This window comes from Sus scrofa, chromosome 17 (genome assembly GCF_000003025.6).
Source record: "Sus scrofa isolate TJ Tabasco breed Duroc chromosome 17, Sscrofa11.1, whole genome shotgun sequence".
Lineage (NCBI taxonomy): Eukaryota > Metazoa > Chordata > Mammalia > Artiodactyla > Suidae > Sus > Sus scrofa.
Genome location: NC_010459.5, coordinates 6,244,091 through 6,820,806, shown reverse-complemented (window position 1 = coordinate 6,820,806; position 576,716 = coordinate 6,244,091). Strand labels below are relative to the sequence as shown.

Below are 576,716 nucleotides of genomic sequence, written 5' to 3'. Positions count from 1 at the left end.
TATGAAGCATAAATCCTATTTTAATTTCATGGCATCATATTTTCCCCCAATGTCTCTGAATGTATTAGTTTTTTTATTTTTAGGTTACTTCTTGAATTATCACAATTTTCACTGAATGATTTGTTTGTTTTGGTTTGGTCTCTGTCTTTCATGTTTGAAATTTTCCTCAAGAATCTGGTACTTCTTTTTTGTTTGTTTGCTTTTTTGATGTTTTTTTCATTTTGCTTTTTAGGGCTATACCTGTGGCATATGGAGGTCCCCAGGTTAGGGGTCGAATTGGAGCTGTAGCTGCTAGCCTACACCACAGCCACAGCAATGCAGGATCCGAGCTGAGTCTGTTACCTATACCACAGCTCATAGCAGCACCAGATCATTAACTCACTGAGCAGGGCCAGAGATCGAAACTTCATCCTCATGGATGCTAGACAGGTTCGTTTACTGCCAAGCCACAATGGGAACTGCAAGAATCTGGTACTTCTTGCTTCTCACTTTATATTTAAAAAATGAGATAACCAAGAAGTTTCTTTAGAACTTCTCGATCTAGAGGGGAGGCTTCTAGAATGATGGGTTTCTCTGTAGAGTAGTTGGACAAGGTTTAGACCGTTACATGTGAAGAATCGCAGCAGGTGGCATCTCTTTGTACTGTCTCTTGGACAGTTTCATTTACCAAAGAAAAATCCTTCATCTCCAGGATGGAGGTTCCCAGGTTAGCAGTCAAATTGGAGCTGTAGCTGCTAGCCTATACCACAGCCACAGCAATGCAGGATCTGGCTTCTGATACTCACTGATGATAGGGAGAATTTGACTAAATCCTCCAAAAGTCTCTGGCTCAAATCCTTAAGAAAATAACTTCCCAATCTTCTGCAGCATGGTGCAGTTGTCTGGGTATGAGGGGGGCCTTGAGATCTAGAGATATAGAAACTTTCAATGCATCCAACTTTTTCAACTTAACAACCACCCTGTGTCCAACATTCTGATTCTTCTATTTTTTTGAGACTTATGTGGGATCTGTGATGGACATTGGTTGGCCTCCTGGTTTTTTCATCTTTTTTTTTTTTTGTGGTATACCAAATAAGTTACTGTTTACAGCTATTATTTTGATATTTTGTGATCTATTTTGATTTTCACTGTCTTTCTGCCTTTGTAATTTTTTCACACCTTTACTATAATTTCACACCTTTACTAAGTTTCTTTGGGAGTTCAAAGGTAATGTGCAAGATCAATCTACTATATTTACCACAGGTTCTTCATCTGAGTAGCCACTCATTCAAGGAATATCTACTACCACACATTGAGCTACATTCTGGGGGTACAGAATGGCATATCTATAGTCAGGAGAATCTAGGAGAAAGACATACATGGAACCAATAGCTAACTAATTAGTAAAGCTATTATTATTACTATTAGTAATAATACTATCATTATATATGAGCTAGACTTGGCTCCACGTGATTTATAAATATCTCATTTCATGTTCTGGCCAAATAATATGGTGAATAACATCATACTGTCACTAATGAAAACGAGACCATGGTATTTAAATCATCTCTGCATCAAGTTTCAACCAATGATAGTTCTAACATTATATGGGTTTTATAAAGATTACAAAAATTAATAGATTTAAGGTGTTTTAAACAATGCTTCTTATAGTATAAGTATATAATAATATTCACCAACCAAAAGAAAGCAAATAAACAAAAAAATCATAGTTTCTTAAATGTTGCTGTATGGCAAGCCTTATAATAGGAAGTGTAACATAAGGAGACTGTTTGGAAAGTTGCTACAGAATATCATACAGGGTTATAGTGATCATGCTATTGCTTAGCTGGAGGAAATACTTTTCAGTATTAATCCCCAAAATGCAGTTGATCTTGTATCTTAAAAGACTAATAAAAGAATTCAGTTTTCCTTGCTCTTTCCATTTGTTGGGTGTTTAGCTTCATGTTGACTTAATTATATTCAGCATTTTTGCATACATATTAATAGATGGGTATTATTTTCATTTTGCTATTGAGAAACTAAAGCCCAGAAAAGTAATGTTGCTGAATCAATAACACAAAGAGCAAAGAGGATATGTACTGTTGATACTGAGAGTATCAATCAAAGATGCTATCCTAATAAAAACCTGCATTCACTCTCATTAAAACATTTCACTTAGTCTAGAGGAAATGATATTTATAATTTAGACACTAAAAGATAAAAATAACAACAACCTTGACTTATCAACATTTGGGGACAATGAACATTGTGGAAAGGGACCAAATTTGATAAAGAATAAAAATTCAAATCAAAAGAAGATGTTATAAAAAAAGACTGTAAGTATAATTAGAATTCTTGCTGTGATTACAGGAAACCTATTTTAAAACATAGATTGGGATTGCTATAAAAAAGAATAAAAAATTATTGGATAATAAAATCATTATTTATAAAATTAAAACAAAAATTAACAGGGCAGAAGAGAAGGTTGAACATAGTTGAAAATCAAATTAAAAAGCTATGAAATTGAGCTGAAGCATTCTCTCAGAATGCAGCAATAATGAAAATACATAAAAATTATAAGAGAAGGATTAAAAGACAGAGGAATTGTGTTTAACTTGATAAAAGTTATCTTCCAGAAGCCCATAAACTATCATACACAGTGTTTAAACTTTTCCGTTAAAGTCAGGAATACACAAAGACACTACTGGTGTTATATCACTGAACTAGACATTTAAGACTGCAATAAGACAAATGAAAAATAAAATAATGGAGGAGGCTAAGCCATTAATGTTTGCCTTAAAATGTCTGCCTAAAATCTTTTAGATAATTAACTGGAAAACTTCTAGGTCTTCAGTTTAGGAAAGTGGTCAGATATTAGATCAACATGTACAAATAATTTCCTCTGGTAGAGCAAAACTAATTGGATAATGTGGTTACACATAATCCTATTCACTATAACAATCAAGATTCTAAAAAAAAAAGGATGGGGACTAGGCCTAACATAAAATATGCCAGACAATAAGAAAACTATAAACACCATAAAAACAGTGAAAGTTATAAAAACCTACCAAAAGACATGCCCAAATGCTTGGATAAGTGAAGAAACAGACCATTTTTCTGGTTGAGAAGGAGCTGTCAAATCTCTACAAATTAAAATTTAGTGCAAAACCCCATTGCAGTCCCAACAGCATTTTTTTTTTATAGAACTTGACAGACTAGTTCTAACATTATTTGAAAAAGAAAACATTCAACAAGAACTAATAATTTTTAAAACAGTCTAGTGAGTGAGTAGTAATCACCTGCATGTTATTAGATCATACTCCAATAATTGAAGCAGTCAGCTTAAATACAGGAATATGTAAACAGATCAAGACAACAGAATTTAAACGTAGAGAAACAGATACAACATACATTGAGAATTTCACATTAAAAAGTTTTTGAGAATTTTGTGAAGTCCCTGAAATTCCTCTGTTTTGGTAACACAAAAGTCAAATAGATGAAAGTGTTTATTATTGAAAAAACATGGAACTGAAATTAAAATGAGTTCTAACCTTTTCATTGACATAATGCTAAGGGTCCTGGATGACTCATGTAACTTCTTAGTCTACCATTATTATTGAAAAATAAGAATAAATTAAAAGTCTTTTCTCCTAATCTTTAATGTTTTAGGAAGAATTGAATAAAATCAGCTACATAAAAATTTTCCAAAATTTATGAAATAACATTTGGATGCAATATTATTTGAACCAGATTTTTTTTCCCTCTTTCTTATGTAGGCAGAAGAAAACTAGGAATTACTTGATAATTTTTGGTGGAGCAGAACATTGGCATTTACAAACTAAAGGTCACTTGATCTTTGCAAATCTTCAAATCCATGACCAGAACTCTGAGATGAACTTTCTCCAAAAAAAATGCAAGTTACTGATGTTGCAAATTGGGGAGAGGAAAGGGAAGAGAATGAAGAGCTAAGTTTTAGATATGTGTTAAGATTGAGGTCTTTGGGACAACCAGTCAAAATGCTAATTAAGCAACTAAATATATAACTCCAGAGTTCATAAGAGAGATTTTGAAGGTATAAAAATTTGGAATTCATCAATAGAATACTTTTCAGAAAAGAAGATTTAAAATAAATACTCAAAAAAATAGAAAGGATGAAAGCTGAGAGGTTGTGAATTTCATGAAGACAAATGAAAAAGAATTAATATGAGAAAGCAATTAACTGCATCACATCCTTTGACAGGAAGAGTAAGATCAGTGTGACAGTCACTGGTGATCTTGATGACTGTTTTGGTGGAGTGAAGAGCATATTCACCTGTTTGTGGTCTTCAAAGAGATCAAAAGAGAGGAATTACAGACAGAGAGCTTTGCTTTAAAGGGGAGCAGAATGGAAAGTAGCCAAATCTAGATGTGTAATAAAGAGAAAGTGTTTTTATAATAGAAGAATTTTTCTTATGTGCTGATTAGAATGATTCAGGAGAGAGGAAAAAGATTAAATCTTAGGAGAAGGAACAATTACCAGAGCAAGTCTTTTGTATAGGTAAAAAACTGTGCATTTAATTGATAACTGAAAAAGTTGGCTTAGAGAAGGTCATATTAGATATTCTGAGTTCCAAATCTGATTATGTAGAGCTCTCCTGTTTCCTTCTGGTCAATAACTAAACTATGGAGGGAAAAAACAAACAAACAAACATGGGCTTTTCTCAAATTACAAGGAACTATTTATCTAAATGTATTTGCTTTAAATTAAACTGCTAGCCGGTACACATATAGCTCTGTTATCCCAGTGGTCAATGAATGGTCTATGAATGCCTTCTCAATAGGCATAAAAGAATATCAAGTTGTCAGACTGTATTTCTTTATTACAAGTATCTCAGTTGCCAGGCAGTACCTTAGAATATTTAACTGGGGGCCCAATTACATTTCAAGGTGACTCATCTCATCTAGGAATACTTGAAAGTCCAATTTTTTGACAAAAAAAAAGAGAAAAATCTCTGAAATTTCAACTTGATAAACTCTATATATTGATAAATACTACCAATTAAAATATTTATAACTCTAACATCACAGTTAATACTTAATTCATTTCACATAAGATATCCATGCTAGAAACTACTAATATCTGATCTTTTAAATCCATAAAATTGAGAGTATTCTGTTTCTTGAGATAATATTTTGTAATTTATGCAAAATTTCAAAGTTAAGTTTGATTATTTTTTACCTTTTTTGGGGGAGGATTGGAGGGCTGCTCCCATGGCATGTGGAAGTTCCCAGGTCAGGGATCAAACCTGTGCCATAGCAGCAACCCAAGCCACTGCAGCGACAACCCCAGATCCTTACTGCTGCACCAGAAGAGAACTCCCAACTTTTAAAAATATATACCAAAATAAAAATGAAGACTTACTACAGTGACATCACATAAAAAGACAAGAAATTAGATGGTAGGAAAGTGCTTATCAATTAATAGTACTTGTATTCTGCCTCTAAATTGACCAGTGCTACATTCATTACTTTAAAACAAGGGGAAAATGACACCCTCTATTTTCCAGTCACTACTACTATGTATTAAATTACTTTCAAGATTTAGGAGCTTAACACAACAAGCACTTTTATAATGTCACATGGATATTATAGGTCAGGGATTGGGGTGATTCTTTGGTTTATGATCTTAACGGAGGCCACTCAGTGGGATGCAGCTGGTACATGTGGTGGTGTACATGTTCCACGATGGTTTTGCTCAAATGTCTTGGTAGGGCTAGCTGGAATACTGAGCCCAGAGGGAGATGTTCAACCAGATAACTTAGATGTACTCTCTCCAGCCTGGTGACCTCAGGGCATTTGGACTTGTTACACAGTAACTGATTTCCCTCACAGTGAGCATTCCAAAGGAAGCCAGAGGAAATTGCATGGCTATTAAAAGCACCCTCAGAAGTGACCTAATGTGACTTCTGCTGGATCATACTGGTTGATGCAGTTGCTGGCCTACACAGGTTCAAGGGCAGGGAATGTAGACTCTTTAGCATTCAGTGAGAATAATATCAATGAGTGTGGGCCCTGTAAAACAAAACAAAACCCCGCCATATTCCATCTTCAGAGACCATCAAATTAATTAACTAATCAAGTACTCAATTAAAAAATCTATAATTTCAAAGAATTTTTAGAAAATAATGGGATATAAATAAATTTGATTAAATAAAAAAAATAAAGTTAGCTCCAACCTCTTGGAATCATTCTGAAAATAATTTTATCAAACTTAGTGATAATTCTTTCTTTGATGGGAATACTAGAATGATACTTAGAATAAGAGGATTTCTATGAAATATTGAATAGAGTCTCAAATGTATGGTAGCCCTGCAGAAAAGACATGAGATGAATATTAGTACCATTAGGAAGGTTAACAGTAAGTTCTCCAAGATTTGCTGTCAATTCAGAGAGAGTTCTAGAAGCATAACAAACTTACATGTCACTGCCACAAACTTGGAGTGGATTGGAAACATGCTGAATGATACAATCCAAATTCAAAGTACACTTGATAGTAAAGAACAGAATTTCTCAGGATGTTCCCCAGAAAATACCTGCCCAACTAAATGCTCTGTTAATAACAGGTTTCTATATTCAATACACATGGAAATATCACTGTCAGCTTTTGGAGAGTAACACTTAAAGAAACTTTTAAATTTGAAGTACAAAATGTTTTTCACTTTGTGTTATTCTAACCATGAAGCCACACTTCTCCCTCTCTTTTGTTAAATTATCCACTCTCTAGGAAGTGAGCATGAAAAATATGTTTTGTAAAATTAAAATAAGAAAAATAATATCATGATTATAACTACAAAATAAGGACGTGCATATAACTTGCACAAGTGAAAAAGATAAGGAACTGAATTGAGAGTAAATTCAACAAGAGTACTAGGTTGTAAAGTAAGTGCCAAAATGCCTGACATTTGTTGCAGTTTATTAGAAATATAAATCCATTAGAAACAAGTTAAAGTCACTGATCTACAATATATTGGATAGAGGATTCTTAGAGCAGCTTAATTCTGGGTTCTTCATTATAAGAAGAATATTAAGAAAGAAGCTCAAATTTATAGAAGAATAAATTTGCTGATGAGGGTATTTAATCCATATCACTTGAGAAAGTTATAAAGATGAAATAGGATGCCTCAGAGAGAATTAATTCACAGTCACAGGGATTTTCTGCCATTTGGATGATAGCTCTGTCATTGAGCCCAATACATGGATTAAAGTGCTGAAGGTGTGTATAAAAAAAAAATACATAGAGATGTCAGCTCAGCATTTACAAAACTCACCTACACTGTTTCTCACTTATCTGGTTTGACCTGCACTTGTTTATTCCCTGATTCCTATTTCCATTGTAACAAGCACTGACCCTCAGCCTGCTTCAATTCACTTAAGACATCTTTGCATTCTTTTTTCTTATTTGAAAGTACTGTCTGTTTTTTTGGTATTGAGCTGTAGAAAGTGTTTATAAATTTTGGAGATTAATCCCTTGTCAGTCGATTCATTTGCAAAGATTTTCTCCAACTCTGTGGGTGGTCTTTTCATTTTGTTTAGGGTTTCCTTTGCTGTGTAGAAACTTGTAAGTTTGATTAGGTCCCATTTGTTTATTTTTGTTTTTACTGTCATTTCTCTAAGAGGTGGATCTGAGAAGATGATGTTGTGGTTTATGTCAGAGAGTGTTTGGCCTATATTCTTCTCTAAGAGTTTGATAGTGTCTGGTCTATATCTAGGTCTTTAATCCATTTTGAGTTGACTTTTGTGTATGGTGTTAGGGAGTGTTCTAATTTCATTCTTTTCCATGTGGCTATCCAGTTTTCCCAGCACCACTTATTGAACAAGCTGTCTTTTCTCCATTGTCTATCCTTGCCTCCTTTGTCCTAGATGAGTTGGCTGTAGGCGTGCGGGTTTAAATCTGGGCTTTCTATCCTGTTCCACTGACCTATATTTCTGCCTTTGTGCCAGTATCATACGGTTTTGATGACTGTTACTTTGTAATAACAACACCATCAAAAAATGGGCAGAAGTTCTAAACAGACAAGTCTCCAAAGAAGACAATACTTGGCCAAAAAAACACATGAAAAGATGTTCAACATCACTCATTATTAGAGAAATGCAAATCAAAACCACTAGGAGGTACCACCTCACACCAGCCAGAATGGCCATCATCAAAAAGTCTACAAACAATAAGGGCTGGAGAGGGTGTGGAGAAAAAGGAACCCTATTCCACTGTTGGTGGGATTGTACATTGGTGCAACCACTGTGGAAAACAGTATGGAGATGCCTCAGAAAACTAAATATAGAACTACCATTTGATCCAGCAATCCCACTCCTGGGCATCTATCCAGAGAAAACCATGACTTGCAAAGACACAGTTACTCCAATGTTCACTGCAGCACTATTTGCAATAGCCAAGTCATGGAAACAACCTGAATGCCCATTGACAGAGGAGTGCATCAAGAAGATGTGGTATATATACACAATAGAATATTACTCAGCCATTAAAATGAATGAAATACCAGCATTTTTAGCAACATGGATGGACCTAGAAATTATCATGCTAAGTGAAGTCAGCCATACAATGAGACACCAACATTAAATGCTTTCACTGATATGTGGAATCTGAAAAAAGAACAGAATGAACTTCTTTGCAGAATAGATACTGAGTCACAGACTTTGAAAAACTTATGGTTTCCAAATGAGACAGCTTTGGGGGTGGGGAGATGTCCTGGGGTTGTGGGATGGAAATCCTATAAAATTGGATTATGACGATCATTGTACAACTACAAATGTAATAAATTCATTGAGTAATTAAAAAAGATAAAATTTAGAACCCTCGATCTATCGCTGATTTTAATATTGTCTTTTTCAGTGTGAAGTTTCTGTGCTTTACAATTAATGTACCATGATTCTTCTAAAGAGAGAATTGATAATAGACAGTGAACCTTCAGAGCCTTTGAATATAGTTTAAAAACATATTGCAGCACTATTCACAATAGCCAAGACATGGAAACAACCTAAATGTCCATCGACAGAGGATTGGATTAGGAAGATGTGGTATATATACACAATGGAATACTACTCGGCCATAAAAAAGAATGAAATAATGCCATTTGCAACAACATGGATGGAACTAGAGACTCTCATACTAAGTGAAGTAAGTCAGAAAGAGAAAGGCAAATACCATATGATATCACTTATATCTGGAATCTAATATATGGTACAAATGAACCTTTCCACAGAAAAGAAAATCATGGACTTGGAGAATAGAATTGTGGTTGCCAAGGGGGAGGGAGAGGGAGTGGGATGTATGGGGAGCTTGGTGTTAATAGATGCAGACTATTGCCTTTGGAATGGATTGACAATGAGATCCTGCTGTGTATCACTGGGAACTATGTCTAGTCACTTATGATGGAGCATGATAATGTGCGAAAATTAGAATGTGCACATGTATGTGTAACTGGGTCACCATGCTGTACAGTAGAAAATTGACAGAACACTAAACCAGGTATAATGGAAAAAAATAAAAATCATATTAAGATGGAAAAAAATAAAAACACAAATTACAAAGTGCAAAAACAAAGTGCTGTTAAGGCAGGACTTTTTTGACTTGCCTCTAGGTCCTTTGCATGCCTGCTGTGAGTGGGAGGCACTTGCACCTCTACCTCCTTCCCCAGCCTCACAGAATTAACAGTACTTTCCATTTAGCATCTTCATTGGAGTAGGGTTTATTAAAATTCTAGAATCTGATAATAGTTTGAAAAGATTGCTCTTGAATGTTTTTTCCGTTTTATATTTTAAAATATCTTCAGTGCACTGAACATGACACAAGCTCCAACGTCTTCTCTACATTTTTTTCCTAAGAACCAGGAATTGACAGCACCCTTGAAACCATCTAGTCTTGGATAGGTATTTTTCAACATAGAAAAGTGAGGATCATTGCCAATAAACAAGGAAAATAAACAATCCTAAGACATACTGCCTCCCTGACACAGACTGATTGACAGTACTGCTGAGAAGAATCATGTTACAATGACCACATCAACAGAATTTCTGATGCCAAGCATATGATTGGGTATGGGATTTGGCTAGGCAATTTCCCATTCAAATAAGAATCACTGGCCATTCATGGTGGTGAATGATATGTGATGTGATCTATTCCAAGTAGAATCTCCACTGGTGATGCTCTGGAGATAGCTTCTATGGTTTTGACAATGATGAAGGGAATTTCAGAAGCCTATCATCATTGTTCTTATAGAATTACTTGCTTTAATGCTTCTCACTGTTAGGAAGATACTTGCATGTTTTCTGGTTTCACTGAGATAGAAATAACCAATAAACCAACTGTCACTGCACTGTACTGTTTATGGTTTGGACAAGATTTTGAGTTCAAATAAGTGTGCTAATTTTTGACCTGAAAAGTAGTCACCTTGATGTGCTCATCCTTACTACTAAGGTTGAAATATTTAACATCAAGTCTACAACTAGGTGTACTCCTGAGTGGACAACCAAATGGATAACATTGCATCACCAATGTAGGCACAAGTGTAAAAAGATATCACTGAGACAAAAAAATGTTATGTTTTGTCTCTGTACAGGTTGTGAACATGCTAAAATGCTCAGTAGTACTCAGACTAGTATTGAGATAGATTTCCTGTATAAATAAGTACATAATTCATGAGCATTTTGAAGACTTGAAAGTGGGCATGAAAACTCCTATAAAGAAAACTTTATGCTTCACAAGTAATAGTTACAGCATTATAGGTATTCTCAAATATCAGAAATTTCTGCAGGACCTTTTAAATGGTAAAAACTTAAGTAAAAGCATAAATTGCAATAAAACTATTACTGATGGAGCAGCATACCCAGAAGTTAGGCTGTCTGGAGACGGATCAGTAAATATTGGGATTTTTTGTCTTTTGGTGTCATTTATCTTCTCCTTGGCAGTGAAACTGATAACAACGGCATAATTGTTGTTATCAAGCATAATGCCATTTCCACAAGGAAAATATAGGCTTTCACTTTGCATTCTGACAACCATTTGGATTTATAAAGATGAGGCAATGATGAAGGGAAAAACTTACTTGGAAAGTTTGACATGCAGGCATTCCTTATGAGCCAAATGGCATTACTCAGATTAAAATCACCTTTTATGCTAATGCCCATGCATCCTTAAAGTATCCATGGTGGATCAGAGCATAGGGAATGAAGAAAGAATTATAACCACAATTGACAAAACCTGCTTGAGCAAGGACAATATTGAGCAGATAGTCAAGAAATTTGAGAATTACAGCCACTTTAGTTGAGAAGGACAGGGATAATATTCCTTCAAAGACTTAAACTGCATTTTATACATTCAATATCAAGGCCATAGGAATAGATGAAAAAGCTCAAGGAAAGATTAATGACAAGAATCAGCAAAAGATGTTTGATAAGAACTCTAAATTATCAGCTGGCTGGACAAAACTCAAACTTCAGGGAAAGATGAATTTGAACATCAGAAGACTTGTAAAGGTCTGCAAACCCTTCATTATCAAGCAGTTTCAAGTTTAGAGGATATGTCAGGAAGGATATCTATTCACTTCCTGGGGGACAAAGTCATTCTGGAGGTACCTCTCCAGGACCCACAAATGATAATGGCTAATTTTCCACTTGGTCAAAACCTCTCGCATATTTTAGCAAACTCATTCATAGCAGTTAAATAACTTTCAGTATATAAAGTTTGTATTAAAATTACTGGGGCCTTGGAGTTCCCGTCGTGGCGCAGTGGTTAACGAATCCGACTAGGAACCATGAGGTCGCGGGTTCGGTCCCTGCCCTTGCTCAGTGGGTTAACGATCCGGCGTTGCCGTGAGCTGTGGTGTAGGTTGCAGACGCGGCTCGGATCCCGTGTTGCTGTGGCTCTGGTGTAGGCCGGTGGCTACAGCTCCTATTCAACTCCTAGCCTGGGAACCTCCATATGCCGCGGGAGCGGCCCAAGAAATAGCAACAACAACAACAACAAAAAGACAAAAGACAAAAAAAAAAAAAAAAAAAAAAAGAAAAATTACTGGGGCCTCTCAGTACTTGACTATATACATGGAGAAAATTAATATCATTATACTTTATCAGTATTTATGTAAATGTGTAGAAAACTCAATTCATGCTTTAAATAATAATTTAAACAATTAAATATATAAAATAATATAAATAACTCAATTCATACTATAAAGAAAGCTACCTCTAAATATATATCTGCATGTTTATACAAACACTGATAAAGTACAATAGTACATATATGTATATCCCTCTCACCAATAAGGTGAAACACTTATATGCTAAGAACTACAAAATATCAATAAAGGAAACTGAAGATAATTCAAAGAAATGGAAAGCTATCCCATGCTCTTGGATTAGACTAATATTGTAAAAATAGCCATACTACCCAAAGCAATCTACAAATTTAACATGATCCCTATCAAATTACCCATAGCATTTTTCACACAACTAGAACAAATAATTCTAAAGTTTATACAGAAGCATAAGAGACCCAGAATCACCAAAGCAATCCTGAGGAAACAGAACAAAGCAGGAGGCATAACTCTCCCAGACTGCAGAAAATATTACAGAGCTAGAGTAATCAAAACAGCATAGTAGAGTTCCCATCATGGTGCAGCAGAAATGAATCCAACTAGGAACCATGAGGTTGCAGGTTCTATCCCTCGCCTTGCTCAGTGGGTTAAGGATCTGTCATTGCCCTGAGCGGTGGTGTAGGTCGGAGACACAGCTCAGATCTGGTGTTGCTGTGGCTGTGGCATAGGCCAGCAGCTACAGCTCCGATTAGACCCCTAACCTGGGAACCACCATATGCTATGGGTGCAACCCTAAAAAACAAAACAGAACAAAACAAAAAACCAAAAAGACAAAACAGCATGGTAATTGGCACAAAAACAGACATATGAAGTGATAGAGCAGAACAGAGAGCTGGGAAATAAACCCACACACCTGTGGTCAATTAATCTTAAGACAAAATAGGCAAGAATTTGCAATGGGGAAAAGACAGTCTTTTCAGCAGTGGTGCTGGGAAAGTTGGACAGCTGCATGCAAATTAATGAAGTTAGAACACACCCTCACACCACACACAAATATAAACCCCAAATGGTTTAAAGACTTTAAAATATAAGACATGATACCATAAACTCCTAGAATAGAACATAGGCAAAACATTCTCTGACATAAGACATACCTATGTTTTCTTAGGTCAGTCTCCCAAGGCAATAGAAATCAAAGCAAAACTAAGCAAATGAGGCCCAATCAAACTTACAAGGTTTTGCACAGCAATGAAACCATAAACACATCAAAAAGACAACCTACAGAATGGGAAAAGATATTTGCAAATGATGTGATAGATCAGGGCTTAATTCTCAAAATATACAAATAGCTCATACAACTCCAAAACAAACAAACCACACAATCAAAAAATGAGAAAAAGACCTAAATAGACATTTCTCCAAAGAAGACATACAGATGGCCATTAGGCACATGAAAAAACACTTCTCATCACTAATTATTAGAGAAATGCAAATCAAAACTGCAGTGAGGTACTACCTCACACCCATCAGAATAGCCATCATTAAAAAGTCTACAAACGACATGCTGGAGGGGTATAGAGAAAAGAGAGCTCTCCTACACTGTTGGCTGGAATATAAACTGGTGCAGCCACTACGGAAAACAGTATGCAGATTTTTAAAAAACTAAAAATAGAGTTGCCATAGGATCCAGAAATCCCACGTTTTGGTACACATCCAGACAAAACTATAATTTGAAAAGATACATGCACCCCTATGTTCATAGCAGCACTATTTGCCATAGCCAAGACATGGAAACAACCTAAATGTCCATCAACAGATGAATGGATAAAGACGATGTGGTATGTATGCGCGTGCACACGCGCACACACGCACGCACACACACGCCATACGGGAATATTACTCAACCATAAAAAGTGATGAAGTAATGCCATTTACAGCAACATGGATGGCTGTACAGATTATCATTCTAAGAAACTTAAGTCAGAAAGAGAAAGACAAATACCATGTAATATCACTTATATGTGAAATCTAAAATACAACATAAATGAGCATTTACAAAACAGAAAGAGACTCACAGATACAGAGAACAGACTTGTGATTTCCAGTGGGGAGGAGAGTGGAGAAGGGAAGGACTGGGAGTTTGGGATTGGTAGATGCAATCTATTATACATAGGATGGATAAACAACAAGGTCCTACTGTATGCCATGGGAAACTATTCAATATCCTGTGATAAACGATAATGGAAAATTTGAAAAGAATATATATAGGTGTGTGTGACTGAATAAATTTGCTGTACAGCCAAAATTAATGCAACATTGTAAATCAACTATACTTCAATAAAATTTAAAAAATAAAAAAATATATCCTATAGTGTGTACAATAATTCTAGGAAAGAGGAAATTAGGGAGAGAAAAGGTGGATTTTTCCTGGCTTTTCTTACAACAGATATTTCTAGGAACCTTGGAAGGAAAAACGCTTCTTAAATGCACTCCTAAAACATAATTTAATTTTTAAGAACATAAATTGCTGAGATTAAGTATTAGAATTAATCCAAGCTACATATCTGTCTAAAAATTATAATGATAAATGGATATAAAATTTATTCTTTTTAAGTATTAAGGAATAGAGGTATGCATACTATTTATTTAACATTTGTCTAAAACCTATCAAGATAAATGGATATGAAGCTTATTCTTTTAAAGTATTAAGGAATAAAGAATACTAGCTATTTATTTAATTACTATTTATGCCCATTAGATACTGTGCTTTTATATCATAATTCCCGAGTTGGCTACAATTACTAATTTAAGAGATGAACAAAATGAGGCAAGGAGTGGTTAGGGTGCTTGATCAAAGTTACATAGCTAAGAAGTACTACTTTCAGAAAATAAAATCAGGCAGTTTCATTCCAAAGTTTATGTTCTTAACCAATTTCTCCATTGTTTCCTTTGGGATCATAATATTTCTAAAAACAGCTGTGTATATTCATGGTCAACGGTCAGTTATTTAATAACAGTTGTTACCTGATGAGACTGCATTTACATAACATTAACGTTTTTCCATTTCCAAGATACTAAAATTGCTTACAAACCTTTCACTGATTCATCTACAATAACACTACTGCTTACATTATAATTGAACTGTCAAACAACCATAATTTCTCCCAAAGTATTGAAAAAAATAGTTTATGCTAATATCCTTAGAAAAACGAATGAAGTCAAATTCAGATGTCCACTATTATGATACCATTCCTTTAATTTTCCAAGAGAGGCTTGAGGGGTAGACTAGACGGATATCTCTCCCTCTCTTTTTTTTTTTTTTTTTGCAGCATGTGTCCTAAATTAGGCACACAAGTAAAATAAAACTCATTAAATAAATTAAAACTCTCATGGTATTTGCAAAGGCATGTTTATTATTACTGTTATTATTTGGTATGGCACAACATCACAACACCATTAAAGTCACCACCTTGAATAAAATGCTTCAATATCCGAAACAGACAATCTGGGTCCATGGCCAGCTGAGAAGCTATCTTTTGTATGTTGGTGACTGAGCTCAGCACAACCTATGTTCATGGAAGAAGTCCACACAGTGACTGATCTAAGTTGCTGTTAATGCTTTCAAATACTTACCAGGAATAAAATGAACTCAAATGGTAATGTGAGAATCACGTCATTTATATCACATTGAGCTTAAGCTAAATTAAAAATTTGTCAAGATATGTGACTTTCATGTCTAATACTTTACTTTCAGTTTTCTTTCCTTCTTATATTACTTGATGTGAGTTTAAAATGGAAAGATATTTGCAATACACAGTTCATAACTGTCTCAATAAAAGCCAAAGTGTCACTCTGCACTTTGAGACTATTTCATGGTAAAGTGTGAGAAACTACATTATCAGATAAAATTGTTCGCTGAAAATATCAGTTTCTAACAAGATGAAAATCCTCTAGATTAAAAAATGATAATAGTTGCCAGAACTGTAGGAAATCAAATGCATATGCAATTTACATGTAAATTGGGCACATACTTTCGTCCTGTCCAGGAATGCAGACCTTACGAAAAACATATCACTTACTTTAAAGATATGGCAATGCTGAAAGCATCCAAACATCTGACTATAGGTTTTTTAGAGTCTATTAATTTTGAAATATTTTTAGTAAGGAAAAATGGTAGTAATATCAGTATCGAGGCTAAAGAATATTTTCTTTTTTTTTTTTTTTTTTTTTTTTTTGTCTTTTTGTCTTTTGTTGTTGTTGTTGTTGTTGTTGCTATTTCTTGGGCCGCTCCCGCGGCATATGGAGGTTCCCCGACTAGGGGTCTAATCGGAGCTGTAGCCACCGGCCTACGCCAGAGCCACAGCAACACGGGATCTGAGCTGCGTCTGCAACCTACACCACAGCTCACGCAACGGCGGATCGTTAACCCACTGAGCAAGGGCAGGGACCGAACCCGCAACCTCATGGTTCCTAGTCGGATTCGTTAACCACTGCGCCACAACGGGAACTCCTAAAGAATATTTTCTTAATGGGTGACAAAATCCACTGCTTCAAGTCAAAAGGCTTACTTTTCTGGATATGGTAATTAATTTATTTGAAATTATGACAGAATTTATGATATGCTCTTTAAAGAATAAGAAATTTGAAATGATCATAATAATCTAGGGCATAGGACTCATACTGAATTTTTGAAAAATGCAATTGCTATCATGACCTGCTTTTAAGGGTTATTCTTTCACTCATAGCAATTCAGTTACCATATATAGATTTAAATATTATAAAATCATCTGCATTTGAAAAAACTCTTGCTTATTTTTTCACATCCCCCTTCTTAGAGTCCCATGGCCCAAAGGCAACCTCTGTTTTGATTTCTACCACTATACATTTGTCTTGCTTATTTTTACCTTCATGCAATCAGCATCATGAGTTTGACACAGTATTCTTAAAAGTCCTTCTTCTTGTGCCATTTTCATTATTTCTAAATAGTATTTCACTACATGAAAATATTAATTTTTTGGTCATTCTATTTGGGGGCATTAAGTCAGTTCCATTTAAAAAAAATTATGAATGTAGGTGCTATAAACAGTCTTGAATATATCTTTCTATGGCCCTATGTTTTTGAGGGCCAGTACCTAGAAATATAATTGCAGGATCATAGAGTAAATATATATTTAACTTTATAAGAAGCTGCCAGTTTTGTGCAGTCATTACACCATGTGAAATTTTCACCAGGGTGGTATGAGAGTTCCTGGGGTTCCGTATCCTCATATTTTTTTTTTTTTTGTCTTTTTGTCTTTTTAGGGCTGCACCTGCAGCATATGGAAATTCCCAGGCTAGGGGTCTAATCAGAGCTGTTGCTGCCGGCCTACGCCAGAGCCACAGCAATGCAGGATCTGAGCTGCGTCTGTGACCTACACCACAGCTCAGGGCAATACCGGATCCTTAACCCACTGAGCAAGGCGAGGGATCGAACCTGCAACCTCATGGTTCCTAGTTGGATTTGTTTCCACTGTGCCACGACAGGACCTCCTCCTCATAAATTTTTAAGCTTTGGACTTTAAATTTTAATTATACCTGTGCATGTGTATCTGAGTAGGACCCTCTGGGAATGCTGGCCACAAAAGCCTTTCTGTGTCCCCCATGCTTATTCTTAGGAAATGGCCCTCATTTGGCTAACATGAGCTTCCTTGAGTTCCTAGGGACAGGTTCAGACAGATGCTGATCAGGGAAGGAAGGGGATGCAAAGACAAGGGAGGAAACAGTCAAGACACAATAGTACAGCCTTGGGGCAGAATCCTGGTTCCCCCTCAAGGAATATACATAATAATATGGGCATCTTATACACCTAAGAGGAAAGTTATATTCCTTATGCTTCTTTTAGAAATGAATACTTTAAAACTGAACAGGTTAGTGTCTTTCCTTCTCCTTCTCTCTGGCTTAATTGCACCCTGAATATAATCGCCCATAAGTTAAAGATTAGGCACCCTGAGCATAACTGCCTTTGGGGTAAAGATTATTAGCACATGATGTTTTTCAGGAACTTTCCTAGTTTGTTCTAATCTCTGATCAATATGCCCTTTTCGCAAGTACTGTTATTCTGGGCAATAACCCAGAAGCCCACCATCATGATCATGCTAAGATATTCTGACTCCAGCTTCAATGACTAAGATCCCCCCAAAGAAAGAAGAATGCATGTTCGTCCCAATCCTGATTCCTATGTGAAAATGTTTTTCTCCTTTTTACTATAAAACTTCTCACAATTCTTTCCAATGGGGGTACAGTCTTTTTGCCTGGCAAAGCAATAAAACTATCTTTTTCTCCTTTACCCAAAACTCTGTCTCTGTGTTTCAATTTAGCACCAGCAGACAGAGGCCAAATTTTCGGCAACACATGAAATGATATATCTATAGGTTAGTTTTGATTGGAAATTATTAGAGCAGCTCCTGGGTTAACACTGTCAACTGGTAGTATTTTATGCACTTAAACTACACAGTTAACAAACTATAAAGTAATTGTTGTACTTTATAAATATGTTATAAACACTTTATGAATATTTAAAATTCAAAGTATATTTTTAAAATATAAGCAAATAAAGAAATTTTAAGGAAGATATTCCCCAACAAAAAATAGCAATAGTTCTAAAAGTGAAATAGAAATGATTATATCTTGATTCTGAGGAAAAGTCTATGAAGTTTGCCTTTGAGAGCATGGAATTATCAAATAATCCTGAATTATACACAATTTGCTTTTGAAACAGAACACAAAACAAGCCAACTTCAGAGAATTCAGCATTTACAGCAAAAGAATACCCTCAGCCCAGAAGAACCACCATGGTTGAATGTGTGGTAGACACCAAAAATGAGCAGGGACAGATCCAGCATCTTGAACTTGGGGTCTAGGTCCAAGGTGCTAAGTCTAGAAGATCAAGTGAACCATGAGCATGGTCACAGAAGGTGAGCAGTTGGCTAATGACTTGCTTCTTTCAAGGCTCAGCTAAATGAATATGTTTAAAATATATTTACTACCAAAGGAGGAGGAGGAGAAGAAAGATTGGGGATAGGGGAGGGAGGGGGGAAGGGAAAAGAAAGAAGAAGGCTAGGAAGAATTTAGAAATCATCTGTTGTGAATTCCAAAGCCCACAAAAAAGACAACCTTTCTAAGGCTGCCATTGACAGAAATATAAGAACTGCGTAAGAAATAAATGGTCTGAGTTACCAGTTAAAAGTAAAAGATACCATAGGGAAATCAGGGAAGAAAAAAGGAAAGTTAAAGGCAGTATAAAAGATTATTTTACATAGTAAAGAAGACAGAACTGATTATGCAGAAATCCAGTGGCTTCCCAAAATTCTCAACTGTCCTTAACTATAAAATTTGGTCCCTATTACCACTTTGACCTCAACTTTCAAAAATCAATTTCCCCTCCCCCTTATTTCTTAAGCATGATCTTGCCTAGAGGCCTTGGCATATGCTGTTTATTCTGCATTGAATGCTCTTTTGCTTGATATTCCCATTGCCAGTTTCCTCAGTCTTTCCCATCTTTACTCAGAAACATTTCTTTTTTTTCTTTTTCTTTTTTTTGTCTTTTTGCTATTTCTTGGGCCGCTCCCGCGGCATATGGAGATTCCCAGGGTAGGGGTCGAATCGGAGCTGTAGCCACCGGCCTATGCCAGAGCCACAGCAACGCAGGATCCGAGCCGTGTCTGCAACCTCCACCACAGCTCACGGCAACGCCGGATCGTTAACCCACTGAGCAAGGGCAGGGACCGAACCCGCAACCTCATGGTTCCTAGTCGGATTCTTTAACCACTGCACCATGACGGGAACTCCAGAAACATTTCTTAATGAATTATTTCTTAGCCATCTCTTCTAAAAGTCATAAAAAGCCCACTCTCACACTACCACTTTGAATCTTTTACTTTTTCCCTTAGTTCTTATCTCTGTTGAATACTATGGACAACATACTAACATTCAGTAGAAAACTAGAGCAGCAGTTATTCGCATTTAGAATGCATCTCTTCTCTTCCTTTTTAACCTTCCCCAAAGCCATCTCTTATCACCCTTCAGTTACAAAGCAGTTTTACAATTGCTAAAAATCTAAAGTGTTTGACCTGGGGTTGAAGACCCCCTTCCAAAAAAAAGGAAGTCAAAAAACAGACTGCTTGTCAGTCACTACTATTTAAAAACTATTATTCTCTTGCAGACAGCAGAAATTTAAAAGTAAGAAAATTATGCTTGTAAAATAATAAACACAAGTATTACAGTTGAAAAGGGTCATTTTATAAATACTTAGTCATCTGGTTAATTGATTCTTTAAACGATTATTTTAAGAGTGTTTGGATAACCAACCTCAAAGGTTTTATTCCTTAGAATCAGGCTACCAGCTTCTCAAAAAAAAATTTTTTTTTTTCATAGGAATAAGTTGCAGCTGATATTATTATTTCCTCTGAATCTCTCTCGCTCTCTTATACACACACACACACCTGAGTGCACACACACAGACCCCACATAGACTCGCAAATACAGGAATGAGGTACTAGAATAAATTATATAGTATTTTCTAAGTACATACCTTAGAATTATTCTTAAGTATAGAAATAAAGTATGTACCCTTTTTCTTTTTCTTTTTTTAATCTTTTTAGGGCCATACCCGCGGCATATGGAAGTCCAGGATAGGGGTCGAATTGGAGCTGCATGCCAGCCTACACCACAGCCACAGCAACGCCAGATCTGAACCACGTCTGCTACCTATATATACCACAGCTCATGGCAATGCCAGATCCTTAACCCACTGGGATTGAACCCGAGTCCTCAGGGATCCTAGCTGGGTTTAACCACTGGGCCATGACGGGAACTCCTGCCCCTCTACATTATATTTCCTAGGAACTATCTAATGTAGAAGTGTTGCTAATTATCAATTGGGATGTAAACAGCTATTTCTATGTTCCAAAACTCCTCTTTCTGTTGGCTATCTTTTTCACTCTCATTTACTAGTGGTGGCAAAAGACTGCAGCATTTTCAATTCAATTCCCACATGCTAAAGCATCCAGAAGAAAAGACTTCCTTTTCCTTAGTAATCAAAGGAAAATCTTAAGCCTTGGTCTAAAACCACTTTATGGGCATAAGGGGACTATGCTATACCAAAGAATTAGGCCATTAACGGCCCTGATGGCTCTTAAAGGAAAGGGGTGGAACTGATGCAGAGAAGACAAAAAAAGTCAATGTTTAATACTAAACTTACATATACTCTTTAACTGTATTAATTACTCAGCAAACAAATATGTATTGACTTTCTAAGTGGCTGGCAGGCAAAAGTAAGGCAGAGACTGAGAGAAATACAAAGAAATGTGACAGAACCCTTACCTTTGAGAACGCTAAAATCTAGTTGGATTTTAATCACAAATAAAAACACACCCAAAATGGGAGTGCAGCAAGTTCTAAACTCTTAGGCATCATCATAGAACAATGCGAGTGCAAAGAAAAGTCATGTTAGGCTGGGGCAGGTGTACCTTTCATGCCTCTTCGAAGATTAACTGGGAAAATCTGTAATGTCTAAAATAGAGATACATGGTTGAAAAAATAATGAGTGTGTCTATTAAACTGATTTAATAATTTTTTAAACTGAAAAGAATATTTATTGAGAACATTTTTTTAATTCAGCCATTATATTCATATACATGCACAGAGAGACGTCTCAGGTAATGTTCATTGGATGGCAATACTTCCAAATTGTAAATGGTAAGCTCTAGAGTGATGTGTTGCTTTTTTAATGTTTCTATATTGCCTGAATTTTTGTAATGGGCATGTTCAATTTAAAAAAAAAAGTGATTTTAAAAAGATAGGTGTGGTTTGTATGAGAATAGAGAAAATAGGAGGTAATCTTAGGCAGAGGAAACATATCCTTGGCAGAGACACAGAAGCAGGAAATGGGAAAGAAATAGACAAGGGAAGGAGAAGATAGGACCAATGAGAAAAGCAGAGGGAGGTAGGTAAGCGGTAGGACAAGGCTGTGTGATTAGGCCCAGATGGCTGAGCACTTTGAAAGATCAACAAAGACTTTAGATTGTATGGTAGGTGTCAAGAATGATGATGCAAATAAAAAAATAGCACCATTACTAAGGTGTCAACTAAATAATCTGGCGATCTTATTTACTGGCAGCAGAAGAATTTGAAAATGTTCATATATTATAAAATTGCCTTTTAAAAATACTATTTTTCCATACATATTTAAAACCATGAAAATGCAATATATTAAATTCTCTCTCCATGTTTAGCATTTATTGATCTGGACAGTAAATTTTTTAAGTTACATGCTGAGCATAATGATTAAATATATAAGTGAATTTGTAAATTATGCTTTTTCCATGAAAACCAAAACATATATATTTTCCCTTTTCCTCTAAGATGCTTATACCAGCAATTGTTCTAATGGTACAGCATAGAGCCTTTCACAACCCCTCTTTTTTTGTCATGACATATTACAATAAAAGGGTCATATTTCAACTTAGGAAGCCATCTAATAATAGCACTTTCCTACAGCAACTCAATGCCAATTCCAGAACTTATGTTACATGTGCTGAAATTGGAATATTAAAAACTGGCTTGCATTAATTTCAGCAAAATATTTTCCAAAGATGAAACATCTCAATATTTGAATTATAGAATCAATAATTTTAGAAGAAACTTATAAATTGTATAGTTCTACATTCGCATTAAGATTAGGAAATTAAAGGTACAGAGAAGATGTGATTTAACTGAAATGGCACATTTTAAATATTTACTTACAATCTAACCTCAAGTTTTAACTTCAAATCCAGCACATTTTCCATTAAGCCATTCTGTGCATTAGATACAAATGTTGGTTCCAGTAAAGTTCCATGAAATAAGAATCCATACTCTCCACTTAAATCTTTATTGGTACAAATTTGTTCATGACTTATTCTTATGTTCTGCATGCAATTCCATTGAGCTATGGAGAATATGAATTTTTCTTAGAAGTTGAAACCAACTGTTAGAATAGTATTAGAACTCAGAGTGCAGGACTGAAATAGCTCATTAGAAGACCACACACTATGAGGAATTACTGACATTTCTTCCTTAAAAACCACAGCTCAGGCCTGTAGCAGTTCCAAAATTTCCTAGAGAAAATGCCATCTCAATCCAACTAGCTTTGGCAAAAATAACCCCACAAAGAGTGGCACAGTCATTCATCAATGATAAATGAAGTAGTGAAAAGACAAACTGTCTTCCCATAAACACCTAATTTTAATCTTTTAAAAATCCACACAACAATTAAATTATTGTTCAAGAGATATGGTCTATAAGGGCTTCATTTAGTTCCATTCTACTATTTGCATTACTTTTAAAGAATATTATATGCATATGATAGGAATTGCTTTGACAAAGAAAGGGAATCTGGGGCAAAATATTTTCAGAAAACACTCTGAGCATAAGGCTTGGTGAAACATAAGTGCATCACACAGAGAGATGATTCTTAGCATAATAGCATTCATTTGCACAACTTGTTTTATTTGCATTGCAGCTGGTTTATAATTCAGTTTTGCCTTAACAACTTTGAACAGTAAACTAAGAACATCCTATTGTCCATTATGGAGACAGAAGAATCTAAATCTTAAATTGAGAGACTAATTCAGGGTACTGTCACTAGAAATGGAGGTCACAGTAGTAGAATTCAATTATTTTAACTAAAGCCTGTACTATTTCCACTCTTTTTTCCTTCTCACAATACTCAGTGTTTAGCCGTAATTATATTTTAAGTCAGAACATTTTTTTCTAGGTAGATTAAGAGAAAAATACCAAACTCAGTTCTCTGTGAAATTTTATTTCACTACTGCACTTGGGTAATTACATATTTAGGAGAAATTAAAATACAAATGACAAGTTTAATGACATGAGAGAGTTAAATAATATGTGTAAAATTAATTCATAAGACACCTTTCCAAGTTCTCCAGTTCATTCAAAACCATTTTGCATTTGGTTTTTAATTTTTCATAAATATTAAAAAAATAAATTTTAAAGAAATATTAAAAGAAACTATTATATAAGCCAAGGGCTTTTTTCCCCTCCCATTAATAATTTCAAATGTTCCTCGCAGAAAGTTTTCTGTATGGTCTAAGAAAAATAAAGCTGGAAAGTTTTGACTGGTCAAAAGCAGAAAGTAAGGAAACCAATCTGGAAATTGCATGTGTATGTATATATGTGTGTATACATATGAATATACATAAATATAGTAAGTGCATGTGTGTGTATTTGTGTGGGTGTATATATATATATATATATATATATATATGCAATTTAACTTGAAATATTTCACAATTGAAAATGTATTTTTTATTTTTTTATTTTTTTGCTTTTTAGGGCCGCACCCGTGGCATATGGCGGTTCCCAGGCTAGGGGTCAAGTCAGAGCTGCAGCTGCTGGCCCATACCACAGCCACAGCCACACCAGATCTGAACCACAGCTGTAACCCACACCACAGCTCACAGCAACATCAGCTCCTTAACCCACCAAGCAAAGTGAGGGATCAAACCTGCATCCTCATGGTCACTAGTCGGGCTCATTGCCACTGAGCCACAGCAGGAACTCCAAAATGTATTTAATTTTAATGGTCTAGGCCTATATTATCTATCATGCTGTGTAAGCACTAAGGCATTTCTGAAGTCAGTACATGTTGAAAGTAGATTTAAGCCTGGATTTTTGCTTCATATTATTTCTAAGATATCAGAGCTTAGGCATGTGGATGGTGGTGGTTAGATGCACACTGTGTTTAGAACTAAGCTTAAAATAATGCAAACAGATTAAGCAGCTTAAGACACAAAATGTGACTATAATCCATTTAATAGAATAGCACTATGAATCTTTACAATTACTAAAATTTTTTAAATGTAATATATATATGTAAATCTATTTTTTTCTAATATTAATTCTAATTAGTTGACTTCTCTTTAAAGGTATAAACCATATAACTAGTTTGGCAAAACATCAGAAACTAGTATGTATAAGGATTTCATTTGATATAAATATTATTAGTGAAATTTTAGTATCAAAAATAAACACTTGCCAGATGTAAACTTAAACTCTGGCTTAATTTCATTTTTATATTTTATACTTATATAAGAGAAGACCATTAAAATGTGTTTAAAGTAAATACAATAACTTGGCTTCACTGTTGTATTTATTCTATCTTGAATATCTGAACCATTTTTGTGAGTTGAACTGATATACATGCAGTTATACACACACACACATAGAAATTAGTGACTTTCAAATTGATTCAGATAAAAATACACCTTACATTTTCATTTAGGATATTTGAAAAACTAACTAAAAAATCTAGAGTACAATGCTTCATCAAATATTTTGGTTGAAAGCTAATTTATCTTCTGCGAAAATATTCCTATCTCATAAATGCATGGAAGACAAGATTACACACAGTTAATTTAGGTCTGTTAACTGTAACTCTCAATTGCAAGGGAGGCAAAGATTTTTAAGAAAAAAATATGTGTGGCTCATCAAGATTGAGAACCTAAAATATCTTACTGAAAAGATTCAATTGAAGAGGAACTGATGGTTTCTGTGGTACTCCTACTAGTAAGAAAGAATAAAAATGTTTATTTTATCCTTTGTATGATTTCTTTAAAACTCTATAGGTTTCCTTTAGAACAAACGGTGCAGAGAAATCTTAAGAGTATGACAGCCTCTTAAAGGTCAGTGAGTCCAACCTCTTCCAGAAGGCGGGAGTTCTACAACATACCAGACGACAATCTTTTCTTTCGTTATCTTTGACAATACTATAATTTTCTCCCTGTGCCTCTCATTCTTCCTGCCCACCATTCCCTTTTCCCTCGGCCGTCTGGAGATCTTAGTTACCATTTTCTGGATAATCACCATTTAATTTCCCAGAATGGCACACAAAACTGAACAAAAATATTCCAAATTTGTTCACTTTCAGTGCACGGCATGCTATTGCCACCCTAAACAAGAGAATAATTTTTTCTTTTTGGAATGGAATCATAATTGGGCTAATTTTGTACAGGTATGCCTTTGGCATCACACAGAATTTGTCTTTTGTTAATCTCTTGGACCCTATACTTGTATAATTAAATTAAATGGAAATGCAGGATTTTCTATTTATTCAAATTCAAGGTCATCTTGTTTGTATATCAAATAAAAATCTTATAACCAGCCATGCTGTCTTTTTTGCATCTAGATTGTATCAGACAAGATCAAAAAGGACACACAACTGAAGATTTTGCTTCAGATTGACCTTAATCCCATAATCAATACTCTTAGTCTTAACTTGTGTGACTGTCTAAACCACTTTTTAAATTTTTTTAAATTAATTACTTTATTTATTTTGGCTGTACCTGCAGCATATAGTGGTTGTGGCAACACAGGATCCTTACCTCACTGTGCTTGGCTAGGGATCAAACCCAAGTTGCCACAGAGACAACACCGATCCTTAACCCACTGTGCTACAGGGGGGACTTCTAAAACCTAATTTTGATCACAAGGTTATTTATTAATTCATTCAATAAATGTTTATTGTGGACCTACTCTCTGCCAACAATGGCCATACTTGAAAAACAGACCAATCACTTGTGGAGTTTGTATAAGGTAACAAATAAATGCCTCATTAACTATAACCTATATCGGCAGCATTTATCTTGTCCACCAGTTTGCTAATTCTACTAAAGAGGAAAGGTTAGTTTAATATGATGTATTTTTATTCAATTCTTCTTTAATCTCTATAAAATTCTCTGTTCAGTTACATTTTCTGGACTTTAAAAAAAACTGTATAAATTTCACAAGTATATACTTTCTTGGTTTGAATATCTGGACATCTCTTACCATTTCTCACATACAGCAATAACTATTATTCTTGCTTTGTGGTCCTGAGAAGTAAAAATTAATTGTGCAGATTGATATTGCTAGGCCACCACAACTCAGTCTGCAACTTCCATTGAAAAACTCAATATTAGAATTAATTCTTATGTTTCCCTAGTCAGTTCACTCTGGTTTTTTACAGTTGCTATTTCAAAGGTCCGCTTGTCACTTCAAACTTCATATATCTACAGCCTCCTTTCTCTCTCAGCTCCTATTTCTTGGAGAAAATAGAAGCCATAACCCGAGAGCTCTTTGTAACCAAACCTGCACAATTTCCTGAATGTCTTCTCTCCCAGGAGAGACTGTTCTACTTTACTCCTTGAATTTCCTATATTTTCAATATTCCTCTCTATATTAATTCTACCCTTCTTCTTCTTCTCTCCCCCTCCCCTGCACCCGCAGTGAATAGTGGCTTGATGTGGGATCAAAGTTCCCAGACCAGGGATTGAACTTGGGCCGAAGCAGTGAAAGCGCCAAGTCCTAACCACCAGACCTCCAGGGAACTCCCATTAATTCTTTTCTTAAACAAGCTCAAGTCTATGTTAATCTTTCTTTCTTTCTTTTTTCTTTCTTTCTTTCTTTCTGTCTGTCTGTCTGTCTGTCTTTCTTTCTTTCTTTCTTTCTTTCTTTCTTTTCTTTTCTTTTCTTTTCTTTTTTTTTATTTTGAAACAACTATCGTATCTCTCTTTTCACCCTCGCACCAAAATTTTTTTTAATGGCTCTTCTCCAACGCTGTGCAGTCTATTTTCTTACCAATGACTCCATAAAGCCATTGCACTATGGCTGTTAACGACCTCCTTGCCATATCCAGTAAATGAGTTTCATCTCCTTTTCTACAAATAGCTAATTTCTTCATTTAACAATATGATCTTTTCAGAGTTCCCACTGTGGCACAGCAGAAATGAATCTGACTAGTATCCATGAGGATGCGGGTTCAATCCCTGCCCTCACTCAGTGGGGTGGGGACCTGGCATTGCCGTGAGCTGTGGTGTAGGTTGCAGACAGCTGGGATCCCACGTTACTGTGGCTGGAGTGTAGGCCAGCAGCTGTAGCTCTGGTTCGACCCCTAACCTGGGAACTTCATGTGCCATGAGTGCGGCCTTTAAGGAAAAAGCAAAAAAACAAAAACAATATGATCTTTTCAAAACATCCTCTTACCTTATTATACAAGCCGCTATGTATTTTTGGTTTTCCTCCTGAAAATTTAAACCTCACTTTCCAGTCTGCTTTGTGGGTGCCTCTTCCTGAAACCAAACTGTAATTAATGTTGGCTTTAGGGTTCACCTCACAGTTTACATTCTCCCCAAGTTCTCTTTAACATCAATATATTCCTGAGGAAACATCTAAATCACTAGTGTATCTGTCTCCCCTGAATGTTCAAGTATTATAGCCAACTGTCCGATGAATATTCCCATTTCGGTATCATATAGAAACCTGCAATCCATTATGTTCAGTACTGAGTCCATTACCTCACTTCCATGCCTCTTCCCTCCAGGCAAACACAACTGTTCCAGCTCTATGCTCTGTTTCAGGGAAAGATATCACCATTCAATAGGAAATCTTGGAGCCATTTTTGACTCCTGTGTCATTCCTCATATCCAAACCAGCATTAATTGGTGACAACTCTCCCTCTTAGATAGTTTTTGAATTTGGCAGTTCTAAACCACTGAACCTTGCTTACATTTTTGCAGTGGGCACTTAATTAATTAACCTCCTTCCATCCAATCTTTGTCTGTCTCTTTTCTCTACAGTGATGCCAGAGTTTTTTACATAGAGTGGATCTGCTTTATTTGATCACTTTCCTGCTTAATTTTTCCATGGATTTCCATTATAAGTAGGATAAAATTCAAATTCCTTGACATGACTTATAAGGCAAAAATTGGAGGAGGAACTATTAAAAAGGGTTCAGACAAGGAGACGGTGAACTCAGTGTACTCCTTACTTTAAAGAAAATTTCTATTTACTTGTCTTCATTTTAATACCCTTATAGCATCTGACCCCATTATCAAAACATTCTTAGGAAATGAACTTACATTAGCTAATTATACTATGGAGGGAGTTTAGATCAATCTTACATCTTTCCAAAGATGATTTTTTTTAAAGCTATGGCTACTGTCTCCTGAGGGTTAGAATTTTTTTTTGCAAACAGTCCTTCCATTGTTCATGATATTACATTGCATTCCCTCTGTGTTGCTTTAGAAACAGAAAATGGAGAAACTTTGGACCCCTAAGTGACTAACTTGAATCATTGCAAGTCTTTAATTCCAATATATAAAACCTCTGCAAATCATAAATATCTTAATAAATTTGTTGCAAATAATGGCACAAAACCTCTTCTGATTTGACATTAAGCTCTTCTTGTTATTTGTCCTACCCCCTATAAATACCAATACATTTCACTACATAAATATTACTGTGCTAGAATATAAAGTGTTGCATTTACATTCTAATCTGAGGTGTTACTTAGTACATGATATATACCCAGTATTACCTTTCCAAAATCTAAAAGACATTGGTCTCAAGAACATTTGATAAGGAACTTTGAGCTTATAGTAACCTTAATTAAGCAAACCAGAGTCCCTCAAACTTCAGGTTTGTATGATTTATTTCTACAGGAAGAAAACAGATCTTTTGCTTTAATACAAGCATTCAGTGAAAGAAAGCAATTAAAAGACATTTTACTTTTAGAGAATAAGTTAACACACACATTTTTAGGATACCTATTTTATACAGTTGGGCTGACTTCAGCGCTTTATAAGGTCTAACTCTCTTCTAGTTTGTCTTGGCCTGGCAATTGTGACTCAGACAATTAATGCCACATTCACTCTCTTAGTCTTCAAAAGCCTCATAGACCCTGATAGAGTTTAGGACTGGCATTGCGTAATCCAAGTGATTTCTGAACAATGATCTCTTAGAGTTAGTTGCCGGATTACAAAGATCAACTATTTCATAGCTTAGAAATTCCGGGCTTGATGAGGTAAACTGATATATGTGAAGGCTGATATACGACTTGGTGCCCAGCTGGAATAACAAAGCCTTTTGAAAAAACCACCACCTCTCCAAGTGTGTGGTCTTTCAGGCATCAACAGATTTGTCTTCACAGTTGCTGCATTTCACTCACCACAGATACTATGTAGATCTTGGCCCAAGTTACCTGACATGTACTTTACGTTGCCCTGATGCTTACACAGCACTTAGAAATTCTCAGGGTGATACTTTCTATTTTGCTGCCACCACTACCACCTTCAATCCCATTTCACTTTGGCTTTTAGTCAAGGACCTCTGAAACACAGTCATCAAGAGGTACTAGAGAGATTAGCAGTGTGCTCTACCTAAATAAAATAATCCTAAATAATCAGAGTCTCAAGTGATTTATGGATATTGATAAAAATTCATGTAGACATTCCTGAAAAGTTTATAAAAACCCTCCAATAAAGGTATTTGCAAGTTTTCATGCTTCAGGGAATAACCTTTAAATTTGGGGGAAACAAAGTGAATGTCTGAAATGAAAGCATGCATGATAAAGCTATGTTTTATGATTATGTTCTAAAAAGTGAAGTTTTTATACTACATACATTCTTTCTCCTAAATGTCAATTAACATTCCTTTTAAAGGAAATAAGGAATTTGAATTATGCAACTGCCTTAATTCTCAAGTTGCATAACTGAAGCATTTTCCAACCTAATAAGGAAACACACACACACACACACACACACACACACACACACACACACACACACACACACACACACAAGTTGGATACTTACCTATAGAGTCTGGACTTGATTTTTATGGATACACATAATTCCTTGGCCCCTGAAGGCTTATTATTTGTGACATAGCATTGAATGCTTGTTGTTATTATTGAAGCAATTTTATCAGTGTTTCAAGTTTTGTTTTGTATTTCTTTTGTTTTGTTTTATGAGAGGATTAAAATCTTGAAGAAAACTACGCTGCTTAATTAACTGCCTGCTTTATGTTTCATGAAATAATTTTTACAGCATTAAGAAATGTGATATCAGAGTTCCTGTTGTGGCTCAGTGGTTAACGAATCCGACTAGGAACCATGAGGTTTTGGGTTCGATCCCTGGCCTTGCTCAGTGGGTGAAGGATCAGGCATTGCTGTGAGCTGTGGTGTAGGTTGCAGACACAGCTCAGATCCCACGTTGCTGTGGCTCTGGCGTGGGCCAGCAGCGACAGCTCTGATTCGACCCCTAGCCTGGGGTCGCGGGAGCGGCCCTAGAAATGGCAAAAAGACAAAAAGACCAAAAAAAAAAAAAAAAGAAATGTGATGTGAATGTCAGAAATGAAAGAGCTTCAAATGACTTAAATTTATAATTAATGAAATGTTACCCACAATAAATGCTTTGGTACAGAGCTACTCTTTTTTCTAGCACATCCAAAATTTTGCCCTTGAAACTTTTAAGAGACCTACGCTCAAATAAATTTTAAAGAAAATCTAGATAGTTTTGCCTTCTACAAATAAGGTGAACGTGCAGTAGACATTCAGTATACTGTGGGCTGCTCAGAGACACTGAATCAATTGTGTTGAGACATTTATTTCTACATTTGGACTCAGTTCTTAGCTCACAAGAGACTATTTAAAGTAATTTTAAAACAAATGAGTAATTGTGAAAAGAAATATCACATGCTCTCAGCTTGAAACAGATATAAAAATGCAAATTTAATTACATAAGGTAATTCTGTTAATATTGCTAGTTATAGCAATCGCACCAATTAAAATCAATTAAACATCCATGATGACTGTATGTAAGAATTGAACCCACTGATAGAATAACTATTATCTAGGGTATGCTTTTTGGTATTGCTGAAACCAGATTTCATTTTTTAGTGATAGGGATTTGAAGAAACTAATTCAGGAAATCCTAATCAATGGGGCTAAATGACACAATCAAATTAACATAAAATCTTCAGAGTATTTGCTCATAATGAGTGAATATCTTTTTCAAGTATTTAGGAGCCACAGGTTGGACGTGGTTTGTAAAAGCTTCAGAGGATATCTAAATCAGTTAATTATGACATGCAAATTCATATTCACTAAAAAGGAAAAGCTCATGTTAATACTTTTCCCAGTGATTAACGTTTAGCCACACAGATTTAAGTAGCAAATAGCTTCTCTTTAAGGTAACTTGCCCTCATTTAATATAGGTGCAGTGGTCAAAACAAGTTGAGGAAATAGGTTGTGGCCATTTTAAAAAATTACCCTATATTTTGGTTGTCCCGAATAATATTAGAAGAAAATAGTCCAAGAGTAATGTTTGAAAACTGAGAAATTAATCCTTTATTGTTTATTCATAAGTGACCATAGAAAGAACAAACTCTAGTTACATATGTAGGCTTTATTGCAAAAGAAGTTGAGTAAGAAAAACAATATCAGAGAAGACTATTAAAGAAAAATCCTTGATTATGTGGTTCAGAATGTAAATGTAAAATCTCGGTGCTTTGTCCTTTAAGGCTTGTGGCTAAAGAATGCTGGTTTGGCCATAATAGAAAAGGCATCCACGAGAGGATGTGTAAAAAAAAGAAAGAGAAAAAATATTGAGTGCAGTTCTCACTAAGCAAGCACTGAAGGCCAATTTCAATGAGAAATAGTTTCAAAAAACTGAGTTACAGGGCCTCCAAAGAGAAACTGAGGATGAGAGGTTGGGGCTCCCTAGTCAGATTTCCCTGGTTCTTTAACTTGTCTGGGTCACAACTGCCACATCTGTAAAATAAAAATAGCCATGAAGATATTTAACTGTATAGAGATTTCCTGAGGCAATATCTCCAAGTTCCTTTCAACTTGAGGTATGTTACTTAACAAGGTTCTAGAATCTAGAATAAAATGACAGTTTGATAAGAGTGATTATTTCTGATAAAAGGTAAGAAGAATAGGAATTCAGGGAGGGAGCATTTTCAATTAGTTAAATTAAAAGGAGAGTTTATTTCTATGAACCTATTAGAAGAGCATGCGGTCAAGATAAAAAATGTAATTTGTTGAAATTGATGCTGCTGAGAAGCCCGTTGTGGACGAATATGGAAGTCTGAGGTGCAAACTCAAAATTGAACCAAATATAAACTAAAATAAATACAACGTTGCCTCACTCTTAAAACAGAAGACTAGATTTCCCAGCCTCTTTTATGGGTAGGTTGTGACAAGTGATTGAATTCCGACTAGTGGACTATAGGCAGAATTGATGTGGTCCCCTCATAAACCTGGTGTTCAGAACACTCAGAATGATTCCACTGCTCTCTTAATCTCTCCTGTGATGCCTGCAAGGTGTAAGCAGTCACATGGTCCCATTAGACTCACACAAGAAAAACATACTCATACTGTTTTTTGATATCATAGTTTAAAACCCTTTTAAAATTATCTTTCACATTATTTATTTTATTATTATTAGTTCATCTGTTGACCTCCTTCACTATTTCTCCCACCCACACCCCCTGCCTCTGGCAATCATTAATCAATTCTCTGTGCCTATAAGCTTGTATTTTTTGTTTTATTTTGTTTTGTTTTTAGATTTCACATATAAGACAGATCATACATTATTTGCCTTTCTCTAACTTATTTCACTTAGTGTAAAGCCCTCAAGGTCCACCCATGTTATTAAAAATGGCAAAATTACATTATTATGAATAACTAACAATTACGAAGTTTTGTCTATGTGCCAGGCACTATAGTAAATTCCTTACATATATCATATAGTTTTAAATTTAGAAAAAAATCTGTGAAGTGATATTATAAGAATGAGGCTCAAAAAGTTTAAGAAACTTGCTTAAGGTACCCCAGCTGGAAATTCAAGTCTATTTGCACCCCCCAAATTCATGCCCCTTTTGTCATTATATAATCAACATCTTAGTTTTCTTCCTTTGTTATCTATAGTAATCTCGTTTGCCTCTCATGTCCACTCACTTTTCTAACAAAGGTTTTATATACCCTGCAGGAGATGTGAGATGCTCTGACATTTTGTTAAGAAGAGGCTGAAGTTAGCTTCTCTGTGATTCAGCATCAAGGTGACTTTCCTTCTCACCTGCTCTGACTTTGGAAAAAGCAATTTCTCAGTAACCATGATCACACTCCTTCCACTTTTATTTCCTTTTAAAGGTGCTTCCTATAACTCATTTTCTTTCAGAATAAGGTTCTGTGCATTTATTCACCAATCCCATATTCTTATGTTATATGTTACATCAGGGTCTCATATTCAGCCACCTTCACCTGTGCCCCCAGAGATATGTTACTTCTGCCCCTGAACCCTTGATCTACAGTTTTAATGAAAATGCCCTTAACGTCTGCTGACAAACCTTGCAGAATCTGAACTGCTGACCTGAGAACTATGGCCAGCTGTGATCTCATGGATATCCACTGACTGTATCACCACTTGATGAGACACTGTATCTCAGAATTAGGCAATTTGTGCTAATGATTCTGAGTCCATGGCTGTCTTTCCCACTCATAAATTAATCTCTAAAAATAATAGCATATTTTTATAGACCTATCCTCATGTGCCACCCTTTAACTAAACCATTGTAATCACCTGTCTGAAGTTCTTAAGACATCATTTTCTGTTTTCTAATCTAATCCATTTGCTAAGAGATATTCCTCTGAAAAGATGGCATTTAGAGTACTGAACATTATTTTTCATTTTTATAAAATTAAAAAACAGATTTTCTCATTAACCTTGATACAAAAAAATGACATCGAGTGGCATCAAGTCCTATAGACAAGTCCCATAGAAATAAAAGTATTGATCAGGAGGTTAAAACCTAGTTAATAGTTAATTTGATTCATTAAGAAAACCACATATGGCAATAGGTTCGTCTCAGCTCACATGAATACATGACCATATCTCCATAGGTTAAAAAAATAGACTGCTTTCAAAATGAAGACATTGTTCAATGGGAAGTACTTAAAAGTTTACTGTTTGATATACTTGCTGACGCCTGTAACATCTCTACCCTCTAGTCTCTTCCCTGATACTCAAATTAGACTATTCAAGCTCTGCTGCCAACATTGCTGCCATTAGATTCCAGCAGTGTGAGTTAGCATAAGAGGTCTGAAAGACAAATGAGAAGAAGAAGCCACTACTTTTGGTAGTATTTTCAGGGACATGAGCAGATGGCAGAACTGGGAACTTGTCCATGACTTTCGAGCAGTCTCCACTCTGAATTCCTCACTTAGTGCTGCAGTTTTAGTAGTTTGGAATTTTTTAAAAGAGCCTTTATAACCTTTGCCCTATGCATCTCAAGTAGTTTTGTAAATTTCTATTACCCTATGTTAATTTAATTATTTTTTCTTTTTACAGAACTCTAGTTGACATATTTATTAGCATATCATCTTGAGTAACCTGTTGTGTAACTTGACAGGGGACTTTAGCTATGCTTCCAAAGAATGAACCTGTTAGTTTCACATGAGCAGTGACATTTCAAAAAAGGCAGGAGTTGAGGCATCATGGCAGTTACAGAATAAACACACTAGGCAAGAAGAAGAGAGAGGTACAAGGAGAAATATGTAAGCATTTAAAAGGTGAGAGAGGGAGTTCCCGTCACGGCTCAGTGGTTAACAAATCTGACTAGCATCCATGAGGACGCAGGTTTGATCCCTGGCCTTGTTCAGTCCGTTAAGGATCTGGAGTTGCTGTGAGTTGTGGTGTAGGTTGCAGATGCGGCTCAGATCCTGCATGGCTGTGGCTGTGGTGTAGGCTGGCAGCTACAGCTCTGGTTTGACCGCTAGCCTGTGAACCTCCATATGCCGTGGGTGTGACACTAAAAAGCAAGAAAAAAAAAAAGTGAGAGAGACACTAGAGACAATGCTTGCATACCAATACTCTAACTTTGGGTCTGATGAGAAAAATGACAGGTGTACTCTAAGATCTTTCCGCTGAAGACCACCTATAATACTCAATGGCAGAAGAGCCAAATTAGTGATTGTTGTTATATACACAGAATAGTTGCTATCCTTGCATAACAAGCAGAACATAGGGCATGTTATATAACTTGACTTTATAGAGTTATTCTTCTTTATGTAATAAATGACAGAATTATATCCACTGAAACTACATTTTGACAAATGCTGAAGTATCTTCATTAACTATGTATGTTTAAATACCATTGCACACCAATCTAAGAAATAATCTTATTAGCTCACTTGAAAACTAAAACTCTAACACTTGACCTTTTCCGGAATAACTGAATAAAAGTTTTTAACATTATATACTGTTTGATTACAAAAATCCAATTAAAACTGTCAAAAAATAAAATATTGAAGTTATTACGCAATTGTGCCTTTACACATCCAGGGTTTTACCAGTCATAGGGTAGAGACCTCATCAGTCAGGATATTCACCAACCACCCTGGAAATGTCACCTCTTAAAAGGTAGTTGTATATAGTTATGCATTTACCTGTGTGTGTGTATGTATGTGTATGTGTGGGGGGGAGAGAAAGAGTGTGTGTAAGAGAGTGTGTGTGTGCATGTTTTGTGGCAGGGTGTGGAGAAATTGCCTAGGATAGGACATGAGGAAATTCTCTGGGAAACAGAATGTTCTATATCTTAAGGATATGGTGGTTTTTGCAGAAACTCCTTAAATTGTGAACTTAAAATCTGTGAATTTAGCTTTCACTATAGTTATATTTTACCTTTTAAAAAAGAAAGAACTCTAAACAAATATTGATTCTAGTTAGTAGGTTTGGTTTTGGTGATGTCTGAACCTTCTTTCAGGCTCATGAAATGAATAAAAAATTCACAGAGTATAATGGGAATCAGACTCTTTGCTGTCAAGAAAGAGACAAAAATATTAAGATGGGAACTGAAATTTACACAGTGTGTATAAGCATAGAATATATACGAATACATATATACACATATACACATGTATTTATATAGATACATAATTGATAGATATAATAATAAACATATTAGTTGTATATACAAACATATTTCCTGGTGCTCTTCCCCTCACAGGGCTTGGATACATGAACCTTCCTATTGCCCAAATCTTTATCCAAATAATATCCTTCACAAAGAGAAATCTGGGCTCCTAGAAAAAAAGGTATTATTTCATGGTATGGGAACAGCACAAGATGAGTCAGGGACATTTTATGCTTCTGGAATGTGAGGAAGTTCTCAAAAAAATGACAAAGATCTGTCAAAAGTACACAGATCAAAGACCTCTCCTGGCTAAACCTGAGACAATTTGCACATAAAAATAAATAGTAGTAGTAATGGAATATAACCAATTAAATAAAATAGGAATCTATAAGTCCATGCTGATATAAATAAGTAAATGGCAAAGGAGGGAAAACTCTTACAGAAGAATATGAATTAATACATATACAAGAAGGGATGGATTTAGGAAATGAGAAATGTATGTAAAAACAGTAGGTGAAAGTTTGATGAGGGACTGAACATTTACACAGTATCAATCCATAAATTTCTTATTATTAGAAAGGAAAACAATAGATGCTCCAGTGGAGAAACTGAAAGACACCACCTTAATATGGTGACCAAAGTTAATGCTACTAAAATTGGGATAAACTGACATCATGTGCCCTCTGTATGATTCGCTGAGAAGGACGCCTTGTTTGTTTGACATCCCTGAACCTCCTACCCCGAGCCCCTTCTCAAAAACTCTGCAAATTAAAATGAATAATGGAGAAAGAGTAGATACATCAAAATTGAAGAAAATTTTTACAAAATAACTGAAATTACTAGCCTTAATTTTTCAAAAATTCCAAGGTTAGCAAGAGACAGCCTGAAGAATTGGGTCAAATTAAAGAAGAAAAAAGAGACACTGCAATAAATGCATTGAATTATCCTCAATTAGATGCTGAGCTAGGAAAAAGTACTGTAAAAGATGTTAATGGGCCCACTGATGAAATCTGAAGGCAGACTGAAAATGAATCAGAAAAAATATGAGAGAAAGGGAAAAAGAGAAGAATAATGTGAATATAGTAAAATATTTAAAAAATGGCAAATATGAATTAAGGGTATATGGGAGTTCCTTGACTATTCAAGTGACTTTTTTGTAAGTTTAAAATTATATAAAAATAACAATGTACATAAAAGATATAATTTTAATTATCTTAACTAATCAAATGATTAGGAATAACATAAATAAAATAACCATTTTAAAAATACAATATCTCAGTACATTTTAAAAATCCCTAAATAGATCAGAAGGCACAATAGTGTAAAAAATGTCAATTCTCTCCTAATTATCATATACTATTCAATTAATTTCAAATCAAAATGAAAATTTTATGGGAATGAAAAAAAAGATATAAGCATTATATGAAGTAAAGAGTCAACAGGAGCTAAAAAACACTTTAAGAAGAAAACAAATTGGAGAAATTGTATTACTCTACCAATTCCAAAGTTACAATATTGAACACAGTGTTGTACTAGGGAAAGAAAAGATAGACAAACAGAACAAAAATGAAATAAACCAACCCACATACACTTGGTAAACTGATTGATGATAAAGGTATTGTTATAATGCAGAAAAGACAGGTGATTCTTTAAAACAGCTGCAATGAATCACTGGATATTCCAATAGGAGAAAAATGAACCTCAACCCCTACTTCACATCATCCTTAACAATCAATTAAAAATCAATTAAATCTAGATGGGCTGTAGATTTAAATGTTAAAGATAATAAAATTAGAATATAACATAGAAGAATACATCCATGACCTTAGAGTAGAAAATTCATAAACCTCTCGCAAACACATGTATATATAAAAGACGAGATTGAAAAAATGGACTTTGTTAAAATTAACAACACTTTTCTATCACAAGACAGCATTAAGAACATGAAAAGCAACCTACAGAGTGGGAAAAATATCTGCAGTCCATATTTCTGACAAAGGACCTCAAATCCACAGTTTATAAAAAACTCATAAATTGATTTAAAAAGAATAGAGTACAAAAGAAAAATGGAAGGAAAAGTCTTAAATAGGAGCTTCACAATAGAATATTCTCTAAAGGCCAACAAAAACATGAAAAGCTGCACAACAATATCAGTAGTTAGGTACATGCAAATTAAATCTAAAAGAATGGGGGAAAAATCAACCTGGTAATACAAAGAAGTATTGGCAAGTATTTGGATCAATAGGGACTCTCATTACTGGTAGGAGATTATATCAGTAAAACCACTTTGACACTGTGGAAAACTGACAGGATGTACCCAAACTAAACATACATAAAGCTTTTGCTCAGATTTTTCTCCTATGCATAAAGTCTACAGTAATGCATATAAATGTGCACCAAACAACATATGCAAGAATGTTAATTGAAGCATTATTTATAACAGTTCCAAGCCAGAAATAAAAATCATTAAATATAGAATGGAGAAATAAATGGTGATATATTCATATAGTGAAATATTACACAGCAATTAAAAATAAATTAGGTTGGTTCCATCAGGAGGCATAACTCTCCCACACTTCAAGCAATATTACAAAGCCACAGTCATCAAGACAGTGTGGTATTGGTACCAAAACAGACATACAGACCAATGGAACAGAATACAGAACCCAGAACTAAACCCAGACACCTATGGTCAATTAATCTTTCACAAAGGAGGCAAGAACATCAAATGGGAAAAAGAAAGTCTTTTCAGCAAGTATTACTGGGAAACCTGGACAGCTGCATGCAAATCAATGAAACTAGAACACACCCTCACACCATGAATGAAAAGAAACTCAAAATGGCTGAAAGACTTAAATATAAGACAAGACACCATCCAACTCCTGGAAGAGAACCTAGGCAAAACATTCTCTGACATCAACTTTAGAAATGTTTTTCTCAGGTCATTCTCCCAAGGCAACAGAAATAAGAACAAAAATAAACCAATGGGACCTAATCAAACTGACAAGCTTTTGCTCAGCAAAGGAAACCAAAAAGAAAACAAAAAGACAACTTACAGAATGGGAGAAAATAGTTTCAAATGAAGCAACGGACAAGGGTTTAATCTCTAGAATATACAAGCAACATATACAACTCAACAGCAAAAAAGCCAACAACCCAATTGAAGAATGGGCAAAGGACCTGAAGAGACATTTCTCCAAGGAAGATGTACAGATGGCCAACAAGCATATGAGAAAATGCCCAGTATCTCTGATTATTAGGGAAATATAAATCAAAACTACTACGAGATACCACCTCACACTAGTGAGAATGGCCATCATTAATAAGTCCACAAATAACAAGTGCTAGAGGGGGTATGGAGAAAAGGGAACCCTCCTGCACTGTTGCTGGGAATGTAAGCTGGTATAACCACTATGGATATTAGTATGGAGATACTTTAGAAATCTATACATAGAACTACCATATCACCCAGCAATCCCTCTCTTGGGCATATATCAGGACAAAACTTCCCTTAAAAAAGACCCATGCACCTGTATGTTCATTGCAGCACTATTCACAATAGCCAAGCCATGGAAACAACCCAAATGTCCATCAACAGATGATTGGATTAGGAAGATGTGGTATATATACACAGTGGAATACTACTCAGCCATAAAAAGAACGACATAATGCCATTTGCAGCAACATGGATGGAACTAGAGACTCTCATACTGAATGAAGTAAGTCAGAAAGAGAAAGACAAATACCGTATGATATCACTTATATCTGGAATCTAATATATGGCACAAATGAACCTTTCCACAGAAAAGAAAACCATGGACTTGGAGAATAGAATTGTGGTTGCCAAGGGGGTTGGGGGATGGAGTGGGGTAGATGGGGAGCTTAGGGTTAATAGATGCAGACTATTGCTTTTGGAATGGATTGGCAATGAGATCCTGCTGTGTATCACTGGGAACTATTCCTAGTCACTCGTGATGGAGCATGATAATGTGCAAAAATAGAATGTGTACATATATGTGTAACTGGGTCACCATGCTGTACAGTATTAAAAAAACTGTATTGCGGAAAAAACTATTAAAAATAATAAATAAATAAGAAAATAAAATAAAAAATAAAGCATAGTAAAAAAATGGAAAAAAATAAATTAGGTTGGTTCCTTCCTGTTTTCTTCTTTTTATGGATTTTTCACTAATGATCCTAGTATACTGGAGCTCCTAGCTGTTCCAGTCTGATATACTCTGCCCCAATATCTGCCAATAATAATTACTTGGCATTGTTTTGCTGCTTAGTAACAGTTCCTTCCAAGTTTGGAGTATGTGATAAAAAAATTAGTGGTGTGAATTAGGAAAACAGCATTTGGGATTAAAGTAAAAATAAAAGCCTGTTTTGCAAAATTTAATAACATTTTATAAATGCTGATTAATGCTGATGGCCATTACTTTATAATGAAACTCCTCAATAATGTTTTTAATTTAAATGTACTATATTACTTGTTCATCAATGTCAGTAGTTATCTTGCTAGTGTTAACAAAAGGCTCATTCACTCGTTTGTTTTCCATATATTCACACACACTTATTTAATACCTACATTTTCCCTCTTCAATTAAACAACCAGGATGAAACAACCAGGATGATCCTGTTAAAGTGTAATGGGAATCACCTCCGTTCTGGGTTCAAAGCTCTTCTAAGTTCCCATCTTATCCAGAGTAGGAGTCTAAGTAATTATAAGGTTCTTCATGGCTCTATCCATTCTGGCTTTGCTACATCTCTATCTTATACTTCTCTCTTTAATTAACTCAGTCCCAGTCAAGCAGATTCTTTTTTTTCTTTTTTCCCCTGCCCTTAAACTAAGACAAGTCTTGGCATCTGTTGCTTCCAAAATTTCCTGTCATCTTCCAGTCTTTGCATAAATAATACCTTGTCAGGGAAGGATTTCCCCTGATCATGCTATTTAAACATGCAAACTACACTGATACCTACTAGACCTATTCTTTGGTTTACTTGTCTCTGCAGTGTGTATTATACTATTGCTCAACAGAGTACATATAATTCTGTTTATTAGTTTGCTATTTATTTATTTTTGTTATTCGTATCTTTCAACTGGAATGGAAGTTTTCGGTGGAGAAAAGAATTTTTTGTTGTTGTTCCATGTTGTATTCCAAGTGCTTTGAAGAATGCCTGGAAAATTGTATCTTATGATGTAATATTTGTTGAATGAATGACCTGGTATAACACTCATACGGCAAAGAGAGAGATGCTTGGACACACAGGGAATAACCATAGTCATGGATGTCTTATGAAAGATGAGGAGAAGGGAACAAGAGGGGAGAAATGAGCTTCTGAAACCAGCATTTTTTAAAAAAATAAACAGGAGTTCCCATCATGGCGCAGTGGTTAACGAATCCAACTAGGAACCATGAGGCTGCGGGTTCAATCCCTGCCCTTGCTCAGTGGGTTATGGATCCGGCGTTGCCGTGAGCTGTGGTGTAGGTCGCAGACGTGGCTCGGATCCGGCGTTGCTGTGGCCCTGGTGTAGGCCGGCGGCTAAAGCTCCGATTCAACCCCTAGCCTGGGAACCTCCATATGCTGCAGGAGATGCCCAAGAAATGGTAAAAAGACAAAAATAAATAAATAAATAAATAAATAGATAGATAGATAGATAAAAGTTAGGCGATATGATTCCAAAAGTAGTTAGGTCAGTCTAGTTGGAGTGGAAAGATGAAGGAATATTCCTCTGCTACCATTTCTCAGGGAAGTATATGGCAAGATCATTTCAGTTGGGGGGAATTTTTTTGCAAAGTTTTAGAAGCCATAACCTTGCTATTTTAGAATTAAGAGTCATGTAGTAAGAAGCAGGAAAAACTAAAATCAAGGGGAAAAGGTATTTTCAAGTGATGAGGCAAAATCAAGTAATAACAGCATGAAGGAGAGAAAAGTATTTCAGACTGCAGTGAGGCAAATTTATAACTACACTAAAGAAAAATTTGCCTTGGGCCAACACAGTAGAAGTTACAAAAGAAAAGGAAGGAAGGAAGCTTTTCTAGAATTGTATTATATAGATGCAACATTAAATTTGCAATTAATTTTAGTGACACTTATGTTATGTTATATATTTCTTTTAAAGTCTTGGGGCAACTTACACAAATTGATATACTGAAAACAGAATGATTAAGAAAAAGGAAAAAAAGAAAAAGAGGAGAGAAATTATCGGTACCAGGAAGTCTGCGCTGAATTGATGATTTCAGGGACTGACATGGGTCTTGTCTTCCTAGAACTTACAACACAAGGAAACACAAGTTGAGTTAGAAGAAGGGAAAGGAGGAAGACATAAATTCACTTTAAGAAACGAACATTTTATATAGCCATTTAATTCAAAGAGGACTTTACTGTAAAAAAAAAAAGAGACATAATTGAGATATTGGGAAAAAATGAATAATCTTGACAAGTTATGGAATTAAAAATAAATGGTTCCAATGAACATTTCCTATACTACTTTCACTAATATCTGTGTGTTGGATGTTACACTAAATCTTAACTCAGCCAAGGCAGTGTTTTTTGAGCACCTGAGATAATATAGTCCAAGTATTTTGGTTCATGATGTCTTAATATAAGAAGAGACCTCAGGGAATCTGAAGAAAAGGTTAATTAAAATGTTTATTTGACAGATTCTCAAATATCACATGTTTCGGATGGCCTTTGGCAGAATTTCTCATTATGTTGTGGAAATTTAAAATCTAGACTTGTGGAATTGCCTGGAACCATTCACTTTTTTCTAGAGGTAGCCAAAAACAGATCAAAATATATCTTTGGAAAAAAATATAAAAACATAGTTAAACAACTGAAGCAAGCATTTGCTTGAAATCTTGGAGAAAGTTGCTATTTAATATAAAATTGACAAATTTAGACTAAAATATTTTAAAACTTAATCAAAAAAGAACCATTTGGCCTTTTTTTTTTTTTTTTTCCTGCACCTAAGGCATATGGATATTCCCAGGCAAGGGATCAAATCCGAGCTGCAGCTGAGATCTATGCCACAGCTGTGGCAACGCTGGATGCTTAAACCACTGTGCGTAGGCTGGATATTAAACTCACACTACCCCAGAGACAATGCTGGATCCTTAACACTCCACACCATAGTGGGATTTCCCCATGTAGCTTCTTAAAACATTTTTTTTTTTTTTTGGCTTTTTAGGGCTACACCCATGGCATAGGGATCCAATTGGAGCTACAGCTGCCAGCTTATGCCACAGCCACAGCAACACCAGATCTGAGCCTTGTCTATGACCTACACCACAGCTCTCGGCAACGTCAGATCCTTAACTCACTGAGCAAGGCCAGGGATCGAACCCACAACCTCTTCCTCTAAGCCATGATGGGAACTCTTAAAACATTTTTTTGAAAGATATTTTCCACCTGATGTCAACTGTGAATAAATAAAAGTAGCAACTATTTATAGAATATCTCCCATATATCAAAATATTTCTGTACATAATCCTATTCTATTACCATAGTCGTGTAAGGCAGATGTGCTTTTATCGCTTATACTTTATAGTTGGGGAAACTGAAGAATATAAAGAAGTAGTTTAACTAAAGTCACTTAGTTAATGGAAAGGTCATGTATGAAATACTAGCCTGATTTTAACACTGCAATATAGCTTCAATTTATTGAAAAGCAAAACATTTTAATAGAGTTACTTAGTATTATACAGATTACTACGAGAGTATATTTATAAAATGTAATGGTTTTATTTTGGTGTAATTGCTAATTAATTGTTTTTGATAATAATTACTCAAGTGTTTTAGACATTTCTTCATTCTCTCATTTAGAAACAATAAAACAATGTTAATAACATGTAAAATGATGCTTTTTTCTTCTTTGGTGTATCTGTGAAACATACATTCAATGAATAGTTTTCTTGGGTTGTTTCAAATATAATTTTTGAAAGGCTGAGCTAGAACACGGTATTTTAGGTATAAAATATCACTTACGGTAAGATCTACTAAAACTTTAGTCAATTTAGATGTTAGTAGATCAGGTTTTGAAGGAGTATTAATATCAAAAACTTATATCTAGAACCTAAATTCTTATTCTTAAATAATTGAATGTTGTGAGAAAATTTTTGATCTGATGAGAGAATGGTCTTAGTGAATACTTATCGTTGAAAATTTGATCATATTTTAGCTTCTGAAAGACACTAAGAAACTCTCCCTGGGGACTATTGAGTTGATTAGGGTAAAGAATTTATCCAACTCCCAACATTTAACTATTGAGTTGAAAGTTTTCCAACCCCCAGTGAGTTATAGAAATTCAATTATAAGAGATCAGATATTCTTGAAGGAGTAAAATCACCAGATCTTATTAAAAGGACCCAGGATTCTACAAGTGCAGAGACATCTTTTTTTGAGCTACATTTTAAGATGAAACATTTTCTCTAGTTTTCAAGGGAATATCAAACAGCAATAGGATTCCTCTTTCAAGTAGCAACAAATAAAAATTTTTATTCTGACAAAAATAAAAATCTTAGGTAAACACAAATTCCCCACTGAGATTTATTATAATCACAATCATGGGGGATTTTAATTTTGCTTTTAAAGCTTATTATGTATTATTTTATTTTATTAAGTTTTCACCTGCCTGTAAGAGAGTTTTTTGTTTTTTTGTTTGTTTGTTTTTGAGGTGTTCTCTCAATAACTTTGCCAGGAATTTAGCAGCAAGGCCATATTCATCAAATCAAGTCATAGAATGTCAGATCTTCTGGGAATTGTCAAGGCTGCTTTCAGATTGTCTAGAGTCTGTTGACAGAAAGCTAAAGCAACTTTTTTTTTCTCTAGAAGGGAAAATGAATAGTATTGTACATTCTTTTGTCCCCAGGAGGTTAAGATTGAGACTGGTCAATTATTTTCTTCATGTAGAAAAATATTTCCTCTATAATTCAATGATTACAGTTAGATATGTATATAAAACACTGAGAAATAATAAAGTAGAGGATCAAAATAAATTTGTATTGGTCAGTTTTTTTTTTTTTTTTTTTTGTCTTTTGTTGTTGTTGTTGTTGTTGCTATCTCTTGGGCCGCTTCCGCGGCATATGGAGGTTCCCAGGCTAGGGGTTGAATCAGAGCTGTAGCCACCGGCCTATGCCAGAGCCACAGCAACGCGGGATCCGAGCCGCGTCTGCAACCTACACCACAGCTCACGGCAACGCCGGATCGTTAACCCACTGAGCAAGGGCAGGGACCGAACCCGCAACCTCATGGTTCCTAGTCGGATTCGTTAACCACTGCGCCACGACGGGAACTCCGGTGAGTTTTTAAATTAACTATTTCAAATAGAAAAGTAGAGGGAATAGAACATATGCACTAGGAAATTTTAACAACTGTGACCATTTACTCATTTGCTTCAGTAATTTTTTAATAAACAACTCAGAAACAGTTCAAACCCTCTTTTTCTTTCTTCCTAATAACATCTCTCCCCTTTCCACTCTGGGAAGATGTGGCTAAGAAGGTAGGATTCCTTCTCCCTTTAGTTCTCAGCCTATGATTTTGCTATCTCCTTAGGAGGGGCAGGAGATCAGCATTTATCCCCTCCCCTCCCCAGCACCATGGGGCGGAGGCTAAATTCTAAGTGAGCGCAGTTAAGATGTCAGCGACCCTCTTCCCTACACTCATAGGAGGGAGAGTCTACCCAAGCAATTAAGATAGGGTTGGTAACTCCAATGAGAGCAGCAAGCTAAACCACAGGCCAGCTACTTTACTGGAGAGCACTACAGAAGGAGACTGCTAAAAAGAGCTCTCCTGGGGTCAAAACAAACCTCAAACGCTGACCTCAGAAAGGACCTCCAAAATGAAACCCACATTGACTTGAATCAAGATTGTGGAACTATTTATGCTCTAAGGCCCTGCTGAGAACAATAGAGCAATCAACCAGAAATTAGTGGAGCCTGAGAGCTGGGTGTTATACCAACAAAGGCAGAGAGCAACACAGAACAGGGAAATAAACAGTCAAAAAGAGGCCTGCTAAAACCACTGTGATCCTAAGGTGACTAAACACACCCAAGTTTGTGCTCTTTGAGGATCTGTATCAGAGGATTCACACTGCTGGTGAAATAGACTTCACTAAAATAGTCTAGCCAAGTTGTCAAGCAAATCAAAAATTAAATATCAGCATCCAAAAACCTCAGGGATGAGAATCCATATCCAGCGCTACTATAACATACTAACTAAAATGTCTCCATTGTCAACAATGACAACAAAAAACAGGTGACACAGACATTAGAACATGCGACACATAATCAGAGACACAGAAAACCAACTACAGGAACTACCTGTGAAAGAACCCAGATGTTAAGATTTAATAGACAAAGACTTCAAAGCAGTCTTTATAAATACATTTAAAAACTAAAGCAAACCACGCTTAAGAAATACAGGAATGTATAACAGGGCCTCATCATGTAATACATATAAATAAGGAGATAGAAATTATTAAAAAATAAAGAGGAACCACATGAAAATTCTGAGGTTGAAAAGGATAATCATTAAAATGAAAAATTTATTATAGGGATTCAACACTAAACTTGAACTGGCAGAAGAAAGAATCAGTTGAACAGTTGATTGATACGAGATTATGAAATCTGAAGAAAAGAGAGAAAAGAAGAATGAAGAAAACTAAACACTCAGAGAAATATGACACCCCATTAAATCCACCAAGGTATGTGTAACATGAGTAGCAGAAGGACAGGAGATAGAAAAAAGATTTAAAAAATTATTCAAAGAAATAATGGCTGGAAATTCCCAAAGCTGATGGAAAACATTAATCTACATATCCGCTTGGGTCAATAAACTCCAAGTAGGATAAAATAAATCTACATTCGGACAAACCATGTAATGTTGAAAAACAAAAACAAAATCTTGAAAATAGAAAGAGAAATATGACCTGTCAGGTACAAAGAAACCACCGAAAAACTACCATCCGATGTCTCATCACAAACGATGGAGGCCATAAGGGGGTAGAATGACATTAAAAGAATCAACCATTATTATGGGGACATTTCTAGCTTTGTATTGATACAGCACGGGAACATACATACTTCTTGTGTTGTTAAAATTTCAGTCCCCATCACTTTTGTCTACTTCTGATATGACACCCCCATGGGACAATGTAGTATTGTGGTTATCACACCAACCTTTCCCTTACAGCTGTATCTTTGAATTTTTTTCTTACTTCCTGGCATCTAGGGATGACTCTTTAGAACTTGGCTATGTGTGTATCTGTATATGTGTTGCTTAGCATTTATAGGAATATTTAATGGAAAAAGAATGAAAAGGAGATTTTCACAATACTTTGATGCGTGTTCTTTCATCCCAAATAAAAAATTATGAGCCAGTTTGGCCCATCCTTATGGTTATTGCTTAACACAGAAACGTATTATTGATGTTTCCAATAATTGTAGTCATGAAAGTATGCCTCTCATATCTCTTTCAAGAGACCCTGTGGGAGGGAGCAGAGCTGACTGACAGCCCCTGTGCTTCCTCTCTGGGTCCCTGGCTGCATTCATGCAGAGGCCAGGCTCCTCAGGTTGCTCCTGCCAGCAAGTGAAACAGTGAGGGCGCTATTGCAGACTGCTCTAGAACTGCTCTCCAATGGGCCATTTTTTTGAGAGGGACCCATGTTGTTCTGGTTGAGGCTTTTTTAGAACTGTTCTGCAGTCTGAGGCTATTCCTTACTACTCATTGCCTCTTTTTTCAGTAAGTGCCAGACCTACCTCTTGGTCCAGGCACTCTTTGCCTGCTCCCTCCCTTATTGTTCACAACCTCCCCTTTGTAAGTTACTTATGTCTCAGCCTGCTTGATATTTGCTTCTGAAAAGAGTGAACCAATACACTAGGTTTTCGTGTCTTTAAAACACAGTTTAAGAATAAAGGGAAAAAAACATAGCCTTTATCAAAACATATGTTGGTTAAAGTATTATTAATAGAATAACAGCCAATTCTGACATGTAAGTCTTTTAATATGGCTAATAAACATTTTGAAAATATTTTGCTTGGCCAATGGTAAAATATCCTAGATATCTGAGAAATCAATATGCCTATTTTCAAGTGAATACAGGCATATATTTTTACTGCACAGTTTTTTGTTTGGTTGGTGTTTGTTTGTTTGTTTTTTACAAATTGAGGGTTTGTGGCAACTCTGCATCACCAGATGATGGTTAGCATTTTTAGCTATAAAGTATTTTTAAATTAAGGTATATACTTTTTTTTAGACATAATGCTATTACACACTTAATAGACTGTGGTATAGTATAAATGTAAATTTTGTATGTGCAAAGAAACCAAAAAAATTGTTTGATTTGCTTTACTATTATATTCCTTTTATTGCAGTGGTCTGGAATTAAATCCTGAGGTGCACCTGTATGCTTATTTGTAAAAACAAACAAACAACCCCCTCCCCAAAAAACTGATTAAGTATACATAAAATTTTCACCCTTGCAGGTAAATTACCTTTCCATGAGGTTTGGTGCAGAAAACATTAGCCTTTAAAGTAAAGTGCCTTTTAATGTTGCTCAGTGAAGAAAAACTTGAACTTTTCATTATGTCAAAAACGTATCTTCTAAAAGGCAGACTGCACCTCTCTACCTTAGGGATGCGTGGAGAGCAAATGAAATAATGTGAGGTTGAGATAAGGTGAATGGAGTCAGAAGAGTGCTGTCTTGGCAATCACGTCCCTCTGTGCTTTTTAACATTATTAACAGTGGATTTTGAGGATTTATTGAGGGAGGCAATTCAGAAGCCATCATCACTGCATTAGCATCTACAGATACTTGAGATGAATATGCTGTATTCTGAAACTGAACTTGTGTATCCTCATATATCATGGGAGTATTCTGACACATATGGTGCCAAATAGACCTATAGCATATAATGATAAATTAAATTTAGATAAGAGCATTAAAGTAAAGGAATCACCTAGCTTTGTTCCAAAAATGTAGAAAATTAATTGTCATTTGGAGAACTATGTCTTTTTTTAACTATATAATTTTATGCATGAAAATAGAGTCCCTTTTTGTTATGTAATGTCACTTTACATTGCCATTCTCTGCATTTAACTCATTCCTTGGTGATTAAGGTATTTCTTGAGAGATATCCTGTACTTCCCTACACAACTAAATTACTAGTGCTTAGACACTAAGTAGGATTGGCTTGATGCTCTTTTAAATGGAAACCTTGTGTAGAATCAGTTTAATCAAGTTGGTTGAACAGGTCTACAATTCAAGATGTAAAATATAAACATGAGAAATGTGCCCTGAAATTTAGAATCCACTGTTAATTTCTCCAAATATAGCAACTGAAGAACAAGGGGAAAATGAAATACGTTGCCTAGAGGAGACTCACCCTAGGGCAAAGGACACATATAAATTGAAAGTGAGAGGATGGAAAAAGATATTTCACATGAATGGAAAAGATAGGAAAGCAGGAGTTGCAATAGACATATCAGACAAAACAGACTTTATAACAAAGGCCATAAAGAAAAACAAAGAAGGACACTATTTAATGATAAAAGGATCCATTCAAGAAGAGAATATTACAATCATCAATGTGTATGCCCCAATATAGAAGCATCTAGATAATACAATAAATACCCACAGACATAAAAAAGGAGAAATAGATGGGAATACAATAATAGTAAGAGACTTTAACACCTCACTCACATCAATGGATGGACAGATCCTCTAGACAGAAAGTCAATAAGACAACAGAGATCCTAAATGACACAATGGAAAAGTTAGACTTAATTGATGTTTTCAGGACATTACATCCCCCAAAAATCAGAATATACAGTCTTTTGAAGTGCACATGGAACATTCTCAAGAATTAACTATATACTGGGGCACAAAACTATCTCAAAAAATTTAAGAGTATAGAAATTATTTCAAGTATCTTCTCTGACCACAATGCCATGAAATTAGAAATAAACCACAGGAAAAGCAATGAGAAAAACCTGACTACATGGAGACTAAACAACATGCTACTAAAAAACCAATGAATCAAAGAGGAAATCAAAAGGAAAATTAAAAAATACCTTGAGACAAATGATAATGAAAAAACAACTATTCAAAATCTATGGGATGCCACAAAAGCAGTTCTTAGAGGGAAGTTCATAGCAATACAGGCCTTCCTCATACGAGAAGAAAAATCTCAAATTGACAACTTAACTCGCCACCTAAATGAATGAGAAAAAGAAGAACAAACAAAACCTAAAGTCATCATAAGGAAGGAAATCATAAAAATCAGAGAGGAAATCAATAAAATAGAGATTCAAAAAAACAATATAAAAAAATCAATAAAACCAAGGGCTGGTTCTTTGAAAGGTTAAACAAAGTTGAAAAATCTCTGGCCAGACTCACCGAGAAAAAGAGAGAAAGAACTCAAATAAATAAAATGAAAAAGATGAAATCTCAATGGATACTGCAAAATCCATTGAGAATCCATTGACAAAAAACCATGAGAATACTATGAACAATTATATGTCAACAAATTTGACAACATAGAAGAAATGGACAAATTTCTAGAGACATACAACCTGCCAAAACTGAATCAAGAAGAAATAGATCAAGTGAACAGGCCAATCACTAGAAAGGAAATTAAATATGTAATAAAAACACTCCCTACAAACAAAAGCCCATAACCAGATGGCTTCATAGCCAAATTCTACCAAACATATAAAGAAGAACTTATATCCATCCTTCTTAAACTTTTCCAAAACATTAAGAAGAAACACTCCTAAAGACATTCTATGAAGCCACCATCACCCTAATGCTAAAACCACACAAAGATACTACCAAAAAGAAAATTATAGGTCAATAACTTTAATGGCTATAGATGCAAAAATTTTCAAAAAATTTTAGCCAACTGTATCCAATAACATATAAAAAAGATCATACACCACGATCAAGTAGGATTCATCCCATGTTCACAAGAATGGTTCGACATCTGCAAATCAATAAATATCATACATTACATTAACAAAAGAAAAGTCAAAAACCACATGATCATCTCAATAGATGCAGAAAAAAGCATTAAAATCCAACATCCATTCGTGATAAAAAACACTAACACCAAATGGGTATACAGGGAACATATCTTAACATAATAAATTCCATTAATGACAAACCCAGAGCCAATGTAATACTCAATGGAGAGAAGCTAAAAACCTCCCTGCTAAAATCTATAACAAGACAAGGATGCCCACTCTCACCACTGTCATTCAACATAGTATTAGAAGTCCCAGCCACAGCAATTTGGCAAACAAAAGAAATAAAAATATCAAAATTGGAAGAGAAGAGATAAAATTGTCACTATATGCAGATGACATGATACTATATATAGAAAACACTATGGACTCCACAAAAAAACTACTTGAACTGATCAATGAGTTCAGCAAAGTAGCAGAATAAAAATTAACATTCAGAAATTGGTTGATTTCTGTACACTGACAATGAAATATTAGAAAAGAAATATAAAAATACAATACCTTTTAAAATTGCACCTCAAAAAATTAAATACCTAGGAATAAACCTGACCAAGAAGCCAAAAGACTTATATGCTGAGAACTATAAGACTTTAATCAAGGAAATTAAAGAGGATTCAAAGAAATGGAAAGATATTTAGTGTCCCTGGATTGAAAGAATTAATATGGTTAAAATGGACATTGTATTTAAAGCAATCTATGGATTCAATGCAATCACTATCAAATTACCCATGACGTTTTTCACAAAACTAGAACAAACAATCCAAAAATTTATATGGAACCATGAAAGACCCAGAATTGCCAAAGCAATCCTGGGCAGAGGGGGGAACAAGTAGGAGGCATAACTCCCCCAGATTTCAGACAGTATTTCAAAGCTACAGTAATCAAGTCAGAGCACTACTGGTACAAAACAGACATACAGACCAACAGAACAGAACAGAGAACCCCAATATAAACCCAGACACATATCATTAATTAATCTTCAACAAAGGAGGCAAGAATATAAAATGGGAAAAAGATAGTCTCTTTAAAAAGTGGTGCTGGGAAAACTGGACAGCTGCATGCAAATCAATGAAACTGGAACACACCATCACACCATGCACAAAAATAAACTCAAAATGGCTTAAAGACTTAAACCTAAGACACCATAAGACTCCTAAAAGAGAACATAGACAAAACATTCTCTGACATCAATCATACAAACATTTTCTTAGGTCAATCTCCCAAAGCAATAGAAATAAAAAGAAAAATAAACCAATGAGACCTAATCAAACTTAGAAGATTTTTCACATCAAAGGAAATCATAAAAACAAAGATAAAAAAAAGAAACCAAAAGAAAACCTACAGAAGGGGAGAAAATAGTTTCAAATGATGAAATCTCCAAAATATACAAACAACTCATACAATCAAAGGCAAAAAAACCAACAACCTAATTGAAAAATGTGCAGAAGATCTGAATAGACATTTCTCCAAGGAAGACCAACAGACACATGAAAAAATGCTCAACATAACTGATCATCAGAGAAATGCAAATCAGAACTACAGTAGGTACCATATCACACCAGTCAGAATGTCCATCATTAGTAAGTCTACAAATAACATATATTGTAGAAGATGTGGATAAAAGAGAACCCTCTTTCACTTTTGGTGGGAATGTAAATTGGTACAACCACAATGGAAAACAGTATGGAGGTACCTCAGAAAACTAAATATAGAACTACCAAATGATCCAGCAACCCCACTCCTGGGCATATAACCAGAAAAAACTTTCACTGAAAAAGATATATGGACCCCTATATTTATAGCAGCACTATTCACAATAGCCAAACATGGAAACAACCTAAATTTCCATTGACAGATGAATGGTTTAAGAAGATATGGTATATACAGACAATGGAATACTACTCAGCCATAAAAAAGAACAAAGTAATGCCATTTGCATCAAGATGGATGGAAGTAGAGACTCTCGTACTAAGTAAAGTCAGAAGGAGAATGACAAATACCACCATATGATATCACTTATACCTGGAATTTAATATATGCCACAAATGAACCTATCTACAAAAAACAAACAAAACTCATGGACATGTAGAACAGACTTGTGGTTGCCAAGAGGGAGGGGTGGGGAGTGGGATGGACTGGGAGTTTGGGGTTAGCAGATGCAAACTATTGCATTTGAAATGGATAAGCAATGAGATTCTTCTATATAGCACAAGGAACTACAATTGTTTGTGACAGAACATGTCATAGGATAATGTGAAAAAAAGAATATATGTAAGTGTATAATTGGGTCACTTTGCTGTACAGCAGAAATTTACAGAACACTGTAAGTCAACTACAACAAAAAAATCTAAAAACTAAAAAAAAGATAGCAAGTTGCAGGTTTGTAATATAAATTAAATATCCTCCAAAAAGATTTCATGCAAATTTCTAAGTTTATCCTATAAGTGTAACCTCATTTTAGATGACAGATATGTAATTGTTTGAATAGATCATTATAATTATGAAAGCATGAAAGTCAAATTTTAAAGTAAATTGCAGTAAATGTTGAAAAACACACAAAAAATATTATATCATGGAAGGAGAACTAGTGAGAAGCTAGTGTTAATATCAATCTTATAGGGGATATTCATTTTAATAACATTAAGGCTAGTAAAAGAATGACTGTGACATACTGAAAAACATTTTTGCTTACTGAAATTTTCACTATTATAATAGATAAAAATTTAATTGCTTGGTTGTCCTGAAATGTAAATATGTGTGAAAAATGAACTACTCTGTAAGTTTTAGCTTGAGATATTAAAAATGCATTATTTACACAAGTAATTTTCTTAGATTTTAGATTATAGCCTAAGCATTTTATAGCTGAAAAATAAGATTTAAATCTCTATGTACAGATGATTTTATATCATATATAATTAATATTAACCTAGAAATTATCATATAAAAAGACTATGGTTTAATAAACCAAGTCATCCATAATGATGACAAGAAAGAGTAATTAGGAAAACAGTATCTTACATAAAATTTTTTTTAATAAGGTTAACCTAAGAAAATGTTTTCCCTCAGGCTCTACATCCTTTTTAAACTCTATTAACTGCTAAATCCCTAAAATTGCAAAGGACAAAATGAATTTCATAAAAAGTGATTTATCTCTCTCCAGAGTAATGGTAAAAGTCCAAATAAATGAGCTAATAAGGTTACATATTTCCTTCTAAAAGCACAGATGTTTTAAAGAATTTCTAAATATGTAGCAGCTTCAAACTTCATAATTTCTTGTTCATTTATGTGCCAAAAGTATAATTATAGAAAGAAAACTGACTTCAATTAATAATGTGTAATTTGACTTTTGAAGAACAAAAATGTATGTCTGTATGAATTTTTACCTTGGACTAAACTGAAATAAACAGATAGATGTTATTTTAGTTAAGTTAAAAAAAAATCTCTGAAATAAATGTGTATTAAACCCTGGTTTGTTAAGTTTATAGAAAAAGTAATGTATGGACAATAATATATAAAAAATGCTATCATCTTTGAAGGTCACTGCATAAAATAAACATCATAGATGAGCTATTTTCTATGTTCTATGTGATTAAAAAACTGCTCTAACTAAATGCACAAGGTTTACACAGAGTCTGTAGAGTATACACACATATATATGGTTTTGTATGTATAGATATATTACTCTCAAGTACTATTAATAGGTAAAATGATTATCTGATGCCTTAATGAAAACTAAAATTTGAAGCTTATTAAATTTTAAGGTATTCAAATACAGAATTAACATTATATATAAGTCCTCTAGAAAAATGTAACTTAAAAAATTGACATAGAATTTATATATACCAAAATACAAGTTAATAGTTATATGTAATTTGTCTTCTGAAAAAATAATAAATTCAAATTTCAAACTTTATTTGATTATTAACCTCTCCTCCTCAAACTCCTAAGTCAGTAGCTGATACATAATAGGTATGCATTAAACATTTTTTAAATGGATAAAAGAATTTATGGATAATCAAAATATATTCATTAGCGAATTTTAAAAATGATCTAAGTATATTCCTTTGATATAATAATCACCTTTAAAATCCATTCTTATTTATGGCCTTCTAAACTACATTACAGTAGTCCCCTTCTTATTCTCAGTTTTATTTTACAGGGTTTCAGTTACTTGTGGTGAACTGTGGTTTAAAAATATTAGATGGAGGAGTTCCTGTTGTTGCTTGGCAGAACTGAACCCGACTAGTATCCATAAGGATGCAGGTTCGAACCCTGGGCCCACTAAGTGGGTTAAAGATCCAGCGTTGCTGCGGCTGTGGTGTAAGTATGCAGTTGTCAGCTCCGATTCCACACCTAGCCTGGGAACTTCCATGTGCCACGTGTGTGCCCCTAAAAAGAAGAAAAATTGGATGGAAAAATCCAGAAATAAGCAATTCATAAGTTTTAAATCGATGTCACCCTGAGTAATGTGATGAAACATCAAGCCAACACTCTCCATCCCATTCAGTATTTCCCAACCATCAACATCCTCTGTCCCTGACATCCAACCATTGATACTATCATGGCTGGAATCGCCCAAGAAAGGTGACCCAAGCCCTTCTGTGCAATCATCAGAAGGTCAATAGTAGCCTAATGCTATGTCACAATGTCTACTAATTCACTTCACTTCATCTCATCATATAAGCATTTTATCATTTGACATCATCAAAAGAAGAAGGGTAATACAGTACAATAAGGTATTTTGAGAGAGAGCAAGAGAGGGTGAGAGAGTGAGAGAGACCATATTCATAAAACTTTTATTAAAGTATATTGTTATAATTGTTCTCTTTTACTATTAGCTTTTGTAAATCTCTTATCACGCCTAATATAAAAATTAAACTTTATCAGAGGTATGTATGTATAGGAAAAATTCATAGTATAAGTAGGATTCAGTACGATCCACAGTTTCAGGCATCCACCGGGAGTACTGAAACATTTCTCCTGTGAGTATGGTGGTGGTGGGGCTATTGCACAAGCTTTTGCCCTTTAAGTGGTGGGGAGGAACCATACAGGTGTGTGTGTGTGTGTGTGTGTGTGAGAGAGAGAGAGAGAATATATAATATATATAATATATATACATATATATGTATATATAACCTTTTATATGCAAATTATTATAATATGTGCAATACAGAAAAATGACAGTGGTCTGAAAGCATTAAGAAAACAGAAATTCATGCAATGAGATCCTGCTGTGATGGAACATGATGGAGGATAATGTGAGAAAAAGAATGTGTGTATATATATATATATGTGTGTGTGTGCGTGTGTGTGTGTGTGCATGTGTGTTTGTGTGTGAAACTGGGTCATTTTGTGTACAGTAGAAAACTGACAGAACACTGTAAACCAACTATGGAAAAAATAAAAATCATTAAAAAAGAATAAAAAAAAGAAAACGGAATTCATGAAGAGCAGTTGCATAATTTGAAAAATTACAGATATTAGAAAAATCAAAGACGGCTGGATACATTCAGTGACAATTCAATAGTACTGATAATAATTCACCACTGTATAAAAATGGTATTAGAATAACAATAATCATTTTTTACAATGAATTCTGACAGCTTAGGGAGCTTTCCTTCTCCCTAAAAGGCATGTTCTTGGCTGTATCAGATATTAAAAAATTTTGAAAAATCTCTTATGGAATGAGAAATCAGATTGACTTTAGGAAAAATAATTCAGATTGAGGAAAAATCTCAAGGGTCATGAAAATGATCTTGGCTTTTATACTCTGTCAGATTTACCTAGTTGGTGCAGGTGGTGTCTTAGCCAGTTGACAGTTGTGGTCCCTGAATGAGCTGCTGCTCTTGTCTGAAGGTTTGTGTCTCTCAAAATTCCTATGTTGAATCCTAACTTCCTAAGGCGACGGCATAAGAAGGTGCAGGTATTAAGAGGAGGGGTCTACCCTCATGAATAGGATTAGTACCTAATAGAAAAGGCTCCAGAGCTTTCCAGCCCCTCTGTCATGTGAGGATACAATCTGACCCAGCCTTGCTAGCACCCCTGTCTCGGACTTCCAGTCTCCAGAACTGTGAGCTATAAAATTCTATTGCTTATAAACTATCCAGTCTGAGGTATTTATTATAGCAGCCCAAGCAGACTAAGATACCTGCTGGTGTACCTATCCTTGGAGCTGTTTCCCATTTTCTCATTAATGCAAGGGGACAGAGACTTTTCAACATCAGCCATAACTATTAAGATTTTGAAGAGGATTATGGCCATTCCAGTGTTTAAATCAACTTTCTCAAGAATGTGTGGCCATTTCAGTTCCTCTTTTATCTCCTATGACTCTACTCAATGTCACAATGAAAACAGTTCCTCCCTTTAACCAACTGAAAACCAATCACAATCACCCCCCCACACACAATTTTTTCCCTAAAGAAGTTGGGGGATCTCTTAGCTTTAAAAAATATCTTATATATAATTAAAAAAAAAATAAAAAAAAAATATCTTAGTCTCATACCTTAAGCACACATCCATCAATCAAAAAGTCCCCTATAAATGCTCTAAGCAGTCTTAGAGGCTCTCATGCAGAGATTCTTTTGTGCTCTATTTTCGAGCAGTAGAATTTCAGCATCTGGAGATTCCAAGGTGAGCTTGCTGGTTATTCCCTCTAGGACACTTTCTATAATATATGTGGCTTTCTAATATGGTAGTAAAGCATTTAAATTATTTTGCTAGCCATTTGTAATTCCCTTTTCCTTTTCCATGCCTTTTAAAAGGATAAATTCTGAAGAAAACCATTTTGTTAAATGAGGTAACAGGTGCAGATGAAAACTGGAGTAGTAAAAGATCGATGAGTTTTTCCATGTTATGAAAAGAAAAAAGAAAGAATAGGAAAGATTAGAGAGACATGACAGCAAAAATTAGAGGTGGCAGGAAGAGTGTAAGAGGATTAGAGTGAGGGTTAAAAAGAGAAAACATTTTTATATGGAAGAGAGCATAGAGAAACTTTTAACAGCTTTAAAAGTGTGAGAAAATTTTGTAAATAAGAGAAAAAAAAACTAATGTACATGGAAAGCTTTGTAGTTTCATGTGTAATATGCTTCCTTCTTTTTCTCTCATTTTGAAGCCCTTAGAAAAAATTTACATTTCTTATCAATGCTTTGGGCAGTAGATTTGTATTTCTTTTTTTGTGAAATTTCTCCCGAACTGAGGGCAATTGCATCGTCATCCCTAAACACAAACTACAGGTTTTATAGTACATATACAACACAAATAAAATGCCCTTCCTTGTCTGAGCAGCTCATCAACTACTCAGTGGGTGCTAAACTCATTTCTACAGGCTAAATGCTCTAGTTTAACCTAGAAATTACATTATTCCATGATTTCTCCTGATTGTCTTCTAACACTGAAGTCCACCATCTCCTCTATTAAAAAAAATCTCTGCCCTCTGATTTTCTCCTACTAAAAATCTTTTATCCCAACTTTCAGAATCCAAAACCAATATGTTCTTCTCGCCACAACTATTCAACATAGTTTTGGAAGTCCTAGCCACAGCAATCAGAGAAGAAAAGAAGTAAAAGGAATCCAAATGGGAAAGGAAGAAGTAAAACTCACTATTTGCAGATAACATGATACTATACCTAGAAAATCCTAAAGATGCTACCAGGAAACTCTTAGAGCTCATTAATTAATTTGGCAAAATCACAGGATACAAAATTAATACACAGAAATCAACTGCATTTCTATATACTATCACTTTTAATTTTTTTAAAGACACTATACGAAGCCTTTAGAATGTTCCCAGTATCCACTGAATCACACACTCATTTATTCCTTCCCTCACTAAAATTTGACCTACCCCCTACTATACACCAGGCATTTTCTAGTGGTGGACATTGAGAACTAAACAAAACAGACATGGTTCCTGTCCTACTGGAGTTTATATTCTAGTGACAGCCAAATATAGTAAACAAACAGGAAAATGTATATATGCTCAATGTACTACAAAAAAGATAAAGAGTGATATAAGAAATCAAAGCAGGAAAAGTTAAATTTTAGTTTAGGGAGTCAGGGAAGAGCTTTATGAGGAGATAACACTTTCTTAAGGTCATTTTTAATCTCTTAAAATTTTCATGTTAACAATCACAACTTGAAATTGCATATTTATTTGTTTATGTATTTACTGAAATGAATTTGGGCATGTGCAAAAATTACAAGAAATCTCCATTGACAGATGATTGGATTAGGAAGATGTGGTATATATACACAATGGAATACTACTCAGCCATAAAAAAGAACAAAATAATGCCATTTGCAGCAATATGGATGGAACTAGAGACTCTCATACTGAGTGAAGTAAGTCAGAAAGTGAAAGACAAATACAATATGATATCACTTATATCTGGAATCTAATATATGGCACAAATGAACTTTTCCACAGAAAAGAAAATCATGGACTTGGAGAATAGACTTGTGGTTGCCAAGAGGGAGGGAGTGGGATGTATGGGGAGCTTGGTGTTAATAGATGCAGACTATTGCCTTTAGAATGGATTAGCAGTGAGATTCTGCTGTGTAGCACTGGGACCTATGTCTAGCCACTTATGATGGATCATGATAATGTGAGAAAAAAGAATGTATACATGCATGTGTATACATGAGTCACTGTGCTGCATAGTAGAAAAAAATTGTGTATGGGGAAATAAAAAATATTACTCAGCCACAAAAAAAAAGAAAATTGTCATTCATTCTAAAAAAAGGGGGGGTATAAACTTCAATATGTGTTTTACAAGCTCAGTTGGTAACTTTTTAAAGAATCATACCATAAATCTTGCTTGAAGAATGTGCTTCTATCTCTTTTGAGTTCTCTAGGAAACATTAGGGTTTCCTTTGCTATGCTTTTTAAATGAATTTATATCTGTTTTCCTGTTAATGTCAGCATGTTTTAAAGTTCCATTTTTGCTGGAAGTAGAGTCACATTTTGCTTGAGGCTTATTTGACCATTTCTATTACCAGCAGTTGTTGTATTATCTGTCATTAGATTTCACCTGCACCAATTCATTTCCCTTACCATCCATAGTTCCAAATTAGTACGTAAAACTTAAAACCAGCTTGAGAGATGACTTAGGATATAAAAGACAAAATAAATATGTCATCTAAGTGAGTAATAACCAAAAGCAAATAAAATACTATTTTAAATTTTAGTCCATTAGATGGAAAATATAAGAAAACATGCAACTATGTATTTTGGATAAAACCAGCAGACTATAAACTTCACAGAAGTAAGGCAAGCAGAGGCTTCTTAAGGGTAATTAGTATTATGCAAAGAGGAAGATGACATTACGATGATGTTCTGGACTTAGGCTTGAATCTTCTTGAGTTCATAGCAGGTTTTCCTTGGTAAACAATGCCATACATGATGGCTGGAGGTGTATGTCAACCCAGGGAGGCTAGTTTAATCTATAATGTGACTTTTGGGATAATATGTATACTAGGGTATCATACATTTGGACAATCATGTATAAAAATGATTATGAAAAAGATGCTCCTTTTAGATAAATTCATTAAAAATTAAAAGAATAACATGTGAGCAAACAATACACTATGACAGAAGTAAAATTCCAAAAAAACAAAGAAACCGAAGTGGAACCTAACAACCCAAATCCCCCAAAAGGAAATAGCAAGTATCTCTAAGAACCTGAGAGAATAACCATCTGAAATAAATAATAAAGATGGTTACTTTCACCAGCTCAAGGGAGATTTTCCTCTCTTGTCTGCCATTCTGTTTCCAAAGGAAAAAGACCTCTCCCTTTATACGGCATTGGGTTCACACTTTCATATCACCATATGCATAATTCTGTCATCAGATTGATGTTGTTTTACTTGTGTGTTTCTCCCACTGTATTATGACCTAATTGAAAAAAAAAATGCAATCAAATAGCCCTGATTTCTAAACCATAGTAACCTCTCAAAACATCCTGAATAACTCTTTCCTATGTTTCAAAACAGCAGTTTTATGGATATTTATAATAAACCCTCTGGTTTTATATGTTACTTTGATGATTGGCCAAGTTTATTTCAGGACCAAATTTATTAACATGTGTAACTGACTATCTCCTCTATTCCCAACATACCCACATGCACTGACTGAAAAGATTATGTTTCTATCAATCTGCTCCCTTAACCTGAGAATTTAAGTCAATCTACATTATAAAGTAAGGGGAACGTGAAGGGCAAGAGGATAGAAATTGGAAAGAATAGTGAGAAGAAAAAAAACGCTTTTGAGAAATGTCGTTGTGGGTTTTGACTTAGAGTCTTACTGACCTTTTCCTAGAAGCACAATTTAAGTATTGGAATGCTTTTCAGAACAAATTTTTGCTGACTGGACTGTGCTGCTTTATGTACTCTTCGCAAAGTTTGGTCCATGCAAGATGTTGCTTTTATTCAGTTCCACTGGGAGGGGCAAGTATCTGAGATTTGAGACTTGAGCTTCAGCCTTCATCTTTGTCTCCTAGTAAAACCTTTGCCTTATATTGAGCCAAGAATGTACTTCAAAAATGAGCATCTTATTCTTCACAATATGCTACAAATAATAACATTTGAAAAGATAGGGGCCGTCATATGTCTGAGAATAGGAACAAAATCAATGCTAAAATCAGAATTTCAATTTATTTTGAGGATGCATGGTTTGGGAGTGAGCATGCACTCAAAAGATGCTTAAATGAAACTGCATGGATTTGTGAAACAAAATCACTTTACCTTAAATAATCTTAATAATGAAGTAGCAATTAACAGCATCTAACATTTATTTAGTACTTATGTAGCAAGCACTGCTTTTAGCATTTATATACTTCAATTTATTTAATCCACCTAAAAACCCTTTGATGTTGGCAACAGTACTAGTTCCATTTCATATTTAAGAAAATTAAGGCACAAAAAGTTTAAGTAATGGGTCTGTAATTAAGCCTCAATCAAGTACTGGGGCCAGGATTCAAAAATTAGAATCTAGTTCTATAATCTTCCCTACCATGCTATATCATAATATTACCTAAGAGATCAGTATCCTTTCTAGGTAGGTAGGTCAATGTCAGACTTGATGTGATTAGTTCAATGCTATTTCCCTGTCTCTTCAGTAAACAAAACAGATTTTTCAAGGGATAAGAAGGTGGTTGTGGGGCTGATGAATAAGCAATCTTTGAAGCTACTAGTAGAGACTACTTCTACCTGGAAATAAAGACATGGACGTAGCATGTGCTGTGCACAGGAGTAGGGTTTTCAAGTTGTGTTTGGCACTTGTCAGTGGCTAAGGTACTTGGAGGTACAAATCTTCAGGGAACCACACAGTATATTGTTCACGGACATAGGTCACCCCTGACTTTATTTTTGTAGAAGATGGCCTCACTGCTCCTGAGTGGGTGGACTGCAGTGTGTGCAGTGCCTGGGACTTATGTCAAATGTTATAATAACACGTTAGCAAGAAAAAGATAATGGGTCCCCCTTTCATGTTGCAAGTGGCATATCTACAAGAGTGGACTCTTTGCCAAGGACATTAAGCTAAGCCTTGGAGAAGGAGAAAGAGCTCCACCAGATTCATTCAGTAGAGAATTACAGTCCAAATTTATTCAACCTGGATTCATCAAATTTTAGTGGTGAAATTAATCAGGACACAGTAAAAGTTGGTATCCCCATGTTATGACTAAATCCCTCATGAGCCTGAAATTTTAGCATTAGTTTTAAGCAATAGATTAAACCTTCAGAAATACCAACATAAAAAGAACAACTTCAGTTATGTTATCACTTATCGTCTGTAAAATTGGCAAAATTGCACCTTATTTGTCTTAACACAAGTAATCCACATAAGGGAATGTACGGTTGAAGGATCACAACTAAATCTTTTTTTTTTCTCTATTTACACTTGCCATTATGGACTTTAGGTAAAATAAATTTTTGGAATTAGGGTGAGGTGCACATGCCTCTGAGGAAATCCAGTCAGCTGGCTTGCCAGTGTTCACATTCAGAGATACTCACTCTTTAGTCAAGCTGTTGTTTGATAAATGTTATTTTAGATGATGAGTAGCCTTGTGAATAAACGATGGAAATACAAAAGTGACAATATACAGTTGCAGGAGCCAGCACTACAGAAGGTAAATAGCTATTTTTAAAAGGAATGATATTAGGAAAGCCACGAGCAATTTAAAGAAGCAGTTAATATGACAGCTCAATAAGAACAGCACTGGCCTCTTCATTGTTCCCTCCCAGGCTTGCACCTGCCAAACCGTGAGACTAAATGAAGGAAAGCCATTCCCCCATCTTGTGAGAAAGGACTAAAAATATACATATTTTAGAGAACTAAAACAAGTATTTTGGCCTTACCATCCATGTGTTAGAAAAACAAAGCCAGAAAAGAGATAAGTTAGTGAGTGAAAGTTAGAAATAGGAGTTCTGTAATACCTGTGACATTCATGTCAATGCGAGGTTAACTTATTAAAACTTGCCCCCACTGGGAAATGTAAAGAAAAACAGAACATTATCTGTGTGTTACCCCGTACTTCTTGCCCTCAGGAGCAATGTTTTTCCTTACTTAGAGATCAAACCAGCACTTTTTATTGCAGCCCACAAGTTGCTTTACAAACTTTCATGTTGATTTTGAATGGATTGCCAGATTTGCTTCACAGCTTGAAGCAAATCACATCCTATAATATCTGATAAACAGACGTTTTGTTTAAACAGTACATGTTCCACTTAAGGGAAGCATACACTTGCTTCAGAAATTGTCTGGTCTATCTGTTAATTAGGTGGTCCTTTTATTTACAATGCAACACTGATGCCAAAATATTTTGGGAAAGTGGTTCTTCAGGTGTAAGTATATTAACTCAAATTATTAACATTAATAGTAAAGACACCAAATATATTTTTAAAAGCAGATTTCACATTAAAGGTCTACTGCATGCATATTTTTATGTCAAAAGTCCTATTTTTCCAGGATAAAGGTGAGACTCCTTCTCTAAATGTAGGATGCTTTTATCTCTGTGGTAGTGCATAAACTCCATAGTTTCTTCAGTAACTTGTAAAAGCACACTCATTCACATACATCCATTCACATACACATGCACCTTCATCCAAAAGATGCTTTTAAGAAAACGTTTATATATGTTTATGTATATATGTATATATGTTTATGTATGTATGTATATATGTAGATATGTTTATGCCTGCATTTTAAAATTTATTATTTATATTCACTAAACATGAAAAAAGGCTTGCTATAGTTAATGTTTTTATAGTATCAAAGGAAAAAGTCCCATAATATATTTTTACCTCAATAAAAATTAAAAATAATAATATCTTATAAAACAAAGAGAGCTTTGGCATTCACATCTCACTAACAGGATGAAAATACACTCTAGTTCCTATACATACTTAAATAATTAACAGAATGAGCTTGGAAAATAATTCATACAGCCTATTGAAAAATTATATTCCATTTCTCAAGAACTCCAAAAAATCAGTAATGAAGCTATACTAAAAGCAAAGAGGATATAATTTTTGTCTTTTAAATGTGAGAGGTGGGATATTATAAAACTGTTATATTACTACATATGTGTGTGCGTGTATGTGAGATATTATCTCCACTCAAAGTTGTATGTTAAGTTCATTAACTTTAAGATTATTTCAACTTTTTGATTTAGAGGGTTCTGCCTCTCAAGGGAGAATATGAAATCTGTGAATGAAATGACTACTGCAATAGATGTTTAAGACCCATGGATGAGTTCTGGACTCCAAGGAACGGGCCAGCCTGGGAAGTAATTTGTAATACAGGAGGGAACATGATATAGTATAATATTTTTCATAGTGCAACATAAAAATTGTAAAAAAAGCTTGGGCATTTACTCTTTGTTCTTCTCATGTCTCCCTCCCTGCTCCCTCCTCAGACTTGTCCCAATAAAGGAAGAAAATCAAAATAATTGAGTATCTACTGTGTGCTACCTACCAAACCTAGGCATTCTGAAGCTGTTTCAACATTTCATGGCTAATCAATCTGTAAGTGATGTTTGAAAAGAAAAAGAAAAAAACAGCCTAAGATGCTGCTTGTCTGACACAAAGCTTTTCTTTTAAATATGTCTACTATTAATTATTTTGAATGACAACATATAATCTAACATTTCTGAAGTGGGTTGCTGTCTCTTGTGTTTGCTTGGAGTACCTGAAAGAGAAAAAATCCATATTTTAATGTTCTTTAATTAAAAACACTCCTTGATGGAAAGGTAAGGCATTTTTGGACTTACACCAAACAGATCATTGATCTTTCCATCTTTTTTCCCCCGCAACTAGTCCAGGAAAGGGAGCTGCCAAAATTACAAGGTCTGCTCACCATTTTCAAACATGGAGCACATCATGTCCTATTCCAGTACCTGAGGTGTCTTCCTAGTGGAGAGAGCCCTTGTCTCCATTTCACTTGGGGAAGGAAGCCCAAGGCAGGATTTGCGTTTTCCTCTTCCTTGCAATTCCTACAACATCTCTCCTGGACAGTGTCTGGTCTAAAACTTTTCTTGGTTGTTTAGTCTGGTTATACATGTTGCAAATTCCCCCATTTCCTCTGGGGCTCACAGAGAGCAAAAAAATTAGAAGCAAACCTCAAAATAAATTTCTGACTCTATTACTGTAAAAAAAAAAAAAAAAAAAAAAGAACCAAATCTTCTAAGTGTTAAAAATCCTTTGTTCTGAAGGTAAGGTGGAGAATGACTCATACGAAGCAGCTTCACTTTTCCTCTCTTAAGGAGAATTAGTTAATGATAAGTACAAAGTACTTTTAAAGTGCTGTCTTGATGGAAAATGTACTGGCTTTCTCTAATACAGTCTAGGTCAAAATGAATTATAATAATCCTGGTATTGATTTCCTTTTGTGCTTTACTGAAAGTAGTTTTTGTTACATTAAACATCATATGATTTTAACTAAAATTATCCCTGATCATAAGCTACATTTGGGACTCTTCCTGATACAACTTTTAATAATCTCTTCTTCAACTTTGTGTTGTGTACTGTTTGGAAAGTAAAATATCATGTGAATTAGACATCATAATTTAAACTCTGGGGTGCCTTCCTGCTATGGATTGAATTATGTTCCTCCAAAATTCTATGTTGAAGCCCTAACCCCTCAATGTGATGGTATCAGAGATATGGCTTAGGGGCGATAAGTTTACAAGAGGTCAGAGGGTGGGGGCCTCATGATGGAATTAGTGCCCTCACACCAGAGGTTTTTCTTACTCTCTTTCTCCGCCATGTAAGGACTCAATGGGAAGGTGGCCATCTGTAAGCCAGAAAGAGAACTCTCACTAGGAAGCCAATATGCCAGCATCCTGACCTTGGACTTCCCAGCCTCCAGAGCAGTGAGAAATAAAACTCATTGTTCAAGCTGCCCTGTCCGTGGTATGTTGTTACAGCAGCCCAACCTGGCTGAAACACTCCCTAGCTGGTAAATTTAGGATATGAGGAAGCAATGTAATTACCAATAGCTCCTGGACTAAATTTGTAGCTGAGTTACTTCATGTAGATGAGTTTTAGTGTCATGTACACAGCATTCTCAGGATCTATGTCTTCAAGGCTTGGATAACTATTCCTTCTCCACAGACAGTGCCTTCTATTCAGACTTACTGAGTTAATTCTACTTATGGATACAAGGAAGGACTCTGAGCACCATCCAAAGGAAAAAATTGATAACTACTCCCTTAATTGACAACCTTCTATCATTATCAGTTAAGGAAGATGCAAATTATAGATTTAAAAATCTTGAGTTAGGGTCCAGCTGAGCTCCTAGACTCCAGAACATGTTTGGTGCTAAAGTGAGATTTTTTTTCTGACAACCTCAGAGGGTAAATCTCTTCAGGAAGTGCAGAGTTATGAAGGTTTGGTCAAAATCAGAAGATGTGGCCCAGCCAGGGCATCAGAGATTCCTGTCTTTCACATTCTTGTTGTTCCCTGGGATGCAGATGGGGAAAACAGTCTATAGGAAATTTCTGTAGGCATCTATGGGAAAGATTCAACCTTAAGCAAATGACTGGAAACTTCTCTTCTTTGAATCCCAGTAATGGGGGGTTGAGAAATAATCATTTTTTTTCTGATATATTTCTATAGAAAACAGTGAAGTAAATTTTTTTCTAATTAATGTTGCAGAAATAAAATGGCAACAAACATATTCTCAATTTGGTTAGAAACACACAATTCTGTCAAAAACATTGATATCATTTAGATCAAATTCCTTGGACAATTTAGCAGTTTTCACATATCTAGTTTACATGGGCTCAATTATAGGTGTAGTGGAATTGGGGTCACACAAATGGCAGAGGTTCAGGTCTGGTTTTGATTACCAAGATTTGTAGAATATGCTTTTGTGTTTAACTCTTATTGTAACTTTGCCAGTGAGTGTTTGCTTAACCTCTGCCTTGTGAACATCAAGTTTCAATTCCCTAACATATTTCCATGCTTTAAATTTGTATCTTCCAGCTCCTTGCCAGAGTCCTGCTGTTCCCTCACACACTCCCTAAGGCAGCATGCCTGTAGGACTGGCTTCCATATGGATGCTTCAGTTGTATTACACTCAGGCAAGAAAACGTTGAATCTTTCCAATTAGAGCAAAATATTAGGTATTTAACATCTAATCATACAAATAACTAACTTTTAACAAGTAACAGGCTTCAAGATGACCTTGTGAGCAGTCTTATACACACTACTGATTTCTTGCAATCTATAATTAACTTACAATAGCATTTAGTAAATGGTAATTATAGGAAATTTCTGTGCCTTAGAATGAGAATTATTGCCTTTTGGAATATATTATTTTCCTTGTAGGAGAACTCTCATTATTTTCAACAGAAGTACATTTTAAAGTTGGTATTTTTGTACATATAAAACTAGATTAAATAATTTCCTGTTGAGTGAATGATGTTTTAAGAATATAACCTTAATTGTTTACTATGGTTTTCTATATTCAGACCTGTTCTACAGCAGAATATTTTTAAATGTAAGAATTGAAAATAGTCTAAGTAGAAGTAATGAAAATTGCTAGTTGTTGACTCTGGAAGATATAAAGACATAAAACTCAAGCAAATGACACTTTTATAAAAATGTCTTTTTGGGGGGAATTTTCAAGTATTATTAAAATGATTTTGAAAACATAATTCTAACATTAGGGCTTGTTAAAAAAGCAATAAGACAATCAACTCTGTAAGAAATGCAGAGCTAATTATTATGTGTCCTAGAGAATGCTGTTGCAACTAGGCAACTTAGGGAAACATGGTCTTGTTTTTATTCAAATTGTCCCTTTGCAAAAGCTAATAGCATATTATTTCTGTGAAAAATAACTCATCATCTTCATATTTGAAGATAAGCTTTATATATATGTGTGTGTATAGATAATTAGAATGTATTAGTTCTAATAGTTCTGAGCTATTATCACTTTTAGTCTAAACATTGTCCGTTTGCCTTCTAATTATCTATACATGTATATATGTGTGTGTGGATATATATATGTAGTTCTTTAATATGAACTTAAGTGCTTTTCCAGCAATGGTTGTAGGAATGTGTGGACTACAAGAGAGGAAAGTGAGAAAGCTGTTTTCACTATCTCTCCCACTGGGCAATTTCTCCTAGTCTCTGGTGTGGTAAGCCTCAGAGAGTCTCTGTATGAAATTTAAGACCAATCGATTAATAGCCTCAGATTCCCTCACAGACAAAATGTTATCCATGAGTATTTACTTCCATCTTAACCTCACCCTTGTTGTTAGCAACCAAAATATTTGAAATTCAGTGATTAAACATCCACTGTCAGATGAACCTTTGGATAATGATTGCCAAAGTCTGTGTATATTAAATTCGCAAGATGTAAAACCACACACTTTCTTTAATGTAAGATCATATTTTGTTATTCATTACTCAGGACAAAGACGCTGTTGAAGAAAGAAGTTGAAAAGTGTCAGATAAACATGACCTGCATCCACAGGAAAAAAATCAATAGCCAGATGGAAGTCTAGACCTCAGTGCCCACTTCAGAAAGATTTTCCAGAGCAAAAATTAGAACTCTTTCAAACTGATATTTATTCTGTTCAAAAATCTTTAAAAAGTACCTTGAATATAGAGTAGCATGTTCATCTTGGATCACCTTGGATATGAACTGTATAATTCCTTTCAACATCTTAATTCATATGGCTTAATTAATCTATATCTGGCACTCAAGAGACATACATAGGACACAATAGTACTGACCGTGTATCCACAGGTTACTTCCTGCAATATTATACAAGTTGTACAGTTTCTATTAATGACTAAAATTACTAGAGCTGTATGAATTTCCTTGTCCCCTGCTGGTGATTATACATACAGCTGTCAATTCCTTGAATAGCTATTGTGGGCACCCAATGCCACTCCAGCCACTCCAGTATTGGTTGAGTGGGTATGATTTTGACTCCTTCTCATGCCCAAATAAGTTTGTCTTCCTAAAAGGATATTAAAGAGGAAGCATCAAATTCAAAACATGAGGGCCCTCATTGCTTTGCAGTTAGGATCTGCTGATATACAGTTTTTGCTATTTTTAATATTTACTATGAATTAACTGCATGCACACGCGCGTGCGCGCGCGCACACACACACACACACACACACACACACACATACACACACTCCAAATTAAAAATAAATGGAAATTTTGTAAGTCAACATCTCCAGGAGAAAAGAATGAAAAAAGAATTATTTTCCTGTGCAATTTTTCTTTAGAGGCAGTTATATGCCCTTATTTTTCTATTTTTGTCCTAATTCCTGAAGTTCCTTTGATAATATACTGTATAATCTAAAAGAGTTTTAGATATATGCATATGTCTCTCTCCTTTTGAATGCCTAGGATACCAGAAGAATTTTTAAAGAACATTTTATATGCAAGATAAAAAATGGTTCCATATCTTGGTAACCAAAGAACTATCTTCTAGCCCCCTTTCTGCTTTTAGAACATTTCAGCAATTTCAGTCATTCTGAGCTATTATCACTTTTAGTCTAAACATTGTCCGTTTGTCTTCCTCTACACAACCTCCCTCTTCTCCCTTAAGGAATTGAGATTACTCTTGTGGTTAGTCTTAGCAATGTGGTATTTCAGATTTTAGAATTAAATGTGATATCCACAGTTTTACTGGTCACTGTATAAGATTATGCTAAACTTTCAAAATCCAAGAGAACTCTGCTTCAATGTTTTATAATATCGACAATGCTCATTCCAATTCAGACTTCAAGTAGAACTATAGTTGCACATTATTAAATAATAAAGTGGAATGTATTTCAAACTTAGGGCAGTTCGCCTAAAAATAAAGTATATAAAATTGTGAGTGATATAAATTTACTGTAATTGTGTGTGTGTGTGTGTGTGTGTGTGTGTGTGTGTGTGTGTGTGTGTCTTTTGTCTGTTGTTGTTGCTATTTCTTGGGCCACTCCCGCAGCATATGGAGGTTCCCAGGCTAGGGGTCTAATCAGAGCTGCAGCCACCAGCCTACACCAGAGCCACAGCAATGCGGGATCCGAGCCGCGTCTGCAACCTACACCACAGCTCACGGCAACGCCGGATCGTTAACCCACTGAGCAAGGGCGGGGACCGAACCCGCAACCTCATGGTTCCTAGTCGGATTCGTTAACCACTGCGCCACGACGGGAACTCCTAAATTTACTGTAATTTTTATTGTGTTTTTTTGAGTAGTGGTAACATGGATGGTGATGACCAAAATTAAAAGGATGGCGATGACCAAAATTAAAAGGATGGCTAATGAGCTTATTTAGTGTGTGAATAGCATTTCAACCTACTTGAATACTCAGCCTGAAGTCATGAAAACATGGGGATGGATGGGTTGACGGAGAGAGGAAGATGGCTTTAAATCCCAGGGTTCTTCTTAGTGTCATTCTTTTATGATTTGATATGTAATAGATAATGAAGTAATATTTCAGATCAATCAGGTAATATAAATTGTTTATTAAAATAATGTAAGGAATGAACTGGTGTAGCATTTATGTGTAGGTGTTTACCATCAATTCAACAATTGTGTTCCTTTCTGCTATACTTTAAAAAATTCCTTTCCAATATAATTTAAGTGGGTAATAAAGTCATGAGAGAGGGGGCCTCTAGAAACAGATAAACATCTTTGAAATCCTTATTTAGAAAGTATAATTTAAGCATTTTATGCATCAACTGTTACTTAACCTACTGTGATTTTATGAGACATTTCTCCCAGAACTACCGTTGATATAATCAGGAATATTTCCAATAGGCCCATAATGGGAATTTTTTTTCTTTACTTTCAACCAGATTTTTTAGAAGATTACTAGGCAATACGAATATGATAGCTTATGATAAAGAAACAAAAGTATGCTTGAATTTTTCAATTTAAGTATTTTGAAATTATCCCAATTGACAAGTTTTACTGGTTTCTGTATAAGATTGCGCTAAAAATATTTTCTCCCTTTTAAAATTTTTGGGGTGTTTAATCTGCATGTTAAACATTAACATCTGGCACATATACTGATAATGGACTTATTACACAACTATATAGAGACATTATTACATTTGTATCAACCACGAATAGTGAGTTCCATAAGGGCAGAGGTTATGTCTTTTCATCCATTTTCTGACATATCATGTAGTTTTTGACGTAAAGCAGGTGTTTGGTACAAGTTTCCTGAATGAATAAAATATCACAAGTAGCAGTTCTAGGTTCAGAAAAATAGCCTAGCTGTTTAAATAGAGATTAATGAGTTTTATAAGCCATAAAATACTCATTTTATTACTTTATATAATAATCAAATATTTGTTTATGCCAGCATATAAATAAATAAATAGAAATAGAAACAAATGTTTCTGGTCAAGGCTATATTTTGTGAAGACAATGGTATGAATTCAGCAGAACACCTTGAAATTCTACAGATGTGGCTGATGACTGTAAACTGTTTTGTTTTTTTTTTTTGCTTTTTAGGGACACACCAATGATATATGGAAGTTCCTGGGCTAAGGGTCAAATTGGAACAACAGCTGCTGACCTATACCACAGCCAGAGCAACGCTGGATCCTTCACCCACTGAGCAAGACCAGGGGTTGAACCTGCATCCTCATGAATACTAGTCAGGTTCCTTACCACAGAGTCACAATGGGAACTCCCTGTAAACTTATCTTGAGTCTAGAATTGACACAGTTAAATTGGGTAGGGGGAGGGGATTATAGACAGTTACATCTACTCAATATTAAAGAGGCAGCAGGGAATGTCTTTATGCACATACCCTAGAGAATATGCATAAAACTCAATCTGGAGTGATTTCTCAACTGGGGCTAACTGGCTCCTCCTCCTCACCTGGATGTACCTGTCAACATCTGGAGACATTTGGGGTTGTCATAGGTTAGGAGGGATGTCCCCGGAATGTACTGGGTAGAGGATAGGGATGATGTTGAACCTCCTACAATGCACAGGACAGCCCCTCATAACAAAGAATCATCTGGTCCAAAATGTCAATAGTCCTGAGGTAGAGAGACCCTGAACTAGAGGCCAAGCAGTTTACAGAAGATAAAGTTCTTCCCTGTGTCCTTTATACAAATAGTGAGACAGTGTCCTAGAGGAATAAGTTATTAGTTTAAATACATTTAAAAATTCTGCATGAATGGATTCTTTCGCATAAATAATCTTGACATAGGTCTGAATATTAAATTATAGGTTCAAAGCTAGATTCTAGTGGTTTTGCACCTATTAAAAGTACATATTCATTGTTTTTCTGATCAGCTATACTTCATATATGTTCTTTTTGTACAGTTACTGTGGTGTATTTAAGTTGAGTGTTTGCTGCATGAATAAAGAGCCCTTTATTAACTCATTTTGAATGTTATTTAACACGAGAAACAGTAAGGCAGAATATATCATGTTTTCCTACTGCAAGTGAAATTTCATACTGGTTTCTACCAGAAAAAAATTAAAAATTTTATTCCAATTTTTAGCATAGTTCAGAGGTATAATTTTATGGAAAGAAATTATGTACTTAACATCATATTTATTAATAAATCTAGAACTTTATCACTGGAGTTGGAAATACACTGTTTAGCCTTTTAGTAAAAGTGGCATCAACACAAAGATGTTTATGACAAAATTTAATGTTAGGTTCAAGTTTGCAATTAAAGAAATTCAAAATTTGGAATTCCCATCATGGCTCAGTGGTTAAGGAATTTGACTAGGAACCATGGGGTTGTGGGTTTGATCTCTGGCCTTGCTCAGTGGTTAGGGATGCGGCGCTGCTGTGAGCTGTGGTGTAGGTCGTAGATGAGGCTTGGATCCCGCAATTGCTGTGGCTCTGGCGTAGGCTGACAGCTACAGCTCTGATTAGACCCCTAGCCTGGGAAGCTCCATATGCCGCTGGAGTGGCCCTAGAAGAGGCGAAAAAACAAACAAACAAAAAGTTCAAAATTCTAAAAAGGGAAAATAAGAGCAGGATTAAATCTAGAGAACTGAAAGTAGACTAAGTGCATAAAGAAACCAAGGCAGAAACCAGAAGTTGTATGTTTGCATGGAGAAAACGCTAATTCAAGAAAATACATGCACCCACATGTTCACTGCAACACTTTTACAATAGCCAAGTCATAGAAACAACCTAAATATCCATCAGCAGAGGACTAGATAAAGAAGGTGTGATACATATATACAATGAACTATTACTCAGCCATAAAAAGAAGAAAATAATGCCATTTGAAGCAACATGAATGGACCTACAGATTATCATATTAAGTGAAGTCAGACAGAGAAAGACAAACCATTATATGCTATCACATATGTGGAATCTAATTAAATGATACAAAAGAACCTATTTATGAAACAGAAACAAACTCACAAATTTTGAAATCAAATTTGTGGTTAACAAAGGGGAAACAGTGGTGGGTAGGCGTAAATTGGGAGGATGGCATTAACACATACATACCTCTATATATAAAATAGGTAACAAAGATCTACTATATAGCACAGGGGTGTCTAGTCAATGTTCTGTAATAACTTATATTGGCAAAAAGGATGGCTATGTATAACTAATTCACTCTGCTATAAACCTGAAGCTAATACAATATTGTAAATCAACTACATCCCAATAAAATTTTAATATGGATGAAAGCCTACATGTGTTTTTTTCCAAATACAGAGAAGCTAATTCATTTCACTTTACAGGAGACTCCAAGCCTTTGGGGAGGTACAGGACTAAATTTTGTGGATTAAAATCAACAGGCTCAAATAAGGACCTGTTATATCTTCAGAAAAGAAGGTCTGAACATCTCAGTGGTTGATACTGGAAACGCATATGGCACATTGAGGTCATTTTAGTTCCAGAGGTGTTGAGGTGAGCTGCAAAACCTGTTTGTGAACTCAAGCGATCAATGTGTATACATTTATTTCTCTTAAATGGAAAATAAAACTTGAACTAGGTTGTAGTCTGTTCTTGAAATTGTAGAATATGCTCACTCACCTGATAGTCTATCCTCTAGCAAACATGGCTATAGTGAGGGAGAATATTAGCAATGAAACTAAAGCAATAAGTATTTCCACCAAAAGGAGGATTTGGTAAGAAGATATGGTATATATACACAATAGAATACTACTCAGCCATAAAAAAGAACAAAATAATGCCATTTGATATCACTTATATCTGGAATATAATATATGGCACAAAGAACCTATCTATAGAAAACAAACTCACGGACTTGGAGAATAGACCTGTGGTTGCCAAGAAGGAGGGGAAGGGAGTGGGATGGACTGGGAATTTGAGGTAGTCGACACAAACTATTGCATTTGGATAAGCAATGAGGTCCTGCTGTATAGCACAGGGAGCTGTATCTAGTCACTTGTGATGGAATGGATGGAGGATAATGTGAGAAAAAGAAATATATATGTGTGACTGGGTCACTTCGCTGTATAGGAGAAACTGACAGAACAATGCAAATCAACTGTAATAAAAATAAAAATAAATTTAAAAAAGAATTAAAGACTATATACAAATTAAATTTATTCAATTTTAGTATTTATGCTCTCTTATGCTTTCTTTGCTGGAAATAATTGTTCTTTATTGTATTTTTTGGGAAAATGTATGTATAACGCTCTTGAGAACTGACAATGTAAAATTTTCCAAGACCAAAGGATCTTTCCAAAAATATTTTTTATTTTACTTTTACTTTCTGAGTTCTGGTTCAATATATATCCCAAGTTTTTGCACATTTTTAATAAATCTGGCTTTGCTTAAAGCTATTAATTAGAATTCTATAGGGGCAATTATTCCTGCATTACATTTACCTATAGAGAAAATTGAATACTATTTTGAAATAAGAATAACTTAAATTGGAAACTGCAACAACCCACAGAGCACTCTAATATCTAGCTAGTACTTCGTTAAATCTTTTCACAATTACTTAGAGTTTTTTCCATGAAACACTTGCTACATATCACTGCTAATGTAACATCTTAAATAACTTCAAAAACGAGCTAGTACATTTCCATTAAGCAATTTTAATGAACAATTTAAGAAGCAAATACTCCTGTATTTTATGTCACTTTTTTCTCCCTTCTTCACATTTTCTTTAGGCTATTAATTTTTTAAAAAAATATTAATTTTTACAACTTGTAGAATTTCTGATAATAGGATAATTTTTCAGAATTTTGGTCACCCTGAGATCCCACTAGCCATTTCTTAGGGAGAGCAGGTTTTGCAAGACAGGATTCTGGGGGGAAGTTCTACAATAAACTTTTTCCTCTCCTAATCTCTTCACTTTTTTTGAGAACCTGGTGATTATTTATTCAAAGGCCGTGCAGTTTTCTATTCCATTTACAATCTCTAGTAACCTAAAGAAAAGTGGAAATATAAATGAAATAAATCTCTTTTAACCTTTTAAAAAAATGTTTGGAATACCTACGTTACTGAATTTTGTATACAAATATAAAACTGCTACCTTATATGTGTTCCCAGACTAATTCACCACTTTTTATATAAAACAAATGAAATTTGGTTTATTTGCTTTCTAGGTACTCTGGTATTGCATGTGGTCCACAGAGCTCAATGATATTTTTGGGTTTTGTTGGTGTTTATTTTATTTTTAGGCTGCATCTGTGGCATGTGGAAGTTCCTGACCCAGGGGCTGAACCCACGCCACAGCAGTGACCCAAGCCACTGCAGTGACAACACCAGATCTTTAACCCACTGCACCAGAGAACACCTGTTTGCTTTTAAATTAGTGTCTGTAAAGCAATTATCCTCCAAATTATGCAAAATAGAAGTACTCTTGGAGGAAGGATGTTAATAGCATCCTTCCTTGGTTTTTTTTTTTTTTTTTTTTTGTCTTTTTGCCATTTCTTGGGCCGCTTCCACGGCATATGGAGGTTCCCAAGTTAGGGGTCTAATCGGAGCTGTAGCTGCCAGCCTACACCAGAGCCACAGCAACGCAGGATCCAAACCACATCTGCGATCTACACCACTACTCAAGGCAACGCCGGATCATTAACCCACTGAGCAAGACCAGGGATCGAACCTGCAACCTCATGGTTCCTAGTCGGATTCGTTAACCACTGCGCCACAACGGGAACTCCCCTTCCTTGGTTTTAACAACAGCAACAGTGTATCTTAACTGGCTATGTAGATTTCTTGAGTAGAGGTAAATCAGCGGGCATAAGGAATCCAGCAAACTTGCCAGGGAGCCCCAGACCTGCTGTCTGGAGGAGAAGTATGAGACTTTTACTGTGAATTAACCAGGATGTCCTTTTTTGTCATTGTGGAAGATAAAGGCCTAAAATACTCTCAAATAAACGTGCAATGAATAGAAGGAGGAAAGACCAATGGGCTAACTCAGAGATGAGACATTTTGTCCTCTGTAGGGGTTGTGGGGGTGGGAGAAAGGCTGCAGGGAAGGGGTGAGTGTCTCAGGATCAGGGTAGCTGTCTTTGCCACAACTGTTATAGCTCAACCTTCAGGGAAAGAATTGTGTCAGTGAAATTTCAGTGGATTGAAAGGCCAGAACACCTTGATTCTCTTCCCCATTTGGTGTGGTATATTCTTGTTTGGATCAACTGTATTATCCTTATTTTACTTAAATTCATTCCCTTTATTCTGCAACTGAATCTCATAGCGTGAACTTCACGTAGGATGTCCTTTGTGACATCCTAAGCCAAGCGTCTCTAAACTTCCAATTTTGACTCAGCTGGAGAGTGCTGGGCCTCAAAGATCGCAGCATATGCCTGGAGTGTCCAAGATCTCAGCATATGTCTGGAGCGTCCAAGATCTCATTAAAAGAGTTCCTCACCTCAGCTTCAAAATGCACCTCCTTCTCCATGAAAAGGTTTCCATTAACTTCTGGTTCTCACCCTTGAAACACAGGCACCCAGATCAAGGGGGTTGGTCATTTTTTGTCTCCCCTAAAGTTATGGGAGAAGCATGTAAGTTTCCTTCAAAATATATTTTTCTTCTTTTTCTAAAGGTAAGAGTAAAATTTTCCAAATTTTTATTTTAAAATATTTACTTACTGTTTGTATAAATAAAGCTGCATTCAAAAGGCTTTCTTTGAAAATAATCAGTTCTATAGTTAAATTTAAATTTCATTAACTAGGGAAAAAATTCTTAGATTTCACATCATAGGGAATATTTTTTGGAATTATTTTTGTTGTATTTTTTGAATATTATGTCCGCTACATATGGAGAAGACTGTACATTTTTAGTTAAGTAAGAGCTCTCTGGACGGCTCTTCATTTAAGGAGTACTTTGGAGAAGAAATGTGAACACAGTTCTAATGAATACCATAACAATTCAAGTTTGAATGGATCTCATGAGTAGAACTAAAAATCTGGCATCATCTTCAACTCCATAAGGATTAAATAAACCTCACAATAATAATTTTGCTTTGAGTGTAGTGAAAGGAAGCCTGAAATTGTAGTCTGGATTCTGGAAAATAAAAACAGGTAGCTTATACAAACTAACCAAGATCAAATGCTAGCCTATTATCATATTTTTCAGATAAATTTTATTTATATTTTATAATTTGTTTCAGTCATACTTTATCCCAAGAGGTTCTACCTTCTTTGTAACTATTGGTGGACAGTGAAAAATCAAAGTTCAGACTGTATAAAAGCTTTTATTTCACATCAGGAAGTGAGAACCTGTTGAATATATATACATATTTTTAAGAAGACGCAACAGTGAAGAACAGTAAACACATGTTTAAAAATCTTAAACATTTAACTTTACAACTGATGCATGGAAAGAAAATATATATGTTTGCTAGTTACCTTCTTATTTGGGGGAACTGCTTTTAATAAAATATTAAGTATTAAAATTAATTATTTAAAATATTTACATCCAAACTGGTAAATCCAGAGAACACATACCTTCCTGGAATCATTTAACCCTTAATGACTGATACCATGTCTTTCAAATTATTTTTCACTGATATTTTCTGGACTCTTCTTATACCACTGATCTTCTCAACTCTTTCTTTAAATATTACTGTTCACAAAAGCTTTGTCTTTAGCCTTTCTGATGCTTTCATTTGGCCTCAACAACCACTTAATTGTTTAAGATCCCCAAATCAAGGACTTCACATCGTAGCTCAGTAGTAATGAACCCAACTAGTGCCCATGAGGATGCAGGTTTGACCCCTGGCCTTGCTCAGTGGGTGAAGGAGCGAGGCGTTGCTGTGAGCTGTGGTGCAGTTTGAAGATATGGCTTAGGTCCACATTGCTGTGGCTGTGGGTGGGCCAGCAGCTGCAGCTCTGATTTGACCCCTAGCCTGGGAATTACATGTGCCATGGGTGCGGCCCTAAGAAAAGCCAAAAAAAAAAAAAAAAAAAAAAAATTCTCAAATCTCTACCTCCAGCCTAGTATATTCTTCTAAACTCTATTCCCCCATACTTAATTGTCCCAAGGTCATCTTCATTTGCATACCTCAGAAGTTTTTCATATTCAGTATTTCAAGTCCTTTCTTGACTTCATCCTCATATTCAATTCCAACAATTCCATCTACAGTAACAACTTTTGGAAAGTTCTCTTTCCACACTACTATTACTTTAACCATTTACCCAAACAATTGCCTAGTCCCACTGAGTTTTCCCACATCCAATGGGGCACCTCCCCTCCTTCCTCTCTGTTGATGACAGGCTGACTTTTCTAAACTGCAGTCTGTATCAGTCAATTTCCTGCTTTATAAACCTGCTTTCTAAAGGCAGCCTCAATTTGGTCATAACTTTCAAGTGCTATCTTTTGTCACTCTGTCCATTGATTTACACTTTTCCCCATAGAAAGGAGTTTCTTGAACTCTACAGTTGTGGTTTGATTATGTGCTTTTGTGTGTTCACAGATACTGGTCATGGCATTCACTTGTACTTGTTCTCCAATCATGTCATCTATCCAATTCTCATCTTCCTTCATATCAGCTCTAGTTCAAATCCACCTAAGGCATTCCCCCATCTTATATTACATCCTATGCATAACATTATCCCAGCACTTATTTTTCTCTATCTTCCCACTAGTGCTGTTATCTTTCAGAATGAGGTTATATCTTTTTTTTTTTTCTTTTGTCTTTTTAGGGCCACATCCACAGCATATGGAGGTTCCCAGGCCAGGGGTCTAATCGGAGCTGTTGCTGCTGGCCTACGCCAGAGCCACAGTAACGCCCAATCCAAGCTGCGTCTGCAACCTACACCACAGCTCACAGCAGCGCCTCGCTCCTTAACCCACTGAGAGAGGCCAGGGATCAAACCCACAACCTCATGGTTCCTAGTTGGACTCATTTCCGCTGTGCCACGACGGGAACTCCCAGAATGAGGTCATATCTTAATACTAGTTAACGTATGTAATTTCATTTAACCCTCACGACAAACTTAACCTTACTATTATGGCACTTCTATAGATGATAAAATTGGGGAAAATAAAACTAAAAACATACAATTAACAAAGCCCACACAATGGGTAAGTGGCAGAGGCAGAAATTAAGCACAAGAGATGAGGCTCTAAAACTCGCACAATTTACTGTTAATGTATTTGAAATCATATTCCTGATATACAGTGCCTGGTACACAATACACATTCTATAAATGTTGGTTAAAGAATAAATGAACACTCAGTAGTATGCTTTATGCTAAAAACACAATATATTGAAAATTTTATTCAAGAACTCCAATGCACAGAACTCAAGGTTTCAAAAGAGTATTGAGTTTATATAAATATTCATTAATTAAATTCTTTAAGGGCCTGCTATAACATGCCTTGTTTTGTTATGTACATAAAAAAGGCTCACTGTTCTTGTTGAACGTTCAGGTTATTTAGATCATCTACAGAATACTTTTTTCCCCTGTAAAACTCTTTCATGGCTGTTGTCTCTGGTTTAAAAGGCACAAAAAACCTTTTATACACCTTTACCTCTCTTTTGAATAGACTAATAGGGCCATCACGTTTTTTAATAACTTGTTCCTTCAGAAAATGAGAATTGTTCCAGGAGAGTCACTTCATATTTTCATGTCTTAACTTTTTCACTTGGGAACTGGAAAAAGATTTAAGAAAGAAATATCTGCCCAACACTTCAGAAGAGCTTTGAGGATGGTGGATAATGAAATAATGGTTTCTAAAAGACTAGCAGATTTGCAGACAAAAGTTGCCATGAGATGCAAAGATGATAAGAACTTGAGAGAAACAGGCATGTAATAGACATTCACAAGAGAAGTTTAATTCTAAGAACTGCTTAAAGAAGTGCTTCAATTTGGCTCTTAAAGTCCGAGTGATTATTTTAGGACTTTAAAAAAGGCCAACTTGGGAGAAAACAAATAAGCAAGTCATGAACATGTCACCTTTGCTAAAAATCAAATTCTGTTTCCTAAATTTAAAATGTAGTAAGATTGGTTACTCTGTATGGAAGTAAACAAAAAAAGTGCCAAAGAAAGCAGGAGTAAGCATGTTTCATAACCGCAAAGTGTAGTTATAGAAAGATTCACAGAAAGAAGATCATGAAACACATTCCATTTTCCAACTACTTCAGTATAACATAGGATACAATGTTTCTCTATTAAATATTGGAAAAATAATCATAAAGATGGGCAAAACGTTATCTTTTGTTTTTATCATGTTAGTATAAAACTGCCTTGACCTAAATTCCCCCTAAGAACAGAGGGAACAGCTTTTAAACACTAACAGATTTTTAGAGAATGTTTTAGGAACTAGTTACCTAGCTTGAATGAAGGCATGTTTACAAATTATAACCTTTTCCTCAAAAGAGGATAATTTTTTACTAAGTAACAGATGACCTGATAATCCTTATTCTCCTTTTCCTCCCAATGCAAACTGGTGACCTACAGCTATATTAAGAAAAGGTCATTTAAAAAAATTTAAGCGTAACTTTTCATTTTGAAGTAGTTTGACTTACAATAATTAGCAGAAAGAATGCAGGGAATTTCCATGTACCTTTCTTTCAACTTGCTCCAGTTATAGTACCTTCCATACCAAATGACACTGTCAAAATTAGGACAGAAAGATGGGTGTAATAGTATTAACTCAGGTACAGGCAAAGGAAAACTTTTAAGTAATAGAGAAAGAGACAGATGTAACAGATAGGTAAGATAGATAGATAGATAGATAGATAGATAGATAGATAGATAGATGATAGATAGATAGATAGATGGATGTAGTTTCATTTCCTCAACTAAAGAGGGAAGAATGAGTAATAAATGATTTCAGTTTACATGAAAATGAGGCAAAACTGATTTTTATTTTGTCATATAAGCCCCTAAACTTTCTGCTCTTCATTCTACTCATCACCTCTAGGCACATTATTCTTATCACGATTATTCATGCTATTTCCGGCCATAACCCAAGGATACATCCCTTCCCATCAGCCCCTCTCTGAAAGTCCACTTCCTCCTGTCTGATAACTCACAGCCAGCATTCCCTCAATAACTGGCTCAGGGTCCTCTGCCTCAGGGCAAACTTCTATCTGCTCTCTTGCTGACAAGCCAATCATTTGATTTTATATTTTATCGCACTCATGCATGGTTTGCACGCTTCTCTTTATCACTGGAATTTCCACTATTATTTTTTTTCATGTTTATCTGACTTCCTGTGGTAAATTATAAACTGAAAAAATATAGGGACCATTTCTTCCATCACTTTAGACTACTCAAGTATACAATCAATTGTGGTGAAGTATGAAAATACTTGTTGAATGAGAGCAATACTTGTTGGATACTGAGTACAAATAGAATGACTACAAAAGGACCTATCTTCTGAAACATATTTCAAGAAACATTTATGTAAATTGAAGTTTCAGTAACAATCTACCTTTTCTTTAGAAAATGTCTTTTTTTGGGCATATATTTGAAAATACAAGAAAAGAGGTAGTAATTGAAGAAGAATGATAATCCAAGTCATTTGGAAGAATTTAACTTAAAGTTTAAGGTCAAGATGTAAAGAAAGTTCAAATTTTAAAAAATGTATTATAAAAGTAATAGGGAAAGTACAAAACTTATTGCTAAGACACCAAAACAAAAATAACAGAAAACAAAACTCTTGGAATGCTTTTCCTAGAAGCCCCACACTGCCATGTAAAGAAGTCTGACTACTGGAATGCCATTTGGCAGGGTCACAAATAAGCGTTTCGCTTCACAGTCCAGCTGAGCCCAGCCCTCCAACTCTTCTGCCAAAATTTCTGACAAGGGAACAAATCTGTGTTGGACCCTCCAAAAGGGTCTATGCACCAGCTGAATAACCCCAAGTGACCTCTCTTAACCATGTAACAAAGAAGAATTGCTTTGCTAAGTCCAGCCCTGATTCCTGCCCACAAAATTGTGAGAATTAAATGTTTGTCATCTTAAGCCACTAAAACATGCGGGAATAGTGGACATCCACTTTAGCATGAGATGGCAATGCAGTCCTTACATGAACCATGAAACCTTTTAAAAACAATGTGATAACTATTGCTACATTACAGCAAAGATCAGGATATGAATGTGCGTGTGAGTGTGCGTGTGCGTGTGTGTGTGTGTGTGTGTCTGGGTGTTTGGAGAAGTAGATTGGTGAGCAAGGGAACAGCTTTTGATCTACCTGCCCATCACTTCCTGTGAGGAACGCAGCTGTTGCTGACAATAGGAGTGTGTGTGTTTGTGTGTACACATTACATCAACACTGAGCTGTCAGGCTTTCTGTGCACATACTGGAAATGGGTAAATTATAATAAATTGGCTGCCTTTCAGTCCTATGCCCTTACCTCCACTCCACCAAAAAATTCTACACAGCCATACCACCCTGCACTTGCAAGTTCTCATCTGGTCTCTGATGTTAATTAGGGGCTGGTCCAGTTAGTGCTTTGAAAAATAATTAATTAAATTCTTAATTAAAATAGCACATGAAACCAGAAACCCTTAGTTGAAAAATTTGACCTTCACTATATTGAAATCTAAGAGAGGCACTGACAGTGAAAACCAAGCTAAGGTTTATAAATGTTGACTATTAGATATTGTGTGAGGGGAGTTGGTCTTAGACTGAGGCCATAGATGTACAATGCCCTTAAACAGAATGGGACAAATATATCAATGACTTTATATCCATGTTATATACTCATACACATATTTATGCTTATTTTAATAGGCATATTTTACCTCTAATTATACACACACACACAATCACGCACAACTAGAAGTCTACCAAACCTGGCTTGTAACTGGTGGCCACCACTGTGTTTTGGGGATCTTTTTTGGACTGAGGTTGTCAACTAAACTTTTGGTTTTCCAAAGATATTAACCTGATTTTATTTATATTACCTTTGCCCAAATTCAAGGCCCTATGTTATTATCTTTATAATTTTTATCTTTTTATTGTGAAAGAGTTGCCACTGCATGTGGCCATTTCTTCTTGGGTGACCACCTCGCTGAATTCATTTCTCAGTTGCCTCACATGATAAAAATCTCTATTTTATTTTGGCAAAACATGTAAATATATCTATTATAATCTGAATATTTATATTTTTAAAATTCTATATCATACGATCAACTAGTCACTTGAATCTGAATGTTAAAGTTCAGAGAGGACAGTAAAAACTGTTCATAAAATGACAAGTAAAGGACCAGAAAGGTTATGAGACTTGTTAAAGATTATAATCTTGGAAATCATATTCTAATTTTTAAATTTTTTTTTTTTTGCCTTTTCTAGGGCCACTCCCGCGTCATATGGAGTGTCCCAGGCTAGGGGTCTAATTGGAGAGGTAGCCACCGGCTTACACCAGAGCCACAGCAACGCAGGATCCGAGCCGCGTCTGCAACCTACACCACAGCTCAGGGCAACGCCAGACCCTTAACCCACTGAGCACGGCCAGGGATCGAACCTGCAACCTCATGGTTCCTAGTCAGATTCGTTAACCACTGCGCCATGATGGGAACTCCTCTAATTTTTAATTTAATTTAAAAATTTTAATTGTAAAATATTTCAAACATATAATAGTATAGGTACAAATTAAAAAAACATATGTATCAATCATTGGGGTGTTTAACAGGTCATAAGATTTTGTCCTATTTCTTTCAGATCTTTGTTTTTAAGAAGAAAATCAAAGAGAAAGAGAAAGAATACTGATTTTCCAGGTCGATATTCTATTCACAATACCCTGCTGCCTGTTTCTCAGCTGATTTTTATTTTTCATACAAAGTTAATAGTAAGTATACTTCAAAAAACCTTCATCTATTAGCACATTTGATTCTCCCCATACACTTGGGAAATAGGACACATTTCTCTGAATTTTATAGACAAGTAAAGCATAGAAATGCTAAATGACATGTCCAAATGTCAAAGTGATTCCAAGAAAGCTGGACCAACCTCTGACTGCTAACCCATGTGCACCCTAGTGGGCCATGCTGCAGAAGTCATAACCTGATAGCACAACTTCAGAATGTGAGTACAATACCAAGAGAAACACATTCCAAAGCACCGTTAGATCTCCAAGCTTTTTAAAGAATCTAAAACTACCAATATTTGGCCATCAGTAGCCTTGAAAATGCATCCAGAAAATCTTAATAATCCTTTTAGACTCTCATAAACTATTAACTGATTCTTTACCTGTAACTATCACTTTACCCCTTTCCAAAATGTTTTTACATAATATCTTTGTTTAATCACCCCAACAACTCTACAAGGCAAGAATTGTGTTAATAATCCATTTACCAATGAGAAAATAAAGTTGCTGAAAATTCACACATTAAGTAGTGTCTTAAGCCAGTAGTCCTGTCTTTGTTTTACATTAGCATCATCTGGGGATCTTCTAAATTCTCAAATCCAAGATCATATCCAATACCAAAAAAAAAAAAAAAAAGTGGTAGAAGGTTATCAGTGAGTTTTGAAGATCCCTAGTTTAAGCAGTGGCTAAACTACAGTTACTTGGTGCTTCTCCTCTAGTGTTTCTTCCTGGACTAGAGTAAGAGGCTCATTCGCAAATAATCTTGCTATCTTTCCTTAAGATGTCAGCTACCAGCAGTATTAAGAAGCCATCTGTACTTCATTTTGCTTTTTCATTTCATGTGGGGTTAGAAACATACCTTTACATAATATGCAGTCACCACAAGCTTTCTGACCTTACATCAAGCTGCAGCTGAATTGTTGAAATAACCATCTAAGGCAGTGACCTTTGATAACCTTGATTCTCCTTTTAACTCAACTTGTCTATGGCCTATGAATTTATTCTTGTTACAACAACGAACAAATTTTTTTTTTCTTTTTCTTTTGACTTTTTAGGACTGCACCCATGGCATATGGAAGTTCCCAGGCTAGGGGTCAAATCAGAGCTGCAGCTGCCAACCTACACGACAGCCACAGAAATGCCAGATCTGAGCAGCATCTGCAACCTACATCACAGCTCATGGCAATGCTGTATCCTTAACCCACTGAGAGAGACCAGGGATTGATTCTGCTTCCTCATGGATACTAGTTGGGTTCGTTACCATTGAGCCGAGACAGGGCCTCCCAGAAATTTCTTTTTAATTTTGATTTTAAATCAAAAGAAGAAACTCTTAACACCTTTTGTACATTGAAGATGGAAATAGAAAAGTTGTGAGTCATTATCATAATAAAATTTGCTTTATCTACAAGCTTCACATACTGACAGTCTTGGATAAGTTCAGCAGACCAAGGTACTTTCTCTTTTTATGATGTAAACTGTAAACTGGGGGGTAATGATGTATCTCCCAGGACCCACTCTATTAAGCAGTTTTCCAAGACACCTCAGTTCATGTCGCCTCCTTCTCATTCTTGGATCACGAAGAGTATCTGGGAACCATATCACACAAACATCATGTCAAGAAACAGACACCAGGGAGTTCCTGTTGTTGGTCAATGGTAAGGAATCCAACTAGTATCCATGAGGATGCAGGCTCTATCCCTGACCTCGCTTAGTCGGTTAAAGGATCCAGCACTGCCTTGAGCTATGGTGTAGGTCTCAGACATGGCTCAGATCCTACTGTGGCTGTGGTGTAGGCCAGCAGCTATAGCTCCAATTTGACCCCTAGCCTGGGAACTTCCACATGCTGCACTTAAAAAAAAAAAGAAAGAAACAGACACCATTATCACCAATCTATAAACATCCACACATTAGAAATTTCCCGGAGTTCCCGTCGTGGCGCAGTGGTTAACGAATCCGACTAGGAACCATGAGGTTGCGGGTTCGGTCCCTGCCCTTGCTCAGTGGGTTAACGATCCGGCGTTGCCGTGAGCTGGGGTGTAGGTTGCAGAGGCGGCTCGGATCCCGCGTTGCTGTGGCTCTGGCGTAGGCTGGTGGCTACAGCTCCGATTCAACCCCTAGCCTGGGAACCTCCATATGCCACGGGAGCAGCCCAAGAAATAGCAAAAAAAAAAAAAAAAAAAAAAAAAAAAAAAAAAGAAAAGAAATTTCCCTACTGGAGCTCAGAAACGTGGACACACCATGCTCCCTTAATCTGGACAAGACAGATGAGCTAAGAAGATCTATACTCTACTCCGTCATCTCCCAGGAGAACATGGGTGCAGAAATGAGAAAGCAAGAACCTTCAATACTGCTAAAGACTGTCCATTACTACTCAGAGTCGCAAGTAATAACACAGAAGTTGGAAATCTACATTATGCATGATTCTTTCTCTCAAGTAGCCTCCTAGATTTCTAGTGGTCTGAGAAGGAAGGTCAGACATTGTACCAATACACATAAAGGAATCATTTAATGAGAAGCAATTCTAGCATAATTGGGCCCCATTTTGGCATTTGACATCTGTTAGTTGTAGTGTATCAGGAGGCTTAACTTTTTCTCATAGTGCAAAAATCATCTTTAAAACTATCACATACCTCACTGAATTTTTATTTCCACATAAGAAAAGTCAATCTTCAGGTATAATTAGAACTAAATTAATTTACTACTTGGATTAAGAGTAAATTTATTGAAAAGTGCTTGAAATGATTTAACAATGCAGACAAATGGATCCCCTTAATTTTGACATGTATTAATCACTGTAACATTTTCATGAATCAAATACCTTTTTAAGTAGAAATTTTAAATGGCATTAATAAAAAATTATCTAATGAAACTGTTTGCCATGTCCTCCTTTAAAAAAAACCCGCTTCTTAAAGACTGGTATAGAGACAAACGGTTTTGGTTAAATAACAATTAAAATAAACTTACAGAGTTCCTGTCGTGGCTCACGGATTAAGGAACCCAACTGAGATCCATGAGGACACAGGTTCAATCCCTGGCCTTGCTCAGTGGGTTAAGGATCCGGTGTTGCCGTGAGCTGTGGTGTAGGTCGCAGATTCGGCTTGGATCTGGCATCGCTGTGGCTGTGGTGTAGGCCAGCGGCTACAACTCCGATTCGACCCCTAGCCTGGGAACTTCATATGCCTTGGGTGCCACCCTAAAAAACAAAACAAAACAAAGCAAAAACAAAAACAAAAACAAAAAAACCTTAAAATAGAACAATGTTTTCTGAATGGCATTTAATGTCCAAATCTTTTTCTATAGGGTCTATTCTGTGATCTGCTCTTCAAATGTCCCATATTTAAGTAGTCCTTGAAATGCTCAAAGAGCTTTGATTTTTTTCTTTCACTGTTTCTATATTACTAGGTAAATAAGTCACATTGTCTCATCACGAGACTTTGTTAGAAGGCTGCTATACTAATTTGTGATATCTAGATTACCATCCTGATTAGCCAGTCTGTAAACTAATCAGTACATTACATACATTCCCACAGCCCCAAATTCCATGGTGTGATAGAAGCTATTTTTTAATATGATTAGTCCAGTGCAGAATGGGAAAAAAGACATAGTGTCATTAAAGCAAATCAATTTATAGGATTCTTGAAAGGTGGAAAAATCATGATATCTAATCTATGGAGAAATAAAGTAAAAATAAATAAATGTCTTAAACAAGCACTGGAGAGGATGTTTTTAGAGATAGGAATGATGAGTGAAAGCTTAAGGTCCAGAGTCAGTGGATGAGAGAGTGGTTCATCCCCTGAGAAATGTGTTGTGATTAAGTGGAATCACGATTAAAGGGTGGGTAAATTAAGAGAGGCCAGGACACTTGACAAACGTGGGAAATTATGCAAGTAGACACCTACAGGAACATTCGTGCTAAGCATCAACTAGTGACGCAATTATCTCCAGGTTATAGCACAAGTTCAGGAACTGTACCAGAGATGCAGAACAATTCTCCATGTAACTGCCAATCCTAGAAAGGGCAGGAATCTCACACGCGGGGGGTAGAGCCTATCTTTCAGTTACTGAATCAGACTAAGTAAACATCATAGAAAGATAAATAGGAATTCTCAAATGTAAGTATGAACAGACAACCCCAAATCCCCAACACTGGAGGAAAATCAACAACATAAAAAAGGATAAGAGAAGAACCAATACATAAATAAACCTAACAGAGACTTGAGAAAAAATATAAATGTGTTGTATATCTTCAGAGATATACATCAAGATATTTTCCTCATAGTAAAGAATCTACAAGGACAAGATTTTGGAATCAAAATTTTCATTTTTCAAAGCTCAACAGATGCAGTAAATAGCAGTATAGTCAATTCTGAAGAGAAAATTAATCAAGTAGATGATTATAGATGTTTTCTTTAGAATATCAGGCAAAAGGAGAGGGGAACAGGTGATAAGAGACACTGAAGCTCTAGGCAGAAATCTAACAACCTCTCTAATTGAAGTTTGGGAAGGGGAAATAGGGTGGGGGAAGGGTTTCCTACACGAAATAAGAAGGAAAAGATAATCCAAATTTGAAAACTGGTTTTCTCCATATTAACATCTTCAGCACAGTCTGAAAAGATACTATTAGATACTAATTATTTACATTCCTCATTTTTAATAGTCTTATAAAATGTGATAATGAACCCAGTGGTAAAGCCAGTAGTTAATTAAATTTCAGCATTTTCATTTGCCTTCACCCCAAACTGCTCTCCTGGTCTTGGGGAACTCAGATATAAAAGAGTATGCTTTACTTAGTCAACATAGAAATTTCCATAAAATTTTTCCAAGTAGTTACAAATGTAAAATTTCAGGTTGAATAAAATTATGATGGAAGAAATAGAATGACTGAAAGTCAATCTATCAAACATAACCAATGTGCTGCAGCCTCTCATGTGCTGAATACAGAAAGCTTACAAGATACAAGGGGTTGTAATTTTCATATCTTGAATTCCTCTTTCTACACCGTGTAATCTCAGATCTTCATAATGTTAACAAATTCGGTTTTTTCCCCATAGTAGACATGGAACTTTATGACTCTTAAATCTGTTTTAAATATATGTAAATAATGAGCACCTGATTTATCTGTTTTCTCTATGGTAATGAAAAATTATTTGCAGTGCCTTTTCTCTTTAGCAAAATTATGTCTAATATTTCATGAACTCTATGGAAAATTCTCCATATGGTAAAGGAGATCCATTCCCACATTTGTGTTTGCTAGGACTGAAAATGCCATTTTAGGAGGTGAACTAATATTTAGAGCAGAATCAGGATTTATTAGAACTACTCCACAGAGCAACATTGTAGAGAATTTATGAACTGTAAAACTGCTATAAAGGTCACTTGAGATGCAAAAGTTTAATTTGGAGTATCATGTTATGGTAGAGAGCTGCTACACTCAATGCTTGTTAAAATGAATAGTTTAAAGACAGTTGCCTCAGTCTGTAGAGCTTATGAACATCACCAAAAATAATTTCATATTACCTAATATTTTACATAGGTTTGGTTTCTTTAAGGTTTGTTCACAAATCCACAACTTACCTCATGTGTAAAGTAGAGAAGAAAACCAATACAGATTTTGTCTCACTTTCCAAGTTCACTATTGTTTGATACAGCACACTGCATACCATTACTGACCCAACTTTCAACGTTTCCCATTATTACTACTCTTCTTCATTTTTCTTTTGATACCATGATTTGTAGGAATGAATAACTTCTCAACAGCTATAACAAAAACGAGCAAGACAAGTATTTGTAACAGGAGCATTTTGGAAGGGATTACTCAACCAGACTGTGGGTTATAAAAGTGTCTTAATTTGTGATATTATATTTGAATACATGCAAGCATATGCAAAATTACAAAACAATGCAAGCAAGGAAAATGGAGGGAAAAAATCTATTTTAGAGAGTTACAATTCTTTAATACGTTGAATATTATACAATCAAGTATATTAAAATGGAAAGGTAATATAAACAATAGAAAGACTTCCAAATTTTTCCATAGCTGATTTTTTTAATGGTAAAAATAGTAAAAAATGATTTTTCTATGATTTTATTATACATCAAAATTGGTATTTATCAAGGATCCAAAATGCAGACTCAGAATATTCAATGTATGTGAGATTTCTGGATAGCACAGAAACAAACTAGGGTTTTGTTACAGGTTTACACCGTGTATCTGAGACTATAAAATACTGCACTCATCTCTAAATCAAATAAAAAATACAAAAATCATAGTTTTGTTACATTTAAAACACAAATAAGTATCATGATATCATGATTCAATTCTCCCTTTTGAGATAAAAATGAATATGATATGTCTCCAAAGTAGGTAGGACTGAAACTTTCTTCCCACCATGAAAACAGGGTAGCTAAAATATTTCACATATCTATAATTTACTGAACATTTTGCTAAGCAATTCTTTGGAATTTTTTTTTAACAATTCTATGTCAGAGATGCTATTTTTATCAGTGTTTTCAGTATGAGAAAACTAAACTTTGAAGAGTTTAAATAATGTACCTAAAGTCACACACACATGCAGTCGAGCTAACACCTGAACCAGTGGTTCAAGTCAATTTTCTTACAAGTGTGTTGAAGCCTATTGTGCTGTATTAATGCTAAAGTATATTGGAGCAGGGTATGAGGAAACCCCCAGGAAAAAGAATCAGAGGTTTGTGTAGAAAGTATAATTTTTTCAATTTGGAGGATTGCCTGTTTTCAAATATTCAGAATATGTCTCTACCTGATAATGTATAAAAAGAGACAGAATTCAGTTCCTGATCCAGGTCTTACGTCATTGTGCACTTCCATCCTCTCCCTCTCACACAGTCCAGTGCACACAATCTCATCATGCTGTTGTAAATCTCACCATCTAACTTTTTTGGCTTCACATTCCAGGGTCATGCTTTTCCAATAGATCTAACCAACTCATTAATACCCATCTCTTTGGATTGAGAAATCTGGAATAAAATGTTTTTTTGTTTTTTTTTGGTTTGTTTGTTTGTTTTGGCTAATGGTTCCATGACTCAGGCCACAAACCCATCAGTATCACCCTTTGCCTTTAAAATTTGCTCCCTGGGCTCAACAATACATGATTATGAATATCAGTCTGTCCACACCCATATCCCAAGTTATCATTCCCTTTGATACAGGATCCTACCTAATAACACTTTTAGTGATCTTTGGAAGACATTCTTGGTTCTTCTTTGAATCATAAAACTTTATAAAATTTCTCTCTAGAGCTTAGACATCATTCACAGACATTTGAAAGTGAGAACAAATTTTTGATATCTTCTTTGTATGTTAATTCTCACTAACATCCCCTGTACTACACAGAGTCATATAATTACAGGAGTGTATATAGATAGGGAAGTTTGATAAGTCTGAGACAGATCATCTCAGCCTTATAAATTGTCTGAGACAGATCATCTCAATAATTTAAATGATGAGCTTTGAAGAACTCTAGACAGAGGACAGAACTGTTAGCAATTAGTAGTTCATTCTGATTCAAGGAGATAAATTTAACCCAAATATTGAAAATCAGAATAAAGTTTAGAGGTTGTAGCATAAAAAGCAGAATGATATAGGAACACTAACCAAACTATGACCAGGTGAGTTCTTCTCAGACGACTACTAAATAAAATTTCACCATCATCCTAGAGAGACAATTTCTAGAATATGCTAATTGTATTCCTCTAATATATAATTAGTAATGTATATATAACTTTAGATATGACCTATTATAAGTATATGCATAAGCATGACTATACTTATTCACTAATTGTAAATGTATTTATTTTCAACTAGTCCTTGAGGTTTTTTTCTTTATTTGGATTAAAAAATTAACCTTGAGATTTATTATAGTGAGATATCAAATCTATGAAACTAATCCATGGTTTTGATATACAGCTCGAGTTGTACAGGTAGGCAGCAACACTCTTTTATAGACTGGTGAATCTGTAGAGAAATTTCAACTTGAGAGTACCACTGTGCTCAGCAACAAATTATATTTGTTTTAATTAAATCTAGAAACAGAATGTGCCTAAAGTCATGCACAGCATCAGTGCTCTAGTGCTGCTGGTGGTCCTTGAGGAAAAGACTACTAGAATTGTTTCAAGCAAATTATAATTTCTTTCTACATCTTTCTGTCTGTCTTTAAGATAAGATACATATATAAACATATCATTTACAAATACATTTCTCACGATAAGCTCATATTTCCTTTTGTTTTTAAACTATTTACATTGGTTTTCTAGCCTCAATTCAGCTATTAGTGACTGCATACGCTGGAACACAGCACACAGGGCTAAAAAAAAAAAAGTAAAGCTCCAAGGGAAGATGTCATTTTACAGATGATTCATTTCGGAAGAAAGTTTTAATTTGTTGGTTTTTTAAATGGCCACACCTGCAGTATATATAAGTTCCTGGGATAGGGGGCAAATGGGAACTGCAGCTGCAGCCTACGTCATACCACAGCCGGGGCAACACTGACCATGATCCACATCTGCAACTTCCACCGAGACTTGCGGTGACATCAGATCCTTAACCTACGGAGTGAGGCCAGGGATCAAACCCCCATCCTCAGAGAGTCAATGTTGAGTCCTTAACCCACTGAGCCACAACAGGGACTCCTTTAATTTGTCATGTAATTGCAGAAATAGTTTAAGGTTTATCTGTTTAAGTTCATCTGTTCCAAGAACAAAGGAGAAACATAAAAATCATATTTATTGATTTGAAAAAGTAGATAAATTAACAACTTTAAAATTTCGTATATAACACCATAATGCTCCTGAGGAAAGGGCTTGAGTGCCTAGAAACTTCCTAAACCACCATGCCCTGGGTGCTTGAATCTGCACTTTGTGTAAGAGAAATGAGCTTGTCACAGCTATGCCTTTGGTAGTTTGTGCTTTTTTGGAAATATAGTCAAACTTCATGGATATATTATGCTCTGCATTTTACAAATGCTATTTCACATAATCCATATACATCATCACAGGCAGAAATTGTTATGCCTATTTTACAAATTAGAAAACTAAGATTTCAGTGTTCTCTTTCTCAATAAGTTGAAGAGCTGAGTTTTGTATCTAAGTATGTCTGGTGCCAACACTGTATTTTCTGCACTAACCTCTGCTGCTTCATATTAAGATGAAGGATATGAAAAGATATCCTAAGGATACTACCAGCCCCTAAAACATGGACTAGCTTTTTGTATATTAACTTATGTATAGCGAATATTTGATACGGTGTTTGTTGTTCAAGTCATTTATTATTATGGGCTGACAGCACTTAGATACACGTTGCAAGAAGAACTGTAAGTAACAGGAATGTGTAAAAAGAGGCAGATGTTGCTGCATTTCACAATGAAAAGCAGTCCTAACTTTTGATGTGAATTCATACATGTACAAAATTGTTGCAAAATTAGGAGAGTAATTATTTGCTAAAAAGTAGTATCAAGGAGTTCTTTTGTGGCTTAGTGGGTTAAGAACTTGGCCTGTATCTGTGAGGATTCAGGTTCAATCCATGGCCTCACTCAGGGGGTTAAGGATCTGGTGTTGCCATGAACTGTGGTGTAAGTTACAGATGCAGCTCGGATCTGGCATTGCTGTGGCTGTGGTGTAGGCCTGCAGCTACAGATCTGATTTGACCGCTAAACTGGGAACTTCCACATGCCATGGGTGCATCTCTAAAAAAAGAAAAAAAAAAGTAGTAGTATCAAGACACATTATTATATATAAAATAGATGAACAATAAAGACCTACTGTGTAGCATAGGGAATTATATTTAATATCTTGTAATAACCTATAATGAAAAAGAATCTGAAAAACAGATATGCATGTGTAACTGAATCACTTTGCTGTACACCTGAAACTAACATAACAATGTAAATCAACTATACTTCAAATAAAAAAAAAAATAAGAAGCTCCCATCATGGCTCAGCTGAAACGAATTTGACAAGCATCCATGAGGATGTAGGTTCAATCCCTGGCCTTGCTCAGTGGGTTAAGGATCTGGCATTGCTCTGAGCTGTGGTGTAGGTCAAAGATGTGGCTTGGATCCTGCGTTGCTGAGGCTGTGGCATAGGCCAGCAGCTATATCTCCGATTCAATCCCTAGCCTTGGACCCTACATATGCTGTGGGTGTGCCTCTATAAAAGACAAAAATGAAATAAAATAAAATAAAAATTAAAAAAGCCTGCTTTCTGGTTTGTAAGGCATGGACTTAACACAGGAAAAAAAAGTAGGAGTTTTGGTCATGGTACTGCAGAAACGAATCCCACTAGAAACCATGAGGTTGCAGGTTCAATTCCTGGCCTTGCTCAGTGGATTAAGGATCTGGCGTTGCCATGAGCTATGCTGTAGCAGATGCAGCTCGGATCCGGCGTGGCTGTGGCATAGGCTGGCAGCTGTACCTTCGATTAGACCCTTAGCCTGGGAACCTACACATGCCACGAGTGCAGCCCTAAAAAGCAATTAAAAAAAAAGAAAGAAAAAAAAAAAACTAGTATCAAGACACAGCAACACAATAAAGTAAAAATAAGTCCTGAGAAACTAAGTTCTTTTTGTACCCTTAGCCTATTAGTCTTTTTAGGAAAATTTTAACTCTGGTCTTATTATCATCTTCTGAAAATTAAATCAGGTATATGTTTTCTTAGTGCTTTGTTATAAACTTAAAACACTGAAAACGAGCATCTACAATACGACTTTATAATCTTTATCTCTAGAAAAGGAGGAAAATTAAGAAGTAATTTATACCCCACACTGTGTTACAGTGAAGGAGACAATAGCAAAGAAGGTATTTCAGTGGAATGGCAGAATGCAGAAAGCAGAAAGGAAAATGGCGGCTTGCTTAGCAGAGGAGAGAAAGCTACAGGGTTTTTTTGAAAGGAGGGCACTAATGATGACTGAACCTGTGCCCTCTGCAGGACCCCTGGGTGCTCAGAGATGAAATGACATACCAAACTAGAGAGATGAAGACAACATCAAAACAAAAAAGGGTAGCAAGATAAGAAAATAAAATGTTTTAAAATAAAAATACAACCAATTTTTACTCAAAGAAAACCAATATTTGAGAGATGAAATATCCATCTAACATGTGTTAGAGAAAGAGAAGAAATGGTTATGTAGAAATTATGAGAGAAATCACACAATTTCCCATTAACTGAAAGTCTCTAGATGGAAAGGATCAAAAGAGTGTCTGTGACAATAAAAGAAAAGAACTGTCTACTGGTTCAGTTGTGACATTTCTACAGGTTTGCTGAGGGTGGGTGGCTGGGGACCATATGCCAAAGATGGGGTGCATGCAGAATGGTGTCAGAATTCTCACCAGCATAATTCGATTCTAGAAAATTGTGGAGTCAAGAGCAAAGTATCTAGAATCCCGTACTATCCATACTATTGTTTAAATGTGATAATAGAGTAGAAATATTTTCAAAAATCCTAGGGCTAGAATACATATAACTTCTACATTATTGGGGGCAAATATTCAGAATGATTAAATCCAACAGAGAAACATACCTAAGACTAGAATAGTAAGATTTGTCATACATTGGGCAGTGAGTATAAGAGGTAGGTCTCCAGGAGATAAAATATGGATGGACACATTTCTGATAGAGCAAAAAAAAAAACCCTACAACTTTGAGAGTAGTTTGATGTGAGAGTGATTCTGAGATAGTGAGAAGTGCACTGAAAACCAAACCAATAAAATATTAAAAACGTAATGGCTTCTAAGGAAAAAAATAAAAAGTAAAACGGGACTCTATAAAGATAATCAATATTTACACAATATTTACAGGTCAGATTAATCTAAACACTAATTCTTTTTTTTTTTTTTTTTTTTTTTGTCTTTTTGCTATTTCTTGGGCCGCTCACGCGGCATATGGAGGTTCCCAGGCTAGGGGTCTAATTGGAGCTGCAGCCGCCGGCCTATGCCAGAGCCACAGCAACGCGGGATCCGAGCCGGGTCTGCAACCTACACCACAGCTCAACGGCAACGCCAGATCGTTAACCCACTGAGCAAGGGCAGGGACGGAACCCGCAACCTCATGGTTCCTAGTCGGATTCGTTAACCACTGCGCCACCACGGGAACTCCTAAACACTAATTCTTGATTTAACCAAAATATATGATTTAGTGATACTGAGGTACGGGAAGAGATTGTAAGACATAATTAAAAAGGGATAAATTCTCATAAGAAGTTAAATGATGATGTTTAAACTGATAATTACTGTTATAAGAATATGATTTAGACATACGCAGTTACCGTGCCTTTAATTCAAAACTATTTAAATTACTGAAACATTTCTGTAAGACTTACTTTACTATGGCCCAGAATGGTGAGTGGTTTTACAAAAAAGAATCAATTTTGATTCATTTTTTCCATTTATATAAGAGCCAACACATTTTCTTTCTCCTCTTGAATCACCACTCAGTGTTGGGGCTGACTTTTATAAAAAAATCATTTCAAGAAGTTTTTCATCTGGTCAACTCTTTGCTAATAATGACAGAACATATGGTCATAAGCCAGATGTACTCATTTATGCTTTGCAAAAATACTTTTCTTCATTATGCAAGTTCTAGTTATCAAGGACATAAAAATGAACTCCTATCTGCTAGAGTCCAAGAGTTTCATCCTCCTGACTCATCTCTACTCTCAATAATCAAATTTAGGATGAAAGCAAGAAGACAACAGATACCCACTGATAGGATTTTTACACAAGTATTTGGCTAATGAATGTAACTGTGATATAATTTCACTTAATCATGATGATTCAGACATGATATGTATGAGAGCTACTGATTGAAGGAAAGCATTAATTTAGCATATCTGAAAATGTATCTTGATAGGTATAAGGTTTATGTTTAAATATACATAAATAATCAGAAAGCAAATTGTCCTAAAGTTATCATTTGGCATATTTCACTAATGATTTTTTCCTAACTTGAAAGATCAGAATTTGAAGGTAGGTGATTTAAGAATTATACCACCTTGAATATTTCTTTCAGTGCTGATATAGTTTAATTTTCAGTTTTTACTTTTAACGAGTGGTATTATGAAGAACTTATACATTTTATTTTCTTTTCCTTTATTATTTACCACCGTTTCATTGAAAAATAATGAAATCAAAACGTAAGGTGTTCTTCTAATTGTCTTTTTGTTTCTTTTCTGGAGCCAACTTTTAAAGAAAAATATGTGTTTATATCTTATATTTATTTTATTTTTATTTAGATACATTTTTTTTGGTATTTTTTTTCACCCTAGAGACCACAAAATCTCCTTTGGGAAGCTCTTCTTTCAAGTGGTTAAAAAAAAAAAAAAAAACTCGGGATTTCCTGTCGTGGCGCAGCAGAAACAAATCCAACTAGGAACCATGAGGTTGTGGGTTCGATCCCTGGCCTTGCTCAGTGGGTTAAAGATCCAGCATTGCCATGATCTGTGATGCAGGTCATAGACTTGGCTCGGGCCTGGCGTTGCTGTGGCTGTGGCGTAGGCTGGTGGCTACAGCTCTGATTAGACCCCTAGCCTGGGAACCTCCATATGCCACAGGTGAGGCTCCAAAAGGACAAAAAAAGATCTCTTTATAAAAGTTAAGGCCCCATGGCTATATGTTTCTATTGAAATAGATGGGTGCATTGTTGCAGTGTAGGTAGCAAGAAAGACAAAAGAAGTGCCAATTAATGTATTCTTTATTTAAATTGCTTTGTAGCAATGAAATGGTTTTACCTTGTTTGATGTATTGTTTAGAGTTTTTCCTCTTGAAACTGATGACCTATACCATCAATGAAAATAAATCATTAAACTCAGACTTATTTGAGAAATAGTAATATAGCTTTCTTTATGAATGACCATTAGTGAGTTATGCAGAGAAGGAAAACATTTTTCTAGACCCTCAGGGTTTCTGGCTAGGTCTGAAAATTAAACTGAAGAAGAATAATAGGAGAAAATCACACAAATTTTATTAAGTTTTTATATATATCCGGAGCCTTCACAAGAGAATGAAGACCCTAAAGAATGACCAAAATGGAAAGCCTTTATACTTTTTAAGTAAAGAAACAATAAATTTGTGAAGAAATGGACAAGACACAGAGTTCTGGGTTAGAGGAAGTGAAGGTGAAGAAGTAACTACAAAGATAAGCATTGGTTTGACCTGCAACTTTCCCCTCTCTGGTGATAGGGGATGGAGAGGATGCTTTCACAATGGAAATTTACTTCCTGTTTTCAGGAAAGAAGAACGAGGTGAGGGGAGGTCGGGTAACCTTCTTGCTTCTACCATTTTCTCAAATTCCTTCACTTTAAGACTTGGAAATAGGCCAAGTTGCCATATTTTGGGGTAGTGTGTCCTGATCTCCACCTCTTTTACAACAAATGTGAAAGTGCATTAAAAAAAAAAATAAGCACAGGGGAGTCCCACTGTGGCACAGTGTAAACGAACCTGACTAGTGTCCATGAGGATGCAGGTTCGTTCAATCCTTGGCCTCACTCAGTGGGTTAAGGATCTGGCGTTGCCATGAGCTGTGGTGTAGGTTGCAGACATGGCTCTGATCATACATTGTTGTGGCTGTGGTATAGGCCTGCAGCTGAAGCTCTGATCCCACCCCCAGCCTGGGAAATTCTATATGCTGTGGGGGTGTGGCCCTAAAAAAAAAAAAAGACAAAAAATAAATAAATAAATAAGCACCAAATATGTAGAATGCTGGCCATTCTGTGCTTACATTATTTTATAAGGATCTGTTTTACAGGTTTTATAGATTTTATTAGGATTCTGTCTAGTACATTGAGAATAAAGAGGGAAGGGTAGAAGGAAACATCAGAATACTATTACTTGGAGCTATTGTGAACTACTTGAGATCTCCTAGCCTCATGCTGCTATTGAACATGTGAAATGTGGCAGATCTGAATTGAGATGGGCTCTAACTGTAAAATACGTACCAAATTTCAAAGACTTAATATGAAAAAAGCAAATACCTCATTCATATTTTTTAAATTGATTACATGTTGAGATGATATTTTAGATGCTTTTCATTTGAGTTAAATATATAATTAAAATTAATTTCACCTCTTTTTAATGTGGCTACTAGAAAAATTTAAATTACATATATAGCTTGCATTATATTTCCAGGGGATAATTCTGATCTATTCAGAAGTTATCAGACTCTCAGATATATTTACAACGCACAGCCAACAGAAAGGGTTGGATACGGAGTTTGAAAGTATGGCGTCAAGGATGTCTACAGGTTTTCTGCCTGAGCAACTCTGAGGATGGAGTTGACATCTTAAAAATCAATACAGGAAAAGTAGAAGGAGTGGGTTTGAAGAGAAAGATCAAAAGTGTTAAGTGCTGGATGTGTGAAACCCAAAACATCATGAATAGAAAACCTGAAAAGAGAGCACTGTGTTTTATGCTCACCTCTAATTCCTTTAGAAGCTGCCAATTACAGAAAGGCATCCGGAAATGTTCTTAATCTTCACCAGTGTGGGTACAAAGGAGACCATAATAACACATAATTTTTCTCGGCCCCTACCTTTAAAACAGAAATGTCTCATCCCCTCAAAACCTTCCCCAGTTATTTTTGGCTGCTCATGTTTCTTGCTAAAGATGGTATGTTACTCCAATCAAGTAAAAATACTGACTATTCTGATCAAAGATGACAGTCAACACCTAGAGCATCATGAGACAACAGTGCAGCATTTTATATGTCAGAGTCTCACACTGTCGCTTATGAAAAAATGTTCTGTAAGATAAAAGTCCCAGTCTCCCCCCCCCCCTTTTTTTTTTTTTGGTCTTTTTAAGGCCTTACCTGCGACATATATAAGTTCCTAGGCTAGGGGTTGAATTGGAGCTGCAGCTGCCAGCCTACACCACGGCCATGGCGACTTGGGGTCCTTAACCCACTGAGCGAGGCCAGGGATCAAACCTGCATCCTCATGGATACTAGTCGGGTTCCCTACTGCTGAGCCATGACAGGAACCCCCCCAATCTTCTCTTTACCGGAGCTCAACATCAGTATATTACAACAGGCAGGAGAGTAGAGCTATCACCATCCTGATATTTACTTTATTCATGCCCTCAAAAGTCTCTGAATAGAATTATACCTGCTTTCCAACCCCACCCCACCCCCATGTATATCAGCATAAGAGGTACACATTGCATGGGTAACAGGTGACGGTACCCATCCCAATGCAAACCAGCACAGCCACGTACAGCAAACAGCCAGACTCCATGTGTTAATATACAGCTCAATTACACTTTGCTATAATTGGCTTGAAGGAATTTTTTTCCCAGTTCCTTATCCTCGGCTATAGGAAGTTTGGGCTTTGACAGAGGTCTTCGTCCTCCACTGTTCTGTGCTTCAACTGCACAGAAGACAATTATACATTGGAAAAAACCAATATTATAGAGCCTGAGAATTTGAGAAACTCTTCTGAATGTCTCAGACAACAAATCCAGGAAAGAAATATGTAGATGCTCTCTGCAAATAGATAACTTTCTATCTGACTTTTAAATATATTATCTCAATTTCTATTTTTATTAACAAGAGCAAAAAATACTTGTGACTATTAAGAATGATTTATTTTACAGCACTTTGGCATCCAAAGTATATGAGCTATATTTTGATTCATATATGTCAGCTTTAAATATAGCAAAATATGCTATAATTGAAGCTCTGATTTTGCTTCCTTGTCAACTCTGATTTAACAGTAGGGGGCCTGCCAACTTTGGGTTAGCATGGAAATTAGCTTATCTTGCAGCTCTTTTCCAGTGAAAGGAATGAGAATGCAAATAGTAGGCTAAATATTTAGTTATCAGGAGCAATATTGTTTGAAGCACTTACTCCTTAATTTTCATGATGTGGTGCCTCATATAAAATAGAACTTAAGAAAAATTGGCAAAAACATTTTAATGTTTTAGTTAACTAAATTCATATTAATTTTATAACAAACCCCTTGATTTTTGAGGCCATTATTCTTTCATTACAAATATTTGAGCAGGTATTACAGCTGATGTTCAGTGTTCTTATTAAACTTTCCCTCTAAATTGTAAGTTCATAATCAAATTTTAGAATCATCACCTATCTTTATTCTTAGGTGAAGTTCCCATACATAACAAAATTAACTATATATTAGTTTACAGGACTTTAATTTGTTTAGTAAATCATAATTCCTAAATCTCTTACAGAAAGCAATCTGTTAATATAGTTTAATGTTATATGAGTGTAAAATATGTTAACTATTTCATTTTACTTTCAAAGAAGAATTTGTCATTTATGTATTTCATTAACAAAGATTATCCTTTGTCACAACCTAAACTGTATGATGAAAATTTACTATGTTTACATACAATGTTAAGATTTGATAATTCCCTTTCATTTTACTTGTATTTTTAACATAAACTTAATGGCTTTAGAATAAAAATTATGAAAATACTGAGTGTTTTTAATTTGAAAAATGCCTATATACTATTTCAATGATTTCTATGCCCCTTTTAGATATTTTTAAAAGCTATTGACTGAGGTTATTTTATATACGTATACTTAGATAGATATATGCATATCTAATGTCTTTGTTTTGTATTTTTCCCAGATAATCATGTTTGTCTATTTACCACAAATATAACATATTTCAACCATTTAATATTGAGGAAATACTTGTGAAATGCCTAACATTTTTTAATGCTGTCTGGGTTTCCAGAATTATTCAAGTGGACTATCCCTAAAATGTTCAGGTGATCTCATAGCTTGTCTTACAATGATTCATTCTTTTATTTTTTCACATTTAAAATTTTAATCTCTCTGGACTTTATTTTTCTTTATTTTCCTATGTGGTTTAACATGAGTATCCATTTTAATTTCTTCAAATATCATAGGTTGTTTAGCATGACTTATTAAATACTTTTTTCAAATTAATCTATGAACTATTACCTTTTACCCATAAAATTCTCATGTACAGTGTGATCTCTATTCTCTGTTAAGCTACTACTAATATCATAGTAAGTTTAAAACTGTACCAATATAATACAAATATGATGTAATATAATATTACTCTTTCATGTCCGGTATATTTCACATTTGTAAGCCACCACAAAAAATTCCACAGCGGGGTATAATATTTTGTTCTGGCGAAATGGAATCAGAAGCCTAAGAATAAACCCTCTTGCTACAAACTCCTGGATAAAACTGAGGAATAACAACCAGAACAACAGCAAAACATTTAAAAGCATGGTTATGCTTACCAAATAAATAAAATAAAGTGAAACTCCTATGGAACAGGTATAAAGAGGGCCTGAATTGCAAATACTCTGATTAAACACTATGGCAGTTGGAGGCACTGTGGTGGAAATCTGAGCTGAAAACATTCTCTAATAGTTATGAGTTTTGTTTTTATGTCCACAGGTGCACAAGAAGCAAGCTATTGAAACAATTGAAAGCACAGACTTATAAGCTAGTTTCCCTCCTAAAAGAGAACACTCAAGGGGCTCTTTCTACCATGAAAGAGATATCAGAAAATTCTGACCAATACCAGTAACATGACAAAAAGCTTGTCTTTTCTTTAGGCTCTGAGTAGGGAGAATATTATAGGTCTATGAAAATTCAAAGCTCCAGCCCTTCTGGGGGGCTAGAAAGATGATATAGTAGTTATGAAACGTGAATCTACACTACCTCCATGGTAAGGAAATTCTTACACTGAAAAAAATAACAGAAAAATGTCCCTGGGTCAGTGATACACTTGGGGCATGTGGCTCACTAGAGAAGAAAAAAAAAAAAAATTGCTCTTGGGAGCCCATTTCTCCACAAAGGCTCCAAAAATGATTTTCATAGGATTATATGTGGGCTACACATACAAGAAAGCCAACATGAGGTTATGCTTGTCTCAAGTGTAACAGACTGTTATGAACATTTTCCAAAGCCTGAGACATTCTGAAACCTGCTAACTCATTTTATGAGAAAAATACAAGAGTAATTCTAAATCTACACGCAAAAATAGACACTCAAATTATTTTTAATGTTCTGTTTGCTGCTCTATCTCCTGCCGCAACTATAGATAATGCACTCTGCAAATTTCATAGATCGAAGAATACACTGCAATCAATTAAAATTTCTATCAAAGATGTAACTATGTTTTAACACAAGAATGTGCATTAGCATATTGAAAGATGGTTAGAAGTGAGCATACTGTAAAGTCAAATAGTTAAAGCCTTGGCTGAACTATGTATATCTATTTTATTCTTTTCCATATAATAAATACTATACAACAGCACAAGAGGAGTCTTCCTTAATTTAATAGAGTGGTGATCTGAAAACAACAGCTGCCATTACAATCAAGGATAATTTCTAAATACCTCTCCTTAAAAACTCAACCATGCAAAAACAACATAAACCCTCACAACGGTCATGATGGAATTGACAATTTAATAAAACAAGTTAAGTAACTAAAAGAAATGTTTTAAAAAATAAATTTGTCATTATTTTCAAGCAATATAAATACATAGCTATAAAATGAAGTATTACTTGAACAGAGAATTAAAGATTAAAAAAAGAATTGGAGTACAAGATAAATATAGACTACTCAGAAACTTTCTTCTCCAAAAGTATTTCCTCTCCACCAGGTTTTTGCTTTTGTTGCTTGTGCTTCTGGTGTCATGTTAAAAAAAAAAAAAAAATCACTGCTAAAACCATTGTCAAGGAGATTGTCTCTGTATTTTTTTCTAGCACTTTTATGGCTTTGGGTCTTTTATTTAAGTCAAGTTAATTTTTGCTAGTAGTCTACTTGAGGCCCAGTTTCATTCTTTTGCATGTGAATATCCAGTTTTCCTAGCACCATTCATTGAAGGGACTGTCTTTTCCCCATCAAGTATACTTGGCTCCCTTGACAAATAATAGTTGACCATATATGAATGAGTTTATTTCCGGGCTATTCTGTTCCATTGGTCTATGTGCCTGATTTTATGCCTGTACCATACTGTTTTAATAACCTTTGTAACATAATTTGAAATAAGGAAGTATGATAGCTCCACTTTGTTTTTCTTTCTTAAGATTTCCTGGGCTATTTGGGGTTCCATATGAATTTTAGAATGTTTTTTTTTCTATTTCTCTAAAAAATGTCACTGAAATCTTGATAGAGATTACATTGATTCTATAAATGGTTTGGGGCAGTATGGCCATTTTAATAAAATGAATTCTTGTGATCCAATAACATAGAATATCATTCTATTTGCTTCTGCCTTCTTCAATTTCTTTATTCAAGATCTTAGAATTTTTAGTGTACAGATCTTTCACTTCCTTGGTTACATTAGTTTCTAAGTATTTTGTTGTTTTTGGTGTTAATGTAAAAGAGGTTTTTAAAAAAACTCCTTTTTAGATAGTTCATTGTTAGTGCATAGAAATAGACTTCTGTATGTTGATTTCATGTTCTGCAATTTTACTGAATATGTTGATTAGTTCTCAGAGTATTTGGTGGAGTTTTTAGGGTTTTCTATATACAAGGTCATATTGTCTTCCAATGATAATTTTACTTTTTTCCCTTTATAGTTTGCATGCCTTATGTTTCTTTTTCTTGCCTGAATGTTCTGTCTAGATTTCTAGCACAATTTTGAATAGAAGTGGTAAAGGAAGGAACCCTCGCTTGTTCCCGATCTTAGAGGAAAAGCTTTCAAACGTTCACTGCCGAGTGTGAAAACTCAGTATGCCTTCTATCAGAACTTTTTGTATAGCCAGAGCAACCAAGACTGGTATTTGTAAACGATTAGGTTTATGGATCAATGGAGAGACTCGAGAACCTAGATATAGCCCAGAGATTAAAAAAAAAAAAAATTGTGGCAAAATACATATACATAAAATTCACCACTTTAATCATTTGAAAGTGTATACTTCTGTGGTACTTAGCACATTCATAATGTTATACAATCATCACCAATATGTAGTTCCAGAATGTTTTTTATCACCCCAACAGGAAACTCCATACTCATTAAGTAGTTACTCCCTATTTTTCCTTACCCCTGCCCCTGGCAACATTAATATGCTTTCTTTCTCTTTGGATTTGCCTATTCTGAATATTTCATAGCATGGATCCTAACACCAGATTTATCTGTCTGGCTTTTTTCATTTAGGATAATGTTTTCAAGTTTCATCCATGTTGATGCGTTTATCAAAACTTTACTTCTTGCAATTGCTGAATAATATTCCATTGTGTAAATGTGATTATATTTGATTTATTCATTTATCCACCGAGGGACATTTAGAAGGTTCCCATACTTTGGCTATTTTGAATAATACTTCAAAGAATATTCATGTAAAAATTTTTGTTTCAACACTTCTCTTGAATTATACCAAGGAGTGGAATTGTTGTGTCACATGATATTCTATGTTGAACTGTGTTGTAATATGTTGAGAAAATATCAAACTGTTGATACTTCCACAGTGCATGCACCATTTTATGTTCCCACAAGAAATATATGAAACACTTATTTTTCCACATTCTCACCAATACTTGTTATTTTATATTTTTTGTGTTTCCGAGTTTAGCAATCTTTGTGAGTATGAGGTGGGATCGCGTGCTTCTGAACTGCATTTTCCTAATTAGTACCATTAAGTATCTTCCACATGCTTGCTGACCATCTGTATGTTTCCTTTGGAGAAATGTCTATTCAAATCCTTTTCCCATTTTAAAATTAAATTACTTGTTGCTGTTGATAATTGTAAGAGTTCTTCATAAATTCTGAGTTATTAGACTCTTAGCAGATATATGATTTGCAGATATTCACCTCCCATTCTGTGGATTGTTTCTTCACTTTCTTATAGTAGCCGTTGACACACAAAAGTTTTTAGTTTTAAAATCCAAGATACCTATTTTTCCTTTTGTTTCTTGTACTTTCATTGTCATAGCTAAAAAACTATTGCCATATGCAATGTCATGAAGATCTATCCTTATGTTTTCTAAGAGTTTCATAGGCTTTTCTTATTTTTAATGTTATTGTAAATAGAATTTAAAATTTTTTCTTTTTAGATTAACTGGTAATTTATAGAAATACAAATAAATTTTACATATTCCTTTTGAATCTTGCATTTTTTTGTTAATTCATTTATAAGTACTGATAGTTTATGTGGATTCTTTAGGATTTTTTTATATAAGATCATATCACATGACAGTACAGATAGTTTTACCTCCTTATTTCTAACTTAGACACATTTCATTTCTTTTTGCTGTCTATCTGATCTGGCTAAAAGGTACAGGAAAATGTTGAGTAGAAGTAATGAAAGAGGACATCCTTGCCTTTGTCTTGATCTTAGGGGAAAAACATCTAGTTTTTCTCCACTGAGTATGATCTAGCTGTGAATATTTCATAACTATTCTTTATTTTGCTGGAAAAGTTTCCATTTATAGGTTTCTGAGTATTTTTTTAAATCATAAATAGTGTTGTATTTTGCCAATTTTTTTTCTGAAATTAAGATTATCATATAATTTTTTACCTTAATTCTGTTATTGTGGCGTATTACATTGATTTCTGTATGTTGTACCAAAATTGCTTTTCTGTAATAAATCCCAGTTGGTCACAGCATATTCTTGGTTATCTGCTAATTTCTTAGTTTGGTGCATTGACTAAAGTGCTGTCTTCTAAAAATAATTATCCCAACACTTATGAAAATGAAAGTGAATAAGCAAATACCATTAGATTGTCTATTCAATGAAGATGTTTTCCAGGAGAAAACTTTTTGGACCTCAAAAGGAAATTCCCTTTACTACACATTTGTTCTCCAGAGAAGGGCTTTACATTTTATTTTAAATTTAAAATTAGAAAAGGTAAATTCAATAAGTGTAAATTTCCAACTCTAATGGATGATATAAAGCATCTTATAAAAACAAATACTTTTAATACTGCTATATTATATACATTATACACTTGGAGCTGCAACTATAACACAGGAATGACAAATACAAAAGCTACATTATAGCTTCTTTCACAGCTATGCATTTCTAAACCTAGAAGCTATATGGGGAGTTTCTAAATTAATAATGCATTAAAACTCGCTCAGTGAAGTATAACTTCTACCTCAGAACAGATGTTTTTAAATAGACACTCCATCATCAAAAGCTATGTTACCACCATTGGAAAAATATTATGGGTCATTCATCAAATATATAACTGATAGTACTATCAGCAAGGAAGAGCTCTGATATCAGCAGTGAAACCCTTGAAGAAAGTGAGGATGTTCTTATATGCTTTTTTAAAAGTAATAAGTGCCACTTTCTACCATAATATAGTTCTTTCAAAATTGTATTATTGCCCAATAAATATATTAAATGAAGGGAATAACTGACTATATTCTGAATGTTGTTTGAGAGTTATTTTTCCATGTCATAAACAGACAAGAAGAAATTAAATTTACACTGCATAAGATTTAGGTGTTTATATACAAATGACTGAACCTAATCCTCTGCTTGAAAAAATAACCACTAAACCAATGATAATTAATTATACAACATTATTTGTATTACAAATGTTCACTAACATGCACTTGAAACATTTGCTTTTTTCTTAGTGACTATTGTACTTCTTATCCAATAAGCATACAATCTAGCATCTGTTTTTAACTATGTACATGCACTGCAGGGAAATAGGAAATAGAGGCAATTCTATTCCTAAAAACTTCATGCCAAAATACATTTGTCATTTATTTATTCAACTATTTTTATATTCAATAATGCATTTTATGAACCACTGCTATATTTTTCCCAGAATAGAAATGAATAACTTTATGGATTAAAACCCTATATGCATTCCAGAACATATATATTTTTGGACTCTGTATGTATTCCAGCGTATTTTTTTTGGGGGGGTTGGACATTTCTTTTCAGAAGAGGCATTGCATTTTTCTTAATGATTTTTATTTTTTTCTATCATAGCTGGTTTACAGTGTTATGTCAATTTTCTACTGTACAGCAAGGTGACCCAGTAACACACACATATATACATTCTTTTTCTCACATTATCATATTCCATCATAAGTGACTAGATATAGTTCCCAGTGCTATACAGCAGGATCTCATTGCTTCGCCATTCCAAAGGCAATAGTTTGCATCTATTAAGAGGCACTGCATTTTTACTTTTTGTTTGTTTGTTTGCTTGGTCATGCCTGTGGCATATGGAGTTCCAAGCCAGGGATCAAACCCATGCCACAGCAGAGACCCACTGGAGTGACTATGCCAGATCTTTAATCTGCTGTGCCACAGGAGAACTCCTCATTTTACTTTTTAAAAATAAAAAATGTTGAAAGGGTTTACATATATTATAATAACATTAAAATAAAAAATAAGATCATTTCGGAGTTCCCATCATGGCTCAGTGGAAACGAATCTGAATAGCATCCATGAGACCGCAGATTTGATCACTGTCCTTGCTCAATGGGTTAAGGATCTGGCATTGCCATGAGCTACGGTATAGGTCACAGATGCCGCTCAGATCTGGTGTTGCTGTAGTGTAGCCTAGCAGCTGTAGCTCTGATTCCATCTCTAGCCTGGGAATCTCTATTTGCTGTGAGTGCAGCCCTAAAAAGACAAGAAAGAAAGAAGGAAGGAAGGAAGGAAAGGAGGGAGGAACAGGAAAGGAAAGGAAAGGAAAGGAAAGGAAGGGAAGGGAAGGGAAGGGAAAGGGAAGGAAAGGAAAAGAAAAGACAGTAGGAGGGAAGGAAGGAAGGAAGGAAGAAAGAAAGAAAAAGAAAGAAAAAGAAGGAAGGAAGGAAGGAAAGAAAAAGAAAGAAAGAAAGAAAGAAAGAAAGAAAGAAAGAAAGAAAGAAAGAAAGAAAGAAAGAAAAAGAAAGAAAGAAAGAAAGAAGGAAGGAAGGAAGGAAGGAAAGAAAGAAAGAAGGAAAGAAAGAAAGAGAAAGAAAAGATCATTTTAACATCATATTGAGAGAAAAATACAGGTAAAAGATAAGGGAAATAAAAGAGACTTTTTTTTTTAAATTTTTATTATAAAATAATAATAAATAAATAATAAATAAATAATAATAAATAATAAATAATACAAGGCTGTCTTTATTTATTATAAATAAAGACAGGAGAATGAATATACCTTAACAGTTTTCATATTCACACTTCTGTACTTCACTTTTAATGAAAAAGGGATTGATGAGATGACTTACTCCTCAAATTTGTCCTTATGCTACTCACCCTGGTGTCATTGGAAAAATGTCAAAATATTTTAACCATACTGATTATAACAATTACATGGAGAAAAAAACAATTTTTCCATCAAATGTCTTCATAGTAAATGACGATGCCATGTGGGTCCTGGGCAGCCTTTCTGAAAGAGATCTCAATATACTTCTATAGCATTGAATGCATATTGAGAATAATAAGGCATCTACCTGCTCTTTAGCAAATTTATTTTAATAAATACCAAAATGAGCAGAGCAAGCCATCTGTGTTCTTCCTGCTGGTAATAAAAAAGGCATTTGTTTGATGATGGCATATTTCTCAGAGTGTACCAAGTACTTTATTTTATGATGGAATTTATACAGCTTCCTCTAAATGAAATAATGCAAGATGTTTATTATTTCAGCATCTGCTCCCATATTCTGTTAGCCACTTGAACAGTAACTCTCATTTCTTTGAAAAAAAAAATCACTTGATTGTTTCATCTTACAGTTACACAGATAGGTCTGTTTTCTTTTAGCACATTGTTCACTCTCAAACCAACAAATGCTATAAAAAAAGGAATGTAGACTTTATAAATGAATGGAAAGTACAGTAATGGAAATTATTAATAAACAAAAGTATTAATAAACAAAATCTTAGCTATTTTGTTTATTTTACTGATATAAAGACCTTCAGAGTATCTTCTCTGCTGGTCTATCACCATATGGAATTTTGATAATTAACACACTTCTCTTAAACACAATCGCTTAACATATTTACCACACGCATTTGTACATACATATTTCTCCAAAACTTCAGGGAGGTCACTTCTATTTTCTTTCATCATATCACATGTACTGAATGTGGGATTGTGGGAGAATAAGTGACTTAATTAAACTAACTGCAATTAACAGGAGTAGGAAAAATGTTGTTATTCAGTAGCCCACTTCAAAAAAAACCAAACAAAACAATAAACACCTCATTTGAGAGTACGTTGTGTAATTCATAAGTTGCGATGATATTCAGCTAACACACACGTCTAACCATACCAGCGCTGAGGACCACAGCAACCTAGTTTCGGTGCCCTTGTTGCATTCATTGGTTGGTTAAATTCTGTATATCATCTTGGCTTATAAGAGTTTCACATTCTGAGAAAAATATAAACTTTAAATAACAAACTGTCAAAATACTATTTTATACCACACTCTATATAACCCCAAACCACCACTTTTCCTTTTTCATTTATATAGACCTCTCCATATTAATGGGAATTGTTATATCCTTAAATATTTTACCAAGATGATGCTATCAAGAAAGAACATACAAGACTTAATGTTTGAATGGGAAAGAGAGATGCCGAGAATTAACATCTCCAATAATAGAAGATAGTTAACTTGGACAAATGTAGATAAAATATTTGTATTTTGTTGAGATTCCAGTAAGGGTAAGGCTAGTTTCTGTTATTAATTAATTTAGTGATTATACTAACATCCACATTAAATAGTCTCATTAGTATGACTATGGGCTTTTATTTAATCAGAAAGCACTATCAGTTTTTTGCTGAATAAAACTTAAAAGCTAATTTTTACACTTGAATATGGTCGGAGAGATGAAGAATGACAAACCTACCATCTTAGCACCCCAAGGTGGGTCTGGATCAGATCAAGCCAAAACATAAAGTCAGTTTTAAGGAAGTTCCCTAATTCTCTTAGTCCAAGGAAATCTTTTGCTTTTTACAATTTGCTTTGCTAGTTTTCAAAGGTCCCTGATGTGAGATCCCTTACTGTAAGAGTGTATGATCCAACCTAATGCAACTGCTTAAGAAGAATACATTAATACAAGGCTGACAAGCAGTTTCCAGTGGCCCTTACAGCTAATCTAAAATATGAAATCAAAGTAAATAAAACTATTTTGGGTGATAGAGCAAGTCCATCCAAACTCACAATCTGTGTGCTTACACTGTTACTTCATTTTATTTCAGCAATTGGGAAAAAAAGCTTGGGACAAATACATAGGGCTAATGCATATTTTCACTTGTTCTAGACCAAGTTTATACTCCTTTAATCCCTCCACAAAAACCAAGTTCCACCTAAACTTGAAAAATCTATTACTTTACTTTTTGAACAAAATCACTATTATTCTCAATCAAACTCATTAACGTTCCAAGCAAGAAATCATCAAAATTATAACTTAAACTCTTAATTCAAAAATTCTTTCTGAAACAAATGAACACTCATTCCTTCAGTGTTAATGGCAGGTTAATTCTAGTAAATTCTATCCTCAGTTTCTTGACTTCTTTACAGCTGCAACACACTTTGTGCTCTCAATATTTATTAGGGAGAAAACATGTAAGAAAATATAAAGAAAAAAGAAAATACACACTTTGGGGACATTTTCTTTTTTTTGTGTGTATATGTATATATTTGGCACTTTTGAAAGCAGAAACATCTTTTATACATTTTAATACTGACCCAGGCAATAAAAGGCTGTTATTAGTGACAAGTTAAAATTGAATAAAACCTGTAATTATTTTAGCATTATGATAATGTCTACTGCTTATCTAGACTAATAATCTTCAGTAACAACAAAAGCTGCTATTTTAAGTTGCCTACTCATTCTCATACTGGGGAAAAAAGCAAAATGTATTTAGATTTCCTAGCATTTTGAAAGTGCTAATTTTACCTCTCATTGAGATGATAATCTAATACCCTTGACTAAAATTCATTTCTTTGAATTGTCATGCTTTAAGCTTTTAACAGCTGAGAAACTTTTTCAAAAACTCATATAAAAATCTCTGAATATTAAAAAAAAACCCTAATGTACAATCGTTCTGTTAAATCTACTAATGGATAAGGAGAAGCAGTCCATCATATTTCTAATTAAAATGCTCCAATAGAAAGCCCCCTGCTTCACAGGGTCTGTTCATAAGACTGGGGTTGACACTAATGTGTGTTTACGAGATAAATAATGATGTTATACATAACACATCTAACTAGGAGTGCATAGGTGAGCTATCAGGATAATTATGTTCTGGAAGTATTAATGACTATTCTTCATGATCATTCATGGAAATTACTTTTTAATTGTTTTCATAGCATAATTACCCCCTTACCTAGTCTAGAAAATATCTTTTTACTATATCTCTGCCTCTGTATTTCCAATGGTTATTTAAGCATGTAGTTGTAATCTATCACTAGACAAGTTTTAAATTTTTCATCACATTTTACTAGAGTTTTTGACATAAGTAATGGCCAATAGTACTATTAGATGGAATAGGTAAATAATTCTATTAGAAAAATTTCAAATTAATTACCCATTTCCCAGATATAGTGAATGAATAATACATTTAGTGCTTCTTAGTTTCAGAATGCCTATTTTTTTTTTTAACATAGTAGGTCCATTTCAGGGCTATATGTTCTGTTTTGCTCATTATTTGTTTCATTTGGTATAGCCTTGCACCATCTTTGTATGAGGCCCTTAGGTTATATTTTACCATGTGGTATCATATATCCCTCATTGCTTTTTGTTTTTCAAATAAATTTCTAGTTATTCTTGCTTGTTTATTCTTGTGTTTATTCTTGTTGATCAACTTTAGAACCATTTTGTAATATTTTCAAAAGCATCCATGAGGTATGTTTGTGGATTAGTATATTATTCATATGTTAATGTGAGACCAATGGAAAGTTTCACAATATTCATTATTCACATTTAGAATGTGTATTTTTTCCTTTTTTATTAACTTTTAAAATTATTATTTATTATTTTGTAATAGTTTTTCCCAATACAATTTTTTTTCTACTGTATAGCATGGTGACCCAGTTACACATACATGTACACATTCTATTTTCACACATTATCTAGAAAGTGTATTTCTTAAACCACTTACTTTATCAACATATACTTGACATACTAAAAGATTTAATAATATGTGTATAAACATATCCATCACCTTCAAAAGATAGTTCTCGCCCTCTTTATTTATTATTATTAGGCTTTTTTTTTGGTTGTAAGAACACATAATATAAGTACTACTCTCTTAGCAAACTTTCAAGTATACAATACAGTATTGTCAACTATAGGCACTATGCTGTACAGATCCCTAGGACTTAGTCATACTGCAGAGCTGAAACTTAGTACTCGTTGAGTAATGCTCCCCTGTTACCCTCTTTCCCTCAGCCCTTGTCAATCACCATTCTATTTTGTGTTTCTATGAGTTTAACTACTTTAGATTTCTCATATAAGTGGTAGCATACACTTTGTCTTTCTGTGCCTGGCTTATTTCACTTGGCATAATGTATTCCAAATTCATCTCTGTTGCCACAAATGTCCAGATTTCCTTCTTTTTAAATAATTAATTATATCCTATTTTTACATAATACAGTATTATGTAAAATTAATATTATTCTATTTTACATAAATACCACAGTTTTTTAATCCACTCATTTATTGACGGACATTTAGATTGTTTCCATGTCTTGGCTCTTACGAATAATACTGCAATAAACATGGGAGTGCTGAGATCCTGATTCCAGCTCTGGATATATATACTTGGAAGTTAAATTGTTATATCATATGATAGTGCTATTTAAAATTTTTTGAGAAACTCCCATACTGTTTTCCATAGTGGTTGCACCTATTTACATTCCTAGCAACTCCACACCATTTCCAACTCTTGTTGTCACAGTCAGTTCAGACTACTATAACAGAAACACTATAAATAAGTTGTTTAAACAACAAACATTTATTTCTTACAGTTCTAAAGGGTGGGAAGTCCAAGGTCAAGATTTGGCAGATTTAAGTTCTGGTGGGACCCCACTTCTCAGTTCATAGATGGTTATTCTCATGCTCACATGGTGGAAAGAGTTAGGGAGAAATCTGGAGTCTCTCTTTTAATGACACATCCCATTTGTGAGGGCTCCACTAATCACCTCCAAACTCCATCTGCTGGGGATTAGGTTTCAACATATGAATTTCGAGGGAAGCAGATATTCAATCCACAGAATTTGTTTATCTATCTATCTATCTATCTATCTATCTATCTATCTATCTATCTATCTATCTATCTTTGCATCTACCTACCTACCTTTATTTAAATAATAGCCACTCTAACAGGTAGTATCTCACTGTGGATTTGACTTGTATTTAATGATTGGTGATGTTGAGAAATTTTTAACATACCCATTTATCATTTTATGTCTTCTTTGAAGTTTATTAAGTTCCTTTGTCCATTTTTTTTTTTTTTAGTTTGTTTTTTGGCTATTGAGTTGCAAGAATTTCCCATATATTTTGAATATTAACCTTTCATCAGATAAATCTTTTGCACATATTTTTACCCATTCTGTAGTTTGCCTTTTCATTTGTTGATTATTTTTTGTTTGTTTTGCAGATGTTTTTAGTTTACTGTGGTCTCATTTGTCTATTTTTCCTTTTGTCACCTTTGCCGTTAGTGTTATATCCAAGAAATCATTGCCAGGATCAGTGCTTTTCTGAACCTTTGTTTTCTTCTAAAACTTTTGCCATTTCAGATCTTACCTTTGAGTCTTTAATTCATTTCATTTTTTGTGAGTGGTGTATGATGAGTCTAATTTCATTCTTTTGCATATGAATATCCAGTTTTCCCAGTATTGTCAATTGAAGACTATTTTTTCCCCATTCTGTATTCTTGGCACCCTCATCAAAGACTAGTTGACCATGTTTTTGCAGGTTTATTCCTGGGCTCTCTATTCTGTTCTGGCAGTCTATATGCCTGTATCTGTTATAGGACAATATAGTCTTGATACTATAGCTTTGTAAAATGTATTAAAATCAGGAAATGTGATGCCTCTGACTTTTTTCTTTCTCAAATTGTTTTGACTATTCTGGATCTTTTGTGGTCCCATATGAATTTTAGGATTTTTTTATTTATGTCCAAAATGCCATTGGAGTATCAATAGGGGTAGAATAAAATCTAAAAATTGATATGGGCAGTATGATAATTCTACCAGTATTAATTATTCCTATCCATGAACATGGGATGTCTTTACATTCATTTTGTTTCTGTTCTATTTCTTTCATCAACGTTCTCAGTGTATAAGTCTTTAACCTTTTTGGTTAAGTTTATTTTTAAGCATGTTATCGTTTTTCATGCTATTGTAAATGATATTATTAATTTCCTTTTCAGATAGTCCATGTTTAGTGTCAGACATCACTGATGTTATGTATTGACTTCGTGCCCTACAACTCTACTGCGTTTATTATTAATTTAACAGTATTTTTGTGGAATCTTTAGAATTTTCTAAATAACAAATCATGAATTTGCCAACAGAGATCATTTTACTTTTTTGCTACTGAATTGGATAACTTTTATTTTTTTCCTTTTCTAATTTATCTTGAGAGTTTTTAATCATGAAATAGTATTGAATTTTGTCAAATGCTTTTTCTGTCTATTGAGATAATCTTGCAATTTTTATCTTACATCCTACTAATGTGATATTTAACATTGATTAATTTGCACATATTAAGCCCTTTTTTCATTCCAGAAATAAATCATTTGGTCATGGTGTATCCTTTGATAGACTGTAGAATTTTGTTTAGGATTTTGGCATGTGTGTTCATTAGGGATATTGGTCAGTAGTTTTCTTGTGATGCATTTGTCTATCTTTAATATCAAGATAATGTTGGCCTCATAGAAATGGTTTGGACATGTTTCTTATATTCTCATGAAGAGTTTAAGAACTGATATTATTATTTTTTAATGTTTGGTAGAATTTGCTTGTTGGGAGGGATTTGATTACTGTCAGTATTCTTTTGGTCTGTCAGGCTTTCTATTTCTTCATGATTCAATCTGGGTAGGATGTATGTTTCTAGGAATGTATCTAGGTTATCTAATTTGTTGATGTATACTTGTTCATTTTAATTCCTAATGATCTTTTTAAAAATTTCTGTGGCATCAGTTATATTTCTTTTATTTCTTATTTTTATATATTTGATTCCTTTCATACTTTTGGTTAGTCTAGCTAAGGGTTTGTTGATTTTGCTTAGATTTTAAAAAATCAAATTTCACTTTTGTTAACTTGTCTATTGATTTTCTATTATCTTATTTATTTCCTTCTGGTAACTTGAGAATTACTTTTTTGTTCTTTTTCCAGTTCTATGAGGTGTAACTAATGAGATTTTTTTTTTTCTTTTTTCTTTTGTCTTTTTGCCTTTTCCAGGGCCGCTTCTCACGGCATATGGAGGTTCCCAGGCTAGGGGTCCAATTGGAGCTGCAGCCACTGGCCTATGCGGGATCCGAGCCGCATCTGCAACCCACACCACAGCTCACGGCAATGCAGGAACCTTAACCCACTGAGCAAGGCCAGGGATCGAACCCACAACCTCATGATTCCTAGTCGGATTCGTTAACCACTGCACCACGACTGGAACTCTATTTCTTCATTTTTAATGTAGTAATTTATTGCTATAAACTTCTTAATACTGCTTTTGCTGTATCCCATGAGTTTTGGTATGTTGTGATTTCATTTTAGTTTGTTGTAAGATAAGGTTCTAATGTTCATTTGATTTCTTCTTCGATCCATTTTTTGTTCGAGTCTGTTGTGTAATTTTTATGCATTTGTGATATTACCTATTTTCCTTTTATTATTTACTTCTAGTTTTTTAAATTTAATTAATTAATTAATTATCTGTTAATGGTCACACCCTTGGCATATGGATGTTCCCAGGCCAAGGACTGAATTCAAGCCACAGCTGCAAACTGCACTGTACTTATGACAATGCTGGATCCTTTAATCAACTGCACCATGCTGGGGCTCAAACCATCGCCTCCATAGCAACTCAAGTTGCTGAGTCATATTCTTCATCTGCTGTACCACAACAGGAACTCCTCTAGTTTTATTTTATTCCACCCATAAAAGATAATTGGAGTGATTTATGCTTTATTAAATTTGTTAAGACCTGTTTTGTGAACTAATATATGATCTATCTAGGAGAAAGTTCTGTGTGCACTTTAGAAAAATATGTATTTTGCTGTTGTTGGGTGGAATGTTTTGGACTTATTTGTTGGGTCTATTTGGTCTACGGTGTTATTCAAATTTGCTATTTCATTATTGATTTTCTGTCCAGACACACTGTGTAATTAAGATCAGTGGCCCAAACCATACCCTTGTAATATTACAAGGAGCTATATGAAATGACCTATATACAACCAATTGTGATGTGACAAAAAATGGCAATTTCATTAGGTTAAATCAATACTTAGATCAATATTATTATTAAATTATCATTTCCATTAACATAACAACTCAGAAACTATTTTTCTATATTTATATAGGGCATAAATTAAATTATCTTAAAGCAAGATTTACCAGCTCTTGAAATTATAACCTGTAAAGCAGAATTATGGTTTTCAAGGCCCTGTTTTTAGTCTTCCCTTCATTTCTAACATCAACATGAGGACATTTTATATCAGTTTAATGATTTCCTAAAAATAACATGGTCCCTTAAGTCCTTCTCCTTACTTTTCCTCCACAGAATTGAGTAAATTAAATGAGAGTTGCCTGTGGTCCAACATTAAGTGATCATCTCAAGGAATATTTTCAAGTTGCAATAGAAATACTATATCATCTACTGTTGTTTAATTCCCAGTGACAGAGACATTTTGTCCATAATTTTCACTGGCTTTAATAATTGAAATTATTTTCACAAATGAAATAGTCTCAGTTTTACTGTTGACTTTTGTACATTGTTAATCTGACTTTATATTATCCATCTGAGTATAAAATATTTCAGTGAGTCTGAACTTGTTTAAAAAAAAATCTTTAAAATTCTTGGCTAACCCAGAAGACAACTACATTGTATAAGAATATACCAAAAATTATCATTAGTATTAATTCATTCATTACAACCTTATTACAAAACTGTTCATTATGGTGTACAATTCTGAATAAAGCTGGTTGGGGATGTTTATAACTGAGTGACTAGTAAGAATTCTGTCATATTTTGAAAAATATCAAAGGGCCTTTCAAAGGGCAAGACCTCAGGACACTTTTACATTAAAGTGAGATTCCAGTATGCCTTTTTTTAATGGCCTTATTGAGATATAATTGGCATACTATAAGCCACACATGGCTAAACTATACAATTTGATAGGTTTGAATATATTTAAACAAAGTGAAATCACCATTACAATCAAGATAGTGAACATGTGATTGTTTTACGTATTTGCTTAAAAAAGCTATAGCTATGTTTTCTAAAAATTAATTTTTTTTCTTAAAGTTTGAGTTTCATGGTTCTTTTCAGTATGAAATTAGGTCATTTTTCAAAAATGATAGTGTATACAGATTTATTAAGGCAACTTACCACCACCATTATAACAGCAAAACAACAAAAAACCCCAGTAGGTGTTTTAAAATAGATATTTATGCTCACTGAAACAAAACATGGGTCTTTACAATATTGGTTACTGCAGGGTGGTCTTTAGAATTTAATATGTTATTGCTGTTATTGATGTAAATGTCCACTGACATTTTCTCATGCTTACTTTTAAGGAGAAGTATCTTGCTTCTCAGAATTCTCCCCTACTCTGCTCTAAGCCCCAAGGTTCTATCTCTTATGTCTTCTAATTTATAATCACTTATATTTTGGGAGTAATTTTGATATAAAATATATCAAAAGTATTAGATTAGAACTTACATGTCCCAGATTTGTTCAGTAAATAGAAGTCTGGGCAAAAAAAAAAAAAAAAAAAAAAAAATTCTAATATAGGAAAAATTCTCCTAACAATATAATAGTAATTTATTGAATGCTTAAACCTAATTTTCTATGTTAAGAAAACTTTGAGTAAGGGAAATTGAAATACAGACTGCATGACCATGTATTCATTACAGGGCTTTCAATGAAAAATGAATTCAATTAAAAGAACTCAGAAATCAATCATTCTCTTTGTAGATTAGGATTAATTAGCATCAACACATACTTTTTCTTTGTGAAATATTACATTCATGTAATAAATCTCTATGTTGATATTAAGAATATCATGAAAGAAAATGTGACTATCTGCCTAGCCTATAACTTTGAAAGTTATTTATAAAAGAGTTTTGTATTTAGAAAATCATCTTTCAGATTTTTAAAGAAAATTTATATTTACAGTATAGAATAAAAGCTTATTGCACTAAATAATATAAAATTGTTCAAGAATGTTAAACGGCAAGGAGAGGGCAACAGGAGCAAATTTTATTTGACAGTAAGATATAATTAGTTTGCCACTCTCTCCCAAATAACTATAATAGTATTAGGCCATAGCAAACAGTGAATACATAGTTTTTAAGAGTGAAAACTTAAAAGGAGAGAATATATCTTATACTTGTTCTTCCTTAGGCTATTATAAATAATGACACATTATTCTTCAAATTTTTAAATATATAAAAGCAATTTCTGAGAAAAGTTGTATTAGTCGGAAGATAAAGAGAACCATAGTCATTTGTTGTAATTTTTCAAATATATTAATTATTGATAAATAAATATCAGTATCAAAATAGGAAAACAACATGTGGAAGGCAGAAACTTTGTACTTCAATTATGTTATATATTTGTTATTAGAATAATTTAAACCCACCTCCGACCCCAATACACTGCTTTTCCCTTGTAAAGACTGGCCATTTGCTTCCCGTTTTTCTCTCATTTTAAATTTCTGTGTGGTTTTAATCCTCTCCTTTCATTCTCAAGGCTGTTTTTATACTCAATGAGTTCTAATCATGTCAATATCTCCCACAAAGCACTGAGTTTCAGACTTTCATTTTTTTCTTCTCTGACCTTCTTTTGACCCCTAGCTCTGCAGCAATGCCTGGCAATTGTCCAGGAAGCTACTGTCTGTCACTTAGTCTCCAGAGACAGATACAACAGGAGAGGATCAAAACTGCCCCAGAAGTGGTACAGAGGAGTAAGTCAGCTAGTGATTAATTCAGGATATCCTTCTCCTATATCAACTGCAGGATAGAAGCAGTTTGGTGCAAAATTGCAGCTATGACAGATTTGGAAAGTATATTTATTGAGATCTCTTTCCTTGACATTCAGTCCTTCTTATGCTGTTTTATTCAATCCATATATCTACCTCAAAATACTGAGGATCTTCTGTGTTAACCTATGCCACACATGATTAGTAAATGATAGCTATGAAAGCCCAAAATCTTTTCATCAAATATTCTGCTTCTTATGGAAGATTACACAGTTTAGAGATTTTTTATAATTAATACACTGCTTTTCTAGGCCTCTATCATGTTCAATTTACTATTTAGATGGTAGGAATCTTATAAAAAATGTACAAAGTGAGTTTGCCCTCAAGTAGACATTAACTTTGAACCTGCTGATTTTTCCCCCTGGAATTTGGAACTTCCCATGATAATAAAGTATATGTTATCAAAATATTTTTGGGAAATTTCTAATACAAGAATTTAAAACATTTATCTAGTAATGAGATGAGCTAAATACAGTGGTTAAAAGTCTGGGGGTATTACGAAATCACCCAAACATGAATTTAAAAACTATTCTTTCACTTGTGTTACCACAGGCAAATCATTTAATTACTACATGCTTCAGTTTATTACTCTGTAATCACACAACTGCAGGCCAGGCTGAAAATAAATGAACAGAGAGTTAAGATCCTGTATAAGCAATAAAATTTGCAGTTTGACTCTAAGCAAATTGCTTCCTAAAACAAAACATCAGGACCTTTTGGTGGATATAACAGAATCTAGAGTCTCTACTTTATAATATTGTGATGTCTAGTTTAAAATAAAAATAAATTACCTGACATAAAGGAACCATGAATATGTTACTCTTTCTAAGGTAATAGAAAATTAATATGGAAAATCCTCAAATGACACAATTGTTGGAATTAGTAGACAATGGAGTTAAAGCAACTATTATTGCTAGGCTTTGTGACATAAAGGGAAATATGCTCCCAATGAAGGAGGGTGTAGAAAATCTCAGGAGAGGGAGATGGGATTAAGATGGCGGGATAGAAGGGCTGGAGCTCAACTTCTCTCCTAAAAACAACAAAATTCACAACTAAAGACTGAGCAATCTCCACCCAAATGGACCGGAAACCCATACCCTACTCAAGAAGAAAAAGAGGAGGGCACATCCACAGGTAGGAGGGGTGATTTCGTGATATAAAGAACCCCATACCTCCCGGGTGGGAAGCTCCACAGACTGAGAAGTAACTGGTTCACAGAGTCTCACCTACAGGAGTGAGAGTCCTGAGCCCCACATCAAACCCTCACATGCTGGGATCTGTCACTGGGAGAAAGAGCCCCTGGAGCATCTGGCATTGAAGGCCAGTGGGGCTTGTGCGCAAGAGCTCCACAGGACTGGGGGAAACGGAGACCCCATTCTTAAAAGGCACACACAGACTTTCATGTGCACTGGGCCCCAGGGCAAAGCAAAGTCTCCACAGGAACCTAGGTCAAACCTGACTGAAGTTCTTGGAGGACATCATGGGAAAACAGGGGTGAATGTGGCTGGTTGTGAGGGAAGGACATTGGGGGCAAAGCTCTGGGGAATATTCAGCAGCTGCCTTTCTCTGGAGGTGGCCATTTTGGGAAAATCTGGCCCCACCCATCAGTCAGTGCTGAGAAGCCCCAGGGCAAACAACAATCCAGGTGGGATCACAGCCCCACCCCTCAGTAAACAGGCTGCCTAAAGACCCCTCAGGCACACAGCTGCCTCTAATCCCACCCAGAGACTAAGCCCCACCCACCAGAGGGATTAGAATCGGCTCCACCTACCAGTGGGCAGGCATCAATTCCTCCCATCAGGAAGCCTACAGCAAGCCCCCCATACCAACTTCAGCCACAAGGGGAGCAGACACCAGAAGTAAGAGAGGCTACAGCTCTATTATCTATAAAAAGGTCACCACACCAAAAACCTATAAAAATGAAAAGACAGAGAACTATAACTCAGATGAGGGAGAAAGGAAAAACCCCAGAAAATCAGCTAAGCAAGGAGGAGATTCTCAGCCTCCAGGAAAAAGACTTTAGACTGTTGATGCTGAAGATGATGCAAGACATTGGAAATAAACTGGAGGCAAAGATGGATAACTTACAGGAAACACTAACCAAAGAGATACAAGATATAAAACTTAAACAAGAAGAGATGCAAAATACAATAACTGAAATAAAAAACTCACTAGAAGCAGTTAACAGCAGAATACAGGAGGCAGAAGAACCAATAAGTGAGGTGGAGGACAGATTAGTGGAAATTACGGATGCAGAACAGAAAAGAGAAAAAAGATTGAAAACAAATGAAGAGAGTCTCAGGAACTCTGGGACAATGTTAAACGCACCAACATCCGTATTATAGGGGTGCCAGAAGGACAAGAGTGAGAGAAGGGGACAGAAAAAATATTCCAAGAGATAATAGCCGAAAATTTCCCTAACATGGGAAAGGAACCACTCACTCAAATCCGGGAAGCATAATGAGTACCATATAAAATAAACCCAAGGAGGAACACACTGAGACACATATTAATCAAACTGACCAAAACTAAAGACAAAGAGAAAATCTTGAAAGCAGCTAGGGAAAAGAAACAAGTAACATACAAGGAAACCCCAATAAGGTTACTGGCAGATTTTTCAGCAGAAACTCTGCAGGCCAGAAGGGAGTGGCATGATATACTTAACATGATGAAAGGAAAAAAACCTCCAACCAAGAATACTCTACCCAGCAAGGCTCTCATTCAGATTTGAAGGAGAAATCAAAACCTTCACAGATAAGCAAAAGCTGAGAGAATTCAGCAACACTAAACCAGCCTTACAACAAATACTCAAGGAACTTCTCTAGGTAGGAAAAAAAAGATCAGCAACAGGAAACAAAAATTCCACAAATGACAAGGCTCACCAATAAAGGTATATATATAGCAAAGATACGAAATCATCCATGCACAATTATACCACCAAAATGAGAAATCATGAGAAGAGGTGGGTACAAATGCAGGACACCGGAGATGAACTTGCAATTAAGAGAACAACAACTTAAAACAATCTCATATACATATAGACTCTTACATCAAAACTTCAGAATAACTGCAAACCAAAAATCTACAATTGATACACAAACAAGGAATCTCTGGAGAAGAAATATATCTCATAGTAGATAAGTGCCTAATCCACCATGAAGGGGGTCATTTGACATCATTCTTGGAATGCTGAAGTCTTCTTACATCTGATTCTGATTTCCTCCCCATCAAAGAACTTATGATAATTATAATTAAATAATGCCACTGTACAATTAAATAATACAGTTCTACAATTGTATTATTAATAACCATTTCTCTCCATGGTACAATGTAAGGTCTATAAAGTCTTGTTTATCACATCACCTAGAATGGTGTAATGCCTTTACTGAAGAATCAATGAGATGAAACAAATTGTGAGGACATATTTATATAGTTACACTGTTTTTTAACCAACTTATGCATTTTATATTTTACTTATTTTCAGAGGGTGTATTATTTTTGTTATGCTACCAGTTGTTATTCTTTTTACTATGCTATATAAAATATGTAATGGTATATAAGGCTTTCTTCTTTATAAATTTTAGTTACATAATATAACAATTTAATATAATGCTAATTTTTAAAGAAAAACTGAAATGTAATAGATAAAACTAAGTAGTAAAGATGAAAGCCATAAAATTGGGATAAAGTATAGAATAAATTTCTTATTTGTCTCAGCATATTTTCCATTCCACTTCTCCAGTGGGAGTCACTTAATCTGTTTCTTAAGATCAATGTTATAATAATCTGTGTGAATGTAATTGTGTGTAAATGTATGTATTTTATTCTGTAAAAAAATAAAAATAAAAAAATGTTTCATGTGCATTTGAAAAAAAAAAAAGAAAATCTCAGGAGGGAAACAGAAAATTTTAAAAAAGAACCATATGGAAAATTTTAGCAATAAAATATGACACCTGAAAGTAAATTTTCATTGGATGAAGTAAAGATCAAAATAGAGATGGCAGAGAATCTATCAGTACATATTAAGATGATTTAATAGAGGTTATTTGATCTGCAGAAAGTAGAAAAAAATTAAAACAAATAGAGAGAGGCTCAGAAATCTATGGGATAATATCAAAAGATCTAACATATGTATAACTGAATTCCCAAATAGAGGAAGAATGAGACAATCCTATCATGAAAACATGATGGCCAAATAGTCCCTCAACTTTTTGAAAGTTGTGTGTTTATCTTTCAAAAACCTTAGCTAATTCCAAACAGTATAAATAAGAAATCTGTGCACAATGTTTTAATGTATAAATGAAACATATTACATACAGAGAAAAAGTCATTAAAAATGCTGTTGACTTGTTACCAGGAAGCCACAAAACACTGGGATAAAATGTGTGCAATACTTGTACTCCGAATAATGTAGCTGGTAAATTAAAGAGACTTAGGTATGTTCATGAATTAGAAATTAACATTGACAAGCAATCTTTTCAAACTGATCTATGGGTACAATTCAGTTCCAAATAAAATACTGCACACATTTTTTTGGTAAAAATTAAAAGCTAAAATTTATATACAAATGATAAGATCAAGAGAATATAAAACAATATTGAAAAATAATAAAACTGGAGAATTTGTTCTACCTTATTTCACTATTCACTTTTAAGGCTTTCTTAGCTATGAAAGTTTGATGCTATTACAATGATTTTTTTTTTTTTTTTTTTTGCTTTTTAGGGCCACACCTGTAGTATATGGAAGTTCCCAGGAGGTCAAATTAGAGCTTTAGCTGCTGGTCTACGCCACAGCCACAGCCACACCAACGCCAGATCTGAGCAACATCTGCACCTACACCACAGCTCCCAGCAATGCCATAATCTAACCCACTGAGTAGGGCTAGGGATTGAACCTGCATCTTCATGGATACTAGTCAGGTTTGTTTCCACTGAACCACAACAGGACCTCCTATTATAGTGATTGGCAAATGAGATAAATGGAACAGAAAATTTAGGCCCCAACACACCCCTATTTCTAAAGTCATTTGATTTTTGACAAAAATGAACGTGCAATCTAGAGATAAAGAAAAAAGTTTTTTTAAATACATGATGTTGGAATAACTCAACATTTGTGTAAAGGAAAATGAAATTCAATTCCTCCCGTTTACCATATGAAAAAATTAATTAAAGATGAATCATTGACTTAAACATAAAATCTAAAACTATAAAGATTTTAGAGAAAAATAAAGCATAGAAGAATATCCTCATGATTTGGGACTAGGCAAAACTTTTATAAAAATGTCACAGAAATAATTATGTTTGTGTGGTATGTGTGCCAGACTTAAACAAAACTAAAACTTTCCATATTTAGAAAATAAGTAAGTAAGTCACATACCCTGGGGAAAGAACTGGTATCCAGGATATAAAAGGAATCCTAAAATTCAACAATAAAATGACAAACAACTCAATTTTCAAAATGTGAGCAAGTGATCTGACCAAACACTTTGACAAAGAACAGCTATCACTTCATTCAAGTGGCTAAAGAAATAAGTTTATAATACTGGTATGTAGCCTGGCTTTTTATTTTCATAAAGAGGTCTTTGAAGATGTTTTAATTGTGATGAAGTATAATTTATCTTTTTACAATTTTATGTTCTTTATACCATCATTTTTTGCATATCATTATTTTTAATTTGCTACTATTATTTAAGGATTTTATGTTATTGTTTAAAAGTACCACTGAACTTGTTTTTTGTTTTGGTATCAGAGTCTGCTGTTTGGTTTACTTGGAAAAGATGTGTGTTCTTCCATTTTTGAATTTAAATTATACCAAACTGATTGAAATAGTATTCAAATATTGCATATATACTTACTGATTTTTCACAGTACTCATTTCCATTTACTAAGATAAGAATGTAGAAATCTTCATATATTACTGTTGATTTATCTCCTTCTCCTTTTTAATATGTGAAGCTCTGTAATTTGATGCATAATATTTAGAACGGTATGATTTCTTGATGTATTTAGTCATCATTTGATATGGCTCTGTCATTGATAATATTGCTTTTTATGAAGTCTGCTTTGTCAGATAATAATATAGCTAGCATAACTTTATTTGATTAATGTTTTCATGGAAGACCCTTTAAATTATTTCATTCTTTATTATTTTCTTTATATTGGAATGCTATTTATTTAGCCTATAATGGTTTTGTTTGTATTCACCGATAATTTCTAATTGGACTATTTAGATCATTTCTACTTCAATAATTATTACTATGTTGCATTTTTCTCTATCATCTTGCCTTTTATTTTATATCTTTGCCCATATACTTTGTTCTTTTTAACCCTCTTTTCTCCTTTTTTTTGGTAATAATTGAAAATATTTTATGACTTCATTTTATCTTTATTATTGGTTTATTCTCAGTTTTTTAAAGTTGTTTTCTAGAGTTTATTGTATGCATTTTAAAGTTATTTTGGAATTATATCTCCAAATTATATTATTTGCATATTATTTGTACTATTTTGCATGTAAGATATCTACAAAGAATATATTTCCCTTATTATATCTTGTACTTTTATTTTGTTATACATTTGAACTTTATGTCAGCAACTTTAACACATATTTTATTATATTTGCTTTCAACAGTCACTTATGTTTTAAAACTCTTTAAAAAATAAGATAATTTTTTAATCTTTTTAGGGCTACACCCACAGCCTATGGAAGTTTTAGGGGTTGAATAGGAGCTGCAGCTGCTGGCCTATGCCACAGCCACAGCAATGCCAGATCCCAGCTGCATCTGTGACCCACACCACAGCTCAGGGTAACTGGCAATGCTGGATCCTTAACTCACTGAAAGAGGCCAGGGATTGAACCCATATCCTCATATACTAGTCAGACTCATTACTGCTGAGCCACAATGGGACCTCCAAAAATTAAACAAAATTTTAAAATTATATTTAGTAAAATATTTAACATCTATACTATTTAAGTAGTTTCAACTCATCATTCTATATCAGTTATTTTTGACATGAAGAAATAGCATTAACATTTGATATTGTACAAGTCTATTAGAAACAAATCCTCTTAGTTTTTACGGCCCCAAAGAAGTTTATCCATTATTTTTGAAGTAGCATTTACTGGATAGATAATTTTAGATTAACAACTATGATTTTTGAGTACTTTAAAGATGTCATTCCATTGACTTCAGAATTTCATTATTTCTGACCAAGAGTCTGAAATTTGTTTCCCTACATGATAACTGTCTTTCTTTTCTTGTTGTTTTTATCATTTTTTTCCACTATCATTTTTTTTTCCACCAGTTTTATTATGGTGTCCCTAAATGTATTTTGCTTCATACTTAGGATTTGTTAATATCATTAGCTCTTTGACTTTACAGATTTCATCACATTTGGGAAAATTTTTGACATTATTTCTAGAAATACTTTTTTCTGTTCCTACCTCAACTCTTTCCTCTCTAAGACTTGAACTGCAGGTAACATGGAACCCCTTTGTATTTTCCCACAGCCTCTGAGATTTTGTGTATGTTCATCTTTTTCTTTTCCTCCCTCTCTGTGCTTCAAATTGGATACTTTGTATTCCTATAAATTAATTGGCCCTTTTTTCTTGTAGAGTCTAATCTGTTATTAGATCTATTGTGTGAATTTTTAATTTCAGGTATTATATTTTTAAACCCTAGAAGTTTCATTTGGTTCTTTTTTATTATCTTCCATTTTTCTACTCCATGTTTACATCTTTAAAAGTCTTTGTGTATATTTGTAATAGCTATTTCAAAATCCTTGCTGGTAATTTCATCGTCTCTATAATTGCATGCTGTGTTTCTATTGATTTTTTTTTAAGTAGGTATGTGTCACATTTTCCTGCTTCTTTGGCTATTTACTCTAAAAAATGAATTCTGGATTTGATAAATGCCACATTGTTGCCTGTCTGGGTCTTGTACTCTTTAAATAGTTTTGAACTGTTTGGGCCCTGAGTTAAGCAATGTGAAGATCAATTTGGCCCCTCTGAGGATAATTTTTAAATTATATTACAACCCACTGAAAGAAGACTTTTCCTAGGTCCAGTTTAAACATATTACTGTGGTATAACACGTCTAGGTCTTTAATGAATGCACTGGGCATTTGACTGTCTTTTCTCCAAACACCTTGTCAGATATCAAGTCTCTAGCACAGTATGAACCCTGGGAATTGTGCTGCTTAGGTTTTTCCTTTCCACAAACTCTTTCCTCTAAATTCCAGTTGGCTCGACCTCCCTGAAATCATATTTCTGTCTTCTCAACTCAGTGGCATTGCTCTCTGCTTCATGGTCTAAAAAGTGTCTTTAGACAGAAGTGACTGTATGACTCACCTTGTTGGATTATTTCCTCTGGGATCACAGCCTTGCTAGTCTGATTTTGGAATCAACTTGTTCACATAGTTTGTTGTAGTTTTGCAGTTGTTTATGGTAGAAAGGTAAATCTAGTACAGTACGAGTTTCTCCAACATGGCCAGAAGAAGACGTTTCTATTCTATTTTAAGCCACAGTGTCAGTGTATTATTTTGTTTAGAGTAAGACGCAATTGAAAAGGATGAATATATCAAAGAAAAGTATTAAGTACATAAGAATATACGTGTTACTCATATAAAATGAATTAACTGTTAGGGCAATAGGAGCATAAATGATGTTTGGTGAACACAAATTTAGTTTATTGATTTGACAAAAGATAAAGCAGTGAAAAATGCAGTATGTGTAAAGTCTTAGCGGTATAGGAGAGTCAAAGCACTGCAGACATTTCTCTGTCATAGGATGCATGAATGTTGATGAATTAAGCTCTAAGATGATTGAATTGCCTTGTACTCCATAATAAACCATTTGGAGTTTACATCAGAAATAAGTTGAAGAATTTTAATGTAATATAATTGTAACCCTATTTTGGAAAGTATACTCTGGTATCTGTGTGGAAAATGGAATTGATCTGCCTTAGATTAAGAATAAGAATCTGAAAGTAAACATTTGCAAAATGATTATAAAAATTCAGAAAGGATGCTCATGGACTTGATTAAGGCAGTGACAGTGAGAATGGGAAAACAGGGGACTAGTTTAGAGAATTACAGCAATATAGATAGCATGAAAAAGTATTGCAGCCAACAATCTGAGGGTTGGTAAGAGGGAAATTTAAAGCATTTTTTGGGTGAATGATGATCCTCTTTTCTTGATTCTGCACTTGACTCCATATAGTTTATGGGAGAAACATTTTGTTTAGAGCTTTTATATAGAAAGTAATTTAATATTTATATTTATACATAGCTAGATTAATGAAAAAACAGTGAAGGACATTATATTGCCTTTGATCAAAATTTATTAGTATGTTCATGTTCATATATTAAAAATATTAATAGAAGACTCCAGAGGAGCATTAAATAAAGAAAAACATATTAACTAGAATACAAGGGTAGTGCTCTCTAGTTTTGACAAAGATAAAAACCTGTCAATAAGCCTGAGTTAAGTCAAAAGTCAGAAGTGAAGGAGCACAATCTGTAGTTCTCAGTTTCAGAATGAAAGATATAGGAGGAGTGGCCTGAAATTTTCCCATAGAGATGTCTGTTTGTATAAGACACATGCAAAAAGGTTCTTTGAATAGAATTAATAAAGATGGGATAAGATATATGCTATTTAAAATTTCATCAATTTCTAAAACTAGGGTTTGGTTTAAAAAAATCCTGTAATTAAGCATCTTACAGATACAATAGCTATAGGCTTTGCCAGGTAATAAATGCAAAGGAGCAAAGATTAATACGTTTCTTGCTCTCGTGAGGAACTTCCCAAATCTAGAATAGTGCACTTTCATAGTTTTAAGGTGCTGTATAGATTGCATTTTCACATACATATATATTATGTACTTAGCTAAAGCCAATCTTTTTTAGAGATTGGATCTACAAGTAAATTTGATGTAAATTATTAATATTAACATTAATTGTCAGTAGTTTCTGAAATACTCACTGAGATGATAAATTTTCTTAAAACATCATTTTTCTACGTACAAACTGGAGAATTTCAAGAATAGCTTCCATTTCATATAGTTTCATTATTTATTTAAAAGAAAACATAACAGTTCAAGAGATAATACATATAAAATATCCAAATTTTGTTATATTCAGAGAAAAATTTCATGGTTTCTACCTTAGTTTATCACAGTAGAACGTACATTAGATCCATATTAACCTCTTGTTGAGGATTTCAAATAAATTATATGCAGATTTAATATCAGCTCCTGATTTCTTTAGTTATCAGTCCAATCTGATGTCAAGAGGTTACTTCTGTATCTGAGTCCGTCTGTCAGTCAGAGGTAAAACATGAGACAACTTGGTATAAACCAATGATTAATCCAGACATATAATCCAAGAGCAGGGTCCCAATCACTTACTGTCTGCTTTGTCCTTCAAGTCTTACTCACAAAGAATCAGAGCCAAGAGTGAACACTAGCACTTATTACTCCCAAGGAAACACTACCCATTCTTCCAACGGCCTGACTTCTGCCTTGGTTTGCTTTGATACATATTCTAATTGCCACGTGCTCTTGTCTCCTCCTCTCCCTTTCCACTTTAAAGATTAGAATTGTTGGGAGGGGGAGGGAGTGGGAGGGATCAGGAGCTTGGGCTTATCAGACACAACTTAGAATAGATTTACAAGGAGATCCTGCTGAATAGCATTGAGAACTTTGTCTAGATACTCATGTTGCAACAGAAGAAAGGGTGGGGGAAAAACTGTAATTGTAATGTATACATGTAAGGATAACCTGACCCCCTTGCTGTACAGTGGGAAAAGAAAATAAAAAAAATAAATAAAATAAAAATAAAGATTAGAATTGGCTGCCCATTTACTATTCATTCTGTTTCTTTGGCTGGGTTGGTGGTACCTGAAAAACATAATGTGGAACCAAGAGGAAGAATCTGTAGAAGTATAAATACTGCCTGCACAATATATGCCCTAAATATTGTAACAGTGTTTCAGTGTCACGAAGTGAAGAAAGGACTGTATCTGTTGAAAATATACTAGATTATGAAATATTGTAGAAGATCAAGTCATACTTATCTATACAACATTAATATATCTATGTTTGGTAAAGTCAACACTATAAATTTTGAATATACTAATTAAAACTGACTATTAAACCGTCACCGCCATCTTGTGGAGAGATCTGCTACTACTATATATATTATGCCCTTTGCTTACCCCAAATTTACCTCCCTAACAGTTTGCAGTTTTCTTCAGATCATGGTATTGTCCTAATAATACTCGACCATCAATAAAGATATTTTTATAGAGAAAAAAAAATCTCAAAATACTGGGCTCCAGAAAGAATTTCACAAAATGTCAGCTACTGTATTCTACCTTATCTCTTCAAATCATCTTATCTGCTACTTTGAAAAAGAGGCTTCAAAAATTTTGAAGAATCAGAGTTCTCATTATGGCTCAGCAGTAACGAACCTGACCAGTGTCCATGAGGATATGAATTTGATCCCTGGCCTTGCTCAGTGGGTTAAGGATCTGGTGTTGCCATGAGCTGTGGTGTAGGTGGCAGATGCTGTTCAGATCCTGCTGTTGCTGTGGCCTAAGCCTGCAGCTACAGCTCTGACTGGACCCCTAGCCTGGAACCTTCCATGTGCTGTGGGTGTGGCCCTAAAAAAAAAGACAAAAAAATTTTTGAAGTATCAGTTATTTTACTTATTTATTTAATTTTCTTTCATGCCACATGGAAGTTCCTGGGACAGGGATTGAACCTATGCCACACCAGTAACTAGAATGATAGCAGTGACAACACTCTATCCTTAACTCACTGAGCCACCAGGGAACTCCAGAATCAAGTATTTTAAAAACCAAACTGTAAAGGCATTAACAGAAAAAAAACCTGTGTTACTTTGAAACATGCAAAATGCAAAAGTTATAAAGGAATAAAATTAGGAGAATTAGTCATCTGCAAATAGGTTTTTCTCGTTGGTAGAAGCTAGCACGAAATTTAGAAAATAAAGAGGTAGCAGAAATTATTTTCTACATTTATAACTAAGAATGTTCTGGAATTAGTGCCAATGTTGTAGTTCCCTGTATCAAATAAAAACACATCAAATAACAATGATGCTATTTGAATGTTACATCATTTCTCTCTAGTCTAGAGCCAATCGATCTTATGTATGCCTCTGGGTCAGGCATTCTGCATTGTTCCCACTTAATTTTTCTCTTTTTGTACCCTCAAATTATGATGGTCCACCTAGGAATATGTTTAATGTTTAAAATAAGAGTATGCAATGTCAAATTCTGATAAGATTTACCAAAGTTCTATGAATATTACCCAGGAAGTATCCAGAAAAAAATAATGTAAAAATAGTTCTATTAATGATTTATCAGAATCTGCAGTCTTCTAGTAATTGTTTATAATCAACTCGGTAACCAAGCATAAAATAATATAGAAAGGGATATTTTATAACTAAAAGACAAAGCAAATGAAGCTTCTCTACATGTATCAAGATCGCTATAATCATTTTATACTTAAAGTGCATTTCTCAGATACCTTTAAAGCTCTATATTGATGCTCAAAATGTTCCCAGGTAAGAATATAAATACGTACTCTTATTTTCTTGGGTACATTTCCCCTCACTCCACCCCCCCATTTTGTTTCTCCTTACATAAAATACAGGAATGATTGTCAATACCTAAGCTTTAGAAAGGTTGTGAAGAGAAAAAACAAAAATGGCCTACCACAGAAAGAAACAAATGAGACATAATTTTTATTACTCTGTATCCTGCTTTATAAAGAATAAGGTCTTGTGAAGTTCATGAACACTATATGCAAGTGCTCTGGGAATGTGGACACACAGCAGTTTAAAGATAATAGAAAATACAAAATTGAGAACTCGGAGATTAAGTTAGAAAACATTCGATACAATTAATTGTTCACTTACATAATATTTTGAAGATATCTGATAATGATCATATTTACTATTACTAACCCTGTACAACGTGATGACTCCCTTGAGGCCGTGGGAATGGTCAGCACTGTCCCAGTACTCCAGAGTCCATTCATGCTTATAGATCTGATATTAAGAATTAAAATCTGGGAGTTCCCATTGTGGCGCAGCAGAAATGAATGACTAGGAACCATGAAGTTGCAGGTTCGATCCCTGGCCTTGCTCGGAGGGTTAAGGATCCGGTGTTGTCGTGAGTTGTAGTGTAAGTTGCAGATGCGGCTCAGATCTGGAGTTGCTGTGGCTCTGGTGTAGGCCGGCGGCTGCAGCTCCAATTAGACCCTTAGCTTGGGAACTTCCACATGCCGTGGATGTGGCCCTAAAAACACCAAAAGACAAAAAAAAAAAAAAAAAAAAGAATTAAAGTCCTACTTTCATCCAGTCACATGATCTATAAAAGTTGAGAGGAAATGTCAAAGAGATTACATTGGACTTTCTTGGCTACTACATGGGTGTCAGATGAAGCTGATGATTACGGGCTGATACCTATGTTCAAGTTTTCCAATGTGATGTTTATTCTCAGCTCATATTTATGCCACTTATATATGCTGAACAAAATACAAATGTCTCTAAACAAAGAAATGTTTTAGACCAAAGCACATGTCCTTATCTGAGTGACAATTCCCTTTGGCCTGACTACCTGTCTTTTCTGTGATAAAGACCAGACCATAAGTAGAACATTTACGGGATAATCTTTCAAAATTAATTTTAGGTAAGCCACAACAAACACAAACTACAATAGCATTTCTGGAAAGCAAATTTATAACCATCACAGTACATACCAGAATTTTTGAGAAGATAAGATGCACACTATATTCATGCAAAAAATATATAGTGGAAAAAGAGGGGAGGAAGGAACAGCAGAAAAAGAGTTAAATGCTTGTAAAAGTAAATACCTCTTAACAACTACACTCAGGCCCAGCAAGGATCCAATTATGATACCATTGCCATGAATGTATTTTCCTTTAAAAAAAAAAAAAGGAAATAATTTAAAGTAAAGGCAGCACCTCTTATGTTGAGACTGATCATATAACATTAGGTTAAACAACCCATGGATAACAATAAATAGGAACTGAACATGACTATGTTCTTAAAGTCCAATGAGATCTTTTGCCTAAATAAAAAGTGAATGAAAAAACTGATTATTTCACAATAATCATAAAATAATCCTTTTAATTATCCACATTTCCTGTCTAGTCAAGGGAAGGATTATTTTCAAGACTTTGGCATTGAGCCACAACCAAATAAAATGTAAAGTTCAATTTGCTATTAGTATAATTGATTAGAATGTAATATAAGCCAATATGCATTTTAAATCAGTTTTATTGTCTTTCTCCAGACCTGCCAATTCTTCTACCTCTGATTTCATTGACTTCTGGATAATTTTAAAAGTACTTGGTCTCAGTGATTCTACATAAGTTAAATAATAACTTATTTGTTGCCACCAAAAAGCAAATTTTATTGGAAATATTCTAAGTTATATCCAACTGCACATTTTTGCCTTTTTCAATGACTCATTCTCAGATAAAACACTTTTTTCTTTCTTTATTCATTTCTATGTTGCTAAATCTTCAGAATACAAGCTTACTGTTTAAGATATTGTTTTAAATTTATATATTCCACAACTCATGTCAGATTTTCATACAAGTGAGTAAGTATAGAAATAGGCACTTTAGCAAAAAAAAAAAATTCTCCAGGCAGCCCTTCCACTCTGTGTATCATATAGCAGGAGCCTATGGGGAGTTCCACAGTACACAACCAAATTTATCTCCCACTACTGTTGTCTTGGGGAACCAGCATCTTTTGCAAATTTAAGACCCAACTGATCTCTCACATTTCCCCAAAGAAATAAGACTGAATTTCAGGTATATCTATCTATATATATATATCCATTGACATTTAAGCTTACTCCATGTGCCATAAAAATATAAACTAGAGTAAGTTAACTAGTTTTTAAAAGTTATGGATGTTCAAACTGAATCATGTATGTATTTGTGTGTGTATATACATATATATTTTTTTGGGGGGGTAGAAATAACTATTGTACCAAAATTCTAACAAAAAAGGCAAAGTCTTATCACTTAAAGTATTAACATTTAGACTAAGAACATACAAGGACATGTCAAAGACTGGAGCAGTTCACCTTAAAGGTTGTCTTACTGCTAGATCTTGAATTACAAACTGAATTTAGCTTCTGACCTCAGAAATGAAGATAAATGGTAGACTCTCTGCAGAGTGTTAAGTTATATTTTTAAAGAAATCCTTATTATTTTTTTAAACCTTTGCTCTACACAGAACCCTGGTACTCAGCATGCAGCTTAAATTTGTTAGTCCATGATAATAATTCTCTCTCTTTCTTCATTAAGATTAAAACAAAATACTCTAAAAGATTTTCATGAACTACAACTTTATGTGTATTTATCTGCATATTGCATGTATGAATGAAAACTTGGAGTAAGAAATCAAATAAGAATTTGAATGGAATGCTTGGTTCATTATTACTTTGTTTTCAGCTTTCCCCAAGTCTTCCTTTTATAGAAAACACACTTTTCTTTTCATAGGATACAATCTGATTTCTACCACTCCTCCTCTCTGAAAAATACTTCTGTGTCAAAGATTAATAATGACATTTTAATTACTAAACCTAGTGGCCTTTACCTGTTGTTATTTTCATTGATTTTTTGCAGCAGTTGAGACACTTGTCTGCCATTCTTTCATTAAACGCTGTTTTTTCTTTTCTTTTTAAAATGTTTTGCCTTTGTTTAGCCTACTGACTAAGGGCTTGGAAATCTGATATCCAACAGACCAATAGTCATATGTGCACACTACTTCTGTGATATTGAAAAGTTACTTAATTTCTCTAATGTTGAATCATTCACTACGCAATGGGTATTAAAATAATGTGCCATTATTACATCTTAGAAGGAGAGTATTTATAAAGTGGTTAGATCTATACTAGGTTCCTAATAAAAGGATAATAAATGTTAGTCATCATCATTATTATTATTCACCAACATTATGCTACTCCAGTCTTTCTATCTCTGTCCTGGCTCCCTTTCTGTTTCCATATCGTAATTTATAAACTTACCCATTTTTGATCATTGCATTGTTACTTTTTCACTCCAGTCTCACAGAGATTTCAACCATCCCAAAGAATTAAATCATTCAATTAAGTCGTTAAAAAATGGCAGACATTATTTTAACTCCTCTTTAATAATGAGACAGAGCCCTGTTTGCTTTATTAAGGTAAATCACTGTTCAGTTCCTAGTACTGAAAACCACCATATCATTAAGTGTACACCAGTGTTCCTCATCAATCTTTTCCCTCAAAATTACACAAGACTTTCTATTTTTTTTAATAAATTCACTACATGGCTTGAACAAGGGAACAAATAAACAATACACTCTAGATACAGGAAGTGGAGTTGGGTAGAAACATAGAGCAGGTTGTCTGCACCCAGAAGGAGGAATCATATTAAAGTCTCAAGTACAATGAATATCTATCACTTAACTTAATATAACTTTAAGGTTTCAAATGGTCAAAAAGACTCCAAAAACTATTTTATTATTATTTTTCTTTTAGGGCCGCACCTGTGGCATATGGAAGTTCCCAGGCTAGGGGTTGAAATGGAGCTGCAGTTGCTGGCCTACACCACACATACAGCAATGTAGGAGCCGAGCGACATCTGTAACCTACACCACAGCTCACGGCAATACTGGATCCTTAACCCACTGAGCAGGGCCAGGGATTGAACCCATATCCTAAGGGATACTAGTCGGGTTCATTAATGCTGAGCCACAATAGGAACTCCCTTGAAAGTTATTTTAATAGACACATTTTATAAAACATAATCTTGGAAAAAGTTCATCCACAAACTTTTATCTCACCTACATTTAGTTAATTCATTTGTTCTTGAATATCTAGATAATTTCCAAATAAGATAATATACTGAAACATCAATTACTAAATATACGTTAAAAGTTTACCCACTTTTGGTCTCTTATAGAGGAACAAAAAACGTTTGCTTCTATTAGTAAGCATGTTTTTGCTACATTGAAAAATTGTACTATGAGGAAGCATATGACTTAGGAGATTATGAAATGATATATTCATAAGTTTGCCATCAACAGATGGTGTGACAGAAAGTTCACAATTGCTTTTCTTATTTTTTACTAGAAATTATGGTGTCTAAGAGTTAAGAATTCTAATTAACATATGTAAATAAAAGCAGTAGAAAAAAAACTACATGCAAAGTATATAAGCAAAGTACGGTGTGTTTTTGCTAAGTATGAGGTAGAGAGACACATTTTTGTTAAAAAAAAAAAAAAAACAAACAGAGTGATTTTGTCCTTAAAGAGAATAACTAGTTGTTTCAGAATAAGAAACACAAGGATAAAGGACAAAGGAGGGAGAGGGAACTGGATGAAAGTAATCAAATGGTATAAACATCCAGTTATAGGAAAAATCAATACTAGGGTGTAATGTACAATGGGATATATTTAATTAACACTGTTATACATTATGTATGAAAATAGTTGAGAGTAAATTCTGGTGCTTCATGTTGTCTTTATTAGGTTTTCGATTACTCAAGAAAAATAAGTCTTCTCCAAATACTGTATGCTATCACTTATGTTTGGAATCTAAAAAAATAAAACAAACTAGTGAAGAGAATAAAAAAGAAAGACTCACAGATATAGAGAACAAACTGGTCATTACCAGTGGGGAGAGGGAGGAGCAAGGAACAAAAGGGGGGTTGGAGACTAAGAGGTACAAACTACTATGTATAAAATAAATAAGCTACAAGGATATACTGCACAGCAAAGGGAATACAGAGTGTAACCTTTTAAAATTGTAAATTACCATGTTGCACACCTCATTTAAGATTGTAAATCAACTATGCCTTAATTTAAAAAAAGTAAAATGAGTCTTCTCCATTAAAAGAATTAAGTTTTTTACAACTGAAAAAAAGAGTTTCAAGTACATACAACTGAACCAAAATACCTCCTCCAAGGAGAGACCTGAGAGAAACTCTACAGGGATGTGTGAAGCTGAACATGATGTGCATCGGGAAAAAGAGACCTGCCAGAGAAGGGAGGGATTGAGTGTGATAACACCAGGTTGTGCATCTTGAGCTCAAGCAGCTTAAATGCTTCTGTCAGCTGAAAAAAAAAGTGATATAGGGAAGACAATAAAGAGTGCAACGAACTCATGAGTTTTGCTGACTCCTTTGCCACACGAAAGGCTTTCCTACTGGGAAGATGGTTCTGGGTGGGAAGCCTGAGCTCGCCTCTATAAATCACTTGTCAGATGTAGGGGGTGGTCTGCAGCCCTAATTCCCTCCTGGACTCCACAGCTAATTTTCCGAATGGATGTCATCTTCTGAATGTTTCACCAGCACCGTAAACTCAAAATATCCCTAAAATCACTATTTTCTTATTTCTCGATTCCAGAAATTTGAAAGTCCTCATTAACTTTTTTTCTTTTCTTCTTCTTTTTTTTTTTTTTGTTTTGTTTTTGTTTTTGTTTTTTGGTTTTTGTTCTTGGCTGTGCCCATGGCATGTGAAGTTCCTGGGCCAGGGGTAGAACCTGTGCCACAGCCACTACCTGAGCGGCTGCAGTGACAATGACAGGTTCTTAATCTTCTGTGCCACAAGGGAACTGCATCTTTTACTTTCTTCCTCTGTGTGTTGAGTCAGTGGCAACCAGATCTTGCCATTCTAGCTGCCCTATGTTTCCTTCCTAATTCTACTGCCATAGCCCTCACTCTGGTGCTTGTTGTCTTCTGCCAGAGCTCTTCTGGTAGCTTCTGGATATTTCCTTTCCCTCTGATCTTTCCAGTTTGAATCCACCCTCTTCATGGCTTCCAGGTGCTCAGCAACAGAACTCCAGTTAGACCATTCCCTCAGCAAATACTCCTCTGTGGGCACAGCTCTAGCAAACATCCCTGCTTGACATTCAAGCTTTCTAGGTTATAGCCTCAAACTGTTTTCTGATCTTATCGACTTGGTCATTTATTTCATGCATTCAATAAATAGGTATCGAGTGCCTATTACATGTGCTGAGGTACTACAGCGAGTGAAATAAGTACAAAACTCTTACTTTCATTCCACTTACATCATAAACAAAGGGGGTCTATAATGGAAAAAAGTTAGAAAAAAAAATAAAGCAGCATGTGATGGAGGATCAATGAACAGTTTTGTTTTAAGTACTAAATAGGTAGGGCCTCTCTCTGGAGCAGATGTTTAACCTAAAATCTGAATGATAAGAAGACAACTATGGGAAAGTCTGAGGTCAGAGCGTTCCTTACAGAACACGGTCAAACCCCAGAGTTAATCACCTCAACACACTTCATACACTGGAGGCAAAACCTGGCTTCTGGCTGATTCATGACCTTTGCTTTGTTTACATTCTCATTTTCCATATTGCTGCTAATGATCATGATTGCTCTTCTACTCTAATTCTCTTTGTTGGGAAAAAAAAAAAATAACCTGTCTTTCAAATCCTGATTCAGATATAACTCTGAAGTTTCCTCTTTTCATCAAAATAACATGATTTCTTTCCATCCTTTGGAACTCATTTCTTGGGGCTGCGATTGTTTTCCAACACTGATGGACTCATTTGTGTACTTAGCTCACGTCTGCTACTAAATCGCAAATTTCCTGAGAATGAGGTTGATACTACTACATTATTTTTCTGTTCTCTACGAATCTAGTGCAATGCCTTAAACACAAAATTGTTCAAAAATGTTTATAGAATTTGAGAACACTTTCATTTTATTTAAGCCGCAGAATACAGTTTTCTGAAGTTTAGTCTGCATTGATCATTATAACTTCCAATTGCCTTCCAGAAAAAGACTACACTGTTTCACAGGTGTGCAAAGCTCTCAGGGATTGGCCTCTAGCTTCCCCTTTGAAGCTTCTCCTATTTACACTGGGCTTTTATTTTTCTATCATCCAGCCATATTGAACACTTTTCACTTATGGTCGTGGGATTTACCCTGTATCAGTATTCTTTGCACACGGTCTTAGGTTTGCTTGGACTTACTCTCCAGGCCCAGTTCCCACCCCTCCCCTCTTCAATGTCCCTCCACCTGCAAAGCAATCAGTACTTTCTAGGTATTCTTAAGCATCGAACCTTTCAGGAAGCATTCCTTTATTGCTCTCTGTCCAGATGGGAAGTAGGAGCCCATCACATATGTTTCCCAAACCCCTGTGTTTTATCTATCACAGCACTGAAGCATGATCTATTTATTTATTTCTCCAACTATGCTAAAAGTTTCTTGAGGTAAGAAATGGACTAAATTTTCACTTTTATGTTCTTACTAAGAGCACACTTCCTGGTATCTAGTCAGTGTGCCATAATATCTTAGAATCAATGAATGAACTGATCAATCATAAATTCGACAAGAGCATCTTTTATTCACAGCTGCATCCTCAGTGCCTGAAATGGTGCTCAGGAACATGGTAAGTGTCCCATGAAAATGTGTTAAGTAAATGAATACAATGTTACAATGATCAATATCTATTTTCTTCCATTTTTCAAGTTTATGCCCAGGTGTTGGGGGATATGCTGAAATGAGTAGAAAGTAGTGTTTTCTTTCCAGGAGATTTAGGATCTTGGAAATAAAATAATTTAACATATTTAAAAAATGGCAAACCAACAGCATAAGTTACTTACAGATAACCCATAACATTTATCGACCTAATACCAGAGAGTGGAAACAACATGCATGAATTGAAGCAAAACTGGTTTTAGTTATTGTATAATTATGGGGAAATTCCTTGCTGATGCTCATCTTGAGCGTCAGCCAATGTAACTGAGGACCAAAACACATTTTGGGTTTGGGGAGAGGATATGCCCAGAAATGTTCTTAGATACTTTGATGTCTACTGTCTAGTCTCAAGTGGGCATAATAAAGTATTAAATATTTCCTTCTGAGTTCAAATACTTACTTTTGTGCTATTTATTCCCAATGATGTCTACATAAAGTCTAAAGCTAATTAAAGATAGAATCCCTCCTCTATAGTGAGCATATTTGTTCTGGGTAATATTGAAACATTCTCTATTTCTTACTGGTTATAGTTAACCAGTAAAAGTTTCTTAATAAATTATATGACTGCTACATTCACAGAGTTCCTTCCAAAATATGAATTAATACTTAGAATTAATTCTTAAACAATGTTTACAGGGACTTCCTAAGTAAAAAAACGACATATATGGATAAAAAAACGGCTGAATGACATATATAGATAAAAACACAGTTGCTAAAAGATAGCTTTGAGGTATTGAAATTAGTCTAATGTCTTTCAAAGAGGGGGAAGTTTATGTGTTACTTGCCATTTGAAAATTGTTCTGAATGACAATATATATTATTCCTAACTTTTTATTTTTCACTTTATCACATACACACTAATTCAAAACTATGGGTATGTAGTATTGATGTTCTGATTTAAACATGTTACTTTACTATGGTTTATTTTAAATAAGAGACAAGTTTAGTCATATAAACTCTCTGTGGAAAACCCTTCTGGATAGATTGTGATGGCAAAAATAAATCTCACTCCTGTAAAATGGTCAGGTACTCATCAAACGTGAATAATGAAATGGCACTGAGATGAACTACATAAGCTTTGATGGAGAACACCAGCGTCAGGGTATTTTGAAAAGATTTTTCTTTTGTAAGTCTACTAAAAAGTTAACATCTACGTTCAATGGGAAAAGGAAACTACATGAAGATATCTGTACTTCAAACGTTGGTAGGTATGAATCCATGAGTAGTGAAAAGGGAGGCTTTGTGTGACTAAGACCAGCAGGCAATGTGGCAGGTTTTGTGGAGTGAGCTCTGGGCCATGGGTCTTAGGGATGAGCAGCAAGAGGTCTGATTTAGCAGGATCATCAAGCAACATTCTCTTGCTCTGGGTAGTAATTTTAGGCTCCTCAATTTAGGTGGTTTTTTTTATTTTTATTTTTTTGTCTCCATAGTCCCTGTTTCTTCTTCCCTCAGCTCCAAGTATCTCCTGTGGACTGTCACCAGTGATGCAGCCAGCACAGTTTTTTTCTGGCTCTGGTCAAATGATCCACAGCATTCCTTGCTACCCTTGAAACTGTCTTGTCTATGAAGTTATTTTTCCTTGATACAATGTCAGCCATGTGGATTTTACTGCACCCCTGCAGGCTCTTGACTACTCTCTTGCCTGCTCAAGCAACTTGTACAAGCGTCTTCTGAGACAGGAACCATCTTACTTATTGCATTAGGTGGCGAGAATATGTCACCTAAAGTATTCTCTATTTTGTCAAAATCTGTTAAACACTGATACCACAGACTATAGGAATAAGCTTAGCACCAAAGAACTAACCTCTAAGTAATACTTTTTAATATATAAAAAATTTCTCACAATTGGAGTACAGTCCTCACCAGTATTTTACATGAGGATAAATTAATTATATATATACAGGACTTACCATAATGCTTTATATGTCTTATACAGGTCAATAGATGTGGTTATTAAGTGAATGTTATAAAATTTTAATAGATTGTTAACAACAGAAATTCTAGTCAATGTTTCAGCAGCTAGGACTTAAGCTTATTGATACTCTGTAGGGTGAAAGTACACAAGAGTAGAGTAACCATACAACCTCTTTTTCTCAAGACAGAATCAGTATAGTCTATAGTCCCAGCATAAATATTACTTAATAACACACCCTTTTACTCTCAAATGTTAGAATTTAGATGATAAAATTTAAGATTTGTTCTTATTCCTAGGGGACAGAATGAATGAGTGAGGTACCAGAGGAGTTATCTAGGGAATTTGACAAGAAAAAAAAAAATAGGTTTATTCTCATGGAAATTCAAGCAGGAGTAAGTAGTGATTTTTTTTTAAAGAGTAAACTGAGGTAGGAAGAAGGCTGTAATCAATTCAGTGAACCAGACTTTCCACAACAGCATGCAAGAAAGGACTTAGGCAGTTGGTTACAGAGACTATGATGGGGTTCTGAGATAAGGCTTAATACCTTAGAACAAGATTAGCTAGCAAAAGCAAGGCAGAAATAAGTCTCTCAAGAGTTAGATTTCTAGGATCTTGATTAGGTCAGAAACAAAGCACAGACTACCCCAAAAGGGAAACAGCATGTATAATAACAATAACGACACAATTGCAATCATTGAACATTGCTTATTATCTCCTTCAATGCCGTGATATGGAATTTGTTGTCAGTCCTAATTTCAAGTCTCATCTCTGTCACTTACATCCATGTCATCTTGCTGAAGTTATTTAAGTTTATCATAACTCAGTACCTTGATTATTAAAGTAGAAATAATAATATATACCTTACTAGTTGTTATGATGTTTAATATATATATATATAAACTATACACAAACACACATGGATTATAGCAATTAAGAACACATTAGTGTTGTTGTTATTATTATGGTGATTATGAAAAGCATAATTCAAAATGGAGGATTTATTTCAGGAGCAAAGCTAAAGTCTACCTTCTCTACTTAGATTAAAATCAGGACTCAGATTGTCAACTGGGTTTAGTTAGTCCTAAATCACCTAACCTAGATTTAAAATTGCCATGCTAACTGCAGGCATGCAAGATGGAGTAAAGCTTTAGTGAAGAGGGACAGATGCTTCAGATTCTGGTTAAGAAGAGGTATAGAAGCTAGGAAATAAACAAGTCTTCATAATCTCTATCAATCATGTGCTTGATAGTATTTGTTTCTAGGAAATCTCATATATTCACAGAACAATGGTGTTATAATAAATCATTAGATTTGCAGAAAAACTGAGACCTAAGAATGAACACTGTTGAACATTCTAGAATGGCTCTTATTTTCTTTCCAAGAAGCATAATGTATGTGGAATATGACAATTTCAGCTCTTTCAGTAATGTGACATATTTATTTATCATCTAAAATTAATTAAATGAACTTTATGAAATTAACTGCATTAAGTTGAACTTGGAGAAAACTTTTCCCTTCCTAGAAGCACATGGATGTGGAGAAAATGTATTCCTGATTTAAAATTAACTTTAGTACATATAATGGCTGAAGTACATTTTGAATACTTGCTCTTAAGAAGGAACTAAGTTGAATTGTGTTTTCCTCAGCAATGGCCAAGCAGCTGATGAGTTAATAATAAAATGGAGTGGAGCTACAATGGCTGACTGGTCTCCAAAAGACTCAGAGAATACCCATTAGTTCTTTGCTATTGCTTGGAAAATTTTAGAGTATAATTTCAAGACTTAAATAGGGGCATGAAGAGATTATTTTTAGAGCTAAGTACTTCTCAAATATCCTATTATATACACCAAAGTTTCAAGTCAATCAGAAAAGCTATACAACAACACTGGACCAGTAATTATTTCTCTTGTTAACAGTAAATACTTCCAGATTGCATATTTAAATGTTACTATAATTATAAAAAATCCTTGGCCACAAATCTGAATCAGAATTGGCTTTGCAATCTTTTCCAATTCCTGAAAAATGGCTATTTGGTCAATAAAATCCTGTAGTGACCAAATACTTCTAGTTATTGTGTTTCTGGGAATTACCTTGCTTTTCCTTGTTCCATGTACATTTTAGAATGAGAGCCATCATGTTTTTGTAAGAAGATCTTATTTATTTGGTAACAGGCAATATGCCCAGGGGTGGGTCCTGACTCAATCTGGGCAAATCAGCTCTCTCCACAAAAATGTTACATTGGAGCCAAGAAAAATTTTATTCAGGGTTTCTCCTGGAGACTGAACAGGAACATGTAAACTTGGAATTTGTTATGACCAAGTTTTCAACCATGTGGACTGAAAAAGAAGATAATGCCAGGCATAGGCATGCAGAAGAAATGAGAGATACATGATGGAGATAGAATCTTGTTTCTTATTCAACTGCCTGGATTTATTTTATTTCCATGGCTCCATCTTATCCCTCCTCTTCATTTTCATCCCTAAATTTTTGTAATTTACTGTATTTTGTCTATTTAAGCTCATCGGGCTAGATTCATGTTTCTTGCAATTGAGAGTATTTACTAAAGTATACCTTGTTTCTGTTGAGGACTTGGAAAAAATTACCATAAACATTTACCTCTGAAATGTATTTTCAATGATCCTCTATCTCAGTATTTCTGAGATATTAGATAAAAAGATGGTACATCATTAAACAGGTTTGTTAAAACCAAGTTGAACAAAATTAAACTTTTTTCTTTTTTTTTTTTCCTTTTTAGGCTATACTTTCAGAGCCTTTAAAATGCCATGTGCACGGTGAATCTCTAAGACCATAGTATTTTGTGTAGCATTTTGTAGCCACATGTGATCCTATAACTCTTTTCTGAGAAGGCTCTTCAGAAATAGTGCTTCAAAGAAAAAACCCTTTGCAATATGCTTATCTATCTCAACTGCCGAAAGAACAAGACCAAGATATTTTATTTAACCTAACTCATATCATATCCAAAAGAGAACCAGTACTAAATACAGATTTACAAGTGTGCTATAGGATTGCAAGTGTCTTAGCGTGATAAACTGAGAGGATTACTTCAGATGAAATTTGTTTGCCAACTATGTCACTGGAACAGAAGGAACAACCAGTAGACAAGACCCCTTGGGATGTAATCATTACACCCTACTGATAGATTCCTTAGAAAGACCGCTGAGCCAAGCGACTTAAAGGCTCTTGGACTTCACTGAGTCCCAGACTCCACCTGTTGAGAGTAGGTCTAGACAGGCCCTGCCCAAGGCCTTGCAGGAGCAGAGGGTGACTTCCCACTCTTGCTTATCTTGTCTCTTGATGGACCAGAGACCGCAGGATACACTGAGATGCCTCCTTCTAGGACTTTTCCTTGGAGTTGTGTCTTACCCCCTTCCTATTTTCTCTCCTTTGACTAACCTGTGTTGCATGCTAATTGTGTGCAACAAACCCAGCAATTAGTGGCCATGTTTTATATATTGCCAATCCTGTGGCTTCTACCTGGCCTTGCCACTGGCCCTTCTGAGAAACAGAAATGGAATTATGTATGTGATCTTGATACCTCTTTATTGAAAGAGCTGTACTTTATTTGTATTTAAGTTGTTTTATCTGTATTTCGGCCCCATATATCCAAAGAGAGGGAGACACAAAAACAGAGACACAGAGATAGAAGACAGAGAGGAAATGTGCACTTAGAAATCACAGAAATTCTAAGAAGATGTGACTTCAGTAGTATTTCTTTGCTAATTTCTACAGTACAACCTAAACTGTGAATCTTACCAATTACTTAGTCACATAAGAAATAATTTCAAAGAAGAAAATCCATTTATACCATCTGGAAACAATAATAAGAAAACATATTTATGGAAATTAAATTACTCCTGTCTAATACGCCTTCAACTTCTACTAGCATATCAGCAGACACCAACTTTCAGTAAAAAGTGGCTCTAGTTAAAATCCTTCTTTTTAATATTATGTTTTTAAACTGAAAAATTGTATTTTTTTAAGAGATTAGACAGCGGTTTTAAGTTTATAGGACAGTCAATAAATGCCTGTATTCTCTTTATTTTCTTCCTTCTATCACCCCTATAAAATCACAGATTTTTTTTCTAATCCTCCAAACACTGACAGTAATCACAAGCTTTGTATGATTACTTAATATTACTAATTAATATAAGCAGTTAATATATAAACATGAACAAAACAAAAACAGGTACCTAAAAGCTGTTATAGTTTATAGAATATGGGCTTTAATAAAGGCCAGTGAATGACAGGTATTCATAGATGGTTGCTTATACTCACCTGGAGTCTTCAGAGGAAAAGGCATAAGGAATGAAAACTTTATAGATACTGCCATGGAAACTTACCTGTAGTGTCGTGGTTTTACTACCATTTTGTTAAAGCTTATGTTTCCAATTCAACTCAGAAGGGGCAGCACCATCTACCCAGTAATCCCAGACAGACTCTGGGATCTCCTGTTTGTATCCCATTTCTTTGTCTCATATCCTCTAAACCCTACACACTATCTGATAAATCTACCCCAGTTTCACAAACATTTCTCTAGCTAGAATTTGATCATCACTTGGCCAAGAGTCTTTCAGACTCTTTTCCTCTCCTTTATTCTATTTTCTACCCAGTCACTGAAAGGATTGTGATTTTTCAATCTTTGTGATATTGTAACAACCAAAGTAGCTTTTAATTTTTCTACATCATTTTTTGTTGAATGATTACAAATAGCAAAGCATTATGCTAAATAAGCTCCCTAACAGACTTTATTCCATGCAACTGTCACAATAATTCTGAATTAGATATCCTTATTTACCATACATGTAGTAAATGCTAGAGCCAGAATTCCAAAGAAACCCTGTGTCATTTTGAAATCAAGTAGGCTCTTAGTAACTATTTGATGGAGATCAAGTATCTTTACCATGAGCTCACAAGCACCCTAACAATTCCTGATTAATGAAATGAGGAGAAGGGAAGACATTTGCCAATAATCAACACAGAAGGTTCACTTTTCATCTACAATATCTATAAGGAATCACAGGAAAAATTCTGCATGAACAGTAAAGTAGTTGTTACTAAAAGTAGAAACAAAAAAGCAAAGATATCCCAAACACCGTTTTAAAAGCCAGGAAATCAGGCTTCCACCAGGAAATCAACATGAGAATTCAAACCAGAAAACACTCTCTTTATATTCCCTATATTTTCAACAAAATGGGACATCATATTAGTCACCTTGAATTTTAAATGTGCCTTACACAATATTTTGTATAAATTCCTTCTAGATAATGGTCAAAGTCTGTTTGAATCCCAGAGAAATCAAAGAGGATGCCATGATCACATGTTCTTTGAGAGAAGCTACTGTGTCAAGTACATGGTGCTGGAAACTTTACACCAGTACATCAGGGAAGAGCTTCTCACACATCTGTACTATTATGCCATGAGTTATAGTGGTGAGATTTAGAATACCTTGGTTCTTTGGGTGCCTAACACTGTGGGGCCGTAAACAGAGATGACCAGATTCATTTCTATATCTCAGAGGCTGAATGATTTTCCAAGAGTGCCAGGATGTCCAAAAGGCTGCAGATGATGTGTTAGTTTTTCTTTCAAGATGTAGATATCACCTCTTGATAAACTGATCAAAAAAGGGGACTCTGTTGATAATACCAGCAAACACTTATAAAATGGGTGAAAATATACACTGTCGAAGGACACTGGAGTTCCATTCAAAGACATGAAGTCTAGGTGATCATAAGTAGCCAGATTGGGTACTCTTTCAGGTTAAACAAAGGAAAATAGGGCTCTGGACTACTAGTAATGGTTTTGCTTTGTTTTGTTTTCATCGGGTTCGATTGCTTTACTTAATTTTCCAAATCTTTAATCAGTCCTATATATCATACTATAAACAGTACTATATATCATACAATAAAATAAATTTTCTATATGTGATAAAAACCAGTAGGTACTTGATCACAGAAACTTTATTCACACCTCATTTCAAAGAACCAAAGTTCTACAAAGCATATTCTGGTAAATTTGTTTTATAACTAAAGTTGCTTAAAAGACCTGTTCTTATTCACCTCAAATGCATCTAAATGAAACTAAAAAACAGAGAGATGTAGAAACACAATTAATAATTTTCACAAGAAGTTGTAAGCTCTCAAGGCTGAAGTTGGTCATCATCACAACTTCACTTTTGTATTAGTTAACTTTTTTAACTCTGGTGAGAGACTGGAGTAAAAATGAGATGAGATGACCACTGTAGTTGTGTGCTCTAAGACCAGTGGCTGCTTAACATACAGACTGGTTTAAATTCTTTAGTCATCTGAAAGACTACCAGAACTCGGATTATACCTGAAAGACCACAGCATTCAATCGTATATTAAAGGTTAAAGGACAAAGAGTAGTAGGGTGAAAACATTCAAATCGGCTCATATTTCCTCCTGATTCTTCCCATCCTTGGGAAGGTTAACACCATCCTCTGAGCTGCTCAATCAAGTAATTGTACTTTTGGGGTATGCTCATCGCCCAAAAGCAGTCAAAAATCAGTTTCTGTATATTTCCACCTCCAGTAACACCTTAAGTTTATGCAATTCCCTCTATTTTTACCTTACTAGCCTGCTTCAAACCATCATATCATCTGTCCTCCATTTCTGTGGTGGTCCACTCACCAGTCTCCCACTGAATCTTGTCTTCTTTTTGTCTCCATACAGGATCTAAATCAAAAAAGCAAATACTAGGCTTAAAAATCTTCCTGCTGTAAAACTTTCAATACCCTTTTGATACTTTTTACAGTTACAATCCGGGCTTCTTCTTATGACTTATAAAGCTTTTCTACGATTTGTTCCCTATTATACCTCTAGGTTTAACCTATTGCCCTCTTCCCAGGATATACAGCAAGTTCTTCCTCACCTTAGGACTTCGCATATGTTCATTAGGGATTTAGAACACTCTTTACCTACTGCTTGCAGGTCTTGCCTCTCTTTCTCTATCTGGTCCTAACCTCTTCCTCTAAGAGTTTTGACCAAAAATACAAACAACTCTTTCTCTACCTTCAGGCTCTCAATTTTTATTATTAGAGTACTCACTTTGTTTTCTTCATAGAATTTCAGAATTTGTAGATTACCTAACTTTTTAAGTTATTTATCTCTCATAGTATATGCACCTTATGGAAGATGTTTTATTTTCCTTATTTTAGAATCATGCTCTTTATGCCCAGTTACTTGCATTTCATCTAACAGATCTCCATACATATTTGTTAAATGAATAAATGACTACTGGGTCTCTATTGTTCTCATGCTTGTTTTTCAAAGGAGAGTCAATCTTTTAGGGTTCCTGGACCCAATTCCAGTGTATGTGTGTGTGTGTGTGTGTGTGTATGTGTGTATTGGGGGTGCTCTTCCTGACACAACAAAACAATTCTCAGATGACTGCATCAGGCTGCGGAACTTCCATGCTCTCTGCATGGGCCACTCCCATGATCTCCATACATTCACTCATCTGGAAGCTTTCTAAACCTGCTCTTTTGGGTTTTCATGGAGACTTCATTACAAAGGCAAGAATGATTAAATCACTGGCCTTTGGTAATTAATTTATCCTCCAGCCCTTCTCCACACCCACAGACTGGGGGCGGGACTAAGACTGAAAGTTCTAATCCTCTAATCTCCTGGTTGGTACTCCTGGCAACCAGCCCCCATCCTTAGGTGATCCAAGGGCTTTCCAAAGGTCATTTCATTAAAATAATAAAAAACACCATTAGTCCCTCATCACTTAAGCAATTTCAAAGGTTTAAGGAGCTCTGTGCCAAAAATGGGGACAAAAATCAAAGGCATATTTATTATAAATCAAAATATCATAGAGGACTTCTTATCTTACTGCTATTTTCCGTATCCCTCAAAGTAATGGACAAAAGCTTGTTCTGATGATAATTTACTCAAGTGATGGCAAAGTAGATTTCTTGCTGGATGTTAAACTCCTGAGGGAATCGGGTTCTGTGTTTCTCTCCGTGTTATTAGGTAATAATAATGACAGAAAATGATTTGATGCTATCATGATTTCAACTCTTAGAAATCATTTCCAATGAGGAGTCGTTTAGAAAATTATCAATCTACCCTGCATCCAGGTCATATAAATGCTATGTTATAGCTACTTTAAAATACTTCAGGAAAATATGTAATAAAACACCAATCCCTTTCTTGTCTTTCCTCTTGGAGAGATGTTGACTTTTATACATTTGACAGTACATTCTTGTTGCTTTCCAAACACCATTCAATTAAAAAGCCCTTCCCAGCTTATTTCCAATAAATACTTGAATTTTTCTAAATGTTTTTCAGCATTTTTCTTTAGTCCCAAGGCCTCCAGTTTTCATGATACTGGAATTTGAATGTGAGTTTATTTTCATAGCCTCAAGGTTAGCAAAAGAAATAGAATGCACATTTTGTTAAGTTATACTTTCCAAAAATTCCGTATAGGAAAAAAAAAAACAAATGATATGTATTGAAATTAGTCAGTAATCACTTTTAAAATGCATATATTTAAATCTATGTTTTGGAACAGATTTATAAAAGAATTTAATTAGCTTTGATTATAAATATGCATTTAAATAAATGAGTTGTTAAAATACAGAATACCATTTTGGCTTACATTAGACAATAATAAAACTTTGCTGTTTTACATAAATTTGATGCTGGGGACATCTTTTCCTATTCAGGAAGAAAACATAAATGATATAATGATATAAGAATGTTGAAACATAAAGCAATTAGAAATTTTAATGCTCACTAATAATAAAGTACTCATCTTAATGATTTATGAAAAATATGTAAATAACCTTATATAATAGTTTATGAAACTCAAAGGTCTGAATCACCCGTTGGGTCAGTAGCAAAATGACTATATGAGGTGAAGGTTTGCTGAGACCACTGTATAGTATGCTAATGCTACTCTAGCAAAGTACCATCAGTTAGGTGGCTTAACGACAGAAATGTATTGCTTCATAGTCCTGGAGGCTGGGAGTCCAAGATTAAGGTGTCAGAATGGCTGGTTCCTTCTGAGGACTGTGAGATAGAATTTATTCCTGGTCTCTTGTCTGGCTTTTGGCGGTTTGCTGGCAACTCTGGCACTTCTCAGCTTGTAGACTCATCACTCGGATCTTCATGTGCCTTCATTTTCATGTGATGTTCTCCCTGTGTGCAAGTCTCTATGCATAGTTTTCCCCCTTTTTATAAGGACAGCAGTCATACTGGATTAGAGTCCACCTTGATGACCTCATCTCAACTGTTACATCTGCAATAACTCTATTGCCAAATAAGGTGACATTTTTGAGGAACTTCAACAAGCAAAGTTTTGTAGGATACAATTCAACGCATAATTCTTACTATATGTTAAGCATTTGCTTTCATTTCTTCATTTAATCCCACACTAACCTCATAAGGTGTTATTATTTCCACTTTGGAGTATAGAGAACAGACTTTAGTAGGTTAACTACATTAAATTATCTAGTCACGCAAGTAGTAAATGACAGATCCAGGAGTTCAGACTTAACTGAATCCAAGCCCCTTGTCTTTAGAATGACATATTGAAAACTGTAAACAAAATACAATTTTAAAACCAGTTTCACTGATGATATACATCTGAAAAGAGCAATACAGTTCCTGTCGTGGCTCAGTTGTTAACGAATCTGACTAGGAACGATGAGGTTGCAGGTTCGATCCCTGGCCTTGCTCAGTGGGTTAAGGATACAGCGTTGCCGTGAGCTGTGGTGTGGGTTGCAGACGAGGCTTGGATCCTGCGTTGCTGTGGCTCTGGTGTAGGCTGGTGGCTGCAGCTCCAATTGGACCCCTAGCCTGGGAACATGCTGCGGGAGTAGCCCAAGAAATGGAAAAAAAAATGAAAATAGTAATATATATTCTCAAAAAGTACTTAAAAGGATGGGTTTTATTTATGGCATTGTTAATGGTGACAGTTTCATGGATGTATACTATCTTCAAACTCATCAAGACGTATATACTAAACATGTACAGCTTTTTGTATATCAATCCTATCCCAATTTAAAAAAAAATAATGTAAGAGAGAAAAATAAACAAAAATGAGCAATAGGAAAAAGAGAAAAAAATGATAGGTATAGAGAGATGGCATGAAGATATTTTTAAAAATGTTATTTATCTCTCAAAGATTTTTTTCTTTTTGTTGGCTCCTCTGTTGCATATGGACATGTAGTAAATAGAAAATAATACCACACTTGGCCTTCCTAGGTCATAACTCAAAAGACACTAATGAAACAAAGACACAAGCTTACAAATGTATTATGAACCTCATCTCTAACCCAGGCAGCTCTTCTGTGATTTCATCTTTGAAATTTTGGACCAGATAATATATTCCTTTGGAATAAAAGTTATGATATGGAAAATATTTAGTATTTATCATTATAAAGCCTTTTCGAGCCATTAACTTAATTACACACATAGGATATTTGTATGTTACAAATATGCAAAACTTTGCTTGATATATAATTATATAATTCATGTGTACATATATATAAATTTGATTGGGGGGGTTGGTAGCAATATTTTTATTGCTGTTTTTTTTTTTTTTTTTTGGTCATGCCTTCAGAATGTGGAAGTTCCTGGGCCAGGGATTGACCTCAAACCATGGCAGCAACCCATGCTAGTGACAATGCTGGGTCCTTAACCAGCTGCATCACAAAAGAACTCCTTGATTGCTATTTACAGTTACTTTCCCTATACTTTTTTCTCAACTTTTAGTTCTCAAAAATCCAAATTGGTAGTCAAATTCTGGAATGTTTCCTCACACTCATGGCTATGAATGTTAAACCAAAATGCTTGTTAAAACTTGCTGAAAACAAACAAAATTAACTTAACTAGTCCTATGTTAAAATTTACTGAAGACAAACAAAATTAACCACATACTCCAAGAAATACTTGTTTTTGTAGCTAAGACTGGAGGAAGCAAAACAGCTTGTTTATCTATATGAATGGCTAACTCACTTAAACCCCTCTCTTTCCTGTGCCCATCAATCTAAGGCTTTTATTATCACAATTTCTGTGTAATTCCAAGAAGTTTCAAGTCTGAAGAACTGCCTTAAAAATCAAATATCCCAGAGCTAAAAACAATGTAGATATCATCTCCTGTCTCACCTCTGGAGACACTACTGAGACAATGTCAAGGGGATGCTCTATTTTACTTCAATAAGTTCACTGAACTTTAACCTTTTGGTAACAACATTTTCTGGTAATCTTTCATAGAGGTAGTAGTTAGCACTTGAAAACAGAGCATTTGGAAATATGTAAATTTCTATTTGAAACAATGGTGGTGGTGTCAAAGATGGTAGGTTTAGTAGACACAGCCACAGAAGCAGAAACCGTGTCGGCAATAGCAAGTGCTTCCCATGCTTCCTGTCAAATTAGGATTATGGAATTTATACAAGACACAAATTTTCATAAGGAAAATTATTGATTTGATATATGTTTTCAGATTCCCTAAATATGATACTTCCAATAATTTGAAAGTTGTATTAATTATTCCAGACTCTCAGGAGATTGTTACAATTAAAATAATGATTAAAAGTATGTGGATTCTCAAAGCATACAGATCTTTTTATTTTCTTTGTAAGATTCTTAAAAAAAATTTGTTAAATAAGTACAACAACTATGCCTATTTTAAAAACACAAGACCCAAGACTCAGAAGGATTAAGGTTCATTTAGGGACTATATGAATTAAATTCTTCAGATTCAAAAGCTCATGTTCATTATACCATGCCAGACTCTCCCTTCTATACGATAGTGAAGCAAAAAATTTAAACCTGAGATGATATGCTATTTAATACACTGTTGTACTTTTTTATAAAATAAAATACCACATTAACACCTTTGTACACTTCATATCTTAAAATAACTTTATCATTTTCAATATATTTTTATTAGTCCTTACTTCATGATGAGATCACTTGCTTATATGTTTGTTCTCTTTATCTCTTTGAAGATGGAGATTGTGTATCATTCATTTTTATATACCTTTCTCTGAATGATGTCTGGAAAATAGGGACATAATAGGGATATGTATATCAGTTGAACAAATGAATGAATTCATGAGTAGTTCTGAAAAACTGATTACTTACATAATCCATTTATTTTTTAAAAGAGCTCAGAATATTTTATAAGTCAATATAATTTCCTAATTAATTTTTCATACTGATTTTTCTTGTAGTGAGTGCCTGTGCTTCATTCCCCTTTATCATGCAGTAATATTTTGTTATGCATGTTTACTTGAAAATAAACTAGGCCAGAACAATGAATCAAAAAAGTAAATATATTCCTCACTACAATAAAAGGGCTATACCATAATTCCTAGTTCTGTTTTCTGCTGAAACCTTCAGGGAAGAGTATAGTTAATCCAGTTAATTTGTAAACTGAGCATAACAAAATATTCATGACAGTTCTACAGTTATTCTATTTGTGAAGCAAATATATCAATTCTTGTACATATCATATTTACATTACAGCATAATTCAGGACAGGGCTTACAACACTGACTAATCGGGATCTCAAGAGTAACAAGAAACAACATGTGTTCCTGCTGGAAAGGAGCCAGACACTGGGAGTGACATTTTGTGACTGTTTAATAACCAAAAGTGGCCTAAATCCATTCTATCATTTGTTTGCCCACCAATGGCAGATCCAAAGAGTTTTGCTGTATCTCACAAACCAGTCTCAGTAAACCAGTCTCATTGTTAAACTACTCTGATTACTCAGCCCCTGGTTCTTCCTTCCTAGCTGAGCCTCCCATTGCCTTTGAGGGCCTATAAAATACTCTCTTGCTGGATGATGATTACACACATTAGTGGTTTTTTTCTCTCTTACATTCAATTAGGGACCAGAACCTTTCTTAAGCTTTTACTACTATAGACATATCTCATTTTATTGCTCTTCACTTTATTGTTCTTCTTAGATATTATGATTTTGCAAACTGAAGGTTTGTAGCAAACTGCCATCAAACAAGTCTATCGATGCCAGCATCTTTTTTTTTTTTTTTTTGCTTTTTAGGGCTGTACCTGCAGCATATGGAAGTTTCCAGGCAAGGGGTTGAATTGGAGCTGCAGCTCAATGCCAGATCTCTGACCCACTGAGCAAAGCCAGGGATCAAACCCACATCCTCACAGATACTAGTTAGATTTGTTTCCCCTGCACCACAATGGAAACTCCCACAGCATCTTTTTTTTAATTGAGTACATTGTCTGTTTAGACATAATGCTATTGTATACTTAATAAACTATACGTCTTAATAGAAAACATAACTTCTATATGCACTGGGAAACACCAAAAAATTGTTTGACTCATTTTTTTGTGATATTTTCTTTATTGGGGTGGTTTGGAACCGACCACTAAAATATCTGATTTCTGCCTAGACTTATAAACAGACTTGCTAAGCCTGCTTGCTGAATCCCTAAGCAAACAGGTTGTCCTTACTCACGTGTGCTACTAAAACAGTGCCAAAGCTCAGTTGAGACCCAGATTTTTCTGGGAGTAAACTACTTGCTTAAGAAAGTATTTTAATTTCTTCAGGTCACTGCTTATAGTTAGTGCACTAATGATGCCCAAGTTAAAGGTTTAAAGAGACTAACAAAAAGCTTAAGTGCCAACTTAGTATCCTAAAAGAATGCATGTAACCCTCACTCTCTGATCTCCTAATTCACTCAAAATATTTTATACCTCTCTTGTTTTTCACAATAAACCTGTAAGACTCAGAATGTAGATTATTATTTCATAGATAAGGACACTGAAGCCCTTTTTCCAGTTGTATTCTTGCCCACAGTGAATCTTGGTTTATATTTTAAGGAACATTTTTATGATTATAAAATTACTATGTGGTTATGGGAAAATACAAAAATAGTGAAAAAAGAATAAAATAAAATATTTTTAACCTTCTCAAAGATATATAAGTAAATATTTTCATGTTTCTATGTATTTGTATATTAAATTATGAACCTATAGTTATATGTCTTATGCACCTAACAAGGTATCTTGAGCAGTATATGAAATTCATACTCATTTTTGAAAAATTGATATTTAATTGATGCAATGTATCCCTAATTTGGGACATTTAATTTTTTCAATATTTTTTTAATTTTTAAAATTAAAATTAAATTTTTAATTTGCTGTAGCAGTATCTTTTAAAGAACTTTGTGTTTAACTATGACTATTTTTCCTAATACATTCCAGAAAGTAGAAAGAGTGGGTTAAAAGGTATGTAATATAATGTCAAGAGTCTTGATTAATGGGGGGGTGGGGGGATATGCCTGGGCTGTGGGATGGAAATCCTGTGAAATCAGATTGTTATGATCATTATACAACTACAGATGTGATAAATTCATTTGAGTAATAAAAAAATGAAAAATGATTAATTGCCAGATTACCTTTATAAAGATTAAAAAAAATACTCCCACTACAACCATGTGACAACACCTGTGCCAGTGCATCCTACCAATTCTGGTTATCTTTATTATTTTAAAAATTTGCCAATTTAATGTGTCAATGATAATGAATTGTTTAAATTTGTAACCTTTAATTATCGTTTCTATTGAACATTTCTTTTAAAGCACTTCTTAGCCATTTAGGATTATTCTTGAAGCACTGTCTGTTCATATCCTTTGGTCATTTTTCTTTCAAGCATCTGTATATTTTTGGATGGGCTTGTCAAGTCCTGAAATACAGATTGTAAATAATTCTTTTAAAATTAACTGTGTATTTTTAAGATGGTTTCAGTTGTGATTTTCTTATCTATGCTGTCAAATTCATCAATATTTTTGACCCTTTCTTTTGTTTTTATGATTAGGAAATCTTTTTAAATTTCTAGATCAAATAAATGTTCTCTTAGACATGTTTTTCAGCTCTCTGAATGTTTTACTTATACATTTAACTTTCAAAAACCATCTAGAATAATACTGGCTAATGGGCAACAAAAAGGTATGCATCAAGAACTATTTATTGGTTGATTCATCATTTGCATGCTCATTTAAAATGCCACATTTATACTAAATGTACATTTCTGCTGTGTTCCAAGCATCTTATGCTAATTCTTAAAACATAAATATGCTTTTATAACTATTGTAATATCAAAATATACTAGATATTTGTCTTCATTCTATTCACCCAACATTTTCTTTGTTTTTCTATTCCAGCATTGTTCCTTGAGAACTTAGAATCATTTTATAACATTAAAAGTAATTCACTGGAATTGCAGGGATGTTAAACATATTCACTATTTTAGGGGAATTAACAGTTACATGTTTTGAACTTTTAAATCTAGGAAGTGACATTAACCACCAATTACTCAAATATTATTTTTTAAAATTCCATTTTAAATTTTTAAAAATCTCTTTTGTGATTTTTTCATGATCCTTATTAAGATTATATTTAAGGACATGTTAAGTAAGTTCATTCAATCTCTGGCTTCAAGTATTACTTATATATTGAAAAGTTAAAGTTTATATCTCAAGACAATCTATCCATTGAATTGCTAATGCATATTCATTAGTTTATTTAACATTATTACTTGTATATCATATATTCATCTAAATTTAAACCAAGACCAAAACCCGATTTCCTTTTTCCTAGACAATGATGTCATCTCCTTAGAAGGTCTTCCTCACTAATCTAGATAAATATCCCTCTAACCCTATAGGACACCTACTATTAAATTTTACCTTATAATTCTGCTTTGAATTTCTTCTGAGTAATATTTAGTATCTAAAATTAGGTTGTATATTTATATATGTATTAACTATCTCCCCCACTTATCCTAGAACCTAGAATATACACTGCTTGAGAGTAGGAACTTTGCTTTTTATAGCTACAGCTCTAATAATACTACTTTGTCTGGGGGAGGTTCCCAAGCTAGGGGTCTCATCAGAACTACAGCTGCCAGCCTCCACCACAGCTCACAGCCAACGCCAGATCCTTAACCCACTGAGCGAGGCCAGGGATCAAACTGGCAACATTATGGTTCCTAGCTGTATTCGTTTCCAGTGTGCCACAACGGGAACTCCTAATAACAGAACTTTGAACATAGTTGCTACCATACATCTTTTTAAAGAAAAATAAAGAGGGGATATATTTTACATTTCTTTGTGATTATTTGCATACTATTTCTTTCCTATTTCTTTTATAAATATTCATGGGGGTTAAAAGGAATTATTGATTTTTTAAAATATTTATTTATTTAGTCTTTTTGCCTTTTCTAGGGCCGCTCCTGTGGCATATGGGGGTTTCCAGGCTAGGGGTCGAATCGGAGCTGTAGCCACCGGCCTACACCAGAGCCACAGCAACGTGGGATCCAAGCCACGTCTGCGGCCTACCCCACAGCTCATGGCAACACCGGATCCTTAACCCACTGAGCGAGGCCAGGGATTGAACCTGCAACCTCATGGTTCCTAGTCAGATTCATTAACCACTGTGCCACTATGGGAACTCCAATATTTATTTTTTAAATGTTTCCCTTTCTTTACTTTCTTATGAGTTATAAACAGTTTTCTCATTGTTGGTCTCTCAATTTTTCAAACTGTGCCATGATAACATTGGCCAATACTTATAATTTTAAGTTCAAACTTAACAAAAAATTATCTGGAACATCTAGAATTGTCTCAAATTATAATGATGATAGTGGAGATCCTGATCTTGTTCCAGACTTTAGAGAAAATAGTTGATTTTGTTTTGAGATAGGCTTCATTATTTTAAGTAAATGCTTATTTATGAAGAATTTTAATCAGGATGAATATTATTTTTATTTTTAACCAAAGCTTTTTTGATATCAGTCTACATAATCATAGTTTCTCTCATTTGGTCTACTCGAGATAGTTTGTGTTAATACACATCTTAACTTGTAATTATTCTAAAAGATGAGATGAATCCTACTTCATCATACAAATCATGGTACTTTCTTGTCAATGCTTCATTATCTTTTTTTCTAGTTTGGAGTCATTTATAAAATAGAAATTTTATTTTTTCAGTACTATAAAATTCATTATCTCTAAAAGAATGCTCAGCCCAGAAAATTTCAATATATTGATGCATCTTTTAGTATATTTCCTTGTCACTGATCTATTCAGGTGTTCTAAATCTTCTTGAATTATTTTTAAGAATTAATTTTGCCCATATACCCATTCATTCTATCAACATTTTCAGGAGTTCCATTGTGGCTCAGTGGAAATTAATGTTGACTAGCATCCACGAGGATGTAGTTTCAATCCCTGGCTTCACTCAGTGGGTTAAGGATCTGGTGTTGCTGTGGGCTGTGGTGTAGGTTGCAGATGAGGCTTGGACCTGGCATTGCTGTGGCTGTGGTGCAGGCTGGCAGCTGCAGCTCCAATTTGACCTCTAGCCTGGGTACCTTCATATGCTGCGGGTGCAGCCCTAAAAAAAAAAGACAAAAAAAATTTTCTTTCAAATAGTTTTGTTGTACATAGTATTCTTTTCAAATGTAAAGTAATGCTTCCAGTTTACCTTTTTTTTTTTTTGGTTTTGGTTTAATGTTAGATGGTTGTGCTTTCCTTTACTGTCTGGATTAGATATCTTTTATATATTGTTTCTTCCACAAGCAATCAATTCTTTAACTTATCAGTTCCTCTGGTTTTCTTTTTTTCTAATTTATCATTTATCTTTGTAGGTATGTAAATATGTATGTATGCATGCATATATTTTTGGATGTTATATAGTGAAGTTGCAAAGGGTACTGGAATAAGGTTGAGTTTGAAATATAGCACTATTACGTGTTAGCTCTGTGATCTTGTGATCTTATATGGTTGTTTAATCTTCTTATATCACGCTTCTTTCATATATGAAATAGAAACAATAAGGCTTTATTTTATAAGTCTACTATGAGAAGTACATGAGATAAAACACATACGGCAAGTGGGATATATTTACCATAGAGTAAATGGTAAAAAATCGCAATCATATTTACCTTCCTCCCATTTTTTTTAAAGTTATTTTTCTAACTTCTAAGTTATTACACTTATTTCGATTTATCCTTTTCATGTCTATTCCTTCTTAGCTTAGATCACTCAATTGTCACTTTTCCTTTAAAGTCCTCATCTCTAAACCCCAATTCCTTACTCTCAGGTGGAATTAAGCACTCATTTCCTTGATTCCCCAAGGAATAGGGTATAGTAGTGTTCCCTCTTCACACTTGTATTGCAGAAGTATGTGCAAGAGTTTATTCTTGTTTTAATAAAAAAAAAAGGTTTTCTAATCATTTAATAACTAAAAATAAAATATTTTCAAGTAACAGTTTTATTTTATTCAATTTTACAACCCTAGAATGAAAGCTAATACTATATGTAGAAGTACCCTAAATACAACATTGGTTAAATAATGGACTAGTGATTTCCCCTACTGACTTAGAGTAAGAATAACACATCAAAGAGATACAGATATGGGTGAAGCATTATTATTTTATAATACTTTTATTATTTAATTACATAAAATTGAGATTATTGTGAGTTGAATTTGGTATAATTTTCTAATGAGTAAATAAATAGACATCTTGGTGTTCTTTTAAGAGTCTTCATTTCAAAATGTATTTAAAATACTGTTATATTCGATGTCTTTTACTCACATCAGAGCAAATGATGATAAATTAGAGAAATGCATTATGATAGCCCCTCAATGTCTCTCAGGATAAAGTTTTAACTAAACAGCCACAAGCCAGATTGATTCTTTGTGTTTTGCTCAAAATGTATACTGAATTAAATCTTATCATTTTTTCCTCCAAATAATAAATTGAACTATTAATTTCTGCTGATGTATGTTTGCTGTCTGTTTATATTTTTTAGTTAATAAGAATACTGTCCTGGATGTTCAGTATCTATATTTTGATTTAGTTAAGCCTATCATACAGAAATTAAATAATAGATCATAAATAACATTTTTAACCATTTCTTTATATGATGTCTGTCCTAAGGGCCACTGAAATGCAAGTCAATAAAAACAGCTATAATATATTAAATAAATGTGGTGGTTACAGATTAAACCTTTTATGGATTATTGGTCCTAACTTATAAGTTATGATGAAGTATTGATTCCTTACCATCATGGAAGATAGAAACTGGAATATGTATTGTCTAGCTCCTAAAAATTCTTTAAGATTATATATCTTTAAGATACATAAGATACATAACGCTATAAACTCCAACTAGTTTAAGTCACCTCTTCTACTGAAATACAGAATTATTTGCATGCCAAACCTTATTAAACTAAAAACATTCTAACATTATCTCATTGAGTTTTGGGGACGTTTTTATAGAACAAATAACCTACAATTATAAAATGACACTTATTAAAACAAAAACATGGATGACTGATATGTTTCTAATATATTACACAAAACATTAATTATTGCTGAGTGATAAAATAATGAGTTAGGAGATGTCTAAGGTTTTAACTTGGTTCATCTCATCTTAATCAGATTTATGTATTTTCTAATAAGCAAATAGATAATCCTAGAACAGTATATGCACTGTCTAATAAGGTTCAGAATACACATATACTATTTTTTTTGTTTTTGGATAATACATAATACGCCACTTCTGGTATGTCTTTCCCCTTCCCTCAGAACAATATGAATCTCAAGGACTCAGAATATATCTTGGGCGTTTTATTCTTCAGGGCAGGCTACTCACCAGGAATCCCTTGGAAAACTTTCTTTCTAAGGACTTGCTGCAATTGTATGTGCCACTCTGTGATTTTGTGTTCCACTGAATGTTAATAGAACATATTATTGACTTTTAAAATATATAAAAACTTAAAGTAGAAATCAAAATGAACTGTATTCCCATCCCCAAGATAAATTCTTCTGTATCAGACAAGGTTCTTGGTCACCACGGCTACAAACATCACAGGGTACCTCTGCAGTGATCCCTAGCACAGCATCGATGCTATTTCTGTGTCAGGGATTTAATCTGGCAACCAGTCATTGTTCCCTCACTTGTGACTTCCCTGATCTCCTGGAGCATTGAGGCTTCTCATAAAAACAAAGCGGAAAGCGTGGCCCATCATTCTGCTCTTCCTAATCAGAACACAGAAAGTTGTCTTATTATTCCTAATGACTGAATCCATCAAATGAATGTATCGATATTTAATTAGGTCCCATACCTTTCAAAACTTTTTCTTTTTGCTATTCAAAACTCTTGAAATAAACGTTGCTGAACATATATTTTAACATTTAGATATGTTTCATATAAATTTCTAGCTGTGTTAATTGGCAGGAATATACTGAACTTTGAAAGTTGTTGCCAAATGTTCTCCCAAGACTTATACTAACATACACATAAAATTTATAATCATGGATGTTTCATAATTGAAAGCATAATAAATTAATCCTGTTTTGTCATTTTTTCAGTTGCTTCTATAAAAGAATTATTGGTAATTTACTTTATATAAAAAAATGAGTTCTAGTTTTATTTTTTTCTCCCAAATGGATAGTCAATTATCACAATTTCATGCAGTGATCACTGAATAATATATGATCCACATTTAAAATGTATTTTTCTGGATGCCATTTTAAAACTACTTGTATATTTGTTTTCTAGTACCAACTTTTACTTGCTTTAAAATTAACTATATTTTGTTATGATTTATTCCCTATGATCTATTTTGGTCCTTTTCTTCTAAAGTCACTGTGATCATTTCAAATCATTCCTTTATTTTACTTTTTAAACATCTATTTCTGCTTTTTTATATATTTACTATTTATGCAATGATGTTATTGGTTTCATCAGTTCCCAGCCCTACACTTTGGCTTTACACCCCCTGTTATTTTGTCATCTTGTTGTTGGTATCTTTTTCTACTGAATCTATATCCACATGTATTCCATCTAAACTAAAAAGTATGCAAGGGAAGATTCTTTTCTCCCTCTTCTCTTGGTTTTATTTTACTCCAGAGTGTATTTTTCCCTTTGACTATTTTACTACATTTATTCTTTTAATGTAACATTTTTGGCTGCCTGCCACTTCACTTTGTCTTTTTCATGTATAATTTGAAGAGCTCTCTTACCTTGTTTGAATGTAGTATGAACATAATTTCCTTCATTTCATTTCCAGCTTTTCTATTTCATCTGATCTGAGAATTGCATTTCTTTTCTTTATGTTAAGATTTTGTTTGTTTGCTTGTAACTATAGGGGTTAAGTGTTGAAGCTCAAGGGCTCAACTGTGATGGTGGAAGGCTGAGTTGAGTACTTTCTGTCTCTGGTTTTTATAGAATGGGCACGAAGAGTCCATGTTCTTTCTTTGGCCATACTTCTAAATATCATTTATGACATTAGACACTTTATTTTATTGATTTTTGATATGACTATTATATTAAAAACCTAATTTAGCTCAAGTTAATTAGATTTTAGGGAAGAAGATGTTTTCATTTGACTTTAGTTTCTTAACCAGTGTCTATTATCTTTATTTTTGAAAAATACTATCCCACAGAAAGGGATTAAACAATATGCAAAAATAATTTAGCATAAGCAACTAAGTGGTATGATGAGAGAAAAAAGAGTGTGGCCGTGCTATGAAATGAGGGAAAAACCTACCATATTATGTTTAAAATGATATGCTCCTTGCAGTTGCCTCCTCTAACCATGATGTACATGTTCTTGAAGTAGTACTGTTTGAACATTAACTTTAAAAATTAACATGACGTTTCTTTTTAATCAAATTAAGTCACAGCCAGCAACTGAGGATATACTTTCAACAAATACAAAAGTCAAAGGATTAGAATTTGTAATATATGATGAGTTCATTCCAGTGCACAAGATACATACCAAAGCGTAGGCATAGACAATCTGATAAACAGTGAAAAGCAAAAGCCTACAAAGAACAGGGATTGATATTGGGTAGATTCAAATCTACTAATAATTAAAGAAAGGTATTCTATTCATTTATTAAACTAGCAGAATGAGCTTTAAAATAAAAATTTTTTTAAATATAAAATGAAACAATAAAAACAATGAAATTGTAGACCCAAGAAATTTAGGTTGAAATAGACATTCAATCCATTCAATCCCAGCCACAGCAGGAGGGAAAGAGAAATTGTGCAGTTTGGGAGGAACCTGTTGGTAAAATCAGTCACTACCAACTTGCTGGACACCAAGTAAATAAGATATACGAAAAAGCAGTAAAATGGGATAATCTATATGCAGAAATGCTGATTTTAAGAAAAAGTAAAAATTTCAAGCACAATGTTAGCTTTATCATTTAAACTATACATAAACTGTACAAAATAGATGAATAAGCATAAAGAGTGGTGAAAGAGGATGGTGATATACATTCATTTTATGCATTTGCAGTGCACAGGATTCTTTTGTTTACAATAACATTTGAACAAAATTCAAGACATAAACAAAATTATTTTTGTTTTATCATCATTTAAATTTTTTTTTAAATAAGCACGTATGAATTCAAAAGCCATCAATCGATATACAGTAGAAAGGAGACTGCCTCACCCCAGCCTTCCAGCCACTTAGTTTCCCTTTGCATTGGAGGGAACACACTTCTTCCTCACCCATGACTTGCGTATTTTTCCAGAGATATTCTTTGCATATATAAGCCTTTCTATTTCATATATGTATATAACATGTACATATTGTTTGTCTTTGAATCTATAGATCTCTGTTGTAAAAGGACACACTGTAGTGCAGAGATAGAGAGATGGAGTCAGAATACTCAGTTGTCTTGGTTCTGCTACCTAGGGTAGTCATCAGAGTTTCAGACCCCTTAAGTGTAAATGAAGAAAACAGCTTCTTGCCCATGGGTCTCACAGTATAAACAGATCCAAACAGTATAAACAGATGAAGTATGGACAGTGGTTCACAGCAGGGTTTCTGGAGTCATACTACTTGGATTTCTGCATCCCACACATTCCCATATATTGTGTGGTTACTTAGAGTCCTGTTGTTTCCAGATGTTTAGGGATTTGGGGTTTTGTAGATATCATTATGGAAAAAAAATTAGGTGGATCTTTTTATTTTCTTCTAGCTCTTTAAAGATATTCCATCAGCTTCTGACTTGCATGGTTTGTGATAAGGCAGCTACTGATATTTTTCTCTTGCCGTCTCAGTATTTGAATGTGTTTTTCTAACTCTCGTTGATTTTAAGATTTTGTTTTTATACCTGAATGAGTTCTATACCTTTATTATTTTCTATCCTTAACCATTTTTTTAGAAATAAGGAGATTTTCCTTTTTTTAAAATTGAGGTAAAATTCAGTTGCAAAGTTTTTCATGGGATAGAGTTTTGGTCTTTAACTGAACTTTTTCCCCCTTTTAAGGCTTTCTATTCTTCTTAATTGGAGAAATTGATGTTTTCTAGAAAATGTTCTTGTTAAGAGAAGTTTTCAAGTTTATTGGCACTGATATTTCTATCCTATAGTTTAAAAATATTTATTGTTTATGGTATTATAGCATATATGAATTACTTTTTCTCTGTTTTTTTTTTTTTTTTTTTTGTCTTTTGTCTTTTTGTTGTTGTTGCTGTTGTTGTTGCTATTTCTTGGGCCGCTCCTGCGGCATATGGAGGTTCCCAGGCTAGGGGTCGAATCGGAGCTGTAGCCACCGGCCTACGCCAGAGCCACAGCAATGTGGGATCTGAGCCATGTCTGCAACCTACACCACAGCTCATGGCAACGCCGATCCTTAACCCACTGAGCAAGGCCAGGGATCGAACCCACAACCTCATGGTTCCTAGTCAGATTCATTAACCACTGAGCCACAAGGGGAACTCCATCTATTTTTACTTTAAAACTGAGGAATTATCATTTAAAAATGAACCATTACGTTTTAGTCATGAGATGTGGGTTGGCAATTAACATTTTTCTGTATAGACTGACCACCCACCTAGTTTTCCAGAGCAAGAGTTTAAGAGTATATGTGGAGAGAGTAAAATGGGGGAGAGGAGAGGGAGGGACAGAGAGAGAGGGACAGAGAGAGGGAGGGAGGAGAGCGAGAGAACATGTGGCTCACTGGTACTGAAACTGACAGTGTTAAGGGTTTGAACCTCGCCAGACCATAGATTGGGACTTGAACCCATGTTTTAAATTAGTTCTCACCCGATGTCTGGACTTACTGAGGTTTAGGTTCCTTATGCCTTCACGCAGAAAAAAATTCAGCAAGAGACAAAGTGATAGCCAAGAAATAGATTTATTACGATGGGACACTTAGAGATACAAGTGGGCAGGCAAGGAAGCTCTGTCCCAAGGATCCAGTTGGCTACAGTTTTATCATTCAAGGGGGAGGGGGGGTGTCAGAAAAGACCTCCTCTTCCTCTCTGGGAGTAGTAGCTCCTCCCTGGTATCCAGTAAGGCGTGTATTCAAATCAGCAGAAGGGTGGTCCTCGAACTCCTGTCATTGTATGAATCTGACTGTAGGCCTCATCCCATCCCCCACCCAACAACCTGAGGCAATTCTCACACTTCTGCCAGTCTAGCAAACCTGCTTAGTTCAGGTGGCTGTTTTGAGCAATTTATTATCTTACAGTGATCTCCCAACATACATTAGATTTCCCTCTCTATCTATAATCCTTTACTGGGATTTCTATAACTACCTGTGCCTACTTCATCCCTATCACTACTGAGAGGTGTCCTCTGTGAGTGAAGGTAGGCATCTATAGGCATTATCAAATGTTTGCAGGACTGTGCAGTCACAATTATTTTTAAAACATTTTAGAAGGGTTTCCGTAACCCTCTGTGGTTGGAAAGAGTCATGAGAACACTAAAATATAAATACAGTGACAGATTCAGATACCTAGCACCTGGGTAAGTGGGTGATTTGTAGGGGATGTTAATATGAGTTGGAAAAGCTACTCCCTAAACGGTTAAACATAGAAGACTGGTGAGAATTTTTTAATTGATCACCATAGCTGGCACTTAAAAGTTTCTGGCATCCACAGACCTTTGGACTGGATAAGGGCCTCTGGGATTTTTTTAACATAGGGGAGAGGCAGAGAGATAGAGTCTCAAAGACTCTATTACCTACTAACATGGCAAGTGGGGATTTGGGAGTCACTGTAATTTAATTGTATATGAATAGGGTTGGAGAATAGAGCTATTAGGGCTAGACAGACCTCTTCATTTCCATCTGCTGTAGCGCTGTCTGCAAATTTACAGCTGTTCTCTTCTCTAGAAAGATTCCATTATCCCAAGGGATTTATCTTGCTAAATGTCTCACCCACACATCCACCCGCTCCCATCCCCTGGGGCCAACTCTGTCCCATAACTGATTGCCCTGGAGTATAAAGGGCCGGACATCTGGCTTCAATGTGCACTGTAGTTTCCTAGTACTTTCAAGTTGGAGTTAGGTAGGAGTTAAGACCACATCCTTGCTTAGCTTTTTATTCTCCTGCCTTATCTTACTCTTCTTTCACTCTCCTACTTAAACAACTCTTCATTTACATGAGTCTTCTAATATGGTTTGTTGCTGTTGTTGCTTTTGCTGTCTGTGGCATGAGGAAGTTTCCAGCCCAGGGATCAAACCAGCACCACAACAGTGACGTGAGTCACTGCTCCACTGGCTTTTTTAAAATGCTGCCTTGACACAGTTTTGAGATTCGGGCTAGAGGCCAATTAGTTCTGTTTCTTGAGCAGCTGATTAAGTCTAGACCCCAACCACCTCTTCTATCTTATGGGGGTCTTGTACTCCAGGTCACAATACACCCACCGCAATCATCCCCAACTAGAGACTGCTGCCACTAAATCACAGATTCAGCTGCAATTATTTAAATGAGTGAATCCTAAACCTGTTTACAGTGCCCAGTCCTCTCCTTCCTATAGAAACAATAAAGGCTCTTCACGTTTCCCTCCTTTCCCACTGTCTCATGGCCCTGCATGGCTTTGTTCTCCCCTGGAATTACAACAAAACTGTAAAACATCATACCTCACTCAAGAAAATCTGGTAAAGAGAAAGCCCACCTTAGGTTCTGTTTCCAGAAAATCTAACAGAGGCGGTGAAGTCTGGGAATATCAAGATTTCAGAAATTTTAGAGAAAACGGCCTCAGAAAATGATGGCCTTGTTTCTCAGTGTGGGCTTGACATAGGAATTACACATTGGTACAAAATTTTCTGTTCTACAGGATGCATGTTGGTCCCTTCCTCCCAGAAACTCAGATTGAGTGAACGTGTGATGAAGCCACAAGCATGTGTACCGTTTAAACTCTACAAGTTTGCAGCATAGTGTCATTGCTCCAGATCACCAACTGAATCCCTCCTCTCATTTTACAACTGATACAGCAAGCAAACTAAAAAGCTATCGATATTTTTTTTTATCCTTAAGATTCCTTCCTTCTTTCCCCTTTTAAATTATTTTTCCTTCTTTTATCTTGATCAAATTTCAGTTCTTTCATTTTATTTTTACCTTGGGAAAATCCCTGGACTGTTCAAAAGTATATTTCCTTTTTTGATAAATTAAGTTTATAATATAACTTGCAAGACAGTATAGGTCATGGAGGAAAAGTATGAAAAGGGCAAATGTGTAAGACAGCAATAGTTACATGATAAGCACCCAACATATTTCCTTTTGCCTTCCTTCCTTCTTCCCTCCCTCTTCTACTGCCTTCCTGCTTCCTTCCTTTCTTCCCTCTTTTACTTTTTTAAATGATTTTAATTTTTTCCATTATATTTGGTTTACAGTATTCTTTCAATTTTCTACTATACATCAAAGTGACCCAGTCACACACACATATTTAATTCTTTTTCTCACATTATCCTCCATCATGCTCCATCATAAATAACTAAATATAGTTCCCAGTGAGATACAGCAGGAACTCTTTGCTTACCCATTCCAAAGGTGATGGTTTGCATCTATTAACCCAGATTCCCAGTCTACCCCACTCCTTCCCTGCCTCCTCTTCCTTCCTTAAAGTATCCTTTAGGCCATTTGAGATGTTTGGCCATGGGGTTTATGTAGCTAACTTGCCATGAAGTAACTGCTACTCAAGTATCTATCATTTTAATGTAAATTCCCTACTTTAGAAACACCTATCCTTGGATTATAATGGAACAACATGGAGGCTAAATAACAAAGCCATAGGGGAACCGAGACATGGAAAGGCCAGAATTTTAAATAAATAAGGTTTATTGAACATTAAAAATAAATATATTGTATTTTCCACGGAGAATACTTTATCCTTGGTTGCACTGAAGATAAATATTAACAACACAAATAAGATGCAAATACATATTCTTAGTATGCAAAACATCAATTTTATGTGGCTTACAGCTTTGATGTTGTAATGCTAGTGTTCACTGACATTTAATTTTTGGTATAATATTGTCCCAACTGGTGCCTGCCTTTTACAGTGTATAATTCAAGCTATTGTCAAAGTGACTTTGAGAAGCCTTAAGGGGCTTTCATTAAATTTATAGCATTTATAAAAAATAGAGGCTGGTGAACACATAATAAATATAAATTATTTTTAAGGTTCCTTAAGCAAAACAATTTTGAGACACTTGCTAAAACTTTCACTCTCCACACTTTCACTCTCCACTCCTGTGCATATTTACCCCAAAAGGATTTTTGCCCCCTTCCCCAGTTCCCACCAAGCATTCCCTAAGAGAACTCCTTAACAATTATTCTTTTGAATGTAATATTTATGAAAATTTAGCTTACTAGTTCCAAGATAAATTCCAAAACAAATTATTTTTAAGAAACAGGAAGTGGAGTTCCCGTCGTGGCGCAGTGGTTGACGAATCTGACGAGGAACCATGAGGTTGCAGGTTCGGTCTCTGCCCTTGCTCAGTGGGTTAACGATCTGGCGTTGCCGTGAGCTGTGGTGTAGGTTGCAGACGCGGCTCAGATCCTGTGTTGCTGTGGCTCTGGCGTAGGCTGGTGGCTATGGCTCCGATTAGACCCCTAGCCTGGGAACCTCCATATGCCGCGGGAGCGGCCCAAGAAATAGCAAAAAGACAAAAAAAAAAAAAGAAACAGGAAGTTTGCTATTTAAAGGGAACTGTTGCCTTCCAGATAGCCCATTTCTATTTCTTACCCAATTTATCTCTTTACGTCTGTATCATTATATATTTATAAGTGAGAGATGCTTAAAGGAAGGAAAATGTACATTCCGACTCAGTAACTACTGAAAGTAAATTACACTAAACAAAGTATCTTTAATCCTTTGATGGAAACTACTTATAATGATATAAATACAGATAAGATATTTAGAAAGTAATATAAAGTAAGTATAAAACTAAGGCTGAATCATGAACTGGAGAAATCAAACAAATTTGACATAAAAGAAACTTAAAATTGATATTTTTCTGTTTTCAAGGATGACATGTACATTTCAAAGGTGTCACTGGGTCCAAAGAAAACAGATTAAGACACTACAGATCTATGTTAATGTGAAGCAGCTAAGGTGTTATGTTGGGTTTTTGTTTTGGTTTCTCTGTTTTATCATTAGCAAGGTTGAATTTTTTTTTGGTAATTGATTTCATATTTCTTTTTAAAAGTTATATATTTTAAATTATACAGTATAATTTTTATAAATTATATATATTTTTAAAAATCTGTGATGCTGAATTTTATGAGTCAACTTGGCTAGGAGATGGTGCCCAGGTGTTTGGCCAAACACCAGACTAGATGTTGCTGTGAAGTTATTTTTTAGATGTCATTAACATTTAAAGATTTTGTGTAGAGAAGATTATGCTCCATAATGTGGGTGGAGTCCAATCAGTTTACTTTTTCTTTTTTTTTTTTTTTTTTTGTCTTTTTTTTTTTTGCTATTTCTTGGGCCGCTCTTGCGGCATATGGAGGTTCCCAGGCTAGGGGTTGAATCGGAGCTGTAGCCACCGGCCTACGCCAGAGCCACAGCAACGCGGGATTCAAGCGGTGTCTGCAACCTACACCACAGCTCACAGCAACGCTGGATCGTTAACCCACTGAGCAAGGGTAGGGACCGAACCCGCAACCTCATGGTTACTAGTTGGATTCGTTAACCACTGCGCCACGACGGGAACTCCCCAATCAGTTTTCTTAAAGAAAAGACTGAGGTTTCCTAAAGAAGGACAATTCTACCTCAAAATTGCAGCATAGAAACCTTGCTTGAGTTTCCCAGCCTGCATGTTTCAGACTCAAAATGCAACACCAGGTCTTCCCTCAATTTCCAGACTGCCAGTCTGCACTGAAGATTTCATAATTGCCAGCCACCACAAGTGCATAAGCCAATTCCTTAAAATCACTCTATACAATATATGTATTCTATGCATTTTAATAAAGCATTCTATTTCTTGTGAATTTGTCTCTGCTGTTATTTTGTCAAGATACAATTTCCACCAAAATTGTTTTTATATTCTCTCTTTCTCAATATACTGCAAATGATTTGTAATTAGCATGATACATATTTTTAAAATTTTGTCAGAGTTTATTTTCAAAAGACTGCTGCAAGAATATCTGACTTTTAACATGTTCTTTGTAGTGCAACCTTGCCACTAACCCACCAAAAGGTGAAATCTATTTCTTTACTCCTTTGAATTTGCGTGGACTCTGTGATTACTATGACCCACAGAATGACGTGAAAGTGATATTGAGTGACTTGTGAAGATAGGTCATAAGAAGCCAATCCTACTGTCTTCTCTCCAGGCAACTTGAAATGCTTACTCTTGGGAAATTCCCTCTTGGAACTTAGCCTCCATGCTATAAGAAGCACAAGTTATATGGAATGGCCATCTGAAATCATAACTAGTCCCATCTGCTAGCAAATTGGTAAGGATATAATCCAGCTTTGAAATGATTACAGACCCAGTCATCATCTGTCTCAGAGAATTCAAATGAAAACTATACAGAAATGCCCAATCAACCCAGAAAACTATGAGAAATAATAAATTGGTTTAGGTTAATAAATTTGGGGATGATTTGTTACATAATGATACCCAGAGGAAGGATGTCTCTCACTTTCTAGGAAGGTGTTAGTGCTACTTTATTTATACTTGTGTTCCTAGCTTGGATTAACAAAAACAAGCAATAGAAAAATATTTGGGTGGTTGGCAATGAGCAATCTAGAGAATATTCTCAGTGGTTTGTTTGGCTTCTTGTCCAGAAATCAGAAGGTATGGAAATCAACTCTTCCTTTGTAGACTCTTCAAAATACATTTGGTATTCATTTTGTAGTGGGAAGGATAAATGGGAAAACCTTCCTTTACAGCACAAAAAGTTTACAGCTCATTGAAAAGTGCCTACCTGAAGAGCATACCCTACCCTCCTACCAGATGTTCTTTCAATGTGGCATGACTGTAAATGAGAAAAATGCAATGAAATAATTCAAATAACTATTTCTTCACAACATAGAAAAGCTGAACTTATGGCAGTATCTCTGAACAAAATGAGAAATAAAAAGATACGTGTTTACCTCAAGTATGTATTTATTTGTTAAAATGGAATTTGGGGTTAACAGATGCAAACTATTGCTTTTGGGATGGATTGGCAATGAGATCCTGGTGTGTAGCACTGAGAACTATGTCTAGTCACTTATGATGGAGCATGATAATGGGAGAAAAAAGAATGTATACATGTATGTGGAACTGGGTCACCATGTTGTACAATAGAACAAAAACTGTATTGGGGAAATAACAAAAAAAATTTAAAAAGTGTTTTTATATTTGTTTTTGTAGATTTGTTATGAATAGCAGTTTATGGAAAATATTCAATAATAATATGGCAACATCCAATAAATAATTCTATTTAGAATTCAAGGTTATTTGGGGCTATCAAAGGAATCAACTGATGGAGAATGTGCAGAGAAATGGTATTCCAAAAAAGTAGGTCTTGATTTATACCTGCATTCTTTCTACTAAATATGTGGGTAATTATTTAAAAATAATAACCTAGTTAAATTAAATAAAGGCTTTTTTCAGACATTCTAATATGTCATCAAAACGATGCTTCATAGAATTTTAAGATTGGAAAGATATATAATTATTAGCATTTTTTGTCATTATGATAGTAAAAAAGCATTTAACTAGCTAAAACCTAGGAGTAATGACATTTTTGACATAGTAAGATTAAATTAAAATATGTTAAACACCTGATTTTTAATTCCATCATAAGAAGATTACTAGTGGCTGATATTTATTTGCAGTCATTTTTAGATTTAGTAAGTACTTCTCAAACTCTCACCTATGGCAGCTGCAGTGAGCCTATCTATTACTTCCAGGACATTATCAGTCTGTTCAATTACTGCTCTTAAATGCTGGATTATTTCTTTGACCTGAAGAAAGTATCTTAATGGACCACTAAAACTATTTCCTAGAATTTGGAAAGCATAGTCAAGTAGTACCTCCATTTTCAATATGACAAATCAAAAACTAAAGATAATGTGCTACATATTCTTAGTATTGGTGGAGAAAAAAAGGTCAACTCCATTAGAAGGGAACAAGAATGATAGCTACTAATGTGAAAGGATTCTAAAGGGTTTTTTTTTTCTGCTTCAATTGTTCAAATTATTTTATTCACCATGGGTGTTTGTTATTTAAGATGATTCATAAGTTTAGCAGTCATTTGATTGACACATGTAAAAGACTGCTCCATTATACTGCATTGTAAATGGCAAACTAAATTGACAATAAAATTATGTGCATGTCAAATGTGGTCCCTTATTGTTTGACAGGAACACATTGGCAGACAGAGGTATCAAAAGTCTTACTCAAAATTCTGTTTTTTTTAATTTTTAATTACTCATGAAGACCAAAGTATGAGGATATGTCTTATATTAATTTAATCTTTCTCTTTTTGTACGGATTTTATAATAAAATATAAAATTAAGCTGAAGTGAATTTTATCTGTTTCCAGAAGATATTTAGCATTAATAAAACTAATTTCTCGGAGTTCCCGTCGTGGCGCAGTGGTTAACGAATCCGACTAGGAACCATGAGGTCGCGGGTTCGGTCCCTGCCCTTGCTCAGTGGGTTAACGATCCGGCGTTGCCGTGAGCTGTGGTGTAGGTTGCAGACGCGGCTCGGATCCCGCGTTGCTGTGGCTCTGGCGTAGGCTGGTGGCTACAGCTCCGATTAGACCCCTAGCCTGGGAACCTCCATATGCCGCGGGAGCGGCCCAAGAAATAGCAAAAAGACAAAAAAAAAAAAAAAAAAAAAAAAAACTAATTTCTCAATTCCTTGCTGGAATGTCTAGATATGTTGTGAATCGAGCATAATTTATCAGAATGTTATTTTTTTTCCAGAAATGAGACAAAGAGGAACTATAATGCATTCACTTTCCATTATGCCATTTTCTTTAGACATTTGCCACATTATGAGCTCCTACGGGGAAATCATTATCTTTCTTCTAAGGAAAAAAAAAATGAACTAAGTCACTATTTCACTACCTATATTTCAAAAAGTTGAATGATTTAAAATGTCTGCCCTGGGAGATCACTGTATTTGCCTGCCTGTGCTTTCGCAAGCACTATTATCCTAAGCTATAATTCACCTTTGAAATGCCAAAAATGAACTAAAGTAATGTTTACTAGGTTTAACCTTTTTCATTTTATTCGTTAAAAGGAATTCACTGAATGTGTACAAAGGAGAGGAAAGTATCCATTCAGAAAAACAATCTCTAGGTACAATCTAGAGATTCATGTGTACAATTAATAGTTATTTAATTGTATGACTTTGAGAGGCTAAAATGGAATTCTTATCTATGATAGGTACTAAATAAATATACAAACGACAGCAGAAATCTACATGCAATGATGGTAAACTAACACAAGTTCTGTTTGAACATGAGACATAACTCATCGTGATCTAAACAGACTTTGACCTAAACAGACTTGGGAGCAGTACAGAACCACAGTCTCAACCTTGTGTTTGGTACCATGATACTGAACAAATTGCCTACATTCTTACCCTCAGTGAATTCTGTGCTCTACTACTCAGATCTCTGTTTTGTAATTAAATTTTCCCCTAGCACCTCAGATTATCCAGCAATTAATCTTGCTGTTGGTCATTTCTTGGATTTCCTTTCACCTGAAGAGGGCTGCCTTGGCCAAGGCCACACTCTTCCCCAGAAGCAGACCACCGCAGAGGTTTTGTAAAATGCCTGGTAGGTCTCTCTGGATTCTAAAACTGACACCTTTTATACCAGAGAATCTGAATTTGACCCAAACACAGGGTTACATAAGTGCTGTCAGTGTTGGCTAGAGCCCCAGCTAAGGTCCAAGCAGCCCCATCTCCTGGCTCAGATGAATTATGCTATTAAATATATCAGTAGTGGGAAAGGATTCTATGCGGTGTTTCTGGCAGACTGGAACCATGGCGTGGAGTGGAACTATGCCATCTTCAGGAGCATATTATATACTAACAAAGAAATAAGTCAAAGCTTGGTTTATAGATGTGTTTGTCTAGTATAGCCCTGGTTTGGATAATCTTGAAAGACAACAGGGAGGAGAAATGCTCTCAGTCAATAGAATTTGAGGTGGGACATCGGTTATCGGTTTTGTGTATAAAAGAGAAGTGTTCTTCGGTTAGGATGTATATTGACTCTTGTGCAGTGATGAGAAGCTAGGATATTTGATCAGGGACAGGATGGAATCTTCAGGAAAAGTGGGCTGATGGATCTATTGGGAGCAGGAACAAGGTATGAATACTATGTTACTATGCGATAGTGCCCATCAGAGAACATCTGAGAAGAAGGCATTACTAAACAACCTGGACAGAATTACTTGGACAGCTGATGTGTGCCAGGCTCTGCTCAGCCACCCTAGAGCTGGCCTAGGGGAACATGATTCTAATCATGGAGAAGCCCAGGTAGCACTGATAGAGGCTATGCATGGGCCTAAAAGAATGGGATCCTGCCAATGATGAATGCCCACAGTGCCAGCAAAAGATTAACTCTGAGCTTCCAATACAGTATATCCCTCAAGGAGAAAAACCAGACACTTCGAATTGATTACCCTGCACCTTTTCCACCCTGACACAACAATTTAAATTCATAGAAATTATGTCCTAAATACGGGTTCACCTTCTCTACCAGCAGGACTGTGGTTGGCACCATTTTCTAAGGCCTTAAAGAGTTTTTGATTCACCAATCATGGGCCCATATGACATCAGACTAAAAGACTCACTTTGTAACACAGGAAACATGGCAGTGTTCAAGGGATGAGATGCATGGTTCTGAACACATATTGCACCGCCCAGGAGTTGCTGACCTTACCGAGTGATAGAATAGACCTTTGAAAGTGCAGCTGATGCACAAGGGGCATTGTCCCTCAGGCTAAGTGGCCTCACTAAATTCGTGACCATTGTGTGTAGTACTGTGTCCTCCAACAGTAAAACACTGAAGTTGGGGAATCTATGGGTGAAAGAAGTGGCTTCATATGACAACACTTCCAGTAACCCATTTGGAGATTTCTGCTTTCTTTTTTTGCAACCCTGGGCTTATGGATTTTGAATTCCTGGCTCCCGAAGAAGGGCCACTGCCACAGAGTAGGTCACCGCCATGATATCGCACATGAAACTGTCACTGGAAATCAGAGAGTTTAGACTCTGCTTGCTAAAAGACAGATAAAGAAGAAGAATCTTCCTGGGGTGAAGTTGGGGAGGATAATTGGCCCTGATTATCATGAGAAGGTATGGCTGCTATGGGACAATATGGGTAGGGTGGGCTCTGTTAGCATCCATATGATCTACTTGGGCATCCCAGTTTTGATGGCAAATGGATAAATTTAGAATTGCAGCCTGAGAAAGCCATAGTGACCAAAACTTCAGATTTCTCTGTGTTGAAAATCTGGATAATGTTACAAAATAAGTTGCCTACACTAATTGAAGTTGCAGTCAAGAGAAAAAGGAAACTAGAATGAAGGGCAGAGGTGGGAGACAATGAGTATAAGTTATAGTCTTATAAATGGCTAAGCAACAGAGGCTATGGTTTGTTCCATTAATCTTTCTCTTCTCAGTTTCTCCCAAGAAAAGAAATCTAGCAGAATTCTGAAGGAGTAAATTACAGAATTTAAATGAAGCAAGTAAATCCTAGCCATGCATGGAAGGCTGTTGTGTGACATGCAGGTCCTTTTAGAGGAGAAAAATGTAATTCTCTAGCTTTTGAGGTTTTGAGAATCTGAGAGATTTCAACTGTCAGCTTTATCCAAGTTGTTGCAAGTGGTATGATTTCCTTGTTTTTTGTTGTTTTTTTTTCATTTGTTTGTTTTGCTTTCTTTTGGCTGAACTTGCAGCATGTGGAAGTTCCCAGGCCAGGGATCAAACTTGTACCACAGCAGTTATCAAAGCTTCTGTAGTGGCAACACTGGATCATTAATCCACTGCGCCGCAAGAGAACTTTAGGATTTCCTTGTTTTTGTAGCTAAATAATATTCCACACACACACACACACACACACACACACACACCACAATTTCTTTAATCCATTCATCCACTGATAGTTTGTTTCCATGTCTTGGTTGTTATAAATAATGCTATTATGAACATGGGTGGACAGAAATCTTTTCCAGTCAGTGCTTTCATTTCCTTTAACTATATTTCCAGAAGTGGAAAAAGTGGACCATATGGTAGTTGCAGTCTTAATTTTTTGAGGATCCTCTATACTGTTTTATATAGTGGCTGAAGCAATTTATAATCTCACTAACAGTGCACAGGGGTTCCTTTTTTTTCTATGTCCACACTAGCATTTGCTATCTCATGTCTTTTTGATGATGACCATTCTAACAGTCATGAGTTTTAATGTGCATTTAATAACCAGCGATGTTGACTATCTTTCGAGTATGTGTTAACCATATGCATATCTCCTTTGGAAAAAAGTCTATTCAGGTTCTTTGACCATTTTTAAATTGGATTATTTTGGGTTTTTTGCTATTGAGTTTTATGAGTTTTTATCTTTCCATATTTTGGATATTAACCCCTTACCAGATATGTTTACAAATTTTTTCCCCTATTCCATAGATTTTCTTTTCATTTTGTTAATGGTTTCTTTCACTGTGCAGAAGTTTTTTAGTTTGATGTAGTCTCACTTGCTTATTTTTGATTTTGTTGCTTGTGCTTTAGGAGTGGTTTTTTTTTTTTTTTTTTTTTTTTTTTTTTTTAAATCATTACTAAGATCTACCTCAAGGAGCTTTTCTCCTATGTTTTCTTCTAAGAGTTTCATGGTTGCAGGTCTCACATTTATATTTTTAATTCACTTTGAGTTAATTTTTGTGAGTGGTGTAATGGAAAACTTTTTGTTTAAAAATTAGAGACACAAAAACAAAATACAAAGGCTACGTTATGATACATTTTAAATTCCCCATATGTAGGTTTTCACCCTCTCTGCGAAAGCAATTTGGTTCATTTGGAAATAAATCTTCTAAGAAATTTCCTGTGCACTTATGAAGGTCAGTTCAAGTGAAGGGTCAGGATTTGGGATTTTCAGTCTAAACATTCCTAACCCTACTTCCTATAACACGCTCAATCCAAGGTTGAGGTCAGCATGTAATTTATAAAAATAGCAAGAGATATTCAACTTTCTACTTGATAGATTAAATTAAAAGTATATATCAAATTGAGGAAACACACCATAATCTCTTACAGAGGCGCCAGATCGATTTACCTAAATAAATCAAGAATTTTTTTGTTGGAAATGTAAAACCAAATTAATCATACTTATTATTAAGCACGATAATATGGAAAATAATATAAAGAATTAAATATAGGAGACTTGACTTCACATGTCTGTCAGCTCTGTGCTATGCAACTTTGCTTTTAGTAAATCTTTAATTTCTTCAAGCCTACCTCATTATAACCTAAAACGATGCTAAAAGGTCCACAAACTAGTTCTCTGCCTAAGAACAAATCTTTGAAAGTTTCTTCATCTGTAAAACTAAAATAAAACTGAATAGTCTTTTTGTCCAATATTTTATAAATCCAATATTTGTCTTTCCTAACTTACAGGCAAGGTTTAAAAATTAAATAAGTAATGAATGTAAAGTAATTTATCAATAATAAATACTATGCAAATTTGTTATTGATAAACATGTAAACTGTTTTTTTCTACAACTAAGAAAAATTAATATGGCAGTAAAAGCACTGTAATCCAATTCTATATAAAGGCACTACTATATGAAATTTCAATTATAGTGTTCTTAAAAATAATAATCCATAATATAAAATGAAATGCTATATATAAACAAAATATAAGAAAAAATAGATCACATTTAGACTAGATTTGCTATAAGAACAAAGGGACAAGTATTCAGAGGAAGCTGATTTTAGGCTGAGAAGCCTATAGGACAGTTAAGACATTAAAAAACAAAACAAAACAAAACAAAACAAAAGCAACACTATAGCTTGGAGGGCAAATCCATTTAAAAGACCTAAGCCTGAAAATGTACTTTAAAATTTTATTTTTTTTAAATTTTTTTCCTTTTTTTTATTTCTTTATATATCTATTTTTTCTACTGCACAGCATGGTGACCCAGTTATACAAACATGTATACATTCTTTTTTTTCACATTATGTGTTCCATCATAATTGACTAGACAGAGTTCCCAGTGCTACACAGCAGGATCTCATTGCTAATCTATCCTGAAGGCAACATTCTGCATCTATTTACCCTAAGCTCCCAGCCCCTCCCACTCCCTCCTTGGAAACCACAAGTCTATTCTCCAAGTCCATGATTTTCTTTTCTGTGGAAAGGTTCCTTTGTGTTATATATTAGATTCCAGATATAAGTGATATCATATGGTATTTGTCTATCTCTTTCTGACTTACTTCACTCAGGATGAGAGTCTCTAGTTCCATCCATGTTGCTGCAAATGGCATTATTTTGTTCTTTTTTATGCCTTAGTAGTATTCCATTGTGTATATATACCACATCTTCCTGATCCAATCATCTATCACTGGACATTTGGGTTGATTCCATGTCTTGGCTATTGCAAATAGTGCTGCAATGAACATGCAGGTGCTTGTGTCTTTTTTAAGGAGATTTTTGTCTGGATATATGCCCAAGAGAGGGATTGCTGGGTCATATGGTAGTTCTTTCTACGTATAGTTTTCTAAGGTACTTCCATACTGTTCTCCATAGTGGTTGTAGCAGCTTACATTCCCACCAACAGTGCAGGAAGGTTCCCTTTTATTCACACCCCCTCCAGCATTTGTCATTTGTGGGAAATTTTAAACACATTAGGTTCTAAGTCCTGCAAACTCACTAAGTTCTCTCTTCAAAAATTTTTTTAACCTGTTTATTGTTATCTAAATAAAGTATTTAAAAAATCTACTCACATGCCATTTTTAAGGTAAACAATGCTTCATGGACACTGCTTCTGACGATGGAGTTTTTCCCTTGTTTTAACTCATACATTCCTCAGAAACCCCTACATAGTGTCAAAATTCTAATAAAAATCCTAAACTTCTCAGTAATTATTTAAAAATTAGTGTGGCCACTTTCATTTATTTTCTTAAACAATTGATATGCATCTTAATTTATTTGAGAATGCTCAATAAGACTGAATTACATGAACAATTTTTTCCCAAGTAGACTTCAACCATCCAAAGCAGGAATTCACCTGAATAAATAAGTATGATTTCTCATTCCATAATTTTTTCAGTATTGTTGGTCTCTATTCTCTTTTGATGGATTTCACTTGCCTACTCTTCTGATTTTCTGTATAAAGAGACAAAGACAATTTGCAAATTTATACATATATGTTGTTAACAAGTTCCTCTTAGGAGTAGATATCTCATAAGAGCATAAGATAAAGGCAAAGTTTAACCCCAAAATAATATCTGATGATGAGATCAGAGCCATCAGTGACTAATAAGGCCTCTGACCTCCCTTGTATTCAGCAACGCAGGCAAGTGCGAAAGACTTGACCAGGTTTTTGAAAGAAGAAACATGTAAGATTCAAATCAAAGACACTTAGGAAAAATAAGTGTCATAATTCTGTTGCAAAAAGACTCAGAATGCTTTGCTAGCTGTCAAATTTAAACTTAATAAAATTTCCCTCTATTATTCTTTTAAATTTGTTAAGAGTACAGTTTTAGAAGGAAATATGTGATCATAAAAAATGAATTATAATACAGTGAATGTATACTTTTCAAATGTTAAATACTAAGCTTAATACATGCTAAATGCCTTCTGTCCCACATTAGTTGATTTTTGAGGAATCTAAGGTGGTGGGGTCATATCTCTTAATTTCCTGTAACTCGTCATCTTTTCAGTAATTTACAGAATTCTACACCTTAGAACTACCAGAAATCAATCACATAAATAATTTCTTCTGATTCTGAAATACTATCCCTGCGGATGTTATAAGGCTTTAGGTATGCTGTATTCTGAATCATATATTAAAAGAAAAATCATGTTTCCTAACTGTAAATCATTTCAATATAACATGTAATACAGAGGAAATCAAGGTACAATATTTATCTTTCAGTAGTTTCCACATAATTGGTCCTTAAAATTTTCAAGTCTAGCAGGAGACAAAGGGCTTACAAAACATATCAAATTCAAAACCCCTATATCAAGTTAGGAAAGACCAAAAGCAACTCTCATAAGAGTGACTTAGAGGAGGGTCAGGGTGAGAGGGGGGAACTGACCCCTTAAAGAAAGGTGGTAAAGAAATAAAGGAATTCCCTTGGTACAGGAGGAAAAGTCTCCTTTATAACTTATAAGAAATTCTGGCTCTCAAGTGGGTTTAGGTTAGAATTCATAATTCACCCCACCAAAAAAAAACAACGTAAATTGAGAATTAAATTTAAATCTGCCCTGAATTGGTAATGCAAAGAATTGCACCAATAGCACAAAAAAGCAAATACTGTATAGACTAGAGAAATCCATTTTAAACTGTTTCATAAAACATGAATTCGAAATAAAGATTATGAAACACATGTTAAAACAAATCAACATGAATGAGAATAACAATAACAACAAAACCCAGATACTGTAAGACTAGATACCGGAATAACATTATTGAAAACAGAAAATAAGTATTTTAGAATGTTTAAACAGCATAAGTGGATAATGAAAGAATAATAATGAGGTCAGAAATTATAAAATTGCCTGTGTATAAAAACCAATAAGAAATAATTTTTACAACTTCTAAAATTGAAAAATATAATTATTTTAGAAAGAAAATCTATGGACTAATTAAGTAGTAGGTTAGGGAGTCAATAATCAAATAAGTTAGGTAGAAGATGTTTTACCTGAAGAAATAACAGAATGTAGCATAGAAAAATGATTATGTGAAAACATGAATAAGGCACAAATAGTCACAGGAAATAGAGAATTAAAGTAATAAAAATTAGAGGATGTGTTTGAAAAGACACTGGCTTAGAATGTTTGAAAACTGAAAAAAAGAAACACTAATTGTTGAGTCCATAGAAACTAAATATCCCCAGAGAAATAAACAGAAAAAAGAAATCAATACCTGTATGCATTGTAGTGAAGCTATAGAATATAAAATACTGGGGAAAGTTCCTACAATAAACCAAAGAGAAAGCAGTTTACCTACACAGAAGACATTTAAGTGGATGTATGATTTCTCAACAATAAAAGTTAAATGACACATGAAAAAATGCTCAACATCACTGATTATTAGAGAAATGCAAATCAAAACTAATATGAGGTACCATCTCATGCCAGTCAGAATGGCCATCATTAATAAGTCCATAAGCAACAAATGCTGGAGAGGATGTGGAGAAAAGGGAACCCTCCTATACTGTTGGTGGGAATTAGCACAACCACTATGGAAAACAGTATGGAGGTACCTTAGAAAACTAAATATAGAACTACCATATGACCCAGCAATCTCACTCTTGGGCATATATCCAGACAAAACCTTCCTTAAAAAAGACACAAGCACCTGTATGTTCACTGCAGCACTATTCACAACAGTCAAGATACAGAAACACCTAATTGTCCACTGATAGATGAATGGATTAAGAAGATGTGGTATATATATACACAATGAAATACTACTTAGCCATGAAAAAACAAAACAATGTCATTTGCAGCAACATGGATGGAACTAGAGACTCTCATACTAGGTGAAGTAAGTCAGAAAGAGAAAGACAAATACCATATGATACCACTTATATCTGGAATCTAATATACAGTACAAATAAACCTTTCCACAGAAAAGACACTCATGGACTTGGAGAACAGACTTGTGGTTGCAAAGTGGGAGGGGCGGGGAGTGGGGTGGACTGGGAATCTGGGGTTAACAGATACAAACTATTGCCTTTGGAATGGATAAGAAATGAGATCCTGCTGTATAGCACTGGGAACTGTATCTAGTCACTTATGATGGAGCATGATGGAGGATAATATGAAAAAAAGAATGTATATATGTATGTGTGACTGGGTTACTTTGCTATACAGTAGAAAATTGACAGAACACTGTAAACCAACTATAATGGAAAAAATAAAAATAATTTTAAAAAGTTAAAATATTAAAATTGCAGCATGATATCTTTAGTTGCTTAGATAAAAATAATGGTTAAGGTAACATTATACATTTGCTGAACTATCTTTCAATATCAGGGAAAAATGGAAAAAAATACAAAGAGAAGGTAAAAACATTTATAGGAGGAACTTATCAGCAATATGCTTCAGGAAGAACAAATGAGCTGATAAAGATGGCAAAGAAAATAAGGAATGGCCAATCAAGAGAATGATTAACATGTGATAAACACTGATTGCATCATACAATGTTAATGATAGAGTAGATATGTATATCTTATCAGTACAGACTTTCAGTATTACTAGAATAAGTAGAGATAAGAAAGGTCATTAACTATTAATAAAAATTCAAATCACTAGAAATATGTAGCAATTCTAAACTTGCATCCATCTAATGGCATACTTTCAAAATGGAAAAGAAACACCATCAAAAGGGGAGATTCTAATGCAAAGGTTACAGTAATTGAAGACCAAGTTTAAGAAAAGCATCAGTAAGGAAACTGATTTTTTTTGAGGAACATCTGTGGGATGGTATGAAATGCTGCATTCTAAAATTCGAGAACACACATTTCCTTCATTGACATATTGAAGAACAACAAAAACAACAACAAAAACAAGATGGAAGTCATAATTCACACACTGATAATTATCAAATGATTAGTTTCATAAGGAAATATTTTCTGATGAAAACGAAATTGGGTAGAAACATAATAAATATGAAAAATATTACCAAAAAAAAAAGACCTCATAACCAGACATTGGGAAATTACACAAAAAAAGCTCTGTTGATCTCACTGGTGAAAGAAAAAAATGCTGGAAATTTAAAAAATACCAAATGAATTATTATTTAAATAATAATTACAATGCTTAATAAACATTGTACATGAGATGTAGAGAATATGATATTTAGAGGAAATTTTATAATTTAAAGCATTATTTTATAAAAGAAGAAGAACTGAATATGGATAATTGCCTAAATTAAAAAGTAAGCAAAAATGGAAAAAAATTTCCACATGAAAGCAGAGGAAATAAAAGTAAAGCTAGTAATACAATTTTAAAAATAATCAAAGTAATACCAAAAATTGAAATTAAGACATTTAGACAATCAACCAAGCCCAAAATTAGTTTGAGGAGAAGAGTAAAAATGACAAATAAGTCTGGCGAGACTGATCCCAATTGAGAAAGTGATAGAGAGAAATAGAAGGAATAAATAATACAAAGAATAGAAAGAGAGATATGCCCACATATAACAGCAGGGGTGGACCAAAAAATAACTACCTATTTGGACAACATCATAGCAATAAATATTAAAATTATATGAAATAGATAAATTACAGAAAAAAAGCAACTTAAAATTTCACAAGTAACTTAATAAATGGAGAGTTTGAACTTTCTCATATCTATTAAAATATGTAGTAACATGTTAGATACCTAACAAAGGAATGTATCAGGCCAAGGGAGATGTTTTACCCAACACTTCCAAACCAGATGATTGCAATTGTACACAAACTTTTCCAGAAAATACAAAAAGAAGTGAAACGTTTTCTGTCTTTAGTATACTATAATATCACAGCCCAAATTGTAATTTAAGAAAGAAAATTACAGGTTTATATCCTTCCTCGACATATAAAAAGACAGAAATCCAATACAAACATTAAAAAACCGAACCCAACAAAATACACACTGTGTTTATCTAGAAATGCAATGTTAGTTCAGATCCAGAAAAACTATTGATAAAATTCATCACATTACTTTAACAGAAATATGTTTTATGATTATCCCAATAGACATGGAAAAACCATAATAAAATTCAACTCCATTCATAATAAAGACTTGCAATAAGCCAGGGCTAGAAATTAACTTATTTTACTTAGTAAAGGATGCTTACAAAAACGCTAAGCCAAGTGGTGAAATGATAAAATCAATTCTCTTTAAAATCAGGATCATTACAAGCGTTACAAGAATATTTCATTTTAATATTTTCAACATTTTGGTCAATGCAATGATAAAAAGTAAAAAAAATTTTAAAGATTAGAAAAGAATTACATTTTCACATCTTCAAATTATGCAAATAGAAACCCATGAATTATCAGAAATAATAGTCTGCCAATTTTGTAATACATAAAATCGGTATTTATGAATCAGTACTAAGTCAATCAAAAATGTAACATTAAATATGGTATTTCCCACAAATGGCCAAAAGCTCCATGAAGATGTTCAACATCAATAATGATTATAGAAATGAAAGTCAAAAATACACACCAGTCATAATGGCCATCATCAAAAATGTCTACAAACAGTAAATGCTGGAGAGGGTGTGGAAAAAAGGGAACCCCCCCCTACACTGTTGGTGGGAATGTAAACTGAGGCAGCGATTATGGAGGTTCCTTAAAAAGCTAAATATAGAACTACCATGTGACCTACCAATCACACTCCTGAGCATCTATCTGGAGAAGACCATAATTCAAAAAGATACACACATCCCAATGTTCACTGCAGCACTATTTACAGTAGCCAAGGCATGAAAGCAACCTAAATGTCCACCAACAGAAGACTGGATAAAGAAGATACGGTACATATACACAATGAAATATTACTCAGACATAACAAGAAATTAAATAATGCCATTTGTAGCAACACAGATAAACACAGAGATCATCACACTGAATGAAGTAAGTCAGACAGTAAAGGATAAATATCATACGACATTACCTATATTTTAAATCTAATAAAATTGATAAAAAGAACTTATTTATAAAACAGAAACAAACTCAGAGATTTCAAAACTAATCTTACGGTTCCCATAGGTGAAACCATTGAGGTGAGGAGGGGAAGGATATCATATGCATATGACTGCATAGCACAGGAAAAGCTACTCAATAGCTTGTAATAACCCATATGGAAAAAAAAGAATGGATATATTTATATGTATAACTGGTTCATTTTGCTGTACACCTGAAACTAATACAGCATTGTAAATCAAATATACGCCAATAAATTTCAAAAAATCACAGGGATAAATGAATAAAAAATGAATAACAGCTTCAAGGAGAAAATTATAAAGTTTTGTTGAGAGACTTTTAAATATTTAGGTAAATCAAAAGATATGCCAAAATTGTGAATAGGAAATGTCCATATTAAAAAACTTAGTTATAATTACTTTGAACTCTTGATTCAATGGTGTCTGAAGCAACATTGCAACAGGGCATTTCGTGGAAATTTATAAGATGATTGTGAAATTTACGTGGAAAACAAAGTGTGATAGGAATTAAATGATATGGGCTAGCCAATAAGGTAGCTGAGGGTTATGTAAGATTAAAAGTTCAGTTTCTCAGTCACACAAGCCACATTTCAAGTGTTCAATAGACATGTATAGTGAGTGGTCACTGTATTATACAGTGCAGACATAAAACAGTTCCATCACCAGAGAAGAATCTACATGATAGTTTCAGTCTAGACAGTATTTCATAAAAAAATAAAGTGGGTGGGTTGCTTTACCAAAGCCCAATATTTGTTTTAAATCTTTATTAAGATAATTTTCTGTTGGCTCACGTTAGAACAAGAAAACTATTGGAATAAAACATGCTCTAGAACCCTGAAACAGCCCAATACATTTTTGGAAATCTGATATTTGAAACTGTTAACTTTTGTCATATAGATTATTAATGAATCAATAAATGCACCTGGAAAAAGCAGCTAATTATGTAGTAAAAGGTAAAATTAGATCCCTTCCTCATACCATATACAAAAATAATCCTCAGATGGAATAAAGTTAAAATTTTGATAATTTAGAAAGAATATTAGAGAACGAATATGATTTCAAGAAAAGGACCTCACACACACTGAAAAATAAATGTAAGCCTGTAAAAATTATTACATTATTGTAAAATTAAAAATTTATTTTCATGAGCTCTATAAACTCAGAGAAAATATTTGTTGCATATGTAGTAAAAATGATTAGTATCTGATATATTTAATGAATGCATCAAAGTACAAAAATGATAATAAACTAAAAAGAAAAAAGAATTAGAAAATAAACCATTTCTAATAAAAATAAGCATGTATATGTCATTATTAAAATCAGAACAATCCTAGTTAGAACAATTTTTTTTTTTTTTTGTCTTTTTAGGGTCATACCCATGGCATATCGAAGCTCCCAGGCTAGGGATCAAATTGGAGCTGCAGCTGCCAGCCTACACCACAGCCACAGCAATGCCAGATCTGAGCCACGTCTGCAACCTGCACCACAGCTCACAAATGCCAGATCCTTAACCTACAAGAGTGAGGACATGGATTGAACCTGCATCCTCATGGAAACTAGTTGGGTTTGCTACTGCTGATTCATAAGTATTTATTGAAGACTTTTAAATACCTAAATAAATGGAGGAATAATACCTTATCTTCTCCATAAAGATCTAGTCCATCTTTTGTTAATGTAAACTTGGAATAGCAGTGATTAAAGAACTCAGATTTGAGTACAAATTTGTTTTAAGGAGTTCCCATCATGGCTCAGTGGTAACAAGCCCAACTAGTATCCATGAGGACACAGGTTCAATCTCTGGCCTTGCTCAGTAGGTTAAGGATCTGGCAATTGTGAGCTGTGGTGTAGGTTACAGATGTGGCTTGGATCTGGTGTAGCCACGACAGGAACTGGACTAGATATTTATGGTAAAAATATAGGATTTATTGAATACTTTAAAATAATTAAATAAATGGAGGAATAATACCTTTGTAATAACTATAATGCATAACTATTGCCTAATGAAAAGTGCCAGCAGGCATTGGAATCATCAGAACATTTATACATTTCTAGCAGGTGTGTAAATTGCTATTACTGTGATATTTTTCATTTGCTTCTCTGTCTCCAATTTGCTACTCTGTATTGTCCACTTTTCTTCCCTCCTTCTCTGAAAGCTAAAGGGGGGATTTTAATATTCTACATTGAGGGTATTCTTTGCCTTTGGCTTCTACTGAGTTTGGTCAGCAGGAGAGAGTAGCCGATCAGAAGATGTGAGGGAATTAGAATCAAGAGTATCTATTTCCCTGGCTCCCTTCAGAGAGGCCTCTCTCCTCCAGCTACTGACCCTGGACTTTGCAGCAGCTCATTCCCCTGTCCTTTCTCTTCTGGCCCAGGCTGAATAACAGCCCCTAGAGGCTTTCAGCCTCAAGGTGTTCTACCTTCCTCTCTAAGCTGCCTACAATTTAAAAAATAGTCATTTATTAACTTAATAATATTAATTTAATATTTATTAAATTCTTTTCAATCATCCCTATTTAATTGTAACAGCCTTTTCCTGCTACTACATTGATAAAACTATTTTAAAAAACTATTTGTTTTGTTTGTTTTTTTAATAACTCAATGAATTTATTACATTTATAGTTGTACAATGATCATCACAATCCAATTTTATAGGATTTCCATCCCACAACCCCAGTGCATTCCCCACCCCCCAAAACTGTCTCCTTTGGAAACCATAAGTTTTTCAAAGTCTGTGAGTCAGTATCTATTCTGCAAAGAAGTTCGCCGTGTCCTTTCTTCAGATTCCACATGTCAGTGAAAGTATTTGATGTTAGTGTCTCATTGTCTGACTGACTTCACTTAGCATGATAATTTCTAGGTCCATCATGTTGCTAAAAATGCTGGTATTTTGTTCCTTTTAATGGCTGAGTAATATTCCATTGTGTATATGTACCACATCTTCTTGATCCACTCCTCTGTCAATGGATATTTAGGCTGTTTCCATGTCTTGGCTATTGCAAATAGTGCTGCAATGAACACTGGAGTAACTGTGTCTTTGCAAGTCATGGTTTTCTCTGGATAGATGCCCAGGAGTGGGATTGCTGGATCAAATGGTAGTTCTATGTTTAGTTTTCTGAGGAATCTCCATACTATTTTCCACAGTGGTTGCACCAATTGACAATCCCACCATCAGTGTGATAGTGGAATTTTTCTCCACACCCTCTCCAGCACTTATTGTTTGTAGACTTTTTGATGATGGCCAGTCTGGCTGGTGCAAGGTGTTACCAGATGTCTGTTCTTGCCACTACTATTCAACACAGTTTTGGAAGTCCCAGCCACAGCAATCAGAGAAGAAAAAGAAATAAAAGGAATCCAAATTGGAAAGGAAGAAGTAAAAACTACCACTATATGCAGATGACATGATACTATACCTAGAGAATCCTAAAGACTCTACCAGAAAACTGTTAGAGCTCATCCATGAATTTGGCAAAGTCACAGAATACAAAATTAATACACAGAAATTGATGGCATTGCTATATACTAACAATGAAAGATCAGAAAGAGAAATTGGGGATGCAATCCCATTTACCACCACATCCAAAAAAATAAAATACCTAAGAGTAAACCTACCTAAAGAGACAAAAGACCTGTACTCTGAAAACTATAAGCCACTGATGAAAGAAATCAAAGATGACATAAATAGATGGAAAGACATACCATGCTCTTGGATTGGAAGAGTTAGTATTATCAAAATAACTATACTACCCAAGGCAATCTATAGATTCAATGCAATGACTATCAGATTACTAAAAAACTATTTGGAATTATTCAAAAATTTAAGATGTTTATTCCTGAAGATGTCATAGTTCATGAGTGGGCATCATGTGGGCATATTGATGTCATGCATGGGTTATAGGAGTGCCTAAGATCTTCTCCACTTCAGTCCTCCGCAGGGAGAAAAAGGGCCACAGGCAACCAGAGCCCATGGTAAAGTTACCCCCTCCTATGAGCAGATCCAACTATTTATTCCAGTGTAATTGATGAATTTTTATGATTTATTGTATGGAGAACATGGGAGATATTTCCCAAGAGAAACTGTTGCATGTGGCAACAGCAATTGAATGAGAATGTTCACAGCTGCATTGTTTGTAAGGGCAACAAATTTCAAATCACCTATCTATCAACAGAGTAAATGAAGAATCTCATAATCATATAATCTAATGCTTTACAGTTATAATAATGAATGATATAAATGATATACAGAATGGACCTACAGCATGTTACATGACTCAAAATGGATAAAACTTAGGTCTTTTTGAGCAAAAAAGAATCACTATAATACCTATAGTGATTATATAGATATACAATTCAAATACATGTAAAACTAACCAATAGTTTGTGGAAATACACATAAAAATGTATAAACTATAGAGAAAAGCAAAATGACAATGGGTATACAATTCAGGAGAGGACAGTGATTACCATTAGGTCACAAGAGAGGAATACAACCTGGTAGAGACACAAAGGGGGCTTAAGTTTTCTGTAAAAAAGTTCTGTTTTTTTCAAGCTGGTTGGTCCATTTTATTCCTTATCAAGCTCTAGGTTTACAGAGGAAATTTTCTTATTTTACATATAGTTTATCTTACTATAAGGCATATACATGTTTCGAACATAAAAGACTCCATTAAGCTCTGTATGGCAGAGCTTTTGAGGTATTCAATATAGATGGTTTAGAAATAAAAATAAAAATATAAGTAGTTTTTATAGATACTTTGTCTTTGAGCAGAAATAACCCTAAAGGTATATAAAATTCTCGGCCAATCACGGACTAGAATCATCTATTGATTCATATTGTACCCTTTGCACCTTCTAGTACCGTTCAAAATGTAATTGGCATAATTAATGAGCAGTGTGATAGGAGAAGCAGTTGCAGCAGTAAAAGGAAATGGTTTCATGTACTCCCCTAAGCTTCTTAGAGCTCTATAAAAGTACTGCTTGCAAAAGGAGAGGACAGGATGAATGACCTCTGGTCTTACCTAATGTTTGCACTTGATTACTCTATAAAAATTATGCCCTTGAGAAAGGCTTAAGGTAGTCATAAAATTGTAACCAAGCCTTAGGAATTCTAAAATTAAAACATAATCCATTCCAGAAGCATAATTAAATTAGTGATAAACCATAGCTATATAAAACTGTAGAGAAGTGGCTTCCAAAGGCTGATTAAAAGAAATCCTATGGATACGGATGTTCTCCTTTTTCAAAATATCACTGATGCAGGTTTCTCATCACTGCCATCAAAAATGGCAATTTGCTTCACCTTAAGGTAGGAAAGTGCTTCCTGAGCTAATGCCTGCCCCCTGGGCACTGAAGACCAGGGGATATACATACAGAAAACCAGTGGTGGCAACTGCACCTGCCCTATCTGAGAAGGGGAACTGTACTTACTTATCTTGGTTATTAAACTTCAATGGATATATATTTTCTGAGGTAACATTCAATTATTCATCCCCTCCCCACTTTTATGGGAGTTGAATTTTTAAAAATCCGTTATTCTCGATGAATATCATTTTTATCAGTGCTTTTTTTTTTTTTTTTTGTCTTTTTGCTATTTCTTGGGCCGCTCCCGCGGCATATGGAGGTTCCCAGGCTAGGGGTCGAATCGGAGCCACAGCCACCAGCCTACTCCAGAGCCACAGCAATGCAGGATCCAAGCTGCGTCTGCAGCCTACACCACAGCTCACGGCAACGCCGGATCGTTAACCCACTGAGCAAGGGCAGGGACCGAACCCGCAACCTCATGGTTCCTAGTTGGATTCGTCAACCACTGCGCCACGATAGGAACTCCCAGTGCTTCTTTCTTTTGAAAAATAATGACTCCCATTATTGCCATTCTTTCTTTTAAAGATTCTTATTTTTTCTAATATAGTTGATTTACAATGTTCTGTCAATTTCTGCTTTGCACAGCAATATGATCCATTCATACACACAGACACACAGACACACAGACACACATACATTCTTTTTCTCAGACCATCCTCCATCATGTTCCATTACAAGTGACTAGATACAGTTCCCTGCACTATACAGCAGCATCTCCTTGCCCATACATTCCAAATGTGATGGTTATATATCTACAAACCCAAAACTCCCAGTCTCTCCTACTCCCTCCTCCTTGGCAACCACAAGTCTGTTCTCCAAGTCCATGAGTTTGTTTCTTTTCTGTAGATAGGTTCATTGGTGCCGTACATTAGACTGCAGATATAAGTGATATCACATGTTATTTGCCATTCTTTTATTTTGTGTGAAAACAGTGACTCTTCCTAGTTGTGAGTCTTTGACAGCTTTTAACCTCTCTGATCTTCAGTTTCTTCACCCAACAAATAAGAATGTCTAGTTTACAAGAATTTTATGGTGGCCAAAAATAGGAAACCATTCTACCTTTCTCAAATAAAATTTGTGGACAGACTGAGAGGATAGAGAAGGCAGACATCATAAAAATACACATCCTATGTGACTCAATGAATATTTAAAATACTCAGAAACCTAAGTGTCTGTAGATGGATGAATAAATAAAATGTGATATACATATGTATATGGATACACACACACACAAACACACAATGGAATACTGTTCAGCCTTAAGAGGATAAGAAATCTTGTCACTTTCAACAACATCAAGGGGCCTCGAGGGCCTTATGCTAAGTGAAATAAGTAAGGATGAGAAGAAAAAATACTGCATGGTCACTTATATGTGGGATCTTAAAAAAAATTTAGTTGAACTCACAGAAACAGAGAGTAAAAAAAAGTGGTTTCCGTGCACTAGGGTGTGGAAGAAATAGATGCTGGTAAAAGGGTACAAATGTCCAGTTACAAGATGAATAAAGTCTGAGGACCTAATATATAACATGGTGACTACAGTTGATAACACTGTGTTTTATGATTAAAACTTGCGAAGAGTGGGAGAGTATTCGCCTTAAAATGGGAGTGATGGATTATTAATTAAATCAATGGAGGAATACTTTTGCAAGGTATAGATATATCGAATCACATTGTTTAAATATCTTGCAATTTTGTCTGTAAATTATATCATGATAATTTTAACAAGTAAATAAATAAATGTACTCAGGGTGGTGGGAAACCAGGCCTCCTGGAATATCCGCATTAAGAGTTGATGAATCTTAGTTCTAAGTATCTTTACCTCTTGTGTAATTCAGCTTATTTCCATGTTTGTGCACTTATTTTAATGATTGAGTCTCTGAGACCCAATTCCAAATTCCTAGGAGGAAATTTACTTGGTTCAGCTTGGTTACCTATATGACCTCTGGAAGGTTAAACTTAAAGGTGTGAGGGAATTTATCAACATTGCAGGAGATAACTCATATACTTGGAAACCCTAGGTGGCATTTAGAGCTGCCCTGCTCAGAAAATATCTGTTTCTCACTTACATGTTACACCGCATGTAGTAAACTGCTCATTTTCTCAATAGAAATTTACTCCTTTCTGCATTCAGTAGAAGGAATTGTACTGAGAAGCATTTATTGAAGTACTAAATTATACTTTGGCCATTAACCTGATATCTTCATTTTGGGTTCATCTATGGAAAGGTAATACTGTTACTGTCTGTCTTCCTAATACATAGTAATCACGAGATCCCTTCATGTAATATTAAGATATAAAATACCTTTTAGAAATATAAAGCAATATTCAAGGTTAGGGGTTACTCTTATTCCTAACACAGTCTATGGAAAATATAGACTATGTTTCTATAAAGTACAGAAATAAAAATTTCTGGCACTTTGGAAGTAAGTTATGAAGTTGGACTAGAAACTAGGTGTTCAGACTCCTGTCCAGTGTTTTCCTACTAACCATCTGTCTTCAGAATAGTTAAAGTAATAAAATAGTGAAATAAAACTTGATATATTCTATGCAGGGAAGGAAGCATGACTTTTAAAATAAATTTTAAATCTCCTCCTAATTAAATTATGTATTGATTAAACACTAAAAACTGCTTTAAAAATTGAGGGTTAAAATAACAGAGTTTAATCAACTATACTTCAATAAAACTTTCAAAAATAAAATAAAAAAAACAGGAGTTTAAAGGAGTTTAGTGACATACACCTAAGGGTTGTGAATTGTTACTATGTTCAAGAATATGTTTTCAAACTTTTAAAATAGATTTATATACAACCACCGGCCATTTTGTATATAATATGAATATATTTAAAAAATCTAATGGTTTAATGACATAACAGTTTTCTTAGAGGGTTCATAATTTATGGTGTACTGACTCATAAAAATAGATATTACTTATGTTTTCAAAAACTCTAACACACATGCATATGTTTCCCATATTAGCAGAAAATTAATCATGAAAAATTTTATACAGAAAACTGGTTTTGCAATGGCTTTAAAATGAAATAAAATATTTTCTTAGTACTTAGAAAGTCAAGCAACAATTCAATTAAAGTAAATCAAAGGAAAAAGATGATAAAAACAATAATTTAAGGAAAATAATTTAAGTAAATCAGTCACATATTCTATGTAAATCAGCTTTTTTGAAAAGAAAAATTTAACCAAGGAAAGAAAAGATAAATGGCAAGTGTATCTGGTTATTTATGATGTTTGTTTTTTATTTAATTGTGCTCACTTCTGTGTTAGGTATTGTACTTGATGATGGTGAAGCAAAAATGAGTAAGACAAATTCTGTGCCTTCTTCAATTATGAAAAGCATGGGGAAATAGAGGAATGAGAACTGGTGCCAGTTTATAATTTTTTTGTTAAGAAGTTGATGGAATTTATAATTTTATCTTATTGTAAGATTATTACAATGTGTTTTTGAAGCCCTTTTATTTGGTGCATAACTATTAAATTACTAAATCTCCTTTATGAATTAACTCCTTTATCATTATATAATGCTCATCTTTCTTCTTGAAAAGTACATTTATTCTAATATATACTTTTTAAAATATAAATAAAGCCATCACAAATCTCTTATAATTGAAGTTTGCATTATATTTTTTACATTTTTTAGCTTTTATCTATATATATATGTCTTTATATTAAAATTAGTTTCTCACAGGCAAAATATACTTAGGTCTTGTGTTTTTACCCAGTCTAACAATTACTAATATTCAATTATTGTGTTCAGACTATTTATATTTAATGATGGGTTTAAATCTGCCATCTCACTAGTTTCTTCCTGCTGCATGTGTTCTTACTATTTTTCCACTTATCTGGGACTGAGCATTTGCTATTCTCAATTTTATCTCATCAACTGCTTATTAGTTTTAGTTCTTTCAAAAATATTTTCCATCATTGCTCTGATGTTTAAAATATGTATTTTTGGCTTATCACAGTTTATCCTCAAATGTTATTATACCATTCCTTGTGTAGTATAAGAATCTTCCAGTGTATTTCAATTTCCATCATCTCATTCTTTGAGCTTCTCTTGTCATATATTTTATTTCTACATATGTTCCAAAACCTTGTTTTTATTTCTCCTACAAGTAGTCAATTATCTTTTCATATTTATCTTCAACTTTTGTATTTCTTGTGATTTTTATTTCTTTGTGTTGATCCAAATTTTCATCATATATTATCCTCCTGTCTGAAGAATTTCCTTTAGTAGTTCTTGTGGTTCAGGTCTGTTGGCAATGAATTTCTCTCAATTTTGTTTGTCTGAAAAAGTCTATTTCACTGTCATTTTTGAAAGGTTTTTTTCACTGGGTAAAAAATTCTGTTATATGTATTTTTCTCTCAGTATGTTACAGATGTCACTGCAGGCTTCTAGCATGTGTAGTTTCTGACAAACATTCTCTGTTCTCTTTAGACATATATTCTGTCCCTTTTTTTAAGAATTTATGAAAAATTAAGCTTTTTTCCTTTACCTGCTTTAATAGTGGCTGCCCTTTCCTCTCCTGGTCTCCCAACGTGAAACAGTTCATGGTTTCTCACGTCTCCCGAATGAGTTTATCATTTTTGGAATTATTTTGCTGGTTATCCTCAAATCTGCTCTGTGATGTGCTCAACAAGTTATAATTTTATAGATCATCTGACTTTCTCTTATTGTTAGAGTGGGAGAGATGCCCTCTTACAGCTTTTTACTTCCTAAATATAAACAGAACCCCAGAAGTTTATGGCTTTTAAAAAACTTATATACATAAGATATTTGCTAAGAGTGAAGAATCTGGTGGTGGTATGGAAAATTTTAAGGGTATGACAAAGGTTACACGTAGCTATCTGGGATAAGGGAAAAATAAATGAAGTAGAGAAACAGGAATATCTGTCTGATTAGAGTGACAGTGTATTTGATGCTGGGTATTGTAATTTGCCATGGCATTGATCTGTAACATTGTGAAATTTGCTCCAGCATCACTCTGTGATAAAGCTGAAGCAGGAAGGAGGAGAGTAGTGGGAACAGCAGATTAATCCATGTATGAAAGGTTTTAGTCCAGTTTATAGAATAAACAGTTTAAGGATACTGATTGAAGTAATTGAACAAAGTATAAGCTTGCTAAAGAAAGAACTGAAGAGAGGAAATAGCAGTCAAATCAACGTCAGATATAAAATACTTACAAGATCATTAGTGTTAAGGAGGCAAAAGAACTTGGAGACCAGGATCAGATGAGTTACCTGTGTAGCTTCTGTTTACCAGCTTGATGGCAAAACATGGAACACAGAGAAAGAAATAATATAGTACAAGAGATAAATTCTTTAGTGAATTGAGAACAAGTGTCAAGGAGGTATACTCCAAAAGGAATATGGGAAAGCAGTGGTCTGGAAGTGTCTCGGGAAGCCTGAAAGACTTATGTGCACATCCTACTGAATGATATGAGGAGTGGCAGAAATACCAATATACATTTTGCCCTCAGTGCAAAGAGATGGAGGAACATTCAACAAAGAGACAGAGGATTCCAGTGATCAGTAGAAGGTCTGGGGAGAGAGAACAGGAATCTATATTTCAGTCAGAAAAGAATAAACACAAGGAATAGGATTAAAATGATCAAAAGAACCTACATATTTGTTAAAAACCAAAGACTGCCATGATGTGAGGTCTGTGGAGTTTGGAACGTCGTATGTAGTTTGGGTCCCAAAAAGTTTGTCACTGCGTCCTTGTATATGAAAGTCATATCCAACCTGTTCACATGTCTCAATTGTCCTAAATGGTCTTTGCTACAAATGGAGTCATTATTCACATAAAGCAGCAACATCAATTAATGGGTAATCATGTATTAGAACATATTGAAAGCAGCACCAGCATCTTGTGTTTGGGGGAAATCCTTCCTTTACTTGAAAGAGGCAATTGAGATCATCCATCTATCTATATACACTTATGATTTGCAAGATTTTCCTGATACTATCTTTCAATGAAAGTTCAACTTAAACATGTATTTCAGAATTATAAACTAAATTAAAACATGTAAAAGTCAGGGTTTAATTTCTGGAAAGCTACATATTACCTAATCCCTAATTACCTACTTCCTTCAGACACAGATTAGATGGTTTATTGCTTAACTTTCATCAATAGTTTTAATTTTGTTCCTTTCTCTCTTAATTGAATGTAGACTCTACTGGCTTCAGTCCAATAAGCAACTCATTAAAGCTAAAGATTCTCTGTTCTCAGCATACCTGCTGATTTACAACTCCTCTCAATTTTATGAAGTTTGTAAAACTCTTTGCTTTTTTCCCAGCAACAATTATGTTAAAATTTCTACCTAATCATAAAAGTGCAATGTAATATTTTAAGATTTCTACAAACCCAGATATAGATAATTCTACCTACTGTAACTGGTCATTGAGAGGATACACCAACATATGATAATATAAAATAGCCATGTCTTAGCTGATATATAAAACTTTGCATGTAAAAGTAATTATAATGCTGTTATAACTTATTAAAGTGTTAGTTATTAATAAATAAGACTATATCAAAATTAAGGATGTCTAATATTTTAAAAATTATTTTATGATAAGTTTTATTTCCATCACCTACATGTACTATTTCCCTGACCCAATGCCAGGTCTATAAATATACTGAATATATTTTGTTCAAATAAACTTAAAAACATAGAGTTCTCCCTGGTCATAATGAGTACCTCTTATTTATGAGGGATAAATAAAATTGAGCTGTGTTTAGTTTTTTTTCCCCTTCCCTAAAATTGATATACCTTAATACCTTATGTTTTCCTAAATTTAGAGCACCATGATATTGACTAAACAAAATGAGATCCGTTATCATGTTTCTCAATATTTTAAAATCTTTAAACAGGAGAAGTAGGTTTATAAATTGTTTTTGAACAATGCCTAATAGCATTACTTAATAAGAATTCGTTAAAATAAAACAAAACATGATATAAACAAAACAAAATCTTCCTTCTTATGGCAACATTGTATAAGTTGGTTTGGGGCTCCCTGTGCATAGCTAATTTAAAACTGATATATTTCTTTCACAGGTTTATTTGGCACTTTATGTTGTTAACGCTGTTTTGACCATTAGGACTTTTTATATGATCATTTATTTTTATCTCTTTCATTATGATTTCTTCTTTTAGTTTTATATTTTAAAAAGCCATTGTATCTTCTCTTCCTTCCCACTCCTACACGTATATTCACTTAGAGTAAATATTTATCACTTTCTAATTTTAGGTTTGATTTTTTTTCTGTCTATATTTTGTTGGGGTTTGTGATGAGATGGACTACTAAATGTCTTCCCCATTACCTAAAAATTGTTCCAGCGATTATTTTTTCATATTTTTTTCCACCCTTGTTTTGAAGTGGCACATTTACATATAATACAGACTCCTCTCTCTGTTCCTAGGATTTTGAATCTATTTCCACTGATCTGTTTATCTGTGGGGAAGAACTATACTAACTTTAATTATTTTTGCTCTGAATTATTTAATACTCCTATTTCACTCACTGTAGTATTCAAAACCTTCAGCTATTTTTCCATCTATTTTTGATGATCTTTAGAATCATCTGACCTGGATCTTATGAGATTTCGAGGATTGGCCACATGAGGTTGGTAAAGTCCATGTCAGGCACAGGAAGCCTTGGATGCAAAGGAGCTAATACAAGAGACCACACAACTTTCTGTGCAGGGCAAATGGTACAGAATGCTTCAACCGAATAATTTAAAGATGAGTGGCACAAGGTGTGCTGGATAGATGGTCAGAAGCAGATTATATAAAATTTTGAAAGTGTTTTATTATGAAGATAATAAAGTGTTTTAAGCTGGGAGGAGACATGAACAGAGAAACATTTTTGGAAAGGTCACTTTGATAATGTCAAAAGGTCAATCATGAGGAATGACTGAGGTGTTACTGTAATCAACACAAGAAATGATAAAAGGCCTGAACTAAGGCTGTAGAATTGGAGAAACAAATACAGAAGGTTTAAGAAAGTGTAAGAAGAAGATTCAGGAGGTGCCAAAGACATGATTTTAGTAACAACTGTAGTCAGAAATGACAATGCCCAAGAGAAGAAGAGTCAAGAATCACTTCCAAATTTGTTCCTTGAGATAATGGGGAGAATTGTATTTATTGGACGAGAGACTGGCTGTAGTGGTACACATTTGAAAAGGAATTTCAAATAGAAGATTCCAATGGAATATTACCTACAGGAAGTTGTAAGTGTATGTCAGGTGCTCAGGAGAACTACTGAGAGTGGTGATCTACATTTAGAGGTAAATGAGACTGTAGATAAGATTACTCTGAGAAACTAGGAAAAAGTGACTATAAGGTTGAGGATGAAACCACAAAACCATCTACTTTTAAAGAGTAATTGGCAGGAGAATTGTCAATAAAGGCATTGAAGAGATGAGAGTGAGCAGTCAGAGAAGTAGGAAGAATAGAAAAATAAGGAGATGTAAAAGAGAAGGAAAGGTAAACAACCTATTTTTTATTATCTTGTCAAACATTGTCATAAAAAGTCTCATTGGACACAAGCTATTCCTAATAAGCTATTGTGAATGCCTGGATTTTACCTGTATTACATTAGGCAATTAGGGACCAAATATAAACGTTTCATTATAGGTAAAGCAATTAAAGTTACACATTCGATGAGTGACTGATATATCTAGAAATAATCCTAACGTATCTACTCTTCAAAAGTCATAGTTCAAACAACAAACAGTAGACAGTGTTCTCATTTTAGAAAAAAGTTTCCTGCTACATTTATTCTGTTATATTAGAATTTCTCGGAAAAAGGTATTACATTGTAAAATTTAATGGAACAATGGAGAAAGAACTGACCTCAGAATGAAATACATTTTATTGTAATAAAATTTTACACTTAAGGTATATTTTTATTTCTAAGAATTTAGAAAAGAGTATAGAAGAAAATACCTATATTTTAAGCAAATAAAGAAAAAATTCTAACCTAATTATTCCTAAATGCGTACTTTTATTTTTTGGAATATTATCTGAATTAATTTAGTGTAGAAATTACTGTTGCTTGGGTATATAGCCATGCATTACTCAACTTTAGAAATATTTTTTCCAAATTTCTCACCAACTAAACAAATGCCATTAGCCTGAGGATTCCAAGAGCTTTCTCACTCCCAGATCACTTGATATGTTTCACTGGCCAGCATTTAAGCTTATATGTAAAGCAGGGGCAGTTCAGGGGCATTCTTCCTGAAGAAAATGAAATGGCCCATGATAAAGATACCATGCAAAAGCAGAATTTCATTTCACAAAACTGTCAACACAGACAGGCTCCTATGCTTGTAGATATGTTCCAGAACATACTATGAAAGTTGAAATTTGGATTGCAAAGCTTCTCTATGTATTTTCCCATTGCCCTCCATCACACTTCCATAGTTTGACAGCATGTGAAAAAATGTGCTACCTGAATACCAGTTAGCACCACCCAGGCTGAGAATGTGCTTTCTCTATTTTCAAGACTAGAATTGCTAAGGTAATAAAAAAAAAAAAAAGATGCCTCAGGCAGTCTTGGCAAGCCAGGTTAGCTCTCTCAGAATCCAGAATCTCAGAATAAGAGATGAAAAGGAAAAACACTCCTGGGTAGAAGGTGGAGGCAGTCTCACAAAATATTTGTTTCACACCAATTATTTTCCATGGTCCATCTATGACAATATGAGTAAGTATATCTCACCTGGGGGTCATCTGAAAGTACAATCTTCCCCAAATGTATAAAACATGAAGTGTGTACCCAAGTAAAGGGAAATGCAAGGGACTCTGGGTCCTGCATACATATGGTGATGTACAAGGGTCGGGGTGATGGGAAGTATCCCTTGTGACCATTGAGTTCTTCAGACTGACTTCTATAAATTCTGTTTTTCAACTTAGAAATTCTACCTAGGATTTGGCATATCAACCTTGGTGATCTAATATATATGTTCTCCCTATAAATTAAATATTTGCAGCTACCTCCCGATACTTTTATAAGAAAAGCATAAATAGGTGTTACAATTTGAGGAGTCATCCAATTGAACACTCTGAGAATCTAAAGAAAATCTTCAGCTTTATTTTACTTTGCACTGAATCCTCTTAGCAAAGGAAGAAGATAACCACAGAACACTTAAGTCATATTTCTCTGCACTTGACCCCCAATCTTGACAAATACAGTGATTAGAAAAACTTCAGTGGAATATCTACCTCTCTTGTTTATAGGAAATTTTAAACGTCTTTATCCAAATGTTATCATTTTACTATAAAAATCCAAGGGGTACATAGGAGATAGCACTAAATCTTGAATGTTGATTTTTACATGATTAATTTATTTCATACTGAAATAAAGAAAAATACATGCTTTAAGATTTCTTTCATTTGTTTCTCTCCTTCCTTCTTCTCCTTCCTTTTTGTTTTTCTGTCTTTCCTTTCACTTTGTCTCCCTCCTTTCCTTCCTCACTTCTTCCTTTCTATCAGAGCTACTGAAAAGATCAAATGATTTTTCAGATACAATATATTCCTGCCAAATACACATAAGACTGAGAAACCCTGTCAATCACCTATTTCACAATTTAGTAGGCTGATCTCAATCTCTATACTTGGAAACTTGCTGAAGAGGAATACATATATTAGTTCTTTAAATGCTCACATCACAGAAAATGAATGTAGGAAACGGCTGTAAAAGACTACTCTCTTGTCTAGGATTCAGGGTCAAGTTATATATGCCAGATGCCCTAAGTAACGATGATCACTCTTTCACTTTCCTGCTGCCATTGTAATTGACAGTATAAATAAAGTTAAACTATAAAATAAGAGGAAGTGAGCCACACAAGTTTAGATTTTCCTCATGACGACTAATTTGATATGCTTAGTATTTTGGATACTGCTGTTCTTTAAAAGAGTATCTAGTTTTTGTGGTGGTGTAATGGTGCCCTAAGTATGTGTTGAGTCTATCCATTGAGTTATTTAGCAAGATTACCATTCTTTCAGCATCATTGGTTGCTAAAGTGAAGAGTTAGTTCAGACTTATGATTCTTTGCCTCCTCCACATAAAGCAATTCCTCATTGCTCAGAATTGTCTTTTGTGGGTTTATGACATATTTGTAGACCAACAAGCACATGTTTAATAAGTATCCAATGTGGAAAAAGCATTGTTTCACACCAATGATGAAGGAGCATATGAAGATTAATAAACAGTGCTAACAGTGCAAGGATGAATAATCCAGGTGACAATGAATGATCAAGGCTCCTTGATTTAAAAAGAAATAAAATTTGTTCTAGACTCTGTTTCTCATGGAGAAATACAAACTTGATTCATCTTGAAAGATAAGGTATTTTGTAGGCAAAGAAAAATGGGCCAAATGTTCACGGTATATAAAAAGTATAGGCAAAGAGAATACATAAATCATTTGAAAGCTGGTAAATGATTAAATGAAATGAAGGCTTCTAATATTTGGATAGCGAGAGGTAAGTATATTAAAAAGGTTAGTTCATATTATAAAGAACCTCACCTACACTGCCAAGGAATTTGGTATAAATGAGGAACCAATGATATCTTTTAGCCAGAGAATGACATGACTGAAGCAATGTTTCCAGACTGGCTTGGCAGCAATGTGTAGAGCATGTTGGAGTTGGGAGATCAGGCTATTGTACCATCCTCATTATTTTTCATGCTCTATATTATAAAGCTTTGGAACAAGTCAAAAGCTCCCTTTAGCTATCACTTGATAGAGTGAAAGCTCCCTATCTCATCCAGCATGGCATTATACTTAACAACATGAACTCCTCTAGACAGCAGATGTCAAACCACAAAGCTCTGCCCAAAGCTATTCCACATGTTCACAACTTCCCCATCTCTGAATGAGGTAGCCACACCCATAAAACTAGACAAGATGTATTTATCCAGGAAGAGGGTTTGGCAATTTCAAGCTATTTTCCTTTTGAATTTAATCTTTGATATATATGAAGAAGTTATATGAAGATTTATAAGACATTTTAATACTATGATTTGCTTCTTCCTGGAGTCAATAGACGATATTCACTTTTATGTGTTTCTCAAGCTCATTATACTTGGCTTTTAAACAGCAATCAATTATATGTATATGTAATGAATAAAGAATAATTAATGCCACTTGGGTTATCTATAAATAAGGATGATTCTAGCCTGCTAAGAGTTCATGGACTCAATGAATGTTGCTAGGCAGTGTAGTGGATAGAACTATTAACTACTCTCCAAATTCTGCAGGATTGTAAAGTGGACATTTTGTTCAGAGAGATACCAGTTCTTCTTCTTTTTTTAAATAGGAATTTTGACAACAGGGATCTAGTAATATCTTTTTCAAGGCATTCTGTATTGCTAAAAATAATTTAAATTTAGCCTCACTTAAGTTGGCTTTTGTTGTTGTTGGAGGGTTTTTGTTTTGTTTTGTTTTGGTCCAAAATTACAGATCACAGATGATGAATTTAGTAGTTGGCTATACTCTATGATCCTCACTTTGGGGCAGAAGTCGGATGTGCAAATAAAATCTTGAAATATTAGCCACTTAAAATTTTAACATTTAGTTATGAATGCAATGATGGTCTCAACATATATTTGATTCTAAGACTTTAATGATAAACTCCCCTGAAAGACTGATGGATTGGTTGATGTGGATTAGCCTTTATATCAAGAGTTTTGCTATAGCTTCTCCAATATTTATTTCATCTTACGTGAGAGATATTTTGTTTGCATTTATTAAAGAATTTTTTTCTTTATCTTACTATTATCACTTTGTACCAAAATTGATTATACAGGTGATGCAATTAGATCTAACTAATAATTGTGTTCTAATTTCTTACATGTTGCTGACGGCACATCTGTAATACATTCTTCAAATATATTGCTAAACTCTTAACAGCAAACTCATCTTAAATGTGACATGCAATATCCCTAGTCATAACTTGGACCATTTAATGGATTCTTATACACACAGTATCATCAGTATCAAATCTAAACCACTTGCAGATATTTGATCTGAAGGCATAAAAAACATGATCACAACTAAGCAATGAATCATTCAATCATCACTGTGATTCCAGCATTTGATACTAACAATAGAAATGTAATTGTTCTTCCACAGCCCAGTATTCCTGATAATAAACAAGAATTCCCTATTTCTTTCTTCTTTTTCTTTCCATATTCAGCATTTTTCAATATTGTCATTTTTTTAAAAAAAGAAAAAAATGCAAAAACATTCTAAAAACCTGTTGATATTTTATGCTAGGAGATAGATTTTAGATGACAAGATGAATGGCAAAAATGAAAAATAATTCTATAATCAAACAAAGGCATCATACTGATTATTATTTCTATTAATAATTCACAGCAGATTAGGTACTATAAAGAAGTTAACTAGTAATTTAAATTTTTAATTAATTAATTTTTTATTTTTTATTATAGTTGATTTATAATGTTCTGTCAATTTCTGCTGTATGGAAAGTGATCCAGTTACATTCTTTTTCTCCCATTATCCTCCATCATGTTCCATAGCAAGTGATTAGATACAGTTCCCTGTGCTGTAACTCAGGATCTCATTGCTAATCCATTCCAAACACAATAGTTTGCATATAATAACCCCAAACTGTCAGTCCATCCTATTCCGTCCCCCTCCCTCTTGGCAACCACCAGTCTGTTTTCCATGTCCATGGGTTTGCTTTCTGTAGATAGGTTCATTTCTGCCCTATATTAGATTCCAGATATAAGTGATATCACATGGTATTTGTCTTTCTCTTTCTGACTTACTTCACTTAGTATGAGAGTCTCTAGTTCAATCCATGTTGCTGCAAATGGTATTATTTTGTTCTTTTTCATAGCTGAGTAGTATTCCATTGTGTATGTGTACTACATCTTCTTAATCCATTCATCTGTCAATGGACACTTGGGCTGTTTCCATGTCTTGGCTATTGTGACTAGTACTGCAATGAACATACACGTGTATATATCTTTTTTAAGGAACGTTTTATCTGGATATATGCCCAAGAGTGGGATTGCTGGATCATATAATAGTTCTATATTTAGTTTTCTGATGTACCTCCATACTTTTTGCCATAGTGGTTGTACCACTTTACATTCCCACCAACAGTGTAGGAGGGGTCCCTTTTCTCCACGCCCTCTCCAGCATTTGTTACTTGTAGAGTTACTAATGATGGCTATTCTGACCAGTATGAAGTAGTACCTCATCGAAGTTTTTATTTGCATTTCTCTAATAATTAGTGATTTGAGCATTTTTTCATGTGACTGTTGGCCCTCTGTATGTCTTCTTTGAGAAATGTCTATTCAGGTCTTTGCCCATTTTTAAATTGGGCTGTTTGTTTTTCTGCTGTTGAGTCGTATGAGTTGTTTGTATATTTTAGAGATTAGCTCTTGTTGGTTGCATCATTTGAAACTATTTTCTCCCATTTTGTAGGTTGTCTTTTGGGGTTTTTTTATGGTTTCCTTTGCTGTGCAAAGTCTTGTCAGTTTTATTAGGTCTCACTGGTTTATTTTTGTTTTTATTTCTATTGTTTTGGAAGGCTGACCCTAAGAAAACATTTGTATTGTTGATGTCAGAGAATGTTTTATCTATATTCTTTTCTAGGAGATTTATGGTGTATTGTTTAATATTTAAGTCTTTAAGACATTTTGAGTTTATTTTTGTGCATGGGGTGAGGGTGCATTCTAGTTTCATTAATTTACATACAGCTATCCAATTTTCCCAGCACCACATGCTAAAGAGACTGCATTTTTTCCAGTTTATATTCTTGCCTCTTTTGCCAAAGGTTAATTTACCATATGCATCTGGGTTTATTTCTGGTTTTTCTATTCTGTTCCATTGTCAGAAAGGAAATCAATAAAATAGAGATTCAAAAAACAATAGGAAAAAAATCAATAAAACCAAGAGCCGGTTCTTCGAAACGGTAAACAAAATTGACAAACCTCTGGCCATACTCACCAGAAAGAGGAGAGAAAGAGCTCAAATAAAATAGGAAGTGAAAAAGGAGAGATCTCAACGGATACTGCAGAAATACAAAAAACCATAGGAGAGTACTATGAACAAATATATGCCAACAAATTTGACAAACTACAAGAAACGGACAACTTTCTAGAGACATATAGCTCACCATTTGAACAGACCAATCACTAGAAATGAAATTGAATATGTAATAAAAACACCCCCTACAAACAAAAGGCCAGGACCAGATGACTTCACAGGTGAATTCTACCAAATATACAAAGAACTTATGCCCAGCCTTCTTAAACTTTTCTGAAAGGTTGAAGAAGGAATAGTCCTAAAGACATTCTATGAAGCCGCCATCACTCTAACACCAAAACCAGACATAGATACTACCAAAAAGAAAATTATAGGCCAAATATACTCATCAAATTATATTCTTTGATGAATATAGATGAAAAAATACTCAACAAAATTTTAGCCAACCAAATCCAACAATATATAAAAAAAAAGATCACACACCATGACCAAGTGAGATTCATCCCAAGTTCACAAGGATGGTTCAACATATGCAAATCAATCAACATCCCACAACACATTAACAAAAGAAAAGTCAAATACCACATGATCATCTCAACAGATGCAAAGAAAGCATTCAACTAAATCCAACACCCATTCATGATAAAAACTCCTATCAAAGTGGCTATAGAGGGAACTACCTTAACACAATCAAAGCCATTTATGACAAATCCACAGTCAATATAGTACACAATGGAAAGAAGCTAAAAACCTTCCCACTAAAATGTAGAATAAGACAAGGATGCCCGTTCTCACCACTTTCATTCAAAATAGTATTGGAAGTCCTAGCCAAAGCAATCTGACAAACAAAAGAAATAAAAAGTATCCAAAACGGAAGGAAAGAGGTAAAATTGTCACTGTATGCAGATGACAATGATACTATATATAGAAAACCCTATGGACTCCACACAAAAACTACTCAAACTGATCAATGAATTCAGCAAAGTAGTAGGATACAAGATTAACATCCAGAAATCAGTTAATTTCTGTATACTGACAATGAAATATTAGAAAAGGAATATAAAAATATAATCCTTTTTAAAATTGCACCCCCAAAAATTAAATACCTAGGAATAGACCTGACCGACGTGGTGAAAGACTTATATGCTGAGAATTATAAAACTTTAATCAAGGAAATTAAAGAGGATTCAAAGAAACGGAAAGAAATTCCATGCTCCTGAGTTGGAAGAATGCATATCATTAATATAGCCATGTTACCCAAAGCAATGTACAGATTCAAAGCAATCTATCAAATTACCCATGACATTTTTCACAGATCTAAAACAAACCATCCAAAAATTAATATGGAACTGAAAAAGACCCAGAATTGCCAAAACAATCCTGAGGAACAATAATCAAATAGGCAGTATAACTCTCCCAGACTTTGGACAATAGTACAAAGCTACAGTAATCAAGATAGTGTGGTACTGGTGTAAAAACAGACATACAGATCAATAAAAATTTTAATTTATTTTAAAATTTTTAACACGTACTATATGGTATTTATCAAGTGTCAGATTTTAAATGCTTCTATGTGCAATAGATATTTTAATTTTTTAACTGCTGGTAATAACTCTCTGATGTAAGCAGTGTAATTATCCCATATATTATGAGAAATCTAAGCACTGTGAGATTAGATGACATGTCCAAGTACAATGATTCCTAAGTAGTTAAGCTAAGATTCAAACACCGTCTGAGTAGAATTTGAGCTTTAACCTGTGGATTGTGCTACCTCTTCACACATTCAAATTATAATAATTTCTTAATTATGAATAAGTAAATAAAACAAACAAATAAATATCACTGTGCAATTAATTCTGGTTTATCCACTGTCTTCTCAACTGGAAGCTTTGCTAACTATATTTTCTTTGAAAGCCACATCAAGAAATATCAAAAGAGGAGTTCCTGTCATGGCTTAGCAGAAATGAAACCGACCAGGAACCATGAGGTTGCAGGTTTGATCCCTGGCCTCACTCCGTGGGTTAAGGATCTGGCATTGCCATGAGCCGTGGTGTAGGTCACAGACTTGGCTGGGATCTGGCATTGCTGTGGCTGTGGCATAGGCTGGCAGCTACAGCTCCGATTGGAGCCCTAGCCTAGGAACCTCCATATGTCGTGGGTGTGGCCCTAAAAAGACCAAAAAAAAAAAAAAAAAAAAAGAAAGAAATATCAAAAAAAAAAAAAAATCTAATGGTTTCATTCTTACCATTAGACATGATTTTTCCCCTTTGGAATCACTGTATTTTTACTTGTTTATTTTTTTATTTGTAAAAAATTTTCAATTGTAGTGATATGCACTTAATAAAAAATTTGTCATCTTAACCATTTTTAGATGTATAGTTTAGTAATGCTAAGTACATTCACATTACTCTGCAACCAATCTCTATTATTCTTATCATCTTGCAAAACTAATACTCTTCATATCTCCCTTCCTCCAGTCCCTAGAAACCACCATTTCACTTTATTAATTTCACTATCCAAAAAACTTCATATGAGTAAAATCATATAGTATGTATCTTTTTGTGACTGGCTTATTTCACCTACCACAATGCCCTCAAGGTACATCCATGTCGTAGCATAATATCAGAATCCCCTCCCTTTTTAAGGCTAAATCAGACTCCATTAAATGTATATATCGTATTTTGTTTATCCATTCATCTCTCGATAGACACATGGGTTGATTCCTGTCATGTATTATTTAAAGAACTTTCACATTCCCTGTGCTTCAGCTTATATACAAAAAGCCCTCGGAACACAAAATTTTACCTTTAATTGTATGCCCCCAATTTGGAGTAACAATATACTGAATAATCTGTGGTAAATGAGGATTAAGATTTCTATAATTTATAGATCTTTAGCAATGGTTGTAAAAGTCAAATGTATGCTTTAAGATTTCAAAAAAGAGAAGAAACTTAAGCCACCCATAGGATAGCTCATCAATAATGGTTTCACCACATATTTTTCTGCACAGTTAAATTATAACAAAGAGGATTTCCCACTGTGGTGCAATGGGATCGGCAGTGTCATGGAAGCACTGAGACGCAGGTTTGATATCCGACCCAGCACAATGTGTTAGGGACCCGGCATTGCCACTGCAGCTTAGTTTGAGGCTGCATCTTGGATCCGTTCCCTGGCCCTGGAGCTCCATATACCTTGGGACAGCCAAATAAATAAATAAATAACAAAGGTAATCCACATAAATCATAAATAGACTTCCTAGTGATGGAACCAAACCAAGGAGTAGGAGGAGTTCCAGTTCCATAAATTCTCAAACTAAAGGAGTTGGAATATACATCTAAAACTACTTCCTCTGTAAAATAGGAGGTTGGACTAAAGCTCCTTCTCGTTCTCTTACTTCATGAATTGCCTTTGGTCAGTTCTTTGCTTGAAATATCCATAAGTTGAGACTTAGTGTTTCTCAAGAGTGATGAAGCTCACCTAATATCTAGTCTCTTGGAGAACAAATTTTGATTTGGCAAAAAAAGACCTAAATCAAAGTGAATTTCTGAAATACAAATTTATATTTAGAAAATATATATATGCAGACAGGAAATTACAAAGCAATGATTACAAAATGAAAAGTCATATTAATACCCCTCAATGGAAGAAGGCATGTCCTCCAACTTGAAAGAAAAATGTATTTTCAGGTCCAGCCCTCAATCTCACCACCTCGACTTTCAGTCAGCACTCCTCTCCCAGGGGCATCTCTTCTTCAAAGGCCACATATATATGTTTTGGACACAGGTACTAGGTCATAATTTTCTCTGTAATTCTAGACTTTATTTTCAAAAGGGGAATTTTCAAGGGAGCAACTTGTGTGCAGTACACTTTTGGAAAGTTCTAAAGGTTAAGTACAGGATCAAGGAATTTTAAAGTCAAGGGACTTGTGAGTTGTCCCAAAGTATCTATTCATCATAAGCCTATCATTTGACCCCAGGGCTCCGACTAAATATATTGCATATAAAAAGTAATTTCTTTTTCTAGTTTTGTCCTCCAAGGACCTAGTCAAAAATCTGTACAGTATTTCTAAGAAACACCTTCTATTCTCTTATGCTATCTAGTTTCAGATATTCATTTGCATCACTCCATGTAGTCAAGAAATATCTTCAAAATTGGAAATGTGCAAAATCCTTCTTCTAAAATCCCTACTTCTTTAGTATGGTTTATACCAAGTTTATAAGAACAGGCCAGATCTGCATGTGCTGTGTGCATGTTAGCAATATTTCTAGTCCACTTGGTTAACTCGGTTAGATCAAATCTAAAGAAAGTCAAATTGTCTTGGAAGCAAACAAGTAAGTATAGCTGACCCCACCTTTTCTGTAAACTGAAGGGTGCCTCTACTTCTTGTAAATCTCTAGCAAATTATTTGTATAATTTATTTTCAATTCCATTCATATCACTAAATGTGCTGTTTAAATTTAATGTTATCAAGCTAAATTTTAGTACTAGAGAATGAAAATTTCATTTCTCAAACTGTAGATTTAATCTCAACAAGTCTGACTTTGCTTTGTGATGTTGTTTCTCAGAATGACTCATTTTTTTTCTCCTTGGATTTTGGGGCTTGCTCTGTCCCTCAAAATCATACTTACAAAAGGAAAAAGAAATTAAACACATTTCTAGGTACTCACTGCCTATAATCATGCCATTTTCCTGGATGATTTGTCATTCACCAACATGAAAGAATCCTCTTTGCCACAGACTTCTCAATGGCCAGCAGCTACGAAGGTTGTGATGAAATCACAACACTGTTTTTATTAGATGTCAGTGTTCCCTCCCACCACTTGTGTGACGATCCAGCACTACAATAAAATAGGGTAAAATATGGCAACAGAATCCTTGTGCCCTTTCTGCCCAAGCCAGGATCTCCTTAAAGAAGTCCCTGTCAACAGAGTCTTATTTCACCACCAAATATATGCACAGTTTCTATGGACACCAATCTGATTATAAAATGTCTGAATGGAAAAATTCCCAAGTTTAATAAATACGTATTTGTCTTTTGGGGATAATAGTGAGAAAACCTTACGTAACCCGTTTCTATCTTCTAGGGTACTAAGAATCACAGATTTTTCTCAAGTCAGCCTAGCTTCCTGTGGTGCATTTAAAGTGGAGTCCTAATAAGGTAGCCCCAGGACAATTCAGTACTTAATTGAACTAAAGGAAGTTTCAGTTTATTATAGATCTACATCAGGAAGAGAGACCAAGTAAGGCTTTACTTTAAAAGCAGTGTTCAAAAAGCTGCGGTGCTTTAATCAACCACATACATTTTAAAGCCATTGTAAAATAAACTGGATAGTTTCGGTGACTGGCCTAGAGGCTAAAGCACTTTTGACTTTAACGCCTGCCTATAGGAGGGAGCATGCCTATCACATATTTCTTTCGGAATGATTTGCCCAATGGATCATCAGAAATCCCTTTAAATGTACTCTGAGTGACAGTGCCTTGTGTTAGTCAACACAATCTCCTGAATTCTAGCTGAGGTTGTACACAGTACTTCGCTGGGTTTGCCATTAGCTCTTTCCACCTACAATGATTTCTAAAACAAAACTTCATTGACTAATGACCTCCTAGGAAGGAGTAAACATTTTAGCTGCTGTTTTCACGGCAGGTAAATACAACATTTTTGCATTACATATCTGAGAATCCTCATTCTGCTATATGACAATGACAATCACGTTTTTCTTCCCTTTCTGAGTAACGATTTATCTGTGTCTATAAATGAACAAAAGTGGAGGGCTCATTAGCAAATATTATTTAAAATAATTCTTTTTATACAAGACACTTTCTACAAGATTACAATCATTGTAAAGAATGCAAATTTAACCTTAATATATTCAGATGCAGAATGAGCTAAATTAAGAATCAATGCAGTTTTAATTGCTTAGGAAAAATATATAAGGAACCATGAGAGAGAATGCTGCTTCAGATTAAATGACAAATACAAAGAATTCTACTACCATTCCAAAAGTGCCTCTAGATTTCATTAGCAATCCTATTTCCATTGTTTTCATGTATAACCTAAGTCTTCTTCAACCTCTTTCTATGTTGTCTGGAAAAGCATGATTAAGAGAGAACAAGGAAGAAAGTACCAATAATTTTAAACTTTGTATTGAATATACACTTTTGAAAGTTTATATAAACTGTCAGTCACTCAAACTTTTACAGAACTGGCATTGACTAGTAATGAGCTGAATATTATTTACAGCTATCAACATATTAGGCATCAATTAAGCTCTAAAGTTATTAGGATAACCTGAGAAGACTTTAGACTCCCCCACCATTATCAGCTAAAAGGCTAACAAATAAATTACGACCTCAATATATTCACTGAAATGGCCTGTGAGAGTTAAGAGTGTTACCCAAGAGCTTATTTTACCTTGAGAACACCTTCATACATAAATGGAATCTGATTCAATGTGAAGAAAGTCAGGCTTACTGTATTCCCTTACCAGAGTTGGGCACATATTTTTATTTCTGTGTCATAGATAAGGAACCGAGACTCAAAAAGGAATTTTTTTTTTCTTAGATACATAATGACTTTAATGATATGGCCAATGTTAACATGAGGCTTGTTATTTGACTCTAAAAGTGGTATTTAATTAACCCTTAGGGTTAGGGTGTCAACCCCACTTAAAAATAACATCAGAGGATGCCAGTAAGAAAAAGAGTTTATATAGGATCTTAAGAATTCCAATTCTGAGAGTTCCCACCATCTGAGCAGCCGGTTAAGAATCTGACTGCAGCTTGGGTGGCGGAAGAACCTCTTGGCTTTGATCCCCAACGGAGCACAGTGGGATAACGAATCTGGCATTGCTGCAGCTGCAGTGTAGGTCGAAGCTATGGCTTAGATTCAGTCTCTGGCCCAGGGAATTCCTTATGCTGTGGGTGTGGCCATAAAACCAAAAAAAAAAAAAAAAAAAATTGGAGATAGAGATTCAGGTAACCTCAAAAGAGTGTTCCAGGAAAGAGAAAGAGTCAAGGGTTTATAAAATAAAAAAAAAATCCATGAAGTTGCCAAAAGCTGCTTGGTGAGAATCGTAACTGACTCAGGTGAGTCAGAAAACACGTCTTTAAGGAATCATGAATTGTTTTAGGGTAGGCATCTGATAAGTTGATTGATGGTCATGCATATTTGCCAGATGTTCCGATTAACTCCATCAGGTCAAACATCAGGTTCTATCCAGGCTTAGATGTACAGAAGTCACATTTAATGACCTCTTAGCTCCATCTTAGAGTTCTCTTAGCAATCCTGACTCCATTTTACTTTTCCTTTCACTGGGTAAATGTACGCTGAAGTTCCTGGACAATTTTTTTGCATTGCTAGTGCACTGTGCATTTCCTGGCTTTGCCCACTGGTAGTTTATTGGTATAATATAGATAGCTGCATTCTTTTCTGTTTAACAAAAATCCTTGAAGGTAGCTTATTAAATTTAGCTATTTTTTCCAGTGAATTTAAGTACCCTCGAAGAAAAACGAAATTACACTATAACTAAAGTTACAGAGTCAAAATTAAAAGAGGGCACTGACTTCATTGCTGGAATATTTTCTTTCATGTGACAGAACATAATGGCATGAAGCTTGGTACTCACCTTGACCAACGAAATATAAGAGGAGTTAGTGTGTCTTTTCTTGATGACTAATATAAAGAAATGGTCTCAAGATCTTTGCATTATTTTTGCATTATGTCTCACTACTAACAGGGAATTCTGACTTCAAAATTTTGAGAAACAGCAGCAACAGTAAAGCTGGAAAAGATTCCAAATATAGTCTTGTCTTTAGAAAAGCAAACTATGCTATTTCATCAACATTTTTCTCCAAAGGCGATTTCCAAAATACAGTTCGAAGTGTTTAAAAAATGCTGGAGCTGCACTTTAAAAGTGTGGCTTTTTTTTTTTCTTTAAATGCTACATAAATACAGATAAACTTTATATTCATCCTTTACTGTTTACTAACTATACAAAAAGGGGGTGTTTAAAAGCCCAACAACTCTCATATTGCAGTTTTGGATACTACATTTCTCCAAGGGTAAACAGAAATAATTAAGGTAATTATTGTTTGGATCCTCTGGCAGCAAAGCACATGTTTATTTTAAGCAATAGATGTTCAAAAGATGTTTGAAAATGCATGACTCTACCTGAACCACAGTTTCATAAGGAAAGAAAAAAAAATATCTGCAGCAAGATATTTTACAAGCCTGCAGCAGCCTTTCTTGCCCGTGTAAATAGTTTCACTGCTGAATAGCTGAGTCATTGGTTTTCCCAACAATTGTTTCTCACTGACTGAAAGAAAACACTTTTTTTCTTTCCCAGAAGCCAGTGTACCGAGGCTGTTAATTAGTGTGTCTATGGGTGGCATTTGAGACTCAACCAGGCCAAACATTCTACACTGTGGGTAGGGTATCAAATTAACCCCAGTAAGAAGTCTCCAATAAGTTTTAACCTGCCAGCAACACCCTCAGACCATTTTGGACTGAAGAAGGAGGAATTTGAAGGACTATTAAACACTCTGTCAAATGCTCACAACAGATCAGCAGAAAGCTATTCAACACAGGTGTGCCTTTAATTGGAAAATGGTCTGTGCTCAATGGCCCCTCAAATTCACCTTCTTTTCAGCCACTCCTTCGGGTTTTACAAAGCAGTTCAGGAAATCTAAGTGCTGACTGAACTTTTCTGAATATTTAGGCTACACATTTCATGTAAAGTCTCGAGAAGAGTTTTATTTTGCGACAATTTTTACATAAGGAGCTGGCATTCCAGTCAGGAAGACAGGCATCTACAGCTTCTCCAAGTCTCATTGAAATCAAGGATTCTGAATATATGAAAAATTCACATGTGAGGAATTAGAGATTATGTTATATGAAGAATATATTACAAATATCATGAACCTCTTTATCCCTAAAGCTGTTCTACAACTTTGAGCTAACTGTATTTGCAGAGTAATCCATAGATCAATACAAAGAACACGATTGCATGCTTTATCTGAATACTTACTGCATTGACTAGAATGTCTTGTATCAGTGAAAACCGTCCCTGATTTCTCTTGAAATGCTGATAGAAATTGTAAAGAATCAGTGAAGGAAGACTACCTGTTGGGCATTTAGTAGGCAGAATGCTTGCCATTTTGCAAGTTCTCTCCTTAGCAATATAATACCTTTGGTGATCTATGCTCACTGATTGCTATAAGAAGCATCTGCTTGTCACTCTGCCTTTACAGAAATCTGCAATTTGGCTGTGCTGCTAAAAGCAGTGCCACTTTTATATGAAAGAAAACTTTTTCCATCCTAAGTACCTCCTCTCCTTTTTCAGTTGCAGGTGACAAATCTATGAAACAAAAAGCTGTTCTCTTGCACAGCTAATTGGACCCACTTGTCTGCTTGAGGGCTAAATACTTTGGTTGTGCGAAAGAGCTACTCACACAGATAAATGCTTTTCTCTGAAAAAATGCCTCAGCGCTAAAGAAGACATCATTGAGAAACTCATTATATTGATTATTTGCTTTAGTGCAGGTTAATGATACATATGATTGAATGACTCAATGTAAAGATAAAAGATTCAAGATGAGAACATGGGATAAAGGAGATCCATTCCAAATCTTCCCAACTCTTCTTCCCATAGGCTAGAGAAAAATGAGACCATGCTTGTGATTTACCATACTGATAATCAAGTAAAGCAGCGCAAAAATTGGAAGTTCAGCTAAAAAAACCCATGAAACTAAACACTTAAAAAATCATATAATCATTCTTATATAACTAAAATGGATCTTTTAGAGAAGATGGAAGATGGGATGTTTCCACTATCTCAAACCAAAACTAGACAAGGCTCTTCATGAACACCCTGAATTCTCTTTATAAGTTATAAAATATGGTAAATAATAACATATTTGATTTTGATAACAAGGTTCCCATTTGGAAGGTTGTCTAGTTGTCTTTATGGGGTATTATGGTATAATCAGAATTTCTCTTTGTATTTCATGTTTTGCTAATTTGGTGAAAAGTATATGCATAAACTATTATTTGAAACTGACAACAGTCATAGAAAGGGCTTGTCTACTTTGACCATTATTATTTATAAATTACCTCAGATACTGGTCAGTTTTTACTACATATCTATCATGGTGCTTTCCCATATAAAAATTACCTTTCATGAATATGGCATCTGCCAAATAAAGCTATGAATATATGGGAATGGTTTTATAATACATGTGGCTTGGTATTCACGCCATCTGTCTAATAACATAACAGTACAGATGTATTGAAAGTACATTTATAAATATGTTGCCCAACACTGAAAGATGACAGGTTTATTTCATTGGTACAGATAACCATTATCTTCATTTTATATTACAGTATGTTATCAGTTTACACTCATTTTCCTATAACTAGCTGATATAATTTCTAATTTTTAACTGATAAATTACAGTTTTTCCCGAGTTTTCAGACTAATAGATAATTTAACAAAATGGGATGTGGTAAGTAAGCAAAATTTCAGGTTAAAGGTGAACACTTCACCATGCGTAGGATATGGCATCAATAATTCTATAACAGTAAATGTTAAAAGACATCAACCTTTAAAGGATAATAATTTTTTTTTTTGGTCTTTTTGGTTTTTTAGTGCTGCACTCAATGGCATATAGAGGTTGCGAGGCTAGGGACATAATCAGAGCTGTCGCTGCTGTCCTATGCCAGAGACACAGCAATGCCAGATTTGAGTGGCATCTGTGACCTACACCACAGCTCTCATGGCAACGCCAGATCCTTAACCCACTGAGCAGCGCCAGATATCAAACCCGCAACCTCATGGATGCTAGTCAGTTTAATAACCACTGAGCCACAAAGGGAACTCCCAAAGGATAATAAAATCTAAAAACATTGCTCAAATAAAGATCTCAGAGTAAGTCAATATAAGTCAAAATTAAAATCCATAAGATTTTAAAAAGGAGAAATTAAAGCATTGAAAGAGTGAATCATATTATACTTTCAATAACAGGCATGCCTCATTTGGCACAACAGATGAATTTTTATATAGCTCTTTCTTTTTTGCTTCTAGTAAATTATTCCTAAGTTAAATACCTGAGGGAAGACTGCTAATTAAAGAAATCCAATAATGAATCATTTTGTTCATATACAACTTAGGTCTTCTTGCTAAATGTGGGTTTTGCTTATAAATTTAATTTTAAAGTTTATTTGAATTAGGTACAAACATTTGTTTATGTATAACGTTGATAGTTTGTGTTAGTGAAAAACCTCAATAAAATGATACACAGAGTACTCATCAATTAGAACCTATGATTATCACAATTGCCCATTTCTGTATTACCCCAAAGAGGTATATTATTCATTAATAGCTTGCACAGGATCAGTGCTTAACATATTTATACTTTTTAAAGCAGTTTTATCTAACTTTTAGCTCCTTCGCACTATATGCAAGATTTAGAGAAACATAAACTGTAAGCCTTGTATTCTTAAATAAATTAAGAACTTGGAAATAAGTGAATATTGAAGGTATAATAGGGTTTGGAATAGGTCCTTTAAAAATAATTTTATTTCTTGTTTTTTTTTTATTTTAAAACTTTTTATCCTATCATACATATGTTATACATATCATACAGAGGAAAATGCATTATGTACTAAGATTGTGTTCAAAATGGTATCCATGTGTGTGTGTGTGTGTGTGTGTGTGTGTGTGAGAAAGATATGAGAAATAGGGGTAAAACTGGACTATTATTTTGCAACTTGCCTACTTTTTTTTACTATGTGTCTTTTCCATTATTACTATGAGATATTATTGAAATATTATTGTAAGACATATTTAACCTTTAGAATAATATTCAACACACACAGAGACATAGTTATAGCTAAAGGATAAAATGAATTGGTAAAACAGCACTAAAAATTACTTCATTGATCCAATTAAAGCAGAAAAGCAAGAACAAAACAATAAAGAGAAGTGAGACAAATAGAAAACAAAGGCACAATGGTAGACTTAAAACATAACAATTACTACATTAACTAAAGTACACTTTGGGGTCTTCCACAATAATTTTTAAAAGTGCAAATGAGTCATAATACCAAACAGTTTGAGAACCTGTTAGATTCATCTCATCTAAATTAGATGCAATTTATTTATTTGTCTTCTTGCCATTTCTTGGGCTGCTCCCATGGCACATGGAGGTTCCTAGGCTAGGGGTCAAATCGGAGCTGTAGCCATTGGCCTATGCCAGAGCCACAGCAATGTGGGATCCAAGCCGTGTCTGCAACCTACACCACAGCTCATGGCAATGCCGGATCCTTAACCCACTAAGCAAGGCCAGGGATCGAACCTGTAACCTCATGGTTCCTAGTCGGGTTCATTAACCACTGAGCCACGACAAGAACTCCAAGATGCAATGTAAGATAATTTTTATTCTGTCCTCATATATTTCATCTTTTTACCTCCTTGTACTTTAGTGTGTATAATTTTCTCAAAATTGTTTTCTGTTTCACTAATTCTCTTTTCAGGTATATCTAAATTACATGTTACCTGTTCTACTGAGTTATAAATATCAATTAATTTTATTGGTATTTTTATATTCTGTGTCTGATATTCTACTCTATAAGTCCTTGGTGATATAAGACTGATAGGTCCTAAATATGCACATATTTGTTATTTTTTAATTGGTAAACTATATTTGTCCAAGCTAATTCTTATGATCACTTAGGGCCTGGATTAAGGAGGGCATTCATTAAAAGGATACTCCTTTACTTCTGAAAGGAGGGGCTACATATCTTCCAGAACGTTAATTTTTATAGATGAAATTTCTGTGGCAGAGAATGTAAATTCAAAGTACAGACCCACATGAAAAATGATTTAGCAATTTTCAGAGAAAAATTAGTATCATCATTTTTTTTCTCACCTGGATCCTGCAAAAATAAACTTTTCTGGATTGATTCTATTTATTCAAAAAGGACAGTTCTCACCTTAAAATTTATACTGAGGCCATGGAAGTTTGAGTTGCCCACTATTTGTACACATTCTCAGATTTTGATTCCCCTCTGCCAGACCTAAATTCTAGTGTTCAATTCCCATCAAAGCCCCCTATTTCTGCCAAAGTCCTCAACGTTCAGGGCAGCCTATACTCTTCATATTTATTTACCACACTGGTATCAGCTTACAATTTGGGGGGAAAATCAGGATATGGAGGCCCTTGGGAAACTTCATCACTTTCTGGTAAACTTAGTAATGCATTTAAAAGTTTATGATTGTAATTTATAAACATCTGCATGTATTATGACAGAAGGGCATTTCAGAATATCTACTCTGCCATTCTAATGGAAATATATATCTGGACTCCTATGGTCCTTGGTATTTTCTTAAATAATTCTTTAAATATTATATAAGGGTATTTATACAGTGATGAAAGTAGGAATTTGTCTACATTGAGGAGCCTAATTTTGCATTTGAAAAATTTTCATCAAAAAAGTAGACATTAAGCAAGATTCTTTCATTTCCAAAATTATTTCGCTGGAGTTAGACAAAATTGGAAGCTGTTTGGTTTCTTGCAACCAGAGAAGAGTGGAAAATTACTGTTTCAGGAATTTGGGCCCTAAGAAATATGGCTCAATGTGTACCTGCTTTACAGAAAAAATAAATTTATACAGCTGTGAACAAAACCACAAATTTGCAACACTCCCTCATTTTCTGAAGTATTCTATTTCCAGTCTTTACTTTGCTCTGAGTCATATGGCTCATCAGAAGAAAACAAACATTCCTGCTCTCCCCTACTGTATTTTAAACTAAGTGATATGTTGGAAATTATAGTGCTGACAAGCGAGATAGGATTAGAATGCTGACACATGGATAATCCAACTGTTTCTTTTAGCCCATTCAGCTCATGTGGTTTGGTGTAAACACTGTAATATCACCTGCCGCCTTCTGCATGCCCATTAAAAAATGCAAATAAATCCTGCCTTACTTTGACTTTAACGGTTATGGTGTATGCATCTTGTATTCTCCGCTATCATAGCACTGCTCCAATCCCATTCAAAGTATGGCCTTCTGAAAACTTTTAACTTTCTTGAATGCAACTTTTTTCTTTTTTTTCTCTTTTGTATTGCACAGCCAGGGAGTTTATCTGTTTTCAGTCAGTGAGCCTAGCCCATCTACTGTATGCCTTGATTAAAGGTATAATGAGGTGATTTTAAAGTCAGATTATCCCTTTTAAAATAAGACTAGCATAAACAAACTCTGGAAGTTGGGGGGCTCCTTTAAAGATTATATTTCTAGCAAAATGTGATAAGCCTGAAAAATAGGACTTTTTGATAACACAATGAATAGAATGAACAGAATACACAGAATAGTTTGGGCCAACGAAATGAAAAGATTCGTCCATTAGTTTAAATTTAGTTCTCATATTTAATCTAGTATATACATAGCTCAAAGATAGTTTTCATAATGTGACATAATATACCATAGTTCATGATAGTTTGAATAGGAGTCTGACTTTGTTCAGTGTCATATGTTTTGTCTGCATATGACAGAAGATTTCTTTCAGACCATGATAAATCACTGAGGAAGATGCTTTTCCCAGCTCATGACAAGAGAGACCCCATCCTCCTCAGGCTCCTAAACTAGCCCTGGGTATAGAGGCCTTTGGGGACCTCCAGTACTTTCCTGTGGACTCAGCGATGCATTTAAATGCTTATGGTCATAATTTATCCAGTATATTTGTGTTTTATAGCATTTCAGAATATGTGTTCTATCACTCTGATGGAAATGTACTCTGGACCACACCATGGTTAAGCATTTTTTTTAAAATAATTTCTATGAAATAATACGAAATACCTGGTTCCTGACAGAGCTCCTAAAACCCTTGTAAATAGAAATACTATGAGAATTTGTTGTAATGTTTGACCTTTGACCCTGGTTCTTGACACAGGGTCTTTAAATCCCTTGAAAGGTCCTGGGTGATAAGAATGTCTTTTGTTCTAATGAGATGACTATTGTAGGCTCCTGGATGGGGCTGGTCTCAGAAAGGCCAAGTCATGGTTAAAAACTTGCAACAGTAAGTCCCACCCTGACTCTTTTGTAGAGAAAAAAGGAACTGGAAATTGAGTTAAAAATTGATCATGCCTATTGTGATATAGCCTTCATAAAAGTCCCCCAAATATGGGGTTTCAAGAGCTTCTGGGTCCATGAACACATCTACCTGCTGGGAGTATGGCACACCTTGGTTCCACAGAGAAAGGAGTTCCTGGGATCTGGGCACTTCCAGAACTCACCATATGTATCTCTTCATCTGACTTTGTAATAAATTGGCAATAGTTAAACTGTTTTCTTGGGACTGTGAACTACTCTAGCAAATTACCGAACCCAAGGAAGGGGTGGTGGAAACCTCTAATTGGTAGCCAAATTAGAAAGAAGTTGTGGTAACCCAGGAGCCTACTACTTGAGATTGGCATCTGAAGTAGGGGGCAGCCTTGTTGGACTGTGGAGTCTGAGCTAACTGGTTAGTGAGTTGATATGGTTAGTGGCAGAACTGAATTGAATTACAGAATACCCAGCTGGTTTTGAAGAATCAGACTATGTAGGAAAAATCCACACATCTGGTCACAGAAGCGTTCTATAGTAGTAAGTTTTTCACAAACAATTTCTTGAGTATAACTTAACATACATACATCGATGAAGTAATGTGTCTTATCTACTCTCAGGGATTAGTCCTTGTTTCTTTACATGATCCAACAAGACATTATAGAGCTAATATAATGCCTTTGATAATTTTCCAGTGCTGATTAAGGAAGTACTGGCCCTATGGGATTATAATGGACTGAATTATCTCCCCCAACATTTATATGTTGAAGCACTAACTCCCAAAGTGACAATTTGGAAATGGGGATAATAGAGATAATTACAATTAAATGATATCATATGAGTGTATGCCTGACACAATAGGACTAGGAACTTTATATAAAAGGGTAAAACACCAGGAAAGGACATGCACATAGAGAAAAGGACATGCAAAAATACAGAGAGAAGGTAGCCATCTGTAAACCAAAGAGAGAGGCTTCAGGAAAAGCCAATCTGCCAGAATCTTGATCTTGGACTTCCAGACTCTAGAAGTGTGAGAAAGTAAATTTCTGTTTTTAGGACACCAGGCTACGTGATTTTGTTATTGTAGCCCTAGTTAATCAATACAGAAATACTTGAGAACACAGAATTATGGCACACAAAGGATTTTTTCCAATGATCAACTTTAGGGCTTTTAAACGTCTATCGCATGAATAGCATATAAGTTCAGATAACTTACTTCATTATAAAATGTTAACAGCTACAAAATTATTCCTATAAAATACTGTACTTGAATAGATTTTTTGATGGGGAAAGATGTTCCTAGAGCTAACTCAAAAATAATAATGACAATAATAATAACAATATATACTTAATAACACCCTACAATTACATAAGGCTTGGTCCTGTTATTATAATAAGTATCTTCTATTTCAGACACTGTACTCTCTTTATACCTCTCTTAGCATAGCTAATATCTTCATTTGCCAATGAGCAAATTGAAGTTCAGAGATGCTAATTAATTTGTAATTTTTCATACAGTTAATAATCACCCTATGAAACTAGCACATTCTTAGGAATGACTTGGAAGCATGAGCCAGAAGAGAATAACATCCATTGTGAATTTCAAGGCAGAATAAAAATTATGCAAAATTATGAACTTGGTCCAAGCCTGCATTCATCAGATGAGTAAAATACATGCCAAAAAAGTTTAAGAAATATATTTAATATTAGAGAGTGCCTGTTGTGGCATACAAAGAAGCTTCAAATTCCAAAGGAATATTTATAGAAAATCTTAAAGACTCTACCAAAAAACTGCCAGAACTAATCAACAAATTTAATAAAGTTGTGGACTACAAAATCAACATACAAAACACAGTTGTGTTTCTATATATTAACTACAAAATATTGAAAAAATAAACCTTATTCACCAAGCACCAAAGAAAATAAAATATTTAGGAATAAATTCAACCAAGAATGCAAAAGATGTATATGCTAAAAAATATAGACTCTGATGAAAGCAACTGAAGACACAAACATGAAAAGATACTCTATGCTCATGAATCAGAAGAATTAATATTGTTAAAAGGTCCATATGGTACTAAACTACCTACAAATTTACCACAATCTCTATCAAAATTCCAACGTCATTTTTCATAGAAATAGAACAAACAACCCTAAAATGTGTTTGTAGCCACAAAAGACCCTGAATAGCCAAAGCAATTCTGAAAACAAGAACAAAGCCAGAGGCATCATACTTTCTGACTTAAAACTATACTACAAAGCTATAGTAATCAAAAAGTATGGTTTGGGCATAAAGATAGGCACATCAACCAATATAATAAAATCAAGAGCCCAGAAATAAATTCTTGAATATACAGATGGCTAATATTTGACAAGGGAGCTAAGAATACTCAATGGGGAAAGAAGAGTTTATTTAGTAAATGGAGATGGGAAACCTGGAAAATTATATGCAGAATGAAATTGGACTCCTATCATACACAGCTCACAAAAATAAATTCAAAGTGGATTAAAGACCTGAACAATAAAACACCTAGAAGAAAATATAAAGAAAACATTCCTTGACATTTTTCTTGGAAGCAAGTTCCTGGATATGGCAAAAGTACAAGCAACAAAAGTAAAAATAAATATGTGGGACTACATCAAATAAAAAGCTTCTGCATAGAAAAAGAAACAATCAACATAATGGAAAGGCAAACCATCAAATGGAGGAAAATGTGAACCATGTATCAGATCAGGCATTAATATCCAAGATACATAAAAAAATCATACAACTCAATAGAACAAAACAAAACAAAAAACCATGCAACCCAACTTGAAAAATAAGCAGAGGAACAGAATAAATACTTTTATAAAGAAAACATACACATAGCCAACAGGTACATGAAAAAGGTACTTGACATTACTAACCATCAGGGAAATACAAATCAAACCACTAAGAGATACCAACTTACATCTGTTAGAATGTCCATCACTGAAAGACAAGAAATAACAAGTATTGGTGAGAATCTGGAGAAATGGGTTCAACTATGCATTATTAGTGGGAATGAAAACTGAGGCTGCCACTATGGAAAACAGCATAGAGGGTCCTTAAAATATTAAAATTTAAACTACCACATGATTCAGCCCCTTCTGGGAATAAATCCAAAGGAAATGAAAACAGGATCTTGAAGAGATCTCTGTACCCTTATGTTGATTGAGGTACTATTCATAATAGTCAAGATATAGAAACACAACCTAAGTGTCCATCAATGAATGAATGGATAAATAAAATGTGATATGTAGACATAATTATTATTTATCCATGAGATAGAAGGAATTTCTGTCATTTGTGACAACTTGAATGAAATTTGAGGACTTTATACTAAGTGAAATTAAGGAGGCAGATATATACTGTGTGATATCATTTATATGTAAAATCTAGAATAGCTGGACTCAGATAAGTAGAGTACAGTGGTGGTTACTAAAAGCTGAGGGCTGGGGGAAATGGAGAGATAGTAGTTAAAGAGCACAAACTTCCAGTTACAAGACTAACATGTTCTGAGTATCTAATACATGGCACAGTAATTATAGTTAAACTGTGTTATATACTAAGAGTAAATCTTAAATGTTCTAATCACATACGAAAGAGATGGTAAATATGTGGTTGGATGAAGGCGTTAGCTAACACAATGATGGTAATGATTTTGCATTACGTAAATATATCAAATCAATAGGTCGTATACCTTAAACTAACACAAAGTTATATGTCATTTATGTCTCAATAAAACTGGAAAACTTACTCATCTCCACTTCTGGAGTCTTTATCTATGGATTTTTCTTTCCTTGTGTTTGCAAAATCAAAGATAACATACTAAGGACTGGTTTCATCTGAAATGTTTTTGTTTCTAAAGAAAATTCTATAAAAATGATTATTAGAGACTGCATTTATTAACACTAATAAATACTACAGAAAAATCCATGAATATTGATTTCATGAAACTTTCCCTTTGAGAGTAGTTCAAGAGTAGTTCTTTTGATGAAATCTGCTCAATATTCTTTGATAACCTATATAGGAAAAGAATCTGAAAAATAATGGATATATGTATATGGACAGCTGATCCACTTTGCTATATACATAAAATGAGCATAAGATTATAAATCAACTATATTCTAATTACATTTTTTAAAAAAGATAATTGAAAAAAAATTTTTAAATACATCAAAAAGAGCAGTTTTTGTGAAATGCACGACCATAGGGGAAGAGAAAGATATGTCGTGTGGATATTGAAGTTTTATTCTTTTAAATAAGCTAATAGTTTTTCACATTTGTCATTTAAAGGATACACAAATATGTTATTCTTTGACCATCTGTTATTCACTAAAAACAGTTCATAATCAATTCAGAAGTCACTGATTTATATATGTTAAATTTTGAGTTTTCATCTGTGAAAATAGATATTTGGAGAACAAAAATGGGATTTTAAAAATATTTTTCTAATATTAAGTAAATTCAGCTTTACATAAATATCTACTTGTTAGGTAAATAAAAGATCAATAATACAAAAAGACAAGGAGAAAATTAGAAATGAAAAATATGGAAAGATTATATTAGGATGAAAAATTCTATGTACATATTCTTTCTAGGAGCTTCGAATAATTCTTATATAATTCCCTTTGGGGTTCCAAATTGTATGTCAATGCTTTTGAGGATAGTAGAATTATATTTGGAAAGGTTACTCAGCTATCAGCTCAGATACAACTATTCCACATATAATGTGTATAATCCTACCTTAAATAAGTTTTCATCTTTCATATTCCTTTTTGTTTTCTGGAAATGGGAGGAGAGCATTTACAGCTTTACTATATCATATATCTAGTCATCAACATTGGGACTCAACACATTATAATCTCAACCACCAACTTATCTCCCGTTTAAACTCAACTTTTCATCAGCCATTTCCCAAATGTTAGCTGTAATTTTCTTTCTTTCTTTCTCTTTCTTCCTTCCTTCCCTCCCTGTCTTTTTAGGGCCACACCTGCAGCATATGGAGGTTCCCAGGCTAAGCATCAAACTGGAGCCAAAGCTGCTGGCCTATGCCACAGCCACAGCAACACCAGATTCGTGCTGTGTCTGTGACCTACACCACAGCTCACAGCAATGCTAGATCCTTAACCCCCTGAGCAAGGGCAGGGATCAAACCTGCGTCTTCATGGATACTAGTCAGATTCGTTTCTGCTGAGCCACGACAGGAACTCCAGCTGTAATTTTCTATCATAGGCATGGCTACCTATTATGTCCCACTCCATCCACTGTACTTGAAATAATCACTTTGAAATCCGAAAGGCCATTTGCTTTCACCATGATAATCCAGTTTCTCTCATGGTTTGGCCAGTTTGGATTCCCTTGCATGTTCATGTGTCTATACCTGCGATCTTCAGCTCTATATACTCTAAGTTGTTGTTTTACTTGTCTCCACAGCAACTGTGAAATTACAAATACCCAAATCCCTATTATGAAAACTAAGATAGTTTGGATCTGAAGAAGCTCAAAATTATTTCAGAAAATTATTGACATCCAGCAATTGTGGAAATACTACTCTAAATGAACACTTTCCTCACTGCTCAGAAAGAAGGGCCAAGGTACCACAGAGTTAATGCTTTGTGGATCATGATGCCTGGGACAGACTGAAACTATCTAACAAACTATTTTTCAAACAATTAAAATAAATTGCTTCAATTACATTGCCTGGTCTGGGTATGTTATTTTTAGTCACAGGTATAATAAGATTTCCCAGTAGGTTTTAGAGAAAAACGGGGAGGATCTTCTGGTGGCATGCTAACCATCTCAGAGCTCCTGAATTAATGCTGGATAGAGCAATCAAGCTGGCGAACACTAGCAACAGTCTTAATTTTTCTAGTTAGAATTCGTTGTGGGTGGGCAGGTCAATCACTGCCATTTAAATCCTCGCACCTGTGCATCTTCACCCGTTGGATCGATGATACATTTTAAAACAAAAGAAAACAAGCTTTTCCCCCAGAAAAACACAACCCCTGAAATGATGAGTGACAAATTCTACAAAGGAAAGTACTGTCGTGTGGCATTTTCATTTTTTTAAAAAGGGATATATGTTTACCATAGGAGTTGGAATTGAACGTGTCTTTGCATACTGATGAGTCTCTCAGGTGCAATGTCATTGAAATTGAGAAAGCAAAGCTTGCAAAATGGAGGAAAGTAGTTAAATAAAATTCCAGCAGATTATAACCACCTGCTCTGTGCTTGGCTCAGGAAGCTCTGGAAGTGCATTACCAAGTTCTTAGAAAACACATTGACCACTAGTCTCGCAGAACACTGAGGAGTGATATGCTTCTTAAACTGAATTTCACTACTAATCTAAAATCATGAGTAAGAGATCTGAGTGAAGGTTCACTCTTAGAGTAGAATATGTGAGTGTGGATTCTGTGAGTGTGGGCAACCAGACGGTAGCTTAATTTTAAAAACAAAACAACTTAAAAAACACATACTAAAAACTATTTTACAAATGATATTACATGTGCTATGAGTTATTACTGCTGGAACGTAAGCTTTGTGAAGGCAGGTATTTTCCTGTTTTGTTCACTACTCTATCCTCAGCACTAAGAAAAATGCCTAGCTTTGTGGTAGGTGCTGATAAATATTTGGTAGACTGAGTGAGTGTATGTACTCTGAGTTCATAAGATTATTTCTAAAAGCTTTCCCTTCTACTCATATCAATAAAGGCTTTTTTGTACTTGAACCGGTAGTCCATAAAATTCAAAATAATTCCTCTTACCACATGCCAGGTATTTTCACAGGCAACACATTGTTTAATGCTTATACAAGTTTAGAACACTGGACTTCTAATCCTTATTTTGCAAATAAACAGAGTGAGATTCACAAGGTGTTCAAAGACTTGTCAAGTCATCTACCCAGCAAATGTTGGATTTTGTGGTCTTGAGCTACTTGATGGTGTTTATATGACTTATATGTCACTTATATTCTGGCTGCTATTTTGAGTCTATTGCATTTTGTTCATTTCTTTAAGTGGTACACCTAAAGCTGTGTTTATCTACTTTGAGTTGAGCGGTTCTGTTTTCTTTCCCTATCCCTTACCAGTTATTTGCTCATTTATAATTCATATCCACTTACTTTCAGAGGGAATATGAAGTACATGTTCCTCATGCTAGAATCTTCACCAAAAGGACGTGAAGTCCTGGCTGGTTTCTAAAACTGAAATTAAAGTCCAAAGAAGTGGTCTCTGTGATTCTTCATGACATGTGACAAATCATAAACAGGGAAATGACTCTTGAACGGCAGGATAGGATAGACCCATCAGAGGAAGAAGGACACGCACAAACGAGCATGCGTGCACACACACACCCTTTTTTAGAAAAAATTTCTATTTGTAGAAATTGAAACATAGATAAAATAGAGAGAATAGTATAATAAAACTGTTGTGTCTATCACCCAGATTCAGCAATTACGAACCTAGAGCCAGTATTATTTCATCTATACTGCCTCTTATTTCTGCTTCCCCCTGGATTATTATGAAATATATCCTAACATTCTATCATTTCATAAATATTTCAGCATACAACTAAAATTGAGTCATTCGTTAATATGACTGAATATCTAGACATTTTTTAGTATATCTGATATCTGCTTAAGTTTGTTTGAATCAGGATCTAGATCAGATCCAGCTGCAACTGGTTGATATTTTTCTGAAGTCTTTTTTGGTCTTTGGGTTTCTGAGCTCTTTTTTTTTTTCTTTCTCCTTGTGATTTATTTTTTGGAAGACTTATTTTTTTAAAATAAGAATGTTCCACCTGATTTTTGCAGACTTTCTTTTGGTGATGTCACTTATCATGTCCTTTGTTCCTGTGTTTCCTGTGCATTGTTATTTAAAACTGGAGGCTTAATCAGATTCCAGTTTGATGTTTTTGTAAGAAAGGTTTCTAAGTGTTGGGAGCTCATCTGGTACCTCTCTGTGTCAGGAGCCACTGATGACCAATGCCTAAGTCCATTACTGCATTAGAGGGTACTGCAAAGTGGTAACTCATTTTGTCAATTCTTCTTCTGTGATTAGTGAGAGCACAACCATAAAGAGAACTAGCAGAGTGTGTGTGTGCTTATCCTGAGGAGTGCTTTACATAGCAAAGGCAGAATGAGAGCTCAATTATTACCATTTGGGACATTTTCGAGAATGAAAGGGGGACAAATTAATAATTATGTAAGACACTGCAATGAGCTGTGGTGTAGGTCGCAGATGGGCTCAGATCCTGCATTGCTGTGGCTGTGGTGTAGGTCAGTGGCTACAGCTCTGATTTGACCCCTAGTCTGGGAATATCCATATGCCATGGGTGCAGCCCTGAAAAGACAAAATAATAATAATAATAATAATTATGCCAGAGAAAAATCTGTAAACTTGGTAAGTTCTGGGCAAGCTAGAACGTATGGTTATTGTATGTATAATTTACTGGTAATTTATTGTAAAAACATGCTTTATTTTCCCATTATAGAGCATGTATATGCTGGGCATAAAAATTCAATCATGGCTGTTTTATGATCCTTGCCCTTACAGAGATTTCAGAGAAAGATACTAATACAGAAGACTCAGGTTCAGAAGCTAAGAAAAAAAATATATAGTTCAAAGTGTTTTAAACTGCACTGCTCACATTCTATTTGTCAGAATTCAGTCATATGCTTTCTTTTCTCAACCAAAGGGAGGCTGGAAACTATAATCTATTTTCCCAGAAGGACATTTTAATAGGGAAGATGAGCAATTAGGAAAACACAAAACATGCTGTTTTTGCAGAGAAAGTTTTGAATATGGAATTTATTATAAGACATCCATATGCACGTCTATACGCAAGTTTATAATAATCTTAATTTCGGTTTATTTCAGGCAGAACTCAGACACAGTTTATTTCTAAAGCTTAATTACACAGTCTCATCTTTAACAGAGGTAGGGTTATTATGGCCATTAGGAATATGAACTTGATAATCTGTTAGGTCCATCCATACGGGACATGAATTCTTACAAAAAAATTTAAACAACTAAATTTGATCATGAAGCAAAAATATGTTTGTTAGCTTGTAATCCCCCAATTTTCTATTTCGCTTTGTTGATATGAGCAATTTCTTTTTTTGCTTATCTGTTTTTTTGTGTGTTTAAATCAGAAGCAATTTTCCGTTACAAACTTAGATATACACTTACTAGTTTCAAATTCCCATCTCTATATTGCAGAACACTTGACATGATTGAAGTTCAGTCGGAGTAGCCTTTAACTGCTAGGTCTTTAGAATCAATGCTGTGAAAGGACATGGGAGCCTCTCATTTCAGCTGAACTAGATGGGTGGACCATTCATTTTATCTGAAATTGGAGCTGTATAGGGTAGTTCTCTATAGCTATTACTACTATGTTCTTATCAACATGATGTTTACCTTTCTGTAACGTTTTATCAGGAAATGGGCATTTTAGATTGGATGTGAGGCAATGTCAAAGAAGAGGCAAAGGGATAGGACAGGGTGTTGATTGCTAAGCAAGTGAGGTCTCACTACCAAAAACCCGTGGTCCATTCTCACAATAATGATAGTACATTAGCTGCTATGCTCCAATTTGAAGATGTAAGTCATTATAGACTTGGAAATATTTCTCAGCTCAAAGCAGATGATATTTTACTGCATACGAGGATAGCAATAAATAATGCCAGATCTGAAGGTCCACAAGTTAATAGCTAAAAGAAGATTGGAGTATTTTCTTTCATTTTAAACAAAATTCTCTCTGGAGTTTAGAAGCTAGTAATAGTAACTTCATCCATATACAAATCGTCTTGTGTTTTAACATCCAGACTTTGAAACCCCTGCTTAACATTTCCTTTCAGGTCCAGTTCACAAGCCTGGCATTTACAAATTTAAGAATCAAACTGCACATCATTTTAAGCCATATGTTAGGCCAAACCATAAACTCAGAGTGAGTGGAGCCAGCACTGAGATGCCCATTATATATTTGTTCACAGAGGAGAAAATAATACTAGGCTTTTTTTGATTCAACCTATCCATTTAAGTGAATATGAAACAAAATATTATAGATTTAGTGATGCAAACTGACTTTAAGTGAATATTCATCATTTTCTCCCACTGATACACAACTGGTTAGGTGACACAATTCATGAGATTTAAAATATTTCCTTAAAATAATCTGCATGTAACATATACCTGGAATATTTCAGAAAACTTATATTTTGGTTATGTTTCACTCACAGAAGTAGATGGAAAACTGAAGCCATAATGAGGTAATTAATCAAATTAAATATCATAATGCTTTCAATTCCCCACATCCCTTTATGTTCATAGACATATACAACTTTGGAAGAACCGCAAAAAATGTTATCACTGTATTTGCAAAGGAGAAAACATTATATACACTGCTTAAAAATTTGAAAAATCAATCTTAACACTCCTAGATAAATTATGGATATTGACTATATTAAGAAATGCTAGAAAATATTGATTTTTAAAATTATTGAACCCAATTTTGTGGGTAGGTCCCAAATTATCCCAAAGCCAAATGTGAAACTGCTTCTAAGATAGTGGATATCTAAGGAGTTCCTGTCATGGCGCAGTGGTTAACCATAAGGAACCATAAGGTTGCGGGTTTGATCCCTGGCCTTGCTCAGTGGGTCAAGGATCTGGTGTTGCTGTGAGCTGTGGTGTAGGTCGCAGATGCAGCTCGGATCCCGTGTTGCTGTGGCTCTGGCACAGGCCGGGGGGCTACGGCTCTGATTGAACCCCCTAACCTGGGAATCTCCATGTGCCTACCACGAGAATGGCCCTAGAAAATGCAAAAAGACAAAAAAAAAAAAAAAAAAAGTGGATATCTAAGGGAGCAGATATTTAAAATACTATCAAAAGTACTTATTTGCTTTCCTCATTTTTCTTCCAGCCACACCCATGGCATATGGAAAATCCTGGGCCAGGGATCAAATCTGAGCCATAGATGCAACCCATGTCATAGCTGCAGCAACGCCAGATCCTTAACCTGCTGTCCCACAGTGGGAGCTCTGCCTTCCCTCATTTTTTCAGTGACAGTTTACTGAACATGCAGATGTCTGAGTAATTTTCCCAAATTATTTAACTAGATAATTTTTTAATTTAGAGGAAGAATGAGAAAGGTAAGTTTGTCCTTAGGATTTCTGTGTACCAAACAAATACTAAATGGACAGAGGCTTCCAAGGAGTTTATTAGAGCTCTCCTTTTCCTCCATCATCAACTAAATCACTTACCAAAATCCCCTGAACGTAAAATACAGAAAGAAAAACATTATCTGCCAGTAATTGTTTGTTAATTGGATAAAGAGTCTTTGATCACAGGATTAATCTCCTTATAGGATGATAGCTAGACTACAATGTTGGTGAAGTGTACTGAAGTGATGAACTAGGACCAAGTAGATAATCTGAATATTTCTCATTAATTGTGTCTTACCAAATAACATGACATTCTTTAATATGGTGATCTATAAAACAATTTGCATGCACTTATAATGCAGAGGCAGAATTTGAATAGTAAAGAGAAAGGGACATTCCATTCTGCAGTTGAGGAATTTGTATGTGAAAACCCAAGCCAGGAATCTGTAGGAGGCATTGATCCCTGACTGGTAGATCTCTTAGCGAAAACAGAGGCTCAGTTCTTACAAATGATAAGAAGTACATGTTAAAAGTTCTGTTATGTCACTTATGGCTTATGGAATTTATCTTTTTAAAAAAAGGACAAATAGAGATTTTTGAGTAACAGGTGAGACTAATATTTTCATAAGATTAATCTGGCAGCTGTATGCAAATCATGTTAGAATAGGAAAGGTTATAACCTCTTAGAGATTAGTAATGATTTTTACTAAAATTGAGTGAAGAGAGAACTATATTCAATATCTTGTAATAACCTATAATGGAAAAGAATCTGAGGAGTTACTGTTGTGGCTCAGCAGTAATGAACCAACTAGCATTCATGAGGACACTGGTCCAATCCTTGTCCTTGCTCAGTGGGTTAAGGATCCGGCATTGCTGTGAGCTGTGGTGTAGGTCACAGACATGGCCCGGATCTGGCTTTGCTGTGGCTGTGATGTAGGCTGGTAGCTGCAGCTCTGATTCTACCCCTAGCCTGGGAACTTCCATATGCTGTGGGTGTGGCTCTAAATTTATAAAAAAAAAAAAAAAAAAAAAAAGCTCAAAAGGAATATACATATATATACATATATATAAATGAATCACTTTGCTGTATACCTGAAACTAACACAACATTGTAAATCAATTATAATTCATTAAAAAATTTGAGTGAAAGAAGCACATGATATTGATCATAAGAATAAAAAGAACAGGCTAAATGTGAAAAATATAATTTAAAAAGTTTACAACACTAAATGACTGAATAGAGCTTAAATTTAGAGTTGAAATCTCCAAAATGTTTAAGCCTCTATTATCAGGAAACTATACTGTTGTTGACAGAAACAGTAAATATTAAGAGATGAAATAATAGCAGTTAAACATATAAGCTTTGGAGAAAATAAATTTGGTTCTTATGTTGCCTCAACAGTTTACTATTGAGGAGCATAGAGCAAATTACATAGTTTCCATGAGGCTCTTTTTCTTAAATTATAAAATGGAATAATAACAGTGCCTACCTGATGGTTTATTGTAAGGATTATTGTTTACTAACAAAAATATTCCATGTAAAGTGCTTGACACATGACGTCTCAGTAAATGTTAGTAACTTGGTTATCATTATTGTGGTGGTATGATTATATTGTGTTTTAGAAGACCTGAAAGACAATTCATTTCAGGGGGAGATTGGAGAATGGTTTAAGACATCCCATTGAATAATTGCATAGTTGCTTGATATACATGATTGTTGTTTAGGGTTGATTCACAGCTTGATTTATGGAACTGACAAGAATTAAAATGGGGTCAAAGTTCATATTTTTTTTTCCCACAACATAACTGATTAAACCACATTTGTGCACCAGAAATTCAAAAAACCAACTCTTAGGTAAGGGGTCTTACCTAAAGTAGCAAATTCCTTTTCTTAAAGGGGCCAATTAGTTGACCATTGAATGATTCAGGAATTAGGGGCACAGAACAGTCAAAAAACCAACTCTTAGGTAAGGGGTCTTACCTAAAGTAGCAAATTCCTTTTCTTAAAGGGGCCAATTAGTTGACAATTGAATGATTCAGGAATTAGGGGCACAGAACAGTCAAAAATCGCTTTGTAACTTTACAGCTGCCCCAAGGTATCCACAGTTCAGCATTCACAGATTCAACCAACCATGGATGTGAAGCCATGTAGCACCTATTTACTGAAAAATATCTTCGTATAAGTGGACCTGTAGGATTGAAATCTGTGTTGTTCAAAGGTCAATTGTACTACTTTAGGGTTTCCCAAAGAACTTTCATTCAAGCACTAGTTCCAGCATATATTTAATTTAGAAAGTTTCATTATCTGATGTTTTAGAAAGCTATTAAAAGATCTGAAGTCTTACGGGAATCTTGTTTACCGTATTTGAACCAGAATTCCCAGAGTTACGCAAATAAACCGTCCCCTCTTCCACATGTATCTATTAGCATTCCAAGGAATTTGTATTCTAAGGGACAGACTTTCTATATTTGTTGGTCAGAATCCTTTTGAACTCAGATAGCCAAGCATCTAGGAAGAGATAATCATCTTGTTTTATACTCTACAAAAAGTAGACAATTGCCTCAGAAATTCTCAAATTTCACTGAATCAAGGACCATACAGTTACCATGGATCCTAGGATAAATCTGTTAATTCTGGTTTTCTGTCTTTGGCTTTCTGGCTACCTGTGACTTATGACCTTGAACACATCTTTTCAGGCCTACATGGTAGAGCTCTGTCTTACCCTTTATCCCTGATGAATTCAGACAAACCACTTCTCCCACATTTGTTTTATCATTGCTTTGTATAATGATACCAATTAGAAAGGGAAAAGCACTGACATAAATGTGCAAACCTTTGGGGTGCAAGTTTAAATCTCTGACCAAGAGATGAGAGTTGGAGCACAGCGAGAACTACAACAATCTGCATAGGATCTTCCCACTTATCCTTTGATGTGGCACAGGGATAACACTATCTGCAAGGGAGTCTTCTCTCTGGAAAGTAACCACAGCATCTCTCCTGCTCTAAAACTTTTCTCTGACACCTTCGAGGTATTATCAGAAAGCTAGTGTTAACGATCATTCCCTTCTTCCTTGCAGAATAGCTTTTCCTTGAAACTAAGGATAAGAACAACAACAATGCACAGAGAAAATTTCAGAATAAAGGAGTATTCTACTATTCACCCAACTCTAATTGAGCTGACATAGGAGAAAACATGTATGAAAAAGAAGACACAATAAAGACGAAAGGGCCTTCATGTTGCTCGAAATAACAACCACCTTCAAAATACTCTGGGTTACACATCTTAGAATTATACAAGTGCTACATTAAGCAAATTGTTTCATAAAAATGTAATAAAGTTTTAGAGAGGCATAAAATTTTGCATTACCTTTGAAAACACAAAGTAATCTTGGGCTGCTCTGATAGTTACTACAACTGCAAATGATGGCACAAGACAATAATCAACAAAAATAGTCTTGAGTTTCCATTTCCTAATGAATTTTCAAAACATCAGCATATGTTATTTCAGATGTGTGTATGTGTGTGCCTGTGTAGGTGCCTAGCCCATAATAAGCAATAAGTGAGCAATACTTGTTACTATGAAAACTGCTAAAAATGTTAGATTCATGAAGTAATAGTGTGGGGACCACTTTGAAAAGACATGAAGCTTTGTCCTTGTTCAGTTTATTATGGAATGTTGTCAAGGAGGCAATTTTAAAATTTATAAGGAACTAAGACAACACAGCCTTGTACAAGAAGTTGAGTTTAAATGCTGTAAGGAATATCTGAATATCAGACTCAAATTAGTCTCAGTAGTATCTGATATTATCGACAACTATATCTTTAGATTGATTACTTCATTGTTATTCTAAATGCCTCCACAGACTAACTCCAAGTGGTCTAAATGACTGGAGTTTGAGAAAAATAAGAACTCTGACTGTATTTGTTAAACTGTATAATTTGACACTCTTCGGCACAATAAAGCGTTGAATGTCTCTAGTAAAGCAATTTAAATCAAAGATTAATGTTTGAAAGACCATATTTTAAAGGATGAATCAAGGAGTCCTCTGCACCATTTCCATGGTAGAACACAATTAGATAGTTTTTAAACTGAAGTGGTATGATTAGATTTGTGAAAATCAGTCTGGCGTGGTAAGGGGGGTGGGTAGATTAAAATGAGAAAAGATTAGAGGTGTGCCAACCTAAATGAGTAATGTATTCTTGGCTTTACTTACTTGATTTAAAGTAATGAAAACTAACAATGTTTATGTAAAACTAAAGCTTACTGAACCCAAAGTCCAGAGATAAACCTAGTAATTTAATTAAAAAGAAATTTTATCAGATAGAAAATATTTGGCTAAAAGTAATAGAAAGACCAACTCAAATTAACTTGAATAGCACAGTTATAAGGTATTAGCTCACAAAACAATAGGTGCAGAGGCAGGGTTACTCCTAGTATTGTTATTGTCACAATGTTCTTTACTTCTCTGTAATTGTCTTGAGTCCTTTTTCTTCTTTTTACTGTCTTATCTTCATTCTGACAAGATGGCTGAAGCAACTCCAGGAATTGTATTCAGACATAGCAGAGGTATAAAGGAAGCATCTTTTTTAGTAACTTCTTCCTATGACTGAGAAAATGTTTTCTAGAAGCCCCCAATCCTGTCTTTCTTAAATCTGTCCTCAAATTTCATTGGCCAGAAGTGAGCTGTGAGTTAGAGGTCCACCCCTATACAAGTCACTGACAAGAGGAATGGAATTACCATAATTAGCTTTAACCAACCAAAGAAACAAACAGGGAATATGGTACTACGCCTTGAGGCTGCATAACTGAAAAAATGCAATTCTCATTAGCATGGAAAGAAGGAAGAGATGATGAGTAGTAATCCAACAATGTGTGCTATCTACTGTCATAAAAAGTCAACTAATCTGTATCAGTATTAGATGATGGTGCTTTATCTGGAAAGCAGATCTTCCCTTATACTGGCTTCTGATGGTTCCCAGAACTCTATTAGAATATATTTCCTATCAAATTTTAGGAAGCAACCTTTTGCCACTCCTCCCTTTTAAAAATACCCATTATTCCTTAGATTTTTTTTTTTTTCGTCTAAAGAGCAATATTGATAGTGCACGGAGAATTTAGTCAAATATAGCCATCCTAAGATAAACAATTTGAATGTCACTTTCTGCCCCAATATTTTGTGTGATGTAATGAGAAGTGGAATGGAAACTCAAGGCATATAAGAGTATCTCTTATAAGACCACATTGTGTGCAAATGGTAGCAACTTAATTAAGTTCTGTCTGAAATTGAAGTTGAAATATGAACGATCCAGTATTTTTTTCAAGTTGTTAACTGAAACTTGTTCTTCCTTCACTTTTTCTCAATAATCATTTTTTTACTCGCAACCCACTGCTCTCTGTGACATAAATTCTAAACATGTCCTCTCAAATAGAAAATAGTGAATAAGTTTGAAATTAAACAGATTTATTAACATTACCAGTGAATGTTCATAGAACTTAAGAACATTGGTCATACATATTAAGATTTTTAATGTCATTTTTGGCAATTAAAAGCTGTATTCCTCTTGAGTAGGCTCTGTAAGCATTGTGACATGTAAAAGTGGTTTATTTGACATTTCAAATTTTATGGTAGAATAATTCAACACCACCATTAAAATAACACAGTAATATCTAAATATGATTTGTATAAAGTAGTTCAGTTCAGCCTAAATACTATAATTGAACAAAAGAAATAAAATTCAGTACTATGACATAGGAATCACAGGAAAACTTAATTAAGATGGACAACTAGAGATAGAAAAGAGAGAGAAACAAAGGAAGCGGAGGAAGAAAGGATGGAGGAAGGCAGAGAGGGAGGGAGAAGGAAGAGATTAAGGAAGGAATATATTTAGTTACAGGTCTTAATTTAATTGTGAAGTATTCTGGAACATGAAGTTTGATATCATGAGGCTTCACCAAATTACTATCTGTATATATTTTGTTGACTGAACTAAGAACGTATCATATGTTTAGAACCAATCAAATAATAAATGATTTGCCCCCAAAATTCTCTATTGCAATTATATTTCTTAATATTCAATGGATGTTCCAGATTAGAAATAAATGACTCAACTATCCATAGTGAAAGTCAGGCAGAATGAGAGGGAAAGGAAGATGCCACCTAATGTGCACCTGATTATTGTCAAATAAAATTATAGGACAGCAATTGACCATAAAGTACAAAAGTTCAGAGAAAGCAGAATATCTGCATACAATGGGATCTCATTATTCATCACTCAACTAATTATTCTTTATCTAGTTCTTTCTTCCTCCTTAGTTAATGTTTTCTTCTAGTGGCTTTAATTGTCACCCATATATCCTACCTCTATTGTCCCTCAATCTATTATGGGATTTTGTCAATTTCCAAGAAACTCAGTACTGAGAGGACAAAAAAGGGAAAGCCTATAAAGAATATTTGATGAGAAGGTCAGAGACCTCATGTGAATAAACTTCCACTGTAAAGATCTGTCCAGATTATTAAAAGACCAATTTTTCAGCCAAGTTTTTTGTTATTTAACTTTTTTCAAAGTAATCCATTTTACAAAGCCTGAACTCAACTGAAACTGTAAGGTTGACTTTTTTTTTTTTTTTTTTTTAATATGGTGGCATCTGAGGCATATGGAAGTTTCTGGGCCAGAGGTTGAATCTGAGCTGCAGCTGCCACCTATGCCTCAGCCACTGCAATGCCTGATCCTTTAACCCACAGTGTCAGGCCAGAGAAATCAAACTGTACCTCCACAGCAACCCAAGCTGCTGCAGTCGGATTCTTAACCCACTGTGCCAGAGAAGGAACACCCAACAACTTTTTAAAAAATTGTTTCAGTGGAGACCAACAAAATAACACATTTGAACTCATCTTGAAGGAGACGTTTCCTTTGTCTGAAAGATGTCCATAACCTGAAACTATTAGGTTTTCTACAGTGTCAAAGGGATTCCCGGAATGCTGTTAATGAAAGAATTATTTTATTACTCTAACTGCCACTCTGAGAAGAAGTTTATACCTAATTAGTGAGCTCATAGAAATTCCCTTTATAAAGAAAGGAGACTGTTTGGGGCCCCAACTATTAATCTATTGTAGCATATGTGTTTTTTTCTTTTACCTGAGGAAGAATAGAAATAAAAAGCAAGTTAAATGCTGGTTGCCTCTCAGATAAACCATGCCTTGAAGTCACAGACCATGACTAGGATAAAACACCTAAAAGACTGTCTTAATGGAACAGAGAGAGATGGTTGCTTGGAGAAAAAAGAGATTATCTGTATGCACATCAGAAAGGGCATAAGAGCACAAACCCAAATCCTGCATAAATCAAAACCATTTCCAATGAATATTAGGGCATTCCGAAAACAGTCTGTGATCTCAGGGTAAAACAAAGCTTAGAATTTATTTCCTCCTGAAGAGAAACCATATTTTCCAGTAGGCATTATGTTTTCTCAAGCAGGCAAGATTTGCTGGAGTAATAATATAGGCCTTATACTCAGTCTAGAGCACAAAATAAATATATGTCTGATTGGATATTTGGCGTAGGTGAGGCAATCTGGGTACATTTATCAGGCAATCCTCTCCTCATACCATTTATCATACTTAGGACAGTTTGGGGCATACATACATGACAAGCAGCCAGTTAAATAGAGATTAGTGTGCTAGTTGAGAAATAATTCAAGCCCAAGTGAACCTGAACCCTTAAAAGCTACTCAAGTACCACCAAAAAAACTCCATCTTTACTGTCCTGGTTCACTGTTCAACTTCAGGTAGAAAGAAGCAACTTGAACTCCCAGAACATTCAAATTGAAAAATGAGAATTTTCAATATGATGCCAGCCAAGATTTTTAATGTTCTTAGTACCAGCATGCTAGTACTTATTATCCGTAGAAATCCTTATCATGAGATTTGAAAAATATTTTGCATATCACAGTAACTATATTAAGATGTGCTAATACTATTTGATAGGGCCAGACTTGCTACCTGGCACTTGGAGATTCTGTACAGTTTAATGAACTCAACCAAACATAGAGTTCAAGTGTCCTTTTCCAAAAGAGTGGTAGAGCTAAGCAAAGTGGACTCTTAAGCTCCGAAGTCTCCACCACATCGAGGGGTCAATGGAGAATTACTTGACATCTTTGCATGGCTAACTCACATGTCAAGAGCCAGAAACATAATCATTTCTTAACATTTTCCATTGTGTCTTTTTGCAACTATATACGATCTAATAAATGGGCTTTAGATGCCACATTACATTTTGGTGTGGAATACTTAAAACAAGCATTACAGCAGGAAGTCTAAAACAAAAAGAACAGCTTGGAAAGGATCCAGACTGAGAGTACAATAGGATGTAATAACAGACTTTGTAAACACGTGAACAGGACAATAGACTTTGTTTTTGTTTTTGTTTTGGCCGCTCTTGCGGCACATGTAAATTCCTGAGCCAGGGGTCGAGCCACAGCCACTGTAGAAGCAAGCTGCGAGCCACACAGGAAGTCCGTGGACAATAGACTTTGTAAACACATGAACAGGACACTATGTCTCGTCTAAGCAAGAGATACACTAAGCTACACACAGAGCACTATCTGTAATGAGCAGCTATTGACTCTCTTTGCAAGCAAATCTGTATACATGAATGGCACAGTTATGTTTGATACATCAATCCAACATTTTAAAGTGAAAACTATAAATGATTATAGTTGGCATATTGAAAAAAATCTGCATGTGTAGAATATATGACCCTTGATTTTGAAATATCTCGTAAATAATTTTTTTAGGTAGGATTACTTTTGATTTATAGTTGTATTTATTTAAATGTTTACTAAAGGGAGTTGTATATGTTTATCTTATCATGGGCAGGGTAAAAAGTGATGCTATCTTTTCTTCTGTGTAAATTACATTAGTTTATCTTTATCCCCAAATTATTATTCTGTAGGGTATTTTGTAATAAAATACTAGTTCAGAAAGATGATATGATCAGAACTCAAGTGGCATCAGGAAAATCCTGACCAAGGGCAACCAGAACTGAATTTCAAACATATCTAGTTAGGCAAAGTCCTGGAATTTCTTAAGTGGGGTAAGGCAAGAGCATATTTATCTTAGTACTAGAAATTAAGGAACTGAAGGTCTTAAGATACCTCAAAAGACATACATCAGTCCGCAGGAGCAAAAGAATAAATTGGATACAAATCAATGTTGAGACAGCGTCCAAATTCCAGGAGGAACAGCTCGACCAAATGGTAGAGATGGAGAAAAGGCGGGGTAACATCATCTCTACCATTAAAGATCTGTGCTCTAAAATCTGCAGTCTATAAACAGAAATCCAGATGCTACAGAAACGGGGAAACTGGGGAAACTGGGTAATAGAAGCTATGAGAATTACTGAAAAATGGAATAGAAGAAAATAATTGATTAAATGAAACATGAAATAGAAAAATATCTCTTTTTTTGTTTTTTTTTTTTAATTCACTGTATTTGGAGGTCTATTATTTACAACAGTGTAGCCTTTATCCTGATTAATACACCAGAAAAAATAAAGCATATTTCTTACATCAACAACTTGGCCAACAGAAAGTCTAGAAAAAAAAAGATAAAGGACACGTAAAGGAAATCATTATAAAATACTTCAAGAGATGGTATAACCTTGTTAGAAGAGGTGCTTTAAATTTGACATAGGTATTTCCAAATATGAGAATTTCTTCTCTATGATATGGCATTGCTGAACCATGAGGGAGTTGTTGAAACTACTCATACATTTTCAGTTGAAAATCAAAGGCACTGTTTACTTAGAACTAGCAAGGCCATACGGCACCTCCACTGGTTTTCCTCATGAAAGTCCATCCTAGTGCACACCTCCCCTCCGCCCCATCACATTCAGCTTTTCTCTCTTACTGTTTGGAACTGACGGTTACAATACAGGTAGATAGTAATGCAGTTTTGATAGCAAGACCTTTCACATCCATGGCAGTTGCCACTTCATGGATTCCAAGCTTCACTGCTTAATACACTTTACATAGTAATGCTTTCTAGTTCTGGTCATTAAGTTCTAGTTGGTCATGATTCCTCATTTTGTTCCATGATTCAGGGTGTTCTTGTTGATTGGCTTTTATACTCAATCTCAAAAGACAGTGCTCGCTCTCCAAGTCTAATTTTACAAAATCATTTTATGATCAGGGTCCATGGTCAAGAGAAGTAAGATCTAATCATGTTTTAACACTTATTTATGTGACCCTATTTCTCACAATACTGACATTCCCATGGACATCTGGGGAAGAGTATTTCAGGAAGAGGGAACGAGTGAAAATGCCTGAGATGGGAGTGTGATGAGATCCAGGACAGCAAATCACCCAGCAGGTCTGAGCTCAGTGAAGGAGACAGGAGTGTGGAAGCAGTGAGGACAGGTCATGGACATGCCGGGAAACCACTGTAAGGAACGGCTTTTTCATGAAATGGGAAGATACTGCAGGCTTTGAGCAGGAAAGTGACATGACCATATCATATTTTGAAAGGACTTAATTGTTTTAAAACAGTGAGTTACTTCATTTTCCAGAGCAAAGGAAATTATAAGCAATGCTTTAGATGGAGTGAATGACTGCTAGAAGAATCATATTTAAAGAAGCAAAACAATGGCAGTTTAAAAGTGAGAAACAAAAAGGGAGAGGAGAAAACAGCCTATTAAAAGGTAAGAGCAAGGAATACCACACAAATATCTGGACCTTTAATTGTAGGGGCAAATAATTTTTAATTATTCAAGAGTCACTAAAATAGAATAATAAATATCTAGTCTTTTATTACAGGGTTAAATAACTTCATATACTCATATGATTCCATAAATATTATATTTTGATAGATTATATTAAGAATTAAAATAAATGATTTTAAGATATAAAATTATAATAGATTATTAGCTATCCGATCCCTTTTTTGAGGATAAGAAATACATTTGAATTGGTAAGGTATCTTAGGATTCAAAAAACCATTTAAATAGAAAACCTTTCAACACTTAAATGTGTATATTTTAGTTTTCTTAGAATTTTGCCTTTGTCGGAAAAACTCTGACAGCCAAAGATAAATGAGGTATTAATATATCACTGTGTGTTGGTTAGGTTTTCTCCACATGAAGCTGGATATGCGAAGAATAAAAGTGATGTGAATTGGCTTATTTTTATTTCCATCAGAAAAATTATAATGTGTAATGAGTTCTTCCCATAGTTAAAGTGTAGGGAGAGAAAGGAGTAAAACAGAATGAGGATTCTTGAGTAGAGTAAAAGAGAACCCCACCCTGTTTCAAGCATCCCTTGTTATCTGAAATGCAAATTTGGAAGACGTACAAAAGGAATCAATGATTCCACATTTCTTCACAACTCAAATTATCATTCCATAAGACTCATATGTCATTAAATATTTTGTTCAGAAATAAATCAAATCTAACACAAGCATACAAATGTCTCCTTTAACCTGGAATCAAACTTCAGTCAATGCCAGCTGGGCACTTAGAAGAAGCTATTCCATTTTATGTACCTCTTTGTATTCTTTCCTTTAAATACAGCTATTTCTTTGGAGGCTTAACAACATGCCAGATTTGAAATGGTTGTGTTCAGTCATTTTAGTTATTGGTGTAACTGTTCTTTCATAATTCAAAAATAACTGAAAGGATTATTTTTCTTAGAGCCTTCCAAAAGAAATACCTTATCACTTAGATGAAGTGTGGAAAAGTTGTTTTCTAAAGCCAAAGGTTATAAATGTCCAAGGACTAAAAACATAGGATTATAAAAGCAACTTGAACCCACACTTTTATATTGTGTTTGCCACTATAAACACTACTTTCAATACCCTATTTTTATTTTTTGGTCTTGTTATATACAAACGTTTTCTGTTTGGACATATATTAAGAAGTCAATATATTTTTCTGGCAAAATTTATGAAAAATAAGGATATAATCTAAGGGAGGGGTGGAATGTAAAAAAAAAATCACTCTTTTTTTCCTACAGGCTCTCTATTCATGAAATAAGTTACTCATCTCACATCCACAATTTCTCATGGTACAGCAAAACTGCTCTTAGAGACCATTTTCCTTTAATCAGAAGGGTACTCTTTTTGATATGTGGTATTGTGACAGCAAAGATAAATAGTTAAGTTTTAGCTATTTCATTTGCAACCCTTCAAGATTTACTATCCTGTTCAAATTAATCATAATGTAATATTGACAGAAAGAAGGGACCCCTCTCAATATGGCTCAGTGTATTTCCCTCTGGGCAGATTCAGTCCCCTAAAAACTTTAATGTGTGGCCTCTTAATAAACATAGATTCTTTCTCACATAACAGTGTTTGCAACACTTCTGTTATGACATGGAGGCAGTGACACTTACATTAGAGTTATTTCAGCTTCTCATATAACAAAAATATGTCATCATATTTGTACTTGTCAAAAAAGAATGGAGTCCCAGTGAGTCCAGCGAAGTATATTTTATTGTAGAGAATTTGCCATGTTTTCACAATCCCTGCTCTTCTCCCCATCATGACATAATTTCAAGGGATATACTGTGAAATGGACCATGACATAGTAACGGCTGGGCTGGCCTTATGAATGAGCAGGAAGAAATGGAAATTAAGTAGAACAAAGAAAAAGACCATCTTGTGCTTAAAGGTCACACTGTTACCTTATCATGCTATTTCAAACTCAAAATTTAATTTAGATTTCTTAGAACCTCTATCTCAAGAGTGCCTATAAAAATCAAATACCACTGAGAGTGTTAGGAACATAAAGTTAGAATAAATGTATCCCAAATGATTCCTAGAAGAGTCTGCAGGAATAGAACAATTTGCATCTTGATAGGGCTGGGGAAAGCTACTTGTGATGCAGCTATCTGTGCACGTATCAGCTTCTTCAGAAAAGTGATGCCCAGAAGAACCATGCAGCAGGGAAGAAGGCAAACTTTACTCCCTTCAACATTTTCTGAATCCAAATGATTGGTCACCAAAAGCAAGCCTGGTTAAAGCCTGGCTACAACTAAGGAATGACATACATAATTCTGGTCAGTTATGTAGGGTGCAGATTGCCTACTCCTAAGAAATTCTCAAATCACCATTTCCTAAGCCTAAACATTTACTCTTTCAACCATGTACTCAAATGATAATATTCAAAAAGATACATACATCCCTATCTATGTTCACTGCTTCGTTATTCGCAATAGCCAATACATGGAAACAACCTAAATTTCCATCAACAGATGAATGGATTAAGAAGATGTGCTACTTAAATACAATGGAATACTATATAGCCATAAAAAGAACAAAACAATGTCATTTGCAGCAACATGGATGCAACTAGAGATTTTCATATTAAGTGAAGTAAGTCAAAAAGAGAAAGACAAATACCATATAATATCACTTATGTGTGGAATCTAAAACATGGCACAAGTGAACCTACCTACAAAACAGAAATAGACTAATGGGACATAGAGAACAGACTTGTGGTTGCCAAGGGGGATGCGGAGAAAGTGGCACAGACAGGGAATTTGGGTAGATGCAAAAAACTTCCTTTAGAACGGCCAAGCAATGAGATCCCACTGTACAGATATAGGGAACTATATCTAATCTCTTGGGATACCACATGACAGATGGTATGAGAAAAAGAATACACACACACACACACATACGTTCATATATATATGTATGTATGTATGACTGGGTCACTATGCTGTACAGCCAAAATTGACACAAAATTGTAAATCAACTATATTCTAATAAAAATGAAGTTAAAAAATGATAATATGTAGATAGCATTCTGAAAGGTACAGAAATGAACAGAACACAGAATTTTTGTTTAAGGAACTCACACTTCAGTGAGAGAGATAAAGCCAAAAACTGTTATAAAGTAAAGTAGAAGGTGTTTGAGAGAAGTAAAGAGTGTGTAAAATATGGAGAAAAAGTTTTTGACTAAGTGACTGAAAAAATCCTTCATGGATGAGGTGGCATTTGAAGGGGAAAGTAAAGTCAGACACTTTCAACAGGCAACCTTGGAGACAGTAAACAGTCACTACATATTGAATGAAAAAATAAATGGCTGATGTATAATTGGAAAGCACTGACTAGTGGCAGTGATGTGGAGACTACCCCTAAGTTCTGCCAAATTCTCTTGGACAAACTATCTAACCTCTTTTTTCTTCTTTTGTTTTTCTTTCTTTCTTTCTTTCTTTTTTCTTTTTCTTTCTTTTTTTTTTTTTTTTTTTTTTTTAGTGCTGCACCTGTGGCATATGGACGTTCCCAAGCTAGGGGTTGAATCGAAGCTACAGGTGCAGGTCTACACCACAGCCATAGCAATGCAGGATCTGAGCTGTGTCTGCAACCTACACCACAGCTCACAGCAACTCTGAATCCTTAACCCACTGAGCAAGGCCAGGGATCAAACACACATCCTCATGGATACCATGTTGGGTTTTTAACCTGTTGAACCACAATGGGAACTCCCCCCATCTAACTTCTTTGAGGCTCAGTTTCCCTGTCTTCAAAGTATTAGGACTAGGTTTAGGTTGTCTTTAAATTTCTTCCTACCACTATAACTCTAGGAAGACATGGAGTTCATGTTTGAACTCCAAGTTTCCTGTAAGAAACTCTTGACAATATGTACTAAAGTGGTGGAATTCTGCAGTGGGTACTGTGGTTATCTTACCAACCTCCATTCCACCTACCACCCCCTCCTCTCATTCTGAGTAGCATCCAGGGAGTTTTGGGAGGGTTTTACTTCATCCCCAGATCCAAGAGTAGCTCATGCTTTCCTACTACTTTTTACTATTAAGATTGTTTCATCATTGTTTCATTATCTAACTCTATTCTAAACCAAAGCCAGGAGACACTGGCAAAATTGTTCAAAGTTGACTAATGAGCCAGTGAGAGCAAACTTAGGGCATTTGTTTAGCAGTTATGGACAGTGGTCATTTTCTTCCACTGGATGGGCAAAAGTAGCTGATAGACATTATATGGAACATTTTAGGGATAAAGAACACCGGCAAGAGATGGAAATGCAAGTGAATCAAGAAACATGACAGAGTTATGCTCATACTGGGATTAAAGCCCATCTATTCTTCGACTTTCTTACTTGTGAGCCAATAAACAGCCTTCATTTTTTAAGACATATAAGTGTGGTTTTCTGTATCTCACAACCACTACTCTGAATAACCAAACCACTTTTTTAAACTTTTTTTGGTAAAAGTTTTTTTTCTGAACTTTAAATTCATACACATAAAACATACATATTCTCAACTTAGAGAGTTTACAAAAACTTAACTGACAATATTCCCAACAAAAATGCTATGCTGTTTTCTTGCTGGATTAGAAAGCACTGTTACCTTTAAACTAAGAGCTTTCATAAGAGGACAGATTTTGAAAAGGATTAAAAAAAGACACACCTTTTCTCTGGAGGCTTTCAATCATTCTCATTTAATTTTAGTCCAAGATATTTTTGGTATCATCCTTGCTTTCATCTCTTTAAAACCTGTACTCCAACTCTTTTGTTAGGGAGTATGAGGGTTTTCAAGAATCAAAAAAGAATAAGGAAAACCTTTGTTGTCATCAACCTCACATCCTTCTTCTGCACATAAGGCCAAAGAATGATGACCATCCTTGCTTGGGATGGTCAGTGTCAGAATGGGAACAGGATCTCAGGTGTACACAACTCCCTAACAGCCAGCCTCTGTTCATTACGCTATAGAATGCTCTGATTTAGGTAGAGTTGCCTGTAAAGAGTTGGTGCTGCCATCCAGATATACACAAACCTGTGCCAACTAATGTTCTTCTTTTTTAATTCCCCTGTGTCCGTTTTCTAACTTCCATTTCATAGACTATAAAAAAGCAGATGCACTGAGCATCAAAGGGTTCAAATTATTCAAACAAAGTTATTGTCCCATTAATGGCTGACACAGGACTAAACAGAGCACCCCAGACTCCATCCCATTATCCCTATTGAGTAAATAGAACAACTTACATAAATATTTCCTTGCTGTCTCTCATTGAACAAATCAGCTTTTAGGATTAGAATAATGAAAATATAGAATATAAGACTTGGAAAGAATGTTAAAGATCATTTCATTGAAAATTTTTCCCAATCAATTATGATGCCAGAATCTACTTGCTAGACATTTTTTTTTCTTGAAGAAGGTGGTCTTGAAGGTGCATATCAAATGTTCTCTAATTTTTATACAGCAGGGTAAGGCCATGAAAATTTAAGTACTAAAGAAATGCTAATTCTTGGCAATAATTCTCTTGATTTTTTTTTTTACTATAATACTTGTACCAAAACCAGAGATAAATCTTTAAAAAAAAAAAGCTCAATTTCAAAACTATGTTACTGAAACATTTACTGACCACATAATAAAGTACTCTTTTTGAATTACACAAGGATTATTGTGAACAATGGCACACTGAAATATGATTATATATGAAATATTACTTCTCTCGTCTATTGTCAGTTTTTCTGAACTTCAAATTTCCTTTAAAGAATTCCAGGAGGAAACCCCCTTGTCCAAGAGTAATCTGATATACTTATTTTGTTTTGGTGGAGAGTTTTAATCACATATTATATCTCAATACAAAAAGATTTATATTATCAAGTTTGAGCTTTCAGATGGCCAAACAGTTGTTTCTTTGTTACCAGAAATAAGTACTACGTATTTTAAGTTCTGAGATAGAAGCGCTCAACTGTATACAAATCATAAGATATTCTAAAATATCTGTAGTTTTGAGAAATTAAGTTACCTTTTTGGTCGACTTATATCCATGTGGGCACTTGTGAAGACAGAAAAGTCTTTTTGTTGGTTTAACTCTCTTTTCAGACTATGGTTATTACTGGATAGTGGCTAATTGTTTTAGAATTTATTGAGGACTACAATCATATATTAGATAAAATTTGAAATAAACAGGCTTGGTTCCTTCAATTTACTATAATTTGGGAAGTAGAATGGTGGGAAGGAAGTAGATATAAGCCCTACCCAGACCTGGGTTGAAATCTTAATTATAATGTTTACTTACTGACTTGTGGGGCAATTCATGGAACTCTTCTGGCTTTGTGCTTCTTTATCTGTAAAAGAAATATAATAGTGTTTACTTCTCAGATGTCCTTTTGATAATTAGAAGAAATATATGTAAGTTAAAGAGAGTCAACAAACTGTTATTAGAAACACTAGTTTTCCATTCACAATGATTGTTTAATGAGCCAAAGGAAATCAGACTCATTCAAATCTTAAAGGTTATATCTGTTTTTATCAGACACTTGTTTAAAAACAGATTCACTTTCACTTTTGCCACATTTATTATTAAAAACATATCTGATTCTCTCGCCTGTTTCAGCAACCCAATAGAACTAACTGTAACAAATCAAATTATTTAGTGGTGAAAATGAATCTGCACTTATGATTTATTCAGTGTCTAACGTTAGCATGATCTCAGTTACTTAGAGCCTTCATCACTTATTACTTTCTCTCAGTGAAGAAGCTTCTGAGAACAAACACAACAAAGAAAGATACGTGTCAAACCAAGATGAGAGTTTATTCACATTCATTGATGAAAATGATGCCATTAAACTACAAAGATAAACAGTTAGCTTATAAACTGATAATGCAAGTGCATTTTCTCCCTTTGTCATTTTAAATAAAATTGAACATTTAAAAAATATTGTGCAATAACGTATCACCTGTCACTTGAAGAATTTCTGGGTTCAGATTAGTATGGTGTTCGATACAGCATTGAAAACAGCTTTGTAGAAATATTGTTTTCTGCTTCAGAAAATGCCTTGATATGCTCATAACTGGTTGCAGCAAAAGAGAATGAATTGATTCTAGTTCCTGTACATTTCTACTTGTTAATTATTTTCTCAAAAATTTTTTTGGTATGTTTCTGCTTTCATCTTTCTTCCTTATTGCTTAACCATATTGTTGACTATAAAACTAAACATTTTATATGCCAGAAAATGTAGGATTAAGAAGTATCATGAGAGAATTTTAATGCAGCAAATGTTTGACTAAGGTCATGCCACAATGAGATACAAAGCAATACATAATAAGAAAAATCACTTAAACATAAGAAAGTTATTAATAAATCAGGAGAAATCAAGTGTGTGTGGAAAGGTTGGATGTTATATACTCTGTGTTTTCAGATATATGGTTTATTACCAATGTAATAGTTCTACCATGTAGGATATGCATTTGAGAAAATGTTGTAAATTATCAAAAACTACATACAGCGAAACCTCTTCATAATATTTCCCATAACAATTCCCCACATGTAGAATGCCTCTGACTTACACAGACATGGTCCTTTGGGAGCCTTAAGCCAGAAACATGATAACCCTTCATAGTGCTACATGTGAAAGTTTTGAAAACTGTAAAGCACTATAGAATTTAAAGAATCTTTCATTCAATAAAAAATAAATAAAATGAAATAAATATGTGAAGGGTAGTAAATGTCCTACTACTGAGTATTTTCAAGTCTCCATTAAGAGTTCATAAACTAGGAGTTCCCGTTGTGGTACAGTGGTAATGAATCCGACTAGGAACCATGAGGTTCCATGTTCAATCCCTGGCCTTGTTCAGTGGATAAAGGATCCGGCGTTGCTGTGAGCAGTGGTGTACCCTGCAGACGTGGCTCAGATCCCACGTTGCTATGGCTGTGGTGTAGGCCGGCAGCTGTAGCTCCGATGAGACCTCTAGCCTAGGAACCTCCACATGCCATGAGTGCGGCCCTTAAAAAAAAAAAAAAAAAAAAAAAAAGAGTTCACAAACTAGAAAATGGGATCACAATGCAATGTGTCAGATGATATGATTCTGTATCTCTAGAAGGGCATTAGCCCACGTCAAGTCTTGAAAAACAGTATAAGAACCAGGGTCTATTATCATTTCCAGCACTATCTAGAGTGGGAGCAGTCCTACCTGCTGTGATGAACTACTGAGTTCCATTGTTTATCACTGAGAAGGGACACCAGGATGCTATAATACTATAATACTATCCAAAATAACCCTCTTTACCTTTGGATTACTTTGGCTTTTCATTTAGGTTGCTAGGCAGCAGTCAATTTCCTCCTCAAGAGAGAGGAAATACTTTGCAGTATAAATTTTAAGAAACTGGCATTTTTTTTCCACATATAATGATTTTTATTTTTCCCATTATAGCTGGTTTACAGTGTTCTGTCAATTTTCTACTGTATAGCAAAGTGACCCAGTCACACATACATGTATACATTCTTTTTTCTCACATTATCATGCTCCATCATAAGTGACTAGATATAGTTCCCAGTGCTACACAGCAGGATCTCATTGCTTATACATTCCAAAAGCAATAGTTTGCATCTATTAACCCCAAATTTCCAATCCATCCCACTCTCTCCCCCTCCCCCTTGGCAATCCCAAGTCTGTTCTCCTTGTCCATGATTTTCTTTGCTGTGAAAAGCTTCATTTGTGCAATACATTAGATTCCAGATATAAGTGATATCAGATGGTATTTGTCTTTCTCTTTCTGACTTATTTAACTTAGTATGAGAATCTTTAATTCCATCCACGTTGCTGCAAATGGCATTATTTCATTCTTTTTTATGGCTGAGCAGTATTCCATTGTGTATATATACCACATCTTCCTAATCTAATCACCTGTCAGTGGACAGTTAGGCTGTTTCCATGTCTTGACTATTGTGAACAGTGCTGCAATGAACTTGTGGGTGCATGTGTGTTTTTCAAGGAAAGTTTTGTCTGGTTATATGCCCAAGAGTGGGATTGCTGGGTCTTACAGTAGTTCTATGTATAGTTTTCTGAGGTACCTCCATATTGTTTTCCATAGTGGTCATATTACTTTACATTCCCACCAACAGTGTAGGAGGGTTCCTTTTTCTCCACACCCTCTACAGCATTTGTTACTTGTGGTCTTATTAATGATGGCCATTCTGACTGGTATAAGGTGATACCTCACAGTAGTTTTGATTTGCATTTCTCTAATAATCAGGGATGTTGAGCACTTTCTCATGTGCTTGTTAGCCATTTGTATATCTTCTTTGGAGAAATGTCTATTCAGGTCTTTTGCTCATTTTTACATTGGGTTGTTGTCTTTTTTGCTGTTGAGTTGTATAAGTTGTTTGTATATTTTACAAATTAAGCCCTTATCATTTGCATTGTTTGAAACTGTTTTCTCCCATTCTGTAAGTAGTCCTTTTTTTAAATGGTTTCCTTTGCTGTGCAAAAGCTTGTCAGTTTGGTTAGGTCCCATTGGTTTATTTTTGCTTTTATTTCTGTTGCTTTGGGAGATTGACCTGAGAAAACAAGAAATTGGCATTTTGAATAGTATTTGTCAGATATATTGAATAACATGACTCAGTTCTGTAGTCCTGATGTGCAAAACTGAGGACAAGACACTGGATCTTGATCCCCCTGTGTAGATACAAGGACCCGAGCAAACACTTCTACCTGTAGAGAAAGCTTCTCTATGTCTGACAAGCTCTTAACGATGACACATAGTGGATAATTAAAGTGATTCATATTTGGTATTTTATACATAAGGAATCTGAACTGAGAACTGAGCCAAAAAATAACAAGAAGCATGTGTATCAGTTTATTACTCCTGTTACCAAATTATTTCCAAATAGTGGCATAAAACAGCATTGGTTTAATATTCCCTATAATGCTGTACATTGGCAATTTAGGCAGTTCTTCTGCTGGTCTAACAGGGGTCACTCATGTGACTGCAGTTACTGGATGATGGGAAAGTGCTAAAGGGTTCAGGATCTGTGTTGCCTATTGACTGGGGCACCTCTGCCTCCTCCACATGCCCCTTCCACCACATTCTACTGAAATAAAGCAAAAGACCAGCCTAGTATGAAGGACTTAGAGAAACAGACCCCACCTCCCGATGGTAGAAGCAGCCAAACAGCATTGCAAAGGGTCATGGATACAGCAATGCTTTCTGCACTGGAGACGTATTTCATTTGCAGTCCTTTCCATGGCATCTTGCTCCAGGGGTGTCCCTTGTGCCTTTCACTGCCTGCCCAATATCTCAGCTCAATACTTTACAAAGGATTCATGTAAGATCAAAGGTAGGGAAAATGGGAGTCATAGGGCAGGAGTTATGGCAGTAATTGAAGGATTATTTGTTGTTTTAAATCCAAATCTCTTTCCTTTTAAAAAAGATCATGGATCTCATGGATCTGTGTTGACTTTCACATAGAATAAACTCAGTCAAATGTATCAAAGACTCAGAGAAAAATAAACTCTGAAAAGTATTTCATCAAGTAAGGCATGTAGGAAAATAAATGCTTACTGTAAAGCTAAAATTCAAAGTTTGTGCTGAAATACACTTATACCCAACATGGATTTCACAAATCGATGTTTTATGTAAAGCTTAGAATATCGAAAATTGCCCCAACTACCTTGTTCATGTCTTTTTAAAATTTGTTGGATAACAAAAACACTTCCCAGCTCTAAATAAAACTGTTTTACATCAGGAAAAAATTTCAAAAATGCTCCTTTCCCAAGTTATTATGAAATTAACTTTTTTTTTCAAATTGTTTTAAAAACAGAAATAAGTAGCAGATATGATAGCTTTTTTAGTTGAAATTGGAAGAAAAATATGAGGAAAGAAGTGCACTAAAAAAGTGTACTAACAAAATTCTAGAGAAAAAAATATTAGGTATAAGAGAACCACTTAGCAGTAGCTAAAAGGAAAATTGATGACAGCTGAGGTTCCCAGGCCCCTAAACAACTTCTGCTGTTCTGTCCTTAAACCTCAAACAAAGGAGATGTTAGATCACTGGGAAATTGCAGCTCAAGAACCTACAAAGGCTTCCCGTGAATCAATAAATCAAACTCCTCCTTGTGGAAACATTAGAGTCTCTATACACAGTTCCCCCTGGAAGTACCCAAACGGGTCTGCCACATCTTACCAGAAGAAATCCCCAGCCAGTTCAAGTGATCACCTTCACACTCAATATTGGTCAAGTTCCATCTTTGTTCCAATAGTTTCCATCTATGTACCTGGGTTCACACTACCCCTCCCTAGGATATGCCTGATGCCCAATGGCATTTTCTAATTATTCAAATCCTCTGCATTCAAGATCTGCTCACCTGGAACACCTTCCATTTAACTCTACCCAAAATGCTAGGTTGCACTGACCTTCCCTCTTCCCTAGTGAATGTTTGGAATTGATCACATACAATAATAATTAGAGAAACAGCAACAGCTGCTACATTGGGGCTCTTTCTCTGCCAGGATGGTGGGTGACGTCATATTTTGGTTTTCTAGCTCCTGTTCTTCCTCATCCCTACTTCCTGTTGAGCTTTGATCTTGTCCACTGTATGTAGTCTAGAATTGAGGGAAATTCTAAGAGACTGTCTTCTGATACAAAGCCAAGGGGGTGGACCTTTCTCTCCTTATTCTAGTACCTTGCAGGAAATAAGCACATACTTTTTACTGGAGTAAGTAGTGAAAGAACTAGTAAGATGGCCAGAAGTCATTCCATTAATTCTGTGAGTTCCCTGAATCCTTTCAATGCATCGCTCTTCTTCAATTAGCCTGGATTTCTTTCTGTTATTTGCAACCCAGTATCATGATGTAGACATACAAAGTAGAAAGTATAGATGCAGCAAGTATAATCTTAAATCACAAATAGAGGCCAGAAAAAAGCTACTTAAAGTTTTCCTACAACTGCACTTAACACTAAATTCTTAGTTAATCTCAGCTAACTCAGGGCAGTCTTAGTCATTTCTGTGTTTCTTCAATCAATTTAAGATCTTACCCTGCCTGTATTTTCAGAGTCACTCTTAGTTCATGGGTCTTACCAGACATGGCTGCTCAGGGAGAAGCTCCTATCCTTCTACAGTTGTCACTGATCCATGCTGGCATTCAAACTGATGCCTCATTTCCTGTCAGATTTATGGCTGTATGTCCACCCCTCTTCAAAGTCCCAGGTTGAAGCCTGAAATCTTGGTACCTATGAATGTGACTGTATTTAGAGATAGAGCCTTTAAAGAGGTGATTAAGGAGTTGCCATTGTGGTGCAGTAGAAACAAATCTGACTAGGAACCATGAGGTTGCAGGTTCAATCCCTGGCTTCGCTCAGTGGGTTAAGGATCCAGCGTTGCCGTGAGCTGTGGTGTAGGTCGCAGACACGGCTCAGATCCCGCGTTGCTGTGGCTCTGGCGTAGGCAGGTGGCTACAGCTCTGATTCGACCCCTAGCGTGGGAACCTCCATATGCTGTGAAAGCAGCCCTAGAAAAGGCAAAAAGACAAATAAATAAATAAATAAAAATAAAGAGGTAATTAAGTTAAAAGGAAGCCATTTAGGTGAGCCCTAATACAATCTAGCTGGTGTCCTTTTAAGAGGAGGAATAAATTTATGGAAGAAACACCATGGATATGTGTGCACAGAAAAAAGACCATGTGAGGACAGAATAAAAGGTAGTCATCTGAGAACTATGGAGACAGGTCTTAGGAAAACTTAACCTGCCAACACCTTGATTTCAGACATCTGGCCTTCAGAACTGTGAGATTATACTTTCTTGTTGTTTAAGCCACCTGGTCTATGGTACTTTTTTAGGGCAACCCAAACTGACTGATACAGTCCTTTCCCTATGTTAACTTCATATAAATTCTTTTTGTTTATATAAAGTTGATGATTATGGAAATCCTTAAGATTTTATATTACTAAGTTGGGGTCAAATTGAGCCTGATGCAGTTTTCTGTTTAGTGGCCACCTAATAAATGCGTTTCTTTTAATAACTGCTGCAGAACATAATTGACATTAACTCATGATTTGCTGCAGTCAATGATGATTTGTTAAATTTTGTTTTGCCTTTTGTTTTTGAAAGCAATGAGGACAAAAAAGAAAGCCAATTTTCCAAATGAGAAATGAGCAAAATATTGCTGGGCAGCCAACATCTGGTATCATTCAAGTCTGAACTGGACAGAGAAAAAAAAGATTGCACCAGAGGGAACAATCCCGTGTTTGCAGGGAAAAAAGGAGATGACATGGTTTGTCTTTTTAGTGATTAAACACCTTCTATTTTCACATAGCTTCAGAGCAAACAGAGAATTTATCTTCATTCACTTTTTGCATTTCACTGTCTAGTAAGCAAACTATAAAGGGAAAAATTTTAGGATTCTGTATTCCCAGAATGATGCCAAATAAAGGTGCCTTAACCCTTACAACTCTCTAACAGGCTACACTCAAAAGCTGCCGTTTGGTGAAAATACATTAAATTCAAATGGAGGGACTGGGTGTTCTTTGTTTTTCAAGAAAGTAAGAAAAGAAAGAATATCTTTTCCAGATCAATGTATGTGATTACCAGGAAATTTGAGCAAATCAAATCAACTTGTGTTGGGAGTACAGATGTTGCAGGTAATAACTCCTATGTAAATCAGTGGTGAAATGATTGCTACTCCTTTACCTTTTCAGCACTATAAAAGGAGCAAGAATTCAGTGTATTTGCAATGTAGCCACATGGATACTATATATAGAAATATGAATTTCCTAAGTGCCTCTTAAAAGCTGAGTTGCATAAGCCTCAGGCAAGCAGGATAAAGTACCAGATCCCTTGGACTTGAAGCACAGAATCCTTCACCTGCCACACAGAGTTTAATCTGGGTTCATTCATAAGCATTTTCACTCTAGCCAGCGATTTAATGGTCCCTTTTCTTCGTTCTCTATGACTATACTAAAAAGCTATGAATTATCAACTTTATCACACAGTTACAATATTGGCACTAAAATGTAAATGAATACACTAAGGCTAGAAGCTGACTGACTACAGAGGTAGGTCAATCTCTCTTGGGAAAAGCTAGACTGAGAGTCAAAATGTCAAATGCATGGGACAAAAATGAAAGAATTACTTTTATCTAAGAAACTATTTCCCAAAACTTGTGTTCTCAAAAATTTAAGATCTCAATTTCCAAGTGATCTCAGATATCACGTGCTTAGAGTATAGCAGGTCATTCCGGGCAAGGAAGTGCAAATTTTAAGACACTGTGATTATAAGAAAGGAGCGAAGTAGAGTTTGGCTATTGTTCTTTAGGACTATGTAACTATCTATGCATACACATATATGTATATCTGTACATTTATATATATGTGTGTATATACACATATATACATGCATGTGTTTTCTACACATATATGCACATATGTGTGTGTGTATATATATTTACGGACAGTTAACATATACATGTATATGAAAGTTAACAACTGTCCGTAAATTTGAACATTCTCCTAGATGACAATGGCCTATACATTCACTCATCAGTTGTCTGTTCCTTGTTGGAAAATAGAATTATATCTAATAAATGACTGTGGGTTTCCCAACAAAAATACTCCTTTTTCCACCCTACTGACTGAATCATGTTGGAGGACATGGTTGAAGCCTGCTCACAGAGTTCAACTATTAATACTAAATCCCTAGTACTAGACAGGCTTCCCCACGCAGTCCCTGCAGCCTCCCACCTCTCCAGGAGGACAGTTTTTGAGGAGGTGGAGGAAACTAAGCCCCAGCAGCTGTTCAACCCCAGGTAGGTGGGAGGGCTGAATAGGACATGCATCTTTTTCCCAAATGTCTCAATCAGATCAGTCACTCCACCTTCCCAGGAACCACTTTAGTAAAGGAGTTTGAGGCAAAAGCCTATACCCTTTAAGAGCTATGATTAATTAACACTGCAAAGAATTATGACATAAAAAAGCAGACACATTCTTAACTACTGTGTTTTCAGGTCAGTTACATGCCAGCTCACAGGACAGCCACAGAGAGTGAGCTAACCTTGCAGCAGGCATACAGTTGATTGTTCTCAAAAGAAGTGCTGGTTGGAAGAAAAGATACACCACAGTGCCTGACAGTGGCAAGGGCTATTACTACTCATCTTTGTATCACCAGTCAAGAGAACACTGTCAGGCATTCATTAAATGTTTGCTGAACTGAACTGATACATAAGGTTGCTTCCAAAAATACGTCTATAACAGTGCAAAAGTGTGTGGCTACCAAAGATGGTGGATAAAAGCATTAACTTGGGAGTTAGGCATGGGGGGCAAGTATGAGCCCTCTATGTGCTAGATATTGATGGTGGGTTGATTAGCCCCTCTGTGCATCTGTTCTCTCTTGTGTAAAATTAATTTTTATTTCCTTTTTACAGCCACACCTGCAGCATATGTAAGTTCCCAGGCTAGGGGTCAAACCACAGCTGCAGCTGCCAGCCTCAGCAATGCAGGATTTGAGCTGTAGCTGTAACCTACACTGCAGCTCCTGGCAAAGCTGGATCCTTAACCCACTGAGTAAGGCCAGGAATGGAACTCGCATTACAGAGACATCAGGTCCTTAACTCGCTGAGCCATGATGGGAACTCCACTTGTGTAAAATTTAGATGTGAGGGCATCTACCTCACATTTGTAGTAGAATACTGAGGTAATACAGACATGACATAATGACTGGAGATGGTCATTTTATACAAATTTTATCAAATTTTATCAAAATATTTTCTGAAATTATAAAATAACCTCTGAACTACCTACATGTTTAACTCTGACTTATTTTTCCTTAAGGGTTTTTATCATGTGGAAAAGTATTTAAGATATATGGAAATAGAGAATAATATTTGGTGGGGTTTTTTGTTTGTTTTTGTTTTGTTTTGTTTTTTGACTTTTTATGGCCACACCCACGGCAAATGGAGATTCCCAGGCTAGAAGCTGAATTAGAGCTGTAGCTGCCAGCATACACCACAGCCACAACAATACCAGATCATAGCTGCATCTGCAACCTACACTACAGCTCATGGCAACGTCAAATTCTTTACCTACTGAGTGAGGCCAGGGATAAAACCTGCATCTTCACGGATACTAGTTAGATTCATTTCCACTGAGCCATGATGGGAACTCTGAGAATAATATTTGATGTACCATGATTTTATAGACCCCTCTTTCTCTAAAGAACCCAAATAACTACTGATGTTTTAATATTTATATGTTACAATAATAACATTTCCCATATATAGTCCACTTTGCTAAATGTTGCAATCAGTGGTTTTAGTCCTTTTCAGTGACAACAATTTATGTAAGTATAGAGACTAGGTAAAAATCTACAATGGAGAACCAGAAGAATATGCAACAAACTATGCATACGATTTGTTGCCTACAATATTTAAAATTATATTTTACAACTTTGACATTTAGGCTTGTTGGTTAGGAGTACAATTATTTGTTATCCATTTGTCTATGAAGAGGAACAGATTTTGCATAAATTGGAGACTGGTTAGTTTATAATGTTTTTCAACTAGTAAAATGAGCGTCGAAAAAAGTTCAGAAGACAGTATTCCTAAAAAGGAAGATTTCTAGGGAATGTCCTAGGCAGAAGCCATAGTTAATCACAAAGCACACATTCTATGAAGGTCTTACTCCAGACTGAATATTCTTTGAGTTCTGTCTGAGTCTTTTTGTGGTCATTTAATACTATAATCCAGATATTTATTTTTGTGTTTCACATTCCCCTTAAGGCTTCTTGGTTGTCCTTTTACTTTCGTTAACAGGTAGGATGTCTTGAGAGAACCTTGTTCTATAATTAATGAGAAATACAGCTTTCTTCCAACAATGCTAGGCTGGGGGCTATGGTGTTACATTTTTCCTAGTGAATTCTTTCCTTCTATTATAGTTTTCTGTTCACTAAATTATTGATTCTTACTCTGACCCATTTCTAATGACTGCTATGTGCTTTTTCTGTACTATATCCTAATACATCAATGTCAAATTTTTTCATTTCCAAAAATGCGCACTGCTATAATAATGGGTTCTGAGAAGAATTTATTTTGTAATTTTGATTTAATAAGAGGGATTTAACAATGTTGTTGACTACCAACAACTGAAATTAGAATACTGCCATCCTAAAAATTCAAGGCCTTTCTTTCTCAGTGTCAGTTCTCAACTTCCATGGGGTTTTTTTTCAACATTTTAATGTCATGTACTTGGCTTTCTACTATGTATCCCAAATAGGTTCCATCACATCATCTAAATAGGAGTAAAGGCATTAAGTTCCTCCATTATATAAATTGCTATTTACTCTTGGATCTAAAACTTCTGCAGTAAATGCACTGAAAATAAAACATGAAAAAAAAGTCTCTTTCCTGTTAATGATTATCAACTTTTTAGACTCTCCTACCAGTTTCTGACTATACAAAGGTAGCAGCAAGAAAATGTATTTTCCACATGTCTAGAACAAACCCTCAGAAGTAGGTCTAAAGTCTTAAGTTACTGTAATTTGTATATATGAATTATCCCTGTGCTCAACTGTAAGATACCTGAGGTAAGCATTCCATTTTGATTCATAGCTGAATGGAGCACCGTACCTCAAAAATATGCCAACATGACTGAAAAGTAAAAGGATTGTGTACTTTTGGCCTTGGATAACTAGGCCAAAATGAATGAATGTCAGGAGAGGTTATAGAACACATCGAAAAAGGAAAACATACTAAAATTGTTAGGCATTTATACCCAGATAAAATAAACCAATAAAAAAAATGAAAAACAAAATATAGGGAATTTGGATAGTGGCTGACTCTGTACTTACTGGGTATACACCATCAGGTGAACAGAGAGCTGGGTTTTGAAGTGCGTTCTTTGTGCAGCACACTCTAATGGATGTCATGAAGGGATTTCAAAGAAAAAGGCAGGCATGGTTGTTTGCCCTCATGAGGCATATTGCATGGAAATGATAATGGAAAGCATCACAGTTGGGATTTCCACACTAGTGGATAATTTATATCTCACAAAAGCCAAAACAGAGGGGAAATGGCAGAGCCCTCTCACTGCATTAGTCCCCTCATCCTTCTCATTACAGTGACAGTACAGCAGCTTAACAATGAAGACAATGAGGTAGGGAATAGAATGATCCTTTTGGCTGGATTCTTTAATATCCTGCTACTGAATCATGCTGGGAAACTGCATGCTAGCACATGGAGAGGAGCACTTCATAATCATGCTAATTAGCTCCCCAAAACAGTCATTGAAAGGATTCCCTCTTCTGGCCATATATCTGGACAAAATTTTCATTGAAAAAGATACATGCACTCCTAAGTTCATAGCAGCACTATTCACAATAGCCAAGATATGGAAACAACCTAAATGTCCATCAACAGATGAATGGATTAAGAAGATGTGGTACACACATACAATGGAATATTACTCAGCCATCAAAAAGATAAACTAATGCCATTTGCAGCACATGGATGGATCTGGAGACTCTCATACAAAGTAAGCCAGAAAGAAAAAGACAATTACCAGAGTTGCCATCATGGCTCAGTGGAAATGAATCTGACCAGCATCCATGAGGATGCAGGCTTGATCCCTGGCCTTGCTCAGTGGGTTAAGGATCTGGTGTTTCTGTGAGCTGTTGGGTAGGTCACAGATGCAGCTTGGATCCTATGTTGCTGTGGCAGTGGTATAGGCCAGCAGTTGTAGCTTTGATTCGACCCCTAGCCTGGGAACCTCCACAAGCTGTGGGTATGGCCCTAAAAAGACAAAAAAAAAAAAAAAAAAAAGGCAAATGCCATATGATGTCACTTATTTGTGGAATCTAAAATATGGAACAGATGATCCTACCTAAAAATAACAAACAAAAAACCATAAATAGACCATGGATGAGAAGAGCAGGCTTGGGGTTCCCAAGGGGGAAAAAGGAAGAGTGGATGGATGGGCATTTTGGGGTTTTCTTTGGATGCAAACTGTTATATTTGGAATGGATGTGCAATGGGATCCTAAGGTACAGCACAGGGAAATGTGTGTGATTGGGTTGCTTTGTTGTACAACAGAACTTGATGAAACACTGTAAATCAATCATACTTTAATAATAATAATAAAAGAAAGAATTCTGTCTTCCACTTCATATGATAGGAAAGGCAGAATCACCCTCTCCCATATAATATGTTACAAGAGAAAGCTGCTCTTTCATATTGTTATTGATAAGAAAATCAAGGCCATGCCCTGAAGAAGACTCCAGTGGGTCTACTGGTCTGGGTCTTGAGAAAGAAAGATTTGGGGGCTCTATCTCAAGGCAATATCTATGGTAGTGAGTTTATCCAGATTGCGTCTGAGGAAAATCATGGAGCAGTCTAGTCAAGCTGGTCTTCAGGAAGGCCTACACAGTTTAGCCAGGCAGTAGCTATGGATATGTAGATGCTATATTAGTTTGATCGAGCCTCTCACCTTAGGTTGAACCTGGTCATACTCTCCCTCTGCCTTCACTTGGTCTTTCATCCATCAAATGCCTGCCTGCCAAACTTCTTCTGCTTATAATGACACCTGTCAGATTATATTATGACCATGCTAAAGATCTCATTTTTGCTTTACTACCTCTTTAAATATTAATCTCCAAATACAGCCATGTAGGAGATACTGGGGGTTAGGGTTTTAAAATACGAATTTTTGGAGGGAGAAAAGTCAGCCCATAACAGAGGCCACTTAGCCAGTTAATGGGAAAGGTAGACTTGTAACCTGATTCTTGCCTGTGTGATGAATTGATAAATGCCAGAGAACATTTATTCAAATCATAGGAATCTATTCAAAGTTTGAAATCCTGTTTTCAAGGCATGAAGAGTTCATCTTATCTATAAGAATTCCACAAGAAGTTCTTTCAAATGATTTAGAAAAATAAAGTTATTCTCTAGAAAGAATACAGTAGTTCTGGGGAGGACTGAATAATTTTTAATGAGTACTATGCTTAATAAGCCACTATAGGCAGAAATTCAATATTAAGTCTGCACAAATTTTTAATTCTAGCAGCAAATGGTGGCACATTTTATTCTGCATGTACAATTTTTTTTTTTGGCTTTTTAGGGCCACACCTGCAGCAGCATATGGAAGTTCCCAGGTTAGGGGTTGAATCAGAGCTATAGCTACTGGCCTACACCACAATCACAGCAACGTGGGATCCAAGCTGTGTCTATAACCTATACCACAGCTCACAGAAATTCCAGATCCTTAACCCACTGAGTGAGCCCAGGGATCAAACCCGCATCCTCATGATCCTAGTCAGGTTCATTAACCACTGAGACATGACAGGAACTCCTTGCATGTGAGATTTTTAAAGAAAACACAAAATTTAAAATTTGCAACAGATATTCCCTGAGTATAACTTTTGTATGCAGTACTATATTAAATGAAGCTTGAAAAGTTTACAGTTTAATGTGCATCCAATAAAGACTTTTCACCTCTAAAAGATGAAGAAAAACACTAGATAACTTCACAAAATGAGTTCTAAACACTTCATTCTTAAAGGTAAGAAATTTTTAGAAGACAACTTTGGAGCAGATATTTTTTCCATACTGTGATGAATAAAATTTATTTTTATAAGTTGTCAAATGTATACAATTTATTTTTAATTTTTTAAAAAATTTTATTAAGATTGATTTACAATGTTCTTTCAATTTTTGTTGTATAGCAAAGTGACCCAGTCATACATATATATACATTCTTTTTCTCACATTATCCTCCATCAAGTTCTATTACAAGTGATTAGATATAGTTCCCTGTGCTATACAGCAGAATCTCAATGCCCATCCACTCCAAATGCAAGAGTTTTCATCTACTAACCCAAGATTCTGAATCCATCCAACTCCGTCCCCTCCCTCCTGCCAAACACTAGTCTATCCTACGTGTCCATGATCTTTTCTGTTTGTAGACAAATCATTTGTGCCATATTTTAGACTCCATATACAAGTGATATGATATGGTGTCTGTTTGTCTCTCTGACTTACTTTACTCAGTATGAGAGTCTCTAGTTCCATCCATGTTGCTGCAAATTATTTTGTCCTTTTTGTGGCTGAGTAGTATTCCATTGTATATATATATGTATGACATCTTCTTAATCCATTCATCCATCAATGGACATTTAGGTTGTCTCCATGTCTTGGCTTTGTGAATAGTTCTGTGATGAACATAGGGATGCAGGTATCTTTTTCCATGAAATTTTTGTCCAGATATATGCTTAGGAGTGGTATTGCTGGGTCATATGGTAGTTCTATATTTAGATTTCTGATGTATTTCAATACTGTTTTCCATAGTGGTTGTACCAATTTACATTCCACCAACAGTATAGGAGGGTTCTCTTTTCTCCACATTCTCTCCAGCATTTGTTATTTGTTGACTTGTCAATGATGGCCACTCTAACTGGTGTGAGGTGGTACCTCATAATAGTTTTGATTTGCATTTCTCTAATAATTAGTGATATTGAGCATATTTTCACATGTCTGCTGGATATCTGTATGTATATCTTCTTTGGAGAAATGTCTATTAGCTCTTTTGCCCATTTTTCAATTGGGTTGTTTGTTTTTGGTTGTTGCTGAGTATGAGTTGTTTGTATATTTGGGAGATTAAATCTTTTATGGTTGAGTCATATGCAAAAATTTTCTCCCATCCTGTGGGTTGTCTTTTCATTTTTTTAATGGTTTCCTTTGCTGTGCAGAAGTTTTGAGTTTAATTATGTCCTATTGGCTTATTTGTCTTTATTGTCTTTATTCTAGGGGGTAGATTAAACAAAATGTTGCTGTGATTTATGTCTAAGAGCATTCTGCCTAGGTTTTCCTCTAGGAGTTTTATAGAATCTGGCCTTACATTTCGATCTTTAATCCATTTTGAGTTTATTTTTGTGTATGGTGTTAGACAATGTTCTGATTTCATTCTCTTACAGGCAGTTGTCCAGTTTTCCCAGAACCGTTTATTGAAGTGACTATCTTTCCTCCTTAAGAACTGTATGTTCTTGCCTCCTTTATCATAGATGAACTGACCATAAATTTTCGGGTTTATTTTTGGACTTTATATCCTGTTCCTTTGAACTATATTTGTTTTTGTGCCAGTACCATACTCTCTTGATGACCATAGCTTTGTAGTAGACTCTTAAGTCAGGGAGCCTGATTCCTCCAGTTCCTTTTTTTTTTTTCCAATATTGCTTTCGTTATTCAAGGTCTCTTGTGTTACCATAAAAATTTTAAAATATTTTGTTCTAGTTCTGTAAAGAATGTCATTGGTAATTTGACAGGGATTGCACTGAATCTGTAGATTGCCTTAGGTAGTACTGTCATTTTGAATATACTGATTCTTCCAATCCAAGGTCATGGTATATTTTTCCATCTATTTTTATCTTTGATTTCTTTCATCAGTGTCTTAACAGTTTTCAGAATACAGGTTTTTGTCTCTTAGGTAGGTTTATTCCTAGGTATTTTATTCTTTTTGATGCAATGGTAAATGGGACTGTTTCCCTAATTTCTCCTTCTGATATTTCAGTTAGTAAATAAAAATGCAAATGATTTCTGTGTATTAATTCTTTATCCTGCAAATTTAAAAATTCATTGATGAGTTCTAATACTTTTCTGCTAGTGTCTTTAGGATTTTTCTAGGTATAGAATCATGTCATCTGCAAAGAGTAATAGTTTTACTTTTCTTTTCCAATTTGGATTCCTTTTATTTCTGTTTCTTTTCTGATTGCCATGGCTTTAGGACTTCTAAGACTATGTTGAATAACACTGGTGAAAGAGGACATCCTTTTCTTGTTTCTGATATTAGTGGAAATGCTTTTAGTTTTTTACCATTAAAAATGATGTTACCTGTGGATTTGTCAAAAATGACTTTTATTGTATTGAGGTAGTTCCCCTCTACACCCATACTCTGGAGAGTTTTTATCAGGAATGAGTGTTGATTTTGTCAAAAGCTTTTTCTACATCTATTGAGATAATCATATAGTTTTTATTCTTTAGTTTGTTAATGTGGTGTGTCACACTGATAGATTTGCATAGATTGAAGAATCCTTGCATCCCTGAGGTAAATCTTACTTGATCATGGTGTATGATCTTTTTAATGTATATTTGTATGAGGTTTGCTAGTATTTTCTTGAGGATTTTTGCATCTATATTCATCAATGATATTGGCCTATAATTTTCTTTTTTTGAGGTATCTTTGTCTGGTTTTGGTATCAGGGTAATAATGATGGTTTCTGGAAAAGTTTCAGAAGAAGAGGTGTTAACTCTTCTCTGAATGTTTGGTAGAACTCGCCTGTGAAGCCTACAGGTCCTGGACTTTTGTTTTTTTGAAGTTTTTAAATCACATTTTCAATTTCAGTACTCATGATTGGTCTATTCATACTTTCCATTTCTTCCTGGTTCAGTCTTGGTAGGTTTTAGCTTTGTAAGAACCTGTCCATTTTTTTCTAGGTTGTCCATTTTATTGGCATACATGCTCATGGTAGTCTCTCATGATCTTTTGTATTTCTACAGTCAGTTGTAACTTCTTTTTAATTTCTAATTTTATTGGTTTGAACCCTCTCCCTTTTTTCTTGATGAGTCTGGCTAATGGTTTATCAATTTTGCTGATCTTTTCCAAGAATCAACTTTTGGTTTCATTGATCTTTTCAACTCTTTTGTCTCCATGTCATTAATTTCTGCTCTAATCATTATGATTTCTTTCATTCTACTAATTTTGGGCTTTGCCTGTTCTTCCTTCTCTAGATGTTTAAGACGTAAGGTTAGGTTGTTTATTTGCATTTTTTCTTCTTTCCTGAGATAAGACTATATTGCCATAAACTTCCCTCTTAGAACTGCTTTTGCTGTTCAGTGGGTCCCATAGGTTTTGTATTGTTGAATCTTCATTGTCATTTGTCTCTATGTATCTTTTACTTTCCTCTTTGATTTCTTCAATGATCCATTGATTGCTTAGCAGCATATTGTTTAGATTCCAAGCGTTTGTGGGTTTTGCTATTTTTCCCTTTATTTTTAGTCTCATAGCTTTGTGATCAGAAAAAATGCTTGAAATAATTTCTACTTTTTTTTTTAATTATCAAGGCTTGATCTGTAACCCAAAATTTGATCTATCTTGGAGAATGTTCCATGTGCACTTGAAAAGAAACTATTTCCTGCTGCTTTGGGATGAAAAGTTTTATAGATATCAGTTTAGTCTATTTGGCCTAGGGTATCATTTAATGCCTGTGTTCCCTTGCTGATTTTCTGTCTGGATATCTGTCCATGGCTGTAAGTGGGGTGTTAAAGTCCCCCATTATTATTGTGTTATTGTCAATTTCCCCTTTTATGGTTGTGTAGTAGTTGCCTTATACATTGTGCTGCTCCTATGCTGGGTGCATATATATTTAAAATTGTTATTTCTTCTTTTTGTATTGATCATTTGATCACTATGTAATATTCTTCTTTGTCTCTTGGGACCTTCGTTATCTTAAAATCCGTTTTGTTTGATATGAGCATTGCTACTCCTGCTTTTCTATAATTTCCACTTGCATGTAATATTTTATTCTATCCCCTCACTTTAAGTCTGTATATTTCCTTAAATCTGAAGTGTGTCTCCTGTAGACAGTATATATATGGGTCTTGCTTTTGAATCCATTCAGCTAGTATTTTTCTTTCAGTTGGAGCATTTAATCCATTTACATTCAGTGTAATTATGGATAAGTATGTATTTATTGTCATTTACTTATTTTTTTCTTGCTATTTTGGGTCTTTTTTCTTCTCTTTCTCTTTTTGTTGTCTTTTTTTGTGATTTGTTAACCATGTTTAGTGTTATGTTTGGTTTGGTTTTTCTTTTTTATGTGTGACATCATTATAGTTATTTGACTAGTGAATCCCCTTATATTTTGATATATCCATTTATATGTGTGAATAATTGTCTTGTCTTGCTGGTCTCCTGAATTTCAAATGCCTTCTCAATGTTCTGCATTTGTCCTCTCCTCTTCTCATGCTTCCTAGTTTAGATAGCATATTTGTCAATGGGTGATTTCCTACTTTTAAACTGTCTTTGCTTTTACTAGTGAGCTTCTTCATTTTTAATATTCTTGATTCTAATTGTGGCTTTTCCTTTTTTGCTTAGAGAAGTTCCTTTTATTTATGTATTTATTTTTTCCACTGCACAGAATGGGAACCAAGTTACACATACATGTATACATAATTCTTCCTCCCATTGTTGTGTTGCGATGTAAGTATCTAGATATAGTTCTCAACGCTACCAGCAGGATCTCATTGTACATCCATTCCAAGAGCAATAGTTTGCATCTGTCAACCCCAAGCTCTGGATCCCTCCCACTCCCTCCCTCTCCCCCCAGGCATCCACAAGTCTATTCTCCAAGTCTATGATTTTCTTTTCGTGGAAACGTTCATTTGTGCTATATATTAGATTCCAGATATAAGTGATATATGTTTTTTGTCTTCCTCTTTCTGACTTACTTCACTCAGTATGAGAGTCTCTAGTTCCATCCATGTTGCTGCAAATGGCATTATGTCATTCCTTTTTATGGCTGAATAGTATTCCATTGTGTATATACACCACATCTTCCTAATCTAATTGTCTGTTGATGGACATTTGGGTTGTTTCCATGTCTTGGCTATGGTGAATAGTGCTACAATGAACATGCAGGTGCTTGTGTCTTTTTTAAGGAAAGTTTTGTGTGGATATGTGCCCAAGGGTGGGACTGCTGGGTCATATGGTAGTTCTATGTATAGATTTCTAAGGTATCTCCAAACTGTTCTCCATAGTGGCTGTACCAGCTTACATTCCCACCAACAGTGCAGGAGGGTTCCCTTTTCTCCACAACCCCTCCAGCACTTGTTATTTGTGGACTTATTAATGATGGCCATTCTGACTGGTGTGATGTGGTAACTCATGGTAGTTTTGAATGCATTTCTCTAATAATAAGGGATGTTGAGCATTTTTTCATGTGCTTGTTGGCCATCTGTATATCTTCCTTGGAGAACAGTCTATTCAGGTCTTTTGCCCATTTTTCCATTGGGTTGTTGGCTTTTTTACTGTTGAGTTGTATAAGTTGCTTGTATATTCTAGAGATTAAGCCCTTGTCAGTTGTGTCATTTGAAACTATTTTCTCCCATTCTGTAAGTTGTCTTTTTGTTTTTATTCTGGTTTCCTTTGCTGTGCAAAAGCTTGTCAGTTTGGTTAGGTCCCATTGGTTTATTTTTGCTCTTATTTCTGTTGCCTTGGGAGAATGACCTGAGAGAAGTTCCTTTAATAGTCAATATAGAGCTGCTTTGGAGGTGCTGAATTCTCTTAGCTTTTGCTTATCTGTGAAACTTTTGTTCTCTCCATTCTCCGTCAAGTGTGAATGACAGCTTTGCTGGGCAGAGTACTCATGGTTCTAGGTTCCTCCTCTTCATCACCTCAAATATATTTTGCCACTCCCTTCTGGCTTGTACAGTTTCTGCTGAGAGATCAGCTGTTATACTTATGGGAATTCCCTTATATATGATTTGTTGCTTCTCCCTTGGGGCTCTTAATATTTTTTCATTGAACTTAATTTTTGTCAGTTTGATTAGTATTTGTCTTGCTTTATTTCTTCTGGGCTTTATTTTGTATTGAACACTCTGTGTTTCTTCCACTTGAGTGAGTGCTTCCTTTCCCATATTTGGGAAATGTTCAATTATAATGTATGCAAATATTTTATCTGGCCCCTTTTCTCTCTTTTCCCCTTCTGGAACCTCTATGATGTGAATGTTGATGTGTTTAATGTTGTCTCAGATGTTACTTAGACTCTCCTCAGTTTTTTTCATTCTTTTTTCTTTATTCTTTTCTGTAGCAGTGATTTCCACTACTCTGTCTTCCACCTCACTTATTCATTCTTCTGCCTCCATTATACACTTAGGAGTCATTTTTGAAAAGAACAGTGAGAATGTTTACAATGCCCAAAACAAGAATTTTAGATAGGATAATTTTATAGCCTGATTTGATTAGGATATTCTAGATTTATTCTGTACTATGCTATCAGCCCCTTTCTCAAAAGTGTCACAGCTTTCTATGGTCACATTAAATACAGAGAAATCAGAAATCTCAAAGAATACTTATATTTAATGATTGTAAGTGGAAATCAAATCCAGAGTGCAATAATGAAAAAGTGGGAGAAGAAACCTTGTAAATTTCAATTCTGATGCATTTTTATAATAGTTCTAAGTGGGCTACATATCACTGTATCCATATTCTTCAAGCTTGGCATACAGGGAGCTCAGCTCACATATTAATAAATTTTTAATAAATGTTAAAATAAATTTTAATAAAGAATAATTGTAATATAATTTTCACATCAATTTTATTTCACTTATGCTTATTTTTAACATCATAATTTTCTCTTCTAAGCATTTAAACTAACTTTAAAATAGTTTACACTCATTAAACCAATAGTAGCTCAAATCAAAGGAGAGTGGTTATAACTGCGGTAAGTGGTACAGACCAAGAGACTGCAAGCAATCTATTAAGTGGATTATTCACATGTGTACATAAGATAGTTTACTGTGGGAAAAAGATTACTTTGTATATATGTTTCTTTTAATGATTCTGTTTATTTTTACCCAATTCCTCCATTCAATTTCCAACTTCCTGTAGGAAGAATGTGTAGAATAGGAATTGTTACTGTGACATATCTAGCAAAGCTCCTTCATCAACATCAGCATTGTTGGCTCACATGCTTCATACTTAACATTTTTATTATATCATACTTTCCCTTTGGAAGTCAAATTTCAATCAAGAGCACTTAGGGAGGAAAGCAAATACCTTTTATAAAAGAACTATATTTCTTCATTATATAAAAATATTTAGTAAGTTTTCAGCTATTTTCAGACCCATTTGCTTTTACTAAAATGTCATCTTCATTGGAGAGGTATGATAAAGATGTATTTGGTAGAATAAACACAAAGGAACACTGGCATGTTAAAATCATTAATACTGTCACAAACCACCTACTAGAATACTGACTTTGCACATTTCTCTGTTTCATTGCCAGCTATGGGCAAGGAGGTTGTGTAAGTGCCCATCTGTCCTTTCAATAAATGGAGATTGTGAAATTTCCCTCTTTTTTTTTGAAATAAATTGTAGTCTATTTATTTATTTATTTTTGAGCCACATTTATGGCATGCAGAAGTTCCAGGGCCAGGGATCAAACCTAAGCCACAGTTGCACATCCAGTAACAATGCCAGATCCTTAACCCGCTGAACCACGAAGGGAACTCCAAATTTCCCTTTTTAAGAATTGGAGTTTTTAAGTCTTATCATATGGATAGTCCTAAACTGTTCAAAATACTTTATTTTACCCTTTTTCACTGTTACTTACTAATTATTAAGGCAGCTTGGTGTGGCCTTCCAGATACAGTGTTTGATTTTTTATGGAAATTATAAGAAACACATATTCTCACATTCACCATTTGTATTTGGAAAAATAAAAATAATTACCTTAATCTTTTAAATATTTGACTATTCAATAAAACCTACGGATATAGTATAGAGCACAGAACATAATGATACTATGTTAGCTCTGAATTATGATAAAGTTAAAAGTCTGAACTTTTGCTCATTCGGGTTCTTTCATCACTTTAGTTATCTCCACATCTTATTTTTTTACTGCTAAATGACTAAAATACAAAATGCAGTATTAGCACTTATTTTCTTATAAAGATATAATTTACACACAAAAATATACTCGTTTTAGTCAATGAGTTTGCAGAAAACATATACTTACATAATTCCCTTCGATCAAGATAAAGAACATTTCCATCACCCCTGGAAGTTTCTCATCCCCTTTTCGGTAAACCACTCCTTCCCTCATCCCACAGAATACCACATGCCCACAGTTATCCATCACTATCACTTTGTCTATTCTAGCATTTCACATAAATGCAACCATGTAATATTACTTTCTGTATGTGTCTTGCTTCCTTCCTTTAGAAAAATATTTTTGAGATTCATCCCTGTGGTTGTGGATATCAGCTGTTTCTATTCCTTGTAGGGTGGTTTTCAACTATGTGAATATACTACTGTTTTTAATTTCACTTATCTATTAATAGACATTGGGCTGTTTGCAGTACTGGGATATTATGAATAAAACTCTATCCAGTCGTGAGTACACATATTTTTGTGTATATGTTTTCACATCTCTTGGGTAAATGCCTAGAAGACAAAGTGCTGTGTCAAACAGAAGGTGTATGTATATTTAACTTGATGGGTGACTGCCAGTTTTTCTGAGTAGTTGTACATTGTATACTCCCTACTGGCATATGGGAGTTCCACTTGTTTCACATCCTTGCCAATTTGCTGGTATATTTCACTAGACTCAGATTCATCTTTGAGAGAGATGAACTTTTGTAAACTTGTGTACAAAACCCTAGCTTCTGAAATAGTTTTCTTGTCACCTTATGCTTTTTTAAAAATATATACTATAACTTCACTAGGTTCAACTTTTTCTAACAATCTCCTTTGAGCATTTTAGGGAGGTCACCTCTTCATGATTCAGCAATATGACGTTTTTAAGGATGCATTATTCCAGTTTGCCATTAACACACGTTAAAGGAAATCAAACATTTGTTTGAGCTAAATGTTATAAAACAGTTCCATCATGCTGACCTTAACTTTGTGTAGTAATAAATGTATTTCTATCTATGCCTAAAACATTCTACACTAGAGAATGACTGAATTTGATTTTTACAATGATCACATAGTCAAATAATTTTCTAATATAAACCTCATTTCAATTATAGGCAAATATATATATATATATATATATATATATATATATATATATATATACTGATGGTCAAATGATGAGATACTACTCAGAAGCCATAAATGTAAATAACTTCTCCAAGTCTTGGGTTTTTCATGAGTTAAATGAGGTTAACAATAACAATTTCTATCCACAGAATTCTTGAGATTAAATGAGTTAATATTTTTTTTAAAGAATTAACCACCACTTCTTGCTTCCTAGGAAATGCTCAGTACATTTAAAAATGAATAAATACAGGTAACCCAAACCATATATAGTACATCACCTTATGAAATAAATATTGTCACCTAGAAAAAGTGAAGTTCTATCAATTCTGGGAACCATATTATTTAAAATATGCTGTTTAATAAACCGCAAATTTCCAGAGCTTTTTTTGTTGTCTATTGATTTCTGTTGACTTCCTCCCTATTTTTAGTATTTTATATGCTGTATCTGGTTAAGTGGCTCTGCAAAAAAGAGAACTCAGCAAAGAAAAAGTGTTATTTATTTGCTTACTCTGTAAGCTAGTACTTTTATTCACTTCTTTAAATTCTAGTAATATCTTAAAGCAATGGCAGGAAAGAATGACTGAGTTTATCTTTTCTATATTTGCTAGTTAGTTTTTGTTTTTTCATGCTTTTAGGGGACTATATCTGCAGCATATGGACGTTCCCAGGCTAGGGGTCTAATTGGAGTTGCAGCTGCCAGCCTACACCAGAGCCACAGCAACGCAGGATCCAAGCCACATTTGCGACCCATAGCACAGCTCATGGCAACACCAGATCCTTAACCCACTAAGCAAGGCCAGGGATCAAACCTGCATCTTCATGGATACCAGTCAGGTTCATAACCTGCTGAGCCACAACTGAAATTCCCTGTTAGTTTTTTTTGCTTATATAATTCCCCTCCTCCCAGTGGAATGCATTGTCCTTACTGCTCCCTATATTTATCATTACAGAAGACAAAATGAATAGTATTTCTTCTCATTTTAATATTAGGTTAATTTTAGAGTCTGCTTTAAAAGATTACATCTTAAAGGCTGAAAGAGCATGGTTACCTCTAAGGAGGTCCATAGAAGAGGTCCCCCATCTCTAACCGAACTCAAAGCATCCTCCAAGCACTGGCTCTGAGTCCTACTGAGAGCATTCTAGGAAGTGACAGAAAACAAGCTGGTCTCCCTTTCAGATTCCAAGTAGGTATGTTTCCACAGTACTTTTGGAAATACTCTTTAACTGTCACAAGTATGATAAGGCAATACTGCCCACCTCCAAAAAAAAAAAAAAAAAACGGTAAAAATTGTAAAGGAAAATATCTTCTAACAGTTTGAGTCATTGAAATGACCCATGTGTTTCTGAATTCTAAATCTTTGGATGTCCTAATATAAGTTATTCACATTTAAACTTCATCAGATTCTTTTAGCATTATAGTAACTCAGTTGCAGCTCCTTGAAATCATACGTGGAAGCCTTGGCTATTATTAAAAAACAAAACAAAACAAAACAAACAATCAAAAAAAAAAAAAAAAAACTAAACAAGAAAAGTAAAACAAACAAAACACCAAAAAAAAAAAATATATATATATATATATATTCAGAGTGCTGCTGTACTTCACAAACCTGGGCACAAAAGCCTTTCTGTTTCCCCCATGTCTTGTTCTTAGGAAATAGGACTCATTCAGCTTCCATGACCTTCCCTGAGTCTCTAGGGACAGGTTCAGATAGTTGCTGATCAGGGAAGGAAGGGGATGCAAAGACAAGGGAGGAACAGTCAAGCTACAATAGTACAGCCTTGGGGCAGAATCCTGGTTCCCCCTCAAGGAATATACATAATAATATAGGCATCTTATACACCTAAGAGGAAAGTTATATTCCTTATGCTTCTTTTAGAAATGAATACTTTAAAAGTGAACATTTATTAGAGTTCTTCTTTGTCCTTCTCCCTGGCTTAATTACACCCTAAACAAAATCACCCGTAAACTAAAGATTAGGCACCCTGAGCATAACTGCCTTTGGGGTAAAGATTATTAGCACATGATGTTTTTCAGGAACTTTTATACTTTGTTCTAATCTCTGATCAATATGCCCTTTTCGCAAGTACTGTTATTCTGGGCAATAACCCAGAAGCCCACCATCATGATCATGCTAAGATATTCTGACTCAAGCTTCAATGACTAAGATTCCCCCAAAGAAAGAAGAATGCATATTTGTCCCAATCCTGATTCCTATGTGAAAACCTGTTTTTCTCTCTTTTTTTTTTTTTTTTTGCTATTTCTTGGGCCGCTCCTGCGGCATATGGAGGTTTCTAGGCTAGGGGTCGAATCAGAGCCATAGCCACTGGCCTACACCAGAGCCACAGCAACGCAGGATCCGAGCTGCATCTTCTACCTACACCACAGCTCACGGCAATGCCGGATCGTTAACCCACTGAGCAAGGGCAGGGATTGAACCTGCAACCTCATGGTTCCTAGTCGGATTCGTTAACTACTGCACCATGACGGGAACTCCCTGTTTTTCTCCTTTTTACTATAAAACTCCTCACAATTCTTTCCAGTGGGGGACACAGTCTTTAAGGCATTAGCCTGCTATGATGCCCCCCTTTGCCTGGCAACACAATAAAGCTATATTTTTCTCCTTTACCCAAAACTCTCTCATTGTGTTTCAATTCGGCATGGGCAGAAAGAGGACAAATTTTGGCAACAAAGCTGCTATGGTAATTTCCATTAATGAAGTTCTGTCTAAAGGTTTTCACTTTTTTTTCCACTGCTTTTAAACTGAACTTACAAGCTAAGTGCACTTGAAACAGATAGTTGGTGCTTGGGGTCTCTGCTGAAGAGTATATGGTTTGAGAAAATGGATCTCAATAACTGTTTACTACTTTCCTCTCATTTAAAGAGTTCCTCTGTAAAGTAAGCTTGAATTGGCTTTACTGTGAAATTAGTCCATTTTGAAACTTTCAATCAAAATATAAAAACTTCTAATCTGTGCCACGCATCTTTGAATATCCATGTTATTACCTTAAATGTGTTTTCTTACACATTTGACATTTCAGTTCCTAGAGCTCCCCCATACTGCAAGTTCTACAACTTTCAGAGAACCATGAAATGAAGTGCTGTTAAGGTCTGTCCAATTTATACTTTATTGTATTGTGATTATTTTTCTACAATGTAGATAATTCATTGCTTGTCAGAGTAAGCCACTGATTTGCTAGAAGCAGGTGTAAATATGAAGAAACACGATTTTTAAAAATATTTTTCACAAGAATCAAAGGACTGCGTAATTTTCAGATTTTTAAAACTCCTATTACAATGATTTGTTGTCCTTTTTCTTACACAATATCTCCCATTACTAAATCTGAGTTAAAGAAAATAACTTTTCTCCCCAAGAAAAGTTCAGTAATTTGGAAAAGGTAGTGAACTGGAAAAATATGAAAACTGACTATGTAATGATGTTTATTGAAAGAATGGGAGTTACATACATAATGTATATTTCATTTCCTAAACTACGTTCATTGTCTGTTTTGTCTATTCAGGCCTTTTCTGTTTCCAGTGTCAGAAGAAAATGGAAAATAATGGTCTTCCTTTTGAAACCCAATTTATACTAGTATCAAAAGAATATAAGGAGAACCTTTTCATTAGAAGTCATAATTATCAACAAATGAGCAAGGTTTAGAATGGTTCTATATTTGTCATGAGGTCATTTTACTAGTAAGTGGAAGATCTGGGGTATGAACTCAGATCACCTTATTCCAGATCTGGGGTTCTTCATCTTCATGTACCTTATTTATTTATTTGGTTTTGCTTTATAGGGCCGCACCTGTGGCATATGGAAGTTTCCAGGCTAGGGGTCGAACTGGAGCTACAACTGCTGGCCTACACCATAGCCGCAGCCACACGGGATCTGAGCCATGTCTGTGACCTACACCACAGCTTATGGTGATGCTGGATCCTTAACCCACTGAGCGAGGCCAGGGATTGACCCCGCATCCTCATGGATACTAGTCATATTCGTTTCTGCTGAGCTACAATGGGAACTCCCTTCACGTAACATGTTTTGAATTGTCATTGATCATCTTCATTTAGATAATGCACCAACTGTTCAAATTCCTCTTTATTTCCTTTTCCTTCAAACATGCTCTTCTCTCTTCTTTTACAGACTTCATCATTTTTAACCCTCAAAATAATGATTCATTTTCTACATCTTTTGTCATGTGTCATATTTTGTTTTAAAATGTTTACCATCTTGTTCCATCTTTCAGTACTTCTTTTATTTTTTTTCTTTTTGCATATTCAGCTTTTTTCCAGGCCCACACATTTATAATTCCTGAATTTCCCCCAAATCCTCATTGTTTAAAATAATGCAAATATCTGCCTACAGTAAAAGCCATTTCATTTCTCCCATGTATACATAATCTTAAAATTATGATAATCACAAATTTAATAATTGCAAAATTAAACAAAAGTTATATTAAAAGACTGAATATTATGAGCTTATATCTAAGTTCTCTTCCAAATTTAAGAATTGTATGATATAAACATTCTCATTACATTATTTGTAATGAGAATTTTAGAGCTAAAAGCAAAGTTACAGAAGGTACATTCACCTATTTTATCATTGAAATGAAAGCCTAGGGATCTTGAGTGGTCAGCTCAAGGTCACAGAGTTAGATAAAGGGTCTGGAAGGGAAATAACTCACTTGTCTCTCTGTTGGGAGTTTGTTCCATTAATCTGAGCTATGAGACCATCCCCATTATCCTGTGGGCTACGGGTAAAATATTATATTCATAATCACTATATGGGCATGCCATCAAATGTATATAAAAATAAATGATAGGCTTGGAGCATTTAGACTGAAAATTATTTTATATCTGGTGAAATGCTTTTTCTTTAGTTTTAAAATATTTGATAAGCACACAAATATTAATATTCATTTGATTTATTAGTGAACAGATAAAAATGTAAATTATTTTCCCATAATGTAAAAGACAACTTTGATAGTAACCCTTTTTTGCAGAGAATGCTAATATCCACATTTTTAATACCATATCAGTTATGATTAAGTTGGTCTATATATTACAGAAAATCTAAAATAATATGGCTTTGGAGAACAGACTTGTGGTTGCCAAGGGGGAGTGGGAGGGAGTGGGATGGACTGGAAGTCTGGGGTTAATAGATGCAAAATACTGCTTTTGGAGTCAATAAGCAATGAGATCCTACTGTATAGCACAGGGAACTATATCTAGTCGCTTGTGATGGAACATGAGGGAAAATGCGAGAAAAAGTCATATGTGTATGACTGGGTCACTTTGCTATACAGCAGAAATTGACAGAACACTGTAAACCAACTATAATGGGAAAAAATAAAAATAATTAAAAAGGAAAAAATAAAAATAATTTCAAAAAAAAAAATAGTGGCTGGAAAACAAGGTATTCTGCCACATAAAAGTAGTAAGAGGTTTACAATCCAAAGTTGAAAAATAGGTTTCATAAGTTCATTATGAAGTAAACCCTTCATTCCTTCCCCACCCTCTCCATCCTTAGCATATAACTCTCAAATGAAAGATCACCTCATGGCCAAAGATGGTGGCTGGATCCTTGGCCATCCGTCTGCTTTCTAGGCAGCAAAAAAGGAAGACAAAGAAAAGCACCAAAAGACCCACCTTTCCCCTGGGGCAATACTTATATATAGCCTTCAGAGAAGTCCCACATAATGCTGCTATTTATATATCATCTGCCAGAACTTAAATACAAGGGCCACCTTCACCTACAAAAGATACTGGAACATATAGTTTATGTGGGTCATTTTAAAAATAAAGGGACAGGGATGTTGGGTGGGCAAATACTCTCTATGATTTGGAGAATAAGGCCACATGAAACTTTAATGCGCATCCTTGGAAAATATACTAGCAGGACAGTATGGTAAAAAGTGCTTAAAACTGTACTTTAAAGAACTTTGGTATAATTTTAGACCTATTTCTAAGACAGTGAGTCACAAGTAAATCCTTGAAAATCCGTGCCCTTTAGTTGGCTCACTTGTACAATAAAGAATTATTAAAAATACCTTTGAAATCATGTAAGATAATGCTAATGACAAAGCTATCAGATGTGAAAGAGCTTCATAAAAATATATTTTTATTTTTTTGTGTGTGTATGTGTGTGTATATAGGCCATGTGTGCATATAAATATAGTCTTAAAAGAAATTCCTTATATTATTATTATTTTAAGATATTTTAAGAATGAAACAAACATCAATATAATTTTCCAGAACTATTATTTGCTATGGAAAATAAGCAGATCCAAGTGCTAGGATACTATTGAGGTGATAGTTTCATTTCCATCCTATCTATTCGGCTATGATCTACTATTACCATAGATCTCTTACAGTGTTTTGTTTTGATTTTTGAGATTGGACTTAGAAAATGGTTTTCTCCCATTTAATATCCTAGCTGCTCTACTGAAATCACATACACATAAAATAAGTTGATTGTAGTTGTAATGGACTATGGCTTAATCAGTCTTTTTGAGCTAAAGCCAAATTAAATATGAACATTTGGGTCCTGAAAATGGATGAAATGATTGATTGCATCATATAATACTTTGGAGGTTTCAGTGTTAAAGCTATATTATGATATCTTGGCTGTGTAAACATCAGCACAAGATATCTGGCAATTCTTCACATAATTTAGTTGTTTATGCAACCCTATGGTATAAACTGGAAAACAAAAAGTTTGGTACTAAATTACACTCCTTGGTCATCAATTGAATGACAACTTCTTCCTCATTTTATTTTATTTAATAGAATATTAATATTCTATTCCTTCACCCTTCATGCATGATATATCTTCCCAGTGCTTCAGTTTTTAAATATATAAATTGAAAACTGAAATGTCTTAACATTTCTGTTCCAATTAATAACATACTTAAATTTTTATTGAGTGTAAATCTAAGTGGTCCCTAATGAAAACTACAGAAATGTAAATATCAAGGAAAAAAAGATTTTAAAATTGAACTAGGCAGTCTGATTTCAGAAGGAGCATTAATTCTAAATCTTGCCTAAGTAACTAAGAACACTTAATTGTGAAAGCTCTAGGTTGTCAAATATAAAATTAAGCACTACTGGTATTAGCTACAAAATTGTCTTCAAAAATTAATATCAGTCATTTCTCTTTCTGTAAATAGTCCATAAAATGTACATTACATTATATCAGACAAACTGCTACTAACTGTGGTAGGGTGTTTATTCTGCTTTCAATTCACGAAATATCAATTTAGGTAGTGTTTTTTCCTTCCTTCCTTTCTTTCCTTTCTTTACTCTCCTTTCTTCCCTTTCTTTTCTCTCGTTTCTTCCTTTCTTTCTTTCACATAACTTACTTTTCACGAACTCCAGTAGTTAACCAGAATTGTATATCCCATGTTTAAATTTAGAACACAATTTGAATAAAAGACACGAGTTGTATTTAATAAATGTATTAGCAAGAATGGCAGCTCTGCATTTGCACATATTGCATATTTATACTGAACTTTCTTTGTGCATCTGCAGGCTAGATATAGAGTTAATGGTTAGTGCCAAGATGTTTACAGAGCTGCAGATTATAGAAAGTGAACATCCTGGCCATCACCCTCTCCAGAAAAGGGGTTCTAATAAAATCCTCTTCAACATTTTAAGCATTACAAACACACATACAACTAATTCCTACACTTTGCTAATTAACTGTGTAAAACTGATTAGAGAAGCCCCCCTTCTCCCCTACCATGCACAGATCTTTTAATTTTTGTTTCAATCTGTAGAACCACTTTTTTTTTTTTCTTTTTGTTTAGGGCTGTGCCCATGGCAGTTTTCAGGCTAGGGGTCGAAACAGATGTGTAGCTGCCAGTCTACACCAGAGAAACACAGGATTCAAGAAGTGTCTTTGACCTACAGCACAACTCAAGACAATACCAGATCTTTAACCCACTGAGTGAGGCCAGGGATCAAACCCACATCCTCATGGATACTAGTTAGGTTCATTACTACTGAGCCACAATGGGAACTCCTAGACCTGCTTTTATACTTGTCATTTTTTCTCCTTTCTTGTGTCTGCCCCATTGTCCTTAATTATTTTTTTTCTTACACTTGACACACTCTATTAGGCATTTGTTTATTTTTTGCATGTTCCTGACTTCCCAACTAGAATGTGAAGCAGAACTTTTGTCATTCTTTGCACTCCCCTTTCTCCAGCTACTGAACCGTGCTTGGAATGTGAGAAGTTCCCATCACTGTTTGCTGGATTATGAATAATCGAATTCTCAACCACCGCTCTGTCTCTTACATCAGAATTGCTTCCCAAGTGGAATCCCTACCTCCATTCTTGGCCTCTTCTGAACATTTACCCACAATGCTGCCTGCATGATCTTTTCAAAACCTTATCATCCTGCTCTTCTGATTAAAATCCTTCAAACTTGCTATTACCATAAGATAAAGGCCAAAGTCCATGGCATGGCTTAGAAATTCCCTCAGGACTGAACCTCTGCTCTGCTTGCCTACCCTACTTTACCTCACCATGCCAAGCAATTCAGCTACACTGACCATCTCTTCATTTCCCCCAAATACATCATCTCAAACAAGATTCCATTGCAAAGGCTCTTTTCTGGCCTCTCACCCTCCATCTAGGGTCCTGACCTTGAGATTTGAACTCAACTGCTATGTTCCCAGGAAAAGTTTCAGAACATTCCCAGAGTGTATTAGGATGCCCCAACATAGCAGTCCTCCCTTTTCCATGGGGGATATGTTCCAAGGCCCCCAGGGGATACCTGAAACCACAGACTGTACCAAACCTTACATACACTATATAAGGTTTTTTTTTTTTTTCCCTGTACAGACAAGCCTGGGATTAAGCTTAATTTAAAATCAGGTGCAGTAATAAAAAACAGTAATCAATAATAAAATGGGACAATTATAAAAACTACACTACAATAAAAGTTATATGAATGTAGTCTCTCTCAAAATATCTTACTGTACAAATTTAATGCCTTACCCATATTAACAAATATTTGTCACATACTGGGATACAACTTTTTCAAAATGAGGTGACAGCAAAAGTAGCACAATTTTCTTTTTCTTTCTTAACAATATCATGGACAGAAAATTTGTTTTTACCATAGATCTCAGCATACTGGTTTTTTTTTTTTTTTTTCATTATTAAGTGGAGAATTTTCACATTTTCACTTAAAGAAAGCTTTTTACGGCTCCCCTTTGCCATATCTGGATTCTAGCGTCACCACTCTTGTGCTTTGGGGCCATCATTAAAATAAGGGTCACTTGAACACAAGTACTGGATTCTGATAAGAGACAGCTACTAAGTGACAAGGATACGCTGGATACGCAGGATACGCTGGACAAAGGAATGTTTCATGTCCTATTCAAGAAGGAACAAAATGATATGAAATTTCATCATGATACTCAGAACGATGCACAATTTAAAATGTGAATTGCTTATTTCTGGAATTTCCATTTACTATTTTTTGGATTACAGTTGACTTCCAGTAACAAATTGCAGAGAACAAAACTGTGGAGTAGGGGAGAGTACTATATAGACCATCTAGCTCCTTATACTTTTTCCTCTTCACGCTTATCATTTAAACTATATTTCTATAGCATTATTTGATAAAAATCAAATTTTCTCCACTAAGTTTTAAAGCTCAACATTTAAGAGACAAAAATGGCCTCTATTTATATTTTCCTTCTTTGGTACAGATCAAATGACTAAGTATGCAGGAACCATTTTTAAAATAATTGAATGAACGCCATGTGTGCAGGCATTCGAGGCTATAATGCTGTCTGAGGGAACCTTACTGTCATCCTCATGCACAAAGTGCCTTTATATTGGCTTGGGGGAAAAAAGGTAAAACTCTTAACTCAGAAATTTTACTTTGCCCTAATGGACTTTTTAATGTGCTAAATTTATTTAATGTCACAATGTGCAGATGACCTCACATTTTAGAATGTCTTTAATGTAACAATGGAATAAAATTCCTGCAAGAACATCTATTATATCAATGGTATATAGGATTTCTATTTTGCTGAGTGATAATCTTACATAAACAATAAGTAACACCAATTAGTCTTAGTAAATAGCATTATTTTTATAGAGTAACAGCAAAATTTTTCTTTTTTTTCATTTTTATAGGTTTACTCTAAAGTCTCTCTCAGCAATAATGTTGAAAATTTCCCCTTATCATTGATCCCACAACATGCTATGATACATATTAACAAACCGGTAGATGTTTGTCTTCAAGGAATGATCCACCCTTATTCTCCAGCTGCCTTATTCAAAGGTGAAAGATGAATCATTCCTCTCAAGAGGAGCCTTGCACTGAGACCCCCAAAAGTATATTCCCCAGAATCAACATCATATTTATTTTTTAAATAATTATTTTCAAGCATGAGATAGGACCATTCTGAAATGTGGTGGTGATCATATGACTATTTATATGCCAAAAGCATACACGCGCGTGCGAGTGCACACACACACACACACACACACACACACACACGAGAAATAAAGCCACCCACCTATAGTCAGTTATCTACAACAAAGGAGGCAGGAATATACAAATGAGAAAAGACAGTCTCTTCAACAGGTGGTGCTGATAAAACTGGGCAGCTGCATGTAGAAGAATGAAATTATAATATTTTCTAATACCATATACAAAATAAACTCAATGTGGATTAAATACCCAAATATAAGACTGGAAACCCCAAAAACACTAGAGAAAACGTTAGGCAGAACACTTTGATATAAGTTCTAGCAATATTTTTTTTGGATCTGTCTCTTAAGGCAAAGGAAACAAAAGCAAAAATTAAAAAAAAATGGAACTTGACCAAATTTAAAAGATTTTTCACAGCAAAGGAAACCATCCACAAAACAAAAAGACAACCTACTAAATGGGAAAAAATATGTGCAAATGATATGACTGATATGGAGTTAATATCCCAACTATATAAAGACCTCATACTATTCAACATCAAAAAACAAAAACAAAAACCCCTAAACAACTTGATTAAAAACTGGGCAGAAAATCTGAATAGATGTTTTCCCAAAGAGGAAATATATATGGCCAATGGGTATATGAAAAGATGCTTAGCATCATTAATAATCAGAGATGACAATCAAAACCACAATGAGATATCACCTCACTCCTGTCAGAATGGCTATCATCATCAAAAAAAAAAAAAAATCAAATAACAAATACTGGTGAGGATATGGAGAAAAGGAACCTTTATATACTGTTGGTGAGAATGTAAACTGGTGCAGCCACAGTGGAAAACAGCATGGAGGTTTTTCAAAAAACTAAAATTAGAACTACAATATGATTCAGAAATTCCACTCCTCAGTATATGTCCAAAGAAAATAAAAACAGTAATTCAAAAAGACATGTACCCCAATGTCTACAGCAGCATTATTTACAAAAGCCAAGATACAGAAGCAATCTAACTGTCCATCAACAGATGAATGGATAAAGAAGATATGGTGTAAATATATACACTATCAAATGCTATTCGGCCATAAAAAAGAATGAAATTCTGCTATTTCTAACAGCATTTATGAACGTGGAGGATAACATGCTTAGCAAAATAAGTCAGACAGAGAATGACAAATCCCTTATATCTCTTGCATGTGGAAAAAATCTAAAAAATAAAACTAGTGAATATAACAAAAATAAAAAACTCACAGATACAGAGAACAAACTAGTGGTTGTCAGTGAAAAGGGGCAGGGGCACAACAGGTGTAGGGAATTGAGGTACAAATGACTATGGTTAAAATAAATAACCATAATACAAGGACATATTGTATAGCACTGGGAATATATTATATAATATCTTATAATAACTATATATGGAGCATAACATTTATGAATCACTAAATTGTACACCTGAAACATGTAATATTGTAAATCAATTATACCTCAATAAAAAACTGATCATGTCATACATTTACAACCGCTGATTATTACGGTATGTAAATTATCTCAGTAAAGCCAATTTCAAAAAGTAAAAAAGAACTCAGGGCCTAAATGATATCAACATTTTCCCAAACAGGGGCCCCACATTGGGGCAAACAGCTGGAAATGGTTAGTGGACAGATTCTTGGAGGTGGCAGAAGTGTGTCCTCCGCTGAGAGGGCTGGGACAGGAGTGGGGCTGTGAGGTGCAGATGTGCAGTGTGTGCGGTACAACCACACCTTGTACAGGTGGCACCAGGCAGGCCTTGGACATCATGGAGGTGTATGTTGAACAGCAGTTGACAGAAGACCAACAAAACAAAAAACAGCATAAACAGTAAATATCACCTAAAAATTTAACACTTCTTTTGTTAAACTGGACTGGTCCTTTGAAATGGCAAACAGCGGGAATTTCAAATTTGCTGCCCTTTAGATGGGGCTTGTACTCTTGAGCTGGTTTCACTGGCAATGCCATCTTCATCCAGTCATCTTGCCACCCTGCTCCCCGAAGATAATGAAATTTGCAAGCCCTGCATATGTGCCTGAACCCCACGCCCTCAAAGCCCTTTGCTCCTCTCTGCAACTATCTGCCTACTCTTTCAGCTGCCTGATCTGCTCTCTTCATTTCTATTTGTCAAAATCCATTGGCTCTGAAAGCCCAGCTCAGATGTCATTGTCCTCATCTTACTGCAATTGCAGATTTAAAGCTATATTTCATTTCACTTCACTGTTACAAGACGCAGTTCCTTTTGCTTTAATTTTTTTTTGCATTCTGATACCACTTGGGATTTTTTTAAGTGAGATCCTCCCTCCTTCCTCAGAAATAAATGTGACTGATTAAAGACAAATGATTGAGGAAATAAGCATATATGTTCTCATGTAAGATAAATTTAGTGTCTCCTTTACTAATCACTTTATACAACAAACTCCCACATGGTCAAAATCAGAAAGCCATCACAGCATTTAAGCCTACTGCTTCCCAAACAAGAACAAACCCTCAAGTTTATTTTAGTGTTTTTCTTTGGCCATACAGTTTTTCAGCAAGCATGCTTATCATCTTCCATTCGAGCTAAAAACGAAAAAAAAAAAATTCTTTCTTGATTGCTTTGTTATCTGTGCAATGAATGATCATTCATTTTGTTCAATAAGGAAGAAAAGTAGCTGTGATGAACTGTCCCCAACATGTATTCATTGTGGTAGAAAATGCTATTACTGGCTAAACTTCTGAGAACGTGGCACTACTGTAAAGGATGAGCATTCAAAGCATTAGAAATTTAATTTCAGATATACAAGCAATAACTCTCAAACTGTCCAGGTTCTGCTAATACAGAATGACACATTGGAGAAGAAAACATTTGTATCCTTCCTGGTGCGCTTCCAGGTTGTCCGAGCAGTTGAAATTCTCTATTACATAGAAAAGGCCACTGATGCTCTTCAGTGGCTGTCTTTGATGCACAATTCCTTAGGCTTGAAAAGAAAACGTCTTTCATTATGCTGTCCCCACCAAATGCACACACTGTGTGTATAAAAAGCAAAAAAAAAAAAAAATGTTCACAGGAGAAACATGGGGGAAAATTGATGTAACAACTTCATTACAAGGAATTTTAAGAAGCTAAAAAGTCATAAGTAGGAAAGTATAAGGGAAAAAATGGATGTCAAGATACACGCAATCAATGTAAATTTTTCCAGGATCCACTTCACTTTTATCAACCATCTAAGGAAGAAATATAACACACTGTGGTATCTACAGATACCTATGACATCCTTACTCTTTCTATTAAAATAATTTATCAACTGCACCCAAAATCATTCAATGGAACATTCCTTTCAATACTCAGTATATTACTCTTTTTTATGGATTTAGGTCTTCAATGGGATATTTTAATTTTGGTATTATTTTTAAATGAAATTTATTAACACTTATCTTATACCCTGAGATCTGTTGATCAAGTAGGATGGTTTTTCTCGCAGCAAGATATGGCAAGTGGGGGGAGAAGCTGAATCTGGTTCTTGGAGAGAAGGAAGGTGCCAATAGTGAGAGAAGCTGTGACCCATATTTCTCCTATAATATGCCAGGAACTATACTAGAATTATGTTAGTAAGAATGCCTATATAACAACAGTGGTACAAATGACTATTAGGCTATTAGGAATAGATTATTTGCTAAATCTAGATGATGTTAGAATTCTACATTTTAGCAGTAGTTTACAACCAGAATTTCTACCTAATGATCCTATCTCCTTTTATGCCAGGTCAAGATCCAGGTAGGAGTAAGAAAAGGTGCTAAAGCCATTTCTGGATTAGACATCCTACCAGAAAAATAATTCATAAAACAGGCCTAGCCCATTTGTATAGTTATACAGACTGTCCAATGCACATGGACACCTGAGGGGCGAATAGGTCCGAAATTCAGCACCTTCTCTGTTTTCTGAGCCATCTAGCTTGGCATGATATTGCATCTGCACTCAGCCTCTAATAAGCTGCATAATACATGATCACACCAAGTCACTCACCAGGTGCGCAGGATACCACCCACTCAGAAGATGCTCTGTTCTATGATTTGTAGAAAAATACAATATAGCTTAGCAGTCTTGGTTTTATAAATCTGGAGTCAGTATGCTGAAGAGTTTAAGAACTGGTGATTGAGACTGAGAAAAGAATCACAGAGTCAGGGAAGTAAGAATATGAGATTCCACTTAGGGAATGGTATAGAATTCCAAAAATCTTCACAGGAACCACGAGGTCCAGGTGAGGTTTGAAATATGTGATTTAAAGAACCACAAAGAACTCCAACAACAGGAGCAGGGGTACATGATATCTCAAGGCAACATAATAAAGAATGTCCTCAATATTAAACCACATAAGCAACTCCTGCCACCATTCAGGATTGGTCTGAGATCTGGGGTAAGACAGAGCCTTTGTTGTAGGAGAGTTAAGATCTGGATGAGGAATAATTAGGAGGGCAGGGCACTTGAGATGGGTACTGAAAACTCTGACTCTCTTTAGGGCTGCTTCAGACTTACATGAACAGCTGCAGGGCAACACAGACCCAGCCCATGTTCCATTATAACTGTAAACTCTGCATCTCAGCTCCAGAGACTTTGTGTGAAAGAAGTAAAAATGCACAAGATGGGATCAGATCTGACCTATCAGTGTACAGTTTGACTACGAGCATTCCTGAAAATCTGTGCACCAGCTAATGATTCCATGTTCAAACCTTGATAGCCACCTACAAAACCTTTCCTTTTTCATTCATTTTTGGATATACATAACTTACTTCCTCATGTAAAAGAATTAGAAAAAGTAATCAGAGGTTCTATATCAAGTATTTCTTTCTTACCTATATGGTATGGTGCTAAAAGACCACGATTATGGGTTCATTCAACTGCCACTTTGCTTTGCTGAATTTCACACCCAATAACTAGTTCCTATTGTCCCCATTCCCAAACCTCAAGGAAACCAAATAAGAGTGTGTGTGTTATGAACATATGTACACACATATACATATATAACCACACGAGCGCATCACCAGCTCTGGGGAAATTCATTCCAGCACACATGCCTGGTAGGTGAGTCTGTTGGTATATAGGGTACATTACCTTTCACTTTTAACATTTCATTCAGCAAAAATGTTTGAACCTCTATATGCACTAAGCATGATCTCTGTACCTACTGAAACTATAAAATTCAATCTAATAAGAACCACAGTTTCTACAACTGACAATGTCATTACATTAGGTTTCTCAGGTTGCTCCTTCACAGACCTAGCAATCCACTGGAAGAAAGCTTTGTTTCCTACCAGCTAAAATCACCCTCTCATAAAGTGCCACACATGAATCAAAATCATTCTTTAAGGAGTTCTACAGTATAATCACCAACATTTCCTCCAGGTAGGCATTTAACCTCTGTATGCCTTAAATAGTCTGGGAAATGAAGAAATATCACTTGAGGTGGAGCAGACTGAACAGGAAAAAGAATGTTTCATGGGTTGGAAATTCTACCATTGTTTTCCTAAGGTAGAAATTCTAAAGCAGCCTCACAGCTTCCCGCTATGTCCCCAGCACAGCCGTAAAATGTTCTTTATAGATGGAAATGATTGCTCAGTGGCGTCTCTAGGGAAAAAGCTGTGGTTTGCTCTTTGGCCAAGAAATAGCAATATCAAGTTGTCCCCACAAGGCATTAGCTCTTGAAGTGAGCCCGTTATGACTCCCGGGGGTTTCCTTTACTTGATGATGCTCTGGGTAGGAAGCTATCTCCAGAGACCTGCCAGAGGTCTGGGAACATGCCAGGGTCAGCATCTAATCTATAGGCTGGGTATTTACTAGAAAGGACCAGAAGCTAAGACTTTGGCCTGAGACATTCAGCTCAGATATATTTCCAAGAATTGATGTATCACTTTGAAGCGGGGTTAGTGCCCCTGCATTTAAATGATGCTCAGGTTTTAACTCAGGTGAACTATTTTCCCCATCACAGCTCTCAGCCCTTTCAGGATAATACACTAGGACTCCCATTTTCCAAGTATGTCCTATGCCAGCCTTCTGCCCTTGATCATCTGAGAGTATAAATTATCTTCCAGTTATAATGCTATCAATAATCTCAAACTCAGAGCACAGCAACAGCTAGCATAACCTTTGGTGATTATTTAACATTTATAGGATGGTGTGACATTTGTTATCTATTTCTCCTAAAATCAAGAAGTCTCAATACCAGTATCATATGTGTATCAATTGTTACATACATGTCATGTTCTATACTTCGGCTCTCTGAACACATCCGCAATAAAAAACTTCGTGTCACTGACATTTCATATAATGACAAAGCCCACCTTGTCATAAATGATCCCATATATAAGCAGATTTCAATCACTCTAGACATTAATCCTTGGTAATAAATATTTTATAATTTTATTTCACATAATATTTATACACAAAATGTACATATAACTGGAAATTTGTTTCTATTTATTTTATATTGTTTTATTCTACCCCTTAAAACATGGGAGTTACACCTACCAAACTGATTTCATGACCCATTCATAGGTTCAGAGCCACGATTCAATTAAAATTCTTATGGACAGTAGAGTGATTTGCAGAGTGCCGCTAGATCCTGGAAAATTCCCCTCATGAACAGTATTTCTCATTATCCAAGGCAGTGATGAGGCTATGAGAAAAAGGTGTTCCTATGGAAAACTACAGTTAAAATGCACACCTTTAAGCTAGGATGTCCTCTTGGCTGGGATATCCGATTGTACGCGTCATCTATGTTCCCTTGTAGACAGTGCTCATCAGTCATGTTTTATCTCCTGAGCCTGGACAAGACTTCAAATCCTCTGTTAGTACTGAGTCCTAGGCGATGGCACCTAGTTTATTGTAATTGGTGGGAGAAATAACACTTACTTGCCCTCTGATCCCTACACTTTTTTTTAAATGTCAGTTTTGAGTCATTGTCCACTTTGACACGTTTGATAGATGAGGAACTTCAGGGGTGAGATAAGAAGAAGGATAGCAAGGAGAAGAGCTAGGTGACTGGGGACAATCCAAGGGGCTCCCCTAGTTGATGAGGACTTGGGGTAGTGGTTAGATTGTGCTACAATAAACTGCATTACATTGCCCACTCATGCTATCCTACAGTCTAAAAGTCTGCTGCCCAAAATCTAATTATATATCCTCATTTTTAGGCAAAAGTCTAGCTTGACAAATGAGCTGACAGAGATATTTGTGCACCATAAGGATACCAGATGTTTCTTCTGTTATCTACTTTATTCCAAGTCGGCATTCCTTCTTTCTATCCTTCTGAATTTGACTCTTCTACCCATCAATAAGCCTTTGTTCAGGATATCCCTTTATTTGGAACATCTCCCTCTTCTCTAGAGGTATTGTTGATCATACATCATCTTGTGTAATAATTAAGGTATGGCTTTAATACACAGATACTGATGTACATTTTATTTCACCATCCCAAGGCCTGAGAAGCTATTCATTACTCTGTAAATATTAATTAGCTTCTTATTAACCAATTACATGTGCATAAAATTTTAAAGATGGTTAATTCCAGGAATATATAATATGATGAAATATCTATAAATGTTGTCCATTTATGTGTTTATGGTTATCAGTTTATTCGACTCTTGTCCCTAGAGGCAATGACCATATCACCTTTAAAAGAAAAAAATAGGTAAGAATATCTACATGGTAACATACAAAGAACTTAAGCATGTGATTCAATAAGTGTTGACAATTTAAACAACTAAAAAACTAATACCCTAAATACATTTCCATTTTTCCCAGAAATTTCCTTTAGTCCTTTTTTTTTTTTTTTTTTTTTCCTAAAAAGCTACAGGTAGCTGTAGCTACTGGCCTGCATCACAGCCACAGAAACGTGGGATCTGAGCCATGTCTGCAACCTACACCACACTTCATGGCAATGCCTGATCTTTTAACCCACTGAGTGAGTCCAGGGATCAAACTTGCATCTTAAGGATACTAGTCGAGTTTCTAACCTGCTGAGCCACAATGGGAGCTCTCTTCTCTATTCCTTCTTTCTGTTCCTTCATAAGCAATCACTGTTCTAATTTCTATTCTTCCAGATTGGTTTTGTCTTTTTTTAACCCTATATAGGAAGCATGAAGTACAATGTAGCAGTTTTAATCTAGCTCATTTGCTTGGCATTTTTGAAATGACTACTTGTATATATCAGTGGTTCTTTCCTTTTTTATTGTTGAATAGTATTTTTTTAAAATCTATTCTCCTACTGATGCAAATTTGGTTTATTTCAATTTATGGGTATTGCAAATTAAAATTCTATGAAAAAATTTGCACAATTTCTTGGGGACATATGTTTTCATTACCTAGCAGTGAAATCATTGTGCAGTAAGACAGATGTACATTTAATTTTATAAGACATGACTGAGTAGTTCTCCAAAGTGTACAATCTCCACTCCCATCAGAAACACAGAAGAGTTGCAGTGCTATACATTTTTGTTAAAACCTGATGTTGGCCACCTTCCGATGTTTACCTATTCCAGTTGTCATACAGTTTATTAGATCGGGGGTTTCCATAGTTAGTGTTGTATGGAAATCCAGTTCACTATATTAAAACCCAATATTCACACACGTAAAAATAACTATGAGAGAGACAGATGGTAGCAGAAATGTTGAAATTAGCTCTTACAGCCCAAATTAGAAATATTTTAATAACTCTGGAATACATGGGTATAAAACAGTATCTACTCCTTCTCCTGTCTCTGTTATTACTTAGGTAAAAAGCTCTTTAGATTCATACATATAAATTTACAGGATTAATGGCTAAATTTTATACCACAACAGAAGAATCTAATCCATAGCTCATATCTAAGATCTTGGATATCTCATATTTTGTGATATTGAACTTACGGATCTCTTCTTCACCAACCTCAAAAGAAATAACCGTACTGAGTTAAAAAATAAAAAAGTTAGGTGAGCTCTTTGTACCTTTCTACAGTTACATTTAACTTTACATAACTCATAAATACTGTTGCTAATTAATTATATACAAATTTATCACTCTCATGTTATACAATGATTTTAATGAATGAAAGGGGATTAAGATGCCCGAATAGGACAGGAGCTCAACTTCTCTCCTAAAAAACAACAAAATTTACAATCAAATGCTGAGCAATCCTCAAGCAAATGGACTGGAAACCTTCAAAAAGATATCCTACGCCAGAAGACAAAGAGGAGACCAAATCAAAAGGTAGGAAGGGCGATTATGCAATATAAGCAACCCCATACCTCCTGCATGAGAAGCCCCACAGACTGGAAAGTAACTGCATCACAGAGCCTCAGCTACAGGAGTGAGAGTTCTGAACCCCACATCAAACCCCCATGCATGGGGATCTAGCACTGGAAGAAAGAGCCCCCAGAGCACCTGGCATTGAAAGGCAGTGGGGCTTGTGTGCAGGAGCTTCATGGGACTCGGGGAAGCAGAGGCCCCATTCTTGGAAGAAGGACACAGACTTTCACATGCAGTGGGTCCCAGGGCAGAGCAGGGTCTCCGTGGGAAATCTCAGTCAGTTCTTGGAGGACCTCCTGGGAAAGCAGAAGTGAATGTGGCTTGTCATTGGGGAAGGACATTGGAAGCAAAGCTCTAGGGATTATTCATCAGTGTGCCTTTCTCTGGGAAAATTTGGCACCACCCATCAGTGCTGAGAAGCCCCAGGGCAAACAACAATCCAGGTGGGATCACAGCCCCACCCATCAGTAAACAGGCTGCCTAAAGCCCCCCACAGGCAAACATTCACCTCTAATCTCACCCAGAGACAAAGCCCTGCCCACAAGAGGGACAGGAATCAGCTCCACCTACAAGTGGGCAGGCATAAGTCCCTCCCATCAGGAAGCCTACAGCAAACCCTGTACCAACTTCAGCCACAAGGAGGACAGACACCAGAAGTGAGAGAGGCTACAACTCTATTATCTGTAAAAAGGTCACCATACCAAAAACCCATAAAAATGAAAAGGCAGAGAATTATAACTCAAATGAGGGAGAAAGAAAGAACCCCAGAAAAACAGCTCAATTATCAGGAGATTCTCAGCCTCCCAGAAAAAGACTAGACTGTTGATGCTGAAGATGATGCAAGACATTGGAAATAAACTAGAGGCAAATATGGATAATTTACAGGAAACACTGGGCAGAGAGATACAAGATATAAAACTTAAGCAAGAAGAGATGCAAAGTACAATAACCGAAATAAAAAATTAAAAGTATCCAATAGCAGAATACAGGAGGCAGAAAAACATATAAGCGAGGTGGAGGACAGATTAGTAGAAATTTTGGATGCGAAACAGAAAGAGAAAAAAGTTTGAAAACAAATGAAGAGAGTTTCAGAGAACTCTGGGACAACATAAAATGCACCAACATCTGTATCACAGGGATGCCAGAAAGAGAAAAGAGAGAGAAAGGGACAGAAAAAATATTCGAAGAGATAATAGCCAAAAATGTCCCTAACATCGGAAAGGAACCACTCACTCAAATCCGAGAAGAACAATGACTACCATATAAAATAAACCCAAGGAGGAATACCTCGAGACACATATTAATCAAACTAACCAAAATTAAAGACAAAGAGAACATCTTGAAAGCAGCTAGGGAAAAGAAACAAATAACATAAAAGGGAACCCCAATAAGGTTATCGGCAGATTTTTCAGCAGAAACTCTGCAGGCCAGAAGGGAGTGGCAAGATATACTTAATGTGATGAAAGCACAAAAACCTCCAACCAAGATTATATTACCCAGCAAGGCTCTCATTCAGATTGGAAGGAGAAATCAAAAGCTTCCCAGAGAAGCAAAAGATAGGAGAATTCAGCAACACTAAACCAGCTTTACAACAAATATTAAAGGAACTTCTCCAGGCAAAAAAGAAAAGGCCACAACCGGAAACAAAAATACCACAAATGACAAGGCTCACCAGTAAAGGTATACAAAGGTAAAGATATGAAATCATCCACGCACAATTATGCCACCAAAATCAGAAATCGTGAGAAGAAGAGAGTACCAATGCAGGACAATGGAGATGCACTTACAAATAAGAGAACCACAACTTAAAAACAATCTCGTATATATATAGACTCTTCTATCAAAACTTCAAAATAATTGCAAACCAAAACTCTACAATTGATACACAAATAAGAAAAATCAACTCAAATACAACACTAAAGATAATCATCAAACCACAAGAGGAGAGAACGAGAGAAGAAGCGAAGAAAAAAGAGCAACCAAAACAAATCCAAAGCAACTAATAAAATAGCGATAAGAAAATGAGTATCAATAATTACGTTAAATGTTAATGGACTAAAGGCCCCAACCAGAAGACATAGACTGGCTGAATGGATACAAAAAAAGACCCATGTATATGCTGTCTTCAAGAGACCCACTTCACTTCAGGGACACATACAAATTGAAAGTGAGAGGATGGAAGAAAATCATCCATGCAAATGGGAATCAAAAGAAAGCTGGAGTAGCAATACTCATATCAGACAAAATAGACTTTAAAATGAAGAATATTTTAAGGGACAAAGAAGGTCACTACATAATGATCAAAGGATCAATCCAAGAAGAAGATAGAACAATTTTAAATATCTATGCACCCAAAACAGGTTCACTACAATATATAAGGCAACTGCTAACAACCTTAAAAGGACAAATCGACAATAACACAATCATAGTGGGGGACTTTAACACACCACTCACAGCAATATACAGATCATCCAGACAGAAAATCAATAAGGAAACACAGGCCCTGAATGAAGCATTAAACCAGATGGACTTCATAGACATTTACAGGACATTTCCATCCAAAAGCAACTGAATACACATTCTTCTAAAGTGCACATGGAACATCCTCTAAGATTGATCATATCCTGGGCCACAAATCCAACTTCGGTAACTTTAAGAAAATTGAAATCATATCAAGCATCTTTTCAGACCACAACGCTACACGACTGCAACAAGAAAAAAACTGCAAAAAACACAAACATGTGGAGACTAAACAACATGCTACTAAACAACCAATGGATCATTGAAGAAATCAAAGAGGAAATTAAAAAATACCTAGAAGCAAATGACAACAAAGATACAACACTCCAAAACCTATGGGATGCAACAAAAGCTGTTCTAAGAGGAAAGTTTATAAAAATACAAGCCCACCTCAGGAAAAAAAGAAAAAGCTCAAATAAACAAGCTAAATTTACAACTAAAGCAGTTAGAGAGAGAATAACAGATAAACGCCAAAGTTAGTAGAAGGAAAAGAAATCATACAGATCAGAGCAGAATTCAATGAAATAGAAATGAAGAAAACCACAGAAAAGATCAATTAAACGAATAGCTGGTTCTTGGAAGAGATAAACAAAATGGACAAACACTTATCCAGACTTATTAAGAAAAAAAGGGAGAGGACTCAAATCAATAAAATTAAAAATGAAAAAGGAGAAGTAACACTGGACATCACAGAAATACAAATGATCATAAGAGACTACTACATGCAACTATATGCCAATAAAATGGAACACCTAGAAGAAATGGACAAATTCTTAGAAAAGTACAATCTTCCAAGACTAAACCAAGATGAAACAGAAAGATGAGCAGACCAATCACAAGTACTGAATTTGAAACTGTAATTAAAAACTTCCAACAAACAAAAGTCCAGGACCAGATGGCTTCTATAAAACATTTACAGGAGAGCTAACACCTCTCCTTCTGAAGCTATTTCAGAAAACTGCAGAGGAAGGGATACTCCCAAACTCATTCTATGAGGCCACCATCACCCTGATACCAAAAGCAGACAAAGATACCACAAAAAAAGAAAACTACAGGCCAATGTCACTGATGAACATACATGCAAAAATCCTCAGCAAAATACTAGCAAACCAAATACAAAAATCCATTAAATGGATTGTACATCATTATAAAGTGGAATTTATCCCAGGGATGCAAGGGTTCTTCAATATCCACAAATCCATCAGTGTGATACACCACATTAACCAATTGAAGAATAAAAACCATATAATCCTCTCAATAGATGCAGAAAAAGCCTTTGACAAAATCCAACACCCATTTCTGATAAAGACCCTTCAGAAAGTGGGCATAGAGGGATCCTATCGCAACATAATAAAGACCATATATGACAAACCCACAGGGAACATCATTCTCAATGTTGAAAAGCTGAAAGAGATCAGGAACAAGACAAGGATGTCCACTCTCACCTCTACACTTCAACATAGTTTTGGAAGTCCTATCCATGGCAATCAGAGAAGAAAAAGAAATAAAAGGAACTCAAATTGGAAAGGAAGAAGTAAAAACTATCACTATATGCAGATGACATGATACTATACCTAGAGAATCCTCAAGACTCTACCAGAAAACTGTTAGAGCTCATCCATGAATTTGGCAAAGTCTCAGGGTACAAAACTAACACACAGAAATCGACAGCATTGCTATATACTAACAATGAAAGAGCAGAAAAAGAAATTAGGGAAGCAATCCCGTTTACCTTCACATCCAAAAGAATAAAATACCTAGGAGTAAACCTACCTAAAGAGACCAAAGACCTGTACTCTGAAAACTATAAGACACTGATGAACGAAATCAAAGATGACTCAAAAAGATGGTAAGACATACCATGCTCTTGGATTGGAAGAGTCAGTATTATCAAAATGACTATACTACCCAAGGCAATCTACACATTCAATGAAATTCCTATCATATTACCAAGGACATTTTTCACAGAACTCAAACAAAATATTTTAAAGTTTGTTTGGAAGCACAAAAGACCCAGAATAGCCAAAGACATCCTGAAAAAGAAAAATGGAGCTGGAGGCATCAGGCTCCCTGACTTCAGGCTATACTACAAAGGTACAGTCATCAAAACCATAAGGTACTGGCACAAAGACAGAACTATAGATCAGTGGAACAGGATAGAAAGCCCAGAATTAAATTCACACACCTATGGTCAAGTAATCTATAACACTGGGGGGGAAAATATACAGTGGAGAAAAGATAGCCCTTTCAACAAGTGGTGCTGGGAAAATTGGACAGCCACATTTAAAAGAATGAAATTAGAACACTCCATAACACCATACACAAAAATAAACTCAAAACGGGTTAAAGACCTAGATATAAGAGCAGACACTATCAAACTCTTAGAGGAAAACATAGGCCAAACACTCTCTGACATAAATGACAGCAACATCTTCTCAGATCCACCTCTTAAGAGTAATGACAGTAATAACAAAAATCAACAAATGGGACTTAATTAAACTTCAGAGTTTCTCACAGCAAAGGATACCCTAGACAAAATGAAAACACTACCCACAGAATGGGAGAAAATCTTTGCAAATGAATTGACTGATAGGGGTTAATCTCCAAAATTTTTAAAGCCAACTACCGCTCAATACTAAGAAAACAAACAACCTCATCAAAAAATTGGCAGAAGATCTAAACAGACAATTCTCCAACGGCCAAAAAACACATGAAAAGATGTTCAACATCACTCATTATTAGAGAAATGAAAATCAAAACCACTAGGAGGTACCACCTCACACCAGCCAGAATGGCCATCATCCAAAAGTCTACAAACAATAAGGGCTGGAGAGGGTGTGGAGAAAAAGGAACCCTAGTACATTGTTGGTGGGATTGGAAATTAGTGCAACCATTGTGGAAAACAGTATGGAGATTCCTCAGAAAACTAAAAATAGAACTACCATTTGATCCAGCAATCCCATTCCTGGGCATCTATCCAGAGAAAACCATGACTGAAAAAGATACATGTACTGCAATGTTCATTGCAGCACTATTTGCAATAGCCAAGCCATGGAAACAACCTATATGTCCATCAACAGAGGAGTGGATAAAGAAAATGTGGTACATATACACAATGGAATATTACTCAGCCATTAAAAGGAACAAAATACCAGCATTTTTAGCAACATGGATGGACCTAGAAATTACTATGCTAAGTGAAGTCAGCCATACAATGAGACACCAACATCAAATGCTATGACTGATGTGGAATCTGAAAAAAGGACACACCGAACTTCTTTGCAGAACAGATACTGACTCACAGACTTTGAAAACTTATGGTTTCCAAAGGAGACAGTTTGTGGGGTAGATGGATGCACTGGGGGTGTGGGATGGAAATCCTATAAAATTGGATTGTGATGATCATTTTGTACAACTGTAAATGTAATAAATTCATTGAGTAATAAAAAGCAAAATAAATGAAATGCACTGGGAAGCTAAGTTACCAGAGCTGTTTCTAACCAAATATTTTTAAATCAGCCTTCAGATTCGTCTGTACACTTACTTTTGTTCTCTCTTTTTGTTTGGGGTGGAGGGGGCACACCTGCAGCATATGGAGGTTTCCAGGTTAGAGGTATAATCAGAGCTGTAGCTGCTGGCCTATGCCTCAGCAACATGGGATCCGAGCCTCATCTACAACCTACACCACAGCTCACAGTAATGCTGGATCCTTAACCCACTGAGTGAGGCCAGGATTTGAACCAACGTCATCATGGATACTAGTCGGATTCTTAACCACTGAGCCACGGTGGAACTCCAGCACTCTTACTTTCTGATTTAAATTCCCCACATACAAGTTTGGGGAGATTTAAGGCAGAAGTAAAAATTTTGATTGGAATACTCCTGGCTGGGGCTCTCTTTCTCTCAATCTTCCTGTCTTCCTGGGTTGCTATGTTTTCGTTGTTGCTGTTTTCATACTGTCACCAAAGACATTCTTGCCTGAATTTTCTCCCATGATCCCCATACACCTTAGCCATCTCTTTTTTTATTGTCTTTGTCTCTTTTTTCCCCTTATTCCACATTTTTTCACAGAAACAAAAATTCCTATTAGTAACATCTCTCCTTACACCAAGTTCTCTGAACTCCACCGCTGTGAGATATAGGTATATTTTCTTTTGAAAAAAAGGCATTTTTATCAATCCAAAAACCTTCTCTCACTTCATTACAACTGTATTAATTCAATACTTATTTATTTCTTATTTTAACATACACAATTTCTAAGACTCCTAATTCTTACCATTTTCTGGTCTCTTTTCATTAAAAAAATTCCCCACATAGATGTTTCTTAATAATTCCTCAAAGTAACCAAATTTTTCCCACAGGATAAACTTGCAAGCATAAAGGAATTGTCATCACCATCTTGCACCAAATTCCTTCCCAGTTTCATTTTTTCCTTTCTTTTACGCAGGTAGGCTTCAGCCATATCTAATTACTCACCAGTCTACCCTTTTACATCATATAAATTTCAATGAGCTATTCTTTCTGCCCACAGTATCTTCTCCCACCTTTACTGTAAGCCTTACATATGCTTCAAGCCCCTTCCCACACCACCTGCTTTCTGATGCCTCTCCCTGCTAAAGCTGGCCATGTTAGTATGTTGCTCCCTCTGCACCCCCATATTCTTTCATGCTAGTTTCTTATTAACAGCTAACTTCCTGTTATTCAGTTTAGTTTAGCTTGTAGCATCCTATGCTATTGTCTTATTGTGAAATGCACAAAATGAGAGGATAAAGTGAAAATAATAAAAACATAAAACTAACAATGGGAATCCATTAGGATAATTTCCCATGGGAGACTGACATGCTAACTCTTAATTATTCAATATAGAATATTTCCCTGCAGTCCTAGGAGAAAAATTAGTTTCTTCAGTTGATAACATTATGATGTAGTTGGCTTATACATGGGGTTTAATAATAAGTTATATGAACTTTGTGTATGTGTATGTATTCAGTACTTACTTCATTTTGAGTCTTTGAAATGAAGAGGAGGAGGTGTTATGTCCCCTTTTTAGACAAAACAAAGCAGGTTTTTGGAGTCTGACTCTCCTTAAATGACTCATGTATATAGTTACTGGATCATAGAAATAAATTTTTGAATCCAGGTGTTTCTATCTCAAATCATTTGTGCCAAACCATTGTTGGGTTCACAACACTGAAAAAAACTGCACAAAAATAAGGACAAAAATGCCCAAAATTGGAGTTCCAGTCACAGCCTTGCTCAGTGGATTAAAGGATCCAGCAGTGCCATGAGCAGTGGTTGCAGATGCAGCTTGGATCCCGTGTTGCTATGGCTGTGGTGCAGACCGGTGGTGACAGCTCCGACTCCACCCCTAGCCTGCGAACTTCCATATTCTGCAGGTGAGGCCCTAAACAGAAAAAAAAATGCTCAAAATTATTTTTTAAAAAACTCAAAGACATTCAGTGCTGCTATTTTTATTAAAAGGTCATAAGGACTTAAAACAGTTCCACTTTTCCAAACTTTGGGGTATAAAAACCTACTAATCAGTTTCTTTATGGTGTAATAAACACACACTTCTTCAGAGTTTGAAATCTTGAAAAATATAGTATGATTACTTCAAGATAGTTCTGATTTGGTTACATTAATAAATGATACACACCAAAAAAAAAACAGCGGCAAAAAGAAGGGTGATATTTCCTATTTCAACCACATTTTCTTTTTTTTTTCTTTTACTTTTGTCTTTTTTTTCAGACCACACTCAGCATATGGAGACTTCCAGGCTAATAGTTGAAATGGAGCTGTAGCCACTGGCCAATGCCACAGCCACAGCAATGCCAAATCTGAGCCACATTTGTGACGTATACCACAGCTCATGGCAATGCCGGATCCTTAATCTACTAAACAAGGCCAGGGATTGAACATGAGTCCTCATGGATAATAGAATCATTTTCCTTTGAGCCACCTTGGAAACTCCCACATTTTCCATTTAATATTCTTCAGTTACCAAGTTTTCCTTCCATATTTCTATTTTACACTATATATCTGGTGCTAAGCCACAGATTATCCTTGAGGAAGTAGGAATACATTTCTCTTAGGGGCTACGGTAGAATAAAAGATCTTTTGCCCCCCACTCAACAAGTATGAACTGTGAATTCCAAAGTTTGAATCTTCCAAGTTAAAAAAAAAAAATCACTGTGATCTAGTCAATGGTACCTTTTGAAAAAGAGCTAAATACTTGAGATATTTCTGCAGACACAGATATAGTCAGGATAACTTTAAATAGTTACCCAGTAGGAGAAGAACAGCATTTAATAATCACATAGAAGACATAGATACAGGATAAAGAGGAGAAGCAATTGAATCTAATCAGCACCCAGGTGTGACAGAAGTGCCGTGAAATTATCAACTAAGGCAAGTGCAGTGTGATTGCAATAGCAAGTGCTGATGCTGGAGAGCACAGCCGGTGATACCGTGACTGAAGAAAAGAAGGTTATTTACACTCTCTACACTAAGATGAGGCTCAGAGAAAGCATGCTATAGGACTCCAGGAGTATTTACAAAGAAGAAGCTTCATCACAAGCAAACAAAGAAAGCAATACACAAAAGAAAGAGCTGAGAAATGGAGAATCCACTTTCAAGGATAAAAGCTAACAATAGAGAATATTTCAAGTACATACCTTGAAAAATGTCTATTTTGCTGTTGTTTTACAATGTGCAATAATACAAAAGTGAGGAAAATTCATTTTACAAGCTAGCACAATGCAATATTAAAACTTCTTGTTCTGGAAATACGTTAAAATACTTTTTACCAATAAGTAGATTATAGTTATACTACAATCTAAATGTGTTCTGTTTAAGGGAACTATTATTTAGAAGTTGTAAGTCATGATGCAGCAGAAATTCCCTTCTCACTGTTGTTCTTTAGGCACATACATCTGATTAACGTTTGTGGAAAGCATATTTATTGCAAGATGATTTCTCCCAAACTCATGTATGAATTTAAGGACTCCAAAGTAGAGCAGGTATCAACATAACTCAAGTCTCTGCCTTACCTTGTTACAGCTGATTTTTCTTCTGTGCTTTGTGATTCAATCTCTATGAACAGCCACATTTAAGGCATACATAGATAACTTAGAGGATTAAACTTCTGCAGGAGCTCCCCATGGCATGCATGGGTCAGTCTTGTTTTCAGAATTACCCCTGCCAATCTCTTTCTCATGCTGAGCTGTAAACCAGTGTCATGTCATAGCCTAACTGTACACTCTTTACCTGGCAGCAGTTAGATTTCTGTTGGACTTTGGCAGTCCAGTCTCTGCACTAAATTGCCAAGCACATTGACTGAGAGAATACATCTGGACCTGAATTTGGTGTGGGTTTCTCTCTTTACTTTTGAAAATCCAGTTTACATTGTAGATACAGTTATGTAATAGCACATTTCCCCTTCTACTAAGTGGGCACACAACATCTGGCAATATGCTTTTTAAAGGGATTCAGCATCCTACAGCAGTCCATTCTCACAATAAGCCAAGACTGTTGTCTGTGTTCCCCAAATATGTGAAAGCAGGTGATTGGATTACATAATACCCAACCCCATAACCTTGAATCTTGACAATTTGAAGAATACAAAGTTACCAGGAGATCTGATAGCATGACATAGCTGGAAAAGGTAAGGAATCACGGGCATAATACACAGACCTGCATCTCTTTCTCTGAACAAATTCCCTTCATGAAATGCACATATATGGACATCCACTTATAAACACACAAGCATAAATACATTCCCCTAATACAGCCATGGCTTACTGGTGAGTCTAGCCAACTATTTAGCTTTCAACTTATTTGAACATTTTCAAAGATTTTAATGAAGTATTTAGAAATTGCACAATTATCTAACAACAACAATAAAAGACATATAGAATTGAAGACTTTTAAATCTCCATGGAAAAATTGTGATTGGAAATTTGGGGTTTAGGAGGGCATAGTTGTTATGTGAGTAAATGATTACAGGCTACATAGAAGGTTTGTGTTAAAGTGAGAAAATACCTGACATGTCAGGCGTGATTAAAACCTTAGATACTGAAATTGAGGGAGGGCTACTACTTTCTCAGAATAATTCTTCTATCTTACAAAATGTTAGCTACATTATGGGCTTGTTACATAAAATATTTTAGCAGATGTTGAAGTAATCACATATATACCACCAAATAGTATATGATATAGAAATAAAGAGAATCATAGGGTAGAGAAAATTATAGTAAAATAAAAATAGTACTTCTGGGAGCCGAAGGTTAATGGAGGTGGTAGGGTGGAGGGAGGGGTGAGCCTGGAAGATCAGCAAAAGAAATAGATTTGGGGGTAGCAATGGATCCAGACCAGAGCAAGACATTTGGCAATCCTCTCTATCATCCAACCAGAGAAACTCCTCATGAGTTTCCCTCAGTCAACTACAGAGATGAAGGTGATACTTTATCAAGATAGGAAAAGAAAGAAGTTGACTCCACAATCACTCTTGACACTTCTAAAAAGGCACAGGCACACATATGTAGAAGCTACTGATTTCACCTCTAACCACAGTGTTGGAAAGAACCAATCCAGAACTGTAAGTACGATTTTACAGAGATCACAGGAATGCTGGGACAGGAATGGCTAGAGCACTGGATACTCCCAGATACTCAAGCTAATGATCTCTATATGAGGTGGGATGCAGGATTTGGACCTCATTCCTCTCTCATCCCATCCTTTCCTCCAGTTTTTGTATCAGTGGTAACACAAAGTTGGATATTGCATGCACACATGTGTCTGTGTGTGCACACGTATATGTATGTGTATTCAGGGAGGTGTTACTACTCTATGGATGAAAAGTGGTCTCTGAATAGCCCCATGGAGAGCTACTTGTTTATGAATGTATAATGCTGATCAATTCAAAATATCAAGACCACTATAAACATAAAGTAAGGCTTTGCCAGTGCACCACTATACATTCCAGCCAAATAACATCAGGAAAGCCCTACCTTTCAATAATGAATTTGCAGATAATTTTTAGAGGGATAGGTAATGGGTGCAGGATAACTAGTTTTTTTTTTTATTTAAAATAACTAATTTTAAATGCATTGCTAAATAACTCCACCCAAAATGAGAACAGCTGAAATTTAAGTAATTGCTTTAATGGAGATTAGTAGTAAATGCCAAAAAGAAATGAGTAGTATATTTTTAGAGACATTAACTTGTCAAACATTACATAGTGGAAGCATATATTTTTGCTTTGATTGCTTCAGACAAGAGCATTCCTTTGAGACCTTTAACAATTCACATTGATTTCTACTCCTCCTGATAAATATGTGTAATTGTAGTCAAATGCCCTGAGATCATGCTAAAACAGATAAACCAAACTATACACTAAATATAATGATATTCTCTCATTTAAGAAGTAGTTGCCAGCAACCTTTTAGCTATAAGGTATGTTACTCTAAGTTTTCACATTGAAAATCATCTAGAGGCTAACTTTTCATATGATTTATTCTTCAACAGAACTGTATAGATATAAAAGAATAATATGTATTTAAGAAAACCCATGTAACTTTTACTTGGAACTAATATGGCTGCTTAACAAAGTATCCAAAATATAATGGCTTAAGACAACATTTATTTTCTTACAAGTCTGCAATTTGGGCATGATTTAGTAGAATTGGGTGTACCTGTTCCAGTTGGTGTCAGATAGATCTAAGATTTGTAATCATCTGAAAGCTCGCTAACTCCAATGTCTGGCAGTTGATGCTTGATGTGACTAGGACCTGTTTGGTGGTACTGGCTAGGACACTTAGATTTGGCTTTTCCATGTGGTCTAGGTTTTCTTACAATAGGATGGCTGAGTTTCAAGAGCAAATGTCCTGATAAAAAGAGAGTGCTGGACAAGAGTGGTGTCATTTTATGACTTAGCTTCAAAAATCTTACAGTATCAATTCAGCCAGACTCTATTGGTCAGAAATAGTCACAAATAACACTCCATTCAAAGACAAGGAAAGCAGACCTCACCTCCTCATGGGAGGGGCTGTCAGTCATATAGTAAGAAGTGCACTGGGATGGGTTATATATGTGTATATGTTTGTGTGTGTGTGTGTGTCCAGGCACTTATTGTCACACACACATATGTACCAATATTTTGAGGATACACTATACCTCTTTATAATTCCAGTGGAAATACAAAATTTTACTACTAATGGAAACTGCTGGAATTATGAGACTAATCAAGATCAGATTTACTCCATTACATGTGTTGGGTGGGCATTACCAGCTAGGACCCTTTCTCAAATATTTAGATTCTGTTAATACTGTGGGAAAAATAAGATTAAGAATTGAAGAATTAAAAAGTATCAAGGAGAGAGTATAGTAAAAAGCTCTTGCTTCTATCAGCTCAGCCTACTTTTTTCAAATACAGTAGCTATATAACTTGAGGAAAGCTGAGGCTCCTAGAGGAATTGCCTTTTGGCATCTGTGATAGTCACTGACACATGCCTAACCTCTAGATTAGTCCACCCCCTGATCACAGTGATGGACTCATCAATAAGTTATAGCTAATATTTATTGTTTTGGGGACTTGTACTCAAACTTTTGGGAAAATTATGATCATTTCCCTTTGCAGTGACCAAACGGGTAGGATACAAGCCTGTGTCTGATCACGGTCTTCCTATTACTGAAGTAAAAGCATGCAGAAGACAGCAAGGACAAAAACAGGCACTTTAGGAGTCTTTTAAGTCTTTACAGATACCTAAGTCAAACTTTCCATAATGTGAGCAAATTCATTCATTTTTGTTTGTTTGTCTGTTTATTAATTGAGGTCAATTGGGTTTTTGTCACTTACAAACAATAAGAGTGATTAAATAATATCTGAGTATAGAAATAGGAGTATAGGTAGAACGGATATTTTCATAGTGGAAGTGGAAATAATACTACTACAAATAGTGAAATAGTCAAAAGGCCATATCAATAAGTATATAAAATGCAATCAAGGGAGAGATTGTCAGAGTTTTTTTTTTTAATCCAACCATATAATGTCTATATTTAAGAGCCTTTCTACTTATTCTATACAATTAGTTAAAATGAATTTAATATAGTCAAGAATTAAGTCACTAAATATTGCTGGGCTAATGATAAGAAATCAAACATTTAGATTCACTGCAGTCTTGACTCAGTAAAGAATCAATAGTCAAGCCCATCAATCATTAAGCTATCACTAATGTTATATCTTTTCCTTTATTTCCCTTCAACTACTCCCTTGGTTTATACAAACAATATAGAATCCTTTTTTTTTATTTCTAGAATATCTGAGTGAAGAGTATCACTAAATCCTTTTCCTCAAATCAACAAAAAACTAAACAAAATTGTCAACAAAGAATTCCATATGCATTGATATTATTCTTCAAAAATGGAGCACTGACAATAAATCAAGGTTGAGATAATTCACCATTAGCAAACCAGCCTTAAAAAAAAAACTAAGTGAAATATTCAAGCTGAAAGGAAAAGACAGCAGATAGTAACATGAATCCATATGAAGAAATAAAGATTCTAAATTAACAAGTTTTTTATAATGATTTTTATTTTTTCCATTATAGCTGGTTTACAGTGTTCTGTCAATTTTCTACTGTACAGCAAGGTGACCCAGTTACACATACATGTATACATTCTTTTTTCTCACATTATCATGCTCCATCATTAAGAACTAAATCTTAAGAATTAAAGAACAGTAAATGAAACATACAGTAAACTCTATATACATATAGAGAAATAATAAAGGAAAACAGAAAAATAGAAAAATCAATGAAACCAAAGGTTTGTTCTTAAAAAAATCAATAAAATTGACAAATATTTTGGTAGACTGACAAAAAAGATGATCTAAATTAATAAAATCAAGAATGAAAGACTGGACATCACTACTGATACAACAGAAATGAAAGTTACCATAATAATATTATGAAGAACTTTATTTTAATAAGTTAGACAACATAGATAAAAAGAAAAAAATCCTAAAACTACAAATTTCCTCACCAACAGAAGAAGAAATTGAAAATCTGGATAAAATAATAACAAGTAACTCGTTAATTAAAAATTTTTCCACAGAGTAAACTCTGAAGGACTTAATGGCTTTGTGGATGCATTCATTTAAACATTTAAGAAATACTAATCCTTCACAAACTCCCCCAGAAATGGAGGGAATACTTCCCAACTTATTCTATGAGTCCAGAATTTAATACCAAAGCCAATTACATCACAAGGAAAGAAAAAAATTGACAAAATTCAACATGCATTTGATTTAAACTGAATAACTCTATTATAAAAACTCTTTAAAAAAAAACCCCGAAAAAGAGAGGGAAAACTTCTCAACACTATAAATGATAAAGGGCATTCATGAAAAACCTACAGTTAACATCATAATTCACAGTAAAATAAATAAATAAATATTCCTTGGTGGCATAGCACTTAAGTATTCCACATTTTCACTGCCGTGGCTATGGTTTGATCCCTGCCCTGGGAACTTCCACACACCACAGGAAAGCCTCCCCAAAACTGGGAGTGTTTTATCTCTAAAATTGGGAATAATGGAAGGATAATGACTTTTACTTCTATTGGACACTGTACTGGAAGTTCAACACATGTGATAAGACAACAGAAAGAAAAAAAAAGGCATCAATACTGTAAAAGAAGACATAAAATTATCTTTACTTGTATGTAACATGATCCTCTAGGTTTAAAAAATTCTAAAAAAATGCACAAAACACTTCTAAAAGTAACAAATTCAGCAAGTTAGATCAATGTCAACAAATATTTAAATACTATCAATGAATAATCCAAAAACAAAACTAAGACATACATCCATTCCTAATGGCATCAAAAGATAAAATACTTCAGAATTTTTTTTAAGTAGTTTTAAGAGTTATATACCAAAAACTAGAAATCACTGCTGGGAGAAATTAAAGAATATCTTTAAAATAGAGACAGATCATTCATGGAGAGAAAGACTCAATATTGTTAGTGTGGAATTTCTTCCAAATTGACCTAAGATTCAACACAATCCCTTATTAAAGTCCCTGTGGAGTTTTTGGTTTGATCTTGTCATTGCTTTTTTAGTTTGTGTGGTTGGTGGGTTTTTGCAGAAATTGATAAATTTCTGAAGATTCTAAAATTTAAATAACAATGCAATCAAGATATAAGGCATTGGCTTAGGTATAGAACTATAGATAAAAGGAATATAATTCAAAGTCTAGAAATAGATCTTTACATTTATAGTTAATTTGCCAAAACAACTCAATAGGGAAAGGATAGTCTTTTTAACAAACAATGGTGAGACAATTGGGTATTCGTGCAAAAAAAAGAATGTATATAACTTTATTTCAAGCTAACTAAAAATAGATCATAGGCCTAAATACAAATTCTAAAACTGTAAGAGTTTTAGAAGAACACCTAAGTATAAATTTTAGGTGGGGCAAGAAGAGTTCTTAGATATGACAGCAAAACCATGACCACCACCACCAACAAAAATGACTAGTAAATACATGAAAAGATGCTCAATATCATTAGCTATAAGAAATGAAAATGACATACTACGGAGATGCTAAATGAGTCAGACGCCCAAGAAAACATGATTCCATTTATATGAAAAATCCAATAGAGGCCTATCAGGAGTCAGAAAGTAGACTGGAGATTATCTGTGTTTGTGGGTGGAAATAGGAATTTTTGTACATGGTCAAGAAGAATCATTCTGGGGTAACTGAAATTTAGGATTGTGGTAATGGCTGCACAACTCTTTAAATTTACTAAAAATCATTCACTTAAATAGTGAATTTTATACTATCTCTATTATACCTCAAAAAAGTACTTTAAAAAGAATCCTTTGCTTAGAGATTGGCACCTGCCATGGGACTCTACAAGGATTAAATCAGGAGCCACCCGCAGCTGCTGACCTTCAACACCTTCTGAAAGAGTTCAGAATGGAGATCGGTGTGAGGTACTCTGTGGTCCAGGAAAACTGGCAAGTCTGCCAGGTCATCAGATAGTTAGAAGATTTTATGAGTCCAAATCTTACATCTCGTATGTAGAAAAGCACCAAAATCTGTCATGTTGATGTCTACTCCTCATGAGTAGCAATAACCTTCATGAGGCTAGCAGCAACTTTCTACAGAATGTGTGCTCGGTTGTATATATATATACCTTAACCAAAATCACATAATATACTGACCTTCCCCCTTGCCTCTTTGGAGCAGTTTCTCAGAGCTCTCTGAAATGCTGCCTCCCGGACTATAGTCCTCATTTTGCCCCAAATGAAACTTAACCCACAACTTTCATGTTGTGCTTTTTTTTTTTTTTTTTTTTTTTTTTTTTGCTTTTTAGGGCTGAACCTGCAGCATATGGAAGTTCCAAGGCTAGAGGTCAAAAAGGAGCTATAACTGCTGGCAAAGCCACAGCAACTCCAGATCCAAGCTGCATCTGCTACCTACACCACAGCTTGCAGCAATGCCAGATCCTTAACTCACTGAGCGAGGCCAGGGATCGAACACACATCCTCATGGGTACTAGTCAAATTCGTTTCCACTGCACCACCAAAGGAACTCCCACGTTGTGCATTTTTAAGTCAATAACTTTAAATAATTTTATCACAATAAATTAAGTATATTTTACTAAAAATAAAGAATGATACCATATTGAGGAAAACAGTGAACTCCTGTGAGATATAGGACTGCAGTATGGAAATTACTTTGAAATATCTCCCAGAAAAACTATTTTACTAATTATAATACTGTTATTAAAATGGAAAAACACTTTTCCCTTATTTATTATAAGAAAAGTTGTTTCATAATATTTTTCTTAATAAGCTATTCCAACTATTTAAACCTATTATATGGCTTTGACATTATTTCCCTTGTGTCTTTAATCTCTTCTGAGTATTTAATTGCTAACATAATAATTTTAAAAAAAGGGTGATACTTTACATAGCAGATAATTAAAGTATATAAACTGTGAACTGGATTTTACATAGTCAGAATTACCATTAGCCTTTTATATTTTGTAACTTGGCATTTATGAAGCACCCTTAATGTTTCACTTATTTAGTCAACAACAAAATATAGATAGATACATAGATACATAGAGATATGTATTTATCCTTTTCTATGAATCCTGTAAAGTCCTAGGGTCAGCAAAACATTACAAATAAACAAAACCCATGAATTTGTAGAGAATCCATATATCATAGTAGGGGGAAATTTTCACGTTCCTTTCAAACATTTCCACTTAGAATTTTATTGTTGTTGTTATTTAAAATGGCTTATTACTGAAATGCTAGGTTTTCTGCAACATTGTTTTGCTCTGAAGCCATCATAAAATAGGGTCAAAAGATACAATCTAGGATATTCAGATTTACTTTCAGATGTCAATATAAATCAGTCAGGTATATATTTTCTACAGTTAAGATATATCAGAATAATGAATAAACATGTTATAGGTATATAATTTTAATAGTTCTAGTCAATGAAATTCTAACATGATAATTCAGAAAAATAGCAGAATAAAAGCAATGCATTTGAGTTGGAAGAGTTCTTGCTATATAGTATTGCTGACAGTTATATGAAACATAAAAATGAGTTCAAATCTATGTAAAATCACTTAAACATTCAAATATTTTAAAGGAGGAAAGTTTTTAAGGTATTGATTATCTATTTTAAAAAGCACTTTGTAATACATTTATGAAATAATTTTTAATACTTGCTAAACTTGGTTTTACATATCAATACTAACCAATGGAAAATGCATCTATTCTCATTGTTTTCTGTTACAATGTGTGTCTGAAATAATTATTGAAAATAATCAAATATGCTAATTATAATTAAACTACATAGAGAATTTTGATTCATTGATCTTAGTTGATTTTGATAGTTTCCCAAAAGTTACTGGGTATCTGGAAGAGTAATAATATTCTTAGCCAAGATATGTTAGATGTCTGTCTGTCTGTCTGTCTGTCTGTCTGTCTATCTATCTATCTATATCTTTTTTTTAGGGCCATACCCACAGCACACGGAGGTGCCCACGCTAGGGTTTGAATCAGGGCTATAGCTACCAGCCTACACCACAGCCACAGCAATGCCAGATCTGAGCTGTGTGTGCAACCTACACCCCAGCTCATGGCAAAACTGAATCGAGGCCAGGGATCAAACTCATGTCCTCATGAATACTAGTAGGATTCATTACTGCTGAGCTACAACAAGAACTCCAATTATGTTGGATATTTAGTTTGTGTTACCCATTCTACTTTAGGTCTCCTAAATAGGTTATCTAATACATCTTCAAAACTTCATGGGGAAGATATATTTTAATATCTATATTATATAAACATAAAGATAAACTGGGACTTGGAGGGATTGAGAAAGGTGTCCTGGGCCATATTGTTCAGGAAGAGTAAATACAATTTTTTTTTTTTATAGTCAATTTTTTTTTTTGTCTTTTTGCCTTTTCTAGGGCCGCTCCTGGGGCACATGGAGGTTCCCAGGCTAGGAGTCTAATCGGAGCTGTAGCCACCAGCCTATGCCAGAGCCACAGCAACGCAGGATCTGAGCCGCATCTGCAATCTACACCACAGCTCATGGCAATGCCGGGTCCCTAACCCACTGAGCAAGGCCAGGGATCGAACCCGCAACCTCGTGGTTCCTAGTCGGATTCGTTAACCACTGCGCCACGATGGGAACTCCTAAATAGAATTTAAACATAACCCTGCATCAAGAGTTCTCTAAATCTGGAGTCCTACATTTCTATTTATATTTACCATTATTAAAAATCCATTATAAAGTGAATAATATCTTCAGATGAGGTTACTCTGAGACTCAGAAAAATAAGACTAAGACTACTTCATAATTATTTGTCTAAGAATTTTTTTTAAATAACAGGCAAAACCAAATCACTGTGTCAACCACAACATGCCAAACTTCCTCTACCAGCTCATACAATTGCATGTTACTTCCTTACCAACAATAGGTACAGCCTCACTGTATTCAGTCCTCTTTATGGATAAGACTTATTGAGATGACCAATCATAGAAGTGCTCCTGCTTTCTAAAAATGTTTTTATTTTTTTATTATTTATTTATATTTTTTCTACTGTATAGCATGGTGATCCAGTTACACATACATGTATACATTCTTTTTTCTCACATTACATGTTCCATCATAAGTGACTAGACAGAGTTCCCATTGCTACACAGCAGGATCCTATTGCTAATCTATCCCAAAGGTAACATTCTGCACCTATTTAACCCAAGCTCCAAATCCAGCCCTCTCCCTCCCCTTTCCCCTTGGCAACCACAAGTCTATTCTCAAAGTCCATGATTTTTTTTTCTGTGGAAAGGTTCCTTTGTGCTGTATATAGATTCCAGATATAAGTGATATCATATTTGTCTTTTTCTTTCTGACTTACTTCACTCAGGATGAGAGTCTCTAGTTTGATCCATGTTGCTTAAAATGGCATTGTTTTGTTCTTTTTTATGGCTGAGTAGTATTCCATTGTGTATATATACAACATCTTCCTAATCCAATCATCTCTCAATGGACATTGGGTTGTTTCCATGTCTTGGCTATTGTGAATAGAGTTGCAATGAACATGCGGGTGCATGTATCTTTTTTAAGGAAACTTTTCCCAGATATATACTCAAGAGTGGGATTGCTAGGTCATATGATAGTTCTTTGTATAGTTTTCTAAGGTACCTCCATACTGTTCTCCATAGTGGTTGTACCAGCTTACATTCCCACCAACAGTGTAGGAGGGTTGCCTTTTCTCCACACCCTCTCCAGCATTTATTATCTTTAGACTTATTCATGATGGCCATTCTGACTGGTGTGAGGTGGTATCTCATGGTAGTTTTGATTTGCATTTCTCTAATAATCAGGGATGTTGAGCATTTTTTCATGTGCTTGTTGGCCATCTGTATATCTTCCTTGGAGAAACATCTATTCAGGCCCATTTTTCAACTGAGGTTGTTGGCTTTTTTGCTGTTGAGCTGTATAAGTTGTTTGTATAGTCTAGAGATTAGGCCCTTGTCAGTTGCATCATTTGAAAAGTATTTTCTCCCATCCTGCAAGTTGTCTTTTTGACTTCTTTTTGGTTTCCTTTGCTGTGCAAAAGATTGTCAGTTTGATTAGGTCCCATGGTTTATTTTTCTTTTATTTCTGTTGCTTTGGGAGAATGACCTGAGAAAACATTTGTAAGGTTGATGTCAGAGAATGTTTTGCCTAGGTTCTCTTCTAGGAGTTGGATGGTGTCTTGTCTTATATTTAAGTCTTTCAGCCATTTTGAGTTTATTTTAGTGCGTGGTGTGAGGGTGTGTTCTAACTTCATTGATTTGTATGCAGCTGTCCAGGCTTCCCAGCAATACTTGCTGAAAAGACTGTGTCTTTCCCATTTTATATTTTTGTAAAAGATTAATTGACCAAAGGTGCCTGGGTTTATTTTTGGGTTCTCTATTCTGTTCCATTGGTCTGTCTGTCTGTTTTGGTACCAGTTCCACACTGTCTTGATGACTATGGCTTTGTAATACTGTTTGAAGTCTGGGAGAGTGATGCCTCCTGCTTGGTTTTTGTTCTTCAGAATTACTTTGGCAATTCTGGGTATTGTGATTCCATACAAATTTTTCTGTTTTTGTTCTAGTTCTGTGGAAAATGTCATGGGTAATTTGACAGGGATTGCATTGAATCTGTAGATTGCTTTTGGTAGTATAGCCGTTTTTACAACATTAATTTTTCCAACCCATGAACATGGAATATCTTTCCATTTCTTTACATCTTCTTTAATTTCCTTGATTAATGTTTTATAATTTTAAGCATATAATCTTTTACCTCCTTGGTCAGGTGTATTTCCAGGTATTTGATTTTTTTGGGGGTGCAATTTTAAAAGGTGTTATATTTTTATATCCCTTTCCTAATATTTATTAGTATACAGAATTGCGAGTGATTTCTGAATGTTAATCTTCTATCCTGCTACTTTGCTGAATTTGTTGATCAGTTCAAGAAGCTTTTGGGTTGAGTCCTTAAGGTTTTCTACATATAATATCATGTCATCTGCATACAGTGACAGTTTTTCCTCTTCTCCTCCTATTTGGATGCCTTTTATTTCTTTTGTTTGTCTGACTGCTGTGGCTAGGACTTCCAATACTATGTTGAATAACAGTGCTGAGAGTGGGCATCCTTGTCTTGGTCTAGATTTTCGTGGGAAGGCTTTCACATTTCTCCGTTGAGTATAATATTTGCTGTGGGTTTGTCATGAATGGCTTTGATTATGTTAAGGAATGTTCCCTCTATACATACTTTGGTAACAGTTTTTATCATGAAGGGATGTTGGACTTTGTCAAATGCTTTTTCTGCATCTATTGAGATGATCATGTGGTTTTTGACTTTTCTTTTGTTAATGCGGTGTATGATGTTGATTGATTTGCATATGTTGAACCATCCTTGTGAACCTGGAATGAATCCCACCTGTTCATGGTGTACAATCTTTTTGATATGTTGTTGGATTCAGTGGGCTAAAATTTTGTTGAGAATTTTTGCATCTAAATTCATCGAAGATATTGGTCGATAGTTTTCTTTTTTGGTGGAATCTTGTCTGATTTTGGAATTAGAGTGATGGTGGCATCACTTATAGATTGAAAGTGAGGGGATGGGAAAAGATATTTCATTCCAATGGACCAGACAGGAAAGCAGGACTTACAAAACTCATATCAGACAAAATAGACTTTAAAACGAAGACTATAAAGAAAGACAAAGGAGGACACTATTTAATGGTTAAAGGATCCATAGAAGAAGAGGATATTACCATTTGCAATATATATGCCCCTAATATAGCAGCACCCAGATACCTACAACAAATATTAACTGACATAAAAGGAGAAATAGATGGGAATACAATCATAGTAGGAGACTTTAACACCTCACTCACATTAATGGACAGATCCTATAGACAGAGAAACAATAAGGCAACAGACATTCTAAATGACACAATAGAAAAGTTAGACTTAATTGACATTTTCAGAACACTAAATCCAAAAAAATCAGAATATACATCCTTCTCAAGTGAACATGGAATATTCTTAAGAATTGATCACATATTGGGGCACAAAGCTAACCTCAACAAATTTAAGAGTAGGGAAATTATTTCAAGTATCTTCTCTGACCACAATGGCATGAAACTAGAAGTCAACTACAGAAAAAGAAGTGAGAAAAAACCTACTACATGGAGACTAAACAACATGCTACTAAAAAACCAGTGGGTAAATGAAGAAATCAAGAACGAAATTAAAAAATACCTCAAGGCAAATGATAATGAAGACACAACCACTTAAAATCTATGGAATGCCACAAAAGCAGTGCTCAGAGCAAAGTTCATATCAATATAGGTCTTCCTCAAAAAAGAAGAAAAATCTCAAATCAACAACTTAACCCACCACATAAATGAATTAGAAAAAGAACAAGCAAAACCTGAAGTCAACAGAAGGAAGGAAAGCATAAAGATCAAAGAGGAACTCAATAAAATAGAGATTTAAAAAACAATACAAAAAAAATCAAGAAAACCAAGAGCTGGTTCTTTGAAAAGGTAAACAAAATTGACAAACCTCTGGCTAGACTCACCAAGAAGAGGAGAGAAAAAACCTAAATAAACAAAGTTAGAAATGAAAAAGGATAAGTCACAATGGAAATAAAAAAAACTGTAAGAGAATACTATCAACAATTATATGCCAACAAATTCAACAACCTAGAAGAAATCGACATCTTTCTAGAGACCTAGAGCTTGACAAAACTGAATCAAGAAGAAATACATCAACTGAGCAGACTGATCACTAGAAATGAAATTGAATATGTCCTAAAAACACCCACTACAAATAAAAGTCCAGGACCAGATGGCTTCACAGGCAAATTCTACCAAACATACAAAGAGGACCTTATACCCACCCTCCTTAAACTTTTTCAAAAGGTTGAAGAAGAAGGAACACTCCCAAAGATATTCTATGATGTCACCATCACCCTAATTCTAAAAATGTTCTTTTAGAACAAACAAACCCCTACTTCAATTCTCAAGTCCCATTAAAGGTTCTAACACTTTCTGAGACAACCATAATTCTCCTAGGGTGTGTGTCCTCCCATGCTACAGTGAGTAGTAAACCCAACTGTTCAACTGCATGTGTATTCCTGGTGGTCATTTGACTGGCTAATCCTACAAATGAACTGTATTTTGGATGTGCTGATTATCATGAATGTAGAGTGAATTCAAACAGGAAATATTAAAGACATTAATGTTTAATTAACATGACACTTGTTTTATTTGTTGACTTCATCATATAAGTTCTTCCTAAGGGACAAATCTTTATTCCCTGCTCATCAGAAACAAAAATTGTGTTTGCTCAATTTTTATATTAGATATTATTTTCAGCTTAAAATTTAAATAGCAATGTTATATGTTCGAGGCTTTCACAACGATCAGTTGTTGACTGCATAAATATTTTACTAACTTATAATGACATATGTTTGAAAACTAGTTTAAAAGGAGTCTTTTCTAGGTTGATTCTAGTTTTCACACTTTTTTGTGGAACTTGATCATATTAAGACTGTATTTTCAAATAACTGGTTATGTCATGTCTATATTCAGACTATAAGGAAAAGTTATTATAGATCAGATTAGACAAAGTTTGAATTAACCTAGGATAGATCTTGGCACAATGGGTATGCAACACATCATCTTCCTTTCTCCCCACCTCTTTCAGTTTATAGTCATTGATGATATTCCTTTCAGCTAGACTCTAGTTTCAAAGTAGCAATTAGACAAACACTATCACTTCTGGTCAAAAATAAACCAGATAAAGCATTGTAGACAACTGACCCTCTGATTTAAGTTGTCTAAATTATTTTACAATAATTATATTGTAATTAATAGTTGTATTAATTATAAATTATTATATAAATTATATAATGTATAATTTATATTCTATATATAATTTATATGTAATATGTATAAAAACTCCATATAGTCCAGAAATACAGAAGTGTCCTTGACTTCTACTTTCCTACATCTCTACTATGTTTATGGTGACAGTGAACCTTGTCATAACTTCCTCCATAACTTTATACTAACTACCACTCTCTTCTAGAGATTTAATTATCTCTTGGACATTAAATTAAAAAAAAAAAACTTATGACCCAGCCCCTCATTATGATTTCCAAACTTTTCATCCCATGATCTTTTCAAAGTCCACCATGCACTCAATTTAGATTCCATAGTCCATAATTATAATCACCTCTTCGTCTCTACCTTCAACTCTCTTGCCTTTCTCTTTCCTACATACACCCAACTGGCAAAAACCTTACTCTCTCCACTCTCTTCATACATCTTTGTGACCTCAAATCAAATAAACATGACTTTGAAAAAACACAGATCATGATGATTAGCCTTGCTTTTAAGTTCACAATAATAAACCTCAAATGGGTCCTCAATACTTCATGGTAATCACAGCACATTTCCATAGTCTATTGGTCATTCCTACTTCCAGGTGCTTCAGTTCTGACTCTTCCTCCTTCAAACGTCCAAATATCTGCTCCCTCATTTTTCCCTTGGCTGATAACCTTTCTAATTATAACAGTGAGAAAATAAAACTGATTAGATTACATTCACACTTTCCTGCCACCACTCTCCCATCTCTCTAGTAACTTGCTCTATCTCCCTTTAATCTTTTTACAACGGATAAACTATCCTTTTACTTGACATAACTCATTCCCTCCACTTGAGTGCTGGGACCATCCCCAGGGGCAGTGGACATCTTGCATATTTTATTCTTACTCTTCCTCTCCAGAGAGATTTCCCAACACTTTAGAGATGGGAAATGAAAAAAAAAAAAATCCAGAGTTTGTTATCGCTATGCTCTTTGTAGAAGGAAGAATTAACATTGATCTTTTAAAGTCAAGTCTCTGGAAATGAAAGAAATGGAGAGGTTGCAAGATTAAAGTTAATTCAATATTTCTGGTTAAATATGAGGATTGAATAAAAATGAGCGTGACCCATTTCCCTATCAGATGATTCTTTTGGAAACAATAAACAAAGTGGGAGCTTCAGAAGCAGCTCCACTAGGCTTCCTGTGACTGGAAAAAGTAAAAGGCGGCAGATGAAGCTATCTGTACACCACAGGAGTGTAAAGAATTTAATGACACACAAAAAAAATCTAGCAATGGTGTAGAAATCTGGTAACTGTAACCAGGGACACCCCAGCGAAAAGCTTTATGTACCATATTTCAGAGATGAAGTGAAAACAGGGAAATTCAGTAGAAGTTAACAAGGAAGATTGTAGATATTTGAGAAGCAAATGGGATCAAAACCAGATAGGACAAGTTATAGTTCAATAAAAGCCAGCCAGAGTCACTGATTATGACCAAAAACAAGACATCACCTAGTGATGCAATGACCCTAAAGAGGCCCCCATATCAGAGATGACATGGAAATCATGGAGGGTTGCATGGGGGGACCCTGACCTGATGGAGCTCATACTTGTTTAATGACATGATGTTTTCAAATATTAATCTTTGTGTTTTTATTTCCCTTTCTCATTGTGTGTGAACTTTCTCCTGGACAAAAAGAATTTTTTGATGAGAACTTAAAATGCACAACTTTAAAGACTGAAATCTCTTTTATGTCTTTATTGTTTGCTTTTCAAAACAGTTTTTGATAATTAGGAAGCTACAGTGATATCAATTAATCCTGTGTGATATGGAATTGGACAGAGCAAAGAGGAAGAAACCAACTTTACCACTTGTCTCTCTACTCCTGAGAAACTTACAGAAGGATTTCCCAAGCAGAATAAAGGCAGTGAAATAGGAATGAGTGTGACCTTGGAGGACATGAGTGTACCTGCTCTCTCCAGGAGAGAAAAGTGAAGTGGAGTTTGCATCAGGATGTTGTTCCGTGTTTGACTTGTGTTTGATGACCTTGTGGAAAGTCAGAAAATTTATAAAAATATACTTGAATCTTTAGCATTCCCCACCATTGAAACAGTGCCATAGTTCATCATGGTGTGATTATTCAATAAATTATTTGTCTGGCATTCTAGTTCACAGGGTTAAGGACCCAATATGGTCTCTGTGAAAATGTAGGTTTGATCCCTGGCCTCTCTCGGTGTGTTAAAGACCCAGTGTTGCCACCAGCTGTGGAGCAAGCTGGCAACTGTGGCTCTGATTCAACCCCTAGCCCCAAAACTTGCATATGCCTCAGGTGTGGCTATAAAAAGAAAAAAAAATACTGTCTGATTTCTGCATAGCATGGTCTTCCTTTACTATTTGATATGCGGCCCTTCCTTGTTACTTTGGTTAGACAACTTTGCTCTTTTTTTTTTTTTTTAATCTCTTTAGGGCTGTCCCACAGCTTGTGGAGGTTCCCAGGCTAGGAGTCGAATTGGAGCTGTAGCTGCTGACCTACGCCATAGTTATAGCAAACGTCAGATCCAAGCTGCATCTGTACCTATGCCACAGCTCATGGCAATGCCAGATCCTCAACCCACTGAGTGGGGCCAGGGATCGAACCTGCACCCTCATGGATCCTAGTCAGATTCATTTCCACTGAGCCATGATGGGAACTCCCATCTTTGCTTTTTAACAGCGAGTAGGTACTACATGAATAAAGGAGACACTCTTGACTTTGGGGTTTGGAAAGGCAATCATTTAAATGCAGAAAAAATGAAAGTGCTGGTATTTGAGTGGGACTTGAGAAAGCATCACATCTTAAATGACTTAAAAATTTTGAAATTGATGAAGATTGTGTTTTCTATCATTATCTGGAAAGGAATACACAAGATAGAAACTACATTAAGTTCTGTAAGACAAATATAAAGACATACAAGGACAGTAACACATCCAGGTTTTGAGGCCCTTCAGTATTAGGCATACTACATTACCATCTAGTAGATTTATTACATTTGTTTCATATTTATCCTCCATATTACATTATAATTCTCTGGAAGGTATAGACTAGGTGTTACTAGGTTTTCTAGCCCACAAAATGAATAGAGTACCTGGAATACAATAACTGCTCAATACATGGTTTTAAATGAAAAAAATATAAAGATGTGCGGATAAAAATAATCCATAACTGTTATTCACCTCACTGTGGGAAATGGAATAGCAGAAAGATCTCTTTCTCAATTTATATTGCACATCCAGATCATCTGAAAGAATTCCTGCTTTGAAATAAGTTGTGTTTCTGAACAGATGATATACATCACAACAAACTCTGATAGCTATGAGAGTTAGTGTCCCACTAAAGTATTCCCATTTTTTCTCTCCATAGTGTATTCTTCATTATCTTTAGTAAATAAAAATTATTACAGAATGTGTGCCAATTAAAGTGTCAAAGTGTTTCTCATCAGTAGTCTTTAGTAGATCTCTACTTTCCTTCCTTCCTTCCTTATTTCATTCTTTCGTCTTTTTGTCTTTAAGGGCCACACTGGCGGCATATGGAGATTCCCAGGCTAGGAGTCAAATAGGAGCTACAGCTGCCGGCCTATGCCACAGCCACAGCAATGCGGGATCTGAGCCACGACTGCAACCTACTCCACAGCTCACAGCAATGCCAGATCCTTAACCCACAGAGCGAGGCCAGGAATCGAACCTGAGTCCTCGTGGATGCTAGCTGGGTTTGTTAACCACTGAGCTACAACAGGAACTCCTAGATTTCTACTTTCTAGCTTAACAAATTCTCAGGCATATACACTGATAATCAATTCAGTCAACACAAGGGAAAAGGAGAAGAAGTGATAGTCCCATAGAGAGCTCATATAGTTCCATATAATCCAACTCGTGGGAAAACCAGAATAACTGATACTTTATTGATATCCTTATAAATTCTATGGCCACATTTAAGAATACTATGAAGACCTTTTCATTTTATGGAGCACTAAATTAAATCTGAATGGTAACAGAAAAAATTTTTTCTTAGTGTAGCCTTAAAAGAATCATCTTCAGGAGTTCCCATCATGGCTCAGTGGTTAACGAATCCGACTAGGAACCATGAGGTTGTGGGTTCGGTCCCTGGCCTTGCTCAGTGGGTTAAGGATCTAAAGTTGCCGTGAGCTGTGGTGTAGGCTGCAGACGAGGCTTGGATCCTGAGTTGCTGTGGCTCTAGTGCAGGCCGGTGGCTACAGCTCCGATTAGACCCCTAGCCTGGGACCCTCCATATGCCGTGGGAGTGGCCCAAGAAATCTTAAAAAGACAAAAAAAAAAATCATCTTTAAAATCTATTATTGATTATGTAAATGCTCCCCAGAAACACTGATTTTTCATTATTTAGTAAATCCATTCATTAATTAAATCTGTGTGTGTTTTATGGCTGCACTCACAGCATATGGAAGTTTCTGGGCCAAGGAATGAATTGAATCTGAGCTACAGCTGACCTATACCACAGCTATGGCAATAGTGGATGTTTTAACCCCCTACACAGGGCTGGGTATCAAACCCACACCTCCACAGGGACCCAAGCCACTGCAGTCGGATCCTTAAAAAACTGGTGCCACAGTGGGAACTCCTATATATATATATATATACATATATTTTCTAAAGTGCAGTGTGTGGCCAGCTCTTTTTAAGGGGCTCGGATAAAGCAGAGTATAGATAAGCCCCTGCTCTCATCCAGAGACTGGGGAGAGGTGTGGAGAAGAGGTGGAAAAGGCTTTAAACAGATAGAAAAATGACAAAGAGAAATTCAGAAACTGTTCCATAAGGATGACGGGAAGGAATTATCAAAGAAGGGCTGGAAGGTCCTATTTGAGGACGTGAAATGATTTAAAAGAACAAGGAAGTGCCAAGGCCTTCAGCACTGTTTTTGTCACCTTCAGGGGAAACTTCACAAGCCCGAATAGTAACCAGGAAGAAACTTTTAGTATGAAAAAGAGCTCAAAGTCATTCAAAAGGACCTTCATGGGGAGGTGTTGATAATTGTGCAAGAGCTGGTTATTCCACAAGACTGGAGAAATAAATTAAATCGGGGAAATTTACGAGAGCCAATTAAGGTATTAGTGGACCTAGCAAGCAGTTACGCAATATATCATCCCATTTACCACTTCTCCCTAAAAGCTGAGATTAAGCAATAACAGAAAAGAATATTCAAACACGATTAAATACCCCAAGTATGGGTCTATTTCGGTGTGAAAGAGAAACACAAAATATTTAGCAAATGGGCATATTATTCTTCTAACCTCTTATATTATTTTATTTAACTGCTGGTCTTTCATTATTCTTAACTAATAAATGTTTTCTCAAACAGTAGTATTACTGAGTTATCTGTACCTCTCTCAGCTTTTCACAGGGACATATGATTTCTCTAGCTGGTCATTCTTTCCCTTCCCTGTTGATTCATTATTGCCATTCAAAAAATATGCATTCAGTGGCAAGCCTTTAAAATTAATTAAGTACAAACCTTTTCTCATACATTTATATCCATGTTTACATTATTAAAATAAGTGATACCAATTTCTTGTTGGAAGTTACCAGATATAGTATATAATTAAGAGATATTCATAAATCACACAGGATTAAATAAATTTAACCCAAGAGAAATTATTTTGAAAAATCGAATTAAAAAGCACAGTTTCCATAAATTTTAACCTTGTTAGCAAAATACTGCATCCCCCCTCCTACAGTTACCACTGATGATCCTCTATAAACAGTTGTGGCTTAAGTTCCCATAACCCTGTTTTCTCCCAGACAGTGTTTGTCAAGTTGCACATGGCAGCACAGAAAGCTATGAGAACCTTGAATAGAGTCCAAATAACATATCTGCATTTGGCTTTGGCTTCTCATTTGTCCCTTTTCAATCTTCATCCCCAATCCCTCACCCAGTAATGAATAAGATGCTGCCCAACCAGAACTACTGCAGGGGATTATAGAAACAACTATTTTTCTAGGCACTGCAGTGCCTGTAAAACTTTAATGAACTCATGAAACTTTTATCGCTTTCTCCCTTTTTTGACTAGTCTAAGATATAACCACATTTTTTTTTTTTTTTAGTTTAAAAATGTAAGAAAAAAAGGCATAGCAAAGCATCAGAAATTTTCATGAAGACTAAACATCTCACAGTTCTTTAACTCATGCTAGCAAGATTGGGAGCTTTTATTACCCCTGTGAATGATGTCCAATTAAAAAAATACAAAACATAAATCTGTAAGAAAAACAAATGATATTGTATAGTGTCACACGTATTGTCAGCCCTTAACTAGTGAGAAACGTTGATTTAACCCATTCTCCTCCTTATACATTTGAAGAAATAAGAAATTTTTAATAACTTTTAAAACTGTTTTATTTGAATTTCCATCACAACTAATTTGTACTGAAAAATAAACAGACCATGCTGTTTGAATTTTTTAAATGCAACGTTCAATCCTTTTCTTCTATTTTTAATCTCAAGAATCTCCTACCCATTATTTTAAAGAGCACATTTTAATCTAGTCTCTCCTGTTTTTCTTTACTAAGCCAATTTACCATTTTTAACATAAAAACCTTTATGTAGCTCTTTTAAATTTAATCCATTCTTTCTTAATTTCCTTACACATTAGTTTATAATCAAATTTTTTCTTGTATGATTGGTTACACTCATCCCTTAAAAACTAAATATATTTAAAATTGGAGATGGCATTTCCATTCTTCCTAGTACTAAAGTTTAAAAAGTGATCACATCTGTCTGACAGTTGTCAAGATTATTTCCTACTTAACACCTGGCTATACTTCCCTTTAGATTCTGATCAGCATATCATGTTTAAGAAAAAAGGCAAATTTTCAGCATAAGCATAAACCTTGTTCATGAAAGCCTTTGAGTTCCATAGAATATGAACGTACTTCATTTCAGCTGATTTTCCATTTGGTTAATAAAAATATTAACATATAATATGATTTTAATATGATGCTGGGGATGAGTTAAAGTGACAAGGCACCAAATACTGCCTTTGTTAGATCTACAAAATCTGGGTACCCTAAATACAATTTTCTCAGGGCACAGGCAGCAAATCCATCAAGTATTCTTAAACCTGAAATATCCTAAACTATAATTAAAACAATAGTGTGATTGCACACTTTACCAATCTCTTTGTATTTATGATCATAGGAATACATTTGATATCCCTAAACTATATCATGTTAAAATGAGATTTCCAGAGATCCCACTGTGGCTCAGCAGAAACAAATCTGACTAGCATCCATGAAGACACAGGTTCAATCCCTGGCCTTGATCCAGCATTGCCGTGAATTGTGGTGTAGGTCGCAGATGCAGCTTGAATCTGGCATTGCCGTGGCTGTGGTGTAGGCCAGCAGCTATAGCACTGATTCAACCCCTAGCCTAGGAACCTACATATGTCGTGGGTGTGGCCCTAAAAAAAAATAATGAGATTTCCACACTGAATTAAATTAATTCCACATTGGATTAAATTAAAAAGAGCTATATAAAGGTTTTTATGTTAAAAATGGTAAATTGGCTTAGTAAAGAAAAATAGGAGAGACTAGATTAAAATGTGCTCTTTAAAATAATGGGTAGTGGATTCTTGAGATTAAAAAGTAAAACAAATAAATCACCAGAGAAAAAGAGAAAAAGCAAAGTTATTTAGAAGTTGAGCTATTATATTTTATCTAGCCTACTTGGAATCCTCATTTGGAAACTAAACAAATCTTATTATGTAAACATACATATTTACTCTTAATGCTGCTGTTAAATATTGCTTTAGCATTTTAATGTTTGCAAATACAATGTTCAATAAGAGAAATAAACCTATTTATCGCCTTCTGACAGTTCATATTTGCAATCCACTCTAACAATAGATATTAATTGCAGACCACAAAACCCTGAAAAACCCAATATTATGTTTATATGCAACAGTAATCATAATATTTGCTTCTGTTATGAATTTTAGTATTTCAGGTATGAATATTCCTAAAAATTTCACTGTGCCCACAATCACAAGTAAGCCGCATTTGAAAATTTATTGGAAAACTTAAATTATTAATGTGTTGTTACAGTAACTCAAGCAAAAACGGCATTACATTTTCTACCCTGACTATTCTGACACCTGAAATATTCATTTTTTTAGGAAAATATAAGTACTGCTATAGGAGGAAAAATTAATATTAAAGCTTATTTTCCTACTGGAGTTAACTCTGACTTTTGAGAGGAACTAATTGTGAAAAATTGCAAGGGCAAGATTAATTTACGGGATCCTTTACTTAATGTCACAAATCCTGTAACAACAATCTAGGGCATAAAGATATGTAAAGGATGTACTTTTTTTTTTGCCTGAATGTCAGTTTCTGAAGTCAGCTGTGGCATATGTCAAACAATTTTAATAGTGAGAAAAAAAGAACTTTGATTCTCAACATCTCTCTTTAAAATAATAGTGTGAAATACGGCCACATTTTCATATTGTCAAGTGAACATTTTAAATATCCAGTTCTTATTACTAACACGTCCTTATTCTACCAGTTCTCTTTGGCTTCTTTTTCCTTCTTTTTTAGGTCTCACCAGTATCATCGTTTTTCTTTCTGATAAGGGATATTCATTTGTGATGGTTTCTGGCTATCAGATTTGGCACCTACAGCTGCAAACACAGCTGGAGCAGCATGCACAACTAACACACACTAACAGCAAGGAGAAATTTTTCACATGGTATTTCCTCTATGTGATTCATCTCACAAATTGCCTTCAATTATAAACAGAATACAAAATATTCTTGAAACTATGTTTTTTACTGAACTAACAACACTCAAGTTTCTAGTACTTTAGAATTAATATTATAACAGTATAAATGACCGTTCAGAGTCTTTTTACAGAAGAAGAACACAAACCACTAGAGATTAAGTCATATGGACATAGATAAAATTATATTGACAAAATGTCTGGCATAAGATTTGGCTATTGAAAGTACAGTGTTAGGTATCTCTTAATGTAGAAAAATAATTAATAGTATTAAAATCAGTTCATGAGGCAAATGTAAATTAATTAGAACTTCCATTAGTTAAGTTCAAAGCCAATGTGTAATTATATTAAATATGCTGGCCTTGGCCTCAAACTACAAATGTGTTATTAAGAGTTCAATAGTAGTTAGATGCTTTGTGCCAACTCTCCATAACTTTTTTAATACCTAGGACATTTTATGCTTACTTACAGTGATAACATCATTCTTTGCTAAAGAACATTTGAATAAAAATTTTTATTCAAAGTTCTAAAGCTTTAAATATTAAATTGCATGAAATTATATGATCTAATAAGTCAGAAATTTTTGCAGTATCTCCCAACAGGAAAATGTCACAGTAGTATATTAACATATATAAATCAAATTTATGCTACATAAACATAATTTACATAAAAATATTGTTTTTTCAAATATGTACTTTTTATGCTCCCTCATTTGCCTTGTAATTTGTTCAATATTTTTATTTAACACTTTCAAATATGTTAACACAAATAAATCATCCAGAAAAGGAGGAAATTTGGAAAAACATATGTATTGAGAGAATTCTAGCCCATAAAAAAATAAGATAGAAACTCCAGAAATGAACAATTAAGAAACAAAAAGCACAAGCGAGACTCCCTCAGAGCTCCTAGGACAGGGCACAAGCTTCCCCCCCCGCCACAAGCCATCAGCAGAGTGCTGGGCACCTGGGCTCTCCACTCCCTGCTTTCTCTGGCTCAGTAGCTTCTTCTGCTTAATAATGGCTTCCAGAACTCCTGTCATGGCTCAGTGAAAACGAATCTGACTAATATCCATGAGGATGCAGGTTTGATCCCTGGCCTTGCTCAGTGAGTTAAGGATCTGGTGTTGCCATGAGCTGTGGTGTAGGTCACAGATGCATCACGGATCCTGAGTTGCTATGGCTGTGGTGTAGGCTGGTGGCTACAGCTCCAATTCGACCCATAGCCTGGGAACCTCTGTGTGCCACGAGTGTGGCCCTAAAAAGACAAAAAAAAAAAAAAAAAAAAAAGGCTTCCTTCTGCCCTGTAATTTTTACTTGCACCTATCTTCAACCTGTTTTGGTGCCAACTTTCTATTAGTCTCACATGCACCATTACCTGATGACTTTTCTAAGTATTTTTGTTCAAAGTGTCCAGAGAGAAAAATCTGAGTATTTCAGTTCACGGATTAGTTTACTTTGAGACACGAATTTATTACCAGTTCAGGCAGCTGAAGCCAGGGAGGTGAAGTTAAACAGGGAATTTCTCTCTAGGTAAGCCTACCACTTGAGAAGAGATGGCAGACTGGGAATATTTTTTTTTAATAAAAAAGCACTGCCTAAGCAAATATGCCATAGTGTACTTTCTACAATGGAAAAATACCAATTGTAATGTTGATAAGTCGTAACAAATTGCTTAAGATCATTATTTTAAGAACAAAAACAATTAAGGAAAGTTTGGGGTAGAATATCTACCGTATAAGGAGTATAATAGTTTTACTCGAAATATTATATGGATCCAGGTTAACATTGAGTGGCTTGAAAATATGTCCCTACTTGAAGGTCATTTGAAGTTATCGAATTTTCCATTTATATACTAATCCATCAACCAAAATCTCTCTAATTATATAACAAACATGCATACATATTTATATATACACTTCTTTATATGAAAATAAATGTTCTATATGTATTTGCTTATGTATTTTAATGTGCATATATGTCCACATGAAATTATCTACATATAGAGTTCCCTTCATGGCTCAGTGGTTAATGAACCCAACTAGGATCCATGAAGATGCAGGACCAATCCCTGGCTTTGCTCAGTGGGTTAAGGATCTGGTGTTGCCATGAGCAGTGGCGTACATTGCAGATGCACTTCAGATCCTGCACATTGCTGTGGCTATGGCAGAGGCCAGCAGCTGTAGCTCTATCGACCCCTAGCCTGGAAACTTCCATATGCCAAATGAGTGGCCCTAGAAAGTAAAAAAAAAAAAATTATCTACTTATAGAATATAAGAGTTACTAATTCGCCTAAAGATGCCATCTGTACTGTTATATACTTCTCATGGAGAGAGATGACATAATTTTTAAGAGAGAAGTGATTGGCCTATTGTAAGTTATATAGTTAATGATTCTCTAGCAATGATTTACAAAAATAGAATACTCAATTTCTCAAACACTTCTACAGAGGCTGAACTACATAATATATAAATTTAAAAATATATGAAGCATACTTCTCCGCTTCATATATTTTGACTTATTCTGTGTACATTTCTAAATTTTTGTATGATAAGCATACATTAATTGCTTTCAAAATCAGTAAATATTTTATATAAACTGATAAATAATACATCTCTAGGAGTGGAAGGTGGAAGACAGTGGAAATGTCCTACAGGGATATTTAATTTGTGCTCCGCATGTCAGAAATACTAGACAGCATGATTTGGAGGAAATCCTTCTGCAACCTGAAAGAACAGCTTTCAAAATTACCTGCAAATACCACGTAATATGAGAATCTTAAGTAGGAAATATTCACATCAATCTTCCCCGATCTGAAGTTTGAGAAAACCATTTCTTCTTAACTGACAGTAGTTTGGACTGAAAGGAAATGGAACACCCTGCCCTTAGCCAACACCAGCCCTAGACAGGAGTATAAATACTAGCAGTACTATTAAATCCTTAAATGTGTGGAGAAAATAGTACATCATCTATATGGAAGAAATATGTTTAATTACAAAACACTTATCAAACAAAGGAGGAAAATGTGTTAACATACAACTGCTATGTAGTTGCAATATAAAACATGGACCTTTCAAGAAACATAGCATTTCCTAACATTTTTGCCTTCTCCCTACCAATAATCCAAAACGCAAACGACTAATTTTTTTAACATTCTACGACAGAGTTGGCAAAAGATACAAGGAAAAAACAAAAACAAAAAACAACAAACCCAAAAGGTAAAGAAAAAAAAATCAAAATTGATGAGGAAAAGGTATTTCTGAGAATATAAGAGAACATCACAAAATTTGAAATGCTATCCTTAGAATAAAGTCAAATTGATATTTCATTCATAAAATGAGAACAGAATGGTACAATGTAAGAATAATCAGAAAATAAGCTATTATTACCAAGTAAAAATTTTTTAATTAATTAATTTATTTATTTATTTTTATTTCCCCAATACATTATTTTTTTTCCTCCTGTACAGCATGGTGACTCAGTACCACATATATGTATATATTCTTTATTCTCACATTATCATGCTCCACCATAAGTGACTAGATATAGTTCCCAGTGCTACACATGGATGGAACTAGAGACTCTCATACTGAGTAAAGTAAATCAGAAAGAGAAAGACAAATACCATGTTATATCTGGAATCTAATATATGGCACAAATGAACCTTTCCACAGAAAGAAAGTAATGGACTGGGAGAATAGATTTGTGGTTGCAAGTAAAAAAAAAATTAATAGAAAAATTAGAAGGTAAAGTTCAAGAATTATCTCAGAAATTAGAAAAAAAAAGGATATAAATGGAATTTTTTTTTAATTCCAATATTGAGTTATAAAGTTTGGGCAGAAGAATTGCATTTTTTTTTTTGGCTTTTTTTAAGACCATAGCCACATCATATGGAAGTTTCCAGGCTAGGGGTCGAATCAGAGCTATAGCTGCTGGCCTACACCACAGCCAGAGCAATGCCAGATTTGAGCTGTGTCTGCAACCTACACCACAGCTCACAGCAACTCCAGATCCTTAACCTATTGAGTGAGGCCAAGGATTGAACCCATGTCCTCAAGGATACTAGTTGGGTTCATTACCACTGAGCCATAGCAAGAACTCCAGAGAAATGCATTTCTGAATCACCTACCTTTGGGTGGCAATTGAAGCCAAAGTCATGAATGAGATTGACTAGAGAAAATTATTTGAAATGAGAAGAGAGTCCACAACCAAATTCTCTATGATTAAAAATTAAATGCCCTAGAAGAAGATGAACCTGCAAAGCAGACAGTAAAGGAGCAGCTAGAAAGTTCAAGGGAAAACTGGGAGACTGAGAAACTTCCCAATCAAAGGAAAAAAAAAAAAAAAAGGTTGACAGTAGAAAATACTGAAAAGAGGTCAAGTAAGATGAAAGCTGAACATAAATATTGTAATGTAGAGGTAATTGCTGAATTTAGCAAAAGCCATTTTGGTAATGTGTTGAGATCAGAAGTTAGATTTTAGGGGCAGGGAATGAGTAAATAAAAATAGTAAGAAGAGGCAGCAACCAGAGGAGGAGAGAGGAAAAATACATCTTTAACATGGTGAAAAAAAAAATTTACTCTATTTCTCAAACCCACAGTCTAGAACATTCTTAAAGTGAAATATCTAAGAAGTATGCTCACTATAATGAATAATTTACATTCTAAATGATTATTAAAGGAGTTTCTGTTGAAACGAATCCAACTAATATCCATGAGGATACGGGTTTGATCCCTGGTCTCAAACAGTGAGTCCGGGATTTGGCATTGCCATGACCTGTGGTATGGGTCTCGGATGCTGCTCAGATCCTGCCTTGCTGTGGCTGTGGCATAGACTGGCAGCTGTAGCTCCATTTCAACCACTAGCCTGGGAACTTATATACGCTGTGGTGCAGCCCTAAAAAACAAAAACAAAACAAAACAAAAAAGATTATTAAAGACATTTAACTTTGATAAAGCTGAAAATAAGTATGGAAACAGTTTTAAAATGTGTTATTTTCTTATAATGCATCATTACACAGTCATCAGATATTATATTTATACTATCTTCTCATAATATAGAAAAATATTCTAATGCAGTGTAAAATGAAAAACAAACAAACAAACAGGAACTCATTTGTATGTATTCCAGATCACTTGTAACATTTAAAATAAGGTACTTTCTCTCTCTCAAGATCAGCCGAAGCCAAAATAAATGCATGTCCAATATCCATCCCATCCTACATTACTGTCCCTAATATTGTAAAGGGCATTACTACAAATCATAAGGCTAGTTTATTGTACATTAGTACAATACCCAACTGGAGAGTAAAAAAGCAATAATATATTTGGTGAGAGTTGTCAGTGTTCTCTGCATCCCACTATTCTGAAGGTAAGATATATTTCTCTTTATCTAAGCAAATGAGATAGACTTGGTTAAAATCACTCAGAGATGGCATGAATCCCTGTGACGTGTTGGCTTAGTTAACAAAGTGGGGGGCGGGGGGGGGACAAAACAAACAAAACAGATGCACTGTGCTGGAACTGTCCTTTCCCCAATGGTGGAACAGGTAACCTTCCCAAAGGGGCCATGAAAGAGAAGAGATCTCAGCGGAAGGGATGGAAGCTGAAGGCTCAGAGGCTGTGAGAAGGTGATGAGTAATCCCTGGGGTATGAACAAGATGTTGCCTGCGTCAAAGATACTGCAATTAATGATGCAAAGGGTGTGCTGAAGAAACTGTATCCTAAATGCGAAAGAAGCAGCAACTATGTGTATACTCTACCATCCCTGTGCCAATTACCCATAAACCCAGTCCAAAAGTGACAGAAACCCTGAAGTTTGGAGTTATGACATTACATTAGACTTGTATTTATTTTGCAGTTACCAGGAAGCGTAGGAAAACTGCTTGAAGTTTCTTCTGGAACAGAGGAATAAGTATTCAAAAGAACATATTGAATAGGAAATGCTGAATATAAATTAGTTCTTTTTTAACTGTGCCCTACTAAATCCTAGTTGTTTAATCTGTCATTTATATGTATATAAAATTTAAAAATGGAATGAAATATAGAAAAATAGGAATAAAGGTTGTTAGGTAATAGATTTATAGGTAATTTTTTTGTTATACAGTTTGTATATTCTGTTTTTATGTGACAATATTAATTCTAAAATCATAAAAAGAAACTGTTTTGAAAAATAAATTGAGTCAAAGAGTAGAGAAAAAGTAATTCCATATCTGTAATTCCCAGATCATCCTCCACTGTGTTTGAATTAAGATTGTCTAATCAAATTCTAGTCTTGGTACTTAGCTAGAGGGAAATTTGTTTAGCCTCTGAATCTTTTGACAACCCAACTCTCTGATGCACAGTGACAATTTTATCACTGACCTTAGCTAAGGGAATTCTGCAAGATTTTTTTTTTCAAATTAATAGGATAAATTATACAAACACAGAGTACAAGGAGAGTATGGTACATGCCTTAGGTGTTAAAAAAAAACGCTGTCTGAAATCAGAAATTAAACACATTATTTTTGAGGACCATTGCTTGTTCACAAAATAAAGATGAAATAGTACTGCTAACATGAATAAGGTATGCTAAGTTCACTTAATTCACTTTACTTAATTAGAGCCAGATGAACAATGTATGCTGAATATTCATTCCACAAACCCAGAAACCTGTGACAACCCCGCAATTCTTCAGAATGACCCACTAGAAAAATGCTCATTTGATTGAAAATTCTTAATTGGAAAAGGGGACGGATTCCTGTTTAATTGTTTATCCTTGTCTATGTGTCTTCCTACTTAAAAATGAAATATAATTCTCATATTATTCACTATATACAGACTAGGTGCTCTCAACTGCAGTAGACATTAGCTTTGAATTTTCTCATTGCTCTATAAATTTGGCATGATATCTAATGGGAAAGATGCAGTCATTTGCTACCTCAATTCAGTTTTCATGCACCCGGCTTTTATTTTTTTTTCCCCCAACTCTAAATGTGCTCTACTTGTCACCAGTGTAAGTAATTAAAAGTTTCAGTGATTAAATATTGCTACACGTAGTTCAAAAACCAATTGTCATTTTTTTTTAAAGACGGACGGAGAGACAAACACAGATGGCCAATAAATGCCTGATATGTGGACTGATGTGGAACTAGAAAAAGAAACGGTGACACAATTCTTCACTAAAAGAAGACAGGCAGCTAAATTTAAGGGTAGTGGAAGTCCATAAAGAATAAGCTGTAACAGTGAGGCACATTATGGTATTCAATGGCAGGCACTTTATGAGAGAAAAAAAATCAATATAAGTATTACATTTGCAAACTACATCAGGATTATTGTTTTATTTGTCAAGGTTTTAGACCAAAGAGTAGAGACATTTAAATGAGCAATTTAAGTCAAGGTAATATTTTTGAGATTGTCCATTTATTTGAAACATTAAACTTAACTAGCCCTTCAAGACATTACTTTTTCCTTTCCACCTTAGTTGTCTTAACTCTCACCACTGCCTTCCCGCTGATTTCTAGTATTAGACTTTTTAAGTCCCATAATTGAAGTTAATGTGTATTTCTGGCATCACTACTAGTCTTATTAATATGGAACAGCTTTTAACACTCACCAAATCCCAAAAGAAGCAAAGGAAAATACCTGATACAAAATATATTATTTAAAGATAAATTGACAGCAAATATTCATTTTTCTCTTTAGAACACTAATCCTAAGTATTTATTGTAATCCCATTCCAAATATTATTGTACTGTTCTAGATTTTTGTTTTTAAATTATCATTTTTAAAAGAGGAGTTCCCTTGTGGTGCAGTGGGTTACAGATCCAGCATTGTCACTGCTGGGGTCGCTGCTGTGATGTGGGTTTGATCACTGACCTAAGAACTTTCACATTATTTGATGTGGCCAAATAAATAAATATTTATCATTAAAAAAGCAAATAAAAAGAAAATTCATTTGTAGTCATGGTTGTTTGATTTCATCCCTTCTTAGTTTCCACCAGTGATGTACAGAATAGAGTTAGAGGTTGAGATCTTCACCCAGCAGAAAGGAAGATAACTGTACTTAGCTTGCCCTGACTGTTCCTGGGTAACAGAAGTTCCCTGGAGAAAAACAGGTTGTTTGTTTTGGGGGGGTTTGTTTGTTTATTTTTGTCTTTTAGGGCCACAGCCCACAGCATATGGAAGTTCCCAGGCTAGGGGTCAAATTGGAGCCGCAGCTGCTGGCCTACAACACAGCCACACTAACGTGGGATCTGAGCCTCATCTGTGACCTAAACCAGAGCTCACGGCAACACCAGATACTTAACTCACTGAGCAAGGCCAGGGATCAAACCCGTATCCTCATGGATACTAGTCGGGCTCGTTGCCACTGAGTCATGACAGGAACGCCATAGGTTGTTTGTTATTTCAGTTATCTTTCCTGTGTGAAACTCCAAGTGGTTTCTCATTAATCCCCCCAGTGGTTCTGTGTTGCTTCTGTTTTTCAGATGAGAATACTGATTTAGAATGTGTGGAATTCTTTTGTCCTCAAGAATCTACAGCTAGTAAGTGACAGAATTGGATTTGGCTCAGTGGCCCATTGATAATAACAGACTGTAATGGTTAAAGGACTTAATACATGCACTTAAAATGATGTCTGGCACAGACTTAGCCTTCAATAAATGATTATTGTAACTCCTGGGTGGTTGTGCTGAGTTCTAAGAGGGAGACCTTTAAGAGTATTTTGCAATATCTTAAAACAATATTTCTCAGAGCCCTGATAATTGACCACCCACATTAAAATCATCTGGTTGCTTATTAAAAGGAAAAATTCCTGGACGCTATCCTAGACCTCCTAATTAGCAGCTCTGTAAATGGAGCCTAGAAATCTCAATTTTCAATAAGCTTTCCTTCTGAAATTTTGAGCACACCAAAGTTTGAGAAGTATCCGGGACAGGTTTATTTGCATACTTTAGAATGCGATTTTTCCAGGGTGAGGTAATAATAAATAAAAATATTAATGATAATAGGAATGATGGGCAAATACAAATTCACATGCTTAGTGGTACATTATTTGGATTTTTTAGAATATGTTAAGTCAAATGGCTAGGCGATGCAAAATATGACCAGGATTTGTCCTCCATATTTTGCTATTCTTATTCCTTAATTAAATATTTGTTATAATAGCAGTGCACAGAGGAACCGTCAGTGCAATCTCAGCTTCCCTATGTTCATATCAACAATAACAGGTTCCTGATAATTAGTTCTCCTAAACTATTATTGAGTATGCTAGAGGTCTGAGTTGGGAACCATTGTCTACACTGTTGTTTTGGGGTTTGTTTTTTGTGGTTTTTTTTGTCTTTTTAGGGCTGCACCTGCAACATGTGGATGTTTCCAGGCCAGGGGCTGAATCAGAGCTATAGCCACTGGCCTACACCACAGCCACAGCAACGTCAGATCCAAGCAGCATCTGTGACCTATGCCACAGCTCAAGGCAACGCCGCCTCCTTAACCCACTGAGCGAGGCCAGGGATCGAACCTGTGTCCTCATGGATGCCAGATTCATTTCTGCTGAGCCACGATGAGAACTCCTTGTCTATACTGTTCTTATATCCATTTAAGCCTAGGTGGAACATTCTCAATTATCCAAGGTCAAAAGGAACTGAAGAAACCTGTTAAGTGAAAACTTAGCTAACAGGAAATGATGAGTACATTGTGGGGCAACAGGCTCATTAGAAGCAGTAAGTATGCAGGCAGTGAATTAGAATTAAGGGGAACCTTCACATGTCCAATCAAGTACACCTTCTAGCAGTTATCAACGTCTTAGTAAATCTTAGATGCAAAGGTGGTACCATGTAACGTATCACACATCTCCTCTCCTCCTTCAACACTTGTTTCTTTTCTTCACTGTTTCATGTTTATTTTTCTACCTCATATTCATCATAACTCATCCAAAACATAATTTAAAGACTGTATATAGCCAAAATGTTTAATTGCTTTAAGTTAAAAAAAATCTACACTAGTAAACCCATTTGAGAGTTTGTGTCCATTATTCTATTATTTTACAAACCTATATGTCAGTCACTATTCAGCTAAAATATTCTCCTCTAACCAAGTTTAAATATTTTAAATGCAAAGGCTGTTCCTTAGAAATAATGCAAGGCATATTATTAACTGTGGGTTCAGGGTGCTAGATTAACTGCCACATAATTAGATCCTGCAAAATCTTCTAAAGGTAGTCAAATTGAAGCTGGGTTCCTGGGGTAAATGAAAAAAACGTCAAAGATATAGCCAATGAAAACACTGATTTTCAATGTGGCCTTGTGCTTTAGGTTATAACATTTATTTCTAAAATAATGATTCCTGCTTCATGTCCATAAAGTTCCATGAAAGAAAACCAATGATGTAATACTTACATTCAATCATATCGACATTTAAGACATTTAGTTTTTATAAAACCGTGTTTTAGATGTTTGAAAATCACGATGTCAGAGCATTTCTGTGCTGTGCCTCAAAGATATTCCTGGCGTATTTCACTCTGGACTGTATTCACTATTGTCATCAACTGGGGCTGTCTTTACACACAGGCTGGAGTTTGCAATCATGACAAAAACCAACCAACTTTCATCTTTTGGACAAAACCCAGAAACTCAAAGTGTTACTACTTTACCTCAGCAGCCAAGCCTCATGAAGTCTGTGTTACACATTTTGAAAACATAAATCTAAGTATTTAGATGCTCTTAAATGCAGCAGGAAAATACAACCATTACTATTTTTTACATGAGTATACTAAGTCCCAAAATACTTGATGCTCTCCCAAGGCAGTAAGAGAAACATAGCCTATATCCCCATCTGTGGATACAACACACATTTATTTATTAGATTGAAAACAATAAAAAATCCATCACACAGAATTTCTTTCTGTGGCTTGGCAGGGGGGTTGAAAAAGTCTTTAGCTATTCATAGGGCCCAACAAATAAGTGGCAATTACAAAGAGGAGCCAGTGGCATCCCTTTTCTGTATATGGCCGGATGCTATAATTAAGTGGATTCCTCTAAACTGCACAGGTTCCTCATGATCTCACTCATGGCCACTCCCTGGTGTAACCACAAGTGGCACCTGCTGCAGCACTGGTCACCCTGAGGACCTCAAACTGTCTCCTCACCTGTTACATCACATCTCAGTGATGGCAGAAGCAGCCGACAATTTAGAATTGATATTCGATACACCTTAGAGAAAATCTATTAATTAATTAGTCTAATTAACAGTAGAGATTTTCATGTACCTAAGTTTTGGAAACGAGTCTCAAAGATAGTCATCCATATCAAAGGCCTTGACAATAATGTCAGGGTAAATCACTTCCATATTTATATTTACACTGATGTATAATTTTTTTAAATGTCTAAACCTGCAAAGTGCAATATGAAACAAAAAACTATGGCAGTAATAATAACATGAGCTAACCTTGGTACTTACTATGTTTTAAACACTTTATGTATATAAATGCATTTATAATCAATTTACAAATTATATTTATAAATTAATCCTACCAATAGTATTACAAGGGAGTTGCTATGTTATTCCCATTTTACAGATGAGAAAGTGAGAACAGAAAGATTCAATGACAGAAAATTCCTTTATACTCCACAATTTATTTTGTGTTATTTATTATAATTTATTATAATTAGTTTCCACCTGTATTCATGTAGAGCATCTCCCTTCATCTATGTGCAATGCTGAAATTTGAGTTCTTAAACTATATAGCCACATCTGGAATTTGTGCATGCATCTCATAATTTTAATAGTATTTTTAATTGTATTGTAATAGTATTTTTAATATTAACCCTGACTATATGCTCACGTATATCAGGGTTTCTTCCTCTAAATTTTTTAGGACACTTGGAAGTTACCTCTATTATTTCAGAAATCACTATTAAATATATGAATTCCATGTCTATCTCCCTGCTATATACTGAATACCTATGTTCCTTCAAAATTCACAGGTTGAAACCTAATCTCCATTGTGATGCTATGTGGAGGTGGAGCCTTTGGGAGCTGATTAAGTCATTAGGATGGAGACCTCACAAATGGGATTAGTGTCCTTCTAAAAGAACCCCAGAGAAATTTCTCATCCCCTCTATGTTTGACTACACAGCCAGAAGATGGCCTTCTATGACCAGGAAGCATGCACTCACAGCACAATGATGAATCTGATAGCACTATAACCTTGGACTTTCTAGCTCCCAGAAATGTGAGAAATCAACGTTTATTGTGAGCTATCCAGTCTATGACATTTTTGTTACAGCAGCCCAAGCTGATTAGGACATTCCTTAACTAGACTGTGATTTTCAAAAGGCAAGGATCAATTTATTCATTATCTTATTCCCAATGTATGGCACGTGGTAGTGTGCAACAAGTGTAACTAGAGTGCATACAAGAAATTGATGACCATGATTATATATTAACATTTTAAAACAGGGAACAGTAACATGGTATCACAAAATAGTTGTGAAGATAAAATAGATTAAAAACTATAAAATATCATATATACACATAAATGAATCAGTTCACTCTACACACTAAAATTACAGCAACTAAAGTTTGAGGATTTCATTTGTCTTAAAACAGAATAAGATTATCACATTTGGCCTGTTTCAACAGTCAAATCCAATTTATTGAAGGCAGTGCTGCATCTACTGCACCAGTAATTTTTTAAATTTATTTATATATTTATTTTATGGCCACACCTGTAGCATATGGAAGTTCCCAGCTTGGGATCAATTTGGAGCTGCAGGCCTTTACCACAGTCACAGCAACACCAAAATCCTTAACCCACTGAGTGAGGCCAGGGATCGAATACCATCCTCTCAGAGACAATGTCAGGTTCTTAACCCACTGAGCCACAATGGAAACTCCTAGTCGTTTTAATGACTATACAAAATACATATAGGCAGCCATTCTCCTTAACTATGTGAAGCTAGTTCTTTTTTAAAGAAGAGGCTCTGACCTAAACAGATTATGTTTATTTCAAATGGAATACATTTCAAGTCTGCCCAACCATTTATGAGTCAATGTTCTGCTTCTCGTATGTTCTACTCACTTTAAACAATCACATGTGGTTTTTTTTTTTTTCTCCTCTATTTCCCAAGGATAAGTACTGATGTAGCTCCTTCTCATTATTGATAAATCTCAGTAATCCATTCTGACAGTAATGGGTTACTTGGCTGTTTGTCTCTGGACTCATATAAATCACCTGTAGTGTCTGCTCCACTCCCAACTGTGAGACAAAATTTGGCCCAGATTACAACATCTGTACAACATCTATTTCAGCAATAGCCCAAGGATCAATTAATTCTGTTTCACACCTATAAACATTCATCTCTGCATTGGGTCTTTCAGTTTTCTATGTACTGTAATCCCTGATCATTTTTGTGGCCCCATATTTCCTATCCACAGCACCAGTCTTTTCAAAGCAAAACATGCCAATATCTAAAAGCCCTATATAGTTTTAAAAAACCCTGACCCTAATTTCTTTCAACTGGAATCTTGTTGATCATTTCATCCAGTTGCTCTGTTCAACAGATTCTGGAAATTAACCTCAATCTGAGCACAGACTAAACATCTCCTAATTCACCTGTCTTTCCACATAAAGATTACTCTGTTTCAGCTGTACCTGATGGCACATGTTAACATGTTGCCAACACCAGACCATTTGTTGCTTGGCTTGATCTCAACATTTAAATATTCAAGGTTCATGCAAAAATTAAATGAGAGAATTTGCAAATTAATGCATGCTTGGGAGAGAGCCGATACTCAGAATCTGTGTACATAAAAATAAAAAAGGAACCAAATGCCTTTAGGGAAAAAAAAATATATATATACACACACACACACACACAAAGGTCTGTTACACAGGAGTTTCATTCTTTCCTTCTAATTTTTTCCTTATTTCTAATTTCTTTACATTTTAGGTGTCTACTTAGAACACTAATTCTCAAAGTTCCCCCATGTTCGCATCATTAGACTTCAAACAAACATGTTAAATAGCAAATTTTTTTCCTGAAACTGGGGAGGTGTAAACATGTTATGACATGTTCTTTCTCCTTGAGTGATGAGGAGAGAATCACAATAGAAAGTCAAATCTGCTCGTTGTTCTATGGGCTCCTCTGAGCCCCTCCAAAATATTTACTAGTCATACCCTAAGGCCTGACACTTGGGGTACTCACCAAAGACTTGATGAATGAATGAACAAATGAATGAAAGAACAAATGAATGAATAAATGAAATGCCAGAAATTAGGAACCATACGAAATCACGAAGTAGAAATCACTTGTGGTTGTGGAGATCGGAAACCCTTGGAAAGAAACTGTATTTAAGTAGATTTTTTTTAAACATACATAATTATGGAGTTCCCTTTGTGGCTCAGGAGTAATGAACCTGACTAGGATCCATGAGGACATGGGTTTGATTCCTGGCCTCACCCAATGGGTTAAGGATCTGGTGTTGCCATGAGCTGTGGTGTAGGCTAGCAGCTGTAGTTCTCTGACTGGGAACTTCTGTGGGAATTCATATGCCATGGGTGTGGCCCTGAAAAGGAAAAAATAATAATAATTATGGTAAGAAAAGTCCTTAGGACATCTAAGTCATAATAAAATACAGGTGACATTATCACCAGTTCACGTTGTTGCTAACATAAAGACTCCATCCATATGCAGGTTTAGAGAATGGTGAATATACACCCAAGTGTATGAGTTGCATAGGGAGAAAGTTAACAAAAACCTCAAGCTTCTTGAGGAAGGTCTCAGAAAGGGAAAGAGAACTCAGCCAGGAGTCATCAAGGGTGTTAAGGAGAAACATGACGTTAAAATTCATATTTTGTTAAAAAATAAATAAATAAAATAAAAATAAAAATAAATTAAGCACACCATAAGGAAATAAGAGTCGTTGAAAAACTACAGGTCAGGGAGAGGCCTCATCACAGAGATGAATGAAGGATGATTGAAGAAACAAAACAAATTTAAAAGAAGTTACATTCTTAAGATGAGAAAAAATAGTCTCATGCCTATAAATATTAAATAATTTTAGTCAAATCTGATATATCGGTATATGTATATTGATTACTACTTCCCTTCTGTTTCACTCAGTAGAATTTTCCCTAGAAAGAGTGTCAGACATATACTGGTGCAATGATTTTCCCCAAAGTATTTCTTTCTGAACAAATGTAAAGTCATATTCAGCTTTTTGCTTCTAAACCACGGCAAACATTGATGTAGTTTCTATTTGAACACTTTCCCCTATTGGTGGTAGAGGGGAAACACATACGCTACAAGTTGAGGCTAATAAAGAACAGGATATTTTTAGAAAAAAATCAACCAACGTATTTCAGTTCTAATGAAAAGGATAAATATGTACATTCAATAGAAATAAAATATCATCTAATGAATCAAAAGCAGGGTCTGTGGAAAGAAAAGGGAACCTCAGTAAGAATCCTAAGTGTATATGTTATCCTTGTCAATAATTAAATAGGTCAGGTATGGTCATATAGTCTACCATAGTTACAATGCAATTGTTTCTAGAAACAAAAAATAAACTTCAAAACATTTTATTGCCTTGATAAAAATCTCCACATGATGGATCATATGATCTACACATTAGGCTCTTCTCCAGGAGAGAAACTCCATTTTAGAGTCTTTAATGGATCTTTGAGGACAAATTTTATACGTAGAGACTGTATTTCTGAAAATCCATGAAATTCTCCTCAGTAATGAAAAAACACATCGCTTCACCAAATATACTATATTTTGAACATAGTTTCTAATGTCAAAGAAACAAATTCTGTAGCTGATGATAAATAATATGTGTTGAAATTTTTTGCAAAAATTGTTGAGTATCTATTTTTGGAAAGTCTACTATCAGCCTCTTGGAAAAAATACATTAACAAGACAAATGACAGGGGGTAAGGGGACTTGGTCATGCTGAGCTCAAAAAAACTTCCAAGATATTTCTGAATCAATGCCACTGACCCTTTGTAGCTATTCCCAAAGGGACCAATTCTGAATAAAATGACAATCAGAGGTACCTAATGTGAAACAAGGATCAAGGATGTATGAGAAAATCCAAACTGCTTTTGGCATTATCTGTTCTTACCCCCAAAGAATGCATCAGTAATAACAATGAGTGCGAGCCAAAATAAATGATAGCTGTAAAGAGCTATTAAGAAAGTTGGAAACTGAGAAAATAAAAAGATGTGTTCATTTACTCAAATGAAATCTTTGTAATCTGTCTATCATAAATCACGTGCAAGCAAGCACTAATTTCAACACTTGAGCCTAACAAATTATAAAATACTCAAAAACAGTATTAGGATTGTTGACAGAAGCATTTGGTTCCTATTTACTTGAATCTTATTTACTTTCTTTTTTATTTTATTATTTTTTCTTTTTAGGGACGCACCTGTGGCATATGGAAATACCCAGCCAGTCATATGGGTCGAATTGGAGCTGCAGCTGCTGGCCTACGCCACAGCCACAGCAACGCAGAATCCAAGCTGCATCTGTGACCTACACCACAGCTTGTGGCAATGTTTAAAACCCACTGAGCAAGGCCAGGGATTAATCTTGCATCCTTATGAATATTAGTTGGGTTCTTAACCCACTGAGCCACAATGGGAACTCCGAATCTAACTCACTTTCAAACTGAGTGTTAGAGTGACTCTGTCTGGCTCAAGTGCTCTCTATTCAAGTGCTCTCTACCAATTACACCCCTTGTTCAGTACATGGTCTCCTAAGATAAACTTCCAGGATGGATGAAATTCCTTGGAAGAGTGTCAAATCTTCAGTCTTTCAGAAAGACTCATGAATGGCAAGAGTTAATGTGTGGTATTGTGAAAGGGTTGATTATCAATATTTTCACATGATACTTTTCTCTCATTCACATCATCTAATTCTCCAGATATTCCTGGAGGCACAATACAAGATACTAAATAATGATGAGTGATAAAACTCTGGCCCTTGGGCCACAGATAATTATTACCTGATTTTTTTTCTTATCAGCAAATTAATACACACCACCCACACACATCCTCCCTATTATTTAATAAAAATGCCAGTTCTTTATCCAACATGCACATACACCTCTAGTAAGATTATAGAACTGCTGCTAAAAGTTCTAATATGTCAACCCATCAAATTTGGATCCAAATTTGTTAGAGAGGAGGGATAATATTGAGAGAACGGAGATGGATGTACATGTTGAACATCACAGAAAATGTTACTGTACTTGGAAGCAAAGGGATAGTTAAAGTTCCCACAGAGTAGCAAAACCCAAACATCTAATCTCACAGTTTGCTCTGAGCCAGACAGTTCACAAACCACTTAATAACCAAAATACAACATGCATCTCAGATTAAAAAGTCACGAGACTGCAATGCACATGTGTGGTTTTAGTTCTTAACTTTCATCACACCACCAGATAAAAGGAAGGTCTGTTGAAGGAAGAATTCAGGTAAAATCCCAAACAACACTGTCTGTACTATGGACCAATAATTAATAATTAAAGCACACTGGATTACATCGATATTCTGATAAACTTACTTTGTACCTTTGATGAGTAGGGCGGGAATTTCTTAGGAGAGAAGAGTATCAAGTCTTCTTTATATGCCATTTTAGTTTAAAAAATTCTATATTATTAAAGAAAGACATAGTTGCACAGATAGCAATTGAGAACCCATTTTTCTCCCATATACAGGCACATCCATCAAACAACTCTCCCATTTAATTTTCATCAAATGTTCCCATCTCCCACTTCTTTAAAAAAGGCCTTGACTTTACCATTAGCAATTCACTTGTATTTAATGCTTTGTAGATTTCATCAAATGTAAGATTGCCTCATAGATGGTTTCCATTTATTTACCCAGTTTTTTCCATAGTAGTATTTCTATGTATTCTCTATGTTTAATACTTGTTTTATAAATGTATGTTAAATGATCTCTGAGAATAAAACAAACTAAAAATAAACAAAGACTGCATTGTCATTATTTTTCTCATGAAATTTAGCTTTTATATAATGGAAGAAAAATATAATGAATTATAAATCTGCCATTAGTATATGGAATTCAAAAAATGGCAAATAGTGAATATGTAGTAAGAGAGAACTATTTTTCCCCATTAATAAATTATGAGTCAAACCTGAGAATAATGGAAAATCATGTGCAAGGACACAGGCTATAAAACCACAGGACTGTCAGCCATGAATACAGGGGTCCCATTTGCCAACTTTCACAGTTGCATTGATGTAAGTCATCAATTTGAGTTTCCATGCATATGTAGTCTTTCTTTTCATTTCAAATTGTAACTGTGATAATGTTGTTTATGGCAAACTAAATATTTCTACAAAACTTGTTATCTCTTAGCTCTAGGGCTAAAAATAAAGGTTGGTTGTGTGTGTTAACGAAAAGCAGAATAGTATTGTTTCCAAAAGATGAAAGAGAAAGGTGATACTCAAAAGTAATGATCCATGATTATAGGATTCTGTTTTTAAAATTCTGGAGTAAAGCTATTATAGAAAAAAAGAAAAGAAAATGGTTAGGTTTTAGATTAACCTGATGTGGTATATATGATACATACAAAATATGTAGCTTCCATGCTTTTTTTTTTTTTCCAGATCACATACCTGGGTGAAATCAGACCTTCATATTACATTGAAATGAAAAATACTGCATTGATAAAAACTTGGCTACATGTCTGTTTTTGAAGCTCACAAAAAGTGAATTGATTTCTAATATTTGACATTACATGATATAAAGATCCCAAGGAACAGTTTTCATTTTAACCTCTTTTCTTTGTCATATTTCATAAGAATGATATAAAATGAAAGATGTTTTTACTTTCTCTTTATACACTTTTTTAATGAATATGAAATGAAATATCTTTGTTTCTCTGGCATAGATTTAGAAAGGCAAATATGTTAGAAGATTGGAAGGAATTAATCCTTCAGCCACATTCCCCTGTAGATTTCCAACTGATTAAAAATAGATGGAGGAGCAGAACCAATTAAGAATAGACACAACCTGTGCAACCATACGTGGAGTTTCTGCATAGGAGCCAGAAGGGAATTAAAATACAGTGCCTGCTTTAATAATATAGCTTCTGGATGAGAGTGCAACTTGGTTCAGCAGCAAAAATGGGTTTCCTTCCATTTCTGTACTGAGTTGGATTCTCTGACTAAACATGCTTCAGTGAACTTGAAAAGAAAGGAACCATAGAGGTGTAAGAAAAGGATGGAACTTTCTTTCTTAGCTTCTCTTTAGAGGGACAGAAGCTAGTATCATGGTCTGAGATAGGAACTCAGAAAAGAGAACAGAATTTTGAAAATGACTTGTAACAACTTAACTATAAATGGTTTAATTAAAAAAGTGTTAAACCTTTTCTGTAATTACTTCACCAGAAACGGTAAGGTATAAAGGTATCATGTGTAGAGACAGGCTGAATCTAAATTCTAGTTGTTACTGTGTCACAATTTCTTCATCTACATAAAATAGCAATAACAATATTGTTGATATCAAATTTTAAAAGCTCTCAAGAGTTAGACAAAATTTTAAACACCAATGGGAAGGAAAACCAGAGCCAATTAAAATATGACACCAAGCTCTCTTAATGCTATGGATTTTATTTTTTTTGTTTATTGAAAAAAACTTTTATAATTAATTATGCATTTTAATCATATACCACTCATACAGCTATAAAAAGGAAAATATAAGCAACATAAACTGCAAGTGGAAATTACTAAAACTTCTTCATGTTCACTTTCGAACTCTTCCAAACCAATTAGATTTGCCAATGTCTGAGTTTTTCGTATAGCATTGTCCATTGTGCTATCATAGTGTTAATGGTACAACACCTCTGAACAGAAACCCATAGCCCAAATAAACATCACTGGGTCATCTGGCTTTTCCGTTATAGAACCAGCTACTGCTGACACGTGCTTTAGGCATGCTGCTAAACTGTGTGGCTCACCACTGATCCTATTACCCACCAACAACCATGTGGCTCTCAGGAATTAGACAGTTTTTTATTTACTGTCCCTGGCATTTCTTTATTAGCTCCTGACATTGCATGTTTTAAGGGTGGTGATTTTGATGTTTTCACATGTGCAGGTAACAACAAATATCTCAACTGCTTCCTCCATGGATAGCAATTACAAGAAATCATAAATCTTAAGACATATCCTAATTTTAGAACTACAAAAAATATTTTTTAAACTATACAACATAGAATCAGTGGAAAATAGTAGTTATTACATGGATTTAAAAGAATCAAATAATCTGAAGACCCTAGAACATTGGCTAATATTTTCTAAGAATGCACCAAATGTAGTCAGGTCTTACTGCTCCTAGCTGACACATATTCATGAACTCCAATTGGTTAATTCATTTAAGAAAATGCTACCCCACAAGTCTTGTGTATTTTTGGCTCCCTAACAACAACAACAAAATTCTTTAGAAAATTAAATGCTAAACAAACCTCTCTAATGAATGGCTTCTATCATACAGAAGATTAAACCCAGAGTTTCCGCGAAAACAGAAATATATGGAGCATCAACACCAGTGTTGTAACAAGTCCTACTCAGGGCATCTGGAGAATCATAATGGCACTCATAAAACTGCTAATTTTATAAAAGACAAAAATATCATGTCTTTAACCTAATAAATTCTGCATATTAACAACAAAGTGTTTACAGTAATGCTGAGCCATTTATGACCTCCTGAAGCAGGGGTATCAGAAACATGTTGCTCAATGGTCAGTTATTTTGCTTTTGGTGTACTAGAGATGGTGATCCCACACCCCACATGCCCCTCAGCAGCCTCTGGTGGCTCCAGATCAGATAGAAGGACAGAGCACACTACACTTAAAGCTAGCGACAGAGGTTTACCCTTATTCATAACAATATTTTGATCATCATACTTTCATAAAACTATAAGAACCTACCCAAAAACAGGCTCCTGAGGTTTGTTTGCATCTCATAAATTCCCCTTCCATTTGCAATCCAGTATGTTTAAATCCAAACCACTGCAACAGTGAAAGATCACTGCCACCTATGGACACAGAATGGATTAGAGAAACAATTTAATACTTAAGAAAAATGAGTGTGTTCCAGAATTTAAATGAGAAATATTTTGTTAAAGCAGTATGTTAGCAAAGAGAAATAGCAGCTTATAATAGAACACTCTCTCGAAGGTAAATATTTTGTCTATTGCTTTATTGCCTGATCAAATCATTTATCAAAAGAAACAGTGTTACCTGTGAGATGAATGAGGTGTGTTTACTTATATGTAATACACTGAAGCTTCAAAATACTAATTTTCCACACAGTCGGAAACATGTAGAAATAATGTATGTGGCTTCCTAGTTCATATTCTAAGAAGAGCTTGTTGAAATAGAAAAGCAAGTGTTGTTGTACAAAACTTGTCTTATCTCCCCTAACATAAGCAAAGAAAAAGTGAAATGTTATTACTGAAAGAAAATAACATAGACAAAGTAAGAATCTAATGCTAAATCTCTACTGAAGTATTTCCTTATTTATCAAGAAGAATGGTTTCCATATATTTCCCACAAGTGCATGTTTTCCCCCAGTCAGCCAGATGTGCAAACAATGAAATAACCGCCTTGTAAAAAATCCGGTGCTTATGGTATTTCTGACATACTCATGCCAGTATGTGGCTCTGGCCAGATTCCTCTTATGCTCTCAAGTCGTACTTCCAGATAAGAATGATCCAGTTACATTTAGAACTGAGCATAAATGCCAAGAATTTATCCACACCAATTTACACTTTGTTAATGCCAACATTCTTTAGTCTTAACTTGGGTATTTAGTCCCACTTTCCTTTTCTAGGACCCTTTGGATCTGAGAAGTTTGGCCTAGAACCAAAGAATAACTTTGGTAAAAACAGAGTAGATAGAACTGCTAAGGCATTCATTGCCCCTCAAACAATAGCAACTATTTTGTCAATAATTGTTTTGATAATGAGGTGGGATGTCCATGAAGCTTACCATGATTGTCTTTACACTGATCAGAATTAGTCTTCATGATACATACCCTGCCCATGATAAACAATATGTCCTTTCCTTTCTCACCATCACTCGACAGAGCTCAAAAATGTTTATACATCAAATTTAGATAGACTGAACTCAGAATGTTCAAATTAGAAGCTATGAATAAGTGCAGCAAACTTAAAGGTAGTCTCAATAAACATTATGAATGAATTAAATTTCCAAAACATTTTACTTATGAGCATGCTTCTACCAAAGATAATCAGTGGCTCTGGAAACATGTGGTAAAAATATGGATTACCAATCATCTTTTTAAAAGATAGAGTCAAAGTTGTATGATCAAGGCCAGTACTGGCATCTGCCTTCATGTAGGCACTGAGGAGCTCATGATGCTGTTCACCTTTAATGAGCCCTGGAAGGAGGGACAATCTTGCAGTGGAGGGATAACCATGAGATTATACTCATAACCATTAGTTTCTTCACTTCTTTAAGGCACTGATGCCTTCAACCCACATTTGATGCTGGAATCCCCAGATTCTGAAGTATTCTACCGTATTATTTCAAAATATTAGTCTTGATTCTCTCTTTTCTACTACAGTAGGACACAAGAAATAGAAACGTCTTAACAAAAAGGGGAAAAGAATTATCCTTTATTCTCTATTCTAAATTTCCTTTTTGTGTCAAAATTTGCTTCCCTGTTATACAAGATTACTCAAACCAGCAAGAGAAAATTTGTTCCCATTTATAGATAAAGTATTGAATAGAGACTCTCTCAGAATAGAAGCATTTTTGGTCATTTATTACATGCAGAGATTTTATAGGAACTATCAATCTCATTTAATGAATTAGGAAAAAGATGATCAAGTAGATTCAGTGGCTTGATCAAGATCAGACAACTGCTATGTATGACCAGCATGGATTCGAAGCCAGATTTGGCTATTCTCTTTGTATTGGATTTTACTCATAAATAGAGGATAGAGTTTGGCTACACCTATAAACCCACAAAATTCACTGGTATTGCTAGTCTTGTTATACCATTATCTGATATTATTATCTTTGGACAAGCTATAATCAGACTTGCACATGGATACAGAAAATTAATAAGAGGACATTCACCTATTCTTAGGGTGAATAAGTAGTATAAGCCTATTGCTTAAATTACAGAAAGATACCTTCAAGACTTTAAAAATATGTCAAAGCATCATAGGTAAGAATTATATTTTGTATCTGATAGTTCAAATCAGTGTGAAGTCTACACTGTACAAATTTAAAGTACAGAGGGTAAACTTGCATCCTGAAATATTTAAAATCAAATATCCAGAGTTCCCGCTGTGTCACAATGGCATTGGTGGCATCTTGGGAGCAGTAGGATACAGGTTCAATCCCCACATGGCACAGTGGGTTAAGGATCTGGTGTTGCCATGGTTGTGGCTTAGGTCACAACTGCAGCTTGGATTTGATCCCTGGCCTGGGAATTCCATATGCTATGGGGCAGCCAAAAATGAAAAAAAAATAAATAAATATTAAAAAAAATCAAATATCCAGCAATCCCACTCCTGGGCATATACCCAGACAAAACTATAATTCAAAAAGATACATGCACCCCTATGTTCACTGCAGCACTATTCACAATAGCCAGGACATGGAAATATCCTAAATACCCATCGACAGATGAATGAATTAAGAAGACGTGGTACATATATATAACAGAATACTGCTCAGCCATAAAAAAGAACAAAATAATGGCTTTTGCAGCAACATGGATGCAACTAAAGATTCTCATTTTAAGTGAAGTAAGTCAGAAAGAGAAAGACAAATACCACATGATATCACTTACATGTGGAATCTAAAATATGGCACAAATGAACCTATCTACAAAACAGAAACAGACTCACAGAGAACAAATTTGGGGTTGCCAAGAAGGGGGGAGTGGGACTGATGAGGAGTTTGGGGCTCATAAACGCAAACTACTACATTTAGAATGGATAAGCAATGAGGTCCTACTGTATAGCACAGGGAACTATATCCAATCTCTTATGACAGACCATGATGGAAGATAATATGAGAAAAAGAATGTATTTATATGATAAATGTACATGGACATACATATGTATAGGTATGTGTGTGTGTATATATATATATATACAGGTATATATATATATATGAATTATTGGGTCACTTTTGTACAGCAAAAGCTGGCACAACATTCTAAATCAACTATACTTTTAAAAATGCATTAAAAGATTAGTACCTATACCTCTCATAAAAATATACTTAAACAAGTTTACAATTAGTTTTATATATATCAATGAACCAAAATCATTTGAAATAGCAATATCATAAAGCTTTGCTGAGCAAGTGTTAAATCCATGTTTTCTCAAGTAATGAAGCATACCTACTTTCTGGTTTTTAGTAATACATAGTAAAAAAATCAAATTTGAACATCATGCCCAGAGTATGTGTGAGTGACTCAAACTATATTTGAATCAAATGCTAGATTTATAAGAACTACTCTAGAAAAGACAGATTTCAGAATGCAAGACTGTATAAAATGGAGATGGAAACCCCACTTATGAATAGCCTAGACCCAACATTGAATACAAATTTGTAGGTGGGAGAGAGAAAGTAGATCTAGTAAGATATTTTATTTCCATACCAAAGCATTTTTATACATTTTTGAAAGAGCAGTGTATGTAAGTTCATTTTCACATATTAGATAAGGCAGAAGAAAGCCTCAAAATTTAGAAATTATAACATTAATTATCGAATATATAACTTCATTATATTACAAATGTGATGATATTGGACATGTCATTAAATATTAACATGCAAAACAACTCATTATGGGCAATTCAATTTCAGATCATCTGGCAACAAAACTACTTTGAGCATATGCTCAATAATGGCACAGAACTGAAGTGACTGCCACTTTTAGAAATGAAAACACATCTGTGGCAACCCAAATATCTGCCCTGGACTATAAACTGTAATAATGAAAACATCAAACTTCCAGAGCATTTGCAGCATATGCATTGCTTCAATCATTAGCATAGAGCCAGATCCACAGTAGGAGGTAAATACATATTTGTTGAATTAATAAATATGTAGCAATATATGTATATAGGAAACTAGATGTTATACCTTTCAAAAGCAGGGTTGAAAATTCCAAAAAAGAAACTGTGTTCATAAAGTATCAAAATGAAAACTACAAAGGAGCCACTGATGTTTAAATCATATTTTCCCATCAACTTGATCAGCCATATTTCTAAGCAACATGTAATACACGTCCTGTCATGTTTCAGAATTAATAGCCCAGAGTTCTTAATTCTTACTGAGGTTGACAAATTATAGTTCCTTATGGCACCAGTCACACTTGATCATAAGTAGCATCTCTACACGTGACTTTTCTTCCATCAAACTGAGCCTAAGTTTATTTGTCTAACAAAATGCCAAAAGGTCTATGATGTGCAATGAATCAAATGTTCTCCATTAATGAGCAAAATGTTTCATGTGTGGAAAATGATTCTCCAGTGTCCAAATGGTTGCATACAAATACAAACTGCTGTTGAAAAGTTATTATTTTACTTCCAGGGTAAATGATTTCTATCTAATATTTTTGGAAGTAGCTCTAAGTTATTCTCAAGTTATTGAGCTTGGAGGCACTAAAATGCCACAGATTTCTCTCTCTGTGAGAAAGAGAGAGAATATGTATAGTCTTTCCCGCATCATTACATACTTGTTTTTGTTAGCTTTCTTAGGATTTCTTGGGAGAATAATGTCATGCTACCATTGAACTAACAAACATTCTTTGAGAGAACAAGTTATCTTCATATGCTATGATTTTAGTTCTGCTAAATATTCTAAGAAGTAAAAATTAAAGTCTCTATTCTATTATTCAGAATGTACTATTAAGAGGAAAACAGAAATTTCAAAAGACCTAGCATTCAGAGGACAAGAACAGGGTTTTTATCTCAAGTTCACCAAAAATTGATGATATAATCTTGTATTGGTTACCTCACCTCTTGCATTGTAAGTTTGATTATCTACAAAATGGGCATGATTTTAACCAATTTCATCATAAGATTAAACACAAATATTTATGTAAAATATAAAGCTTAGTATATATAGCACATAGTAGATACTCAACAGACATTATTTTACTTTCTTTCTCCACTTTCACACATCCGCATTCCAGGATAAACTGATACGGGAAGAACAAATAATTCTGAAGACTATTCAGTTTAAGGACAAAGGGACTAGTTCAAAATCAAGGAATGACTGCTTAGTTTATAAGCATTAAAGGAAACAATGGTGGACTCCATATGTGAAAAACTAGTAAGGGATAAATTTCTTATAAATCCTTATACTCTTCACCAGGTAGCTTTTAAAAGACTGTGACTGCCCAAAGGTTAGGTCTAGTCCCACCCCAACCTATTGCTTCTTTCATGACACAGATACTTCAGCATAGCTGCAGGTGGGCTAAAATGTTAAAATTTTACCTTCTTAACCTAAAACAGCTTGTATTTAATCATGACCGATGATAATCTCAATTTGATGGAAGGCCAATGGTAGAGACTGGAGGAATCAAGCCACTATCCAAGATGCTTAGGGCAAATATGTTCCCATGGGGTCAGACCCCTCTAGACCCAACAAATTAGTCTCCCTGTAAGACCAAAAAAAAAAAAAAAAAAAAAAAAAAAAGACCTCTCTGGGTCATGATCCTGCCTTGGAAATTAAGATACTTCTAGAATAACTCTCTATAAACCATATCCTATTTTAGGATGGCCACCTCTCAGTCCTTACTTCTTTGGCTTGATGTCCTAGAAATATTAAACTCACTAATTCTAAAGAGAGCCTCAGAAAAACCAAAGACTGAACCAGCATCAGAATATTAACATTAGTAAATAATCTTTATTGTAATATTATATTTATTTGAAAATTGATAATTCATGTACAGGATTAAATCTAAGTTTCCATTAGCGTGTTTTAAGCAAACAGAAAAAAAATTTATTGACCTTCCAGATAATAAAGATCTCCATACCAATGTAATGTAAAAGAATTACAAATGAAGAGAAAAAGAAAGCATTCCTTGAAGAAATAACAGGCCCAAAAAACATTTAAATTTTATTGATTGAGTGATCACTTATTTTTTCATACTTACATTATTACACTAGAATATAGTTGAATTTTTTTTTCCCCATCTGAGACCTACACTACAACTCACTGCAACACTGGATCCTTAACCTACTGTGCAAGGCCAAGGATCAAACCTGCCTCCTCATGGATACTAGTCGGGTTTGCAACCTGCTGAGCCACAATGTGAACTCCTTAGTCAAATCGTTTTTTAAATAGTATTTTCAGACATTAAGTTTTATCAATAAAATAAAGTATCTCTTTTTTATTTTTTTTATGGCTGAGTAGTATTCCATTGTGTGTATATACCACATCTTCGGAATCCAATCATCTGTCGATGGACATTTGGGTTGTTTCCATGTCCTGGCTATTGTGAATAGCATTGAGAACTTTGTCTAGATACTCATGTTGCAACAGAAGAAAGGGTGGGGGGAAAAATATAATTGTAATGTATACATGTAAGGATAACCTGACCCCCTTGCTGTACAGTGGGAAAATAAAAAAAAATTATTAAAAAAAACATAATAAAAAAAATAAAGTATCTCAAGGTATGATTTAAGCAAAGTCTAAATCTTTTTTGAAAGTAGTTAAAAATCTGAGATGTAAATTCATGTCTATCATCCATCACTGAAACTACATTTCCCCCAAAATACTACCTTTGGCTTTATAAAGGATGTAGGATTATGTTAAAATAGTTTTCCTTAAACTATTAAGGAAACACTTAAGTCAATATTTTCCAATAAAATTTAAAATTTTTTAAATTAAAAATGTACTTATCTTTTGAATCTATTGAGAGAAATAAAATCTATAATATCACAAGGTTAAAATGGACACATATATGGTGCCATTTATTTCAACAGCAGATCTGGGGGGAAAAAAGGTGAAAACAAGATCATTACGGGGTTGTGTATGTAATTGTGGAAAAGTCTTTTAAACCCCTTTTTGGAATAATCACTCTTAAAATGCCAAATATTCTACCTTGATTGAAATGCTATAAAGGTTATGTTAGAGGTTGAATCCCGAACGTGAATTATTGAGCTTTGATCACAATGGAAGAACATGATCCTGATGCAACTTCGTGGCTACTGATCTTAGGAGCAGTGGTGAGGCACTGGGGCCCTCCAGGCTGTCTGACACAGCACTAGACTGGAGCCCATTGTGAAAAATTGCATCTTCCAGTATTTTCCTCCTATAGGCCTTTAGCTCACTCAGGGCCTAAAATCACCTGACACTTGATCCAACTGGACAAATTCCCAACATGCACTGAACATAATTCCATTTGTTAAGGGCTTTTCTGAGACAAAAACAAGATCAAAAAGAACACCACTGAGATCCTTTAAAAAATAAATTTAAAAGCATTATATGGATACCCTTAAATAATGAAAATTGGAATGAGGACAGCTCCAGCCTTTAAGAATCACTTGGGCCATATTCCTAGTCAATTCCACCTGATTAGAGCAAGGTGGATTCATTTCAACCCATAATAAACTCAGGCCCTTTCTGACAAGACCACAGATATTACAGTCATGGTTTCAGCTTTGATATTATTTCTGCTTTGGATCTCTAAACCCAGACAGGTAACCAAGCTGCTCGTTTTATAGGCCAGTGAACATGACATAAATAGTTCTGATTTCGGGTTCCTAATAACTGGGAGAAATCTTGACTGATAACCTATGTTAGGAACAACTTCAGATACTATTATTAATCACCTCATCACCCCAGACCAATGATGGAGTCTGAATTTTTAATGAAAATCTCAGCTACTCCTTCTAGCTGAATGCCAATACATTTTAAACATTTTCCAGACAGCTCATGTTTCTATTATGCAATAGAATGAAAGCATTAAATATAAATAAGATTATATCTATTTTCCTTCCTATCCGCCCCTATATAAACTGTAGAGCAGGAAGATCCAGCCCAAAACCCCAGGTTAGGACTCCTACAGCATGAGAAATGGCAACGATTATAACACTGCAGAAGACCAGAAGCAGGAGGCCACAGGCTGGACCATTGCATCCTCTACAGGTTCAAGACCAAGGCAGACTTAACATGCAAAGCATTGATGAGAACATGCTTTACTGACAGAAAGAAGAGATGCTCTAAGATCAGAATCTATAGTGTGTCCCTGTCTTCCAAAACCACAGTCCCTCCTGACAGCCAACATAGGGAACTGGACTAAATGCACCCCTCTCCTGTTACAGGCAAGACCCCACTTCTTTCCCAGGTACAGGCAGAGGTTGGAGGTGGGGTCAGATACTTTGCTGGGCTGGCCAGGTGCCATATGAGCACATATTTAGCAATATAAGAAAGTTTACTGTGAACCCAGAAGGGGATAAAACTTTTTCCACATAAAGAAGAAGAATCTGGAATCAAGCAGCAGCTCAATTCCACACCCTACGCAAGGTATATCCATACAATGGGATATTATTTTTCCAAGAAAAAAAATGCAATGCTGATGTATGCTACAACATGGATGAAACTTGAAAACAATACCATAAGTGTAAGAGTGTAAGAAGCCAACAACCACATATTGTATGACCCTATTTATATTAAATGTGCAGAATAAGAAAATCCACAGAGATAGAAAGATGAATGTTACTAGGAAACTGGATAGGGGGAAACAATGGAAAATGACAGCAAATGCATACAAGGTTTCTCTTTGAGGTGATGAAAATATTCTGAATTTAGTGGTGCTGGTTGAACAACTTTATTAATATACAAAAATCACTATATTGTATACTTCTAAAGGATAAATTTGTAATATATGAATTATAAAATAATGCTTACCATTTTTTAGTTGTGGGGATTAAAAATGGCTAACATTTATTGAGTATATACTATGTGCCAGTCACTTTTCCAGTACATTTTTTTACACTGAATGCCTCATTTAATTTGAAAATAGCCTCATGTGATCCATGCCATTTTTATTTCCATTGTATAGTTTGAGGGCCTGGGTTTTAGAGAGATTAAGCAACCTCCCAAGGCTAGCATACAGCAGATTTAAGATTGCAGCTGTAGCAGTCTGACTCTGGAATCCACGCTCTTGACACTACGCACCATCTCCAGTACGATACACCCTTGGGAAGGTCTGAAACATGGTAGGTGATTATTTCTGTATATATGTGTGTTCCAGTCATGGTAGTAAATAAGAAGAGTAAAGCTGCCAGGTGTTCAGCTGCAGCTCCTTTTCTGCTTGGCTTAAAATAACTGAATGAAGACATTATCAGACACATCAACATTTTAAAGTGCTAAACTTTTCCATAAACACCTGGAGTTGGAGGTGGCAGCAGGGGAACAGGCCAGCAAGAATTATGAGAGGTTAGGCCCATTCCAAGATAAACATACCTTAAAATACAGAGAAGTCCAAATCAAAACAGGTCAGCCTGCCGACAGTAGTTTAGTTTTTTAAACTGGAACATTTTTAGGATTCTTTGCTTCGTAAACAAATCAAAAATAAAATGGCTTATACAATTTTCAGAAAACTTTTCTGCCAATCATAATAAATTTGTAATCCAGCAACTAAAAGAGGACCAAATGGCATTCATTATACATGGTACACACGTAGGAGTAATTAGAATTCATTATGGAAGGAAGAAAAAAGTACCTTAGGGACTTAGGTATATATTAATATAAAAATTTAAGATATAAAAAAGAATATACAAAATATAATTGTATTTCAAACCACATCCAAAACAGTTTAATATTTTCAACACACAGTCTTGTTGAATCTGATAAGCCAAGTTTAGTCCAATACAAAATCCCAGAATTGTTTATTTTTATAATAGTTTATAAAATGTATTTGTATGCCCATGTCCTCATTAAATATCTGTCAAAAATGGAGAATGGAAAGGCTGCAGGTGGAATAGGGGAATGAATCAGCAGTCTTGTGCTACTAATTTGGCAACAAGCCCTGAGTTGTTATTTGGCCAGTGAGCAGTTGTTTGCCAGGCAATCAGCAATTTTCTGGGCATCTATTATTGTGTCATTAAGAAAATTCCAATTACTACACTTGGCAATACTTTGTTTGTCTGCTTCCAGGCCCTGCTACAAATACAACTTGAATTTCTAGAGCAGCTCTGGAAGAATATAAATGAGAAGCATTATTATCTGGGTATAATGATAGTGACTTGGTCCACTATTTCCTTCATTGACAAAATTCAGATTAATACCTTTGTAATTTTGTAACATTTCCTTAGCAATCATAGAAAATATAAGTATCATGGTAACTACCTTTTTTGAAATGCATTTTTAACATGTTTATAGGGGATGTTTCCAATTTTCTTTTTCCTGAAATCACTCTTAAATATCTTTCCATTGACTCCCAAAGCTGTTTCTTTCTTTCTTTTTTTCTTTAATCATCCAGATATTCCAAGTTGCTTCTTCTGTACCATTTTGGCACAATCCAGGTAAACAGCATCTTAGGCAGTATTTCTATCCCTGTCAAATATCTTAGAAAGTAATATTACATTTGTTCCTTTCTTACCCTAACATCCTCATTATCAGTGAGTGTTTATAAGCATATACTGTATGCAATAAACTGTATAGTGATCAGTCTTGTTAGTGTTTCTGATACTAACAGGTAGTTTTTTAGGGATACATAGTAGTGTCGTCTGGCTGAGCCTCTATAGTGGCTCAAAGGTAAGAATTCCATCCCCACCTCCCAAACCCCATCCTTCTCTGAAGTGTCCTGGGTTGTTATACGTGTTCTCTGAAGGACCATTATGGCTCTCCTCCTTGAATCCATGCTATTCTCGCTGAGAAAACCCCAGAACTTAAAGGACTTCCATCCATCAAGCTAACATGCTGACTTTAGGTGATAGTTGTGATTTCTATTGTGGCTTGATTACAGTCTTTCACTTAACATTAGCATCATCTCCGTTTGAAGATGATACTATAGCTGCAAGCATTATTCTAGCTCTTTCTTCACAAAAACACTTGTATTGTGGATAAGAGCAGAAAGAATCTCACTCCGTATTATTCTCACTTCAAATTTATCCATAAATAATTTTGTTGATGCCAAACGTAGTATTACCAGAACAAGTGTTTCATCCCAATTTATTTTTACCTCAGAGCTTTTTTTTCCTCCCTAAAACACTGTCTGGAGATTAAGGACCAGCATGTATCCACTGCCCCTCAGCCTTGACTAAGAGTTTAATTCTAAACATTGGTTACCATCTCCAATATATCTCACCTTTGTATCTCACACTGAGGTTTAGCAGAATCTCATAAAAAAGAATCTCTTAGAAATCTAGAGAGAAAAATGAATCTCTAGTAACCTAACAGAGAATAACTTCTACTGCATCTTCTGAAATTCTCATTACATACAAACAATTAAATATATAATCCCTTCCTTCAAACAGTGTAGTGGTTAAGAGAAAGAACTGATATTGGGGAAAATGGTAAATGGGTAATTTTTCCCAAGGACTGCTTTTTTTTAAAATAAGTCATCTAATTCAATATCAGGTGCAAAAACATTGCACTGACTCAGTGATCAGTTTAAATATTTCTTATTATGCATATACTATAATTTCAATGGAAAATCTACAAGTAATTGTCATACTTTCAGACTACAAGAGCTTCAAATCATGTATCTTTGTTGAGAACACATGAAATTTGTACCGGGAAGTAGGGCAAAAAGAACCTCACTCCACTGGTAGAAATAAGTTGTTTGGTATCCAAGGAAACATGAAATTTGTTTAAGTGGACATTGGTAGATAGATTATGGAATAAAATTTTCTAGTTTAGTCACTTTAAAAATTAGTCTTGTTAATGTTTTATCACAATGATAATTTCATTTCAATAAAATCAAAATTATTTTCCTCATTTTTTTTGCCCATAATATCAAGTCTATAAAATTTAGTTATTCTTTACACCTGATATTTACCCTTCCTAGACATGGTGAACTAGTGCATACAAACAAGAAGAAAATGAAGTAAAATATTTACAATGTAGAGAGAAAAAAATAAAGAAAACAAAAACCTAACACTCTGCAAAATTGTGCTTCAAAATGAAGGAGAAATAAAGACCTTATCCAACAAACAAATAGAGAAAATTTTGTTGTAAGGAGAACTGCCTAGCAAGAAATGTTTAAAAAAAACAAAGTTCTTTGGAGGCAAGGAAAATGACATAGGTCAGAAATTCAGATCCTTTCCTAAAGAAAGGAAGAGTGCTGTAGAAGGAATAAGTGAAGTTGAGAAAGCTTAGGCTCAGAGATATCATTCAGATAACTGTCAAAGCCCAGAATCAAACAGTTTGTTCAGCTCCAAAAATTGCATTATTTCCACAATCTTATACTGCTCCAAAGGATGGAGTCTGAAGGGAGAGCTATGTTAAAGACACAAAAGAAAATAGCTCATTGTATAGAAGAATGTTCAGTGGGTGTGTTGTTATGAAGACCAAGAGTAGAGTGAGTTATAAGATGGTGGAACTAGAAAACAGTACTAGATATTGCAGAGTATGGAGAATGAGAAGTGATAAAAGGCCACCAGATATGGTGAACAAATGGTTGCTAGTAATGTAGACAGTTGGAGGGGGTTTGCCTGTAAAAATAAAGGTGTCTGCATAGGAGCAAGACCTTACCTTCATTTGCCCCTGCAACCGTACTGATGGAGAAACTCCTACTGTGGCCACTTCAACCATTATCTGATTCTCACTGTATGTGCTAATGAGGCAAGCCAAAGCCCATTTTCTTAAGCATCTCACAACTTAATTGGGACACTAGTTTTACACATGAAGATAACTAGAGAACACACAGACTATGGAGAAACCAAGGCACTGGCTTGTTCCCCTTCCACTTCTGCCTTTGTCCTGCTACCCTTCTTCTGCTACTAGTCAGGAGACAACAAACAGAATACATCTGCTGGACCAATCACAGGCTTAAATGCCCCTTGTCAGAAAAGCATTCAAATGCCATAGTGCTTGAAGTGTCAACAGTATCATCGGTATCATCCATTCCCTCAAGAATTTAAAAAGAGGAGTTCCCATTGTGGCTCAGTGGAAACAAATCTGACTAGTGTCTATGAGGACGCAGGTTCAATCCCTGGTGTTGCTCAGTGGGTTAAGGATCCAGCATTGCCATGAGCTATGGTGTAGGTCACAGGCACAGATCAGATCTGGGGTTGCTGTAGCTATGGCATAGGCCAGTGGTACAGCTCCGATTTGACCCCTAGCATGGGAACCTCCATATACCACAGGTGCTACCCTAAAAAAGACAAAACCCTGGTATTACTTCATATCCCCTCCATGCGCTTCATTCCAAATTTTTTTAGGACATGTTTCCTTTTTTATTTGTTTGTTTTATTTTTTGTCTCTTGTCTTTTTAGGGCTGCACCCACAGCATATGGAGGTTCCCAGGCTAGGGGTCTAATCGGAGCTGTAGCTGCCAGCCTACACCACAGCCACAGCCACGCCAGATCCAAGTGGGGTCTGCAACCCACACCACAGCTCACGGCAATGCCAGATCCTTAACTCACTGAGCGAGGCCAGGGATTGAACCGGCAACCTCAAGGTTCCCAGTCAGATTCGTTTCTGCTGCACCATGATGGGAACTCTCAGGACATGTTTGGTTTGGATCCAAAAATATGTACCAAGATTTTTGCTACTGAATGTATCTATTTTGCACATGTATAAGTTTTTAATTCAAAAATTTCAGGCAGTATTGAAAAACCCTGAATAGAATATATATATTTTGCTACTGATTGAACTTTTTAAACATCTGTGTGATTTGAAGTTTTACATTCAAAAATCTCCAGTAATATTAGAAGATATCTATTATACAAATGTTACTGGTAGCATTATAACCATGGTAATTAATGATTCAATAAGAGAATACTTCCATATTTATAAAAATATGTAATAGAACTCCCCAAAAAAACAAATAATTTTTATAATACTTACACTTAATTCTCTAATTCTCAAAGTTGAGCAGTGTATATTTCTCCACAAAGGACAAGATTAGTGCTCTATGCCATTGTTTATCTGCAAATATTCTGAATATGCATAATAAGCTTCAGTGTCTTATGGACCTGCAACAGCAAGGATCTGAATATTCAAACTCCATGGAGTCTGAAATAACCCATTAATAAAAAAAAATCCATCTTCTGAAGAGAGTTAAAAGGACTGTTATAAGTTCTTTATTCTTATTCTTTAATAACCACCTGGTAACCTATAGGAAAGCATCAAACATCTAAAGGAAGGGGTTTGCTACTTTTAGAATGACCATGCGCCTTTCACAGGTAATACCTGTTGGAAGATTTAACCAACTATTTCAATTGATACAGAATACAAGAGGAGGCTCTGCAGCTATTAGAACTATAGTCACTGGCCAGTAGTCAATTGTTTCTAAGTCTCCTCACTACATTTAATAACAGAACATCCAGGAAGTTCTGTTTAAAGTCACCAGACAGGAAAAGATATCAGAGACTAAAGAGCAGACGACAGCAGAGAGTTATCTAAAGGAATAGGAACATAGCATCTCCAGAAATTGAGAGATCAAGCCCTCTAGCAATCACCTAAGAGCCCAGCAAGCAGAGTGCCACACACGCCTCAGGAAAATCAAACCTCACAGAAAATCCTTTATCCACAATGTACAAAGATCCCTCCTGGAGGGATTTAAGAATCCTTGAAGCAATGATCCCTATGAGGCACTGAAAGACAGTGGGATATTGGATATTCTCTATAATCTACCAAGTACCAGCAATGACACAGAACTCAGATGCTCTGAAAATGCTGGTAGGAGTGCAAACTGGGAAAACAGTTTGGAAGTTTCTAACAAAGTTAAACATACATTTATCATTGTTCCAGAAAATTCACTCTTAGATGTCTACCTACGAGAAGTAGCCACTTCTGTATACACAAAAATCATCATGTGAATATTTATAGAACCTATTCTGAATCACCAAAAACAGAAACCAACTTAATGTGTTTGAATTGGTAAATAAACATACTTTATTGTTAACCATAGATTATTTGTCGATGCCCTTTATAAGGTTGAAGATGTTCCTTTATATTCCTAGTTTGTTGAAAGTTTTTATAATGAACGAAGGTTAAACGTTTTCTGCATCTGTTGAAATGATTGTATCATTTTGCTTCTTTTGTACACTGATATGGCCAATTACATTGTTTTTTTGACTTGCAGCTGTTAAATGAATCTTGAATGTTCAGAATGAAACCCACTTTGTTATGCTTATATATCCATATATGTGTCACTGTCTTTTACTTAATAAAATTGTTTTGATAAATTTTGTGTTTATACTCAAGAACGATGGTATAATGACTAGGAGTTGGTTTATCTTGAAATATTTCTCTGGTTTTGGTAGCTAAGTAATTATGCCATTATAAAATGAGCTGGGAAAGATCCATTCCCCTTCTGTTTCCAGGAAAAGTTTGCACTAAATTATATTTATTTTTAAAGAATTTACCAATGAAGTCGTTTATTCATGGAGCTTTCATTTTTGGAAAACTTAAATTATAAATCAAGTTCTATAATACACATAAACTATTTGGATTATTTATTTCCTCCTCAGGAGCTTTGGTACTTTGTAGATTTTAAGTATTTTGTCCATTTTATCTAAGTTGCAAGACATAAGGAAATAAAATATTTCCTAATATCTATAAACATTAAACCTCAGAGTCTGTTCAGTTGTCCCCATTTTTATTCATGATATTGATAATCTGTATCTTCTCTTTTTTGGACTAGTCCAGCTATCAGTTTATTTATTAAATTTATCCTTTCAAAAACCTGTATTTTTTATTGATCTTTTTTCTATTGATTTTTGTTTTCAATTCCATTAATATAATACTGGCATATTTACTATTTCCTTTTTTCTGTTTGTTTAGGCTTTAATTTGTTTCCTTTTAGTAGCTGTTTAAATGGAAGGTTATTGATATCTGACTTTTCTTCTTTTCCAATAGAGTATTTGATGCTACACATTTTCTTCTAGGTGCTGCTTTAACCACATCTTCTATATTTTGAAATACTGTATGTTATTTTCATTTAGCTCAGTTATTTATAATCTTCTGTGACCTCCTCTTTTACCAATGGGCTTTTTACAGATGTGAATTTTCACATATATTTAGATTATCCACATATATTTCTACTACCCATTTATATTTTAATTCTACACTGTCCAGGAAGAACAGTTTGATTTCAATTTTTAAAATTTAGTATGCCTTATGACCCAGAATATGGTCTATCTTGGTGAATGATCCATGTGATCTTGAAAAGAATGCGTATTATTCTACTATTTATTGTGTATTCTATAAATGCAATTAGTGTTTTTTAGGACTTCTCTAACTTTACTACTTTGTTACTTGCTGTATCAACTACTGACAGATATAATGAAATCCCTATTATTGTGACTACTATCTGCAAATTATTTGTAGTTGACTATATCTCTAACATGTTTCACTTTATATATTTTGAAGCTATTAATTATTAGCTATGTACACATTTAGTATGGTTATAGCTTTTTGGTAAATTGACACTATTAACATTGTAAAATATATGTTTATTGCTATGAAGCCTATTTTCCTTGGATCACTATCTGCCAGATATGACTTTTTCCACTCTTTTCACCCTAAACCTATTTGTATCTGAACTATTTTTATATTTTTTTGATTTTATTCTTTTTTACAGCTGCACCTGCAACATATGGAAGATCCTGAGCCAGAGGTCAAATTGGAGCTTCAGCTGCTGGCCTGTGCCATAGCTGTAGAAGTTTCTGGGCTTGCCACAACACTGGATCCTTAACCTACTAAGCAAGGACAGGCATCAAAGCCACATCCTCATGGACACTACACTGGCTCTTTAAAAAAAAATTATCATAGTTTATTTACAATGTTCCTTCAATTTCTGCTATAGAGCAAGGTGACCCAGCCACACATACACATATGTACTTTTAAAAAAAAAAAAATACTATCTTCCACCGTGTTCTAACCCAAGAGACCAGACACTGTTCCCACTGAGCCACAACAGGAACTCCTGAACTATTTTTGATAAGTAATTTTATATCTCTGTATTTGGGTTTTCTTCTTTGTTAAAGGTAAAAATATTTGTCCTGCCTACCTCTTAGGGCCATTGTAAAGGCTAAATGAGACAATGCATATAAAATATGTTAAGTCAGTGCTAATAAGCGTGATCATTAAGATTTACAGGTCTTGTAAAAAAAAGTATTTCAGGAAGATTAATATATCAGAATGGACAAGGTGGTACAGACTGGAGGATGAGACCTATGTGGAGGAAGTTTCAGAAATCTAGTCATTAGGTGATGAGGGTCTTTAACAGCGCTTCAGATCTGTTTAGCTTATGCCTATTACAATACTTCTTTATGCAATTTTCAATATAACTTTATTTGACGATGTGATTTTGTGGCCCATCACCTTCTTACGAATGTAAGAGAAAAATATATTGAAAACACTATACACCCATCCTTGCAGAGAACCTAATATGTTCTCTAGAGGTTATCCTGCCACAATCAAGAATTCTGGCTTACAAAAATTTCATGTTAAAAAACTAATAACATTGCTAATAAATGTTAAATAAATAAATGAAGCTTTTTAACTGAGGGCATTTTAGGATTTTCCATAAGTTTACATTCTTTAATAAAGGTGCACTTTATGCCTGTGTATAGAATATCTCAAGGAGTAGGAGCGGTTTTTATGATCCTGGAAAAACTCCATTGCACAGGAATATACGATTAATCAAACTGCATGATGCACTTTGTTTGTATAATCAAGGTTCATGTCAAATACATTATTATTTGGTTAGAAAATAAATCAAAGTACCAAGGATATTTAAAAGGGCAGTCCTGCACCTTCGACAATTTTATATTAGCAGAGTATGGGGGGGGTTCAGATATAAACATTTTTAACGTATTATCACCAAAATTAAACATAACCAAAATTGGTGTAGAAAAATAACTACATCATAACAATAACATGTCTAGTTTTTTCTTACCAATTTACTGTTCCTTATATTAGATTATTCATCACTAATATTCACAGAAATGCACAGGATTGATTAAAACTGGTTTCCACCTAACTTGCTGTGTTTTTCATATTACATGTATTAAATAAGTAACAAAAGTATATATTCTCCATCCCATTACACTAAGACTATTATTGGGAGAAGACATAAGGGAAAATGTATCCTACATGATTTTGCATATGAAATATTAGAACAGTAAAATTTATACTGTGTTTAAATAGTGTCACTGAAGATAAAACTGCACTCTACATGTAGGATCACTTGTTCAGTTTAGAGCCTTGTCAGGATCTAAGTAAATCTTTCTTTCAAAAGGCAGTAATAAAAGCTTTCTCTTTACTTTTGTGTTTGAGAAAGACCATAAAAAGGATAACGTACTCCATAAGAGAGTTATGTAATTCCTGGCATTATAAATTTTTTTAAAAGAGCAATTTTCAGAGCAACCTGGAGACCAATGTGGAACTTAAAAGAACTGCTTTGAAGAAAGGCCAAGGGACCAAAGAGGTCGAAGGGAAGGGACTTTCTTTATGTAGAGAGTATTTCTCAGTATCTATGTATAATGCATGCAAACCTGATGCATAATTTTATGTTTCAGTCAAGGCATAAAGGACTATTTAAATATATAACAAAATGGTTCATCAATAAGAACAGCTTGGAGATATGATTCATACTCCATAAAATTCAACTTTTTAAAGGGTATAATCAGTGCTTTTTCACATACTCATGTAACCATCACTATTATCTAATTCTAGAACATTTTTATCATCCCCAAAGGAAAACCCATATCTATTAGCAGTCACTCCCATTTTCCCCCTCCCCTAATCCTGTTTATTTCTCTCCCCGAATTTGCCTCTTCTTGATATTTCATTTAAGTAGAATCATCCAATATGTGGCTTTTGTCTTGGGCCTCATTCATTTAGAATACTGTTTACAAGGCTTATTCATGTTTTAGTATGAGTCAATACCTCATGCCACATTCTTTTTATGAATAAATAATGTACTATGCTATATAACATTATATACACATTCATTCATTCATTCGTTAATGAACATGTAAGTTGTTTACATTTATTACCTATTACAAATTGGGCTGTTATGAACATACAAGTACACATTTTTTGTGTAAACACATGCTTTCAATTCTCTTGGATATATATCTATGTGCGTGTGGAATTTCTAGTCATATGATTACACTATGCTTAATCATATGAGGAACAGTCAGGTGGTTTTTCTAAGGAACTGTATTCTTTTACATTCTGATAAGAAATGTGTGAGGGTTCCAATATCTGTATATCTATACATCTCCAACATGTGACAGTATCTGCCTTTTTTTTTTTTTTGCTTTTAACCTGCGGCATATGGAGGTTCCCAGGCTAGGTGTCTAATCACAGCTGCAGCTGCAGGTCTGCACCACAGCCATAACAACATGGAATCTGAGCTGCTTCTGCAACCTACACCACAGCTCACAGCAATACCAGATCCTTAACCCACCGAGTGAGGCCAGGGATCAGACCTACATTTTCATGGATACTAGTTAGGTTTGTTACTGCTGAGCCACAGTGGGAACTCTAGTACCTGTCTTTTTAATTATATTCGTTTATAGTAGGAGTGAAGTCGCACCTCAGTATGGTTTTGATTTGCTTTTCCCCAATGAACAGTGATAAGAGAGTAGGAGGTGGGTTTTTTGGGGGGGTTTGGGTTTTCTTTTGTTTTTTGTCTTTTTTTGCCTTTTCTAGGGCCACACCTGTGGCATATGGAGGTTCCCAGGCTAGGGGTCTAACCGGAGCTGTAGCGGCCAGCCTACACCAGACCCACAGCAAAATCAGATCCGAGCCGCATCTCCGACCTACACCACAGCTCATGGCAACACCGGATCCTTAACCCACTGAGTGAGGCCAGGGATTGAACCTGCAACCTCATGTTCCTAGTCAGATTCGTTAACCACTGAGCATCTTTTTATGTGTTTGTCATTTGTATATCATCTTTAGATAATGTATACTTAAATCCTTTGCCTATTTTAAAACTCAGTTGTTTATCTTTTTGTTTTTGTTTCTGATTCTTTTAACTGCTCTTCATATATTCTGAATACTACCCCTTATCAGATATAGATTTTGAAATATTTTCTCCCATTATATTTTCATTTTCTTGATAGTATCCTTTGGAACTCAGAATTTTTAATTTTAATAAAGTCCAATTTAACTACTTTCCCTTGTGTTGTTTGTTCTTTATTATTATCTAAGAAATCAATGACTAATAATGAAAATTTATAATTTTTTTTCCATTTCCCATCAGTTCCTTATCCAAGAGAATGGTCCTTGTGCTTTATAGCAGGACCCTATCACTCATCCATTCTAAATGTTACAGTCTGCATCTACCATTCCAAAACTCCCCGTCAGTCCCTCTCTCTCCCCCTCCACCCTGGCAGGCACAAGTCTGCCCTCCATGTCCATGATCTGTTTCTGTTTCACAGAGAGATCATTTCTGCCATATTTCAAACTCCAGATATCAGTGATATGATATGGTGTTTGTCTCTCTTTGTGATGTAATTCAGTTAGTATGAGAGACTCTAGTTGCACCATGCTGCTGCAAGTGGTATTCTTTTGTCATTTTTTATAGCCGAATAGTATTTCATTCTTTATGTGTACCATATCTTCTTAAACCACTCACCTGCTGGTGGACATTTAGGTTGTTTCTATGTCTTGGTTACTATGAATAGCGCTGCAGTGAACATACAGGTACATACATCTTTTTCAATGAAAGTTTTGTCAGGCTATATGCCCAGGAATGGGATTGCTGGATCATATGGTAGTTCTATATTTACTTTTCTGAGGTATTTCCATACTGTTTTGCATAGTGGTTGTACCAATTTGCATTCCCACCAATAGTGAAGGAGGATTCCCTCTTCTCCACATCCTCTCTAGCATGCTTTTTTTGCTTGTTAATGATGGCCATTCTAACTGGTGCAAGGTGGTACCTCATTGTAGTTTTGATTTGCATTTCTCTAATAGTGATGTTGAGCATGTTTTCATATGCCAGTTGGCCATCTGTATGTCTTCTTTGGAGAAATGTCTAATTAGGTCTTCTGCCCACTTTTCAATTAGATTGTTTTGTTTTTTTCTTGAGTTGTATGAGTTATTTGTATATTTTAAACCTTTGTCAGTTGAGTAATTTGCAAAATTTTTCTCTCATTCTGTGAGTTGTCTTTTTGTTTTTTAAAAATGGCTTCCTTTACTGTGCAGAAGCTTTTGAGTTTAATTAGGTCCCACTGGATTATTTATGTCTTTTATTGTCATTATTCTAGGGGGTGGACCAAACATAATGTTGCTGTGATTTATGTCAAGGCACATTCTGCCTGTTTTCCTATAGGAGTTTTATATAATCTAGACTTACATTTAGGTCTTTGAGTTTATTTTTGTGTATGATGTTAGAAAATGTTCTAATTTCATTCTCTTACATGCAGCTGTCAAGTTTTCCCAGCACCATTTATTGAAGAGACTGTCTTTGCTCCACTGTATGTTCTTGTCTTCTTTGTCATAGATTGACCATAGGTGCTTGGCTTTATTTCTGGGATTTCTATCCTGTTCCATTGAACTATGTTTCTGTTTTTGTGCCAGTACCATACTGTTTTTATTACTGTAACTTTGCAGTATAGTCCGAATTCAGGGTGCCTGATTTTCTCCAGTTCCTTTTTTCTTTTCATTATTGCTTTGGCTATTCGAGGTCTTTTGTGTTTCCATACAAATTTTAAAATATTTTGTTCTAGTACCATAAAGAATATCATTGATAATCTGACAGTAATTGCACTGAATTTGCAGACTGCCTTAGGTAGTATTGTCATTTTGACTATATTGATTCTTCCAATCCAAGAGCATGGTATATCTTTCCATTTATTTGTGTCATCTTTGATTGCTTTCATCAGTGTCTTATAGTTTTCAGAGTACAGGTCTTTTGTCTTTTTAGGTTGGTTTAAAAGAAACAAAAGGAATCCAAATTGGAGAAGATGTAAAACTCTCACTGTTTGCAATTGACATAGTACTATACTTAGAAAACCCCAAAGACACCACTAGAAAACTGGTAAAGTTGTAGGATACAAAGTCAACACACAAACTGATGGCATTTCTATACACTTAACAATGAAAATCAGAAAAAAAAATTTAGAGAAACTATACCATTTACCATTCCATCAAAAAGAGCAAAAACCTAGGAATAAATCTAGAAACGTTTGCAGAAAAGAATATTCTTTCACCATTAAACTGTTTTGGGATCTGGTGAAAATCAACTGACTTGATATGATATTTTATTTCTGGACTTTCAATTCTATCCTTTGATCTATGTATGTATCTGTACAGTAGTATCACACAGTCTTAATTACTTTTAAATCTGTGTTAACATTTCAATTGGGAAGTGGGTCCTCTAATTTCTTTCATTATTGTTTTGGCTATTATGGGCCCTTGTATTTGGATGTAAATTTAGGATCAGCTTGTCGATTTCAGGAGGGAAAAGATAGTTTTGAGACAGATTGTATGATTTGGTAGATAAATTTGCCATTAACAATATTAAGTATTCAAATCCTTGAACAAAGATATATTTCTTTTAACTTATATCATCTTTAATTTCTTTCAAAAACATTTTGTTGTCTTAAGTGCTCAAGTTTTGAACTTCTTTCATTAAATTTATCCTTATTTTATTTGTAAAATATTATTGTAATTTGAATAATTTTCCTGATTTTATTTTTGGATTGTTCACTGATAGTATGTGGAAATACAACTGGTTTTTATACTCAGACTTTTTCCTTTAATTCTGAAATTGTTTATCATATCTAAGTATTTTGGGTTGTCCTTAGAATTTTTTATATACAGTATCATGTCATCTGCAGATAGACACAGATTAAATTTTCCATTCAATTTAGATATACTTCTTTTCCTTTTTTTTTTTTTTTTGGTGTAGTTTTCCCTCATAAAATCTATAGTATACTATTAAAGAGAAGTTATGAAAATAGCTTTCTTTTACCTCATCTTGGGGGGAAATCATTCATAGTTTTACCATAAATTTTACCATGAAGTATGAGTTTAGTTAGGATTTTTTCAGATTCATGTTAGGGGATGAATGTTTATGTCTCCCCAAAATTCATATATTGAAACCCTAACCCTTGATGTGATAATATTAAGCACTGTCAGAGGTGAAGGAAGAAATACGCAGTTCAACTAAAAATATTTAGAGACTTCAATATTCCAAATTTAATAAAGAATGTAGCAACTAGAAAGAAAATCAACATAAAGACAAGAGACTTAAGTAACACTATAAACTGACATATAATAATTTACCTGAACCCTGATTATAGAAAACTATTGTTTTTTATGCTATTCCTCGATAAATCTGGAAAAGCTATGTTCAGTTTTGGGCACATGTGAAGTGATAAATTGAACCAAGTGCCAAAGTGAACCACCAGGGATGAGATGTTTTATTAAGTGAGGCAAAGTTGAAATGATTGCCAATTTAAAGCAGGTAGACAAGAGGACTTAATCAGAAACCTGATAGTTTTCTTCAAATGTTTAAAAGACTGTTGTATGGGAAAAAAGATTGTGTTCATACTGTATTATCATATGAAGTAGAATTGGGACCAATGAGATGCTTGTGTAATCATTAATAGGTACAACTCAATTTATAGGATAATATTAAAATATGAGATATTCAAAGATGGAATAAGGTGATACTGGAGACAACTAATTTTCAACCCTTTATAGCAGCAAAGATAGGGAAGAAAAGTGCAAGAAGAGATTTAAGAAACAGATGGGATTTTGATCTAGAAATCCTTTCTAACCTCAAGGTTTTTATCCTATTATTCTATTATATATTATTTCATTTTATTATTATATCATCTCTGATATGAGTGTTTCCTACTACCTGACCACTAAGAATGGCCTCAGAGGTCTAACTAATTAAAATGATCTATTCAGGTGCACTATAGTTATTTATTGAAAAGTTTAAGATGAAGGTAAAAATGATTCTTCATTCTTTTAAATGTACCTCCAAGTCTCCAAAATTTTTAGAAGAGCTGTCATTCATTCCTTTCTTAAGAAGCAGAAAAGGACACAGGTCTCTCTTCTACCAACACTTAAGTCAGAAATTTCCTTTATTTCTCATCTTCATTGAAACAAACAAGTATGAACATTGATGTAAGGTTTGAAAAACCCTTAATGGTGCAATTTTATAACTAAGTCGTTTGATAAAATCCTCTATTGATATTTTCCTCAAAGTTCATGTTTTTTATTAGATAGAAAGCAAGAAAAAATGGAAGAGAAATTTTGGCTGATGGTGATTATGAGTCATTTTATAGACTAGAGTATATAATAAAATCCATGGTTATATCCTTATCCCTTTCTGAGGAAATGCTTTTAACAACCACAATTTTGGCAGATGTCTTCCTCTTGTGGGGATCAGGAGTAAAACAAATGTTTATTGTTAGACTCTGTCTGGCCAGGAAAATTATCATAGCAGAAAATACCCCCTTTTCAGTAAACATTGTATTCATGGACTGAAAAAGCATGCTGCACTATTTCCAGAAATGATGCTTTAACAAGTAAAACATTAGCTGAAGACAACAGTGTGGTCACAGATGTAAGACCATTAGAAAAACAAAAATGAAACTAAATACACACTAAAACAGCAAACATGTATAAAGAGTCTCTTGTGGTTAGGGGAATGGTCATTATGCTTTGTGGTGATTTTGTTTATATACGAACTTCAAGGAAGCAAAAGATTTTCTGGAATCCTTGGGTATATTTGTTAAATATTATTTTAGAATCTATCCATTTATCTATTTACTTTTAGTAAGCAGAGGTAAATGAATGTTTGGCTAATGCAAAATTTTTATATCTATTAAGAATTTTGAGTAGATACTAATAGAAAAACAAAGCAAAACAAACCAATGTGTATCATTCAGCATATACTATCTTGGCTCAGTTGGAATTTTTTTTAACTTGTTTGAGTTTTCTCATCAGCCTATACTTAAAATTGAGAAATTTTGAAATAATAGTTTTGTATAGTATACTACAAATCAGGAACATAGCCCAACTGCACCACTGTGAAATTTAACAATTTCAGAAATTTTATTCATAACTAACATATGATAACAATGCAGGGCTATAGGTTATCATACGCAGTAAACTACAGCCCTGCATTGTGGAGTAGTTGTGGGTTGTGAGATTATTTAACAAAGACACATAAGCATTTTCTCATTTCAGCCTCTAAAGATTATGGGGGGGGGGTGCTAACAACAAGTAAAATAAAATATCTAGCTAGATCATTAAACTACTGATAGTTTATACACACACTTGACCAACTACTCTGTTGAGATTCTGCAATATCAAGAGGTCTTTGCAGTAAACAGAATTGCTTTTTGGAAAAAAACTTAAACTTACTTAAAGATGTTAATAGTATTAGAAAGCATTTTTATCAATTAATTATTCTTTGGAATTGTTTTGTATTTGATCTTGATTGAAAAGTGTTTGGGGAGTGCCTGCTGTGTCTCAGCAGGTTAAGTATCCAACTAGTATTCATAAGGATGCAGGCTGGATCTCTGGCCTTGCTCAAAAGGTTAAGGATCTGGTGTTGCCAGGAGCTGTGGCACAGGTCACAAATATGGTTCAGATCCCATGTCACTGTGGCTATGGCATAGGGTGGCAGCTGTAGTTCTGTTTCAAGCCCTAGCCTGGGAACTTCCATATGCTGCAGTAGTGGCCATAAAAAGAAAAAACAAAGAAAAAGGAAAGTGTTTGGCACTCAGCCTGAGAAATTATCTGTTTTAACATTAAAATTTGATTTTTTACAGCTTTCTTAAAAATTAGAATGTTCTCCTTGGCACCACTTGAAGAAATGTTTTGTTGGAAAAGATGTTAATGTGCACATTTCTTAAATACCATTATCCTTCCGTTTTTAAATATTGCTGATTGGTTTTGGTCACACAAAATTAAAAGAAAAATATAATAAAAGTAATACACAGCTGAGGCAGTGGTCAAAAATTAACTGAGCTGATGAAATGTCTTTAATTAATGTATAAAAAACAACAACAAAGTTTCCTATCTCATACATGCCGATTTCTAGCAGTTTATTAATGTCAATTAAAAAAACAACAGGAATTGGACATTACTGCTATTGAAAGGGCCTTGTGTGAGACAGAAGTCACAAAAGTAAATGTTGTCATTCTACTTATGAAGGATTTCTTATCTAACTAGGTTGTGACAGTATGTACATTTGCATTGACTTATCTCTCCCACATTTTGATGTGAAACATTTTCAACTGTAGTTGGGTCAATATTTTCAAAGAAAATTCTTAACCATATTGCAATAAAAAATAAATCTAAAAAACTGTCAAACGTTGTTCCCAAGCAAACGTATCTTCCCTAATCCCTGCTTTGCAGTGTAACTCATTATTCCATGTCCTCTGAATTGATTTTATTCTCTAGAGTCTCAGAGAACTGTTTTCAATCTACTGTTTACTGTTGTTCCTATGCAGATTTCCAATATTGGAAAACTAGCTGCATGATTTACTGTTGTTTATCTGGAATCCTTTCAAGAAAAAGGCACTGCAATTGATCTTAATAGGGACATGTTTACAGAGAATTTAGCCTGAAGAGTACAACTAAGACTTCTTACATTGCTTTAATATTGAAAGAGGAAGCACAAAGAAATTTACTTGTGTATCTATAGCTGCTTTTCATAAAACAAGAAAAACGTTAATTGACAAAAGGCAATTTTTAAAAAGCAATTTACTGCTGCCTTACTAAAGCTTCCCTTTTTATTTTACTAGGAAAAATAATACAAAACAGATATGTCAAGTTAGTGACAGACTGGGGATGGAAAAAACAACTGAATTATGTCAAAAACATCACATGCGATGCTGATAACTGGTATGCTATTTCTTCTTCCTGAAATATGGATGAGTATTGTCCTGTGAACTCCACTCAGATATAGCAGTGTATTAACTCAACTTAATTAGTTAACAAACTTTTAGTTATAAGTAAAATGAGACATAAAAATCATGAGAGGAAGTATATCTTTACGGTTACTTACCAGAGAGTTTCTAAGTTTACAAAACCTTAAAGAGCTTATATATTTTACACTTTCTTTTGAATACTTATTAATAACTCACTTGACCCACATATTCTGGACCAAAAAAATGCGACCCATGTCCTAAAATCTCTTATAATCCTGTCTCAGAACTACAGCATACCATTTTGAAACCTGTTGTGCTGGTAAATGCAGAGCCTGAGCAACATGAGTAAAATGACTGTAAATAAAGTCCTAATCAATGATGAAGTGAAACCTGACCCCATATAGTGGTATATTTAGTATTATCTCTGTTTGAGACACTATGTTACAATTCAGAAATATAAAGATTTCATGTCCTTTGCTCAAAGGAGCTCATTTTGACAAAACAGAGGCAGACATGTTTGAAGCAGGTTTGAATTGCAGTGATGTCCAAAGGAAGGAAGGGGAGAGTTGCTAGAGGTGGTCATTTAGCAATGCTAAGTTAGTTTGTATGGCTATGGATTCCAAAAGTAGCTCTCTGGAGAAAATCCAGCACTGTAAAAGTATTTTTCAACTAGATGAGCAAAGCGTAAACTATGAAATATATAAAAGTTAAGGGTTATATCTTGTTTATATTTTCCTCTTTTTAATATAACTAGGTCACTATTTTTGCTAGTCATAATAACTAAGGGATTTAGTTTTAGCCATTAAAGAGTATGGGAATTATAAGGAGATTAACTTTTGAACCTGAAAACACATTTTCAATAAATGTGAAGACTAAATATCTTCATTTTAAAATGATAACTTGGGATTTCCCTTTTCTAAGGGCAGCATGAAGAAATCAGACCATTCTAATCTATAGAATCTAAAAATAAATGTATACAAAAATCATAAAAAGAATCAATTCAGAGCACTAAAAAGTGGCCAAATGCCAGCAACAATGTGGGAAGTGTTTACTCATGAAAACTTCCTGTTGCATCAAGTAAAAAGAACATTTTTTTTAAAAACCAAAGGTATTCCTGTTCCCCCCAACTTAGACAATGTAAAACTCATAGATTTGCCAGCTAGAGGTGTGGAGGTAGTAGACTTAGATTGGGGTTAACCAACAAAGCAGCTAAACATTGGAGAATGACGTTAAACTCACTCACAGAGAAAACACATCAAAGAGTTGAGACAATACACACACGATTGGACAAGTTCTAAACTGTACATGTGTGGGAGAGATGATACGGTCATCATGAAAACGGAAGCCCTGGAATGACCTGTAACTATGCTGCATCTTTGAGTGCATTCTTCACCTGAGCAATGCTCAGGTGGCAAAGAAAGGAAATCTTTCTGGCTTGGGGTAGCTCAACATAACCTCTGCACAAATAATAGCATAATCATTTAATTACAGAGCTAAATGAAAGACCTCAAGAAGATAGGCAGGAAAAAAGAAAACACAATAAAAAGCCTGATATGAGACATTAGTGGCTGCACACTATTTTGAAGTTTGAGTCTAGGCAAGTTAATGGATAGTTAAAGCAAGCAAAACACAACACAACCTTCTGAAAAACAAAACAGAATCCAGAGTTGCTACTTAGCACTGTCTACAATGTTTAACGTTTAAACAAATAATGTAACATATAAAAAGATGTTAACATATATATTTCCCAAAGCAATAGAAATAAGGGCAAAAATAAACCAATGGGACCTAAACAAACTGACAAGCTTTTGCACAGCAAAGGAAACCAAAAAGAAAACAAAAAGACAACTTACAGAATGGGAGAAAATAGTGTCAAATGATGCAACTGAAAAGGGCTTAATCGCTAAAATATACAAACAACTTATACAAATCAACAGCAAAAAAGCAAACAACCCAATTTAAAAATGGGCAAAAGACCTTTATAGACATTTCTACAAAGAAGATATACAGATAACCAACAAGCACATGAAAAAATGCTCAACATCACTGATTATTAGCGAAATGCAAATCAAAACTACCATGAGGTTCCACCTCACACCAGTCAGAATGGCCATAATTAAAAAATCCACAAATAACAAATTGCTAGAGAGGGTGTGGAGAAAAGGGATCCCTCCTGCACTGTTGGTAGGAATTTAAAGTGGTACAACCACTACGGAAAACAGTATGGAAGTACCTCAGAAAACTATGCGTAGAACTACCATAAGACTAGCGATCCCACTCTTGGGAATAGATACAAACAAAACTTTCCTTGAAAAAGACACATGCACCCACGTGTTCATTGCAGCACTATTCACAATAGTCAAGACATAGAAACAATCTAACTGTCCACTGACAGATGATTAAATTAGGAAGATGTGGTGTATATATACACAATAGAATACTACTCAGCCATATAAAAGAACAAAGTAATGCCATTTGCAGCAACATGGATGGAACTAGAGACTCTCACACTGAGTGAAGTAAGTCAGAAAGACAAATACTATATGATATCACCTATCTCGGATTTAATATATGGCACAAATAAACCTTTGCACAGAAAAGAAAATCATGGACTTGGAGAATAGACTTGTGGTTGCCGAGGGGGAGGGGGAGGGAGTGGGATGGACTGGGAATTTGGGATTAAGAGATGCAAACTGTTGCCTTTGGAATGGATTAGTAATGAGATCCTGCTGTATAGCACTGGGAACTATATCTAGTCACTTATGATGGAGCATGATAATGTGAGAAAAAAGAATGTATACATGTATGTGTGACTGGGTCACCTTGCTCTACAGTAGAAAATTGTCAGAACACTGTAAACAGCTATAATGGAAAAAATAAAAATCATTATAACATAAAAAATAAATCATTGTGGAAAGATTATATATATATATATATATATGTATGTCAAATAAACCTGGAAGAAGTTAAAGAAAAATAAAAAGATCAAGCAAACAATGAACAGAAACTAACTCTGAGTAGGTACAGATTTTGGATTTGGCAAACAGTTTTCAAAACATGTATAATAAATAGGTTCTAATAATCAAAGGAAGATATATTTAAACTATAAAGAAAAATGGCTAACTATGAGTAAATGGGAAATATCAATGAACAAATGAAACTATGAAAATGATAATGAAAATTCTAGAAATTAAAATGTACAATACTGAAATGAAAAAAAGTCACTAGAAGACAAAACAGCAGTTTTGAGATGACAGAAGAATCAGTGACCCCAAAAGATGAATATAAATTATCTCATATGAAGAACAAATTTTTTAAAATGAAGAAATATCAGACCCCCAGTAATCTATAGAATTATTTTCAACATCCAATAGAGAAGTAACTGAAATTCCCAAAAGATAGGAGAGAGACATGGGGCAGAAAGCAAAATTTAAATTATGGCTTAACACTTACCTCCCAAATTTTATGAACACTTTAAATTTGAAGACCCCCAAAGCTCAATAAACCCCAAGTAACAGAAAAGCAAAGAAAATCACAACTAGATACCTAGACAAAGTATGGTAAGTATGGTAAGCCAGAAGTTATATAGGTGTGTGTGTATGTGTGTGTAGCTAGTGTGTGCTTATTTATGTAAGAATATGGAGTGAGCAGGTATCCAAAATTTTAGTTTAAATAACATAAGACAGAAAATGAGGCAAGAACAGAAAGAAAAGGGCTGAATACCTCTAACGAAGCCCCACATTCAAGGCAGAGGTGTAGAGAGATTTTTAGTTTCAGAAAGTGAGCAGTCTGAGAGATGATGTGGCCTGATGATGAGTCATGGGAGATGGTTAAGAGAAGCAAAAGAAAGTCTCCTGAGTCAAGGCCATGTGACGCCAAGATGATGGCATCATTATGTATGTTGTAAGTTAGCATGGAAGATAGAAGTGTACAGATTGGGAAGAAGAAAAAAAAATCCACACATGATCCAAGTGATATAGAAATGTGACCAATTACCATGCAAAGAGAGTGAGTGCCAAAATCTTTAGAAACTTAAAAGCAGAGGAGAAATGGGATAAGTTCTTCTAGTTGTTACATTTTCAAGGTGATTTAAGAAGGAAGATTCACAAAGGAGACAGCCTATTAATACTGTGTGCTACAGTCTTTAAAGTAATAAGAAATTTTATTTCTACAAAACCTTTTTTTAAAATTATTTTTTATTATAGTTAATTCACAATGCTCTACCAATTTCTGCTGTCCAGAAAAGCGAAACTTTTTTTTTCTAGCAGCACTACCCATGTTGGCATATCAGGTAGCGAAGAAGTGAAGTGTCCCCCCTGCTTATATTTACAGAAACTCAGACCTGAAGCTTCACTATTTGAAACAGATTGGTAAATGCTACTTTCCTAAGAAACATATAGCTCTGCCTTATGTAGGGCTCCAATAAAACCCTTAGCAGTTATGTGAAATAAAGAGTGGACTGCCATCCTTGAAAGCTTTGCTCTTTGGTTGAACCTGTAATGATTTGCTTGGCCTTTTATTGCTTGAGAGAGTAAGAGGAGTGGGACTGCTAGGTTATTACAATGAAAAGGTTTACCTGGTGAATGCTGCAGTCACCAACCCAACCAAGAGATTATCTTTTCTGGTTCAGCATTTGCCTTCTTCACTGTGATTTTCGTTTGTACATAACAATAATAAATAACCTATCTCTCCACACAGCCACCCATAAACAGAATTCAAAAGCCACTCAGTACCAAGTAAGTCTCCCTTTGGAACTCTTAAGTATAGAGCTGCTGGTTGAGACAGCCACATCCCCAGTATTTAGAGATAATAGAAAGAAGTTTAAAATACCTTCTGTAAAGCAAAGGATATACAGCAATGCAAGACAAGCATAATTCAAATGGGGTATTTTCAAGCAGTAAAAATTCCCATCACATTAAAATGACTAATGATATTGCTCTGTATTTATGTAGTGTCCTCCCACAAAGGAGCTTAAAGTGTTTTACTAACATTTTCTCATTAACTCTACCTTCATCTCCATGAAACATGTGGTGAGAGCTGTTACTGCTATTTTTCCTTGCTTTCCCTGTGGTTAATGGGATGTCTGGTGTGGGGGGTCCATAACCCCAAAGTCATTTTCTGGATTGGTGATTGCAAAAGTTCCTTTTATTTGTTATGCCTTCTTTGCTCTCCAGTCAGTGATATTTCAGATTTTTACCTCTATTGTCATAGATGAGAATATATCTCACTGAATATAACTGGGCTAAGGTTATATACTAAATTTATGAGAATATTTATAAATTTTTATTTATCCAAGTTCTTAGCCATTAACTAAAAATATTTTCACAGTAACTGATTTTTTCCTTAATAGGCAATGGGGGAAAACTGCTGTGAAAAATAAGAAAGAAGTCATTAATCCGTACAGTTATCTGTACATTTCAGCTTTTGAATAAATTACAATTCAGGGGAGGAAAGAAGTCATGAAAAGCACTAATTTTCTTTTTTTCTTTTAGTGCCACACCAGGCTAGGGGTTGACCTGGAGCTTCATCTGCAGGCCTATGCCATAGCCACAGCAGATCGGAGCTGTGTCTGCAACCTACACCACAGTTCACAGCACCACCAGGTCCTTAACAAGCCTAACCCATTGAGCCCCTATAGACTTTTCAATCAAGATCAAATACAAAACAATTCCAAAGAATAATTAATCTAAAAAATGCTTTCTAATGCTATTAATATCTTTAAGTTTATTTTATTTTATTTTTTGTGACCCTAAGTTGGGCAAAGACTTTTTAAAATTATGATTGATTTACAATCAATTTACACTCAAATTTCAGCTGAACAGCAAAGTTTAAGTAAGTTTAAATTGGTTTGCAAGGGAGTTCCCTTCATGGCTCAGCGGTTAACAAACCTGTCTAGGAACCATGAGGACACAGGTTCAATCCCTGGCCTCGCTCAGTGGGTTAAGGGTCTGGTGTTGCCACGAGCCGTGGTGTTGGTCACAGATGCGGCTCAGATCCAATGTTTCTGCAGCTCGGATTCAACCCCTAGCTGGGAACATCTATATGCTGCAGGTGCAGCCCTGAAAAAAAAATAAAAAAAAAAAAATGTTGGCGTTCCCGTCATGGTGCAATAGTTAACGAATCCGACTAGGAAGCATGAGGTTGCAGGTTCAATCCCTGGCCTTGCTCAGTGGGTTAACGATCTGGCGTTGCTGTGAGCTGTGGTGTAGGTCACAGACGCAGCTCAGATCTGGCGTTGCTGTGGCTCTGGCATAGGCCGGCGGCTATAGCTCCAATTGGACTCTTAGCCTGGGAACCTCCATAAGCCGCAGATGCGGCCCTAGAAAAGACCAAAAAAAAAAAAAATTGGTTTGCAAAAAGTAATTCTGTTTACTAGAAAGAATTTTTAATAATGCAAAAAACAGAGTAGCTGGTCAAGTGTGTGTGTAGATACCACTGATCCTGTGGTGCTGCAGTGGGAACTCCAGTTGTGACAATGGTATCTTATATCCCTGTGCTTTTGCCATACTATTCCTTCACTCTAAGCATACCATAGTTGTGTTCTTTTTGAAGTCTTTTCAAAAAAGCCCCACAAAAAAGTATGTCCCTCCTTCCACTGGACCTCACAGCACTAGACAAAAGTGTATCTACTGTGGCTCTCATTCCAATTTTTCAAATTTTTCTATTGGGACTCAGTGGGTTAAGACTCCAACTAGTTTCCTCTTTAGACTGTGATCTGCTTCAAAAAAGGGGAACATTGCTTATCAGTCAGTTCCAGTGCCTGGAATACGATATGCACTCTAAACATGTAGAATGAGTGATTTAGTCAACTCTCATGATTCTACTCTATCTTACTGCTTTACTCTATTTCCTTACTGAATGAATCTGCAGCTAAATAAATGATAAATGAATGAATTAATGAATGAATACATTCAATTAATCAATAAATGTATTGTGATAGACTGAAGAGCACTTCAGTAGAATGCTTGGTTTTACTATGAGTCATTAAGCTGTGTGCAAACTCAGCTATTGACCTGGACCATACAATGAGAATGAGTCTCTTAGTCCCCACAGTTAATTCACTGAAGAAAGGTAGAGCTATTAGATACAACATTTTGTGGGTATTGTTGTTCATAAATATGTTCATGTCTTTTCTTCTTTTCAAAAAGGTTTTATTTTGTCATGAATATCTACCATTTGTCAAGTTACTAGCACAGAATTTTAAAATATTTTCTTCACCCATCTCCCCCTCCTGTCCTCAGACACAGGTCATTCTAAATATTTAAATTCTAAATTTTTAAACTCATTCTATGCTTTAATGCCAGGGGAACATCATAAGCTAATCCCATGTTCTGTCAATAATTGACATACCTTCACTCACATTTCCTTCTCCATGAATCTGCACTGCTTTTTAATTATCCTTTGAGTTTCTCTGTCACCCTTATCCCTGATATATACATATTGTTCCTTTTAGGATATAATTTTACACATTTTGATAAATATTCAATAAATTTTAATATACATTAAAACAGTGTATACTGGAAGAAAAGGTAATCATCAAAAGCCCTATGACACCAAATAGATCAAATCTTTCCTTAGTTTCTGTTTCCTTCTTGTAAAACACCTCAAAACTTCATTAAAGAAAATACAGAGTTTAACAAAATGTATATACATTGTGATATTATATTTCTCTTCATAAATTTACAATTTATTTTTGTGTAAAATTTAAAATACATCTTTATCCTATTAAAAGGTATCCCCGTTGATATATCATTTGGTCTTAAATTACGCCATTAATAAAGTTAAAATTTTCTGTGACATGTCACTGCAGCAAGAACTTTCCCCCCTGTAATTAATTAACTCTGTCAACATTATGCATTGCCAAACACAGGGATCTGCATTCTTAGAGTTTAGTAAAACAAGTTTGATAGTATTTGCATAAAGTCCTATAATTCAATATCTCATTCAGTTCATCCATGGGCATAAGTGTGTTGTTTGAGACTTTAAAGATGATATTATAATAATTGTGAGAATTCTGGTGAAGAAGCATTTGTGCACAGTGTCTACACAGTAAATGCCCACTGGCAGCTCTGAAATGGTAGAGAAATACAAGATTAAGTGTACCTCTTCCACCAGCATGTAACTGTACCATTAAAATGCATGAGTCGCCCCATGATGGCACTTGCCAATTCTAACAAAGTACCTTGTGAATTTATTGAGAATTTCAAGGATTTCCCCATGTATTTCTTTTGAAAAAGGATATTAACTTTCCTAAGAATTCAAAGAGACATAGAGAATGTTCTATAGAGTTTTTCATATATGGTGTACATGGATTCTAGATCAATATTTTTACTCATCCATGTGTTTGTGACTATCATCAGACTAAGATTAACCAGCTAGTAAGAATAGTAATGACAGTGCTTATGGTATAATAATTATATTTACCTTTTAATTTAATACTTATTACTTGTCAAGTTCTATTGTCATTACTATTGTCATCCTAATAGTAAAGCCAGTAAGGATACTACAAGAAAAGAAAATTATAGGCCGATATCCCTAATGAAGAAAAATGTAAAAATCTTCAACAAAATATTAGCAAACCATTCGATGATACATTTAAAGAATCATGTATCTTGATCAAGTGGGATTTATTCTAGGGATACAAGGATGGTTCAATATCCACAAATAAGTCAATGTGGTAACCTCATTAACAAAATGAAGGATACAAATAATATGATCATATCAATAGGTGAAGAAAATGTATTTTATAAAATACAGTATCCATGCATGATTTTAAAAAGGTCAAAAAGAGAGCTATAGATAGACTGTACCACAACATAAGGCCCATATATGACTATCCCACAGCTAACATCATATTCAGTGGAAAAAAATAACAAGCAAACAAAAAATTCTGAAAACCTCTACTCTAAGCCTTGGAAGAAGGCAAGGATGCCCACTTTTGCCACTTTTATTCAACACTGCATTAGAAGTCCTAGTCAGAGAAATTAGTAAGAAAAAGAAACAAAATGCATCCCAATAAGCTGTTTGCTCTCCTGTAATAAAGACTTTGCTTGCTTGCAAAGAAAGAATGAAAGAAACAAAGAAAGAGTATAAATTGGCTCTGTTTGCAGATGACATGATTTTGTATGTAGAAAACCCTAAAGGCTCCACCAAAAAATTTAGAATACACTTAGCAAGGTTTAATAAAATTCAACAAAGTTGCAGAGTAAAAATCAACATACAAAACTAAGTTTTGTTTATATACAGTTAACAACAAACTATCTGAAAAGGAAATTAATAAAACAATTCCACTTAGAAAGGCATTAAAAGAATAAAATATCTAATGATAAATTTAAAAAACTACAGTTATCAAAATAGTATGGCACTGGCATAAAAACAGATATACAGATCAATGGAACAGAATAAAAGAGCTCAGAAAGTACGTAACATAAACCTGATCAACTGATCTTTCACAAAGGTGGCAAAAAATGCACAATGGGGAAATGATAGTGTCTTCAATAAATGTTGCTGCAAAAACTGGATATCTCCAAGCAAAAGAATGAAATTAAGACTCTTTCTTACACAATACACAAAAACTAGTTCAAAATGGATTAAAGACTTCAAAATTACACCTGAAAACATAAAATTCCAAGAAAAAACATAGAGAAAAAATTTTTTGACATCAGCCTTGGCAATAATTTCATGGATATGACACCAAAAGCACAAACAGCAAAAGCCAAAAATATAATTATATCAAACTAAAAAACACAGCAATGTAAACAATCACAGGATTAAAAGGCAAACTAAGTAATGTAAGAAAATATATGCAAACTATATAGCTGACAAAATGTTCATTTCCAAAATATACAAGAAATTCCTACAACTCAATAGGAATAAAACAAGTACGCTTAATTTTATATGGGCAGAGGAAGTGAATAAACATTTCTTTGAAGAAGACATAAAAATGGTCAACAGGTATATAAAGGTGGTCACCATCGCTAATCATTGACAAAATACAAATCAAAATTACAACCTCATATCAGTTAGGATGCCTATTATAAAAAATGATAAATTTTGGCAATGATATGGAGAAAAGGGAATACTTGCACACTGCTGGTGGGAATGTAAATTGGTGCAACCATTATGGAAAAAATATGGATATTCCTTAATAAATTAAAAAACAGAACCACCATGCAATTGAGAAATGCCACTTCTGGGTATATATCCAAAGGAATTGAAATCAGTACCTCAGAAATATCCATACTTCCATATCCAGTGCAGCAGTAATCACAATAGCCAAAATATGGAAGCAACCTAAGCATTCATCAATGGATGAGTGGATAAAGAAAACGTTCCCCCCCCCACAACACACACACACAAACACAGGAATATAATTCAACCTTAAAAAAGGAGGTAAGCTCTGCCTTTGGGGACAACATGGATGAACTTGAAGGATATGATGCTAAATGAAATAAGCCAGATATAGACGAACAAATTGTATATGACACCGTGTATATGAGGAATTTACAACAGTCAAACTGATAGAATTAGAGTAGGATGATGGCTGCCAGAGGCTGGAGGTAAGGAAAAACTGGGAGATATTAATCAAAGGACACAAACTTTCAGCCGTGCAAGGTAAGTTCTAGAGATCTGTACAGCATAGTGCCTCTAGCTAACAATACTATCTTGTGGACTCAGAATTTTGCTGAGAGTAGATCTTATGTTGTGTTCTTATCACGAAATTTTGAAAAATAATATAAATAAATAGGTCAGGAGGAAACTTTTGATGGTAATGGATATGTTTATGGCATAGATTGTGGCAGTGATTTAATGGGTTTATACCTAGTTCCAAACTCATCAAGTTACACATTAAATATGTACAACTTTTTGTATGTCAACCATACTTTAATAAAACAGTTTTAAAATATATAATTTAAAAATAAATAAATAATTTTTTTAGATAAAAAAAAATAAATAAAATAAAAAAGGAGTTCCCGTCATGGCACAGTGGTTAACGAGTCCGAGTGGGAACCATGAGGTTGCGGGTTTGATCCCTGGCCTTGCTCAGTGGGTTAAGGATCCAGCGTTGCCGTGAGCTGTGGTATATAGGTTGCAGACGAGGCTCAGATACTGCATTGCTGTGGCTCTGGCATAGGCTGGTGGCTACAGCTCCGACTAGACCCCTAGCTTGGGAACCTCCATATGCCATGGGAGAAGCCCCAGAAAAGGCAAAATAAAAATAAAAATAAAATAGAAAATAAATAAAATAAAATAAAAAGTAAGTAACAAATCAAAGTCATAGGAAAGGATAAAGAGATAGCATAACAGAAGATGCCATTTTAGAGACAGTGGTGAGAAAAACCCTCCCTTAACGGGTGACTTTGAGCAGACTTCAATGAAGTTAGTAAATCTGTATAAATCTGAAGAACATTTCAGGCAGACAGAAAGGCCCTAACATGGAAACATACTGGCTCAGGGCCAGAATTACTGAAAGGGAGAGTAGTAAGAGAAAACTGCAGAGTTAATCAGGGGTCATATGATATGTACAGACGTTGATTTTTAATCACTGAGGTATTAATCCATATATTTCATTCCCACTTTGTCTCCTCTCTAAATGGTTTCCAAGATTTATCAATGTTGATACACATAGATCCAATTCATTCATTGTAAATACTGCACACTACGCGTTTTTACTGATGTACTACAATTTCCTATGTCAGTCTCTAATTAATAGACACTTAGGTTCCTTATAATTTTTACCTGGTTTGGTTGTTATTATGAATTCAGAAATTTCTGCCTTAAATTAAGAAGACTTGTTTTATTTACTACAACTGACATTGTGAAACAGTTTCTATGATTTTGTTTTGTGGTTTCTAATGAACTATATTTTTGCTATGTTTTTATATGTCTCTTTTTCCTGCCCAATGTTAGATGGACTGTGTTTCCGTATTTTCCCATCTTGGCTTTCTCTGTTTCGAAATTAAAGGAGTGTACTTTTAGGTTTACCATTTAAGCGCTTAACACCCCTCTTACCTCCTATAAGGCTAAAGTGATTCCATATCTTTGTCATCTTCCCAAACAATGCAATTCTACTCCCTTCCCATCTTCCAAATCTCTGAAATGTAGTATTTAATATTCATCTTTTTAAAAATTGCACCAAAGTTGTCATACAAGTTCTTTGAAATTCTAATCAATACCTGTGTAGATACAACAATTTTCACCAATTTATTTCAGTACAATTACTTTGCATATACTTCTTCATCTGGATTCTTCTGTTTGCTTTGCTGCTCAAGGACATATTTTGGGAGAATTTTCAGTGAGCCTCTGTGAGCCTTAGGCTTGGTCTTTTACGTCTGAAACTGTCTTTGTTTTTTCATCACAGTTATTGCACTGTCACCTGACTTACTGATTCTAACAAAAAGTCTACTGTCTGATCCTTTACAAGTGATCTGCAGTGCCCCTTTGTCTTTGATGCTGAGCCTCTGCACCACAGTGTGTTTGTGTGGAAATTTGTTTTTATTTGTGCTGCTTGGAATTTAGTATAAACCTTCAATCTGAGCACTCCTGCCTTTCTTCAATTCTGAAAAATTTCAACAAACTATCTTAGAATATTGCATCTTTACCATTTTCTCAATTCCTTGCTTCTGCAACTTTTAATAAATAAAGGTTGGAACTTTGCCTGCATGCCTACATTTTTGAATTCATTTTCATATTTTCTACTTGCTCACTGATGTATATTCAGTGATTGGGTATCTATATCCCAATTAATTAAGCCCACTAAAGCTTTATTCAGCCTTACATATTCTAATGTTTAAAATATCTGGTCATTTTTTTTAATCTAGAAAATCTATTTTTAATACAGTCTCATTCTTATTTAATGATTTCTTGCCTTTCTCTTTGATCATGTCAAATACACTTGATTTATACTCTCAGAAATTTAATTTCTGAGAGTATAAACATCCCATTTTTATATCTGCTAGGCCTCACTCCTAGCAGTTTGTTTTTTAGTATTAGCTGTAACTTTTTATGGTGATCTAATTATGTGTGTGGTTCTCCCTTTTGATCAGAAGTGTCCCAGATGGTAGCACTTGTTCCTGTTAGGCTTGTAAGATGTTCAAAGAATCTAGACTTGTCTAATGTTTCTTATGAGAATCCCCTCACTATCTCTGTCATATGAAATTAGACTCCATCTCACCACTTGGCACCTGCTTGAAATTCCACTTTTGTATTTGTGACATTGTTTCTCTGGGCTAATATACCTTTTCTAGTCGCAGTTTCACAGAGCAAGCAGTTCTTCAGGATTCTTGGCTTTGCATAGGCCCTCAGTTTTGGTTTCTACTCTAATATATGTAGAAACTCACCTCCTACCCCCATGCTGGCAATAAAACCCTAGAAATTAACCCTATAAAGGGCTGTAATATTCATAAGAACTGCTGTGCTTTTAGATCCCTCCCAACAAGTTATTTGGGTAGTATTTTTCTTTCCTGCTTACAATGCTTATTTTGTTTGTATTTTGCATGGTTTTAAAATGTAGAAACAGGTTTTTCGTAAGCATAATTTCAGTCCTACTATGTGTGAGAACAAACTATAATTTTGAACTCTTGAGCTGGCTCAAGAAGAAAAGTGCCACACTCTTTTCACAGTTTTGATTGGACATCACCAAAGAAACTACTATCAAAAACAAAAACAAAAAAACATATAGTTATAATTTTGAGCAGTGAACAAGCTGCAAGAGCTTTTTGCTGGCAAAAATATAATCAAGTATTGATTTTTATGTTCTACAAAGCTAAAATGTTACTTTCAACAGATTTTCCCAGAGCATAAAAAAAAAAAAAAACCTTTTTTCTTCATTATTTATAACTACTCTTTAGAAACTTGAAATTTGTTTCGGGTTCTTCATGAAGCTGCAGGAATATCCATGGATTTCTTAACACTTAAAACAGAAAGATTTGAAAAACACATTGTGTTAATGTCTGGCATCATTTGAGAAATAAAATAGACTCTATAAACATATTAAACAGTTTGTTAAATATTACTTCCTAAAAAACTACTAGATGAAATTAATTTATGAGTTCCCTGGTGGACTAATGCTTAAAGATTCGGTGTCATCACTGCTGTGACTCGGTTTGATCCCTGGCCTGGGAACTTCTGCATGCCCCGGGCATAGCCAGGAAAAAAAAAAAAAAAGAGAGAGAGAGAGAAAGAAATGAACCTACATCTGTGCTCTACCTGGTATCATAACCTCATAACCTTTTATGAGCCAGGAGAAAGTAACAGTCTCTCTTAAAATAAAATACAGAAAAGCTCACATGATGCTACTATTTTTATCAATTTTTTTCCTATTTTCTATTAAATAGTTGGAAGTAAAAGTCTATAAAAAAAGCACAAGTTTCCATACAAAACAAAGACGTGAACAAACAACGAGTGGACGTCAATGTTGTTATAAAGTAGGAGTGGGATACATGTGGATGGGGATAATTAGTCATCAGCAGTCCTACGTTACTAAAGAAAGCAAACCTGGAGTCTAACAGATTTCAAATACTCTTACAAATCTTCAAGCTAACTTCATGCTGATCACCTGAACCTTAGTTGATTACTGAATCAAAGAATCAGCAGAGGTTGAAAAATGTACATAGAACTGTATGTTAAAAAATATATATGGGGTAGGTGTGTCTTAAAAGTATATGTAAATACATAGAGATATTTGTTATTGTCCCAACAATTCAGTTTGGACAATAACAAGAGATTTTATCAGCCAGCCAAATATTCATATAGTATATGTCCATGCTGTGTTTATACTCTTTTTTTTTTTTTTTTGGTCTTTTTTGCTATTTCTTGGGCCGCTCCCGCGGCATATGGACGTTCCCAGGCTAGGGGTCGAATCGGAGCTGTAGCCACCGGCCTACGCCAGAGCCACAGCAACGCGGGATCCGAGCCGCGTCTGCAACCTACACCACAGCTCACGGCAACGCCGGATCCTTTAACCCACTGAGCAAGGGCAGAACCGAACCCGCAACCTCATGGTTCCTAGTCGGATTCGTTAACCACTGCGCCACGACGGGAACTCCTGTTTATACTCTTTTTAAGGAATTTTGTCTTCAATGTAGTATATGCCAGACAACACCATTAGGAAGTAGCTTTTCCGGAATTTCTCCTGGGTCTATTACACAGTTGTAATTTTCACAGCTTTAGTATCTGCACTTTTTAGTAAAGCACATAGAAAAATGTTGTTCTATGGCACTGAGAAGCAGAAAAAGCCAAGCATGATTACTTTGATGGCTATAAAGATGGATCGTCTTTTCTGGGTGTGGGTGTGAGGGGCGGGGGGTGTCAGTTGAAATGGAATTGTGTGAAAAATTCAAGACGAAAGCATTGTTTCTTTGGATGAATATAGGCTCAAAAGCCTGCTCAGTAACATAAGAATTCCCCTGCAGGACTGAGAAGCTCAATAATCTGGATTGGACCTTTTGAATTAATGCCATGAACTCTTCACTCACTACATAATTACAGTTAGAGAAACTATTCCTGTAATTGACCTAAGTTATCACGTTTCATACCTACTTTTACTTACCCTGACAGCTTACAATTGTGATACAAGGCAGCTGCCAGGATTCTGTACTGCCATTAAATGGCAAGAGTAAATTGCAGAGTTCAAATGAGGCCACCAACTGAAAATGAGCCTCAGTTTGGGGATTAAAATGCATTTGAACGGTTTGCATTCTGCCTGGTTTGCCTATGAATTTTATTTTCCATTAATCTGAATTGACATTAAAATTACAAAGTTGAAACTCTTCAAATAAAATCAAAATAGTATTATTTTTCAGAATTGCTAATGCTACATTTTGATTTAATTTTAATTTCAAGAAAATTTTAAGTGTCCACCCAAATTCTTATAGGTTGCCTAACTTTTTGGTGAAAAGTCATTTACTTAATATTTGCACGTGGACACAAATTGTTACAAAGTAGTGACGATGTGATCTGTCTAAGTCAACTTGACATACTGATGAAAATGTTTTCACTGTTGGTGATTTGAACAAAATTTGGAGAAACGTCTCAAGTATGATGTGAAGAAGATCACAGATATGTGAGGACTAATTGAACAATACATTCTGCCTTACAAATATTCACACCAAACTTTCAGACACAAGAAGCATGTTGAAGCTCCAACACAACCTAAGGTTCTCAGGAATGAATGTAACTAGTTTTACTTTTACTTTTCTTCAATTTTACAATCAATCTTTTCATGGTTATTTATTTCTTAAAAAAATGTAAAAGCATAATGTACTATGAACACTAATGAACTTGTGTGTTTGAACAAAATACATTTTTATTGATACAAGAGAATTATTGTGGTGATAGAGGTTGTATTACCTATCCTGACCCAACTGGTCTCCAGTTAGCCAATCTGGGTCACCTGTTTAAACTTTTACCAGCTATCTAGAAGCTGAATATAATGCGAGGAAGGTGATAGAACTCAGGGCTGATTTGGGCAGTGTTTACATTGTCCACTCTCACATTTTCTTCAGCAAGAGTTATCCAGAATCCCTTTCCTTTACTATACTCATTGAAAAGTAAAGATTATAGATAGCTATTTAATATTAGTTATTTATAAAACATATCATCAACATGCTGGTTTTTGACTAATAGATATTTCAGCCAATTATGAAATTGCTATCAAACAAGAATTGTTTTCAATCTATAATTTACCTCCAACAAGCCCCACATTATATTAAATTTAAGTATCTACTCAGATCACTTTACTTGGGAATATAAAAGCAACACTGTTCTAAGAAGACATTTTTTTATGAAAAAAATTTGATAATGTACATTTTAAGATTTTTTTTTGTCTCTTTGTCTTTTTTTAGGGCCGCACCCATGGCATATGGAGGTTCCCAGGCTAGGGGTCTAATCAGAGCTATAGCTGCCAACCTATGCAAGAGTCATAGCAGTGCCAGATCTGAGCCATGTCTTCAACCTACACCATAGCTCACAACAACTCCAGATCCTTTAACCCACTGAGCAAGGCCAGGGATCGAATGCACAACCTTATGGTTCCTAGTTGGATATGCTTTTGCTGCACCACAACAGGAACTCCCCCCCCTCCTTTTTTTTTTCATTTTAAGATTTTGAGGCTGGTCTCTAACCATACAAGTTGTATGAGTTCTAAAATATCAAAAACCTAAAATAACTCTCCCAAAATAATGAATGGTGAAAGATTTTTAAAAAAGAAAAAATATTTTTCATAATCACATTCTGATAAATTTACTATTTGCAAATTGTGAAAGGGGAAAGCAATTGTGCAGTGAATCCCAGAATTTTATCACATTTGTTGTTCTCTATTTATTCAGTTACTACCTTCACTTCAAAAGGAGAAAGTAAGAACAAGATTCTCCTTAAATGAACAGTAACAGAAGGTAAGGCAAGAAGAATTTTTGGTCCCATTCACTAGTGAAAGCTACGTGTTATTTTGTATTAGAGGTCTTGAATTTATGTTCTTATATGCATAGAGCAAAGTAATCTGGCATTGATTCAAGTTATTATTTTTCTCCTTTCAATGCAAAAGTATATTAAATAGCATGTAAATAAACATGTCAAGCAAAACCTATTTATTGTCACAGGAAAGTCATTTGGTAGACAGCTTGTCAGAGACTGGAAGATTAACATCTTTTTCAGACACTTTTTCTTCCCAACAGATTGATACATTTAAGACAAATATACAACATAGCCTAGTGTTATTAAAATATAACTACGGCTCCTGAATCTAAAGCTTAATAGAAAGTAGTAAAGTGAATTTTAACTTTTGTTAAGCTTTGACACAAAGCAAGTTGGTGTTTTAACTTTAATTGAATTTTAATCATTTTGTAAGGTATACTGACGCCTGTATGTTCATTACTCTGCAATAGAGGAATTTAGCATTGATCAAATTTGCCAAAAGCACAGGAAGAAAGAAATATAGTGGGAGAGCTATTCTCATGAACTATTATTTTTCACTTATTTGGCTGTCTGACCCTCCTGCTCTGTTGTAGGATGGTAGCAAAATGGGAGGACTGATCTCGAATTAACTATTGCAAAACCTCTCCTAGCTTTTGGGAATGTCTTTTGAGGATTTGGGGAAAAACTACCAAGTTTGATGTATCCAATGCTGTCACACTACAATTAAGAACACATGAAGCAAACAAAGACATCAGTAATAAATACAGAGATGAATGAGAAATAATATAAGAACATCCAAATTTTGAGCATTTACAACAGTTTGAAGCATAATGCCTTAAAATTATCTAAATGTTAAAAGTCCAAAACAAACATCATTCATCAATTAGCTGCATACTGTGCATGATATGACCACAAACCCACCAAGGTCTTTACCCCCAGCTGACAAATCACAAGACTGATTTATCTTCTCAGGGGAAGCAATAACTAACCTTTCCAGAGCTTCCCCAAGTCTACTTGCACAGCCCGATATGTCGGGGAATGGTAACCCAAGACCTATTCTCATTCCCCACATGAATAAAATGCATTGTTCCATGACACTGATGATACTTATGAAGACCTCTCTCTGCTGTGAGACTTTGCTGAAATATCTGTGAGGGAGAGAATAGGTGATGAACCCACAGAAGATTCAAGGTCCAGACACCATTGCAAAGGTTTTGAGAATCACTTTGTCAGAATACATATTGCCCCAGAAGCTACAATTGCTAAAATGCAAGCCTATCCAAATCATAAGAACATGAAAGAGGTGCAAGCCTTTGTAGAGATTTGGTGGCGGGGGGGCAGTGGTTTTGGGGGACTTTATTACCCACATGGCACAATGCTTCCATCCCTTACACCTCCTGGTAAAGAAAGGGCACATGTGGGACAGGGATCAGAGGAGCAAGCCACCTTTAAGAAGGCAAAAATGCTATTGAGGCAGATTAAATCTCCAGGCATCTCTCATACAGGACTACCATTTGAACTAATTATGTCCCTGAGTCTAGATGATATGGAATGGACCTTATGGTAAGGACAACAGATGGAGCGAGTAACCCTAGCATCTTGTCCCGCTCTAGAAGGGGACAGAAACCTGATATACCACCATAAAGCATCAACTCCTAGAATTGTACAAAGCATCCCTCCAGGACTGAGCCTCTCATGAAGAAACAGCATATCATGATAAAAAGCTCCCCTTCCATTTAATGGGTAGGTTGGGAATATGTTCCATCAAAACCCTCTGCCTCAAGTTCCCACTTTGACTAACTGGCATGCCCATGTGCAGCAAAGCAGCACTGTCCCTAGAAATGTGGATGCTACTAGTCTTTGTAGAGTATGTAGATCCCCTAAATTCTCCTGCCTCTATTCATATGGCAGTCCCTACAGCCTATGGAAAAGGAATAGGGGAAGTTCCCACTGATAACTGGTTTATAGATGAGTCTAATCATAGCAATTCGCCCACATGGACTGCAGTAGATATTCCAACACTGACACCATATGGATGGAAAGAAAACCAACCACAGTAGCCAGTGAGCTGAACTCAAAGCAGTTTAGCTGATGATTACTTGAGCGCCCTGGATATTAATCCTTTGCACTGAGAGCTGAACTATTCTAACGGGATGAACTCTTTCCTTGGACAATGGGGATCCAAGAGATGGATGGTCATTAATAAGCCCTTATGGGATAGGGATATATAGAAAGTCATTTGGGATGGCCTGCAAGAACAGTTGTCACTATTTTCCATATCTTGGTCTATAAAGTGCTAACACCTCCTTGCAATCAGGACAGTTTCCCCCGCTCAGATATGTATCCTAGTATCTGATTCTTCACTAGACACAGCAAACTGAGTTGTATATGAAGAGCAGCCATCAAAGCATCAGGATGCAATGGCATATTGCCAAAGATGTCAGATTGCTCTTGTAACACATTGACTTGGTTCATACAGTAACATGTATGAAACATGTTACTGTATGTGACATGTTCTAAACAATGCCCAGGGCAACTTCCAGAGGAGTCTGGGGTCATCCACTGAAGTTCAAAGCTGGTGAAAGATTGGCAAATTAATTGTACTGGCCCCCAATATAATTGGATCCCAAGCTATAGAGTCCCCAGTGAGGATTATAAATGCCTTGGTTTGTGTGGACACCATATCTGATCTAACCAAAGTTTTCCTCTACTGCTATAAAACCAGGCTACCATCATTAAGGAATCAAGAAACAGAGTACCATGTACAGATATTTTTGTCAAATAGACAGTGAAGATGGGTCACATGTCAAAGACCATTATATGCAAGACTGGGCCAAAGACTATGACACTGAATAATGGTTTAATTTCCCCTATAACCCATGAGAAGCACAGATACTAGAAAAGAAAAATGGAGTATTAAAGCAGCAGATTAAATTACTAACAGGTAAAGCTACCTTGGCCAGGTGCACTAAAGTACTATTCCAAGCTTTAATTCTTTTTAATGATCAACTAGTAGAGCTTATTACCTATTTACCAGGCTGGAGACCTCTACTGAGATACCCAACACTGTAAAGATAAGGAAATCCCAGGAAATCACCATTTTCCTGACTCAACATGGATCAATGTACTATGTTGCTGAGAAAACCAAGCCCTGTCACATCTGGGAAAGGCATTATCTGCTGGAATTTGCAATGGGACATCCCAGGAGGATGGATAAATTATTTCACACCCTTGGGTGAGGGGGAATTACTCAATCTTCACTTGGATCCCATCATTCCGCTGCAATGTGGACCTCTGAAAACACACTATACTGAAATGGAACATGCACCCTTGAAAGGGAGGAGAAATGAAAATCCTGGTCTGACATACCTCACCCCAGTCCACCTCCTCACACCTAACAACGCTGCCTCCTCCAGCTAACATGCATGGTATGTACAACCAGGTCAAGCTCCTAAAGCTGTAGTCCACATTAACACTGAATCAGACCACAAGTCTAATTCTTATAGACGGGCAAGACCTCCCCATAAAAGTTTTTAGTAAACATCTGGGTCTTTTTAATCTTAAACCTTGGCTGCTCCTATGGATCCAGTCATGAGATGGACACCTAATGGAATACCTTTCTATAGTGGGTCCGTTTTTATGCCGAGCAGGGAAATGAATCCATCTTCTGAGTATGTGGGCAATTGCTTTTCTCTAGCTTGTCAGGATTAACATAGTGAATATCATCACAGGCAAGGAATTGGAAGGCTCTAAAGCAGGACATTAAGGGGGAACAAAGTAGGTCTATCACTCTTAATTCATCTTATATTACCAACACGTATCCAGAAATATGACCTATACCACACATTACCAATAACACTGGGCATGGCTATTCTTTGTCTGTCATTCAAACTACAGTGTGCATCAAACTGTTGACCAGAAGAAGGGTCCTAAAACTACCAGCAATAGAGCCATGGGTGGCTACACTCATATTTGAGATGGGTTCACATGGCTCCCCTTGACTATGAACATTTGGGAACCTGCACCTACCTTTCTGTGAGGAACAGAAAAATATCCCTAAATAGACCCAATCCAATTATAACGGGGATATGGGATGGATATGATTGGAACTCCATAGTCATTCTGTCACAGCAATAGTTTGGCACTGACTGGTACTGCCACATAGATATTCACTGGGTAATCCAAAATAGAATTTAATGATTACACAGCACAAATCTTTGGCCATGACTTCCACCTAAGTGGTTGGACCACTGCACCTTGGATTTTCCTTGGGCCCAGGGAAGAATCCACCCCATGATAACAAAAATTACCAGCCTCCTTCTCCTGAAGCAAGCTGAACATATTCTTTTTTCCACTGGCACTATCATTTGGCCATTTTTGTTCCCTCCATTGACCCGGATAACATTATAACACAAAAAGACACACTTATTAAATTCATCCCAAAAGCTTCAACTGATAACAAATCCTGGCTTTACTGAACACTTACATGCCTTTAATGAAAAAAAAAAAAAATCCATCCTCCATCCCTTTCTTAATAAACTTGCTGCCTACCAACCTAGAGTGGTCTGCCTCTTTCTTTGGTCTTTCCTTGACCTCTGTATATGGAGGTCAGTTTCAGATTTCACCCAGGAAATTCCCAAGTTTGGGAATCAACAATATTTGTCCTGAGGCCTATTTGCTAATACTACTATTATTAGAAGAAGTAAAAGTAGTAGAAATAGTTACAAATTTAGAATAATCCATCAATGTGAATATTTTATAGACTTTGGTAGCCACTGATATAGGAAATCTGGGGAATGATTTCAAATTACTGTTTTAGAAAGACTGCTCTTGTTGCCATCTGGAAGATAGACTGGAGAAGGCAGGACTGGAGAGAGTGAATCAGAATTGCTAATGGACCAGAAGAGTAATGAGGGAGGCTTGAAAAAATTCAATGGTAATGGAAATAGAGTTAAACAGGGACTGAATATGATATTGAATTAAAGAGCATTAATAGTATGTTTTACAGAAAAGTATGAGAGTGGAGAAAGAGTTGGCAGGTAAGATGACTGTCAGACCCATCATGTCAATGTCTATGCCACAAAATGAGAGAAGAAACAGAAGTTTCTCAGTTGAAAGGAAGCCACTGATTACAATTTTTGAAATGCTGCACCTGAAGAGTACATGAAATGTCTAAAAGTTAGTTTTATGTGTAACGATAGAGTACATGAAAAAATTCCGGGGAGAAATATAACTTTGGGTTCATCAAAATGTACTAGTAGATGAAAGAACAGGCATGAACAAGAGTACCTGAGTAAAGCAATAAAGTAGAATGAAAAGAAGGCTTAGGCTTCAATCTTTGGAAACAGCATCATTTAAGATGTGGGTGGAGAAACATAAATATACTGAAAAGACATGAGAGGGAACAGTCAGAGAATAAGAAGGGAACCAAAAGAATTTGAGGAAATAAGTAGCAAGAGAAAAAAGAATTTCAAGATGAAGACTATCCACACTGTCAATTACTCCACGGAGGTAAAAGAAAATAATAAAGAATAAAAAACAATCCATTGGATAAAATTCCTAGAAACTCAGAGGTTGCCATAGTATAAACAGATTCAGTGAAGTACTGGGGCAGAATATAGGTAAGTTTTCTTACTCAATGTTCCCCTTATTTTCCCTTCAAGTAGCAGAAGAGTGTAATTTTTCTCTTTTTTAATCCCCCTACTATTATGTCATAATGATTTACCTTAGTTTTCACTCTACCACCTAAGGCCATACTTCATAAAACATTTCCTGAATTATTTTGATCCTATATGTGACATTGAAAATAGTGAACCTGGGCAAAAACCTAAATGGAAAATTCATCTCTAAAAAGTATTTTCCTATATAGAAAACCCATAAAGTTTATTTTCTGGTGGAAAAATTAATTAAAATTCCATATCCATTATAGTGCTGCTCATGTATTTTGTATTTACAAAGGGAGAAGAGGAGGCTATCAGGCTGAATACTCCATGAGTGAAGGTAAATCCCAGTGCTTCTTGTGGAAAAGCATAAGATATTTTAAATTATTGAATTGCAGGCTTTATAACCTCAGGGATGTCATAACCTTGGGACATCTAAGGCGTCAGGGGCTCAGCAGGAGGAGACAGTGATGGCTCCAAGAGCAATTTGTGCACAGAGAAGGAAACACGAGAGACCATCCAATCACCGTCGTTTTGTGTATTATAGACAATAACTGCCTGTGACTCACCACCGATGGACTTTGGCTCCTTGAAGCAAACAAACAAACAAGCAAACAAAAACTGCCTCCAGTAGCCCAAATTACAAAGTGTTAACAGTCCCCTGGCACCCAGAGAGCTTAAAATTCAAGACCAGGTAACAATCGACTGTGTACAGTTTGCAGTGATTCTCCCAAGAGCCATCTTGAGGCTTTCTACCAATTTCTACACTGTGCTTGCTGCTTTTGTGATTTTTATGCCTCTGGGCCAAAATGAGAATATACCATACCAAGTGATTCTGGACCTGGACTAGATAAATAATTAATTCTAAACTCAGCCAGAAGCCACTACTGCTGGCTTCAGTTGACAAAAAAGCAGCTATTACCCTGACTCCAATGCTGAGTGCACAGACTTGGAAAAAGCCCTGGAGTGTCATGATATTTGCAAAATGTGTGAATGACGATCTACTTTTAATAGAGTTTCCCATCTCCTATTTTCCCCAGTGATATCCCAGTAACTAGGAACAGCCTGAGAGAATCTACTAATTCTCTTTATTTTTCCTTTAGTACACAATAGCATGATTTAGCCTGTTATGTTATGTTATCAGAAGACCTGTTTTTAAAAAATTAAATGTTCAAGATTGGCAGAAATTTAGAGCTCTTCCCTTTAAAACCATTTTAAATTGCAGATATCTGTTCTTAGCCTCAGAAATTTCACTACATTCACAAAACTGATAAAAAAGCAGGTCAATACAAAAGGAAAATTCCTAGTACAAGAATGAGAATTTATTTTTTAAAACTTCAAAATCAATACCCTGGCCATTCATTTACAGTTATTTCCTACTTTACGCTAAACATGAGAGTATGTATTAGAAAAATAACCAAAAAACCTCTTAAGATGAATTATCCCTCCTCTCATATATACAGACATATATATACACATATAAATATATCTATATTTAAATATATCTATACTTAAGTATAGAAATAACTATAACTTTTCTTTTTCACTGCCTGACTTTTTATTTCCTCAATACATTTTTTTTCTACTGTACAGCATGGTGGCCCAGTTACTCATACATGTATAGATTCTTTTTTCTCACATTATCATGCTCCATTATAAGTGACTAGACGTAGGCCCCAGTGCTACACATCAGGATCTCATTGCTAGTGATTTTTTTTGATGAAACAATTTTCAGTAAGTTAAACACACCAAAAAATTAGTACAATTGATTCAAATAATTTAGAGGTTCAGATAACGCCTAGAAAGTGAAAGAAATGCACTTGATATCTACCTAATTAGGGTTACTGATGACATCCTTTTTGATGAAGGCCATTAGCGGTCTGTGGACATCCCTGAGCTCTATTTCCCTTGGCTGTGAAAACCTGCGATGGGCTGAGCAACCCTAGTTTCACTAATAGCCATCCCCACTGAAGCCTTTACAACATCTCTGAATACTGCTTTGGAGTGGGGAGGAGGTCCTTAAAAAGTGTGGCAAACTACCAACTTCACCTCCTCACCAAAATCTGGGATTATGCTACTCTTTTGTAATACTCAAAGAGAATCTCTTCCATCTCCCCTCTATATAACATATTTCTTCAATGTCTTCATGTTTTTACACACAGAAAAAACAATCAGAACAAAAACTATTATCATCTTAAAATTTTGGTTTAAGTGTGCAAAGACCCCAAATACTAGAGATCCAGGCATTTAGATGGAGGAATGGGGAAGGCCCAGGGGTAAAAAATTCAAAGAGCAAAACAAAAACCCGCATCTCAAAAAAGTACCCTGCCACCATGGTGACTAAGAACCTAGATAAGCCTGAATTCAAAACCTGGCCCTACCATTCACAAATTGTATAACCTTGAGTAAGACAGTAGATCATTTGTACCACCAGCATTTTATCGAAGAATAATGTATAATAATATATATGCTAATATAGAAAGAAAAGTATATTTACCCTCAGTGTATAGCTCAACGTATTTCCCCAAGGTGAACAAATTAGATACTAACAACCACATCCAGAAAAAGCATGGCATGACCTCCCTAAAAACTCTTTTATGCCCTTTCAGTCACTTGTTAAAGTAAACACTATCCTGACTTCTAATGGCACAGAGTGGCTAGTGTTGGCTTCCACGGACACTGCTACTTAGCCTTTTTTTGCTTCATTTATGAAGTAGGGATAATGACAGTACATTCATCCTGGAGTTGTTAAAAGAATTAAATGAGTTATATTTATAAAATGCTTAGAAGAGCATATTACATAGTAAGTACTATGTCTCTGTTCATTAAAAGTAAACGTTTTAGAAAATTAACCCATGCTTGATTTTTGGTTAGCGTAAGTTGTATGATCTAAAAACTATGGAATGCAATTAAAAATAGTTAAATTCATAAATGAGGAAGCAAATAAAACTCTCTCCTAGTTAAGCCAAAAATCAACTTCATAAATGTTATTCATTTTTATAATATATACAATTTATGTATATAAATATATAGTTTATATATATAATTTTATATATAATATATAATGAAATATGTATATAATTTATACATATAAAATTCTAGAGACCCCACCAAAAAACTATTAGAACTCATCAACGAATTAAGGTTGCAGGACACAAAATGAATACACATAAATCTTATGAGTTTCTATACACTAAAAACAAATTATCATAAAGATAAATTAAAAAAACAATCCCATGTATAACTGTGTCAAAAAGAATAAAATACCTAGGAATGAGTCTAACTAAGGAGGTGAAAGACCTGTACTTGGAAAACTGTAAGACTGTAAAAGAAATTGAAGATGATACAAATGGAAAAATATACCATGCTCATGAATTAGAAGAATTAACATGACCATACTACCGAAGACAATGTACAGATTCAATGCAGTTCCTAACAAAATGCCAATGGCATTTTTCATAGAACTAGAACAAATAATTCTAAAATTTGTATTGAAACACAAAAGACCCACAAAGCCAGAGTAATCTTGAAAAAGAAAAACAGTGCTGAAGTTATCACACTCCCTGATTTTAAACTATACCACAAATCAACATTAATGAAAAGAGTATGGTACTGGTTTAAAAAAAAAAAAAAAAGACATAAAAGTCAAGGGAAGAGAATGAAGAGCCCATAAATAAAGTCACCCTTATATAGTCAATGAATCTACGACAAAGGAGGTAAGAATATAGTGGAGGAAAAGCCTCTTCAACATTTTGTATTAGCAAAACCAGACGGCTACAAGCAAAAGAATCAAACATTTCATACCATACGCAAAAATAAACTCAAAATGGAGTAAGACTAAATGAGAGATTTGAAATCATAAAACTTCTAGAAGAAAACATAAGCAGTATGTTCTTAGACACTGGCCTTAGCTAATAATTTTTGTTATGTCTCATCAAGCAAAGGAAACAAAAGCCAAAATAAACAAATGGGACTACATCAAACTAAAAATTATCGTCAAAATAAAAAGATCATTTACTGAATAAAAGAAGATATTTGCAAATGATATGCTGGATACAGGTTAATATTCAATCATGCAACTCAATATCAAAATACCAATCTGCTTAGAGGAACTAAAGAGAAAACATACAGGTATCCAACAGGCACTTGAAAAGATGCTAAGCAATCATTAGTTATCAGAGAAATGCAAATCAAAACTAAATATCACCTCACATTTGTCAGAATAGCTAGTATCAAAAAGACAACAACAAATGTTGGCAAAGTTGCAAAAACAGGAACCCTCATATGATGTTGGTAGGAAAGTAAACTGGTGCAGCCACTATGGAAAAAAAATAGAGAGCTTCATCAAAAAAACAGAACTACCATATGATCCAGCAATTCCACCTCTGGGTATTTTTCCAAATAAAACAAATAAAACAAACAAACAAAAAAAATAGATTTGGAAAGGTATATTCCCCTTATATTCACTGCAGTATTATTTAGAGTAGCCAAGATATGGAAGCAACCTAAGAACCTATTGATAGATGAATGGATAAAGTATATTTAATACACACACACACACTGGAGTATTACCTAGCCATAAAAAATAATAAAATCTTGCCATTTTCAACCACATGGATGGATCAAGACAGAATGAAATTACGTCAGACAAAGATACATGCCATATGATTTCACTTATAGGCAGAAACGATAAAACAAAATAAATCAAGAAACAACAAAACAGAACAAACTCATAGATACAAAGAGCAAACAGTTGGTTACCAGACAGGAGAGGGGCTTAGGAGGTGGGTGAGATAGGTGAGGAAGATGAAGAGGTACAAATTTCCAGTTACAAAAAAATGAATCACATGAATGGAATGTACAGCATGGAGAATACAGCCAATTACATTGTAATATGTTTATATGCTAACAACTAGTAACTAGATATATGATGGTGATCCTTTTGTAACATATAGAAATATTTAACCACTGTGTTGTACACCTGGAACTAACATAGTGTTCTAGGTCAATTACATCAAAATTTTTTAAAAAGCATGTAGAGACTCAGGGAAGAAATGCATGAAGACACTAATGATGATTGTTTCTGGGAGTGGGGATTATGGGTGATTGTTTTACTTTATGCATGTATGTATTTCTAGTTATATGCGATGAACATGTATTGCTTGTAAAATTAGAAATAAAAGAGTAAATGTCATTAAACTTTAAATAAAAATAAATTAAAATATATGCTCATTAAAGAAAATGTATCTAGAAAAGAATCACCTGCCATCAATGAAGTCGCTCACTGCATTCCAAAAAGGGCATGAGATCAACTTTAAGAATCCTGTCTCATTTATTATCATTTGATGAAATTGATTTTCTGTCCTCAGAAATAAGGAAATTCTGTAACTGATCCACCAGAAGACAACATGACTTGACTCCAACCATATTTTTTAAGGAAAAGAAAAAAGAAAGCAGAAAATAATTTTCCAAGTTGAAAGAACAACTTATAGATTAAAACACAAATTCATATAAATTTTAGTAACTTTCCTTTATTACTGAACAGTTATTATATAATTGCTTTAATTTTCTAAAAATCTTTACACGTATTCTGTCATATATTATGTTTCTGCATATTCAGTGACATTACACAATGAAAACACTTATATCTGAAGCTCCAATATCCAATGTTATATTTGGAAACACATGCTAAAATGACTGACAATCCTAAATTACAAAGGTGTGAAATGAGAAAATACTAATTGAATAAACTTCAAAGTACATGTCAAGTTTAGAAGTACTCATTACAGAGGATGATCATTTGAACTTTAATTTCCACAAATGAAGCTCCAATATTTCAGAACTTTATTGAAAGCCCCAAAAAGCAAACATTTTTAAAAGCAGCTTATATGTGGCAGATATCAAAGATAACATTGTTATGCTTTTGGAGGAAAATATTTGAATATTTTCAGGTAGTAGAATACACTGTAACTTAGAATGTAGCTCTAAAACACTTTTGGGTTATTAGACTAGTACAGGCTCATAGATATGTAGCCTCTGTAGCTACCTGGCACCCTCCTGTCTTCAGGAGGGCCTCACATAGATTTAGCCATCTTGAAATTCTTAGTAATTTTGAAACAAGGAGTCCTCATTTTCCTTTTGTACTAGATCCCATGCTTTATATAATCTGCTCTGATTAGAGGACTGTTCAACACCCTAGTTCTTTCTTTGACATACATGTTCAATGGACATTCAGCCTATTTACCTATAACTAAGACCATCTGAAAAGAATGTAAGTAGCACCATGCTTCTTACTAGGTCCTTTAACGATGGTGTGTCTGCGTAAACGGGCCTCACTTCCCCCTTTGTCACCTTAGGACCTTTTTTGTCAAAGATACCATCTTCTGTATCTTTAGACTCACCCTTGTCCATATTACTTATTCTTCACCAATACAGGTCCAAATATCTTGCATATTTAGGGAAAAAAAAAAGGTGTATCTTTTATTAAACATTTGTCTCCTATTTAGAAGCTTATCAGTTTACAGCCAAGAATCTGAATCACAATATTCTTTTCTTCTTCATGAAAGTAACAGAAGAAACTCATAGTAGAACATTATAAAAATACATAAAAATATTTAAAGGATAAAATACCTTCCATAACCTTACCACCAAGAGAAAAATACTATTGAAAATACTGAGTGAAATGAGCCAGAAAGACAAAGACAAATACCATATGATATCACTTGTAACTGGAATCTAATATCCAGCACAAATGAACATCTCCTCAGAAAAGAAAGTCATGGACTTGGAGAAGAGACTTGTGGCTGCCTGATGGGAGGGGGAAGGAGTGGGAGGGATCGGGAGCTTGGGCTTATCAGACACAACCTAGAATAGATGTACAAGGAGATCCTGCTGAATAGCATTGAGAACTATGTCTAGATACTCATGTTGCAACAGAAGAAAGGGTGGGGGAAAAACTGTAATTGTAATGTATACATGTAAGGATAACCTGACCCCCTTGCTGTACAGTGGGAAAATTAAAAAAAAATTATATAAAAAAAGAAAATACTATTTATTTGCTTATTTATAAGCACTTATCATGAGAGGGCCAAAGGGGGTCCTCCCACTTCAAAACTCAGGAGGTCCATGAGGTCAAACTTACGCTTATAAAAATATTAGGATTTTTTTTTCCCCAGCACGTTCACACTTGCAAATATGGTACAATAGAAAGGGTGGGTAAAACTGCTATTTCCTCAGCAGAGACCCAGGCAGTGGTACCATTCCATATTAGCAGTCATTGTATTCTTCACATTCATACCCTCGGAGGGAAAAAACAAATGGCTTTTTACTTCATACCTTGATGAAACAGTGATTTTTATTTCTTGTATTAAGTCTCACCCTGTAAGTACATTTTAAAAAATATTCAGGGTGATGAAATGAGAAATATGTAGAAAGTAATCTTCAGCACAGCAAAGTAACACAGCTGTCTTAAGGAAAAGCACCTCAGCCATTATTTGAGTTGTGAGCAAAACCAACTACTTTTATCATAAAGCATCATGACTGACAGAAAACTGTATTTATTCAGACTTGAGTATTTGGGAAAGATTTTTTTCAGAAACGAACACAGTGAAGCTGTCACTTCAAGGGAAACAATAGACACATTTGTTGCCAATGATGAAATTTAAGCTTTCAACTGAAAATGAGAATTTTGGAAAACATATTCCCACTAAAATGAGCTTTATGGCTTTGGAGTAGTTAAAGACTTTTCTGATGAGATCAGTGGTGGTATTAAATGTGATTTTTATATTTATAACAAAATGTCATTTAGGATATATGCATAATTCAAAGAACCAATATATTCCAAGATCATGATGGTTAGAAGAGCCAGAATCTAATTTAAAACTCATCTTCAAAAATAATGTGAACTAAAGTTGTTTTCAGACAATCAAAGGTAAAAAAATCTTTATTTTCTATAGATCCCTGTTAAAAATAATGAAGAGACCTTGAGTGAAATGGATGGAATAAATTAGAAAAAGGAAGTGTAAAAAAGTAGAGAAAACAAGTTGATAACCCTAAAGAAGCTTATAGTACAAAAAATATTTAGAAAAATAAATTGGTGAGATAAAATCAAAGCAAAGTAAAATATTTGACCACAATAACACAGAGATGGAAGGAAGTAACCATAGCACTATGAAACCACTAAAGTATGAATATCCATTCATAGTGGATATTCACATTGTTAAGAAAGTTTAATGTTTATTTTGCTTCTAAAATATAAGGACAATAATAAAATATAATACAAATAGAATGTATAAATTTTATTATAGTAGAGAAGAAAATAAAGAACAATAATTATAATGTAAGGCATGAAACAATGAAATAGAAGCAAAGAAAATCAGGGATAAGGAATATGAAAATAAGATAGTAGAAATAACAGTCTCCCAATAATTATTGTATTAATCTGGTTTCTCCAGAAAAAAAAGAACCAGTAAGAGAGATATACATAGACATCTACCTATCTACCTACCTATCTATCTGTCCATCTATCTATCTAAAACTCTGGGTTTTGCAACTTTTACAGTTTTTAAAAATAATGGAAAACAATATATAAGTAAATTGATACGTAACAAGGCTAAGAGGTAGCAGAAACTGGAACTTTGTCCTCAGTCCAGAAGATTCATTTTAGAAAAATGGCTGCTACACAGCAGAAAGTAACACAGAAACTATACTCATCTTCAAACTGCCTACTTAATATATGACAAATGCATGCTAAAACTAATCAGGCATAGGTATTGGAAAGCAAGGAGACGTTCCACCCTACTGGTCAGCAAATATTTCATGTCTACCAAAGGGTTCAATCCCTGAGCTAGCTGAGTAGGTTAAGGACCTGGCATCACCATGAACTGTGATGTAGGTCACAGACGTGGCTCAGATCTGGTGTTGCTGTGGCTGTTGTGTAGGCCAGTGGCTATGGCTCTTATTTGACCCCTAGGCTGGAAACTTTCACATGCCATGGCTGCAGCCCTAAAAAAAAGAAAGGTAAGGTTGGTGAAGGTATATGACTAATTATATCCATAGGGGGATATCTAGCCCAACTTTATAAATGAAAACCTTTTTGAAAGAGGAGGATTCTGAGCTAAGACATGTTGTTATAACAGTAGATGAAGATATTAACCTTCATTGAGAAGTGTTCTTCACAGAGGAAAAATATCACTTCTATACTAGACAGGAAAGGAAAAGGAAAAAAAAATGGTACCCTTATCTCTGGCCAAAGCAAATAATGACAATATAGTGCAAATGTTATTATGTAGGGCTAGAACTTTGGAAGAAAAAAAGAAAAGGAAAAGAATAACCACCAACAGCAGAAACAAACATAAAATAAACATAAATGTAATTTTTTAAAAAGACACATTAAAAAAGCCTGATGTGAGTTCCCTGATGGCCTAGGGGTTCAGGATCTGGCATGGTCACCACTGCAGTGCAGGTTTGATCCCTGGCCCAGGAACTGCTGCATGCTGCAGGTGGGGAGAAAAAAAAAAAAAAAGACTAAAGCTTTAAGGCAACTGGCCACTCATCTTGAAGAAAAGAAATAAAAAGATGCAAAGGGGAACTCCTTTGTACGTACACAAAACACCTGCTATCCCAAAACCTGTATATTATCTTTTTTAATTACCAAAAAATGGAAGCAAAAATAAAATTTCCAAATTCCAGATACTCCGAATCCCAGAACACCCAGACAGTTAAAAGGCTGCACAAAACATAAAACCTGTCAATGGCATCATACACGCTGCTACCTTAGAATCTAGAGTAAAGAACTGGGTGTCTGAATAGGACAGAAAGACAGGGAAGATGCTAAAAATGCTCTACTTGATAATCTGGGGACTCAGTAGAAAACCTAGGGATAAAACATTGATCAAAATAAAATGTCTAAAACAAAACTGAACCCCCAAATTTGTGCGTATGTTGTATGGGGTGTGTGTGTGTGTGTGTGTGTGAGCATGTATGAGAGAGAGAGGAACAAATATATATATGGAAAGGTAAAAAAGATGAAGAAAATTCCATTGGGGGGGAAGAAAAAGTAAAACATCTCAAGAAACAGAGGTGATTTTAATGTTAAAAAAAATTAGCTGCACTCTAAACGAAAAAAAACTACATCAAACTGTAACCATATGGCAGATACGGAGTTGTACACAGGATTTTTAACTGAGTTTTCCTTGATGATGAGAGTACAAACTCTTTTTATTTCATTTTCTTTTACATTATTTTATACCTCTGAACTTTCTGTGATTAATTTATTAAGATTTTAAAGAGACAAATCTTGAGTTGAACCCTCTATAGGCCAGGGACTGTACTAGATAGACATTATGGATACCACAGTAAGCACATTAAGTATGTTCCCTGCCCTTCAGGAGCTAACTCACTAGAGAGAGATTATCAAGAATTAGAAAAGCATAGGAGTTCCCATCATGGTGCAGCAGTTAAGGAAACCGACTAGGAACCATGAGGTTGCAGGTTCGATCCCTGGCCTTGCTCAGTGGGTTAAGGATCTGGTGTTGCCATGAGCTGTGGTGTGGGTCACAGATGTGGCTCAGATTCCGCTTTGCTGTGGCTCTGATGTAGGCCGGTGGCCACAGCTCCGATTAGACCCTTAGCCTGGGAACCTCCATATGCCGCAAGAGCGGCCCTAGAAAAGGCAAAAAGACAAAAAAAAAAAAAAAAAAAAAAAACTAGGAAAGCATGATATGGTGTGATAAAAGTGTTATGATTACACTAGCCACAGCAATTACACAAAAGAAATAAAAGGCATCCATATAGGAAGAGAAGAGATAAAACTGTCACTGTATGCAGATGACATGATACTATACATAGAAAACCCTAAGGACTCAACACAAAAACTACTTGAACTGATCAACAAATTCAACAAAGTAGCAGGATATAAAATTAACATTCAGAAGTCAGTCGCATTTCTGTGTTCTAACGATGAAATATTAGAAAAGGAATACAAAAATACAATACCTTTTAAAATTGCACCCCCCAAAAATCAAATACCTGGGAATACACCTGACCAAGGAGGTAAAGAACTTATATGCCAAGAACTATAAAACTTTAATCAAAGAAATCAAAGAAGATGTAAAGAAATGGAAAGATATTCCATGTTCATGGATTGGAAAAATCAATATTGTAAACATGGCCATACTACCCAAAGCAATCTACAGATTTAATGCAATCCCTATCAAATTACCCATGACATTTTTCACAGAACTAGAACAAACAATCCAAACATTTATATGGAACCACAAAAGACCCAGAATCGCCAAAGCAATCCTGAGAAACAAAAACCAAGCAGGAGGCATAACTCTCCCAGACTTCAAGAAATATTACAAAGCCACAGTCATCAAAACAGCATGGTACTGGTATCAAAACAGACAGACCAATGGAAAAGGATAGAGAACCTGGAAATAAACCCTGACACCTATGGTCAATTAATCTTTGACAAGGGAGGCAAGAACATAAAATGGGGAAAAGACAGTTTTTTTCAGTAAATGGTGCTGGGAAAACTGGACAGCTGCATGCGAAGCAATGAAACTAGAACACACCCTCACACCATGCACAAAAATAAACTCAAAGTGGCTGAAAGACTTAAATATAAGACAAGACACCATCAAACTCCTAGAAGAGAACACAGGCAAGACACTCTCTGACATCAACATCATGAATATTTTCTCAGGTCAGTCTCCCAAAGCAATAGAAATAAAAACAAAAATAAACCAATGGGACCTAAACAAACTGAAAAGCTTTTGCACAGTGAAGGAAACCAAAACTAAAACAAAAAGACAGCTTACAGAATGGGAGAAAATAGTTTCAAACTATGCAATGGACAAGGGCTTAATCTCCAGAAAACATAAGCAACTTATACAACTCAACAGCAAAAAAGCCAATCAACCAATGCAAAAATGGGCAAAGAATCTGAATAGACTGTTCTCCAAGGAAGATATACAGATGGCCAACAAACACATGAAAAAATGCTCAACATCGCTGGTTATAAGAGAAATGCAAATCAAAACTACCATGAGATACCACCTCACACCAGTCAGAATGGCCATCATTAATAAATCCACAAATAACAAGTGCTAGAGGGGCTGTGGAGAAAAGGGAACCCTCCTGCACTGTTGGTGGGAATGTAAACTGGTACAGCCACTATGGAGAACAGTTTGGAGATACCTTAGAAATCTATCCATAGAACTTCCCATATGACCCCACAATCCCACTCTTGGGCATATATCCGGACAAAACTCTACTTAAAAGAGACACATGCACCTGCATGTTCACTGCAGCACTATTCACAACAGCCAGGACATGGAAACAACCCAAACGTCCATCAACAGATGATTGGATTCGGAAGATGTGGTATATATACACAATGGAATACTACTCAGCCATAAAAAGGAATGACATAATGCTATTTGCAGCAACATGGATGGAAATAGAGACTCTCATAACTGAGTGAAATGAGCCAAAAAGACAAAGACAAATACCATATGATATCACTTATAACTGGAATCTACTATCCAGCACAAATGAACATCTCCTCAGAAAAGAAAATCATGGACTTGGAGAATAGACTTGCGGCTGCCCAACGGGAGGGATCGGGAGCTTGGGGATATCAAATACAACTTAGAATAGATTTACAAGGAGATCCTGCTGAGTAGCATTGAGAACTATGTTTAGATACTCATACTGCAACAGAACAAAGGGTGGGAAAAAAAATGTATACATGTAAGAGTAACTTGATCCCCATGCTGTACAGTGGGAAAAAATAAAATAAAATAAAATTTTAAAAAAGTGTTATGATTACAGACAACTGTAAAATGAAAGAAAATGCAATGCCCTTTTGAGCTGGCTAGTAGAAAACAACTCAGCTGAGTCAAGAAATAATTTATGATAAGATGAGTAGGCAACTAAGTATTTAAGTAATGGAGAAAGCAAATACAGATTTCCTAAATCCACTGTATCCAGAGATGTCAAACTTTGGAAATAAGGAAATAACATATTACCTGAAGGGAAACCTACGATTCTGAGAGAAAATCATACTACATAGATTTTGCGAAAGTTGTATTGATGGCAAAATTGGGGAGGGCCTGGGAGGAGGGGAAAGAAGGGAGGTGGAGAGGGAGGAGGGAGGGAGGGAGAAGGAGAGAGAAAGAGAGAATAAATAACGTAAGAACCCAGAGCTTTTCCATCCTCACCCGAATTTCTTCACTTCCTAGGCCAGGGGTTGAATTAGAAGCTTTTTGCAACCTAAGCCACAGCTTATGGCAGCACCAGATCCTTAACCCACTGAGCCAGGCCAGGTATTGACCCCACAACCTCATAGAGACAATGTAGGGTACTTAACCCGCTGAGCCACAAAGGAACTCCTGAATTGCCTTACTTCCTAATGACTATCTCAGTGAAACACAATGTTCCCTGTCCCAGTTCTTGAATTTATTTTTATTGCCATTTTAGTTCATCAGCGAGCCATCCTTAGTGATTTTTGTCAGTTGGATCACAGAATATCTCTACAATTCTTACTCTACTAAATTTAAATGCTAATGCTTCTCTTTATGATGCACACTTTACCTATGACAATTACACCTGAACACAAGGGAACTATCTGACTCTAAATGAAAGAGCTTATCTCTTGTTTAGTCACACTGTACATGTAAGATGCAAAAATGTTTTGAATCAAGCGCATGTTCTCAAATTATCTAATGGAAAAGAGAAAATTGGGGAAAATAATATGTGACTATTTTCATATTATTTTTGAAAATACTCTTTTTTCCAAATATGGTCAGGAAAAAAAATGATTTGAAAACTAGTGTCTGATAAGTTCAGCTTCTTAACAAGGATATTGGTTTGAGAGATAAAAGGTGTTTCTAACAAGTTCTCAAACCCAAAGTTCAAAACTCCAAAAGGAATTCTTTTCCATTATGATTATGACTTTAGAACCACATTCTGTGAAAGTGTTCATTGACTGTTGACTCAAGTGATAGAGTTTTGAGCCAGATTCTTGACAAAATCGATAATCGCACCTTCTATCAACCACACACTTCTCTCTTCCCTGAATAGTATGACATAAAACCAATTAGTTAAATCCAGTCTCAGCTATTCTCTGAGAATGTGGAACATAAACCAGGATTACCTGTGCACTTGCAAAACTCCCCCAGGGGAGTAGAGTCATGGCAATGTGTGTATCCTACTGTGGTTCAAGTAAGGCACCAGTAGTGAGAAAACAGAAAAGCAGAACAGAGAGGCTCCCATTTTGCATTTATTATGTGTTGATGATGTTATATTTCCAAAGAGATTTTTTCTTCTAGAACTATTTCACCCATTTTTACTTGAATAAATCTTACTAATACATTGAAGTTTTTTACATTGAGTTTAAATTTTCAATAAGTATATTTTACAAAAAAAAGGTGGTAAGGGAAGGGAGGAAGGGAGGGAGGAAGGAAGAGAAAGAAACCTGTTTTACTCTCATAGAAATTCTTGTGTTCAAACACTTCATTATATTTTTTTCTTTAAGTAACATGCTTAAGAAATTACAATTCTAAAACACTAGAATAATTTGCATTTTTGTGGTTAGAGAAACCAGTGTGAACTCTTTAAATAAGCCATGAGAGGCTTCATAACCAAGATTCAAATGACCAAGTTGCACTTGATCATTAAATAGAATTTCAGCTGTGACTTGTGAGCTCTTATAAACTAACCTTCATGAAAACAGCCCCTGTTTAAAGGTCATTTGTGATTCTTGGGGACAGAATGCACCAAAGTGGCTTTACTGCTGCATGAAAACTCTACTCTTACTTCTCCAGTAGTCTCTGTCGCATATTCATTCCGTGTATGTGAATACAAAGGCATTCAATCTACCTAATTCTCTGGAATCTCTTTCTGCAGTCAACAGATTATTGAGATGAGCAAAAATCTTCAGTGGAAATGCTTCTGGCCTGAGAGGCCTGCTCAATGAGCCCTCTCACCTTCTGCTCCCACCCTGGCCTCATTTCAGTCCACCCTCCCCTGAACTTAGCATCTCAAATCACACTGGCCTTGGGTCAGTTCCCACCGCCTCCTGTCATCCAGCAACTCCTCACCTCCTGTTCCCCCTGCCTGAGGGCAGCATGTCTGGCTTTTTCTCTTGAATTAGACCTCAGCTTACACATCAGTACAGCAAAGTGGCTATCCTTGATCACTCAACAGAAATTAGGCCTCCTGCAGCTTCAAAGAACTCATCACAAGCAGCAACTATTCTATTTATTCCCTTCTATCTGCTGCTTTGTGTACTGGATATTTCCCTTTCTAAAATATAAGCCTGGACAATATCCATGTAGTTTTCTTAACCATCTTACTTGCCATTTTGTTTCCATCATATAGTATCATGTTTTCAGGAAAAAAGCAAAAAAATTTTGGAATGCTCGGATCATTGTTCCCACATGAATCAAACTGAACAAAGCATCTGAGGCTCTTTTAATAGGCCTAAGCCTATGTAGATAACTTGATAATATCTATCTACACCACTGTTAATAGACAATAGTGAGCTGTGAAGTCAGAGAAGTAACTCCTGAGTTTATATATTTAGTTTGGTGAATAATATACTTATGGAAAAATGTTAAAACCTGCTCTGGATTTCTTCATCAATTGAAGAATAAATGAAGAAAAGGTTCCAGTGTTTTTCTAGCACGCAGGTTATCTCAGTGGAACTGGAAAGAGTTTGAAGTTGCTCAGTTGGGCTATATGAATGTGTTAGTCTGTATATATAACAATCCCACAGGATCTTAATACACTAATCTTTTTAAACATGAAATAAAAAAAAATTGGAATGACTGAAACTTTCATTCTTATTCCTCTGCATATATATTTTGAATACAGAGACAGAGTGGAACCCAAAAAATAAATACTGCTGGAATATTTCATTCTATCAGACTTCTTTATTACCTATTTCATGTCAATTTTGGCTGCTTTGCACATTGCAGAAGTATCAAGATTTTCTAACTTAGTGATAAATTAGTTCTGATTAAGATTGTTTATTTATGAAAGCTCTTTAATTGTAGGTATGAGAGGCACAATGGAAAGGAAGTCTTTAAATTGTCAGGACAGAAAAGGTTTTCCATGGTAGCATGAAGGTGAGATACTGTTTGCTGGAAAAATAATAAATAAGATCCAGCTGGTGAGAAAAAATTAAAAATGTAAAAGAAAGAGGGTTTCCCTCTTCCCAGGAAGCTCGATGGTCTTTCAGCTTACAGTAAATATTTAAAAAATAAAGATAGATCATAAATAGATAAAATGCTTGTGACATCAGGTGAGAAGAATTTGTTCAATTTTAGCACTCTAAAAAAATATAAATCAGATAATGTGGAGTTGGTATTCCAATTTTGGTCATGAAATCCTACTGTACTATGAAATCCAGGAGCCAAATGATGCTAATGAAATAAACAGAAATAATACATAGATGATAAATGAAGCAAAAGTGTTTGGGAATTGTATCATGAGGCCATATCAGATAACAGCATCAGAAGATAGCCTGTCCCTTTAATCACCCTTAAATTCTGTGACAGACTACTAAGGTGAAGTTTGATAGCTTGGAAGAAGCACTTTAACCAAGTTTGTCTGCTAACAATTAAATTAATGTTGGATTACTGGAGTTAACCAGATTAATAAATTCCAGCAAGAAGATAAGTATTGCTTTTCATACATCACAGAGTAAAATATTCCAAATTAGAAATTCTTTATAAATAGCTAAAAGAAGTCACAGAAAAACTGAAATAATATAAAGATAACACTGCTTAAAAGATGATGTTTCAAAGTTACTTGAAAATGTCTAAAAAACTGATTAACGGATGGATGACTTTTATACTTCATTAAATATTATTTATAATTTTGCTAATTGAAATCCACAGATCAGAGAAGAAAGCAGAAAAATAGATTTATAATATACTCTCGAAACTTGAGTTTTCACCTTCTTAAAGGACACATTCTACAGAAGAGCAAAATTAAAAATTACCTGGAAATTAGAATATGTAAAATCTGAATCAAAATCAGCCATATTCAGATGACTTAACAAAAATGCTAAAGAAATCAATAATTAAAAATGCGTAGTTAAGTAAGCAGAGATCTGAGTAAATTTCTTAGACATATAAACAAAGGAAAGAGGAAAGGGAAAGGCAGAAAGGGAGAGAAGAAGCAAAGACGTAACTTAACGAGGATATTCTGGAGTGACAATAAATTTGTGAGAAAAGTATTTGTTCAGATTGGTGTAACTGTGTGTACATTCATTTGTTCTTGTGAATAATGTGTGCTTAGTAAAACTTGAAAAAATGGTTGACATCATTCTTGAAAATGAACATTTACTTTCATTTAAATAGTGAATTTAAATTTCATTAAAAATAAAAATGGTATTTTATTGTAAAACCATTTCTGCAAGTTCACAGTTCACACATTTACAGAAATTATACTATCTTTTTTTTTTTTTTTTTTTTTTTTTGATCCTGGAAGTCATGGGACCATTGCTAATCCTAAGCTAAGAAGTGATGTAAATAAATGGGTAAATTAATAATGAATTTGCAAATGAGGCATAAGGAGTCCTGCCACAGAAGTGGGGATGGGTAGTAATGGTCCAGGGAGCATTAGGCCAGTCTCCTCAAACAAGTAAGACCTCAAATTTAGAGAGTCAGTGTCATATAAAAATGCGTTTATTGGACTTAAGGTTTTAAAAATAATGAGAACAGGTAGTGGATTTTCAGAAAAAAAAATGATAAATATAAAAATATGAGAAAATATATAGAAGACAAGATTAGAATTCAGAAGAGATTATGGAAGACATAGATGTGAGTTACACAAAAAGAAGTGATTTGAAGCTATGAAAGTTAATAACAGGAGATAATAAGAGGAAGGACAGGGCAATAACTTATTCCCAAGGAGTGTATGTCCAGATAGCAAGAAGAAGAGATGAAATTGGATAACCAGGCAAGAAAATAGAGTAAAGCTTCACAGAAGCTAAGACGCTCCTGTAAATTATAATGAATTGCCTTTGTTTTGGCTAGCATAAAATATATACAACAGCTTAGCTCATTTCGATTCTTTAGTCTCTTGCTAATTTAATCTATGGTCTTTAACTAGACATTACGATCAGTAATCAAACTGAAATGGGCTATCACTGATTATTCTCAGTTTTTCTATAAAAATCAGTAATTATAATAGGTATTGGGATCATCCTTCTGAGTCCTCAAAAGAAAGATGAGTCCCTTACATTTTAAAATTCTGCATTAACCAAGAAATTATGATTTGTTTTCCAGTCTGTTTCTAAATATACAAATAAGCACTCCTAGATGAGCAGAGATAGTAGCCAACAAGTGCAAAGCCAAGGGAGGGCAATATTTACTGGAAACGAGAAAATTCATAGGCCAGCAGCATCAGGCCATGCTTTGAGTCTCTGTAAGAGACCTTTCTTCGTTGAGTGTTCCATCACCTATTTCCCGCTCCCACCATCTGTCTTGGCACAGAGAGCTGTAAGGGCAGCTCTCCATCTAACCTCTTTTCTCCATGAGCAGAATTTTGAACATTAACTTGGTTCCTTTTATTATCTGCTCCTTGAATGGAAGCCAAACTAGCCATTCACTGCAGGTGGTTATCAGTCAACACTTGCAACTATGGTCCAAACCAGTTTTCCCACAGAAACAGATCACATTATTAAGAGCAATGCATAAAGCATCTTTCAAAAAGATTCAGGGATGCCAACGAACATATCTCAAAGGAGCTCTCATAATATTTCAGAATCTTTATAGTCTTAATTTTCAAAAGCTTGCTTGAGTCATTTAAATGGTTTCCATTTTTCTCAAGAAAAGATTTTATAAGGAACAGGTGGGGTTTTTTTTGAATTACTAACAAAAATTCCTGGATACGTACTCCAGGGACAGACCCATTTTAGACACTGGAGATACAGCAATGCATCTGACACAATCCCATTCTCATGGAGCTTACATTCTGGAGCTTAAGGAAGAGAGAAATAAGACAAATACCAATAGGATATTACACATAGTATTACATAGTATTCATGTCTGTAAATGCTATGAAAAAAATAGAACAGCATAAACCATGACAAAGGGGGAGTTCAGAGAGGCTATTTTGGTGAGAAAAGACCTGTTTAAGGAACTAGCGCTTGAAATAAAAATGTAAACAATGGAAAGAAGCCAGCTATCTAAGTATATGGGAGGGCAATGTTGAATACAGAAAAAGCAACTAAAAGCCCTGAGATGGCACAGAACCACAAAAACAAAAATCATCTGTCTGGGTAAAATGAGTAATAGAAGAGTGGTAAAGATTATGTCAGGGGAAGAAGGCAAGGGTGGAAATATTCAGAGCCTTATGGACCATGCGAGGAAACACGAACATTACTCTACAGGCAAAGGGAACTCCTTGACCTGTTCTCAACAAAGGAAGGACACAAATAGACTGGCATGTCCAACCTACCCAGGTTCTACATGGAGGATTCACTGCAGGAAAGTAGAGCTGCCACAATTCTTTTCCCACATCACTGCAAGAAATAATGGTGCTGTTCTCCTGTGAAAAAGTAAGGAGTGGAAAATATCTCCACTTTCAGTAGGTCAAGAAGCTCCACCTGGGGAAGAACGTTTCACTAAAAAGTAATCACTGATTTACACTAGACTCCTGATGAGGTCTTTCTTAAGTGAAACAATTTTCTCAATGCTTACACCTGAACATATCTCCTCTCCCTATTATTTTATCTAGAAGCAATAACAATGTCCAAAGATGTACAGTTCTAACGAGAGTAATAGCACACACATTCTCAAGCAGAAGGCCTTTTGGAGTGATTCAGAAATTACAGCCACAGTTCTGTAGCAAAGAGAAATGGATATGGTAGTTCTCTTCAAACAATAAGGCACTGTGCATGTAAACATTATTAGCAGGAGTTTAATACCAAATTATGTGGAAACTAGGAGAAGCACCTGCACTGAACTTCTACTTCTCATCACTTGGCCCATTGAGTCTCTGTTTGTAAGCAAGTGTAAGAAAAAAAATGTTTGGCACTGCAGTGACAATACATCTATCAAAGTTTGAAGCTTTGAACTCTGAATTATTTCCCAAAATATAAACCTCAAATTGGAAAGAGGTATATTCACCTGGGGCATTTCTGTGAAAATAAACTAAATGTTACTTAAAAGAGACAATGGACATAATCAGTGTCTAGATTGATACAGGATTTTTATTGACTTTCAGGAGACATTTTTGATATGCAAAAATGCATTCTATTCTTGTTTACAATTATTTTACAGAAATGTACTGAACAAACCCTTTGATGTAAATAATGAATCCGCCATCTTCTCTTTAACACACTAGTACAAGGTCGTTTCTCCAAAGTAGGGGGAGAAATTAAAACTATATGAGAAAGTATCTCTGGAAGGCCATGCTAATGTTAAGGTTGCTATTTAGATTAAAATATCAGTTTCAATGACTGGAAAACACTGAAAAGCATTTTTCCCATTTAAACTTATCAGACAGATAATGCCAAAGTAGGGACACAGTTTTCCCCTTGGCTCTGATTAGTCTGGTATGTAGAAAATGTACGGATAATTTTTCAAGGTTACCAGGGCCTATAGACATACTGACTCCATTGTTCTGCAGAAGCTCAGATCCTGTTGGCTTGAAAAGATACTGCAGAAGCCTATCCGCTAGATGAATGTACCTCTCGTGTTTTTGTTTGCTGGCTGAGTGCATAGATCAAAAAGGTGGCATGTCTTTATGAAGCCAAAAGTAGGTCCTGTTTCTCATCCTGAAAATGAGTCAAACTTTATGGTGACAAATAACCTAGGTCTATCAGATCCAAAAGTTTGCATTCTTCCAAGTTTGTCAAAGTTAGGTATGTTTATTGTTACTCAAAACCAAAGAGAAGATCTAGCTTTGGAAAGGTATAGAAATTGCTTGATCTATATAATACTTAAGTAGAATTAGCTTTTTGTTTTCCTGATGTGAAATATTTAAATAGGCTATGAATTTAAAAATCTATAATAAAGAGGGTTTTTTTTCATATGGGAGTACATAAAATTATTGATTTACCTTGAACGGTAAAGGTTGAAAGGGAATATGATTAAAGTATATATGCAAAAAATGTTAATGAGAGAAAAACTATTTACTAATTTACAAAATGAGTTCAATTCCAAAGCACTCATGAAAACTTGAATAAGGTAGTTTTAAAACAAAAGACAAAGTTTACTTTTATTTATTTTCTTAAAATACACAGGATGAATATGCCTAATCGGTTATTCCTAGAACACTAAGTTTTAAAAACATTTTAAAATATGTATGTATGCATAACCTGGAATATTCACCAATATAGGACATAGTGGAATAACTCCTGTCTAGATGCTTCTTTCCAAAATATTTATGAACTTTGGGTTCCAAGTAACCCATTCAAATGATGAGTGAACTTGATGTTGCCAACAACTAATACAGCTTAGCAAACAGGATCAGAGCTCTGTAGTCAGATTGTCTAGATAGAATCCTGATGCTTTCTCTCACTTACTGTATGATGTTAGACAAGTTATTGGAACTTTATTTTGGTTTCCTCAACTTTAAAATTTAAAATGAGGAGTTCCCGTCGTGGCGCAGTGGTTAACCAATCCGACTAGGAACCAGCCGGCGTTGCCGTGAGCTGTGGTGTAGGTTGCAGACGCGGCTTGGATCCCGCGTTGCTGTGGCTCTGGCGTAGGCCGGTGGCTACAGCTCCGATTGGACCCCTAGCCTGGGAACCTCCATATGCCGCGGGAGCGGCCCAAAGAAATAGCAAAAAAAAAAGACAAATTTAAAATGAAAATGTTAATATTACTCAGCTTTGAGGGTAGATATTATTAATACATATGCACAAAATTGTTCAGTGATGATGGTGGTAATATGATGGTAGTGATGGTGGAAGTGAGCGAAGAATTTATAATCACTGGATAACACATTTAATGGATATAAAGATTGGATACAATTACAATCAATCTGATAGATACATACATACATACATGTATATATAAAGATATGCACCCTGAGTTTGATATCCACAGGAAACCAATCTAATATTAATATTCCTATTTTTTTAGATGAAGACATCTAAGTAGATGGTAAAACAATAGTTCACCAAATCCAGTAGTTTTGTGGTTCCTTGCCTCTTTCTTACTTATTAGGGAAAACAACCATCATCAAAAAAGGAACCTCTTCAGATATCCAACCATGAAATATAAAATCTTGGTTGAATTCAGACCTTCTTTTTCCTCTTTCTGCCACTGTTTGTCAGAAGTATTTTTTCTATGCAGTTAATACTTCTTCCTTAACTCTGGATCCTGACTTCTCATACCTTCTGTTATTTCAGTTTAGATTCAATCTATGACCTCTACTATATTTTCTCATTCTCGTTACAGGTTCCTTCCCATCATCACTCAAAAATGTTCAAGTTTCCCCCAATGTAACAAACAGGCATAAAATATTACCTCTTGATTAGCTCTTTCCTTCTGGTTAATAATCCGGCTCTCCCCTCATCTTCAAAAAGAAACTTCTTAAATTATCTACAAGTGCTGGCTACATGTTCTACTTTCACCTAAGAAGTCCTTATTGCATTGCAATTGAGCTTTCACCCTTAATCATCCTCCACAAGTGACCTTGCAAAGGACAAACGACCTTCATTTTGCTAAATTCACTTAACACATTGGTCTTATACAGTACTTGGTTTCTCAGGGCCATTTTATGTGGCTCATTCTCTTATCTTTCTGAAAATATTCTCTTTTCATGATCCCACTCCTGTGGTTTTTCCTCCTCTACCTCCTGTCAATACTTCTCAATATCTTTTTAAACTTACTTGTTATCCATCCATCCATTAAATGTCATTTTTCACCAAGCCATCATCTCTCTAAACGCACACACATATTCACCATATGTATCTCCTAAACTTATGTCTGTGTATCCAGTAACTTTCTATACATCCTCACCTGGTGGGTGGGATCATAGTGCTTTGAACCTAAGACATCCAAAGTCCACTGAACCCCTCATTTCCTCCTATCAGATCAACCCCCAACAAATCCCCTCTTCCTTTGGTGTTCTTGCCTTAATAAAAGGCAATACCATCTCTCCTATAACCTAAGCACAAATCCTAGAAAACATTATCAACACCTCCCCACACTGTTCAACATTTGCCGTTTCAACTGCTATTCAACTCTTTCCTGTCCCTGGGTCCAGTTTAGTCCAGAATGCTACTGTTTCTCTTCTGATGTATGCCCAAAATATTTCCCTCCTATTTCAGATTCTGTACATTTTCAATAGATTTCTCATATTGTAGCTCAGCCAAAGTACCTTCCTTAATATAACATGGCTCTAAAACTTTAATGACCTCCTTGGCTTCTGGCTGTAGTACTAGAGCTAAACGTCTTTAAATGACTTACAAAGCCCTCTGCCACCTGTGTTCTGCTTACATCTTCACTCATCCTTTGTCAATGTCCTCTTTGTGCCCTATCCTTCAGAAATATTGTTTATTTACATATTTAACATTTGCGTTTTTTCTTCCCTCCAGGTCACTTCACCACTCTCTGCACCTTATTATTCATTCCTTCTCTTTTCACCTGGAGAAGGGATTTTCATCTTGGCAGGACTGACTCTAAGGGTGACTTCCACCAAAAGACCTTCTCTGAGCCCTATTCTTAAACATATTTTTCTTCTATGTATTCCTATAGTGTCTACATCATTACATTCACTTGTTAAACTGATGGTCGTCCATACTGGACATCCATATTGGATGCCCATATTGGTACTTACTTTGCAGGGGCTGTATCAGTCTATTCACTGTTCTATGCTTAGCACTGAAGGAAGGAATGGATAATTGAATCAGTATCAGAAAAATCAATGAAATAATTGTTAACTGAAATTCATTAAAGAAAGTTTCAATTGCTTTAAAAATTTAAGAAGGTAGTTGGATTCTCATACACAATGCTTACCAATACCATGGAGGACAGAGAGTGCCCAAATTCTTCTACAAAACATCTACTGATGTTAACAACAGTATTCTGATTTGGCATTTGTTTCTGTGAAATAGTTCATTGTTCCTATAAATAAGCAATGACTGACAGTAAAGCAGGAAGCAAGGCAAATTCGATTTGGTATTTTTATGAACCACCTGGATTCCAATGGAAGGAAATGCCCTAAAAAGTAATCCCATTGAAAGGAGCAATTACTTCTTGTTTGGTGATTTTCACAATGATTTGTAATCAGCATATTTCAAAAATGCTCTCAATTTATTGAACTCTTTGGTAATACAGTAAGCCTTTAATAAATGTTTCTCTATGAGTATAGGTTCATCCATAATGACAATAATGTTCACTGTATTAGAAATTAAGTTTATAAACAAAGGAATTGCTTCTTATAGTAAATAAGAGGTAACTAGGATTTAATAAAGTCTATAAAATTTGTAGCCCTTGAAAAATGATTTAAGATCTTTTTGTACCTCAATTAGTTCATCTTGAGAAGCGCATTGTTGGAAGATTGGGGCTGTGAATGCTAAGGAGGAGGCATGGAGCTTGGTCCTCAGTGGCTCCCATACATGTATCTTATTCCTGGAATTGATACCAATATAAAGCCTCCCAGCCCACCATTAATTCTACCTTTATGCCTACCATGAATACACATCTGCTTATGTCCTTTTGTTTTTTAAAATTTTAGCACATATTTGTTGAGCACTGAACTCATTCCTACGGACATGGTGGTGAACAAGGTGGAAAGGCTGTCTTCCCTTTTGAAGTATTTGGTTGATGTATCACATTCCTCTGTAAATAATTTCTACACACTTCTGGCCACTCTGCTCTACTAAGTGCTCCTTTAGGGCATGTGCTGTGTTATATTCAATTATGCACCTTCATGGGGCTTGACATTTCATGGGTGCTCACTAAAATGGTCAATCTAGGATGCTATATAATTAGACTAAAATACAAATTTAATTATTCCTTCAATAGCCAATGCTAATTTTATTCCCAATACAAAGCCTTTTCTCACCTTCTTAGCCCTGTGAGAATGTCTCCATAGTTTGTGCTCTCAAGGCATCTGTTGTTATTTCATTAAGTCACATTCCCATTGTTTTATAAGGAGATCTTTATCTTTCCTTTCTGGTTGAATCTGAGCCTTTTGAGAACAAGAATTATGTCTTATTTTTTTCTGCAGAGCGTGTAATAAAATTGATGATGAAGGACTGAATGGCTATCCTAGAAAAAAATGTTATGCATTCAAGAGTGACTGAGGAAAATATCATCAGGAGAAATATTTTAAAAGGCGTGGATTCACTCTAAATACTAGCTCATGTGTTAAGAGAATTGAAAGACAAGGGTAAGATTAGCTATTTCTTTAGATAAACTTTGTAATTTGCATCTCACAAAACATTCTGATGTTTATTTGTTTAAAAAAATAAGACTATAACATCATGGAAATGAAAAAGTAAATCACTTAGATATTTTATCCCTTGTTTTGTATTTTCTTCATGCATTTTTAGCTTGTTAAACCACCATTCCTATTCCAACTTCATATTACCAAAAAGCAAACATTTAAACTTGATCATAGTTTATAAATATAAGGTGTTACCAGCAAATCCAAAGAACATCCTTCAGTACTTATTACTGAATACTTACGGAAACTGTGATGTGAGCCAGATGTCATGAAGGAAGTTAAAAGAACAATGAGACACTGACTGTCAACCTTCGAGCATAGGCAAGATACATGTTTAAGCAGATAAAAGGTGATGGCTGCCACTCTAGAGTTTACAGTGAAAGTAAAAGGTAGGGGGCTGGTAGTGATAAGAAGACTTCCTAAACTAGGGCACATAATTTAAGTGTAATTTAAATAATCATACATTAAGTTATGTATAGAAAAACCTACTCTGAATACAGTACAGATATCCAAAGAAAAACTGGGGATCCAAATTTTGAGGTGAAAATAGATTATCAAATTTTCAGCTGAACTCTTACTCAGTTAAAAATGTCTCAAAATCATTCATAAGGACACCCACAAAATGGTCCATCCACCTCTTCATTTTTTTCTTTGTACAAACATATATCTTAGTTCTCCAGTGCTGGGATATATTTTAAAAATACTCAGTTATTTTTTTGTCTTATAATTTTACTAATTTTTTTTTTTTTTTTGCCAGTTAGAACTTACATCTCATCTCATTCTCAAATACCACATTGTTTATGGTTTCCACTCAGGCATATTTGGCCATCAGCTTTACACTGAAATTGTTTCTCTATACCTGTGTTCCCTCCACTAGCTGCTGTGCTGTGTCTAGAACTATGTGTTTCATCTTTGAAATGTACATACAATTGTGTGTATACACACACACAATAAATACCAAAATAAACTAATAAAATGCACTAGTGGAAATACAATGGTGAAAACATGTGGCCAAACTCCTATAGCAAAATTCATTTGTAAATTGGAGGTTTCCTGGATTACGAGAGGTGGAAAACACAGCATTGAGTCCAAATTATGTGCAGTATAGAACTGAAGCCCCTTCTCCTATTTTTACATGGAGAGAATAAACACTTGTTAAAAATATCCTCTAAACAAACCCAGACTCACAATGCTCATGCCTCTCTTATAAAAACTGGCTTCAGATCATTAAACACTTTACTGAGCACTTAACCATTATATGCGCCAGGTGCTGATGTAGACCCTATGGATGCATTAGTGAGCAGTATGCAGAAGTTAACCTCAAAATAGGTGGGCAGACCATATTTTGACTGCATTCATGTGTTAGCCATTAGTTCCACCAGGGCATTTGGCCCTTGGAGCTGAAGAACAGAAACTGCCCTATATTTTGGCCTGGGAAAAATTTAGTATCTATGTTTCTGTGTCTTTCTACTACCACATATCTCTTCCCCTCCCCTGAAGTTATTTTCTAAAATAGATTCATGAAGATTTGATAAACACTCTAGCAAGCTTATTAAAATAAGTTATATGACATTGGAAGATTGCTATTCAAAGAGTGATTTATCACTTTTACTCTCACATAATTTATATCTAGTACTGCAAATATCTAGACATTATTTTCTTTTTCTGGACTTTTGTGGTTATTTAGCATAAATAACTTGGTGATTTCATTTCTTCTACTATTTCTATGTTCTTATAATTCCATAAATCATTTTTCTGTATTTTTCTTACCAACAGAAACAACTGAGAGTGTCTGAAATTAGTATATTGGACAGTACTTAAGTAAGTGAAACAATTCTGGTTCTTACTGAGAGGCATCTACAGGTCTTTGTCAAAATAGTTATCAAGGCTGCATGGACCCACATAATGTGTTTTAGATTCACCCTACACTCGTGGCTCAGACCAAACCACAATATATAACGAAATGTAGTATCTCATAGTTGTTCAGTCACAGACTTGACTTATACCTGTTGGATGAACAAAATTTACCTGGTTAATGTAGCTGGCTTTTGGGCTGCATTCTAAATGGAACAGAAACATAAAGGCTTAAATCCCAGTTGCCTCCTGCCATCATAAGAGCAAATAAATATACTGGTATAACTGAATCCATCTTTTGGCTCAGGAATTCAGTATATTGTACTTTTGGTTTTAACTCTTCCTCTGAAAAAGGACATAAAATGATGTCTCCCACTCCCTTCCTATCATTTTCCTATCATTAAGTCTCTTCTCAGCAGCAGTAAAATATATTCTCTTTCAAACACCCCCTTCTTCTACAGCAAGTCTTGGTTATTTCATGTTTCTACAGTATCCTTACTGATTTACTGTGTTCACATGGTGCCTTCCATCTCCCCCCCCCGCCCAGAAAAGAGCATCCTGCTTTTCTTCATTCATTTATCCAAACATGATGAGTATCTACCTAAATCAGGAATAGTGCTAAGCACAGAGACAGATTAGTGAATAGGGCTTAAACAGTGCTATCCAAGGAGCTTTCTTGTCAATTGTATGCTTCTGATTCATAATGCAAATAATCATTGGGAAAGAGTTTAGCAAAAGAGGGTATGATCATGGACTGAAGAAACTCAGTGAGGACTCTAACAAGAGGTAAGACCTGAGTCCAAAAGACTTCAAGGAAACCATAAACAAAACAAAATGACAACCTACAGAATGGGAGAAAATATTTGCAGATGAAATGACTGATAAGAGATTCATTTCCAAAATATACAAACAGCTCATACAGCTCAATATAACAACAATAAAAAACCACAAACAACCCAATCAAAAAATGGGCAAAAGATCTTAACAGAAATTTCTCCAAAGAAGACAATATAGATGGCCAACAGGCACATGAAATAAATGCTCAACATCACTAGTGATTGGAGAAATGCAAATAAAAACTACATTGAGTTATCACCTTGCTCTGGCCAGGACGGCCATAATCAAAAAGTCTATAAATAAATGCTAGAGAAGGTTTGGAGAAAAAGGAATTCTCCTACATGCTGGTGGGAATGTAAAGGTCCAGTCACTACGGAGAACAGGACATGGAGGTTCCTCACAAAACTAAAAACAGAGTTACCATATGATCCTACAATCCCACTCTTGAGCATTTTGCTGGAGAAAACTATAATTTGAAAGAAAGGTGCACCCTGACTAATTTTTTAGTCAATTGAACTTTCATATAAAGCAGAAAAAATTGGAAAATAAAGTTTTAACATCCTTTATAATAGCAACAAAACCATAAACTTTCAGAAAATAATTTCAAGAAAAATCAGGCAAGAGCTACAAAATATTACTGAAAGAAATTAAAAAGATATCTAAATAAATTGAGAAATATACCATGTTCATGGACTGAAATATCATTATTTAGATGTTAATTCTCCCCAAATTAATCACAAGTTCAGTGTAATCCCATATATAATTCTAGCAGATATTTTTGTATAAATCCACAAGCTATTTATATTTAAGTGCAAATGAACAAGTACAACAATGAAGCAGAAAACAACAAAACCACAAAACTCATAGTACCTGACATTAAAACTAGTAACACTGTATACCGACTTTCAATCAACAAACGGAGGCATTCCCATCATGGTGCAGCAGAGGCAAATCTAACTGGGAACCATGAGGTTGTGGGTTCCAACCCTGGCCTCACTCGGTGGGTTGAGGATCTGGCGTCGCTGTGAGCTGTGGTGTAGATCACAGACGCAGCTCAGATCTAGCACTGCTATGGCTATGGCATAGGCTGGCAGCAACAGCTCCGACTGGACTCCTAGCCTGGGAACCTCCATATGATGCGGGTGCAGCTCTAAAAAAAAAAAGACAAAAAAACGAAAAAAGCCAAAAAAGCAAAAACAAACAAACGGAAAAACCAAATGGAACAGAATAATGAGAACAAAGCTAGATCCCAATCATCCGATTTTATACAAAGGTAAATAGGAAATGAAATTTTTTCAACAAAAGGTAGAAGGGTAACAAACAACAAACTATTTTAACTATTTCACCCCATTCACAAAAATTAATTTGCAGTAGTTTGTGTATACAAATAAGTATAAAAATTAAAACCATAATGTTTTTGGAATAGAAAAGGAAATAAATATTTGTGCCTGTGGCAAAGGTTTCACACATCACAGAAAAAAATACCCATAAGAACTGGATAAATTAGACTCCATTAAAATTAACAATTTCTGCTCATAAAAAGACTTCATCATGAAAATTAAGAGACAAGCAGTAGAGTGGAAGAAGATATTTGCCAAACATATCTCTAACACAAGGCCTATATCCAGGATTTATAAAGAACTCCTATAAAAACAATAAAAGGGTAATCAGGTTTCCAGTTCCACACATAAGGATCTTGGAAGTTGCCATCTATCCTAACAAGTAAAAACCTGAACAGACTGAAAAATCAAAAATCAACAATACTTTTTGGATCCACAAGGCAGGAGAGCACACAGGGCAAATCAATGTCTGTAAGACTGTAGAGTTACAGAGTGTGTGTGTGTGTGTACACTTTTTAAGATTCTTTTCCATTGTAATTTATTATAAGATATTGAATATAGTTCCCTGTGCTACTTAGGAGGTCCTTGTTGGTTATCTATTTTATATATGGTGGTGTGTATCTATTAATCCCAAACTCCTACTAATTTATCCCTCCCCCCCACCTTTTGCCTTTGGAAATCATAAGATTGTTTTCTATGTCTGTGAGTCTGTTTCTGTTCTGTAAACAAGTTTATTTGTATGTTTTTTTTTTTACATTCCACAACTAAGTGATATCATAAAAAAAATTGAAAAAAAAAGACTGTAGATTCAGACAAGCAAAAACAGGGAGTCAAAGCTTAACTGATCAGACTCATGAGTGGAAACTTCTAGAGGCACCAGTTCCAGAGCAGGATAAACTGAACTATAAATGGATGAATTGCTGGAGACTAAATGCAGACAAGTGTGAGTAGTAAAAACTCCAGAGGGACCCAGTCATAGGGAGGGCCTACAGTAGTGTGTGATTTACCTCAAGGAATTTGACCAGGTTCCCACAATAAATATCTGAGAGAAAAATCCCCACAAGCTTGTGGCAAGGGGGAAGGTGAAAGGAATCATTTTGAAATAAGGAAGACCTCTCTGTTGTCAATAAGGTCTGCCCTCAGGGGAAACAGGTAACCAGACCTTATCTTGCCCTGGTACTACCGGAGCCTAAACATGTAGGGAAAGGGAAATACTCAATTCCAGCACAGTCTAGCCATTCTGTCTTACGTGAGAGAGAAAGAAAAAACTGAGAAATAACTTGTAAAATTCACAGTCCTGAGGCACAGGCTCACTAAAAGACTGAGACCTAATCATAGCACTATAGAATATTTTTCCTTCTTTGCACACCTCACGATCACATTACTAAAGACCTATTTAAACATTTTGTTGTTGTTGTTGTTGTTTTTTAATGGCTGCACCCAAGGTATATGGAAGTTCCCAGGCTGGGGACTGAATCCAAAGCTGTGACCTACACTGCAGCTGCAACAAAGCCAGCTCCTTTAGCCGACCACACTGGGATAGGGTTTGAACTTGAACCTCTACAGTGACCTGAGGCACTGCAGTCAGATTCTTAACGCACTGTGCCACAGTGAACTCCTAAGCAGTTCCTTTTATCAAGTACATCATGGCCAGCTATTAAAAACAAACTTAACAAGCATACCAAGAGGCAAAAGACACAATCTGAAGAGACAGAACAAGCATCAGAACCAGACTTGATAGGAATGTTAGAATTATCAGATTAAATTTTAAAACAACTATGATCAATAGGCTAAGGGATTTAATGGATAAGTAGAGAGCATGCAAGAACAGATGGCAATGAGAGCAGAGATGAGCAATCCCAAGAAAGATCCCAAAATAAATGCTAAAGATAAAAAAAGAAAAAAAAAAAAAAAAACACTGTTTCAGAAATAAAGAACAACTTAGATAGGCTTATTAGTAGACCGGACATGAGAGGGAAAGAATGTCTGAGCTAGAGGATGTATCAGTAGAATCCCTGAAAACAAAAAAGCTAAGAGAAAAATGATTGTGGGATGGTGGGGGGGGGAGGACAGAACAGGCTATTCAAGGATCATGGCTCTACTACAAAAGGTACAACATACACATCATGAGATTATTATAAGGAGAAGAAAGAGAGAAAGGTATAGAAGAAATATGTGAAAGAGTGAGAAGAATTTTCCCACATTAATGTCAGACACCCAACCAGAGGAGCAGGAAACTCAGTGATAGTATCTTCAACAAATGGTGCAGAACTGAACATCTACATGGAAAAAAGTAGTAAGTCTAGACATTAAACTCTACATTAGACTTTACACTTTTCACAAAAATTAATTCAAAATGGATCAGAGACCCAAATGTAAAACACAAAACTATAAAACTCCTAGAAGATAACATAGGAGAAAACCTAGACAACCTTGGCTATAATGATGCTTTTTTAGTTATAACACCAAAAACATAACCCAGGAAAAAAAATCCTTGATAAACTGGACTTCATTAAGGTTAAAAATTTCTGCATGCCAAAGAAAATGTCAAGAGAATAAAAAACCATAGACTGGGAGATAATATCCGCAAGAAACAACTGACTAAGGACTGCTATTTAAAACATACAAAGAGCTCTTAGAATTCAACAATAAGAAAATAAAAGGTATATGCACACTGTGGTCTACAGAGTACTGGGAATTAGGGACCTGCTGTATAGCACAGGAAATTCTACCCAATATTCTGTGATAATCTATATGGAATAAAAATCTGAAAAAGAAAACAGGTGTACATGTATAACTGAATCACAATGTTGTACAAAAATTATCACAGCATTGCAAATAAACTATGCTTCAATAAAACTTTAAAACATGAAAAAAGAAAATAAACAACTTGCTTTAAAAAATGGGCCAAATATCTTAATAGTCACCTCATCAAAGAAGATATACAGATAGCAAATAAGCATATGAAAAGATGTTCCACATTATAGGTCATCAGGGAAGTACAGGTTAAGACACTGAGGTACCACTACACAACTTTTGGAAAGGCCAAAGTTCAGAACACTATGACACTGAGATAAGGAACATTCATTCATGGCTGGTGGAATGCACAACGGTACAGCCACTTTGGAAGACAGTGTGGTGATTTCTTACAACAAATATATGCTTACCATGTGATCCAGGAATCACTCCCCTTTGGATGTGCCCAAAGAAATTTAAAATTTATGCCCACACAACAATCTACTCATGAATGTTTATAGCACCTTATTTATAAATACCAAAACGTAGAAGAAACCAAGATGTTCTCCAACGGGTGAATGGATAAATAAACTGGTACATCCAGACAAAAGAATATTATTCAACACTAAAAAGAAAAAAAAAAAGGAGCAATCAAGGCATAAAAAGACATAAAGGAACCTTAAGTACATATTACTAAGTGAAAGAAGCCATCTGATAAGGCTATTATATTAACTGTTTGATTCCAATTGGATAACATTCTGGAAAAAGCAAACATATGGAGAAAATAAAAGGAACAATTATTGCCAGGACTAAAGGGCATAAGAGATGAAGAGGAAGAACACAGAGGATTTTTAGGGTAGAAAAATATTATACATATTTTGTATATTATAATGGTGGACCCACTGAATGTACAACACCAAGAGTGCACCCTAAGGTAAACTATAAACTTTGGGTGATTATATTGTATCAGTGCAGGTTTATCCTTAGTTGTTTTTGTTGTTGTTGTTTTTAAAGGTACCATTTTGGTGGGTGATGTTGATAATTGGGAGAGTTTATTACTTCTGGGAGCAAAGAGTATATGGAAAATCTCTGTACCTTCCTCTTCATTTTACTGTAAGCCTAAAACTACTCTAAAAATAAAGTATTTTTAATTTTATAAAAGGACAATCTCATGAAATATCAGCAATTATTTAATAAAGGATTGCAAATGGACAGTGTTTACATGAAAAAATGCTCAATATCACTAGTCATAAGAGGAGAGTGAATTTAAAACTACAAAGAGATCTATAAGACACAGGAAAAAAAAAAAGATACCTAACATGCGCAAAGATTTGTAACAACTGTAACTCTCATATATTGTTTGTGAGAATGTAAAATGGTAGCATCAGTTTGAAAAAAAGTTTTATTAACATACATCGATACCCTACAATTTCAATTCCCGTTACTTCATTAGAAAAATAAAAACATTCACCCACAAATAACTACACAAAATCTTCAAAACTGCCAAAATTTTTCAATTGGTGCTTCATAACAAATGTTATTTTATAAATTTTCTATAAGTGTTAGCAGAATAAAAGAAAAAAGATTTATACCTAAACTAATTTTTCTTTATATTATTAGATAAACATAAAATGTAAAAGTATAAAATCTCAGTAATTAATGTTATAATTTATTCGCTCATATCAAAGAAATAAACAGATCGGTTTCTACTATTTTTCCTTAATTTCATCAAAACAGCATGGAATGATTTCAGATTTTTTTAAAATAATAAATTATAGTTTAAGATTAGAATTTAAGGTGATTTAAAGAACATCTAATCTAACTCCTCAATTTGCAAAGCAGAAAAATGATATTCAAAAAAGTTAAGTGGCTTATTCATATACTCATGGAGTGGGGGGTAACCAGAATACAGAATATAACAAGGTGCAAAAATCTATAGTAGGAGGTAGGAGAAAAGCTGAGTCTGACATGTAGGGGAGGGGTGATTCACTCTGATTTTTCCATTGACCAATAAGGTTTTTCAAGCCCATACATTATTTTCCTCAAATTTATATTGCATTTGAACTACTGTATATTCATCACATAAATTTTAATTGAAAAAAGATTTTGGTCAAAAGGATATGTTTCTAAATGTAATCTTAGATGTCAGTAGTCTGTTTGGAAGATAGTTATTTCTTCAAACCTCCAAATTTGCACAACTTGTGAACCCAGCAATTCTGCTGTTGGGTAGTAAACTTTATTTCATGGAAATAAAAGCAAAACATTGCTTCAGATAAAATGAGAACATATCTTAACAAATATTTAGACAATGATACTAAAATACTTTGCATTTTATTTTATAATTTCTCTTGATAGTGGGTAATTAGATATCAAAAGATTCCCCCCACTGAGGAAATTATGTCAATTTAAAAACTCTATTAAATATTTTTTCAATTACATATGCTTTTAAAAATCTTATTAATGAAGACCTAAATAGCATATTTTATATCAATGTTTCTGTCAACTGATTATGCTTTATTCTGGTAGTTTATTAAGTCAATAACACCTAGTTTGCCAAATTATGGGAGGTGTTAGAGAAAAGGAGAGGGATTCTTAGGAGTTTTGCAGTCCTTTCAAGAGATCACTTTTTTTTTTTTTTTTTTTTTGGTCTTTTTGCCTTTTCTAGGGCTGCTCCCGCAGCATATGGAGATTCCCAGGCCAGGCGTCCAATCGGATCTGTAGCCACCTGCCTACGCCAGAGCCAAAGCAATGCAGGATCCAAGCCGTGTCTGCCACCTACACCACAGCTCACAGCAACACCGGATCCTTAACCCACTGAGCAAGGCCAGGGATCGAACCCGCAACCTCATGGTTCCTAGTCGGATTCATTAACCACTGCGCCATGATGGGAACTCTAAGAGATCACTTTTAAATATTAATCACCTTAGGAAACTTCCAAGATGTTCTAACATTACAAAGTGAATTGTTTACTACAAAGATTTAGAGGAACAAATAAGTTGTTAAAAGCTCTCATCATGAAAGCAGTAAGAGACTGTCTTCAGCGACAGGAAAAGAGAGGAAAGGATATATATTTTAATGGTGGAAAAATAGAATGAGAGAGCAGCATGAGGAGAAAAGTTGAGTTTGACATGTAGGGAAGAGAGTCTAACAGACCTGGGAATAGACTCATTCCAGTGAGTTGCAGACGTAAATGGAATGAGGACACTGAGAATCTGGCATGCCAGGCCAGGTATTTTTGAATTTGACATTAGAGAAGTGCAGGTCTCAGGGCCTAGAAGAAGTCTGATGAAAGCATCCATGGGTCAGGGATATGGTAGATGTTCTGACCAATGCAGAGGTAGGACTGACCCTGTGTGGGCATGACTGATGACTGCTGAACCGCTTACAGAATGTGGATAAAAGGATGTGTTACCACAGCACTGAGAAGTTAAAATGCGATTATGATGTTTATTTGCACACCTGGTCTGTGCTGTAATCAGTTTCCATTTATCTTCTCTTCAACAACCTCTTTGGCAAGTTCTATGCATTACGAATAAAGCAATCAGAACATAAATTAACTCACTTGGGCTCATCACAGGTTAGGAACGTAACAGCAGGCACAGTGTACTATTTTCACAGTCATCTCACAATAAAAACTAAACTAACCAAACTTTTAAAGGACCTATTAGAAAAAGACCGTGATGTAACATGCCAGGCCAGTTCTGGGGAAAACTCTTGAGTGAAATTTTATATAAAGATGGAATGTCTATTGAGGGTTTCAATAACACGATAGTAGGGATAAATCCTAAATTATGGATGATGATAAATAACCCGACTAGCCCCTCTGTCAATTCTCTAGCTGGCTTCTCGCTTTTGATATTGAATATAATTCTGCTAATTTAGTCTAAAAATATTCTACTGTTTTAGTTATTAGTGTTTTCAGTTTTATACATTTTTATTGTCTTTAAGCCAATCTAGCTTTTATATATGTAAAATAATTCATTGTTCAAAGGTCAAAACCATTGTTTAAAATCAAGAAAAGTCTTGATTGTATTCCAGACTCATTTATTCTGTTTCACCCACCATTATGATTAGTTCCCTGCTTATCAAACCAGGTATATGTCTAGTGTTTGTATTATTTGCACATTTTTTTTATATTTGTGGAGATGAATCTTTCACCTATATTTATAGACATCGTAATGCTAAGACAAGGAGTAAACAGCATGACAAGCTTCTTAGAAATTCCCCTGCACAGGAGTTTTATCAGTTTGAATCCCCAACCAACAATATATTTATCAGAGTGCCTGCTTTTTCCAAACCTTGCCAAGAGATCATTGTGTTCAAAGTTTTCGATTTTTGCCAATCTGATGGGTGGGAAATTATACTCAGTTCTAAAAGTTTTCTAACTGTAGAAAATTAACAAGCATTACAGAAGGAATAATAACTCACTCTCAATTTTACAGTTTTGGAAATGCTCTGTTATTTAGAAATAGCTCTTTAGTGTCCTCAATTTGCAGACCAACTCTTAAAATACCAATAATACGCATCACAGCATTGGTTCATTTGCCAGCCAGGGAGAGAGCAGAATAATTCTTCGTGCTCTCCAAAGAGAAAATTTGTAAAGCAAAGCATATATGTCCTTTGGAACTGAAGAGCACTAAGTTGCTTCTATCCTAACACAAGCACATAATTTGGTTGCATATGCTGCGTAACAGTCATATCGTTCCAACATAAGCATACAAATGCTTCTTCCATTTTTATAAATAAAATGACTGATTCTCTTCTAAGTTGTCAGTCTCCTAAGATTTGCCATTGAGTATACCATCCATTGCAAAAAAAGATAATGATGGGTTTTTTTTATGTTCATATAACAATGGGATTTCATCTATATTTTCTGATTAATTTGGTCTTTTATTTTGTCATTATAATTCAATTTATGTAGCTTTCCTGTCCATTCCTTGAAGGCACTTTTACCATCCATGAAAATCCAAAAGAAAAAAATTTCAATATTCATTTTTCCCCACAGGGATACTTGTGCTACTCCACTGCAAATAACTATTCAGAACTGGTATTTTCAGTGCTGTTGAGCTGCCATAAAGCAAGTTTCTATTTTTTCTTACCACTATTTTTTACTTCTCACAAAATAAATGAAAATTAACTCAAATTACTTATTACTGTCACTAATATTGATTATTCAATTATCCAAACAATGAAATAAAGGCAATTTTGTTATATCATGCTAGAAAATAAGTTATTAATAATATTCCTGTGAATAAGGGCCTGTTATATTCTAGATCATAGTACTTGGGTGTCAAATTATTTTATTTCCTAGTTCTTCAACTTCATTCTCACTACTTTTATACCTTTTTTCCTAAAGAGAACCAAGACTAAATAAAAATGTTACCTTCACATCCATCATAATTTTTAATAGAGAAATCAAACTAATAGTAATGCATGTTTCATACTAATAGTAATAACTGCATTTATTTGCTATAAATCTTCCCTAACTTCTAAATAAGGTACATTCCAGTAATGTGTTAACTCTTCGATAAACTCAACCTATTTAGATTATAATGTAACTCAACTTTTTTGTTTCAGACTAGAAGCAACAGATATCCTGAGGGGAGGGGTGCTAAAACAGGCATGTTATTGCTTTCTAGGTTAATTATCTGTAATAGGCAATAGTTACAGATTATCTGTATAATTACCTAAGCATACAGGTGTAGGTTAATTACTTGTAATAGGTAAAAACAGAGGAGAAAAATCTGTGTAGTTGAGGCTAATATGTTATTTGCAACAATTTTATGTTATGTGTGTATGTTTCAAAGGTCTGGGAAGGATAGCAATAATACTGAAACACTCAGCTTTAACTTGGCACAGTCTTAGCTCTGTCTTCCTAGCTGGGTGTTTTTATGCTGCACTTATGTCTAGTTCTCAGACCCAAGGAGAAACTGAAGTGCCTTCCTTCTCCTTCCACAACTTAAAACATATTCAGGATGTTTTTCTGTGCCTTGTGCACAAGGTTTTCTTCTGAACTATCTAGTCCCCATCCACACTCATTATTCCAATCCTCCATAGAGTTACAAATAAATATTATCTTCTAAAATTCAGATCCAAAAAAAATCTCTCCACCTCCTTTTTGAGATCCTTCACATTTTAGTTTTACCTTACCTTTCAGCTCCAGTCACACTTTCTATCACAAATAATGAAGACACAGCAGACAACTCTCTATTCTTGCAATATATACCAGGAATTCTTATGCTTTCTTGTTTTGATGTTAATTCCTTCTGCTTAAAGACCCCTTTCCAAAACTTTAACTCAAAAAGATACATGCACCCCTATGTTCACTGCATCTCTATTCACAATAGCCAAGACATGGAAACAACCTAAATTTCCATCAGCAGATGAATGGATGAAGAAGATGTGCTACATATATACAGTGGAATACTACTCAGCCCTAAAAAGAGTGAAATAATGCCATTTGCAGCAACACGGATGCAACTAGAGAGTCTCATACTAAGTGAAGTAATTCAGAAGGAGAAAGACAAATACCATATGATAACACTTATATGTAGAATCTAAGATATGGCATGAATGAACCTATCTACAAAACAGAAACGGACTCACAGACATAGAGAACAGACCTGTGGTTGCCAAGGGGGAGGGGGGAGGAAATGGGAGGGACTGGAAGTTTGGGATTAGTCGACACAAACTATTACATTTAGAATGGATAGACAATGAGGTCCTACGGTATAGCACAGGCAACTATATCCAATCTCTTGGGATAGACTATAATTTAAGAAAAAGAATGTATATATACATGTGCGTATATATGAATGACTAGGGCACTCTTCTGTATACCAGAAATTGGCAGAACACTGTACATAAACTATACTTTAATAAAAATTTTTTAAATAAAAAAATAAAATAAAATCCCCCCTTCCACTTATCTGCCTCTCCTCTTGCATCTAGGCATGCCTGTGAGGTTGGATTCAGTCAAAATAACTAGTAATTAGGAGTGTTCTTTCTATACGTAGGCATTTATGAAGTGGTTGTGCCTTGCCCTTACTTTCTGATTTCTGCTAGGTAAATTCAGAGATTGTGGAGGTCCTAGGAATAAGAAAGCTACAAAAAGGAAGGGACTCATGTTCAGAATCACTACACGAAGGATAACAGCTCAATGACATCAACACCCACATTGGACTGTTATGTATACAATAAAAAAGTATTTTGCAATTGATTTGTTATAACCATTTTAAACCCTAAATATAGATCCTAAGAAAAGAGGATCATTTTACAATTTCAACTGGGCAACTTGTCTCTAATATTCTTGCTGTTTCTATTAATTCAAGAAAAAATATTAAAAATTGCTAAACAGACTCTACGGTGTCTAATGGAAGGGGTAAGTCTAACAGAAACTTCAGAAATGACATAGTCCCTTCATCAAATGAGTTTTAAAAATATAATGAAAAAACTGAGAAGTTAGACGATTTTCTTTTCCCATGTTGAAGGAAAGTCTTAGTTATATAAAAAAGAACCTTTTTTTCTCCATATCAAATAGTTTTAATCTAATAGAGAAATCAATTAGATAACAAAAGAAGGAAGAAAATTGAAACTCTATAATAAGATCTTAACTAATTTCTTTTTTGTGCGTGAGAAAAAGTTTCTTAGCAACTGAAATAATTCTATTAAGAGGCAAAAATAGGATCCTAAAAAAATTCTATTTAGAAAAAAAACAAACATTCTCAGAGCCAGTGTTCTCCTGGAGTAATACAGCATCAATATAAAATTCACAAGACTCCACTTGAAATTTTAACTGTTTGTGCTATTTTGGACTAACAGTTTTCCTCAGTCCTGGTACTTGGCCACATTTATATCCTAAATGTAGTATAGTGAGAATAAAAACTTCTTTAAATATAGTGGATACCTAAGAGACAATTACCAGATTGGCCCAAAGGAGTACTGTCACATGCTGTGAGAAGACAGCAGGCTCCTTCCTGATTTTGGAAGTCATTCTATGAAACAAATCATTTATATGACATTACATGATAGCAAGAACCTCTTATTTTTACTTTAGAACTCTGTACCTTTATATAGAAATCCAGCTCCAGCTAATTAAAGCACGCAACTCTGCCTAAGAATAAACACACGTGCAAATCCAAGAAAGAATCACATACCGCAAAGCAGAGCAAACAATTTAGTTACAGCTCAAAATTTTTCCACTATAGTTTTTCACCTTAAGTCACGTACTTAACGCACATAGTTTGACTTGAACACTTCAGAAAAACATACACTGAGGGAAAACATTTTTTATGATGCATTAAAATGGAAAAGACATTTCATCCGTAATGGTACTTCCTCCGTGAATGTTCAATCTCGCTCTTTAATTAAGATTTATTCTTTATCTAAATGATGTTCAAAAATAACTTGGCTCAAATTTGAGCTGTTAAACAAAAAATCTAAAATTGTTTGAAACAGTGATGTATCAGTTTAAGAATGTATTCGCATTTTGGTTGTAGATAAACCTTGTCACATTCAAATATATCATTTCTAATTCCCAGCTCAATCTCTCTGTATTTCCAGTGCCACAGGCAAATAGATGGCCTCTCATCAGCATGAAAAGTTACATTACTAAATGACACCCCATATTATAACCATATAAAGTTAATCAGTGAAACAAATCCCATTTTTCTTTACTAATGGTTTACTATTATCATATGTATATGTTCTTTTTCAGATTTTGTTTATGCAAAGTACTTTTAACTATTGGCTTCAATTCTCTTTTATTTATACTGAAATTGCTATTACTGACCTATGTAAACTTTTAAAAATATATATAAACATACATAAAACACACATACATATGTAGGCCATCTGCATTTCCTCTTTGGATAAATGTCCATTTAGTTCTTTTGCCCATTTTTTCTTTCTTTTTAAGGCTGCACCTGTAGCATATGGAAGTTTCCAGCTAGGGGTTGAATCAGAGCTGCAGCTCCCAGCCTATACCACAGTCACAGCAACACCAAATCCTAGCCGCATCCGCTACTTCACAGCTTGTGGCAACGCTAGATCCTTTCACCCATTGAGCGAGGTAAGTAATTGAACCTGCATTCCCACAAACACTGTGTCAGGGGTTCTTAATCTGCTGAACCACAATGGGAACTCCCCCTTTTTTTAATGGGGTTGATTTTTTAATATTGAATTGTATGAGCTGTTTGTGTATATTGGATATAAATCCCTCACCTGCCATATCATTTGTAAATATTTTCTCACACTCAATAGATTATTTTTTAAATTTTTGTTGATGATTTCCTTTGCTGTGCAAATGTTATTGAGTTGAATTAGGTATATCTGTTTATTTTTGCTTTTATTTTCTTTAGGGCACAGATCAAAACAAAAATATTGCTGCAATTTAAAATAAAGATTATTCTGCCTATGTTTTCTTTTAGGAGTTTTATAGTATCTGGTCTTAAATTTAGGTATTTTAATCCATTTTCAGTTTATTTTGGTAGATGATGTTAGAGAATATTCTAATTTCATTGTTTTACATGTAGTTGTCCAGTTTTCCCAGCACCACTTATTGAAGACACTATCTTTTCCTCACTGTACATTTTTGGCTCCTTTACAATAGATTAACTGACCGTTAAGTACATGAGTTTTATTTCTGGGCCTTCTATCCTGCTCCATTGATCTAAGTGTCTGTTTTTGTATCAATACCATTATTTTTTTTATTACTGTAGCTTTGTAGTACAGTCTAAAGTCAGGGAGCAGTGATTCTTCCAGCTCTGTTCTTCTTTCTCAAGATTGTTTAGTCTACTCAGGATCTTCTGTGTTTCTATACAAATTTTAAAATTGTTTTAGTTCTGTCAAAAATGCCATGAGTATTTTGACAGAGGCTGCGTTAAATATTTAGACTGCCTTGTAGATTTCCAAAGAGGAAATGCAGATGGCCAAACATGAAAAGATGCTTAGCATTGCTAACTATCAAAACCACAATGCAAATCAAAACCACAATGAGATATCATGTCACACCTGTCAGAATGGCTATTTCAAAAAGAACACAAATAACTGATTTTTTTTAACTAAATTCCGTATGTTTTTCAACATAAACCATCATGTCATCTGCAAATGGACATAGTTTTGTTTCTCTCTTTCCAATCTACATGGCTTTTTATTTCCTTCCCCTTGCCTTACTGTACTGGCCACAAGTATGTTGAGTGGCAGTAAGAAAAGTAAATATTACTTCTTTGTCCCCACTATTAGGGGAAATTCATTGTTTTCATCATTGAGAAGAGGATAGCTGCAGGGTTTTTTCTATGTACTTTATCAAGTTGAAAACATTCCTCTTTACTTTTTTTTTTCTTTTTAGGGTGGCTTCCGCTTGCACAGCATATGGAGATTCCCAGGCTAGGATCTAAACGGAGCTACAGCTGCCGCCCTACGCCAGAGCCACAGCAATGCGAGATCTGAGCCAAGTCTGCCACCTACACCACAGCTCATGGCAACACCAGATCCTTAACCAACTGAGCAAGGCCAGGGATTGAACCCACAATCTCTTGGTTCCTAGTCAGATTAATTTCCTCTGAGCCATAACAGGAACTCTGACATTCCTCTTTATCCCTAGTTTTTTGAGAATTTTTTTTTTAATCAAGAACGTGCTGAATTTTGTCAAGTACCTTTTCTGCATCAATGGATATACTCATAGGATTTTTTTAAAGCTTGTTGATACAGTAGATTACAATAACCGATTTTTTAATATTGACTCAGGTTTGCATCATTGAAAAAAACTCTCTTGGTCATGGTATGTAATTCTTTTTACATATTGCTGAATTGTATTTGCTAATATGTTATGAATAATTCTTCCCATCTGTACTAATAAGAGGTATGTTCTATAGTTTCTGGTATTAATTTTTTTCTACTTTTGCTATCATGGTAATATTCTCTATATAAAATGAGTTTAGACATGTTGCTTATTTTTCTACTTTCTAGTACAGAGCACGAATAATTGGTGTGAAATCTTTAAATGTTTGGTAGACATCTCCATGAACCATCTGACATGGAGATATTCTTTTTGGGAAGTTTTCAATTCTGAATTTAATTTTTGTAAAAATTGCATATCTGTTTAAATTATCTATTCCATATTAAGTGACTTGTGGTCATTTGTACGTTTGAGAAATTGTTCTATTTATTTAAGTGGTCAAATTTATTTGTGTAGAGTTTTTAGTAGCATTCTCTTATTGTCCTTTAAAAATCTACAAGAGATCTAGTGACATCTATTTCATTTTGGTATTAGCAGTCTGTTCCTTGTTTTGTCTTTTACAAGTTTCGTTAGAAGTTTGATAATTTTATTGATCTCTCCAAAGAATCAACTTTTGGTTTTGCTGATTCTCTATAATTTGTTTTTGTTTTCAGTGTCATAGATTTAAGCTCTTATATTTATTATTTCCTTTCTTTCCTTCCTTCTTTTAGGTGTTTTGGGTCTTTGTTTTTTAGTTTGCTGAGTTGAAAGCTTAAATTATCAATTTGAGACCTTTCCCTTTTATAATGGGTGCATTTAAAGCTATAAATTTTCCTCTCAGCACTATTTTATCTGTGTCCCCAAGTTTTACTCTGTTTTACTTTCATTTTCAATTAGTTCGGTATTTTTTTCTTCCCTAGTGACATTCTTTCTGATTTATGAATTATTGAGAAGTTTGTTGTTTAGGTTTCAAATCCTTGACAATTTTCCTGTTATTTTTCTTTTACTGGTGTCTGGTTTTATTCACTTGTGGTCAGAGAACATACTGTTATTTCAATTTTTAAAATATTTGTTGATGTGTGTTTTATGACCAAGAACATAGTCTATTTTCCTGAATAGCCTCTGGGCACCTGAAAGGAAGTTTATTCTGTCATTGTGGGATAATGTGTCCTAATGTTGACTATATCCTGTTGGTTGAGAGTTCCTCTCTATCCTTGCTGATCTTCTGTATTTTAACAACTGTTGTGAGAGTGTTGACTTTTCCAATTATAATCCTTTTTAAAACATGCTCTAACACAGTCACTTTGATAAACCCATGAGGGTAAATGCTGTTACTTAAATCTTTACATTTAGAATTTTCCTGTATTTAATAAACAGAGTAATGCAATGTTTTAACCAATCAGTTTTCCCTTAAATAATTCATTTTGTTATCCTTTACAAATGGTACCTATAGGTAACACTCATTATTTACCTCAGAGAAGGGGGATTACAGCAAGGTTATTCTCGGCATTTTTTTTTTCCAAATAAGCTTTCAGAACTCACTCGAAAGACATTTTATGTGAGAGACAAGGTTTTTCAAGTCTCTTTGAAAATAAAATACTAGAGCAAGGAGAGACTCAAGAAACAAAATTCATCTATAAATAATAGATTAGGAAGAAAGTATGACAAAGTGAAAGTCACTTTTCTGCCCTAAAGGAAATAAAGATCCTTTGTACTGAGGAGAGAGGAAAAGTCATTAATTCATAGGGTTAGACAAAGTTCTTGCATCCTTCATGTGGGCTGTATTGCGAGAATTATTGAAATCATTATCTTGTAGAATATGCCGGACTGATTAATGAAAGAAATCAAGGACCACACAAGAAAAATGTGTATCTTATTCTATGCCAGTATGAAGAGCTGGCAGCTATATCAGGCAGCCTTCACTTCTCCAAACATTTACATTTCTAATAAAGCTCTCCAAAAATAAACATAATTCCAAGGAGAAAGTGGAATTAACTAGGTTTATCCAGAATTACATGAGATTAAAATTGTAACCACTAGGACAGAATAGCAGTCCATATTAAAAATAAAATGCTTATAGAAAAATAAGGCTGCATTTTTTTCCTACACCAAAGTTTGTGAGCTATAAAATGCGTACCCACTGCAACTATATGCATCACACAGCCATCCTGAATTGTGTCATAATCCGTGTACCTCTCCCATCCCTAACTGAAAGATGAGGTAAGAATCAGAATTCTAAGATCAATAAAGAAGTGAGATTTAGAAATGGGATTAGTTAGGAATTAAAATAAAAGCTTATTTGGAAATAAAGAATATTCAAATGTTAATAGTTTGAGATGTGAACATCAAAATTTCCGAAGGGTTGAAAGGTCACTTCTACATTCTTTCTCCTATCTTAACATATGCTTTTTCAAAGCATTCAGGACAAAAGTTCATATACTCCAGCCCAATTCTTAGGACTGAAAATATTTCAGTTGTCCACTCTTCTGCATGGTGTCTAAGTTATAACTCAAATTCATACGTGATAACTTTAACAGGAAGAAGCAAAAATATTTAGTAGAATTAAAACTAGCAAAAATCAGTGTGTTCCTATCATGGCTCAGTGGTTAACAAACCCAACTAGGAACCATGAGGGTGCTGTTTTGATCTCTGGCCTTGCGCAGTGGGTAACGATTCAGCGTTGCCAAGAGCTGTGGTGTAGGCTGCAGACACAGCTCGGATCCTGCATTGCTGTGGCTGTGGTGTAGGCTAGCAGCTGTAGCTCCAATTCCACCCCTTGCCTGAGAACTTCCATATGCCATAGGTGTGGCCCTAAAAACAAAAACAAACAAACAAACAAAAAACTAGCAAAAATCAGATATAAACATATCTATTTAAATCCTAGATCTGTCACTCAACCAGAAAAATCTTAATGGGGATAATTATCCCATCATCTGAGCACCACTGCGAAAGGTAGAGCTCACAGGATCTGCTCCAGACATGCTAGTTTTTTCCCTTAATCTGATCAAATACTACTTCTCTGTTAATAGTGATATTAGATATATGCCTGGAACTTTATTTTGTTAAAAACACGGATACTTGCTTTTCCTATGATAAATATTATAGTGCTAAATAAATGAGGTTTATGTGTGATAGCCCTTCAGATACTAAAATTTATGCTATACAAATAAAATACAACCTTCATTACTATATCATCAGTTATAAAAATTTGAAGTGACCAAAAGTCCAAATTTCTCACTAAATACTAAGTTCTTTTTTTTTTTTTTTTTTTTTTTTTTTGATCTTTTTGCCATTTCTTGGGCCGCTCCCACAGCATATGGAGTTCCCAGGCTAGGGGTCAAATCAGAGCTACAGCCACCGGCCTATGCCAGAGCCACAGCAACACGGGATCCGAGCCATGTCTGCAGCCTACACCACAGCTCACGGCAACGCCGGATCGTTAACCCACTGAGCAAGGGCAGGGACCGAACCCGCAACCTCATGGTTCCCAGTCGGATTCGTTAACCACTGCGCCACGACTGGAACTCCTAAATACTAAGTTCTTAATAAGGAAAACCCATTTCAAAAATAATGATTTTCATACAAAAATTGGTACAGAATTAACACATATTACATATATAATTTTTTTGGTTTTTTAGGGCCACACCCATGGCATAAGGAGGTTCCCATGCTAGGGGTCCAACAGGAACAGTAGCCGCTGGCCCACACCACAGCCACAGCAATGGCAGATCAGAGCCGCATCTGCGACCTATACCACAGCTTAAGGCAACACCAGATCCTTAATCCACTGAGCAAGGCCAGGGATAGAACCCACATCTTCATGGATACTAACTGGGTTCGTTAACTGCTGAGCCACAACAGGAACACACATATATATATATTTAAAAGTTATAAAGCAGACAAGTCACTTTTGAAAATTTCAAAGAGTCTAACTTCCTATTTTGATTATGCTGTCTTTTAAATCAATCAATCAGCCTCTCTCCCTCTCTCTTTTACAATGTTCAATTAGATTTGCACAAACTTTGCCAGGTTTAGGGTTAGAAGGGATCTATAAACATTTGCATTATTTAAATTGTTAGTTCAGTGATAAAAAATATCATTATTTGCATGCACTGCTAGGATGGTTGAATAGACTGTAAATTAAACAGGTGCATACTTAAGGTCTAACCAGTTTCATCATTCCAGTATTTATCATAATCATTTGCTTTGCTTCTCACATTTGAGATCATGATAAGTTCGAAACTTCCCTCTTACATGTCATAAAAATCAAAATTTTATAAACCTATAAATTAATTAGACAAATTCTAAAGCACACTTTGATTATTTGTACTTTACCTATATAATTTCTAGGTGTATACCCAATTAAAAGTATTAATGTAAATCTTTGATCTGCAATAATGAATTCTGTCTTTCTTTGGCTTGAATATAGCATCATCTACCATAAGCTCATTACCACTGGAAATAAGTTGTACTTAACTCAGTATTAGCATTGTGAATTTTATTAGTACTTATATGTGTAATTCAGGAAACATCTACTTTTACATTTGTAATTCTTTGCCTATTCCTTAAATCAATAACTTTTATTTCTGAAACTCATAATCTTTAGACATTAGATGCACATTTCTTTATATTAAAAAGAAAGTAGTTAAAATACAGCCTCAGAAGTAAGTCTTTGACTTTATTCCTTACTCTGTCAGCATCTGTTACTGTTTTAAGTGACAATTTAGAAACTGTTCCTACATTACCATCTCTTGGTGCTAGAACTATCACAGTCTCTCAAATGATTTCATGTTAGACCAGAATGATGCATGTTTGAAACCTAGCAACAATTTTCTTCCAGAAGTAGTAGAATTACTGTGAGTACAAATAATGGTCAAATACTAAATGCTATTCCATAAAGAAAGGCCAGATTCTAAACAGTAACACTTGCATGTAATTTGGAAGGGAGGACTATGATTTTTCTTGCCTAGAGGGAGCAAGAGGAAGACAAAATACAAATTAAATAAGAAGTTTTAAAATAATTACAGATAACTCTCAATTATCCATACCAGGTCTTACTCCCCTGCCAGAAGTAAGGTTAAGATCCTTAACCAGCTGGACCCATGAAGTCTGGATGGTGCAGCCTCTATGCAGACAGCTGCACACTGTCACTCTCAGCCAGTATAACCATAAAATGAAAGGAGGAATGTCAGAGGAGGAGGTTCAGATTGGCCCCATTTCCTCTCTGAGTAGAAATGTTTTCTCCATGGTCAGTCAGCCAAAGAGGATCCAGGTTTGGTTTTATTCTTCATTCCAAAAATATTTATCAAATAGCTACTGTATGCTGGACCATGTTCTAGGTGCTGCAGCTACAGCAGTTTAAAAAGAGAAAAAAAAAAAAAAAAAAAAAAACCCAAAACAAAACAAACCTGCTCCTCCTGGGCTTACATTATAGATTCTTTTATTAAAGGATTTAACAGATTTACCTGTGCTCATTCTTCAGCCTATGCTCTCCTCAAATATCTACTTTTTGTTTTCAAGACCACCAAAGCAGAAAAAAATCACATTATCTAAGTTCTCAAAGTACAGAAAACTAAGTATGATGGGCCTTTCAAAAGGAGGTCTCAGATTCTTCTCTTCTTAGTGAGAAGCACAACAGATCCTCTGATGAGACTCAATGAACCAAAGTTCTCTTTCATTAACCCAAGTTTGAAGCACTGATCAGACGCAAGTAATCCTTATCCTTCCTACCTAGAGGGCTAAGAAACAATCAAAAGCACTGAGACAGAATGCAAAACAGACCTAGTTTTCAACCTAAGTATTCTCGCTATACACACACACAAATACACACAGACACAATCATCCCAATGTGCAATGAGGAATATGTTAAGTACCTTGACTGTGACATTCACTTCACCATGTGCATCTATAATGAAACATCACATTGTCTGCCTTAAATACATACAATTTCATTTGTTAAGTATACCTCGATATAGCTGGGGGAGGGATAAAATAAAATACAAAAATTCAAAAAAAAATTTAAAGAGTCCTGGTTCATCCAAACGTCTCTGAGACAGAGGGAGCAGCAGAGGTGTTGAACAAGCGCTGGAGAAAATGGCTCAGTAAGGCAGTAAAGCAGGAGTGCAATCAGGCCAGAAGCACTTTGGCATGGCCTTCACATAAACAAGTCAACTGTTATTTCACCTTTCAAATACAGAGTAACCACAGCAAAGTAGTAGGAGAAAATGGGTAGCTATTTCCCGGCCCTTTAGAAAATGACTCCACTGATGTCATCCTTGCCCTCTGCTGAAAAGAACCTTATGCAGGCTCCTGCCTGGGGGAAAACTCACGTACTTTCCCACGGAGGTAGAGCACATTTTCATTCTTCAATTCTTACTTTGTATAAGGTGAAGACACCCATTATTTGGGATGTTCTTTCTTTCTAAAGGCTGCTTTATATGATGCCCAGGTCAGTAAGAGGCATTCAGATAAATGTCACCCAAATTCCCCACACACTTCTGGGGAGCTAAAATAGTTTTATAAATATGTATTTGATTCATATTAGATTCTTCATATAAATAAGGCCAAGTGATACAAATGTAAGGGAGAATACTGCATGGAATGGCTTTCAAAACATCACTAAATAATATTCAAATAAGTTTGATATAATATAAGTTTTCTGGAGTAAATATACAATTCTGTCTGTGATGACAATAAAACATCACAATCATTTAAACTATTAATATGATGGTATAATGGCAACGCATACCTTCATGATCTATGTTTTATTATGGGACCTCACTCAATAAATATTTCTTCATTCAGTTACTACGACCTTACATGATGCCCTTCAAAGGGAATACAGAGATGACCAAGAAATAGTCACTGCTTTCAAAAAAACATGTAGTCTAGTCATAGCAAAATATGACATATGTCACAGTCTAGTCATGGAAAAATGACAAATATTTAATCAAAATATTAAAATAAGTTATAGAATAAGTTAAAGAAATCAGACAGAAATAGCATTTAATTGATATAAAAATTCTCTCAAGGAAGAAATTGTTAAGCAAAAACATGAAAAGTAACTGGTAGATAAAAAATACAAAAGTATGTTCCAAGCTGAAAGAAGGAAGGTGAAATAGACAAGAATTTGGTATGGCTGAGGAACTGAAAGAAACACAATGTGCCACAGAATCGAGTAGAAGGGGTAAAGGTGCAACTTGATAAGAAATGAGGCTGGAAGGCAAGGAGACTCCAAATAATAAAAGGAATTTTAACACTCATGAGAGTAAGAAGTCTTTGAAAAATTATAGTCAAAGTGGTTAACAACAGGAGTTCCCATTGTGGCCCAGTGGTTAACGAATCCTAGGAACCACGAGGTTGTGGGTTCGATCCCTGGCCCTGCTCAGTGGGTTAAGGATCTGGTATTGCCATGAGCTGTGGTGTAGGTCGCAGACGCAGCTTGGATATGGTGTTGCTGTGGCTCTGGCGTAGGCTGGCGGCTACAGCTCTGATTCATCCCCTAGCCTGGGAACCTCCATATAAAAAGACAAAAAAAAAAAAGTGGTTAAGAACAAATTTCCATTTATAAAAGATGGCTTTGGCTGCAGTGGGAAACAAGAATTGGAGGACAAGATAAAAGTGGAAAACCCATTATGAGGTTGTTGTATAACAAAAAAAATACAAAGGTCATATGAACTAAAGAATTTACAAAGTGAATGAAATAAAATTCGAAGAGTGAACTTGTTGAATGTAGGGCTTTTTCATTATTAAAGTATAGTTGATTTACAGTGTTTCATCAAGTTCTGTTGTATGACAAAGCGACCCAATCACACACATTTCCCTGTGCTGTACAGTAGGGTCCCACTGCCCATCCATTCCAAATGTATGAGTTTGCATGCAAAACACCCCCAAAATGCCCATCCATCCCACTCCCTCCCCTTTTCCCCCTGGGAACCCCAAATCTGCTCTCCTTGGCCATGCACTGTTTCTGTGGGGTTTGTGTGTGTGTGTGTGTGTTTAGATAGGATCATCTGTTTTATATTTTACATTCCGCAAATAAGTATTTGCCTTTTCCTTTCCGGCTTATTTCACTTAGTATGAGAGTCTCTAGTTCCATCCACATTGCTGCAAATGGCATTAGTGTGTCTTTTTTTATGGCTGAGGAATATCCCATTATATATATGTACCATATCTTCTTAATCCATTAATCTGTCGATGGACATTTAGGTTGTTTCCATGTCTTGGCTATTGTGGATAGTGCTGCAATGAACATATGGGTACATGTATCTTTTTCAAAGAAAGTTTTTTCCGGATATATGCCCAGCAGTGAAATGGCTGGATTATATGATTGTTCTATATTTAGTTTTCTGAGGTACCTCCATATTGTTTTCCAGAATGGTTGTACCAATTTACATTCCCACCAACAGTGTAGGAGGGTTCCCTTTTCTTCACACCCTCTCCAGCATTTGTTATTTGTTGACTTGTTGATGATGGCTGTTCTGACTGGTGTGAGGTGGAACCTCATGGTAGTTTTGATTTGCACTTCTCCAATAATTAGTGATATTGAGCATTTTTTCCATGTGCCTGTTGGCCATGTGTATGTATTCTTTGCAGAAATGTCTGTTGAGGTCTGGCCCACTTTTTCAATTGGGTTTTTTTGTTGTTGAGTTGCATGAGTTGTTTGTATATTTGGAGATTAGGCCTTTGTCTGTTGTATTGTAAGCAAAGGTTTTCTCCCATTCTGTGGGTTGTCTCTTCATTTTTTTTTAATGGTTTCCTTTGCTGTGCAAAAGCTTTTGAGTATGATTAAGTCCCATTGGTTTATTTGTGTCTTTATTGTTATTATTCTAGGAGGTGGATCAAACAAGATATTGCTGTAATTTACATCAAAGAGCATTCTGCCTATTTTCCTCTAGGAGTTTTATAGTATCTGGCCTTATAAGTAGGTCTTTTTTTTTATAATTTTTTTATTTTCCCACTGTACAGCAAGGGGGTCAGGTTATCCTTACATGTATACATTACAATTACAGTTTTTCCCCCACCCTTTCTTCTGTTGCAACATGAGTATCTAGACATAGTTCTCAATGCTATTCAGCAGAATCTCCTTGTAAATCTATTCTAAGTTGTGTCTGATAAGCCCAAGCTCCCAATCCCTCCCACTCCCTCCCCCTCCCATCAGGTAGCCACAAGTCTCTTCTCCAAGTCCATGATTTTCTTTTCTGAGGAGATGTTCATTTGTGCTGGATATTAGATGCCAGTTATAAGTGATATAATATGGTATTTGTCTTTGTCTTTCTGGCTCATTTCACTCAGGATGAGATTCTCTAGTTCCATCCATGTTGCTGCAAATGGCATTATGTCATTCTTTTTTATGGCTGAGTAGTATTCCATTGTGTATATATACCACCTCTTCTGAATCCAATCATCTGTCGATGGACATTTGGGTTGTTTCCATGTCCTGGCTATTGTGAATAGTCTTTAATCCATTTTGAGTTTATTTTTGTACATGGTGCTAGATCGTGTTCTACTTTCATTTTTTACATGTAGCTTTCCAGTTTTCCCAGCACCATTTATTGAAAAGCCTATTGTTCTTCCACTGTATGTTCTGTCCCACTTTGTCATAGATTAGTTGAACACAGGTACTTGGGTTTATATCTAGGCTGTCTATCCTGTTCCATTGGTCTGTATTTCTCTTTTTGTGCCAGTGCCATATTGTTTTAATGACTGTAGCTTTATAGTATTGCCTAAAGTCAGGAAGCTTGATTCCTCCATTTTCATTTTTCTTTTTCAATATTGCTTTGGCTATTCATTTCCACTAAGATCAGGAACAAGACAGGGATGCCCACTTTCACCACTATTATTCAGCATGGTTTTGGAAGTCCTAGCCAAAGCAATCAAAGAAAAAGAAATAAAAGGAATCTAAATTGGAAAAGAAAAAGAAAAACTATCACTGTCTGCAGATGACATGATACAATACTTAGAAAACCCTAAAGACAGCATGAGAAAACTGTTAGAACTCATCAGTGAATTTGGCAAAGCTGCAGGCTACAAAATTAATACACAGAAACCAATTGCATTTCTATATACATAATGAAAGATCAGAAAGAGAAATCAGAGAAACCATCCAACTTACAACTGCATCAAAAAGAACAAAATACCTAGGAATAAACCTACCTAAAGAGACAAAAGACTTATACTCTGAAAGCTATAAAATGCTGATAAAAGAAATCAAATGATACAAACAGATGAAAAGATATACCATACTCTTGGACCGGAAGAATTAGCACTATCAAAATGACTATAATACCCCAGGCAATCTATAGATTCAATGCAATCCCTATCAAATTACCAAAGACCTTCTTCACAGAACTAGAACAGAGTATTTTAAAATTTGTAAGGAAACATAAGAGACCCCAAATAGCTGAAGCAATACCGAATGTAGATTTTAAAGGTGGAGCAGTGGAGTGAGACCATGAGAACAGATGGCTGCCTTAAAGTTCAACATGCCCCAAATGAAGTCATAATTCTCATTTCCAAACCTACTCATCTTCAAATGATGCATAAATGCCTCAGCAACCACCTCATCCTAAGTATTCAAGCCTTCTCTTATCTCTTCATTTTCTTTATTTTCTTCCATTTTCAGTGCCAATGTTCTTTTAATGGTTTCCTTTGCTGTGCAGAACAGGAGCCTGAAGAGGAACTGAGCAGAGCAAGTACTGGGAATTAAGAGAGAGAGAGAGAGAGAGAGAGTGCTTCCTAGGGAAAAACGCAAGACAGAGCTTCAAGGAACAAAGCCAGCCCAGCATTGCTGAAGGACCAAAACAGGGATACAAAATACCTATTGGATTAAGGTATAAGAGGTTGTAGGTGTGGGAAGCAGATTTTCACTACAGAAATGAATGGAAGTCAGAGTCTCGTGAGCTGAAGAATAAATTAAACAACAAAGCAAGCAAACAGCACAGAGGTGAAGAGTGAAAGATAATTCGTCCAAGGAGCCTAATAGAGAGAGCATGACAGAAGATATGACAACAGTGAACATTTGATTTTTATTTGTTTGTGTGTGGGGGAATGGGAAAGCCTTGAGCGTGTTTAAATGCTGCTAGGGAAAAATAAGTAGAAAGGTTGAAGGAGCAAGTTAAAAAATATAATTTAAGAACACAGATTTAAGAGGAGGTAGAATTGGGCCAACAAAAGGAGAACACCATTGGATAGTAATAGAAAAGAAGAAAGGAGAGTGCATTTTTAAGGTGTAAATGTCATTTATTTTTCTATATTTTACAGAGAAGTCCTAAATAATATTCATCATAATAGTTCTTTCTCTTGTTAATGATTTAACTGAGATGCTTATGTGATATTAAACATGATACTGGCTTGAATGCTGATAAGATACAGATATTTATATTCATATATTTATTCATACCCTCATGTCAGGAGACATGTTTCTACAATCTTTTCTTAGCCTCTCTGCTTCAATTCTCTATGCTGAAAGCTCCATCTTGTCCTGCTTTACCTTTACCCTAAATTCCTGCTTGAAAAACAGTCACAGTGCTGGTAAATAACTTAAGCTTAAGAACAAAAACCAAAAGGCCTAAATTGTTCATGTGGTCAGCTGAATGAGGACATAATGTGTTGGTCTAGGCACTGCAGACCTGTGAAGATAGGCATGCTGTTTGCACAGCATAATATGTCCTCTTAAGAAGAATAAGAGGAAGATGAACCTCAGGACCCCCAGGGGTTTATGAGGGGTCGTTAGCAGGATATGCATCAGCAAGGAGAACAGAGGTGCAAACCTAGGCACTCTGAGTTGCTGCACATAGGCACACCATCTGCAGAAGCACAATGGTGATTCTCCAGATGCTATGCATAAATAGCTGACGCCAAGCTTCCTCAATGCTAATGACTGTTAAATGCCTCAAGGTCAGAGTAAAAGCTTAACCAGCTACCAGCTATGTGACTTTTAAAATAATAATAGTAAAAAAAAAAAAAAAAAAACTATATCCTGCACCTACAACCCCCTCCTTGCTTGACGCAATCCTAAAGAGCACAAAAAAAGCAGTGCGGTTTCTTGAGGCAGCACTCTTGGTCCTGAGACCTTGTGTTCCAAGGTTCCCACCTTTAATTAAGATAAATGTCTCTGTGTCTTGTTTTATGTTAACTTTTTCTTAAGTTTCACAGCACCTGTTCTTCAGCCCTCACCTGCTGAGCTGGTCTCAGCACCCTCACCATGTTATTCTATATTGTCCTTACAATCAATAAACTAACCTTTCATTAAAAGTACTTCATTACAGTGTATTTTCATTACCCCCATTTTCTTTTTGATAAGTGCAACTTGTATTACTTATATTTTTATTCTAATGATTATAACCTTCTGTATTGAAATTAAATCTTTCTATCTTGGTCTATCAATTTGACACTGTATCTACCGAGTTCCCACAATGAAACATGAGAAATTTTAAACACATGGATGTCCAATCAAATTCCAATGCACGCCACTGCCTCCCAATTTTTTTGGTTATACTATATTGCTCCTTTTCCTTCTAGATTCTAACTTCATAGATGCTAATAATAAATAAAATTATATTGGTGAAAACAGGGATGTATTTATTTTATTAATATAATTAGGATTACAGCAGTTTAGGTTTACCCCCCAAAACTGCAAAGAAATTATAAAGTTCCCATATACCTCATTTCCTCCACCCCCACAGAGAGGTTCCTCTATTATTAACATCTTTCATCAGTGTGGTATATGGGTTATAACTGATGACTCAATATTGATGCATATTATTAACTAAGGTCTATAATTCACATTGATCCACTCTGTGTTGTACAGTTTCATAAATTTTCACAAATGCAAATTCTTATACATCCACCACTACAGTATCATATAGAATAGTTTCACTATCCTAAAAATCCCACTTTCCACCTATTCATCCTTTTTTTTCCTTTTTCCAAGTAGCAACAACTGATTTTTTTCACTGTCTCTAGTTTTGCCTTTTCCAGAATGTCATACAGTATGCAGCCTCACAACACTGGTTTCTTGCACTTAACAATATATAGCTAAGTTTCCTCCATATCTTTTTGTGCCTTAATAGCTCATTTCTTCTTATCTCTAAACAGCATTCCAACATCTCAACCTGCCAAAGTTTGCTTATCCATTCATCTGTTGATGGACTTCTCAGTTGCTTCTCATTTTTGCCAATTACAAATAAATCTGCTATAAATATTCATGTACAGGATTTTGTGTGAACATAAGTTTTCAACTCATTAGGGCAAGTACTAAATAGCATAATTTCTGAATCAGATGGTAAGCCTATATTTACTTTGTAAGAACTGCCAAAGTGTCTTCCAAAGTGACTGTTCCATTTTGCATTCCGACAAGTAATAAATGAGAGTTCCTCTTGCTCCACATTTTCACTAGCATTTGGTGGTGTCAGGATTTTCTATTTCAGCCATTCTAATAAGTGTATAGTGGTATATCATTGTTGTTTCAATTTACAACTCACTAATGACATGTGACATTGCACATCTTTTCATATGCTTATTAGCCATCTGTGCATCTTCTTTGGGAAAGTGTCTGTTCATATCTATTGTGTGTTTTTTTTTTAAATCAAGTTGTTTGTCTTCCTATTGCTGAGTTGTAAGTGTTCTTCACATATTTTGGATGAAACTCCTTTAACAAATATGTGTTTTACAAATACTCTGCCCCATTATGTGACCTGCCTTTTCATACTTTTAAGAGTTCCCTTGACAAAGCAGAAGTTTTCATTTTAATGAAGTCCAATTTATCATTTTTTTTCTTTCATGGATTGTGCTTTTGGTGCTATGTGTAAAAAGTTGTCACCAAGCCCTAAACCACCCAGATTTTCTTTTATCTTTTAGAAGATTTATCATTTTATATTTTACATTTAGGTCTGTGATATATTTGAGTTAATTTTTATGAAAGGTATAAAATCTGTACCTAGGTTAATTTTTTGCAAGTGGATATACAGTTGTCCAGGACTATTTGTCAAAGAGACCAATCAGTTTTTCTCTGAACTTCTTTGCTCCTTTGTCAAAAAGCAGTTGCTGGAATTTTCTCTTCTGCTCTATTGATCTATTTGTCTATTATTTCCCCAATATTAAACTGTCTTGATTACTGTAGCTTTATAGTAAGACTTAGTTCTGGGTCTTTTGCCTTTCAATATAAACTTTATAGTCAGTTTGTCAATACCCACAAAATAACATGATGAGAATTTGACTGGAATTTTTTTTGGTCACACCAGTGGCATGTGGAAGTTCCTGCTCCAGGGATTGAACTCATGTCACAGCAGTGACTAGAATCACAGCAGTGACAATGTCAGATCCTTAACCCACTGAGCCACCAGGGAACTCCTGAAACTCAACTTTTGACTTTATGCCTTCAGATTTGCTCTCCTTACAGTCTTCCCAACATCACTTAATAGCAACTTCATTCTTTCAGCTGTTCAAACAAAAATGGGCTATTTTTCATTCTCACAACCATATTCAAACCATCTGCTCTGTCAATCACACTTCAAAAAATCCAGAATCTGACCATTTCTTCATTTATATCATCACTACTCATCATTTATATCTAAAACTATTTCATGCTAGATCATTACAACATTCATTGTGCTTTCTCTGCTTCAGCTTGTGCCCCATACAACAGTTAGAATGATTATTTTAAATAACAGAAAAGACATTACCCCTGTGTTTAGGAGCTTTCCATATCACTCAGAGTAAGCCAATGTCCTTACCATGGGACCTAAGACCTTTCTGATCACACACAAACCCTCCTCAGTCCTAATCTTAGGTTCTCTCACCCACTTCTACTCACCCTGCTCCAGCCACACCAATCCCCTTACTGCTTCTAAAAATGGCAAGCAGCATCCTTCCCTAGGGCCTCTTGGGGATATTCTTCTTCCAGATGATCTCCTTGGCTCATTTCCTTATTTACTTTAAGTTCCACATCATCCTATCAGGGTGACAGCTGTATATAAAGTCTGACAACTCAATGTAGAATAGCATAAGTCTCTACCATCCAACTTGAGCCAGCCACCTCTGTATTTCTCTGTTTGCCTTATTTTATATCTAACACAATATACCCTATTTGACTTTGTTTCATATCTGTTTTTATTACCTTTGCCTTTCCCCAGTAGAAAGTGAACTCCATGAGGACCGTGACCTCATATCAGTCTTGCTATATCCCAGCACCTAGAACAGAGCCTCACACATAGTAGGTGGTCATTAGGCAGAATGGCTAACTAAAAGATGAAACATAATGCAAAATGTTGACGTCAAAAGGAAAATTTACACATAATTCATTTCCTTCAATACAAGAATCCATTTACCAACATGGAGTATCTATACGACCAGTCATGTTTGGGAGATGTAAACCTTTCTTTTCAGTCCTTTATAGACTTTAAAATAGTCATGGTATTTTCAAAACGCACAGTTCATACTGAGAACCAATTGGGAAAAAATATATTATAAAAGTTTTCTATGGCTTATGTTGGTAGTAACATAAATTTTAGAGTACAATCATAACTCTTATCTCCTGACAACTGCCATCTACATATAAATCTGGTCTAGAAATGGGCCTAAGGATACATCGTACAGTCACCAAATTTGTTTCAAAATGATGTTTCATTAATATATATTCCTCAATATATTTTATTCTGACTTTTACAGTATATTTTAAAATCTTAGATCCAACAGACACACAACTACTTGTTAAATCAACTATTATTTTAATATGTAATTACATAAAAGCTTAAAGAAACACAAAAATGATGTATGATGTGACTGCTTTAAAACTGTGTCAGATGATAACTTGTATGCCTTAGTTGACATATACTTCAAAGGCTAAAATAAACAGACTTCCACCCCAAGAAATAAAATATTAGGTCTTCTGTCTTGATTTCAGGAACCAAAACCATGCGTTAAGTTGCTGGTAGCAAAAATTTCAGTACGTTCACTTCCAAATTTAAAATATCACTGTAGCAGATTTTTATGACTATGTAACAGATCTATGCTGAAATATTTGGTTTCACAAGTGAGAAGAATTATATTTTTTAGAAGTTGATTGCCCTTATATTAAATGAAAACATTTACCCAAGAACTCACTATAATTTCTTGAAAGATTTTGAAAAACAGGCAAAGGAGTTCCCGTCGTGGCACAGAGGAAAGGAATTCGGCTAGGAACTATGAGGATGCGGGTTCGATCCCTGGCCTCGCTCAGTGGGTTAAGGATCCGGCCTTGCTGTGAGATGTGGTGTAAGTCACAGATGCCTCTCAGATCTGGCGTTGCTGTGGCTCTGGTGCAGGCCGGCAGCTGTAGCTCTAATCTGATTCGACCCCTAGCCTGGGAACCTCCATATACCACGGGTACAGCCCTAAAAAGCAAAAAAAAAAAAAAAAGAAAAAAAGAAAAGAAAAATAGGCAAAGCTGGTAGGCTTTTGTTACTCCCCCACAAAAGCAGCAGCTAGAGGAAGGCAGGAAACCACCCTCCCCCTGAGCTGTGTCTTGAGAGGTGGGTACCATATAAGGAGCATAAGATGTTCGAAAAGATGATGGGAACGCACAATCAGGCACCCAGACCAAGGGTAGAAGCAGAAGAAATTGTGTAAGTTGCCACAAAGGCCATGTATAGCAGATTGACTCTTCCCCAGAAATCCCTAAATCTTCAGGAAAAAACCACAAAATTATTGTTATGCCTGATAAAGAAGCCACTGATGAAGGAGAATTTTGTATCCATGTCAGCCTTGCAGCGGAAACAGATGGCCTGTGTGATTGCAGAATCAAACAGAAAGCTTGATACAGCACGCTCTGAAATCAGAGTTTTGGACTGTCATTATGCACATCTACATATTTAAGGGGCAGAGAGACTTCTAACTGCAATCTAGATTATACTTTGGGATCCTCTTAAGGGATTTTTGACCCAAGCTATAATTCCCTGTTACACCTTAGGACGTAACCTTAACACTCAGGGCAGAGTGGATTCCCTCCATGCCTGCCAAACTATTAGATGCATAGTGCAGAAGAGTGGTGATAAGGTGGCATGAAAAATGATAGTCCTTAAAATATTCTAGAATGAGTACTGCAGATTTGATGGAGCAGGGGAAGAACAGAGTAAAAATTGATGTTTTATATAATGAATCAGTCATATAGATAATTACATGATTTTATTCGAACAATTAAGTCTTTGGAATTTCTTCATGAAATAAGCAACAGGAAAATATTTTGTATATTAGGGTTAATACAACCTCAAGTGCCTCATAAAATCTCCAAAAACCGAGCCATCTGTAGAAAAGAAAAAGGAGACTTACTTGGGCTGATTAGGCCTTTGTCCCCTGATACACTGTTGAGAACAGATTTCTTGTTAGAGATCAGATTTGTCTGCTATTGGGAGAAGAGCTACTGAGTCTGTCCTGGAACTACTGAATGACACTACACAATAGCTGAATCCAACTACATGTGCTGGGAGCCCACTAGCTACATTCATGATGGCAATAATTGTAGAAAATTTTCCAGTGGTTTTTAAAACAAAAATACAGTTAAAAGTTAAAATGGGTTTTAACAAACGTGTAATGCTATGTATCCACCATTATATCATACAGAGATTCACAGCTCTAATAGTCCTCTCTGCTCTACCTATTCATCTCTCATCATGCCAACCCCTAGCAACCACTGAATTCTTTACTGTCTCCACTGTTTTGCCTCTTCCAAAATGTCATATAGTTGGAATCACACAATATGTAGCCTTTTCAGATTGTCTTCTTTTACTTAATAACATCCATTTAAGCTTCCTCTATGTCTTTTCATGGCTTGATTGATCACTTCCATCTAAATAATATTCTGTTGTCATTAAGCATTTGTCAAAACCCATAGAATGTATAACACCAAGAATGAATCCTAAGGACTTTAGGTGATAATGATGTGTTAATGTAGGTTCATCCACTGTAACAAATATACCACTGTTGTGCACGAAGTTATACAAGTGTGAAGGCGGGATAAATGAGAACTCTCTGCACTTTCCACTCCATTTAGCTGTGAATCTAAAACTGCTCTTTAAAAGTATATTATTTTTTAAGTATTTAAAAAATTTATATTGCAATGGGATTTATATTTTTCAAATCACTAAGCAAAAAAGAGACAAAACATAATAAAGCAAAATGTAGAAAATAATGCAAATACAAATGAGACATAGAAAATAAAATAGACAAAAAAATAAAAGCCATAAGATATAAAAGTGAAGCCAAACAATTCTGGCTAAACATCATAAAAGGAAATTTGAATGAAAGGATCTGCTCATCAAATTACTGAAAAGAAACTCGATTATGTTCACTCTTTAATTTGCTATATGATAATTTGCAAATATGAATGCTTAGGTTCAACTAAAAATTTTATCAAGGGTATTTTGGAACATGACAAAATGATTCTAAATTCATCTAGTGAATGAGTATACAATGAGAACAAATACTCTAAATTAAAATAAGGTATTTAAAATCATTATAACCTTTAGAAGTTAAACACATTTGAAATGCCATAAGAATAAACATATTAACGGAAGACTAGAAAATACAAAAATAAACCTAGGTATAAGAATTTACTGGAATAACACAGTAACTTTTCAAATTAGTTAAAACCAAAAAACTGCCTGTTTATAGCATTAAAGATATTGGTTAAAGATTTGTGAATATAAAATGACAGAATCAGGATCTCATGCCTTATTTGAAATTAATTCCAATGTTAATATTAAAAAAAGAAAAAAGAGAAAAAATTAGATATGCTTTTTTCCTGTCCTAGGAAAAGATGTCTTTTGAAATCACAGTGTCAAAGAAAAACCATTTAGACTATATAAAATATAAAATAATTATATATTACATCATTATAGAAAAAACAGAAGACAAAGAACTATAGAAAAATTTATAACCAATATGTTACATAAAGGTTAATTTCTTGTACTGCATATAAATTATATTAAATATATTATTATCTTTTTTATTTGGTCTTTCTTTACTGGCACTGTTAAAATCTAGCCCTGCCTCTCTAGCAACACTAATTTATCTGGAAGCAGATGGAGAACCTGAGCCCAGGTAGGCCCTACCCCAGAACACTGGTCAGCAGCTGAAAAGGCAGTTAACCAAATTGGGACAATCAAGTCCTTTTATAAAATATCTGAAACACCAGGAGAGGCAGTCAGGTACACATACACACACATACACTACTGACCATACCTACAGTTCTCACTTTTAGAAACTAATTCAGTTTTTTGTTTTTTTTTGTTTTTTGTTTTTTAGGGCTGCACCTGCAGCATACTGAAGTTCCCAGGCTAGGGGCTGAATCAGAGCTGTAGCTGCTGGCCTATACCATAGCCACAGCAATGCAAGATCTGAGCCACAATGCTGGAACCTCAACCCAATGAGTGAGGCCAGGGATTGAACCCACATCCTTATGGATACTAGTTGGATTTATTTCCACTGTTCCACAATGGGAACTCCTGCTAACTCAGTTTTTAATGACCTTGGATAGTAAAATACTCTATTGGCATCAGAATGAGTCAAGAAAATATGTAAAAACAAAACTATAACAACAAATCCACAAGTAGCACTGTGAAAATAAAAACACAATCATTTCAATTACTTAATTTTTTAAAAAATAAAATCTCATTTAACTGAAAACTATTCACCAGAGTAAGTAAAGGAGATTCTTAATCAGGAAAAACAGACTTTTAGGAATATGTCCCCCTCATGAAATTGCACTTAAGAATCTTCACGTCCATTGTAAAATATTTCCTATTGACTTTGTGATCTCTGGCTTGTTATGTAAAACTGTGAGTTCTATCTTTAAAGGGAACTTTGAGCTATTTTCCACCTATTATTTCTAAAGTCTTGAAGGGAGGAGGGAGTTTAATCCTCATAATCTCTAATTAGGCTGTTTAAATAAAATATTTTACTTGTACTGACAAGATTTTCTCTTCTAAAGCATATATACTATCATTTTTAAAAATGATTGAAGATGTTTATTCCATAAGGTCTACATTATTTGCATGGTAAAAATTGAAATTTAATTGCTATCCCAAAGACATAAAGGCAATCATTTTTAACATACAAATGTCTGAATGATTTACAAAAATACTCCAGTTTTAAAATGCATTTATCAACTGAGTCTATATTTCTGTACTAATTCATATGAAAAATATATAATTTCAATCACTGCAAATCTTGTGCTTTTAATGACTTTTGATAGTAATTAATATTTTTATCACATTATCTCAAAGGTGAGCTAATTACTATTATGTTTTTCATTTAGAAATATAAACTGTATTCCCCATATTTCATGACTTTAAAACATAACTCTTCAAGATATAATCTTTGCTTGAAAGAATAAAATGAATTGTCTGCCAAGCAGTATGCATTTTTCCTATAATGAAAATTTTTTATACAATGACATCCATCTTGCATTACCTGATGGGCACATAAAAGTCAAGTTTTCCAGCACTGTTAGATGTTATTTATCTTGAACTTGTGCCAGCTTCAGGTATTACACAAATTTTGTATATGTGTGTTACACTGTGACCTTTGTAGACCACAAAGTACACACACATACATAAAATTTGTATCATTATTTTTATAAAAACCTGGAGAGGTGGGAAAATCTGTTAGGCTTCTATAGAACAATGATTTTTATGAGGTCTATTGGAAAGTAAGACTGTGATTTAGTGAGATGCCAGTAAGAGAGAGTCTGAGTTATTATTTACTTTCTAATTTTGAAATTACTGACAGAAAGTCCGTAAGATAGGAATTCCAGTCTATATATGTGAAGAATATACTGCTAGATATTAAGAGTAGGTAGAGTTGTGTGGCCATTTGTTAAATATATCCAAACATCCATACCTTTGTTTCCTTACTTGAAATCCTTACAGGATGACTGTATATGTTGACTTGAAACTTCTCATGGACAAAAAATGAATGAATGAATGAAACATAAATAAAAGAATAAATACCTCTATAAGATTAATAATAATGAATTTCAGTTCACATGTGCCATATATTTCTCTAAGCTGTGCTCACTTTCAGATTCAATTATTGTTATTTGTGATTTGGTATCAGCTTTGAACCCTATGATGCCAGAGATCTTTCTAGCACCTGCTAGAACAATTGATTCTGATGCCGGCATTATGAAGCTACCTGTGACATGCAAATGTTTTCTTCTCATTTGTACATAAACCAGATAGGAGCCACGTGAACTAATTTAACTGCCTTAATTTAGATTTTTATTTCTAGTTGGTCTTTTTGAATTGTTTCACAATCCAGTTTGAATTTATAAATTTGTATTCATTCTGATAGTTACTGATTTACTACTCTACTACACATGACGTTAGTAGTCTTGATTCACTAGCTGCCTTATTCATCTCTGTCTGTAGCCTAATTAATGTAAGTTGGAGGAAAGAAGTGGTAGCCTATGTGAGTCCAGAATACAAATATATAACATCATAATAGATTTTTACAAAGCTCACAGAGTATAACTGAATTTTGTAGCAGATGTGCATAGTTAAACTTCATTCTTATTTTAATCAATATATTTTATAAATTATGAACAAATTTAATTGTGTGAAAAATAATAACACTTTCCTTCATCAAGAATATGCAATTAATATGTCAAGAATGCAGTTTATGTTTGTTATCTTTGCAAAATTGAGGGATACTTGGGTGGAAGAAAAAAATGTTTATAATCAAAGAGAGTGAGGAGTTCCCGTCGCGGCGCGGTAGTTAACGAATCTGACGAGGAATCATGAGGTTGCGGGTTCAATCCCTGGCCTTGTTCAGAGGGTTGAAGATCTGGCGTTGCCGTGAGCTGAGGTCTAGGTCGTAGACTCGGCTCGGATCCCATGTTGCTGTGGCTCTGGCATAGGCCAGCGGCTATAGCTCCAATTAGACCTTAGCCTGGGAACATCCATATGCCGCAGGAAGTGGCCCTAGAAAAAGCAAAAAGACAAAAAAAAAAAAAGAGAGAGAGAGAGAGTGAATGTAATGCTGGAGAATAGTGTTTGACAGAGCGGGGATTTGTATCACCTAAATATGCTATTATCACGGCTAAAGGGAGCATGTTTAGCTATGGTCTTCCCTCTCAAATTCACTGGGCAATATTAGTTCACCAACACTGAGATAGTACTGTCATCAGAGGAGAGCCTATAAGCTTTATTCAGAGTCCATTGGATAGGTAGCTCCTGTGAGGTAGAGGCAATGGATTATTTGACTTTTAATCTCTAGTTCCCAGGACAATATCCAAAACACAACCGATATTCTATACAGATATCACATATATGCATGTTTCTTTCCACCAAGGAATAGACGTCCTGGAGCTTGATTATTATGAGGGTGAGCCAGTGCCTAAATCAGCGGCAGAATCTTAACATTACTTTCTAAACACTCATTAGAATGCTCTAACCTCCATCTTTGCTATCAAAGTGTGTTCTATGGGTTTGCATTTTAACAAGATACCCAGGTGATTCATAGATACACTCAAGTTGGAGATGCACTGCCTTACATCACATGTGACAAGACCTTTACCACTCACTCTCACAAAGGAAGGCTTCTCTTAGAGAATTTATGTATATGGGCTCTGAAATTAGATGATCCAGTTTTGGATTTGACTCCATTTCTTACCAAGTTAGTACTTTGGGGCAACTTAACTTTGTCAGGTCTCAGTTTTATCACACCTAAACTAGAGAAGTAGTAACAGCTATGTCTATACAATATAGTCTTAAGTTAAATGTGAAAATGAGGTCGTACATGTAACACTGCTGCTATATACATTTGGCCCTCTGTATCTACAGGGTCCACATTCATAGATTCAATCAACCGTGGATGGAAAATAATTCCCAAAGTTCCAAAAAACAAAATTTGGACTTTCTGCAAGCCAGCAACTAGTTATACAGCATCTGTACTATATTTACAACTATTTATATTGCATTTACATTGTATTAGGTATTATAAGTAATCTAGAGATGATTTAAAGTATATGGGAGGATATCCATAGGTTACATGCAAATACCATATCCCATTTCATATAAGGGACTTAAAAATCCTTGGATTTTGGTATCTGCAGGGGGTCTTGGAATCAATCCCCATAGATACCCAGCTACACTGTACTATTATACAATAAACATTAGTTATTATAACTTAATGCTAATAAAATACAATGTATACACAATGATTTTCTGTGATTATACAAGGTTCCACACTCTCAATTTAAAATCAAGAACTCTCACCTCTAGCTGTCAATTAACATGACATTACAGGAACTATATATGTATAAATATATTACTGACTGTAGTGGACACAGGAGCTGTAGCTATTTATTTTTCTTTCTCTTATCCTATCTCTTTCTTATCATTCACTCCTCCTCTTTTTGGTAATAAATTTGTGGAAGGAATAGGGAAATAGACTCTTTGCTCATGTTTATTCAATTTCTTTCTCCAAACATCCCAAAATCAGTATCCTGAGGGTGAAGGGCCTCCCTCATGGCATTGATAATGTGGTTTAAAGACACTGGTCTTATGTCAGATTTGAATTAACCCCTTCACTATGCCACAGGGGTATGATGGGTCAATGGGTATTTTTTCCTGTAGCCCTCAGAATTAGTGTCTTTGTTGCAACAGCACTGTAAGTAGCAAAGTAGCATGGCAGAATGGGTCCGTAACCCAGAGGTGCCTTCATTGAAACTGTGCTCTGTGACTGCCCTTATCTTTTCTTCGCAGGGGGGCTTCCCTCTTTCCCTGTTTCTGTTTTATCAACTGACACATTCATGGTTTTCTGTTTTTGTCCATCTGACAAATTCATAGTGCAGAACTTCTGAATAATTATGGGGGAAGGGGGACCCTACCTCCCACTTACTCTGGGGAATATCAGTCAACTTTCCTGGATCAGGGTCCCACATCTAGTCATTTTTTTCTATGGCCCAAGTGGGGATACTCAAGCCACTTGATGGTAAGAAGTCTTCAGGCATGGTGATTAGCAGCAATGCTAAGTAAAGCCCAGGTACAATGGGTAGAAATCTTGCATGGGAAGAGCAGATGAGTCACAAATGCTCCTCCCAAGCCCCTTTATTTTCTCATCAGTGTTGGTGCCACTGGCCACCATGGATTTGCAACTCGATACTGTTGGTATCAGGAGACCACACAATAGCAGCAAGGCACACAGCAGCACAGAAGGGCTAGGTCACTATCCTTGCTACTGCCCTTTCACTTATTCTATGAGGCAATGGAGAGCCATTCTTATCTTGGTGGGCTGGAACTGTGCCTTCTACAAAACCTCAGCAGGTCAATGGGTTACCTTCCTGAATGATGGCTAGATGACTGCTCCATATAATCAATCACCAATTAACAGCTAGAAGGAATATTCTGAAACCTTTATTCCTGAGAGCTCTAGTCTGACCATGTGAAAGCAGGACCCAAGAGCCCACCAATTCAGACACAAAGTTTCTTTTCTTTTTTTTTTTTTTTTTTTTTTTTTTTTTTTATCTTTTCTAGGGCCATACCTGTGGCATATGCAGGTTCCCAGGCTAGGAGTCAAATCAGAGCTGTAGCCATCAGCTTATGACACAGCCACAGCAATGCGGGATCCCAGCCACGTCTGTGACCTACACCACAGCTCACAGCAATGCCGGATCCTTAACCCACTGAGTAAGGCCAGGGATCAAACCCTCAACCTCATGGTTCCTAGTCAGATTCATTAACCACTGAGCCATGACAGGAACTCCAGACACAAAGTTTTCAATGCCCCAAGCCCCTACTGACAGATTGGCCTTTTGCTGCTCCCTGCATGGGCTTGTCAAGTCCCCTGCTTCAGACTTGGTGGTGCGGTTCCCAGAGGTCTCATCTGAACAGAACCTCAGGCCAATTTATGCTTTTCACCTTGGAGACAAGATTAATTAATTCATTGTAACAAAATACAACATCTTCAACTAATATGCTTAATTTTCTGTATAGAAGATGTCTTAGACGACATAAATATTTGACCTCCTCTTAAACGACTTGCAAAAATTTACAACTTGTAAATAATTGGGCTACCATTTTTTATTTTCTATGGAAGCACAGAAAAAGCGAGTGCTAAAACGTGCTTAAAACAAGCTGTGGATCCTGAGGCTTGGCATGTGAATCTAGGCTCCAAATAAAAGACAAGTTAAACTGAATACTGTCATTATCTTATTATACCTGTCTTTTCATTCAATAAAGACTCCTTCACCTCTGGACATTCCACTTTGCTGATTTAAGAAGAAAGAAAATTTCTGTTTTTGTTGTTTCCTATGTTTCCTCATACACCTGAGATTGTTGTTACTTTACAAATAAAGTAGAAATAGATGTATGGGTTTGCAACACCATTAATGTACATTTTCTACACTACCACCACTTATTAGATTGGAAAAGTCCCATTTTTCAAATTGTGAGACAGTTAGATGACCTCAAAAAGGGACTCTGACCTAAACAACAAAACTTTAATAAAATCAAAGTTACTAACACTGAATAAATGTTTAAATATTTAACTGCACACATTATGCTCTGCGTATTCATTTCAACTTCTATCCATTAAGTAGAAAGCTCATAATATTATCATAAGTCGGTAATATGAAGCAACTAAATTTGGCTGCTATTTTGGATCTTGCTATCTTCTATCATCCCCTAAAACTGCCATCGATCTTCAATATAAATATAGAGAGGGCAAACCCTGGAGTAATTTCCTTGGCATATGACCCTTTATGAACTCACAATGAACCATGTTGAAGGAATGGGAATACTGAGGGAATCTTTTGTTTAGGTACAAGTCTAGCCTTTCCTTGCCTCTTCAAATCATCACTGTCCAATACAAATACAGTATAGGTTGTGTGTAATTTTAAATTTTCTAATAGCTACATTTAACAAAAAAGCAGTCTGTGAGATTTATTTTAACAATATAGTGGACCCTGCACAACATGAGTTTAAACAGCAGGGGTCCACTTATTTGAGGGTTTTTTTCAGTGGCAAATACTACAGTACTACCAGATCTGTGGATCCGGAGGAATAGCTAATACAGAGGGCTGACTGTAAATTACATTTAGCCAAATGAACTAAAAATAAATTAAGAATGACAGAAGCTTGGAAGTAAGAAGACAATCAAAAATAACTAAGTTCATAAAAAAGTGAATAGACAAAGGAAGATACAAAAGGAAACCACAATTGGAAAGTAGTCACTTAAATATGCCGGCATACTGATCTAATCATGAAGATGTTAAAAGAAAAAGGAAAAAAAACCCATCAAATTCATACAATGCTGGCAAGGGAAGTAAGAAAAATTAGATTCTTTTACATTTATTTATTTTTTTAAGGATGTGTTTGAACCTATATGATTATCAAGCTAAAGCAAGCAGATATAGAAAGGGGTTAACATGCTTAAAAAACAGGGCAATCACAAATCAAAAACAAACATTACATTCACAAAAACTGAAAAGTATTCAAACATAAAATAAAGGGAAATCATCCAACCAAAAAGAGAAAGAAAGAAAAGAAAAACATAGAATCAAGTGGAAAACAGGGTTTAAAATGGCAATAAATACATATCTATCACTAATCACTTTAAATATCAATGGACTGAATGCTCTGATCAAAAGACACAGAGTGGCAGATTGGATAAAAAAGCAAAAACTTTCAATCTGCTGCCTACAAGAGACTTACCTCAGGGCAAAGGACACTTTGAGATTGAAAGTGAGGGGATGGGAAAAGATGTTTCATGCCAATGGACCAGACAGGAGGGCAGGAGTTGCAATACTCATATCAGACTATTTTGTCTATTTTGACTTTAAAACAGAGGCCATAAAGAAAGACAAAGAAGGACACAGTTTAATGGTTAAAGGATCCATAAAAGAAGAGGATATTACAATTGTCAATATATATGCCCCTACCATAGGAGCACCCAGATACATACAACAAATATTAACTAACACAAAAGGAGAAACTGATGAAAATACAATCATAGTAGGAGTCTTTAACACCCCCAATGACATCAATGGACAGATCTTCTAGAGAGAAAATCACTAAAGCAACAGAGATATTAAAGGAAACAATAGAAAATTTAGACTTAATTGATATTTTCAGGATATTAAATCCAAAAAAATCAGAATATACATTCTTCTCAAGTGCATATGGATCATTCTCAAGGATTGATCACATCCTGGGGCACAAAGCTAACCTCAACAAATTTAAGAGTATAGAAACTATTTCAAGTATCTTCTCTGACCACAATGGCATGAAACCAGAAATCAACCACAGGAAAAGAAGTGAGAAGAAACCTACTACATGGATACTAAACAACATCCTACTAAAAAACCAACAGGTAAATGAGGAAATCAAGAATGAAATTTTAAAAACCTAAAGACAAATGATAATGAAGACACAACCACTCAAAATCTATGGGATGCTACAAAAGCAGTACTCAAGAGGGAAGTTCATAGCAATACAGGCCTTCCTCAATAAAGAAGAAAAATCTCAAATCAACAACTCTAACCCACCACTTAAATGAATTAGAAAAAGAAGAACAAGCAAAACCTAGTCAACAGAAGGAAGGAAATCATAAAGATCAAAGAGGAAATCAATAAAATAGAGATTCAAAAAACAATAGACAAAATCAACCAAACAAAGAGCTAGTTCTTTGAAAAGGTAATCAAAATAGACAAACCTCTGGCTAGACTCACCAAGAAGAGGAGAGAAAAAAAACCAAATAAACAAAGTAAGAAATGAAAAAGGATAAGTCACAATGGATACTACAGAAATACAAAAAACCATAAGAGAATACTATCAACAATTATATGCCAACAAATTCAACAACCTGGAAGAAGTGGACATCTTTCTAGAGACCTACAGCCTGCAAAAACTAAAGCAAGAAGAAATAGATCAAGTGAACAGACGAATCACTAGAAATGAAATTGAATATGTCCTAAAAACACTCCCTACAAATAAAAGTCCAGGACCAGATGGCTTCACAGGAGAATTTGACCAAACATACAAAGAGGACCTCCTTAAACTTTTTAAAAAGGTTAAAGAAGAGGGAACACTCCCAAAGGCATTCTATGATGCCACCATCACCCTAATTCCAAACCCAGACAAAGACACCACCAAAAAAGAAAACTATCAGCCAATATTGTTGATGAACATAGATGCAAAAGTTCTCAACAATTTTAGACAACTGAATCCAACAACACATCAAAAAGATCATACACCACGAACAGGTAGGATTCATCCCAGGTTCACAACGATGGTTCAACATATGTAAATCAATCAACATCATACACCACATTAACAAAAGTCAAAAACCACATGATCATCTCAACAGATGCAGAAAAACCATTTGAAATAGTCCAACATCCCTTCATGATAAAAACTCTTACAAAGTGTGTATAGAGGGGACATTCCTTAACATAATCAAAGCCATTCACAACAAACTCACAGCAAATATTATACTCAATGGAGAAATGTGAAAGCCTTCCCACGAAAATCTAGACCAAGACAAGGATGCCCACTCTCAGCACTGTTATTCAACATAGTATTGGAAGTCCTAGCCACAGCAATCAGACAAACGAAAGAAATAAAGGGCATCCAAATAGGAAGAGAAGAGGTAAATCTGTCACTGTATGCAGATGACATGATACTATACATTGAAAACCCTAAGGACTCAACCCAAAAGCTTCTTGAACTGATCAACAAATTCAGCAAAGTAGCAGGATATAAGATTAACATTCAGAAATCACTCGCAATTCTGTATTCTAACAATGAAATATTAGAAAAGGAATATAAAAATACAATACCTTTTAAAATTGCACCCCCCAAAAATCAAATACCTGGGAATACACCTGACCAAGGAGGTAAAGGACTTATATGCCGAGAACTATAAAACTTTAATCAAAGAAATTAAAGAAGATGTAAAGAAATGGAAAGATATTCCATGCTCATGGGTTGGAAAAATTAATATTGTAAAAAAGGCCATAATACCCAAAGCAATCTACAGATTCAATGCAATTCCCTATCAAATTACCCATGACATTTTTCACAGAACTAGAAAAAACGATACAGAAATTTATATGGAATCACAAAAGACCCAGAATTGCCAAAGTAATTCTGAGGAACAAAAACCAAGCAGGAGGCATAACTCTCCCAGACTTCAGGCAATATTACAAAGCCACAGTCATCAAGACAGTGTGGTCCTGGTTCTAAAACAGACAGACAAATAGAACAGAATAGAGAACCCAGAAATAATCCCAGACACCTAGGGTCAATTAATCTTTGACAAGGGAGGCAAGAACATCATATGGGAAAAAGAAAGTCTTTTCAGCAAGTATTGCTAGGAAACCTGGACAGCTGCATGCAAATTAATGAAACTAGAACACACCCTCACACCATGCACAAAAATAAACTCAAAATGGCTGAAAGACTTAAATATAAGACAAGACACCATCCAACTCCTGGAAGAGAACCTAGGCAAAACATTCTCTGACATCAACCTTACAAATGTTTTCTCAGGTCATTCTCCCAAAGCAACAGAAATAAAAGAAAAATAAACCAATGGGACCTAATCAAACTGACAAGCTTTTGCACAGCAATGGAAACCAAAAAGCAAAAAAAAAAGACAACTTACACAATGGGAGAAAATTCTTTCAAATGATGCATTGGACAGGGCCTAATCTCTAAAATAGACAAACAACTTATACAGCTCAACAGCAAAAAAGCCAACAACCCAATGGAAAAATGGGCAAAAAACCTGAAGAGACATTTCTCCAAGAATGATATACAGATGGCAAATGAGCACATGAAAAAATGCTCAATATCCTTGATTATTAGAGAAAAGCAAATCAAAACTACCATGAGATACCATCTCATACCAGTCAGAATGGCCATCATTAAGAAGTCCACAAATAACAAATCCTAGAGGGGTTGTGGAGAAAAGGGAACCCTGCTGCACTGTTGGTGGGAATGTAAGCTGGTACAACCACTATGGAGAACAGTATGGAGGTACCTTAGGAAACTATAGGTACCAGAGAACTAACATATGACCCAGCAATCCCACTCTCGGGCATATGTCCTGACAAAACTTTCCTTAAAAAACACACACGCACCCACATGTTCATTGCAGCATTATTCGCAATAGCCAAGACATGGAAAAAACCCAAATATCCATTGACAGATGATTGGATTAGGAAGATGTGGTCTATATACACAATGGAATACTACTCAGCCATAAAAAAGAACAAAACAATGCCATTTGCAGCAACACGGATGGAACTAGAGACTCTCAAACTAAGTGAAGTAAGTCAGAAACACAAATACCATATGATATCACTTACATCTGCACAAATGAACCTTTCCACGGAAAAGAAAATCATGGACTTGGAGACTTGTGGTTGCCAAGGCGGGGGATGGGGTGTGGAAGGAGGGGGATGGATTGGGAGTTTGGGGTTAATAGATGCAAACTTTTGCTTTTGGAATGGATGAGCAATGAGATCCTGCTGTGTAGCACTGAGAACTATGTCTAGTCACTTATGATGGAGCATGATAATGGGAGAAAAAAGAATGTATACATTTATGTATAACTGGGTCACTATGCTGTACAGTAGGAAAAAAATTGTATTGGGGAAATAACAAAAAAATGGATTCACAACAAGTTTACTTTAGAAATTGTTCTTGAATATCTTTATCCTGTCACATTGAATAATTTCTAGCTTCAAAATTCTAGGCTCAAATGAATTTTCTCTCAAACTGTGGATTTGCTCTGCTGTCAACTAGCATGTATTTTTGCCAATGAGAAGCCTGATGTCAGCAGAATTCTCATTTCTTTGTGAAAGGACTGTTTTTGTCATTTTTGTTTTGCTTTTCATTTTTCCTCTCCTCTCTGGAAACATTTAAAATCTTCTGTTTAAAACTGATGCATGGTTTTGATCTTATTCACTTGTTCCTCTTCCTTTCATTTTGAACTCTCCATTGTCTCTCTGAACCCTGGTAAACTTTGTTTTCTTCTTGTTCTCTCTCTATTTTTTATCTTTTATTATTTCCTCCCCTTTATTTTATCTGTCATTGTTTCCCTAAAATTCCTGTAAATTAAATCTTGAATCTCTTGACTGATCAATCCTCTTTTCTTTTCCTTCCCCCTCTTCCCTGCCTTTCATTTCTATGTGCTGAGAGAAATTTTTGGACTGAAATTTGCCACCCTTTATTATATTTTTGGATTTTTTTTTTTGGCTGTATCCACAGCATGAGGAAATTTCAAGGCCAGGGATCAAATCTATGCCACTGCAATGACCTGAGCCACAGCAGTGACAACACTGGATCCTTAACCACGAGGCCACCAAAGAATCTGGCAATGTTTTTTAATCACCAATAGGTTTTTTCATCTCTCTGTCACTTCCATTTTTGTATATAAAATAAATAGAAAGTCTTTTTAAACTTTTCTGAGGACAGCAAACTGAAATGTTCTCAGTTCTGTTGAGGTTATTTTCTCTACATTATTTCTTCTATTTGTGTGCTGGCTCATCAATTAGCAAGTGTTACTTCAGGATGATCTGCTATTGTTGTGCCTCCCTCCACGCCCCATTCCCATCACTAAAATTGTAAGGTTTTACTTTGAGAAATAAAACTGGTGAGTTTTATTATTTATTAAAAAATAAATTTTACTGAACATCACCTCTAAATATTCAGATTCATATGGTTTAAGTATTCAACTGAAAGTCTAATTTTTTTTTTCTTTTTTTGTCTTTTTAGCTATTTCTTGGGCCGCTCCTGCGGCCTATGGAGGTTCCCAGGCTAGGGGTCGAATCGGAGCTGGAGCCACCGGCCTACGCCAGAGCCACGGCAACGCGGGATCCGAGCCGAGTCTGCAACCTACACCACAGCTCACGGCAACGCCGGATCGTTGACCCACTGAGCAAGGGCAGGGACCGAACCCGCAACCTCCTGGTTCCTAGTCGGATTCGTTAACCACTGTGCCACGACGGGAACTCCTGAAAGTCTAATTTTTAAAATAATTGTCAAGGTGATTCCTTTATTTTTTCTTTTTTAGGGCCACACCTCTGGCATATGGAAGTTCCCAGGCTAGGGGTCGAATCAGATCAGCTATGGCTGCCAGCCTACACCAGAGCCATAGCAACACCAGACCCAAGCTATGTCGGCGACATACACCACAGCTCACAACAATGCCAGATCCTTAACCCACTGAGCGAGGTCAGGGATCAAAGCCATATCCTCATGGATACTAGTTGGATTTCTTTCCACTGAGCCACGATGGTAACTCCCAAGATGATTCTTATAATCAGCCAGATTTGGTAACTCAAGGTTTACCCCAACCATGTGATCAAAGCAAATCACCCTGAAGAATACAGGCCTGAGCTACACTGCTGGAGAGATGCTTTCACTGGGAATAGGAACAGGAATTGAAGACTGTTGGCTTACTGAGCACATCCTCTGGACTATATTCATAGTATTCTCCTTTTACATGATGGCTCTTAATTATTTTTTTTTAATCCCTACTATTTTGGAACTCCCTTCTCATCTATTGACATGATAACAGAAGACTAGACTAGTCTCATATAATACTGAGGAGCTAAGCAAATTCCAGAATCAGGTCTACAGAAAGGAATAATATTTAGGCTAGTTTCTTATTTAGGCAAAAGGACTTCTATCTCACCAAAAAAAACCTTGCAGAACTCATCAGGGCTATTGATCTATCGCTTGGTTGTCACAGTAGTTAAGTGCTAATAAAGAGCATGCACTTAATTCTTTACATAAAATAGTGCTGCCCACATCATCCCTCTCTAATCTCTTGTCCTAATTATTCTTCATGGAACTTATTGTTATTTTTTAAATTTTACTTTATTTTTATTAGAGTATACTTGATTTACAGTGTTGTGTCAGTTTCTGCTATATGGTCTAGTGACCCAGTCTTACACACACACACACACACACACACACATTCTTTTTCTCATACTGTCTTTCATTATGTTCTATCAAAAGTGATTGGATATAGTTCCCTGTGCTGTACAGTAGGACCTCATTGCTTATCCACTCTATATGTAATAGTTTGCACCTACCAACCCCAAATGCAATATCCATCTCACTTTCTCCCCCTCCCCCCTGGCAACCACAAGACAGTTCTCTATAACTGAGAGTCTGCTTTGGTTCTGTAGATAGTTTCACTTGTGCTATATTTTAGATATGGTATTTATCTTTCTCTTTCTGACTTACCTCACTTAGTCTAAGAATCTCTACTTGCAACCATGTTGCTGCAAATGGCATTATTTTGTTCTTTCAGTGGCTTAATATCTCATTGTATATATGCACCACATCTTCTTAATCCATTCATCTGTCGAATGAACAGATAGATTTGGTTATTTCCATGTCTTAGCTATTGTGAATAGTACTACAATGAACATAGGGGTGCATGGATCTTTTTGAATAAAAAGTTTTCCTCAGAAAACTAAATATAGAACTACCATATGATCCAGCAATTCCATTTCTGGGCATAGCGTTTATTACAACTTTACAGAGTATATAATAATGTACTTCTATTTTCTTCTCCCCAACTAGAATTTAAACTCCATCCATCTCCCTCTCCAACTAAAATTTAAGCTCTATTCAAGCTGGATATTTGTTTCTTTTCTACAAACTCCTTAACGTGATGGGCCTCTAATAAATACACATATGGAATGAATATATTTACCTTCATATCTCATCTATGTTTATCTCACCTACAATCCTAACTGAAAATAGGATTGTAGGTAAGGATGAGAGTGGCTACTGACAAAAAATTGACTTTAGAGGAAGATATAGAAGTTTTTATCTTAGCCAAAAGCATAATATCCAACAATAGTAACAAAAAAGTCAAATGTGAAGGGTTAGATTCAATAAAAGTTTCTTTGAAATTTTTTTTTCTACTACTGAGTATCCAATGGGATGAGACAATTCAACAAGCTTATAAACTTCTAAAGGAACTAATGTGTATATATGTATGCATGTGTATATACATTATGAATTCATACATGTATACATGTGTATATACATGTATGAATTTAAGTTTGTGATTATATGCATTCATACTAAGTCTAGAACAATGTGTTCACAAAGAGTTGTGAAAGTGGCTCTATTTCCATCTCCTTATGGTTAAATTCTTAAGTTTTATTTTCATAGTCACATAAAATAATGGATATTCAGTATGAAGGAAATCATTGCAGAAGCAGTAGCCTAGTGAGATACTTCTGGGAAAAAAATAGTGTTTGATAGTTTAAGTTCATTACTGGTGACAATACTGGCAGCTCAGATTACTATATTCTCTCTCACTGAAAATGGTATTTTAAGCCCGGTAAATAGATAAAAAAAGTAAAACTGTTGTGTTATTTTTAAAACCATAAATCATATGGATTTTTTCCTAAAAATGAAGGAGAAAAGATTAAATTATTTGCCTATTCCATTGTAAGTGAATACAAGAAGCAGACTCTATTAACATCATTTTTTCAATATAGAACAAAGCAAATGTTTGTAGTGTGAATTTTTACAGTTGCAGTCAGCCATGTTCTAAACTTAATGGGCTACTTACCACATAGTCCTATCTTGTGGTTCCTCCTTTAACCTCCTAATAGCATCTGTTTCTCTCCTCTAATTCGAGAAACTTAAAATCTCTCTCTAGCAAACTAGCACTTTCTGTAAGTTAGATGATTCAAAATCTATCTTCTCACTTTTAATGTCCCCAGCCTAGAGAAAAAGAATTAATGTAGGAAAGTGATATACAGCCACTGAGTGTGAGATCTGGACCCTAAGGAGGTAAGATCTAAAACAGGGCAAGTGAGGTACAGACTAGAGAGTTACTTCACAAAAGCTCTGCTGTAGCAATTTACTGGATTCACACAAAGACTAAAGTCAACCCTCATTAAAAAAAACCAAAAAAAAAAAAAAAACCCAAAAACCAACCAACCAAACAAACAAATAAACACCTCTTCACAATGATGAGGTATCCCAAAACAAGAATTTTGTCTGTTGAGGTGGCAAGCTTCTCATGAGACACTGGCAGTTAAGAACATGGACTTCTAAAGTCAAGGCTCCATCATTCAATGTGTAGTCCATTAAATTCTCTTCAAAATACAAACTACCATTCTAATATTTGTTAACCATCTCCACTGCAACATCTCTTGATTTGAGAAACTATAACCCTGATTTTTGCTTTCTGAGCCTTTTAAACCAGTTTCCTTACTTTCTTTCACTCTTCCTGCCCTAAACTCTACATGAAAGTACAGGATCCACAGTGACTCTTTTGAAACCTAAGTAAAATTACATCACTCCTGTGGTCAGAGCTCCCCATTTCACTGAAAGAGCCAAAGACCTAGGGTTGTCTTTCTCTTCTTCACACTATTACCTCTCCACCTCATCCCCATGCTCAACCAAACGCTTCCCTCACTACTCCTCTACTCCACACACTACACCTCAAAGACACCATAGTGAGCTCCCATTATAGGGTCTTTGTGTCTAGTTTCCTCTGCCTAGAATGCTTTTCTCCTTGTTTAGATGCATGACTAATACCTTCATTAACTGTAGATCTTTGTTTAAACACCACCTATTTATAAGATCTCCTTGATCACCTTATTTAATATTGTACCTGCCCACCTCTACTTTGATCCCACTCTAGCTTTTCCACAGCACCTATTGCTTTTGTGGACTGAATGTTTGTGTCTCCCTCAAATTCTTAGTTGAAACTCTAACCTCCAGGGCCATAGTATTTAGTTAACTAGGTCATGCAGGTAGAACTCTCATGAATGTCACTGGTATCCTTATAAGAAGAGACAGGAGAGAACTTAACTTCCTATCTCTGCTCTCCACCCCAGGAAAATACAAGAAAAACAGCACTATCTGCCAACAAGGAAGTGGGTGCTCACTAGAACAGGACCATGTTGTCACCCTGGTTTCTGACTTCTGATTTCTAACTATGAGAAATTTCTGTTTTTGGTAAACTAACCAGTTTATGGTGTCATTATAACAGCCTGAGCTTACTAGACCAATTACATATGGTCTTTCTTCCACAAACAAGATAATCAATTACATTAGGCCAGGGATTTTTTATTGGCTAAGAATTGAAGAAGCCCTTTTATTATCCTTAATATATTTCACAAAGCTCAGTTCTTTTTAGAGCTTTTGATTTCCAGACACTTTTACAAAATTCTAACCATTATTATTTTACATCTATTGGGGGGGTTAACATTCGCTTATATATAATTAAGACCTAATTTAAAAGGAAGATCTAAATAGAGTTGTTTTGATTTCTTTATATACTTTCCTCTTCTTTGTCTCACTGGAACTAGCTTGAATTGTACTGTAGGCATTATGCTTTTGAACAGCTTCTCATTTCCCTGTAGCTGACTGTGGAATCCTTCCTTCTGAAGACAATTTTCTGGTCTAAGTTATATATCTAAACATACCCTTCCTCACACAGACAAATTCCAAGGGCTCCTAACATACTTATCATTTATATTTTAACAAAAAGATCTTATTAGCTTGAATCAAATATAAAAGAAGAGCTCCCTTCATGTTTCTGCTAACCAAGGAATGAAATCATCACAAGGAAAGGCAGACATTCCTCATGAGTTCAATTTTAGAAAAATGAGATTTCTGGGAGTATTCCGAATGTGTGAGATCAGCCATCAGTTTGACATCTTCTCTGTTTTGTAAACTATATTAGGAGAGCATTAAGCTTCTCCTCCATCTAGCTAGGCAATCTCTCGTATCATCTCATGAAACTGCCCTTCAATTTCTCTCATCATGGTCCCTCAATCAGAACCTGTCCATCACAATTCTACATGTATTTGTATCTGCCACCCCTGCTTCTTGCTGATCAGATTCTTTTGAAAAACGATTACGTCCTTCTGCTGGCATATCTCGACATGGATTACTGTTAGCTAATATATCATGTTCATTTCCTTTGTTAAAATGTAATGCTTTCTCAAATGTTCTGAGACTAAAGTCTTTATAGTGTCATCTTGAAAAGTACTAGCCACTGGTCTATCAATTATTCTCCCTTCTGTAAAGCAAGTATAAGATTTTACAAAGTGAATTCATCATATGAGAATTTATCTCTAACTCTAACCACAAATTAAAAATTTTACAAAAAATAAAAATTCATCTTCAGAGAGCCAAATTCTGTTATTTGATATCTTCAACTAGACAGCTGCTTAACCCAAATCTATTCTTTATCATTTCATTACCATAAGCTTAAACTTGAAAAGGGATTAAAATACCACTTGTTTTTCCAAATATTTAGTTCTAATTTCAAACCATCAAAAACATGTAGAAAAATAAAGAAGAAAAGTCAACATCACATAAACATATTAAAAAATGGGGTAAAAGGAGTTCCCTGGTATCTTAGCAGTTAAGGATGCAGCACTGTCACTTTGTGATCACACTGCTGTGTGATCCCTGGCCTGGGAACTTCTGCCTGCCGTGGGCATGGCCAAAAAAAAAAAATGGAAAGAAGGACAGAATTTTTAGAAATTGTCCAAAAACTAGAATACTATTATGAAATATAAATGCAGTTGTGCTAATGTAACTATTTATAGTCTTACAAACCTTTAGAGATGTGTATGCTATTCAGACTAAATTATGATGAAACCATCAAACACAGAAAGAAACTAATTCTGGGACATAAGATGTAATGCCAATACTTCAGCAATTTGCTTCAAAGGTAATCATTTATAAAAAGCAGTCTGTACATGCTTAGATTCCTTAGTTGTCAATGAGTAAATGAAGAAATAGAAGAGCTTTAAAGTTCTACCTCTCCTCACCTCAACTCCCAAAGATGTTTCAATTTTCAACTCTAGTTTCTCAAACACATGGCTTGTTTATTTCACTGTATTCAGAATTCAGCAAGCTATCATGATGTTTTGTTCTGCTTTATTGAACTGAACATATTAGCTTAATTGGTTTGGCAATACATTTTACAAACTCACAATTTCTGGAAAAGATCAAAGATATTTGTCTACTCTATCAAAATGTATACCTTTCCTAAACACATACTGTATCTTGACAATTATATATTGTGAGGAAGAAGAGAAAAGACTCATGAGTGACCTTGATGACTACTAAAATCATTTAAACTATTTAATTTCTGAGCAAGTCAGATACTGCATGCTTCATAAGTTTCTCAATGTTTTCCTGGTGAGGGATATAGCTCTCAGCCTGCTTTACATTGTGAGCTTTCAGAGTACACAGAACTGGAATTCTTTTGCTACCAAACATACTGGAAACCCATAGATATGATTAGAGTTGGTGGTTTTATGTATTTTATCAGCCAGTGACATCATGACAGATGAGAATGTCCTGCCAAGAAAAGTCAAAATTTCCTAATATTAAGGATTTTGCAGACAAATCACATGTACCAAATGTCATTTAATCCATACAATGATTTAAAAGTAATCCAGACCCAAAGCAGGAAAAAAATTCCTTAACCAACCAAGCTTATTAAGTAAGACATTTGATTCTGAGCAAAACACTTAAGTTAGGATTCTCAAAGTATTAAAAGTTAAATAAAATAGTGTGATATCTATAAAAAAAAGGATCCGTTCTTTTGTTTTTTCAGTACTATCACATTTGATGAAGCACCAAACTCCCTACTGGGAAAAAAAAAAGTTAGTAAATAGTACTTTTCTTTTAGTATTCTTTTATCTGTGACTCACAAAAGTAGTATAGCAGTAAGTAAATGAGTTGAATGATATATGCAGAGAACAAAGCTTTCTACCAAATTGCTTCTTCTAGAGATAAAAACTCTAAGATAAGTGTGTCCAAGGGGAGATTAAAGCAAGTCAGCAGAGTTCCTGTGAGACAAATAGGTATTACACTTCCTAAGGAAAGGCTTTTCATCAAACCTAGTCACTTAGATAATCAAACAAATACAAACCCCAAATGCAATTCACAAATTTTCTGTTAACATCAAGTTAATCTTTAAGGAATCGTATCCAAAACCAAATTCCTTAAAATCCATACTCTGTGGACAGCTGCCTAAGAGAACAATGACCCAGTCCTCACAAATTGTGTTTAATAAAGCAGAATGAAGCCATGATTGGGTTCTTTATTTATGAGACATGGCAGAGCAGCTGTAAGGTATGCATCACCTCCTAAATGGGTTCCGCCTCCAGCAGTTGTCTAGAGCAGATGGAAAAGTGACAAGCTCCACTTAATGTGTCACAGTATCAGCACGGTCATAAAGGAGTCCCCAGCAATTCTCTTTTGAACAGAAGCCACCTGTTTACTATAAACACACCTCTTATGTCTCAAACTACAATTTCAATTTGCAACTTGCACCTGAAAGGTGGCACACCTTGGAATTCAAAGCTGCCAGGTTGCAAGTCAATCAGGAGTGTTTGAAGAGTTCAAATCTCTGGTATAATTTTTACAGTTTCAAAAATCTTAATGTGTCCAAAGCTTGATTCTAAATGATTCAATCCATCTTATTTTAGAAAGGGGTTTCATCATAATTATAATTTCAGTTGGCATTTTATTTGCCTTTTGCTTTATTCTAGAACTATGCTTATTAGAAACCGACTCATTACCCTTTGGTTATTAGAAGCAGACTCATTATGCCCTCTACTTTATCTCAGAAGAAGAGATCTAGTTGAAAATCTAGAGATTTATCTCTGGCCTGTGGCTGTTACTTCTCAGAAAGAATGAGTGTTTCATCAGGCATCTGGGACCCCTTCCTGTTCATTATGGGAGATCATAGGTATCCCTCATTGTCTATGATGGTTTAGCACTGATCATTTGTCTCATGGGAGGAAAAGAAAAAAAAAACTGCTTAAAAAATTGGAGCTAATGCATAAATCTAAAATCAAAGATAACAGACATCACTAGAGCATCAATTCATATTACTATGCTATAAATCTATTACAGTAGACACAATCTCTCCCTGAGCCAAACATTCAGCACAGGAATGAAGCAAAAGCAGAAAAAAAATCTTATTTGGAAGATGAATTCTATAAGAAATTTATGGTATAGCTCAGTTTTTCTATTATAGATTTTATTAGAAACCAGGGATTAAACTTGGATCCCTTCAGGATCTAAGGTACAGATAATTTTTCTTGCCCTTTCTTGTTCTGGCTACAAACTTACCCATCAAGTTAAAAGTGCTAAAACTGGAACATGTAAAGGATTCTTCACAGAGTGATATTTTCAAAAAGGTATGAGACAGGAAGTTTCATCATCAGAATTGGAGCATGACCCAGGTTAATTGGGTATTTGTCTAGCTGCCTATTTTTTTAGGGACAGAAACCACAAATTTATAAAGCAACTTGTGTTCCTGCACCATGTTAATCTGTCTTCCTATACTAGAGGGTTGGAAAAAGTTTCATTAGTCACAAATATGTACATGTGCTCTTTGGTTTTGTTTTAAATTGTGTATCTATGTTACTTTTTCTTTTTCCTCTATTATAGAACCAAGTTTCCTGATTTAAATTAACTGAGAAAAAAGAGCCAGAGAATAATAAGGACAATTGATTGCTGTGACTATGTGTAAAGCAGTGGTGCTCTGGATGCTCAGATAAGTCATAATGTTGTTCAGTTATATATTATCAAGCAATCCACACCACCAACTCATACATACCATTCCGTTCGTTTACACAGACACCCTTGCTCTTACAAATAAACTACAGATCATATATTTTAGAAGACAGAAATGGGTCAAGTTTAATGTAAGTTATTACAAAGATCATACACACATAGCACAATACCATTTTCTTGTTCATGCCCTCTCCCAAACTCCTACTACAAGCATCCAGAGGTCTGGAATAGAAGACAAATTAGCAGATACTCTAATGGAGGCATGCAAGTCACACAGAACATTGCCTTTTGATCTCCAGGATCCAGCAACCTTCTGTGTCTGATCATATTTTCATGTTCTCAGCTAAGAGAACATGTGGGACCACAGCCATCATTTCACACAAATGGGCTTGTGGTGACTCGCTTGTCATCCTCTCACAGAAAGCCTTGTAGTACTCTTTTCCAGCTTATAAGAAACAGAAGGGGAGTTCCCGAGGTGGAGCACTGGAAATGAATCTGACCAGGAATCATGAGGTTGTGGGTTTGATCCCTGGCCTCGATCAGTGAGTTAAGGATCCGGCGTTGTTGTGAGCTGCGGTGTAGGTCCCAGACACAGCTCGGATCTGGCGTTGCTGTGGCTGCGGCGCAGGCCGGCGGCTATAGCTCAGATTGGACCCCTAGCCTGGGAACCTCCATATGCCATGGGTGCAGCACTAAAAAGACAAAAAGACAAAAAAAAAAAAAAAAAAAAAAAAAAAAAAAAACACAGAAGGATCTCATCAACATATATTGAGAATAAGTGGTGAAAAATAAGAGTCCGACTTTTTGCATTTGATCTAATAATGATAATATTCTAAATATTATATCACATAAATTCAAAGAAGAGAAGTGTAAGTATACTTCTTTTGTGAAAAATAGGCAATCTCTCATTTGGAGGAAAAAGATATGAACATTATTTCTTTTATAACAGCATAATATTGGGTATTTTAGAACAACTTAGCTAATATAAATACATACTACAGAGTTCCCGTCGTGGCGCAGTGGTTAACAAATCCCACTAGGAACCATGAGGTCGCGGGTTCGGTCCCTGCCCTTGCTCAGTGGGTTAAGGATCCGGCGTTGCCGTGAGCTGTGGTGTAGGTTGCAGACGCGGCTCGGATCCCGTGTTGCTGTGGCTCTGGTGTAGGCCAGTTGCTACAGCTCCGATTAGACCCCTAGCCTGGGAACCTCCATATGCCGCAGGAGTGGCCCAAAGAAACAGCAAAAAGACAAAAAAAAAAAAAAAAAAAAAAAAAAAAAAAAATACCATGAGCTCATCGTGTGTCATAATGTTTCTAAGGAATCTTCCTTCAAAAGGCAGACTTGCTCTCACAATTGAATAAGTATTTGTTTACTAATACATCTATTTGGCTAAATCTTGATAATAGGAATGGGACAATTAGTGTTTCTCAAAATGTATAAATGACATTATCTTTATAACATTTTATTGTCAGATATTTGCAAGATGGCTTATAAGTCATTATCACATTCTCCTAGTATTTGTCACTATTAATGTTACAATGTTATAGCTGTGAAATCAGAAAATAAAAAATTTATACATTGCTACTAAATCTGGTGTTAACACATGATTACTCTTGAATTAATTCATTACTTTTAATTCAAAAGTTTTACCAAAATAGGTAAGAAATGGTAAATTAGTACATGTTCAGATTGCTTCTTTTCCCCCCAATATGATGTTATTACAAGTCTGTGGCAGAGTAAATTCTGCATTACAATTTCAAAGAATTTTAAAATCTGGGTCATTTACAAAAAAGATTAAGTACATGTTTTACACCTCCACATAATTTTAAATAAACATCACATTTTCGTTCAATTATTCATGCCATTTTTTGAAGATATTAAGTGACTTTAAAATAGTTCTTGGAGTCCACATTCATGCAATGCCCATCTGAGAATTTCAACATTACATAATGCGATAAAGGTTGTGGGGCTTTTTCTGGCTACACCTGTGGCATATGGACGTTCCTGAGACAGGGATTGAATCTGACCTGTAGCTACAACCTATGCTTCAGCTGTAGCAATGCAGGATACTTAACCCACTGCACTAGGCCTGGGAACAAACCCACGCTGCCACAGAGACAACACTGGATCCTTAACCTACTGTATCATAGCGGCAACTCCAAGGTTGTTTTATACTACTGTTTATACCAACTGCCAGACAGAGCCAGAGCAATGAAAATTATGAAACATTCACTTCCATTACTTTAGTCATTTCATGAACGATATTGTCGATATTATTATTAAAAATACTTAATCTATATTATCATTTTATAACAACTTTCTACAACCATTAATTGCATATTGTATAGAATTAGGGAAGATAGGGAGTGTTGCCTGTTGATTTCTACACTGCTAGCAACTAAATGCAGAACTAGATTATAAAGACTTTTGTTCTAAAGTTATATGCTAGTTAACTTTTGACGTTAAAAATTTAAACAATAAAAAATAGTAGAGTAAATAAAAGCCCCGTTTTGCTGACTTCCTCTCACCTAAAACTCAACAAATTCACAAATTAGGTATTGTCCTTTCATTTTACAGATGAGGAAACAGAGGCACAGACTGGTTCAGTAACTTGCCTAAGAGAATCACTGATTGAGTGACACCCTCAAAACTCAAATCAGAGTTCTGAGGCCCCCAAATCCACATAATTATGATGTTCAAACTTTAATGTGCATAAAAGACACCCACTTCTGGCCAAGATGGGGTAAAAGATTCTAGATTTACCCTTTCCCCTGAATCAATTCAAAAGATGGACAAAATATAAAAAACAACTTTTTTCAAGGTATTGGACATTAAGCAATGAAGGAAAGTGATCCCTGAGAGATGAGAAATACATGATTGAGCCCCATACTTGTCTCGGCTTGCTGCCTGGAGAGGGTTTCTAGGCTCAAATGCAGGGAAGGGAGGTATTACTGAAGAACAGCAGTATCACATATCTGTAGAGACATAACAAAGACTGGAAAACCCAAGACAGAGTTTTCAGGCCATGATACTGGAAAGGTGAGAGAGACAGAACACTAGAGACCTTCATAAAATGTTCCTTATATATTTAACTTCTTACCAATTAATGCATGTATATGAGAAAAATACGCAAGGGCAAGAAAAGAACCACCAGAAATAAGAGCTGAGGTGCACAGAGGAGTGGAAAGAGTATCTATTCCCATTAACCAGGCTGGAAAACTTTGTAATTTACTGTACATTGACTAAGATACTCTCGATGGTCTTGTCTTGGTAATGTGGGGGGGGGGGGGGGGAATCTCCCTAGACTAAATGCCAACAAAGCTGAAAAGCAAGACACAATACAACCCAGTGTACATGAACTGTCTCAGAACAAAGTTTAAGAGAAGTTTTAGAAAATTATCCATCATCCAAAAAAAAGTAAATTTCACAAGGTCTGGCATTCAAATAAAATTATGAGACATTAAAAAAATAATGAGGAAAAAATAAATCATTAAACATTGACTCATAACTGCAACAAATAATAGAATTAGTAGGAATAGATATTAAAACTGTAATCCACACATTTAACACCATACATAATGGTGAGGTGGTAATGCCTGCCCCAAAGATCAGGAAGAAGACAAGGTTTCTACCCTGACCATTTCTATTCTACTCTATACACTGTCTTGGAGGTTCTTACCAGAATAATTAGGCAGGAAAAAGGATATCTAGACTGGAAAAGAAAGAGTAAAATATAATTACTCTTAAATGACATCTTGTATTACAAAAATCTTAGAAATCCACTAAACCATTATTAGAACTAACAAACAGTCCAAGAAGCGTGCAATGAACAGGAGACTCCTTGTGTACAATTTTGGTAGGTGCATAAACCGGTACAGCCATTATGGAAACAGCATGGAGTTTCCTTAAAGAATTAAAAATAGAACTACAATGGGATCCATCAATCCCACTTCCGGGCTCGAAGGAAATGAAAACAGGATCTCAAAGAGATCTGTACACCCATGTTCTCTGAAGCATCAGTTATAATAACCAAGACAGGGAAACAACTTAATAAAGATGAATGGATAACGAAAATGGGATTTTAAAAAAAGCATATATGCATATATGCCATTTTTGACAACATGGATGAATCTTGAGGCATTATGCTGACTTAAAAGTCAGATGGAGAAAGATAGATACTATACAATCTCACTTATATGTGGAATCTAAAAAAGCACCACTCTTAGAAACAGAGAGTAGAAAAGTGGTGGTTAGGGGATGGGAGTGAGGGGAAATGAGGAGATGTTGGTTAAGTGGTATAAATTCCTAGTTATAGAATAAAAAATTTTGGAAATCTACTGTATGGTATGTAGCTATCATTAATAATACTTCATTGTATACTTAAATGTCTCTAGAGAATAAATCTTAAATGTTCTCACAACAGTAATACCAAACAATGGTAATTATGTGAGGTGAAGGATGTGTTAACTACCTTTATTTTGGTAATAATTTTGCAACATATATGTGTATCAAGTCATCACTTAAACACCTTTAATGTTCACAATATGTTTATCTTAATAAAGCTGCAAAAAGTAGGTATCTGAATAGCCCTATATCTATTACTCTTTATATAAAAATGTATCAAGTTGTATAATTTAAGTATGGAAATTTTATTACATGTCAATTATATCTTGATACAGGTGTTTAAAAAAACCTTGTCCGGGGGTGGGGGGTGAAAAAAAGAATCTGGTAGAAATAGTGTGTGGTGGAAGTGATGCTGTTGACTTCAACATTTAGGTCATAAAACGAGATCCATCGTCTAACTTGTTGCTTGAAAACTCTCGTTTAGAATTCTGAGCCACCAAGTAAAATCTGATTATGCTGAGATCACCTGGGCAGTGAGAACTGCCACTCTGCATTAGAGGAGTCTCACGTAGGTGTTTCTATCAACAGCCCTAGGTAAGGTCCCAATGATAGCATGTATCAGCCACAATTCATGTGGGTAAAAATGCTCTCAGATGCTTCCAGGCTCTAGTCATCAAGTCAATCTTAGGAATCAAGTTTTATCAGAAGCTCAGTCATCAGGGTACAGAGACAAGTCATTACGGTTATGCTTTGTCTTTACTCTTGAATTAAGAATCCGAGCAAAATAAAATTGTTGTTTTAAACTGCTAAATTTTGGATCAACTTTTAATACAACAGTAGTATCTGCAACACTTAGACTAAGTTTCCTGTAGAAAACAATCATAAAATCTGTATAACATGTTTTTCAAAACTATTTGAAGGCACTGGTGGGCAACCAAAAATGAGACCAAAACTAGAAATAAGGTCACCTTTAGCAGCACTGTACTGGGCGAGATTTGCATGTTTGCAGCTTTTTTGCCTATGACACTCTTTAACTGGATGGCTCAGGGTGGCAGAAAGCTTCATTTTTATTGACTTCAAGCTTCGGAGGACAGAGATTCAAGTTGAGAAAATGGCTGGAATGTTAGAGGGAAAAGCAAGGAGATACAGAAGGGATGAACTTCAAAATCTGTGTTTAAAAACTGCCCAGTTCTCTTGTGGCACAGCAGGTTAAGGATCCAACATTGTCACTGAGGCAGCTTGGGTCTCTGCTATGGTGTGGGTTCAATCCCTGGCCAGGAAAATTTCACATGCTGTGGGTGGGCCAAAAAAATGTCCAATTCTCCTGGACCAATGTGTTTCTAGGTCTTCATTCTATCACCTCTGACCTACTAAGAATTCCTCTCATCCTAACGCCAGTGTTTTACTCACTGCTTTAGTAAAGATACTCTTAGGAACATAGAAAAGGAACTGATTAGTGGGTCACACAGGATTAGTTCACTCCAATATTTCTATATGTCTCCACTGTTGAAATCTTTCCTGTATATTATACCAATTCATCAGGGGCACCTCAGCCTCTTTCTGCAGCTTCTATGGGTCTAGGATGCAGCACAATCTGAGGAAGCTCAAGAATTCCCAACTGTCTGAGTGGCTAAGTGGAGTACAGACTCTCTGCTGAGGGTTCCCATGCTGTCAAGTTGAGCTCAGCAAAAGCTATGCTTCTATTTCTCCAACATAGGGAGAATAAGCAGCCTACGAAGCATTCTCACACACAGTTCACAGATTTTTTGATAGTAATGATCAAAAAAATATTTGCCTATCTGTTGTAGTCCCAACCATTTCCCAGGTTTGACTCAGTAACTCACTCCTTGGGGTGTGCTAGAAATTGGAAGCAAGGAGGTGTGGTTGGGTAGCACACTAGGAGAAATTTTTGTAGAGTTGCTTTCTCCTGCCAGGATGACATAGGATTTTCAGTAAAGTCAAGAACGATTCATCAAACAGAGGGAGATAGACTGCTTCTGCTAATAAGGGAAGGAATTTGGGGCTCAAATTTTCCCAAATGTTCCCGTTCTTCTCAAGTCATCAGCACCTCAATCCTTTCCAAACAATAATATGGCTTTGATTTTTTTGTTGTTGTTGTTATATACATCCTTCCATGCAAACGATACTACGGAAGGATCACTGAAACACTGTGACTTTTTAAACTACACCTTACACTGAGACTTTGAAGTTTTAGCCTTGCTAGTTTACTTCCAGTTAGAGTCAACTACGTCTACACCATATACCTGGCATTCTTCATCCCCTTCACACATGATAGCAAGGAATCCAACTTGCCACTGTGTGTTACAGACTACCAGAGTCCCATCCTATGTCAAGGTAACCAAGCTCCAGTTTCCAGTTCTTTTGAGGTCTGCTACTATACATGCAGAGTTCACTGATGAAAGCAACAGAACACATTCTTTGCTTTATTTAGAAAATAAAATTATTTTAAAAATTCAAATGAACAGTCATAACCCCAGGAGGGCCTAAGAGTCAGCTGAAACTTATCCAGGTAGGAACAATTCCCCAACTGTGCTGCTATCCCATTTGCATAGTAATCCTTAGTCCTTGGGTCACCGGCACTGCTGATGCTGGGACATTCGCCTCCACTGTCTCTAAAAACTATTTCCCCCTTGTCCTCTGCCAAGCAGAGTGTTTCCTTGTTTTTCCCTCTTCTGAATCCATGTCTTATGTTGGTGTAAGTACAAACTAGAATTTAAATCATTCTTTAGCATACTGGCTGCCAGGAAGCCTGTGGAATTGTTTTTTTGGGTTTTTTTTTTTTTTTTTTTTTTTTTTTGGTTCTACTGGGGTAACAAAAGGGCATAAATAAGTGAGAATGCTCTGAATATACAAAAGCAATTCAAGAGGTGCGAAGCTACACATATGACATTTCGCTCTAATCTACATAACTAATTAGTCTGCTTCTGCGTCTATTTCTTGATTTCTCATGTATGTACAGTATCTCTAGAAAAGGTGAATATGAAGGGGTAGGTAGGCTTCTGACTGACCACTTTCCTTATTCAGAATGTGGAGGAGGTGAGTATGCTATTCTCCAGAACAAAGACACTTTGTTTCTACTGTTCCTTTGTTAAATTCCTCCCACCAATGCCTTTTACCAGTCAGTCAGTCAATGTGCACCACTTCTCTCATTATTCCCCAAACTTGCTATAAGAGTTCTCTCTAGTAGTAGTTCTCTTGTTCCAATGCACTTCTGGGTTTTAAATTGGTGGTTCGGTCCAGCTGCCCCCTGCAGATTAGTGTGAAGACCTCGAGTTGGAGGAATGGTGTATGCTCACCAGTCCAGGTGATCAGACTTTCTTTAACCAACTGACCTCGTTGTGCAGTTTCCCTGCAGGTTTTTATCTTTTCATTCCAAATTTAATAATTTTATGGGAATATGCTCTTTTACTCATGTAAAATATAATATTCACATATATTTCTCTTTTTTGAAGAGTATTTTTATTTTCTCTTATCAATTCTATTCCCAGTGCTTTCTATCTTTCAGAAATATTGCACAACATTTCCACAGAGGGCACCCTTTCTTGCATTAGCTCTATGAGTGACGTACTATTTTTCACACTTAAAAAAGGAAAACTGGGGTTTAGAAAACTGAGGCAGTTTGCTGATAAAAAAAATGAGGATTTTAGCCCAATTCTGTTTAACCCCAGAGCCCAAGATGTTAACTACTATGAAAGATATGTTCCATTATATATCACGTTGCTCCTAACAAGTCTTTACTTTCCTTAGCATCCCTATCCAGCATTTGAAAAGTATCTATTCATTTGAAACCGTGAGCTCTGTTATGATCTGAAATTGCCAAAACTAGTATTCTACCTAGCTAATTGTAAAAGGCACTAAATTCATATCTAACTATAGACTCATCTATTTCTCATGAAATGATGTTTCTCAAGTGTCAGTTTCACCCTTCTCCTCAAATAATGAGACCAATTTTCCATTTGAAATGTTATTCTTCTCTACGATTTTTCTGTTAGACATTTGCTGTATGTGATAACCACAAAGCAACAGTTTCCTCATCCCAGAGTATTAGAAGAAACCACCTCCCACTCTTAAAGGAGGAAAATACTCTTTTGAACTCAGATTTAGCAGATGGAATCACTAGAAAGAGAAGGAATTCCCCACTTTTCACTAACAAGAACTCTAATTACTCCATTGGAGAGTTCCTGAATACTGAGATAACAAGGCAGAAAGGAAAATGGCATTCTTATTTCCTAAATAAACTAGAATAATGAATTTGCTTAGAATGAAATAAGTATTGGGACCTTATGCATACAATTTATGTGTCAAGTAGGTGTAAGGGTATAAAGCTCTTAGTCAATGTTGGTATTACGAGATACACTAAAACACTTAACAGCTTGAACTATAATCTATCACAGGGGCACAGATATAAGAAGGGACTTGAAGAGTGCCCTTCTGAAAGCGGCCTTGAAAGTCAACTGTCATGAAAACAACCAACTATTTATTCAGTCAGGTTTAATATGCAAATACATTTCTTTAAAAGTTGCTTGCAAATTTCTATTAAGCCTATTATCCCATTTATTTGCATAAGAATCAATTAGACATGCCTATAGGGGGGAAAAAAAAATTGTCCATGGGACAAAATTAAGGGACTGTGATAACCATTAAAATAACTTCTAGTAAAGAGAAGCAACAATTGTTTTGTCTTTTTTTTTTTTTTTTTTTTTTTTTTTTTTAAGGTAGGGCTGCACCCATGGCATATGGAAGTTCCCAAGCTAGGAGTCGAATCAGAGCTGTAGCTGCTGGCTTACACCACAGCCACAGCAATGCCCAGTCCTTAACACACTAGACAAGGTCAGGGTTTGAATCTATGTCCTCATGGATACTAGTCAGATTACAGCTGAGCCACGACAGGAACTCCCAGAGAAGCAACAATTTTTGCAAGGAACCCTTAGTTACATAAATAAAATGCATAGCATAATAGAAATCTAGCCTTTAAAATGTGTACCAAACACAACTTTATTGCTACAGAAACTGAAGCAACTCAAGTATGAAAATACCATAATTAATAAACTAATGTATTATACTTCAGGAAAAAAGTAGAAACCATAACTGAAAATTAAAAAAATAAAATGGAACATAAAATAGTACTATAAAACATAGTTAATATAAAAAAATTTAAGTATTTGGAAGCAGAGATGGATACACATGATTATCACCTAAAAGGTTTGGGATATTTCTGAATCCTATAAACATCATCAAAACTTTCAAGATTAAGTTTATGGGTTTAAAGTCAAAGAAGAGGATACTTTAAAAGTATAAGAAGAGACTTCATCCAAAATGATAAAACTCCTAAGCTTAAATGTCTTAACCATACTAAAAATAGCCTTCAGAAGTAGCTTATACATAATGAGAAATGCTAACTACTTCATTTTAAAGAAAAAAAAAATAAACATAGTGCTGCCACATATAAATACCTACAAATAATTTTCACCTCAACTCTTTCCTAAATTTTCAGCTATCAAAATTTCTCATAACTTCATGCATGCTAAATTCATAGCATGGTGCATTACTGCTTTATAAACTATGAACACTGAACATATTTAGAAATATATGATTGATATTTCAAAGGTGTACTTTTAATGTATTTAGCCCAAATGCTAGAATTACATTTCTTGTTCCTGAATATTCAAATATGATTGAAAATCCATCAAATTTCAAAATCATTAGTTTTCATTTTTTATTAAAATGATTATGATTTTTTTCCTCACTTTACTCATCAGTCAAATAGGGTTATTAATGGTAACTACTTCATATAGTAAGGATTAAATAAAATGCCTAGGAAAGCTCTCTGCTATACTATTTATAACGATGATGATTACTAAATTCTCTGCTTGGAGCCATATCTACAGATTAGATATTTGTGCCTAGGACAAGGTTACTAAATTTAGCAATAAAAATACAGGACACTCAAATAAATTTGTATTTCAGATAAACACCTAATACTTTTTCAGTAAAAGTATGCGAAGTTTGGGATATATTTTAAGTGAATTTCAGAAAAACGATTAAGTTTTTCAGTTCAAGTATGTTCCAGATATGTTAGGGACATACCAGTGATAACTATCTCATAAGGCTATGTAGTAAGGATTAATTAAAATGCTCAGACTAGCACTCCATGGTATGAGATATGACAATGATGACAATGAGACAATGATGATTACTAAAAAATTATCCATCGCTTAAGTGAAATCCAAATTTAACTGTGTGTCCTGTATTTTATCTGGCAACCTGGCCTAGCACAGATCAATTTCAAAACTACTTATAATTTTGTTTAGAAAATGGATTTGTGGCATTACTTAATTACAATTTAAGAGACATCAATGAAATGAATTTTATTACTATATAATCAGCCATTGGACAGTCTAGAATATTGATAAGGCTCATACAACCCAAAGTGAACCCTGGATCCATCACTTAAGGGCTGTATGACATTGACCAACTAAAATAATAATATACATAAGCACGGACTTATTTTTTAAATGAAGCTAAATAAAATCAACAATATTCCTTGTATAGGATTGTTAAGAGGAAGAAAATAAAATGCCTAGTGCAATGCTGTTCCATGGCAGAAATTCAACGTTGTGCATTTTTTCTCCTTCCTCTCTCAAATATAAAACACGTTATGCAAACAGTACCTGTATGGCTTTTTAAATTTCAGTTGTAACCTGCAAAGGTGAAAATAATAGATTGATTGATGAAGTAAATGCTAAAAGGGGAACAAAAGAGAGAGGTCAAAAATAATTCCAAGGCGTGCATGATAAAGGGGGAAAAGAATAGTCACTACTGAACGTGAGTGAATATAAAAGAATGCATACTCAAGAGTGAAGAGAGTGAGTTTAAACATAAGTTTGAAATAACGGTGATTTTTTGTGAGAGCCTCCCGGCTGATCTCCCAAAACATGGTCCTTATTGTCTTAATTCTCTCCTTCCATTATAATGACTCATCAATAAATGAACTAATCCATGTAAAATATTTTAAATACTATTCCAAATATGGTCTCAATGTTAGCAATTATTCAACTTAGGTTAGCTCTTATTATTTTTATCTTTTCAACTGACCAATTTGAAATTGTGATGTCATTTTTGACTCCTTCTTAATATCTTTTTTTATATCTACCTCCTAAGATCATTTTCTCAAGTTTCTTCTGCTCAAGATAGGAAAACCCCAAATTTCCTCCTTTACCTTTCCCATGCCTACAAAAATCATCTCCATTTTCTTGATTCTTATTCAGACACACAGTATGTGTGTTTAAAGAAATATAAGCTTACTATGAAATGTATTACATATAGTATATATATTACTTATGTTTAATGAAACATATGTTTACCATTTAAACTTTAGGAAAAATAGAAAAGTAGGAAGAAGATAAAAATCAATGATATTCCTAAAACCATAATATTATCAACTAATCATCTGATGTATGTTCTTTCAGGATTTTTGATGTCTGAGTGTTATGAAGAGTTCTTCCACAGTTTCGTGGTCACAGTACATATTCTAGATTTTAAATCTTATCACATGATATAAGCTTTCCCCACCCACTGAGAAATATCTGTGGTTAGTTGCTAATGGAGATTGATAGAGTGTGAATTTATAAAATGATAGGATGGTAAGTCTGAGAACTAATTAGATTGAATATTTGCAGCAGCCTCTAAATACCAAAGGCTCTTATTTGTTAGTTTAAGCACAAAAAAAATCTTTCTGAAAGTCTAGACCCTTTCCCTTGGAGCCCATATAGTCAACACAGACTATGGCTGATTCTTTCCAGAAAAAAATTAGGAACCTACACTTTCACCTGGACCTAGGACTTCCTCAAGATTTCCATTTGACCAAAACTTAATCTTGATGCTGTGAGTACACTCCATCTACCCTCCCAACCACCCAAGTATTATGGGGAATAATGCCCTTGGCAAATTGTGTCTAGCTGAAATAAAGTGTAAGCACTTCCCACCATCCCTCTGCTGAGACATTAAGCACTAGACCCAACTTCCCATCTGCTTTCCAAATTCTCCCATAGGAACTAGTGCCCCATGGTTACAAAAATCCCCTGTAGAGGGCATAGGTGTCATAGCCACCACACACTCCTAGTTATTTCTCGTCATCATTCAAATTCCTTAACAATTTTAAATCTTATTCAAAGCCAAATATCTTTGCCTTTCCAAGTATAGTCAAATACACATTCACTTTTCAGAATAGTGCTCCTCAAACTGAGAAGAACCAGTTTTATTTATAACCTATTACAGACTAATAACTGTGCAAAATATAGGAAAAATAATTAGGAAAATAAAATTGCAAAAAAATTACCTATAAAATAGAACACGATTTTAAACAAATAGTGGACACCACAGATATAAAAGTATCCTATCAACCTGTTTTAAAAGTTTCTCTCTTTTTTTTTTTTCCCCCTTTGGTCTTTTTAGGGCTGCACTCTTGGCATGTGGAGATTCCCAGGCTAGGGGTCAAATGGAGGTGTAGCACTGGCCTACACCACAGCCACAACAATGCCGGATCCAAGCCATGTCTGTGATCTACACCACAGCTCACAGCAACACTGGATCCTAAACCCACTGAGGAAGGCCAGGGATGGAACCTGTGTCCTCATGGTTACTAGTCAGATTCATTTCTGCTGAGCCAGGATGGGAACTTCTTAAAAGTTTCTAATGCTCATTGTTAATTCTGATACCTTTCTCATCAAGTAAGATAACAGTTTGCAGAGAGATCCCATTAACATTTCACTTTGAGCATCCCAACCTTAGTACGCACACACCATTTTAGGTACTACTAGTGCTGTATGGAGTAACATATGCTGGACAATTTCCTTGTGATGCTTATTCTTCAACGATTTATTGTATATCTCATTTATCTCAAATGTACGTGCTAATGAAGATACAGATCTTGTTAGACATTCTGTAACCTACACCATCTATTAAAATGCACTTTACAAGTGCCAAAGAAATGGTGATTGGCAGATGTACAGTTTATACTCTCCAGTGCACTTATTGGACTATTCTTTGTCCACACTATAATAACGTGATACAGCTCTTGGATGCAGAAATATGAAATGACAGAATTAAATGGCAGGCATAGCATTGGGTTAAATGTGGTAAGGGTATGTATGTGATTTTTTTAAAAATTACTTCAGTAGTTGTCTGAGATTGTATTTCTTAGAAGAAGACTCTTCCATACAAAATTACATATAGAAAATTTCTTGGGGTATGTGCTTGGGCAATATTTCTATGAGGCAGCAAGGAAGGTGGGACTGAGCAGAGGGAGAAGCTGACCCACATGTTGTGACAACATAGCCTCAGCTGATCCCCCCAAACTATGAGCCTGAAATGGCTCTTAACAGTTGTCCTTGAATGTAGCAACGATGCTGGGCCGCATCAGCCCAACACCGGTCACAGGCTGCAAGATGGAAGCCCTAGAGTGCTATAGGCAGTATCTTGTGTTTAAAAGGAGCACTTTGATGCGCTGAGTATAGTCTACTGGGATAAGAAGCAAGTGCAGAAGCAGGCAGACAATTAGGAGTCGAAATAACAGTAGCCCAGGACTAGGCTGGCACGATCATGGTGGAGGTGGTGAGAAGCACTTAGAACTTGCATATATGATAAAGGTATAACTAAAAGGTTTTATGAGGAGGTAGACATAGATAGAAAGAGGAATTGGAATTTTGAGTGTAAGCAATTAGAAGGAAGGATTGATCATTCACTGAAATGGAAAAGACAGCAAAAGAGATTTGGGAGCTGAGGGGAAGAAAATCAGAAATTTAATTGGAGATGTGTTAAATTTAAGATGCCTAGAGGTAATACCAGTGCATTGTTTAAGTAAGCAACTGAATATTGCAATTTAGAATTCAAGAGAGAGAAACACACTGCAGATTTAAATTGAGGAACAATGAGCACAGAGATGCTTTCTAAATCATAAGATTTAATCTGGTCACCCAGAAGTTAATGTGGAGAGAGAAAGGATCTAGGGATTAAAAGCTATGACAGACATGGCATTTCCAAATGGCTGAAAGCTGAGAAGAAATCAGCCAGCAACTCAAGTATCCAGTGAGGCAGGAGAAGAACGAAGAGTGATTAGTGTCGCGGAAGCTAAGTGAAGATGAATTTCATGAAGGGGAAAGTGATCATCTGTGTGAAATGTTGCTGAAATGTCAAGTAAATTAAGGACTAGAAATTAATCATGGAACTTAGCAATATGAAAAGTTTTGTTGAGGTAACGGGAAGCAAGTGCCATAGAGGAATCTGAAACAGTAGATACGGACAACTTTTCAAAAGGGGTTTGCCGTAGAGGATGAGAGAAATATGTCCACAGCTGGAAGAATAAAGTGAAGAGGTGTTCTGTTTGTTTCTTTGCTTTCTATTTCTTGGTGTAAATAGGAAAAGTTAAAGTGTGTTTATATTTGATGTAGAGAGGGGAAAATTTGAAGATACAGAAGAAAAAAAATAATTGCTAAGTGATTGCATTAGTAATCGGGATAATGCAAATTAAAATTGCAGTGAGATACTATTTCACATCAACCAGACTGGCAAAATTAAAAAAATTCTGATGACACCAATTGTTGACTAAAATGGGGCGGGGGGGGATTACTAACTCTCACATGTTGATGGTAGGACCATATATAGTAGCACCACTTAGGAAAAAATGTTTGACAATATGCAGTGAAGTTGAAAGCTTTCAGTTTCAGTGACCTAGTAATTTCACTTTCTGGTACCTCTTCCAAGGTGCTTTTCAAATTTTAATGTGCATACAAATTGCTGGGAGCCTTGTTAAATGCAGATTCTGATTCAGGCAGTCTTGGATGAAATCTGAGATTCTGAATTGCTACCAAGTTTCCAAGTGATGCTGACGCTGCTTGGATGGATGCACATTGTGTAAGAAGGCTCTTTAAAATCTCTTACACATGTGCAAGGTGACAGGTACAGTGCTGTTCACAGAGGACTGAAACAACCTGACAACAATCCTACAATTAATATGAGAATGGATAATACATTATGGAATATTAAAAAGAGAGAATACTGTAGTATGATTCCTAACAAGATGGTTAAAATGAAAAACAAAGACTACAGTATGTTACCCTTTGTGTAAATTTTATTTCTGAACATAAAAAATAAAAATTATAGTGGGAGAATATACCCAAAAATACATGAAAATAAGTTGCCTCTGATGAAGAGGAGAAATGGATGGGATGGACAAGAAACCTGACTTTTGCAATACAAAAGAAAATGCATAAAATATTGATGTGTGTTAAAATAGTATGATGAGTATTCACTGAAATATTTCTTTTCTATTTTATGGATTTTTAAATGTTTAACTCAAACTTACATAAATATTTAAAGAGAAAAATCCCTGGAAAAGGGAACATCCATGAAAGAATTATGGCACTAGGATGTTTAAAAAAACAGCCCTCTATGGGCCATACAGATTCTACAAAGGTTTGCGTGAACAGGGAGTAAAGTGGAAAGACATATTTCAAATTCAAACTTTCAGAAATGGAGTGGAAGTGGCAGGAAATTCCTTGTTATAATATATATAATCTTTGTTTTTTATAATCATGTCATATTTTAATATAAGCACTTACAGAAAATGTAAAGCAAAATAAAGTTAATATAAGTAAATTCAAAAATATTAAAGCAAGTTAGCATAAGAATAGTGTGCCATCTTAGGAGATGAGTGATGAAGAAATTTTTCAAAAAAAAAAAAAAAACTATTATGAACTACCATCCTGTACTCAGCACAATTAAAAATCATTATATTTCCTCAATCCAAAATTCTGATTGTATAATCAGAAATAAGACTTTTAATTTATATCTCAAATCATGTTAAGAGAGATATCACCTACATTCTAGCTTCTCTACTTTCTACACTCCTCTTTTTTACCTGACTGCTGGGTCCTAATCTGCATCTCATACCAAGTCATACATTTTTGCACCTCTTGTCTTGATTAAATCAGCAAAGGTGAGTCCTTTCCATAATTCAGCCCACTTAAATCAGTGTAACACCTGATTGAGATTCTTGCTTTAAAAGCAACTGCACCATTATCAGCATAAAAGATAGAATCAGTGCTGACCTCCGTTTCTGAAAAAAGCCTAAATGCCACTTAATGGCCAGATCAAACTGAACACCAGAAAGTCAGAAATCCACAACAATCTGGATCTTAAGTTCATTCATGTGGATCAAAAGCAGAATCTGATGTTGAGAATGACCGAAATGTAAAACAGATTCACTCACTTAAACATATATTATTCTCCTACCATGTCCCAGGTGCTACGCTATGCTTAGAAAAATAAAAACCTAAAATCTATCAGGCTCATTCTCTATATTCTAATTAGCACATGACATTTCCCCACCACACGCTACAGTTTTGACAAGTTGCTCAGAAATGTTGAGTATGTCTGTGTTTAGGAAAAGGAATGATCAATCCATGGTAGTGTTGTCTCTACCCACCGATTAAACAAAATATGTCACTGCTTCCCCTGGTGCTAAAGAAACCCATAAAATGGGTCCTACCATCTCTTTGGTTCTTTTTTTTTTTATTGTCTTCCACTCAAGTGTCTATTTCACAAATCTTGTCATTGTTCAATTTAGATGCTCCAAATGGAGTTAAACATCAATGGGGATTGAAAACAGTTACACGAGTAGTCAAAGCAAGATTCAGATTGGCTTCCTGCCTTTATTATCACCATAGCACCAGGGGCCCTTGAAGCTGAGATTGTCTAAAAATGGATAATAACACAAAAACCTGGAAGGAGAGGAAACAAAAGAATCCCATATCCAGCAAGTGTGTGAAAAACTAAAAGATGTGGCAAATGAGCAGACATTTTCATGGCAATGTGTGCTCATCTTTCATCCTCTATAAAAGAACTATATCACGTGCTCTCTGAGGACCTTAATTCTTATTTTAATGTATCTTCAGGAATTCTCTTATTTTCTTTAACTTTAAAACATTAAAAATTCTGTGTTAGCAACTTGAGGCAATCTTTTCTGTAAGTAACAGTTGGCAGGGCTCTCTACTGATGACTCAGGATCACTAACATCTATTCAGCATAGACTATTTTGCTTTATTAACCTATCAGCAAAATGACCTCAATTATGCATTATCACAAAACATAAACTATATGAGAGAAATCAAAAGCAAGAATAAAGAAAAAAGGCTTATCCTTCCTTTATTCATATTTCTACCTTCTAACCCCCTCCCTATGAACATCAAAAATGAAAACAAAAAGCATTTTAACATAAAAATAAGTAAACTTTCTTAGTCCTCATAGCTGGAATGCCTGGAGAGTGCAGGACAGCCTTTCTAAGACCATCTTCCCTGAATATCAATGTGTGGTCCCTGTGGCTCATTATTTAAAGCTCTCTTTTGTCTGGAGATCCAATCATGCAGGCTCTCATGAAAGCTGTTTGTTTAAAAAGCCTTCTATTTATGTGGAGGTATTCGGTCTGCACTACTCAACCACCAACGTCCATGAAGAATGATTTCCAAAGGCCCACCTTCATGGGCAATTCTTTGAAACCCTCCAGAAATTTATTAAGGGCTTACTATCAGGACCCTGTGTATAAGTAGCTTAAGTCTAGAAAGAGAGACGACATAAAAGGAGTAACAATAGTGCAGTGTGATAAGTACAATACCTAGATATTTGTAGAAGGGAGAAAGGTCGAGAAGAATGCTAAGAGAAATTTTTCTCAGAGGAATTACTATCAAACCTTAGTATTGAAGGGTGAATAAGCATTTGTCAAGGGGTCAGGAAGGAAAAGTTCTTTCCAAAAGAGAAAATAAAAACCTTTATTTCCCATTGCATAGGAGTTTAAATCAATGCAAATGAACTGGGGACCTAAGGGTCTAAAGTGAATAAATTGAGGCCTGAAGAGTAGAATACATGAAAAAGTAAATACTATCAAAATTGGACTTTTATTCTTTTGAGCTGGGGTCGGTTAAACTGTGTCTGTGGTGGCTAAATCTAGCCCACTACTTGTATTTGGTTGGTTGGTTGGTTGGTTGGCTGGTTTTTTTAATCCCTGGCTGTGCTTGCAGCATGTGGTAGTTCCTGGCCTGGGGATCAAACCCACACCACCGGAGCAAGTGTGGCCACAGTGGTGGCAATGACCAATTCTTAATCCACTGCACCAAAAGGGAACTCCCACCTGTTTTTTTAAAATAAAGTTTTATTGTAACACAGACACACTGCCTCAGCTGCTTTCAAGTAGTTGCAAAAATGACCCTGTGACCCTCAAAAGCCTCAACTATTTATTATCTGATCCTTTATAGAGAAAGTTTGCCAACACCTGATTTAGGTAATGGAGAGTCAATGAAATATTTTAAGCAGGTGTTAATGAGAACAGATTTATGGCTTAGTCCTTCTGTCCACAGATGGCAGGTACACCAGAGACTGAGTACACAGAAGCAGGAAGATAATTAAAGGAGAAATCATAGGAATCTAAACTCAGGCATTGACTATGGATGGCAATGAAGATGGAGAATAGGAATTAAAACCAATTCATGTTTTAAAGATACAACAGTTAGGGCCCTAGAAAGCTTTAGGTGTAGAGAATAAAGTTAAGAGTAAAGACTTTTTAACCACACTGGGGGTGGGGTGGGGTGGGGTAAGGGAACAGGAGGGCAGATTTGGATAAGGGAATACTCAGATAATATGGGAGAATACAGAGATTAAGCCTGACATTCCCTTGAGTCAGAGCAAATCATTTTTATCTTTTTATAAACATACATTCTTGGTCTTGTTATAAAAAGTAACATAGAACATGTCTGTTGAATAAAATTGTTTTTAAAAAAAGAGAAAAAATAAAAACATAAAAGTCCTTCTTAATGACACAACTGTAGCACTCTCAATAGTTTGTGTTTCCATGATCATACACGTATTACAATGTTTCATCAAAATGGAACCATTTCATAATGCTATTTCATAAATTCCACTAAAGGTAATTAGTTAGGATATTTTCACATTTTTACATTTGCATTTTTACATTTGATTTCTGATTACATTTTTATACAAAATTTATCACGTATATAGTTATTTCCTTAGGGTAAATTCCTGTATATAAAATTTCTCGGTCAAGGAGAACACACATTTTTTAAAGCATTTTCTTTTTATTTTACAAGTGTCTTATAAACATTTGTCTGAAGACTCTAGAAATCCAGGCAAAACTATGCCAGAAGAAAAAATTGAGAAACAAAAAGATCATTAGCTTCTAATTGCAGAAATACAGCTGCACCTTCTGAGAAATACACTGGGAACTTAGAAGTCCAGCATAAAACATCTCTCATTCTTTCTCTTGCTCCTATTCTTTCTCCTTCTAAAATAGTCTTATCTTTCTTTTATACTCTTCTAAGGTACTACATCATGATGTTAATCACTAATACCTCCTTCCCTGGCTTACCCATTTGATTACATGTGGCTTATTACAGTTGCCCAATATAATAGCTTCAGTTCTTAAATCTAAATGCTCTTAGAGCTCTACTGGATTCCAATTTCAGAATTTCTAAAATAAAATTACCAAAGTACAAAAAAAAAAAAATCTATTTGACTCCACTGAGAGCATCTGTCCAGCCCTCTTTTAATCAGTTCTGGCAATGGCTTCATAACCACTTGTAAGAACCTCTCATCTCTTTTTCAAGGCCTTTGAATTAGATCTCTTGGTCAGGGCTATAACCACAGGAAACTCTACCACAGAAAGCACTCAATGCTTACCATTAAAAGTAGATATAATAAATTAATGGGACATGTATTTTTATAAAGTAGTGATAGCCACAATTTCAATTTTTGTTTACCATCTCCTGGATATATTATTTCACACTTAAAAAAAAGCATCATGAATAGTTTGCCAGGTCAAGAATTAAACACCACATCATAATTTCTAATGATTGCTTAATATTCTATTCACTATATATATATATATATATATATAGTACATATACACAATTATCAGGCGACTTTGTAAAATATTGTTTCTAGTGTTTAGCTATTAAAAACTGAGTGTTTAATAATATCTTAAGCATTTTTCAGGTTATTATTTTTAAAAAATTCTAGCAAGGAAATTGGGTCATTCAAAATATTTGAAACTTTCAAAAGTTTTGATACACATTGACAAATTACGATCCACAAATTCTTACCAATTCAGAGGCACACTATCTCAGCCTGGATGATATTAACTTTATATTTTAACTATTGCCATCCTGATAGATGAAAGATAAGAACATTTTCACTTCTTTTTAAACAATTGTTCAAATGCTTGTGGGACCACTGTACTTTTCCTTTTACTCACAATTTTTTTTTTTTTTTTTTTGCCCAAGTGAGCAGGTTATCTCTTTGTAATTTATTCATACAATGTTCCCTTGTCAGATATAGATAGAAAAATTTCCACCTACATATTAATTTTTTTCTTCAGTACTTTAACATTGTTTAAGGCAAAATAATTTTCTTGTTTATTTTTGATCTGATATGGATTGGGAAAGTATTTTATTTTTTATGGAGTCAAATATGTGAATCTAATCATATATGGTTTCAAGCTGTGTCAGGATTTGGTGACACTTAGAAAACCCTACCACAACTATAACTGTAAAATGTTTTATCATGTTGAATTAATTTTCAGTGTTTAATGACCTCATTTTATATACTGAAAATGGCCAATTTTCCAGGTAAAAGGACTTTGCCAGATCTCAATTGTGAAATCTTATCCCAACTGAAGAAGAAAATTACTCCCCACTCTAGCCTCCTCCAAGCTTTCTCCCATCTCAGGGGAAACAAACAAACAAAAACAAAAATATAACTATGGTTAACAGGGGTCAAATCTTCAAAGCATAGACTGGGAAACCTGCAGACACGGAAGGGAACAGGGATAGAGGGAATAAAAGATACACCACTTGCAAAGGTCACAATCCAGGGACTCAGACCAACTAAAAGACTGAGATTTATTTGGAAGATTACAGAATACTCCTCTTCTCCTATACCTTCCATCACAACAAGGGGCCTCCAGTACAGAAACAGTGGATTATAGCTGAAAGAGCTGTAACCCAGAATTTCTCTGAGGAGAAGTATATACTGAAACACAAAATCAAGAGGGGAGACAAAACTAAGGATACTAGAGAAGTATGAAGCCTCTTGTACCTTTAGCAACAATAATTATAAACACAGCCCAACTTCTAGCCATATTAACATAAACCCTTACACTAAAAGCCCATTTATCTTAGTTCCAGACACAACATGTCTGGCTTTCAACAACAACCTCCAAGAATTTCAAAGCATGCCAGGAAAAAAAATCACAATCTGAAGAAACTAAGCAATAATCAGAACCAGACTCGAATATGATGCAGATTTTTGGAATGATTAGACACAGAATTTACCATAGCTGAGGTTAATATACTAAAGTAAAAAATAGACAGCATGCAAAAATAAATGAGTAATAATAGCAGAGAGATGGAAACTCTAATAAAGAATAAAAAAAACCTCTAGAACTCACAAACACACTTGTGAATGTGTGAAGAAGAAGTGAAGAATGCCTTAAGATTATTAGTAAATTCAATATGGCCATGGAAAGAGTCTATGAACTCTAAAATAGGTAAATAGAAACTTCTCAAATTGAAATGCAAAGAAAGTAAAGGATGATAAAGCCTTTACAGAATATCCAACAAACGTGGGACAATATCAAAAAGTGCATTATTTGCATAATTTTGAATGTTAGAAGGAAAATAAATAGAAAATGGAGCAAAAGAAATATTAGTCAAGAATATTTCAAAAAATGATGATAGATAGAAGCATAGAAACATGTATGTAACTCAGAGAACACTAAGCAGGGTAAATTCCAAAACAGCTTTACCAAAGCATATCATATTCAAACTTCAGAAATTGAAAATAAAGAAAAACTCTTGAAAAAAGATAAAGGGGAGGAAAACAAAATAAAGCAAAAAACTTACCTATGGAGAACAAGGAAAAGAATTACAATAGACTTTGCACCAGAAAACAATCAAGCAAGAAGTGGAATGATGGGAATTCCTCTGTCACGCAGTGGGTTAAGGATTAGGCGCTGTCACCGCAGCTGCTCTGGTTGCTGCTGTGTCATGGGTTCGATCCCTGGCCCAAGAATTTCCACGCACTGTGGGGTGCAGCCAAAAAAAAAGAGAGAAGAGAGTAAAAAGAATTATTTTAAATATGTTAAAAGAAAAACGGCACTACCTGGAATTCTACATCCAGTGTAATTATTCCTCAAAAGTGAAGGAAAATCTAAGACTTTCTCAGATAAACAAAAAAGGAGGGAATTCATTGCCAGTAGTCCTGCACAGCAAGAAATGTTAAGAAGTTTTCTGGTCTGAAGGAAATAACACAATTCAGAATCTTCGATCTACATAAAGAAAGAAAAGCATCAAAAAAGAAATAGATGAAGGTAAAATATACTCTCTTAGTTTTCTTATCCATAGTGAATTTGAAAGATAGTAATTTGTTTAAAACAATGAGGACAGCAGTTTTTTGGATGATTATAACATACATAGAAGTGAAATAAATGACAGCCATGTCACAAGAGACAGGAGTGGATGAGGCATGAGGATACTGTTATAAGGTACAGGCCCTACATGTGAAGTAAAACTGCTTTTTAAGGTGAATCTGGATTTTAAGTGTATACTATAAACTCTTAAGGAAGACACTAAAATATTCTTAAAGTATAATCAATATGTTAAGAAATAAGCTAAGATACAAATTAAATGCTCAATTAAAACAATAAAAAGCAGAAAAAGGAGGAGAAAATTAACATTTAAAAATGTTTCCTGTACACTTGGGCTGATCTCTGAACTTTCTGTTTTTCCATTTCTATATGAATCACTTGCATTGGAAAAATACAGACTTTTATTACATTTGAATTCATCTTATTGAATAATTTAGGGGAAAATGACATCTTGGCCATGCTAAATTTTCTTTCACTTCATTTAGTAAGGTCATATTTCATTTTGTATTCAGTTACTTTCTTAGGATTTATATTTTTAATGCTATTGTACAATAGTTTTTGTTAACCATTTATGTTTTTTAACCAATTATGTTAACCATTATATTTTTAAGCATTTCATGTCAATCAGTTTCTAAATTTTTTAGTATATTGTTTATATACCCAACAAGCTATTTAACCTTATTAAGGATAACACTAATACTATTTTTCCTCCTTTCTATAAGGGTAGTCATATATTCTGTAAATAATGTCAATTTGTTTTTCCTTTTTAATATTTAAATTTACTGTTTTTAAAAAAAAAATCACATTTCCTAGGACTTCCAGAATACTGCTATAAAGAAGGGAGCTTAGAGGCCTTCTTATGTAATTATTTAATTTAAATAACTACTTAAATGGTTTTCTATTTAATATTGTTTTGCTGTTGCTTCCTTTCAACAAAAAATCTTCAGTATAGGCATTGCTTTAGGTTCTGCTGATACAATCAGATAAACGAGATCCCTGCTTCTGTAGCATTTACAGTCCAATGCAATGGATTGCAGAATTATAGTCGTAAGATAAATAATTAGATAAATATTAAAATCTTCGAAATCAAAGATAAATCTACTTTAAAATATATCAATTTTATTACAATATGCTTTAAAATGACACCAATTTAAATTATTACTTATAAGTTTCTGCAAGAGATATTCTGATTTCAAAAAAGTAAAAATATTTTTTTTAAATTTTTGTTTAGGATCAATAAAAATAATTGATGAATTAACACAAATAGATTAAACAAACATGAAAAAATATCAGCTACTGGAAAAAGTCATTCGGATAATTAAAATAGAGTGCTGACTTAAGTTTGTGGGTGATTTTTATAGACTGGTAAGCCAGAAATGGCTTCTCTTTAGGTGAGGTTTAAGCAGAGATTAAACCTGTTTAAGCAGATGAGGTTTAAGAAGAGACCAGAGACAGGAACCTTACAGACAATGATAATCTAGTGAAGATACCCCAAAAGAGAAACAAGCTTGCCATTGTGAAAAACAGGGAAGTTTATTATCACTGGAGCAGATGGTAAGAGAAGGAGAAAAAACTGCCAGATGAGATCAGAGTGGGAAGCAGAGTCCAGGTCTTACGTGATTGCTTTCTCGAACAGTTTAAATTTCTTCCAAGAGCTAGGAGAAGCTGCTGAAAGGTTTTAAGACGTAGGTAGTATGAATTATCTTTTATAAATATAATCTAAGGGAAAATGAATTCAGTTGGATAAGAGCAAAAAATAATAGACTAGTTAGGAGGCTATGCTGGTAGTCCACATGGCTTTGGATGTGGTGGTAGTGCAGATATAGAAAAACAGACACAGTTATGGTTTGACACTAGAGTCGACAGCACTTGAAGATAGATTAGGAAGTGGATGAAAAATGAAGGATAACTCCTAGATTTTGATCAGAAAAACTAATTGCATTATAGTCATATTTTCTGAGATAAGAAAGACTTAAGGAAAAAATACAAGAATAATGTTGTTGAAATTAAATATAAAATGCCTCCCAGAATTCTGAATGTAGATCCAAGTTAGGGGATTGGAGTTTGCAAATATGGGATTCGGAGTGATAACAGGGCTGAAAATAAAAGTAGGGCTATCATCAATATATAGATGTTATATGAAGCCAGAGATAAAACGTGGTGACCTAAGAATAGGAGATAAATAATGAAACTGAGAAGCCCAGTTTTAAAACGGGAAGATCTCCAACTTTTAGAATCCAAAGACCCAGCAAAGGATACTGAGAAGACATGGCCAGTGAATTCAGAGCAAAACCAGGACTCATGAAAAAAAATATTAAAAAAAAAGTTTTAATGATGGCCATTCTGACTGGTGTGAGATGGTATCTCATGGTAGTTTTGATTTGCATTTCTCTAATAATCAGCGATGTTGAGCATTTTTGCATGTGCTTGTTGGCCATCTGTATATCTTCTTTGGAGAAATGTCTATTCAGGTCTTTTGCCCATTTTTGCATTGGTTTGTTGGCTTTTTTGCTGTTGAGTTGTATAAGTTGTATATTTTGGTGATTAAGCCCTTGTCAGTTGCATCATTTGACACTATTTTCTCCCATTCTGTAAGTTGTCTTTTTGGTTTCCTTTGCTGTTGCAAAAGCTTGTCAGTTTGATTAGGTCCTGAGGGGGAGGGAGTGGGATGGATTAGTTGCTTGGGGTTAATAGATGCAGACTATTGCCTTTGGAATGGATTAGCAATGAGATCCTACTGTGTAGCATGGGGAACTATGTCTAGTCACTTATGATGGAGCATGATAAGGTGAGAAAAAAGAATGTACACATGTATGTGTAACTGGGTCACCATGCTGTACAGTAGGAAAAAAAATAATAATGTATTGGGGAAATTTTAAAAAATGTTTTATTAAAAAGGCTGCCAATCATTTGTGTTGACTAAATCTTTTTAAAGACTAAGATAAATATAGAGATGTATAGTTTCAGGTCTAAAATTAAGGCTCAATATCATATGCCGCCTTGACATCTGGTGAAACCAAGAGGGTCTCAAACAGCCTAAGTATAAGTTTTCCTCCACACTCTGCTCTTGAGGAGAAAGTCCCCCCCAGCCAAATAGCCCTCTTTACCAAGGGAACCAGGTGCAGTTTATTCCTGAGTAACAGGTTTCTGTTTCCTGCCAAACCACTAAATTATTCAGACAAGCCAATTACTTCTTCCTTTGGGAACCTGAAGTCGCCTAAACCTTCGAGTCATGAAGACTGCTTCCCACAGCCCCTGACTATCTTTCTGCTCCCTAGGACAGCCTGCATGTGGAGATATAGGGTGTGTAGAATCCTCTTCCCCCAGGCTGTCAATTCGTGGGATTAATAAACTGCTGCCAAACTCATCTGTCCCAGGGTAGACACTGCATGTCCAGCCATTCCCAGAAGTGCAGGAGAGGAATCTCTCTCGACCAATGGGATGAACAGGAGGCAATTAAAGTAAGAAAAGACTACTGAATTTGGAAGCATAGATGCTGTTGGAGTCATGAATGAAAAAATGTTGGTATGGAGTTCCCATCATGGCTCTGTGGAAACAAATCTAACATCCATTAGCATGCAGGTTCCATCCCTGGCCTCTCTCAGTGGGTTAACGATCTGGCGTTGCTATGAGCTGTGGTGTAGGTCTGGCATTTCTGCAGCTGTGGTGTAGCCAGCAGCTACAGCTCCAATTTGACCCCCAGCCTGAGAACCTCCATATGCCGCAGGTACAGCCCTAAAAAGACCAAAAAAAAAAAAAAGAAAAGAAGGAAAAAAGGTTGGTAGGCAAAAGTGAGGGGATTAAGCACAGTCAGTAACAATAAGATCTCTGCCAATAAGTTCCAATTCTATTCAGCAGCAGAACTATTAGGTGGTTTTCAAAGGTGGATTTCTAAGATGGAAGATACTATCACATACACGATGAATGAAAATTAAGAAGGACATATAGATGGTGTAAGGATGAGGGCGAATATTTGCAAGAGTGAAGTCCTTGGAAAGGAGAGAAGTAAGGAAATCCAGAGTACAGATTTCTTTTAGATAGAAGATCAGAGATTCCATCTGTTTTAATAGGATGAATGAAGAAAGCACAGATACAAATGCATTCCATGAGTAGATGTGGCAGAAAAAGATGAGAGGGGCTGTCATGGCTATCTGATTTTCTCCAGCTTTGTTCAACTGCTCTAGGGTAGACATAGAGGAAACAGAGCTGGGTGTAACTACAACTGGGATTTTCCCAGAAAGAAAGTCAGGAATATTTATAAGAAAGTGATAGACACTTATCATCATATGAAAAAAAATGTATTCCTAATTAAAATAAAAGGGAAATAAGAGGGCTTTTTCACACTGAAAAGGGATGTGAAATTTTATCAAATATTTTATATGAAGTCATACCAGTTTTTCTTCAAATATTTAAAGTTACATAGTAGTATGATTTTTTCATTTATTTTGAAAATGGAGAAACTAGTTTAAAAAGTTGAATGCAGAAATTACAAGACCAAATAGCCAAAGAAATCTTGAGAAAGGAGACCAAAGCTAGAGATAACACATGCCTTGATTATAAAGCTACAGTAATCAAAATCATGTGGTATCAGCATACAATCAGACACACAGATCAACAGAACAGAATTGAGAACCCAGAAATAAACCCATGCATATAAGGTCAATTAATTTACAACAAAGAACTCAAGAACATGCAGTGGGGAAAGAACAGTCTCTTCATACAAGATCGGGCACATTCAGGCTGCTATGGTCATAGACAAGAACAGTCTCTTCAATAAATGGTGTTTAGTAAACTGGACAGCCACATACAAAAGAATAAAACTAGACTTCTATCTTACACCATACACAAAAATTAACTCAAAATGTATTAAAGACTTCAACGTAAGATCTGAAGTCGTAAAACTCCCAGAAGAAAGCATAAGCAGTAAACTCCCTGAATCTTGGCAATGATGTTTTTTGGTTTTGACACCAAAAGCAAAAGCAACAAAAGAAAAAAATTGATTACATAAAATGAAAAACTTCTTCACAGCAAAGAAAACCATCAACCAAACAGAAAAAGCAACCTACCAAATGGGAGAAAATACTTGCAAATCTTACATATGCTAGGGGTTTAATACCCAAAATATACATAAATTCATATAACTCAAAAGCAAAAAAAAAAAAAATCTAATTTAAAAAAAGAGGGCAGATGATCTAAATAGACATTTTTCCAAAGAAGAAATAGATGACCAACAAATACATGAAAAGATGTTCAACATCACTAACCATCAGGAAAATGCAGATGAAAACCAGGATAAGATATCATCTCACACCTGTCAAGATATGGAGACAACCTGTACATTGATGAATGGATGAATAAAAAAGGTGCAGTGTGTGTACACACACACACACAGAATTTAGCAATAAAAAAGAATGAAATCTTGCCATTTGTGACAACATAGATAGACCCTGAAGATATTATACTATGTGAAATAAGTCAGACAAAGCTAAATAAGTGATCTCACTTATATATGGAATGAAGGAAAAAAAACTGCCAAGCTCAGAGATACAGAGAACAGATTGGTCGTTGCCAGAAGCAAGAGTTGGAGGATGGAGGTGAACTGGGTGAAGTAGGTCAAAGTGTACAAACTTCTAGTTATAAAATAAAAATATACGGCATGGCAACTATAATTAATAATACCATATTGCATATTTGCAAGCTACTAAGAGAGTAAGTCATAAAAGTTCTCAAAATAAAACAAAAAAATTCTGTAACTATATATGGTGATGGATGTTGACTTACTGTGGTGATCTTTTCACAACATATAAAAATTTGAAATCATTATGTTGTATACTTGAAACTAAAATAATGTTGTATATCAACTATACCTCAATTTTTAAAAATGCAACTCTGAATCCGAATGCAATGTGCTGAATTTTCTAAATTACTAAACTATAGTTCTATACCTAAAATATAAAATGTGTGCTTAGTCTTTCTTAAGTTTATATTTTATATTACTAAATAAGAGGTACAAGGTCATGCCTATGTGATAATAGTTTGAAAATACTTAGCACCAGGTAAGTCAAGGGACTGGCAAGCTGCACACCGAAGAAAGAGTGCCGATTCATTGTCCAGGGGTGTTCATGCTATCCAAAAGGCAGAACTAATACCTCCGGGAAGTAAGAGACAACAGTTTGGTAAATTCTTGCAAACCAAACTAACTACATTTTATTATTATGGTCTACTTAATTAAAAACATGAGCTGGATGCTTCAATTCATATAAAATTATCATTCAGAGTATGAGATTAAATATTAATTCATTTAGAGTAGTACCTGGCATACAGTAAATGATCAATAAATGTTATTGTTATTATTTTAATATTTTCAGCAATGGCTGTCAAATATAAGAAAATTGGAACAAAATGCTATGTAAAGTATATTCATCTCCATGAAAGTATTTTTATTGTTTCATTAAATAAAAGGCAACAACTATTCCTTTCTTGATTTTTTTTTCCTGTTGGCTTCTAGAGTCTGTGATTAGAGCATTAGTGCAAACCCATGATGACAAGCCTAGTCATCGTAAGTATAACAAGTGCCAGAAAATTCAGTTAAGCCACATCCTGTTCTTTCTGTTATATCTTAGATATATTTCTTCCTAGGTGAGCACTAGAAATTTTACAACTCAGTTCAAGGATTAATCATCTACTGTGGCCAAAAGTGTAAACTGAATAACCTTTTTATAAGGCAATTTTTCGGAACTTTAAACTTTTGCACTGTTTGCACTAATAATTTTCCTTCTTGGAAACATGAATATTTAAAAACTGAAATGACTGGTGATAAAGCAATAGTTACGTAAATTATGTCAACATATACACATCAATTAAAAATAATGTTGCATAGGAGTTCCCGTTGTGTCTCAGTGGTTAATGAATCCGACTAGGAACCATGAGGTTGCGAGTTCAATCCCTGGCCTTGCTCAGTGGGTTAAGGATCTGGCATTGCCGTGAGCCATGGTGTAGGTCGCAGACGTGGCTCAGATCCCGCGTTGCTATGGCTCTGGGTAGGCTGGAGGCTACAGCTCCGATTATACCCCAGCCTGGGAACCTCCATATGCCGCGGGAGCAGCCTTAGAAAAGGCAAAAAGACAAGGAAAAATAATAATAATAATAATAATAATAATGTTGCATAATACTATTGTATACTGATGCAAAAAGAGATTCTATTTTTATTTGCCCTGGACAGTGCCTATTTTTATTAAAGTACAGTTGATTTACAATGTTGACTCAATTTCTGCTGTACAGCAAAGTGACATGGTCAACTATCTCCAAAACAGAAAGACTCACAGACATAGAGAACAGACTTGTGGTTGTCAAAAAGAGATTCTTAATCTGTTAAAAACTTTAATTGCTATTACCAAAAAACTAATGTGATCCCATGTTTTGTAAAATATAAAAATAAAGAGATCATTGATAGAATAATCGTGCTGGATATACACAAAGCATATATACTAAAATTCGAATAATATTTATGTCTGAATGGTAATGTTTAGAGGTAATTTCCATTTTTCTTTTTCTCTCTCTGCATTTTCTAATTTTCTATAAACGTATTTTGTTTTACTTCGAAAAAAGATTCTTTTTTCCAACCAAAATGTAACAATATAGCTACAACATTAAAACTTAGTTTGCTAATGTCATTGTATACTAATAAACATTCAAAATTGAGAGAAATAAAAAATCATAGAATATATTAAAATTAATAAAAATACACAATTTACATTTGTTCAGATTCAAATCAAATTATTTAAGGCATATTTTAGGAATTAAAAGAGCATTTATACTGGCTACAGAGACAACACAGGTTTACAGCTCTAGCTAGTACCATTATGGTTATCATCATCATCAATTAACAGTCTCTGAATCACTTCTCTAAGGACCTAAACTTAATTCCCAGAAACAGGGCACATCTGGAAGTAAAAGTTACTTCTTCAAGGTTCCAGAGGACTACTTAGGAATCTCCAGTTTCAGAATGTTACACAGTATCTAGTCTCCTGAAATAGTTAATGTAATTTCCAGAACAGTTCAGCATATTAAGTAGTGTCAACAGAAAATGGCTGGATTATAAAACATAATTCCTAAACAACTGCACTGGGAATAGCATGGCTCAAATGATGTATTACCTTTTAAAAACTGCTATAGAGGCCCTACGGCTGATGAGACTTCTATCCCAAGACACCACTGCTTTCAGAACACCTGACTAGGTACCAAGCAAAATTTAAGACATGTCAGTCGAGATCCAAGGTAAATAATGTGCCAGGAAAAGAAGGAAATAAAAAATAAACCAAATTTAAGAGAAAGTTTAAATTTAAGAAAGGCTTCTACTTATTCATTCAAAAAATTGTTTCACTCTAAAAATGTATATAGGTATAATATGAGCTTTGTGGCCTTCTTCCAAATAGTCACTTTCTTCACAATTTAAATTCATTTTTTATTTTTAGAATTTACTTATATATTATATGAAGATTTAACTATATCACCCCAGTTGAATACATAATGTGATTTCTTCTCCCAAAAATAGTATCTAGACTGTCATTTTCAAAAGTTAAAAAAAAGCTTCCAAATGTTCTGTGGTAAACATGTAATGGAACATATTAGTTAAGACTATTTTATAATAACTTGCATGGTGTGTAATCTACAAAAAAATCTAATTACTATGTACACCTGAAACTAATATAGAAAGTCAACTACACTTCAATTAAAAAATAAATAAAATGATAAAATAGATTAAATATTTTAAAGCAATCTCAAACACAAACAAAAAGCATACAAGATCTAAAGTCAAACTACCTGGGGTCAAATCCCAACTCTGTCAATTACCGAACATCTCTACACTTCAGGTTCTTTATTGGTAAATGGTGTAATCATTAATTGTAGTACCTACCCATGGGTATACTATCAGGATTAAGTGAGTTAGTGCATGTGATACCACTTAGAAAAGCGCTAGCATAAAATTACTACTCAATAAATGTTTACTCCTATTTGTTTGCTATAGTTTGTAATCATGGAAGTAGGATAAGTCTTATTTTCAGTTACCATCCTGAATAATGTTCTCTGGAGATGGTTCAAGGTCTCACATCAACTAATGTGGGGCCTTTGATGAAGCACCACAGTGCTCTTTCCTAGCTGTCTCACATTAGCATTTTCCCCTTAATTTCAACAAAGCTGAAGCCATGCTTTTGAAATTGAGAGACAGGGATATGTTGAATGATAAACTCAAGATTCAAAGTATCACACACTGGAAACTCTAAGTACGATGACAGAATGTCACCTGAATGAAGATGATGTACCACATTTGGGATCACAAAAATCAAATGTGTAAATACATGATCAGGAATATCTAGGTCTAAAAATCCAGACGTAACATTTTTTTCATTCTATTAATGTTATGTATCACACTGATTGATTTGCATATGTTGAAATGTCCTTGTGCCAATGGGATAAATCCCACTGGATCATGGTGAGAGACCATTTTAATGTGCTGCTGAATTTTCTTTGCTAGTATTTTATTGAGAATTTGTGCATCTATAATCATCAGGGAGATTGGCCTGCAATTTTCTAGTAGGGTCCTCTTCTGATTTTGGTATCAATATAATTCTGGATTCCTAAAATGAGTTTGGGAATGCTTCCAATTTAACAACAGTCTTCCTCAAACTGTTCAAAAAGTGAACAGTTTGAGGAAGACTGTTGTTAAATTCATTTTTAAATGTTTGGTAAAATAAATCATTGAAGCCATATGGTGCTGGGCTTTTTTCACTGGGAAACTTTTTATTACAGATTAAACATACTTGTTAGTAATTAGTCTATTCAGATTTTCTATTTCTTCATGATTCTTCAGTCTCTGTAAATTGTTTTTCTAAGCATTTTTCCATTTCTTCTCACCTGTCTGGTTTGTTGGTATATAGTTGTTCATAGTTGTCTCTAATAATCCTTTGAGAATTTCTGTGGCATCCATTGTAATGTCTCCTTTTTACTTACAATTTTTTTCAATATGGAAGTCCTTTTTTGTTTTCCTTGGTTAGTCCAGCTAAAGACTAAAGGTTTGTTAATTCTACTTATCTTTTCAAAGAAACAACTCTTTGGTTAATCTTTTCTTTTTCTTCTTTCTAATCTTCATTATTTCCTTTCTTTTGTTAATTTGGGCTCAATTTGTTCTTCTTTTTCTAGTTCCTTAAGACAGAGTTAGGTTGTTCATGTGGGATCTTATCTTTCTTGCCTCTTAAATGTGTTTATAGCTATGAACATCCTTCCTAGAACTGCATTTGTTACAACCCACAAGTTCTGTATGTTGGGTTTCCACTATCATTTGCCTCAAGAAACATTTTTATTTTGCCCTTAATTCCTGTTTTGATCCGTTGGTTGTTCATAAGTGTTAATTGCATGTGTTTGTTAATTTTTCAGTTTTCCTTGTTATTGATTTCTAGTTTCCTAACGTCGTCAGAGAAGATTGGCATGATTTTAGTCTTCTTGAATTTGCTAAGATTTGTTTTGTTGCCTAACATGTGCTTTATCCAAGAAAGTGTGCCAGGAGTGCTTAAGAAGAATGTTTATTCTGCTATTGGTGGAGAGAATGTTCTGTGTATGCCCCTCATGTCTATTTGGTCTACACTATTGTTCAGAGCCACCATTTCTCTATTGATTCTCGTCTGGATGATCTATCCATTTTAGGAGTTAGGTACTTAAGTTCCCAGATATAATTGTATTGCTGTTTATTTCTCCTTTTAGCTCCTAGTTTTTGCTTTATATATTTATATGCTCAAAGTTGGTCATACACACATTTATAACTGTTATAACTTCTTGATGCATTGACCCCTTTATAATTACATTATAACCTTCTTTGTCTATTTTCAACATTTTTAGTTTAAGGTGTATTTTATCTGACATAAGTATACCTAGCCTTGCTTTTCTTTCCTTTTTGGTAACTATTTGCTTAAAATGTCTTTTTCCATACCTTAACACCCTATAATTGTCTTTAAGGCTACATTAAGTCCCTTATAGGCAGCATATTGGTGGATCTTGTTCTTTTATTCATTCATTCATTCTATGTTTTTTTGTTTTTTTTTTTTTTGTCTTTTTGCTATGTCTTTGGGCTGCTTCTGCGGCATATGGAGGTTCCCAGGCTAGGGGTCTAATCAGAGCTGTAGCCGTCAGCCTATGCTACAGCCACAGCAACGCTGGATCCGAGCCGCGTCTGCAACCTACACCACAGCTCACAGCAAGCCGGATCCTTAACCCACTGAGCAAGAGCAGCGACTGAACCCGCAACCTCATGGTTCCTAGTCGGATTCGTTAACCACTGTGACACGACGGGAACTCCCATTCTATGCATTTTAATTGGAGAAGTTAACCCATTTACAATTTAAGTGATTACTGACAGATAAAGACTTAACCATTGTCATTTTGTTAATGGTTTTCTGGTTGTTTTGTAGATACATTGCTCCTTGTTTCTTACCCTCCTGTCTTTTTTTGTGTTTTGATAACTTTTGATATCAGTTATGTCTTGACTTTATTATGCTCTATGGTATAATCACTACAGGATTTTTCTTGTCGTTATAATGAGATAGAACCATGAAATGTGAAATATCTAAAACTTTATATGAAATACCTAAAACTTTAAAATACAAACCTATTTTAAACTGATAACTTCAAGAGAATTCCTAAACTTTACACTTTTACTTCTCCTCCACCAAGATTTTACACTACTGCTGTTATAATTTACATGTTTTTATATTGTGTAACTAATAACAGACTATTGTAGTTATGTTTTTTTACTACATTTTTAATTTTTTAAACTGGAGTGGTAAGAACTTAAGCACCACTGTTACCACATTGTATAATCTATTATCTAACTATGACTACATACTTACCATTACCAGTGAGATTTACACTCTCTTTTATCTTCCTATGATATTAATTAGTGCTCTTTTAGTCTTATTTGGGGTCCTTTGGGTCTCACAAATCTGGATGTCCACTTCTCTCTCCAGGTTTGGAAAATGCTTACTCACTACTGATTTAAATATACTTCCTATTTGTTTACTTCTATGTCTTCAGGAATTGCCATACTTCAAAAATTGTTTCTTTTCATTGTGTTCCATAATTCTTTCTTCACTTATCACTGTTTTTATTATTTCTTCAGTTTTTATCATGCTTTTCTTCTTTTTGCTCTTCTGACAGGGTAATTTCCAAAGTCCCACCTTCCAGGTCACTAATTCTTACGCATGCCTCACTCATGAAACTCACTGAATTCTTCAGTTCAGTTACTGTATTTTTCAACTCTAGACTTTCTATTTTTTGTTGTTGTTGTTGACAGCTGTTGCTATTTCCTTGTTGAACTTCTCATTTTGTTCATACTTTTTTTTCTCAATTTTTTAATTGTCTGTGTTTTCTTATGGTTCACTATATACTTCTTTAAGAGGATAATTCTGAATTCTTTGTCTGACATTTCTTTACTGTCAGTTACTGGAACTTTATGAGTTTTCTTTGGAAGTGTTGTATTTACTTGATTTTTCTGTGATAATTGATTCCTTACATTGGTATTTGTACATTTAGGTAATCAGGTTCCTCTTCCAAACTTTACGGATTTGCTTTGGCAGAGAAAGTTCTTCATCATTCAGCTCCATTAGGGTTTCTGGGTGTGTCTGTTGGCAATTTCCTTGGGCAGACGGGGCTTGCTTTACAATCTGTTTTTGGATGAAGCAACTGTTTGAGCTCTGAGGTCAGGGATGAGGGGGGGCTGCTGCTGGATGAGAACAGTTGACTAGAACTGCTGGCTTGGATACCTACTCAAGTGAGGCTGTAAGATAGGCTCCATGGTTGCCTGCTCAGGCTTACTAGATGCTCAGGGCTGGGTACGATACTCAATAGTAGATGGGGCTATGAATTATCTTCCATGCCCTGGCAGGGTAGCAGGAGAGGACACTGTCTGAGGATCTGGATCAGGCCAAAGTGTGGGGTGAATTCCCTGGTCAGGCGAGGCCACCCATTTTGTTCTGCAGACAAAAGAAGCCACATGCTATGTTCTCTGTTCAGGTGCCACTGTGCTTACAGCTAATGAATGGGCCATGCTGTTTCCCATGTGCTGTGGTTAGGTTCCCTGGTTGGACAGACTGAAGGCTGTGTTCAAAATGACTGGGGCTATGAATTAGATTCCCTGCCCAGAAACGGTAGAAGAAGCAACTCTAAAACAAGGAAAGTTCTTTTTTACGTCTTAATTCATGAAGATCTTTACCCCAAGTTCCCTGACTGAACAGAGTCACTGCCATTGCTCTGCATACTATAAGCGCTACGTGACAGCTTCTCAGGTGGAATGCTAATGGCCACACAGCTTGTAGGAGGTGTTACCTGCCCTTCTGGTCAGACAGGATAAGAAGAGCATCTAACAGCTATTCAAGAACAAGAAACCACAGTGGGTGGGGCTATATTGCAGCTCCCTTCTTGGGTAGGTAGCTCTCAATTTCCCAAATAGGCTTTCCAACTGAGAGGGGCTAGGAGCTACTCTCAGCTTTGTCTATGAATTAATTACCCTGCCTTTGCATAACCCAGGAATGTCCCACCCCCAGTACTGGCTTTGCTCTGGGGACAATCAGTTCTGCCCACTCACCTCTCAGTTTGAGTGCCACTGGGCCACACTTCTTCCAAGAGCTGTTGCCAGACATTTTTTGTTACATGAGATCAGAAAACTCTCCATAGCAGGTACGGTTGTGACTCAGATGCTTACCTGGGTGTAGGCAAACCAGGCTCTAAGGCTGGCAAATCACCTCATTTGAGATCCTGAAACAGGCAGATCTACACTCCACCAAGTTTCCTTGTCAGAGTGTGTCCCTGATCTGGTTCTGCAGATGAGCAAAGCTGCTGGTTGGGATTACTATTTGAGCATAGCAGGTGTGAACTCCATCTTCTAGGATCACTGGTTGTTGCAAATTCCTCCCTGCTTCTCTGTTGAGGTCAAATTCCCAGAGGCTGAGCTCTGTAGATGCCCTGCAATCCTCATGGTACAAGATCAAAATAGGGGTTACTGCAAAGTAACCCACAATTCTAGGGGGCTGGTTGCCATGCCCTAAATTCTCTTTTCCAACTGGAGGAACTAGAGGAACTGGAGGCTCAGGGAAGGCCTTTCTACATGGCACAGTGCTGGCCTGAGGGAGGGGCAATGTGGACAGCATGTAGCCACTTCTCTTACGCTTCTGACACAGTCAGTCTTGGTCCCCATGGTGAAGGGATGTGCTTCAGCCCAATTCTCAAGTTCTGCCAGTGGTGTCTTGTTCTTGAATAGCTGTTAGATGCTCTTCTTGTGAGGGGGAGTGAAATCAGGAAGAACCTCTGTCACCATCTTGGTCTCATCACTCTCTAAACTTATTACTAAGAGCTACCATTTATTTAAATCCTATCATGTCGCAGGTATTATAACAGGTACTTTACGTATATTACTTTATGCAGTTTTATGCTAAAAAAAAGAGTATATGATCCAAGCCAAAAGTGATATTCCTTCTATATTTTTAGTCTCTTAGTATGAAGTATCAAACTGCAAGAAGATTCTTCCCATATTAAATTATCTAAATCAAGTTCTAAAGTTTACAGATAATCATTTCAGGCAATGAAATACTTGCAATTTAGTTCAGTCATCATGATATTACTGAATGCATATTACTCCAGAGTGTGTTCAAGGTGCTAAGAATTGATTCAACAGTTAAAATAAAATCCCTTGCTACCTGAACAACACTTAAAGAAGATTGCATATACTTGGGGAAATGATACAAAAAAAACTTTATTATTGATTGAGTAGAACTGTAATAGGTACTGATATCAGAGTAGACAATGTTCCCCCAAAGTTGATTTAAAATAATAAAACTATTTAAAAGTATTTACCGAGACTATGCATATAACATGACACAAATTAAAATCAAACAATTCAAAGCACTCATACCCTACAATTTAAGGTCACAGGCAATCAGGTTAAAATCCAGACTCTAGAAAATGCGCAAACCCATGTTATTAAGCATTTGATGTGATCGAAGAAAGCATGTATTATTTACCATTTTACTGTTTTCACCATAATTTTTTTCATTTTGAGTAGAATTATAAGATAAAGAAACTGAGATAAAATCATGTCAGTGAGACAAAAGAGTTAACAAGGAAGATGAATTAAACTATCAAAAAGTAGACTATAAATGTTCATTAGAAAAGAAAGTACATTTTAAAAATCCACCGCCACTACCTCCCTAAACACACCTGCGTGCACTCACATGTGTGCACAGATCTTGGGCATATATCCCAACAAATCTTTAAAAAAGACACACGCACCCACATGTTCATTGCAGCACTATTCACAATAGCCAAGACATGGAATCAACCCAAATGTCCATCGACAGATGATTGGATTAGGAAGATGTGGTATACATACACAATGGAATACTACTCAGCCATAAAAAAAGAACAAAATAATGTTATTTGCAGCAACATGGATGGAACTAGAAACTCTCATTCTGAGTGAAGTAAGTCAGAAAGAGAAAGACAAATACCGTATGATATCACTTATATCTGGAATCTAATATATGGCACAAAGGAACCTTTTCACAGAAAAGAAAATCATAGACTTGGAGAACAGGCTTGTGGTTGCTATGGGGAAAGGGAAGGGAGTAGGATGGACTGGGAGCTTGGGGTTAACAGATGCAGACTATTGCCTTTGGAATGGATGAGCAATGAGATCCTGCTGTGTAGCACTGGGAACTCTGTCTAGTCACTTATGATGGAACATGTAATGTTAGAAAAAAGAACGTATACATGTATGTGTACCTGGGTCACCATGCTGTACAGTAGAAAAAATAAAATAAAAGGTTAAAAAAAAGAATATAAAAATAAATAAATAAAATATTTCATAGTAAATTAGGGGAAAATTATTCCACAGATATTGTATTTTCGGGAAATACTTGAAAAAAAAAGGACAAATTTTTGAATTTAAAATACAGGTTAGAAAATAAATAATCATTTATTTTTATAAGATGTGTACAGTACACTGAAAAATTAATATATTTGCACATCTATGTTCGTAGCAGTACTGTTCAAAATAGCCATAAGGTGGGAACAACCCACATGTCCATCCATGGATGAATGGATAAACAAAATGTGATATATACATGCAATGGAATATTACTTAGCCTTACAAAGGAAGGAGATTCTGACACAGGCTACACTACTGATGAATCCTGAGGACATTATGCTAAGTGAAATAGCTTAGTCACAAAAAGATAAATTTTCACTTGAGTGAGGTACCTAGACTAATCAAATTTGTAGAGACAGAAAGTAGAGTGGTGGTTACCAGGAGCCAGGGGAGAGAGAAATACAAAGTTGTTTAATGGATACAGAGTTTCAGTTTTGCAAGATGAAAACAGTTGCAGAGATTGGTTGCACAACAATGTGAATGTACTTAAGCGAACTGTATACTTAAAAATGGTTAAGATGGTAGATTTTATATTATGTGTATTTTACCACAATTAAAAATGAAAACTAAAAAATCAAAAAAAAAAAAAACAACAACAACCCAATTTAAAATATTTGGAATCCTGAGTACTCCTAGGTTTCTACTAACAACAATATGAAGCACTGGATAAGGTTATTAAAGAGAATGGCTATTTGGATTTATTAGCCTGGAGATAGCAGAAGTTTTGAATTTCAAAGTTAGATAGGCTTGGTTGGAACTTCCTCCCTGTGACAACCCTGATCTGTGATCATGAGCAATTTTCCATGCCTTTACAATACAGGAGTAGCAATAATATCTATCCTTATGGCATTTAGAAGGATGATGTGGGTTCATTCAAACTGTTCAGAAAAATGTCTGGCATGTCGTAAGCACTCAATTAGAGTAGTGTTACTATTATGACTATTTTAATTGTTTAACTTTACATCAAGATTTTTAGGAAACAATTCAAAGAAATATCATTTTGAAAGACATTTTCCAGATTGCATAAATTGTGTTTTGTATTTTCTCTCTCTCTCACACACACACACACATATACATACACACAAACACGCTGTGCACGCCTACACACACACTTGGGGGTCATCACATTAATTCTGTATCATCTAAGAAGCATCTGAATTCCAGTGAGTCACCATAAATCTGGCTCCTTATGAGCATTTTTTTAAGAAAATTATTACCATTTCCTAGAGAAAAGACCCCACCTGGCATATTATTTCAGCTTCTAACTGAAACACAATTGTTATATTTGAGCATGAACATGTAGCTTATGGCAATAATTATAAGTGGAGAGGTGACCTCTGGTTCTATGGGAAAGTACTCCATTATTTTCGTTTCTATTTTTAAAAAGTACCAAGAAATTCAGCAGCCATTAAGAGAAATATATATGACATAAACTATACCCTGTAAAATCTATTATTCACTCTTTAATATTTGTTGAAACCTTTCCATCATGTCAAGGGCTACACTGTGTATTTTCTATTTCACTTTCTGCATTCTTCTTTTCCAGAGAAATCAGACACAAGTTACTGGGAAGCATTATTTTTACAGCTTGTTAAGAAAGATGAGACAGAAAGGAAAATTGTTTATTTCCCTATTTTCATGTTTGTCCTTTAGAATAATTCCTGGAGTTCCCATGGTGGCGCAGTGGTTAACAAATTCGACTAGGAACCATGAGGTTGAGAGTTCGATCCCCGGCCTTGCTCAGTGGGTTAAGGATCCGGCGCTGCCAGGAGCTGTGGTGTAGGTGGCAGTCTCGGCTCAGATCCCAAGTTGCTGTGGCTCTGGCGTAGGCCGGCAGCTGTAGCTCCAATTAGACCCCTAGCCTGGGAACCTCCATATGCCACGGGTGTGGCTCTAGAAGGCAAAAAGACAAAAAAAAAAAAAAAAAAAAAAAAAAAAAAAAAGAATAATTCCTGGTTAGAGGCAAATATTCCAGTGAAAACTCTCCCTGTAGGCAGCATGTCAGAATGGAAAGAATGAGAAAATGGAAGCCTGTAGAAGAATTTGCTTTCTATTTTTAACTGAGAGTCAGTGAATAAGTATCCTTAATTCAGTTTATTTATTTAACCTCATTCTTTCATTTGTTAAATTAGGAGGTATGACCAGCTGATTTCTAAGTCACCTTGAGCACAAGCTATAATATTAAGAAATAAATACAGTATTTTCAGAAACTCAAAAATGAAAAAGCTTATGATATCAAAATCACTTAATAACCTATCAAACTCCTTTTCATCAATGTGTCATGAGTTAAACCAAATGTTTCTTATCTGGATTTTGGAATAATGATTAATTTTCAACTAATATTGACTATCTGGGATTCTCTGCCTTCCAGAACAGCACCAGGTTATAACTGATAATGGATGATATGGCTATGAGATAATATAATAATTACATGTTTGCCCCCTTAAATAGAGCAAACAAAATTCAAGACCTCTGGATATGGCAAAAGGATCTGTTGAGAACAACTAGGTCTGTTTGGAAACAATAAGTATGTGCATTACCTTCAGCACAGATGCATAAAACAACACTTTGATGTGTTAATTCCCAGCCCTTTATCTTTGCCTCTTTCTCATATAGCTTGTAAGCACATGCTTTAGCATATGACTTGGATTCCTTTAAAAATGTAGAATCCTCTGGAAAACAAATATTTAATTTTCAAATAGTCATTTAAAATTGAGTATAAATGAGTTTTGAAATTCTTGAATTTTCCAGAGAGGGAAGAAATGTACAGAGCTAAACTTCCCTGAGACAGTTATTAAGTACAATTAATATGGTAACCAGGAGTTCCTATTGTGGCTCAGTAGGTTAAGAACATGGCTAGGACCATGAGGATGTGGGTTTGATCCCTGGCCTTGCTCAGGGGGTTAAGAATCCAGCGTTGCTACAGCTACAGTGTAGGTCGGAGATGTGGCTCAGATCTGGTGTTGCTGTGGCTGTGGCACAGGCTGACAGCTACAGCTCCAATTAGACCCCTAGCCCAGGAACTTCCATACGCTGCAGGTGCAGCCCTAAAAAGAAAAGAAAAAAATACAGTAGGTATCAGAAGTGCCTGAACTCCACTGACCCCTAATCATCTTCACCTTCACTGAACAAAGGTTATAAAGAATATATGCCCCTGAGAAAGCAGGAAGAGGGGTTCCCTGAGCAAGGGAATAAATATGCCAGTTAGTTACATCAGGAAGATACCACATCCCAGTTAGCCCTTAAACCCTTTGCCACCTCACTCACAGTCACCCAGTCCTGTTACTATAAACGGAATGGCCTAATGGACAGGGCTTTTTCAAGATAGTTCATTTATTCTTTTACAGAAAAGGAATGTATTAGAGCATTATAAACCTTAAGAACCCCCTCCCCTCCAATTAGACATACCTGGAAGAAGAGAGTAAATGGAAAGTGTAAGTAACTGGAAAATGATGGAAAACAATTTCTAAGAGCTAAAAACAATACAGAATGATGAATGAAAAAGGCCTAAAGTCATGAGTCTACATTTTACATGAAAGATAAAAGTAGGGGAGGGAAATATACTTAAAAATCTATGTATTTTATGCATGTATGAATGATATATGTACAATATAGTCCATATACTGTGTATCAGGAAGACATGCGAAAGGATAAAAAAGAATCTATTAATGATAGTACCTCCAGGAAAATTAGTACAATTAGAAAAAATAGAAGGAATAAAGAGTCTTCAATTTGTTTTATATGTACTGATTGAATCATAATTAAAATGTATACATGTATTATTTGGCTTAATTCAAAACATAATTTAAGAAAATTAATACTATCCTTTTAATTGACTAAAAATATTTTAGGGGAGTTCCCGTCGTGGCGCAGTGGTTAACAAATCCGACTAGGAACCATGAGGTTGCGGGTTTGGTCCCTGCCCTTGCTCAGTGGGTTAACGATCTGGCGTTGCCGTGAGCTGTGGTGTAGGTTGCAGACGCGGCTCGGATCCCGCGTTGCTGTGGCTCTGGCGTAGGCCAGTGGCTACAGCTCCGATTCGACCCCTAGCCTGGGAACCTCCATATGCCGCGGGAGCGGCCCAAGAAATAGCAAAAAAAAGACAAAAAAAAAAAAAATTTTTTTAAATGTTACCATAATAGAAAGTTTTAATAATATTTAAAGTTAATTGTATTTTATTTTGTAGTAAAATAAAATAATTTGGTAATTTAAGAAGTATAAGAAAATAGGATGTCATCAACAATTTAATATTTAAATTCATTTCAAATACATAAAGTCCCATAACAAAAAGACTTTCAAAACTAGAGGAACTCAAAGACTCTTGGTCTCGTTACATAGTAAATGCTTACAATGCTATGCCAAAAATCAGGTTTTCAAAAACCCACATTTTTAAGTTAGGAATGGGAAACGTAACAACCATAGTCTTTCAAAGGTATAATGGAGACAGCACTTGCACACAGGGAAGGAAATAACTTAAATCAAAAGAAAAGCGTCCATAAGATAAAAATAACTCATATCAATTTCTCTAACAAAAATAGTTTAATAACAGGAAAACCGGGATTGCTCAGAAGGAAGTAACAGCAGATTTGGGTATCTTTTAAGGAAAGAAGACGTAAAAGACCATCCAGGCTTATTGTATGTCATTTGAAATATTCACAAGCTAGCACTAGATTAACTTTCAATGAGAGCCAGGAGCTTATTACCCCCTTAAAATTCAGGAATTGAAAGTAGAAAAGATGATCCAAACATCAGCCTCTGTTAGATACAGTAACTAAACATAGTTAGGCAATATTTGGAGAACGAAATGCTATAAAATTGGGTTGTGATGATCATCGTACAACTGTAAATGTAATAAATTCATTGAGTCATATATATTAAAAAGGAAATGCACTGATGTGCACATTTATGACCGTGTGTGTATTATACATCTGTGCATTTGGGATGTGTGGGGCAAGTTACTTCATCAACCAGCCTCAGTCTCATCCTCTGTAAAAATGGAAATAGCTTTTGTAGAGTTCTAATAAGAATTGGATATAATGGGTGCCAAGAGACTGGCATCTTGCTTGATAGAAACCAGACATTCAATAAATGCTAATTTCATCAATTTCCCCACAACATTTTGTACTTGTGGTTCTCATTATCTGGAGTCCTCTTCCCCTGAATCTTCTCAAGCCTGGATCCTTTTAATCACTCAGTTCTAAGCTTAAATTATCTTCCTCAGGCTTTCCTGAACAGTCTTAAATAGCTCTCCAATCACCTGCTATCATATTCCTCTGTTTTCTTTCCATCACCGCTCTTGATGTTATCTGATACTGTCTTAGGTTTTTTTGTTTGCTTTGTCTTGCTAGTTTAATTTTGTTGTTGTTGCTTGCTTTTTAGGGCTGCACCTGCGGCATATGGATGTTCCCATACTAGGGGTTGAGAGTGGAGTTGCAGCTGCCAGCCATAGCCCTGAGGGATTCGGCTGCATCTGTGACCTACACCACAGCTCAAGACAATGCCAGATCCTTAACCCACTGAGCTAGGCCAGGGACTGAACCCACATCTTAATGGATACTAGTTGGGCTCGTCACTGTTAAACCACCTAAACTACTTTGGGAACTCCTGCTAGTTTACTTACCATTGTGTTTTCATCCACTGGAATTTAAGCTCTGTGAGAGCAGGATGTTATCTATACCTCCAGTGTCTTGAGCAACATTTGGCAATACTAAGTTTGCTATAAATCATTGTTTAATGAATAAATGAGTGAGTCTTTCAGTTTGCTAGGACTACCATAACTAAATACAACAGACTGGGTGGCTTAAAAAATAGAAATTTATCTTCTCACAATTCTGGAGACTAGAAGTCTAAGCTCCAGGCGCTGGCAGGTTTGATTTCTTCTGAAATCCCTCTCCTTGAATTGCAGGTGGCCATCTTCTGTGTCCTGGTGTTCCTTGGTCTGTATTGATTTCGTCTTAATCTTATCTTCTTATTTGGACACTGGTCATATTGAAGTGCAGCCCACTCATCTGACCTTGTTCTCCCTCGATTTCCTTTTTAAAGGTCCATCTCCAAATACAGTGACATTATGATGCACTGAGGGTTAGGACTTCAACATATGAACTTGGGAGGGATACAGTGCAGCTCCTAACACTGAGTGAAAACTGAGTTTTAGATTCTGACCTGAAGCAACCAAACCATTAGTCCTGCCAGCTAATTTCAGGAACCTCTATTAGTCAAATAACAGGTGATGTCTAGCAAAAACATAGTAAACAAAGTATATAGTCTCCACCACATAGGCTAAAAGCAGAGCACATTACGTCCACCTAAAGTTCTGTAAGCAAATGTTAACAATGGCATTCTTCATAGTAGCCAGAAACTGGACACAACTGAAATATGCACCTACTGGTGAACGGATTAACAAATGTGATACACCGATATGATGGAATAGCAATGAAAAGGAATGACTGATTTATGAAACAAAGTGGATGAAACGAGAAAGCAAAATGTTAAGTGATAGAAGCCAGACAGACACTATACTATATGATCCATAGATGTAACATTCTAGAAAAAAAGCAAAGCTTTAGGGATAAAAAGCAGATCAGTGCTTGTCAGGGTTTGTGGGTAGGGAAGAAAATTAGCTTCAAAAGAATTCAAGTAGACTTTACAGGGTGATGATAAAGTTCTAAATCCTGACTGTGCTTGTGGTTCCATGATTATATATATTTGCCAAAGCCCATCTAATATAATGTTTAAATGAGTAAATCTTATTATATGAAAACTATACATCAATGCAGCTTTCTCAAAAATCAGAGCATATCAAGTGTACTTGAGAATCCATGTTTTCATCTGATAGATTACCACAGGATTTTTGCAAGTAGCTTTTTCACATATATTTCAGGAAGAAAACAAATACACACATGCATAGACACTCCCTTGTTTATAGTAAAGCCAGGCAAGCAGAAATGTAGATTTCATTTTTAAAGTTCTAGAGAGAGCTGGAGGAGCAGAGAGCACTGTCAGCATGAACCTGGAATTCTCCCTGACAGCCGCTGAGATAATGCCTCATTCACTTCCTCTTGTTTGAGTTCCCAATCCCCAAAACCTTCCCAGAACAGTCAGTGAGGGTGTTGGAAGGACCCCTCCAAACCATCGTTACTCATCCTCACTGACCAGAACAGAGATTTTTATACACTTTTCTATTTCATATAATCTTAAAATTTCCTATTGAAGTACTACCCTTACACAGTAAAAAATAATTAAAACCCAAACAATAAAAAAATGCCAATGCTATAGACAAAGCACTCAATGGAAATTGAAGCAATTTGAGGGGTTTAGAGGGTTTTAGAATAAATTGCAATTGAAAAAGAAAAAAGGAAGAATCCTGTGGGGAAAATATTGTCTAGAACTTACTCCATGGAGGACAGATGGAGAGAATATTTATGTTTAAATGTTCTGCAAAAGTTAACACTTGTAGCAGCAAAGAAACACCCCCAGGTTCCTGGCAAATGACAGGAACACTTTATCCTGAATCCTCAGCAGGATCTGAGACCTAGCAATTTTGAACCCATCTGGAGCTAGAGTTTTGTCTTTGAAATGAGGCAAACCAGGAAAGGGCTCTGAGGAGACCTCCATGCCTCTGCTCCAAACGTACATGCAAACCTAATCCCCCAAAGTTTCATGTTCTGATTAATTAGAGATACCAGGTTTTCATAATCACTGACTGCTCTTTCTTTGGGGGCTGATTTGGTTTAACGATGCCTGACATTTCATCCAGCACACTCTGAGCTTTTTCACAGCAATAAAAAATAACAGCTTCTCTCCCTGACAGCAAGAAGGTTTATTCACCACTGTCAAATAGACGAACAGTTATAGCTCTCCTCCGTACTAACTCACAGCACAATAGGTGGAACATCAAGAATAATTATATCAAATGGCCATGGAAAGTGATGTGCAGGATGTGCAGGTGAACGCCCACTTCAAACTTGACACGCTCTTGTGTCTTGTGCTACTTCTAGCAGCAAAGGGCTTCTCGAAGCTTCCCTCTGCTCATTTGAGTGTGGAAAGCTGCCAGAAAGGTTCCTTCTGCAAAGGTGTGATCTAAGGGGCCATCCCCACCCTGTCTGGGTTTGCCCTGGGAAGTGGCCTCCTCACTGCCTCTAGAGAGGAAGCTCTAAGGATGAGAGCAGTTCCATGAATGGAAGGAAAACCTGGTGTCTGGGCCAGCATGGAGCTATTGAGATCAGCAGTAAGACATGTGGATAATGGCACAAGCAGCTACCCGGGGGAGTCTCAGCGAGAAAAAGGATTAATGACCTCTGAGACTTGTTCTTTTTCCACCATTTTCTTGAAATACCAAACCATGGAACCAGTTATCAATCAAGAGAGTGAAATATATCAGTGGATGGATTTGGTTTGCTACAATGACAGCCAGCTCCACTTTTGAATACTCTTTGAAAACAATTTTTACTGTGCAATGCTGGAGAAAGCCAACAAATAATAAACCTGTCGCAGCACTCACCAAGTGCTCATAAATACAAAAGTCTCTGCTATGCAGCTGTAGAAGGAAGCCATTCTCAAGCTTAAAAAACTGTCAGGGCTTAATCACTGCATCTGATACCAATTCTCAGTTAGGGCTGTAATTTGGGGCTGAGGATCTTCCACACTTTCAAGGCAGAAGTCTCTGGTCCCCACTGGTCAATAGTCCAGAGTGGAGGCATAGCCATCGGATGGCAGCCTAGCAGTTCTGTGAGCTTTATTTTGCCAACTGTGCTACAGTTACACACCAATAAGTTCATCTTTTCATTTAATTCAGAAAACCATCCAGAATTTCACTTAACATGCATTTTTGCTGACAAAACAGAAACCCACTTAATGAAGACCATAGGCCCCTGGGCTCTGCTCAGCAATCCTGGGCCCTGTGGCTCTCCAGGTGGCCTGCCTGTGCTTCTTCGTTTCAACCCTCAAAGCAGTTCTCATTATACATCTTCCCCTAAAAACTCCATCCCTATCTGCCCAAATCTCTTCTCCTCTTTATAGTGGATCAAATAAAACTTTACCAAAAAAAAAAAATCTCATACAAACCCTAACCTGAGAGAAAGGAAGTCTCTAGAATAGCATTGAGAACTATGTCTAGATACTCATGTTGCAACAGAACAAAGGATGGGGGAAAAAATGTAATTGTAATGTATACATGTAAGGATAACCTGACCCCCTTTCTGTACAGTGGGAAAATAAAAAAAATAAAAATAAAAAAAAAAAAGAAATGCTAAGTGGACATTTTTCAACAATACCTTGTCACTTTTGTGGGATTTGGCTGGAACCAACGTTGTGACCAGATTCTTCAAGAGAACAGGAACAAGTTGCTTCCATTAAGCAAAATATTGTCTCCCATTCCCTGAGAGGAGTCAGATCACACATTTTTTTGGTGGTAAAACTAACAATTGGATTTGGAAGTGACAGCTACAAGGACACATCCCTCAGAATGGTGTAGGAAGAGGTGATTTGTTAAGAGAGGTTTCTTGCGTTAAACTTTCCCCTTCCAGGACTGCATGGGGGTGCAGAAGTACACATAGCCTCCTGCTGGCTTCCATTCTCTGTGATGCTAATGCAGGTTATCTCCATGTTCCCAGGGAGCATCTTATTGAGCTTTTATTTGCAGTTGCTTTTAGAAGACCTGCCTCTCCTGAGCCCCTATGAAGAGAGCAGATAATTTACGTGCAAAGGTGGACATTCCTTAGTGTGGAATGCAGCCATGTCCAAAATGGCTTTCTAGGGTTAAGAAGAGATAAAAAAGACAAAAAAAAAAAAAAAAAATTGGAGTTCCCGTCGTGGCGCAGTGGTTAATGAATCCAACTAGGAACCATGAGGTTGCGGGTTCGGTCCCTGCCCTTGCTCAGTGGGTTAACGATCCGGCGTTGCCGTGAGCTGTGGTGTAGGTTGCAGACGCGGCTCGGATCCCGCGTTGCTGTGGCTCTGGAGCAGGCCGGTGGCTACAGCTCCGATTGGACCCCTAGCCTGGGAACCTCCATGTGCCGAGGGAGCAGCCCAAGAAATAGCAAAAAGACAAAAAAAAAAAAAAAAAAAAAAAAAAGAGATAAATCCACCCAAGAAAGACAAGGAACTAAATGGTTGATGGCTTCCCATCCAATAACATAAAATCAAGATTCCCCAGACCTAGAGTAACTCCCCACAGAGACTAGTTGCTGACATAACAGGATAACCTAATGGTTGTTTGTCCTAATTTACCATTAAACCATTTTCAGTAAATAGCTCAACAAATGAATACTCAACACCACCACCAACAAAATGTGATTCTCTGATAGAAAAAGGGATGTTGTTTTGCCTAGACTTTCCATGGAAACACTGCTTTATACACTCATTAAAATACTCATATTAGAAAATATGTAAAATAAATGTTATACAAAACTATTGACTTTTCCCCATCACTAAATCAAAAATAATTTAAAAAAACAAATATCATTAAACTAATTTTGTCATTTGTGAAGCCAAAAAACATTTGGAGTTACACTTGAACTTTCTCACATCTAATCAATCTAAATCCCAATCAACTCCAAATTCAAAATAAATCTTGCATATGACCAGTTTTCAAAATTCTACCAATTCTATCTAGTCATCTTTTGACTACAGCCTTTTTAGTAATCTCCTTGCTTCTGTCTTCCCTTCTTTAGCTTATTCTCCACATAGCATCCAGGAGGATATTAGTAAAACATACGCTACATCATATAAGTTTTCTGCTCAAGCACTAAAATGGGTTAACCTGTTTATTACAGAGGTTGGTAATATTTTTTCTGAAAAGGGTCAGGGAATAAATCACCTAAATTTTGTGGGCCATATGATTGACTGCACAACTACTCAAATTTGCCAGTGTAGGGTGAAAGCAGCCACAGATGATGAACAAATGAATGGGTGTAGCTGTTTTGTAATTAAAAACTTTAAAAACTGCAAAAGACAAGATCTGGCCTTGTTTGCTTATCCCTAGAATATAAGACCATACATAATCTGGCTTCAGGCTCCCTGTGCCAATATTCCCCGTCTTAGTAATTTCACTGTAATGACAATGGTCTTCTTGCTGTCCCAGAAATGTACCAAACACAGTCCTATCTCAGGTCCTTTGCACTTCAGATTCCTCCTTAAGATGCTTGACTTAGATACATACTGCTGCATAACAAATGATACCAAGACATAGTGGCTTATAGTTTATCAAATCTATCAAAGTTCATATATTTGTAATTGTATTTGTATTGAGGGAAACAGCAACCTATTATGTGATACTGGTTAACGTGCTGGGCCTTGCACAAAGCATAGTACATGCATTATTTCAATGCCGTTTCTCACTAGCATGCTGTGAGGTAGCAAGTTCTAATCCACATGAGATAAGTGAGCCCAGAACAGCTAAGTGAGTTTCCCAAGAATGTGGTGAAGCCAAAATTTGAATCTTTCTCCTAAATTTAAGACTAATCTACTCCACTTCTTTGAAAATCCCACCCACCTCAAGAATCTTATAGTTTATGGACCAGAAGATGAACTTAATCTGGTCATCCCCTACTTGTGTATGGCCCAGAGCTCAGAATGGGTTTTACATTTTTAAACAATGGGAAAGAGTCAGAAGAAGAACAGTATTTCATGACATGTGAAAATCATATAGCATTTCAATTTCAGCGTCTATAAATAACATTTTCTTGAAAAATATCCATACTCATTCACATATGCATTATATGTGTTGTTTTAGCTCTATTAACACCAGAGTTGACAGTTGTGGCAAAGACTGTATAGGCTGCAACTCTAAGATATTTACCATCGGGCCCTTCACATAAAAAGTTTGCTAACTCCAAGCACAGACTGCAGGTAATTCCTTCCTTTATTTTATAGTCAATGTATCTTTCTAACTAGATACTTATCCATTGCTTTTAATCATATTCAGGTCATTTCCATTAAAAAAGAAAGCAAATAAAAATATCCTTACTCTATCACTTGTTCCAACCACCAGCCTTATTCTCTCTTCAGAGCCAAATTAGTCTTGGAGGATTTTCAATACTGATCTCCCACTCACTCATCAACCCACACTATATTGGCTTTAGGAACTATCACTTTAACAAAGAAGCTTTCAATAATGTCGCCACAGATATATTTATACTATCTCTCACCTGGCTTGTCCTTTCAGAAAAGATTCTATACTATTGATCATTCTTTCATTCTGGGGCAAGTTTCTTCATTTGTTTCTATGTGCAAAAAATGTTTCTGCATTTCCTCCAACTTATCTAGCCACTCTTTATCTGTCTATTTGTTTGGCTGTGCCCACAGCACACAGAAGTTACCGCGCCAGGGACCAAATCCACGCCACAGCTGTGACCTGAGCCTCAGAAGTGACAATGCCAAATCCTTAACCTCTAGGCCACCAGGGATCTCCCTGGACCTATTCTCCTCTTACCAGAATTTAGCAGTTTAATTCCTCAAGCTCTTGGTCTTTTTTTCCTTTTCCAATCTTTGCACCCCCTAGATAATTCTTACACAGTTACAGTTTCAATTCCTATCTATAAGTAAATAACGCACAGATGTCTATCTCAGACATCACTTTTTTGCTCCAGACTCATAAATCCAATCTGATATCAATTCTTAGGTGTTTTAAATGAGGCTTAACATATTCAGAACCAAATCCTAATCCTTCTGCATGTACTTGTTCCTCTCCATCCCACCCTCTAATTTCAGGCACTGGTACCATCACTCATACAACTCCTTAAGACTAGAAACCCTACTATTTGACACCATTTGATACCATCTCGCCCCACTTCCCACATCTAGTTCATTAGCAGATTCTAAACCCTTCTGAAATCCATCTACTTCTCTCCATTTCTCACTAGTCCCTACGTTCAAACCAGCATATTCTTTCACCTAACCTATTTCTGCCTCAGTACCCCCCCTCACTGCTCTCAGGCCCCACTCTGGCCTCTTCAGCCTTTTGTATACACTGCAGCCAAAGTGATCTTTAATTTGGCACCAGGACAAAAGATTCCAGAAAGGAAAGGGAAAAAAATGCAATACTGACAAGATAAAAATCAAGTTGACATCTGCAATAAGCAATGAAGAAAATAAATTTTCAATCTAACAAATTATATGTAAGCAAAATATTACTATTGTTCAATGGGACAAAGATGACATTTTTAAATATTCTAAACTTATGATATTTATCTTCCAAACATTTTCATGGAAAAAAAATGATTTCTTACTGGTTTATTCCAAGAATAGCAAAAAATTCCAAGAGAGAATGACACACAGGATTCCAGAACCAGGAGACCTGATTAGATGCACACTGCCATCCAGAATGTCCACGTGTGAGCAATGTCAGGACACCTGGAAAGATGATTCCAAAAACACAGTGGGGTTTTTAAAAAATTAATTCTATGCTGAAGTAAAAAGACGATGTCAATGATAGTGTGAAGGCTTTTATTTTTTGTAAAAAGAAGAAAAGATGTGATGAAAAACTCCAGAGAAAGCCACAATGAAACAGTACTAAAAAGATATGGTCCTTGGAGTTCCCGTCATGGCTCAGTGATGAACAAAACCGACTAGGAACCATCAGCTTGCAGGTTCAATCCCTGGCCTCGCTCAGTGGGTTAAGCATCCGGCACTGCCGTGAGCTGTGGTGTAAGTCAGTCGCAGACACGGCTTAGATCTGGCGTTGCTGTGGCTCTGGCACAGGCTGGCGGCTACAGCTCCAATTCGACCTCTAGCCTGGGAACCTCCATATGCCGTGGGTGCAGCCCTGGAAAAAGACAAAAAAAAAGTTATGGTCCTCAAGAAAGAAAATAAAATGTGATATGATCTTTAGAAATTAGCTAAATGTAAAAAAAAATGGCAAATTTTAAGAGGTGCAGGTGGTGGAAAGACACTGAGGAATGCTAAATCCTTAATTTACAAAATGGGTATAATGCTGAAAGCAGCTGGATAAAGAAATGCAATTTTAAATAAATTTTAATTTAAGTATAAATATATTAATATTATAAAGATATCAAATGGAGAAAATGGACTAAAATTCTATCAAATATTGGCAGGAGAAGGAGGAGATGAGGAATTGAGCTGGGGTCAGAATAAGTGAACTAAGCTTGTCATCTGCTGTCATAGGGTATTAGATAGTGCTTGTAGTTGATATAAAAACAAATTAAGGACAGTTCCCGTCGTGGCGCAGTGGTTAACGAATCCGACTAGGAACCATGAGGTTGCGGGTTCGGTCCCTGCCCTTGCTCAGTGGGTTAACGATCCGGCGTTGCCGTGAGCTGTGGTGTAGGTTGCAGACGCGGCTCGGATCCCGCGTTGCTGTGGCTCTGGTGTAGGCCGGTGGCTACGGCTCCGATTCAACCCCTAGCCTGGGAACCTCCATATGCCGCGGGAGCGGCCCAAGAAATAGCAACAACAACAACAACAACAACAAAAAAAAAAAAAAAAACAAATTAAGATAGAAACACTGGGCTATAAATGTGACTACCAGGAGAAAAGAAAATAGGTGAGCTCTGTGGAGTGGGGCAGGAGCTAGGTGGAGGAAATTTGCTCTTTGTTTTGTACTCTGAGCTCTTTGAATTATTTATTAAATGAGTATATTACTTGTGTAACAAAGATAATTTAAAAAGTAAACTGGAGTTTGAAACCATTCAAATATTCTAATTTAGAAGGGACAAAACTAAAATTCCTGAGACGAACAGAAGCCTCACAAAAATACAGAAATTAACAACAATACAGATAGATATTTAAATTCTTGGATATAAAACAGCTTGATCTTACTGCCAAACAAATATAATTCTTAATATAGCTCTCATAAAAGAAATAATAAGGGAAGGCTGTAAAACTCAAAAGTCTCTCACATACACTGGAGTTAGAAATATATAGAATTACAAAGATATTTGTTATTTCACATTAAGAAACAACAAGAACAATGAAACAGTAAAGCTATCTTCAGCAAATTTCTAACTGTAATAAAATGAGGTGAGAAAAACTTGAGGATGATATATTCTTTACTTATGTAATCCCCACGTATCACAGAGTTCAATGTGAAAGTGCTCCCTCTGTCTGTAAAACACAGCCTGGCAGCAGAGTGTGCTGTGTGTCTGTATCTCACCATGGTAAGGCACACCACAGATTTCAGCAGGTGCCTTCATTCTTCCCACAAGTTTTAAGCACCGATTCTTTTCAGTCTTCTGTTCTAATGAGTACTTCTACCTTTTTAGAGTTGAGGAAAGATAAAAGCATGATAATGTAATTATTAGAACAAGGTTTTCTTTTAATCACAAATATCTACTCTGGAATTTGAGGGATATTTAATGCAAAACTGAACATAGTCACCGTCATTTTCTTTTTGTAGGTGGCTTATTTCAACATGTGTAGTAGTGATGATGTATATACACAACCACAGAATCTAATATTCAAAAGGCCACCCAAGGATGGGAGTTCCCGTCATGGCGCAGTGGTTAACAAATCCGACTAGGAACCATGAGGTTGCGGGTTCGATCCCTGGCCTTGCTCAGTGGGTTAAGGATCTGGCATTGCTGTGAGCTGTGGTGTAGGTCAGTCGCAGACACGGCTTAGATCTGGCGTTGCTATGGCTCTGGCACAGGCTGGCAGCTACAGCTCCAATTCGACCCCTAGCCCAGGAACCTCCATATGTTGCAGGAGCGGCCCAAGAAATGGCAAAGAGGCAAAAAAAAAAAAAAAAAAAGGCCACCCAAGGAGCACAGCCTAAATGACACAAATTGCTTCTCTTTTATCCCTGAGAGATTACTCACACAGTTCCAGTGATTGGGAGATAACGTCAAAACAGATTTACAACTACCAAGAAAGGCAGAAAATAACAATATTTATTGGATGTGGGGGAGGTTTGAACATTTGTGTACTATTGGTGGGAATGTAAAATGGTATATCCCCCATGACGGCTCATCAGAAAATTAAAAATAGAATTGCCATATTACCCTAGGTATATACCCAAAAGAACTGGAAGTAAGATCTTAAAGATATATTTGTACACACATGTTCACAGCAGCATTATTCACAATAGCTAAAATGTGAAAGCAACCAGGTGTACACTGATAGATGAATGGATAAGCAAAATGTGGTACACGCATACAATGGAATATTATTCAGCCTTAATAAGGAAGTAAATTCTGATATACACTACAACATGGATGAACTTTGAGGACATTATGCTAAACAAAATAAGCCAGTCTCTCTCTCACACACACGCACACACACAAATCCTGTAAGATTTCATTTATGCTAGAAACTCAGGGTAGCCAAAATCAGACAGACAGAAAGAATGGTGGCTTCCAGGGGCTGGGGTAGCGGGGAAAGAGTGGGGAGCTATTGTTTAATGGGTACGGGGTTTTCAGTTTTTCTGGATGAAAAGGGCTGTGGTTATGGCTGATGGTGATGACACATTATAAATGTATTTAATATCACCAAACTGTACACCTAAAAATGGCTGAGAAGGCAAATTTTATGCCGTGTATTTTATCACAATAAAAATTATAAAACTACTTTGATTTACTATTGACAAGCACTAGTTGTTAGAACACTGTACATTATATTGAATTCCAACTTGCTTCACTTTTGCTCCATTAGTCCTGGTGAGATCTGACCTTTAAGACAACATAGATTAACTCTATTTTTTTCTTGCATATCACACTTATTCAAACGTCAAATTTAGCCATATAATATTGAAGTATTTGTTCAATGCAGTTAAATAAACTGATTTTATAATTTTGGCTCAAGATATAATTTTGAAATCAGACAGACCAGATTTCAAGTTCTATATCTGCCATTTACTAAGCATAAGGTTCGGAGCAAGTGATTAACCCCTTCGAGCCCATAATGTATGAAAATAATAGCAGTAAACAACCTAGAAGTTAGTTGTGAGACAATGCACATACAAAGCCCTAATAAATAACTGACATATTTGAGTCATTTATTGTTGTTTTAAGATTAATATGTCACAGGGTGTTTTGAGGATCAATTGATACAACCCACAGAAAACATTCTGCCAATTCTAAAGCATTATACAATAGCAATTGTTATTTCTAATTGTTCTGTACACCAATTATAATGATCAACCTAAGGTAAACCAATACTAAGCTTGTTTGATTCATGAACTAAGCTAACAAACTACTATTAATGCTGCATTTTCTATTTTTACAGAGGTGTTGTAGTGACTTATAAGCAGGTATCATTTCTAAAATAACCTCTGAAAAAGATTTTTATCCTTAACATCTATTAATTATATAAACTATGACAAAGTTAAGCCAGGCGGAATTGAAGATCTGAGTGAAATTTTTCATAGAGCAACAAACAATTCTTGACTATTCAATATGACAACTGTACAGCAAAAAATAATGTCATTACTTTGAGGAATGAATGTTATTATTTTGAGTGTCTACTACTGAATTCTATGATTTTCAACATTAAGCATGCTATGTTGTATCTCCTGCTTTGAAGCTGAATAGGCCAGCCACAATCCAATGACACTGGACTAACCCAGAGGCCAGTAAATTGTGTCATTATGTAATTCTTACCCAAAACTAAGAGTTAGCTTAAAGAAAGAGCAGGCAAGTAGAATTTCACCACAACACATTTTATCAAAACATGGTTCTGTTTTTAATTAGTTTTGATGAACTAATGTGCTGCAAGAAATATAGTATCCCATGAATCACCTGAGAAATTCATAGGCACTACAAGTGTTTATTACAAGGAAGGAAAGAAATGAACAAATGAAAGGGAAATACAGCCTTTATGGAATAAATCTACATACAAAATGAAATTCCCTTGTACTTTCTAATCATAAAAGTGTAAAACATTTTTAAATAAGAATTATACTCCTGTAGTTTTACATTTAACTTGAGACTTTATTAATACTTTCTAAGAGTATCAATATTCACTTCTTTTAGGTGTAAATATTTGTTTCCAAATCTGCAATGTGGCATACTAAAAAAACAAAACCTTTAATACACACAAAAACACATACAATGAACGCCCTTTTTTTGGAGTTTATACTACAAAAGTTTATAACTAGTCAAATAAAATCTGAAGTGTTTAGTGCTAACTTAGTACCCTCCGGTAACATTTACTGTGTTTTAACTCACTAATATGGACAATAGGGCAATGTTTGGATCACTAGCAATCATTATGTCCTTTATCTGAATGTTCAGGAACCTAAGAGCACACAAACCGGATGACTGGGAGAATATTAGAAAACAAAATCATAATTTGGACATTATTATTTATGTTAGTTGTATTTCATCTTTTTTATTGTGTTCTTTATCTAAAGTGATTAAGGACAAAGGGCCTACAAAATAGACCCACTCAAAAGTGGCTTCTTTATATTAGATTAAGATATTTTGCTTCTGAAGTCTTTCACGACACTATATCAGAATAAAATAAGACTATTTTACAATATATGAACTTTATACTAAACTAAACAAAGATGTGTCATATGACTAAATTTATGAGCTATGTTTATTATTATGTATAAGAATTGATTCTTTTTGGCAGGCAGAGAAGTAGGAAAATAACTGGAAAATGGTACTTGAAAGAATGTAAAATTTTTAAAAAGAGGATAAAAGTTTAAATAGCAAAAATAAAAAAGATAACATTTATTGAACATTTACTATACTATATAATTTTGCATCAAATTTATATGTTTATATGCATTCCTATTTAATTTTTCCCAAAAGCTATTTAAAATAATTACTTCTATTGACTCCTTATTACAGATGGCAAAACAGTATATAAAAGGTAAAGTGATTTTTTTCAAATTCGAATAGTGAGTAAATAGCTGGGTCAGGGTTTGAATCCAGGTCTGAAGAAAAATACAGACCCATACTACAATTATATATACCAGTGGTTTTCAAAAATGAATTGTAACAACAAAAGCAAAAATAAAAACCTTCCATATGGCAAAAAAAACCCATCAACAAATTGAAAATGCAATATATGGAATGGGAGAAAAAATTTGAAAACTATCTCTCTGATAAGGGGTTAATATTCAAAATACACAAGGAACTCACATGCCTCAATAGCAAAACAAACAATTAACCCAATTAAAAATGGGTAAAGGACTTAGCAGACATTTTTCCAAAGAAGATATTCAAATAGCCAAGAGGTACATGAAAAACTGTTCAACATCACTAATCACCAGGGAAACGCAAATCAAAACAATAAAGAGACATCACCTTCACACCTATTAGGATGTCTATTACCAAAATCAAGAAAGACAACAAATGCCAGTAAGGATGTGGAGAAAAGGGGACTCTTGTACACTGACGGTGAAAATGTAAACTGGTATATCCACTATGGAAAAAGTATGGAGGATGAGCTCCAGTTGTGGCACAGGGGAAGTGAATCTGACTTGAGGATCCTTGAGGACACCGGTTTGATCCCTGGCAATGGGTTAAGGATCCAGCATTGCCTTGAGCTGTGGTTTAGGTCTAAGACGAGGCTCAGATGTGGCACTGCTGTGGTTGTGGTGAAGGCCAGCAGCTGCAGCTCCGACTAAACCCCTAGCCTGGGAACCTCCATATGCCATGAGTGTGGCCCTAAAAAGAAAAAAAAAGAAATAAAAAAAAAGAGAAAGTATGAAGTATCCTCAAGAAATTAATAATAGAACTACCAAATGATCCAGCAAACCCACTTCTGAGGATATATATAAAGGAAATGAAATCATTATCCTGAAGAGATTATCTGTTCTTCTAAGTTCATAGGAGCATTACTCACAATAGACAAAGCATGGAAACAACCTAATGTCCACCAACAGGTAAATGGATAAAGAAAATGTACATATAATGGAATATTATTCATCTTTAAATAAGAAGAAAAACCTGTTACTTGTGACAGCACGGATGAACCTGGAAGGCATTAGCTATGCAAAATAAGTCAGAGAGAGACAAATTTCACATGGTATTGTGGTGTTGCTTATACGTGGAATCTTAAAAAATCAAACTCATAGAAATAGTAGAAAAGTGGCTGCAGGGCACTGTAGGTAGGGGAAATAAGGACAGGTTGGTTAAAGAAGGCAAACTTTCAGTTATAGGATGAAAAAGGTCTGAGGATCTAATGAATAACACGGTGACCACAGTTGATCACACTGTATTATATAACTGAAATTTGCTATGAGAGTAGAACTTAAAGGATCTCACTAAAAAAGAAAGAAGTAAACATGTGAGGCAATGGGTGCTTTAATTAACTAGATGGGGGGAATCCTTTCACCGTGTATACATGTATCAACTCATACTGTACACTTTAACTAGTCTTACAACCTTGTCAATTACACCTCAATAAAGATGGGTGTGAAATGAGCTATAAATCCACTTAGTTACTAACACCAGAATTTATGTATAAACATGAAATAGAGTAGAATCAAGTAGAAACTATCAGAATGCATTGCACAAGGGGATTTATTTATAAACATGAAATAGAGTAGAATCAAATAGAAACTATCAGAATGCATTGCACAAGGCTATCGCCTATCATTGTGGAAGATAGGTGATAGATTAGATACCTGGATATCTAGACAGACAGACAGATAGATAGATATGGACAGACAGATGCACACTGACAGACTGAAGCTCTTTGCATTTCCTACTTCAGGAACATTGTGTGTGAAAACAGGTGGCAGGAAGATGAGAAGAGGTAGAGGACCACCAAAATGCATTAACCTACTGGATTGTTTCAAGCATTAAGTGAAATTATGGATAGTAAATGCAATATAGTAAGTGTTTAAGAAACTTATGACTAGTCTTGTCAGTAAAAACATAAGCATTATTAGTATTTCCATTTAGTATTTAGTGCTTGCATCGTAGAGTTTTATGAGCTTTAAGGATCTTTCAATTGTGTCTAATCTAATAGTTTCTAAGATTTGAACCCAATATACAAAACAGATTACTGCAGACTGGATAAAGTGAGGCCGGGATCTGGTCTCGAACTCAGGCTACCATTTCTGATCATCCACGCATCAGTCCCAAGTTCACTTAGTGAGCTTGTCCCTGACTACCCAATCTACCCAATCTATACTTGTACTTATCACTCTGTAGCACTATGTGTTAATCTCTCTTTTTTTCTTAAATTGTTCCTGTTTCCATACTACCACCCATAACAAAAGTTGGGTCTTTGAAAGCAGAACCAGGGAGACCTGTGCCTGATACATAGTGGACTACCAACAAATATTGGATGAATACATATAGACAAAATCAGGAAGTCAGTGGTATTTACTTTAGAGCCCATCCAATCTTTCTTCAGATTCTCAAGTCCTTGTTCTGGATCACCCTAATCTCCACAAAGAGATTACATCATTTTGAGGTTTCTGCTTCGAAGTGCATTAGAATTTTAGGAGGAGGCCCTGCACCAGAGTTTAACAGGGGCTGGCTGGGGACAAACAGGCAGAATCACCATTATCTACACAGTATCACTAACTTATAAGTACCAAATCCCTCATTTTCCTTCTCCTGCTTTCCCAGTATTTTCCCAGTTGTGTTGATCTGAGTCTTGTCAGAACCAGAAGTGGGAGCACAAAAAAGGGGCGGGGGGGAGCTCTCATGAAAATATGACTCTTTGTAGTGTATGAGGAAATATAAATGTATGTATAAATAAAGATCATTCTTTTTGTACAGAAATCCCTTAAGTATAAAGAATGTTTTCTTCAATGAGCAAGGGATGTCTGTTAACCAGGCTGTTGCAGAATCCCAATGTGCAGTTTGTGGCATTTACTGAGATTCAGAAATGATGCCTCCCTGCCTTTTCCAGTAAAAATAACCTCAGGGTTTTTTTATAAAGGAACTTTCTGTAATCCTTTCCTTTTATTAAGACACCAGTGAGCCAGAATTTAATCCTTTAGCCTTGAGAAAGGTATTTGGGAAAAGGGAATATTTGATTTCTTAATTTGGAAACAGTCTTACTCTCCCCTCTTACCTTTATAATCTAGTTGTAAAAAGATGGCCAACCCTTGAATGGAATATGCAAAGTCAGAGTGTATGGGAAAATGAAAGTTTGAAAGGGGACAGGACAAAGAGGACAAAAGGTCATTCAGAAAAATTATCTTTAAGCCCTAGGGGTCAGACTGCCAGGTGATCAGAGTTCCATCTGTGAAACAGCTCCTGCTCCTCCAGGCAAAGCAGTAAAATTCTGCTCTAAAGAGAAATGTCACAAACATTTTACACAAAGGAGCAGACCCTATTTTTTTCATTCCTTCCTTTCCTATCTCCTTTCTTTCTTATCTTCTTAATTTTCATACTAGACTGATCTCCTCTTACTTGTTCTGAGTTGAAGGAGTCACTTTAAGAGCTATAATGAAGGGCTGCCCATCCCTGGGGCCATGTGCTATTTATTCCTAGCTGAAATATTTGCTGTTGTTTAGACATGACCCTACTATTCAATTTTTACAGTTGCTTTTTTTTTATCAAGATTATAATAATGGGTTCCATTCTAGGGTAAGCAAATAATTTGTCACAGAGCATATTTTATTCCTCCAAGGAGCATAAACTCTTCCAAGAAAATGGGATCTCATTAACTATCTTAACTGAGGACACATATGCATAATGGCATTAGGCATTTCAGAGGGCAAGTTGCCAACTCTGGATTCCTGAATAATCTAAGAAACAGCACATTAGCCTCTATGCCAAATTTAAACCACATCCACAAAATAAAATGATAACACAGTACACAACAGCAATGACGCTTTAGCTAGTATGATAGTTAATTTTATGTCAACTTAACTGGGCCATGAGGATCCCAGATATGTGGTCACACGTTATTCTGGGTATTTCTATGAGGGTCTTTTTTGTTTAAGATTAACACCTGAATAGGTACACTGAGGAAAGTGGGTTGAACTCTGTGATGGGATGGGTCCCCTCCAATCAGTTGAAGGCCTGAATAGATCAAAAAGCAGACCCTCCTCTGAGTAAGAGAGAATTCTCCTACCTGACGAACTTCAAACTGGGACATCAGCTTTCTCCTGATTCCAGGCTCTAACTAAAACATCAGGTCTTGGGAGTTCCTGTGGTGGCATAGTGGAAATGAATCCGACTAACGTCCATGAGGATGTGGGTTCGATCCCTGGCATTGATCATTGGGTGAGGGAATCCAGCAGTGCCGTGAGCTGTGGTGTAGGTTACACACGCAGCTCAGATCCCTCATTGCTGTGGCTCTGGTGTAGGCTAGCAGCTGCATCTCTGATTCAGCCCCAAGCCTATGAACCTCCATGTGCCCTGGGTGCGGCCCTAAAAAGCCAAAAAAAAATCAGGTTTCCTTGGGTCTCCAGCCTGTCAGCCTTCAGATGGCAGCTATACCATTGGCTCTCCTGGGTCTCCTGCTCACTGACTCACCTGTAGGCTATGGGACTAGTCAAGACATCATAGTTATGTGAGCTAATTCCTTATTAAAAATATCTTTATTACTATTATTGATATGTATGTATATGTGTGAATATATATACACATAAGAACATATATATACCCACCCACAACCTATTGGTTCTGTTTCTGTGAAGAACCCTGAGTTAAGCTATATTACAAAACACAAACCTCTGAATTCTGGTTATATTTTCAAAAGCTGGGGTAAATTTAACTTTGGTAGTCAGTGTTGGTAAGATTTCTGGTTGCTTCTCTTTAATTCCCCCTTCAATTTCTAATAGATAACAATTTAAAATTAAGATATTATACTTTTAAAGGGAAAGTGAATATTCTCCCAGTCAATAGAGGAATTGACAGGATTATTTCCTACTCATAGAATTTTAGTTGGAATGAACATGGAAGAGAAGCTGATCAACAGCTCCAGTGTTTGGAAGAAAAAAGGGGCACCAATAAGGTGAATATGTCTTCCATGCAGTATAGTTCATCAGAGGTGATGCTTGGACTCAAACAGTATTTTAATCCAAACCAAAGTTGTGCTACTATTTTGTACAGGTTGATGTTTGATACATCCAAATAAAATTTACAAAGCCATCTAAACACAACCTCATTTCAGAGTTCCATGACCATAAATGAGAGGAAAAAATAAAATAAAAAAAAGTTCTCCCTTGGAACCTTTCAAATCCTCTCTCTCAGGAAAGCAAAGCACAGACCCTGAGCAGTAACAGGTCTTTGTCTCTGTAATAAAAAATCTATTTATAATATTTCATTACCTTGTGCATCAAAGCCTTTTTCAAATCCTGGCTTGCAAATGTAGAGAAACTGGATTCTTGTGGGTAATTATTCATTTTCTTCACCTCCTCCTTTGCCCCTTTTTATTTGGTAGAATTGATTTCCTTTCTGCATATACTTTCACTTGTCACTATTCATGACTTGTGAATAGACCCTCTCTTCTCTTTGTACATTCCTTTATGAGCCAACTTCTATTCTTTTAAACAAACAAAATACACATTAATAAAAATTATTGAAGATGGCGTTCATGAAAATGCTTGCTTTAGATTAGTTTTTCTAACACAAAATTCTGCACTTCATACATCTATGAAGAAATATCAAATTATCACTATTAGTGAAACAAAAATTCCTCAGGTGACTAACTCTAGCCCCATCTTATCACATACACACTCTAAAAGCAAATTTAATCTTTAGCTGCCTTTTTTACCTATAGAATAAGGAAATGGGATCTTTATTTCACAGCTCCTAAGATAATGTCTCAGTTATTAAAATTAAAAAAAAAAAAAAAAAAAACGTAAAGCCCCTCCTTAAGAGTTATAGGAACATGGGCCTTCTTAAATGCTGGCTAGCTGGAGGAACCCTTCTTCTACACTAACGTGAAAATTGAGTCTTCTTGGAGCAGAGTTTCATTGTAATAACTAGGAAAGTTTGATGCTTATAAAATGTCCTTGTGTTCCAAATATTATTAGTGAATATTGTTTCAAACTGATGATGGAAAACCTGGGAATATAAGTGCAGAGCCAGAGCACAAATCAAGCTTTCTGGTTGGACAAGCCCCTGTTGTGTGCAAGTAATAACACTCGCCACGTGCCCATCGCAGACTTCAGGGAACAGGTAAAGCTACACTGAGATTCATTGCTCTAGCTGTGATCACTGTCTTCTCTTTCTAATTTATCAGGTTACTTTTCCTGGTATGGGAGTTGTTAGGTTTTTCTGAAGTATATATTCCAGTTCCTGACATCTTATGTCAAGTATTAAACAGTTGAACTAATTTATTTCTCTTTTTTTTTTTTTTCCATGAACATGAGGTACAACAGAATAAATACCTGGGTAAACCCAAAGAGATCTTAATACTTTTTTAAGCTGCATTGTGCTGACAAATCAACCGTCAAAAGCATAATATTCCATCATGTAAGAGTTCACCTGCACAAAATAATGATGTATTTTACAGAAGACTATGGCCCAAATTTTTAAATACTTATACATACACCTAAAATTTTATTTTCTAAGCTTTAAGTGACTTGAAAGTAATTACCTCAGGGAAGTCTGAACTATCAGGAAGAGGAAACACTGGTTTGACTGACCTAAAAATTAGATTTAGTATGTATTTCCTGCAGTTTGGGTATGTTAGTCAAATCTTGAGTCTCAGTTTCTTCACCAGCAAAGAATGGAAATAATATTTACTCTGTTGACTTTCTGCTAGAATGCAAAATAATGAATATAAGGTCTTAGCAAGGTACTAGGCACTAGCTTTTTAATAATATATCTGGAAAATTCATAGAGGAAAGAGTCAGTGCAAGGCTCAGGATAGACAAATTAAAGTTAGATATTGTACCTTTATGGAATCTGAGAAGACATGGAAGAACTGAAGCCAGAACCAGCTTTAAGTGGGATAAGAGACATGTTTGGATGTTTAAACACTACAGAAGGTCAGAATTAGTACATGGCAATTTCTTGGTTAGACGGAAATACAAGAAAAAGCATTCAACTCTGCTCCTAGGACCCCAGTGAGATGACCAAGTGGATATTATATCAAATGGGAATTTAGTCTTGGAAACAAGAAGAAATGCCTGCTGTGTTCCAGAATAATTATTTTTTTAATCTGCTAGATACGGCACAAACATTAGAAACAAAACAAGTTAGAAAAAGATCTTCCCCCTGCCCTTATGAGAAAGTATAGCATCCTGGGACCCCCATATTGAACCTCCTGAACACGTGAAACCATACCCGCCACCCTAGCAAGAGGGTCTGGAAGTACTACCACCCCTGGGCAGTCAGCAAGCACACCATTCAGAATCCTTATGGATTCTGAAGAGCAGCCAGCATTGCAAGCAGATGTAATCAGTGGACTGAACATTCACAACTGCATGGTCAGCAGGAATTTAGATTGTTGGGGCTTCTTCATTGCATAGACAATGTGGACATGGTCGAGACAACAGTTTTCCAGGGCACAGCCACAACTTGCACTTAGTTTAGAGAATTTACCTATGGATGTATTAACGTGTGCGTTTTTTGGTTTTTCTCTAAGAACTTTCATTAAAAATAATATCTTTTTAAAGGTAAAAAAAAACAATTTTAAGACCATACTGAAGAATTTAATAATATCCGGTGATGGTGAGGGTATGGGACAATAGTACTCTTGTTCATCAATATAAGGAAGGAAGATTTTTGTGGAAGGCAATTTGGCCTAAAAACTGTCCATAGTCTTTGAACCAATACATTGAAATTTAGAAATCTCTCAAAGGAAAAAGACATAGAGGCATATAAGAATTTATAGGCTGGATGTGTTCATCTTTGCCTGACTTAAAGTAGCAAAAACATATTGGATATAATGTTATTCCCCTCCACATACTGCCACACTATGTACTATTTTACCAGCTCAAAATATCTCCTCGCCCTCATCTGACTTGGGCTTCCCCTTTCCGACTCAGCTCACGCCTCATCTACTCTAGAAGTTTTTCCTGACATTCTAAGCCAGATAAGTGATTCCTCCTCTGAACTCCCAGAGAGGTCTCTGCATATTTTTTTTATCATTGTGCTTATCACATTATATTAAATCTATTTGAGTGATTTTCTTCTACACCAAGCCATGAAACCCTAAGTACTCAAAAATAGTTTTCAAATTGAACTAAAGTGAACTGCATAATGGAATAGGGAATACAGAAGGGACAGTTTGGAGGAAGTCATATATTCACTTTTTAGATACACTGAGTTCAGAGTAAGGGTAAAAATATTCAGATAGAGACTTCAATGAGAACTTTGGAAAACTGGCAGTTGGGAATTCACACCTGGGGATCAGGAAAGAGGCCAGGACAAGAGAAATTATACATGAACTCCAGTCATTTATTTAGAGGTACACACTTTAAGTATGGATGAGAATATCAAGGGAAAATATAGGAAAAAAAAGAAGGCAGCAGAAAAAACCTTCACGAATGCCTGCACTTAGCCATTTGAAGGTGCAGCCAGAGGGTCTGGAAGAGACTTGGCGAGGACAGGGGCACCAGTGCCAGATAACAGAGTCTCAAAGAGAAGTAATCCTTTTGTCATTTGTTGTTGCCTATGGTTAGAGGAGTGATTCTCAACCTAGGATAATTTTGTGCCCGAGAAAACATTTGGCAATGTCTGAAGACATTTTGTTGTCCCAGCTGAGGGAGTGGGGATGGGGGGCAGGGGATGCTACTGGAATCTCGTGGGTAGAGGCCAGGGATGCCCCCTCTATCACTTTGCTATGATTGCCATAATCAGAACCACAGTCTGGGTGGCTTAAAGAACAGAAATTTATTTTCTCACAGTTCTGGAGGCTGAAAATTCAAGATCAAGGTGCTGCCAGGGTTTTAGCCTTTCCTAAGACCTCTCTCCTTGGCCTACAGATGGACTTTTCTCTGTGTATACATTCCCCCAGTGTCTTCCTGTGTCCTAATACCATCTTTTTATAATGAGATCAGGCAGATTGGTTTAGGGACCACCCTAAAGACCTCATTTTAATGTAATTATTTTTTTAAAGAACATCTTCAAATCACTTGTGATTAGAGAAATGCAAATCAAAACCACTATGAGGTACCACCTTACATCAGCCAGAATGGCCATCACTAAAAAGTCTACAAACAATAAGGGCTGGAGAGGGTGTGGAGAAAAAGGAACTCTATTACACTATTGGTGGGGTTGTAAATTGGTATAACCACTGTGGAAAACAGTATGGAGATTCCTCAGAAGACTAAACTAGAACTACCATTTGATCCACCAATCCCACTCCTGGGCCTCTATCCAGAGAAAACCATGACTCGCAAAGACACATGTACTCCGATGTTCACTGCAGCACTATCTGCAATTAGCCAAGCCATGCAAACAACTTAAATGCCCATCGACAGAGGAGTGGATCCAGAAGATGTGGTACATATACACAATGGAATATTACTCAGCCATTAAAGCAATGAAATACCAGCATTTTTAGCAACATGGACGGACCTAGAAATTACTATGCTAAGTCAGCCATACAATGAGACACCAACATCAAATGCTTCCACTGACATGTGGAATCTGAAAAAAGCACAGACTGAAGTTCTTTGCAGAACAGATGCTGACTCACAGACATTGAAAAACTTACAGTCTCCAGAGGAGACAGTTAGAGGGGTGGGGAGATGTGCTTGGGTTGTGGGATGGAAATCCTGTGAAATTGGATTGTGATAATCATTATACAACTACAGATGTGATAAATTCATTTGAGTAATAAAAAAATAAAAATAAAAAATAAAATAAAGACTATCTTCAAATATAGTCACATTGTGAGGTATGGGGGCTATGGATAAACATGAATTCAGATGGGACACAATTCATTCCTTAACACTCAAATCTCTGGGACTCCCCCTCAAATCCATGTCCTTCTCCCAAGGAAAATATATTCACTCCTAACCCAAAAACCCAAAAGTTTTAACCCATCAGCATCAACTCTAAAACACAAATTTCAACTAAATATCACCTAAATAAAGTGTGGATGAGACTCAAGTTATGATTTACCCTGAGGCAAAAATCCCTTTCCAGCTATGATTCTGCGAAAGCAGACAAGTAACATGCTTCCAAAAGGTAATGAGTTCCCAGTCTAACGGAAGACACCTGAAACAAGAAAGGAGTCAGAGGTCCCCCTCATATCCAAACCCTAGCAGGGAAAATCCCATTCAATTTTAAGATTTAGGAATTATTTTCTTTGGCTTGATGTCTGTCCTCCACACCCACCAAGGTGATGGCCCACCTTCTGGGCCCACTGGAGGGCGCTGTTGACCCCCGAAGCCCTGGGTGGTAGCCTGGCCACCTATAGGAAAAGACAGTTTCACATCCTCAGGTCTGCATTGGGAGAGGTAATTGCTTTCAGGGTCATTATTCCCTTTTCTGGAAGAATAAGTCCTATTTTCAGTCAGATAGCTCTCTCGGCCCATCATGGAGAATCCAACAGCCTTTCATTGTGGTCCGCCTCTGTTCCCTTTAGTCCAAGATGGCAGTGTCTCTGGCACATTCCCATCTGTATTCCTGGCTTCTGCTGAGATGACTGAATGGATCCATGGGTCACATCTTCTCCTTATGAAGTGACTGTCCAGCTAGACCATGGTGCTCTTTCAGGAACATGCTTTTTAATTTTTTTTGCAATATGGATAGGCAAAGAATCTTCCAAATATTTAAGTTCTGATTCCTTTTGGTTGAACAATTCCTTCAGTTTATCTCTTGCTCTCAAATTTTATATAAGCAGCAAAGAGAAATCAGATTGCATTTTCAGTGCTCTATGAGATATCTCAACTAAATATCCAAGTTCAAATTCACAAATTTTACCTTCGGTATAAAACATTAGAGCACTATTAAACCCAGTTCTCTGCCATTTTAACACAAGGATCACTTTTCTCCCAATGTCTAATAACATGTTTCTCATTTTCCTATGAGGCCCCACCAGAACACACTTACTGTTCATATTTCTAATAACAATCTCTTGACTACAAACTGTACTTTGTCTAACATGCATCTTGAAACTCTTTCAACCTCTACCCATCACCTACCTCCAAAGCAACTTCCACATTTTAGGTATTTTTACAGTAGCACTCCACTTCTTGGTACCAAATGTTATATTTTCCAGCATTCTCCAGAAAAACAGAACCAACAGGATGTGTATACTTAAACAGAGAAAGAGAGATTTATTCAAGGGAAATAGCTCACACAATTGTGGAAGCTTGGCAAGTCCAAAATATTATGGCCCATAAGATAATCTTCCTCACCTCAGGCTGAAGACTCAGGGAAGAGTTGCAGTTCAACTCCAAAAGCTGTCTGCTGACAGAATTCCTTCTTGTATTCATGAGATCATCTTTGTTCTGTTAAGACCTTAAACTAGTTGGATAATGCCCAGCCCCATTACAAAGGTCTATTTACTCAAAGTCTAGTGATTTAAATGTTAATTTCATCCAAAAAATTCAATCCTAGAAACATCCAAAATAACTGTTAACCAAATATCTGGGCTCCATGAACCAGCCAGGTTGACATATAAAATCAGCCATCACACTGCCTCATCTACTGTGCATAAGACAGTCTTGAGCAAAAGATTTAACTGGCCCAAAATGTCAATTGTATGAGAAAGCCTCGTCTGGAAAGACGAAGAGCATTACATAAACGATAAATTCCATAGCACAAAAAATAGAATGTAGACAGCTTGAAGGCAAGACTAATGGTATACTTTTCTTCAGGTCACTCCCACAAAGGTCTCAATAGAAGTGCTCAGAGAAGAGTGGGTTCTCAAGATATGTCACTGATTGACAATAAGTGGACTCTGTGGGTGGGAAAAATGAGAGAAGAAATAGCACCAGTGTAGGTTTTATTTAGTTTCATAATACTCCATGGGAGAACTTTTTTCTTGGCCATGAGTTTAACATACTCATTTTAAAGATTGACTATTAAAATTACAGACTTGGGAGTTCCCGTTGTGGTGCAGCAGAAATGAATCCAACTAGGAACCATGAGGTTGTGGGTTCAATCCCTGGCCTCGCTCAGTGGGTTAAGGATCCGACGTTGCCATGAGCTGTGATGTAGGTCACAGACGCAGCTCAGATTGGACGTTGCTGTGGCTGTAGTGTAGGCCAGTGGCTACAGCTCAGATTAGACCCCTAGCCTGGGAACCACCATATGCCACGGGTGTGGCCCTAAAAAGGACAAAAGACAAAAAAAATAAAAAATAAATACAATTACAGACTTGGCTTATTTTCATCTTTTCAATCTAGGCCACTTTATAGTGGGTTTTTTGTTGTTTTATCAACTTGAGACTCTACTGTTGCCTTAAAGCTAAGTTAGGAGAATTACGCTTGGAAATAGAGTATTTGGGCCAAATATAGCTATAAAAAGCAGATATCTTCTATATTTAAGAATTAGTATTCTTACAAATCAAGAAGATTCATTCTTTAAAAGGACTGGGTTTGAGTCTTCTGAACTAAAAATACTTATTAAAAATTAGTACAAGCATGAGTTAGCGCTGTTTATTTGGTTTTCTCCTATGACAGCACTGCTTTATAATGACTTTAATTAAAAAGAAGTGTATCTATTCTAAAAATGTATAGTCTTGAATGTCTTAATTTCCTGTGCACAAAAATTGAATAGCTCTTTCTGGCCATTTTTAGTAGATACAAATTGATTACTTTATGTAACCAAAGTCCTTCCACTCAGAAAAAAAAATACATGTGCTGCATTCTCTATATAATCTTTCATAATTCATCCCAATCGAAGCAGTAAGCAGAGCTGAGAGCATGATGAGCCCACAGAGGTTTCACAAAGTAATCAATGAAGTACCAATGATATCTCAAAAATAGCTGCAAGGCTATCTGTGGTGCCTTATAGTTACAAATATGCTGTCAAAAAATAGACTCTCTTTTTTTCCTGAGTATTAAGCAGTTGCTTCTAGGTATTTAACTGACCTCTCAGTTCTGCAATTCTGTACGTTTCACTCACAGAGAAAGTGAATGTTCACTTTCTTTAGAGACTGGTCATACCTTAAGCTATCATTCCTACTGAATACATACAGCAATAAACCTCACCTTCTTCCCTGAGTCATTCATACACTTACAGTCAAATCTTAATTTTATAGAACATTCCTCAGGCTGGTTAGGCATGCCTAAGCAATTCTTCTTTGGATTGAGCAGTGTGAGATGATCATGGTCAGCATTTTCACTTTTTTTTTTTTATTAATATAGAAAACTTGCAATAAAGTGTGTTGCTTTCCTTACAAACTTTGAGCCATTTGCTTTCAGTGAAACTAAGGAAGACATAAGAAAAGCTATTTTTGGAGTTTCCTTGTGGTGCAGTGGGTTAAGGAGCTGGTGTTGTCACTGCAGTGGCCTGGGTGGCTGCTATGGTATTGGGTTCGATCTCTGACCCAGGAATCTCTGCATGTCTTGGGCACAGCCAAAAAAAAAAAAAAAAAAAAAAAAATTTAAAGAAAAGCTACTTTATTTGGATCAGTGTTGTTTTTATTTTTTTAAACAATTCTGACTGGTTATCACTGCTGTAAAGAGTTAGGGAAGCAAAACAGTATGAATTTGTATTTGACTGACTGAAGGTCAAGGGATACTTTGTAAGTGTATAAGTGTCCTGATAGGAATGATTCAGACCAGTCACCTTAATTAACTACAAGCCAGAGGGAAACTACCGGAGCTCTGAAGAACTATGAAATCTAAGCATGCGAATTTCTTGTTTCAAACCTGGCATTTCCCATTTGGATGATTTCTTTTCCAAAAATGTTCATTTTTATTTTGTAAGATATTTAATGGAATAATAGTCATATTACTGGAATAAATATTAAGGATGACTCACAACAAAGTAGAAGTTAAATCTATACTTCCTTTGAGTTGAATTGTGTTATTTTTTTTAAAGATTTCTTATTTTTGAATAATGTTTAGATCTACAGAAAGGTTGCAATGATAGTACAGAGAATTCCTATATACTGGGTACCTGGTTTCCCCTATAATTGACATTTTCATTGTCATGGCACATTATTCAAAACAAGAAATTGACATTGGTGTATTTATTAGTTTCCTAAAGTTGCTATAACAGATTGCTATAACCTTAGTGGCTTAAAATCATGCTTATTCTCTCACAGTTCTAGAGGCCAGAAGTCCACAGTCAAGGTGTTCCCAGGGCCATACTTCCTCTAAAGACTTTAGAGAAGATTCTGCTCTTTGTCTCTTTCAGCTTCTGGTAGTTGCTGGAATTTCTTGGATTTATGACTCCAATCTTCAATCTCTGCCTTTGTGATCACACTCCTTCCTCTTCTCCTTCTGTATGTCTCTGTTTCTCTTATAAGGTCACCTGTCATTAGATTTAGAACTAGCCAGATAATTCAGAGCGATTTTCTTATCGCAAGATCATTAATTACATCTGCCAAGATACTTTTTTTCCAAAGAAAGTAACATTTACAAGTTCTGGGGACTAGGATGCAGACATATCTTTTCAAGGGGTCACCGTTCAACTCATTCCATTATATGTTACTAACCAAACTCCTAGTTTCTCCATCAGTGTCATTTTCCTGTTCCAGGATCCAATCCAGAGCAGCATAATACATTCAGTTGTCATTTCTCCCTCATCTCCTCCTGTCTTTGACAGTTCCTCCGACTTTTATTATTTTTCATGACCTGGAAGAGTCTTCAGGTGTACTGACCAACTAACCCACAGAAGACCTCCCAATATATGTCTGTCCTATGTTTTTCTCATGGTTAGACTGGGTTTCTAGGTTTGGGAAAAAGAAAACAACAGAGATAAGGTGCTTTTCTCGTCACATCATATAAGGGGTACATGATTACTACACGACATCATTAGGAATGTGAACTTCCATTGCTTGTTTAAGGTAGTTTTTGCTAGGTTTTCCCACTGTAGCATTCCTACTTTTTTCCTTCCCCGACTCTATTCTATGGAATTAAATCTCTAAGTCTAGTCCATGGTGGGTAGTGGGGTTGGGGGTGGGGATAGGGCTTAAGCTTCACCTTCTATAAAGCAAAATAACCACATAATATAATCTGGCATTCTTCTGTAACTTCTCCCCCAGTTATCTATTTTTAATCATGTATTCATATCAGTATACATGCATATATATTTATTTTATATTTGGGTCATGATCCAATATTAGGCGACCTATTTTGTCACTTAAATCGTTCCAGCTGTAGCCATGGTAAATTCTTTCAGATTAACCCTGTGGTCCCTTTGACAGGCCCCCATCCTTTCAGTTTTTTGAACACTTTTTTATTTTCTGTCACTAAAGATATACCAGGATTAATTGGTATTTGCAGTTTACTTTTTAAAGCCAAATAAAATATTAAATACTCAAGAGTTTGGTTTTGCTTATCTGGAATGGGAAAGGGCACTTGACTTTTAATAACTACTGGAATCTAGTAAGTAAAAACAGTGGCATGGTTTCATAAAGTAATGATGAAACTAACAGCCAAGTTTAAGTTATGGGAGGTAAGTAACCACTTTCCTTACAACTAAAATGTTCATGCTTCAAGCAGGACAGGGATGTAACACTGAATTCTAATAACAGAGTGGGCAACCTTTGACTCCAACACAGCCTCAGTTGAGACTGTCAATTCTCTCTTTGTGAACATCTCAAATGCTGTAGATTTGGCTACTCCCTCCTCACTTGGTTTTTAAATGTCATCAGTGTTTGTAAATGTAGCAGTTCTGCTTTCTCATAAAATTACCAACTGAATAAGACATTGTTTCCAAACAAGAGTTTTGGCTCTTGAGACCCAAGAACATTTATGGTGTAACTATAGGTCACGTAGCCCAGAAACGAAGCGAAATTAAGCTGCCCATGGAAGCCTATGAGTACATACTTGGAATAAACAGCACTATGCAGAATTCTAACTTTTGTGTATTTGTTTATAATTTCTATAGAAGAGGAAAGCAAATAAATAGTTCCCTGAGTATTGTTGGGCATCCTGGGAAGCAGGCTATATTTACCTAACACTGCTTGGTCAGAAGCACAACAAAACAGACCACAGTTATGACACACAACAGCAATAAGGATAACTTCAATAACATAACATTTTACCATTCTGAAAACACACACACATACATGTATTTCATATATAAATATATACACACACACACATATATTTCACCACCAAATAGCTCTTCCAGACAGGCAAGAAAATTAACAGATTATCTCCACTCTAGGGATGAAGAAGCCTGCAGGAAGACAGGCTGCATTTCTTGGTGTGATCATAGTTATTTAGTTACAGAGCATAAGGATTCAGGCATGTCTTCCGAATCATTTTGTCTTAACAACATATGAAGAGAAAATCATAAAATGTTTTTTAATGTTCTTGTGGAACATATGAGGGTAATCCCAATGAGCAATATAAGAACAGTTACTAAGTGGTCAACCTTCCCTTTAAACACAAATTGCATTTATATGACCCAATGTATTTACAACCTAATGAATGAGGTAGTTTTCCAAAATTTAGTCTGGCATGTAACAAATATTCTAAATTCTTAAAATGTCATTTCAAGGAAATTATGTATGTATTAATATCAAGGTAGAAAAAAATAATGGTGTTTCTTCCTCTAAAACAAGAAGTTATTTAATAAAATATACTTTAGAAGATATGCATTGTAACATTAAAAATGAAGAAATATGACATGTGCTCTTTTGTTTTCCGGCACGGAACATTTTTAAAATAGTGTATTTTGCCTTTTATTTCCACAAAAGCACTTAGCAACCTTTCGTATTTTCCACATCATTTCTTGACAAGACAAAGAGAACGGTAATCTGTGGGTGGCACTCTGAAATACTCATCAGAGGAGTGCCATAAGAAAGAACATCACGTCAGCTGTTGGAATGTTTGCCACCTTACTTGCCTGAGAATCAGAAGAAACGGCTTCGTGATTATTTATGACACAGAGTAATTTTACTTTTGATCTCCAAATGAAGTCATTAATTCTAAAGGGTAGGGTCTCACCACTAATGCAGTCATGCTTACAAAAGAAAAGGAAGGAGTAAATTAAGCAGTCAACTTATTTAGGATTTCTTTCTCTGCTTTTTACATTAGTCTTCTAATAATTCTTTAAGTCAAATGTGATCTCAAATATCATTGAACATGAATTGTGGGTAATTAACTCACTAAAAAATTAACCTAATGTATTTTGATGGGTTTTAGTGCAGTTAAGAAAACTGTAATCCCTAAAATTGTTAATGCTAAAACTGACAATTACTCCATTTCCTTTCCTCATCAGAGTGTTGGTGAATGCTTGATTTGCTTTGGATTTTCAGAAGGTAAAAGCAACAGCACATATATAAATGTAATCTAATTTCTTTCACTTCTGCCATAAACATAGAATATGTACTTTTTTGCTTCCTTTTACTTCTCACTGATCTGTCTTTATATTTAAAATAGGATTCAAGTAGACAACATATAGTTGAGTCTAATTTTTTTTATCCATTCTGATAATCTCTGCTTTTTATTAGTGTGTTTAGACCATTCAAATTTAAAGCAATTATTGATATAACTGGATTACTATCTACCATGTTTGTTAACTGTTATATTCCTTGCATTTGTTATCTTTTGGTTTCCCCTCTTTTTCTGCCTTCTCTCATTTTAACTGGGCATTTTGTCTGATTTGATCTTAACTGCTCCCCTAGTATATCAATTACACTTCCTTTAAAAAATTTTAGTGGTTCCCTTAGAGTATGTAACATATATATTTTAATATGCTAAGTTCACATGTTAAAACAACTTCAAATACCCTATAACAGAATATTCCCAATTGCTCCTTTTTATCCCTTATGACATTGCTATCACAATGGACTGAGTTGTATCTCCTTAAAATTCATACATTGAAGCCCTAACCTCCAACGTGATAGTAGGTGGAGACAGGGCCTTTGTGCAACAGCTTTAGAACCCATGAGACTGTGGCCCTTATGATGGAGAAAAGAAAGAGGAAAAAATCAGCATTCTCTCAACCATGGGAGGACACAAAAAGAAAGGAGCTGTGTGCAAGCCAGGAAGAGCTCACGCAAGAAGAAACCAAATCGAACTGCACCTTTGTCTTAAACCTACCAGCCTCCAGAACTGTGAGAAATAAATGTCTGTTATTTAAGCTACCCAGTCTGAGTAGACTAATATACTATCATTTATTTCACCTAACCCTATGCTGTAACAGCAGTGTCATTACAATTACTTTAAACAATGTTATATTTTAGATCAGTTAAGAATAACAAAAGCATTTGCAGCACTATTCACAACAGCCAAGACACTGAAACAACCTAAATGTCCATCAACAGATGAATGGATTAAGGTGTGGAATATATACAATGGACTACTACTCAGCCATTAAAAAAAGAATGAAATAATGCCATTTGCAGCAACATGGATGGAACTAAACAGTCTCATACTAAGTGAAGAAAGTCAGAGAAGAACAAATACCATATGATATCACTTTTATGTGGTATCTAAAATATGGCACAAATGAACCTATCTACAAAACAGAAAGAGACTCACAGACATAGAGAACAACACTTGTGGTTGCCAAGGGGGAGGAGGGAGGGGGAGGGGAGAGAGAATGGTATGGACTAAGACTTTGGGGTTAATAGATGAAAACTATCACATTTAGAATGGAGAGACCACAAGGTCCTACTGTATAGTACAGGGAACTATATCCAATCTCCTGGAATAGACCATGATGGAAAATATTTAAAAAAAAAAAAAGAATGCAAGGCATTAATAGGTCTATAGCTAGGAAAATTGGTGCATTTTTCTTCTTTTATTTTGACTTATATTAACATTTTTTAATATGGTTCCTTAAAAAAATAACAACAGTATCAGAAAAAAAAGGAAGAGTAAAATTGTTCTTGCCTTCCTTTATTCCTACTTCAGAGTTCTCCCTTTCTTTATGTCCATCCAAGTTTCTGACATTTATCATTTTCCTTCTTCCTGTTTCTACTTGTAACATTTGTTTCAAAACACATCATCTGGTGATGGATTCTCTAAGTTTTTGTTTGTGTGATAAAGTCTTTCTCTTCTACTTTTGAAGGATAATTTCTCCTGATACAGAATTTTTAATTGGCAGGTCTTTAAAATTTTTTCTTTCATTGTGCTCTCCACTCCACTCTCTTCTTGCTTACATAGTTTCTAATGAGATTTCTGTAATTATCATCCTTGCTTCTCCATAAGTAAAATGTTCTTCCACTTCTGGCCTCTTTCAAGATTTTCTTTATTTTCTGCAGGTTGAATATGATATCCTATGGGTGCAGTTTTTTGCTATTTATCCTTCTGGGCGTTTCTGAGTTAACCAGGTTTGGGATTTGATGCTTATCATTAATTTTGTCAAGTTCACAGCCTTCATTACTTCAAATATTTCTTCTACTCTTTTCTCTGTTTTCTCTTTCTGATAATCCATTAGATGTGTGGTATATGCTTTGTAATTGTCACACAGCCCTTAGATATTCTCACTTTTTATTATTTTTCCCTCTTTGCATTTTGGTTTAGTATATTTGTACTGCCATACATTCAAGGTCACTTATTCTTTCCTCAGCAATATCTTATACATGATGATTCCATTAAGGCATTCTTTGTTACCATATTTTTATTTTAGTTTTTTTAATGACTTTTACTTTTTTTGATTATAGTTGGTTTACAGTGTTCTGTCAATTTTCTACTGTCCAGCATGGTGACCCAGTTACATATCTGTATACATTTTTTTTCTCACATTATCATGCTCCGTCATAAGTGACCAGACATAGTTTCCAGTGCTACACAGCAGGATCTCATTGCTAATACATTCCAAAGGCAACAGTCTGCATCTATTAACCCCAAGCACCCATATTTTTACCATGTTACCATACTTTCGATTTCCAGAATTTCCTTTTGATTCTTTCGTAGAGTTTCCATTTCTCTACCAACATTGTCCGTCTCTTTTTTTTACATGTTTTTGACTTTTTTATCATACCCTCAACATGTTAATCATAATTATTTTACATTCTCTGTCTGCTAATTCCAAAACCTGTGTCATTGTGAGTCTGATTATGTTTGTTTGTCTCTTCAAACCGATTTGGCATGATTTATAATGTTTAATTACAAGATTAATTTTAATTAATAAATATAATCTACCTCTATCTCTACCTAGTTCTATAACTGACAATATGATAATTTATGTTAATATGGCTAGGTTGTTGAGATATGCTTAGCGTTTGCTGTAGCTATAGATGTCAGAGGTTTCAAATTACTCCAGTGGCCTTTCTGTGTGTCTGCAGTTGTCTTTGCATTTCCTTAAGAACTCCCCTTTCAAACAGTCTGTGACTTTTAGCCCTTTCAGCTGTAAATCCACCGTTACTATACTGGAGTCCTGTGGGCATATGCTAAGGTGTGGGGGTGGGAAGCATTCTAGAATCTCAATGAAATATCAGTGTTTTATTTGGCCTATTTTCCTGGGATGTGGCCATCATGAGTATTTTTTAGCTTTACCTTCCTCCCTCACTGGTGGTACAGAGAGGCTAGAGAGGGCTGGCGTCAGGCAGGCTAAGACCCTGGTAAACTTTTCCCCTGGATTCTGGGCCTTTGTTACAGAAAAGGCTCTAAGCTTATAAGTATTACCCTCTGCCAGAGCCATAAAAGTCTCTCTCTCTCTCAGCCTTGCATCATGAGGTCCTGATGGGATTCCAAGCTCCACCTAGAGTGTAAGGGCTCCCTAAAATTAGGGTCCCCTCAAATCATTCCACACTCCACCTCTAGCAATTACCATCTAAGTGTTCCTACAAGTTTCTGACTCCTACTGCTTCTGTTCCAAGCAAGCTGGGCTTGGCTGTTACTATATTTATGTGCCTATGATTCTCTGTATCCACTTGTCTCTCCAGATGTCAAGATAATAGTTTTGCTCTATAACCCACCTAGTTCTCTCCTAGATTCAAGAAAACTTACTGATTGTCAGTTTGTTCAACTTCCTGTTGTAAGGACAGAGTATGACTTTTAAGCTCTATTTGTCTCAGGGAAAACTGCAGCAGGAAGTCTCTAGAATTAGCACTAGAATATTTTTACTCCATAATTTCTTCACTCAGGACAGTCCCTAGAATGTATCATTCTCTTATTCAGGATCAAAGGGATACAGAACTAATACAGTCAAAGAGCCAAGTATTCTGATATTAGGCTGCCTTCACTTTAAATGATTGAAGACACATATGTAACCATTTTTTTTTTTTAAACAAAAGGGACTTAGACTAGTTAGTTCATCTTAATACTTGATTTCAGAAATTAGTCATGGCCATTAATAGAAATCTAGACTACTGGCATATCAAATATTAAGCTGAATTATTCTTCATATTATAATGTAGAATGGATTTTAAGAAATCTGATGGTTTAGATATTATCTATACTTTATATAAAGTGTGTGTGTGTATTTTCTCCCCTTTAATAATTTCAGATCCATTCTCCACTCTCTTCTGCCCTCCTCTGTGCCCTGAAAACCTGATCCTTGCAGAATGAACCAAAATGCTCCCTTGTCTTCTGCCTTCTGGTTGCATTCATCAAAGACTAAGAACTCAGATGGAGGGAAAGGAATAATGTTGAGACATTAATTCTCTCAATCCTTCCCTGTGTGTTCACCTCTAGTAGAGCACATCCCTCAAAGGTCACAGGTCCTCCCCACTGTTGACCATTCCTTTAGAGTTTTCAACTGCTCCCACTTGCTGCCCATTCAAGTCCGGGGTTATGAAGGCCTAACTACTTATGCACCTAATCTCTGGTAAATATTCAGTATTTAAAGCAGAAAAATACACATGACACAATATATTGTGCTCATTCCATGTCATTGGCACAACTCCTTTTCCTTCTCCCCACTTGTTTTCTAAGACTATAGCATAGCAGTGTGTCTAAAAGAAGAAAGAATTGTGTCTTGGATGCTCCAAAAGTAACATTTACATTAAAAAGAAATTGCCTAGTGAAAGACCAAGTATTTCTGAGCCAAGACCAGCAACTCTGCTCTTGCTCCTAGAAGGTAATCAGTTCTATTTGTTTTTTAGATGCTGGAAATTCCTTCCAAAGTCTGACAGTTTTATCAGACCTACTTTGGGTAATATTGTAAAATTTGGCCTTTATTTTTATATTGATATTATTTTACTGGAAAGTTAAGAGAGAATGTCAGGCACTATTATAAACACAAAGGTGAATGTTGAATTAATAATGACTATTACTATTTATTTTAAATGAAGCAAACCCATTTTACCTTCCCACATGAGGCTCAACACAGAATGACACTAACTTCTTTACTTGTACTCTATTTTGAGCTAAACCTAGATATCCTGAACAACCCCAAATCTCTGACTTTGTTTTGCTACCTTCTATTAGGATTCCCTAGCTGCAGCACTACTTATAGAAATTCTATACTTTATTCAAGGACTATCATGGGTAACAACTCCATGAAACAGAACCCAGTCCCTTCAAGAAGACAGTCTCTATCTTTTGAAAAATTATTTTATATTATTTATTTCTCATTGTCTTTTTACAATACACATACAATCAACTCTTATTAACTGCTGTAGTTATATAAGTTCTACAAAGGTGTAGTGAACACTGAATCAGCAAACACTGAATTCTCTGGGGAAATACAAGGTTAATTTCCTACAACTCTTTGGTCACAATGTTTTAGCCATCATTTTGGTCAATGCATAATCTTGTTTTATGTGTTTCCATTGAAAGACACTTTATTAAGTATATATTTTGATTAATTAAAATTGAACTCACACTCAACACTAGTGCTTCATACCTAATGAAGATTATCACCCTGTATTTTTTCCACAAGATATATCGCAGCTTCCTTGCACTTAGGAAGGCTAAACAAATCCTTCAGCACTACACTTGGGGTGGTGGCTAGAAGTTCCCGGGTGAGGGAGTGATCCCATGCCATAGCAGCAACCCACACCACTGCAATGGCAATCCCAGATCCTTAACTTAACGAGCCACAGAGGGCACTCCAGGGGTCATTTTAAACGACAGAGTCACCAATGAAGAGCACAAAAATGCAAAAAACATAGCACAAAATGGACTGTTAAAAGGTCACCTGTTTACAGTATAAGAGCTGAAACCAGAAGGTAGAGTGCCTCCTTGTCGAACCGCAGCTAGGAATATGCATATTAGGCTACTCAAATTTTTTTTTTTTTGTCTTTTTGCTATTTCTTGGGCCGCTCCCGTGGCATATGGAGGTTCCCAGGCTAGGGGTCTAATCGGAGCTGTAGCCACTGGCCTACGCCAGAGCCACAGCAACGCGGGATCCGAGCCGCGTCTGCAACCTACACCACAGCTCACGGCAACGCCGGATCCCTAACCCACTGAGCAAGGGCAGGGACCAAACCCGCAACCTCATGGTTCCTAGTCGGATTCGTTAACCACTGCGCCACAACGGGAACTCCAGGCTACTCAAATTTTTCATCTCTCTACACATGTCTGTGAATGACTGAAAAACACCATGATTATTGATTTTAGAATTATGAACAAATTTTAGTGATTATGCAAATTTGCAAATATAGAATCTGTGAAAAATGAGGATAGAGGTGAGAGAGAGGGAGAGAGGGTGTGTGCATTAGGCACATAGATGTACAAAGGCAGGGCTCACTACCTATAAAAGAAAATAAAAAAGTAGACTAACGCTTCAGTGTGATATGAAATATACAGAGGGAAAGTCACGGTACTATGAGACCTCATAATGAAGGTACCCGGTGAAATATCAAGGTCAGGAAAGGTTTCCTGGAAAAAGTAGCTCATGAGATGAATCCAGAAGGACAGTTACAGCAGAAATCTTTAGTGTCATGTTCCATAGCATCTCATTATACCTGCTGCCTGGGTACATGACACGTAAACAACTGGGATAAAGCTTTGATTAGCGACTTAGGTTAGAAACATAAACTAGGAGAAAAAAATATTTTGCCCAACTGGAACTTGGATATACAATTACTCCTAAAATCTTGGAGACTTATTTCAGCCACTGTAATTACTAGAGCACAGCACTTTCCTGTAGGACAGACATCACGCATGATGACATCATGCATGACTAAACTGGGACAATGCAGAGCACCAACAAGATTGACAGCAGCCAAAATCTGGGGAGACTCATATGCCATGCAAAAGGAGAGCAGACTGAGAAGGAGTCATGAGAGAAGTAGAAGGATAATCAGTTGTGGCATCTTAAAATCAAAGTAGAAGTTACATAATGGGGGGGTAAGTGTTGGAAAGAGTCCAAGTAGTAAGAAGAATGAAAAGCATCCATTGGATTTCACAGCTGGAAGGGCACTGTTGACCTTGGGAGGAACAATTCCAGGAAAGAACTGGAGACAGAAGCCAGACTGAAATACACTGAAGAGCAAAATTAACGTTTCTGTGATTTTTTTCCTCTAACTCCAGACATACTAGCTTTTTTTTTTTTTTTTTTTCTGTTTTTAAAAATGTCAAATTCACTCTGGATAAAGGTTTTAATGTTTTCTCCCTTCTCTTTATTTGTTAACTGCTTCTTAAATTTAATTCTTTCAGATGTCACTTCCTCTGCAAGGTCTTCTCTGAACACCACATGCCATGCACCATATTGGATCTCCCTGTACATATTCTCACAGTACCCTTTCACTGACTCTCATTCCATGTCTATCTCATTATTTGAATAATGTCTGCTACCCCTCCCGACTACCAAATAAAGATCAGAACCATGCCTGCTTTCCTGACGAAGGAATCCCCAGCACTTTGTGACATTCCTGGTATGTGATTTTTTACACAACTACTTCCCATAGAAGACTAAAAATCCATTGAATTCATTCATTCATTTTGTTTCCCTGCCAAGTCTTGCATGTGCAAATACTCATTAAATATGTCCAAGCAGTCAAACAAGAGTTAATTGCAATGAAAAATCTAATAGAAAATATCTAGACGGTCACATGGTTTCTACAATCTTTCCCCAACACTACATGTTAGCTTTGTTCACCACGGCATCCCCTTTGCCTAGAATGATGTCTGGCACAGCCATTTTTTGCTGACTTAATAGGTAAATGATTAAATGAATGTAAAATTGTAATGAATTATGGTCCAATCTATACCTTAAGTTTATAAGTTTACAAGGCAAATCTCAAAAAATTAGAACAACAGCTTCTACGATGATTCTAAAAGGCAAGGAGATTATTTCAAGGGAACTTCTGGCTCTTACTGTAACCTATAATATGAGGAAGTTAATGAAGAGGTACTTTTAGGAACAAAGGTGGCATAACAAGTTCAAATTCAAAAAGTTATGAATAATAAGTGAAAGATCTGCACATGACTAAGTACACATGTGAAAGCATGAGCATCACTTAAGATATGCTAGAGTGAAGGAAACATAAAATATAAGAAAATAAAAAGAAAAGAATTTTAAATTATACATATATGGAGCTATGAGAAACACATGAAACAGAATTTAAGATCATGCCTTAACATACAGAGCTTAAAATCATCAACACCATTAACCACTAAATAAATGCAAATTAAAAACACAATAAGATATTACTGCATGCCCACTAGAATGGCTAAAAGAGTAAGGTAGATATTAGCAAGCACTGGTGAAAATATGGATCAACCAGACCTCTTATATACTGTTGGTGGGAATGTAATAATGCATAACCATTTTGGAAAATATTTGGCGGTTTGTAAATCAAATTAAACATCAACTTACATTATGATTCACTCAACTTTTGAGTATTTACAGAGAAATGAAAATTTATATCTACAAAGTGATTTGTACTTGAAAATTCACAGCAGCTTTCTTGCTAATGGTCCAAAACTGGAAGTGGCTCAAATACCCATCAATAGGTTAGCAGATAAACAAATCATGGCATGCAATGGAATGCTTCTCAAAAAATAAGAGAAATGGATTACATATACATTTCACAACATGAACAGGCCTCAAAAATATTTAAGTGAAAGAAGTCAGAATAAAAGACTATATGCTATTGCTATGAAATTCTAGAAAATCCAAAACTAAATTACAGTGACAGAAATTAGATCAGAGTTGCCTGGAGTGGGTTATAGTCCACTTATAAACTTATTTATTATTGGGAAAGGACAAAACAAAATGTTTTTGAATGATGGAAATGTTTTACATCTAATATGTGGTGGTGGTTATATGGCTATATACATTGGTCAAACGTATTTCACTGTACGTTAGAAATAAGTATATTAAATACTAATAAAAAAAAGCAAAAATTAACCAACGAGATCTAATTAAACTTAAAAGCTTTTGCATAGCAAAAGAAACCATAAACAAAGTGAAAAGACAACCTATGGAATGGAAGAAAATAGCTGCAAATGATGGGAGCAACAAGGAATGAATTTCCAGAATATATAAACAGCTCATATATGTCCGTATCAAAACAACAACCCAATCAAAAAATGGGCAGAAGACCTAAATAAACATTTCTCCACAGAAAACATATAGATGGCCAATAGGTACATGAAAAGATGCTCAACATCACCAATTATTAGAGAAATGCAAATTAAAACTACAATGAAGTACCACCTCACACCACTTAGAATGGCCATCAACAAAAAGTCTACTTTTTATCATAAATGCTGGAGAAGTTGGGGAGAAAAGAGAACTCTCCTACACATTTGATGGAAATGTAAACTAGTGCAGCCATATGGAAAACAATGTGGAGTTCCCTTAAAAAAATTAAAAGTAGACTTACCGTATGATTCAGCAATCCCACTCCTGGAAAAGGCAAAAACTCTAATTTGAAAAGATACATGCACCCCAATGTCAGCAGCACTATTTATAGTTTTGAAGACATGGGAGTAATTTAAACGTCCATCGACAGAATGAATAAAGAAGATGTGGTGTGTATATATATGTGTGTATGTGTGTGTGTGTGCCTATATACAAATATTTGAATTATATACATACTGTATGTGAATAACTAAGATGTGATGTATGTGTGTATACATATATGTGCATACATATACACGTAATAGAATTTTATTCAGCCATAGAAAAGAATAAAATAATGCTATCTGCAGCAACACAGACGGACCTAGAGATTATCACACTAAATGAAATCAGACTAAGACAAATAACATATGATACTTCTTTTATGTGAAATCTAAAATTGTGCTTCAGATGATCTTATTTACAAAACAGAGATAAACTCACAGACATAGAAAATAAACTTATGGTTACCGAAGTGGAAGGGCAGTGGTTAAATTAGGTGTTTGGAATTAACAGATACACACTACAGATATATATAAAACAGGTTAACAGCAAGAACCTATTGTATAGCTCAGGAAACTATATTCAACATCTTGTAATAACCTATAATGGAAAAGAATCTGAAAAAGATAGGTGTATATATCTGAATCGCTTTGCTATATACCTGAAACACAGTACTGTAAATCAACAAATTTTCAATTTTAAAAAATTATAAAGAAAATAATTTGATATTTAATATTTACATTTAAATAAGTGAGGAAATAGCCCAGGATTCTGAATGAGTGCATTAATATCACTGCATGCAAACGGTACTCCAATAAATTTTATGAAAAGTTTATATATTAACTGAAAACAGAAAAAAGAAATCCTCAACTTCTATTTTATTTCCACTCTTAAGGGACATTTAGTATATTTAACATTGATAGAAAATAATCTAAATCAAGTTTGGTAAGAAGATTGTTCAAAAACATCTAAGTATTCCAAATTGTACCTCATGAATTTTGGTCAAGGTTCTTCAATGCCAAAAGAAGAATCCATTCTACTATTTTAATCCATTCTATGGACTGAACTCTGCCCCCCCCCCAAATTCCTATGCTGAAGCCCTAAACCCTAACGTGACCTATTTGGAGATGGGGCCTTTAGAGAAGTAATGAAGGTTATTAGAGTAGAGCCCTCATCCAATACAATTAATGTCCATGTAGGAAGAGAAACCAGGAGTTCCCACTGTGGCTTAGCAAAAATGAATCTGACTGGTATCCATGAGGACACAGGTTCAATTGCTGGTCTCGCTCAGCAGGTTAAGGATCTGGTGTTGCATTTTGTTATGGCAGCCTGATCATATTAAGACAAACTGAAATTGCTTTTTCATAGGGTACGTGATTGCTTATAGATTCTCTGGTAGGGCCAAGAAATCAGTTTTGGTTGCCACCCAGGGATCTGCTACTTAAACCTCTATCAGATCATCCCAGAGAAACCAAGTATCTCCTGCACATGTTTACAAGAGCCAACCTTTCCACGTGGTCACTGCCTCTGTTACCTCCTTTCATGTTTCCCATGGGAGTGTCTGCCTGGGAGAGCCGACAGAATCCAGTCCACCAGCACGCCCAGATCCCTGTTAGCAAGACCTCTGAGCTGCTTTCAGGGTACTTCAAGAAGTTCTTCAACGAAAAATTGAAGAAAAACTGAAAATACTCTATAACTAAAAGGGAGATCAAAGACTCACAGTAAGCCTGATGTTCCTTTGCCAAATTTCAAAGACGTCTATTAAGAGGCTAATTTTTCCCCTTTAATGGGGAAAAAAAGTAGTAATCACTAAAGATTACACAGTTTTAGCATGAACTAGGTTTCTCAGAATAGTATGACTGACTGATCCAGAATGACATGCAAGAGTCATCCCTACTGCAACTAGCACAGGATGAATAAATATGAAACAGGTTCAAAAAGGAAAGTGATTGACTGATTGAAAGCATCACAAAAGGAAATTTCTATGTACCAGCCATGAGAAATATTTTTTAATATGAACACAAACATACACACCCCAGCTTGACAAATTTGCAAATGACACAGTGTAGAAGCATAAGTTAAAGAGATGGCCTCTAACACTGCTTTTGTTTGTTTGTTTTGATTTTTTTTTTGTGGGGTTTTTGTTTGTTTTTTTCCCCCTGCAGCTTTAACTGGTGGACTTCACTTTTGCTACACCATGCCCATATCAGCCACCTTGAAACTTGTTAAGTGTTCTCAGCTGGAATGAAAAGATCACCTCCACAATGTATCTGTTTGATCTCAGGCAATCCATTTCACCTCTATGGGCCTATGGTTTATCATTTGAACACAAGGATCATTTCCAAGGACCATTTCAGCTCTCAATTCCCATGATTCTTAGAGGGTCTGGCAGCACTTCCGTTTTCTCCAAGAAAACAGTTTTTAATCTGCTCTTACCTATGAGTTTTATGAGGCTATCCTATCGATATGTTACTGAGCACTTGGAAATTGTTGGTTACAAAGTAAAAATAAAGAATAAAGCAGCTTTTCTGAAGCATCTTTGTTAAGACCTCAGCTTACAGCATTGTGCCATTTGCTATACTCAGGAAATGATTTAAAATTAAGTAAAATCAAACAAACAAAAAACTGGAGGAAGGAGAAAGAATGTGGAAGATTACTAGCTGTGTTTGAAATCTTTTAGTGATTAGCCCATTCCTAGAACTTTTAATAAGAACGATCTTTAGCTTGTGTGTTCAAATCCCTCTAATGCAAGTACCAGAGAAGACTTAAACTGAAATGAATCTAATGAGGGTGGAAGAAATTCTGATAACCTTTCAGACTGTGTCCATCCATGGCTGGCATGAGAAAGTGTCACCATCCAATCTTCCCTTCTTTCTTAGTTCAATCCTTATCACAGTAAGTGCTGCCTTGATATTTAACCAAAATGCAATGACATTTTGGGCTCTCTGCAATTAGACCAACTGGCTATTTTTATTACTTCATTTTATGACTTTCAGAAAAACCAACTCACCTGTGATGTGGAATTTTGAAAGAGGTACAGCAGATCATGTGGAAAATGACATTAAGCATGAATAATTTACATCTTGATATCAGGTATACAACAATAATTAGAAATTTTTATCAGGGGTGATAAAAAGTGAGAACAGAGTTGTTTTGTTTGAATTTCAGTTGCATTTCTTTCACAGATTCCAAATCCTAAGGTTCTGGTAAACACACTTCCCTTTAATCATCTCTGCATGAGCACAGTCTTGCTAATTCAAAGCTAATAAACACCTATGGTCTACATTACTTGTTCAGATGATGCATTTATTCTCAGGCTTATTGTGAGAATGCTGACAAACCTCTGTTGCATAACCTTACAGAGTCTGGACACGAGAAAGTTAATCAGAATAAGTAGAAATAATGAATCCTCAAACTCATTTCCAAAATTAGAAGCCATCTACCTACAATTTATATTCAATGTTTCTGTGTACTTTCTGGAAAAACACCTTACGCAGTAGTTTCCCCCTTATGCTTGGGGAATATGTCCTAAGACCTCCAGTGTATGCCTGAAACTGAACACCATCAACCCTACATACACGATGTTTCTTCCTACACATGCGCACCAATGATAAGGTTTAATTTATAAACCAGGCACAACAAAGATTAACAATAGTAATACGGATTATATACTGTCACAAAAGTTATGGGAATGTGGTCCCTCTCAAAATATCTTACTGTACAAAATTAATGCTCTTCCCAGCTAAACTAAGCACAAACACTTGTCACATAACTTTTGCAGTCTGAGGTGGGACCGCAAAACAAATTACTTTCTTCACAATTTGAAGAATAGAAGATTTTTTTTCTTACCTTTGGTTTTTGCAACCTCGTCACGCAATTTCTTTTCTTTCCTTATTAAGTCACTTTTCACCTAAAGGCAGCACTTTATGGCTTTTCTTCTGCATATTCAAATTGCCAGAATCACAACTCTCACGCTATGGATCCCTTATTAAGTAAACAGAAGTAGCTGGAACGCAAGCTGCTGCCGAAACCAGGCTGCCAGAGTGATCTGGTAGCCAGGATGGCTGCCGGGCAATTAACAAGTCATCAAAGGGATGGTTCGCGTTTGGGCGGGATCACGCGAGATTTCATCACGCTACCCAGAAGGTGCCTAATTTAAAACTTAACAATTGTTCATTTCTGTAATTTTCCATTGCAAATGTTTGGACCATAGTTGACTGTGGGTGACTGAAACTGTGAATGAGGGGGGGACTACTGTAAAATAAATTCGTAAGTAATGACCCCTATGCAAAGGCTTACAAAACTCCTTCCTGAGGCCATTTGCTTTCTCAGATTCGCAGAGAGAAGAAATGACTGCAATTAATAAGAGAATTTCTAGGTGTGGGGCACTGCGTGTGTAAAGTGCCCCAATTCTTATTTCCGTATACCCAGTGGGCCCTCTTCCTACCAACAAATGAAGCAGTGGGAGCAGAGAACTTGAACACCAAGTATGTTCTCTGATCAAGCATAAAAAAGGACCTTCAGGAGATCCCATCCTGGTGCAGCAGAAACGAATCAGAACCATGAAGTTGAGGGTTCAATCCCTGGCATCAGTCAGTAGGTTAAGGATCTGGCATTGCCGTGAGCTCTGGTGTAGGTCATCAGCTACAGCTCAGATTAGACCCCTAGCCTGGTAACCTTCATATGCTGCTGGGGCGGCCCTAGGAAGGGAAAAAAAAAAACCCGAAAAACCTTCATATGCTTTTCCCCAGAATGCTGCACATTTTGGTATAAGATCTCTTCTTACTGAAGCATGCTAAAACTGTCCAGTCCTTTGCTGCATTACCTGCTCTTCATATTCTGTTGAGGCCAAAATGTGTTAAATGGACAGATTGCTCTGCCAGAGACAAACCTTGTCAAACTAAGAAAATTAAACCCAGGCCCTGTCATAAAAACAGGGCTTATGAGACTGCCGGATGCACCAGCAAAACTGGTCTCTCTCACAGCTGCACTCCCTCCTGGCATTTCAACACTGGCCAAATGTTGATTCAAAGCGTAACTGAATCAGAAATCTCTCAAGCAACCTCTGCATCAGCTGACACAGCCGACTGCTTTTGGGTAAGTGGTGTTTGTCAACCCCTAGTCTGAATTGCTCACCATAAAACATGAGATAATGAACAAAAATTAGCTCCAGAAGAGAAATTCCCCTTGTCGAATTTTTCTTTTCCTGTTTTTTTGGCCCTTGGGAAAGATAGGAATTCTTTACTTCATCTTTCATCATGTTTTAGTATTTTAGGAAGTTTCTAAATTGGTTTGGTTTTCATGCAGAATTAGAATTCTAGCTGTATCATCATTAATAGTGTGATTCTGCAAGTTAATTGATGATGGTTAAGAATTCCCCCACTGAAGAAAATAGTTAAAGATTAGATGCAGAACACAGCCAGGTATCCAAGGAGATACAATGTCTGGAGCACTTCCTTCTTGGGTGTTTCTGCTTTGCCTTTGTTCTGGGCTATCTGATGTCTGTCTGATGTGTCCTGAAGGCTTTGGGGTGAGCTCTGGGTGGATTCTAAGTTTTCTGCATGAATCTCAAAATTCTTCATTTCCTCCACATAAGTATTCCAAAGAACAGATGGCTTGGAAATTATTGCATCACAAAATAAGATAGAAATAGGAATGACCTTTCTTTCTCAACTACTAATCATCTTTTGATGCCAGCTAACTTGAAAGTAGCAAAATGGGTACATCTACCTTTAATCATAACTCAGTTTCCAAATTAAACCTTGCCAAAAAGGTAAAACCTACACTGATACTCCTGTATATGAGAAAAAGTTTTTCTAGAAAGAAGAGAAATGGCCAGTTTTTTTAAGTATCATTTTAGGAATTCTCATTGTGGCTGAGTGGGTTAAGACCCCAATTAGTATCATGAGAATTTAGATTGGATCCCTGGCCTCACTCGGTGGGTTAAGGATCCAGCATTGCCGCAAGCTAAAGAATAGGTCACAGGTGGGGCTTAGATTCTGAGTTGCTGTGGCTGTGGTGTATGTAGGCTGGCAGTTACAGCTCTAACTCAACCCCTACCCCAGGAACTTCTATATACCACAGGTGTGACCATAAAAAAGAAAAAAACATCATTTTAACTAATTCTACCTGTGTTTACCTTTTGCTTCCAACTAAAAGGTTAATTCGGACTCAATCTTCCAGAGCGCTGAAAAATTGTGTTCATAGTTATTATTTTATTCTTCCTGGTTTTAATGTGTCAACTACCACCCTTATTTCCAAAAAGCTAGGTTCTTTTTTTTTTCTTTTTAGGGCCACACCCATGGCATGTGGACTTTCCCAGGCAAGGGGTCTAATTGGAGCTGTAGCCACTGGCCTACACCACAGCCACAGCAACTCAAGATCTGAGCCATGTCTGCCACCTACACCACAGCTCTCATGGTAACGCTAGATACTTAACCCACTGAGCAGAGCCAGGGATCAAACCTGCATCCTCATGGACACTAGTCAGGTTTGTTAACACTGAGCCACAATGGCAACTCAAAGTTTAGTTCCTCATTTATTAAGCAATCTATCATTGGGATGGAAAAAGAATAGTCTCTATAGCCTGAAACTATGAATGCACTGCTTATTATAAGTGCATTCATAGTTTCAGGCTATAGAAACACATATGTATGCATGTCAAACTAAACAGCTGTAAAATTACCATAGAATTAGAATATAAAATTAAAGCCATACTTCAAGTATCTCTCAGAGTTCATTCTTCCAAGAATAATTCTCTTTAATTAATTGGGTAGGTGCTTACTTAAGTCATTTCTTTAAATCTCAGGGCAGAGGCAACAATCTATGTTCAATTTGTTTTCCCAAATGCAAGTAGATTTGAACTGGAAATTTAAAGTTGAAATAAAGCTATCAAATCTATTTTATGATAATGTGCAATTAACATAAATGAATACTACAGATATTTGAGATTCAGATGCTATGAGGATTGAGTTATTCGTATCTGCTTATTTTCCTCTTGTTTCTAATCTTTAAGTGATTTGCTGTCTGTCCTTTTCATCTTCTTTTTCAGCCTGTTGAAGTAAAACAAAATATCTTTTTTGAAATCTTATTTGTTCCAAAATTAAAGCTATCTAGCTTTTAAACAGTCCCTCTTTTCTCTATACTTTGCCTGTTAATCCTCTCAAAGCATCTAGGTAATTATTCATTTGACCTTGAAGTTTTGACAACTTTTATTGGTTATAAGCCTATGAATTCAAGATCTGAAAAGATGGTCATTACCCTATATTACATTCAACCACATTACAGAAACAGAAGTGGCACATATAATAGAGCAAAGTACTGGGCTTTCTACTGAAGGGGCCCAGGCAACATCAGGTAAAGCATGGGAAGGGAAAAGAACCTTGAAGTGGTCATAGATGCAAAGAAAATATGTGAATGCAAGTTCTGATCTATGGATGCCGAAGGAACTAGCAAGGACATGAGCTGATTTTATAGCTTGAGCATTTAAGGTATGGAAGATAAAGCAGAAGTGTGATTTGTAGCCAACACAAAACATACCTTTGCTGCTAATATCTGGCATCTTAACTACCTTACTTGGAAAACACTTTCTGTATTTTAGATATGTTTTATTTCTATGCTATTGACAATTGAGTAGTCTATTAACCTTGTAGGAAAAGGATCCAACCCATTTTTTTTTTTTTTTAACTTTTAGTGAGATAGCTATGAAAGAAATAGCATAGTGCTTTTCATTCGCTGGTTTGCTTAACAGAGTGAATGACTAAAATATCTTAAAAAGTGTGGAAACCAATCACTCGAGGCAGTTTGAGTGGTGTTCTCTCGCGTTTAGCAGCTGAGCCTCTTCTTCAACGGAAATCACACACAGGAGTCTAACATGTAGAACTGATTAAAATAAGGTCGTGATCCACCACATTCTTCTCTAGGACTTGCAATGGAAATGGACCCCTACACACACTCAGGCAGAGTGAGTGTGGTTCCTGAGGAGACCCAAGGGGCCTGTTTTGAAAATAACCCAACTAAATGGTCTCACAAGGTATCTTCCAGGGAGTTCCCACTGTGATGCAGTGGGTTAAGGATCTGCAGCTGTGGCATAGGTCAGCTGGGATTCAGTCGCTGCCTTGGAACTTCCACATGCCATGGATGCAGCCAAAAAAATAATAATAATAATAGGACATTTTCCAACCACTGATTAAATGTTTTTTTCCTAAAATGCTACTAAGGCTAAAAAAAAAAAAGTTTAGAGAATAAATGGACAATATTTTCGAAGGGTCATTTTGTCATTGCCAATTTTAATTTACTCCCTGAAAACACAATAGCATGGTCCATACTCTGAAGTCAGACTGCTTGATTCTAAAACTTGACTGTGACACTGACTGGATGGTTTTGAAGAAGTGACTTAACGTCTCTGAGCCTGTGTGTCTTCATGGATAAAGCTGGTATAATAAGTATAATTACCTTCTTAGAGTTTTGGTTTTAAATGAGTTAATCCATGTGGAGCTTCTACAGCAGAGCCTGGCATATAGTAAGCACTTGATAAGTGTTGGCTGCTATGATTCAGTTAAGTAAATGAGGAACCTATGATGAACAAGGCACTAAGAATTTTAGGAAGTAATACACAATCCTAACCCACATGAAATTTACCCCTAGATAAGGACCCATAAGAATGCTTAACTTACAAGCACTTATACAGCTAAAGAAGATTTTCTCAGCATTCCCGTTGTGGCTCAGTGGTAACAAACCTGACTAGTGTCCATGAGGACATGGGTTTGATCCCTGGCCTCACTCAGTGGGTTAAGGATCTGGCATTGCTGTGAGCTGTGGTATAGGTTGCAGATGCAGGCTCAGATCTGGCATTGCTGTGGCTGTGGCATGGGCCAGCAGCTACAGCTCCAATTCGACCCCTAGCCAGGGAACTTCCGTATGCTTTGGGTGCAGCCCTAAAAAGAAAAAGAAAAAAAAAAAAAAAAAGAGAGAGAGAGAGAGAGAAAGAAAGAGTTTCTCAGTTTTATGAGGATCCAGAAACCCAAAATATCCACCAATTTATGTGGACTAAACTAAAAGAGAACAGATGCTAGATGCT

General features: G+C 35.3%; 1 long non-coding RNA gene across 2 annotated transcripts; it reads right to left on the bottom strand.

Moving 5' to 3' along the window:
* Positions 150,110–571,758, bottom strand: LOC110257446. Of its 2 annotated transcripts, none has more exons than XR_002340035.1 (4): positions 571,487–571,758; positions 349,525–349,631; positions 252,097–252,145; positions 150,110–150,897 (listed from the first exon to the last, which is right to left on the bottom strand). It is a non-coding gene; the product is annotated as an uncharacterized LOC110257446 (long non-coding RNA). The 2 variants fall into 2 exon arrangements; XR_002340034.1 differs by lacking the exon at positions 150,110–150,897 and adding an exon at positions 182,591–182,809.